Here is a 409193-nt window from a genome sequence, read left to right on the forward strand (position 1 = left end):
ATAGTCTAGTCTATAGTCTAGTCTATAGTCTAGTCTATAGTCTAGTCTATAGTCTAGTCTATAGTCTAGTCTATAGTCTAGTCCATAGTTTAGTCTATAGTCTAGTCCATAGTCTAGTCTATAGTCTAGTCTATAGTCTAGTCTATAGTCGAGTCTATATTCTAGTCAATAGTTTAGTCTATAGTCTAGTCTATAATTTAGTCTATAGTCTAGTCTATAGTCTAGTCTATAGTTTAGTCTATAGTCCAGTCCATAGTCTAGTCTATAGTCTAGTCAATAGTTCAGTCTATAGTCTAGTCCATAGTCTAGTCTATAGTCCAGTCCATAGTCTAGTCTATAGTCTGGACTAGTCTATAGTCGACTCTATTGTCTAGTCTATAGTCTAGTTTATATTCTAGTCTACTAGTCTACAGTCTAGTCTGGAGACTAGTCTATAGTCAAGTCTATAGTCTAGTCTATAGTCTAGTCTATAGTCTAGTTTTTATTCTACACTATAGTCTAGTCTATATTCTAGTCTATAGTGTAGTCTATAGTCTAGTCCTTAGTCTAGTCTATAGTCTAGTCCTTAGTCTAGTCTATAGTTGAATCTATTGTCTAGTCTATAGTCTACTCTATTGTCTAGTCTATAGTCTACTCTATTGTCTGGTCTATAGTGTAGTTTATAGTCTAGTCTATTGTTTAGTCTATAGTCTACTATATTGTCTATTCTATAGTCTAGTTTATAGTCTAGTCTATATTCTAGTATGTAGTCTAATCTGTAGTCTGGTTAACAGCTTAGTTTGCAGTCTAGTCTATTGTCTATATAAATTATCACTTCTAACTAAAGTCTATAACTTATAAATAGTATTGGAATATAAACATTAAATAAAACTAATTAAATTACTTAGTAAAATAAAATACACAAACATTTTGTCCATATTTCTATTTTTACATTTGAAATTACTCATGTGATATTTAAAGAATTTTAAACCAAAATTTTTACGTAATAATTTTTATATATATTAAATAATATTTATTTTTATACAAATAAATAATCAATTATTTAAAAAAGAAGTTGTTGTTTTATTTATATGCAAAATCAATAATTCATTTATGTTGATCGATTCAGTATTTTCTGGTTTCTATGTTCAAATAAAACAATTAATTACGTACAACCCCTGCGTACGTACGTATACGTGATGTTTTTTTTTGTTTTTCAAATTATTTTCCCTAGAAATTTAAGCTAAAAATTTTGCTGAAACACCAGGCGCACAGAATATCAGAAAAACAGCAAGTAACTTTCGAGAAAAAATTCTAAAGCATACTTTAGGGATGAGAAAAGTATTAGACTCACCCTGTTTATTTGCACTTACACAGGGTGACACTAATTATTAAAGCCTAAAAGTATGTGCAGAAATTGTTTTCAATATTTGAGAACACAATATAATAGCAATATGTAACACTCGTTTTTTTATTTTGTTTGTATTGCTGCATCTGGCAAACAAACAAGTGCAAACAAATAAAATTAAGTTATTTTAAATAAAACAACTGTATTAAAAATGTGAAACGTTGCTTAATTGTATATATGTATGTAAATAAGTATATAAATTAGTTAATAAAGTGTATCTCAATTATATAAATACATACATATTTATTTTAAAGCTATGTATTTACACAGATAATTAAGGGCGTATTTTTTGAAAATAAAAATAAACAGATTAAATTAATAATTTTCCAACATTAATCTACCTTAATAAGAACTCGTTAATATGTCTAAGAAAATTTAGTTTAGACAAAATTTCAACATTTATACTTTACCTTTATCGTACTATAAAATTGTTTTAAAATTGCTAATAATACTATATAGTGATACTTTATATTATTAGTTCCTATTAATTAAAAATATTTCATTCATATATTTTTTTTAATGTTTACTTTAACATTTTTATACAAACTGTGTATACTCATTCAATAACGTTGTATGTATGTATGTATGTACTTATTGATGTTGTCGATTAGTCGTGTTTAATTTTAATCGAATATTTTTTAATTTTAAAATTCAGATTTTTTAGTTGGTTTCAAAGGAGAATGTACATATGTTGCAGCAAATCTAAACAAATAAACCGAAGCCTCTATTCAAGTGTCTCTGGAGGGAATCAAACCGACGACGCCCGGTCTTATAAAATTGAACAGCAACTACTAAACTATCGGAGATATGTTTACTTTCATAGGAATTATTTAAAATTGTGCAAATCCTACTATGATGTTTTTATTATTTAATTCATTTTTTAATGATTATTCGAATATTTTGTATACATTTGTAACCCTCTTAATTATGTAAATATATATTTATGTATATAACGGCACTGTATTATTATTTTTTTTTTTTAATCGACAATTTCAATGCTAATTAGATAATAATTTAAAACTATCAAAGTATACAAATATAAAAACAATTATCAACCGTATACTTTATAGAATTTAAAAAAAAAATATATATATATGTGTGTGTTTTTTGTTTGTTTAATAATTTTGAATCACTTAAAAGATTACCTTTAAAATCTAGAGTGATAAAAAATATGAATATTTAAATTTGAATTTAAAACCGAATAAATCTTAAATACAATACGTTTGTCTTTACTAATGGATTTCAGATCACCTGCTATATAAACGTTAAATTTTTTAACACCTTTAAATTAATACAATAAGTAATAAATACATATTTTAAAATATAACAATAAGTATAAAAAAAATTGTTTAATACAGACAAACAAACAAACTGCTAGCCAACCGATAATATACGATTAATATTTACGTTAAAAGTCATACATTTAAAATCGAAACATTAAATGCGAAATATGTGTATGTGATACCAAATATTTATCAAATATAAACACGAACGAAAAATTCCTTTAGCTAGAGAACAGCGTAACGATAAGTTCTATAAACAAAATATATACATTAAGGTGACACCATTTTATGTTGGTAAATTTCACTTCTACCATTTCTTTTAAAAGTTCAATTCAATTTTATTTCCTATTTACTGGGTCGTATGAATAGATATATATATAAGGTGGACAATAGATTTGACTAAAGACTATGATGTAGACTAGAGTCTAGACAATATGCTAGACTAGAACCAAGATGCGAATTACTCTGATGCTATACATGGTCTTCAACTAGAAAAATGCAATGTTAAATGGAGTATGGACCCCTTAAAGGAATACTTTTTACACGAGTGTGAGCAAATGACTAAATTTTTCAGTGAAGGTGGTAAGACCTAAATTAAACTACTTTAGTCAAGCGATTAAACTTAATATTATTTTGCAGATAAAGATGGTAAGACCTAATTTAAACTACTTTATTCAAGTGATCAAATTTAATATTATTTTGTGCAAAAATATTTAATCAAAAATTAGTAGAATTTTTGATGCCCCGCTAATGTACATATAAATGTTTGTACCTTTCTGATAACTGTGCAGATAGTGGGTTTAGCAACATGTTGCTGACTACTTTAGATGTTAAATAATTAACAATATTGTAAAGCACGAGAATACGAGTGATCTTACTATAGTATAGAATTTTGTACTACAATAGAAGGTGGAATTGCTTGAAATCGTCTTATTGGCGCAATAACACTTTAGTTGAATTTTTATATTGCGGCAAACTAGTAGTATTTTTATTTATTTTTTTTTTTATTTTGGGTGCACTCTGCACAAGTGAGTAATTGTTATATTGAGATAGTATGCTTACGCTCGATTTATTTAATGTTGTAACAAATGAAATTAAAAATAAATAAAAACAAATAAAAAAAATTAAAAATATATAGAGAAACTGACATTACATTGTTCGTAGAATAAACATTTGTGCGCTCAAATATATAATACAGACAAAAAATTATATTTATTTCTAAATTAAAACCTTTTCAAGAAGCTATTAGAAAAATTAAACGGAACAATTGTAAAAAGTGCAAATGCAAAAATATAAAAAAATAATAATAAATCCACATTAAATGCAAACAAAATTTACTATAATATTCACTTGACTATCATAACAATTGCTATATTAAAATTATAAATGTAAATAACTAATATAACGGAAAATAACGACAACAAATTAATTTTAATAAATAAAGTGTTGGATTTAATTTATGTAAAATAATCCTTGATATTTGTATATTAAACAAAAATTTATTTTTTTATGTAATAAATAGATAAATAAATATATACATAAATTTAATATGTGTTTGTACACATGTGTATTTAACTGTTTTAGCCAAAGATAATATACAAATGATAATAGATTCAAAATGAGCACAACTACTAAAAATTGGTTTATAGTATTTTGCCTAGTTTTAGGATTAATTAGCAAAGGTAAGTGTTAAAATTAGATCTTGTATCATAATTAAAGAAACAAAAAAAATTAGAATAAAAATAATGCAAAAACTAAAACAAACATGAATATTTTTACACTGCCATCAATCGCTATACAATTTAGAACATTTTCCACATAAATAAAAAAAAAAAATATCACATACATTCGTACATATGTATGTACAAATTTAATTATTATTACATTTTATAAGAATATTCTATAATTTTTTGTCTGTTCTATATCATCAATTCACTAACTCACTCACTAATTCTCTCGCACTCATTTTTTTATCTCCTCTAAATATTGTTTGTTCACTTATCTCTGCGCATTTTTGAAAACGAAAATGAAAATAGAAAATACACGTTATTTAGCCGATAGTGTTTTTTTCCTCGACAAAAAATAAACCAACATTGTGACAGTTTTGTACGTTATGTATGTTATCTTATCAGAAAGCTTATCCATTATTTATGGATATTCATATACATACATTCATATGTACATTTATAGGAACTTACGCTCATAACATTCATACGTAAAACTACGTAATTTTTTGTGAATTTTTTTTTATAAAAAAAGTATAGGTACGAGCTGACTCAGCTAATAAGTATGTATTTATTTATTTACAAAATCTTGGATTTTAATAATTTTCAAAATTCTCACTTGTACATATGTATTGCTAATCCAAGACTATCATAATCCAAATAAAAGTAGTTTCGTAAAAATTTTCTATAAATGTTCAATGACATTTGACAATTTTTAAACAAATCAAGAGATTTTGAATTGGAGAACATAAATGAACAAAAAATAAAATTATTTTTAAAAATGTAGGCAAAAAACTTAGCTGAAACACTGTATAAATATCAAATAGTTTAATTCATTATTTAAAACTGTTCGAAATCTATCACTGAAGATTGTCACAACTTCTTAAATACTACTATATAATATTGCAAACATTTTTATTGTTAACTTACTTGAATAATAATTCGAGTGGTCCACTAAAATTCTACACGCACTACACGTTGTTTTCACAGCTCTGGATGCAAACAATTAAGCAGTTATTATTTGTAGTAATGATTGAATAGTTAATTAGATCTCTTATTTAAAACTCCAAAAGTAAAATATGTATTTTTGTACCTGAAATAAAAATGTTAGTTTTAATTAATATGTATATTGTACTACATTACATATATTTGTTGTATACATATAAGAAGTATGACTTGAAATCACTTATAAAATTTGATTGATTACATAGTAACCGTATAAATGTTCCTATTATCATAATTTATAATATTATTTGCAAAATTTCTAACATAATTAATTATTTACCTTTAAGTCATACGATTTTTGGTTCTTTTTATTAAAATTAAGTAAAAAAGAAATGAATATACACTTTTGAAAAATTGATTTAATTTTTAATTTGTATATCATTATTTATCAAGAATTATAGAAACATAGATTGCGCATTCAGTATGTAAAAAAATGTTCGTTCTGCGCATGTACGTCATATCAGCCTAGAACTTGAGAAAAATAAAAGCAAAACATAAACAAAGTGACATTTTTGGAAAAAAAAAATATTTCAATACAAATAAAATACATAATACAAATAAAAAAAAACTAATTTCGCACGCCTTGGAGTTGTTGGTGCTTTTGCAATTTTTCACAGCGCATTTCATATTTAAAGTATTTAATTTTTTTTAAATTTTTACAAAATTTTTTGACGTTTTTAAAATTTTTTTAAATTTTTTTTTTAGACGTCAATCACTTTATTTTCTGATGTGACGTAGCACATCGAACACCTGTTGATTTAAACCAAAAAAAACCTGCGCAATGCGTAATCTATATTTTTATAATTCTTGATTATTTATTCATCATAATTCTAGGGTTTTAAGCAAAAAGAAAAAAAAACGAACATATGTTGTGATAAGCTGCGTAAACGAAAGGAAATTCATTAAAATTGTTTAACATTCATTTTCTTTAAATCACTATTAATTCTCATTGTGCTTCGTATGTTATAAAGTAAACAACACGTATTTATTTTTGAACAAGTTTCAGTTAAATATTAACCTCTATACATATCCCTCGACTTCTTTAAGCGCAATGTTTTGCCAAACGGGCATTAGAAAATGAGAATTTAGAGGATAATGATGAAAACTATGATTATATCGACTATGACTATACTGGAAATTATAATGACAGTGACAATGATAACAACGATAACCATGATTCAAAGTCAGCAATAACATCAATGGGACAAAATCCACCGTATTTTGAACAGACAAATGTTCACGTAACCGCCGATCCAAATAGTGATGTGATTTTGAACTGTGACGTTAGAAATTTTCATGGTAAATAAAATAAATTTTGTGCACAATCATTATTAGAAGACTTTAATAAACATTTTTCAATTTTATTCTCTTTTGACAGTGAATAATGTTGTGATTTGGTCTAAAGATGAAACTGTTTACGCTAATGGTCAATATACGTTAAACAAACGTGTAGAAACTTTAAAGAACAATTCAATAGTATTAAAAAATATTAAACCTGACGATGCCGGCACTTACTATTGCGAAGTTCTTCCCGAGAAAATACGCCTGGAGGTAGTGTTAGATGTTAATAAAATGCTTAATATTCAATGTGATGGTCGTGATGTTATTGATCGTAAAATAGTTTTTCGACAAGGCGAGTCTCATATATGTGAGTGTAAATCAAGAGGATCAAATGAAGCCAACATTAAATGGTCGGTTAATGTAAGTAGTTTTTGTTAATAAAAAATAATTTTTATATATTTGGTATTTTATTTATTTTCTATTTTATTTATTTAGGGCAATCGTTTCGATGAAACTCTTGGTGAATTAATACATGGTTCTATAATACTAAACGGCATAGAGGATCATCACAATGGTATTTATCAATGTCTGGATGATGATGGCAGTGAAAAACCTAAACATGGCATGTTTATTATTGAAGTGCTTTTCCCACCTAAAGTAACCACACATCGACACCATATTAATACCGAAATGGGTGGAAATGCTGAATTATATTGTGATTACAAAGGAAATCCTATTGCCATTACCACTTGGCTGAAAAATAATCAACCAATTAAATATTCCGAAAAGTACATGATTACATATGCTATGGAAAAGCATTTTAATCGAAGCACACTTACTGTTAAAGATGTAACTATGGAAGATTTGGGAGAATACATATGCAGAGCTGAGGTATACTTTTCTCATTTTTTTTTTATTTAATCAATTTAAAATTGTACGTCACTTCAATGTTGTTATTTAGAATTCTATAGGTTCTAATGAACTTAGAACACACTTAATGCTCGAGCCCGAGAAAGGACAGTTGGAAAATGTGGTAATTGATGGAAAAAAAGTTACATTACATTGGTTGGTACGTAGTCTTCAACCATTGTCGGAAGCAGTTCTTGATTACAAAATGTCTGGGGTGAGTTATATTTATTTTGGTTAAACTTGCAAAATAGTTGGATATGTAATAAGTAATTTCAATTAAAGTCTTACACATGGAGTTCAACTACAGTTATACACACACAACGTCATGAGAATGGCATTTGGAAAGTAACTCATGAAATGGAGTTAATAGAGGGTGAATGGCAAACTCGTATGAAGACTAAGAACATTATGGGTTGGTCGAAATTTTCCGCCCCATTTATATTCAAAATTGAAGATGAAGGTAGGTAAAATTTAAAACACATGACCATTAAATAATTTACAAATTTTTCTTTTCATATTCAGATGACTTCAACAATGAGACCAGCAATGATAAGTTGGCAATGGCTGGTTTTGGAGTTACAAGAAGTGCTTCAACAACTGTTTTTAATTCACTACTTCAAAGTATTTTAATATTAACATTAGGCGTGCAAATCTACATGCTTTAGATTTTAGTTTAATAAATATGTTGTATATTGTCAATTATTTTCCAAAAATCCTTTAGAAAGGAATACAGGTGCAATCCTATTTATTATATGTATTTTAGACAAATTTTAAATAATAAATTAAATTCATAATATTTATTTATGTTAATCTTACAGTACAATTAAAATGAGTACGATTTCGAAACAAATGTTAAGTTTATAATTTGAATTATTATTGCACATGGATATTTTAACTTTTCGACGCTCACTCAAAAAGTTATGACTCTACCCAGGTTAACACTTAATTTTTGAGAAATTCGAATACTTTGTTTAATTCCTCAAGTACTACTCGAATATAAATTTTAATTAAAAACTTTATTATCGTTGTTGTGTTGTATGTCATAAACATTTTTTAAAACAAGAACAACAAATTTGCGACATACTGGACAACACAAATTATCAATAGAACAATTGATTTAAGTAAAGATTTTTAACAACTTTACATTTTTTCAAACATAAAAATGTTGTTTTATAAATCCTCAAGATTTTTTTTTTTTTAACTTTGAAGCGTGTTGGCGGAGTATTAAACTCACAAACTGCCAGGTTATCCCACAAAAATAAAAAAGTTATACCTATCATTGAATCATCATAATCAAAAAAAAATTCCAGAGTTTTAATGGTCTCCACCAGTTTATATTCGAGTTTAAATGGTCTCCACCAGGTTATATCGTGAGTATTCTATGGTCTCCACCAATAAAAAACATAACATCACTCTGAGGTAAAACGAAAGCACGCGTTTAATGAAGACAACGCATAACTTAGAACAGTTATACGAAGTAGTGCATTAAATTAGTGCGGGGTGAGAAGTAATTCCGTCGAAAGCCCAGCAACAAGCACAAGCCTGACCGTCCTTAAGAAATAAAAAACGATGACGCGAGAGTTGTTCCCCAACTCAGACCTGAATTACAACTGATCCTCAAGATTAGAATATAATTTAAAAAATATAGGTATATTTTTACCAAATTTTAAACCTTTGACTCCCGTTTCACACGTAATGTAGTTTTTTACGAACGTACCTAGCCATCAAAATTTTGCGAATGGCTTGTCCTCAAATCTATATTAATTTCCTTTAAATCAATATTTATAGGTATATATTTATTTGTAATACAGTTACTAATTGTCGTGTTAATGAATATCTTTCAAACTCCATGCATATGCACATTAGCATAATAACTTTTTCCCGTTAAAAAATTTTTTCACGGTAAAGGCTCTTAAGTTATCAATATATACTCTAAGAAAATTTAATTTTTTTAATAAAATTTTGGAAAATATTTATATAAGCAAGTGTCACTGTTTGACTCACAACATTTATACGTTGAAAAATCAAGATATTTTCCAATTTTAGCATCCAAACTCGTAGAATATTCTGTAAAGTTGTTTGTAAATGTTCTCATAAAATATATTTGTGGCGGAAGGTTTTTGTACCAAATTGAATTAAGAAGCTGGTTTTTGTTGAACACTACTAGCTACCACGTTACATAGTAAGTACATAGACACGTTTTTAATATTGCATTAGTTTTGAGTAATGTTTGTTAAAAACTTACGGCATTTTTGGGAAGAAAATAAAACCAGTTATCACTTTTAGAAATGGATGATGCCTTGGTCCGACTTTAATCAAATTTGCTTTGATTTTTTGTTCTCCTACTAATGTATGTTTAAAGTTACAAATATGTGCCACAAAAAAGTATATCTGGTTTTACAGTACGTAACGTTACGTTGCAGTCAATGCGCATCAGCATAAAATAGGTTGGCAACAACTAAATCAGCTGTTTTTAAAAATGTCTTTTTATTGTCGTTGTCATTGTACTTTTGCTTTCCAAACTTCTCAACAATAAATTAGAATAGATTTTTTTCGTATTCTTATACAACTAGAGAAATTTCGTCATAAATTTTTACATGTTTATTAAACAAGTTTCTTCAATAACTTTTTGTTGTAAATTTCTGAGTAAATCGCCTGCTCTATTCACACAACGCAGGTGAGTTCCACAATTGCAATGAGAAGTTGATCGAGTAATTTGTGAATGTATTAAATTTTGTGTGACTAATGTAATTCTTACTTCATTGTATGCACTTTGTTTTTTTTTAGCAAAAATCACTTGATTAAACTTTTGTCAACGAGCTATCTTCCATCAGTAGTTTTGAATCAAAGTCTCAGAAGAGGGATGAGTAGTTCAAGTCCTGCAGAATTTGCAACTGTTGCAGGAGAGTCTAGGGCGAATAAGATGCCTTCAAAAACTGGCTTGGATTTAGAGCCAATATTGAGGTGAGTTATTCAGGCCTGTCACAAAATTCCATTCTGATCGAAAGTGGAATTATCTTTCCTAATTTTCATCTTCAAAAAAGGAAAAAATGAAATCACTTCAAATTATCAACATTAAATTAACAATAGTTTAAACTTATTATCTTTTTTAAGTTTTTACCGATTTATTTACATGCTTTAATTGCACTTACGATCGGAATGGAATTCTGTGACAGGCCTGATTGTGTACTCTTACGGCCTTATGCATAATAAAAAAACTAACTGCTGACTAACAAGCTACTAACTTTTCCTTATGGAAATTAACACACAAAATGTTAGCAGCTCGTTTTTCATTATGCATAAGGCCGTTAATATCAAGGCTTGTATTATATCCAATTATTTGTTTCAGGCTAAACAATATTGAAAAGAGTCAGCAAGATACTCGCGACTATAGAGGACTACAATTACAGAATGGTATTAAGGTCTTACTTGTTAGTGATACTAAAACTGATGTGTCAGCTGCCGCTTTAGCAGTACAAGTGGGGTAAATTTAAACGTGTCATATAACATGTATTCATTTTAAATATAATTTATAATAAATTTAGACACATGTCGGATCCTGATAATTTGCCAGGCTTAGCTCATTTTTGTGAGCACATGCTTTTCTTGGGCACAGAAAAGTATCCTCACGAGAATGGCTATACCACTTATCTTTCTCAAAGTGGAGGTAGTAGTAATGCAGCTACTTATCCCCTAATGACTAAATATCATTTCTATGTGGCACCCGAAAAATTGGATGAGGCTCTAGATCGTTTTGCTCAGTTTTTTATTGGACCACTATTTACACCAAGTGCCACGGAACGAGAAATTAATGCTGTTAGTAATATTTAGTTGAAAAGTCTACGTTAGCAATTATTTACATTTCATATTTCCAAACAGGTAAATTCCGAACATGAGAAAAACCTTTCAAGTGATGTTTGGCGCATAAGACAGGTTCAAAGGCATTTGGCAAAAGAAGGCCATGCTTATAAGAAATTCGGCAGTGGTAATAAAACTACACTATACGAAATTCCAAAACAAAATAATATTGAAATTCGAGATGAATTACTTAAATTTCATAAGCAGTGGTATTCATCCAACATTATGAGTTTGGCAGTAATTGGAAAAGGTATTTCTTTAGATGATAATAATATTATTTCAATGTATATTACCATGTCTATGGTATTTTTCAGAAACACTTGATGAACTGGAAGATATGGTTATGGAAAAGTTTTCAGAAATTGAAAATAAAAATGTTGAAGTTCCACACTGGCCCAGAGAACCATATGATGATGATCAGTATGCACGAAAGGTGATGATTGTACCAGTTAAAGATCTGCGCTCTCTAACAATTAGTTTCACAACCGATGATCTAACTCAATTTTATAAATCTGCCGTAAGTGTTTTTTTATTATAAAAGTTTTGATGTAATAAATATGTTTTTTTCTTCTATTTGAATATTATAGCCAGACAGCTATTTATCACATTTATTAGGTCATGAAGGTAAAGGCAGTTTATTGTCGGAATTGCGACGCCTGGGTTGGTGCAATGAGTAAGTTTGAGCAGTATGTTTTGCAATTATATTTATTTTAATTGAAAATATTCACTAGTCTGTTAGCAGGTCATCAGAATACCTTAAATGGTTTTGGTTTCTTTGAAATTTCCATAGATTTAACTCAGGAAGGAATTAATCATGTTGATGACATAGTAGAAATAGTATTTCAAGTAAGAACAAACTAAAAGTTTTCCATAGATCATATTAACTTTTATAAACTTTAGTATCTTAGAATGCTACGTGAGCGTGGGCCACAAAAGTGGATTTTTGACGAGTGCGTAAAAATTAATGAAATGCGCTTTAGTTTCAAAGAAAAAGAGAAGCCGGAACGTTTGGTTACTGGTGTTGTATCTTGTATGCAGGTAATAGGAAGAAATAACTTTATTTTATAGGCCATGAATTTCTAAATTTATTGCTGTTATTTGCTTTAGGTTTATCCATTGGAACAAGTTTTAACTGCTCCCTATCTTAATGATGAATGGAGACCAGATTTGATCACCAAACTCCTGGATGAGTTGGTGCCATCTAAATGTCGTATTATTGTTATTGGTCAGAATTATGAGAAAGAAGCCAATTTAGTCGAGCCTTATTACCAAACTAAATATGGAACTTGCAAAATTGATAAAGACACCCTAAAGGTTTGTTAAATTGATCGTATTTCAACATAAGTAACATAAGTAAGAGTACATATATACATTTTTGCAGAAATGGGAGAATTGTGCTTTAAATGAAAATTTAGACTTGCCCTTGCTAAATGCCTTTATACCCGAGAATTTTGAATTGGCACCATTCGATAGTGACTTATCGAAGCACCCGGTTATTATTATGGATACCCCAATTTTGAGAGTTTGGCATAAGCAGGATAATTTTTATTTAAAACCAAAAGCCTGTATGTCGTTTGATATGTCAAACCCAATTGCTTATTTGGACCCGTTGAATTGTAATTTAAATTATTTGATGGTGGCTCTAATAAAAGATCAACTCAATGAGTATCTCTACGATGCCGATTTAGCAGACTTAAAACTACAAGTTGCTCCAAGATCAAATGGAATTGATGTAAGTAAAAGATAATAAATTCTATTTCAATTACTAAAACTAATAATTATTTACACTAATAGTTTACCATCACCGGTTATAATGACAAACAAGTTGTGCTATTAAAGAAACTTCTTGATCATTTATTTGATTTCAACGTTGATGAAAAACGTTTCCATATACTTAAAGATGAATACAAACGTTCTCTCAAGAATTTTAGTGCTGAACAACCTTACCAACACTCCATATACTATTTGGCTCTGCTATTAACTGAAAATGCTTGGGCAAATAGTGAACTTTTAGATGCTATGGAACGTTAGTATTCTACTTATTTATTTGTTACACAAAATTAAATAAATTTATCAATTTATATTTATTATTATAATTGTTATTTCAGTCGTAACCTTTGACCGTGTTCTCAATTATGCTAAAGAGTTTTTCTCCCGTCTACATACTGAAAGCTTTATTTATGGTAATGTAACAAAACAACAAGCTCTCGAAATAGCTGGTCTGGTAAATAAACGTTTGGAGGGAACCAATGCAATGGTATTGCCTTTGCTAGCACGACAGATGCTTGCCAAAAGAGAATATAAATTATGTGCTGGTGAGTATCATTTACGAGTATTATCGTTAAATCTAGATTTATTTTAAATTTTTATAAAATTTCTTTAAACAGGCGATAGTTATTTATTCGAAAAGGATAATAATTATCACAAAAGTTCTTGTGCTCAGTTATACTTTCAATGTGGACCTCAAACAGATCGCAGCAATATTATGGTCAATTTAATAGCACAAATTTTAACGGAGCCTTGCTATGACTGCTTGCGAACAAAAGTATGTAAATTCTAAAGTATATATTTACACAAAAAACTAAACTAACCGAATATGAATAATTTTATTCAGGAACAATTAGGCTATATTGTATTTAGCGGTATGCGTAAGGTTAATGGCGCAAATGGCATACGTATTATTGTACAATCATCTAAACATCCATCCTATGTAGAGGGTCGTATTGAAACTTTCCTTGATAACTATTTGGTTTGTATTTTGTATTTGTGTTTCTTCGATAATCAAAGCAATAATTTTTGATTTGTGGTTTACAGAAAGCAATAGAGCAAATGTCCCAGGAGGAATTTGATCGTCATAAAGAGGCATTGGTGGTGAAAAAACTGGAAAAACCGAAAACAGTAAATTCACAATTTAGTTTATTTTACAATGAAATTGCATTATCGCAATATCATTTTGAACGCAGCGAAGCAGAAGTTGAAATACTTCGTAATATTACCAAGGACGAATTACTTGAGTGTTATAAAGTAAGTTCTTTTTTTGCAATTACAAACTGGCAATATAACAGATACTGATGATTTTCTTTTTCCACATAGACTTTTATAGGACGTGACAGTCCCGAAAGACGAGTTTTGGCTATACATATAGTCTCAAATAAGAGTCCGCAGGAGGATAGCAATGACGTTGAAAAACCAACAGATGATGATAATGTAAATGCTGTATTGGACCGACATGCTAAAATCACAGACTTGGTTGCTTTCAAATCAAGCAAAGAACTTTATCCCTTGTGTTCACCATTCCTTGACATAAGGGCCAAAGGAGCACGCAGCAAATTATAAATTAAGTTAATACGATACTTTTAAATTGTATTTTAAAACAAAAACATGTGTAAAAAAAAACTTCTGTAATAAACTTTATTATCAAATAAAGAAACTGTTAAGTAAAAGTTCCTCTGTGTGGTAAAATCTTTTTTTTATTTTATATCCACATTTTAGCAGATTCAAATTTTACAGAATTCAAATTAAAAAATAATTATATGGAAATCATACAGACAAAAGATCGAAAAAAAACAAAAACGTTAACTTTTTATACTGTGTGGTGAAATGTTGAGAAATGTCGGTAATGCAGTTCAATATAATATGGCGTGGTGTAAAGAATCGTTACCATGGCACTAAATAAAATTTACTGCCACAACAATAATGTTTATAATAGGAATTTTATTAAAATTTCATTGATTTAATAAAGAAACAGAATTAAATTGCAATATTCATATTAATTCTTAAAGATAAATTACAAATATTTAAATGTCGAAAGTTCTAAGAAGTGATCAATTAAAAACAAAAAAACAAGTAAGAAAAGAGAGTTCAAATTTGTTAAAAACGTATATTGTAAAAATACATGACTCAATAGCAATTTTTTTCTAATTTATACTAAACATTTCCTTAAAATGGCTAAATTCTAATTAAATATTCGGCTTTTTAGGATACTAAAGTATTAAGATCTGATGTGGCATCTAACAAAAAAGTTCTCGTAAAAAAACCAATTGCATCTAGTACTTTAAAAACGTCAGCTCAGTTAAAAGACAGCAAAACGACAGCTAGCGAGGAAAAGGAAAAAAGCAAAATAAAAATAACAAACGTTACCAGCAGCACCACATCCAACAAAGCTAAAGTGGCAGTTAATAAAATACAACCACCAAGAAAAACAGCAGGAAATTTACCAACAAAAGCCTTGGCATCGCGAAAGGTCAGTTCAATTTCACAACAAAAAGATTTGCCATTACGTGCCAAACACTTGACAACCACAAAGGACACAAAGGAAATCAGTAAAAGTTATACATCACCTAGAACAAGCATAACAAAAATAGACAAAAAACCTGTTAATAAAAAACCTAATGCAGTTTTAGATACTCCCCATAATGTTACGGTAGCCTCACCTCCACCCAAAAGGAAGAGTAGCGAAAATGTTGAGACTGCAGTGAGCGACGATAAATTTAAAACCAGCAACAACAAGTTAACCCGAAAAGGAAGCAGAACTTTAGCACCAGATGAAATCGTTGTATTAAAAAGAGAATCTGCTAAAAAGAGAATTGAGGAACAAATTCGAAATGAAAACTTAAAAACCCAACAACCCGTAGAGACGGTTGTAAAAGAACCGGTAGCTTTTGAGGTAAAATTTGAAGAAAAAGAAAAAGTCACTAGAGAGAGGTCAAGATCTCGTAGTAAAACAACCACTACCAATATAATAGACAAAAACGATGAAGAGCCTCAATATTCAGATGACTTTGAATCCTATGAATCGGATTTTGAATCTTCTTCACACTCTCAGGTCACATCGGAAACATCAAGCGTAGAAAGCGAAGAAGTATCAAATTCCACTGATAATGAATCTAATGAAATAGAAAATCAAGAAGATTCTCTGAAGAACTTAGCTACTGATGAAAGTGAAGACGAAGATGATGATTCAGAAGTTACCCAAAATCCCATTACAGTTATACAGCGAGACAAAGAGCGCAAATTAGATTCGGGACACTATGACATGAATTCTCGTAAAACTATTGATGTCAAATCATCTGATATTTCTATGCAATCTACTCAAGCTATAACAGATAGCCTGGAAGCATTTAGTTTAGGTTTATCTGAACAGCTCGATTCTGGCATATCGACATATACAACTTCAATTGTTGCTCCTTACAGCAAAGCAAATTTAGAAGTTATATATGGAGGTTATAAAGACTTTAATATAAAACCCATTATGAATCAAAGAGGCTCTGATCTGATGTCAAAAATTCATTTCGATATCTTAAGCTTTACGTTGCTTGATCTCAAACCGATTTCTTATGACATATTTATGCAAACTTTTGGCAAACTTAATACAAATCAAAATTTTACACAAACACAAGGTGATCTAATGAATGTTGAACAACAGACAGATTTGCAGGAAACTCGTTCTATATGGACGCAACATCCACCTCAATATGATTTTGAAATTATTACAACTTTAGATAAAACCGGTATATACAATCAAAACTGTTGTGGTGAATTAATTGATGAATGTCGAACCCATCCATCGCCAGAATGTGAACTGGAGCAAAGTTTAGATATATTAAAACAACTTAATAGTCAAAGTTCTAAACGCACATACCAAAATTATCAAAAACGGCAAAGAAAACCCGTAAACTATGAACATTTAAATTCATTCCTTTTACGATCGTCTCTTGTTATAGATCAAATACTGGGCTCCTCAAATAACACTACGAACAACAAACCAAAACCTAATTCCCTTTATGAAAATGACCAAGTTTTATCACGTATCTCTGAAAAATGTTTTAACATAGATTCAAATTTCCTCAATACTTTACATGTTGTAAAAATATTCTCTAACAATAAATATAATTTACTTATAACGGTGCATGAATCATTACCCGATACTAATGTGTACAGCTCTGACTTTACGAACCTTCTGATGGTGTGGTGCACCAACACCTGTGATAAGCCGCTACGTCTTTTAACAACTTGGAGTCAGGTTTCAAAGGTGGAAATATCTAATGATTCATCGGATATAATAGTGGCTGCTTTAAGAGATGGCTCCATAGCTTTATGGGATTTGAGAGAAACGCACTCATTTTGTTCTAAACTCGATGGATATTTAACACATTTTGCTGCTACGCAATCACTAGTACCTTCTTGGTGTGGAATTAAGGATAAATCCATGTTAGTAATGGACTTGGGGGCATGTTTAGATGTAAAAAGCTTCAGAAGCCATTCTAATAACTTGTTAGCTCAAAGAACATTCCCAAAAACTCAGGTACAAAAATACATTTCATTTGCAAAATACAATAGTGTTAATCCATTTTTTTAATTTTAGTTTGTGTCTTTGCATGATTCCGGAGTTGTCACAGTTTGGACTTTAGTGGAAACATCGGAAGCACCTATAAATTTTTCACAAATGAAAAAATATGAAAAACCCAAAATTTCTTTAAAAATGTCTCAAGCATTTGAATTTACTTCTCCATGGGCACGTGTAAAACTTATGCAAAGTACTATAGTCAATCTCAAAGATTATTTGGAAACAAAATCACATCAGATTCAATCTAGATTTGATAAAACCAAAGCATTTTTTCAAAAGGATATCTACAGTGACGAGGCATTAAAAGAGCTCAACGAATGCAATGCAGATGTGGGACAGCAAGGTCTACGATTTACAAACTTAGAATGCGGTTCAGAAAACGTATTTATCTGTACAAATCGCAATTATATATTAATTTGCTCAAAGTCCCTTAAAATGGACAAACTACAACGAATTGTTATAAATGAAAGTCGTTTCTTATTTCCAACAGCATTAAAAGTGCTGAGTAATGAGCACTTCATAGCGGTGGGACTTTCTAATGGAGCAGTCATGATTTTAAACTGTCAATCTAATAAAATTATGCATAATAACAAATCAGATAAAATATCAAATTTAACTGAATCTATACCACCCAGCAGAGACCCAATGTCGGATATAAATCCCATAACGGGAAAATCTTGTGCCATACAGAATATACTATTGAATGTGCAAAAATCATATGAAGATATGGACTTTAATCCAGTATATCGCCCGGACACTGCAGCATGTATAGCATTAATTGACAGCAAACAAAAACCATTTGAATTAAGAATATTTGATCAACAAATCATTATGAACGGTTCAGTTTTAAGAAAGAACCTTATTAAATCCTTAGAATTATCCTCAGATGGATGGCGTTTATTTGCCCTGACAAATGGACACATAAGAATTTATGACTTTTATTTAGATCAAGAAATTGACTACCAAGAATCTCAAGAAACAGGCAAAATTATTGATATTGCAACTGCTAAATGCGGTTGCAAGGAAAATAATTTAATGATTCTTAAGCCAAACACAGAGGTCGAAGTTCATATTTTAAATAAATAAAAAATATTACAATGAAAAAATCAATTTTTGATTAAAAATTTTATACCGATAATCAAAGAACATTAATTTTCAAGGTTATTGTACATATGTACTTGTTGTAGCTCTATCCAAAAACGCTTATGATAAACAAATCAATTTGTTAAAAATACTTGAAACTTTTTTTATTTGAAGATATGTTTATCATATTTAGACAATTTGTCATTTGCGTGCTTCGTTTGTTTAGGCGTCTTTATCTGTAGAGCTCACAAATGTTGTGTGTATAAAAAGCCTTTCTGGGTTTGTATTCGAACAGAATTGCTTCGACTACCAAATAAAATGTTGAAATTAACATTAACAATTTTGGCCGCTATCCTCTTGGTCACCCCAGCCTTTGGCAAAGTTTATACACGATGCTCATTGGCTAGAGAAATGCATAAACTTGGTGTTCCCAAAAATCAATTGGCGCGTTGGACGTGTATTGCTGAGCATGAATCTGCTTACAACACCAAAGCTGTAGGTTCAATGAATTCAAATGGTTCACGCGACTATGGTATCTTCCAAATCAACAACTATTACTGGTGCTCTCCACCCTCTGGTGCCTTTTCTTATAACGAATGTAAGATCAAGTGTGATGATTTCTTGGTTGACAGTATCGAACCAGCTGTTAAGTGCGCTCAATTGGTTTTGAGACAACAAGGCTGGAGTGCCTGGTCTACTTGGAAATATTGTGATCATACTTTGCCCAGCATTGATGATTGTTTTTAAAATTTAAAGTCCAAGATAATTAAGTGGATAAACTTATTAGAAAACATACATATGTACATTAACACATACTTATAATTTTTCTAACAATTATGTACATTCCGAAATAAATTTAACTTTGCAAACACTTCACAGTGTCCTTATGAAATTATAATCAAGTTATATTTTTAAATTAAATTTATATTAAATAATGATAAAATTGTTAATTTTTGAATAAAAGATTTTACTAAAATAAATTAGTAAACATTTTTCTAAATGAAAGGGATCTTAAAGGGTGTTTACTGGGAAACGAATAATGAGCAAAGTTTTAACTTTACAGTTAGTTTTTCAGGATATAACAAAAAATTCCAAAAAAAACATAATGCATATCAAATGAAAAAACTTTCTAGTATATTTCGTTTAATATACATACATATTGCCTATGTATGCATGTATGTGCGCTACGGTTTTAATCAAAATTAGGCTGCATTACTTCCTAGCCAGTAGTGTTTTACTAACAAAAACCATTTCTTAATGTTCTAAAACCATTCACAAACAAATTGACATGAGTTTTTAATAGTATTTTTGAGAGCGATAAACCGCATTGTAAATGTGGTGGATAAACAAATACACTGTTTGTTTATCCACCAAATACAAAGTCAAATCAAACAATTTTGACTTTGTATTAAATTAATTAAATTTAGTTTTGATTAACTTTTTTAAAACTTTTTCGACGTATTTTTTCCTCTATACTTTAGAATGGATATAGAATATATATAATTAAAAAATTGTATTATAATTATTATCGAACATAGCATTTCAATTATTATTCGCTATTAATAAGGATTCCGAATTTATAGGATCGGATTATTTTTTGTAAATTACAAACGGAATGACAAACGTATATATATACTTTTTCTCTAATGTTTAGGGAAGGCTATGAAATATTTTCGTTAATAAATATGTATATTAAATTTATAACTAAAGAATATCGATAACTAAAAGGGACATGTAATCGATATCTTAAAAATAATATTAACTTGCTATATATAATAAAATATAGTTTTAACCAAAGTATAAAAAGTAGTATAAAAATTACTCTCTCACTTCTACGAGTGCCGTGTGAATTCGACTTTCTTGTGAGAAATTTAAACTTGTCAAAACACTAAAATGCTTAACATACTTTTTGGGCCACTTTTAAGGTTTGTACTGTCAAGAAGTTGGACTACTTGTTATACTTTGGTTTTAACCATTTGATCGAAATAATAGATAGTCTAATTAAATTAAATTTTTAACAAAAAAGTTACATTTTATAACCGGTTTTCTTTATTATTTTCAAATACAATTATTTAGAAGCAATCATCAATACTGTGCAATCTACCGTCACAGTATTTCCAGGTAGACCAGGCAGACCAGCCTTGTTGTTTCAAAACTAAACGGGCACACTTAACAGCAGGTTCAATACTATCAACAAGGAAGTCTTCACATTTAATATGACATTCATCGTAAGAAAAAGCACCAGATGGAGGAGAACACCAGTAGTAGTTGTTAATTTGGAAAATGCCATAGTCACGGGAACCATTAGAGTTCATTGAACCAACAGCCTTAGTATTGTAGGCAGATTCATGTTCAGCAATACAAGTCCAACGTGCCAATTCGTCCTTGGGAACACCAAGTCTATGCATTTCCCTGGCCAATGAACAACGGTTGTACACTTTGCCGAAAGCTGGTGCAACCAAAAGGAAAGCAGCCAAAACCACGAATGTAAACTTAAACATTTTGTTAAAGTAGTAGAAGTGATACTATGGTAATAGTGAAATTTTCAAACTTATTTATACAAAGTTTTTAGATATATATTTGTTGTTGTCGTATTTATATCACAAATTAGATAAGAATTGTTATTAGTTATTGACAAATTATTTAATATAAACAAATTAATTGACAAGCATTAAGAGCTCTAAATTAAAGTTTTTAAATTTTGAAGTGTAGAAATATGAATGATTTTCCTGATAATAAGGTAACCTATCAGTCTACAAGTTGTATTTTTTAAATTTGTTAAAGCTCTTAAGACAGATAAAGACAAATAATTCCTTTCCATAATACATATAAACATGTTTACATACTTTTCACTTTCATTTTACCAATAACGATTAAATAATCTTAGAAGCCAACATTTGGAAATTAAATTATGTCTTACTATTAATTGATCAAAAATCAATTACCTTTCTTATCTACTTAAATACATTAAGATATTGAAACACCTACAAATATGTTTATTTAATTTAAAATATAAATAGGTTGTTAATTGTAGAATTTAACAGTATTACGCTTAATACTTCATCTAAAATGTTTAAGTTTACATTAGTTATTTTGGCTGCTTTCCTTTTGGTTGCACCAGCTTTCGGCAAAGTGTACAACCGTTGTTCATTGGCCAGGGAAATGCATAGACTTGGTGTTCCCAAGGACGAATTGGCACGTTGGACTTGTATTGCTGAACATGAATCTGCCTACAATACTAAGGCTGTTGGTTCAATGAACTCTAATGGTTCCCGTGACTATGGCATTTTCCAAATTAACAACTACTACTGGTGCTCTCCTCCATCTGGTGCTTTCTCTTACGATGAATGTCATATTAAATGTGAAGACTTCCTAGTTGATAGTATTGAACCTGCTGTTAAGTGTGCCCGTTTAGTTTTGAAACAACAAGGCTGGTCTGCCTGGTCCACCTGGAAATACTGTGACGGTAGATTGCACAGTATTGACGATTGCTTTTAAATAAATACATACATTGTACTTGTGTAGTTAATTAAAATATGTACTTAATAAAGGATACGATTAAAAACATAAACATATATGACAAACTATTGATTCAAATTGATCATCAGATATTATTTGCTACATATATTTGGTAATAGATCTCAACCACGATTTTGCTACATATTTTAAACAAATAGAAAAACTATAAGTTTATTTACTTGCATGTTAGTAAATTGTTTATATATTCATCTCAGCTATATACTTTTGAATCTTGTTGAAAATATATTACAAATGTTTAACAACTAAAGTCATAAAAAATAATTGCTTACAACAACTTACAAATATCATGCTCATATAAAATTATGCCACTAATGTTTTATTGTATTTATCTGAACACATAATTCATTAGGGCCTCTAACACGAGACAAAATTTTTATGTCTAATATTAGGGCAGTATTTACTGAAGGAAATTTAGTAGAAAAAGTAAAGTGAATGTAATATGGAATCTCCAGTCCAGTAAGTAGTTGAAGCCGATTCTAATAATAGGATATAAAACTCATATATTAACTAAAAACTAATAGCTCAAGATGTCACCCTAATGTACGTTTAATTGTCAACAATATTAGTTATGATTTGCTTTTCCCCTGTTGACATTTTATTGTAGTTTTTCTTTTTCTACTTTGACAAAACTTACTGGTAATATAGTTTCTAATAGATTATTCTGCAATGATTAGTGGCGCAACAGAAACAAGAAAAAAAAACAGAACATAAATAACACCTGCTCCAAATCTCATGCGTGTTTAAATATAGTGATGGTTTTTTGGTTTAAGGGTTAAGTGTTATTTAGGTTTATACATGAATAAATATCTATGACACCAACGAATTGCTGCAATTAGCGATAATAAAATTATTTATACTGATTTTGCAGCAGGTCCATGTTATACTATTTCTTAAACTTGTTTCAATATATTGTATAAATTCGAACAAAGTTATGGTAACTAATAAATATGTATTTATATTTCAGAAATTTCTTTGATGATAATTCACCTAAAACTTTACTTTATATAAATTCGATTTTCGATCCACTATATATTTTTTTGTATTTTTCCATTACAAATTATATGCTAAACTAATTTACCAGGGTGACGATGACCAGAATCTCTGGCGGGAATCGAACTTACAACCCTCAGACTGATAGGCAAACACACTACCATCTAGCCTACCGGGACACATCCAACTATTACTATTTATTACAAAAAAGAAAGGAATTTTAACTAAAATAATTTAGTTTTGAATAAAATATATTAACCAGGACCTAAACAAAAGAAACTCACATTAATCACAATCGATGTATTTCTAAAACTCCCTTATAGATAGACCACTCTTCCCCCCAAATTTATACAAGACACATGCTTAATTTCGTTTAGTCTCTAATTATAGTTTAAAAACAAAATAAAAACAAATTTACTCCTTTTTTCGCTGTAGGGTTAAGTGTTAAAAAGGATGTTTCCTAATGTCTCTTCCACATGTGTGACATAATTTAACCTACAAAGTAAATCACTAAAATAACAACCAAAAAAGGTCTAACTTAAAAACATATGTTTAATTTCCAAAAATAAAGCACGATATTTAATGATATCCACATTCATCCCTTTTGATGGTCATATGATAATATCATTTGAAATCATAACCCTTGTATGTCCTTTAGCTTTTGCCCGTCAATAACAATTAGTCTTGAATAGCAGCCGCATAATAATTATGACCTGTATTGAAATATTACCATTAATTTGTTTAAATATCCGAACATTGAGTGTAAAATATTGCAGCAATTACCTGTTCGATTATTGTCTTCTTTTGTCTAGTAAATAGCTATTATTTTATTTTGATATTTGTCCTTTTGTTTGGTTTATTTTCGAAATGGAGGAATTATTTATATATTTTGTTTTTGTATTTGCCATAGAGTATGTGTTAATGTGTGGTAATTGGTGCGTATTATTTTGTCAGAGTTGAAATATTTATTTAATAGTGTAGGAGGTTTTCAAAATATCTCATTATAATTTTCTCTTGCAGGAGCTCCAGCTTTGCTCATTACATTAAATTTGAATTTAAATAAAACTTGATGTTTATTAAAAAAAATATGTCATTCTTACGAAAGATAAGTTTAGTACTCAGTAAAAAGTAACATTTCTTTTGAAGACATTTGCTAACCACAAAATTTATGGTGGAAGGACCATTGATACAGTATTTTTGCGATTTACCGCACTCTATTTAACATATCAATGTTAAATTTTTAGCTGTTAAAGTCATGAAATTTGTCCTCAAATATTTTGTAAAACAAATACCGCAAAAGGTTTTAGGTTTTGTGGTAAAAGATATTAAAAATAGTAACAATTTTATAAATAATAGAGCGTGTCCTGTAGTTTTTCTATATATTGAACATGGAAAGTTATTTACATATTAATAAACAAGTACATACTTATTAAATTTAACTGCAAGAGAGAGAAAATGATGATCCAAAATTCATACAATTAATTTTTTGCATTTTATTCAAACGTTCCCAGGCTACATTCTGCTGATGTGGTGTGCGAGCTAAAGCTAATTTAGCAAAAGGACCCAAGGTGCGATATCCCTGAGAAACAAAACGTACAAAACCAATAGACATTAATTCCTTTAAGGCCATTCGCACTTGGGCTTCTACATCGCCGGTAGCAATATCTCTAAACAATTGTATATTATATTAAGAAAATAAAAAAGTCGTAAAGACACTATTTCTCTTGCATCTTACTCTTTTTGTAATAAGCCTACTATATGGCTCTCCTTTAGTCCACCAATATATTTGGGATGGTCTTGAAATAAACGTATAACATCGAGCACAAATAATGGTGTGTGTAAATGATAATCGTTTCGTTTTAAGCTGGAGGTGGTAGGTTCCACGTCTCGTATATTACAGCGCAATATTGACATATTTCGAAATTTTGATTATTAGCGTATAAATATTTATATAAAAATATAGACACAGAGTATATGAATGCAACAAAACAAGAAAAAAATATATATTATTACTATTATTTATGAATGACAAATAAATCATGTGTTTAAAAACAACAAAATTTATGTTCTAATTATTATACTAAACTAATTTCATCTAATTAAATGTGTCATTAACAACTTGTTTGTATGTGTGGTATGTACATATGTATAATAGTTTATATAGGCAAGAATTTAGGCAAATATTAGAAGTAATTACACCAGGACATACAATTCTTAAAATACACAAAAGTTGTAACAATTACTACGCTTGAACGATTAGTTTTTTTATGATATATACAAATAAATATACATAGGTGTATAACTATGTACATAATATGTATATGCATATAAAATAGATTTCTCTAACATCTAATTTTCCAAATCTTATTTACCAAAATATACGCCTTTTACACAACTTGTTCTAATTTTAGACTAGTAAACATGTTAGTATAAAAACAAACACTTCTTCAAACAAATCTCGATACTCGCGTCATTTCCTTTTGTTAAAAATAATTTAAATCGTATAAAATATATTAAAAAAAATATTCAATTACTTGAACTACCAAAAATAATTTTAATTGATGAGAATGGCTGACAAGTTCGAAAATGAAAATCACTTTTTGAAAAATGTATGTACTATATTCGAAAATGATCGACTAAAATAATAAGAATAAAGTACTTTAGAAATTAAATGTGTCTAAAGAGTAGACAGCGGGGCGTTTTTCCCCAATCTATGTTTTTTGAATTATGTCAGTCATAATGTGACCACACATTTCCTTGTAGGGGGATTGTTCTTATAAAACATTGATTCCGATTCTAAATCAAACTTTTTACTATTTTTAATTTGTTATGTCTTCAAGTATTTTCTTGCCATGTCTTTAAAAATAAATTCATAAAAAAGTCGAAACCCTGATTCCAAGTTAAACACAGAGCGAAAAAGCAACATACACGCCTGAACAAGCTTACCACGTTTGTAAATATTTAGATAACGGATGTACATAAAATGTAGATTTCGATAAAGAATTGCTACAATATTTTATAAAAAAATTGCTTTGTCAAGATTACGTACGAAAACACTATACGTATGATTGATTGATAACGGCTGTTATTAAATATGATAAACACTTTGGTGTCAATTTGGTACCACTTATTTTTCCCTCTGTGTACTTTTCTAAAGGATTGAGCTGCGATGATGCGAATCTAACCTAAGATTTTCTTCATCACATCTGAGATTTATAAAGATATAGTAAGATATACCATAAATATACCGTAAATCATTTTAAAGCTTTAAGTGAAGAAGGCAGAAAATATGTTAAAGCTGATAGATGGTAAACAATATTTAATCAATAACGTTGTCTAGATGTCGTAATAAAAATTTAGCTTTTCAAACTTCAGGGCACTAATTCTGTTATATTTTAGGATCTGGTTCTAAACTTTGCTTAAAAAATCTGAAATATCCGGCCTTTTTATAACATATTTGTTCTTTGAAATGCTATAGTTTAATTTAAAACTATGTGGTCATGTTAGCCGTTACCCGTTACAGTCGAAAATTAGTGATATGTATTTAAAATTTGTCAGTTTGTTTGATTAATGGATGATAAATTCTTAAAAAAACTTATAAACAAAAATCAAAACAATTTCACTTGAAGGGTTTTTATTTAAACGTTCAAAACCCTCGTAAACAGTGCAACCTGTGCATGTTTCCATTCTAGCAATTGACTTGTATGGAAATTGATTTGCACAACCCTTATTAGTTTAAGCAACTTTTTAGACTGGCAAACTTGCACAAACACATTGTGCATTTAATAAATCCGTTCGCTATTGTTCACTTTTGAATTTATGGACTTGAATATTCACATTTTAAACATATTTTGTAAAATTGTTTGTTAAAATAATGTATTTATTATTTTTTGATTTTGTTTGACATTGTTTTTAACTGTTTATAAATATTGTAATTGAACAGAATTTGAACAGGGATTTCATGAAACAAGTCGAATAAACTTGCCCACTTGCACAAATGGGAAACTTAAGCGTTTAAATGAAAACCCTGTGTAAAAATAATATAATAAGTTTAATAAAATAATCAATTGAACCCATTAACTTAAAACTAACTCATAATTAACCAGAAATGAGCCAGTAGAGATTCAAAAGATAACCATTTTGCCTATATTTGAAACCCTTTTAACTTGTAATGTAATGTCATTAGGACGATTCAGTTACCTCATTATGAGTTAGCTTCTGGAGGAGAAATTCAAAAGCAGCTATGAGCAGCAAAAATTACTAGCTGTCACAACAATTTGGAAGAATAGTTTTTAGTATTTGTGATTTAGACATACGCTAATATAAAGCACATTATCGATAAACGATTTTATCTGTCTGCGGGCAATAACGGTCAGTCTTCATTTATTTAAACTTCAACAAAATATAAGTTGTTGACAATATCTAACAATTTCAAAACTTTTTTAACAGATGTCAAATTCCCACAATATGTATAATTTAAGTTATTGTCTAATTTTTAGCATAATTATTTAGTTTCATTTGAAAATTATATAAAATGTATATTAATATTAGTTTATATTAATATGCAAAAATATAAACTAATAAAATATGTAATTATTTATAAAAATTGTGTAATATATTTGGTAAGAAAATATTTTTGCAAAATCATTCATTTTGATGTCTTTTTTACAGAATTTTCTATCACTTAACACAAAAATAAAAAGTTTTATATGTTAACATTAAGATGACTTCAAAAAATGTGTACAAGAAATAATAAAATTAAAATTACTTTGTTTAAAAAATCATTTCATTTGTTCAAAGCGTTTATACGTATTTTTAGAGCAACTTTTCTACTTACTTTAAGAGTGTTATATTCGATGCTGTACTCGCATTTCTAAACCAAAAGCAAGCGTTAAAGACATTTTCTGAAGGGGACCAATCTTCATAAATTTTGGTTAAGAGATTTATGTAGAATTTAATATAACCGTATTCCAAGGGGCCACTTGTATGGGTGCTATGCGAAAACGTGAACCGATTTTTCTTATTTTCAGTATCAAACTAACTAACCTAAATAATATTTATGAACTTCTAGCTCCTCCCGTTTGGTCCCTATCTTGATTTGAACAGACTTTGATAGATCGTCTAAGAATCTAATAACGGCTTTTGTGGGTCTTAAGCGAATATTTTAATGTGTTATACCCATCTTTGATGGGTATAAAAAAATGTATAGACTGACATGATCGGCCAGTGAGTATGTTAAAAATTTGGATTTAATAATTAGGCATTTTAGTTGTTTCTATCTTAATTCCGAAATATTATCCTTAGAAATTTACATAAAGCTATTTACATTAAAGATATTTATGTAGAGTTTAATCGTGATAAGTTATTTATGGTCCTACAAATAATTTCCTGACAAGGACTTTGTATGGGGTTATCATAAAATGAAGTTCGATTATTACCAAAATCGGCATTATAATTTAAACTTTTATAAAACTAAATTTGCTAATTTAGAGATATTAGAACATTTAACATGAATAAGAGCTCTTTTCAAAGGGTATGGTGAAATAATGGACCGATTTCAACCATTTTCAATAGACTTCATCCTTGGAGAAGAGTATGTGGCTAATTTTATCAAATTATCTTGAAAAATGCGCAAATGCATATAATCTTATATATGAGGTTAAAACCCTGTAGAATTTCAAGAATATGAAATTTTTTGTTTTTTTGGTAATCAACTTCTTTGACCGCTTTAACTACAACGAATGAAAGCAGCTTCCTTTCCATATTACTTTTAATTTAATCGCTGATCTTCAAGTTAAGGAAAAATCATTACGTAAATACTTTTTGATACCAAAGTTTACTTCAGCCCTTATGATATTTTTGTTACTTTTTCTAACTAATAAATTTGTGATAAATAGCCTATAGCCTTTATAGTATTATGTAAAAACTTAAAAAAAAGTCCCATATATAGAACTAACCTAATGTCCTTAAATACTTTTAATAAGTCAATGTAGGGACAAAATAAAAAAATTCTATATTAATTAATATAATGTCTGTAAGTATTTTTTGAAGAAAAAATGTAAAAGTACACATGTGTGTAAACATGCACACATACAGATGTATGAAATATTGCATATTATATGTAATATTATGTGATATTTAAAGCTCTGTTTTGATTGGTTATCACACATTTTACTTTTTGTTATAAACCCCTCCTTATATATTGACTACAGTGATTTTTTTTTCTATACCAGTATTGTCATGCATAACAGTGTGTAATTATTACCTCCCAATTCAAAGTGTAACAAACCAATCTACATACATATGTACTTTAATAAAACGCTTACAGAATTGTGAGGGAGGGTAGTAATTTTAAAATAATAAAAGATATAAGTTATAAATTAGGGTAGCACCGTTTAAAAATAGTAGTTTTTAACTGAATTACAAAAAATATGTGTTGTTCTATAGTCATTCATTTCATTTTATTTATTTAATTTTAAAAATGTCTACTTTTCTTAAAATATTTTTAAAAACATTTAATTCTATCTTAATCTCATTTAAAATCTCATGATTTTTTTATTTATTTAATGAAATGTATAATGTCATAAAACATTTACAGACTTTTTTCTCAAAAAAAGATTATGCCAACCTTGTAGTAAACTAGCGACATGAACTCCTGAAGATGAATTTTCCAACCAGTACAACTAAGTCTTATTAAAAATTCCTTAACATGTCACTCGAACAACCGTCCATTATTACAACATATTTTTGTGTTCTTTTTTATTTTTGTTTTTGAACATTAAGGGGTGTACATAAATGATAATTTTTATTGTAACCAGTTATATGAAGTCCTTATAATCGCCTTTGCCACACACACACACATACACTTACACAAAATAAAAATCAACTTATAAAATTCATGTCATTTTGAAAGTATGTAAAGTGTCATGCAATTTACGTGGTAATTACCAGTCAACATTGCGTGATTGGTTGAATCAGAGTCACTGCTATGTATGTATAGGTGGTTGAGTATCCTTATGGAGTATGTCTGAAATTCGATGTAATTATCTACATATGTACAACAAACTCTAACTAACACTACGCAATAGGTTAAGCAAATGAGGGAGAAAATAGTTTTATTAATAATAAAACAAACCAAATATTGCTACTATTTTTTAAATAATATTTCAATAAAAAAGTGTAAACGTTAGTTATTATTTAGACGTTATAAGTATTGGTAACAAAAGACGGTTTATGTTGGTTAATTTTTTTAAATAAAATATAAAATAATAACATGTGTAACACATCTTTACATCCAAGAAATTTTAGTAATTTAGTAGAACCATTATCATTTTCTACATTTCAATTCTTACGCACACGTAATCGGTTAATGATTCCTAATGCTGCAGGTAATTAGAATATGTTTTCAAAATGTTAAATTTTTTGCCAAAAATCTACGAAATGACGTTGGATATCAAAGTTTTACATATGTGCTTTTAACTTTCAAATCGATGAAAATATATATGTATAAATAAGTGAAACTTTGTTAACTTTCATAATTGCTTTTGAATACTTAAAAACGTTTAATCATTTTAGATACAGTGCCATAAATTAATTGTTTACATTTTTTTAAAAATAACCATTCAAATAAACTATTCTAAATTAATAACCAAAAAACATGGATATATATTTCAGATTCAACCACATCGTATCACAATTTAATAAAAAATACACAAATTCCACCACAACTAGATACAATTTTACCGCACAACTATGAAATGGAGAGAACGCCACCAACCTCTCCGATTTTAGATGTAATAGATAGCTCAACATTGGAACAATTACCGACGGAGTTGGAAAATACAACAAGTTCTTTAATACAAACAGAAACTATCTCGAATAAATCACAGCAATTCTTAAAGTCAATGGAAAATGACACTATGAAGCTGCCTTCTAATGATAATACACATCCCTTGCCCAATATAAACGTTTTACCTTTAACAGGAGCTTCAACAACCCTACTAAATCATCAGACGACTTTACCAGCATTTGAGTATTTGACGCCAGGAGTTCGTAATATCAGCCCAGTTGATTTTCCATTAATGGAACTAAATCGCGTCGGTGGCATGTTTCCATCATTTCTACACCGCCGACCAAGAGGAGAAAAAAGACCAATACCAGACGAACAAAAAGATGATAAATACTATGAGAGAAGAAAGCGTAATAATGAAGCAGCAAAAAAATCACGAGATGCTCGTAAAATACGTGAAGATCGTATTGCATTTAGAGCGGCATTTCTGGAGCAAGAAAACTCCTTATTGAGAGCACAAGTAATGGCACTAAGAGATGAATTACAAACAATGAGACAAATAATTGGAAGAACCAATTTAAGTCAGATTTAAAATAAAACCATTTATATATATATATATATATATATATATATATAATATATATTATATATATATTATATATATATATATATATATATTATATATATATATATATATATATTATATATATATATATATATATATATATATATATATATATATATATATATATATATATATATATATATATATTATGTATATATAAATTATACGTATGGAATTGGAATGGAATGGAAGTCCTAAAAATGCTTTTATGTAATTACAATACATATTTATATATGTGAACATATGAAAAAAATAGATAAAACACAATTTTTCGACAGAAAGTGTAATTTTTTAATTAAAAAGTTGGAAGCAATCGTTTCTATGTATGAATTTTTTTCATTGCAAATTTAAAACTTGACAAATAAATAACTTATTTAAAAAACAATCAAGTTTTCATAAGAAATATATTTTTGTTCTACTATTTTTAACAACACTGTATATGAAAAGGAAATAAAATCCTACTAGTAGAAAAATAACGAGTTATACCGTACTTATTATTTTGCCACAGCTGTAGAAAATTTGCTAATAATAGTCACTTTGGGAAAAATTTTTGAAAATCTAAATCCAAATGTATTTCGAAAAGTTAAGTAATAACAAGTTGCTAAAATAATCTTTAATTGAAATTGTTATGTCTTTTTTCAATTCTTTTGCAAATTTTAAAAGCATTTTACTTCACACAAAGTCGTACCACATTTTCAAACTCTTTTAAATAAACAAATTTCACTTACCTTTACTGTTCTTATAACAAGTTAAGGCAGACTTTTATTCACTAGTGAAGTCATTTCAGTTATTTATTTCTTTATTTGTTCACATATTTTAATTTAAAACAAAATTTACACTAGAACTTTTCGAACACTACATTTTACTAAACTTAGAAGAATGCACTAAAGCAGAGTTGCCAAAATTAACATTTGGCGGTTTTTGTTATTGTTGTTGACATTTTATTTACTCACATAATCACCCAACAAACACTAAATCATACGTTTTCAAACATTGATTTGTTTCCAATCAATTGTCGAACTACATAACGTGATCAAACAAATTTTATTATTTTTTTAACATTGTTACTTTATTGTATTTATAAAATAACTGCCACTAAAATTTACAATTTCTCTTAATATTAAATGATTTACAATTTTTAAATTTAACTTTAAATGTTTGTTGGGTAGGTATAAATAAATGCAACAAACAAAGCTGTAATTTTTGGTTTATTGATTTCAAGTTTTTGTTAACCGTGTTATTTCAATAAATAAATTAAATATGTACGATAGACTGCATCAAATTTTCTAACTTCAAAAGATATGTCTTAATCAGTTGGAGGAAGCACAAAGGAATTCAGAACAATATTCATTGAACATGATAACAATCATTGCTAATAATAGTCACATTGGGAAAAATCTTTGGAAATCTAAATCCAAATGTATTTCGAAAAGTTAAACAATAAGAAGGAACTAAAATAATCTTTAATTGAAATTGTTATGTCTTTTGCAAATTTTAAAAGCATTTTACTTAACACACAAAGTCGTACCGCATTTTTAAACTCTTTTAAATAAACAAATTTCACTTACCTTTACTGCTCTTATAACAAGTTAAGGCAGACTTTTATTCACTAGTGAAGTCATTACAGTTATTTATTTCTTTATTTGTTCACATATTTTAATTTAAAACAAAATTTACATCAGAACTTTTCGAACACTACATTTTACTAAACTTAAAAGAATGCACTAAAACAGAGTTGCCAAAATTTGATCACAATTGGCGGTTTTTCTTATTGTTGTTGACATTTCATTTACGCACATAATCACCCAACAAACACTAAATCATACGTTTTCAAACATGATTTATTTCCAATCAATTGCCAAACTACATAACGTGATCAAAAAAATGTAATTATTATTTTTTAAGATTGTTATTTTATTGTAATTATAAAATAACTGCCTCTAAAATTTACAATTTCTCTTAATATTAAATCATTTGCAATTTTTAAATTTAACTTTAAAAGTGTGTTGGGTAGGTATACATGTAAAAAAAACACAGCTGTCATTATTTGTTTATTTGTTGATTTCTAGCTTTTGTTAACTGTGTTATTTTTATAATAAATAAATTCAATATGTACGATAGGCTGGATCAAATTTTCCAACTTCAAAAGATGTGTCTTAATCAGTTGGAGGAAGCACAAAGAAATTCAGAACAATATTCATTTAACATGAAAATGTTGTCGGAGAATATGAAAACCAATTGGCAAAGAAGTAACTACTTTTTAACGGAATATGATTCTTTTGTTACCAATATAACAGCCATAATGGAAGTCACCAGAAAATATAATCTTCAAATGTATTTGCACAATATAAAACTTACGGAAATTCAGGCTTTATTTACAAAAATTAACCAAAAAGATAAAAAACCACAAAATGGGTGTGATAGTAAGAGCACGTTAAAGGAAGCCGGAACTCATTTGTATCCAGCTGAAGAATATGACTTAAATTCAGAACCACCTGATGAAGATTTCGTTTATCCTCGATTGAATTTGCCTGAAGTTTATAAAGAAAATGCATTTATAAGTGGAAGAGTGACATCCATTAAAAGTATAAACGATTTGACTTTTTATATATTTGACAAATCTTCTAAATATCGGGATACTATCGTCGAATTAGCGAAATCCTTGGAATTACGCCAATACCACGATATGCCCCCAGCCAATGAAGTCTTTGGATATGTACTAGATAAGCATATTTTTCGTGCTGTACTAAGTTCTAAAAGTCTTTACGATGTAGAAATGGATGAAGAGATTTTTCCTTGTTATATCCTAGATACTGGAGAAATATTACCATTAAAATCAAATTGTATTATGTATAGATTAACGTTTGATCAGAAATCTATTCCAGCACAAGCCATACCATGTCAACTAATAACAACCAATACAAACCCATTTGTAGCTCAACAAGAAATGGAAGAAAAATTAAGGTCACTAAAATATGCAAATTGCTGTAATTTTAAAATAGTGGCAATAGAAGACAATATTCTGCAAGTGGAGCTTGCCAACCCGGATCCGGATAAAGCTATTGACAATAGTTGCTTAGATACTGTAAGTGTAGGTAATGTTCCCCTAAATATTGACTCAGACAATGTGAAATGCAAACAATTAACTGATGACGAATTAGAAATGCTGTATGAAGAGCCGCTAAACACCAGCAATGCTATGAAAGCAGTAATGGGTTATGATCCTCAAGACGATAAGCGCATATGTCGTTTTTATGACCCCGAAATCGGAGGATGTTTTAAAGGTGCAAACTGTAAATTAGAACATACTTTACGTCAACCCGATGGCTGGACTAAAGATGTTATTCCCTCAGCATCAATAATAGATTGCCGACATCCCACAACAGTTTTTCCTCCTGGAAAAATAATCAATATAACACCCACCTATATCGGCCGATTGGACAGATTTTATGCAATAATCAATGATCCACACCAAAATGCAACTCCACTTGTATGGAATGATGAAGACATACCCTCTTGGAAACTTTTAAAAAAACCTCCACATATGTTTGAACTTGTTTTATCGCGTTATATAGACAATCTTTGGTATCGAGCTAAAATCATGTCCCACGACGATGACTATAAAATGTTTAAAGTCCTTTACGTTGATTATGGCAACTATCAAGTGGTACATTTACGAAATCTGGCTTCGATAGATATGGGTATGGCGCAAATGCCATATCAAGCTATTCTTTGCCGAATTGAAGGTGTTCGTGAAAAGCAATCTCTTTCTGTTGATGAACATAAAAATGCCATAGAAATATTATGTGAAATGATCCTTAACAAATCCATGGATGTTAAAGTTATATCGCACTATGAAGATTTATTTATTTCTTTTATAGACACAAATGAATATCCCATACCAGATAAATTTGTTGAGATGGGTTTTCTGGACTATAACGAAGTTTAATTTAAAATTGCTTAAGTCTATTCAAATTTTATATTTAACATAGAAAAATTATACTATATGATATAGGTATATACAATGTACATAAGAATGTATATGAATATATGCGTGAACAATATGTATACGATAAAATATGTTGAAATAATTGATTTTTTTATTTATTTTTATTAACATTCCTTATTTTTTAAATAAAATTGAATTTGAAAAAAATATATATCTGATTTTTTAAATAATTACATATACACCGTCCGCCCGAAGCTTATTATATGGCACTGAGTTGTGTTGCACTGTAATTTTTTTAGAACATTTGTCATCACTGTTTAAACTGTTGGCAATACTAAAAAGTTACAACCCTGTTTTTGTCACACCGGTTTATTTTCTTTCATCATTTTTGCGGAAAAATTTGTATTAATTCATTTTGTTATTTTTGCTCAAGTTTTCTAATAAAAACATTACAATATAAGATATGGATGAATCCAAAATTGCTGTCTTTGTAAGTAAATGCAAATAGGTATGAAAAATACTATCGCGATATTAAACTTAAATATTTTTTAAGGGCATTGTGGATCCATTAAGCACACGCTATGGCAACACATTGATGGGACAGTTTGTTGATGGTAGCAAAATATCATTGAACGCATTTAGACCTATAACAGCTAGTACGCGGGATAAACCGACAGAATATGCAGGAAAAGATGTAGTACAAATACATCTTTTGCAACCAGAATTTATCTTCGATGATCCAATTTTAAGAAGCCTTATAGCTGAGGCCAACTCAACATTCGTAGCTCTACAGTCACTAAAAAAGAAAGGTTCAAAGGCAGACTATACAAAAATATCTAGAACATATCGCAGTATAATTAGAGCTTGTTTGGAAAAATTGCAGGATGCCGCTGGAAATGCGGAACTTGAAATGCCCGAGAAATATGAAAAATATCAAAATTTTATTTCGATATTTTACTCCATAGAATGTATTTGGCATTTAAGTGAAATTCTATTTCTGGATCAGACGGCTTCAAATGTCATAGTGCCGCAATTGCTTGAATGGGTTCGTTTCCACTTCCCAGCGGCCGAACGGATGGCAACCGATTTATTGATATTAAGTCGTGATGCCAGTGACAGTGAAGAATACTGGCCTGCTCTGAAAGGTCTAATAATGCAAGGTCAAGTTGATGTGGCTCGTGCTATTCTACAACTTCACCCTCAGGCTGAGAGTACAGCATTTAAAATGGCGGAGCAAATTTTCAAAGCAATGCCCACATACAATGTAAGTCTAATCCGGTGACTTCCTGCAAAGCAAAGTGTAATGTTTTGAATTTATATTTAATTGTTTAAAGGTGTATGGCGGATTTTCTATACAAAAATTTAGGTCTCAATGGCAGTATTGGCTTACAGACACCGAACGTAAACTAAGCGCCAATATTCTAAGCATCGAACCCTTATTAGAGGAACTTGTACAACTGGTGACTGGCAACACGGCAGTATGGAATACTCAAATACAAAATTCAGAATATTGGTATGAATACTTGCCCGGCTATCTATTCTATACGAATCCAGCTTGCAAACATTTTGAGTTGGGTACCGCTGCCAACACTTGGTTAGACAGATGGGCACGATTTAAATCACAACAGGGAGAAGAGCCAAAACTTAAGCATTTGGATAAAGTTATATTGTCACTAATGGAAAATGAAATGCATCAAGTTATTCACTCTATACAGCTGATGGCTGACAACCAATGGTTCGTTACACATCTTACTGATTTGCTGTATAATTGTGGTCAATTGCAAGTAGTCGGAGATCATCAAATGAAGTAGGCGCATATAAAGTTGAGAACACAAATTATGTTTATTGGTTGATTTTTTTTATAATTTTAGCGACTGCATTAAATTAAGAGATTCTCTGCTTTTTGACTTCGGCAGTTGTTTAATGTCTAGAAATTCTTTATGGCAATTGGGTATGGATTATTTAGAGTTTTGTTCGGAAGAAGGTAATTAGTAAAATAGTTAAATTGTTTAAAATTATGTTAACTTACATACACGCTCGGTAGGTTTAGCGGCTTTGGAATTGTGTTTAACTAAGATACCAATTAAAACGGAGAAACAAGCTATGAAGGTTTTGGAAATCTGCAGCAAGAAAAACTTTTTCAATGCTGAACAGGAAATTTGCAAAGTTCAAGCCAAAAAGTCATTAGATGGCCATCGTTATGGAAATGCTTTGGAATGGGCCATTCGCTCAAAAGATACATTATATGTCACCTCAATAGCTGATTTCCTTCTAAAGGTTTGTTTTTGTTAATTTTTCATTTTTCACAATTATTAACTAATCACCATTGATCATTATTTTCGCAGCATTATTCTCGCACGGGAGACATGTTATGTCCGGATGTTATTGCCAATATTGGAGCCAAAATGTTTATTTCGCCAAGATTGGTGTTTTTAGTAAAGTACTTCGACTTCTATCAGTTTTATCGCAAAAGAGACTTTTTGCCAGCTGCAGAATTGTTGGTAAATTTATTGGAATCTAAAATAACTCCAGAATAGTAAGTTAAAAGCAGTTTTATTTGCACATATGTTGTTTAAAAGATTTCAAATATTTATTTCAGTTTTTGGCCTTCATTACTAATTGATACCATACCGCTGTTAGAGTCAAAAGATCCGAAAATACTTTCCAAAGAAACTAGTGCCATTTTGCACCATTTGGAATCGGAATTGGTGCCACTCATTGAGAAGAAAAAGAAACGTTTGGAGAAATATCCTGATGTAATTGTTTACCATTCACTTGAATGTGGCTTTATTTAATGTTTTATTTCTTTGTTTTTCTCTGTTACAGGAACCTGTTAACATACTCAAGGACTATCGAATTGAAAATATCGAAGAAATCATAAATTTATTACGTTTGGCTTGTGCCCGTAATCTTTCACGGGCTATCATTATAGAAAACACTATGATGGGATGAATATAGTATATATTTATTTTTAATGATAAGTTTTATTAATTATAGTTTTTATTTTTTGTAATGTTATCTTCATTTTTTTTTCTAATAAATTGTTCATATTACATTATATTTGTCTGTGGGTGGTTTTGTTCGAAACTACTACTCTCAAAACCAACAAAAAAATTTATTTTAATACATTATTGGGATTTAAATTACTAATTTTGTTATCTCAACAAGGTTTCATCAAATTTTTAACGTTTAAAGATATTTTTTTTACATTTAGGAAATCATTTGCGCTCATTTGTCACATTCTATTCCCTCAAAATATCTTCGCATACTAATTTAATTTAAAATAAATATTTTTCAATAAAATTTGGAACAAACAAAAATTTGGAATAAAATAAATTTTAGTTGAATAATATTCTTGTCGCAGGTGAACGATGTCAATTTGTTTAGACAATTCTTTGCCTAATTTATTATCTCTTTTCTTTTTTCAAAAAAAAAATTATTTAAATACTGATAATTAATAAAGTTTGTTGAAATGAAAATAGTAGATTTTTTTAAACGCAAATAAATGAATATTTAATAAGTTATGCAAGCCAAATATAAAAACACTATACTAAACATATAGTTCTTCATTGACTTTGTTATGAGGTAAATTATAGTTTAGGCGCAAATAGGGTTCACTAAACATGGGCTACGAATATAAAATTAAATTTACTCGCCATTCTTTATTAATTAATTATTGTTTTGTTTCATTTATTTATGGTTTTCTATTTGTAATGTGTGTATAGATAGACTTAAGTAGGAAGATGTTTGCATGTATGTACTTGTATTTAAGTAAATTTTAAACGAAACTAGCATCATTTATTTAGGCAGCTTAACTTTAAACGAATCATAAAAAAGGCTTATTCTTAAATTAGCTGCTTTTATATATATAATAGTATGTATTAATGTTGTTTTTAAGTAGAATGTGTGTGTGTTTTTTTTTTTTTTTTAATTTTTGCAAAATATGGGCAAAGATTGTTTTCATGTGATGATAATACTTTATAATCGAGTTTCTTTCTATTCATTTTTGTCATTGAAAATTATAGTTAAAACAAAATATACATTTTTCCTTAATAGTTTTGAGATTACTTAATTTTTGTTTTTGTTGTTTCTTGGAATATATTGTATGTATGTATGTAGTTGTTTTTTTTAAGATCTAAATATCAATTGTTTATATCATGAATTGTATAAAGTAATTTTAGAGTATTATTGTTTATCGTATAATGTAGATTTCTTTTTTTTTTAATTTTTTACTTGTTTTACGGATTATTACTTAAAGTAAATTTAATAGAATTGAATTAATTTTTTGCATTGGCAGCGGTAGAAGCTGATGAGGCGACAGCCGCTACACTTGCAGCACCAGATATAGAGCCAAGGCGTGATAATGAGGGTTCACGCTTTGGCGGGACTATTGGTTTGTTAGGAGGTATAGGTGGAGGAGCACCTCTAGCGCCAGCTGGTGGAACAGTTACAGGCGGTACCGCTATGGGTACAGGATGAGGCGATGGAGCTTGGTCAAGTGAGTGGCCTGCCGCTGCAGCAGCTGCTAACGCTGAATATTTACCACCGGGAGCACGTTGTATTGTTGCCGTCGGTTGCATTTTAGCTGGTGATGGCGATGAAGGAGCTGCCGTTTGTGCTTTTTGTGCAACAGATGCCGAAGTAATAGGAGCCAAAACTGTCCCAGGTGTTGGTGTGCATGAAGTGGTATCATTACCAACTACAGCCGATTGCACAGCTATTGTGGCAGCTGCAGCTATTTGAGGTAAAGGTGTTAGATTCGAAGGAGCCGTAGCTATACCCGTACGTAAGTTAATTGCTGGGGTAAGGGATAGAGCTATACCAGTTGTGGGTCCAGACACAGGGACACTAGATACTGTAGCCGTAGGTTGTACAATTTTGGCTATATTCGCCATTGGTGTGGCACATCCATCTTCTGAAACATTTTCAAATATATTGTTTAAGCTATTTGAACATAAGAAATTATTGTATTTTCAAACTAAAACGAGGAAAAGTATAAAGTTTTAATAAATCTAAGTGAATCATACAAAATATTAAATGGTTTCATCACTTGAAAAATACTCTGAACAAATATTTTTTAACTAGATACATAATACAATGTTCGATTGAAATGTAGACAGTTAGGAACACTAAAATTAAATCATATAAGAACAATTATTATTAGAATGCAATCATCTCTATTCTCCAATTTTAACTGTTAGTTATTCTATAAATTTAGTCTTTTAGCTTTAATATATATTTCTCAATCGATTTTTAGTGTCCATAACTGTTGGTCAAAAATGATAAACAAATATGTGCGGCATTGTGTTTTTTTTTTTTCAAGTTAACGATAAAAATCTGTAACATTTTCATTCTACAATCTGTAAAAAAAAGATAATTACAGATTTTATCCGTTAACATCTATACAAATACATACATTCATATGTACAAATACTGAGATGTGCTTTTTTTTAATCAATAAAAACAAAGACAAAACAGTTTCAGAACAAAAAAAGAAAAGTGAAATAATAAAATTTAAGAAACAAAAATCACCTTGTTTTCTATACATTTTTCAGATATCTTTTTAATTGTTGTTTTATGTAGTAGAATATATTTATTTTTTCGTTTTGAGGAAAATAGAAGGTGAAGAAGCATAAGAAGGAGATTTTAATTAAGGATTATTGATTTAAATTTTGTTTTCAAAAAGTCTTGCAATTTTTTTTCTAACAAAATATCTCTGTATTGAAGAAAATTAAAAAAATTATAAATAAAATCATAGAAATATACTAAAGTAAAAATAGATTTCGTTTCATATTTTCCATTAAGATTGAAACAAGATTGACTTACCAGTAAACGCTCTAGATTTGGAGACAGTATTGCTGCTCATAGTAGCATTTTGTTTTTTTAAAGCCTCATTTTCAGCCCTTAATGTTAATAGCTCCTGTTCAAGTTCTTTGACTCTAAAAATACATACAAGAAAATAAGTGTATGAATTAATATTTAAAATACTACAAAATTGTATTTGTATTCCTTTACCGAAGTTCTTCTTTAGCTAGATTTGCTTTAATAATTTTACGTTCTTGTTCAGATGCTGCTGCTTGCTTTTCCAATTCTTCTTCCATACGCAATGATTTTTTACTTTCTTCTTCTAATCCTTCTGCTATGTTGTCAGAACGTTGCTTTTCTTCGGCTAAGATTTGAGCCAAATCTTCCGAACGTTTTCCTATAAAATATAAACTAATATAAATATTTTTTTAATTTGCTGGCTTTTAGAAAGCTTACCTTCTTCTATGTATTTCATCATAATTTTTTTCCTCTCTGCTATCAATAAAAGTACAATTTGCTTTTGTCGATTTCTCTCAAAATCCAAAGTTTCTTGTAACTTTTTTAAATCTTTTTCGAGTTTTTTGACCTGAGCTCTTTCTTCTTCCAATTCTTGCCTTAGCTTAGTTCGTTCCATTTCCAAGCCGTAAGTTATATCGTCACCTTGTGCAGTGTCGTGTTCGTGCTTTCGTTTCTCATCTTCCAGTTCCTGCAACATACGTTGATTATTTTCCAATGACTCTGTCAATATATTGACCATTCTTAGATGTGTAGCTCGCTGTTTATTGACCATTTGATACAGCTGTTCCATTTGTTGCTCTATAATTTGTCTGACTTCCATTTCAGCTTGGGCAGCTTGTGTAGAAGATTCTCTAGATATTAAGTTGCCTGATAAGGCGACCTTGTCACGAAATATTGCTACATGTGGGTCACTTGGCTGGAGCCTTTTGCTTTTAAGTTGAGATATATATTGTTTGACACGTTCGTTACGTAAGGCCGCTATTACAACATCTCGAGCCTGCAGTTCACCTTCAAGATAGTACAACATTTTAACCAATTCACTGTGAGGTATTTCGGTGCGTCCGACTTGCTTAAAGTTGGCCCCTGCTCCCGGTTTCATTGTCTGAAATTCATGACCAGCATTTACAGTCCCAGCTGTATTGCTGCTTACAATAACAGAGCCTCCAGCAATAGCACCATTATCAAGGGAGTGGTCCCCGCTTACCACTCCGCCGCCTACAAACCTAGCTGTGCCACTATTTTCGGATGCAAATGGATCATTTGCATTTTGTTCCATCTTACCCGCAACTGATACTTTTCTTATTTTTATATGCAACTAAGTGTTCTTTATAAATTTTCTACACCGACTTTTTTTAATAATTCACATGAATGATCCTTTGTAAAATTGAACAAATTTTTTTTCGTTCTCTTGTACTATGTATGTACTATGTTGTCTCTACTTCGTCGGCTGATACAGCGAGTGTGTTCAACCCCTGATTTGATTTCTATTGGAATTTTTTCACAAAAATATTTTTAACCAGAATATTGTTTTTACATTTTATTTATTTCGCTCATAACTTCTTTATGTAAATGTTTATAATTCTACCTCTTTTTAAATTTTTTTAAAAAAATTATATGAGAAAAATTACAGGATTTTTTGCCTTTGTTTTTTATTATATTTTATTGAACTGTCAATTTTTTTCATTCGTGGAAAAACAATTTATACATAGGTGTACTTTATAATGCAACTGTGAGTGTGAAGATGTAATACTATTTTTAATCAACTCTGATTCTTTGTGACAAAATCGGATAATATTTTTAAGGTGATATCACTTGGAAGATTTCTGTTTATTTTTATGTACAAATGCAGTTTGACAGTGTCAATGTTTTTAATATATAGAGTTTGACATTTTCAGAAAACAATAAATGCATTGTTTTCATTATAATGAAATAATCAGCTGGGTACATTGCACTAACTGGTTAATATAAACTAACCGTTAAAATAAAATAATTTTTTTAGTTTTTTTTTTTTTTTGTAGGTTTTTGTTGCTGATTTTTGATGAACAATTTTTCAAATAAATGCATTGTTTTCATTATAATGAAATAATCAGCTGGGTACATTGCACTAACTGGTTAATATAAACTAACCGTTAAAATAAAATAATTTTTTTAGTTTTTTTTTGTAGGTTTTTGTTGCTGATTTTTGATGAACAATTTTTCAAATTGATTTTTTTTTTTCTATCAAACAAAGTCATTAATAGACATGTACAAAATACTTACATATGTAAATATACATTTTTTATTGTGCTAAAAAACGGATATCATTTTTTAAAAACAAACGGCTTCGTTGTATTATACGCTAAAGAATTTCTTATTCTTTTTCCAATTATACGTTCGGCATAGGGAACAAGGGACGGTGTTCTTAAGAATATACCTCTTGCATGTGGTGTCCAAGCACGAAAAATGCAATGAACATCTATCGGAGCGCGTACACCAACCCAACCAGATGACGAGAGAATAATGTCTCCTGAACAATTAAGTTCTTTAGTTTTACTCTTTAAAACGTATCCTTTTACAATTAAGTCTTCTGTGCAACACTGCAAGCCTGGCCATTTTCGTAGGCGCTCCTCATCACCCATCGGTACTTTCATTAGTGGAGTATTTAAGTAGTTCTTATAAATTTCCAAAGCATGTTCGGTTTCAACAATCATTGTTGGAAGATCAAATGAAGCAAATAAAAATATTTGTACCCAATCCAAATCTTTTGAATCGCTCTTAATAAAGTCTAGTCGTCCTAAGCCGCCTACAAATAAACTCATTCCCAGTTTTAGACGATAAGATCGAGGAGAAATCATTTGCTTGGGTTGTAATTCTCCCAACTCTTGTGGTGTTAACAAGTTGGTTATTTGTTCAGGATGTAAAACACCTGGTGTATCATAGACCCACCGCGACTTTTGATATTCTTTACTTCTCTCGTTGAATGTTGTTATCGGTTGAGTTCCCTTACTCATAGCAAAGGCATCATCTACATCATCAATATTTTTTATGAATGTACGTCCAATTGTGCCTACTGGTACTGCATCAGATATGTTTCCAGTTTTACGAGCACTTTCTATGCGGAGTTTTTCTTCTTCGGCTTTTAGAAACTTTTCTGACTTCAGTCTTTTAAAGCGTTCATAGATTCGAATTTCCGATGGTCTGAATATGGGAAACTTGAGCATTTTAAGTGTTGTTCCAGGCCATGGACAGGTAGTAGCTTTTCGTATTAAATCTGATGTTTCCGGTCGACAGTAATCCGAATTTAAAAGAACATTAAATAATGAACTTTTGCCCACATTTGTACAACCCAACAAATAAACATCTCCCTTATACGCCCATATTTTTTGCAATTGTGTAATAAGTTCTTCAATTCCGTAACCAGTTTTTGCCGAAATCAAACTCACATATTTCACATTCAATCGATCGAAGCCCGATTTAAGAATTTCCTCAGTCAAACATTGTTTTATATGATCCAAATAGCTGTTACTATCCCGTGGCAAGAGATCTACTTTATTGCCAACAATAATAACAGGTCTTTTTGATCCCAATAATTCATGTACTCCAGGCCATATTGAACAGGGAAAATCTAGTAGATCAACCATAACAATAGCCAAAGCGTATTTATCTTTAATACTTGATATAGTTTCGATATAAGATTCTGGTGTGACTTCGATATCTAAAGCTATGTTATAGTTTTTTAGAAAATGACATCGTTGACAAGTTAGACTTTTAAGCTCATTTTCGGTCCGTCCCTTAAATATTTCGGTTGGAAGGAATCCTACAAAAAGTTTATATTAATTATACTTATTTTTTAGTAGTTAGGTACAGTGCTCTAACCTGGACTTGTCTGGTGTTTACAATGTAAAATGGCACCACAACCATTACATGGTACAATTGAAGCAGGTATATTCGGATCAGCAGTTCCATACTTATTTTCCTGCAATGATCCATTCTCGCCATTTGTTTCATTGTAGTACTCATAATCATCCATCCAATCTTCAGGTACATCTGAACCATAGCGATTTAATGTTTTTTGTTCTTTACGGTACCGTTTTAAATCCTTTTTGATTTTATTTTGTATAGATCTTTTTAGTCCGTAACTCATGTATTCATCTTGTAGCTCTAAATGAGAACTGTAAAAAATGTGCTGATGGTTTTCATATCTTTGTTGGGAATCCATCCATGATTTCTGGCGCAGACTTAATTTGGTATTTTCTTTAAAATCTGTGGACAGGAAACGTGAAAGCTGTGCAGTATATTTTATACTCTTAATTCTAAATAAAGTTGAATTCAACTTTATCATTGTAAATTATATTTCTTATTAATAATATTTTTCGAATATTTTTACTACTAGAACATAAGTTACAAAACATCTGATTATAAAAAAACAAACACACAGTCGATTTTTAAAGCACTAGATAAATTAACAACTATGTGAAATGGACTCGCCGCAATTGTGACAAAAAAAGGAATTTTTGCTTTAATATACAATCCTCAAAACTGTTTAAGCCGCAAAACATTTAAATAAACATAAATAAAATTTAAACATAAACATACTTCTGTTTCATTAAAAGTAAATGGAATTATTTTTCCCAATTAAAAATCGCTGAAATTCCCTTTATCGGTAATAATATAACACTTAACAAATTTCAAAATCGCTAGATTAAGGGCCAAATTACCACCACTGTAGACGACTTTCATTTTAATTTTTTATCCATCTCTGCATAATTTCCCACATAACTTTTGTACATGCTCTGTTTTGTTGTTATAAACAATAATTTGCTTCCAAAATTCCACTTTTTGATCTCTCGAATTCTGTTTTTATTTAAAATCGTTGAGAATTTAAAAACTTAACGTAGTTGAAAACTTATCCATCTTTCGATTTTAAGCCGCCACCGACACATTTTGTGATTTTCGCCGCCGTTGTTAATATTTGTCGGCGCAGGGCTTTGTTTACCACCACCAGGAATGGAAAATGAAATGTTTTTTTCAGTATCAAAAAATATTTCAGTGGGTACTTTTTTGGGCCTCAGAGTACTGGCTGAAAATCAAGATAAACATTTCCTTTGATGATTTGTGCATTTATCTTTAGAACTCAATCCACATTGGGGCACAATGGAATTTTTTTGGAAGTAAATTTTTCATTTCTAAATGACTAGATTGATTAGGATAAAATTAGACATAGGTTAGGTTGATAGGAGGATGTATAGTACATAAAATTTAAAGAAATACACCTAGACCACTATCAGCTCAAAGTACGGTACCTTCAAAATTTTAAATGTTTAAACAAGTGCCATTTTTTGTTTCTCATCCAATATCAAAGATTTTTATATGGGTTCATGGTTTCTGATAGCCACAAATATTACATCGATATTTTACTATGTAAATATGATAAATTAAATACATAATACATAAATTGAATCATTCGAGATTTTATCATTTGGAAATCTTTAGTTTTAAAGTCAAATATTTTTGAAAATTTTAGTAATTTTTAAGAAATATATGTAAATATATATGTATGTGCCAAAATATTCTTGGAATTTTAAATTTGAATAATATGTTATAGTGCTTTAAGTATACTTTAAGAGTATCACATAAAACTCGGGAGTACCGCGGTACTTTTCAACATCAATTAGTATCAAAAGAAAAAGTACGATAGTACCAATTTTGCCATCCCTGACCACCACTGTACACGACTTTCATTTTGTTTTTCTTCTTCAAGCTGAAAGAGCCGGGACGGATTATCGGAATAATTTGTAAAGAAAAATTCTGAAAATATAAAAAATAAAACTACACAAAAAGTGCATTGGAAAAAATTATATAAAAATAAACAGTAATAAAATAAAAAGTAACTCCGTTTTACAAGTGCTAAACCGAAATACGTTTTCTTTTGAAAAGAAACAAAAGAAATTTCGAGTGAAAGAAGTGTAGAATATTGGAGCAGACTATAAACGGTGAAAAAAGTACAGTGAAATTTTTCTGAGTAAAAGAAAACTATTGTTGTGTTAGTGTGCATAGAGGTAAATGAATGCAAGAGACAAAAAATATATGTAGTATATTTCTTATAAATAATTAAAATAAATAGTATACAATATTGAAAAAGGTAAGAGTTATTTTATTGTCTAGAATAAATAGCAAAAAATGTATTGTATGTAGTTTAAGTACACACTCATAGATATTGCGAAAGAAATGAACCGTTTTTGTGTGACGATGTTTTATTTTTTGTTGGTGTACTTTGTTGTTATTAACAAAAAAACTGAGTAAAAAAATTAAGTGAGTGTTTGTGTGTGTATTATGTGTACATATGTGTGTGTGTGCCTTTTTTGTAATTTGGAGTACGTACGCAAAAAAGTATTTTCATTAGAAAAAGGGAGCCCCAAATAAGAGAGAAAGAGAACAAGAGATCATCTTTAAAGACAAACATCTTTAAGTTACCAGACTTTAAAGGCAAACAGTTTTCTTTTTTCAACTTTTTAAAAACTTGAACAAATTTCTAATAGATGTAAAGAAAAAAATTAACAGTTATAAATTTTATAATATAAAATTAGAGGGCATTATTGGAGGCAATAATTATAAATTACATACATATTTATGGAAGTATAAATAAATAACATTTTGTGTAAACAAAGATATGGTAGCCCAATTTTAACAAATACCTACAAAAACACAATACAAATGAGACAGACCAAGGCGACCTAAAAAACATAATTTCTACTTTTGAATCAACAAAAAGAAGTTGTTTTTCTAGAAATGTAAGTTGGTTGGTAGATTTGTGTTAGCAGTATATAAAAAATATAAAACAAAATATTAAAATCAGCTAACAATGTATGTGTGTATATTAGGAATGGAAATGATTTTTTTTACAAAAACAACAACAATACATTAAAAGAGCCACTTAGTTTCTTTATAATTACTCTTTCTTTTTTACCTTCCACGTTTTCCTTTTTAATTTCTTAAAATTTTATTTTCAATTGCAATTACATACAATATGTATATTATATACATATGTATGTAAGTATGTTTGTATATTGTGTATATGTTTAAATCTGAAGTAATGGCATTTGGTATTTTGCAGTCACTGTTGAGAAATACACAACAGAATATACAAATATCAGTGAAGAGAACTGTAATTGTTTTTCTTATTTTCTTTCTTAAATCCTGTTTTTGTTGTTTTATGTAATTCGAATGCATTGTGGGTGTATTTTCTTCTCTTAAAATTTATTAATGTTTGCTGCAAAGTAGTAACTACTGATTAAAAAGTTAATAAAAAATAAATAAATATTCTTATTGTGGTCCGGTAAAGAAATAGTAAAAGTTCATATTTATATTTATGCATCTTTGTACCTACTTAGGATTGTACATATCGATTGTATGTATGTTGGTGCAATTTCAAAGAAACAAATTATCGGAACAAAAATATTGATTTTTTCTTCTGCAAGTGCGCCTCCTGCACATTAATTGCAAAAGAAACATACAAAGTGCAATTTAAAAAATAAAGCTAACACACGAATACAAATATAAATTTACTAACTAAAAAATTAAAAAAAAAAAATATACCTATAAACATTTTTTTGTTCATCGTCATCAGTATCACCTTTGTTTTGAAAATAACTTTTACCGACTGCATATTTATTAGGGCATTCAGTTATTAAGGTTTTAATGTAAACGGTTATTTGAACATATTATTCGAGTATCCATTGAATAAACTTTAACTAATAAATGCCCTAATACATACATCCATACATAGATACATATACGTAAGGATTAAAAGTAAATAAAACATTTTTTACAATTATGTACTTTAGATATCAATTGGTTATTTCAAAGGAATTTTAAGAATTGCATTCAGCATTTGATTTCGAAACGACTTTCCATAAAGATAATATCGGAAATGTTTTAAGATTATATTTGAGAAACTATTATTTTTTTGCCTAGTAGAATATGGTAGATTATTTTTACTCTGCGTACTCCCCTAATAAAGAAGAAAAAAATCAAACAAAACAAAAAATAAATATGCCTTTCACTTTTCAAGGCAATTTCTGCACTTTTTAATGAAAACATTTAAATGTATCTCACGCTATACGAGAAATTCGATAGAAGCTCTCAAGCAAACAAAATAATATTGTAATAAAGATATTATTTCAAATAGGTAGTTTCTGAAAAAAAGAAATAAACATAAAAATTCTTAATAACAGCTAGTTTTAAGTATGGCAACAATATGAATTGAACTATAAATTGTATACATTTTATTTGTATACCCTACATCAGAATTGTAGGTATACGAACAATTTGGACGTAATAAATAATATAGTTTTTCTATATATATTACTTTGATCCAACAATATTCAACTAATGCAATTAAATTAACCATTCCTTTTCATTGCAGAAGCTAACGTGAATTGTTTGCAACCAAAGCATAACCAAAGATTATTGATTTTTTACTGACTACTGGATGTTTCTAAAGGGACATATATTAATTATATATTTCCAGAAAATTACTACAACAAAAATAAATCTTTGGTTTATACTTCTAACTGCTGCCAACCAATTATAAAATTAAAAAATCTTAAACAATATAAATAACAATAAAGTCTTTTGGATCTTGTAATTAATTTACTAAGATAAAAAGAAAAAACTACTTTCATTTACAATTCACGTAAATATATTATTTAAAGACACATAAACGGCTTTTTAATGATGTCGTCCGATCAACAGTTCTTTTTAAAATGGAACGATTTTCAAACGAATATGGTAACATCGTTTCGGCACTTAAGGGATGAAAAAAGTTTTACAGATGTAAGTATGTAAACAAGTTAGTTTAAAAAATAATAGTCTAACTTAAATCCTAAATCGGATCGAGTAAATAAAGTTTTAAATTATAACAATAATGCTATACATATTTGATAAACTATTTATTTATATATTTTAGGTAACTCTTGCATGTGAAGGACAAACATGTAAAGCACATAAAATGGTTTTATCAGCATGTAGTCCGTACTTCAAGGCATTGCTCGAGGTAATATTTTTATATTAAATAAATATTACATAAATCTAAACCCGCAATAATTTTGCTTTATTATCTTAATATTTGCTTGCAGGAAAATCCATCCAAACATCCTATTATCATACTCAAAGATGTTTCCTACATACATCTGCAAGCTATTTTAGAATTTATGTATGCTGGCGAAGTGAATGTGTCACAAGAACAGTTACCTGCATTCCTAAAGACAGCTGATCGCCTTAAAGTGAAAGGCTTAGCAGAAACACCCAGTTCTATAAAAAGGGAAGGTTGATGGTGGTAATTGCTTAATACTTTTGAGGTCCTTATAAAGATCTACCTTCCACAAAAGAAAACAAAAAAGCAACAAATACATTTAAAATGCAGCAGCACACACGTACACCCGCAAGATTATACAAAACAATAAAACATATTAAATTTATCATTTGTCCCTATTTCAATGCATCTCCTCTTCCTTTTGTTTTTGTATTTTTTTTCCTGAAGATCAATAATTGAAACATCAATACAACAAAAACACCAGAAAATTTTCAATTAATTCGCAATTAAAAACAAAATAATATGTATACTTAAATATATGTGCAACCACCCTCCAACAAAAATGTAAAAGAAAATCTAAAAATTTTATTAAAACATAAAACTGCAAAACGTTGCTCTTTAAAAAAAATCAATATGAAAAAAAACAAAACATTTTATAAACATTCGATAAAAACAACTATGTTAGGACTCTTATAAAAAATAAACAAAAAAAAAAAAAAACTCAAATCCATTGCATTCAATTTTAAGTTTTGCTTCTTCTCAAATCTGTGAAGTAATTAGTTTATTTTCTCTTATAATTTAATATTTAATTTGACATATACATTAATATCTGTATCTTAATTTCGTATTATAAATATTTTTCATTTTCTTTTTTTAATTAATTTATATTTTTTTATAATATTCAGTGTTTTCAATGAAACGTTCTTTTTTTTACTCTTAAAAATTTTCATTTTTTTTCAAAAACAAAAAAATGTATTACATTTCTCAAAAACTTAAACAAGTATAATTAAAAAAACTTGAATATTATCATTTAAATATTAATTAAAAGCATAAATATTAATTTTAATTACTATATATTATATATAAAAATAAAAATGTGAAAAAATAAAAATAATTTAATAATGGAAAATAATAAACAAAAAAATCTTTTATTGAATATTTTGCTCCTCATTCATAATAATTTTTAATAGGTTATTGATTACTTATAAATAAGATCCTTTAAGTTCAATTTATATGGAATCGATTTTTATACTCAATAAATATCCAATGTCTGAAACCTTAAGCATAAAATGGAATTCTTTAGATTTGTAAATAAGCATGATGCAATTTGTTTCTTTGAAACATTTATTACTTGACTTGTCTGTTATACCACAGAAAGTAGAACCATTAAAAAAACCTTGTTTTATACAGGAAATTGTAATATTTTTAAACGTTTAGTTTATTAATTAATGTTACTTATCTAGTGGAGTTCGTTATAACCAATTTAAATTCTAATAGTTTCGAACTAATGTCACTCATTTACCACAAGACTGGCATAACTCAAAATTCACTGGTTATTAAACAGAGTTTTAAAGTCTTTCATATAATTAGTGCTAGATTGATTGTTTTCTGAAAACTCTATAGGTTTCTCATATATTTAATACGCAAAAACATAGTTGAAGTTCATGAGAATCATAATATTCTATTTAAAATATATTAAAGAAATATAGTTATATAAAATAAGACATTTTTTAAAAACGTCATTTTTTGAATTATGACAATCTTTTAGTAACGATGTTTGACAGGCCGTGTAAAAATCAATCAGCTGTTAAAAATACACCACCATACATGAATTTACAAAAGTGGCCATAGAATTATTTATTAATTCCTTCTCAACACTGAAAACAATCTAAAAGATAAACAAAATAGAGCAGGACATGCGCGTATATATGACAACAACAATAATAACAACAACAACAACACGAAGATTGGAAAAAACAAACAAAAACAAAACATGTTAAAATTGTAGAATACTGTCAAAAAGAGTAAGAAGAAGTAATGTAGAAAAGATACATTCGAAGAAGAAACATTAATTCTTTACCAGGATCAATCAATACTTTTCGTAAATAGTACAACATTGTAGTGAATTGTATATTTTGTGGGTTTTGTTTTTAATATTGTAACAATTTAGAGAAATAATTAAGTGAAAGTGTATTACCTTAAAACTATTGAAAAGTTTTAATTAATATGGATCGTGAAGGATATGGCCCAGAGTTTGGTAAGTTTGTCTGTAAACTGTTAATATTACAATAGGGGAGGAAATTTTCTAAATAGAAAAGGGTGGTACTATCTACATATACTAATAATAAATATTAAAATAATTTGTTTCTTTTTAAATTCTAGATGATCGTTTAATAAAATTAGTTAAAGAAAATTCGGCCATTTACGATGTCAGTCATCCTCATTACCGGCGAACTCCAGTCCGTATGGCAATATGGGATAATATAGCCAAAGAATTAGGAGCACCATGTAAGTAGCCGAAACGCACAAAAGTGGTATAGGTAGTTTCTTTGTATTGACATGGTGACTACAAATGTTTAAGGGTGGTTGAAATAATTGGGTTGCTGCTACTTTACATTGTTTGTTTCATTTGTATTTTAACGTTAAATTAAAATTTTCTTGTATTCCAGCTCGTTTTTTGCAAACAAAATGGAAGAATATACGTTACAATTATCTACAGGAACAAAAGTGTCTGGAAACGGGTACCGTTAACACAAATATACGAAAGAGAAGATTCACAGAAGATTTATCCTTTCTTAAGTATACAGCTTATCGAAGAGATGGCACTGGACCCATAAAATCCAACTGCAATGGATCGTAAGTGGAATTAGATAAGAAAATGTGAAACTGAGAATAAAAACAAAATTTGAATTTTTTCAGTGATGACAGCAACAGTTATATGTATCCCGACAATTTAGCCCCTGCTAATAGTAGTAATACGTATGAAGTTATCGAACTCGACCGCAGTGATGATGAAGGGGACGATTTTTTGCCAGACGTTTCGGCATTTTTAGCTCCAATGAATGATATAACACAAACCAGTACACAAGATCCATATGGTTTACCTGATAATCCCGAAGAGGCAAATATTCAAACTAAACAAGAGCCAGATGTAACAATACATCAAAGTTCAGGAGACAATACAAAACGTTCAGTTTCGCCGACAAATTCACAAGGATCGAATCGTTCATCACCACTACTAACACCAATTCTAACAACAACAACTAATAATGGCAAAGAAATAAATAGTATTAGTAATGGTAATAGCCAATTATACTCTGAGGTTACAATTCAGCCAATACCACCAGCTCCTTCACCTCTAAAACGTCCCTTAACAATATCACCGACTCAAGATCATATGTTAACAAACAGTGCGAAACGTAAAACTACTTCTGCATTAGCTACACTTAACACTGATCCAATTGAATTATATTGCCTTTCCTTGGTCGATTGTTTTCGAGCTATGCCACGTTCAGAGAGAGAAAGGGTCAAATTTGAATTTGCTAAAATCCTTAAAGATGCCCACTATAAAGATCAAATGTAAAACGCCGATAGTCTTTAGTGAAATTTATTTAATGACGGAACTCAATTATAAGTTTTACAATAAAGAAAATGTACATAGTAATATACATATGTATGTCCATACATATGTATATATAATTACCTAAAAACTAGAGACCATCAAAATGAAGAATTCTTAACTTTCCTTAATTAATATTTTATTTTACTAGCAAAGGAAAAACAAAAATATTGTTTATATTTGCTTGTCCTTTTGGAGACGACAAATATGTATGTAGATATCTAGCAATCATAAAGTAATTTATTAAATACAATATAATATAAATTTATGGATAAGAAACTTTATATCTAAGTTCACATGCATTTTTAGATATAAGTTTTCCGCATAAAATCACTTATTTAATATCATTTAACAAACTATTTTTTGTAATATTTTAATAATAATACATATTACTGGATTTAAGTTTGTTTAAATTAAATATAAATATACCTATATGTAAGTATCAAACACACTTTGGACACAGGATAAACACTCACTATTGTTTGGGTTTTAATTTCACTTACACAATTTACAGTTTTTTTCTAATAATATACATATGTACATACTTATGTATGTATATTGTTACTGTATAGAAAAAAAACACAAAATGGTGGTTTAGCGACATTTTTATACGGACATATCGAAAATTTTAATAAAATGGACTAATTTTAATACTTACTTTATGAAAGAATCACTTTAAATTAGGAAATAAATTTTTTCGTTGCTTTTAGTATAAAGTGATGTACGTACAACATCATACTTTTTTATTTTTTTTTTCGGGGTTTTATTAAAAAATACTTAATTATACAATAATGTTAAGATAAGTTTCTTTTTCCCTTATTTTTATGTTTTATTTAATAGTTAAGTGTAAGTTATACTTTTATTTGTTTTTTTTTAATTAATTCAAATTGTGTTTTTACTTTTTTAAAGTATTTATTTTAACATGAGAGTAAAATAAAAAAGCGTCTGATTCTATTGTATGCAAAGGATTCAAATAAATGTATTTTTTGTTTAATAAAAATAATAGCGTTGTTTACATTTACTAAGAGAGAGAGAGAGGGAGAGAAACTGCAGTTAATATAAATAAAAACAAAACATACAAAAGCATTGAAATTTATAACGGTTTATGAATTCCATAACAAAACAAACATTGTTGTTGTTTTATTACTTTTGTAAAATACATACATAAATAAGGAATATTATTCAATTATAAATTGTTACAACATAAGGCGGCCAAATTTTTTCACTTTTAAAGATAAATTCTCAAATTTTTGCTTTAAACAATTTTATTAATTATATTAATTTGTTAAACATGCTTTTTAATATATTTATATTTCGTCAATAATACAGGCAATTGCCAGAAATTATAACGACTCTATCAATTATAACATAAAATTAATAAAATTCAAAATGATTTAAATCCTTATAATAAAATAATGTTGCATTGATTATTGTTCATTTGAATTATTGGTCATCAATTCTAATATTTCAATTAAGAGAAATTTGTCAAAAAAAAAAAATAGTTTTCATTTCAGAACAATAGATTACATTATGTGAAGCCAATCGGTTATAATGTTATCGAGTTACCAATCATATTTTGCAATTACATATATTTCAAAAAGTTTTATTTTAGTTATATGTACATGGTGTATAACTATGAAATGTAATGCCTATATGTATGTATCTATACACGGATACATATATTATAATAAGATTACTAACTTCTACATTCTTAATAATGTTTTGTTTCATATTTAAAACAGTCTTATTACTTCACTGGTTGTTTTTCTTCAAAGTGTTAAATAAAAATACATTCTTTCAAGAAAAAACATATTCATATACATATACTTCAAGACGGGTTTACAATTCACTTTAGAAGACAAGAACTTGATGGTGAATTGTAAAATCAGTCTTTAGTATATATTAAACATATTTCGAAAAAAATAAAAAATAAAAACAAACCCTAAATTATAAATCTATAAACAACAAAAACATGTAACGCACATTTTAACATACATATATGTAATTTCCACCAACTTATAAACTATTTATATTTAAAAATTATGTATAAAAAGTTACAGCTAAATTCGTAAATATTTTTTAACGAACAAACGTACTGTTAATATGTGTTTAACCTATTTAGTTATCTTAACCTAAGTATTATATATCGTCTGAATAAAATTATTTTAAAATGTATTAATAAAAAAAATTAACATTAAATTTTTCCTTCTATTGTGTGATTTCAGAATATTTTCCGTCGTCTTATTAGTTATATGTATGCTTTGCTTTGTTAGACATTGGTTAGAATATTTTTTTATACTTATAAATAAGTGGCATTGATAACATTGACATTTAATTACAAGCTGTTTTATTCATGATAGGGTGTATTCAGTACCGAACCACATTCCTGTTTAGGTTGTTGTTGTTGTTGTGTTTGTAATATAGATGACGGCGACATATTGACATCAGCTGAGGAAGAAAATTACAATTTTTGGTTTAAGGATCTTTTAGCTATAACAAAAAGAATGAATATAATATTTTTGTTCTTGATTAATACTTTTCCAACATAAAAAACTAAACAAAACTTATGATGTGCCATGAGATCATGAGGTAAATATCACCGAAAGCCAATGTAAAATAGTAATCATGTTTTTAATTTAATAATAATCCTTATGAAAAAAATACACTTCCAACGTAAATGAATGTACGTCCATTGGTTTTATGCTTTAATATTAAAAATTAATATTTTTCATCAAAATGTTTTGTTGAGTCAAGCTTATTCCCCTATTAAATTTATAACCCCCCATATGTATGCATGATTTTTATAATATTGAAAAATGTTAAGAAAAGACACATAAAAAATTTAAAAACACTTACCCTCTAAATCATTTTGATCATTTATTATATCAGATAAATCATAGATAGGTTGGTACGTCATCAATTCTGACCCTGGAATAAAATATATTTATATACATATTTTAAGATCATTAAGTGTTAGGTATAATTGTAAAATTTATTTACCTTTTTTATCATTGCCCTCATTGGGTAAATGTAAACCATATGGACCCAAAATATCCGAATCATTAAAAAGCTATATAACAAAAGATTACAACAAATATGATTTTTAATTAAAGTTCTTTAAATTAACATATGTACATACATGTGTATGTATATAGAAAGGAAAAAAAAAACATTTTATGTTGCTAAAAGTATTTTATCAATATTTATAAATAACAGTAGAGGTAAGTTATAAATATGTATAGAAGTTATCATCACAAATACTTTAATAGATTGTAAGTAAACAAGAAAACAATGAATTATCTTCAAAGGTAAGAAGAAGATTAAATGACATTTAATTGAAATTTGGAAAACTACCGTTAGTTGTGAAAAAGTAATTGTTTTGTAGTTGAAGCATCACTTTCATTATTTTACGAATAACCGAATACTGATTATTTTTTTATTTTCAATTTATTTTAATTCATTGGTTTTTTGTTAAGGCTGACCTTATTTAGAATGTCCTCTTCCATAGCTGGCGGCAAAAATATACGCTGATTATTGTTCTCAAATGTATTGATATTTGAATTCTGTATAGAGTTGAGTCCGTTTAAAGGCATCGTTTTTATTTAATATGTATTTTTATTTATTTATTTATTTTTTTATTGAAAATTTATTTCGGTTTACATGGTTTTTTAAGATTTAATTTATTAACATGTAACATAGTTTGTTGTTGTAATTATTATTTGATACGTGTATCATTTAATTTTGTTTTATTGGGTTGAGAGGGAAGCAGTCGTGTTAGAATAATTATGTGGAATCCATTTATTTTAATTCAGTTATATAAAATGAAAAGATGAACGATTTAAAAAAAAAAAATAAAAAATTATGGAAACAAGTTGAACAAAGAACATGTGAAATTAACAAATTAAGAAAGGAAATTTATTTGTTTGTTAAACTTACTACAGTGTTTTTTCTCTTTTTTTTGTTTTTTGAGTAAAAATGTACATTTTACATTTTTAATACGCACATACACTTGTGTATGTTACAAATTGAAATTCATTAAAAAAATTAGTTAAAATTAAAGAGAATGTATAAAATTATTAACAAGAAACTTCTAAAAAAACACGTGCAAGACTTCATTTGATTTGGGTTTCTGTTTAAATCTACTCTAGATCATTGAATAGTGATTCGTTTAAGAATTGCAAAATTTTGTAACGAGTTTGTTCAATGTCATCATCATTATCGTTTTGATTTGAATTGGAAATTTGTTTACTGCCAGCAGTTAAATTATTAGCATCCTCATAATTTGTTTCTTCATCATCATTTGCATTTAAAATTGGTAAACTTACACCAAGCAAAGTATTGTGATCCAAAGAGTAAACATCACTTCGCAGTAAATCCTTCAAACCTTCCAGTTCGTCCTGAACAATGTCTAAGTGACCGCTGACTTCATTCCTGTGAAGTAGAAGAGAAAATAAAAAAAAGAAACAGAAGAAACACGTTTAGTATTTTTATAATTCTCAAGTGCAACTAAGATTTCTCCCAGTTACTAACGCAGTACTCAACCGCATGACATCTTGATTGTTCTTGTATTTAGTTATAGCCATGTTACTGTCATTTCCATCCTTTGATGAGTCTGCAGATTTTTGAGAATTACTCTCGTTATTATTGTTGTTGTGGCTACTATTTGTGGATGAAATGGCTGCAGCAGCTGCGGCAGCCGAGGTAGAAGGCTGTGAGCTACAATTTCCAGTGGTCGAACCATATGTTGAGAATTTGCCACTGTTGACAGTAGAACGACCAAATTGTTGTTGTAGAGCCTGTTTGAAATTGTCATTGCCACCAATGTTACTATTCTCCCCAGCAGATATTAGGGAATTGTCCTAAGAAAAATGTTTAATAAACAGAAATTCAAAAGAATAGAAAATACACTTACTTCAAATATATCAGCGGGTATATCGTTAGTAATAAAACTATTTGGGTTGTACAAGTCTGAACTATTGCCTGCCAATAGGGCGTTTTCTGCTGATGAAGCTGTGTTTGCAGATGACGTTGGGGTATTGATCAAAAAACTACCCGTGGTATTTGAATTCGACTGACGCGAATCTTCGCTAAAATTGGGTGAAATTAAATTTGGGTCCGGAGTTAGGCCACGATTTTCCGGGTAGATATTCAAGAAAAGCATGGGATCTAAAGCAGCATCTTGTTCTGATTTTATTTGTATCGGTTGAGGAATCTGCTGTGCTAATTGTTGTTGTTGCTGTTGCTGATGTTTTGGTGATGCTTGCGACTGGCTGGCAAGACGCTGAACTTTGGAACCAGAAGTCCCCGACGCTTTAGTGTTATTCTCCACTTCGTATTCATTTTTAATGCGTCTCTGGCGATTTTTCTGTTTTAACAATTGGTTACGTGCCATCTCTTCACGCACCATCGGTGTCGTCAGCACGTTATCCTCATTGTAGCTAACGGGACTGATGTTTGCTTCTTGAGGTTGTGCATCAGGCACTTCAGTAATGTGATAAAATATTTTCGAGCCATCATTATTGATTGTATGTACAAGACCGTCATTCGCAGCAGCAGTTGCAGCTGTAGCGGCTGGACTTAAATAGCCAGTATCTTCTGCACTCTGATTTGAAAAATCATAGTTTTGAGAGATCATACTACCACTTGAATGGGGTCGTTCAATATTGTGTGGTGAATGGGCTACGTCGGGATCTGTAGAGGGAGTTGCCGGAGTAGCAACTCGAGCAAATGGGCTATTCGGCACCATTAATTCGGGTTCAACATCAGCTACTTCATCAAGCAATTCTTCGCCCAACTCATGAATAACCGGTCCGCCATCCGATTCCGACTCACTATTCTTGCGTAGTTTTGACTTATCCGGTATGTCGTTTATCATTAACTGCATGTGCCGTTTTACACTGGTCATATTACGCTGTGGCTGCACAATCGTTATTAAGAATTGTATAAGTTTATTTACAATCTGCTGCTGTTTAGCATGTTTCTGCCTTAAAGAGGCAATTTCACGCCATAAAGCCTCATTTTCCTGTTTCATCACTGAGAAACGAGAATCCAATGAATCTTGTCGACCACGCATTGCCTTGACATCTTGCAAAACTTTTGTTACAGCTTCTGGCTTTAAGGCAGACTTTTCATCAACCGATTTGGTTGAAGCAATCTTGCGCTTAATATGTTCCAATAAATATGGACAATTTCTTTTGAAACAAGGATGAGTAAATTCCATTTCATCCCGATCAAATTTTAAACCACCATTATCAATGGAAGTTATTTTATGAAATCCATCTGTAATATTTGAAGAATAAAATAAATTCCACTAGAAATTTATTTAAATATTTTATATTATGCTTACACATATTTAATTGCCTTATAAAGGAGGCCATATTATTGTGTTTATAGTTGAGAGGCAATAATTCTCTTGCAAATTGGGCCTGATTTTGAATAATAAAACTGCGTCCATCCTAAGTAATAAAAAATAATCAAATATACTGGAGATATGCATATATATGTATGTACATGCATTTATAAAAAAGTTTCAATATTTTTGTGGTTTTTCAAACTTTTTTACTATATTCAAAATTTAAGGTTGTTATCAATAACAAATACGATTAAATGCGGTTAATAAATGTATTTATTTATGTATAACCATAGAAACCATGCTTTCTTTAGATACTAGTACAAAATGTTTCTATTATGGATACCCAGAGTCTTCAAACACACTATCTTTAGGTGTTCAAGAGAAAATCTTTGTAATTGGACTAAGAACCAATTTCAATTTTATTTTAATTCATGATTAATAATAAATTGTACATACCTTGCTCCAACAAATAAGATTATTAGTTTCAGGATCTTCAACTAAACGCCAAAGTTTGGCCAAAAAAGCCGGCACACCGGCGCCCGTCTCACTGAATGTATGCATTCCTTTTCCCTTTAGAAAGTTATTTTTAATATTTTGCTCTATTTTTAAACAGTTTTATTTATGAATTCACTTGGTATTTGTTTATCTTCAATAAGTAACACCTGTAAGAAAAAAATAGTAGAAGGAGAATTATTTTCACACTCATATAAATATAAAAAGGCAAATAGGTATAAAAGGCAACATAAAATGCTCAAGAATTTAAAATCTATTAAAAATCGGATATATTGCTAAGCAACAAGATTTCAAATAAATGGACTTTGGACGATCCTAAGGCTGAAATAAATACATATAAGTACAATTTAAAGTTACTGGCAAATTCTGCTATATGAAATTTGATTTAAGAGAAATTTTTTATAGGTATATGATTTGATAGACTCGTTAAAACGACTACTTTTTGGACGAGTCTACAAAATGGCAGCGAATTCCTCATGATCGTGTTTAAAAAATGGAAACGACTTGTTGACCACACATATAGCTACAAAATATATTTCGAGTAGGGGCTTCACTGTCATTCATCGTTTTATCCAGGTCCGACTATAATATTAAATTTCACAATATGTATGCATATGTATATATGTATATATGTGTGCATAACACTATTTACATTTAAATATGTATATATTTAGTTATATACATATGTATGTATGAATATGTTCCAAATGTAATTTATGAATTGGTAAATGTACAAATGTCGATGAATGGACGAAAATAACAATAATAGTAAATGTAATTACGAGAGTTTTAAATACAAATCAAAGTGTAAATAAAAATACAACAATACACAGAAAATGTAATACACATTTCTTAATGTGATAAATAACTAATTTCGTTTGGAATATTCAATATATTTTTATTGATTTAAAAAATTATTGGTTCTTGAGTTATCATTTTAATTATTTATTAATTAAGTTTAACTAAAAATAACTATGAAAAATTTTTAAAAAACCATACACAAGGAAACTAAAAAGAAAAAAATAAAAGATTTAAAGCACAATCAAAATCCAAATGAAGCAGCACCTAAATTGGTTTTTATTATTTTATTTTTCTTTCGTATATTTGTTGTTGTCAACTTTGTAGTATAGTTATTAACAATATGCAATTTAATGGCTACTAAAATAAAAAAGCACATACACAAATGTCGACAACATAAGAGGCGATGATGAATATGACGACGAAATGAACGAACGAAGGGAAAATTTTTTTATTTGTATCAAGATAAATGGATTAATTTCTTACAATTTTCAGTATAATTTGATAGAAAACACTTTGAATACACTTTATAAAGAGGTTATATTAAAAATTAATAATTTTATTAGCCTTGAATCAAGAAAATTAATTTTTTTTAACAGCGTAGTTAAAATTTTCACAAATTCGTCTTCTTTACACACGTACTTTCAACAAATTAATACGGTTGATATACTTAGTAGTAGAAACGGGTATAATTTTGCACAAAACTAAGTACTATTTACAATGTGGCGAAAGTTGAGTGCCGTTTAAACAATTGCAACTCTGTGTCCGTATGTCGACAAAATTATTGTTATCATGATGTCATTTCAAAAAGGGTGGCCATTTTTAAATAACCGTTAAAATTTTTATGATTGTACATCTCTATACTATTTACTATGTTATTTGAATTTTTGACATTTCTGTTTTATTTGGAAAGTATTTTGAGTCTGTATTAAAAATTTTTAACTTAAAATAACAATGTTTTTAATTACCCTACAATATTATATAAATTTATTTTAAATATATACATATGTATATGTGCACAATTTTTATAATTTCAGTTTATATAATAATTTAAATATACATATATGTTTTAGGCACAGGAATTTTTCGAAATGTGCGATTTTTTGATACAGTAAAGCAACAGTATGGCAACATATAGATTTTTTGACAGAACTATATTTTTTGTTGTTTTTATGAATGCGCCTTCTGTCTGTGGTAGAAAGAAACATTTATTCTTTGGTAAAAACAGTGTGAATTTTGTAATTTGTGTGCTGCTGAATTGGAATAATTTTTTGAGTAAAAATGGTGTTCTACTTTAAAAGCAATGTTGTTGATCCTCCAGCTGTATTGTATATGGGACGAGATAAATATGAAAGTATGTAAACAAAATACTTATTCCACTTGAAAAATATTCAAAATCTCAATTCATTTTCCAATTTTACAGATGAAGACTTGATCAAATGGGGTTGGCCGGAAGACGTTTGGTTCCATGTACATAATTATTCATCCGCTCATGTTTATCTACGTTTGGAAAAGGTAAATGTAGTTTAAAAACTCGACACGAACGTAGCACTAACAAATAAACTGTATTATCATATTAGGGTCAGACCATCGATGATATACCCACCGAAATTATAGAAGACGCCGTTCAGTTGGTTAAGGCGAACAGTATTCAGGGAAACAAGTTAAATAACATAGACGTCGTTTATACAATGTGGGAGAATTTGAAAAAAACTCCTGACATGGAGGCTGGTCAAGTGGCCTACCACAACGAGAAAGCTGTTAAGAAAGTACGCGTGGAAAAGCGACGCAACGATATAGTAAACCGACTAAATAGAACCAAAACAGAGGAATACCCTGATCTTAGACAAGAACGTGAAAAGCGTGATTCTTTAGAAAGACAGGCTGAAAAGGCTCAACAACGTTCGCAAAGAGAAATTGAAAAGGAACTTGAAAGACAAAGAGAACAAGAGCGTGAGCTTCGAAGTTACACATCGCTACTTAAAGCTGAAAATATGACCACCAATTATGACAATGGTAACGATTCCGATGATTTTATGTAAATATATACATATGTAATAATATTTTGTGTTATTTTTTATATTATCCCGAATAATAAATGAATTCCTTTTTCTGTTTTTGATTACTAGATATTTACTTTTATTACTTCTGACACAAATGCGTTTTTACGTGTTTTACAAGTTTTTTTGTTGTTTTTTGTTTTTTTTTTTTGTTAGTGTACAGGATTTTAAAGGGATTATTTTGGTTTTCTATACTTGATTTTAACCACACATTTAATTGGCATTAATTTTGTTTTTCATTTTTTTTTCTTCTAATATTCTTTATATAAATTTTGACAGAAACGGCATGATGATACCGCTATAATGTTCATATTTGTTTCATTGTTGATTTGTGTGTAGTACTATGATAATTAATATATTTATATAATTTTTCTCGTTACGAACTTAAAAGTATAATTTTCGGTTGTTGTGTTGTTATTTTTTTTTAATACTAAAGTTGATGCTAATTTGCGCCATTTGCATTTTTTTGCATTGAATTGCCACCACTTATTATGTACATCGCTTTGTTGCCATCACGTTCGCTTCCATAAATTTTTCCAGCCTTTTTCGCCATCGAACCTAAAAGTTCTTGAGACACTTTGTGCGCTGAACGTAGAGAATAGGCCCATTCTTTTAGACCGATTTCATCCTTAAAGATGATTGATTTCATTAATTGTTTATTATTACAAATAGATCAATTAGAACTTAATTAACTTACGGAATTTGTTAATAAAATGCGACCATCACGCGAGCCATCATTGACTCGTATTTGAATACATTGTTCGCCCTTGTATGTGACAAAGTCTGAAGAAATATCTTCGATTTGATCCATAAATATCAATTCGGGCTTATTATTGCCACTTTCTGAGTGTAACTCCAATCTTAAGGGATAAATTTTATCATTTATAGAGTATTGAATATTTCTGTTGAATGTTGATTCTTACCGATTGGGATACAATTTGGCATATTTTGTTTGCCACAGAGATGCAAAAGAGCCACCATATTTTTTTATGTAGCCATGTAAAATACAATCGGATTCCTTCTCGTCGGCATCAAAGTGCATTTTTTGTTTGGCTTTTTTCTTCTGTTCGATTTTATCCGTTTCCTGGTTTATAGTTTCATAAACAGTTTCTATCACTTCTTGCTGCCATCTGAGACAACATATCACATTTAATATATAGGAATGTAAATCAATGTTCAACTTATTCTTACCTTTCTGATATTGTTAAATTGAAATTCTTATACAGTTCCTGATCAGATTCTGTGAGTTTGATGCCTTTGGTATCTTCTTCATCAAATGAACCAATATCAAAGGCGTCAGCTGCATTTACCTCTCCACGAGGTGGTATTAACGGCGGTGTATACTTATGCATATACACCTGGTGCCAATCAATACCGGAAAAGAACGGGTGGGATTTCACTTCTTCAGCCCTGAAAGTAATGTAGTGGAATTGTTAAATTGTAACTTGCATAAGAAATTAATGTGGTATGAGGAAGTGACAAAAAGGAAGCAAACATACCCATTGCCCATACAACCCAGACGTTTATCAACGTCTCTCTGAAGCAGTAACTCTAATAAATTTTTCAGTTCTGGACTAAACGTATCGGGAAGTTCTACGTTCTATGTAATTAAATGACAAATTAGAGGCAAGTATTAACTAGTAGCCAAGTTGAACACTTACCATGGTGAGAGTCATTTTATCAATTTCATGCTTATCTTTGGTTTTGTGCTGTCTAAAAGGGGAATGGCCTTTGAGCAATTTGTAAAGCATGCAACCAAAACTGAACCAGTCAGCACAAGAGTCGTATGCAGTACCTTTTGATAAAACCTCGGGCGCCATATAACCATGTGTACCCACCGAAGCATGAGGCTTTTTTCGCGAAAAATCACAAGCTAAACCCAAATCCGAAATACGTATATGACCATTTTCATCTAGCAAAATATTTGCCGGCTTCAAATCTCTATACACAATGAAACGTTTGTGCATGTGTTCCAAGCCCAGTATGACCTAAACAATTATCGATTAATACCTAAGCTTTCCATGATTCCCTACAAACATTTACCTCTGCGGCGTAAAATTTCATTTCGTCCTCATTAAAGACACCATGCTGCGACAAGTGATAATGTAAATCTCCACCATTCATAAGATCCAATATAAAACACAATTTGTCCGGTGTATGAAAAGCATAAGTCATGCACACAATAAAAGGGCAGTCATTCTACAATTAGAGGGAAATTAAATTAAAATTAAAAGAAACGTGCATATGTATGTATGTATGTGGAGAAGCGACTCTTATTTATACATTTTATTAATACTTACACCAGTACTAACAACCTGCAACATTGAACGTTCATTCAATGCTAACATCTCTCCCTGTTTCATTTTAATTCGTTTTTTATCCAAACATTTCATGGCATACATTTTCCCAGTATCAGCTTTACGACATCCATACACTTCGCCAAAACCTCCTCGACCAATAATTCTGTGAACACTAAAGTCATTCATGGTTAACTGTATATTTAGTTCTAAGTTCTTCCATTGACAAAAACGTGTGAATTTTTCACTAAAAATAAATATAAAAAATAAAAAATATTCGCTATAATATATAAATATTAATCGCAATAAACATTTTTGAATATTATACCTTTCCAAGAATTTTTTAAATGGCTTGCCCTTTAGATAACTAAATATTTCCTCAATGTACGGCTAAAATGTTTATAATTTCATTAACTGTAGATATTAGTTAAATAAAACTTAATAAATCAATTACCTCAAATAAATTTGTGGGTACTTCATTTTTAAGCAAATATTTCTGTACGCTGCCAACAGCATCCTTTGAATAATCCTGTGGAACAATTAAATAACATAATAAAATTAATTAAAATGTATTTTTTCCAATAATTTTACAATAAAATTTTATAATCGATTTAAACATAAATTCTGAAATTAATAAAGACATATGATCACAGTATTGTGAATAAGATATAATTTATATTACTTACATATGTGTGAGCTAGCAATTCTTCCATTATAAAATTATCATAGATTTCTCGAGCCATTTTCTTTCTTTCTTCACAACATTCGGTTTTTTCAAATTGTTTTATCTAAAAAATCATAATAAACCATAATTACTAAACCATATAATGTAGTTCTAGTTATTCAACATTTACCTGTTCATAAAATTTAAATTGTTGAATAGGTTCGTCAGAATCGTTTTCACAAAAATCTTTAAACAGGTTGTAACCTTAAGAAAAACAAAACTCAATTACAGTGGATAAATCTAAAAGGGTTTTTTTTGGCAATTGTTTACCTATAACTTGATTAAATATTTTGTAGAACTCCAGTTCACTTTCCTTTTCTAAATACTTATACATAACACTACGAACACTGTAAATAATGTGTAAATGATTTAGAATTATTAAACTAGCAATATATTGGATTAGATAAGTATGCGATTTTAAGTGCGATTTTAAAGGATTATAAAAAAACTTAATTTATTTCATAACATCCTTTAATGGGAGCATGTGCCACAAAAGCATAACATTAGCAGTGATTTTTATGGAATGACATTTTACACTTTTGAAAATATGAAGATATGTTGATGGTATTTGAGTAAATGAAGCTAATCATAATCCGGTTAAAAATAATCGATATACCAGATACATTTGTATATGAATTTGAATTAAAATTGATTAAAATAGAAGAATTATCACAATAGTTTAAAGTTTTCGATAGGTTTCAAAAAATCTTTTGAGAGAAGTTTAAAAATAGCATTTTAAAGTGATAATAATATAATTTATCGGACGATCTAGTTTCTTTTTTTGTAAATAATTTTTACATATAATTAGGGACTCAACTATAATATTATTTGTTTAATTCTTTCTCAGATAATGTTTGATAATAACATCATTTAGAGAAAAATTGGAAAGAAGCTATTGTTACTTGTAAAGACAATTTTGTTTACTTTATTATAGGTACCTACATACGTACATACATATATGTAAATGTATCTATATTTTGCGAATTTGTGATTACTGAGAAATATTAAAATACAAAATGTAGTAAACCTATTAATAATATGATATTTTTTTAAGAATTACAAAAATACTATTTCAGTTTAAATCTCACAGATTTCTTTAGTATGTATATTACGCCATTATAATGAGTATTTTATGATGGATCAACAAAAAAACCAACTGCGTCAATAAAAGTTGTGTTATTTCCAATAGTAGGTACATTATTATTGTTATTATTTATAAATAAACTGTTTTAGCTATTGTTTACTTTAAAGTCATTGATATTATATCCATTCATACAAACCTTGGATCGGGCAAAATTAATTTCTTGCTGGCCCTAGCCGCTGGAGTACACTTGGACTTTTCCATGGCCATCAAGTAACTGACATCTGCCAAAACAGCCTCTAAGTCTGCCATCTTGTATGGTATTGGTAGTTTCTTCTTTTATTTATTGTATATTTCTTCTAAATTATATTAAGTATTTTTTTTATAACGTCCGTTGATACAAGTAAAAAAAAATAATTAAAAGAAAATACAAATTTCCATCGTGAATATTACAAATAAAAAAAATTATGATGTTCATTCAATTGAATACAGTAAATGTATCACATAAACATACACACACACGCACACAAACAAATGTACAAAATCTCTTTTTTTTCGCTCACACTCCTTCTCTCATTCTCTTCATCTTTTTTTATTGTTCATACAAATATTTATATTGTACATATATTCATACATATGTACGTATGTACATATATTCAATCAACACCTCAATGCATCAAATAGATTTTTATGTATATACTTATGTATGTATGTACTTATTTATATTCAGTTGAAATATTTTTTTCACTTAATTTTTACTGTCTCAAAACTTACACTTCTTACAAGAATTTCATGTAATTTATATTCTAACTTGTATTAACTATTATTATGTTATCAATGAGTTCTCTTTTATTTTAGTATTCATAATTAGAACATCCAATATATATTAATATTTATCTACACTAAACCATGAATAATACACCACTTCAGAAATAATAAAGTTGTTTAAAAATTGAAATTGCTGCTGAAGAATAAACATTTCATTAACGGGGTGTCTTATATAAAATAGTAACATTAACAGTATAACAGGATGATTATATGAAAAAACGCTAAAATAGCATCTCATACAAAACAGTTGAGTGGCAACTACAATGAAATACAGTAAAACTTGTTTAAAACATTCTACGCTATATTAAATTTTACGTTATCTGTAAATTTGATATAATCATTTATATTCATCCTAAGATATTATACATTCTGTAGCATTCGACATACAGGAACGTCTGGTCAACATCATTTCTTTCTTTTTTTAATTTTTATTTTTTTTCTATACCAAAGAATTCTGGGACCAGCCGAAAACGGATTGCAACAGTTATACGGATGGACAAAGTATTTTTTAATTATTCCTATGGAATATTTTAGTTAGTAAACATTTTAATAAATTTGTAAATGTTAAGTTGTCTACTTTATTTATTTTTACTTTTTAGCATATTATAAGCTGATCTGTTATAAAATAAAAAAAAAAATAATTTAAATCTTAAAGGCATCACAAAGTAGTGGACATACGAATTTATTTATTTATTTTGTTTTAGTTGCAACTGTATAACATTTTTACAGTGATTCGAGAATTCACACGTCTACATCCCTGTGAAACCGCGATAATCTAAATTAGTTAAAAAATAATACAATACTTAATAAAATAAAGTGTAGAGTATGTATGTATACTAATGTTTTTGCAATTAATAATTTAATCTAATATGTTTTTTAATGTATGATAAGTAAGTATATAGATAGTTATGTATATTGTATGTGTAGTATGTAAAATATATATGTTTGTATGTATGTATGTTGTATATGCAAAATTATTAAACTCAGTATCATACAATATTAAAGTATTAATTTGTTGTGTATATGTATGTTGTATATATATAAATTATTATCGATCGATATCAATATCGTAAAATATGAAAATTTTAAATAAATGTATTATATTTGATTAGTATGTGTATTATGCATGAATAGATATATTTATATATTTATGTTTGTATATGTTAATATGTAATTCGAATTATAAAAGATTACGACGTTCCATTTCGTTCCCTTCTAAATAAATAAATCCTTTTATTTGCCAATGAGATCAGTTTTTACAAGTTAATCTCTCTTTTAGTTTGTTTTTAGTGAAAGGAAGCATTCCCCTGGCATCACTATTACTCTTTCTATCTCTATCTCACTACTGTATTGCACAAATCTAGGTATGTTGCTCAGAAAATATGGAAAATATCGAACGTAGTGAATGTCACTGCTGATTTCCATCATTCATTAATTGAGCACTAAAAGATAGCTCATCCTGAAAGTGGAAAATGTTTATAATTCGAGGCATATAGGGAGATTTACTAAATAATAATTACCTCAAACATGTCTTTAAAAGACGACGATTCATTGCCAAATGGACTCGGCGACCGAGATTCTGAATAATTATGTTCCGATTGCTGATCATGCATTGTGCTTTTTTGCATCATTCCTAAAAGAAATACATTTTCAATATTATAAATATGTAGGTGTATGTGTATAAAAAATTGACTTACCATTGTTGTGACCTATTTTAAGTTGCCTGAATTGTTTCAAAGAAGCCATATCGGGCTGTATCATACTTAACAATTGACTACGAGATTCATTAGGACTCTCAATGGATGTTGGTAAATCCAAAAGTCTTTGATTTTGAATTCCATCTCCAGGACCCATATGCGATATATGATTAAAGTTTGTAGGCGCTGAAATCATTTTTGATCTTCTGTCGGTACTATATATTTGCAAGAAAACAAAAGATAATAATTAAATAAGTTAATTGCAATTGATTTTTAAAAATAATATGAAAAATATACAAACTTTTTAATAGTTTTATTAATTTCTCTCATTGAGAAACGACGTTTAGTGTTAACGCCACTAATGCGTTTAAGATTTTTGGACTGGAATAAACCCTCTGTAAGAAATCGAAATAGAAATACATTACCGTTAAATGGATACCTTCGCTTTCAATCTTAAATAAACCAAAAAACAAAAATTTAAATTCAACTTACTTGTGTGAATATTAGCTAAATATACAACGTTTGGTGTATCATTGACATGTGTTAAAACTATATTTCCTTGTTGACTTAGTGGCGATGATCGTTTAAGACCAATAGATTGTACCCATTCGGCTGTCTGTGTATTGAATATATCCAGATGGGTTTCTGAGAAAACCAATAAATGTCCTTCCGAGTATGCTACAAAAGATAGGCAGAGTTTAAATGGTTGTTAACAAAAAATGATTAATTATTTTCTTCTCACTTATGTTTGTAGGAACAGCGGGATACATAATCTCACGGTCACGCGACTTGCGACCTTGTAAATCAACATAGATGGCGAGAGTTTGGAAGACCAACAGATATTCTCCATAACCTCCTCCCGCACATTGTATTTCAATAACGCGTATAGCATCCACGCCAGAATAATTTAGAAAGGCACAAAGTTGATTTTCGGGATGAATTAACGCTAAAAATAAATGTACACGTTTATTACACGCTCTATTAACTTAAATTTAGATAATTAACTTACACATGGCTGTTGCTTCTCCTTGTAATAGATAGGCGGTGAAGCCACTTTGATGGCCTATGACCAATCTCATATCGGAAAGTATTTGAACACATTGAACTGTATAGGCCACAGTGAATTCACACATTTTTTGGTGTCGTAAGCGATTACGATTGATTTCATAAACAATTATTTGGGTTTGGTTGGTTGGCTTCTTTAGGGCCACCACAAAGCAATAAACTAACGTCGGCATTCGCTTGATAATGCCCGTGCAAGCAGCAACGCAATTCTTAGAATCGACAACTTTGATCCATTCTACATCGCTGCATTCGAGAGCACGTATAGGAAGAAGACGTATGTGCCGCTGCTTGCCGCAGAGCAATACTAGAATGTGCTCCTCTTCAATGTACCAAATCTGTATGATTTTCTTGCTATCGCCAATGCGTGCAATTTCATATTGCTCAAAGTTTATGCAATACAGTCCGTCATCGGTGCCCAGTAACAATTGATCGGGATAAACGATAAGAGCACTTAGTGCATTGCGCATCAGAGCCAAAGAACTATCTAGAATTTCATTAACTTTATATATTGCTGTGTTTGGAAGATTATTTCGCTTTAGAATTCGATGTAATTCGCTTAAGGCAACTACCCATTTGGTTTTCTCCGATTCATTATCCGCCAACATTAGAGTATTTAAGCATGGCCCGCCATCAATTAATGATGTTTTTATCTAAAATTAATGTTATTTTAACTTACAAAAAACAGTTTGCAAAGTGTTTATGGCGAGAGATACCTTAAATATACATGGCACATCTCTTTTAGCAGCATGAATGACATCGCTTTCCCTCACACTTGTTACTGCAAACTCGGTATCTCTCATATCCAAAACTTGCGAGACATTCACACAAGGTAAAGCACTGCGATCTGCCGAAATGTCGTATAGAAACAGCTTAAAATCACAAACTACCACAAACTGTCGTACCCAGCCGCGCTTAACAACTCCCTGTTTGGGTACCTTCACATAGCCTTCATACGCAGTTCCGATTCCGCGAGTTGGATCGATGCCTAACGGCCGTTTGGTTTGATCATTTGGTACTGGACATATTGTAGGAACCTTTTGACAACAGTTTGTATGGCAGGCAAACCCACAAATCTCACACACAACACCCTGTCTCGTCAGACCCACCATTAACGATGTACAATGGTTACATTTGGTTGGGCTGCTAAATGTACGAACCAAAAACTGATGAATCTTTTGCTTATGCCCACCGGATGCTTGCTGTTGCTGCTGCTGTTGCTGATGAAGCTCTGTTGATTTACAACTCAAATTACTTTTTGAACTTGAATTACTAATACGAGTTTTACCCTCTTCCCCATAAGATAGATTGTGTTCCGGCGACAAGTTCATTGGATAACTATTACCACTGAACATTGATGACATTTGTTGCAACTGTTGCTGTCGTTGTTCATCATCCGAAAAGAATATATTCGATGAAGAATTCATCTAATATTTTAAAAAGAAGTAAAGTTTTATACTAAAAATCAACTAAAGATTAAAATAATTTAAATATTTATGACAAACTATGCTTTTCATATTCTAATCTGTCTTACATTTGCTTCCAACTAATTCCTTAAAAGGTAAAATAGTTTAAATTAGATTTTTGTTTGTGTTTAAAGTTCGAAAAATAAATATAATGCTATTAAAAAAGAAAATGAAGTAGTTATCTTTAATGAATTCGTTGTATTAATACGAATTACCAAATCTATTTAAAAGATAATAAATCTATTTTTAAAGATATTTTTTGTGTCTTAATATATGGGACTTTACATGTTTGTTTTAAGTTTTATATTGGTTTACATTAAATTAGTATAAAGATGGAAACTTACCATTGTATCTCCTAGCGACATACCACAGATATTGGGATCTGATTCTTTGAAAATAGCTGCTGCTTCTTTATTGAAATAATTATAAGATACCTGTGAATTTGATCTCTCCAAAACTGCATCATAGTAAAGTTTGGTGGATGGAAATGATTGATTGTATTGCAAAATAAAAGAAACACACACGCAACGTTATGTGCAAGCATAAGTTTTGTTATGTAGATAAATTGTTTATATAAAATAAAAAGAAAACATTAAACTTAGTTACAAGAGGAAAATAATAAAACAAAATAATAACAGATCAAGGGACAGTCACTTTTAGACTTAAATAATTTATAGTTTTAATGACATATCCCAATGAAGAATGGAATAACTTTTTTGGTATTTTAATCTTGTGATTGTTAAAATGCTTACAGTCATTGTAAGTGTGTATGTACTTATAAGGAGGACAAAACACAAGTAAAAAGTAAAAAGAACAAAAGACAATGATTGCCAAATAAATATTAACAACTTGCTTGATTCAACATGTAAAATAACTAGCGGACATGCAACGGGTATCTTCCTCTTTTGTTTGCACACACATAAGATTGTATATTAGTAAGCGCCAAACATTTTCAACAGCACATTTGTATTTGTTAACAACATGAAGCATTTGTCTTAATACAAAATACGTTAACAATATAGGAATACAGCAATTGGTTATAGCCACAAAGTTGGAAATGCATTTGCACGTAACGTTGTAACATTTGTAATTAAACAGAAATAGAAAGCGAAGCAATAACAAATACAACAATTTTTAAAAAACTAAATACGAAAAGAATCGAAACCGAACACGATGCCAAAATTGAAATTCTATTTCTATATATTAAAGAACAAAGTTACAATTAGCAAACGTAAATCATTTGATGTGTGAGTGCAGGATAAAGACAATCAATGTTTTTGATTATGCTTTCATTTAGGTTCACTTCGGTACGGTTCGATTTCAACCCTTTAAATCCAAATACATTACCAGAAATATGAAATTGTAGAAGATCTTTTTAACACTTTGAACCTAAGAAGACATTTAAGAAAAAGTATTTTTTTCGACCGACCAAAAATTAGATGAACGATTTGAACGATTGATAAATAATTGACGACAAAACTATATTTCTTTTAACATTTAAATATAGGTACATATAAATATAAATAAAGGTGTATGTGGTAGTTGTAGTAGTAGTAGTATTAGTTGTAATAGGTATGAGTATTCACTATTGTACTTAAGTGCTTTTCGCTCAATAGTCTATTGCATTGCGTTATTGCGAAAGAACAGATACAACATGCCCAGAAAACAGGACGTAAATCCAACCCAGGTGTAGACTTTATTTTGTGACTTTATATCTTTCATAGTATTTTTCATCGCCGTCGTTAGCGTTACATTCGAATCGTTCAATACGACATCGTGTTTGTTATTACAGCCGGAACTCGTTGTTTGTGGTCTGATAGTGCTGATGATGTTTGCGTTTTGACTAAAAAATTGTTGTTCAATTTCGGGTTCATTTTCTGATTTTAAAATGCTTTTAAATTGTTCACTAGTTCGCGTAAACTGATTGCACTTGGCACACCTAGTAAATTTTGAACGAGTTTGCTTTCTATCAGTTAAGGTGAAATTTTCCAAACCTTTAAACTCAGCATTTAATTCGTTGACATTAGCGTCTACAGGGGCTTTAAGTGAAGTTAAAAAAAATTAAATGCCATTTAATTTCTATAACGTAAGAATGTAACCAATTGAAATTGTATATGTAAATCATGCAGCGTTGGAAAAAATACAGAACAATAGAACAGAACAGATTACATGTTATTAAATTTTTAGGTTAAGCAATGACGCTTTAAAAAACTTCAATCAATCAAGCAAGCCATCTTTCTCATCATCTAATGCCAATTAATATTTCTTCATTGGGTTAAAATTAACGAAAATTAAAAAAAAGTCAACTCGAAATACTAAAAACTAAAGGTAACAACATGGAATTTGAATACTTACAGCCCTTTGAAGATTCCAAACCCTTTTGAATTTCTCTTAATTGATTTTCCTTAAAATGAAGTTCGTACATTGCCGATTCGCAACGTTTGCGACATTCATTCAAATCCCTAGCAAGTAAATGTACATACATATTAGTTTAAAATACATTATTTCTGCTATTATGGTAGTAGATGAACTTACTTTTGGGTGCCAATCAATTCGGCACGAGTTTTACTTAATTCATCCGATATAGCTGCCTTTGCTTGTATTTCCGATTGCAATGAAGATTGCAAATTAAGTAGTTCCATTTTGTCTAATTTCTGTGATCTTCTATTTCGCCAATTCTTATTGTTATCGTTGTTTTTCTTATAGAAGGGACCTTAGTAAAAAAAAAACAAAAATTTTATAATTTAATAATAAAAATAAAAAATCCATGCACATACCAGAATGCTTCAAATACTCCAATTCTTCCGTCATCTTTGTTGCTAAAGCTTGCAAATAACTTCTTGCATCCTTTTCGTCTGATACCCACTGTATAATTTCAGACATTTGCTTCTCCCATTGACTAATTGCCTGACGTTTAGATCTATTAATGTAAACAACAAATGCAATTAGATCTCGCGTTAAATAAATAAATTGCTTAATATTTTGTACTTACTTTAGCTCTTCAAAGTTATCTTCAAATTCACTTTGCTTAGCCTGCATTTGAAGAGTTTTTTGATTTTGTAATTCAACTTCCATGAGAAGTCTCTGTTTTTCTTCCATCCATAAATTCCTTTCCTTGTCGTAGTCTTCCTTGAGTTCTGAAATTGTATCTGTTGTGTCACTAAACGTATCTAGTTTGCTCGATTCATATTTCTCTCGGTTGTGTTGTAATTCGTTAAGGAGAGTCTCCTGATATTTTTCGGACTCCTTTAGTTGCTCTCTTAGAGCTGAGATTTCCAGATTATATCTGGCCTGTTGCTGGTTTAACTTTTCGGTACATTGTATTTCAATGCGTTCGATTTCATAACGAGTTGCATCCGAATTGAAATTGGATCCAGCATATGAGACATCTGAATTCTTCTTTTTATTCAATTCATCCTGTAATTGACGGCAAAATTCTTCCGTGCGTTCTCTTTGCTTTTTCTCTGTTGCTATGTCGGTCAGCGCATCCTCAATGCGCATTTCAAGCTCTCTACGACTTTTATCCGATTTCCTAAGATCCTGTCGCAGGCTGTCTATCTTTTTCATAACAGTCTCGAGTTCTTCTTCCTTATCTCGTACCTATTGTGTTTAATAGATAGACATTTTAGCGGAATGTAGTTTCATAGTTATTTTGTTTTAACTTACCTGTCTTGAAAGCTTTTGTTTTTGACTTCTAAGTTCAGAAAGTTTGTCTGTCACCTCTGAATACTCCATCATTGCTAGATTTCTTTGGCTTATTGCATCTTTTAATTCTGAATCCTGTTGTTTTATGCGTTCCATCGCATCGTTATACTCCTTTATTAATTCTAATTTTTCACGCTTTAGTTCGGCAATCTCCTTATCGAGATCTTGCAGTTGAGCCTTCGATGTACTATCGAGCTCTAGGGATTCCGTATTTAATGATTGAGTTTCCTTGTCACCCACAGATCTGCTGCTCTCAATTCCTAGTGAATTTTTGCTAAACATTTTGATTTCGTTCAATATCTGTCGTGCGGATTCGGGAGACAAATTCTTTTCGCTTAGTAGCTCCTGTTTGAGAGTATTTAAGAACGAAATATCGATACCTTCGCCACTTTCTTTTCGAGTACCCAGTAGGTTTATATCGAGTTTTCCCAAATCGGAAAGACAACTATTCTGTGTAAATGTAAAGCCAACAAACGGGAGGTGAAAGCCTGAAAATGCCGGATTCGAGGTTGGTGGTACGCTTTCAGAATGCCTTATTGTATTGTCATCTACATCGAAATTTGACGTGTCTGTTGGACTGGAAACATCGGGTACATATGGAGCTGGACCCAGTCTTAAGTGATCCCAATCGACCCCTTCGAACCAAGGATGTGATTTAAAATCTTCTAGACCATTTCGGCCTAAACGAAATTCAGGAGCACATATAAGTCGTTTTATAAGATCTTTGGCAGAATCTGAGACTTTGTGCGTACTCTCTTCCGGCGGAAAATCAAAACAATTCTGGTGATTCATAATTTTTCCATAAGTCTCCACTAGACTTTCTGCGTAAAAGGGTGTCTCGCCGTAAAGCATTTCATACATACACACTCCTAACGACCACCAATCGCACTCAGCACCATATCTACCCTGTCCATCCTCCATTGCTCGAAGAATTTCCGGTGAAATGTAATCAGGGGTTCCCACAGCCACATTGGACTGAACTTTGCCGTCATTTCCCAGGCGCAAACATGATCCGAAATCGGCCAAACGTATGTGTCCATTTACATCAATAACCAGATTGTCTGGCTTGATGTCTCGATGGACATATCGTAATTGATGGATACTGTGAATAGCCAATATTATTTCGGCAATATAGAATTTTGCCATGTCTTCTGGCAAACGATCTTCGAATTTGCTGAGTAGTGTTAACAGATCACCTCCACAGTAGTAATCCATGACTAAGTACTAAAAAATAGAGCATATTTTTAGGGGATTCTTTAATATTCATCGGTCACATGTATATACTTACTAAATTCGTATCATCCTGGAAGGCGTAGTGTAAGTTCGTTATCCATTGACGGTCGCCGTATACCAGAACATCCCGCTCCTCTCGAAAACAAGCTGTTTCTGCTCTTTTCAGCATTTCCCATTTATTAAGGATTTTCATGGCGTATATTTTTTGGGTACTGATCATACGAACTACACACACTTCCCCAAAGGCACCACGGCCAATAATTTTTATAATTTCAAAATCATCTCGGGAAAGGCGTAACTTTTTCACCAAAGATACCACAGGTTTGGCTATAAAAAGAAACACAAACAAAATAATACAACCAAATTAACTAATGTTATTTTCAGTCCATGATTGTCATTTTACACACCTATTTTAATAAAATCGGATACCGTTTTTTCCCTTCTTAGCGAGGAGTTTGAACATTCATCGTAGAGCAAGAGTAATGCATCCAGCAATGTTTCAACTGAAATCGCTTTGCCATGTGGTGGTAAGATTTCATCTTCGCTATCCTTATTGTCAGCCACCAAGAGCATGCCCTGGGACATGCCATGTTCCAATATGACAGATTCGAGTAACTTTAAGCGCCTAGTACACGATTCTTCAAGAGATTCTAAGTGAAGAAACAAACAAAAACTCAATAACAATAAGAAGTATTGAAAAATAATCAGAATGAATTGGTATTGGAGTCTATTACTCATCAACCAATAACAAGACTAGCGGCTTTAATTCGATCCACTAATGGTTACATGCCCATCATTTTGACAGGTGTACACAGACACGCCTTTTACTAGTAAAAGCATATAAAAAAAACTTCCAATGGAATCAATCATATTCTCCCACTCTTCAGGTCTGACGACTTGGATCACAATGTTTTAAAAGTAGCTCTCCATACGAAAGGCCAAAGCGGTGACCTCAATAAAGTTCCCAAATCGAAATCTTTCTCTTTGTATAGTATAAGTACGAGGGTGACAGGGGGTAAATTTCTTGCCAATAATAGACATATTTACACATGTAGGCGTTAATCTTTTTGGCCCTAGCCATCGTACCCAAACGTTGGGCATAATAAAAATAGCTTTAATGATATTTACCACAAAGTTCAGACATTTTTTTCTTATTTCACATTTGTCAACTTTTTTCTTTTTTGTCCAGATTTTTAACACCAAAGTACAAAGACTAACAAAATAAATTACGCCGTCTAAGAATTGACAACAGTGTTGCAAAGATGTTTTCTTTCGTCAGAGATTCTAAACAAACATGAAACTAAATGTCAGTAAAATCCAGTAGATGGCGGTAAAATATTTTGAACTCTTGTAAAATAATTTGCAAAATTTAATAATAATTTTTTAATACTTTTATTTTGAAAACAAACAGTTATAACTATTACTATAGTATTAGTTAATATGTTAGAGTGAGAACATTTTTTTTATATGTTAAGTTTATTATTTCTGTAGTAATATCACAGATATTTCATACAAAATACGTATTATATTGTTTTATGGATTCGAAAAATAATAATTTATACTATCAAGGCAGCTCTGGCAACATGACACATTGAAAAAAAGGTGCTGCCAAATTCTTTGTTTTGTTAAATTTGTCAGCACCGCTTGGTTTTCATCTTCCCTCTCGCTTTCTTTGCGGGGTTCAGTTTCACCTCTGTCAACTCTCTGTATTCTGTGCGTCAGTCTGCCAGAAATTTTTTTAGCGTATACACGCTGCAAGTTCGTCGCATTTTTTAAATTCGCATCGTCTACACCCAAATTTTTTAAAAATGGTAAGGAAAAACTTTTACTGGAACCAAAACTTTTATCATTGTGTCCACAAATTCTCCCCAAAATGTTAAAATTATCCAACGAAGAAAACGATCAAAAGGAAGCAAGAAATCGGTAAAAATGGCAATGTATATAGACGGCAAAAGTCACACACACACCCAAACAATATTGTTATACATACTGCTGCCGACAAATGGAAAAAAAAGAGACATGCCTTTTAACAATGCTACGGTCCCATCGAAAAATGGCCAAAAAGTTGTTGAAAATTATTTTTTAGAGGTTATACCGTCTAAAAATATATGTATATCCATATATATTTTTATATGAAATTCATAAATTAGACGACGACCACACGCCGTTTATAAATAGCCTTATAAGGTCAGAAATGTATCGCATCAAATTGAGAGGGAGAGAGTATATTGAGAGGCAACTCACCATTTTGCAATAATAAAAAATGGCGAAATTATCATTTACGGCTTTTGCAAAAAGATGTAAAAAAGAAATGATTTTTTTTTATATCTTTTTGGAACCGAGAAAATAAATGATGTGATAAATGTAAAAAAGAATAAATTTGTTAGGTAGAAAGTTGTACATAGTATGGCTTGTAAAATGTTAATTTACCAATGCCTTCGAAAAATATATATGTACATATGTATGTATATATAAATATTTGTACATATATGGTAGACGTGAGCTCTTATGCGGCCGGTAAATTTTTTTCTTCTATATTTTGGGGTGTATTTGTTGTGCAGAATTGGGCGTGGTTTAACAGTATTCCGATATTTTTTCCTTCCATAGGCATCAGGAGTCACCGTATCTGATGTGTGCAAAACTACATACGAAGAAATCAAGAAGGACAAAAAACATAGATATGTTATCTTTTACATTCGTGATGAGAAACAAATTGATGTAGAGACTGTGGGTGAACGTAATGCTGAATATGACCAATTCTTGGAAGATATTCAAAAGTGCGGTCCCGGAGAGTGCCGGTAAGTGCAACAACAAACACTCAATATTAATGACAAATCGTTAATTTCATTTTTTTCTAAAAGTTATGGTCTCTTTGATTTTGAATACATGCACCAATGTCAAGGTACCTCAGAAAGTTCCAAAAAACAGAAGCTTTTCCTTATGTCCTGGTGCCCTGATACTGCCAAAGTAAGTTAACATTAGAAAGAAACAGGCTGGGAAAAGATATAACAGCTTTTATGTAAACTTATAGGTCAAGAAGAAGATGTTGTACTCCAGCTCCTTCGATGCCTTGAAAAAGTCTCTTGTCGGTGTCCAAAAATACATACAAGCTACCGACTTATCTGAAGCTTCCCGCGAAGCGGTCGAGGAAAAATTGCGCGCCACTGACCGTCAGTAAGATGAATGCTTTTTTTATTAACACCACTCTACCACCCAATCCAATAAAATTACATCAACCACAACACAATATTTGTATTTTGAAGCAGAAATAATGAAACATTGAATTTCAGCTTTTTATAAATAATAATAAAAATTAAACAAAAAAACACTAAAAATTACCCCATTACAAATTGTAAAATTTATTTTCTTTATTTTTCCTAAAATTTGGTTTGTTTGTTCTCTCCCCACAAAAAGAGATAAATACGAATGTATGAGAGAATTTGTTATTCAGTGACTCATTCAATCGTGAGTCATTTTCTTTTTTGTTTTTCTCTTTTTTTTTGCCCTATTATCAGACAATTAGTCATTTTTATAATCAGAAAAAGCAAACAAATACATTTATTAAAGTGCACTTGATTCAAAAAATCAATCAGTTGGAACGATACTGATAACGGCCAACTTTCATAAAAACCCCATTGCAGTAGGCGACTATTTCGCCAGTGCAGTGGAAAGTTTCACTTGAAGCTTTTGCTATCATAAGACGTCCGATTATTGGTGTTTGTGATGGTCGGAATCCTTGAGAGTCATCTAGTTCCAACAAAACATTGTTATTCGCATCGACTATACGCAGCCTTCTTAAATGATTTTTTGCAATAGTGTCAGGATTAGCCCTACATGTTCTTGAGTTTAAATAATCGTTTAGGAAATCACATTCCAGTAGCGAATGTCCTGTGATCTCAAGCCAAGTAGAAAATATTGAAGAATTTAAAGAAACTAAACACGACATCATTAAGCGAATATTGCGTTGACAGTAGTTCTTTATATATTCTACCATTTGATGATCTCCTGTAAACATGTTATTATATTCTTGTATCAAACATTGATATACTTCCGGTTCAGCAATCATTATGTTGACACGCTCCTTTAATGGTATATTTAGGCCTAAAATGGTGCTCCATGCTGACTTGGCATCGAATGGTTCAAATATAAAAACATGACTACCCACACTTAAGGGAAACAACATGTTAAATATATATCCAACATAGGAACTATGAAACGATGGGCAAATATAAAGTATTCTTTCGTTTCCAGATATATTCAGTGCTTGTACTGCCTTTCTTATTTGAGCGTTTAAATGTTTATGAGACAGCAATGTGATGCTGGAGATTTCTTCACTTCTAGTGGTGTAGATAGAAAGTGCTCCCGATTTATTATAAAAATCATCATATAGAACACCTTCGAAAAATGCATTCTTCCGGGTAGTCAAAAGTTTACTATTCTCTTGGTTTTTTCTATTCATTTGAAGAAACTTGTGGTCTATTTTTATCAATGGAATGTTATTGTCACAAGCTATTTTATGACTACAACTTTCATATATATCCGATGATATTATAAGCCTTGTTTGATTTGTTTTAACTAAACTGACAAGTAAATTTTCTCCATGATCACGTTTCAGAGCCATAGCTGTTTGTCCGGACATCCAAATTGCCCATAAAATTAACACCGTCAATACATCATTAGAATAAAAGAAAGCTATCGATGAACAAGAGCCACTACCTAAATAATAATTACTAAACTTAATACATATAATTTTCCAAAAATTAATGTATTACCACATATGTTGGAAATTTGCCTAGACAGTCTTTTAGAATTAGCATATAATTGCATATAAGTATACTGACCATTAAAATCCGTTATACAAATTTTATCGGCAAACATTAGACCTTTTTTAAATAACGGAAATACTTGATTTATTTTCTCTGCACAATCCTTATTATATTCATCTTGTAAATTTGACGTTTTTGTGACCTTCAAAAACATTTTACACAAAACAAAATTTTATATATACGTACAAGTTTAAATACATCATTAATTATCATCTATACATATATATTTACTTTCGCACAATATAATCGCCTTAGATTGCGATGTCCAAATAAAATTTGTTGCAGCTGACGATAATTTTTCATTATTTTATAAACAATTGACGTGTAAAAAAATTATTAAATTATCTATAACGTTCAAGATAAAGTATTTTTTTTTTTGATAAATTAAATCAAATGTATTTTATTGGGTTGTTCTATGATCGATGTAAAGAAAATTATTATATTTACCAAAGAAGTGGATAACTAGAAAGAAAGTTTTTCTCCTTAACTTTTACTGCTTAAAATAATTAATAGATCCCTTGGTGATTTTTTTATACGGTCTCACGCGAATACGTTTGGAAAACGATTTTATAAAACTCTTTTCTTTATTGTACTCTAGTGGCTGATAAAGAGGTCCCTCTGTTTCGAGGAAAATATCAAAGCTATACATAGTACGCAATAATTGTTTTGCCAATAGATTTAAAGATGGTGGCTTGGAATCATTTAAAGAGTTTGTATATTGTTCCATTATCTAGAATGTAAAATAAAAAAAGATTATTTATATGTCACAACGCATTTAACCACCGACATACCTTAATCGAGGAATTATTCAATGCATTGTGATGACCATTCCAATGCACGGTAATTGTCCACAAAGGTATGTTGAGGGGGTATTTATTTGAAATACTAATAAGACATTCCATTTTTGCCGAACTCAATACTATAACAGCTCTAAAGAAACTACAAGTTTCGTCGGCCAGTTTTTGGTTTATTAGTTGTAGAGTTGTTTCAGATCCTTCATATTCCTCCCATGAAATTGCCGACCACTGTACCAATGCACAATTCGGTTTTGTACATCCCAATTTGGTGTCAATATATTCATCGAGGTTTTTATTCATAAAAGACCGTATTTGTGTTATCAATATTAAACGAGAATTCCAATAACTTTTTAATTTTTTCACACAATCGGATGTGAAATCTTTTAATTTTAAAATCTTATTGTGATCGTTTTTAACACTGTTAAACGATGTATTTCCACATAAATGTTGTAGCCAGCGATATGGTTTTCCCAAATTATTTTTAGCTAATTTTTTGTAAAATTCATCCAGAGTTATGTTGTGATTTTGAAGCTAGATTTCAAATAAAATAATTTTCAGTTAATTTAAGTTTTAATTTTTTATTTGATATTCTTAATTTGCTAGAAAAATTGAATTTTGTTTAAAAATCGCATTTTTTTTGATCAGATTTAAAAAAAAATTGAAATTTTGTTAATCGAATTTTTGTGAAAAATAAAATTTCCTTTAAAAACTTATATACAAAAACTTACATTTAAAGTTGCAGTAGAATATGGTAGCGAATCACCCATATCATCTTCTCCTATAAACTTCAGAAAATCTTGTAAAACATTACTTTCCGAATGATTTATTTGATTTTCATTCAAATAGATCTCGCAATGGCCAGTAACAATTTCAAGTAATGGCAAATAATAGACTTTAACTGCAATATAATCATTTGCAAAACATGCATCTGTAAACTGTTGTTAAAATATTTATATAAGAAATACCCATAAAAAATAATGTGCAGACAATACCTTAATTTGTAGAGAAAGAGGATGGGGTTGAAGAAAGAACGATTGATCTTGAAGGGAACTTGTTTCATTTTTCTTCATTTCATATGTTTTCAATTCATCTTCTTGTCCCAGAACAACTAGATCAAATCCTCCTTCTAGTTGCTCTATTGCTCGTAAATTTACGTATGCCAAATACAAAGGCTCCGGCAACATGTGTACCTTCTGCTCCAATTTCCATTTTTGTTCTATGGGCATTTGTAAAGCTTCCTGCAGCGGACGAGTAGCTTTCAAAAGTGTGCGCAGAGAAGGTGCAAATGTTGATAAATTTTCCATTTTTACAATAATTTGATTGAAGACCATATTTTTATCATTCAACAGTTTGTTGCAGTCGTCCGACAACTTTTTACGCAAATTTAATTCTCTTTCCAAACGCTCAATTCGATCTTTATGAGTCAATTTTGATTCGGGAACAGAGTCAATTCTCTGCTCATAAATGTCAATGTCTTCATCTTGACTTTTAAACCTGTAGCAGTGCTTTATTTCCCGTTTCAAATAGTTGACTTCGTATAAAAGATTTTGTAAATGCAAACGATTGCAGTCGACTAAAGATTTCTGTGCTTGTAACTCCTCACGACCAGAGCGTACTTTATATTTAACCAAACGATTTATTTTCTTTATAACTACAAATTCCAAGGAACCGATTTTAAGCTTTTCATCCAAATCAACTTTCTGTAAAAACAATAGCTTTATCAAACACATATTCTCGCAAAAAAATATATAACATTACACTAACCGTATCCTTTATGTTGTTTTTGGCATTTAAACAATCTGTAAATAATTGTTTTAACAATTCAAAATTTTCATTAAGCATATTAGCCATTATGCTAATATTTTTATTGTTTAATTTCTGTAAAAAAATATATTTTGTGGTGCACGATTTTTAAACAAACAAATTTGACGTCAAGTTGTCAAATAAACATGGCGTTGCCAATTTGATTTTAGAAGAAAAAATAAACAATTATTTGAGTCTTGTTTACACGGTTTTACTTTTTATAAGATATTTTCAGTAAAAAATATTTATAGTTTATATTTTATTCGTACAAATAATATACAATCTAAGCTTGTTTTTAGTAAGACTAATTTTTTTATATTTATGTTGTGAAATGTGATTATAAGAAAAAAATGTTAAGTGAGAATTTGTGTAATAGTAATATCAAAAAAATGTTTAGAATTGTAATATGGTAATATTTGTGAGTTGCCAACTAACATAATTTGACAATTTATTCTATTACTATTTCTTTGAAAGGTAAAATAACCGGTAGCGTACAGTTTGTCATCAATAGAATAATTGTTTTTATTAGAGAGCACAAAAACACAGTGACACTAAAATGTAACTAATTAATTAAATTCTTTAAACTGTTTTAGATTAATATTTAAATAAAGTACAAATTAAAAATAAAAAAAGTTATTTCTAAATTTAATCCCTTAAATAATGTAATTCATATTATTTTACGCTCATTGGGTTAATCGGATACTTTCATTGTATTTATAACATAACAAAAAATTTATTAGTATTCGTGCGGGAGTGTTGGAATAAATTAAATAATTTGATCAATTTATTTATTAAATCAGTGTTTAACAATTTTCTACATTTTAAAGTTGTTAAAAATAAATTTCTATAAATTACATAAGTTTGGCGTAATTGTCATTTTTATACGCGTTTTATTTTAAAAACGTTATTTTGAATTATTACATAGAGTAAGACCGTTAAGATAGATAAGCAACTGAAGGACTGACTGACTAACTGATAGACTAAATGACTAAATTCATACAATTTAACAAAGTCATGGTCGGATACTAGTTGATTACAATGTTATCAGATATACTTCTTAGATTATTTTGCTGAATCATGTTTGACCCTCAATTGAGAACTGTGATTCTCTCATTTCATTGATCCACATTGTATAAAATTAAATTAAGAAAAAAATATATACTATTTCTGGCGTACGATAAGAGATAATCAACATTATCAATATATTAGGCTCTAACAAATGAAATGGTACATACGCATATATTTTAGTTTAATACAATTGTTGCACTTACAACATTGTGTGGGGCATTTAGTATAAAAAAATACTGGATATTCATCAAATATTTATTTTATTTATTCATCATCACGATCATGTATATATTTTTTCTAATTTCAGACTGCACTAAGTTGTAACAAAACTAGATAAATAGATATGAATTTAAAGGCTTGGTTCGCAGTGCTGGGTGTATTCATTGGCTGTTGCAGCAATGTGATATTCTTGGAACTATTAGTAAAGTATGTTATCAACTATATAAGGTAATATTAAATAATTCTCTTTTCGTTAATTATACAGACATGATGCCGGTGCTGGAAATCTTATTACTTTCTCACAATTTTTATTCATTGCTGTGGAGGGTTATATATTTACCTCGAAATTTGGCACGGTTAAACCCGTAATTGGTTTTAAGGACTATGCTATTTTAGTGCTTATGTTTTTCGTTACTAGTGTTTGCAATAATTATGCTTTCAACTTTAATATTCCTATGCCTTTGCATATGATATTCAGAGCGGTATATTTTAAAAAATCATAATTTCGCGTGATGTATATTTTTTACGTTTAATTTTTTTAAAGGGATCTTTAATGGCAAATATGATTATGGGTATTTTAATACTTAAGAAACGTTATGGTTTTTCCAAATATCTATCGGTAGTACTGATTACGGTTGGTATTATTACCTGTACATTGGTTTCAGCAACAAAAGTTGTAAGTAGATCTTTTATTTGTGCCAAAAAATGTCTCAATATAATGCTCTATTATATTTTAGGAGGATACCAGTAATCCCAAATTTAAAGATAATACAGTTGAGGACAAATATTCGGTAGTGTTTTGGTGGTGTGTTGGCATTGGCATTCTAACAGTTGCTTTGTTAATATCGGCATGTATGGGCATATATCAAGAAGTATTGTACAAGAAATTTGGAAAAAGATCAAGAGAAGCTTTGTACTATACGGTAAATATTAAAAGCTTTGAATATTATTTATATTCATTTTTAAATTAATATTATTTCTATTTTAGCATCTTTTGCCATTGCCCGGCTTTATGTTATTGGGCAAAAACATTTGGGATCATTTAGTGATATGTGCCACCAGTGATGCTCTTGTTGTAGCCGGATTTAACACATACTTTCCTGAACAAATCTTTTATTTAATCTGCAATATGATTACCCAGTATGTCTGTATTAGCTCGGTTTATGTTTTAACAGCTGAATGCAGTTCATTGACTGTTACTTTGGTTGTAACTTTACGCAAATTTGTTTCATTGCTATTTTCCATACTTTACTTTAAAAATTCATTTACTCTTTACCATTGGATTGGTACGATATTAGTATTTACTGGTACTATTATCTTTACGGAGGCTTATCCAAAAACTTTGTTCTCGTCTAAAGAACAGAAAAAATCTAAAACATCATAGATCTAATAGATTTTAAATTATTAGTAAAGATTTAAAAAAAAATATATATATACTATACAATTTGTATGCAATCAGTAAGTCCGTCCTAGTCATAAATACATATTTACGTTCAAATTAACAATACATTAACGTAATATAAAACTATGACTAAGACAATGCTTATTTTGTTATTATAGACAATAAAGAAAAGTAATTAAATTTTGTTAAAATGTCTAGCTGTTTTAACTATGTACATAAGTATTTAAAGGATATATTTAAAATCTTAATAGAATGCATAGATAAATCACATATTGGATCAGTGTATTTAGGCAATTGAATAATTAATAACAAACGCACAGATATTTGCAACAACAACATTAATACACAACCTATTAAGTAAAATTATCTAAAACGTAAATATGTAAGTTATTTTACAGTGAAATAACTCAGATAATTATTAAAAACAATAGAATTTTATTTTGCCACCTTTGCAAATTCGTGTACATACATACGTACATATGTATACATGTATTTTATGCAAACCTCCTTTCCCTTGTGTTTTTGTTTATTTTACATATGTATACGACAAAAACAATTTAATTTGTGGGAAAATATAAACAATTGCATTTAGAGAAAAGCTTCAACTTCCAAAGGTTTTTGGAAACTTTAAACATGTATTTGGTTGTCTTAAAACTTGGTACATATGTCATTTGCTAGAACTTATTTAGTATAATTTGTTAGTCGAAATGACTCAGTCGGGGCGAAATATAAGTTTTAAGATTTTACAATTAGTACGTGTTTCCTAGACGCATTAATGCACACTATTTATTATTATCATTATCATATTCTTTATAATTTGTTTCTTTAGATTGTGTGTATAGGAGCAATAATATTTAAAAAAATTACGGACAATAAGGCGCATATGATTTCGAAAATAAATCAAAAAACTTCAAATGAATGGAATCTTTTGCAAAATGTTACATGGTCAGCAGAGGGTAATGACTTTAGTATATTTGCTTATGCTGGCTACACTTTTATAATTGCGGTTTGTCTATTGGACCGGTAGGTACATACATACTAATGTATGTATATGGGAAAAAGTGTTTTTTTTGCAAGGTAATCTTATGTTTCAATATGAATTTCCAGACTGATCAATTTTAAGAAAGCATCAACTACAACGGATACATTGTTCTTGCGTTTTGGTGTAATTATATTTTTTATACAAGGTTAGTTGATTTGTAGAAATTTTTTTTAAGCTTGGTTCAAACCAAAATATGCATGGTATATAAACATTTTAATTAAATTTGAATCTTAATAAATTTTTAATTTTATAGGCATAATGGTATTTTATTCGGTAGAATATGTGCCAGAAGACATAAGAATCAATGCATACATATTAGGAAGCCTTTCATTTTTGGTTGGAATTTTATTTTTCCTTGAAGATTGTCTTACTATCAAGGGATATGAAACATCAAATAAAATAATACAAACAGAAAAATTGGTACGTTTAGAATACATACGTAGAATTAATCACAATCATATAGATATGTATGTATGTATATACATTAGGGTGGTTATTTAATTAATTAATAACAATTTCAATTTTGTATCATTGTTTTGAAGTTTTCTTACAAAGAATTTATTCAAAGTATATAACAGACATAATATAATTTTAATTTTATTGCCATTTAAATATTAATATTATTAAAAAGGAAAAGTGAAAATCATAAAATAATTTGAACCACTTTAATGTGCATACACACACATACACACAAATATATACATATTTGTATTAGATTTATATTGTTTCAATATTTCCATTTATTTTAGAAACCAATTTCATCGATCCCCTTAAAATTGACAGAGGATAATATACTTCATACTTATGTATAAATAAAATTATGTTATTAATTTAATTCTAAATGTACAATATACAATAAATTGTGAAATACATATGTATTTGTGTAAAGTGTTCATTAAAAAAAAGATATTTCTATTAAAAAAGAAATAATCTAACTTAACATAGCAAAATAATAAAACAGCTTAAGTCTTTTTATGTTTTTTTTTTTTTTGTTAATTTTTCTCATTAGTTGGTTTTTATTAAAAAGAAAATTAAATTTCCTTAATAGGTAATTTAAATATATATATATTTATTAAATTATATATGTATGTATATATGTACTTTATAAATTTCATTTGTATGTGTTTTTTTTTTTTATTTAAATGCTGAATATGAGCATTTATGTGTGTATGTATTTATATGGGGATGTGAGTTGTGGTTGTTCTTGTTGAAAAATAATTCCACGACTCCTTTTATTTCTTGCTTTTCTTCTTCTTTTTCTTGTCTGATTTATTTTTCTTTTTGCTTGACTTTTTGCCGCCATCACTGTCCGGAGTCTCTGATCGTTTGCGTGATTTTTTGTCACTTTTTGAATGTTTTCGCTTGCGATCTTCATCATCTGAATCGGTATTTGAGGAGGAAGGACTACGTTTTCTTTGGACAACAGCAGGTGAAGTTGAGTGATGTCGTTTACGTGAAGTATTATCGTATTCGCGATGTTCTCGCTCAGAACTATGATGGGCTTTATCAGTTTTTGAAGTTTTGTGATCCCTACTTTTGCTATTTAGTCTGCTGCGGTCGATATCGGGTTCATGACCGTGACGGTCTCGAGTACGTTCACGATTTCTATCTTTATCTTTATCATGATCTCTATCCTTGTCTACATTATCTTTATCCCTATGTCGCTCTCGTTCTTTATCTTTGCCACGCTCCCTGTCCCTGTCTCTTTCCCGTTCTCTGTCTCTTTCCCTGTTCCTCTCCTTATCTTTATCTTTCTCCCTTTCCCGTTCTCTGTCTTTATCTCTATCTTTGTTTTCCCTCGTTTTCTCCTTTTCATGACTTCTTTCCCTGTCTCTATCTTTTCCATGACGTTCACGGTAGTTTTTGTCGATTTCACTCTTTTTGCTGCTCACTTTACTATCCGTACTACTCTTTTTTCGTCGATCACTGTCTGCGTCGCGATCGGCATTGCCATAGCTAGATTTGTACGTGTGTTCCGTTTCTCTTCGGGTATCAGCAAGCTGTGAAAAAATTGGCTGACTTATCTTGCTGCCCAAACGATCCTTAATGGATTTCTTCTTTTCATTGTTTTCAGTTTTTACCTCGACCGAACGATCTTTATTGATATTTACAGGCAAAGTTATTTGTATATTACGAATGCTTTCGTGATCGTCACTATAGCATTTGGAGGATCTTTCTTTAGATAAAGATTTTTTACGTACTTCTAGAGGACGAATAGCGTTAATAGCTCGCGCAAAAATGGCCTTTTCAGCTCGTACAATTACGTCATTGGTTACTTTGTTGTCCGCATTGTTCTGTGTATGGGCACCGTCTGTGTTGGCTTCATTATATTGGTTTGTTGCGCCAACCTGTTCTTCCAGTTCCCACTTGGATGCTTCGGGTACAAGTTTATTTGCGCTCTCCTGCAGTTTGAAACTGTTGTCATCAAAATCTGTTTCGTATTCATGAATATCTAGGACAGCATCGAAACACTTTATATCCGATGACGTGGGTGTTTTCTCCTCGTATTCTGTTGTTGGTTGCTGGTTCTTAGGAGTACTTTCACCCTGATGTACAACTGAACCATTTTGTTCAGTTTTTGGCGTAGAGTTATTACCTAAAACTTTTTCTATACTTTGATATTCGCCCACATCTTCTTCGAAGTCCCCTTTTTGATGTTCCTTAGATTCCTTTTCTAATTTGTTTTCCTGCTCATTTTGGTTTTCAGTACTATTAGTGCTAGTATTACATTCATCATTTTCATCATCTTTGCTCGCATCTTCTGACTTAAGTCTGTGACGTTCCTTTTTTGATTTCTTTTCTTTTTTGACCTTTTTACGTTCACTCTTCTCTCTTCGTTTCTTCTTTCGATCCTTGAGTTTTTTGTCGGATTTTTTGCTTTCTGATTTTTCTTTGTGGTCGGTTTCAGAAGATGTTTGATGTTGGTCACTTTGCGTATCTTTTTGTCTGGGTGGTGTCATACTGCGTCGCTTTGACTCATGGTCGTTTAGCTCCTTGTCCTTTTTACTGTGTCGCTCTTCGCTTTTACGCTTACTGTGCGAGTGACTTCTGGTAGTTGATGTATTATCCTTTTCCCGTTTTGTGTGTCCATCGCTTGGCTTTCCTTTTGGTGTCATACTCCTATGAACCTTTCGACGTTTCTCACTTAATCTTAAGCTCGATCGCGAACGAGATCTTGAACGAGTGTGAGACCTGCTTCCCGATCTCTGATCACTTTTGCTGCCAATATTGTACAATTTGTTTTCTTCCATATCTTGTGAGACACATTTTTCGTAGAGATCTGGAGTGTTGTTACGCAGCGGTCGATCTCTTTCTCTTATAGCAGCCGGCGGCGGAGAAGTATTATTGCTGTGGAATGGATTACGTGATGATTGCACTTCAAAACCTGGAGGCGGTGGTTCTGAGTTTTCATCATTTATGTTATATGGTCTCCTTTAAAAATGTAAAATTAATAATTTTCAAATTATATATATATTTAAAGTTCAATCCTACCGGAGTTCCATATTCTTATCTTCATGGTCTAAATGTTGTCTACTTCCGCCTCTGGGATCCAACGATTTTGGAGGATTTGTCAATGTCCTATTAGAATCTCTTCTTTGCCTAGAATTATATTAACCTCTTAGTAACTGACGAAATTCTTTGATTTATAAAGTAAAATATACAACATACCTTTCAAGCCCTTCTTCTTGTTGTTCATCCAGTCTAAATTTCTGATGGTAGTGGTGTTGATGTCTAAATGTAAATGAGTGTTAGATTTGCATGTTTTGCAAAATTAAAAATATAATTTCTACTTACTTTTCGTGCACATTATGTATTTTAGTGTTTTGTGGTGATCTATACCTTTTGACGGGAGGAGAAAGAGATCTTGATCTAAAATGAAAGGAATGTAAGTACAATGTTTTGATTTATTGCATTTAATATTAACCTTGAACTTCTATCTAAAGATTTTGAACGTCTAGTTCTATAGCCTTGATCTTTTTCACGCTCTCGGTCACGCTCCCTCTCTCTATCACGGTCTCTTTCACGTTCTCGCTCCTTATCCATGGGTTTTCCGTAACGAGGCCACCGACGGTCATTATCTCGATCGCGCGAACGTCCTCTTTTATCGTGATAGCCGTGATCTTTTGTGCGATTGTTATAGGGAGATGTGCGAAAATTACCCCTTACATGTCGTTCCTTTGATCTACGGCGACGGTCGGGAGAACGTCGTTCATCTTTCTTTTTTTCTTTTTCCTTCATAATGCGGTTAAATGCTTCCAAAGGATCATCAATTATCCTAAAGAATTATAATATGAATTTTAAAATATAGTTTCTTATAATGAAAGTAATTTGGTAAAACCGTTCTTACCCCACTCCAACTTTAGCGGCCACTTCCTCATAAACAGAAGCAATATTATTAAAGGGGCGCATTTGATTTGGTGCTTCTGCCTCTCTAATAGGATAATTAAAGCGATTCGGCATCGCAGAGGGAAAACGTTGATATCTGTGAATGAAACAAAGAAAAATAACATGCTTGGTGTTAAAACGAAATGTGTATTTTTGAAACAAATTTAAAACACGTTCACAGTTTAACCAGGATCCAAGCTAAACCACCATCATCGTCAGATCAAACAACTTACAGTGTCAATAATTGTTCACGTATCGTTTTTTTAACAGCACGAACTTACCGGAAAAGTCCATAAATTTACCCAAAATATCACAAATGAAGTCCACAAAGACATGCCCAGTTAAATTCCAGTTAATATCAGCTTTCAGCTAAACTACTACAACTGTGTATACATACACACATTCAATATGCATCAATTATATATACAATAAATTAAGTTTTCTATTCGATTGATCAATAACAAATAGTAGTAATGATTATAATTTAATTAGATATTTTTTATTATACATTATTTTTTTTTCTTTTTGTTTTACTTTGTATTGTAATTAATGTTTCATTGATTGTTGGTTGGTTAATCCATATAAAAACAATGTTAAAAAAATATATATTTTATTAGCAAAACTTAAATAACTTTTAGTCTTTTGTAATCATCATGTATTCTTCGTAGTATCTTGACTTACACATTATTTTAAACGTATGCATACATACATATGTGTTTATGTATGCAAATATACATATATACATTTAATAATATACATATTTATATTAGATTTGCTTAAAGTTAATATTGCGTACCACAGAATCACTATTTCTTTTAGTTTAGATTTTTTTTTGTTAATTTAATATCTTTCTTAGACATAAATATTTATGTATGTCTTATCTACGTTATTATCAGTAGGCTGGATACAGTATTCCATCCAATTCCAATCAGGTTTTCATGTTTCTATGCATTTTCTTATCGTACGAGAGTAATTTTATAAACGAAAAGTAAATTCTATGGGAGTATTTCGTTTAGGTTTATTAAAAGCAAACTGATTTAAACACAGAAACGGGAATAGTTAAAACAACGCAAAATATATTTTATTAAATCGAAAATTACTATTATTGGAACTACAAGAGAAGAAATTAATTTAAAATTTATTTGTAAAAAATATGCATACCTACATATGTATCTAGATCGTGGTAGATTTAAGCGGGCTTTAATATAACATTCGTATACATATATGTATATCAAACAAAAAATGAATTTGCTGACTCGATATTGGTGGAATACTGCATGTTTCTTTAACATAATAAGTTTGTTCAAATATTTTCTTTGATTTAAGACTTTACACAGAGATAGAGATGAACTAAATATAGTCATAGTTTAGAACTACATGTTAAGACTCATATATATTCTGAGACACTCCATATTGATGTACATACATAGTACTAATGGATTGCTGAATAATCTTCATTTTGAAAAAAATGAATGCCGTTTTCCGTTTCGCTCGGAAAAATTTAAAAAGGAAATCAATCTGATCTACAAAGAAGAAGAAGAAGAGGAAGCTCACTTACCCTGGTGCCACATTGCCGATTTGATTATAAGTTGGGTCGTATGAATTTATGGGCGGCATTGGTAAACGCATTTGATGTGGTGGATGATGAGGAGGCATATTTGGATGTGGATATAGAGGCGGTCGGTGCATATGATTATGGAATCCTGGATGCATATTCATGGGCCTTATTGGTCGTTGTTGTTGCATTTCGTATGGTTGATGAGAAGGATACAAAGGAACTGGTACCGGATTAGCTCCGGGTGGTTGCACATTATCTATTGATTTAGACGGCGGCATGGCTCTACTCTTTTCATACATGTAATGTTCATTATTGGCATTTTCGTGATGATCACGAACTTTTTCTCGAGATGAATTTTCCCATTCCTTAGCAGAATGGCTAGAGGTCTCACTGGTTCTATGAGAATTACTTTCCTGTTGATAAGGAGATACCTAAATTTAGAACAAAACCATATGAAAAATTATATATTCTCAACCAAACTTCCCAAAAATCACAAGTTAAATCTTATCAAGAAATAAAATATATTATATAAATAACAGTAAATACCTGATGCTTATTTTTCGGAGAACTTTGCTCAATACCCGGAGGTTTAGGATGTGAAGTGTGTCGTCGACTAAGATATTTTTCTGTGCGAGTATCCGATGCTGATGGAACTGTTACAACAATATTGTCTTCATAATCGGAATCTTCATGAGCCGGACTGCTATTGACATTAGATGTTTTATGCCTAACTTCAATGCTTTCAATATTTGAATCGGCAGTTGGTTCCTCTGTTGGTTGTGTCAATGATTCGGTATCTACTTCCTTATTTTCTCTGCTATCAGAATCTATATTAACTTTTTCTTCTACATCAGCCACGGGCTCTTCTGTTTTTGTAGTCGGTAACTCTTTATCCTGCTCCTTATCATTTAAATTCTCAGGTTGTTTGGCCTCTAGTTCTTCCTTGGGTTGTTGATTTAATTCTAAAAGAAACACGTTTATACTACACTTGCAATCTTGATATGTCTATTTTTTTGAACTTCTTACCCTTTTTCACCTGACTACTGGCTTTGTAACCGGTACGATTTTTAAAGGCATTAACGGAATTTCTTAAAAATCTATTCGGTATTAATGATCCAGGTGAACTGCCTTTTTCCTTGCAGTCGGGACACTCATTATCCTCAGATTCGAGTAATGCTGTTCGTACACCTGTATATAAGAATATATTTAAAAAGTTGATGAGAACTTATACGATAAATAACTTATTTTTAACATACAATCATCACAAAAAGAACTGCCACAACAAGGTATCATTACGGCATCCACAAATAAATCATTACAAATGCCACATATTAGGTCCTCTGGAATTTCCTGTTTCTTATCCTCTTCCACAACTGGTTCCTGACTTTCGATCATCAATGCCCTAAATATAGAGAAAAAACATTGGTAATGTGATTTTCCATTAATAATTTACATATATATTTGTTTTTCTTTAATTACCTGTCATCTTTGTCTCTAAACGATTTTGGTATTCCAGTCGTCCTTTTTTCCACCGTATGTTCCTTACTTATAATGTAAGGGCAATTTTTAATCCAATGACCTCCTTTTTTACACTTGTTACAACGATAAGTTGACGGAACCTCGCCTGTTTGCGAGTAGCCTCTAATTTTTTGATAACTGTAGACAATAGTGGCCACGTGAAAGTATATGATTGTAACATTTCACCTGATCATTAGTAACTTACCTTTTGGGGTCATATTCAGCAGTACTTTGTAACATCATAGCTTGAATCTTATCCTCCTCGCTACCTTCCATTTTCGACAAATCAAAGTCAGCTGATTCCACTTTAGATGGTATTCTAGGTTGCACTGGTCTACTCGTTGGATCCCATGACTTTTTTGTTTGATTGGCCACCGGTACACGCGATATTATTAACGAGGTATTTTTAGGTATCAAACTGGATTCATGTTGATATTCTGCAATAAAAATCATTTTATATCAAAAAACCTGCCACGCCATCAAACATAATCAATATTTATTACCTTCCTTAGTTTGGGCATTAATAATTTGTAAATCAAAATCAGTAATTTTACTGAGACGCTTCTGCTGCAGAATGGCTTTCTTTAGATCCGCCACCGATATATGTAGACCATCAAACGTTATGGTGTCATAATCGAGAGTACTTTTGAATTTATAATGCACAGACATCGTGCCCGCACTTGTTTATTAGATTTCAACTAGCACAAACTTAAAACTTTTCCCGAATTTTACAAAAATTTTATGGAAAAGAAAATTATTATGTAGCAATTGCAGCTACATTAGCTATTTTCGCATTGTGTAAAATGAAATTAGTATTGTATAGAGATATAAATTACTCAGGTACTCGGTTACTCGATGAAAGTGTCAACAAATAATTTATAATGACGACAGTGAATACTTTTGTTTTTTTTTAGTTTAGTTGTTTTTTTTTACTTTTGTAATGTCAATAAATTTATATGAATCAAAATAGTATACGTTTCGATATAAATATAAATAATTTTGTTTGTATTTATTATTTGTATTAGCGAACAAATAAATGTGTATTAAATTAATAACTAATGGAAATGTGTGCTTTTTAATGAAAAAAATAGTCACTTTATTTCAACAATAATCGTTACAGTTAAAAGTAGTTATTTATCTGCAACGTCCTGTAGTCATATTCAGGCACAGGGTGATTCGGAATTAGAGCTATTGTATTGTTTTCTTTTTCGTCTTTTCTAATTTAAATTTCTTTAGATTTTGGTTTCTATATTTAATTTAAAAGTGAAATAGTAAATACAGAATTTAATAAAAAACAATGTGTTTTTTTAAAATCTTGCGTTACCCTGTTGTTACATTATATGTGTTCTCACAATTAAAATATGATAAAAATTTTATCAAGGTTAACTTGTAGCGATTTCTGTTATTTTTATATCTAAACGCTAATATAATTGTTTTTGTTTGAATTAATTTCTTAAAAAAAATTAAAATTTTCAAATTTTGAGAATTATGCTGAGTTCATGAATCCCTTAGGTGTTATAAAATAGGATTGAATAGACAGGTAGTTGCATTTACTGTTGTCGAGTAGATTTAAATTACAGAATTAAAGAAAATATTTAACTAAGAACTTTAAGAGATCTGTTGAGAAAACCATAAAATTGGTAAAAGATTCTTTTAAAAACGTGTTAGTTGAACTTAAATTTACAATGTAGGCACTAATCAATTTTACAAACTAAAAACTGCCATGATTTTTACATTCTAGTTTTTATTGTCCCTATGGATAACGAATTTGTTTACAGCTTGGGTCCACTTAGTAATATCTGAAGAATCTTTTTTTATTAAGTATACTTTCGTAATTTAACGCAGTTTAAGGCTTATCCAATTACTAACACTAAATGATACAAGTCGAGAAGCCATCTTCCCACAAACACTGCAAATTAATATAACAAACAAATTTTTCTTTAACTTTTTTTTAGCATTTATTTCTTATAATATGCTTATACAGAACATTTACTTTCTGGCTTGGTTGCGTTGCATATCCTTGGGGAAAGTTCTGACTGGAGGAGTACGAATACGACGGGCCTCCTTTGATCTGTTTCTTACGACCTTAGAGTGGATAGCGCAAGATACACAGTAGTGCAACTTGGCGTATAATTTGGGAAGAATGTAAGCTAGAATAGATAAAAGTTTTATCAAATTAGTAAAATACAACAACAATGCGATAAAGTTCAATTAACTTACAATCCCAAATGGAAGCTTCAGAGATATCACGGACAGCAGCAGCTTCAACAATGTTACGGATTACAAACTTCTTGATGGCCTTATCCTTAGGAACGCATCTGGCACAGTTGGTGCAACGGACAGCCTTAACGTGTCCTCTGTTGTGCTTGCAACGTCCTCCATTACGGCGTTTCTTGGTCTTAAATCATAAAATAATTCCAATTAAAACACATAGATAAAACAATTGTTATGCAAATAAACACATCAGAACCAAATATTGTATATTACAACAAACGATCGAGCTCAAAAATAATATTTTGTTTACAATTTAAAGATTTTTTCAATATTTTCACAATTTTTATTTAACAAAACGCACCATTTTGATACAGTCTTCTTTGGCCGGAAGAAAGAAAAAGAAAGAAATGTACGAAGCGAAGTTAGATGTAGTTGACAGGGTTGATATAACCCGACCAAAAATTATTGTACTAAAATATTGCCTAGCACGTGTCTGTCAAATTTAAAGTGTTTACACAAAACTATTGTAATAGATTATTGGTTAATATGAAAATAAATTATTAATTAATATGTTATAAATTTGATATTAATAATTACGATTTAAGCTTATATTTTGTATAAAATTACATGTATATAAATTTATTGTTTAAGAATTAGAAATATTACGAAATTTTTTTTATTAGTTTTTAAAAACTCGTTTATATTGTAATAGATTTTTTATTTTTTTTTAAATAATTTTTAAAATAAAAATGTTATGAACACTTATAGATAAAAGTTTATATTTATTATGTATATATATATGACATCATAAAGCCTAATAGAAATAAGTGTTTTTCTATTAAATATAAACAAAATTGAAATATATTTTTAATATTTGAAAATAATAAAAAATAACCGTCACTTATGATCCCTTGATGGGATATTATCCCAAATACACAAATCTCGGTGACAAAAACAACCATGTACAAGTGCTTTTCATTTGCGTAAATATGGTTATAGATAATGCGTTCACTGTTCAAATTGAAAACAGTATAACAATGCCATGTAAGAAAAAGTCTGGTTACTGATTACCACAACTGATTTCTTATAATTTTTATTACTTGGTTCAATTGAATTGTTTTTATAATTTAATTTTCTAAATCTACTGCAACAAAAATTTTCCCCAAAAATACAAAAAAGTAGAATCATTCTCCTGCATTATTGTAAAGTGTTTCTAAACTTGTAGTAAACATTATTAGTCAGTCAAATGAATGCATTATGTGAACAAGAAGGATAACAAAATCTCGAACATAAAGAAAAATGAAATGAAATAAAAGTGAAATTAGTGGAATAAAAAAAACATAAACGAAAGATAAAATATTTTATTAAAAATATCAGCAGAATAACCACCAAACAACAACCCATCCAAAAGGGTCGGGACGTAATTTAACAAAAACCTTAAAGTAGACCAACACACATATTGGTAGTAAAAATCCAATGAAATGGCATTAACTAAACGTATAAAATGCTTCAAATATATGGTTTACTGTTATATTATCCTATTAGCGGTAAGTTCTTAAATATTTAAAACTTTACAACAAACTCAAAAAACAATTGTAACTTTTTTGAAATTGTTATTGTGTTTAAATTAAAATAAATAAATATTGAATGGAAAACATGGTTGCGCAACACACCAACCAACATACTACATACATTGTTTGTATATACATACATACATACATACATACATACATACATACATACATACATACATACATACATACATACATACATACACATTTATATAGTACACATCCATTCAAATACATACACACATACTAATGCTGTATATGTATGTAAATAAACAATAATAGATATATATGTATAAGCATACATGTATGTGTGTTTGACTGTATGTAGGGTATGGATTTTAGAAGAGCATGTTTTGGATACACATCTTTTGCAAAATATAGGCAAATGACCTTAAATGCCATTTTCTATGGCAAACAAAGCAAACTCTATGGAAACATCAATAAAAACAAATAGTGATTGAAAAATCATAATTTTAAAAAATAAACAAAGGATATTTGTATGCATATATAGTATAATAATTATTTTATGTATCTTTAACAATTAATTTTCAATACTTAATATGTATGTGTCTAGGTAACGGGATGTACTCAAATATTTTTGGGAACATCTCTATTGTGGGGCCATTCGGGACACTATGGTGTAGTGCAAAATAGGTTATGGGCACCAGCAGCTTTACTATTGTGCTTAGGTCCTGGCACATTTATTTTGTGCTGGATAGGATGTCAAGCTACCAACCAAAAGAAACGTTGTCTTTTGGGTATGGTAAGTAATTTGTTTGTTTTTTATTTGTTGTTAATTTTATCGTACAATTTAATATTTTACAAAAATAAGTATTAATTTATTATGTTTTTATTTCTTTAACAAAAAACGAACAAAAAAGTTTGCTACCTTTCTGGTGATTAACATCTTAATACAGTTCTTATTGTGCGGTTGGTCATTAGCCATGCGAGAACATTTGCCATCATCTGTAGAGATTTATATAGATGACTCGTTCGTCGAGTTCTTGGATAAATTCTCCAGGACCAAGGTTGATAACCAACATTTGTGGAATAGAATGCAATCTCAGGTAACCTTGAAAAAGTATAATATAAATATAGGCTATTCATATACATACAAACTTTCATATATATGTAGGTTTTTAGTTTGTATCTAATACACACACATACAAACAAAAAAAAAATCACGCACTCATAAATACACATACATACATATTTTAACAACAAAAACCCCAGCAGTTGCACAAGGTGTCAATGTAACCCTTTTAACCAAGTTTTTTGGATTTTGCCAAAATAAACAGGATTATTTCGATAAAATGCATGTGGATTTTATATTTGTTGTCACTTTAGAATTAATATTTAAAATGAAAAAATATACATTTAGTTCAATTATCATTGTTAAGGATTACCTAAAGGGGATGTACATACATACATATGTACATCTAAAAAACATTTCTCTCTAACGTCAAGTTTTGCTTTTCAAGTTTAATTTTTTTACTTGTTTATCTTAGTTCAACGATTTATCATACAACACCTAATAATAATCTTTTAACGGCCCAGATTTTCGACCTGTCTGGTCTCTTTTATTTGTAAAATGTATATGTTTTTTAGAAAACATGTCGCGGCTCTTGATTAATGAATGATTGATCATTTTTTTCCTCTTCATCTATGGGTCCTTTTCATAATTGTAATAAGCTTTAATCTAATCTAATTAAGACAATAGTTAAGCATTTGATATATTTTCATGAAATCCTACATTAATGGAATTTTTAATGTTTTATAATAAATTTAAACTTGATTTTCTATAAAAATTACAAATTACTTAAAGAAAATCTTAATTGTTTTTGCATTTTACTTCAATACGTATGAGTAATCTGTATTAAATATACATAACTCATACACATGTTAATCACCATAAAATATATGAATACATACATATGTAGTTACAAACATATGTATGCAAAAAATTTGTATGCTTTTATGGATTGACGTTGACATTAGAGTTGGTTATATGTAAATAGCAAATTACTTTGTATATCCTTGGTGACTAAAGATGTTGATCAATGTTTTACAATATATTTATAGTAATAATTGAAATGTTTATTTCTATCCCATAATAGTTGCAATGTTGTGGTGTAGATGGACCGTTGGATTATCGTCGCTTGTCTTTGCCATGGTCTTGCTGTTCCAGGCCAGAACACGCATACGAATCAGCTTGTGATACGCACTACAAAAGGGGTTGTTTGGCTGTAGTTTCAGAACAAATAAAATACTCACTGTTAATAACAGCATTCGGAGCTGCCATCATTGCCATTTTACAGGTAAACAAAAACTACAAATAAAACTTAAACGTCCCAGCAGAGACCAGATAATAAATAATTTTTTTTACATTTCCAGAGTCTTGGTCTGTTTTGTGTTGTTCATCTGGCAATTTTATATGGAAAACACGAAAACGGTTATGAAAACAATAAGCTGAGTAAGAAACGTCAGCAACAATTTCTACCACTTTCCATTCAGGATAAACGCCAGGACATACCTTCACCTTTAAGTTTGTCACCAACAGCACCAGGCCATCGTGTGCTAAAAACCTCCGTTCCCGGTGGTAAAAAATGACAGACGATTAGCTTTTAAGTGTTCAATTGAATTAAAATTAAAAACAAAGAAAATTATAAAAAGAAGTTTTAGATTACTATTCGTAATAATATCTACACTACCTAATACTAAAAAACAAAAGAAAAAATACTATTCTACTAATTTGAGATGGAAAATAATAAATGTGGCCCTCAATTTATGTTGTTGTTATTTTGTCATGTTCAATGTACAAACAAAATTCAATTAAAAAGAATGAATAAAATAAAAGAAATTCTTAGAATTAGACATTTCAGTCAAAAATCTATCTAAATTTCTCAATATCTCTATCTGTTACTCCATTTGATATTTAGTTAATAGTTAAATTTATATTAATATGTACTATATTATGCGAAATATTCATACATACATATATAGTATATATTTATGTAGATGAATGATTATACAGATTTACATACATACATCTATGTGTAAGTATGTAAAATGTTTGTATTAATCGTGAAATGAGTTCAAGGATAAGGTGTTGACATGACATGTACATTGTACGTACTACATAAATTCATACCTACATAATATGTACTTGTATTTAGCACAACATAATGACAAGGTCATTTAAAATCTTACAGAAAAAACTAATATATTTGATTCATTTTGATTCATGATGATAACGTAATTTGGGCAGTTATATTTTATACATCTAAAGTATTGTCCAGGGATTGATTTGGGTATTACTATATCGTTTTCAGATACATGCAGTTGGTAAGTATTATTCTTATTTTCAAAAGAGGAATTAGAGTAAAGAAATTTTTTAATTCAAATTATGTTCAAGGACACTAGAACTACACTAGATCAGAACTGAACTAGAAGTGAACTAGAACTGAACTAGAACTGAACTAGAACTAGAACTGAACTAGAACTGAACTAGAACTAGAACTGAACTAGAACTGAACTAGAACTGAACTAGAACTGAACTAGAACTGAACTAGAACTGAACTAGAACTGAACTAGAACTGAACTAGAACTAGAACTGAACTAGAACTGAACTAGAACTGAACTAAACTGAACTAGAACTGAACTAGAACTGAACTAGAACTGAACTAGAACTGAACTAGAACTGAACTAGAACTGAACTAGAACTGAACTAGAACTGAACTAGAACTGAACTAGAACTGAACTAGAACTGAACTAGAACTGAACTAGAACTGAACTAGAACTGAACTAGAACTGAACTAGAACTGAACTAGAACTGAACTAGAACTGAACTAGAACTGAACTAGAACTGAACTAGAACTGAACTAGAACTGAACTAGAACTGAACTAGAACTGAACTAGAAACTGAACTAGAACTGAACTAGAACTGAACTAGAACTGAACTAGAACTGAACTAGAACTGAACTAGAACTGAACTAGAACTGAACTAGAACTGAACTAGAACTGAACTAGAACTGAACTAGAACTGAACTAGAACTGAACTAGAACTGAACTAGAACTGAACTAGAACTGAACTAGAACTGAACTAGAACTGAACTAGAACTGAACTAGAACTGAACTAGAACTGAACTAGAACTGAACTAGAACTGAACTAGAACTGAACTAGAACTGAACTAGAACTGAACTAGAACTGAACTAGAACTGAACTAGAACTGAACTAGAACTGAACTAGAACTGAACTAGAACTGAACTAGAACTGAACTAGAACTGAACTAGAACTGAACTAGAACTGAACTAGAACTGAACTAGAACTGAACTAGAACTGAACTAGAACTGAACTAGAACTGAACTAGAACTGAACTAGAACTGAACTAAAACTGAACTAGAACTGCACTAGAACTAGAACAGAACTAGAACTGAACTAGAACTGAACTAGAACTGAACTAGAACTGAACTAGAACTGAACTAGAACTGAACTAGAACTGAACTAGAACTGAACTAGAACTGAACTAGAACTGAACTAGAACTGAACTAGAAATGAACTAGAACTGAACTAGAACTGAACTAGAACTGAACTAGAACTAAACTAGAACTGAACTAGAACTGAACTAAAACTGAACTAGAACTGAATAATTAGATTGGACATATGTTTAACATTTTCGACGAAGTACTTCTCACAATGTTTTATATGTTTGACATTAACAAATTATATGTTTGTTAATAACAAACAGATCTTTTAAAAATATTTATTAAAAAGATTTATTTTCATTACCGTTATTTTGCATTCGGATATCGAGATAAAATTAAATTTTTCTTGAAAAGACATCATATAGAAGAGGTTAAAATAGTACCCAATATTGGACTCATTCATATGTATATATTATTATGAAAATGTATGTATGTATGTTTACTATACATCATTTGACTTAAATATAATAAGTTATAAAGTATAAATGATAATAGTAATGCAAGCAACATGAAAGTGTAATGAAATTAAATAATTAGTTTTGGTTGATAACTGAATTAATGAATTTACTTGACTGACGACTGGCTGTTTGTTTGTGGGCTGTTTTGATTTGCCCTTTGCTAACATACACACACACATGGTATACGTATTTACATACATTCATTGTATTGTTGTATGGAAGCAATGTTATCTAAAGTTAAGTGTTGTCGCCCGACTAACCATTGTCAACAACATCTCCATCATAACATCTGTAAATTTATGGTTAAGTTGATTTTACCGCACCACATTACATTTATTATGAGTTAAGAACATTTAATGAAAAAACCACAAACAAATATTTGTTTAAATATTACATTTTTTACGCCAAATATAATGTCTGCTGATGTTGTTTATTTGATCATATGGCTTAGTGCAAAAACACTCTGAAACAAATCCTTAAAACAATAACATTTAGTTACTAAAATATCATTTAATACCAAAGTAAACCGCATTCTACTAGAATACACATAATGGGTGGGAGGAATGAATGAATGAGTGAGTGAGTGCTAGTACTAGCAATTGAACTAACATACTTCTGACAACCACCATGTTTGAGGATGTGATAATGGACATACTGCATATGGACTAATGTTTTAAATTATTTATACTGAAAACTATCGCAAATATTATTATGAAGAATGTATGAATGTGTATTATCATGGAAAGAACTGAATTGCAAGTAACAGAATTAGATATAAAAGGAAGAAATTTTCAAAGATTGTCACACAGTGAATCGTGAAACGTACAAGAGTAACAAACCAGCTCACTTAGCAATTCTTACTGTTAAATAAAATAATATTTATTATTCTCTAAACAAGATGAAAGTATTGTATCTAGTGTCAGTATTCATTTACATTGCAGCAGTTGTGGGCATGCCACAAAAGGTAAACTAATAATTTAAATTTTTAACATTTATTGATCAACGTATTAACTTGTTTACTATATTTTTCAGGTTTCATTAACGCCTTTATGTAAGTATTTTAAAATCTCAAATATATAGTTCTAAAACTATATATTCAATTTATATATTCTCTTCAAATATTTTCACAGCTTCAGAAGAAGATTTTGGTTCAGTAAGACAAAATATAGCCTCGATACATGATCGTTATCCTATTTATGTGCTTGGACCCTATCACAGTGAAGATCGTCAAAGGCCTAATTTAAATGCTTTACGAGGTTTGAATATCTATGAATTACCATTTGCATATCCAAAAAGATTTGTTGATAAGAAAAGCTTAGATAGTATTGGCGGAGGCCATTTAATCTAAACTAATATTGGACGCCAGCATGATGCATGACTACTAATACTAATATAATAAATTAATCCTTAAAAAATTGCATGTGTTCTTGTATATAATAATTAAATATTATTTAAATTTAAGTATTTAGTATATGTTTTAAAAGGCATGTCAAACATATACACACTGTATCAAAGGAATTAAACTAAGGACAATAATTATTAACTTGAAACTAAAACTTATACTGGTAATTGTATTATTTCTATTTTTCAACTTATCAATTAGCTTACATAAATAATTTAAATGCGGATTCAATAATGTTAAGGTAATTAAAATCAAATAGAATATAATGAGTAATCATCACAACTTCATGAATTAATTACTCAATTAATTATTTAAATTTTCTCAATTACAGAAAACTCTTGCTATCGAAATTAGTTGCTCAATGTGCGAATCAAAATCAAAAAAATAATAATCATTTATGTAGTCATATTTTCGATAATGATAATAGTAATGTATATTTCACAGTTTCTCCCGAACTTCAGTTATCGAACGAATCGTCCAAGATCAAGAAGAATTTCGATGAAATCGACAAAACCTCTGCCAGTTTCAGCACTCTCAATCAACTGATATAAAGGATAAAAATGCCCTCTAAGGAAGGACATGTTTCAAAAAATATTAATACGGAATTTGGATCAAGCAGCTCTCGTGTACATTAATCGAATCTGGTGTATTGTAATATTACGAAACTATAGTTTATGTTAATTATAATTTTATTATACAAAATACTTAGTCTATTTAGAAAAAAATAAAAAATTTAATACAAATTTTTTAAAAAAAATATGTTAGTTGTTTTTATTATTAATTAAGATTGTTTAAAAATTAAACTTAATTTAATTGTCTTTTTTTTAATTTATAATTAATATAAAAAAGTTAAAACGTATTTGTTAAGCAAGAAAACATGCGCCATTTTTAGATATTTAAATTAAAATATAACAGGGAGAGGCAAAAATTTAACGAAACTTTTATAATCAAATTAAATCAACATTGAACACCCTGTTCCACTACGTTTGTGAACAACAGAGTGATGCAATAAAATATCAAGTAGTGTAAAAAAAACATTAGAATTTTGCCGAGTGCATGTGTTTTGTTATAAATTTAGTTAAGTAATAGACAATTATTAGAAATAAAAGCATAAAATCATGAACCGGCTAGTGAAATTTGCACATACAACAATAAATCTTTCTTATAAACACTGTAACAAACATATTTTAAGTCAAAGTATTCGCAATTTCAGAAGTCAACCAACAATATCCAAGGTAATGGACGAATTCTTTGCTCTTTCTAAATAAACAACAACAAAAACATAAATTGCTTTTAATTTTTAGCCCTTATTAGAATCTTTTGCTATAAGAAAAACACCGGTTAGAATATGTCATAGCCAGCAAGCTAAACCACATGACAAGATCGTGGGCAAGTGGTTAATTACTTGTGGCGGTATGGTTTATTTAGCGGTGGTACTTGGAGGTGTAACAAGACTTACGGAGTCGGGTCTTTCCATGGTTAGTTGGAAATTGTTAGGTGAAAAAGTACCACGCAGCGAGTCTGATTGGAAAGAGGAATTCGCCAAATATCAAGAATATCCGGAATACAAAATGTAAGTAGAGAAGTACAGCAGTAATGCATTAAAAACAAAGCAAAATCATTCACAGGAAAAATGCGAATATGACTTTGGAAGAATTCAAGACAATTTTCTGGATGGAATACATACATCGTATGTGGGGTCGTGCTATAGGAGCAGTATTTTTGCTGCCGGCGGCTTATTTCTGGAAAAAGAACTATTTTAATAGTGGCGCTAAGAAATTTGTCCTATTGATGGGTACCTTAATAGGTTGTCAAGGTTTAATGGGCTGGTATATGGTAAAGTCGGGTCTTGAAAATCGTTTCGATGATGTTAACGATGTACCCCGTGTCTCACAACATCGTTTGGCAATGCATTTGGGCGCTGCATTTGTACTTTATACTCTATTCCTATCACAGGGTCTAAAACGGCTCTTGCCAGCCGAGTCTTTTAGTTCTATTTCAAGTCAAGCTTTACGTTTTAAGAGACTTGCCTACGCTGCCAAGGGCCTTATATTTTTAACAGCTTTTTCGGGTGCATTTGTAGCCGGTTTAGATGCCGGTTTAGTGTATAACTCATTTCCAAAAATGGGTGATAAATGGATACCAGATGATATTTTAGCATTAGAACCTGTAAACAAAAATATAACCGAAAATCCCACAACGGTACAATTCAATCATCGTCTATTGGGCATTTCCACTTTGACGTTAGTAACGGCCATGTGGTTGTTATCAAAGAAAACTAAGCTACCGGGCCGTGCTTATTGGGCTATAAATGCTGCTGCCGCGGTAGGCTGGTTACAGGTTACCCTTGGCATTACCACTCTCCTTCATCACGTTCCGGTACCTTTGGCTGCAGCCCATCAATCTGGTTCACTGCTTTTGCTGTCATTTGCTGTGTGGTTAAGTCATGAGTTGAAATTTTTGAAATACATACCAAAGTAATGAAGAAAATAAGGTAACAATTTTATATATTTATTAATTAATTTAGTTTTGTGATTTCACCATTTCTTTATTATTTATTAAAACAAAATTAAAAAAGTTATCAGATAATTAAAATTTAACATTAACGGAAAGGTACTTGAAATCCAACAATATATTGTATATATAAAAAAAACAAAACAAATAAACAAACGTATGAATGAAGATTGTATTATGTACAGCTAAAAAAATTCATTTATATTCTAATTAATATGTACAAATATGTGGGCGGCAAAGTAAAATCGTTCAAATTGCTTACTGGAATTTGTACGATATGATCACGATTGGTTTGCGTAGATTATTATTACATACGAGTACTACTATTTTTGTTTTTTATTTATTTTTTTTTTAAATATTAAAACTATGGATGCCGATTTTTTACATTTTATTTTGAAATAAATTAAAATTTACATTTATGAATTTAGTAAATGAGTATTTTGTTTGTGAATATTGAGTATTTTTAATGCAACAATGGGCAAATAACTTACATATTACATAGAATGAATTGTTTGAGAGAGAATACGAGAATGTAATAATAAAGATAATGAACGAATTGATGTTTAATGAAAGAGGAATAGGGATAATAAATGTAGTACATACACATAAGGTTTTCTTAAGATTAGATACAATGATGAAAATCGAAAATAATTCACTATTTCAAATCGAAAATTTCAAATTTTACTTTATGTCAAATGCTTAATTTTGAACATATTACGTTAGGGTAACTTATGAGCATGTATAATGCGATAAAGAATGGTGTTAACCTAAATATGCAAACGGATTATAGGGTTGAGGGAAAAATCCTTGGAATGGATTGGCTGTAGGTTGGACAGGCACTGAAGTGGTCACATACATGGTCTGGACAGTTGGTACAACTTGCGTAGAATAGAGTGTGGTGTAGGCGGTTTTTGCACCGAAAGTTAATTTTAATACTTTACTCTCAGTTTGTGTAACTATCGTTTGTTGGACAATGGGTGAAGTAATCGTTTGGAATTGCTGAGGCAGAGGTAATAGGAAGGGATTTATTGTAGATGGTGGTAGAATGGGTGGGGGCACCGAAAGTGTTGTGGTCTCTATAACATAATCAGTTTTCTCAACAACACCCTTTGCCTTAGATAAGGTTCTAAATGTAGTCGATTGACCATTGGTAATTGGCACCACATATGACTCCCATAAAGTCTCCAATTTAACCACTGGACGTGAGTTTGTAATTACATTTTGTGATGGCAGATTTAGCACTCCTGTAGTAAATGTTGGTTGTATTTGTTGGGTTGTCTTATTGAATCTTGCACCATCAAAGTCGTTTTTATGTGATTCACCACTGCCATTCTCCTGGTTGCCTTCATCGCCAAATTCCAAGTCTAAATTGATTTCAGAACCTGCTTCATCTAAGTTGCCTACAAAATCTTTGAAACCATTAAATTCCTTTGTTTCCAATTGGGGCGATGAAGTCTTTGTCACCGTTATCAGGCTGGTCAAATCAATCGTCTGCACCAAAGTATGATAAGTAGTCTCATTATCGTTTTCATTGATAACGGGTAGAATTTGAGTTTTCAATTTCTTGTTAACAATACTAAAAGATTCGGTTATAGTTTCTAAAATTGGCGTATCGGTTTCACCATTAACATAAATAGGTGGTAAAGTTGTTATACTGCCTACTAACACGCCTTCCGCCTTGGTCGAAGCGGCTAAAATATTCTCCGTCAAAGGTTCGTCATCATTTCGTGGCTCTATAGAGGGTTCTGGCGTAAGATATTTTTCAATGGTCGAGGTGACCGTAATAAAACGGGTCTTTTTCAAAACACCAGCCTATAAAGTTATAAAAAAGAACATTTACAAAATCTACTTGTCATCCAGTAAATTCATCGACATACCTGGAATATAAATGGTTTCTTAATAGTTGCAATTTCATAATAGGTGTCTTTAAAGTCAGCTGGTGTGGAAATTTCAACATTAATGGTTTCGGTGAAAACCTTCTGTTTACCCTCTTGATCGATATTGTTCAAGATGGGTCCATTTTGTGAGCCGGATATTTCTAAATCGGTTTGATTGTAGATAACATTCTGGTTTAAGAAATTACCATTTAAATTGTCACTTAAAGCTGTTTCAGCAAAAACATTCGAATTGCTGCTGCCGGCAGAGGTAACATTGCTTAAACCACCCGCTGCTCCATTGGCCTCAACAGCTGGTTTTCGTATATTTACTCGAGGTTTGGGTGAAGTTTTATATTGCCAACGACCAGGAGTACGATTAAGTTTTGTTATATGCAAGTTGTTACTATCTAAATCCGAGTTGGTTACTTGTAATTTTGGTCGGAATGCTCTACGCACGGTTTGTTCTGTGGTGGTGGTAGCACTTGTTGTTGTAGAGTATCTTGGTTTGGAGGTGGTGGAATTCTTGTGCTTATTTTTTCTGTAACAGTTAAAGGAATTAGTTAAATGATTAGTGTTTATAACTATGAGATGATATGTACCTTTTGGGTTTGTTTCTAGTGGTAGTAGATTTCACTATAACTACCTCTTCCGGTTGAGGAGTAGTAGAAGTAGTTCCTCTATGACTTGATCCTTTTTTACTGCTCTTGCGGGATGATGAGGTGGAAGTGGACGAAGACGATGTATTGCGTAGTGTGACTTTATTATTATTACTGCTGCTTTTTTGTGGTGTTACAGGTGCGGCCGTTTTCAATACTTGCAAAGTGCTGGAAGCTCTTACCTTATTCTTTTTATTCTTATGCGATCTCGAGGGTGCCTTAGAACTTGTTACAATACTGCTGGCAGTGTTTTTCTCAGGTGTAACAACAACTGGGGTTCTGGAATTTTTGCTATTTGATTTTAAATTTACAACACGATAAGTTTCCTCTATAAATTGTGGTGGTTGTCGGGAAAGTAAATCATATTCAGGATCCTGTACGTCATTATCAATAGTAAGGGAAGTTTGGACAATTTCATTTGGTATGACGACATCTTGAGGCTTAGAAACCGGAACAGCAACAGATGTAGAGGTGCTGGCAATAGCATTAGGTGGTTTTAATTTATTTTCGTTGCCTTTCGAAGTAATTTGGGTTTTCGATTTTGTATTAACGGTTTTTAGTTTAGTAGGATTTATAGCATCATCCGATGTAATGGGGGCCACATTTTCGGGTTTTGTTTTTATAACAGGTGCTATTATTTCTGGTGTTATGACTATGTAATCAAATGAAAACGAATGTGTTTAGTTTTTGTTTTTTTTAATTATTTTGCATAATTACCTAATGATGGTGCACTTTGTGGTGAGAAAACCATTACTGTATTACCAATAGTAGTGGTAAAATCCAAAAAACCATAAATGGTTTGCGTTAAGAGAGGGCCATCATCGTTCGATAAACCAACTTGCGCTATTTAGGTTTGTGTATGATAATATTAATGTTAATAAAAAGAAAAATCATGTTAATGTAATATTTTGTGGCAGATTAACAGGTTTTCCTATGTTAAGGAAATCTCTTACTTAAATTTTAAATTTTACTGGATACTTGAGTTATTTAGGTTGTTTATGATAAAAATAAACTAAAGTTAATGTATTGAACTAGTTTTTTTTTAATAACAACTAATAATTTGTTTTTGTGTCAAAGTAACAGGTTTTCAAAGTTAAGGAAATATCCTTCTTATCAAATGTGTTAACAAATTTTAAATTTTACTTGTTATTATTTTTTTTTTTTTGAAAATTTCATTTTTTAGTTAAAGTTTTTAATGAGTAACAAACGATTTTGTTAGGAAATCTCTTTTTGTTTACGCACAACTAGACATACAAATTTTATTAAAATAACTCCTACAATTTTCGTTTTTATGTAGATTATGAATGAATCTTGTGAATTTTAAATGAATTAGTTTATTGTCTTGCGCCACATTTAAAATACTCGTTTTCTAAACACACTTCTAGTTGTTAACGTTTTTTTTTGTTTAATTTATTTACTGACAAACATTATAACACATTGATTTGTTGAAATAGGTGAATAATTAAGTTTATTGTTTATTAAAAGAGTTTATTAGTTGTTTTACCTTCCTGGAGTAATGAACGACTATTACACTCATAAAAAATTGTTAGTTAAATGTAAGAGTGTCATTAAAACTGAAACGACTAAACATAACTATAATTTTATCTCAATTTTGCTCAAAACTTTTCTTATAAACTTTAGTTATAATACACATAATTTTAATCAACTTATTAATAGGATTGGTTAACGGCTTCTTTGCATAACGCCACACAAATCATTGTCAGAGTTTTAGCTATTCGGCATAACTTTTTGAACATCGAAACAAAAAATTTATGTTCATATAAAATTTGTAAATTTATATATTTCAAAATTGGCAAATAACTATTATCACAACAATAGATTTTTTTGCTGTTTATCTAATTATGCAGGTTTAAACTTTCGTTTTCATTTTGCTTACCATTTATGAATAAAAACAAGATTATGGTCCAAATATTCATTTTGTTTTTTGTTACAAAAAAAGGCCGTGTGAAGATTAGCTAATATAATTTATTGATAATGATGATGCTGCTGCTGCTGGTTATGTTTGTTTAAATTAATACATTAGTAACACAAAACAAATACAAACAAATAAATGTATAATTGGCTAAAAAATAGAAATAAAACAGAAATAAAAAATCAATTAACAAATTAAAGAATTATAACAATATTTACAGATTTAAAATTGATCAATGCCAAATGAGTTCATTTATTTCTTGAAAGATTATGATTGATGAGTTGATACATAGATTAAACGAACGATAAATAGGAAGATTGTTACAACTTAAAAAAATAGTATACAAGTATTTTTTTAAGTTTAAATCATAAAAAGCTAATAATAAATATATTATTATTATTATTATTATTATTATTATTATTATTGGGGGATCTTTTGTTTATCATAAAGCAGAATCAAAAGAAATGATTTTAATGCAAATGTTTAAGAAAGATTTTGTCTTGAGATCCCAGAATTTACAACCAAGCATTCTTAATTTAGAATTATTTTTAGAAAATAAGGTTAAAATCATGTTAAAATAATCAAGTTTATTGACAAAATGTCTGTTCTTGTACTCGTATGTTTTGCAAGTTTTTACAACAAGTTGTTCCCATACTAAAATTTTAATATATTTTGTTGTTTTTCTTATTACTTCTGACTTAAACCTGCAAAACTTACAGACATATTAACAAATTTCGAATATTTCTAAATTTGTTTTACATTTCGTTTAAGAAATTTACATTTAAAATTGCACTTAAGCTGTATTAGCCATGACAGTCGCTATATTATTCTCAGAATGGTATCTTAACTTAAAGTTCCTTTTCCATTGGTTTAATTTGCTGGCTTTTGTATTTTAATTCTAGCTGAAGTTTTATGTTGCTTTATCCATGGCATTCGCTAAATTATTCCCAGAAGGGAAGCTTAACTTAATGTTCCTTTTCCATTGGCCTAATTTGCTGACCTCCGTATATTAATTCTGGCTTAAGTTTTATGTTACATATTATATGCCTTCGATTGGAATAGTGTTAGGCCAAGAGCTTTCTTATGTTTTCATTTTACTAACATATAAAAACAAAAGCTCTTAAAGAGCTCATTAGACACTTGTGTAGTTTAGAAAGAGGCTTGAAAACAAAGAATTTTCTCAAACTATAAAGAATCAATTATTATCAAATGTGTGTAACATAAGAGTAGGAGTTTGTTATATAAACATTATTATAAGAGTCACTGAATCTCTAATCTTGTTTCAGAATTTATACATCAATTTTTTTAGATATGGTGTCATTAAGTTGTTTCTGTATTTCAAATACTGTAATAGCGAAAAGCTTTACAATAACTTTAAAATAAAAGTTTATATCTTCTTCTTTTTGTCAGATATCATAACGTTTATAAATTCTTAAAAACTTTATATAAGCCCCTATTCTGCATTTCAATTCTAATCAAAATTTTTTTCGTTTGACAACTTAGTTATTCCTCATTTCGATTCGACTCTCCGCCACATAAACAACAACTAATAAAAACGTAGGTATGATTGTAACGCAGAATACGCACGATCGTAAAGCATTGAAACGAAATAGAATTGCTTCTTCTTTTTCTTACGATTCAGGTTTTTGTTGGAATACCTTTTTTTCGATTGTTGCGTAACTGAATGCGTAAACGTAATCGAAATGCAGAATAGAGGCAATAACCTTTAGTTTACTACAAATTGTGAGATATAAGGTTTATAATTTTAGATTCAGCGTTGCTCAATTCTTTCGAAAAGTTTACTTATTGAATCCAGCATTGTTCAATTCTTTAGAAATGACCTTTAAGTTATAACGTTACTACGAGTTCCCTAATGTCTAGAACCTAATATGTTTGGTTGCTTTACATTTTGAAAATATGGAAATTTCAATAGGATTTTAGGGATCTAATGTAAAAGACATTCAGTTTGTTCAAGTATTCCTTAGATTTGCCGGTTTTTTACAGTAAATCGTTTGTTTACTTCAATTTTCAATATATTTTTGTGTTTCTGATTTTTTTTTTTTTGTTAAAAAAAAACAGGATTTGCAATCAGTCAAAGTTTTAAAAGATTTTTAAATTAAATTATGTATAAAAGTTAGTTGATTAATTATGTTGAAAAGTATTAATAATACAAATAGTTTAATGACTTTATCTATATAATTAGAAAAATAATTAAAACAACTGTTTTATTGTTTTCGAAACTTTTTCACACAAAACGACCTATTTTGTTTAACACCACTGTTTATTACAACCTTTTTTTATTGTAATCTAACAGATTGTACTTATCAAGTATTTAAACTGAATCTAGTTAGGTAATATACGGATTATTTTTTTTCCTTATAACACCAGAATTACTTACTGTTGTTTTTGTTGTTGTTTTTTTCTGTTATTTGTTTCTTTAAGTTCAATTTAACTCAAGGTTATATACTTTCAAACATTTTTTTTTCTTAGATCTCTTTTTTTTTTTTGTTTTTTTCTTATTATTTTAAACTTAATTGAATATTAACGTCAACTAACAACAGAAGAAATAATAAGAAAAACAACAACTATATGTATACGTATGTATGTAGATATATATGTATGTATATATGTAGATATAAACAAAGAAACTCATAAGTATGAATAACGTTAACAATATGAATAGTTAAAGGTAACGGACATTATAATCAAGTACAAACTGACAAACAAATAAATAATGCTAGAAGCACAATTAAATCGCAAGCATATAATTCTTATATAAACATATATAGACAAACAAACATATATACATATATACATATGCTTGTATGTTGAAAAACTATGCTATATGCATAAAATTTTGTTCACAAAATGTATGTACAAAACAATTTTCATATGTTTGTATAAAATATCTGTAAGATTTTGTTGTTTTACTTAAGAATGAAGTATTGAGATTATAATAACAATTCATTTATTATATGTACTGTCCACGTACCAGTTAGTTACCGAATGTAGTGTGTTTTTATTTTATTTAAATTTACGATCACTTTTATTCCTATTGGCTTTATAGTAGTGATTTTGTTGGTAAATGGAAGTAAAAGCACACAAATTATTGTATAATTATTAACAGTATTGTAAAATAAAAAACCGCCTAAAGAAATTCTGCAGTTGTTGCTATTGTATAAAAGAAATATAATAATTATAACCGTTGCTGCTTAAAACCGTTAATATAATTAGTTATTGTTGTTGATTTTAATATTGTTTCTGCTGCTGCTATTGTTGTACACACTTATGTATACATATGCTTTACACACATATTGCTTATTTAGTGTAAAAACGTCTTAACTTATAAATTAAACTTTTATAAAAAAAAACACATTTTCAATGTCATTTTATTGTGTTTATTTTTTTGTAAATTTTATTGTTTATGAAAAAAAAGTTTCAAATAAAAATTTTAGCAAACATTGTTTGAAATATTTTAGAAACAAAATTTTAAACAAGTAACGTTTTTACGTTAAGCAAGCGATATAACTTTAATAATGTGTGTAAAATGTACGTTTTTTTTTCTTTTCTTTGGTTTATTTGTGTGCTTAAGAGTGAGTATCTATGGCAGCAGAGTATTTGATTTTGAGTAACGTAAACGTGGGATCAAAACTCAAGCAAGCGGTGTTAACATTCGAAAAGTAGTAACAACAATCACAGCTCGAAACAAGTTACAACATAAACAACAAATTGCACTGCACTTAAAATGTATAAGTAAGTTTGTTTGTATGTATCTGAATGTGAATGAACAGACTGAAAGGTGGCGGGAGGTTGAAACTGAATGTTATTGCTAAAAAAATATTTAACAACATGTACATACATACTCACATACATATATACATGTATGTATGTTTAAATGTTTGGGCTTCTATATGTACATAAGTAGTACATACATAAATTTGTTTTTTTTTTCTTCTTTACCTATATACCTATTGTTGTATAAACATTTAACTAACTGAACGATATTTTAATTTGTAGCTATGTACCTATAAATCTTTATTTTTTTCTGTTTCAAATATACTATCTTTGGATTTGAAACTATTTCAGTTTATTTTTGTAGTATGTATTTTTTATTTATAATTTTATTTGGAGTAACTACAATATTTTTTTTCTTTTAAATGTTGAAAGAAACTTGTTTATCAACAGATACACAGTTTTTTTTTTAATTTTTATTTTACTTTTTTTTTTTGTGTAATTATTTCTTTTATAATTATTATTTTGTAATTAACTTTATTTATTTCATTACTCACTTTTATTTTATAAATTGCACTTTTTTATTATTAAATTTATATTTTATTTTATAAATTTTTATATTTTTTTATTTTAAACTATAATAAGTTTTGTATTAAAGAATTTACAAACTAACTAAACTAATTAAGAAAAAAAACTTATAATACTTCTTTAAAGCCGTAAGAAATTACTTTAAAATAGTTACACTATAAACACAATAATAATATTAAAACAAAAGCCAGCCAGCAAGTAAGCGTCTTTGCTGCAACGAAGCTAAGAAAACAATAAAACTGGTTATGTTAAATACGTTTTAAAAGCTGGCTTTTTAATTATGAAGTTGTTGCTTGTTGGTTTGCTTACTGGCTTGCTGCTGTTGGTTGGCTTTCGGACTCTTGCCTGTCTGGCATTGTAAACAAAACTTTACATAACTTTAACTTTATTTCTTTCAAACGCTATGAACTTTATTTTTTCTTAGCTTTATAACGATGCTCTATTAGCTCTATTAGTAGCAGTTGACAATTTATTTCACATAAATTTGATCAACATTTTAAAACCTATTTTTTTTTTTCATTGGTCGGTCATGTTCAAAATTTCAAGTAAAAAAAAGTCAACGTTCCTTAGCTTTATAGCAAAATCTTGTTTAAATCTATACTCTATACGCTCCTGCAAGAAGACTTAAGCTTTTTGAGCTTCTCTTACATACAAAAGAAACTTTGCTGGATGTGTCATAAATTATTTAGTAGTCTGTGTCTGCGATTGTTGCTTATTCACAGTTCGCTAGCAAACACCATTTATTCGCAATCACTCGTACCTACATAGATATGTATGTATGTTTGTTTGTATGTGTATATCTTTATAATTGTTCTGTGTGAGAAATAAATTTTAGCCAAATATTTATCTGCTAGTAATTCATCTAAAATGTTAACCATTAAATATCAAACAAAGCTTACACATGGCTTGCTTCTCAGTAATTTAATCATCATCATTAACTTACTTAAACAGTAGAATATTAACAATATTTAAACAAACATACTTATACAAAGATGTGTTATATATTTTAAAGATTTCAAATTTTTTAGAATTAGAATTTCTTATTCTTTGGGTTTTTTTTCAAGCACATAACATAAAGTCAAAGTCCTTTTGAATTAGAGCAATATTTTATGCTGGAAAAAGTGCGTATGAATTTAATTGTTGCATATCTTTAGGATTATATTTATACTAAAATGATTAATAATTTTATATTCTTGTTGATTATTAACAAAATAATATCAAACCTAAACTTGTAACAATTGTTAACTATTTTATTGTAAAATAGTTTTACAAAAACTAACAATATTTCCAAAAGTTGCTCGAACTCGTATTACGATTTCAATTAGTTAAGGTTTAGGTTAGCCATTCAAACAAGTTTAAGTGGCTAATGTGGAACCGTCTGACCGTCATATGAGTCTTTTCTATAAAAACTACTCTGTACATTGAGAGTTAAACCTACTGGTTCGATTCACGAAATGTAGCATATTTTTTAGAATTATCCTCGATGTATCCTCTATACAAGAGGGAAAAGCGGATTCAAATTAAAATTCCCTGTTCCTATTAAATGTCGAACAGTAATAGAGGAGTAGAGATATAGTCTCCCCCCTCAACTTCTGCAGTAGTCATTGTAGTGGATATGATTGCCAGATGCTTAAGAATAAGCAAGACTTATAGAGGCTTCGAAGTTAGAGAACACTGGATCCAAATTAGTATTCCCTGTTTCTATTAAATTCGAACAGTAACAAGGAAGATGAGATATAGTATCCCCACTCTTTCTCCAATGCAATCTCCCCATCGACTTCTGCAGTAGTCATTATACATGGCATGATTGCTTAACAATAAGCTAGACTTAAGACTTATAGAGGTTTCACTAAACCATCTGATCTGAGCCTTTTATGATCTACGTTTTCAATTAGAATCTATATAACAGGAAACATTATACAAAACGATATTTGATAAAATTTAATATCTGTTTATTTATTGCTTTTGATAGTCATTATAAAACGTTTGTAACTAGTTGATTTTAACAAATTTTTTATCATCAACAATTCGAAATATATCTTCACGAAAATGCAGTAAATCATCTAAAAATCTTCGACTGCTTTCATTATGCAAAGCGGTCATTACAGGTTTAATATTTTCAATATGAGCCGTTTCGGCTAAATCATCATAGTAAAAACCCTAAAACAAAACAGAACATTATTAAGAATAAACAATTTAAATATAAGAAATAAACAATTAAAACCCACCTGTTCCTCACCCATCATATGCGCCTGACGTTTTCTAAGACCCTTGGCAAAACGTTGTTGCATTTTACTTTCAGTATCCTCTAACATTTCACTTTGGCTGGGTAAATTCTGTCTACCCGTCCAATAGGTCAAAACGAATCTTGCCTGTAAATCCATCATTTGAGCTGCACAAACATAATATGGTATACCAATAAATGCCATCGTCGGATGACGTATATTAATACAATGTTTATATAGATCTTTAACATAATTATCATCAACATAAATGCCACAATCCATAGATAAAAATGGAAAGGCATATTTATAGCCGGTGCAATAGAACACTATCGTATATTGATCACTAGACGTATCTTTGAAATATATTGTATCACCTTCAATATGAGATACATCAGGTTTTTGATTAACATTTGATTTGAACTTTGTCTTGGGTGTCTCGGCCATATGATGACTGAGTGTTACTTTTTTTGCTACTTTTGATATTTCATTACATAAATCCATGCCACTGGGACCGGCTCCAATGATTAGTACGGTTTCATCTATAGTGTTTAAAAATACAAATGTAATTATTTCTATATATAAATTCTAGAATTTTTGAGAGAAGATTTATAGCTCAAAGTTTTTTTTTTTTTAATTTTAAATGGAATTAGTGAGTTTGTGTTAAAACATTTAGAAATCATTTTTAAATTCCTTAAACTTTGAGTTATATTTAGTATTTTATTTGTTTAACCTTTAAATCTATTAGCATTTTTATAATCATGACTGTGAATTTGTAATCCGGTAAATGTATTTGATCCTTTAATGCTGGGATACGATGGCGTATGATAGTGACCATTGCATACTAGAACATAATCGTACGATAGAAAATCTACCGCTTGTGTTTTTAAATTTTTCACTATCACCTGCAATAGATATTTAGAAGAATTTATTTTAGTAAAATATAAAAAAAGAAATTTTGATTTCGATATTAAAATTTATTTTAATTTAAAATGAAACATTAGTTTCAGAACTTGCTTTTCATTAGTGATTAATGTTTTAACAATTTCTTGAAAACTCTTAAAAAAAACAAATAAACATTTTTATGTGTACATTCCTAATGGATATTTGTATGTATGAAAGCAGCCGCCAACCAGCAAACTCTTTCAACTTTCAACAGAACAAATAATTGATCCGTACATTTAAATCAAGCATTCAATGCTCGTAAACAATTTATTTAGATTTATTTCTTAAAATTTTATTACTCTTTTGTTTATTATAAAACCACACAGTGTAGATGTGTTAAACTTTTGTTTATAAACCTGGCCCGTTTATATAAGAAATATGTATTTTTAATAAAAACCCAAAATAATTTAAATGTTTCAATTTTTGAGAGCCAATCTAATATGTTTGTATTATATAAGTGTTAAAGGAATTTATACATACCTGCCATTTATCACATCTTGTTGGTGATATTCTTATAACATAATGCAAAAATTTTATATGTTGCAGCAAATTGTGTGCTTTGCAATAATCATTTAAAAATTTCTCTATAACTTGTGATGGCACATATGATTCTTCAGAGCGTTCTATGGGAAAGTCTGGATAGCCCATTACCTCTTTGGGTAGATTTGTTCTTAGTCCCTGATACATGCTGCTATGAACATCAATGCCATACTCATCTTTACCAATTTGATCCGTATATACCCATGTACCGCCTACACTATTTGTCTGTTCGTAGATGGTAACTTGAAAACCATCTTCTAAAGCTCTGCGTGCCGCACAGAGACCCGCTGTACCAGCTCCAACTATACAGATTCGTTTCATTTTTTCAACTAATTAATTTAAAACAATTCTCATTGAATTGATGCCATGCAATTAATTATACATACGTTATACTTAATCTAGCTAATAAAATAAATGATAACAGAAGCGAAATAATAATAATAATCATAAAAAAAGACAAGTGGACGTAAGTGTACATACATACATACAAACATATGTACATACATTATCATTGTTAATCAGAGGTTATGCTTTGATATACTAACCCTAATGAACTGATTAATTTTACAGCAACAATTACATATTGTTGTTGTTTTTTTTTAGCAAAAACATTACAACTTCAAATTTTCTTTATTTTTTTCAATTAAATGATAAAATAATCTAGTTTTTTTTTAAATTTTTCTCCCCTTGTGAATGTCATTATTATTATCAACTGTCAAAATGTTTGCAGAATTATCTTTCTCTAAAACCACAAAAACCCAAAAAACATTAAAAATCTAAAATTTAATATAAAAAAAATGTTATTGAAAATCTTTAGAATTAAACAAACTTTAAATGTTATAAACTATGGTTTGCTGGCAAAATGCCAACAGCATCTGTTTATTGGGTAGGTTATGTTCACATAAACAAAAGCTGTTATCAATATTTATATGTATGTAGATTAGGGTGGTACTAAAACGAGTGTAACGAATGTTCCCAGCTAAAATGAAAGATTAAGTCATTAAAAAAACAACAACAACTATTATTTATATTGACACATACAATATCTATTTTATTATTTATTTTTAATTATTTTTTTTTGTTTGATAAAACTTTATTAATTTCCTTTTAAGGACATCAAGTGAATAATAGTTTAATAAGAATAATTATTATTATTATGTTGTGTGTGTGTGTGTGTGAGTGTATACATACTAATAAGAAATGTTACGAATGAAAGTAATTTCTATAATCTATAATTTATTATATGTATGTATGTTTTGTGTTTTCTTTTCACATATTCCTCTTTGCATAGATACCACCGCTTGTCCATAAAATTCTATTTTATAAATTTAAGCGGCTAATTATGGATTTATTAAAACTCAGCCTATTAAAGCCAGCAGCTGAACAATTTTCTTAATTGAGTTTTGTTTAAAAACTGTGTATTTTTCTTAAGCCGTTTCATTAACATTTTAAAACAATAATAAATGTATAAAAAAAATAAATTGTAAAAAGGATTTAGCGTGTTTTGTTTAATACACATTTCCATGCTTTGAGCGTATGATTATTACTCTCACTCGTGTGTAATTTATGTATTCTAAAGTACTTTATAATGAGGCCAAGATACGCGGTTACAGTGGGTGCTAAATATAGAAGGGGGACGTTGTGTTATTTTAATTTTAATTATTTAAAAAAATCTTCATTTCAAGCTAAAATATTCAATATTTTAACTTGTTTTTCTTTTTCACTTATCTCCTCATGGGCGCATTTAAAGATATATATGGAGAGTAGGTAGAGTACATTGAATTTTGTTGCGCTGCTCTTTGTATGGCGCATGCATCTTGATATTGAGATTGCATATTCATGACACCCATTTGCATTGGTATTTGGGAATTTGGATATTCGCCACCGGTGGAATAACCAGATGATGGACCCTGTTGGGCAGACATTCTATAGCTATTGATGGCGCTGTAGGGTGTCATTAAATTCGGTGTAATGTGAACGTTAGCAGGTCGGCTACTATTGGGTGAAGAAGTGGAGGGCGAAGAGGAAATGTGTTGAATTGGTGCCGATGCAGTATTACGTACTGAACGACTGATACTTTGTGGAGTTGTTGTTATGGGAGCAATATTCATGTTGCTCGAATAGTACTTGTACTGCAAAGATGCCATTTGAGATTGCAGCATATTGGGCGATGTATTCGGATTCCTATTTTGTGGAACTATCAAGTGGGGTGGCGGAGTCATCGAATTATTCGCCAAGCCATGTTGTGGCGGTGATGTCATGTCAACCTGGCCTATAGGTGAAGTGTTGCATGGTGGTATATCCAAGCCATTAGTTAACTGTTGCAATCTAGAGAGGCTACTCAAGTTTCCGACAACTGCTGGCGATCCCGCCTGTGCACTTGGCAATGATTCAGATCTGGTTTGCTGTTGCTGCTGTTGTTGCTGCTGTTGCTGTTGTTGTTGCTGCTGTTGCTGTTGATTCAACGAATGCTCATTAGAAGAACTAGCTGTTGAGGAGCCTCCTGATGGTATAGAAATAGGGACTCTAGCTGCATTATTCAACGATTCGTTAGCAGCCAAATTGTTTTGCAAGTAAAAGTTATTGACAGCACAAGATGGTGACGACTGTTCCACGCGTACTGATCCTGCATGCGAATTGATTGCGCTGTTAAGTGACATTCGTTGTTGTATAACAGCCGGCATGTTGGCGATTTCATTGTAATTTGAAGTGTTGCCTGCATAATTTTGTCCCAAATGAGAAATGTATATGTTCTCAGAGCCCTGCATGTTTTGATGATGGGCATGTGCATTCAATTGACTAAACTGTATGTTATGCAATTGTTCTTGATGCTGCGATTGTTCAGAACTGTTTTGATTGGCATGGTTTCCTAGACCCTGTTGTTGCTGCTGTTGTTGAGTGAGACTATTGTTTAGAGCTTGCTGCTGCTGTTGTTGCTGTTTAGACTGTCTGTGCGCATTTGAGGTTGATGTATTTGTGTTGCGCATTAATTTTGGCGTAGTAGATCTCTGAGCGGCACTAGAAGCTGATGTTGGGTTATCATTCTGAAAATATTGAATGAAAAAATGTAAAAATGAAATTTTTATAAAAAACAATTGTAAGTAATCGAATTTTTCTAAAAAACGAGTTTTTGTAATACATCTAACTTTTGAGCTATTTTTTTTTTGTAATAAACTCACCTGATTTATTTTTCGATTTTGTTGTGTATTATGTTGTTGTTGCTGCTGTTGTTGTGGATTATGTCCCAAATTGTTAAGATTTTGATTATTAATACTCATATTATTTTGTTGTTGTTGTTGTTGCTGCTGAATATGTTGAGGTGTATGTATAGACATATGCATGGGTGTATTGGTGCCTTGATTTTGCATTGAACAATTGGAAAATTGTTGTGTCTGTTGCATGTGAACCCCACTGCCCGATACGTCGGATGAATTCTGTGTTATATCGCTAGCGATACTGGCTGGTGAGTCCATACCCATTGGTACATTAAGACCACATTCATAATGATGCATGGCGTTGGGGCCATTGTTGGTGTTGTTGTTAGCAGCATTGTTTGTATTGGTGTTGTTGCTGCTATTGTTTGACCCAGTACCAGCGTTATTGTTATTATTAGCGCCTGTAGTTTCGTTGTTATTACCATTGTATACCATTGGTGAGGGTATTTCTGGACTTACGGTAGCTGAATTGTTAGTTTGCTGTTGAGCATTGTTGTTCAGAACAGAGGAACTGGTTGCTTTCATCTTATTATCCTCATTCGTATTTATGGGATTTGTCGATGATTGAGCACTGATATTCTGTTCGACTTTAGCTTTCTGACAAGTGGCTTGTTGCTGCTGTTGTTGGTGCAATTGCTGAGCTGCCAATAGACTTACTGAACCTTGCTGTTGCGCATTATGGTATTTGTTTGCGGAACTCTGATGATTGTTGATAGCGGAACGTATATGATGATGTTCGGATTGAGTTGCTGCTCTATTCTTCTGAGCATTAGCGTAGTGAATTTGATTGTTGTTATAACTGCAAGCGGAGTTGTCTTCGCGCATCATTTCGTTGACACTGGGTGTATGTGTATGATTTTTTAAGGCTTCCTCCTTTTTAAGGGGACTTGTTTTACGCTCGGCCTTCAACTTATCCTTGGGATGGTGTTGCTGTTGTTGCTGCTGCTGTTGTTGTTGTTGCATATGCTGTTGGTGTACATGTTGCATGGCCAAATTGGCCGATTGATATAGATTTTGTGTAAAATTGTTGTAGGCCATTGACGTGGCTAAATCCTTGTGGAATTTATTTTGACTTTTCTGTGCAGTTGCATCCAAATGGGAAAGATTGTAACCATAGTAGTCCCACTGCCAATACTGAGAAGTGTGGTAATTGGAGAGTTGATTTAAAGGAAATTGTGGAGCTATTTTATTTAAGTCGATTGGATTCAAATTGTGTTCTGCTGTGGGTTTGAAATGCAATTTATCATGCACTCCAGGTGCTGTAGACGAAGATACCGAAGCTTGCAACATTCTATCCTCTTCTTTAATTTGTATGGGTCCATGTAAAGGCTTGACACCTTGCGTTTGAGCAATTAACTTGTTTGGTTGCTCCTGTTTTTCGCGACCAGCGTGTAAGGACTTACTTTTGGATTCAGATGTCATTTTTGTCTCCATCTTGTCTTTTGACTTATTGGACGATTTAATGTGTTTTTCATGGGTTGTTGTTGATCTTTCGTTGTTAACAGTGCTGGCAACATGTTCCGAAAAACCCCTTTCAGTTTTACATTTAAACTTGTCAGCGGTGGTTTTTAACATACCACTGCTTGAAGAGTGCAATACAGTTGGATGTGATTGATGAGATTGATGTGCCTGATGTGCCTGTGTTGGTAATTGCATTTGATGTGGTATTTGAATGTGCTGTTCAGTAGGCTGCAACATAGACTGAGGCAAAGGTGCGGGAACTAAAACTGGTTTAGTGTCCGGTATGTTTACAGGTGCAGCTGCTTTTGGAGGACTTTTTAAAGTGGGTTGTTCTTTTTTCGGTTGTATTGGTTCTGCGTTTTGCACTTGAGTTATTTCTGGTTTTACAACTGTTGGTAGTAAATTATTTGAAACCATATTCTCTTGTGGCTTAATTTCAATTTGTTTTGTCTCTTCTAATGGTAAGTTTTTTGCAACTTTTATCTCGCATTCTGGAGCAATAGACTTTGCTGGTTCATTTAAAGGTTTTATATTACCAGGCTCTTGAGGGGTTGTTGCTGTTTCGTTTTGACTGGGACTTATGCGAAGAGGCGATAATTGTTCCGTTTTTAGAACTTCAGTTTCCTTTTTTGGTTCTGGCTTAGTCTCTTCAATGAATGCTGAGTGTTTTACTTCTTTAGTAGTTTCTAAACCGGTAGTACTTGATGTTTCTCGATTTTCCACTGGGACCTTCGGTTCGCTAATGACTGACACATTACAATTTGCGGAGGGTTGGTTAATTTTTGTTTCGCTATTATCAACTGAAACATTTTCCGCAGCAGTTTGTGTATTCGGAGCTGGAATTTTCATCTCTACATCGACTTTTTCCTCACCCTGCTGCTGTTTATCTTTCTGCTGCAACGGTTCCATATCGGTTTGTTTGGGAACGTCGGTTACAATGGTTGTTTCTATCTCTGGTTTAACTATATTTTCAGTTTCATTAAAAAGTGATTTTTTCGTTTTCTTTGCAACAGCTTCGAGAACCTTTTCATCATTTTCAGTTGATTTTATAACTGAACTAGGCGGAGATGTAGTGAAGGAAGACGAAGGGGGATTGTACTCCACTTTAATAGTTGATTTTTGTATGTTTTCATTTGTTGCTTCGTCTATTTTTGCACATGGTTTCGTAGTTTCTAGCACGCAATCTTTTGTATTTTGTTGGACAGTTTCCATTTCTACATCATTTACAATTTCCTCATTTATTTTACCCGAATTTTTTGCTCTTAGTTTGGGAAACAAATTCGGAACACGCTTATCATTTTTTGATTCCACATTTGTGGCAGATGCTTTTGCAATTTTCTCTTCTTCTTCTGATGTATTAGCATTTATCTTAACAGAATTTTCTTTTTTTTCTTCTTCTTTTGGTACGTTGTTCTCACTAACGGTTTGCGCAACTGTTTCCGAAACCGGTTCCTCCACACACGGTTCTGGGTTGCTATCTGCTGGTACCTCTATAACAGAATCTGATTTCGATTCGTCTAATTCATCGTGCTTTCTTTTAAGTGGTGGTAAGACGGCGCCTTGTTTTCTATTAGCTAAGCGTTGGGAACGATTAGAATTACTTTTAGAAGCATCAATTTGTTCTGCTTTTACGATCGGCTCCTCTTCTATTTTCTCTTTAATTGGCTGTTGATCCTGATCTGGTTCCTGTTCCTGCTTAGTTTGTATTTCCTCTACTGGTGAACAGATATCCATATCTTGCTGATCATCAAAGTTTTTAGCATTTATAGTAATTTTATGCAACTGCTCTACATCATTCTCTTTTGTTTCCTTTTCGTTCTCCTCTAATTCGCAAGGACTTTCGGTTCTTTTGCGCTTATTCGTACATTCGCTTTCATTGTTGTTATCTGGAAACAAAGATTCTGAATTCGTAAGATTTCGGGAAACTTCAAGAACAGGTTGGTCATTCTTGGAGACAGACGATACATTTTCAGTTTTGGGAACAATGCTGTTATTTTCATTTGTTTTGGGATTAACGCAGGCTATCTTTTTATTTGTCTTTGTTGCAGATGATAATCCTGGAGATGTTTGTAGCTTTTGTTGTCTCTGGTTGCTTAATTTCGGCAAATTTGGGGATTCTTCAATTTTTAAAACATTTTTCCTGGGCGACAAGCTTTGTCTGCCAGACTGGTCCAATGAATGATTGTTTTTAACATAAGTTAATAGTGGACTCCATCGTAGTCTTTCTGGCTCAATATGAATGCGATTATTCTTCCTTTCAAGTCTGTCATGGTGTTCCGTCACTTTTTGCCAGTCCACTTTTATATTAATTTGATAGCGTATGTCATGTTCATTTTTACGCAACTTTATAAAGTCCAATAGCTCCAAGGCAAGAGCAATGTCAACAACAGTTAAACCAGTTTCTAGAGCTATTTCATTAAATGTAATCTTTTGATCATTTCTATGATCATACATGTACTCCAAGAGAATAGATTTCCAGTATGAAAAATACGAGAGTCTGCCCAAATCCGACAGAGGTTTTTCAGGTGTACCTAATTGGCCCTCCTCTCGGCTCAAGAGATAACTGAAATCAATGAGAAATCTGCCAAAACCTTGCCTTTGGAACTGAGGCATTGTTAGAATACAAGAGACATTGTATTTTTGAGCACAGTGTTTCTCCTTGGAAAAATAACCAACTAGATGACATCCCTTATTATCGTTCTTTGTGAGAACGTAGAAGAGAAAGGGCTCTACATCATAGTAGAGTGTTTTGTGGTCCAAAAAGAGCTTGGCCAAAAGGCACAAGTTTTGACAATAGATTTTGTTGATATTCCCATCAACCTCGAACACCGAAAGGTCTTGATGGCGATATATCTCTGTACCGGGTGGTTGTTTCCATGAGCATTTATTCTGATGGCGATCTAGAACGGAACGGCTTTTCGTATACTTTAAACAAAATTCGCACAAGTACAATTTTGCCAGCCTGAAGAGGAAAATGTTTAAAATTTTAGATAAAATATTTAGTTTAATGAGAGAAACAATGTTAGAAGTACCTGGCATATTCTTGGGGAAAGGGGCTCGAGTACCAGGTTTCTATATGCCATTTTCCTATTTCGATTGAACCGGGACAACGTTCGGCATTTGAATTAATAAAGGTTGGCTTGGCAATTAATTTGCTTGGGCTTTCCATTGCGCCTGTAATTGCTTTACGGGCTCGTTCCCTAATCACTTTGTAGACATCATAGTCGGCTTGCGACACACCATTTGGTAGTGGCTGTGAATCAAAGGGATTTTCATCTGTCTTAACCTCCCAGGGATGTTTTTCTTCTGGCTCTTTTGGCGCTTCCTCTATTTTTTCTGGATTTTTTGCTTTGTCGATGTCTTCCAACATTTTATATTTGATAAGGTTCTTTTGTGATAGATATGGTATAACATCTTCGTCATCTTCATCTACCGGTTTTGGAACAGGCTTCTTTTCTAACGGCATAGACTTTAGCAGGACTGCTTTCTTTTGCACAACAGGAGCATCTGCTTTTTTAATCAAAGTTCCATCTGTAGTTGGTTTCGGTTTGTATTTTATCATCATAGTTGGTTTTTGCTCTACTTGAGTCTGAGGTGGAGAAGTGGCCGATTTATTTTTATTTTTTTCTAAATTTAATTTTGAATCGTTTTGAACAAAATTAGCGTGTGTGGGATTCGCTGTTGCACCTGGATGTATTAATGAAGATTTCTGTAACATTTGTTGACTTTCAATTTGATTTTGTTGTTGCTGCTGATCTTGTTCTTGGTCTTTGGTTAGTAATGTAAAATGTTCGGTAATTTTTCGTTTTACCGACTTCAAACTTTTAACAATATCGCTACTGCTATTTCCAGTATTACTGTTGCTATTATTTCCGAAAATATCGGGATTACTTTTGGCAACTGCAGCAAATCCCCATTCCTCCTCCTTCTGGGGCTGAACTAAGGTTAAATGCTTGCCCATCGCACCAGCACTTAATAAACCCTCACATTTTTGCTTTTTATAAATTTGTGCAAGCATGACATTTGATTTTGATTCACTATTTTCTGAATCGTAATCATCGTCGTCATTATCATCGTCATTGTCGTCACAATCTGAGCTGTCGCTACTACTTTCAGATGAATCTGAACCGCTGCTACTAGTTGAGGAACATGAGTCCGAGGAAGAAGTATCATCATTATCTTGGTCATCACCTTCATTATTCTGATCGTCGTCACTATCACTCGAGGAGCTGGACGATGATAAATTTGATAAAGTTCTTTTACGACTTTTCATATTTTTCAAGGACGATTCTTGATATGCGCTCAACTGTTGCTTAAACGTTTCTTCAGCATTCGCTTGAGCTCGAGCTTTAGCCATTGCCGCAGCCGTTGAAGTTGCTACAGCTTCAAATACGTTAGTTTCTACTTTGATTGGCGTCGTTTTGGCGCTGGTCTTACCTCTGGCAACAGTCCATCCCTTTTCCGGCGAACTATTAGGTGTAGTATTGGATGTATTACTCAAGTTTAATTTTGACGAAGGAGATGAATTTGTTAATTGCTGTTTAGCAGTTGCGGCACTAGATTAACAGAAAAGAAAAAAATAAATCCCATCCCAATGCATTAAGCAGAATTTCACTAAAACTTACCGACTCTTGGTTAAAACCATCTTCTTTTGCGCATCTTTGCCTTTAACTAATCTAAATACGTCTGTATTTAGTTTTAAACAAGTACTGCATCGATATGGATGCTTAGGTTTCTTGTCCGGTATAGTGTCCAAACAATTTAAGTGGAAATTCTTCTGACAGACAAAACATTGCAAAAGACATGGACCTTTATTTCCCTTACCACAAGCATTGCATTTAACACAATTTTCGCAGTACCAAGAGCTACCCTTGGTTACAAGCATATAAAGTAAAACAAATGACTGTGTTTTGCATTTTGCAGCTATGTTGGCGCAAGTTGTGTGTAGCGAAATGCCGCATTGTTTGCATGAACTCAATGGTTCGGGAATACCGTTCAAATTTTTCTGAGCATTTCCCGAACAATGTTTACATGTGTCGTTGCCCTAAAAAATATGTGTATGTTGTTATAAATTTGTTCATTGTTCGCGAATATTTAGTCTTGAAACTTACAATTTGTACGGGTATATCGGCCGATGCATTTGAATTTCTTGGTGTTGTTAATGAACGTCCTTTTTTGTACAGTTTACCCTCCTGTATGAGAAAACCAGCTTCAACCGCTTTTTTAATCGACTGTTTTATGACTGTTTTGTAGTCTGCGTCTCCAACAAGTTGAATATTATTGAATTTTTGTATGTAGTTTTCAATACTCTTTACACTGGATCCTTCGCATTCGCCTAAATCGTGCACTGCTCTAGCAACTATCTTGCACAAATTGGTATTTTTCTCAATGCAGATAACCCGCTTTGCCATTGGTGCCTTGTACGAATGCAATCCCTTATTATAAACTTTAATCACGGCGCCAGTTTCAACAATTTGTTCCAACTTTTCGGCGACAATGTCTTCGTGAAATTTATGATGCGTACCAATCGCCTGACAAATGCGCTGTACGCTTGGTCTCTGCTTCTGCGAACGAATTTTAGAAATGGCTTCCAATATCCATTTCTGCCACACATCCAAACTTATTTCTTGGGTGGAGTCAAACATTTTGCACAATATCTGTGGAGAAAAAAAAGCAACAAAACCAAACCTTTACTATACATATACACACCACGAACGTATATGTACGTTCAAACGTTGTACTACAACGTATTTTACAAAAAAAATGCGTATACAAATACGGATACATATCTTTTTCACTGTATGTAGATATGTATGCATAATTATTATTTATACAATACTCTTTATACGTACATCTTGTTGTTAATGAAAAATGTATTTAATGTATTAGCAAACTTTCGATTGATTTTACATTGAATTGTTTTTATTTTAATAGATTTGTTATAATAAAACTGAAATTCTTTTTCTCCAAACTATGTTTACAAGACAAAATGTTGACAGCTAATCGTTACATCGAAGCAGTTGCATAAAAAGGTGGTTGTTAGTGATGTACGAATAAACAAACGGTTACTTGAGTTTGCATAATAAAACTACCACGGCCTCAAAGTTAATCAATTTAAATGAATATTTTGAACTTATATTAAGAAAATTAAAGTAAATTGGAATTTTTAATATTATTTTCTCTTGTTATTGTTATTAAAAACTTTTTAATATTGATTTATTAGTAGGAAAATCCATTTTGAAAAGTGGTAAATTGACTATGTTTTTATAAAATGCAACCCTGTTACATTTGTCGGCATAATGTAGAGAAAATTTTTGTGATTGTGAAAATAATACATCAAGTGTAGAGTTGAAAGATATGGCAAGGCGGTGATTAGATCTGCTGTAGATTTTTGTGAAATTTGGACAAAGCGAGAAGAATTTCTGCCAATAGTTGGTTGTCGTGTTTATTTTTAATTGATAAGATGATGTTTTGTGTAAAAATATAAGAAAAGTTTTTATCAAGTATTTTTGTGAAATAAAAATGTTAACAAATAAAAAACGAAAAGAATTAATAAATCGTAGAAATTCGCAGGTGTTCTGCATGTCCCCCGTTCACACTTCGTATATATTTTAAGAACGAACTACGACTCCACCACCTCTACCACCACACCACCACTACGCCAATTACGACGTTTACTTTATTTCAATTCAACTAAAACTCTCCAAAGGCAGGAAAGAAAGAAAGAACACAAATCACGAGAAAAGAAAAAAAATAAGATAAAAAGCAAACGATTTTTTTGTTTTATTTTTTTCATAAATCCAATAGTGCAGACATAATACATACAATTTATTACAAATTTTCTTCGGTCCACACCATTTTGCATATCTATCTATTAAATTAATTTAAAAGTAAAAAAAATCAAAAGAACAACAACAATTTAATTTATATACATATATACAAGTACGTATGTATATATATGTATGAGTGTGTGTGAGCGTGAATGAGTGTATGTGCGTGTATATATAATACATTTATTAAATTTGCTTATTCCACAAACAAAAAGATCAAAAAAACAACTTAAAGATAAAAAAATAAGTTATTACATCAAGAAGCTCCAGCAAAAAAAAATAAATAAAGTTAATTTAGCCCTTAATCGAACTCTCAAGGCAACTAATTACAAGAGAAAAAGAACTTAATTGAACTAAGATCCTCCTTGTGGCCCGATTAGTAACAGTGCCGACGACAGTAGCAGCAGTAGTAGGTAGTATCTAACAGCAGCAGCGGAGGCAGCAGCAGCCATCAAAATCATTATCAGAAATCATCAGATATGCGTGAATTCAAAGTTGTTGTTTTGGGGTCCGGAGGTGTGGGCAAATCGGCTCTAACCGTGCAATTTGTTTCAGGATGTTTTATAGAAAAATATGATCCAACAATAGAAGATTTCTATCGCAAAGAAATTGAGGTTTGTAAAAGGATTTTAATTATTTCTTTCTATTTCTAATTAATATTTGTTAACTTTGTTATAGTAATATAACTTGATTAAGATGAATTGTATCTTTTGGAATGAAAGTTAAATATCTATATTACAGATGCAATTATTATTTATAGGGTAAATGCACCTAATGTCGGCATCACCCAGTAGTCGGCATCTTTTACATAAAAATGTAAATAAATAAGAAAAGCTGTACAAATTTATTAAGGTTTGATCTATATTTCATAGAAAATATGGTCTTTTTGCTTTATGAAATGAGTAAATTTAAGTAGGATTACTAATTTCCTCTATATTTGACGTTATTTAGAGACAGCTTTGCAGCATTTGTAGTACTGTCAGTTTTCTTAAAAAAAATTTAGTTTTAGTGCCACCTTAAACAAGTGAATATTTATATGAAATTAAATGATTTATTTGACAAAAATTGATTTAAATGAAAGAAAACAGTTGAAATATTCAATTTAAAGTGAAAAAGTTAGTTAAAAAGATATTTTTTTGTAATTTTAATCGCTGCCGCCATTAGGAAACAATTTTTCATAAATTCTTATTGTCGGCATAGGGGTGCCGACTACTGGGTATTAAGTTCGATCATACGTATTCTATAGTCGGCACTCTAAAATTTATTATTTCTCTATAGAAAATTGGGTATATTACTATGAAAAATTTCTATATAACAATTTTCTCTTCAAAAATTATATGTATAACAGTTATTTTTGTAAAAAAAATTTATGTATAACACTTCTCTATAAAAATTTATGTATATTACAATTTCCTCTATAGAAAATTGATTGTACAACATTTGTTTCTATAGAGAATTATGTGTATACAATTTTTTTCTATAGAAAATTTTATGTATAACAATTTTTGATACAAAAAATTATGTGTATATCAGTTTTCTCTATGAAAAATTGTGTGTATACCCTTTTTTTCTATAGAAAATTACTTCTATAATAGCTTTTTCTACGGAAGATTACAATTTTTTACTACAGAATATAATTTTCTATACAAAAAATATGTGTATAACAGTTTTTTTCTATTAAATATTTTGCATATTGAAATTTTTTCTAACAAAATTGCTTCTTAACTGTGTTTTTACAAAAAATTATGAGTATAACATTTTTTTTCTATAGAAAATTCCTAGTATGACAATTTTTCTATAGAAAAGTGTTCTTATTATAATATCCTCTACGAAACTTATGTTAAATTTTTTCCTATAGGAAATTGCATATTTTTATAAAAGTTTTTTTTTAAAAATAGTACATATAACACTTTTCCCTATAAAAAAATTACTTTTTTCTCTAACAAAAAATATAATATTGTACAGAAAATTGCATGTATAACTCTTTTTCTATAGAAAAAATTTTTTATGTATACTTATTACAATTATAATTATGTTTATAACATATTTTTCTACAGAAAAAACGATATTATTACAGTTATTTCTATAGAAAAAATTTAATTAAATATTTTTCTATAAATAAATATGCTTTTTTCAAACAAAAAATCTACTGCCGACTATAGGGACATTTTTTGTCGAACTTAGGAACACTGGTGCCGACTATTGGAAAATGTGGAGTTTTTAACAAAATTTACAAATTACTAAAAACTGGTTATTTGTTTTTCAAAAAAGTTAAATAGATCTAAAACTTAACTAAACACATAATTGAAATAACTAAAAATCATCGTAATAACATTTACCAACTCTTTAGGGGGATAGTTTGAAAAAGAGAAAAAAGTTAAACTGCCGACTATTGGTACATTTACCCTATAAAGAATCAATATTGACAAACATGTTTGCAATAGTTATATTTACATCACAATCATTTTAACACCCTACTGCAGTGGAGTTTTTGCATTACGCCTATCTCTAAAATTAATATTATTCAATATAAATACAAAAACAAAAATATTTTTTCAAAATTTTTGAAATCCTAACTAGTTTTTCTAATCCATTGATTGCATTTTTTCTTAAATTGAAATTACCAACATATGCCGATATGTCTTCTTATTAATTAGTTTGTTATTTGTTAACTTGTAGTTAAAATTTAACTGTAGAATGGAACATTGATGGGACAAAGATGGGCGTGGTCAATGTTTTTTAAGGTTTTTTATTCTATTTTATTTTCCTAATTCAAACCAAGCCTTTACATAATCATGTTATGGTACCAGCCAATTTTCATTCTATTGACTAGATTTGAATCTAAAGAAAACCATATTTCGGGGGATTGCTGAAAGAGCCGCTTTAGTGTTAGAAATAAACTAAAAGTTTTATAAACATATACCTACCTATTTCAACTTAATTTTTGTTCAAAACTCTTATCGATAAAGAGTCCTCCTTTGAGTCTTTGCTGATATCTGGTTTAAAACTTTTATAGAAGGGTGTAGAAGAACTGCCCAACAATTGAACAAAAGTTGAAACAAGAATACATATTATAAAGCAAAATGCGATAGTAAAGTTTTCCAAAGAAAATTTGTTTTAAAAAGGTACTTTTATAAGCACAGCAATTCCTCAGACGATTAACATTTATAAAGAAAGGTTGACTGCAGAATGAACATCTAACATTATATACATAATATTGATGAATTAGGTGATCATTGTAGTATTGATCATGCATCACAATATTTCTGAAAAAAATCTATCAAAATAATAAATTTTGTATTTGTTTAAAGGTTGATAGTTCACCATGTGTGCTAGAAATCCTAGATACTGCTGGTACAGAACAATTTGCTTCAATGAGAGATCTCTACATTAAAAATGGACACGGATTTATCGTTATGTATTCGTTAACAAACCATCAAACATTTCAGGTAATAAACCACAAACTATAATGATAAAACCACATGCGAATAACATTTTTTTTCTTATTTAAACACATACACAGGATATTTCCAGCATGAAAAATGTTATAACACGTGTTAAAGGAAGTCAACCAGCACCTATTCTACTAGTCGCTAATAAATTAGATTTAGATTGCCAAAGAGAAGTTTCGACTGCCGAAGGTTGTATAAATGTTTTAAAATAAAAATTTTTATTTAAATTTATATTAATTTATATAATATTATATTGTATTGTATAGGTGATGCCCTAGCACGACTCTGGGAATGTCCATTCATAGAAGCGTCTGCTAAAGATCGTATTAATGTCAATGAAGTATTTGCTACAATAGTACGTGAAATGAATATGACCCAGGATAAAAGACAGAAAAAAAGTTATTGTTGTTGTGCTCTTTTATAGAAGGATTTTGCTAATAATTATTACAACTATGCACACACGTACATATTATAATATAATTTAACTAACAATAATAATAATACTATAATATAATTTGAAGAAAAAAAAAAAACAAAAAAGAAAGAAAGAAAAGAAAAAAATAATTATAATAATAATATTAATATAATTATAATGATAATGTTAATTAAATGAGGGTCAAAATTATAATAATAATAATAATAATTATTTAAATGATGAAATGCATCATCATCATTGTCACCTTTATCATCATCATCATCATTATAACAATCATACATTCATTAACTGTTTAGCTAATGATAAATATATTTTGTATGTCAAGATGTAAAGCGAGTTTAGCAAACATAAAAACAAACACTCACACACACACACACACAAATAAGATAAAACAAAAAAAGTAAAAAAATACAATAATAATTTTGATTTACTTAAAAAGGAAACAAACAGTCTTTGTTTCACAGACTTATCCAGCAAATAAAAACACTTTTCACATTTAAAGCAGCATTGAACGTTAAAAACAACAACAAACAACAAATGTTTGCATTTAAACGTTCATACGTTCGTTCGTTCGTTCGTCCATTCATTTATTAACAATGCATGCATGGAAAGATGGATGGATGGATGTACAGATGTCCATTGAAAATGCATTCCCCTCATTTATGTATGTTTAAATGTAAGTTTAAATTTGAAACAAACACTTTACAAGGATCATTTAAAAGCATTTTTAAAACTGACATGCTGTTTATTACTAACATTAAATATATTAATTTTTTTTGTTTTTTTTTTATTTTTTTTTTCATTCTTTTTGAATATAAGTCGGCAATATTATTATTATTTTTATTTACTATCTTTTACATGATCCTAATTAATTAAAAAAAATTATAGCACGAAATATATACAATATTAAATTAAACTATTTAAACATTTTCCATGCAACTCTGAAATTATCAATTATTTGTTTTGTTGTTTTTAATTAAAATATCGATCTTTTAATTGCTATTAAAAGTTGAGTAAATCTTAAAGCCATTACCCAAGGTTTTGGCAAAAATTATCAAAAGGACAATTTTAAAAACCAATCGATTAAAGTGTTTTTTTTTTAAAGTAACTGTTTAATGCGAGTATTATTAGTGTTGATGAAAGAAAGAAAGAACTTTATTAAATAAAGTTCTTTCTACAAAATTTATCTGACATTAGTTATGTAAACAAAAAGAAGACAACAACGATAAATAAATAATTGATAGTTTTTTTTTAAAACTTATTTTCACAATTATCGATTTAATAATTCTTAAAACTACCAAACTTTTCCTCTACCATTTAAATGGGCATTTCAGATTTTTTTTTTTTTTAATTTAGTTATGAAAAAAATTTAAAAATTTCTTTATTTGTTATTTCGTTTTTTAATTTTAAGATTGTATTTTTTTGTTTATTTGTCTGCTAGAAACGAAATTAATTATAATTAAAAAAAAAACAATTAAACAAATATTGTTTATTTCTTTTTATTAATTTTTAAAGAGATTTATCAAGCAACATATATGATTGTCTCTTAAAGACACATTTATTACACATATATCTAATAATTCTAATATAAATATTATTAAAAAAAACAAAAGAGAAAAGAAACCACACATAAACAACACTCTTAAGTATTGAACAGTTTATAATGATTTTTAAATTACCAATTTTATTAACGTCTCTTAATGTAAGTCTCATGAGAATAATAATGTAACATATTTTTGTAAAATATCTGTAAAGAAAACCTAAAAAAAAAGAAAACGAAAAAAAAAACTGAAAACAAAAAAACAAGTAATATTATTCCTAAAAGATCTTTAGGATATTATACAACCATATTAAAATTTAAATATGCAGGATTTTTTAATTTTTATATGCATGTATGTATGTCATATTTATATAAAGAAAAAGAAAAAAAAGAAGAACTAAAAAGAAGAAAGAACGAAAAAAGTAAAGAAATTATAAAGTAAATAACAACATTTATAATTGTAAAATACTTATAAATCTTGCAAAAAAAAAAAATAATAATTTTGACACAAATTTCTAAAAATATGCCATAATAAACTAAATAAATATTTGTGTAATTTTTGATATGTGAGTTGCATAAATATATATAAAAAAAATTTATATACACACACATCCCCACTTTTATACTACATACTTATTAAAGTAAAACAATTAAACAAAAAAAAAAGAAGAATAATGAAAAATACTTATAAACAACAATCCTATTTACACTGTTTCAATGTATAATTTTTTTCTTTTTTGTTTTTTTTTTTTTTACTTTAGTACATACATGCTCACTCTCTTTTTGTCTCTGTCTCTCTATCAACATACTCTGTACATATCTATATATGTAAAACTTTTTTAGTCTGAAGTTATTGCCATGCAAAATTTTTTGGTTTGAACTGCTATCAATACCCCCACCCAGCATCTTAACAAGAGTTTAATTTTATGCAATAGAAGACAAAAATACGTAACGAATTTGATATTAACAACATTACCAGTAATAACAAGCAAAATTCCTACTGAAACATTTGACAAGAACCCAAATTATTTAACTAAAATGACTGAAGCTGGATATCATCTTAATAAGTATGGGATGTAAATGGTAAGTACATTTGGACTTTATTGTAGAAAAAGTAGTTTGGTTCTTTTTTACCCAAAAAAAAAAAAAAAACAAGGTTTTCACCTTATGTAGTTTTTGACACATGTATCTTGTAACAATTGAAGATTAATCAGCTGTTTTTACAGCGATAGGGAGGATCATTTTATATCTGTCTATTAGAAATCTTATATATAATAATCTACAATGATAAGAGTTGTGTTCAGTAAAGAAACTTGTTTGTAGAATGTGTAAATAAGTAGTAAATGTTTTTGGAAAAGAGTTGATTAAGAAAAACAAAAACATAAACATTTTCTCTTGAATTATAAGTTATATTCTGAACTAGAAATTATTAAACAGGCTAACAAAATTTAAAAAAAACCAGAGATCAAAGTACACTTTTCTAAAGGATTAAGAATTGCTAAATTCGAATCTGGTTTTAAATTAACATATCTCGAAGATCTTATCTAGAAACCCGACAAATTGGACTTGACATAACAGTTTTTATGAATAACGATATCTTCGACTCAATACCTGATGTGATGAAGAAATTCTGAGATTCGGATTAAGTGATATTAAATCTTTTAGATAAGTTTGCCCTGTGTTTTGTTGTTGTAACAGGCTGAAACTTGATGTTCTTCCGGAATAAAATTTCCGGTTGCTGAATTGACAATCTTAGGAATAGATTGATAATCGGGTCGTTCCCAACCGGAAATCTAATTGTCTTGGGAACGCTGTATTTTTATCAGACTATTTTGTGTAAATCTATATTTAAATATCGGTGAGAATTTAAAATGTTGGTAAAAGTTTTAAGTTTAGTAAAAATTTAAATTTCTTGATACAAGATATGAATTTTTATTAAAAATTTGAATTTTGTTTAATGTTTCAATTTTTATGAAAATTTTAGTGAGAATATAAAATTTTAATAAAAATTTAAAATTTATGTAAGAATGAACATTTTTTTTTTATAATTTTCTTTATGATTATTTTTATAAAAATTAGAAATTTTATTGAAAATTATTTGTTGAATTTACAATCGATATCGTGTCGTTGTATGTCACAAAAAAAGCAACAATAAAGAATTGTAAGAATTGAAACATTTTTATGAATATTTTTATAAAAATTAGAAATTTTATTGAAAATTATTTGTCGAATTTACAATCGATGTCGTATAGTTGTATGTCACAAAAACAAAGCAATAATAAAAAATACGACATGCTACGATAGAACCCTATAACTCCGATTGTGAATTGGAAAATTGAAATTACAAATTGCAAGTAATAATTTTAATATTTAATAAAAATTAAAAAAATTTGGAAATTTTTTTTAAATATTATTTTTTTGAATTTTTTATTTTTATGAAATTTTTGATGATAATTTAAAATTTTGTTAAAATTTATAATTTCAATGTGAATTTTTTTTTTTTGAAAATTAAGGAAAATGTTTTATTCAAAAATTTAATATATATGAAAATTTTGTTAAATGAAAAAATTTAAATTTTTTGTAAAAAAATATTTTTTTCGAAAAATTTAGTTTTAAAGGAATTTAAAATTAAAAAAATAATTTAAATTTTCTTCATTTGGTCACTTTAATATTCTAGATTTCGATTCTAGCTATGATTGTGAGCATTAAAACGAAATGGTATTTCACCTCTATTCTGCATTTCGATTACGTTTATGCATTCAGTATCGCAATGATCGAAAAAAAAGGTATTCCAACAAAAAACTGAATCGCAAGAAAAAAAGAAGAAGCAATTCTATTTTGTTTCAATGGTTTACGATTGTGTGTATTCTGCATTTCGAACGAAATTACGTTTTTGTAAGTTGTTGTTTAGGTGGCATAAAGTCGAATCGAAATGCAGAATACCGAAGTTGCCAAACGGAGAGAATTTCGATTTAAATTAAAATTTATTCTTCTTTTTCTTACGATTACCGTTTTTCCTTCAAATAACTTTTTCGATCGTTGCGTAACAGCATACGAAATTGTAATCGAAATGCAGAATAGACAATATGAACTTTCTAACAAAACTAGAGTGTTATTCGAATAAATTTAAAAAAAATTAGTTTTCTTTTTTTCAATAGCATTTATTTTTTTAAATTTTTGTTAATTTATATTTTTTTTTAGTTTTTGTTTTATTTTTTTTGTATGTATGTATATAAAACTATGTATATGTATGCACTTCATTGATTTTACTTACACATATATATTATTATGTATATATAAAACAATAGTAAATAATAATAATGTAATAATTCTAGTATTTTGTTTGTAATTGTCTCATATTCGACAAACTTTTCTTAACATTTTGTTCATTTTGTTTCATTATTCTCACATTCTTATGCTTTAATGCTTAACTATAAATGTATGTATGTATGCATAATTTTATTCTTTTATTATTTTTTTTTTGTTGCTTTTATAATCAGGTTTGTTTGTCTATAGTAAACTATGAATATGTATAAAATATATATATAAAAAAATAATAATAATAATAATCATATATATATGATGTATATATACATTATACATATATATATTTCGCAATGATCGTTTGTTTGTTTCTAAAATGTTCCTCAACAAGAATTTCAATATATATATATTGTATAAGCGTTCGTTAAATAGGGGTCGTAACTTCCATTTGTTTAATGTTGGTGTAGATTTACAATACGATTAATTATATATATTTTTTTTATGAATTATCATTTTGTTTGTATCGTTTGTTCGTTTAATTAAAAGTTTTATTTTAAATCTACTACTTTTCATTATTTCGTTTCTTTATATCATTTTAATTTTACGTTTATTTTTTTCGTCGTTGTAGTGGTATTTTTGTGGTAGGCGATTCGATTTGAATGGAAATGTTTTTTTTTTCTTATTATTGTTGTTGTTTAACGCTTAAGCCATTGTCAAAGTACCGGCACCAAGGCCATAACCAACACCTTTGGGACCAAAGTTACGACCATAACAAGCTCTGCAATATATATCACCATCGGGACCATCGTTCAAGTTGGTCGAGTCCAATGATTTCCTACAATCGGCACAGTGGAAACATCTCTTGTGCCAGATACGGCTCTTGCTGATCATTTGTTCGGCAGCAAAGACAGCGAATCCACAGCGTGGGCAGCCACCAGATGAACGGGCGCCAGTCAAAGGTTTACCATCAGGACTAAATAAAAGTATGAGCTAATTAAAATTTTGTTTATAAACAAAAGAAAACTAAGACACTTACTATTGAATGGTAGATTCGCCAGTGGTAGATACCAAGGTTGGGGTGTGGCCGTAACCAAAGCCTTTAGGTCCAAAGTTTTTGCCATAACAAGCCTTGCAGTAGATTTCCTTATCGGGACCATCACAAGCCAACATAGAGTCCAAAGGACGATGGCATTGGCTACAGTTGAAACATTTCTTATGCCACATTCTACTCTTGGACAATTGTTGTTCGGCAGCAAAGACAGCACCACCACAACGAGGACAACCCTCACCTTCGGGAGCCTTAATTGAAGTAGTATCAGGGGCTGCGAAGGGACGGTTGGCAATAATTTGCTCCTCACTAAGACATTAAAAAAAGAAAAATTGTACATTAAACATCACAGCAATTGCCTTCTAAATATAGAAAAACTTACGTCAAACCATCAGTTTGCAAAAATCCAGATCCACAGGCAAAACCATAGCCATGAGGACCCCATTTCTTGCCATAGCAAGTTCTGCAGTAAACTTCCTTATCGGGACCATCACAAGCAATGATCGAATCCAAAGTCTTGGTACAATCCCTGCACTTGAAACACTTTCTGTGCCATTCACGGCCCTTAGAAAGTACTTGTTCAGCAGCAAAGACTACACCACCACAGCGTGGGCAACCCTCACCGGGACGAGCTTGAATTTTGCTAACATCAATAGCAGCTGTACGGGGAGCCATATCACTGTAAAGTTTGTTAGATACATATAAAAATGTTAAAGGTAAGTACATATATTATTTTATAATAGTACATTGTGTAGGGTGTCTATTCTGCATTACGATTACGTTTTCACATTTAGTTAAACAACAATTGAAACAAAGGTATTGCAACAACAACAAAAAACGAAATCGTAAGAAAAAGAAGAAGAGTTAATATCAATATGAATTGAAATGCAGAATAGGATTGTAAATGTGTGGAGGAGTATGTATATTGTTTTTGAATGGTTTAAACAAATTGATAATGACATGACTAAATACGGGGCATTTATTTATTACAACGAAAAAACTTGGACTTAAATTATTTTAAATCTAAGTTTAAGGATTATGCTTGAAGATCCTCTAAAGGAGAAATCATATCCTAAACAATATATCTCATAGTTTATACATCGCTAATCGAAATCGGAGAAATATGTTGCAAAATGTTATTTAACGATCTGCCAAAGAGGGGGTTTGTTACTTCATAATTCGATTTGAAAGAAAAATCTTTCAAAACACGATGTATTTAACATGCAAATCCGTAAATTTTTGATTTCAAATATTTATAAAAATTGTTATACAGCATGTGTCAATTATAGAAACGCCATAGTTAATTGTGTTTCTGTAAAATGTAAATATAAGATGTGATCTTGTTTGCTGAATATTTTGCCAGCAAATCTAAGATAGAGAGTAATAAATATTTTCCCTTTAGAGAAAATATTTTAAAATTCTCAGCAGAGTAAATAAAAACACCTTAATAAACAAAAAAAAAAAAAACTATTTACGAGATATGTACATTGAAAGGTAAACATTTACGAATTGTGTATTTTTCTGTTTTAAAAACATACTATACACATTTGTTATTATTGACGATTTTTCTAAATTATATAAGATTTCGATTTGTTTATATTCGAATTGGTATATAGTATATAAATAAAATCTAAATTTATTATAGCAATTATCTACACATGTATGTATAAAGACAACAAACACTTTATATGTATTTGTATAATATACAAATATGTATAAATAATTTTTTTTAATAGAAAATTAAATGTTTAACAGAAAAAAATGTTTAGTTCTCCCACATAGATTTCGATAGACACTAAATAATGTGATACATTTAGAAATTCACTTATACATACATTAACACATACATTTTGGAATATTTGTATTTAAATATTAACTTTGTGGATACATATAACACATATTTGTGTATACATATAGTAAATATGTATGTTTGAGAGTATGTATGTATACATTTAGAGTGCGATCGTTGGAAAATAGACATTTTTATAACCAAACAAAATCAAACTATACCTTTGCCATTCAATATCTTTTATATCAGACATTAGACCTAATGATGACATGCCTATATGACCATAACCTCTGGTACCAAATCTTTGAGCGTAACAACCTTTAAATGTAGTTAGGTTATTAATATAAAAGATTTGTTTATTTCAATGCGTTTTGCTTCACATTACATAGGGACAGATATATAGACACATATAACATATTAAAACACTTACCCATTGGCATAACAGTCAGATTGGAGGGCGCCACCACCTTGACCATAGCCGTAACCTTTTGGACCGAACTTTTTAGCATAACAAGCTAAATTCAAAAAAAAAGACACAAAACACCATGTTTTTATACACAAATTAAACACAAAGTGTTAGTATAGTCTCTTGTCCTGATGTTACTTACCTTTGCAATAAATATTCTTGTCAGGTCCTTCACAGCATAAAATGGAATCTAAACCCTTGGAGCAGTTACCGCATTTGAAGCACTCTTTATGCCAAGCCTAGTGATTGGTAGCAAACAAAAAACAATTATAAAACAAACACCACAAACATACATACGTACATATGTATTACATACTAAAAGTGATTCATAATTGATTATGAAAACACACACACACATACAAACATGATCTTGTTCCATTTAACTTGGGTCAAAGTAACTAAACTTGTTTTTATTCATTAACTAAACACCTGAAACGGGTTATCACACTCAAGTTACATACAAACAAACAAACAAACAAATAAGCAAAAACACTCGTTGAAGTTTTTACACATAAACATGTAATTGAAACGAGTATACAAATATAAATTTGTCTACCTCTGCAATAGATTTCCTTATCGGGACCATCACAATGCATTGTTGAATCCAATGTACGATTGCAGAGCAAACATTTGAAACATCTTCTGTGATAACCCTTTTTTGTGTTTTAATTTTCTTTAGTTTTTTTTTTGTTTATATATTATTTTAATTTTAAATTAACTACTTACTCTGCCTCTGGCTAACATTTGTTCGGCGGCGTAAACGTAACCACCGCAACGGGGACAACCCATACCTTCTGGAGCTTTAGCAATTTTTTTAGGTTCAAGACGAGCACCATTGCGGACGCCATCAATTTCTCTAAAATAAATATAAGAAAATTTATTTTTATTAGAAAATTAGTAATTATGATCGATTACAGTAGATCGTTAGTTATCGAACCAAATGTTGGTAAAATTCTTCCATTTTATTTAAATTTTATATAGATATCAAGCTTAAAAAACATTTTCATTTTATTTAATTATCATAATGATCTGGGAAGTTAAAAAATTTCGAAGATCAAAGTTCCAGATGTAGACTTAAAATTTAGAAATCGATTCTTACAGATAGATTTCATATTCAAATAGAAAATATTATCACAACATAGTGTCTAGTAAAGCAAATAATTTTTACAAAAATCATCGGACGATCGGACTAATATTTTGTTTATTTAGTTGTAAATTAGCGATTTATATACTATATGTATGTTTTGTATAAATATGTATAACACAACGGGGCTAAGTGAGTCGGTCAATGGCCGGCTGCCTCAACAACCTCACATACAACAACATAACATGTATGTATAACATATAAAAGAGTTTATTGCGACAGGGATCTTACAAATACGCCAAGATTTTAGTAGAGTTATGTTTTGTTAATATAAAACATATGTATGTATATAACAGAGTCCTTTTCGACAGATATCTTATATATAGGCCAAGGTCAATTAAGTTCTTATCATTACTTTTAGTTGCCTCTTTTTTCGTTTCGAATATTAATAGTTTTCTTGAGTAGATAAATATACCTTAGGTCGACCCTCTAGGTCGAAATTTGAATGTTTCTGATTGCTTTTTTAGGAGATCAATTAGATGGGGCCTAGGTTCGAAAGTTCAATTATCACTATGATGTGATAATCGAACTTATCTCTAGGGAGATATAGAAGTTCTATTCATTATTTACATCTTTCCGAAATTTGAATGTTTCTGATTGTTTTTTTTTAAGAGATCAATTACATGGGGCCTAGGTTCAAAAGTTCGATTATCACTATGATGTTTTGGGGATCTCTAATAAATAAGACCCAATACATTTCATCCTTGGTATTAACTTAATCCGTATTTTATTCAAAAATTCACATGGATGTACAATCAGACAGACAGATTTTATATCACTTAATTAGCTCAGAAAGTTATTCTAACGGAAAAACTGATCGCAGAAAAAAAGAATTTTTATAGAAAAAAATAAATCAGATAGACAAACAATTAAGAAATTGAAAACATTACGTACGGGCGTATACGTATAATTGATATACATTTGTATGTTAAATATCACTCATACGCTGTGGTTAAATGTTCATAAAAATACTGAAGTTTATAAGAAAAATCTGTTTAAAATAAGTTCGATCGTTAAATTGATTACGAAATTGGGAACAATTCCCAGCAGTTCCCCCGGATAGTCCCGAACAACCTAGTAACTGACTGTCCAGATGACTAAATATTTTGACATATTTTTGTCCCACGTGAAAGTCAATCGTCAACTCATAGATAACGTAGGGACAGACAATAAAGCTTAAGTTTGTTTTAAAGTGCCCACTCCTTCGCTAACATAGAAGCTACTTAAGAGACAATTATCTTAACTTTCGTTTACAAAGAGTACAACTGTGACGAAAGATAAATTAGAGTCAACTAGTTGCTTAGACTTTAGTGGAAATCACTATCTTTTTCAGATTCGCATTGACTCCCTGTCGAATTGCTGGGTAGCGATCACTCCATTTGACTTGATATTGTATGTGTTTTGTTTTACAAATATTTTCTTTTTCCACTTTTTATGTCTGCTACTCATCAACTGAATAATTCCCAGCAGTTCACTCAGACAGTCACGAACTACCTAGTAACTGACTGTCCAGGTGACTAGATATTTTGATATATGCTTGTCTGAAAGTCAATCGTCACCTCATAGACGACATAGGGAAAGACAACAAAGCTTAACTTCGTGCCCACTCCCTCGCTAACAAAGAAGCTACTTAAGAGGCAATTATCTGAACCCTCGTTTACAAACAGTACAAAAGGGAAGGGAACAGTACGGATTCACATTGACTCTTTGCTATCACTCTGTATGATTTCATATTCTATTTATTTTTCTTTTCTCACTTTTTATGTCTGCTTTTTATCGACTGAACGAATGATTGATATTTTTTATTATATATTGTTCATACGTTTAGGTTGTTTACACTTAGAGAAATGTGTAGTTTTTCACAAAACTAATATGTTTTTTACTTTTCTAAATAGATTTGTTGCGAAAGCATCTAATGGATTTAAATCACGTAGCAACAACTTTTAAAAACAATAACCGTTAAGTTTTAGGAACTAAAGACATCAAGTTTCTTTTCACAATTTTATCAAAGTTTGAATAAGTTTCTTTAAAAATTTCTACATTTGATAAATTTATATAAATTAGCTTTCTAGCGGTTAATGTTTGTTAAAAAATATGTATTTTAATTTTCATAAAAATTTTAAGCAAAAATTCCAAATGGACATTTTTCTAAAAAGCAAGAATAAAGTGTTTAACAGTGTTGTGATAGTGTTATAAGTGAATTAATGTTGTTGTAATTATTTTGTTATGTAAAGCCGTTTATGTTGTTATTGTTGCACTACATTAAGTATTAATAACAAATGTTTACATGTTTTTATGTTAATTTGTTTGTTTGTTTTTGTTAAAGTAATTTGTTTGGCTAAGCCATGCGATTCTTTTTTTGTTGTTGTTGTTGTTATTTTCAATATTTTTTAGTATTAATAGTAGTATAATTAGTAAATAGTAGTAGTAGTAGTATATATGACAACTTCAAGTTTATGTTTTTCTCACCGTTTATCTTTTGTTTTACATTTAAACAAATAAAATCAATTAATTACAATTACATTTTGGTTTTTTTGTTTTGTGTGTGTGTGTTTTTTTTAATAGAAGTCTATTTTATTTGACAATTTCATTTCATAACAAAAATATATGTATATATATATTTATATGTATAGTTTTCATTATTTTATAATAAAAAAGACGCAAATTAATAAAATAATTATAAAATTATAAAATAATAATAATAGTAATTACTTTTAATTTGTAACAAGACTACATAAAATTTTTTTGCTTGGACAGACAACAACAAACATCATTATCATCACATCTAATGCAAAAAAAGATTATTACAAACAAAACAAAGAAGATTAAATTAATGATAATTATATAAAAAAATTACAAAAAGGTGATGTAAATAAAAACAAAACAAAAAAGTAAATTATATATTTATAATAAAAATGTATATAAGAGAGAAGAATACCACTTCGTATGTTTTGTTCTGTTCTGTTTTGTTTTCTTTCTTTGGTATTTCTTTAGATATTGTACATAGAGGGAACAACGGTAGAGTAGAAGGTGGTAGAAGTAGTAGTAGTATTGGAGTAGTAGTAGTAGTAGTTGTTAACAACAAATGGACTAACTGAAACATAACATTTTGAAACTGAAACAGATCAAATCCTGAATTCCATCGTTGTTGCGTCTATAGAATTCGCCAGTAAGTAATTTAGTTGCTGTGATAATACGAAAAATTAACTTAGTATGTGTTTCTTTTTTTTTGTGTTTTTTTTTTTGTGTGATAAATACTAAACTAACTAAATATTAAAGTAACTAATTACATACATAAATACAAATAATTTTAATTAATTTAAAAACAAAACTAAATAAAACTTTAACAATTAAAAGAAGTAATAGCAAATAGTTTTAAGTATTAAATGCTAATTTTAAAGCAATTTTGTAAACAAATAGTGATTGATAAATAGATTGATAGATTGCTAGCTTGATTGATTGGTAGATAGATAAATAAATAATAATTATAATAACAATATCGTATACATCTTATACATATATATATTTTTGTTGCACAAAATGAAAGAAATGTGTGTATGTGTTTTCATACGTATGCATGTACTTTTTCTTTACTTTAAATTTTTGTTTTTGGTTTTTTTTAACAGAAAAAAATGTCGAAACAAAAACGGAAAAAAATGTAATTAAAAATAAACGGTGACACAGTTATATATGTACATAAATAATTAAATAAATAAATAACAACTTGCGGCTGTCATAGTAGTGGTGGTGAGTGTAATATTAAATTAAATAAAAAAAAACAATTGTGTGTATGTGTTTTTGTATATGTACGTGTGTGTGTGTGTGTTTTGTTATGTATATAGGTATATATATATGTAGCAGTTGTGTAGTATCTATGTAAATAACAGTACATTTTATGGATCATATTTAAAAGTTTCACTGATCTCATCATATACATTTATACTTTTGTTTGAATTTATTAAATATTTTGTCATATTTACGTATGATTCATATTTGTATGAAGATTTTGTCAGTGAGCGAGTGAGTGCACTTTGTACTTGTACATACATAGATACTTACATACATACATATATATTTTTTTAATATATAAAGATAGAGAATGAATTTTGGCAATATTTACATAGTTACTTATATACATAGTAAAATATATGTATGTATAAGTATATATAGTTATGTTGTTTTTCTTTCTGAGGACTTTTTAAGGGTTAAGTAACTAACTAACTGATTGACTTGGTTTTATTTCTTTTTTTTTAAGTTATAAACTGTTATATTTGGATTTTGTAACTTACTCTCTGTTCAAATGAGCACCAGTGTCCATGGAAAGGCAACCAGCACCGCCACCGAAACCGTAACCCTTAGGTCCGTATTTGCGGGCATGGCAATTTTTGCAGTACAATTCCTTTTCGTGTTCTGTGCAGTTTGTGGAGTCAAGAGCTTTGTTGCACATTCCTAAGGAATAAATAAATTTTTAGGTTAGTTTCACTTTAAGCACATTCTATACATTCATTCGTTCGTTCATAAGTTTTATTTTTCTTTTAAACAATCTTTTTTAAATATCTAATTAAATAATTTGATCACATACCACATTTGAAGCAGGTCTTGTGGTATTTGTATCCTCCGGCAACGCGTTCTTCAGCAGCGTATACGGATTTGCCGCACTTGGGGCACTTTGGAGTTTCGACGGGAGTGAAAGGCATTTTGTTTGTTTAAATCTATGTATGAATTAAGAATTAAAAACAATTATTATTATACAGTTTCACTAAAATGGTGAATGAATTCAAATTTCAAAATTCTTTCAAAAATTTTTAATTTTTAGAAAAAAAAATATTTCACTTTACCGCACTGAGGTACCACTACGTGAAAAATACCGATTTAAAATGAACTTCACTGATACTCAGCGCAGGTAGTCTTTATTTCATACTGCACACGGCACAACACATAATAGATACAACATTAGAAAAAGATGTTTAGAAAGAGAGAGAGACACACAATTTTCCAAGCAAGCAGGCAACAAAAAAATTCCCTTCATTCACCAAAATTTCACTTGGTTGGTGGGTCTCTCGCTATCTCTGCTCCCCACTGTCACAGATTCTTGGTACAAACAAATGAACATTTTAGAAAAATGCACACGGAGCACTTTACGACTTTCATTCGCTTTATTCTCATGAGAAAATATTTTCGGTATCTTCTGATGATATTCAATTTAAAACTTTTGAGAAAACATCCATCCCAATACTCATTACCCAACACCCTTAGCCTCCCCCGCCTGGCAAATAAAACGAAAATTTTCCTACAACATTTGGAGTATGGAGTCGATTGCGTCTCTGTTGATTTTTTTCTCCAATATTTTTGTGTAAAAATGAAGAGATTTGATACAATATTTTGTTATTTTATTACGTATACAGATTTAATGCGGAAGAATTTTAAATGTAACTGCTGCCCGCCTATATTCTCTTAGTTTTTTTTTGTTTGTTTTTTTTGTTTCTTCTTCCACTAGTTGTTGCTTAATTTTTAATATTTTTTTGTTATTTGTTATAAATAACAAATCTATTTTTAATAATAAACACTCATTTTTGTATTAAAAAAAATATATTTATGTATGTATACATCATATACTTTTATTTCTACATACATACATACATCTCTATATCTATATATGTATATAAACTTATACGATTTTTATATACTCTATATATATGTATGGATATATATGTACATATGTATTTAGAATGCATACGTTCTACCAATATGGATTTAATATGCGAAAAATTTTCGTTGCATGTATAAATTAATTTGATTTTTTTCTTCTTAACAATTACTTATTTTTTCCTTAATTAATTATTATTTGTGTTTATTAAGTGAAAAAACATCGAACATTTTCAATGTTTTTTTTTGCATTTGATCATCAATATAAGAAGAACTATATAGAATTATCGATTTGATCTGCAAGGACTAAGATTTGTTTTTAATATTAAACGTGGTATTTGTATAAATTTAGGCTAAAATGTGGATCTATTTTGCACAATTTTTAAATACCAAACAAACTACATTTATAGAGATCTCTTTTTTTAGGTCCTATAGTGTTTTCAACAGATAGGCAGAAAGATGAACATGTCCAGATAGTATTTAAATTGAATAAGGATCTGGAATATATGGAATGACACAATCAATGTTGATAGAAACAAAACCACTTGTATGATCGTTTTTTAACAGAGTCCTAAGTTTTTCACCATATTTCGATAACGCGGTGAAATTAAGATTTTGAAAACATTTCTTAGTTTGGAAACTTATTCTTTATCTAAACCTTCCATGTATCTTTCATCCACATTACTTATCATTGTCAAGTTAGGTTACGTAATGTTGATAGAATCATCTATACTCCATCAAATCCGAAGAAATACACCTAGGCCACTATCGGGCATTATTGTAAGTGCTTCTACTGATATTTACGAACCAGTTCATTGTCTCTTCTTATACATTGGTTTTACACAATATTTCTATACTAATTTCAAAACAACATCTTTGCAACAAGTTCTTTCTATTGCCGAGAACTAGTTTTAATATTTTTTGTTTCAAAAGTGATTGTTTTGAACCCAAATCATTGATATAGGAACTTTTTGCAAGATCTATTTAAGGCTTCCACACGGAGTAACGGAGTTGACAATTTCGCACAGTAAACATAAGTTTAAGAACTTCTTATAGAAACTTCTAAACAACCAGTTGTATAGTTAAAAATGTTGACCTTTAGTTTCCCAGACTTTTTTCTTTCTTGCATTTTATAAAATTTTTCATTTATTCACGGGATATTTCCCAGCAAAAACTTAGTAATTGCATGTAATTGTAACCACTTAACTATTAACATACTTTTCAATGACTACTACTACTAATCATCCAGGTTACACAGAAGTAGTCTGCTAATGTCTTATTAATAATGTGCTACTTTCCATACAATTTACATTTATCCTTATTCAAGAACTATTGTGTGCAGATGTATGATCTATGAAAACAGACTAAGGACAGGCTATTCGTATTTGGAGTAAGAAACACTAAATTACGGAACTATCAACCTGGAATCTGTCAGATTTCAATATAGTTTTGTTCTTACTTATCCATAGTCTTCCCAACTTCGTAAGCGTTAGGAGATGTATGAGTCGATTTGGAGTAAGAAACAAGTTTTTAATTGGAGTATTTTAGAGACCAAAAAAAGTAACGTAATTACTTCCTCATGATCCAACAGCACATTTATTCTAATTTAAGAACGATTGCGAGTATTTGTATAATCGATGAAAACAAATATAATAGGCGGAGATAAAAGGAAAAAAACATCAAAAGGTACAGAAGGTTTTAGGAAACGTTATATCCGTAATTGCGCTGGAGTCTAACAGATTCCCAGTTGGCAAAAATATATAAAAAACATTTTGTTCCCTTTAAACTTTCATTTCCCTCAAAGGGAAAATTGCTATCGTGAACTTGTTGTATGGAACAGCTGATGTTTACACAATTGTTTACACAATTGAATCAACAAATTTGACAACAGGGGAATTTTTTCATGACAAAAAAGTTAGTGAACGAAAAAAGTGAAAAGGGAACAAATTTCACGTGAAATAATGTTTGGTTATAGAGGTGATTATAAAATGTCTAACTTTCACATAACTTTCACATGATCAAATCAGACATAGACAAACAAATATTAAGATTAAATCAATAAAAATTTATTTATTTTATACATATTTATTAAAAAATAAAAACAATAATGAGCAATTTTCTTATGCAGCAATTAAATACATACTAACTTAAAATAAAATTAAAATTTAGGAACCTTAATGAAATAACCGTATAAGTCTTTATTCTACAAATGGATTAAATAAAACAAAAAATTCAAAACATTTTTTTCTCACTTATAATAAAAACATTTCTTTAAATTTGTATTACATTTAAAAAAAACATTATTCATAGTATACTCTTAAAATTATATGATATTTGTATTTATTTATTACAGTTTTTACTTAATTGCAAAAAGTACTTTTATATATTTTAACAAATTTTAGTAAAAACAAATGTATTGAAAAGAAAAACAAATATCTTATACAAATTGCAAACAAAAACAAAAGACAACTAAACTTAAAATTTAATTTTAGATAAAATATTGTTTATAAAAATATTTTTAGTAACTTATTTGAAGAAGAAAATATTACATTTTAGTACTTATTTAAAAAACTATAAATACATTTATTTAGTTAAGATTCTTTTGTTGCAAATGAGCAATATGTAGCTAAATATTTATGTATGTATGTATATTTATGTACATATTAGTTATTGTATTAAGTATGTATATGTATGTACTTTAGAGTGATATATTTTAATTTAAATTTTAATTTCGTTTCAGAATTTCTTGATTTTTTATCAAAAGTTACAAAAAATATTTCTTCCGATATATGGGCATATATCCATCAACACTCATACATACTTATTTATCATGCAAAATCAATATGATTACAATTATATATAAAGTTATATATATAGTATCAATCAATATCATCCATGTTTTTTCTGATCATAAGAATGTAATGGTTTTTTATAACGAACAAAGATTTCCTTTTTGAAAATCTCAAAACGTTTACTATTGAAGGTATTCTGCTGTTCACGCCATGATGGACGAGCATTTTTCTTTTGTAAACCCCAATGGCAGGTGAATACAGGAGTCAAGACATAGAATGAGTAACCAGAAACATACATCTCGTAGACCTTCAATCAGAAACACACACAAAGGCCAATATTAAAATTGAAATGGACAAACCGTCAGCAAGGAAAAGGGGTAAGTTTTTTAGACATAAAGAAAAATAAAGAGAAAAGAAAGAAATAATATTTATTAAATATGCAATTATTATATTTATTATGCATAATCATTAGTATTATTATTATACCTGCGAATTTCTTGTAAAACCATAGCCCACGAAACGTTCATCGTGCGGGGGCACATTGTCCAAAGCCACATAGAAAGGTTCATAAAAAAACTCATAATTTGTCACTTGGTGACTAATGGCGATCAGTTGGTCATCTGTGTGACTGTTGGCAAGCCAACTGTAAAAAAAAGAAGACAAATATGAGTAAATAAGACAAAATTATAAAAACAAACTGAAAAACGAAAATGTAATCAAAGAAAACAAACAAGGAGGAGACAGAGGTTGGGATGTCGTAAGACGGACAATATGGGCATACAGACGGACGGTCAAACAAACAAACAAACAAATAAAGATTGTGTGATTCATATATGAATAAATAGAAAAATAGTTATACATATGGTGTATTAATAGCTCGCACATACAACTGCACTAAAATCTATAATATCTATATACAAATATAAATATGTGTGTATGTTTATATGTAAGTTTTTTTTCACACCTTGAAAAATTTGTAGCATATTGATTGTAGATGAAGACTTTTTCATGGAAAGGCCTTGCCAAACCTCTCTTCACCAGCCGCAGTAGTTCGGTTTTACTAGATGGAAATCGCACGCGATCATCAATTTCTAATGTGGGTATGACGTAAGCGCATAGACCCGTCGCACATCTGGCCGTAGCAAGAAATTCATTTAGCAATGGTACAATATTATTGCTCGGTACTATGTCGACATCTGTGAGAAACACATATTTTGTTTGACAGCCTTTGCGCGCAAAGTTGCGCAAATGATTCTGTGGATATAGATTGCGTGATCGCCAACGTATGGTCTCTGTCGATCGCATTTGTAACATGCTGTGCAGGGTCTTTTGAGGATTTCGACAATCGAACATTTGTAGCAGTTTATAGGAGTCGGCTGTTTCATGTTTTGGCTTGCGATCATATGGAAAGGCCAAATGAAAAGTTACATTTGTACGTACAAAATCAAAGCAGAGTCTTAGATAGGTTACATAGTGTTTTAGTATTGTGAATTCTTCGCTGCCTGAGACAAAAACTGCAACAGATATTGGTCCCAACCACTTCTTGGCCACCTCTGCCACAGACAGTAGACGCTCGACTGAGGTCTGGGTGGCCAAACATACTAAACCGCTTAGAGATGACTCTTCATAGGTATCACCGATTAGTGCAAAATCAAATAGTTTATATACACGTTGATTGTCCCATCGACCCAAATTAAGAGCTACATTTTCAAAGGCCAATCCCGATGACTCTGATTTTTTGACACCATTTGTTGGAGAGTCTTTATTTAAGTTATAGTTAGAAGAATTGCTATATAAACTGCGTGCTTTCAGTGAGGCTACATGAATTGCAGAAATATTTTTAATAAATTGATGTGTTCCAGTTGTAGTTGTTGTATTGCAGTTGCTTGATAAATACAAATGTAGCGACCATAATAAATTACCAGTCAATAGTAGAATAGATGAGGTTTTTACAGAGATATATTTTTTAATGATCTAAAAAGATAAAAGATACTATAGGTAATTAACCGATTTGGCTTTGACGTTAATAAGCTTATTTGTTAGTGTTATCATTAATGTCTTACCATATTTATTTCTGCCCTTTTCCGTATTAAATTTTGAACTCTATTACACTGCAGACTTATGAGTATATATAAGAAGCATTTCTTAAAAAGCGCTTACAAAATAGTTCAACATATACATATGTATACTTAAAACTTTGTACTTTGTCTGATCAAGAAATATTATAAAAATTGTTAAAATTTTCATGGATCAGTATTTGTATTATAACATAAATAATTAAGAAATACTATAATTTTATTGCACAATTCCAAAACAAGCAACATTATCTAGACAGTTGTATATTAATAAAGTTCTTAAGAAAAATAATGCAGGACATCTGTTGCACCACCAATCTGGGACATTTTTAATTCAGTACTTTCTATAAACTGTTGAACATTTTAAGGATTTAACACTTTACTTATATACTATAATATACAACAAATTTTCTTTAAGAATTATAGTTTTTTTTAACAAATTATTTCATATCCTAGAGTTTTTAATAGTATCCTTCAAAAAGGAACAATTTTGCTGCAATGTTTATAAGTTTTTGTTTTTAAGGGTTGGACAATTGTAATTTTCAAATGTATTTTTTAAATAATTTTATAAAATGTTTGTTTTTAATAATCTTATGCTAATTTTTTACTTGTAAAAATATTTAAATAATATTTATTTAATTTAATTATAATTTTAGTTTTTCACTTGACAATTTTTTCTTCTTTTTAATGAATATTTACTGACACTTGCTTTGACTTTTCATTCTTTATAATGAAATATCCTTTGGTATCCTTTGTATATATGAAACAAATGAAATGAAACACTCCCAACATGCATATACCCTTGTAATTTAACATGTTTACTCTAAAAGCAGGGATGAATAAGCAATGCAAGGGATGTAAACAAGGTCCTTGCTTTGCACTAACTTCATTTCAAATTGAACATTTGCAAAATTCTATAAACTTATTTATTCTAGTTATAAAAACTGAAAGAAATTACAGAGAAACCTTTTCTTGCTAGGTTTCAATTCATATGTATTTTTTCTATTTCTAAAATTATAAATAAAAATCTATATTATTTAAAAAATTCTTATAACTTAACATTTTTATAACTCTAAAAAACAAATCCAATGTTAAATTAAATTCTTCTATAAATATATAGAAAAGGTATCTCCACCACCAACTATGATACGTGATATCTCAATTTCATGCAAATTCTATACAATATCCTGACCTACTAAACTCAAAGTTTGTTTATCGTTCACGTGTAGATATATGAATTCCTAATTGGCATGTTTTTTGGCAATTATCTTCTAATATAGGTTATGTTCAGTTATATCAATAATTTCTATTGTTGTTATGGCAATGTACTTGCATACATCAATAAATTTCCACTTAAGCTTAAGAAAATTCCAAATTTTTAAGATTAGTAGTAAGTGAATTGTGGATTAAAGATAACGTTTTGGCTGCGGGCAAAAAATATTATCTATTTAACAATTGTTTATCAATATGTAAGTTAATTTTATATACAATTATAAATTGTATAAAATTAAAAATTTGGTTTAAAATTTTGAACTCATAAAAAAATAAATTTTTAATACAAAATGGGGATTACTATATAACTCGATTTGAATGTATTTACAGAAGCTTAGCTTTTGAATTAAAACACAGAGTAACCCCCATTGTATTGTTTGGTTCCTAATGGTTTTTACAACTATTGAAAGTTTTTTTTTTATTTTCTAAAGAACCGTTCCAAAGAAAATTGCAAAATTTAAATGATTTAATCATTGGTATATTTTAAAATCCTAATATATATTGTTTACTACAGTTCCAGCAAAATGTGTGACACATACATCTCTTGTTGCTTCCATGATTCCTATTACTCCTTGTGTTCGCCATACTATTGTTGTTCTCACAGTCACGTAAAGCTGTACTGTCGTTGCAGTCGTCACCGTCATTGTTACTGTTATTGCTGGAAGAGAAAATGTTTGTTGTAAAAATCTTAAAATTTGGAATGATGATGTGAAACGTTTAGAAATGTCTTCTTTTTAATTTTCTTTTTTTAAACATTGAAAAACGCTCTGTAAAATTTGTATTTATTAAGTTAAACTATATCGATAAAAGAAACTTTTATCTATAATTATTAATATAATCAATAAAACTCTTAAAATGAAAACAGAAATAAGAAATAGAATACCATTCTAAACAAAAGTTGAATTAATTTCGTAATTGTTTTGTGTTACGGAATTGTAAACATTTCGTTTGGAATATGTGGCAGGTTACACTTTGCCTACTGGATTTATGAAAGATCCTCGTAGAAGTAGCATAATTTTTAGGTCTTGTTTTATCTGTTACAACAAAAAAATTTTAAAAATTGTTCAATTCACAAATGATGTCGTGTCGTTGAAACGTTGTAATTTTTTGAAACAAAAACAAATCAATAATAAAAAATTACAACATACTACGTTACAACCGTACAACACCGATTGTGAATTTGACAAATGTTATAACATATGGGGAATTTATTACAGAATTCTGCAAATACATATGTAACCATTCCAATCGTTAGAAGTGATATTTTTACATTATCACTCCTAACGATTGTAATTATTGTTATGAATTGCATTTCTTTCATTTGAGTAGTCGGTTTTTTACTTTATAAATATTTATTTTATAGTTGAGTCATCCTATTATTTTAAAATTTTTCAATATGAGAGTCATTCTGTTTTGTTTTCTATTAAGATAATTATTACTCGAACGTTTCGTACGATGACTTCAGTTTCTCGTAACGTAACGAAATATGAGTTAACTTTATCTTATTAATGAAAAAATATATCAAAAAATTAACCAATGACCTTGCAATTAACAAAGTATTTTAGCCCATTTTTTTGTTTTTTAATTATAGATTAAAAAAGAAAAATTTTTAAGTAAATTCTAAATAAAAGAGATATTTTATAATTTCAATTTCTTTACTCCAATATAGTCTAAAATCATCTAAAAATGTCTACTATTTTATGCCTTTAAACACATATATTTTAAATAGATATCAGATACTTAGTGATTCTAAGTACATCATGATAGATATATTTAATATATTTCTTCCCAAAAATATATCTTTCAGATAATTTCAATATAAATTTAATAAAATGTCAAATATCTAATGTTGTTTTGGCGATGCCAACCTTCATGTAGACATCAAATTATTTTCGAATTGCTAACTTGTGTGTTGACATAAAAATACTTGGCTATTTGATTGTATTGTATCAGTGTACACTTAATAAGGTAGCCTCGTCCGCACAGCTGATCATCAGCTTTTACAATCTTATTTGTCAAAATTCCTGTTTGTTTACATAGAAAAAAATCGCAAAAGGTGTAAAAATTTTAAAAAGTGAAGAAAATTATGGTTTTAAAGGAGTTTTCTAGGTCAATCGTGATTAAATGTCTTTGTTATCCTTCTCTCTTGATAAAAAAAGAAAATCTTTAGCTCCGGCATACGTTCCAAATCAGTTTCAACTATTTTTAACACGACCAATCACTTTTCACAAAAAACACGTTTAATTCGGAAAATTGGTCTTCCCAATAGATATAGTTATGATTTTCAGACATTCCACGTTTAATTAATATAATATATTAATATTAATAGTTAAAAATTTAAATAATTGCTAAAAACTCATATTTTTATTGTGTTTATTTGTTGCTTTTTCATTCTACACACACAGCTTTTTTTTGACAGATGGGATTATTCTACAATAACAAATCGCCTGTTGTTTTTGTATTGTTGTATTTGTTGTAGCGACGAGGCTACCTTATTAAGTGTACACTGTATTGTATTATAGTGTTGTTTGAATATACAAGAGAATTGTAAATTACAGAAAATAAATAAAAATATGTCAAAAATAAACTTTTATATTAGTTATTAAGGCAAAACCTTTAAAAGAAAACACAATTAAGATAATAAAAGAATAGTTAAGTGGAAAAGTGAAACAGTTGTATTTAATCAAAAGGTGTGAACAACAGAATTTTGCAGAGAAAAAGTCTGTATCATAAAGTAGTCAATATGTATCTGTGAAGAATGTTGATAGTTTTTCATGCAATTTGCAAAAGTTTGTTCACTTGAAAATTAATTAGTTTATTTGAAATAAAAGTATGTTGAAAATTGTTAATTGTTTAAAATTGGGATTAATTCAAATGAAAATGGAGTGAATATCGTATTATCTACATCTACACGCCTCACCCTTGTAATGAATAAATCTGTATCTTGTAGTTGCCATACACTAGTTTGTATGTACATAATTAAAAGAAAAAAATAGGACTACTGAAAAATTGTGTAAATCGAGTCCAAGAAATAAAAGGGATTACTAAAATTACACCGTAAATACAAGAGATTTAAATACACAGTAGAGTAGAGTGTTTTAAAATCATAAGTGTTAAAGGACTAGACATGGATAATTTGGACAAACTAAATTATATGGTGGCTAATAATCCTGTTAACAATCCAATGGCAGAAGTTTTAAAACAACCGGAGGCTTTTAATCAGCCCACAACAAATATGCATGAATTTCCAATGGCTGAACCTTTAAATGAGGAAACGACAAAAGCGGATTCCAAAATGTCAACTAATAATGGTAGTTATTTTGATGTTACTTCGGCAAACACAAATCCATTTGATTGTGTTCCCACATCCACTAATCCTGCTTCATTGTTAAAACGTGAAATTTCTGCAGATGTCGAAATACCCCCAACATATCCACCCACGGATATGTCCGAAAGCCAAAAGCGTAAATCGCCTGTGGAACCCCATGTTGATAACAGTCATTTGGCTAAAAAGCAACAACTTTGCCAATTAGCAGAGGAAAAGAAAAAGTCCAATTTGAGAAAAAATATTCGAGAAGTCATGGATACCAATCAATTGGATACAAACACGTTAAGGGCTCAGCATGAAGAGTCTGAACGTTTGGCTCGTGTAGCCGAACAGCAAAAACTGCTTAGAGAATATCAACAGAGAGAAGCGGTTCTCACACACTTTGATCGATTTGTTAACGAGCACAGGGTCAGAGATCCCTCTGACCTTATACCGGTACAGAAAAAAACCAGTTTACATAAAGTTCCCGAACAAATCGATTTAAAGTTAGAACAAACAGCTACCAGTCAATCATTTGAGAGTACGGAAACAGATACTGATGCTGTGAAAAGTGCTGACGAAAAGGAAGATAGTGTTCCGGCTGAAGTTGTCACCATAGAAGACAGCTCAGATGACGATGATTGTATTGTGTTGTCGGATGATGAAGCAGACCTCGAAGAAGACAACGAAAATGATGATCCCAATAATAGTGGCATGCATGTAAAAGATGAGTTCAATGTACCCGATCACCTGGGAAGAGTTGTTATCAATGTCGGTCATCCCGAGGACGAAGAAGACATATTTATAGCACCACAAATAGCTCGCACTATTAAACCCCATCAAATAGGAGGAGTACGTTTTCTTTTCGATAATATTATCGAATCAATTAAACGTTTTAAAACTTCTGGTGGATTTGGTTGTATTTTGGCGCATTCAATGGGTCTGGGCAAGACTCTGCAAGTGGTTTGTTTTTGTGATATATTTCTAAGGTATACCCCTTCCAAACATGTGGTATGCGTAATGCCCATTAACACCCTACAAAATTGGTACGCTGAATTCGACATGTGGATACCAAAACACTCCGACAATCCTGACTACGTTAGACCTCGTCAGTTTGACGTCTTTGTACTTAACGATCAACAAAAGACTCTAACGGCTAGAGCCAAAATTATTCTGCAATGGAAGGAAAGAGGTGGTGTATTACTGATTGGCTACGAACTATACCGTTTATTAGCACTTAAACTTAGTACGACAGGAAAAAGACGCAGTAAAAAATTTCAGAATATGAATGACAATTTTCCCGAGTCTCGAAGTCGAGTAATGGATGAGGTGTATGAAGCTTTAGTAAAACCGGGTCCTGATCTAATAATATGCGATGAGGGTCATAGGATAAAAAATGCTCAGGCCGGTATTTCTCAGGCTCTCAAGCAAATAGCAACTCGTCGACGGATTGTTTTAACGGGATACCCCTTGCAAAATAATTTACTTGAGTATTGGTGCATGGTTGATTTCGTACGTCCTAACTATTTGGGTACAAGAACCGAATTTTGCAACATGTTCGAAAGACCCATACAGAATGGACTTTGCATAGATTCTACCCCGGACGACATAAAACTAATGCGCTATAGAGCACATGTATTGCACTCGCTACTTGTAGGTTTTGTCCAAAGGAGATCACATACTGTATTACAGCTATCTTTGCCAGAGAAGCAGGAATTTGTGATTCTTACGCGAATGTCTGAGTTGCAGAAACAACTGTACGACACATTCATGAATGACATCGTACGTACAAAGAACGTTCCCAATCCACTAAAAGCGTTTGCAGTATGTTGTAAAATTTGGAATCATCCAGATGTTTTGTATGATGCTATGAAGATGGCCGACTCCGGTTTAGATTGGGACATTGAAGATGTCGATGAGATTCCGATTGCATCAAGTGTAAATAAAAATGGCTTCCCACCGCCCGTGCCTGCCAGTACTCCTGCAACTATTACTACATGCCTTCCTGTTAACCCCGAGACACCTCCAACTCTGTCTCAAACACAATCGTATCAGTCGCTCTTAAAATCATCTGTACGCGATTCAGAAACTAATCAAAAACTGCAAAATCAAAATGAAATAACGGAAACAACACAAGCAGTACCACCCTCAGTATCTACATCAGCCCCAAAAGATAACAGCTACCAAGGGTATGTATAAACTTCATAAGAAATGTTTGAGTCCTTTACATAAGCGTTTTCTAATTGTGCCTATTTATATCTTTCATTAGGCCATCACTTTTTACAGAAATGAATCAATTTGAAAATCCTACTTTAAACAATGTGCCCTACAATCAAGACATGCAATCATCATATTTTTCCTATCCCACTATGATGAGTAACATGGGTCGTCCTTTGCAACCCAACTATGTGGGCTGCATGCTTAAGCAAAACGAGACAAGTAATGCTGACGATTCGCACAATTCATCATCAGAAATAGTCGATTTGGATACTAACGAAATTCGAACTATTGAAACTGACATCGACATGGACAAGAGTATTCCTTTAAATAAAGATGAAAAAAGCGAGAAGCAAAGCACATCAACTGATAATGATAAATCGGAAACGGATAGTCATTTTAGTAGTTCAATTGGAGCTTCTGAAAGCAATGATGTCGAACAAAAAAAGGGCTCTGAAAAGATCACTTACGATTGGGCGATGAAATTTATGAAGAAATATGAACCTGGTCTAATTTCAAATTCTCCTAAAATGGAAATATTTTTCTGTATTCTCAACGAAAGCGTTCGCATAGGTGATCGTGTCTTATTGTTTAGTCAAAGTTTACTAACATTAAATCTTATTGAAAAATTCCTGCAAGCAAATCGTATTCCTGGTGAAGACACCAATTGGACATTTAACAAACATTACTTTCGTAAGTTAGCAACAAAAAGAAGTCGTTTATAAAGTTATAAAACAATTTCTTTGTCAATATTATAATAGGTTTAGATGGTTCAACAACTTCTCAAGAAAGAGAAAAGTTTGTCAATGAATTCAATTCGAATACAAATGTTAAGTTGTTCCTTATTTCAACAAAGGCTGGTTCGTTGGGTATCAATCTAGTAGGAGCTAATAGAGTAATAATCTTTGATGCAAGTTGGAATCCTTGTCATGATACGCAAGCAATTTATCGTATTTATAGGTAAATTTTCATCACAACCTTGTTTAGATTATTTATTAATTTTGCATTTGATCAAAAAAGGTATGGCCAGCGAAGAGCATGTTTTATATATCGTTTAGTTATGGACAGATGTTTGGAAAAGAAAATATATGATCGGCAAATAAAGAAGCAGGGCATGTCTGATCGTGTAGTCGACGAGTGCAATCCCGATGCTCACCTTTCCATTAAGGATGTTACAAATCTCTGCTACGATTACGATGATGACGATGACAAAACGAACACTTTTGAATATATTAAACCTTTGGATTCCTACACGGACACAATAATGAAATTGATTTTAACCGATTACAAAACATGTTTAACCAAAGAACCCTTCTTCCACGAAAGTCTATTAATTGATCGAAAAAATGATAAACTATCGCAGGCCGAAAAGAGAATGGCACATCGTAGCTATGAAATGCAAAAGAAGACTTCAGCAAAGACAACAATTTATTCAAACTCCAGTAGGATCCAATATCAAACGGTGCGCAAAGATGGTTCATTAATCACCAGACCAGTTGCTTCGGTATGCTACACCAGAAACATTTCAATTGATTCATAACTTTTAATTGTTAAATTTTTAAAGGTTCGTCCTATACAGGCGCCCAGAAGTCAAACAACCCAAAAGAATAGCAGCGGCTTAAGAACTACTAGATGGATACCTGCAGAAGTATGGCAAAAGCAAGGAATGACGGCCCAAGAAATGTCATTACCACTTGGTACGATAATATTTTTGTACAATTTAGTTACTTTAAAATTATGAATTTTACAATTTTTTTTACGTAGATGTTGTCATACCAACAAATTCAAGCAATAAATCAAAAATTATTATCAAGGCTGGTCAAAGAGTTATGGTACTGAAGTCAGCCAAAGGCATTTATATGCAATTAGATAGTGGAAAAATTATAGCTATAAGGACACTAAACAAACCGAATGTTGCGACAACAGAGAAAAGTGATGTCATCGATATAACGGGAGAATCGGAAACTACATCGTCGAAAGAGTCGCCAAAGACTGACAAATCCGAAACTGATAGTGGTGCATTATCACCTGCCAGCAAAGGTATATTTATTGCTTTATTAGACTAATCCGTTACGTGTTGTTTTGTTATTATATATTCTAAACTCTCTTTTTAGATGCTGACTTAAAGCTTAACAGTTTGGTAAATAATGGAAATGTTAATCAAAATGATGATACTCCAAAGGAAACATCCAATCAATTGAATCTATTTAATAGTTCTTCTAATGTAGAAACAAATGTTTATAGCAACAATAATACATCGGTAGAAACAGAAAATAAATCAAAATCGAATCTAATGATTAGAACAAACAATGATACTCAAGAGCAAAGTACATCACTACATTTTAGTCAGCGACAACAGACAACACAGATTCAACAGCAACAACAACCAGCACAAACTGTGCAAACACAATCGCAACAACAACAGCAGCAGAATAATACGCATGTTACTCATACTCAAACTCTTAACGAACAACCACAACAACATTTGCAACAAAATCCTCCACATACGCCATCGCAGATAATGCATTCCCAACCACCAACCGCTTACAGCCAACATCCAACATATGCTTACACACAACATCCAACATTGCGCAATACAGCCGCACATTATACCGCCGTAAGAGCGGGCGATTTAAATTCATACAATTCCTATCCACAAACCCCACAGTATACAGACTACTCATCTTATGGATCTCAGCAACAAAGCGCCCGTTATCATCCGACCAGTAGTAGTTCGTCACATACAAACATTGCACCCGTCGTTCATCCCCCACCACCTCCTCCACCTGCAACAAATCCACAAACAGCAGCAACCTCGCATCCCCCATCGCTTTCAGATTTCTATGGATCATATTATCCGCAATGGTCGACATTTATGTTAACAACGCCTACCCAAGCATCAAATGATAATCCTCATTTGATGCATAGCACATATCCACCGCTTGCAGCTCAACCTCACTCACATTCCCATCATGCCAAAGTGCAAACAAATTCTCATCCCTGGCAACAATATCATCCATAATAGTAAGATTTTAAATTCCTATGTATATCGTTATATAGGATCATACATTTCCCCACACAATTCATACACGCGTTTGAAACATACAACAATTTACAATTTATAAATAAATTTATAAAAATTTTACTTTAATGAAAAAAAAATGGAAAAAAATAATATTATAATGAATATGAATATAATATTAAGAATACATTCAAACAAATACCTAGTTTAGTAATAATTGAAATTAAATTAATAAAATTAAACAAAAAATAATAATTTTAAAATACCTCTATAGAATGTATTCAATGAAAATGTAAATTTCGCTCAAGTTACTCCCCCCGGGGCATGTTATCTTGGTGATATTTTCCACACCTTGGTATTATTGCAATCCGGGGTAAAGAGCCGCTCTCCACTCATCACTGTTCCTAATTGGTAAAGCAGAATCTCATGTTGGATAAGAAGAATTCTTTGTCATAAACAAAATCTTATAGGAGTACTACGATTTTAATTCCTAATTAACGCCTAGAATTGTTACCTGTCCTGCATAAATTTCCAAAAAATCCTGAGATAAGTTACATTGGATTCGTTCTTAAATCAAGAAAGTTTAAATTATACACAGAACTACAGAACTACAGAACTACAACTGGACTCAAGGTAAGTGGATCTACATTTTTTTATATACATTTTTATGTATATCTAGTCATAGATAAAAATAAGCCAACTCTGGCCAACTCTTTAATATATCCATTAATTTAAATCATTATTTTGAGCAAGGGGCGAATGATTTTGTATGTGCAGATAGTCATTTAATTAAAGAACTATTAACAAATCTTAAAACATTCTAAATTTTATCCGAACCATGATTAATCAAAGATCGAGCTAATCTTTATTTAAAGCTTATTTGTGTAGTTATGCTTAAAGCTTTACTAACACAAACTAAACAAGTTTTTAAAATAATTTCAATTTTTAAAAGTTTAACATTTTTCTCAGTAAAATATCTTTTTTATTTATTTAAATTTAAATAGTTTTTTCAAATATTTTACTTTTTGTGAGCAAGAAACTTTAAAACATTTTTAAAAATTAAAAAAAAATATAATTTACGATTGTTAACAGGTATGTATTAATATCTAATCTATTTTGTGGCTCTACTATAGAATATTTCTAACAAGTTTTTTAGTTGATAACTCAAATACTAAAATTTCCAAATTCAGTCTAACTCTTGCAACAGTTTAAAGTTAAATTAAAACCCAACTCGAAAACAATTTTTAAGGGCACCTCTAATAAACACACATGTAATTAAGAAAATTTATGGAAAACACAAAAATTAAAAAAAAAAACAACAACAAAACAAATTATTAAACAAGGAAAATTTAGCTACTGAAGAAAAATGAATGGTTCAATGACTTGACAACCTTAAAACACCTTTCGTTTGTGGCACGTTCTATTGTTTATCAGTTCGTTGAATTCTATAATGTTAATTACACAAACATACACATATGTTCAATTTCAAACTGATCATGTGCAGCAGCATGTGCAACATAAGGGGGTAGATTATGATAAAAACGTGCATATGTATGTACATTATCATCAGATGTGTGTGCATTGTGTGGAAAGCAAAAGGTAAACAAAGCATGACTGACTTACTGCTGATATTTTTCACTCAAAACCTAAGATACCATTAAATTTGAGTATGTTTCAGTCATTCATTCAATTTCAAAACATTAAACTTATATTTTGTACAAAAAAATAGAAACATAATAAAGAAGTAACCACTATAATAGCTATTTATAAATTGTAGATATAGACTTACTAGTAGTTTTACATATTTACATTCATATGTGGCCTTAGTAGTCATATTTACAGTTGGTGATAAAAATGAATGATAGAGAGATAGGTAGATAGATCGATAGATAGAGAGATAGATAGATAGATAGATCGATCGATAGATAGATAGATAGATAGATAGATAGATAGATAGATAGATAGATAGATAGATAGATAGATAGATAGATAGATAGATAGATAGATAGATAGATAGATAGATAGATAGATAGATAGATAGATAGATAGATAGATAGATAGATAGATAGATAGATAGATAGATAGATAGATAGATAGATAGATAGAAAAACTATTAGCAAATGGACGGGGAAATAATTTGAGCAGCAAAAGGTTTTAAATTTTAACTCAATTGTTAGTGTAAATTCAAAAAAAAAATCAAATAATTAGAATGAGTTCGAATTATTTCATCCCCAACTGTACACAAATATGAAATATAAACATTATACTATTTTAGTTTAGTTTAATTTTCTTGATTGTTGTTGTTGCTTTTGTTTTATTATATTATTATTTTTCTATTTTCTTAAAACCATATTGTTGTACATTTATAACAATGTTTGTATGTATGTATTCATGTATAAATGACACTCATGAAATACAAAAACGATCGTACCATATCCACTCTTCTTCCTTTTGACCAAAAACACAATTTATACGCCTGGCAAGCAAGTAAACAACAAGTAGGCAAGTATATTTGAATTTGAGTTGTGTTTTATTTTGTTTGTCTTTAGTTTTTCTTCTCCTTTGTCTTTTTTGCGCTCATTGTCAGTCAGTCTTGTTTGTGCAAACGGTTTTGCTGGGCAGCCAATTGGAACGAACTATACGTTATTTTTGTATCGCACTCAAAAACGCCATAAAGATCGTACACGATTTTCGCTCAGTTATTTAGTTGTTCACATTTCGATACATTCTTCTCGGTACGGTTAAATATTTAGTTCAACTATTTTCAATATTTCGCGTTGTTTTTTTTTTAATAATTTTTTTTTAAATTATAAAAAAAATAAATACAAATAAAAAAGAGAAAAGCTATTTAATTTATTAATTTTATTTATTAAATAGTTTTGAAAATAATAAAAAAATAAATATGAAATTGATTTTAATATTTTCACTTATTTTAAGTGTTTTATACGTTCAAGGTAAAATTTGATTTTGAAATTTCCAATGTTTTTTTTTTTCATTTCAAAACACAAATCTTTACATATTTATTCATACATTCATTGGATAATATCTATAGTTTGAATATATATACTTTTTTGATTTTGTAACGTGTGTATAATTTTTGAGTTTTGCTAAGAAAAACATTTCAAAAGAAAATTAACCATAATTGGTGAACTAACAAATAATATGTTTTTTTTTTTTTTTTCTATAAAAAATAAAATTTTTAATTGATTTTATTTTCTATAATAATTTTTAAGAAAAAGTTATTTGTTTTCTTTTTGTCTGATTTATAACGAAATTATAAATGAAATAAATTAAGTTTTATTTAAAGAAAACGAGTGTGTATGTGTTTATTATTAAAGTGATTCATAACAATATTTGGCCATATGTGATATAAAAAAAATATATATAAATTTTTAATGTATAGTTTTAATTTGAACTCCATATTCGCATTTAAAGTTTGGAGGAAAAGGAATGCAAACTCTGTTTGTGATATAATGTAAAAAAATGTTAAAGAGTTAGAAAAGACATAAAAATCCTATATTTAAACTATAAATTTCTCACTTTCACTAGTTTAGTATAAATTCTCAATTTTCAAGCAACTTGAAAAAAACCGTTACAATAATAAAATATTCTCTAGAAGAGCCACAATATATATTTAAGTTTTATGTATATAAATTTTTTAATATTTTATTTGTGTTTCAGTTATAAATTGTCTTGTTTTACACGACATTGAGGTACCAAAATTGGTTAAAATCGAAGGAGATGACGACGATGATATGGAACCTATTAAATTGGATTGTAATTATGAATTGGAAGAAGATCCCTCCTATTTAGTTGTCAAATGGTTTAAGGATAACAACAATATATATCAATGGATACGTGGTAAACCTCCTTCAGCGCTGGTAAGAATTCTATTGTGAACTAGTTGAACGCAACCCCAAATTTGGCACGTATTTCTTATTAAAGATCTGTAGATAGATAGATAGATAGATAGATAGATAGATAGATAGATAGATAGATAGATAGATAAATAGTTAGATAGATAGATAGATAGATAGATAGATAGATAGATAGATAGATAGATAGATAGATAGATAGATAGATAGATAGATAGATAGATAGATAGATAGATAGATAGATAGATAGATAGATAGAAAGCTAGATGACTGAGAGTCGAATCTTAAGGCAGAATACCAAAGTTGCCAAGGGGAGAAATTTTCGATTCGAATCGAAATACAGAATAGAGGCAATGTATAAATCAGTCAGATCAGTTTATAGTGCGATCATTTTGAAGATGATATAAAAGGGTCAAAGACTCATTCGGTGCAGATTCGGTTACTATTTCCGTGGCAATTACAGTGCCAGATGTAATCGTTAAGGTAGTCCAGTCATATGCTATATAGTTCGTACATTTCTATAATAGAATGTTATACTTATTGTTATACCTAGAGTCACGATTGATTACGATAGATCTTTAATCGTTTTATAGCGCAGTTTTAGAGCAGATAAAAAAATTATTACTATCTTTTTTAGCTAAAATGTTTTTAAGATTTAATACGGATTTAGTTTTAGTTTTCCATTTAAATATTAAGAAAGCAAAGAAAAAGTGTTTTATGTTAAAAATATCGCAATTTTAACTGCAAGCATATGTACATATAAATGATCTCATTTTAAAATGTTTAAAATATTAAACAAATGGCAGCATTTTGACTGAAACTAATTTTTTTTTGTATATTGCAAAAAAAATCAAGTACAAACAGTAATGGGGAGGTGGCATTTGCTTCTGAAATAATAAATAATATTTTACCACATTTAAAGAGAACGCTACGCGGTATAAAGGACCAAAAGAATACTTTTTTTTTAAAAAATTTATTCAAAACATTAAATTTGGTAGGGCAATAATATAAAATGAATAAACAATGTTTTAATAATTACAGCGCCACTTCAGGCATCATATTGGAGAAATTGAAACCACATCGTCGGATAAAAACCACGAGTATCGTGGCTTAACACTAATTAATCCCTCAATCGAATTGAGCGGCACTTACAAGTGTTTAGTACAAACAGATCGTGACTCAAAAGCCATGGAAAAGGAACTACATGTGGTTGATATAAGTAACAGTACATTTGTGTTTGACAATCATCCCGTACAAAATGAAACATATTTGGAATGTAAAGTAACAAATATATTTCCCAGACCCAGAATACATTTAGTGTAAGTATTTAAATTAAATTTAAATATTTTATAACGTAAGAGTATTTATATATTTATACTACAGATCTCCTGATGAAAGTATTGTTTTGTCTAGTAATGAAACACGTATAGAAAAACTTAATAATAATTATTATGATGCCTCCATGACTGCCATCGCTCAAAATACCGATGACGATGCTGATGATTTTTATTGTTTCATTACATTTGATGGCATTAATTTAAATCTTACCGCCAGTACTGTTAGATCATCTGTAGGTAGAAATTCTCTACACTATAGTTATCTATGGCTAATATTTCTTTTGGCCTTTTCAACGAAATTGTTAAATTTGTTTTAATTGTAGATATTTGTTGCTTGTTTTTTTAATATTATTTAATGTTTTTTTTAAGTAAAAAAAATAAAAATCTAATCAAACGATTATTTACAAATTGCATTATAAATGTATGTACATAATAAATAAATTAATTATTTATAATTAACTGTATAAATAAATAAAATGTGTATATTTATTATAATCTATTATGAGTTTCCTTTTCTTTTTTCATTGTCCAATATTGGACAATTTTTATAAAAAAATCTATTTACATTAAGATATTACAAAATATGTATATATATTAAATAATATATGTATATTCTTATGTATATATCGTTGTAAACAACATCCGCGAAAAAAAATTAAGAAAATGTGTCTTTATCGTTTGTTTGTGCAATCGTAAAAGAACTGTCCGACGTCCGCACAATGTGAGGTCATACCTAACAATATTCTAAATACTTATTTTTAGCTCCCATGATGTTTATTAACATGGCACCAGCAATTATTATATATATTTTATTATTATACTTTGACGAAGATGGATCGAAGCCTACAAAAGTAATTAAACCTCTGTGATTTCTTAAATCACAAACAACAACATCGGAATGCTTAAATTTCGTCTGTTCTACATTTCGGTTACGTTTTCACAATGTTTGTGAAAAGGTATACTTACAAAAAACGTAATCTTAAAAAAAGAAGATTTCATTTCTTTTTAACGATCGTATTCTGCATTAAAATCATAGGTTTTTGTTCAATCCTATTCTGCATATCAATTTTAATCGAAAATTTTTGTTTCTGCATTTCGATTCTCCGAACGAAAACGCTTTTTCTTACGATTCAGGACACTATTCTACATTTCAATTTCGATCCGACTCTCCGCCACATAAAGAAGAACTTATAAAAACGTAGGACTTTCGTAAAGCATAAAAACGAAATGGAATTGATTCTTCTTTTTCTTACGATTCAGTTTTTTATTGGAATACCTTTTTTCGATCCTTGCGTAACTGAATGCGTAAACGTAATCGAAATGCAGAATAGGGTGTCAGTTTATTATTGGAATATCACATTTACGATCGTTGCACAACTGAAAACGTAGATGTAATCGTATTGCAGAATAACGGCTGTAAATTTTAATGAAGGAACGTAAAATCCAAGAAATTTTCAAATTTAAATTGAGAATATAAGTGAATAAGTCACAAATTTCAAATTAATAAATTATCGTTAAAAAAACATTTAAATCAAGAAAATATAATTTGATGTGTATTGATATTTTCAAACAACCTAAAATCTTTTTACCGAGTTTGGGAGAGTTCTTTTTCTCTTCGTGATCAAAACAAAATGTATAGTTGGGCATGACCTACTGACAATATTTGTTAAGGACTCCTTTACACGATCACACTTTACGTAGGTAAAGTCTATCCTTGATCTAATACGAATTGCTTGTTTTTTTTTATTAATTTCGACTATTTATTTCACTACATATTGCGTTTAGACGATCCCATCCGTACTCTTCTACACAAAATATTAACCACAGATCATATAACTTGTGTGCTCGTGTGAAGGCGTCTTTCCAAACATTAGCACAAATGCATAATACCCTTCACAATGGGGGATTGTTTAAACAAAATTTCGAAAATTCTAACTTTTGTTCGAAAACAATTTAGACAAAATACAATTTCTGAAAAAAGTTCATAAAAGAAAAAGCTTTTAAATATATACATATTCAAAAATTCGAATGAAATGCCTTTTGAAAAGCTTCTTATTAAAATAAAACTTATTCAGATGAAAAGAAGGCTTTTTTATATGAAAATTCATAAAATCAAATATTTAAAAACATTTATAAACTCAAAAAGCTATGAAAAGTTCTAAAAAATCTTTGTCCAAAAAAAAACTAAAACAAAGAAATGAATTTGAAAACAAACTTCCAACTTTTTTTCGAACAAAAATTATAAAAAAGGAAAAAAGCTCGTTGTGATCAAAAATCTTTATATGAAAATAACTGAATATAAATCAGAAATTTGATGATCATGACAAAAAGTTGAAAAGCATAATATCGTGAAATGAAATTTTATAAAAAATAAAACACATTTAAGTTGTTTTTTTTATTATTTTTTTTTTTATTTATTTATCATATATGTACGTATGTATTAACATATATGAATAAGTTATATGTATATTTTTTATTGAATTACTTTGTTTTCTGGCGAATACTTTTGTTTATATATTTATAATAAATAAAATATAATTTCACTATAAATGAGTATATATGTACATAATTATGGTTGTTGTTGTTGTTATTTTGGTGTTTTTTTTTTTTAATTTAATTTTTCATTACATTCATTGCTCCAACTAAGGATCGTTAATAGTTCTATAGAAGTAGTAGTTGTAGTAGTACATTGTACATACATATATACACACACTCAACATTTGTTTTTTTTATTAAAGGTAAAGATAGATAAAGAAGATATTTATTTTGTTTTTTTTTATACTTTTTTTTTAAATTTATTTTGTAAATTCTTTATTCCTTAGGGTTTGTAAACTGGTGTGCGGATCATCTAAGTTATACAACAAAACTGTTTTATGTTTATTTTTTTTTTTGTTATTTTTTATTGTAGGAAGTAGAAGTAGTAAGTAGTTGTAGTAGATTCACTTAAAAGTTTAAATTTGTGGATTAATACACGCTGATACGTTGAACAGATCTAGATCACCACTTGTCAACGACAACTTCAGGAACTATAAAATTTTATGAATAAAATTATATATATTAATTATAAATGTTTTTTTTTTTGTATGTTTTGGCTAAAAACTAGGAAATCAAATAACGGTTAACAGCTCCTTGTTTGGTTTGGCATAAATTCGCTGTGGGTGGGATTGTTTGGGTTAAAGCTGTAAGGAGAATGGATTTGTTTTTGTAAAGTAGAAAAAAATCAACAACAACAACTGCAAATTATTGCATTTAATAATGTATTATAATCATTCATTCGTTTTACTCTTTAACTACTGTATGTTTATAGCAAGAGTCTTTGGTGGTTTTTATACATATTGATGGTGTTGTTACCTTTTTTTTATTTTTTTGCTATGTAAAGATAGACAGACAGCAGGAGAATAGTAGTAGTAATAGTAGTATGAATTATTTGATTGATGTAGTAGTAAATGGCAAAGTTTACAAGATGTAAAATGATTTTGTTGTTTTTTATTTAAAACTAAATGGTAAAACTCTTAAGACTTTTGTTGAACTGATATATCCTTAAACTCATTGAACAAATTAATTTTGTTTATTTTCCCAAATTCCCTAATTCACATTTTTTAAACGAATTTATAAAATCCCTTTTGTTCTTTTTTAAATTATTAAAAAAATTGGGGACCAATTTTAAAATTTTGTCTTTCATATTGATAATTTCAGTTTAATATTAAGTTTTTTTGTTAATAATGTTTATATTATTATATGTATTTTCGAATTTATAAAATGAAATTACAGGATTGATTTTCGTGTTTTCCGTTGCCTTTTTTTTTGGTATCTGTTTTATTACTTAAGCAGCTAGCATCTTAGAAAAAATTATATATTATTTATGTTTTTATTTTATGAAATACATCGGGTTGGGGTTGTTTGTTTGCCTTATTTCGTTAATGGAAGTCGGGGTTAACTGTAAGGTAGGGGGGGGAAGAAATAATTTAAAAGAAAATAATTATTAAATAATATAAAAATAAAAAAACAAACGCTATAATAAAACGCATTTATATTTTCTTTGTTAGTACAGCATTTTAACCCAATTTTTTACATTCTCTGCAACATTCGAAATTTCCTTTAAGGAAACTATAGTAAAGCTTTAAAATTGGGTTACAACATCAGGGCCATCATCATAACTTAGAGCAATATAATCAAGTGTTTTAACAACTTTTTCTTTTGTGTTTAAAAAAAATGCTGCAAAATTGTAAAAGCCGGCTTGTTCTGTGTGAAGTTGTTTTAAAACAACTTTCTTAGTTTAGTTTATTTTTGTTTATTTTTTTCAAATGTCTTTTATGTAGAAACAGAAAAGCTAGCTTTTTCTTTAGAGAGAAAAAGAAAAAAAAATATTGTTGGTTTTTGTTAAAAAAAAAATTATAAAAACACATTTCAAACTATATTAATGCTAAAAAGGAGTTTTATAGATAGATAGAGTGATTACAATGTAATTTCAATTAACCGCTTTAAAGGAAATTGAAATTTTTAATTATTACAACAACAATAACATTCTATAAAGTTTATGTTAAGTTTAAGAAATTTGAAAATTTTGAAAAAAAAATCTTCTACAGCAAAAACTACAAATTATGTTAAATGCATTCGAATTTTTTATAATCAAATTTCTATAATTGGGTTAATTGAAATTTCATTGCAAATAAAGAGATTACATTTTTAATATATTTATTTCATTTGTTTTTTTTTTCTATCCTTATTATTCGTTTAAAATGTAATGCAGATCCTTAAATGAAAGTTTTTTTGTTTTGTTTTAAATAATTTACATTTTTTTGTTTTTTTGTTAATTACCACTATTTAAACTAATTTTACTTGTTTAAACTTGTTTTTTTGTTTAGTTTTGTTTTGTTTTCTAAATCATATACTCTCAATCAAAAGGCTATTTCTATTATATATTATATATCAATATTTAAGTCACAATAATACTTCTAAAACCTACAATAAGTTAGTAATAAAGAGTTTATTACAAAACATTAAAAACATTTTAATTTGCTAATTTGGCTGTATTTTCGAAAAAGTTCTAGTTCTAGGCTTTTAAATTTCTCTAACTCGTTTGTTTCATTAGACTAAAACCTTTTTAAAATTACTGTTAAACAATAATTATGTGAAGTTTTTAACAAACTCGGTTTAAAATGTTTTTACTGTTTACTCTTTATTTTGACACTATTATTATTTATATTATTATAATTTTTGTTTTCTTTTAAATTTTAATAAATTTCTGATAAGTACCGAATAACTTTTAAAAATTAGAACAAAAAAAATGGAAACCTAATTAAGTTATCTTTTAGTTTTATTACTTTTCTTTTGTTCTTGTGAAAAATATTGCTGGATTTTTTTTTTCTTTTGTTAATGATCTTATGTACATTGAAAGGAGTAGAATTTTTTTATAAAACAAAAAAATATAGTTCTTTTATTTTAAGACTTTTCCTTTGCACAAAAAAAAAACTTGTTTACTATTATGAAAACCAATGAAATTTAACAAAGAAAATTGGGAATAAATTGCACTAATTAAATTAAAAAAAAGAAAGTAAAATAAAAAGTTAAAAAAAACAGCAAATTATTAAAGAAAAATAAACATTCATGTAGATGAGAGCAGCTAAATTTGAAATTATACACAGAGATTCATTCAAAACATTCATAAACAATAAAACAATCCTCAAATCCAATCATATCTTAAATCTTCTTTTTCGCTATAAACACCCGAAGATCACAAGATATGAAATAGGGAAAATATTTCCATAAATTTTCAGATTAAATTAAAGCTTATTATTTAGTTAGTAGAGTGAACAGAACAGAAAAAAATAAGATAATAATGGTTTTGATTTTTTCCTTATTTAGTTTTTTTTCTTGTTGTAGAGTTTGGTTTTTGTGTTATAAATTAATATTTTCCATTTTCTTTTTAAATTATTTATATATATAAAAAAGGATAAAGAAGCGTAAGATAAAGAAATTATTAGTGGTATGCATAACGATGATTATTTTAAAATTTAAAATTAGAGGGCTTTGTTAAAAAGTGTAATAAGTAGTAGTATTATTATTATTATTTTTAAACTTATATATTTAAGACTGCATAACAAACAAAAGGCCAAAAAATACGGCCCACATTAAAATAATCCCGTGCACTTTATAAATGGGATTCTCACCGTCAGCGATCTTTCTAGCAACAAATTTAAGTGTTTCATCTAATAAAACTACGGGAATTGAGAATTTCATCACAGTTATCCATTCATCAGTGCCCAAAGGTGTCACTTGGAACACGGTCTAAATGAAAAAAAGCAAAACAGAGAAAGAGAAAACAAAGAAAGTTTGTAAAGAAACAAAAAAACAATTATTATAAAATATCAATTAAATATGTTTGTAAATATAATTCTTTTACTCTCTATAAAATGTTAACTTACAGAAAGTACTTCCACATGGAGGATGACAAAGTGCAATGAGAATGACAAGGCCATTGAGCCAATCAACCACATGTTGGACCATGGAGGCATGGAAATCAAAGATTGATTTTCAGACAAACTATAAAAACAATAAATTGTTAGTTTTTGTTTTGGAACAAAAAAAAAAAATTTACCTGTTCATGGCGTTCAACATTTCAATGGTGACCAATACGGAAAGAGCCATTGTCATGGCATGGGGATCGCTGAAGATCTTGCAGTCAACACCCTTGAAGTCATCACCACCACCCAAGCAGGACAAGTGATGAGTAAGTTGCCAGTAGGTTAGATGAGGACCAGATTCGGCGAACAAGAACCACCAGGCAGCGGAACCGACAGTAGCAGCGCCTACATAACCACCAATAGCCATATAACTGTAGACACAAAGAAATTTTGGCAAATATTTAGTTAAGAAACATCAAGTTTATCTTATTTAAACTTAAAACTTACCGGAAGAACAACCATCCAGAAATCAAACCTTCATCAGCCTTACGGGGTGGTTTTTCCATGATATCCAAATCAGGGGGATTGAAACCGAGGGCAGTAGCTGGAAGACCATCAGTAACCTATTGGTATACAGCATGAGAATAAATATGTCAATAACTTGTATGACGACGAAAAAGAAATCTCTTTAAACTTACCAAGTTAACCCACAACAATTGTACGGGAATCAAGGCTTCGGGAAGACCAAGAGCAGCAGTCAAGAAAATGGATACGACTTCACCAATGTTGGATGAGATCAAATAACGGATGAACTGTTTCATGTTGTTGTAGATGGCACGACCTTCTTCAACAGCAGATACAATGGAAGAGAAGTTATCGTCAGCCAACACCATCTCAGCGGCGGACTTAGCGACAGCAGTACCAGAACCCATAGCAATACCAATTTCGGCCTTCTTCAAGGCAGGAGCGTCATTGACACCATCACCAGTCATAGCGGAGATTTCATTCATGCTTTGCAAGTATTCAACAATCTTTGACTTGTGTTGGGGTTCTACGCGAGAGAACAAGCGAGAACGAGCGCAGGCAGCCTTTTGTTCAGCAGGGGACAAATCGTCGAATTCACGACCAGAGTAGGATTTGCCAGTAGTGTCTTCATCTTCACCGAACACACCGATACGACGGCAAATAGCTTCAGCGGTGGCCTTGTTGTCACCAGTGATGACAATGACGCGGATACCAGCAGCACGGCAGCGTACAATGGAGTCGAAAACTTCCTTACGTGGGGGATCCAACATACCGACGACACCGACAAAGGTAAGGTTAACTTCATATTGGTAGAATTTAGTGGAATCACCCAAGTCCATTTCATCGGGACGCATTGGGCTATCAGCAACAGCCAAAGCCAAACAACGCAAAGTATCTCTGCCAGTACCGTATTGACCAGTCAAGGCGAGGATCTTGGATTTCAAAGCGCTAGTAAGAGGAACCTTGGAGGTACCGACGCGAGCGTGTGTGCAACGTTCCAAAACACCTTCGGGAGCACCCTTGACAAACAATTTAGGACCAGTTCCAAGACGAGAAGGCTTAAGGGGTACACAGTATGAAGACATGGATTTACGATCGCGAGAGAATTCCAAAGTGAATTCCTTCTTCCACTTGGTTTCAATTTCTTGACGGACAGCAATGGCAGCAGAACGACGATCCAAACCAGCTTTGTTGACACTGAAGGGGTTCATTTTTTCAGCCAAAACAATAAGGGCAGTTTCGGTAGCTTCACCAACCTTTTCGAAGCATTGTTTGAATTCATTGTAATCGATGGCGGAGTCGTTGCACATAATGCAGATGGTGGCCATTTCTTGCAATGCATCGTATTCAGAGGCCTTGACGCGTTGGCCGTTAAGGAAGAGTTCACCAATGGGTTCGTAGGTGGAACCAGTCAATTCGAATTCCAAGAAGCTGCTGTCGTTACCTTCAACCTTGTCGAAGACAAACATGCGAGAGACGGACATTTGATTGGTGGTCAAGGTACCAGTCTTATCTGAGCAGATGACAGATGTGCAACCCAAAGTTTCAACAGAGGGGAGGGAACGGACAATAGCGTTCTTCTTGGCCATACGACGGGTACCCAAAGCCAAACAGGTGGTGATGACAGCTGGCAAACCTTCAGGGATGGCAGCTACAGCCAAAGCGACGGCAATCTTGAAGTAGTAGATGGCACCCTTAATCCAGGAACCACCGTGGGCGGGATCGTTGAAGTGACCAATGTTGATGGCCCATACGGCAACGCAAATGATGGAGATGACCTTGGACAATTGTTCACCGAATTCATCCAATTTCTGTTGCAAGGGGGTCTTGATTTCCTCAGTCTCGGACATTTCGGTTCTAATCTTACCGATGGCAGTGTTGAGGCCAGTGCCGATTACAACACCACGAGCCTTACCTGCGGCAACATTGGTGCCAGAGAACAAGATGTTCTTTTTGTCTTGATTGACAGCGCGTGGATCGGGAATGGGATCTGTGTGCTTAATAACAGACACCGATTCACCAGTCAAGATGGACTGATCGATACGCAAGGTGGTCGAGTAGATGTGTGTAATTCTAATGTCAGCTGGGATCTTATCACCCACAGACACCTCGACAATATCACCGGGTACGATTTCCTTCGCTCTTATTTTTTGAATACCTGATTTGTCCTGACGGACAACTTTTCCCATTTCAGGCTCATATTCCTTAAGGGCTTCAATAGCAGATTCAGCATTTCTTTCTTGCCAAACACCGACAACAGCGTTGGCTATTAAAATAAGTAAAATTACTAAAGGTTCTACAAATGCAGTGAACGTATCTTCATGTTCTTCAAAAAGTGCTAAAACCTAAACACAACGACATGAAACAAATTATAAGACAACGAAAACAGAGTTAATACATCAAATTCGAAAAAGATTTCTTTTTTGTAAATATTTGAATGCTTACAAATGAAATGATAGCAGCCAAAAGCAAAATCTTAACCAACAAGTCATCGAATTGTTCTAATACCAACTGCCAAATAGATTTGCCTTCTTCAGTAGGCAACTCTGCAAGACAAAAAAAAGAAATGAAAATACAAAAGACATTAATATTAAGGGAAGAATACAATTTAAAGAAATCACTTCTGGAAAAATATAAACTTACCATTTGGGCCATATTTCTTCTGGTTATCTTTTACTTGGTCAAGAGTAAGACCTCGTTCTCCATCTGTACCAAAGTGTTGTAATACTTGTTCGACGGTTTTAGCATGACCGTCTTCCATGGCTTAGCGGTAAGAAGCACTTAACGTAACTGTAAGTATAGAAAAATAATATAAATATTTATTAATTATATTGTACATAAGTTCGTATTAAGTAAGTCTTTATGAATGTCTTTCATTTATAAAATTTGTTTATACATAGGACAATTTTAGCGGCTAGTCAGGCTAAAGCCAAATTCATTGTAATAATGTAAAAATCGGAGTTAACAGTATAAAGTTTAACATTCTCGTGATAGGTAAGTTTTAAGTAACAGATCGGGGGTTGAAATGTGAAAATATTTACTTTTAATTTTATTAAAATCTTAAATTGTACAAAAATTCACTTTTCCATCTCTGATATATTAACATACAAAAAATTTAAAAAGTTTTTCTATAGAAATTAGCAATAACATTAAAAATTCAGATAGGTATACAACTAGGTATTTTATGAACTTGTTTTGTGGTATGGCGGTATTGAAAAATAAAATCATAATATGTTATTCGAATTCATTTTCATTAAATTTCCCAGCTAATGGCGCAAATAACTTTGAGAAAATTTTCTTATAACTTTATAAACTAATTCTTTATTTCATTGCAAAATTTATTGCTAACATTTTTATATTAAAACATTAATCTTGTTCCTTTTAAACAAAAGCATTTAGTATTATTTTACGCTGTGATAGAGTCGCAAAATTAAATACTTTTCAAATGCATATTAAACAAACACACAATATTCCTCGACCTAGTTAGGTACACGTAAGCGATTTCAGATAGAAAAAGTAGTGGTGATTAACATTATGAATATTCTTTTTTTTTTTTTTTTTTTTTTGTTTAATTATATCACTAAATCTTTACGAAACAAAAAAGGTTAATGTGCGATAAAAATAAATAAAACAATAAGAATGCAACGTATTATTTTAAACAAAAATTATTATATTCATAAAGAAGCCACAACTACAAGTACACATACATACGTAAGAATGTATCTAAAAAAAAAGAAAAAAGAATCCCCAATTCGGAATAGTGAAAATTAGTGAGTGGTGACCCCATTTAAAGACAACTATATGTAGGTATATTTTTGTCACAAACAAACACCTATTATCTTGAAGTAAACTTATTGATAAGATTTAGCAAATTAGGGAAGTAATTCCCTTATCTTAATTAAAATAGTTGCCAGTTAACAAAGTGAAAAGATTAGACAGTTTACAAAGCGCCATCAAAATATGCATAACTAACTGCTAAACAAATTTTAGTCAACCTTTGCAATCAATAGTTTAAGTTTTTCTATAATTAACAAAAATTAAAAATTATTAAAATATTTATTCTAACTGTTAGGGTATGCATATGTATGTAATTATATGTACACATAGCTACGTACATACATACGTTTCTCAGCTACAACTAAATGAAATAGTTAAATAAATAAAAATGTTATCTTTCATTTATATTAATTAAATAGACATTTGCCTACATTTAGGAAATAAAAAAGAAGAATTTTTTAAAGCCAAATATTTATTTTTTTCACTGAGAAAGTTATTCAAATTCAGCTGCCTGCCATGTAATAGATGACTTGGTAACATTTCGAAAAGAACACGTGTAACTTAGAGATTTTGCAAAAAAAAAAAAAAGAAATGTGAAAAAAGTACAAAAATACTGTAGGTATATTGTACATTCGTTTGTTTGCCAAATCGTCGTCTACGTTGTCTCTACATATTTCTTACTATTTGCCGCTTACCCTGAACTACTGCTAACGAACGAAGTGAAATGTACATACGTACGTAAATTTCTGTCTACCATTTCTAAAGCGACCAACCAACCAGTCAACCAACCGCATACAATTTGAGAATTATTGCGCATTCTATTGTGGTTTTTAGTTTTTAATAAATTGTTTTTAGTTAAAATATTCTAAGAACAAATCACTTGACACTTTTCGAAACATCTTTCTTGTTTTTTTTTTTCACTAAAATAAGAAAACAAATTTGCAATAAATTCCCTCTAAATTGCAAAAGTATAGTAGTAGTGGACTTAATAAATGTGTTGGTTGGTTGATGCTATTAAACTTTTTTTCTTCCCTGATTTATTTAACATTCAATAACATTTTTAAATACCTGTTGTAGTTGTTGTTTTTTTAATTTATAAAATTAATAATTATAATATTTTTTTCACTTATTCTATTAATAAAATTTCTTAAAGTATAAAATATAACTTATGATTTTGCAAAATGTTGATTTGCTGATTTTCTCTTGACTTTTCTTTCTTCTTTTTTTCAAATTCAGAGTTATTGTTCAGTGACTTGCTTTCCTCTTGTGTGCTTCTTCTTCTTAATGTTTTCTTGTCAAAAAATACATATATATAGAGTTTGCCTGTCAAGGTTTATGTAAAATGTGTAGTAAATTTACTATAAATAAGTAGTATATATAAAACATTTTTATACAACTCTGTTAGAAAAAGCCGTTATGTGAAGCGTTAGTTTTTTTTTAAGAAAAATAGTAATAAATAGTTATTTGTTCATTTAATTATTATGAATATGTAAATATAGACAATTCCGTCTAAGTTTGAAATCTCTAAACTACAATTTTAAATAATGTATTGTATACATTTTTATATAATTTTTTTTTTATTTGTTTGAATTTAAAGTCAGAGTAAAATGAAGTTCATTTTTGAATTCTGGATTTAGTGAAAATTTATTTTTTTAATTTCTTTGAGTAATAGTTATTTTTTAATACATTTTTGATTTGATTGGTTATTAGTTACGACGCAATTGATTTTATTATTTTTAATTTGATTTTTATCCTAGATATATTTTCAAAACAGTTTTAAAATTTATGATTGAAACTTAGTTGTAAAAATATCGCTTGTCATGCTACAATATCACATACAAACATAGTTGAACAATTGAATGAAGAAAAATAGCTGGCCTATTTTAATTTTCACAAATGAAAAGCAGGTGTTTTTCTTAAGTGATTTTTCCCGGGCCTTTAAAACGCACACATACGCATAATACATAATGTTCATATGTATATGTATGCGTGGCTGTTTTAATTTTTTTAAATAAACTTATAAATAACAGTATTAAAACTTTTTAAATCTGTAGCTGTAAAATAATTAAAAATGTAATTTAAAAAAAAATTAATGGAATTTAATTTATGTTTAAATTTTTGCAATTGTCAAGGTATCTTAACATTTATTTTTAGGAAAATTGTTAAAATAGAAAATTTTAAAATTGATTGACAGCATACATTATTAATTAATGAAAATGTCGTTGTTTTAATTGTTCTGTAAAATAATTTTTTTTTTACGTATTAACTTAAACTTGTGCAGATATACATATGTATATTGAGGCACATACATATGTACATATTTTTATGTTCATAATTTTGCCAAAAATAATTCGTTATTATGTAATAAGAAAATATGAAAAACCAAAAAAAAATACACCAAAGAAAATATAATAAAAATATACACATCAAAAAATCCCAGCACTTTTTTACCTCTTTTTATATTTTTTTATATATAAATACAAGCAGCCACACATACATAGACATATGGCTGAAAATTTTGATATGCCTTGACAACTGAAATTTGAATTTTTAAGGTGATTTTCTTAATTTCTTCATAAAAAAATAATAATTTATTATTAAAACATCGGAATTGTATTTTCCTAAGCGTTTTTAAAAATTTTGTTTTTCTTTTTTTGCTCAAATCACCTCGAAAATTTTCGAGGAGCAATGACAAATATACATACAAACCTACATACATCTATATGTATGTTTAAATATATAAAATCTAAATTAGTAGAGTAGGTATATATATATATATAAAAATATATCATATATATATATATATAAAATCTAATGAAGAACAAGCAAATATCTACATGTGTTTGTGTGTATGTATTGAAAGATTTTAGAAACCTTGAATATATTATGGTTTATTTTTAATTTTTTGTTGTTCTTTTTTTTCTAAAATTTTATTTTGGGAGAGTGTCTTTCTAACAAAAGTGTCAGTGTATATGTGGAAAATAGATGATGCCAATAATTTGTGAGCAAATCTTACAACAAAAATTAATACAAAAAAAAGAAAAGCATTTAGCTTTCGCTCGAAAAGTTTAGTTTAAGATATTATTTTTTTACGTTGTTAAAACAACAACAGAAAAACACATTATTAGCACCACTGGTAGTAATCTATAGACTTGCTTGGGTAAATATTCAATAATTAAAAAAAAATACTATCTAAATTAGTGTTAAATATTACTTTTACATATTTCGACAGATTACAAAGTTTTTGGGATTTTCTTTTTTTTTTTTGGTTTTCGAATATTTCATACACTACAAATAACAACTATTTTGTTAAATTTTTTTTATTCTAAACGCAATTTTTACATAAATATGTACATACATATGCATATTATCATCATCATTATCATGTACATATTATGCATACCTACATACATATGTTTAATTAAAACGTTTTTAAGAAATATGAAATCTTTTATATAACAACTTAATATATTTATTAATTTATTCCATATTGTTTTTCTTATTTCAATATTATTTATTTTTTTTTAAATTTCTTTTAAAACTGTTTTGTATGAGTTTTTTAGCTTTGCCTGGGAGTTGATGTTTAAATTCTTTTAAATTTTTCTTGTTTCAACTTTTAAGTTTTTAAGGTATTTTCTGTTATTTATGGTTTATTTATTCTTAACAATAATGAAGCACTTAATTAACTGTATGATATTTTAAACTATTTAGTACAGGAAAATTGTAGCACTTTTTAATATCCTTTTGTAAATGTTCTTTGTTTTTTTGAGTTATTTTAAGTTTTTTTTAAGTTATTACAATTATTTTAGTTGAAACTTACAAAATAATTGTTATTAAAATGCTGTGCGAACCGAAATTTTTATATAATTGTATTTTTTATATTTTTTGGCCCAGCCAAAAAATTAAGAACTAAGGAAAAGATCGCGCTTTTGAAACGATCGACGGCGACTAAACACAGGGAGAAAGTGCTTGATGAGAGTGTCTATCTGAATTACAGAATTTGTTGCTTTTGGCAAAATTCCCAGACAGACGTAAACTCTCTACTGCCCGGGAAAATACTTTTAGCATATTAGAAAGAATCATCATCGTACAGATTGTACATCTGTACATACATACAACGTACAAAATAATACAAAGGCAACAACAATAACAATATGAACAACAACAGCAACTATATAAAAGCGACCACAGCGAGCAAAGAAAGAAGGCAGCCCGAAAGTCAGCCAGGCTAGCTGCTGCTTGCTTATACTATTCGACGATGGCGATGATGATGATGATGCTGGCAGTGGTGGCTAGTGTGCTTTTAGCTGATGCCGATTCTGATGCTTGTTGTTTTTGTTCTTGTTTTGTTTTAAGAATATGAATGCATATATTCCTGTAGATGATGTTTATGTCGTTTTTCTTTTTCGATTCGTCTTTTTTTATTGCTGTTGTTGTTGTTGTTTCAAATGATATTCATAAAGCTAAAGAAAACAAAATGTGTGTATTGTGATGGTTTCTACTTATTAACGTAGCTAGTGTAGATGTATCCATATATATGTTGTTGTTACCGTTGTTGTTTTGATTTTCTGAAGCAGTGCTTAAGGTTATTATACATATTTGTTTTTCTTCTTCTTAATTTGTTTTCCCAGCAGAGACGTAGAGTTTGTTAGAAAACGAATATGGTTTCGAATCTTGAACTTTACAAATGTATAACAAGTCGCTAATAACTAGTTAAATGTTACTAACAGCATTCTTTCTTTATTCAAAATGAAATGATCACCAAAGCAAAAACACAGTTAAAAACTAATCAACACTATTTTTTCTAAGCTGGCAACGCTACTTTTAACTTAGATTTTAATTTCCGTTTTTTATCTATCAGGGTTGGCAAACTTTATAATTGAACTTATTTTGACAAATGATGAGTCTTTATGTATTATAAATAGAAATGTTCTGCAAATTTCTGTCCTTTATTAATTTAATTTTTTACCAAAAAAATATTAAATCTAAAATTTTAAATAATTCCCCCCCAATAAAATTATATTGTCAATCGACGCTCCTGATTGCTAAGCACTAAATGAAACAATAACAAAAGTAGAAAAAATATTACAGAACCTCATACTTATTTTAGATATAAATAAAAATAAGGCATGCAATGTCAAAAATTCTAGTGTTCGAAGGATAGTACAAAAATATATACATACCTATATAGATCTATACATAAAAACATGTATATGTATTAATATATATTTTTATAAATTTTTGTAGATAATATAAATTTAAACGTACTTTGTACATTACATTCATACATATATACACGCATACAGTTTAAATATATACATACATACATAAATATATGAATAATAATCCTTCCTGATGAAATCTATCAACAAATGTATAAATCACAATGGATTAATCAATAAACAAAATATAAAGAAATTATCAAAAAATTTGTTAATAAATCATAAATTTTATTTGTATGTGCTTATGTAAATAAATATTACATTTATATACTTATAAATGTATATATGTATGTAATGTGCTGTTTACATACATATGTTTATTTGATGTATTAATTAAAATATACATATACATATATGTATGTACATATATACGTATTTATATATTAATTTTTTTTAGCCAAATGTCTTTAGAAAAGGTCAAGAAACTTTATAAAATAAAAGTTTACGTTTAATTTGAGGGGGTGGTTTCAAAAAGAATTGCTAAATAATTCTTAATTGTGTTTTTTTATTTTGTATTTCAATTATAAACATTATAATATAAAACACATTTTTTAATTTCTTATATAATTTTATACTATATGTAAAAAGACAAATGTATTTTTTAAATAACATAACCGACCGTTACCTTAATGTACTTGTCATATTTATATACCTAGTATATATTTTGTTCTTGTTTCTATATCCACATATTTAATATGTACTACATTAGTGTTGGTTGCTATTTTATAGATATTTTTTAATTTTACTAATTAACGTCAACCTTCGGTGTTTTTAAGAAATAATAAGATAATTTTGAGTTTTATATTCAAACATGTTTTTAATTTAATTTTAATATTTTTTATTTATTACAATTTCTTCATAAACTTTAAAATTAAAATTTTGTATCTTTTAAAGCAATGTTATTTAATTGTAAGTAGATCTATCTACAATGTATAAGTCAATAATTTTTATTGTTTGGAAACAAACAAATTTCAAATGAAAAATTTTCCCTCCAATTGATTTTCTTCTGAATTTTAAACGTTCAGTCCTAGTTTCTATTGGCATGAATGAACTTTAAGTTAAAAATATTAATTGAGGTTTTTTTAATTTCAAATGAAAAATCAAAGTTTTCTTGGTAACGGTCAGTTTGGCAAAAGAAAATTTTTGGAGACCTTTTATTTGATATTGCTAGTGTCAAAGATTTCTCAAAAATATGATTCTACCCATATCTATAAATAAGATATATTTTGAAAGATTCGGATTTTAATATTTTTAAATCGAAATACCTATTATCTATATCTATTTTGACCATTTCATTAATATATAATATGTTGAAGATTATTTTATATTCAACGCATTATAATATTGCTAAATTGTAATACATAACAATTTTTAAAATTTTTTCTTCCATTTTTAAATATTACGGATCCGTTTTTATTCAAAAACATTCAAAAATGTAAACACAGTTGAAAACTTTGTTAGCTTACAGCCGATCTAAAGTTGCCGCCGAAATTGTTAGTGTCAGCCGTCGCCGTCGTTAATTTTTGTTGGCGCAGGTCTCTTGATACAACACTAGATTAATACATATTTTTATTTACACGTATCACCTTGTTTAAAAAAATTTTCTTTTATTTCTGTCGACATTTCATTCAATCGATTTGGTTTTTGTGTTAAAAAAGATTTTCTGGCGAAATATATTCTTATAATATAATTGGAAGTACGCACATAAAAGTTACTTCAGAGATCGGTAAGTATTAATTGTATTTATATATATTTTAATGTTATGAATTTTCGCAATGAAAAAAATAAATATGGCGGTGGTCAATTTTCACAATTTAATACATGATTATAAATGCCTGCATTTGCAGTAAAATGTCCGACTCTGAAGAAAGTAATATATCGGATAGTGGTTCCGAAGATGGATCCGTTGGATCCAATAAGTCGCAAAAGAGTGCGCATTCCCGATCACGGTCGCCAGTACGATCCAGGTCCGGAACAAGGTCTAGATCTGGATCAAGATCTCAATCTAGATCCAGGTCACGTTCTCGATCGCGTTCCCGTTCAGTGGGTTCTGAATCCGGTTCGGATAATTCTGTAAGAGGACAAAAGCAACGATCGCGGGATGATGAAGAAGAAGAGGATGACGTCGATGGTGATGATGTCGATTCTGAGGAATATGAAGAAGATGAAGACGACAGACCAAGAAAGAAAAAAAAGAAGGATCGTTTTGGTGGTTTTATTATCGATGAAGCTGAAGTAGACGATGAGGTAAGGAACTCTGAAATGAATAATTTTCAATCTCAAGATGATATAAAATATGTAATACCAATTAGGTCGATGAAGATGATGAATGGGAAGAAGGTGCCAATGAGTTGGGTATAGTTGGTAATGAAATTGACGAATTGGGTCCAACAGCCCGTGATATTGAAATAAGACGACGTGGTACAAATCTATGGGAGTAAGTTTAATAAACTAAAAACAATAGGAATAACATTTTACTGATATTTTTAATTAACTGCTAAAGTACACAAAGAGAAGACGAAATCGAGGAATATTTAAGAAAGAAATATGCCGATGAATCTATTGCTAAGAGACATTTTGGAGATGGAGGAGAAGATATGTCTGATGAAATTACCCAACAAACTCTGTTGCCTGGAATAAAGTGAGTTATAATAATTTACATACATAAAACATTTTAAACATATAAAAATTAAATATTTTAAAGGGATCCTAATTTATGGATGGTCAAGTGTCGTATTGGTGAAGAGAAAGCTACAGCTTTGTTATTAATGCGTAAATTTTTAACTTATCTAAATACCGATGAGCCATTGCAAATTAAATCTGTTGTTGCACCCGAGGGTGTCAAGGGTTATATATACATTGAATCGTATAAACAAACCCATGTCAAGACCACTATCGAAAATGTTGGTAATCTTAGAATGGGCAAGTGGAAACAAGAGATGGTACCCATTAAGGAAATGACAGATGTATTGAAAGTCGTAAAGGAGCAAGTGGGTTTAAAGATCAAGCAGTGGGTAAGATTGAAGAGAGGTCTTTATAAGGATGATATAGCCCAGGTGGACTATGTTGATTTGGCTCAAAATCAAGCCCATTTAAAATTATTGCCACGTATTGACTACACACGCATGAGAGGTGCACTTAGATCAACTACAAACGTAAGTTAACAGAAGTTAAAATAAAGAGGCAATGATTATTCTTTATTTGTATATTCTTTAAGGAATCTGATGATAGTAAACGCAAGAAAAAACGCAGACCTCCTGCAAAACCTTTTGACCCAGAAGCTGTTAGGTAAGCTTTTGTTTAAACTTTTCCTTAACAAAATTTTGATAAAATGTTTTTATTTGTTAACTAAAGGGCCATTGGTGGTGAAGTTCATTCAGATGGTGACTTTCTGCTGTTCGAAGGAAATCGCTATTCTCGCAAGGGTTTCTTATACAAAAACTTTACCATGTCAGCTATTCAAGCTGAAGGCGTTAAACCAACTCTAGCAGAATTAGAAAGGTTTGAAGAACAACCAGAAGGTAATTATACTTTTTAAAACATGTATAAAAATAATAAATAAATGCTGATGATTTGTTTTATAGATGTAAATTTAGAAATTGTAACTGGGGCTAAAGATGATCCTACTGCTGGACATTCATTCTCAATGGGTGATAATGTTGAAGTATGTGTGGGTGATTTGGAGAATTTACAGGCAAAAATCATAGCCATCGACGGTGGAATGATTACTGTTATGCCGAAGCATCAAGATTTAAAGGTAAATTATTAATATTTAGCATTGGAATATACAAAATTTATAATTTGAATCGTACATAGGATCCTTTGGTATTTAAAGCAAATGAATTGCGAAAATACTTTAAAACTGGTGACCATGCCCGTGTTTTGGCTGGTCGTTATGAAGGAGAAACAGGTTTAATTATTCGCGTTGAACCCACACGTGTGGTACTTGTCTCCGATTTAACAAATCATGAATTGGAAGTGTTGCCTAGAGATTTGCAACTTTGCTCAGATGTTGCCACCGGTGTGGATTGTCTGGGTCAATTTCAATGGGGTGATTTGGTGCAACTAGAGTGAGACTTAATATAAATGTAATTAAAAAAAAATATTTTAAACTTTTTTCTTTATTGAAATAGTGCACAAAATGTAGGCGTTATTGTTCGTTTGGAACGTGAAAATTTCCATGTTTTGGGTATGCATAGCAAGGTTATTGAATGCAAACCTACTGCTCTTCATAAGAGACGTGAGAACAGAAATACCATAGCTCTCGATGCTGATCAAAATCAAATCAGACGTCGCGATATTGTTAAAGTTATGGAAGGTCCCCATGCGGTAAGTTATAAACATAATAATACAGTTGACTTGTAATAATGTCTGTTCGTTTATAGGGTCGATCGGGTGAAATAAAACATTTATATCGCAGTTTAGCGTTTTTACATTGTCGTATGTATACGGAAAATGGTGGAATATTTGTGTGCAAGACCCGACATCTTCAACTTGCTGGTGGTAGCAAATCACAAACCAATAATTTTGGCCCGCTCGGTGGTTTAGGATTTATGTCTCCACGTATTCAATCTCCTATGCATCCTTCGGGTGGACGGGGAGGTCGTGGTGGAGCTAGAGGTGGTCGCGGTGGTTTCAAGGTTACCAGAGATCGTGAACTGGTAGGCAAAACAATCAAAATTAGTGGCGGTCCCTATAAAGGTAATTACTGTAGTGTTGTTGTTATGCTAGGAAACAATTTCATTTCATTTTCTTATCTGCAATAAAAAGGTGTGGTGGGTATTATCAAAGATGCTACAGAGAGCACAGCGCGTGTGGAATTACATACATCGTGTCAAACCATTTCGGTTGATCGTAATCACATCGCCATAGTAGGAGCAGCAGGAAAAGATGGCAGCCTCTCTTCATACGGACGCACTCCAGCTCGTACTCCTGGCTATGGTTCTCATACACCAATTTATGCTGCAGCTGGTTCTAAGACTCCATTATTGGGTAGTCAAACACCCAACTGGGATTCTGAAGGTCGCACACCTTACAGTAGTTCGATGACACCGTTGCATGATGGCAGCATGACGCCACGTCATGGAGCTTGGGATCCGAATGTTACAAACACACCAGCTCGCAGTAATGACTTTGATTATTCACTTGAAGAACCAAGCCCAAGTCCTGGTTACAATCCCAGTACTCCTGGTTATCAGATCAACACTCAGTTTCCACCACAAACGCCAGGAACTCTTTATGGCTCTGACCGCAGTTACAGTCCCTTTAACCCCAGTCCAAGTCCAGCTCCTTCTCCATATCCTGTTGGCTATATGAACACACCATCTCCTTCTAGTTACTCGCCTAACACTCCTGGCGGTGCTCCCAATTCACCCTATAATCCACAAACTCCTGGCGCAAGCTTAGAATCACCAATTGGTGACTGGTGTACAACTGATATTGAGGTCAAAATCCACACCCATGACGATGTTGATTTAGTCGGTCAAACTGGCATTATTCGCACAGTTTCTAATGGCGTCTGTTCAGTTTTCCTACAAGAGGAAGATCGCAGTGTTTCGGTTGTAAGCGAACATTTAGCTCCCGTTCCGCCAGAAGTTGGTGATGAATTTAAAGTTATTTATGGCGATGAACGTGAATCGGTCGGTAAAGTGGTATCGCATTCTAATAAAGACACCAGCATATGCCAGCTAAATGGCGAAATTAAAATGATACCAACTGCCTATTTGAGTAAGATGAAATCCATTGATTAAAGTAAAAAACTAATCGCAATATGAAAACATCCAATACGATGGGATATCATCAACACTTAATGGTAAGATTACATTTATCTAAACTCAAGTTTCAAGGAAACCCGAACCCATACTTATATTAAAACAAAACATAAAATATATATACAAAAAAAGATTTTATAAAAAATCTTAAGAAAAACAATTTTTTTTATTTCTACTCATACAAAAATATGATTGTTATGTATTAGTATTAACATAACATAGTGGAATAGTTAATGGGGCCCTGTACCGATTTGAGAAAATATTTATAGATAAGTTCACTTTTTTTAAAAGTGTTTGCGGATGAGATTTTCCAAGGCAACGGCATCAACTGCAAACTTACGAATTCCCTCAGCAAGTTTGTCGGTTGCCATGGCGTCCTCGTTAAGCATCCATCTGAAAGTAGGTTCATCAACAGTAATCTTCTCAAGATTAACTTGAGCTGCTTGTTCAGCATTCAATTGGGGAGTGATTTCTTCAGCATCATTCTCGAGTTCCTTAAGGAGAGAGGGTCCGATTGTTAGCAAGTCGCAGCCGGCCAAAGCTTTAATTTCGCCAGTGTTTCTGAACGAAGCACCCATGACGACAGTCTGATAGCCAAATTTCTTATAGTAGTTGTAGATTTTTGTGACGGAAACCACACCGGGATCCTCTTTAGGTTCATACTTCTTCTTATCTGTATGAGCGACATACCAATCGAGGATGCGACCCACAAATGGCGAAATGAGAGTTACATTGGCCTCGGCGCAGGCTACGGCCTGGGCAAAAGAGAATAATAAAGTCAAATTACATTTGACATTGTGTTGGGATTCTAAGATTTTGGCGGCTTGAATACCCTCCCATGTAGAGGCCAATTTGATGAGAATGCGATCCTTTCCGACTCCCATGTCTTGGTATAAGGAAATCAATTTCAAAGCTTTCTTAACGCTTTTCTCGGTATCAAAAGATAGACGAGCATCGACTTCAGTGGACACACGACCTGGTACAATTTTCAAAATTTCACAACCGAATAAAACGCACAAGTAATCCATGGCTTCTTCGACCTTTTCTTCGGTGGAACTGCAAATAAAATTATTTAGTTAATTGCTACTGTTTCTAATGTACGTAATTTACTACTAACCCTCCGACCTTGCTGCCATATCCTACAGCTTTTTGTACAATCTCCTGGTACTTTTCCATTTTAGCGGCATTTAAAATGAGAGAAGGATTTGTTGTAGCATCGGTAGGCTTGTAAAGCTTCATGCCTAAAAATTCGGGGGGGGAAAGTTTTAATTTTTGTAAGAGTTATCATTTTTAGTATTTACATTTTATATATCTTTATCATAAAGTGTTTACAAACAAAGTACATATGTATATAGATACATATTTATATACATATGTATGTATTTATGTATATGTGTCCATTTTACTATCTATATAATGTTTTCATTCTCTATTCTAATCTAAGACAATTGAAGGTTAGACGACGCCGTTTGAAAGTTGTATTTAGTATCTAAGGTTACACTTTTTCATTTTTGCAAATCACATTTTGCAATCTCAAATTTTCAGCCGATTACCCGCACACGTTTACACTGCCCCCCAACTGGGGTAAAATATGTCTTAATTCCTAGGCGGATTATAAGTATTTCCTTTTGTACTCACTTTCAAAGTCACCAGTATCAGCTACAATAGTAGTGTATTTTTTCAATTGCTCCAAAGCCGACATTTTCGATCTTTTTTGTTTGACCTCAGGATCCATTCTAAATAAGCCGATTGAACAAATGCTCTGCTTGGAAACTACTAAATTATCACGTGTTGCAAAGCTGCTTAAAAAAGTATGGAATACAATTTAATACTAAAGTATCTCAAAAATTCCATACTTTTTGTTATCGCTTATTTGCATGTAGACTGTCATAAGTCAGAAACTCTTGATTAGTACAAACGAATTTCGTATAGATACTTTTATCAGCTGTTGATTGTTTTTATGTTTAAAAAAGTGAGAGGAGCATATGTTACGCTGTCAATTTTGTTTCCTATGGAGTTTGGCATTTTGTATATATGTAACTCCAATTCACACTCGCAATTCTCCGACGCAGACTGTTAGTTAGGCAGGAGTTTACTACTCATTGTAAAAACAAACCTTTTAATGTCAAAGTTGTATGAAATTGTATTTTTATTACAAATACTTGTAATGTTGGTTTTAAATAATTTAATAATTGAAATAGTTTTTTTAATACATATATGAGTGGTACATTATTAATTTATTTCTAATTTACATTTTCTCATTAAATAAAAAAAGGTAAAAACTGGCAAAGTAAATAATTTAGAAGCTAACATTAAACAGATTTAAATTATTTGTTTTATTGTTACTTGAGTGCTTTTGCATTTACTGTGTCGTCTGTCGAAGTCCGATTTACAATTTTGTCTTTTTCATCGAAATAAAAAAATATTTATTTTTTATCAGATCGATTTTATATAAGAAAAAAATAAAAGAACAACATAATGAATATTTTAATTTAACAATCTAAAAAGTTTGCAGCCATCAAAAGTTCCAAAGCTATTTCAGGGGCAATCGGGAATTCTGGAATTTCTGTTGAGCTATTTGTATAGCGCACTTTGTAGGTAAAGTAAATGCAAACCTTTTGCAAAATATGAGAGCTAGAAGAAGGAGAAAAATTAAAACAAAATTATAATTTTGATAACATTTAAAAAAACATATAGGTACATATATAAAAGTTTTTATCCCCGTAAATCTCTTAAAAATAAAGACAACTAATCAAGTATTTACGACTATGCAGAATTGCATATATCCAACATCAAAACGATTATCGAAGAGTTACTATTATGGGGTCTTGGGTCAATTGTAGATCGAAATCTTCAGGGGTCGAATTACAACATACGTGATCCTGTTCATGATAGCCACACATTTTGATATACATATGTATATAGGATTTAAAGACAATTAAGTGATTTAGTTCACACAAAACTATATGGAAAGGCTACCCTGTAGCTCAAACTGTTTAGATCCTATAATGTCTTCAACATATAGGCAGGTGTAGATTGCTAGATTGTCTTAGAAGTTAATAAGAATCCATTTACGACTAATATTACCCACAATCTTTTTGTTTTTGTGTATACAAACATTAGTTTATCGATCCTGCAAAATAATCAAATATATTTGTCTGCAAAATTAGCATTTAGTGATTCTTTTTACATACTCCGGGTATACATTTTGATTTTTATTTAAGTATTAATTTTAAATTTCATTCCATTATTATATGCACCACAAATTAAAGAATAATAATTTATGATTTGTTTCATTCACTTGAGACATGTTACTAAAAATAGCTGTTTGTTTTTATGAAAGGTTAAAGTTCACTTTTTTTATAATCTTAAGAGGGATTATATTACAATAAATAAAAAAATGTCTAGAACTATATAAACACGGATGTTGGAAGCGAAAAAATAATCAATGACAATTTTCCAAAATATTAAGAAGGCATGATGAGCGAACAATCTTCAAACAGTCATATATACATACATACTATGTATGGGTATATTCATTGTACATATTAACATTCATTCATACATATACTTTTGTACATAGCATTGGATTTGTCATTAGAAAATACACTTTTGCCATAATTTCTTGGCATTCTCATATAATATTGATAATAGTAAATAAATTAAATTGCTGTGAAAGACTTACGGTATCTCGCGAAAATGTACTTCATTGGCTTCGTTTTCTGCAAACTGTCCTGGTCCCGACAACATAGCCTTAATGGTGCCAGAGGTTAAAGCATGTTCCCTTTTCACTATAAATTCGTGTCCATCTGAAGATATAAGCTTAACATACATGGCATCAGGACCTTCACATCCTCCATATATTTTATCGCTGCGTTGTTCTTCCATAATTTTATTAAAATAATTAAATATATATAAATTTTTTTACTTTTTTTACACCGTCTTCGTTTTGATTAAAAAAAGTATGTGAATTATTCTATTAAGCTACCAGATTGCTTTGTTTATAAGGGTTGCCAAGCAACTATAAAAAAATCAGTAAATTGTTTAAATTAGTGCAAAATATTTGTTTATAATATTAATTTATTTCAAAAAATATTTTAAACATAAACCATTATAAATTTATTAGTTTCCAAAAAAATGTTAAAACAATTAAAAAGGATTTTTAATTATTATAAATTTATAAGCTAAGTGTTTATTCGTAGTCACCCTGTGTTCAATGTTTAGTTGGTTATTCAGCTTAAAATTTGAAGCCAAATAAAAATTTTTCTACTGATTTTTGCGCTAAAAACAAAAAATGGCTCAGGATAAAATTTTAATAATAGACAATGGCAAGTATTTTTGTTAAATTTATTGCAGACATAGTAATTTATATGTTTTCTAGGTTCATACAAGTGTCGTATTGGTTATAGTGATTCGGAGAAGCCATTGTTGGAATTTCGGAATCTGGTGGCCAAACCACGAAAGGACAAGAAAAAAGAACCGGCTGCTGCATTAAACGAAAATACCTTTCAGATTGGCGATGAAATAGATGTGGACGCCATGCGTTTATTGGTTAAAAATCAGTTTGAACGAAATGTTGTTACACATCCCACATACCAGGAGCACATATTCGATTACATATTTGGCAAATTAGCTAAAAACGATTTGGATTGGAAACCACATACTATATTAATAACAGAACCTTTGGCAAATCCTAATTATTGTAGGCAAAGTAAGTACTTTCCTTATTAATTAACTTTTATTTAAAATAAGTAAATGCTGTACTGCATCCTCAACATCCAGCCATGAACGAATTACTGTTTGAATGTTACGGTGTATCATCCGTGTGTTATGGTGTGGATTCGGTCTTAAGCTGGCAGCACAATAAAAGCGATTACAATGAAGAGGATTGTTTGATTATAAGTTTTGGTTATCACACCACCCATGTGGTGCCAATTTTAAAAGGTGCATTGCAACATGATAAAGTTCGTCGTCTCAATTTGGGTGGTTATCAAATGATATCTTATCTATATCGTCTATTACAAATGAAATATCCAGCACATTTAAATGCTATATCCTGGACCCGTATGGAAGATATATTTCACAATCATAGCTTCGTAGCATTGGACTATAGGGAGGAGTTGAGAAAGTGGGATAATATAGACTACTACAATCAAAACGTAAAGAAAATTCAATTGCCTTATGTTCAACCGGCTGCTTTTAATCCCATGGCTGCTGAGGAGAAATTAAAAAAACGAAAAGAACTAACGAGAAGGTTAATAGAAGCGAATCAAAAAAGACTTCGAGAGAAAAAAGGCGAAGAGGTATCTTATTTATTTCACAATGCATGAAATATATATTATTAACATTTTTTAACTACCTACCAGCCCACATCAGATGCTGCAGTTGTGTCCTCAACAAATCCGGTTACCTCAAGTCGAGGTTCGAAATACAAACCACCTCCTGGCATTCCATTAGAAGATTGGCTAAGAGACATTAAACAGAAACATATGGATATAATAGAGAAAAAATCAAATCGTAATAAACGGCGACAGGAAATGGCAAAACGCCATACGGTGGCGTCACAAGAGCGTATGCGTATTATTTCCCTATTGGCATCGAATGAAAAGGGTAGCGACGAATTCGGCAAGGACGATAAAGATTGGGATGTGTATAAGAAAATAAGCAACGAAAATGAAAGTGATAGTGATGCTGAAAACGAAAAACTTTTAGAATACGACAACATTATGAAATACCATCATGCGGTCATGGATAAAGATAAAGAAGCTATTGAGAATACAGCGGAATTATATCAGGTAAGCTTCTTATGCTTTTATTTTATTGACATTTTAATATAACAAACAATGTACTATTCTTAAATCAACTATTCTAAAAAGATCTCTCTAAAATGATTGCTTAAATCTTTGGATACTAGTGCCCAAGACATCATTTTCATTATAACTTATGTGAAGTGGAGGTATTAATGCGGTAGCAACCATTCTATTTTCAGCATTTAAGAAATTAAATGTAGCACATGCCTAAAAGTGAAAAAAGTTTTAAATTCAGTTATTAGTACACACAGTTCATTACAGTACTTACTTGCTCCGTTCTTAAAACTTCCACATTAATTTTGTACTTTTTCATAAAACTTAGAATCTTTTTTGAGAAACTAGGTGTAGCAGTTTGATCTCCTATACCTATAATCAGTAGATCTAATTTTGGTTCCAAGGCGGTAAATAGTGATAAACTTTCTTCGTTTATATCATCAACCGATTCTACATTCCATGACAGTAGAGATCTTAAAGCGAAATATGATTTAAAAATTGTCATTCGATTTGATTATATAACTTAAAGTACCTGGGAAATACAGCCACTGGACCAATAACAACCATATCGTTGTTCATGCGGAAACCGTATTGACTGTAGCCAGTAATCATTATTCCCAGATCCTGTTGTGTATTGAATATGTTTATTTTCGTTTTGCCATCGTGGTCATAAGCCTTGCTACTTGTCCTAGGAAGGTTTGTGTATATATTACGTCTTATTAAATTAGGAGCAGCTAATGTGCAACGTTTTATCAAATTGCTCAAAGACATTTTACAACGGCTGTCCACCGAGACTGTGCAATCAAAATAAATAACTGGACAAGGTGGATATGGTTGACAAAAAGATATTATATTTTTCTGACAGGGTAATTCGTTTATCATTTCTTTTTTAAGCACAATTGTACCGTTAGACGTTAAGCGACAACTAATATAAAAACATCTATTAGATAAATAATTTTTTTTTATAGCTTCATGTTGGAGTTGAATCATTAAGAGCTCCTGAATTATTATTTCAACCCAGTATGATTGGAATGTCCGAGTGTGGTGTAGCTGAGCTATTAAACTTTGTTTTCAATTTGTTTAATGCGAATGATCAGCAAACTTTAGCTAACAATATCTTTATAACTGGTGGATGCTCAAAATTACCAGGTAATTTAAAATAATTAACTAAACGGTTATTCTTTACTTTTATTACAAACATATATTCAATATAGGTCTTAAAAATCGACTACTTAAGGAATTGCAAGAAATGCGTCCATTTAATTCATCGTTTTCGGTTAAGGAAAGTAAAAATCCACTTTTAGATGCTTGGTATGGAGCAAAAGATCTGGCAAATTCTGCCGAATTTAAAAATATTTTAACCAACAAATCTGATTATTTGGAAAAAGGAGCTGAATTTTTTAAAGACTTTCCAACAAGCAATAAATATTTGCAAACACCCAAGAATATACCCAGTTAAATTGAGAAATCTACTACATCAAATCATCAAAATTTTCACACAAATCATCATATCACTGGTAAGTATGTCACAAATATACAAATCACTTAAGAATAAAAACTGTTTCTTGTACAAATAATAAGTTTGAAAAAAATTCAAAATTGAACAATTTCGCATTGCTTTTATAAAAAAATACTGGACAAAATCAATTCTTATTCTCAAAAACGTAATTGCATAACTTTACCTGTTCTAATGTTTTAATTACTGTATAAAAATGTTGTTTAAAAAATTTGATCAGCAAAAGAAAAATAGAAGTTGTTTCAATTAAAACATTCTAAATACGACGTCAAATTAATATGTCTAAAACCCGACAATTAATTTAAAATACGAGTTACCCTGTTGTTTGAAATGTCAAACTTTAAAATAATATAAACAATTGTACCTTGTTATGTCATGAAATTGAAGTGTCCCAAAGTGAGGAGAGTGTAGTTCTATTAGCATTACATTGGGGATTTGTGAACAATGTTTCTTAGATCAAAGGGATTTGTATGCCCAGCATACATAAATATATCAAAGAGACTTTTATCCAACGAAGTCAGAGAAGTGCTTAATGCACGTTTGGAGCCGCCAACTGGCACCAATGGAAATCAACTGCAACTTGCTGTTGTTACCAAGAATTTAAATGCACTTAACCTCGATTTGTTCGTAAATAGTCTTAGCAATTATGAGGACAGAAGATCCGCCGTTCTAGATTTGTTAGCAAATTTACGATCAACGAAATTGGCCAATACTTGTTTGGAATCTACACATTTTGCAGCCGTAAGACATTTATTGGAAAATTCTAGTGTACAAGAATTAGTACCCATTCTTTTGGACCGTCCTCAGTATGGAATATTTTTAAACAACTTTACCGGTTTTGCGGTTACCCAGACATTGCACGATGAAAAGGAATACATTTTGGGTTTGCCTTTGGCCTTGAAGTTAGTGTTATTGGATGAATTGGATAGTGTATTCGTACAGGCATTTTGTTTGAAATCCTCAATGGAAACTTTAAAAAAAGAACTTTCGAACGAACAGGCTAGCGAAGAGAACGCTCCCAGCCCACCCAAGGGCAAGGTACAAGAGGTAAGCTTCAATAGAATTTACCTAAATCGGATGAAAAATTATGCATATTTTTTAGAAAAAAGTTCGTGTACATTTTTTGCGCAATACTGAAGAGGTGGATCAACATAAGGAGATTGGCAAGGCCATATTAAAAGTTGCTTCTAAAGTTTTGGAGGGCAACACACAAGATAATGCTAGAATCTTAGGTTTAGTGCTAACAGCAAACTATGCTGAATTAGATAAAACCTTACGTTCGAAAACAATCGAAATAAATACGGATATAGCTGATATCTGCAAACAACTTCTATCGACAGCTGGTCAAGCAGAATATGTCAATAAAATTGAACAACTGCAGTCTCAAAAGAAGTTTGAAGATTTAATTGATGGACTTTTGAAAGAAGCTGCCACCAAAGAAGCCATATCTTTGGCCGAGAAGCAAAAGAGTTTACTACCCAAATGGCAGGAATTGAGAAATCAAAAGAAATTAGAAATTGAAAAAGAAATATCGGCAAAGGAAAGGATAGAGAATATTGAAAATATAAGAAACGAAATTGCTACGAAAAAAGATTTACTTTGGTTCTTCGACCAAGAGGATAAACTTGACTTGGAAATCTACAATAAGCGTGTCTTCTATCCAAAGAGATGGTTTGGCAAAAAGAAGAAGCCCCGTGTTGTAGACGAAGACTATGTACCACCCCAAATAAGAAAAATAAACTAAATTTTGTTCTCTTAAACATTGTATGTTTGTATTTAAAAATATAAAATTGTTTTTATTAAATTTTCATACTCGTATTTTTACTTTAGATTTATGTTCGAGTAAAAGCACATAAAATTATAAAGAAATAGCTAAAGGTAGATAAATAGATATAAGATATACACATATGTGGATGACTCGAAAAAAATGCACTTTTTAGCTTAATATCGGCTTAAATGTTAAAAATATTTAATATTACTTGTATAAGAAATGGAGATATAAGGAACCAAATCGAATTTTAGTCAGCTGTAGCTCCGGGATATCTCTCGAGGAGCATAGCAACACCTTGACCGCCAGCGGCACAAGCTGATACAACACCGAATTTGCCATCTTCTCTGACCAAGCGGTTGGCAGTGTGCATACACAAACGTACACCAGTAGCAGCGAATGGATGACCAATGGAGAGAGAACCACCCCATTTGTTGAATTTGTTCATGTCAGGAGCTCCGTATTTTTCACTCAAACCCAAGTAGGTTTTGCACCACCAGTCGGATTCCAAGGCCTTAATGTTGGCCACAATCTGGCCGGCAAAAGCCTCATGAACTTCCCAGGTATCGATATCCTTAAGGCTGAGATTGGCTTTTTTCAACAACTTAGGAATACCATAAGCAGGACCCAAAAGCAATTGATCGACGGGATCTTGAGAAACAAATGTAAATTCACGCAAATAAGCCTTAGGTTTCAAACCCAATTGCTTGGCTTTTTCTTCAGTCATTATGAGGCAAGCAGATGCACCATCGGTCTATAAATACAAAAAATTCAAATTCATTTGATCGAACAATTAGTGATAATGTATTTTTACATACAAGAAATGAAGCATTGGCAGCAGTTATGGTACCATGAGGCTTAATGAAAGCTGGTTTCAGTTTACCCAATTGTTCCTTGGAGGATACACGAATGCCATTATCTTTAGCTACCAACTCATCAACGCCAGAAACTAAAATTTGTTGGTGACAGTTAGGTATTTACAAATAAAATGTTAATGTTTACCTTTGAATGGAACTAAATCTGTAAAGTAGCCTTTTCCTTGAGCTTCATGAGCCAAAGTGTGGGATCTCAAAGCGTATTCATCTTGCTCTTGACGTGAAACATTAAAAGCGGCAGCCAAACGATCAGCAGAATGACCCATGGTTTCTCCAGAAGAGAATTCAGCAACTGCTGGTAGTTCGGGTACTAAGAAATTTGGTCTAAATGTCGAGAGCAAGGCCAAACGTTGGCCCAATGTCTTGGCTTTATTGGCTTTCAGCATAAGAGAACGCATTTTGCGTGAAAATCTAATGGGAACATCAGACATAAACTCAACACCACCAGCTACAATAGTATCATAAGTGCCGGTAGCAATTAAACCCATACCAGTGGTAATGGCCTAAAATATTGCAATAAAATGAATAAAAAGAAGTGTTGTGTTGTGTTATGTCATCAAAGCACTTACAGCATTTGAACTAATGCAAGCCATGGTAACAGTATGGGCAGGAGTTTTATTACTGAAACCAGCAGCTAAAGCAGCTTCACGAGCAATATTGGAGGTCTTAACTTCTTGGATAACAGTGCCATAAACAATATAGTCAACAAGGGATTTGTCAACTTTGGTTTTGCGTAAAAGGCTCCTGAAATATTTAACAAATAAATAAGTTTATTGTTGTTGAAAGTCATTTGTTAACCGATGGTAATATTGTCATTTTGTTTAATACTTACAAAAGGGAGTGGCGGGCCAATTCATGGGGCATCAATTTGGAATAAGTAGTTCCTGATAATAAAAATGGAGTTCTGACGCCATCAACAAGTACAATATTGTTCTTTTGGCTTGGGGCACTAGTTGTTGGGGTGGAGAAATTGCGCAAAGCTCCTGGGAAAGTTATCAAAATAATTTTTCATTTTTAAAGTTTATTTTCTGATACGTCTACATGTACAGATATGAAAGTATGTCGTCTAATCGTAATCAAGTAGATGATTATGATTGTACTTTCATTCTGTTATTTTAACATACATATGTTTTGTTATTGTCTAGCCACAATCATTTTTATTTGGACTTTGACCGGTACTAAATACTAAACAACAAAAATGACTAAACTTGATGCTAAATTAATTAAACAACAAAAATAAACTATTTTACTGTTATTTTTCTTGTAATTATTTATAATTTTAATGCCAATAATTAACTAATTTGCAGTGATTTCGATTTTTCTATAAATTTTATATTATACAAACATTTTCTATGCACTTAATTATACAATTTTTTTTTTTTTGTTAAATGCATATAATATAAATTTCATAATTTAATTTTAATTATTATTTTACTTACCAATAGTGCACAATTTCTTGGCAGAATTTGTAACTGCAAACAATTTGATATTTGCCAACATTTTTGTAAATTTCGTTTTAAAGGTTATTAGTTAAAGTATGAAATGAAAATATATTTTATACCGGGTATATAAAAAAATCAAACAAAACTTAAATTTAGTACACGGTACAAAGATCACTGCGATTTGCGAAATGTCTCTGTTTGTTGGTAGATTGTTGATACGTCAAAAGAATTTCGAAAACAGCTGATAACGAGTTTTATATGTCACAAAAAAAAAAACAACGAATATTAGCAGGGGAAGTTAACAATGAAAATTTCTATAATTAATAAATAGAATTTGGAATTAATTTTGATCTAAAATATTATTAAATAATATGTTAAAATGGAGCGGCATATTTAGTTATGAATCATGGTCAAACTTCCATGAAATCAATATATTAGACAAACACCGCTGAATAAATGGACGATCCTTCTTTAACTAAAACTTGAAATATATATTTTATTTTAATTCAAACTAAAATCACTAAATCTGACTAGCATTGGAACAGATATACTTTTTAAATTTTACTAAAACTACTTGTTGAAAAAGAAAAAATCTATTTTCTCTTAGATTTATCTTTTTTGGAATGATGTTTTTGATTTTTTAAGCGTATTTGCTGGATTAACCATTGTACACCTTCATCCAGACCATCTCCAGTTTTAGCACTACTAGAACTAATATGCCATGGTTTATCTATAACAGTGGTTAAATCTAAAGCAGCAGCAATATTAACGCTGGATAAAGAATTTTCACAATCATTTTTATTAGCATAGAATAAAATGGGTATTTGACGATCTACCAAATCGGGATGTTGTAATAAGATATAAAGCTCTTCTTTAACAACCACTAAAATAAATGAATAATGAATATGGGTATTTATTTGTTAACTATAATGGTAAGATGATATGCATTAACTTACCCATTCTCATGTTGTCACTGGAATCAATAACATAAATAATACCTTGACAGTTTTTGAATTGATGTTGCCATAGATTTCTATATTTCCAGGCACCAGACATATCTATTACGGCAAATTGTACCCCATGACCTATAGAGAGAATATAACTAACTTTATTTGGAAAAAATATGACATTTTTAGGGGGGGAAATCTCTTACTGTAAAATTCCTCATTTGTAAAACCTACGGTCGGTACAGCTATATATGCATTGGCTTCATTTTTCCTTTTAAAACTATTAATAATGCTGGATTTTCCACTGTTATTCAAACCCACCACTAACACTGTCATCTTTTCTTTATTAATTTTCAATAAACTTAAAAAATTATCAAACATTCCCATAGTTTGATGAGTTTTAGATTGATTTTGCTAAAAAATGTTAGAGTTTTAAAGCGACGTCTTTAGTTTTAAAAAAATTAAAACAAAACAATAAACAATGTCCTTAACTAATGAACCTGTAAAGAGTTTTTATAAGGATTTGTTTTCCCTAGCTTTACCATGGTAACAGAATATGGATATTTCCATACAATGTTTTTTTTTCAAACATTTATATCGCCCTAATTATATGAACAGAAGTGTGAACTAGTTTTTTTATTAAAGCCTAAAACTAGGCAATGAAAACAAAACGGAAAATAAAAATTAAATACAAATTGTATTAAAAATATCTCCTATTAACCGATAACGTTATTTTGGACTTAGTATTTCTGATGCAATTTGCCACATTATTTCTATTGTGGTATTTTGATAGTTGAGGTGATGAACAGCTTTTGTTTCGTTAACTTAAATGTATAAAAAAGTTTTTGGTTTGTTAATGTGTTGCAATGACTACCAGCCACCAAATCATGTACATAAATACCTTGCAACAAGTGAAACGTTTATTGTTATTTGTGTTTTGCTAATAGTTCTACTCTATAATATACTTACAGTTTAATGTATCTTAAAAATGTAAAATGTCAATTCAAGGTCTTTTAAAGTGAAAGTCTTTATAAAATTTAAAAAAAAAACAAGCAATTCCAATGCAATACGTTTTATAAAAACAATTAGTAGAGTAGTTTTTATACATATATACATATATACATACAAACTTAATTGCTAATTTGCGTTAAGAGCGTAATAATTAAAATAAATAATATTAATAGTTTCCAATATTGTTTTAATGACTTTGCATTTAAAGTTCTTATCAAGGCTGCAACTATTTTATTTGACTTTTTGCTAAACAAGCTCATCGTATCTCCTATATTATAGAATAATATCATATTAACTTTGGTAATGAATTACTTCATTCGTGATCAAGTAACATGTATCGCAAATTTTTTCATTTGCTACTATTTTGTTCGATGTTTAGTATCTTTTTCATTTTAATAACAATTTCAATATTGAATCTAAAGAAAACTTAACTTTTTTTTATCAAAGTTTTAACATAAAATGAAATAAAGCTTTTTGGGTTCTGGCGATCTTGACACAAGTCTTTAATAAATATATAATTAGATATACATATTTATATTTTTATTCATATCATTCACACGAGAGAAAATATGAAAAACTAAAGCTAATAATATCTATTATAGATAAATTTTTGACGTTTCTACATATATATGTATGTCTATATAAATCTTAATAGATTTTCGCTTTAAAATTTAAAGTGTAATGGAAAATACCAATTATTTTGTATTCATCAAACAATTAAATTAAAAATTTAGATGTTAATTTTTTCTTAAAAAAATGCTTATACATATACATTCTTTATATATTATGTACTTGAATTCATGTGCTAATGCTATACACAAATCGTTTTGAATATATATATATTTTTTTGTTAAACTTGTTTATTCATTATAATAAATGTCGTGTCATCGTTTTCCAACAAAAAAGAAAATAAATAAATTTATACATTAACGACACCAATACTTACCTCAGCTACAGAGTCTATAAGAAATGTATTCTTTTATATACAATTATACAAAACGAATCTTCTTAAATTATACAAATTTATAGTCCTAATGAAAGTAAATTAAGAATATGTACTTTTACTCGTCTGACTACTGTTAAAATAATTAAAACATCGAAATATATTTTAATCACATGCCACCATACAATTCATTTATTTCGTGAAAATATCAACTAAAAGTTGAAATTAAACAAACGAAAAAAATAAAATAACAATTAAAAAGGCAATAAATAACCAGTGGTTATACTAAACCCACCATTGAATGTATATGTTTATATGTATATAGTATTATTTGTATGTATATAATAAGTAAATAGTTAATAGATAGATATATTTTGTTTAAGATAAAAGTAATGAAACGCAATTACGAATTTTGTCCATATACATACATAATATTTTAATAATATTAGTTTTATACTAAAACATTGACATCATTTTTGGCAACGTAGCCACTAGCATTATTGTAAATTTGTTCCTTTTTATTAAGTTTCATATCCAACATCTTCCATACTTCCTTTAAATCGTTAACAAGTTGATTCATCATTTCGACATTGTGGAATGGCGTTGGGGCCAAGCGTAATTTCTCTTCGCCACGTGCAACAGTTGGATAATTTATAGCCTGGATATAGTGACCGAATTTAAACATAAGCACATCCGAGATTTTAGAACTCTTAAGGGGATCTCCTATGCGAATAGGAATTATATGACTGGGCGTATCTTCAACGGGGAAACCTAATGTTAGATATTGCATAAAGGAAAAAAAAAACAAATACATATGTAAATACAATTGATTGGTGTTAAATAATAACAAAATCGTGCCAAGTTTTCTTAGCTGTTTTCTCTTAAATTTGAACATATTTTTAACTTACCTTCAGCACGTAAAAGATTACGCAAGTAATTGACATTTCTTCTATGAAGTGCCCTCAATTCGCGACCTTCTTCAGAGGCTAGAATATCAATGGCCTGAAGAGCTCCACGGCAGACGGTAGGAGGCAGGGAAGTAGTAAAAATGAATCCGGCGGCATAGGAACGTATCATATCAACTAAATTGTGGGAACCTGCAATGTAGCCACCAATGTTACCGAACGCTTTACCAAGTGTTCCGGATATAATGTCCATTTTGTGCATAACATCATCTCGTTCGCCTATTCCCGCACCATGATCTCCATAAAGACCAACTGCATGAACTTCGTCCACAAAGGTAATGGCTCCGTATTCATGAGCAATATCACACATTTCTTCTAAAGGGCAAATATCCCCAGTCATGGAATGTACTGTTTCGAATGCTACTATCTTGGGGATTTTCTTGTCCAATTTTTCCAACATACTCTCCAGATGATCTACATCATTATGGCGGAAAATATGCTTGGGTACACCACTATTTCGTATGCCTTGTATCATTGAAGCATGATTTCCCGCATCCGAGAATATGTGGCAGTCAGGTAACAGTTTAGCTAAAGTAAATAAAGTCGAATCGTTGGCCACAAAACAGGAGGTAAATAGGAGGGCAGCTTCTTTTTCATGAAGTTTGGCTAGTCGAGCTTCCAACATCTCATGGTACAATGAATTGCCAGAGATGTTACGAGTGCCACCTGCTCCGGAACCATGACATTCTAAGGCATCCGCTACAGCCTGTTTCACCCTTGGATGCGCCGACATACCCAAGTAATCATTAGAACACCATACGGTAATGGGACGCTCCTCTCTAGTTGAATACTCCATGGCATGAGGAAACAGACCAGAGCCAGCCAAACGATTAACCTTCTTGAAAACACGATACGAATGATCTTGTTTCTTTTTCATGATTTGCTCATGAAAGAAGTTGTCATAAGCGAATTGGTCAGTTGTTGCATTTGCTGATTTTGGCACAGCAACTGGCACTTCCTCCTTCTTAGTTGGCAAAACCACCTCCTCCTCATTATGGGCATTCACATTCGAAGTCACATAGTTTCGGGTCGAGTTGACATCAAACTGAGCCACCTCGTTAGACAAAATAGCTTGACCATTGTTCCGCAACACAGGGCAATAGCGACTATAGACTTGCATCAGATTCTCCGAATAATTACGTACAAAATTAGCACTCAATCGATTTAGGAATGGGCAAGGCATATTGTTTTTCTTCTTTTTATTATTATTCTATTATGGAAAAATCCTTTTTAAAATTTTCAACACGTCACTTGGATTTAGAGAAAATTGCGTAATGCACACTTTGTATTTTCTATTTTTTTGTAAATATAATAATATTAAAACAGATACACTTTTTTTTGTTCCAATCAACAACCGCTACTGCAAGTGTGCTGATAATCGAACCAAATGAAAGAAACTAATGAAAAAATTTGGGGGGCTGCGCCAGTGTATATTCAATAACAGTGACGGAAGTGTTGGGACGATAGTACATTATTGTTGGTACTATTTGAAATTTAAAAGTACTAGCACGTTTAAGAGAACGTTTAAAATATTTATTATAAATATAAATGGTTCTTTGTAACAGTGAAATTGCGAATGAATGTACCAAAAATGAAAAAAAAAAAACATTTTTGCTCAGTTCTAATGCTAAGCTACTATTAATAATATTATAAAAAAATACCCGAGATTTGCACAATCCATCTGAAAAAATCCCACACAAGTTTATAAAGATAAGTATAAAAAAATCCCCTTAGTTTTCAGCTATTTTACTGATGAAACATGCATCAACATTTTGTTGTTTTTATATACAGTGCAATTTAAATTTACTGGGTTAGAAATATTTTGGTATTTTAAGCAAAAAAAGTTTATTGTTTAACAGGTGGTACACATAAATGTACATTTATATTTTGACTTACCAACCCGATCAGCTGTGAAATTTATGTCTAGTGGGAACATCATATGAATAGAAAAACATTACTGTGTTCTCTCTGTCTGGCAACATTTTATCCTATTTGGTAACTCAGGGATGGAAACTTGATTTTTTTTTAATTACACGATTTAAAATTTCAAAATAAATTAAAAATAATGATAACATTTTAACAAAAAAATATTAATTAATTATAATTTTTAAGAAAACTTTAATAAACATTTTAATTACAAATATATCTGTGATATTTTTAAACCAATTAATTACAATTTTGTAGTAATAAAAGATGTATATTTTAATATTTATTTATTTAACGAACTATTTAAAAAATATGCTTAATATGTTTATTTAATAAAATATTTATGTATTTACATTTGATTCATTTATGGACGACATTTTTTGCATTAGTTTCACAATAAAGTGGCATCACTATTGTCAGTGTTAACTGTAAATTGTTTTTAGGATAATACAGTGCACATACTATAATCAAGTGTGTGTGTGTGTAGGTGCTGCGTTTGTTTACTTATTTTGTGCGGTAAAAATTAAAGCCTAAAAATTTGTTAAGAAAAGCTTTCTTTTGTTTTGTGTTTATATATTTATATAAAATAGTGTTTTTGCCAATCAGTTTATAACATGAATACAAATTTTAATAACATTTATAATTGTGTACGTTAGAGAATACGAGTAAAAGAAAATATTTCGAGTAAAATAATAAATACAGTAATAGTTTATTAAGTCGTTGCTTGAAAAATTATGAGTAAATTGTACTTTCGATCCATTCATCCATAGTAAAGGTAGCGGTTCCGGTATGCTCCGTATCCTTGTCATTGAAAATATCTAAAAAGTAAGCAGATAAGAAAAAGTTTTATTAATTTTAAGAAAAACTATAAAAAACATAAAATAAAATTATCTAGTGTACGGACGCAAGTTGTAATAAAAAATGGCGTCGTTTTTTTTACTAAATAGTAAATGAATGAAAAGATTGCAAAAAAAAAATTTGAAATTTTTGTTGGATTTGTGGTTAGATAAACAGTTTCTTGTTGGAAAACAAATACTTATTTCCGGGCTGGAATGCAAAACATACATAGGTATGTACATATGTATATTTTATAGTATTCTAGGTTTAATCAAATAACATGTGGTTATTGCAAATATGTATGTACATACATATGTATGTAATTTGATAAATATGTAAGCCTGACTCTTAAAGTAAATGGACCTTTTGGTCTAAGTGGAAAATAAACTAATATCTATCTTTTTCAGAACACATACATATCAATAACTTTTCTTTAAAACTTACCCATATATGTTTTAATTTTAACAGCACACATAAGGAAATCATCAAATGCAATTTTTCCATCCCGAGTACCATAACGATGTGCCAAGGCATTTAAAATGTGATTGTTAAGATGATAACCGGCTGAATTTAAGGCAGCACGTAATTGAAAACCATCAATACGTCCAGTTTGATAGACATCGTATACTTTAAATACTGCCTTCCATTTGGCAATATCTGTTAAAAGAGCCTCGAATTCTTCGAAACCCAATTTACCCGACTTGTCTGCATCCAACATAGCTACCATGGCACGACAAACATCTTTGGAGAAACCCTCAGGACTAGCCATCATCACTGCAATAATATTAATAAAAGGGGGTAAGTGGTGCATTAAATTTTTTCATAGCTTTACTATAATTTAAAGATATCATTATCCTGGCTTCAAAACAAAATGGTTTTTGTCATTTTGATAAACTCCAAAATCTTAATTGGATTCAAGTTAAATGTTATGAAACAATATAAGCCAACACCATAATTTAGGAGGATTCAATTATAAAATAAATGTATATAATAATATGCATCTGTTTTCTAAAAGTACGAAGTAGCTCACCGGTGTTATTGGGGTCGTCAGTGGCATTACGATCCACCAGACGTTGAGTAGTATTATTTTGCTCATCAAGTCCAAGCATTTCGTCAATATTGTTTTTATTACAAAGTCCACATAGCAACGAAATGATGGTATTCACAATATTATTACCATCAAGTTCGGTAGTATTATTATTGTTTGGTCCCTCACCATTTTCCTTGGACAAAGGCGCATAGTTTTCTCTAATATTTTGTGCAGTAAAATCTGACGACTTGGGCAAATCTATATGTATATGTATGTATTTATATATATATATATTTAATTTTAATATTGGATTATGTGAAAGAATTGGCAAAAAAACAAAAAAAATTGATTGATTTTATTTACTATAAAACTATTTAAATACATACTACGTTTTAATTCAGAGTAAAGGAAACAAAAACTTAAAACAAAACATAATTGTTAAAACTTAATCAAAAATAATTTCATTTAATTAAACATGCAAAAATCAAACCAAGCTACTAGGAGTTGAGTGGGGTGGGGGAGCATTAAGAAGATATTGTGAGATAAATGATTGATTCACTAATTATAAATACAAGTTATTGCAAAGGTTTATGCATTTAAATTTTGTATATGAGAGTGAGTCATGATAACATGATGGTGTTTAAATAAGTTTAATAAAAAACCCATATATAAAAGTATTTATGCAATGTTATAAACAATAAAATGCCATTACTATTCTACTAACATCGGTTCTACTCTACTAGCTAAGTGCTAATAAGAAAATGAATTGAATGTGGAAAGTATTTTTTGTTTATAAAATGATTAAAAGGGCAACTACAGTTTATAGTGAATTATTTGTTTTTAAAGTATCACGTTTTACCAAGGAAAATATGAGACAACGACATATCTTATTTTTGAATAGATATATCGGTTATTTTTCTGGTCATTTTGGTCTATAAGGATTTTGTCTTTGGTTTTTTTTGTACCGTTTACAAGTTTCGTAATGTTTTTAATTTAAATCTTAAATGTAGAACCGTTTTCTCTATTTTACTGTTCATAACTGCATAAATATTTATTTGTTTAAAATATAATTTTCCAATTCACAACTGTTGGCTGTGTGGGAATGGTTTTCTGTATAATTATAACTTTTGGTTTAAATTCTTAAGTTTTTGGCAAATATTTTAAATTATCACAAACAACAAATAATGTATTTTTTCTATTAATATTCAAATCACAATTAAACGTTATTTGTTTATGGTATTTTTGCAAAAGTTTGCAATCAAGGCTGCTAATTAGCATAATTATGTGTTAAACGTTTTTTTTTTTAACGTTATAACAGAACCAGTTTCAGTTATGAATTGGACATATTTATGCTTTTGTAATGATACTAAAAAAATATAACAAAAACGAAACGTAAACGTATTTAACTTCCTTTTCATATGTATGCAATGTTATAGTTATTACATACATATCTTTGAAGATCGCACGATACACTTACCATCACGTAAAGAGTGATCCAAAATACGTTTCAATTCCATCCAGTCAACTTCCATATCGGCACCAGCAACACTATTGAAAAGTCGTTGTAAGGCATCTCTCTGGGGATCAACAGGTTTCACTGGTGAAGGCATACTAGGATAAAGCTATAATAAACAATTTTTTAATTAAAAATAATTGAAACATAGAAAATCTATAGCACACTGTGATAGTTTCATATATCTCTCTGAATCTATAGGGATAAGATATTATTGTACTACTTACTGGTGGTTTGATGTCGTTGTCAGCATCTCCGTAACCCACATGATCATCGTTTTCTCTAAAATAATTTGAATTTAATTAATACCAACAATATGTCTATTAAAGCTATAAAAACTCATTAAATAAGGACGATAACAACTACAAAATTGCATTCCCATTAAAAAAAATAATTGATAATTTTGTTAATACCAACGAAACATGTTATTTAATACAATAAAATAAAAGTGTAACAAATATTACAGTAATTAATATAAATATTATATATTATATATATATATTATTATATATATATATATTATATATATTATATATATTATATATATATATATATATATATATAATATATATATATATATATATATATATATATATATATATTATATTATATATATATATATATTATATTATATATATATATATATATATTATATATATATATATATATATATATACATACATATGTGCATTTATAAAACTACAACTACAAACAAGCAAAAGATTTTGCAACTAAGATACATACTCCATGTTATTTTGTGTTTCAGAGAAGACACGAATAATAAATTCTCCTTCTTCGTTAGGATCGAAGGTGGAGGGTACAATTAAATAATGACCAGGCGGTAATCTAAAACGCGCTGTAACCTATAACAAAAGACAATATAATAAATTTTTTATGGAATTTAAAAAAAAAACCATTGAATTTACCTCTCGGGTATTAATGAAATGTGGTGAACGTGCCACAGAAGCTTTGTATTTGAAGAAACTCAAGCCCTGGGGACGGACTTGTAAATCGCGTTCATTTAGATGATAAATAGCAAAACCTATAGTTAAACACTCCATACCCAAGTTACGCTTAGAACGGCGATTCTTTTGCATCAATGCCACAATAACCGTACATTTGCCATCATCATCTTCCTCATCGGGATCTTCCAGTGAGATAACATATTGAGGATTGTGCCAGAATGTATCAAGGAAATTACGACAACCACCCGCTGTAACACCAGCTGTCCATTCACCCTCGAACATGGACATTTCCCATTTGCGTTTACCATCGTTCTGTTGGGTTTCCGTTAGGGAATCAGGAGACAAATTGCAAATTTCTACACGTTCAAAGTGATTTAAGAAATCTTGGAAAGACATCCAAAATTCACCATCACGATCGAAATTCAAACCAATTTCATGTTTCTGATCATCAGGTATATAACGCCATTCAGGGGAACTATCACTCCAGGGGCCATTCCATTCTGCCTCATTACCCCAAGGATTACGTAGACGTATCATGGGTATTTTGCCCTGGCGATTTGGTGTCACAATATCAATCATACAGACTTTGGTAATGGAATAGGCATGTCCACGAATAAGACCTTCTGGTGTTTCAGCTTCTAAAACATTGGGATCGGCTTCTAGAGAACAACCCATCATAGAGTTACGTTCAGCAGCTTTGGCGAGAATGTTAAAGAGATTGGAGGGAGCTTCTTTCAAATCATACCATTCAGTAACACCTCCCGTAAAATCTTCCATAGCTTCACAAGTTGAACCTCCCTTAAGGGCTTCATAAGAACCGTGTAATCTTTAGAATAAGAATAAAATATCAATATGAATGTTTACCACTAAAGAGATATTGATCTTACTTGGCATAAGCTTTCTCTAGCAGAGCACTCCAGAATTCATTTTTCTCTGCTGAATGCATATACATTAATTCACCTCTATATGTAGGCAGTCTATCGTCTATAACCACATCAATCCATTTGCCATATTGCCAAAAGCAAAAGTGAAAGACGCCGGCATAACTTTCATCAAAACTTTGATCTGGTGGCACGACGCGGAAGAAGAGATTCGAATCCTGAGTTAAATTTGCAGTAGCAGCTAAAAGCCAACAATCGCCTAATTCTCCCTGTTGCACATCAAATCTAGAATAGCCTTCTACGAAGAATTGTGGATCATCGACAATTTCCTAAAATAAATTTGAAATTCATTAAATAGTTCAAATGATTTACAAAAGTAAAGCACTTACATGAGGTCTTAACCACTCAATATGACGATCTGGACGACGGGAAAACATTAGAGATTCATTGCTAGCCGTGAATAGAGGATCTTCAAATAGAGAACCATTTTCTAAACATTGACGACGTATTGTTTCAAAATCCTGAACTTCAGTTTGTGGCCTATAACTACCCAAGGGTCTTTCACCAAGCTGAAAGATTTAAGGGAATTTCTTTTAAACATTTATTCTTCAATCTATTGTTTAAGTACTAGTTTAATAGAAAAACAAGAAATGTTATTCCTAGTACTTAAAACAAAGTTTTATTTATTATAATTTTGATATCATCGACATAATAATTATGTCCTTGATCATATTGTTTGTTACCTTACTAATCGATAATGTAGGGATTACAATTAGATGTCCATGATAAAAAGTGTGTGAGTGTGTTTTTTTTTTTAATTTTTTATGTAAATATTATTTATAAATGATTTTTTTAGTTAGTACATACCACCAATCGTTTACGTTTTGAAATCTTTAAATTTTTTTTAGAATGAATGGGAGCATGAGTTAATATTATTTGATGAAATTGTTAATAGAACTATAACTTACCACTTTCATATTCTTAATACTGGGTAATATTCTTTTTGTTTCGGCCTCTTTTTTAATAAAAATTTCATTTATAACCGAACCCATAACTTCTTTGGCAGCACCCATGGCTGCATCACCGGCAGCATTGATGAACTCTTTGCCGGCTTGTCTAAAAAACCCTTTAATTTCATCCATTTTGTTTAGGGTTTATGAAATAATTCTGAAATTATAAAATTTAAATTTTATTTATTATTTCTGGGTCTAACTAAAGAACTGCTAATTGATTTTAAGGTGTAAATTTCCATAAGCAGTTTAGTTGTATGCTTGTTAGCAGTTTTTTTTAAAATTCCAAACATATAGTGTTGAATTAAAATCATATGAAGTAATTATGAGTATGAAAGTTCTTTGCGTGAGAAGTTTTCATTTAAAATTAAAATTTATGTAATTCATTAGCTAATGTCAGTCATTATTAGTTGTCATTTGCTTAAGAAAAATTGTCATATTTGGGTCTAAGTTTCTGTCTGACATTTTAATTTTAATTAGATTCGTATATCTAAAATAAGTTTAATAACTAAAGAAAAACTTTCGGTTCCAGTTAGAAATCTAATATATTTTTTATTCATTTGAGTCATTTCGATATCGTTTATTATTTCTGATATATTTATTCCCGAATAAACACTATGAATTATTGTTATCAAAACATATATCTTAAATAATTCATATGATTTTTTAACATGTCTTTTTTTGAGTTTGTTTTTAAGAAATGGACTTAAAAAATTATTGTTTTGTTGACATTTAATTAAATTAAATATTTTGTTTATTTACTTTTTTTCATATTTATATATTAACCTCATTACTAATAAGGGGGTTTGATTTATAAACCTTTTATGAAATAACATTTTGTTAATGAGTAAGACCTTAAGAGTCTTAACGACCCTTATTGTCGTACTGCTTTCAACCTGCAAACGCTCGATACGTGAAAAACTATATGAGCTTGCGCAATGCTGATGATCGAATTAATCCACCTGTAGACAGGCAAGGACCATGTGCCCATCTTACAACACACAGAGATCCCAAGCCCTTTTACACATTCCGAGAGTTAATCCACGGAACCTAACGACAGTGGTAACTGGTCACAGGTCTTTCGGACTCCATGCAAGAAGACTGAACTTACCCAGTAACGACTTCTGCAGGAGCTGCCAGGATGAGGAGGAAGAAGAGATTATAACTCATTTCCTCTGTCACTGTCTCGCCCTAGCTGATCACAGAATGGGTCTGCTAGGTAGCTATTTTCTGCATGATTTAGCGGATCTATCGGAAGTCAACATCCGGAAGATAGATTCCTATATTCGTGCGACAAACTGATTCGGTTTAGGAAACCAGAGTGATTAGGTCGAAGTGTACTATTACGCCATTCATAGGAAACTAATAAAATTGTTCACCAAAAATTTAATGTTTCATAAATAAAACAATTTTCCAAAAAAATGAAACATTTTTTTCATTGAATAAACACTCATCTTTTATTCAATGAAAAAAAAAACATTCTTTATTCTAACCAAAAGAAATAATTAACTTTATTAACATATTGAAATAATAGTAAAAAAATTCCCAATTTGTGGTTAAAAAGCGTCGTAGTAAGTTATTTGTAAAAACTTATGCAAACTCATGATTATATATGCACATTCAAGACTTTTAATTGCTTTCATTTATTACTTTGTAAGAGATCAGTGTATCTGCTTAAAACTTTTCTCTTTTTTTTTGCTATTTTAAAAGTTATTATTGATTTGTAGCTAAAGATTTGTCATTAAAAAAAAACTTACAATGTCTTTAATATATCTTTTTAAATTTTTACAAATTATATTAATATTTTAATTATCGTATATAAAACAAGATTTATATAGAATTGTTGTTTGTTTAAAACATAAATTGTTTAAAACTAAAAGTAAATATTTAGAAATGTATATGAATCATAGTGGCTATAACGTGCAATATACAGTGGTGGCGAGGTATTGAGGTACATACTTTTATTTTAGTTTTTTTCAACATTATCCTTTTTCTAAAAAAAACTGAGTTTTTTTTTTTTTAATCGTGTTGCAAACATTCAAAATTTACGTTTTTGACCACGTCTGTTTATAATTTTAGCTATTTCGTTTTGTCCATATTTCAAACGACCTATAACAGTGCGAAGATACCTCTGTTTATTTTGTCTATTCTATCGACTTTAAAATAAGGAATTTTAAAGTGTTTTGCTTTTGTAATATTTCGTTTAGGCTGCCTTCACACGAGTACACAAGTCATATGATGTGTCAAAATGTACGTATGGGATCGTGTAAACACAATACATTGAAAGAAAATGCAAATTGGAAAATTTGTCAAACGTATGACCTTTTTTTTTGAAATGATTCAAGATCAGGGATGTATTTTTTTGTAGAAATAAAAAAAGTGAAACAGCTGTTTCCATCTTATTTTGTTATTGTTTTATATCAATCGTCTAAACACAAAAAATGTATAAAATATACAACTTTTATTCTCATTTTTGTTTTATGAATTGAATTTTATTTTACTTTTTCATTATACTTATGTTGTTATTGTAACAGTTCGACTGTGGCCGATAGTTCTTTCCTGGGGAAAAAACTTTCGGTTGATACAGCTGTCGATGGGTTGACAATCTTTTGCCGAGTATGACTCGGGTCGTTTCATTTTACTTTTTCGTTATACTTATGTAAAGTGTGATCGTGTGAAGAGCCCGTCTATATGAAATATAGGGAAAAGTTGGTTATATTTTCAACTATATAAAGACCATATGCTCTATATACCGGCTTTCAGAATCTCTCGAATGATATTTTATTTAAAATTCACAATATGTATTTATCTTAAATAACTGACCACCACTGTATACATGACGCATTTTCTTATTGAAAATATAGGTATTTTATATACAAAATTGAGTTCTTTTTTTTTTGGTTCTATATAAAAGCCTTCAAAGTATTTTTCCCCCATGAATCGTTTCTTTTGTTGTTTGTTTGCTTTAAAGAAAAAGAGTTGTTTGCCCAATTTTGAGAGCAATTTTATTACTGTTTTCATTATTTTTTGAAATACATTTTTTTCAACACAATTTCCTTTGAACAAAAATGATTTGTCATATACATACATATGTAAATAATATATTTTTTTTTCTTAAAACCTATTTTTAAAAATTGAAATTTACACTTTTTAAACTAAAAAGTACTTAATATTGTACAATTTATAACAGCACTACTTTCTCGAAGTAATATTTTTTATTAAAACAATGATAACACAATTATGTTTGTATAAGTAATATATATATTTTATATACCTATGTATAGGTATTCAATAATACTATTTTGTTTACGTTTTCATTCTTAAATGATTGTTTTATATACTGACACCGCTCTAAACAATAAGAATAATAATCTCTTTGTATTATTAACTCTTTAAACATAAACAATTTATAAAATTTATTAATTAACTACACCCGGTACTCAAAAGATGAATAATACTTAAACCTAATACGTATGTACATGAGTATTACCTGAAAACTTTAATTAAACCTTGAGGAGTGGCTACACGAACAATTTTTTTTAGAAAACCATTTCATTTTAAAATGACATGTTATGTTTGTCAGTAAGACAAGAAAGACAGACAGACAGACATACTTTGGCAAAAATTAATATTCATTCTACTAATGTTGAATATGAATTTTTTTGTCAGTCCAGCTAGTAAATGTCGCTAAATAGAGCAAGCTATATAAAGAGAAATCGTTTTTCCATTTAAGGGGCTAAAATCAAGAAGAAACTACAACTTTCTGTTGGTTTGTTGTTTTAATTTGTACCCTACATACCAATCTACTACGTACATATGTAGTACCGAACAAAAACTATATAAATCTCTTAGTATCAGATGTTTGTGTTTTGGAACAAATCTATTATTGGAAATCTGTATTTAACAAACAGGTACATAGTTTATACATACATATGTATATACCTATGTATTCGAATCGTAATTTATTTGTATAAATTAATATAAAATTCCATCCATATGGATTGTATGTTATTGTTGTTGTTAGTTTTCTAAACTATGTGTTGTTTTTGTTGCCAGTAGACAAAAATTGCAATAATTGCTTATAAAAAAATCACCGACAAATATCTTTGTTATTATTAATATTAAACAATTGTACACAGCAGCAATTAAATGTTTATAGATTTATATAAATGTTTGTATATTTTTTATATATATATTTTTTAATTCAAGGGATTTGGGTGCGTATTTTATATTATAATTATATTAATACACTTTATTTGATGACATCATCTGTTTTGTTATATTTTTTTATTAAAATTAATAAATTTTAATATGTTGCTGCTTTAACAAATACTCTTTACATTTTTTTTGTTAGGAAAGTAATATAATTTCACCGCTTTAGTAAGTTCACCAGTGAACGTTTTATTAAAAAAAAAATCACAAGTTTGATATTAAGAAATAAATAATATAGCCCACAGAAACATATACACACACACAGTCACACAAACAAATACTTAACGCACCTACAACGTACAGCAGAATTTGCTTTCAACAACCGTTTCACAACAAATTTTATAAATGACTATTGGTTCTCTGCTTGAAAGTATGATTTTATCGTATTTTTTATTATTATTATTTCTAATGATGTTTTAACATCACTAGCAGGGTTGAAAAATTTTGTATAGTGTACAAATAGTACGTATTAAACATCACTGTTATCAAACAGTGTTGCATATTTTACAATTTAAAAAAAATACACAATTTTAAAGTAAAATTATTTTTGTCTTAACTTTTATTTCTATGTTTCGATTTTTTGCATTTAGTTAAAAGACGAAATTTTTGACTATTTTTTTTACTTTTTTTCTACTATTTTCGATTTTTCGACTTTTTCCGACTATTCGACTTTTTTAACTACGTATGACTTTTTGACTTTTTTCTACTTTACGACTTCTCGACTTTTTTCACAAACGATATTCAAGTTATCGACTTTTTTGGAACAAAATAGTCGACTTCGACTTTTCGTCTATTTTCGACTAAAAGTCGATTGTTCTATTATTCGAAAGTCGACTAATAGAACCCTAAGATATTAATTTAAAAAAGCATATAGTATCAACTTTGTGATATATATCATATAGTGGACTGAGAGCAGAGTTTATGACAATTAATAATATATTTCCTTAATTTAAATAAATTATGTTTATGCTTAATTAGTTCAGTGAAGAGATCAAGTGCTTTCTCTCATATTCTTACATTTGTTAAAGAGAGAAAACCAAAAAATGACCAATAGAACTTTTAAGTAGATGAAGAATAAGTACTCTCTTAACACGTACGTAATCTCATTCAGAAACTCTGAGAGCTTAATTCCTTATAAAAGAACTCTTTGCCGCTAACAGTTTCAAGATAAAAGAACTCTTTGCCTATAACAGTTTTAAGGTTAATGTCTTTGAAAAGGCTAAAAACAGAGATAATTCCTAAAGAAATAAAATACTTTTTATATTTTTTAACTTTGCTATATTTCTTACCTTAATTAGTTTTATAAATGTGTATACTTACCTAGAAGATCGCTAGAAGATTCCGAAGGCCCTTTAAACTTTAATTTTAAAATTCGAAAGTTTTATAAATGCTATAGCCTTATAAGTTCCTTAAATATAAAACAATTCTTGCTAGTCTATCACCTAAATAGCCAAAATTTTAACCTGGTAAATCATACTATATAATCAAGGTATATTCTACAATGCAGCTAAACTTTACTGTCACATTATCTGGTGAAACCTCTAATTGAAAAGATATCGGTTGTCATATCTAATAAAGTTTTATCTTATCCCATTTAAAACAATTCTGTGTGCCTTGTACACTGCAATATGATAATTTTCGAAAGTTTTTGATAATCAATCTATGATAATGACGAATTGGAGGTTTTTGCTCCCGCCTCTGATAACAAAAACGTTGGTATAGTGCAATATCATTACACTAAACTCCCCAGCATAAAAGGATCTTTTAAAGAAGTGAAAATAAAGTAGAAATTACTCCATGGAATTGCTAAAAAGACCTGACTGAAAAAGTGTTGATTTTAACACAGGCTTGTCATAGGAGGGATGTCCTTTTTATTTGATTTAAAATTCATTACTTCTGAAGTCATTCTCAAGATGTCACTTTTATGTTTTTCTCTGTGAAGTTTTTTAGAAGCGAACTTTGCTGTTTTATATAATTTAACTAATTTGACTTAAATAATTTTAATGCATTTAATACAAAAACCTAAAAAATTTTGTCGAGCATTTCATTTTAAAGGGGAAAAAATACAAAACGTATGAGTTATATTTAATATATAATACTCATACGTCTACAAGTTTAAACAAATTTTGAATTCAAAGTGTTTTGCTAGATTTTTAAATGGAATTTATTGAAAACATTTCCAAACTTTTTTGGGAACAAATTTTAACCAAACTATTCGGTATAATCTGAATATTTTTTAAACATATTTGAGTTCAGAACATTGTTAAATTAATTGTTTTCCGTGATGGCTTTAAGTAACTATTGAGTTCGTTATAATGTCTCTTTTTTTAATTGCAAATCTTAACTGTTCTAGCCCTAGTTTTTGACTGGTGTGTTATAGCTTGATAGAGATAATTCAGTTAAAATTTAAGAAAAATAATATTTTTATTCAAAAAAAATCTTTTTGATAAACAATCCGGTTTTTTTTAATAATTCAGTTTATACAGGTGGCTTTTCAAATCATAAGAAATACAAATTAAAATAATCAATTCAATTAAAAATAAATACTACCTGTTATTATCTATTAAACAAATATACATACGAATAAAACTAAACGTATTCATTCATGTTTTTATAATAAAAATAAAATCAAAAAACAAATTTCCATTTACATACAATAAATAATATTGTATGTATAACAAAATATGTAAAAAATGTTCATTTGTATTTTTTTCTTTTAATATTTAAAATTTGAATGTTGTATTACAATTTATAGTATATTACATACATCATACAATATGTATAAAATAATAATAATATAATAATAATAAAAAAATCATGTATACGATGTAAAATTTAAAGTGTAAAATATACAAAAAAAGTAGAAAAGAAGATGGAAATGTTAAAATTAACAAAATGCATAAATATATATTTGAATGTGTATATAGGTGTTATATACATACATACATATGTATATTTAAGAGCAATTTTTTATTTGTTTGTTTGTTTTTGTAAAAGTACTAATCGCGTAAATTTTTTGCTAGCAATAAATTGTTATGGTGGCCAGACAAATGTCGGACCAACTCTTGTACTGATTCGAAATACATTGAACAGAAGCAGCAACAATAGCGGGTGTCATTGTCGTTGCCATTTGTGGTGATGACGTTTCTATGAACTGAACACAAGTGTTTTAATAGATGGGCCTTTTGTTTGAACATCGCTATGCAGAGACGGCAGGCGAAGGGCTTCTCGCCGGTATGAACTCTAAGATGGGTTTTCAAGTTCCAGGACATGCCGAACTGTTTGCCGCAGTACTCGCAACGATACTCTCGCACTGAGTTCTGCGTGTTATTGCATAGGCCTGTGTTGGGGCTGTTTTGATTGCTGGAGCCTTCGAGACTCAGGTTGATCTCTGAAATTGATGTTAGGCCAGGTTGTAGATGAGATAATGAGGACATATTCGAGTTGTGCGTTGATTGCCATTGGTATACCAATTGTGGTGGCAGTTGTACTGTCTTTTCAGGGCTGTCATGTCGGGATATGTTTTTTTCTAGTAAATTTCGATTTTGAGGCAAAATGTCAGACGGGTTGATTACGCTCTCTTCGAGTGGCAGTAATAGGTTTTTCTCCGGCAAATAGCCGGTCATTGGCGAAAGGGACGATTTAGCTGAACGGAATTCATCAAGCAGATTTTGTTGATATGATACGAAAGGCTTGTGGCTGGGCGAGGAATGGAAACCGGGTCGCCGTTTTCGATGTGGCGTTACAACGTAATTGTCCGGCGAACTGTTTAGGTCTCCGTGATCTGAAAGTGGTTTAAGACAATCCTTGGCTGAGTCAGAGAAAAGTGTTTTGCGCTTGGCGCTTTCCATAATATTGAGTGAATCATAGTCTGGTGAATAGCTGCTTTTGCCACGGAATATATTTTTCATACTGTGCTCTGATTTCGTGCGTATACCCAAAGATAAATTAACCGGATTCAGGCCACTAATGTTATTTGCATCTGAAAGGCTGTCTATGTCATTTGTATCTTTATTTTTATTCAAATCTGCTGTGCTGTCGCTGTCAATGTTCAAGTTGTCGTCTTCATTTTCTTCGGATATGTTTTTCTCGGAGCTGGATGATGATGGAGGGCTCTTTTTTATATCGCTGCAATTTTCACTTTTAAGCTTCTTTTCACAATCGGGACTTTCGACTGTATCCGAAAGTTTTCTATTCGAATTAATTTGATTACTTGCGCTATCTGAACAGGTACCAGTGCCACCACAACCACTGCCAGCCAATGTCGTATCAGTTGTCTTCCAGTTATCCGATTTGATCTGTAACAACAGGAGTAGATCGTGTAAGTAATTGACATCTCGTGATGTAATGCAGGTCTGGCCGGAGTACAAAAAGTCCAATAAGAATTTGAAATATGTGGCATTTACATCCGGGAAATACACTGTCGTCATACAGTCATATAGTTGAGTATCTTCCAGAAGGTTTCTTAAAAAATAACCAAAAAAAGAAACATTTTAGAATTAGATGGTAAATTGGACCGTATTAATGTTTTAAATTACCTTATCAAGGGACTTGCTGCTGCCAAAACCAATTTGTGAGCGTGTAATTTCACTTTGTTCTCACAGACAATTGTCAAATCAGCGGGATGTTCTCCACGAAATGCAGCTCCAATTTCTTTAAGAATACATTCGCCATGTTTGCTGTATTGCAACATCAACATTCTCGGTACCTAAAATGAAATTGCCAAATGAAAGAAACAAATTCATAAGCAAAGCGCACAGACTTTATAAAATCTAGCTACAGAAAAGTCATTTCAGGCGTCTTGAACAGAAAAAAAGTACGCCATAAGACAAGTTAACTAAAAGTTAAGTTAGTAGTAAGAGTTAGATAGTAAGAGGCCTTGGATTTTTAAATTATTATTTTTAATTTTCATATTGTATATATGTACGTATGTATATTTTATTTTTTTTATTATATTTTAAGACTTGATCAAAACTACTTTCTAAAAATGGTTTACATCTCTTTCTTCGTAAGCTCTCATATAAACACACACACACACACACAAACATTCATAAATATAAACACACATAGATACTGGTAGATTTGAACAAAGAGAATTTTGTAGGAGTATCATTATGATGAGAGAAACAATCGTTTAATTTAGCAACCAATTTATACCCTTGTTAATTGAGTATACTTTGCATTTAAAGTGTTTTTTTTATTTTATTGATTTTCTTAATTTATTTATAGTTTGTAAAACATTTTAAATTACCAATGAAATCGAAAGCGTTCTTAACTTGAATCGATGGTTAATAAAACTTATAAATTACACAACAACAATAGTTCTTTCAGTATTTTATGAAATTATTACAAAAAAAGTTAATGTCAAAATAACATTCAGCAGTGTGGTATTTTATTTTTATTCATTTCAGTTTCACTAATACACTTGCGCATGCTCTTTTGATTCGCTAAAAATGTTGCCACTCATTGTCTGTATGTCTGTCTCTCTAGCTATTGCGAAGTATGGCAGCTTTTTCTTTGCACATATACATTCAAACATACAGCCATATACATATCTATTCATTTTTAGAGAGTTTAACGAAAGCTTACAAAAACTCTCTTATTCTTCCGTTTAACTTCTTTCTATCTACAACAATAGTGTACGTAGTTAGTAGCGTTTTATTTTTTTTATAGTGTTTTTATTGGGAAATAATTTTGAGTCAGTGATCGTCGATCGTTTAATCTTCAGGGACAAGTTATTGCTCACTCTCACAGCTTTCCAATACGATTGAAAGTGTTATTATATCCGTCGTTTAGTTCTTTAAAAATAACAAAATATTCTCTTGCGATCGAAAGGAGAATTATCCCCGTATTTTTCTTCTTTAAACAAGTAAAACTTATATCCACAAAAAGAATGAAAGCACTTTAAATTTTGAATCGAAAACATTCAAATCGGAATGAATGATTAAAGGTTAATCTTTAGTGGATTTATTCATAATGAAAGAACGAGCTGCTAACGTTTTTATGTGTAAATTACCATAAGGGAAAGATAGCAGCTCTTTAGATAGTATTTTATTATAAATAAGGTCATAGTTATACAGAATATTTAGAACGAAATTACTAACAGATACAGATTTAAATTGTACAAGTTCTTTTCCGCTTACAATTTTAATAGTTTATACATGTAAATAAGTTATTTCGTCCTAATTTTATAAAATGGTGAAATTTTTACCTTTCTAACCCCTAAAACTATTTTTCGAAAATTTTACTTTTACTACCTTTGTTCGAATACAAAAAAAAGTTGACAACTCTGTTTTATAGTGCAATATCTCTCAACAATCTACTCATGCCTTTCACGAAAAAGCTCCGAGTAGTCGATTACGTATGCGTAAAAGATATTAAAGCCAGACAGTCAGCCCCACAGACGCAGTATAAAACATAATAATACAAATACAAACATACAACATATAAACATTGATACAACCATACATATGTATTTATGTATCTATGTATGTCTTCAAACCAAAAAAGACATGAAATTCAACACACTCTTAACACAATGTTTATTAAGTAATCTATGAAATTGTAACTGTAATGGCAAACCTTTTTTGGTTGAACCAACAACAACACGATACATAAAACCATTTAATAATGTCTAAAAAGAAAAACTTTTTAAACATGCCTCTTTTTTCTATTTCAAGTGTAGATAGAAAGAGGGGCTCCATAAAAATAGTTTAATCTTTAACACAAAATGTGTATTTAAGTTAATGGCACAATGTGCCTTATGTACGTCACACCAGTATGTTATTGAAAAAAAAAAAATAAAATGAAAATAAAAACGAAAAAATCTGTCTCTATTTTGACTTGACTCGTTCGTTGAAATGCTGAAATGTTAGGTCTGGTTAGGTTTTGCAGCTCTCTTTTGTTGTATGTATTTGGCATACCTTTCGTTTTCATATGAATACATATAGACATGTATAACTAAGTATGTGTTTAATTTTTTAGTAATAATGCAAGAAGAGCAGTTAAAATATCCCAGCAAACCCAACATATTAAATATCTTTTTAATTTGATATATTTTCATTTTAATACCAAAATTATAAACATTAATATGTTAAGTTAAAAAAAAATTGTCATTGATGAAGAAATTTTTTGAATTTTAAAATCCGTCCTATGCATTCCACAAGGAGCAGTATATAACTTTTATGGATATATGTGTCTTTTTCAAGATTTTCGGGATATTTTTGATGTTTGCGCAATTTTCCTCTTGAATTATGAACCGGACGTTACCAAACTAAAAATAAGTTATTTTTTTAATTGAGAACTTTGGCTTACTAAGATAGAAATTTTTACTTTTAAAGTTTGACATTGTTAGGAACATGTCATAGGAACATAAAAAATTGATGACAACATACAGTTCCCTCGGCCCTCATCTGATAATGGAAACTCATATTTATCCATTTAAAATCCGACACAAGTAATTTCTATCGTCTACTGACGTGATTCCGTAAATTACTCTTTAAATCTTTATTACTTTATAAACTTTGGATCTAACCTATAATATACTGTCGATGTATAATAATAAAACAAATATCTATTTAATCATTCCGAATTGTGTATATTGTTGCTAAAAGGTAGATGTAGGTTGATAGTGTTCAAGTCTTGTCAGTTTAGAGGCTGTTTTGTTTCTAAGTTCTACTCAAGCAAACTGTTTTTATCAATTATTACACTATATTAATGTAAATTTATTGATCTTATTAAACTCTATAAAAGTATTCATTAATAATAAAAGGTTATCGGATAATGCTTCTCGGATTACACTATAAGACAAAAAATAAAATGTTTTTAAAATTCAATAAAATGTTTGTCGATATAATGGCCAAGTTATTTAAACATCATATATGTAAAATATCTCAAGATTTTAGAGATGTTTGGCAAATTTCTTAAATATCAAATGCAATGAAATCAATGCAAGTCTCTTATATATACGATTTTTACTTTTAATTTCTATAAATTGCTTTGAAACGATTTTAATAGAATTCATTTTCATTCCATTATTCCAAAGAAATGAATTTGTTTTTGTTTCGGAAAAGGGAAGTGCAAATAAAAATACCTTTGACCTCAAATATCTAACTTAGCTTACAGTCCATTAATTGTGTAACAACTATCATTTAAATTTCCCCTAATTTTTCTGGGCTATAATTTCTTTTTGTATTTTCAAACATTTACCTTAAAAACTGTATGTGGTTCAAAGGTCATTCTAACGTGAAAAACATACATAATTAAGATAAGTTCACAATAAATTTACAAAATATTTAAGAGTGACCTTTGACCTAAAGAATAAAACTCATATTACAAAAAAGTGCAATTTTTGCAAAACACAATTTCAGAGTGAAAGTTAAGGTTAAATAGGAAATTGAAATAAAAGTATAAGAAAAGTAGGAATTCGGTTACATTTTAAAATATTTGAAAGTTTCAAGGTGACAGTTTAGGGAAATGTCATCAATTATTATGGTGAACGGTTTTTGCCAAGTTTTAAGCAATTCCTAAGTGATGTGAAGAAAATGTATTCCAATGGAAAAAAGATTGAAGGACAGACAGATTTAATGTACCATTACAAACATAAATTTTAATTGCTAAAGATGCGTGAAGAGAAGTTTTCTTTTTTAAACACTTTTTGGTTGGCTGGGATACATGTACATATATTTCATGTATAAAGCAATAAGCTTATGAATGTACGAGTTAGTACATTCATATGTTTGTATGTATGTGTGTGTGTGTGTGTATGTATGTTTTGAGTTGTGTGGTAATACCTCCTAAGCAAGCAGACAAGCAAGTAAGCAAAGCGAAGCGAAGCAAGTAAGCAGCAGCAACAACTTTTCGAAAGTTTGTCATTAAGAAGTGTATGATCGATCTACTACTTTTTAGTAACGCAGAGATTAAATAAAGTCTGCCTTTCACAAAAAGCTCTAAATCGTTGTTTGTCCGACGTCGTCGTCGTAGTCGTCGTAATAGTTATTTAGTTGTATTCATCGGTACCGATGTGACCGACATCGTAGTCTGCTATAACAACAACATAACAAATGTTCGTAAATAACAAACAAACATAAGTGTGTAAGTATGGGAGATGTGATTGCATTAATACAATAAAAAAAACCAACAAAAAACATTTCGTAAGTTTTATTTTTTTGTTGTTGTTGTTGCTTTTTGTGAAACTTTGAAAAGTGGTAATATTTATCGCAAGCATTTGTTGTTGTATATATTTCTTGTTTTTATTTCTGTTGTTTTTATAGTTATTGTTGTTGTTGTTGGTTTTTTGTTTTTGTCTTACTTTTTCGTATAAAACTTCTGTGAAGACCAACCAGAAAAAAAATAAAGTAAAATAAAACAAAGAAACTATTTATGTTAAATATACGCAGAAATGAGAAAAAATTCAAATTAAAAGAAGAAACTTGAAGTGAAGGTCGTATATATGTATCTATGTTTATATATTTGTTTGTATGTAGGTATGTATGAGAGTGTGTATGTAATAAATGTGTATATTTTTATACGAATACAATTCATGTAAATATGTATGTACGTGTTTTAGTTTTTATTATGTTTTTCCTATGTATGCGTGCGTGTATGATGAAGAAAGATGTAATAATAATAAATACATACATACGTACATGTATACCCGACCTACATAAAAGAAAATTATTCACTTTAATACTGAACAACTTAACTCAACTTAACTAAACTTACTCTATCTACTACGACTGCGATTACTACTTACCTCTTTCATTTACAATGGTTTTTGTTGTTGCTGCTGCCCAAAACGCAAAAAAGAGTAATATTCCTTGAAAAGTTGTTGCTATTGTTGTTTCACTTGTTTTTTTTTTGTAGGTATTTTGTAACTTTATTTTATTATAGCTATTTTAATTATAATTAATATCTTTTTGTACACTTTCTTAATTTCTTGTTGGCTTTTTTTATTGTAATTTTTTTCTATGTGTATGTAGGGTACTATATATTTTTTGTTATTGTGCAAACGTTCACACTGATCGGTCACACTTTTACATGAAATGTTCCTTTATTTATTAATTCCATTTAGATTGATCACATACAGATCGTTTATAATATTTTTTTGTAATTTAATTTTTATTTTATTATTTCTTTTGTTTTGTTTTCAATATATTTTTTCTTTCTTTCTTTATAATTATTGCTGCATACCACTAATTTGTATGTGTCCTCAAATCACTTTTATTGTTTTATTGTGAAACAACATGGGGGGAGCGCAATAAATTCCACTCACTTTAATGAACAAGACAAGACAAACAAACAAAAAAATACAACAAATAAAAAAAAAGAAAAATCAAGAAATAACACTTTCCAACACCCAACAGGTTTTCCGATCTGCTTGCTTAAATATCACTTTTCTTACTGTGCCGAAACTTTTAAGTAAACACATTTCGTGGTCTAAAACACAACTGCAGTAAAACTTCATACTTAGCTTTTATTTTTCAGTTCAGTTCAGTCAGTTAGTTTGGTTGGTTTCATATTTTTGTTGCTGTTGTTGTGTTCACCATCTCTTTTTTCAATGCAATTGTACTAGATACGTTTTATTTTCTCCTTCTTTCAATGTGATCTTTTCCAACCTAAAACACACACTCTATGTTTGTGTATTGTGTATGGAGAATTTAAATGTTGTTATTGGTGTTGTTGTTGTTGTTGGTTTTCCTTCATCGTTATTGTTTCAACTTTCGTGTGAAGAGCCATAATATGATTGTATATATTTATTACTCTCCAAAAGCTACGGTGAATGGTGCTCTAGTGCTCTCACTTTTTTGCTTTTTTCCAATTCTTTCGAATACGTTTGTGTGTGTGTGTTTGGTTATTTCTTTTAAAGTTCACTTTGGCTACGACGAAGAGCTTTTCTCAATTTCTCATTTTAATGATGGTGATGATGGTGAATCATAATCACCATTCTCTACTATATGGCAGTAACGAACAAACATAACAGCAGAAATGTTTTTGTATGCGAATGAGTGTGTGCATGTTTATTCGATGGATAATAATATACAAACTTACAATTTTTTAGTTTATGAATTTAATAGAGTAGCAGCCGCAACAGACAGTGTTTCCAATTAGCTTGTGAAAAAGAAATGACAAATGAAATATCTCTACCAGGAATAGACACATTCATATTTACTGTTATTATGTTTGTATATGGAAGCTTCTTTCTAGTGATGCAGAAGTTTTTTTAAACACTCTCTTTTTCAAGAATAATCTTTGATGATAATTTGTTTGGATTTTTTTATAGACTTGGATAGGATTTCCAACATTCATGATCAAGAAAAATTAATCATAATATTCTTTTGGGGTTTCTATACTTTATCGTTTTCGAATTTACTTTTATTTCTTAATTACGTCATTCAATGGTGAACGAGGAACCGAATGCCTACACTTCGTTTTATAGAATCCCAAATGAGAGAAAAATGCTTATCAAGTTTGAGTTATTTGACCGAACTTCCTTTAATTTCGGATTATTACGCAAAATTAAATCACGGCCCTTTATTATAACAAAATATTACAAGAACCGAAGTCGAATATACATTTCGTTATAAGAAATTATGAAAAAATATAACAGATTTCTTGTTCGATAACAATAGCAACGAAATCCAAGTTTTTTGTAAAAGCCTTATATTTCAAGCAAAGTCCATATAAAGTCGAAATAAAAGACATTAATAATTAAAAATTTTTTTTTTAAAAGTAAAGTTTAAATTTCATTTATTAGAAGCAAACAAATCAAAAGTCTTATTTTAAGAAATACTTGTTTAGGTACCTTCCAAATACTTCTCATACAAAATCATTTCCCTTTTCGACAAATTATAGGGATAATTCATGCTGGTAGGAACAAATATGTCACCTATCATGTCGCTATAATTAAAATTTTATTTTGTTTTTAGAAACATTAAAGAATATTTAATTTATTACAAAAAAATAAAAGTTAAACTTACTTATAACCACCTTCTCTATAGCCCACTGTAAAACCATTTGGTAAATTCTTTATTGTTTTGCCTCTATCACACCATTTTGGTGATTTTTGAAATGCATAAAATGGATAATCAAATGCATTTATATAAATACGCGGACATAGTCCATGACTACTGAAATAGGGTTGACTTAATATAGCCGGTTGTGTGTAACCACATTGACCTAGACGTATATTTTGATGGCAACTGTGAAAATGTGAACCCTTGTCGAGACTGGTATAATAACATTGAATGTTTTCCGCCGCCTCACTGTGATTTAAATAGCTAATAAAGTCAAAACCGGGACCAGCCATATCACAAACTAGAATTTGAAAAATATATTAAAATGTAAATGTTTTAAAACTGTTTAAGAAAAATATTTTTTTAAAAAAAATTTTACATTTTTTAATAAAAGTTCACATTTTTTAATAAAAATTCATATTTTTTAATAAAAATTAATTTTTTAAAAAAAAATTAATTTTTTTTAATAAAAATTAATTTTGGTTTTTTTTAATAAAAATTCACTTTTTTATCAAAATGAATTTTTGTTTAAAAAATTCATATTTTTTTATAAAAATTCACATTGCGCTTATTCATACTTAAAGTTCTCATTTTCACTTGTAACCCGCTATTTCATTCGCTTTTCACTTTAAATTAAAAATTCACATTTCCTTAAAATTCAAATTTTTGTTTAAAAAAATTTAAAATTAAAATTTCACTTATTTCAAAATTTATATTTTTACATTTCACTAAATTTTTACAAAAATTCACTAAAATTTATATATTCACTGTAAAATTTTCATTTTCACTTCTATATCGCTATTCCACTAAAAAGTTGAATTTTACTTGAATTCACATTTTCGCTAAAAAATAAAATTTTTATTAAATAATTCATATTTTTACTAAAAATTCATGTTTTTGTTAAAAATCACATTTTCGCTAAAAATTAAAATTTTCGTTTAAAAATTCACAATTTCACAAAAATTATAATTTTCACTAATTAAAAATTTTATATTTCTATTAAAAATTAAAATTTTAACATTTCACTAGATATTCACATTTTTACAAAAAATAAAATTTCACTAATAAAAATATTACTAAAATTTATAAATTCACTAAAATTTAGATTTTCACTAAAATTCATATATCCACTAAAATTCACATTTTTACTAAAAACTCAAATTTCATTTAAATTGAAAATATTACTAAAATAAATATTTTTTCTTTAAAAAGTGAATTTTTATCCAAACTACAGTTTGTTTTCGAAACTTACTATCAATTTTCTTAATATTATATTGAGGTTTTAACATTCGTCCAATTTTCGAAGCTATTTGACCGCCATAACTGAAACCAAACATAAAAATTTTGCTTGGATTAAAACCGTTTTGTATTAACTGCAAGACTTCTTCATATAAAATCTCACTTATAGGATCGAACTTCTGCAACAATTCAATATAGGATTTTTTAGACCAGGAACTATAATCCACACAAACAATGCAGCCACCACGATGAAATGTTAAACCTATAAAACAAAAACAAAATATCTTTCTTTAAAAAAAAATTATTTTGTTTAAATTTATTTCATTTTAACCACTAGCGAATAAGTCAAAAGCAAGAGAGTGAGAGTTAACATTTATTTTTGTTTTATAAAAAAAACCTTCAAAGAATAAAAGAAATTTACTTTTTTATGTTTACGAAACTGGTCGTCCCTGACCACTCTATAGCAGGCTTTTGACAGATTGTTTTATTTAACACATAAAGAATAATTATTAATTATGGAAATTTTATTTCCATTTTATTCAAAAACAAATTTATTCTGTTTATTAATGAAATGAAACTTACGTTCTATTAATTGAGGCACCCATTCGGTATAACAACTTTCGGTCCAGCCATGGAAAATAAAAGAAATTTTTTCATTTACACATGATTTTATGACATTTGCATATGCTGCATATGCAGCTGGAAGGCTGGGAGAATTTTGTAATAACACTTTACCATTTCTAAAAATATTAAATGAAATTTTATAAATAACAAAGACTAGAATAGTAAGGGCATATGAAAGATTATACCCACTTGTAGTAGATAAAATGTAAGTTTTTCTGCACACCATGTTTAGTGTTTTGATAATTTTGTTTAATAGCATTTAAATTTCTAAAACTTCTGGCCATTAAATAACGGCCAATAAAGTTATTACTTTCGAGCGTTTGATTTTGAATGTCAAAGTTCATAAGCTCAGCTGAACTATTTGTAATATGAAAACCCGACGACCATAGTATAACACATATTATTGTATAAACAAACAACAACAAAATGAAATTGTTAAAACAATTCTTATTAAAGATTTTTAAAAGACTCATAACACAAAGTACAAGGTTAAACAGGGGGTTTTGTGTTAATGTTGTTTTCAACTGCTTGTGCAAGCATCTCAGAATAAACTAAAACATTATCAAAGAGAAAGGTAAAAGAATTATGAAATAATTTCCACCTAGAGTTATAGCCAACAGCTGCTGCGACTACAAATCTTTAAAAACTTAGTTTTAGGAAGAGAAAGTAACTAATATGTTGTTGTGATTTTTTTTTACTCATATTTTCCTGTTTCTTAAAAAAAACTAAAATACTCCAAAAAAAAAATGCTAATTTCCTCCAAGAGTAACAAATAAATAAACAGTTTCTGCTAAAGAAAAAAAGCATTAATCAACAAATCATTAAGTGTTCGAAATTCTGTTTATATTCTTCGTTGTATTATTATTATTGTTTTTATTTTGGGGAATTTACCATCATTTTTATAGATTGTCATTGAAAAGTTAGTGCTCAACAGAATGTGAATGTAGAAGAGACATACAAACTTATTGATATTTACATATATATGTTTGTGTGTTGGTATATATTTAGTTATAATAATACAACTAGTAAATATGTATATATGTATGTTTGTTTTTGTAGTTGTTAGTACTCTTTACTTTTTAGCAATCAAACAAAAGTTATGTTGTTTTATGCTACTTTACTATAACTATACATACAAACATACATACATACATACACACATAGTTATACGAGTATTATTATAGAGTAGTATAACTAAAGTGAAGGTGGTCAAAACTTGTTTTGTTTCATCACTTAAGAAAAAAAAAGCTTTTTTTTCGTGAAGAAAAATTTAGCTAACACTAGACAAAAAAGTAAAAAATTGTAGAGAGGTAACAGCAAAACAATGCAACAATTTTAAGATTTAAACAAAAAAAACGACTACACAATAAATACGAAACTCAATGTAATGTACAAATAGAGGTTTTCCTATGGTTAAGCTTGCTTAAATTTTTTTCCAAACATCTTTTCCCTCATTCATGACAAATATTTAATTATTATTATTTTTTAAATAACTCTTTCCTTTCTTTCTGTTTAAAACGTTTGAAAATTTTATTGAATTCAAAAAAAAATTAAAACTAAAATTGTATTTTTTTCTCCTTCTTAAAGCCATGGATGCCATGCCGGATCCATGCGACATAAATTATCATGATTTGTTGCCTGTTGCAACAAGATAGAAATTTTCTTTGATTCGATATTATCGAAATACGAGATTGTTGTTAAACGATTCAGTATTGCATTTACGGCCTTATTAACCAAAGTTATCATATTTTCCGTTATATTCGCATCAGTCACACCATCTTCCATGGCATCAATAGGTTTATTGTCACGCATGCGTTTTTTATGCAAAGCTATGATTTCATCACGTAAAATTGTTCTTAAAATAGATGAAAGCTTATAGTTGGGATGTACAAAACAGCGTGCAGTTGCTATAATGGCAGCAGACAGGGGTCCCGATATGCCTATGTTAGTTAGAAATTCGGCAATGTTCGGTGTTAAACGGAAGGGCACCGGTCGGCTATGATCTAATTCCTCCTTTTCGTCATTAATATCAAATTTAAAGTAGGAAACATTCATCAAACCCGAATCTTGATGTATGTAAATCATATCTGTATTAAGGCGGGTCAAGTGTAAAGCATATTCACACAAAAAAGCCAAAGCCATTTGCAGGGTCATCTGTAAAATAAAAGCAATAAAAAATTACCAAATCAAATGTCTAAATCAAATTTGTTTATGCTAAATACCATTTTGCGGAATTGCCAAAAATCAGTGGCTGAAACGAACGTCTTAACGGCCCACTGTTTAAACAAAGTCTTGGGTACCATTTTAGTTTGTATCTCTTGGAATATATCGCGCAGCATGGCATGTGTTATTTGTGCTCCCTGTGATTGTACTTCGGACAAACGTTCGTAATACTTCATAATGGGTAAATCATGTTCCACATCCATTTTGGCGCAAGTGCTTTTGTAAATTTCATATAGAGAAATGCTGGCCGGATTGTCTTCGGCTAAACGCATTTGTGGTGAAATGGGTACCACACGTGGCACGGTAATATTGAGGAAACGCCTTGTGGTCTCTTTTTGTTTTTCCAAATAATAGTTCAGCATGCGCAGAAGCTGTAAAACTCTTTCTTCTCGGCGTGCATCACCCAGACCAGTGTCGATAACCACCAAATAGGGATATATTTTGCCGTTAGTGCCTCGTATATGTAATCGTCTTGCGGCTGTATTATTTTTTTGTACAATTTCAACTCTGGGCATAAAACGCGAAATACGTATGTGATAATGTGAGGAGGAAGGTATGAGAAATTCGCCTGGCAACTCGACCTCAGCTGTTTTCTGGCTGAAGTTGGACAAAAATCTGCATTTGTCTTCGATTAAGAAAGAGGTCGGCAGTTTCTTGACCTTAATTTCCAGAGCCTTTATCCAGGACTTGAGTTTTGTAATTAAATTGTGCAATTTCATGGAGTCTGGTTTTGTGAAATCAAAATCACGTGTAAACTGTTCTTTCATCATTTGGAAAGCGGGATCTTGGAAAGTGACTTGAGCTCTTCGGGCCAAAGATTCGGATGCTGCCGAATTGGATGTTGAAGAGGCCACTGTTCCGGGTATGTTTTCAATGCCAATACCAAATGTGGAACCAAGTTTTTTTACAAAATGCAAAGTGTGTGGCGTAATAGTGGCCTCGCTCACCGTACTTCTTGTCTCAAAGGCAATGGCATAACATTTGATTAAACCTTGCCGTAATTGACGTAATACTTCTTCAGTCCAGCTCTCTCTAAACCAAACCATTTGATCAACAATACCCTCTAAAGAGCTCAGTATTGTGGGATGAATTTCCCTTTGTACATGCATAACTTTGGAACACCGCCACATTGGAGGAGTAGCCTTAATGGGATTAAGAGGTGTAGGTCCTGAAGTCGATGATGAGTTGGTATTGGTGAATACTTGATTCATATTTTCCAAATTTTGCTAAACATATAAAGTGGAATTGTTTTTAATACAACACTGGAAATGGAAGAGAAATTTTCTACTAACATGATTTTGTGGTCTGCCTGAAGCCTGCTCAGCAGTCTTGTGTTTTTCTCGTTGTTCGATTTTCAAAGTCAAATACAGCGTACGTATAGGAAAGTAAACAGCCTGTGGATACAAACGGCCGACCTATAAAAACAAATACATTTAGTTAAATGAAAATGTTCCTCCTGGAAAAAGCGAATTTTATATTTACATGGCTTAACAAATTCAGAATAACACTGCCATCATATTGCACTAGACAGCACAGCAATTGTGGTATCCAGGGAAGCCAGTAGGATGGTGGTACGCCAACTACATACTTTTCCAGAGTACCCATTAATGTATTGCTTGCATTGTCATACGATAAGAACCACAATACTTTGGCTAAATATTTTCGAGTCTTGCTTTCGCTCTGGTGGCGACAGGCATGTAAATAACACGTCAATGCACTGACTCCCAAGGCAATTTGTTTGTCACGCAGAAACATTTGTTCCATAAAATCACCCCACATGGCCCAAGCCTTAGTTAAACCATCGTGTAATTGAACAGCTGCACTAAATGCCTTGCCAGCTTCTTCCGAACGTCCAATTTTAGCCAGCAACAAGCCTTTCAAAGCATAAAATTCCGCATTCATTTCAGCTGTGAAATATTTAAGATTTGTTGACTCTATAACCTCCAAAGCTTCGTTTAGATCATTACGACCTGCAGATGAAGCTGTTTGTATATAACATTTAACCTGTTGACGTATTTTCTAAAATAAAACAAATTATTTTTGAAATTATTTGTGGTTTTTTGTTTGAATGGAAATGTGTTTAAATACCTGGAAACAATCTACAATGGGAACCGAAGGTATGGTATATATACGCGATAGTGTTTCCTGACAAACACCCGTCAAGTTATGTTTCCTGGCTATTTTGCCAAAGTAAATAATAGCCTGCGCCGATGCGTGCACGCCCAGCATAGTATTTCCTTGGTCCGATTGTTGTTCGAGATGTTGTGTAATAATCTGATAATGGTGTTGGCGCCAAGTGAAAATATCGGACCAATGTGAAAGATCATCGGCTATAACTGGCAAACGGTTACGCCAAGTTTTCACAATTGCCTTCATGTCATGAAGTGAAGTATTACGAGATTGCAATAGACCCTGATGTATCTGACTGGCCTCGTGCAGTTCGATAATTTGTTGAGCAGCCTGCAAATATTGTAAGTGTATATGTGATACAATATGCGGCAATCTGCCCCATTCACGAATACACAGTCCCGACGATATTTCTACATATTTTTCCACATTCGCCAATTGTCGTTCTTCGGGATGGAGTATGGCCAAAAAGCCTTTGTAGAGATTAACCTTGTAGCCAAACTGTTTGGAATAGGCCTGTTCTATTTTCAGTAAAGCTTTCTTCATAAGACTCCAATCTGGTACACGCCAAGCACTTTCCATTATAAGAACTTCATGTTGCTCGCGATTTGTTTGGGCATAGTCGAGCAATATATCCCATTGATTAAGTTCTTTGGCACAACGTATCCAATGATTTTCCCACAACATTATTTCACTATTCATATTGGAGTTGCAAATACCGTTCGTCAAGTCCTCCTTAAATTTCGACATTGCCAAGTCGTAAGCTCCCTGGGCTTCTTCGAAGAAACCCATTTGTTCATAGGAAATGGCAACATTTGTTTCCGTATATTGAGCATATTTCATCCATAAACCAGCCCACAAATCCTCCTCATGCATGGCCGAGTACATTTGCGACAATGAGTCATGTACGGTAGTTTGATTACCATTTGAGTCTTGCTGTTGGTCATTATAGTCCATTAAGGAGGCGGCATTATTAATATTTTGTTTGGCCACCATCTCCTCCAGCACTAGAGTCATGCGATGCCACAGATTGTGAGCTTTTCCTAAGTACGTACACAGGTTAGGGGGAATGTAAATTTTGGGATTACATTGAGTCAAACCCTCAACAAATGTATTTATAGCACTGGGGGAACAATCTTTTTGAATGATATTTGTTCCGGAAGACAAGAACGGTATGACCTCTTTGACAATAGTATGCTGTTGATCACTGCTAAATATTGACCATATACGTGGGAATATCGCCAGCCAAACACTCTCTGCCAAACTGGTATCCATGTGACACAGCTGTGAAGTTGCTACCAGCAATTGATCGGTACGAATTTTGCGATTGGTTTCCAAAAACTCTATTTGTTGATGGATCAATTTACATATTTTCAATTTTCTTGCGGGCAACATGCGTTCTCCTCCTTCTGGTTGATCTGGCTGCGCGTTAATAAAGACATCGACATCAAATTCTTCATCTTTGTCATCTACACCATGCGGCATATCCATACAATCCGTTTGCGATGAAGTGTATATGACAAATTGACTTTTTTCTTCGTTGTCGCCCATATTGATAATGGAAGTAATGCTAGGTATTTTGTGCATATCATTGGCATTCTGTATGGGAGTCATGGTGTTGGCCGTTAAGACTAATAACTCTATACACTGTTTAATCCAATAATGGGTGCCTATAGAGTCCCATGCTTGTGAGCATATAATGTACAGTAAACGATCATGTAGACGTCTTCTCATAGAGGCATCAATAATCTCAAAGAATTTCGATCTGATGGCAGGATTTTGACTTCTTAGTCCTGTTAAAAAGGCTCCTTCTAATTTGGCACTCAATTCAGTTTGTTTTAAATACTCATCCCTGTATATGTAGTTGATCATTTCCAAGAATTGTGTGTGTAATTCACTTTCATCGGAGAACTTCTTTTCAACGTACTGCATAAGCTTAACAAGTAAAACGGATTTCTCACGTATAGAGGGAATTTGAACCAAGGAGTTTTGTTCCTTTACTCTCACCCAATCGTCCAACATTTTAATAATGCACTTCATTATCTTAGTGTCCATACTTTTCTCTATCAGATTTACTATAATGCTGCCAATTAGAAGTTTACGCACCTCAACACTCATTATAACAATGCGATTTTTGATCATATCCAAGGATAATATTAACAATTCCAATGACAAGTGATTATTCTCTGTAGAAGGATTGATTGAGGCTTGTGTATTGTTTTGCAAAGCAATGTGTTCTTTCGTCAAACGATTCAATACTCTTATAAACTGCAGCATTAAACGATCAATATATTCAGGATTATTGGCACAACAGGCCTTTAAAATCATCAATGTTCCAAACAGTGAAGAGGGATTTGGCTGTGGGCTCTTTTCGTACAATGTTAAATTGTCCACAATCATTTTGCTAATAGCACTATATAAAATCTCTAGCTCATCATTTTTGTGTTGTGAATCGGGTGGAAAGATTGTCATTAAACGTGAAATGAGAACGTGCATTAGACGAACAATTTTTGTGTTTTGATGTATAATACATGCAGATAGACCTTTTTGTATGGGTCTTATAATGGCCAATAGTTGGTCGGGTTTCATAATATTTGTCAAAAACGTTAAGAAATCTAAAGCTGTACAAATATTATTGATATTTGTATGAGGAGATTCGATTGTAGCGAAAATCTTGTCCATCCAATTAAGTTTCAATTCAAAAGGTTGGGGCCAAACGTCGGGACGCATGGCAGTTCTAAGTAATATTATGCATCTGAAAAAAATATTTTTAATAAAATTATTTTTATGATTTATGATTTTTAGGAAAAATGTATTCTTAGACTCTTTTAGAACAGATTGTTTCAACTTTTTTAAACTTTGCTATAGAAATTGTTAACGAAATACCTTCTGGATAAATTATCTCCTGAATTGAGAATTGTAGGTTGGCTATCGTTGACTTGGCAGGCCAATCGTATTAGGAAATTTAAAACTGTGTCACAATGAACTTTTCCTATAGAGCGACAACTTTCATCCACTTTCGTACTTAAAGAAGCTTCGCTGGTACCTAAAATTCCAAAGAAAACCATTAACTAAAAGTTTCGTTTAAATATAAAATTCTTTAACTCACTGCTTCCACGAACGCCGTCTGTTTGTAGTTTTTTGCGTTGCGATTCATTAAAATCTTCGCTGGAGGTTCTTTTAATAGAAGTTTTGTCATCCAATTCATCGTCAATAGTAGAATTTAAAAGTTTATTTTCACTTTCATCATCTTTAATACGCTGCAACTCCCACTTTATAATGACTTCAGCCAAATCTACGGAAAGTTTTTTATGTTCCAATGATGCATTGGGTGGAAAACCTAAACGTTGCATATAGTTAACCAAATGTGTAACCAATTGATGTCTTACCGGGAAATAAACCTATTCAAAAATTAAAACAAAAATTTAAAATGCTTCCAACAAATCTGTACGCTGTCCCAACAAACCTTATAATGTCTAACAATTAGTTGTAAAATGTGGAAGAGTTGTTGCATTGAATGTCCCTCCTCGACAATAATTTTCTTAGTCCAGTGTGTAAGCATAGTATTACCATCTTCCATACGTAGTGGCATGGCGGGTGTTAAAACATCCAGAGCTTGGCGCACCACCGGTCTGGCCTCCAAAGCGTGACCCTTCAGCAATGAGTGGAACACTTGCAATACAATTTTCTTGTGTATAGCCAAGCGAGCAATTATATGTGCCAATAGTAAATGGCCATGATAACGTGCCGTAGGATCAACGGAATTTTTACTTAACAGACAAGGCCAAGCAAAAGTCATAAGTCTTCTTAGTTTATTACCCTGTCTCTTATTGTTGGCATCGCCGTCGTGTATATGTTGCGAAGCTCTCTCCACCAAAAGGCAAGCAAATTGCAGCAAAGCAATTCGTACTGCATCATCGTTGGCGTATGGCTTGTCTGGATCAAACACTTTACTTATAAATACCGAAACAATGTTACTGTCATCCTCCTGAAAGGGTGTTGGAGGTGCTCCAATTAATTTGTTACCCTCACCCTTATCGAAGCTGGCAATAAAACAGGGGACTAAAATAGATGTTATAATTTTTGCTTTCAACTCCTCCGACAAGGAAACATTATTAAAATTCTCCACAAAATAAAAGAATGCCTGGCGTTTCCAATAGACCGTGTAGCTTTGAGCAACGGTGTTCTGTAGAAAATCTCTTAGAAAATAAAAGTCTGGTATAAAATGCAAACATAAAGCTCTTGACAATTGGAAAAGTAATTCAATTTCATTAGTGTTGAGAGAAAAGTACTTAAGTAAAATCTTTCCTACTAAGTGCCACTTGTAGCTAATTACATTGTCCTGGCAACTACTGCTCAGGTTGAATTGCCATAGATTTTTTAGGCAGTTGATCAATTCCGTTTGTGTCGCTATCCATTGATCATCATTTTCCATTACTGTATAAACAATTTTAATAGCCTGTTCTTGGGCCTCTTGCTTTTGAGCATCGTTCATAACTGAGCTGTCGATTTGGGTACCACTTATTAGACGTATCAAACAATTAATGTATGACTGTGTTTTGAGTACGTTATGGAAGGGCTGACCATCTTTATGCTTTAAGATATGTATAAAAAATCGATTCCATTGATCATCTATTATATAGACATCGGAAAGGAAGTAGTCAACTGTTTCGTTTGGGAAACGCATAAGGAATTTGAGAAGTGGTGCTCTATAGGGTGAAGAAGATTCTATCATAAGATTTTTTTCTGTTTGTAAAACCAATTGACATAGATTTTCTATATATTTAGGAGTGGCGGCTGTAATTTGATGAAACATTTCTATAAGACAAACAACTTTTTGCTCATACTCGCCGCCTCTAATGGCAGCAAAAAAATTTCCTCCCTGTTGACCCTGTTTGCAAATTTGTATGGAAATTTCCAATAGTTTTCGGCATAATTGTAAGATTTGTTCGCTCAACTTCTCATTGAAGATTTGGGGAAATAGTTGAGTAAAGTAAGATAAACGTTTGGTAGCCGTCAGTGTCAGATTACGATGATCACCTAGCGTCAGTAGAAGTGGTCTAATACAGTTGTGTATTTCTTTCTTATCAATTTGTATGCCAGCATTAAAGCGTTTCATGCACTTGAAAGCAGCTTCTTGAAGTTCAGGTTTTTTATGTTCCATTAGTTTGAATAAAATGTTTATAATTTTGTCCTTGTGCGTAGTATCCGTTATGTAGTGACAAGCTGCCAAGGCCCTTAAAGCACTTATTCTTAATGGAACCAAGTTGGTGACATTTTTATAGCAATCCAATTTCATGAGTGTAGAATCCTCAGCTTCTGAGAGAGTGATTAACTCGTGGAAGAAAAGTTTGTGATAACTGTTACCTAAGTTGATGGTAAAAAGTCTAGGCTCCAAAGTGGTACAGAATGTATTTCCTTCCATTAAACCAATTTGAGCATTAACCGGTTGATGTCTGAGCAAATGTTTTTTGGGTGGTATAATATCGGCCAGAACCTCCTTGTGTGGATCCATTACCTCTGACACTGTGCGGTTTTGTAGAGTGGCAATATACTTAAGTGAAGCCATTGATTCTTGTCGTACTAAAGTATTTGGACTTGTAACTTGCCTCACCAGTTCGTGTATAACATCGTATATGGCTTTATTCTTAATGGTGGTAATTTCATCATTTTCTTGTTCCTTCGGCGTCATACACAAATCCAGCAAAGATCTAAGATTTGTTTTAGCTATATAAATGGCACCATTTGATACTTCTCCTTCAAGGTCCATTAAAACAAACATGAATGCTTTTACAAATGAAAACAAATGTTGATAGAGCGAACGTAATGAAAAGTGTTGGTACAAAAATTGTATCGCCTTACAACCACCAACTTTGGCATACCAAGGTCTTTCGTAACAGAGTGCAGTCATTTTCTCGGCTAAATATTGCATTAAAGGCAAACGACAAGCTCTTTCCTTGCTTCCCAAGATATTGGCAGCTGTATCTAGAATTAAGCCTATACACAGTTGCCCAGGTTTGCACAATTCTTTTTCTTCGTGACCCATGCAAATAGCCAAGGCATCGATTAACACCAAAGGATCAATACCATTTATAGAGTAGTATTGCTTGTAAGGGAAGGGTCCAGCTTGTTGTGCTATGGAAATCATGGTGTAATGACGTACCACCGCAACCATTACTGGAAAAACAAATTCTCGTAAATCTTTAGTTGCCGATGCCACTAACATACCAGTCAAAGCATTTTGTAAAGTTTTACGTGCCTGAAAATCTTCTATTTTACTTTGACTTACAGGCATATTTACAATGTTATTTTCGAGAAAACTGGGATGTAGGAAAAACTTTTGTAGGGTATGTTTTTCATCGTCCAAATTTATAGATGCGGCCAAGAAACAACGTATAACTTCCCAACTTTGGCGGCGATAAAACGAGTCCGTAGCATTCGAACTTAGAGCAGAAAATGCAGTTTCTATAGCTTTATCGATGGGAAACTCTATGGGTTTCTCTAGTTCTTGGAAATAGGTGACTACAGCGGTCGGTTGAATCTCACTGTTGGTATATTGTATACTTTGTGGTTCTGTCATCATTTTTCGATTGCCACCACCAAATTTACCCAGCACGCGAAAAGCTACTAGTGCTGCATTGTCTTGGTTGCGCAGTGTCTTCCAAAGAGCCTGCATAAGGGCAGCTCTAACTGGTTGGATATGATCATACAAGAAATCGGGTTGTAAATTATCTACGCACAGTTCCAAAGTCCTTAAGCCCTAAAAAACAAGTGTGAATTTCGGGAAAGTATTATGGTAACTTTTTACACTTACCTGGCTGACTAAAGTAGCCGATCCATTAAGTGCGGAAACTAGGGGATCCATAAGCATGGGTAGATAAGGTAAAAGTGAAGATAACCTCACCGGTACTGTTAAGCATAGTTCCACAAAAAGATCTTTCATGTGTTGTTTATGAAAGCCGCTTTGTAAACGATTTAAACCTTCTAGTAAATTTGGCAGTAAGGGTAAAAATTCCTGATACAACAGATCATGTGAACCACCACCAATAGAACGAAACAGAGCACGCAAAAGTAGAAAATAATTGTAAGGTTCCTCTGCCGTCAAAGCCAACTCCATTGATTGATTGACAATATTGTGTAAATGGGGTTTTAACATTTGTTCATTCTCTACCGGAAAAAGACTAACACTTCCAAATACTAGTTTAAATAGCCTCAAGTAGAGATTAGATCTTTCAACATTTGTGCCCATTTCATGCATTTTTCCCAAAAGATATTCCACTAACACGGTAGCAAACAAGGGCGATGTAGTGGGATTGGCCAGAAAAGAATTGGCTACTATCTGTAGCGAAGGATTTTTGTGTATACGTTCCACCATAAAATCTATAGTAGTGGCAAAAACTTCTTGGAAATTTTGCGAATGCATCATTATAAACTAAATGAAAGGAGATGAAATCATAATAATTAAATCATTTTCAGTAAAAATACTTACAATGCCGCTGAAATGTTCTAAAACCTCTTTTTCTTCTTTTGTTCTTGGTATAATACCAGAAGATTTAAGCTGATTAGCAGTGGAGGTGTTAATGGAATATATATCCAAAGCTTCCATGGCCCAATGTACTAAGTCAATATATATACTAACTTCATAGGGTTGAAAGAGTTTCTCCTGTTTGTTTTTAGTAATATCAACTGAAGGAGACTGAAAAAAATAACATCAAGTTGTTAACAATTTGATTCAAAATATAACAAACTTACCTTAGAACTTAGAAATCCCCATGTTATAGTTTTAACTCCACCCACTAAGGTTTTCACCAGGCTTCTATATTCCACTATATTAAGAGAACAAAGCATTTGATTTCCTGCCAAATTTGTCTTTGAAATTGGATCAGAGGCATTGTCCTTGAAAAACAAAATGAAGTAGAATAATTTGTATTCTTAACTCTTTGAGGCTATAACTTACGTTTATATTTTCTTTATTGTCCAATACTGCAGTTGTGGAAGATGTGGTGGAGGCTGGCGAAGTTTGTGAAGCAGTTGATTGGGCTTTTCTGTAAAAATGAATGTGCCTTAATAATGCTTAGTTAATTACTTTATAATTTAACTTACAATCTTTGTGTAATACTGGGCAAAGTAATTTTAGCAATTGTTTGAAATTTATAAACAAAAACTTTTAACAATGTTGTCAATAAACTACGAGCCTTTATCGGCTCAACCTCACTGTGATGACGAACACAATCGACCAGATTTAACAATAGCTTACAGGACATGGTCTGTATGCCGGTGGCTAAAGATTCATCATGTACATTTTTGGAAAATAATTTAATAGCTTTTTCCAACACATCCAAACTTAAGCTTTGTCGCACATGATGAGCCAAATCAGCCAATGTTGAATAAGCCAAAGGACGTATTGAATCCAGGGTAACACCTTTGCCAATCAATAAATCTTCATCGAATAAACGTTCAATTGAAGGTATGAATTCTAAGGAAAACGAAAAATTATTTCTAATTTTTTTTAAACTCATACATTGTATTTACTTTGTCTCAAGTCGGTGGCAAAAATATGTCTAGCTGCAATTAACAGTTCTTTTCTAAGATGAGCCGCTTCTTTAGGACATAAATGCATTAAACTTAAAATTCCACTGGTTACAGCAGCAGAATGTGTCATAATTGTTTCCTGTAATATATAGAAACGTTTCAAAAAGGTTCTTCTACAAATCGTGTGAGGAACATTATTATAATATACCTGAAATAGTCTTACTATGTAAGCTAAAAAGGAAAGTGTCTTTATTTGAGCTCCCATAAAATCAATAAAAATTTCTTTATTGAAAAATTGTGAGTTCCTAAACAAGAGAAATGGACATAACATATTTACACTTTAAGTTAAAATAAACATTTTTTATTTTACCTATGAACCATAGAAGGCTGCAGATTAATGGTAGTCATTATTAATGGTATAAATTCGGATACTTCTTGGTGTACAGCATTCTTATAAATCTGATACATAAGTACCACAATAATGGGTAATTCTTGTAACACCCTTAAAGATAACATACCTCTAGGCAATAGATTATACTAAAACAAGATGAAAATTTTTAATATATTATATGTTTGTATGTATGTATTTTTTATGTTACATACCATTTGAAATGTTACTGAATCTGTGGGATTTTCCACATGTATAGATTTAATAGCATAAGTCTCGGAAAGTAATTGTTCCATGTTGAGTTCTTTTAAATCTTTAATTCTGATTTGTTGAGCCGGTTCAAAGATTTTATTCATATGATTGGGAAGTTCTGTGTAAATTTTCTTTACCAAGGCCAAAAACTGTTGGACCTGTGAATAGTATTATTTATATTAGCAGTATACATGAATGCAATGTGTTTCATGCCGTTTGGACAGGTTGTTAAGTCGATTACATGAATTACATGTTAAATATGTATAAAAACTGGATATTAATTTATAATTTTTATACAAGTGCTACTTACCTCATTGTTAAAGGAGGGACGAAAGTTTTTATGCAACTCTATAATAATCCTTAGACAAACGAGCACATTTTCCTCGTTATCAATTTGTAAGATTTTAAGCATTAACGATATTATTGACTTAACATGCTGTCTTAAGTTCTCACTAATGGGCAAACGATGTATCATTTCCAAAATTAATTTACGCACCTTTAAGGAAACAAAAACAACAAGAACAAAAAGCAAAGCATTTTTTCACATTAATTTCACAATGAAATAAACTCCACTTTACGGATAACTACCTGATGTGCCTGATATTCTTGTATAAATTGTGGCTCTCCATCTTGCAAAAAATGCATAAAAGCCTTAAGGGAATGTTCCAAAAATGATGGATACGATGAGCTTTGTACAACCACTTCAAAATGTTCACTCAATTCTTGGGCCGCCCGGAGTTTCTTGTCATCGGTGGCTTTAGCATCTCCCAATATTGTTACATAGCTTCGAAAGGTATTTAGCTGAAAACTTTCACTATGAGCCATTTTATTTCAATTGTTTTAGCTCATTAATACAATTTTCTTTAATTTTTTCAATTATTTTTAATAGCAGCATAAACAAAATGTGCAACAAAAATTTTCAACTTCTGTCAAAACAAAGCGTCTTGCAAAAAAAATGTCTACAGGGTGACAGGTAAAATTTACAAACATAAATAACAACCCTGTCTTAGTAACAGTGGTTGTGTAAATAGCATATTGCCAACAAAAATAGAAGCAAAGAAAAAATAGCATTAGAAGTGAACTTCTTTTAGATTAAATTGATTCTGTATAATAATACAGAATAATCCCAGATCTATTTTTAATTAACAAGCTTAGAACTTCAAATCTATAATCTTGTAATCAGATTTTCAATTTTTTATAGGTTTCACCATTTCATTAGTACAATCTGGCAACGTTTTTGTTTTATAAAAAAGTCGACTTTCTGACTTTACCGTAACTCAATTCTTTTCCTAAAAGAAAGTTGATTTTGAATTTTTATAATAAATGTCCAGTTATAGACCAAATTCGAAAATGTGTAAAATTTAAAATTCTTTTTCTATTCAATATTTTCATATTTTTTTTTTAAATAAAACTACAAAAAATGAGTTAAAGAGATGAATTCGTTTTGTACTTGTATTTTGTATGATTCTAATAGAATATCTTTTATTTTTCTGTCTATACAATATAAATTCAAACATATTAATTTTTTAACGACATCACTTTTTGTTGGAAAACAATGCCGGTTGTTGTTGTAAATATAAAATAAAAATACATAATACAATTTATATTATTTAAGAACAATAGATGTTTTTTCTATTTTTTTCTTGGTAACGATAATTTATGTGCGTAACAAACGAAAATATTGATGTTTTACTTTTTTCGTTTTTTAAGTAGTAGTATTGAATAAACTAAATAGAGTTATATGTAGACCATTTTTAACTTTTTTTTTATTTTCTTTTTGTTTGATGTCATGAAGTGATATTAAAGAACAGTTTTTAAATTCATTTTTAATACAAGTGTTTTTTATAATTAAAATAAGACCTATTTAAAGAGAGAGAAAATAAATGTCTTTTGAGTTAAATAAATAAACTTCTCAAAATACATTTTATAATTTTTCTTTTTGTTCAAGATAATGAAATATTAATAAATATTTCAAGTGATAACATGTTTATTTTTTTTATATAATTTTTTTTTATAAATGCTCATTGTCATTGCAATGCTTATTTGTTGTTTTGCACGAATAATTTTCCGTTTAAGAATAAAAACGATCTTATTTCGAAATTTATCCACAAGATAATGATCGTAAATTTAAACAAATAGAATGCAAATTCCGATGATTGTGATCTTAATGAATTAATTATATATTTCTATTTATCTATCGTTTAATCGTTAATTTAACCGAATTACATTTCTAAAATTTATCAATCTAAATACAAAATAATATTAAAAATTTTAAAAAATAATATAATTGTTACATGCAAATATGTGTATGTATGTTTGTTTGTTTGTATGTAGTATGTGTGAGTTGATGATGGTTGGTTGTACGAGTATGTATTTATATAGTACAAATTGGTGCAATGTGTTTCGATTATTATTGTTGCCCCGAACAAATCCTATTTCAAAGCGGACTATGTTCAGAGTCATCACGTTCCTGGATAGCCGTTATGCTCTGCTGTAAGGCATTTGGAGTTAGCCATTCCCTTAAGAATAAACATTAACAATAGTAAGTTTATTATAAATATAATGATTTCATTGAAACTTACTTTGGCAAGCATCTTTGCAAAAATGGTACACATGAACTAAAATGGGCTAAACGGTTTACCCAGCTGGGTATTTCTTGGCCACAAAGGATCTGTCATCAAATTAATATATTTTTATAATATTAAAACTATTTATTTGTTATGTAAATAAACACATACCTGAGTAAGAGCACTGGAGAAATGATTGCAGTTGTTGTTCATTAAATGATAACGGTCTCCTCGAAATTGGTTGCCCAATTCTTCAACAATACGTCTAACTTCTTGGTATGTAAAATCTGTACAGCCAATTTGTATACTTTGTCTAAATTGAAATTGTTCACCCAGTTCGTCATGATCTCTGGGCGTTATTTCAAAAACACCAGTAAATGGAAATGGATGCCCGCCATAAGCGAATTCCGTACCAAATACTTCTACGCCAGAATGAAAAACACCCAAACCAATCGAAGTCGTATATTCGTTAATCCAATACTATGGAAAATGAAAACAAATTAATTGTTTACATGGAAATGAAAATATAATACAATTATTCTTACCATGTCGTATACATTTAATATAACTGGTTCTCTATTGCCAGTATTGGAGGGCAGCAATTCATCATTTCCACTGTCTTTCGATATGCCTAGACAACTGGGAAATGGTAAGTTGCAAGGAAGACCATTAGAAAACATCGTTTTTGGTATTTTCTATTGACTGAAAGCAATCACAACATAATTCAATTTAAATAATTATTTTCATATGTTACCAGACACAATATAACCATTCATTCACTAATCTACTATCAAACCACACAACAACTGTCATCAATTAGTTTTCAGTGAATTAAAACAAAAAAAAAAAAACAAAAAGTTAAAAAATCAATGCTACATAATAAATTCAATGCAATAATAACAACCATATGTACATTTGTATGTATGTTTGTATGTATACTGGTGATTCTCAAAAAACACAAAAAATAATTAATTCAAACAAATTGTGTCAAAATATTGACCAGTTATTTACGCATTTCACTTTCAATACTTTTTATTATATTTTTAACAAAGAGTTTTTTAATTCCTTTCTTCTTATTCTTGAAAATAAATCTTTTGACAAAAAGAAAAAAAAACAGTAGATACATATATAAAGCAGATTGTAGACGACGTAAGATAACTCTAGTACCTTGGAAAATATGATTCGATTTTAAAATAAAAACTGAAACAATTAACTGTTTCAACTGTAGTGAATTATTTTCTTTAAACACAAAACTCCCAACAGTATCATTCAAAAAAAATTTATGTATCACTTTGCAATAAACATGGAAAATGTTTATTTTTAGTAAAATTGTAGCTAAATAATAAGATTTCGATATTGCCAGTAACTAGCAGGGTGATAATGATATTTTAAAAATGTCAACACTAATAATAATTTATGTGAGACATGCTGTAGTTAATGTGTTGTCTGGTACATTTTTTTAATATGCGTACAATTCAAGGGTAAAAAATTGTAACAAAAGGGATGGTACTTTACGTTACTGATCTGTGATCTTTTATGTGAAAACAATAAAATGGACTTAAAAATGATTGAAAATCTATTATTATTCACATTTGATAAAAACTTGATAAAAATTTATTTTAAAATAAAAAAGTAAGAGAATTTTTTTCGACTATGCCGAATCTTATATGCCTACCATCAAACCGTATGCCGTAAATTAAATGCCTCCCTATAAACATTAGTTTAATATATGAACTATGTAGTCGAATTTGAAAAAGTAGAATTTTATGCCAGTAATATGCGTTTAATTAATTTTTTGAAGGTGGCCTTATATGGGGACTAGGGATATTATGGACCGATTCTCATAAAATTCGGTGGAGAGATTTGTGCTCATAACTTACCTATGTTGCATTTCAAGCCAGTAGTGATCGTTAAAGTCATTTCCTGAAGCGAACCTTATTAAACCGATATTGCCCTTTTCTTTGCTTATATAGAAAGATGGACGGACAGACATGGCTAGATCGTCTTAGAATTTTATGATCAATTTTTCGATGTGTTACAACGGAATGACAAAATCAATATACCTCCCATCATTAAAGTCATTTCCTGAAGCCGAACTTATTGGACCGATATTGCCCTTTGTTTATATAGGAAGATGGACGGACAGGCAGACATGGCTAGATCGTCTTAGAATTTTATGATCAATATTTCAATGTGTTACAACGGAATGACAAAATCAATATCTTTTGATTGTGAATATAAAATGTAAAAATCTTCGATCTCTAATTTCCCTCTAAAAATAGATTTTTATATGAAAATCATTAAAACGGTTGTAGTTTCTTAAATTACGCTCCAATCAAAAAAATTTGTGAGAGCACTTAAAATTAATTTTTTATATAGGAATCGGGAAAATAGTTGAAATCATAAATAACGATTCAATTAGGAAAATATCAAAAATCTGTTTTCATTAATATTTTCAAGTAAAAATCGATTTTTATATAAGAAATCTTAATTCGCCTTGGTATCGTTGATAACGCTTCAATTGAGAAAATAGCAAAAATCTCTGATCGCTTATGTTTTCCACTTAAAATCGGTTTTATATGGAAAATTTTAAATAGGTTGTAGTTTTTTAAATAACGATCCATTTGAAAAAATAACAATAATCTGTAATCACTGTATTTGCCACTAAAAAAACAATTGTCCAATTCGCAATCGATGTCGTACCGTTGTAAAGTAGTATGTCGTAATTTTTACATTATTAATTTGTTTTTGTTAAAAAAAAAATATTTGAAAATTTTTTATGACTTAAAACGCTACAATGATACGACCTCGAATAAAACAAATATTTTTATGACAATCCTAAGTTGGAAGTATTGAAACACATGCTTAATTTGAAATATATTTTACATTTTTATTTCTTTAATATCATTGGGATATGAAATAAATTAGTAATTCGTTAAATTATTAAGAAAGATCTATTTGGATATACTAATTAGTAATTTTGTCTTTCTTATTTAAATTAACGATATTCTATTCTTTCACATTTTGCATTTGTAGAACTATTTTATATAAAATATTATAAGTAATTGTTGTATATTTAGTATGAAGGCGTCGATCTACTGATATGTATAGAATGTCTTTCCTGTTTTCGGAATTTTGCTCTTCGATTTTGGAACCAAACCTAAAAACAATTTAAGAAAATAAAATTACAATATTTAAAATATCGTCAATCAGCACATTGTTAATAAGTAATAAAATCCTCTTTTTTACCTGTACCCGAGCTTCGGTTAGATCAATTTTTGTTGCAATTTCTTCACGTGTATATATATCGGGATAATGTGTTTCCTGGAATATTTTTTCCAGTTCCTTTATTTGGGCCGAACTAAAGGTGGTGCGCATTCTTCGTTGCTTTTGTCGATCTGCATGATATGATGATGAATCATTTTTAAAGTCTGTAAATCGTAGAGAGAGGATATACATAGGTGTCTTAAACAAATGTCATATAAGTGTTTTTGTCGTTTAATGAATTTTTGCATAAATAAAATTTGCAAAATACCAGCTGTTATCGTTAAAATTTTGAAAAAATGTGAACCAGATGTGTGTATAGGTTCCACAGTTTGAAAAAAATTTTCAATGAGTAAATTGGACTTAACGATATTTAACGACTGCTGCTGGAAGTTCAAAATGAGTCCACTATAAGTCGAATAACAAAAAATATTGTCTATTGTCAATACCAAACAAATCAATATCAAATAATATTTGGATTATAACGTACTTTGAAGAAATTTGTATTGTATCACAAACTTTTCTGCAAAACTTTCTGAAAATCTACAGGTTCCATATACTACTCCTCTACTGAATGTAATTTATGTTAACCTTGAATTATATTCCGATCCGAATTATATTTTTTTTATTGTATTAAGAATTCAATATAAATTAATCGGTTGTCAATTTCTTAAAAACGTCGAAATGAGATAATAAGCGTTATAAATTATTTGTATTAAATAATTATTGTTATATCAAAATCTATACAGTTTGGTCCACACTGGTCCTGAGTACCAATAAAGTAGAATGACTTGGTCAATCGGAACTTTAGAGCAAAGAAGGCAATTAGGGCAGTGTTAGGTGATATAGTTAAATCTAAGATCGTATTAGATTGTAAGAAAGTTTTATCTGAATATTCTCTCAGAGGTAGGGATAACATCATATGGATACCAGGCCACTCGGGAGTAATCGGCAACGAAAGGGCGAATGTAATAGTTATAAAGAGAAGGGAGCTCGAGGCAATTAACCCGATAAACGCAAAACCATTCGACGCTACAAAAGCTGAATTAAACATATTGGTGAGAGAATCCCATAAGTCCTATTGGAATAATGAAACAGTGGATGGAACCACAAAAATCCTATGGGGTAAGTCTGATGAGAGCAGGACGAGAAATATCCTCAATATGAGCAAGTCTAAAGTTAGTATTGTGGTACGTATTATGAGTGAACATACATCTATGCAAAATTAGACGTGTTGATTCAGACGAATGTAGAAATGTGAAGAGGACAGTGAAACTCTGGAACACTTTCATTGCCACTGTCAGGCATTCGTCGAAGTTAGATCCCAGCATCTTGGAAGTGATGTTATTCTGGAAATAACATTCCTGAATAACACCCATAATTCAGAGAATATTTTTTAAACCCTACACCACTTTAATGTGGAGGGTATATTGGGTTTGTGCTGATTATTGAAACATACAAAAATATTCGTCCTATACCCACCAGTATACCAATCGGCTCAGAATCGTTTTCTGAGTCGATTAAACTATGTCCGTCCGTCTGGCTGGCTGTCCATGTAAACCTTGTGCGCAAGGTTAAGATAATTGGATGAAATTTGGCACAAAATCTTTTATGGCCCAAGGACGAAGTCTATTGATAAATTCGGTCCATTATTTCGCTTAGCCCACATACAACCGTACCCCCGAATAGGGCCTTTGGGCTCATAATTAAGTTACATATTATTTTATGTCAAGTCGGCAAAACTTAGTTTTATAGAACTTTTAATGACATTACCGATTTTTGTAATAATCGGGCCTAATTTGGCCCTAGCCCCCATACAAACTGCCTTCAGAAAATGATTTGAAGGTCAAAATTCATTTATAAGCACTAATAACACTTTTAAATTCTACATAAATAACTTTGAATTAGACGTGAATTTCTCTACTAAAATTTATAAAGATAGGCCCCTCTTGTAAAAAAATCTCTTTTTTTCCTAAAAAAAAGTTCCGGAAAAATGTTAAAAAACAAATCATATGCATTATTTTTTTATAATCTCCATGATTCATTAGGCCACTATTGGGCTGGTGTAGGCCCAATAGTGGCCTAGATGTATTTCTTCGGATTTGAAAAGTTGGCGCTATGTGCCAAACGACAAAGTAACTGTCGATTTATTGAAATCAATATTTGGCGATAAACTGATTTCTACAAATGCATTTGTGACGTGATTTAACATCTTTTGATTATTTCCTGAAGTCTAGACCAATACATGAGCTTATTCATTTTTCTTGTTAATATTGTCATATTACCAGAAATGTTCAAAAAAGTCACCCGTATTTGAATATCCAGAATGACATTATTTCCGAAAACATTTTAATCATTCGAAGAAAAAAAATATTCAAATTTTTATCAAAAAACACTTGATTTTAAAATATTTGGTTTTCTACCGCGTCAAGTTTCTTCCGACGCACCTTTGGATTGTGTATTTAGTAAACATCAAAAGGAAATACAATGATGTTTTAAAAATATTCTTATTCAACATGGATTAGGAAGTTTATGAAACATTAAAAAAAAATTGTCTGACTAAAAAATTTGACATATTACTTATCCGAATGAATAAATTTCAAAGTATTCAATTTTTATTTCCTCCCCTGAAATCAAAAAAAAAAATTGTGTTGTGTTTAATTTTGTTGTTTGTATAAGCGTGTCATAAGCGTGTTGTAACAACAAACAAACGGACGGACCGATAGACAGACAGACAAACAGCAGCCAATTTACTTAAGTGTTTTGAGTGGTAACTTGTAGTAAAAGTACTAACACTGAAAAAGAAGGTCGCCCATCAGACACATCTGGTTAAATATAATTTTACTATGTTAAAGAAAATGTTAACATTCGTCAGATTCAAACATCTAGCTTGGTAGACATTCATTGAACAGTGAATGTACGTCAGTGTGTTTATTTGTTTGTGTGCTTCTATGCGAATAAGTGTTAATTTTATTTCTGGTTAAGCGCTTCTATTAGATGAGGAACAAGTAATAGGATAACAATATTCATAAGGATTAAGATTAACAATCAAACAATGGCATATGTACATATGTATGTAGGAATGTGTGATTTTACGTTTGATTTTGAAATTAAATTTGTTAATGAATTACAAAAATAAAAAAAATAAAGGAATTAACTCTAGACATACCTGAAAACTGATTGCTTGTAGTTGTTTGTGAGTTAAAGTTGAAATATATATCCGATTCCTCTTGATTTTCATATAGAACTTGGGTATTGACATCATTAACTACTGTACTATGATGATGCGCTGAGGAATGACTGTGACAATTTTTAAAATGATCCATTACCAAATCATAACTGGTCAATATGTCTCTACCGATAACATTAGAACTATAAAACGTTTTTGCGGAATCTTTAAGATTTTCCGAAATCACAAAATTTTTCAATGAATACTCCATTTTATGATTGTTTAATTTTTTTCTTTATTTTTATATTTTTCTTGTTTTAATTTAATATCAATTTAGCAAAATATATATATAATATAATAAAAAAAAGGAATTCAATTTGAAAAATAACTTTATTAGCACTATATTATCTGAAGGATGCAATTAATACTCATATTACAATGCTACACGCTTTAAAGCGAGTAATTTGATAAAACAACAATAAAAATAAACAAAAAAAATGAAAATCCAACTTCACACAAAAAGGCGGTGCCAAAAAATTAGGGGTGGAAATCAAATTTTCCATAAGATGCTACAATTTGCTCGTTAATCATATTAGACATTTGTAGCAGCATGTATTCTTTGTTTCATTTTTCATAATTAAAAAGTTTTTCTGGGTTTTTCTCTTATATAATTAATTTTAAATTAAATGGAAAAGTCATGTTCTTTCCAAACCTTTTATAATAATAAGGAATTTTGTAGTTTTTATCACGTTTATAAGTATCTTAAATGTTTAACTAACCATAAACTGCCAACCAACTGTTGTAGGGTGACAAGTGTGAAAATTTTTCACATTCTGGGCAGTACCAGTTGTTGGTGACCTACAGCAAATGAACAAAGTTGTTTAGTTTAATACACAATTTATTAACATTTACTGCTGTTATACACTATTTACCATATTTTCTGATTATGTTGACATCTTATTTTCTTTTTCAAAAATGTTTGTTGTACAATGAACTTATTTATTATTATTATTATTATTTATCATTATTACAACGAAATCACCATTCGGATGAAATTTTGAACTTTATACTCTACATGTTACATATGTATATTGAATACTCTCGATATTGAATATTATTACTTCTACTAAAACCATTAAGCTTGTGTACACATTTCATGTGATAGAAAAGACCCTTGGTCGATGTTTATAAAACAAATGGACAGTACGGCTAAGGCCGAGTTTTTCTGATAAAGATAATCTTCATTTTTTGGTTAAACCTAGTTTAATATATGTTTCGTGTTACATATTATCTTAGTTTAACTGAGTGTAATTGGCCAATTAAACTCAAGTTATAAGTGAGAAAACACAATTAATAAAAACAATAAAACAATGATTTTAAGTAAATTGCAATTTTTTGATTTGTTTTATTTATTATTGTTTTAAATGTTTATTTAACATTATTCCAAAAATTTTCCATTTTACAAAAGTATTGTTTAAAAAAAACAGCTGTTCATTGTTTATGTTTTTGAGTGAAAAGTTGGCAATACTAAATTAACTGAGCTTAAATCTAAAACTGAAAAACACAATCATCGGTTATAGCCCGTCTAAATTTGTTCCGAGTTTAATCTACTATGATCCATTGGCAAATCGACCACATATTGTAGTATCGAATCAATTGTGTTTAATACCCTACTGTCACTGTAAGTTAGGGTTATGACCTTTTTTGGGCGGCAAAATACCATAGCACTATCTTTTAGCTAATACTGTCTTGTTAATTCGGTCAAAAAACTTTTATATAGAAATAGTAAAATTTATACAAAACTTCATTGCCTTTGGTGCGGGAACTTTTTTCACTATCATTAACATCTATTCAAGCCCTACAAGCTCTTGCTATGTAAGTAGCCCCAAAATTAAGTCGGAAGCAAAATACCTTAGAGTTATATTCAATTTAAGATCGGATATAAGTGTATATATAGTAAGGAGGTCGGAGGAAGTGATACTTCATTATTCTTATACCGTTCTGTAAAATCGCGACACTTGAGTGGTTCTTTAGACACTTAAACATTAAAATACAACATTGATTTTTTCGAGTAGATGACGTTGGAATCTTGGCGTAAAAGGTCAATTAGAAAGATAAAGATTAGATTAGATGAAATATCTGAACCTTTTGGTATCACTAAATGTACATAATTTTTGGTGGATAATAGGTCTCCTGCGGTCCATTACGAAATCCATACTAGCGGTCGTTAAGTAAATTGTTAAACTCTAAATACTTAACAAGTCTTTTTGGGGACTGATTAGGATAACATTAAGATAAGGAAGGAATAGAGAAGAAGAAAGAACTGAACCTTGTGGTATAACTAAATGTATCTTGAACTCGTTTGATTATATCCGATCTATAGCAACTCGTATAGAGCGGTCCCTGATAAAGTTCTATATAAATCGAACGCCTATCAAACGCCTGGAGGTATATAGAGCCACCTCTTAACTTTCACAGTAAAATAAATGGAAATACACTATTTTTGCTAGAGGAATATTAATAGGTCTCCTGGAGTCCATTACAAAAGCCATACTAGCGGTTGTTAAGTAAATTGTTAGAGTTTAAAAACCTAACAAGATGTTAGCTTACATTTCATAACTTTGGAAAGTGAAGAACAAATTACATTTTGCGATAAGAGTTATTAGACTCTCTCTATTTTTGGGGACTGATGTAAGAAAGAACTGAACCTTGTGGTATCACTAAATGTATCTTTAATTCGTATAGAGCGGTCCCTGAAAAAGCTCTATATAAATCGAACAGTTAGGTTTTGGTAAAAGTGCTCAATGATAATAAACACTATCAAACGCCTGGAAATATGAAGAGCCACCACTTAACTTACACTGTAATAGTAAATGGAACTACACTATTTTTTCTGGAGAAATATATAAATAGGTCTCCTGCAGTCCATTACAAAAGCCAAACTAGCGGTCGTTAAGTAAATTGTTTGTTGTTTCAAAACCCAACAAGATGGTAGTATACATTTTATAACTTTGGAAAGTAAAGAACAAATAACATTTTGCGATAAGAGTTATAAGACTATCTCTCTTTTTGATGTAACATTTCAGCATGCTGAAAAGATTGGTTAATGAAGGAGCTAACATCGAACAGCACTCCGTAGGGTCCAGGAGACTTACATATTTATGTTGAGAATCGCTTGTGATTGTTTATCTTTATGAGTTCAAAAGAATATGTTTATCACAACTTCTCTTTCGAGCTCGGGGAGTGGTTGATTGCTTATCGGGTGATTGAAATCTTAGAGGTCGACATTCATTAGTAATCCTCAATTAAAGCTGCAATATGGGATCAAAAACAATACATTTAAATGAAATGATCCCCCAGTTACCTGTAGGATCAATTTTAAGCTTAAGAGTTGCTTATGTTGACTTCTAGAGGGAGTTGATTACTAATCATTGTGGTTTTATTTCTAAACATTACCAACAACGCGGATGATTAATTTACGGATCTGAAACTTATTTAAAATTTGAACCCATTAACATAAGGTTCATTTAGTATAATTTATATTTCGGGGTTTTAAAAGCTTGTTTTTCAAAACGTGTTTAAAAAACTTATTGTCTATTATTATTATTATTATTATTATTATTATTATTATTATTATTATAATTTTGAAATGCTATTAAGTAACTAATAATCGAAAAAATACTTAAATGTGTTTTCGATTACACTACCTACAATGCAACAAATTTATCGATAATCATGTAATTTGAAACGTTGTGCGCATGTGTTATCCAGTGACTCTTTTAAACACTTGCTTACCTGGGAGCATCTACAGAACTTGTGAAGAAAATAAAATAAATAAATTTCCACAAATTGTTTATGAATTTAAACATAAACATATAAATTATTATAAATTAATCATCATTTAATAATTGTGCAAAATATTAAAAACGTTATTGACATTCATTTGTGTTCGGAAATTAGGTAAAAGTTAAGAATTGAAATCGAAAAAAAGTTTTGTATGAAAATGCCTTTACAGTCATTGTCTTGCAAAAATATTTTGTGTATTCTGTCTGTCCTAAGAATATTAAAAAATGTTGTGGTAGAGATTTTGTTTGGGGGCATTAAAATTTGCTTTTAAAGTTAAGTGTTCTACAGGAAACTCCAAACAGGGGAGATATTGGTAAAATATAATGATTAAAGGATTTTTAACGTTTGATTAGAAAAGTGAAAACAAAAAAGAAGAAGCAGGAACGAAAAAAACATACAAACAAAACATCAAGTCGTAATGTGAATTAGTGGTATTTGTAATTAAATTTTCAAAAAGAAGTGACTAACGGGGTAATCATTTCAATAAGAATTGAAAATATAACTTTTGGATTGATGTATGTACATATGTAATGAATAGTGTTGCATTTGTGTATACTTTTGGTTTATATAAATACATTTTACAAAATTGTTTTTAATAAATATTTAATTAATATTTGAACCCCTTATATATGAATGCAGGTATAAGTGAGTGTATTTGTTTTTACATGTTAGTGTATGTGAATTTGTTCTTACGTCGCTATTTGTCCACAAGGTTACAACGTTACATACATATGTTTGTACATGTGTATATAGCTATAGATGAATATATATTCATTAATCCTGCTCCCTATTTTAGGGAACGTTTTAAAATTTTCGTTTATTTTAGCTTAAACTATAAATATTTGTGGTTTATATATATTAATTGGTCCATTGATTGATTTAAGGAAACAAGTTTTCACTTTCTCTTGCGTCCACACTGTGGGCTCAAGTGAAAACTTTATGATCATAAATTACTTGTATTCTTTAGTCCAAAATGTATACCTTTAATAGGGTGCTTGATGAATATTGTCATCAATGTTCTTTGGTAATTACTTTTCTAATTACCAAAGAATAAACACGGACCATAGCAGAAATTTTGAGGGACAGACCTAATATACTTGTATATATTGCAAAAGGAAAATAATAACTTGTAATATAAGTATATTATTTCTATGTTTATGGACTGTAACCTTGAAGATGATGATGATAGGCTACGAGTAGCTACTAAGTAAAGGTAAAGTTGAATTGGATTTTAAATCGAATTATATTGTACCTCTAGGTAGACATTTAACTATAGATGGATGAATGTACATATTTTTTATTTCACACGATTCTAACGTTGTTATGTTTGCTTGTAAAGTGTACTGCTACCCACACATGTTAAATATGTGTGTTAAAAGTTTTAACACATAAATATATCTATTGATATTTGTCATAAGTACATAATTTCAGATGTATGTATGTACAAATGTATATATGTACAATCGTATGTATGATGTCAATATGCAGTTAATGCAACTATTAAATATGTCATTAAAATACATATTACGAGTACAATCAGGACATTTGTTTTTATAGAATGCAAACTGAATTGATGTATACTTATATAGATAGATAGATAGATAGATAGATAGATAGATAGATAGATAGATAGATAGATAGATAGATAGATAGATAGATAGATAGACAGATAGATAGATAGATATATAGATAGATAGATATATAGATAGATAGATAGATAGATAGATAGATAGATAGATAGATAGATAGATAGATAGATAGATAGATAGATAGATAGATAGATAGATAGATAGAGAGATAGATAGATAGATAGATAGATAGATACAACACTTTTTGGAATTAAACCAATAAAATTTTAATTCTTTATTTATTAATACTAGAAACTAGTAGGTGATCAGCAGATCCTATTGAATCTACTAATTATGAGAAAAAGTATTTTAAAATCAGAGCAAAATAAATAGGAAACATTTAAAGGTTTAACGCCTAAACTACTAAGACACACGGAAGATTGTGGCAATAAACTGAAGTTAAAATGATATCTGCAAACAATTTGGAGCCGGTAAGCCTTTGAAGTGTGCCCAAAAGTCCAATATTTAACACATTAAATCATAAATATCACATTAATTTATTACAGTTAACACCGCAACGGCACTTGGACATGAGTAGTGAACAGAAACTAGTAACATGTAAACGTGTAGGACAGGCCATAAATATGGCTGTCGATCGTTTAGTGACAATAGGAGAAATTATTGCTGAAGGATTTCAGGACATCAAGGCTGATATGTTTGACTGTTGCAAAGATGCTAGGGATACTGGTATGAACCTAAAGACACATAAATGTGTAAAAATTTTGTAATTATATTCGTAATTTAGGTAAATCAATTGAACAATTATGTATGTCTGGAGATTTGATTAATGAGGCTAGCAGTTTGGCCGTGGGTATTCCCAAAACATTTGTTGATCATACTGCCATAATATTAGCTTCACGCTCTTTACTAACCTCTATAACTAGAGTCCTGTTATTGGTTGATATTATTGTCGTTAAACAACTCTTCACCTTTAAATATAAAGACAGTAAATGTCCCCAGAATCTGGAATGTGTTATGAACTTTACGAAATTTGTGCAAGCTTTTTCGGCTTTTGGCACAGAAATGGTTGAAATGACATGTTTGACATCAAACGTTGCCAACAACAGTTTAAAAGAGGAAAGAAGACGTTCAGAAATTCTCTCAGCCCGCCAGGTTTTGGATCATTCTGTCAAGGTATTGATAACATCGTCAAAAGTTTGTATGATCCATTATAATTGTGTTATAGCGAGAGAAAATCGTAATACGGTATTTTGTCAAATACGACGTGGCATGGATCATATACATTTTATAATCAAGGATGCAATTCTAGAATCGGAATGGCATTCCTCTAAGCAACACTACTCCTATTACAACAACGACGAGCGTGGCACCATACATGCAACCATACAACACTTTACCTATCTAATGCAATGCTGTCGCTATAAAACGAAACACAGTGATCCCTATTTAAATGCCAAACTTAATCACAGTGTCTATAGGAAAAAGTCGGTCGAAAAGCGTTGGGCAATTGACAATAAGAGCAAAAAACTATACGACTCCGGTGGTCTACCCGAGGGCGAACGTTTGTTAAATGAATGCTATGGATTGGATCATTATTCCACCAGCAGTAGCAGCAATAGTCCTAAGTACAAGACAATCAGTCCAGATTGCGTGTGCGGTGATTTGATTGAAAAGATTTTGATATCATTCGATCGGATATTGGAAAACATACATGATTTCACAGATTCTCCCTATACCAGCCATGAAATGCGTGAGAACATTTTAATATATTGTGATCACTGTACCAGAGAACTAAATAAGTACCTAAGAAATGTTGTTGCCAAACAAGGTGAACAGCAACAATATTCCAAAGATCATTTTCAAGATGAATACATTGACACTGTGCTAGCTACCGTGAAAACACTTTCAGAACAATTAATAAATTCGGCCATTGAACAATCGCGTGAAATGTTCAAAGCTCTGAAAGTGTCAACGGAACTCGTCAACAACCTTAATGTGGCCATTTCTCAGCAAAATTTGCCGCATTTTACGCAACAAGTTAATGAATTTCATGAACATTGTGATCATATTTTAGAAGTATGTAAGTTATTACGACATATAGCTGTGCAGGATGCTTTAAAAGAGCAGGCAAGTCACGTTTCGATTAACCTAAGAATCTATGGACCGCAAGTGATATTAGCTGCCAAAATCCTAACTAAATTTCCTTTAAGCAATGTGGCTAGTGAAAATTTTGATGCCTTTGTAGAAATGTGGACTTGGCTGGTATCGGAGGTCACATTGGTATCGAAAAAGATATTGGAGTCAACGACCGATATGAACGATCATGATTTGAAATATTTATCTATGGGAACGGTGTGTTTATAACATATTTTTCAAGAACATATTTTTCAAAATGAATTAAATTTTATTAAAAATTTCTTATAGAACGCTGCTGCTGAAGTTAAACCAACTAAAACAGTAAATTTTCAGAAAGATTTGCCTGAAAGTGGCAAGGAGTTGGATTTGGAAACCGAAACTGTTAGGAAAGACCTACAGCCTCGTTGGAATGAAGAGTTATGTGATAATGATATAATAAAGAGAGCTAAAAACTTATCGGCCATGGCGTTTTTAATGTATCAGTTTACAAAAGGCAATGGTTCCCTAAAAACTACACAGGATCTGTTTACTCAAGCCGAATATTTCGCCGAGGAAGCAAATCGTTTATATAAGATTTTAAGACAATTTTCTTATCAGGTATAGCAAGTTTTTAAAATATGTTTTATAAAGTTTCTATTAATATTTGTCGTTGTTGTTGCTGTTGTTGTGGTAGGTTCCTGCAAGTGCACACAAAAAGGATCTATTAAACGTTTTAGATCGTGTGCCGACATTTGTACAATCACTACAATTCACTGTTAAGGATCATACCGTAGGTCCATCAGCTACTTATGTGAAAGTAGATCATGTTATCAGGGAAACCAAAAATTTAATGTGCGTTATCAATAGTGTTGTGACAAAGTGCCTAGAATGTGCTACCAAGGTAATTTATAGATTTTTAAATATTTTTTTTAATTTTCTGCAAATTCTTAATAAAAAGGTTGTCTGTTCAGTTTTCATATTTGGAATAATATGTATAAGTTTTCTTTTAAATTCAAATAGTATTTAGTTTGCTAACTTTATATAACAGAACTGAAATTAATTCATTGCTAAGTTAGCACAAATTATAATTGAGTAAAATATATTTTTCTTTTAAATCTTGTTCGCTAATATATTATTATTCAAACATGTATTTGTTTAAAACTTTATTCCATTTCAATCGTATTTAGTACAACTTGGACTTTAATAGTGTTGCCGGAGGCATAACGGCTGGTTCTATGGGTGCCGATGACTGTGGCGGTGGAGCCATGGACTCAAAGGGTACCAGCAATAGCACCGAAGGAAGCATGTGACATTACGGGATGGCTCGAAGAGCCAAAGGTGACACGCGTCGAACTCGTGTTTCATTTTTACTTTTCTGATTGTTATTCATCGAAACTCTAGTTGTTATATTTCTGAAAACATTTAAAATTTCTTTACGCTATTTATCGATGGATTTAAACGTAATGTACTTCGTTTAGTGACAAAACATAAAACTCTGTGGTTTACTTATAAGAAACCACAAGACATATACATACATACTTACATTCTTACATACTATATTGTACATTAGGAGAATGAACCATTTAAATATATATAAGGATGTACAGCCGACATGGTTAAAATCCCCTTGGTACAAAGTTACCGTTACATATTTGAAAATTCGATTCTAGTAGAATCCATTGACATTACCATTTTTAGAGAACTTTTTTTTGTAAATCGCACAAAAGTAATTACATTTATTATTAAATGACAGTTTTCTTCATTTGTTTAATAAATCAAAACTAATTAAAGGTCGTCAATCCCTAATGTACATTCATAAGAATCAATCGTTGTAAAAAAAACACAGAATTTTTTCTTTTTCAAATTACCTATCTAAGATTAATGTTTGTTTACTTACACATGCTAAATGTATTTCTTAATCTGTATAAAAAAAGAACATAAACTAAAAATGTATGAATAATATTTAATATAAAAATTTCTTAATTTATTAGAAATTATTATTTTCAATTTGTGGAACGTAGAGCTTAACAATATTACCTCAATGGTTGTTTATAATTGTAGTCCTGAGTACAACATTAAAGTAATACTTATAAAATAAATAATATATTATTAATAATATTATTAATCACAATATTAAGTTTATATTTAATAATTCAAATAAAAAAAACAGTATGTATTTAAAAAAATTGAGAGAAATAGACGGTTAAACTCGAAAAAGTATAGTTAAAATATGTACTATAACATTGTAGTATGTATGTGACCTAAAGGTGCATAGAAATAAGATGAAACTAATATTAAACATTTTTTTATTCAATTATTTCCTTTACTCTTTCTTATACATTTAAACTCGTTTTTTTTTAAATTTATTCTTTTTCCATTTTTTTCTTTATAATGAATTTAAAGCATATTTTTCTAGATAAAAAAAACTTATTAATATTAAAATAAGATTTGAAATCCTTGTAGTATTTACTGTGCATGTCTTCTTAGAAATCGAGCTAAAGTTTTTTCCCCAATTGCAAATTAACAATCTATAAACAAAAATCATATTTAAATATAATTGCTTTAGTATTTATCTTTGAATTTCAAATTTATTATGTGAATTAAATGATTTTAAGAAGAAAATATAAATCAAAAATATAATTCGTTTTAATAAAAACTTAATTATGCTTGTATTAAGGTAAGAAACAATAATAATTAAACGCTGAATTCATTGATTAGTTTTGAATTTAATTTAAGTCAAAAACTCAATAAATAAGAGTTTTGAATTTCAGTTATTTTCTTTAGATGCCAATACAAAAGCATATAATGTAATTATTTTATGAAAATGTTGATTACATCCTTCTGCATTTTTTTATATCATTAAGTAAGATTAATAATTTTAAACTAACGTTTGATCTTGGCTAGTATTAAAATTTTCAACAGTTTTAAAATACCATTAGACCATCAAATTAAAAGCTTTATGTCATTTTTTATACATATGTATTTTCAAGACTAATCTAATTTTCAACTTAAAAAACTAGCCTGACCAATTCATGATATAGTCCGAATGAAAAGAGCTAGAGGTTTTTTTACAAATGGTCCACAATCCCAAAAAAAAAATTTAAATTTTAGTAACAGATTCCGTACTTTAATTTTTCCCTTTGTAATATTACACAACACTGTTGAATAATAATTAAAAAGTAATGAACTGCTCAACACTGTTCTGTCCATGAAAATGACATTTTAGAAACTCACCACTAAAATATTTCTAGAGGTGCGTCCATTGCCGGCGTTAATTTTTGTCGGCGCAAGTCTAGAGGTGCGTCTAGACGAAAGTAAATTGATTGATATATATTTTTTTGCGGAGGTGGTTGTTGTTTTTTTATACTATGTGATTGCAAAATATATTTACGAAATAATATTACAATTAAAACAAAAAGAAAATGTTAAACTAACCAACAATCATAATGAATATTTAGTAAATTCAGTAAAATAAATTAATTGCTATCTGTTAGCCGTGTGTGTGTGTGATAAAAATTTTCTACATGTTAAATTTGTGTGAAGAAAAAAAACTACAGAAAATTGTGCACATAGTGGTATAACGCCTTAAAATACAAAAATAAACATAAATTATTTTATTACAAATGGAATAATATCGGGTGTATGCTTATGGTTTAATAAACAGCTTTTAGAAGATTTTTTTTTTGGCCGCCTGGACAGACGGAGCCAACTGTTTAGCAAATATGCTATTAAGTTTTAGTTGGTTTAATTTCCTTCCATATTCATTTGACAAGCGTGTGTTCATTTTTTTTGTATTTTCATCTATAGTATTTTTACTGTTATGAATACATATTAAAAAAATATATAAAATGATAATTTAGGTACAATAACCGCAAAACAAAAATGTAATAATAAGTTGTGCTGTGCTGAGTATTTGTTTACACACATCCATTCCGTTCCATTATGCTCCTCTCCATAATAATAATTTGATTCTTTTTTTACATTTTTTTAATTCATCCTACGTACATATGTGTGTCTGTATGTATCTGTATATTTATTAATGTATATATTTACATACAACAATATTATGGAGTGAAAATGGATGTATGTATGTATGTATGTATGTTACATATGCATGCTTAAACGAAAGTTTTTTTGTTTCTGCATGAGATAGTTGGACAAGTGTTTGATGACAGTTTACAATTTAAAAAAAAAACAAGTAGGAAAGTATAGTCGGGCATGGCCGACCATATGATACCCTACACCATGAGTATATTTTTACAATTTTTACTTTTATAAAATTTTTATTTTTTGTAAAGAAACTTTTATGTTGAATATTACCATAATTCCAAAATATTTAAGCCATTTATTGATAAAAAAAACTAAAATTTCTAAATGAGGCTTTATATAGGTCAAATATGGGCCGATCCTCGGTAAATTTGGGAAAAGGATATATTTCTAAATAACAGTTAGTTTTGTTGAGTTTCATTGCGATACAAATGGTTACAAGTCAGTTTTAGACGTTTAAGTCATTTTTTGAAGGGGGGTTTGTATGGGGGCTAGGGTCAAATATAGGCCGATCCTTACGAAAATCTGCAGTATCATTTATACTTATATAAAACTTATTTGTGCCAATTTTTAGAGAGATAGCAGAATATTTGACGTAATTATAGCATAAAAAGTTCAAATAGGGAGGTACGGTTGTATGGGGGCTAGGTGAAATAATGGACCGATTTCAACCATTTTCAATAGGCTTCGTCCTTGTGCCAAAAAACATGCTTGGTCCAAATTTCATCAAATTATCTTGAAAATTGCGGCCTGTACCTTGCGCACAAGGTTTACATGGACAGCCAGCCAGCCAGCCAGCCGGACAGACGGACGGACGGACGGACATGTCTTAATCGACTCAAAAAATGATTCTGAATCGATCGGTATACTTTAAGGTGGGTATTGGACCAATATTTTTGTATGTTACAAACATCAGCACAAACGTATAATACCCTCCCCACTATAGTGGTGTAGGGTATAAATATTTTAAGTTTCGCACTCATCTATTATTAGGAGATTATTTAATGTTTATGCTAAGTCATAAACCGGCTTAACATTAAAATTTTGTATATCGATTACAGACTCCTAAAAAGTGAAAAATAACTCTTAAAATAACCATACGGTCGCGTAAGTCTTAATAATGCTTTAAAATGTCTCATATCAAAACTTTCGCCATATTAAAATTGCTTTAAAATTACTTTTAAAATCGAGAATGTTGGAAATTCTCTATGAAATTTGTTATCTAGAATTTTTAGTTTCTATAAGGTAAGGCAATTATGCATCGATGTGACCTGTATTTTCCATGTTAAAAGAAGATCTTATCAGTGTGATTTGTAAGATTTAAAATAAACATAACGTTATCAACGAAACCACTACAGATTCTTCCATATAAACTTATATTCCAATTGTTCCAAACAGATCCTTAGCACTAATAGTTCAAACTTAAATATTCCAACATATTTCTGTAACAACAACTTGAAACCGGCTTAAAACATATGAAATTATGTATAAAAACAATACAAATTAAATTGTACCTATAAAAAGATCGCAAACTAATTAAACGAATGTATTTATTAGGAGTCTTCAATGCAAAGTATCAAATTAAGTTTTCGATTAATGTAAGTTTATATTCTGCATTGAAATAGAAACTTATTATAAAAAGTCTGTTTCTTTTACTTAAAAATTATTTCAATATTTAAGCTTCAAACAGATACAACTAATAAGAACTTTACAGTTCTAAAACTATTGATGATGATCAATTATGATAGAATAGAATAAATACATCTTAGTAACCACTATGTGCAGTTAGTTCCACTAAAAATGTTATAAATAGAAACAATTTAAAAACAGTTGATGATGTTATCATTAAAAAATAAAATACTTAAATATATAATTAAAAATTTCCTTTTTTTCATATCTCCTTCAGGTACAACATTTAAAAGTACTAAACAACACGCATGATAATATGAACAATTAATTTAAGGCTCAAAGTTTTAAAGACATAGGGACTTTATATTATAAAATAAGTTAAAACAAAAGCATGTCTCAGTCCTTTAATAAAAATCATACTTTTAATCAAGGTAAGTACTAAAGTACGACACGAACATTATAATAATATTTAAAGCGTAATTATCTACTTAAAGCAAATATATCAACAAAATTTAATTTGAACGTTTACTGGCCGAACAATCAACATCATGCGGTTTGTGTGGACGGGCACAATGACACCGTTCAAGATATCATTGAGAAGACGGTGGCTATGGTGCCCACCGGCCCGAAACCTAATCCCCAATATTATGCTTTGCGTTTGCAAAATATGGTAACAAAAGAAACATTGTGGATGAATAAGACGACTAAAATAGAAAAACTACTTGAACACATATGGAATTCAGCCTGTCCGAATACGGAATGCCCGCAGCAAAAGTCACAAAATACGCCACCAACCCTAAACGTTAACGACAAACTAAGCGTTTGGAGACCCGAACTACGAATACGTTACTTGCCACACAGCCTCAGAGAACTTTATAATGAAGATAAAATCACATGTTATTTTTATTTCGATCAGGTATATTATTTCTTACAATTTACAATTATTATTATGATTATTGTTATTGTTGTGCATTTAAGGTGAAGCAAGATTTTATACAATCAAATTCAAGCAGTATAGATTTTGATAGTGCAATACAACTTTGCTGTCTGAGTATGTTGCACTATTTTCGTAATGTGACGCGTCCAATACCAGATAAGAAGCAACAACATGTCGAGCATATTGACAAGGAAGTAGGCTTTCATCATTTCCTACCAAAAACTGTGATATCTTCAACAAAGCCAAAGAATCTGAAAAAAGTGATACATACAACATATAAAAAGATGTACCAACTAACAGATGTCGAATATATAACAAAGTGAGTAAACAAACACAGTTTTACTTTTCTATATATGCTGGTCTATATTCATAAATCGTTTGTTTCTTAGGTATTTTGACATTCTCAACAAGTTCTATGAGACAGAATATGAAAAGTTTTCCGTTACTTTGAGTTCGTCGTGGAACATATCGGGTTATCTTTATGTTGGACCTAAAATAGGTATTATAAGGTGTTTCTGTTGTTAAAGAAAACTATAAAAAAAGAGTTCTTATTTTCATAACAGGTCTTTCATATCAAACACATCCGCAAGCAAATATGATACAGGTGGCCACCTTTAAAGACATAAATCGAATAACGACATTATTTTTGCCCAAAGATGATTTACATTCCAATAACGAAACGAGCCCCAAGCCAGTAGTACCTACTAATGACGATGGCACACAATTATCTAAAACCTGCAGGTGCCGCGAAATGAAAACCCAAGTCCGAATTACAACCAGTAGTAATGATGAAGATTTAGTTATAACATGCAACGGTTACAATGTAAGCTAACCTTTTTAATTGAAATGCAATTTTTACGTTAACTTAACATTTTGTACTTAGACGGCTACCAGCATAGCTGATCTTATTGAAGGCTATTGTCTTTTAATAAGCAAAAATCAAGTTTGCACTCTTTGGAATCCTTTGAGTCATCAGAGAAATGATAAAACTAATGATCTTACAATTCCTATATCGACCCTGCAAATCAGCAATGGTGAACAAGTGAACGATAAAACGGATGAAAACTCAAAGCCAAAATTGAGTGAAGACTATGCCGAGCTGGGTCTGGTAGATGAAGAAGGCGACTATTCCACTCCAGCAGGTAAATTAATAGTTAATTTTTAAATAAAGTTTATTGCTAACAAAAAGTTTAACATTACAGTACGTAATTATGAATTAGATAGATCGGAAATATCTCTTAAGAATACAATTGGCGTGGGACAATTCGGCGATGTTTACATAGGATCCTATAATACCAAAGTTAAATGTGGTGCTAAAGGTGACAAAAACGATTCAACGAATTCAGCTGTAATACAAGTAGCGGTTAAAACCTGCAAAGCCAACGATGATCCTGAAAAAATGGAAAGGTTTCTTGAAGAAGCTTGTAGGTTTTGTTGACCAAACATTAATAAGTTGTCTGTTAGTAATTTAACTTTGACTATTACAGATGTAATGCAGAAATTTGATCATCCCCACATAATACGACTAATTGGTATTTGTAGTGAATCTCCAGTTTGGATTGTTATGGAATTGGCGGAATACGGAGAACTTAGAGCGTATCTAAAGTCAAATGCTGAAAAGTAAACTTAAAAAACTTAAATTTATTTTGTGTTTTCTCATATCTAATCGATTTTTTCATTAAAACTCATAAACAAGGCTGAGGAGGGAAACCTTACTGCTGTACTGTTATCAACTATCGACTGCTCTAAGTTACTTGGAATCAAAGAAATTCGTACACAGAGATATAGCAGCTCGTAATGTTTTAGTTAGTTCGCCCACTTGTATAAAGGTGAGTAAATATATGAAACACCTTTTTAAGTTTAAACAGAAGAATTAATGTGCTTTGGAATATTGTTTGTTTTAGTTGGCCGATTTTGGTTTATCCCGCTGGGTGTCAGAGCAATCGTACTATCATTCCAGTATGTGTATGTTACCCATCAAATGGATGGCACCAGAGTCAATTAATTTTCGACGTTTTACCATAGCCAGTGACGTTTGGATGTTTGGTAAGAGATTATTAATATAAATCTATATTTAAGAATAATTTGAAATAGATTTTGTGATTTTATAGGTGTCTGTGCTTGGGAAATTCTAATGTTGGGTGTAAAACCCTTTCAGGGTATTAAAAACAGCGATATTATAACAAAATTAGAGAATGGTGAAAGACTACCCTTTCCCAACAATTGTCCACCCCGATTGTATTCATTGCTTTCACAGTGTTGGACTTATGAACCGTCCAAACGACCGAATTTCAAAAGAATTAAAGAAACTTTATAGTAAGTAAAATGAATAACTCTAAACCGTTTTTATATTGAAACAAATTTTGATTTTAACAGCGAAATTCTAATAGAAGAACGAGCCAGTGGTTTCGATAGTATGAACAAGGAAAATGCTCGTGTTTTATCCATGATTATGAGTAATAATGAAGATGGTGAATTGCCACCCACAAAACCCTCCAAGATACCACAAAGCCTGGGTGGAGGAGGTATGTACAGTCATTAGTTTCCTAATAACCTTTTTTCGATTCAATTAACTTGGGATTCTTTCTCGTAGACAATAATAAGCTGACAAATGACAAAACTACTGCCCTCAGTCCTCAAACGTATATAATAGCACAAAATCCCGAAGTGTTAGCCCGTTTATTGAAGGAAAATGAGAATCGTTGTATTAATCCAGCAGCTTATACAACACCAGCCTCGGTATTTAACAGTTTAGCGGTTGATGTAGATACTACTAAGACAATTAACAATGATTTAGCTCTAAAAACGACAAAACTTCCCGTATCGGAATTTCTTAAGTTAGACAACACTATAACTAGGGATGAAAAGGCCACGGTCTTACAAAGACTTCAACAGGACAAGATTAATATAAATTTAAATGAAACGAAAATGTCACAAATGCCACTACAATCGCAAGCTCAAGCTCAAGTTCATACTCAAATACCATCAACTATTCCAAATCAAATGATGGCCAAGGGTTCAGCTAATCATGCCTGTCCCGTTCCGCAATACATGCGTCAAAGTGATAATACACATTTAGGTTCTATAGATCCACGTTTTACCGCACATCAGTTTTCTTATAGTGATAGTACCGATTTTGAAGGTTCTCTTCAATCTTTGCCCTCGGGCCGATCTCCTTGTTTAGTAGGTAACGAAGATAGAACACAGGTTATTTACGACTTTGGTCGAAATACTCCAGTCAATAGACAAGTGGGTAGTGTTTGCGGCAGCCTCGAACGTAATGTTATCGCACCACATTTTAATAAAAGCAGCGGCAGTCGTTCCATAGGTGGTTCATTAGAACGTAACAAATCGTTTATTAATCCGGTTAATCCTCCACGTAAATGCGTCCCTCGTAGTGCTAGTCTGGAACGATCTGTTTACAACAGAGACTTTCCGAAATCTTATTCACGCTCTGGCAGCTTAGAAGCCTATTCGTCGTTTTTAGCATTTAAAAATCACATGAAGAATTCTCCCGACTACAAAGCCTTCGAAGAAGAAATATATGATGTTTGTCCAGCGACAAATTTGAAATGTTGTCCAACTACAGGCCAAACATATATACCGATGACTCCCGGTTGTGGCTTTGTTTATCCCAATAACGATCAAAGAATAATGATACAAAGTATGAATGCCAACATTCCCATTGATCAGCCGCCTCCCCACCAAGAGAGAGTCCAAGAAATGGATTCTTCTGGAAAAGCATTTTGTTCTGAAGTGAATAATAGTAAAGCTATGATACAAATGATGGCGGAGGTTTGAAATTTTAAACTCTTTCGACTTTATAATTTGTTAAGATTATAATTTTTTATACAAGTTTTTTTCTGATTTGTTTTTTTTTTAGTTTATAGATGAACGCACGTTTTACATTTTATTCTTTTACTTGTTATATAGATTTTAGTTTTGTATTTAAATTACTTTTGTTGTAACCAAACTAAAAGGATTTGGGGTTTTATTTAAAATTAAAACCCACAAATTATTATTAGCACGGATACACACATAATATTGTAATATTTTTATATTAATATGAATATTTTATTTAAATTTAAAAAATCTAGAAAAACCGCAAAACTTCCGTTGGTCATGACATGGAAACGCCACATTATCCCTTTGGTTTGGTAAATAATTCAGCTTGTGATAACATTTCGACTAATAGTTCTTACTGCTTGGCGGAAAATCAAAGCTACAACTCCCCTTCGAATACAAAATTGAACACACAAAGCGTAGGCAACCAGTCTGCATCTTATTCGAACGCAGCAGATACATCTGCTTCATCCAGCCGGCAATCAACTGAGGCACAAAAAAATAATCTTCGACCTAATTTGAATCGTAATAGAGACGATGTCTATTTAGCGACCAAAAATGTGGTGAAGGCCATCATAACGCTGTCACAGGTGGTGGGAGAGAATAAAGGCAACAACTACTTGGAACTAGTTAAAGACATTGGTTTTGAATTAAGAAAACTGTTGCAATCAGTTGATCATATATCGCCTTTAATACCAGCCGAGGCATATAAGTAAGTTGTTTTTAATTTTACTTAATTTTTTCAACAATTTTAATTTATTTTAAATATCCTCTTACAGGGAAGTCGAAATGGCACATAAAGTATTACCTAAAGACATGCACGAATTGGTGGCAGCTATGAAACTAGCCCAACAATACAGTGATACCACTTTAGATGTAGAATATAAAAAGTAAGTTTTTGTTAAAATTTCATTTAGTAATTCTTACAGTTTTATTGCAAAAACATTTACACATTTTAGAAGCATGCTTTCGGCAGCCCATGTACTAGCGATGGATGCAAAAAACCTATTAGATGTGGTAGATGTTATACGACAGAGATATGAATCCGTATTTGGTGAATATTTCGAACAAAATGTAATAAGCGCTTTTATATTATCTATCAATGGTGTTTTATTTATAGATAATTTTATTGTAAATTATTATTTATAGGATTCCTCATCGACCACTACAACCAGTAATACTCCCATTGGTGAATTAATGAATGAGGATGGCTATCAAATAATGCAAAATCATCCCATGGAACCCTTTTACTTAAACAGTGCTGTATGTAGTGTAGCATATACTCAGTGTTTAATATTTTTATTTTTTTGTAATTTATTTCATTTGCAGGAAGCTCACAATATTGTAGTTAATCAAAATCTAGTCCACAAACCTGATAACTTTCATAACGCAAGAAGAAATTCAACATTCAATGCTGACCTAGTAGGCGTGTCGAATTTTACTAATGAACAACAACAACAACAACATCAAGCATTAAAAATAATTGAAGATACTAATGATTCAAAGACTCTTAAATTATAATTATAATTAATTAAAAATAACCATTGACCACTATGTTAATAGTGTAATAATAATAATAATAATAAATTAATAACTATAATAATAATACATTTTTCATATTACATAAAAAATAAAACTGAATATTTAACATACATGTATTTATTTAAAATGCAAAATAATAAAAGAAAACAAACCCAAAATAATTATTTTATTAATTTTTATTTCATTTATTTTCATTGCATTAGGTTTTTTCAACATTTTTCCATTTCTCCATGATCCCGGGTTTCATTTCATATCCTAATGCCTTGGCAACTCTGGCTATTTTTCATTTTTAACAAAATCCAAAAATCTGCTAAAATACCAGGCGAACAGAATCGCCCAGCAAGTATCATTTTTTTGTATTTTTGTGAGAGTTCTCTTTTGCTGTAATTCTTACATTGTTTATGTATCCCATAGATAACCATGCGTTAGAGTGAGACAACTATAGTGTAGTGTTATTATTATGTTTTTGTTTTTATTTTGCAATGATGTCAGCTGTTTTTTGTTTTGATCACATTGCTTTCTCTCTGTTTACATTCAATTGTATGTTTGTATTTAGGTATATAAGTAGAAAAAAAATACACACACATTACATTATGTTTGAGTGAGTGTGTGCATGTTAAAAATATATGAACTTAACAGTTAAATCAACTTATTTGTATATGCATTCATTCACTGGCAATTGTTGTTTACTTTTTTTTAGCTTAATCTAATAAGAATGTATCCTTAACTTGTATTTATGTAATATTATTAAAAATTATGTGTGTAACCAATTGTTACGTACTGCAAAAATATTCAACAGGAACTCGCCTGTTTTGTTATCAAGTTGTATAGCGACTCGGCGACTAGAGACAGCTAAAAATATGGAACTGCTATTGCTTATTTGATTTCTGAAAGTAAAAAAGATGCAACATGTACCTACTATGTATCGTATTTGTTTTAAACTAACAATTTGTTTTGTTTAAGGTTGTTTATCATAACATCATGGGTATAATGATGGTGTATTGTGCGTTTTGTTAAGGATGTAAAGAAAACTTTTAAAATATAAAACAATTCATGTATGTAATAACAAAACGCCATCATTATGCCGGCAAAGATGGGTAAATATCAAAAGGAATAACAAATTTATATTCTTATATCTACATTTAATACAATATCAAAAATATGATTATTACTTACAGAATATCAAGTAGATCAATGTCACATTTAAAGCAGAAATGCAACTTTAATAGTCCTTTATCCCATTCCGCAAGTGCAACGCCATGTAGATAATCCGGATTCAAAGAATATGAGATGACAAAAATTAATTTGTTTTCTAAAGCTGTTGGTGGCAGCATGGCAGTCAGCAGATGATACCATTCACTATTATAATAACTATTATTGTTGTCATTCATTTCATGGTTATTATAGATCATAAAAAATTGTTTGCTTATTGCTGCAAAACTATTGCGATGATTAGTGATTTTATAACATGATTTCGTTAATAAAGTATAGGCACTGTGATTCATGATAAATTGATTGGGTAATGCTTTGGGTCTTAAGCCAATCTTTTCCGGTTGCTTGAAACCATTGGCAATATCCTCTTGTGTTAAGATCTTCTCAATGCAATCGAATAATTTGGAGTTTTGCGTCAAGGTAAGTATATGATGGGGTCGTTTGTGACTCTCTAAACAACCACAATATTGTAAATAGTTTTCATACATACTATAGAAACTTTGTCGGGTTTTTAAAATCAATTGAGCCTCCTTGTGTTCTGCAACGAAGGATATCCAATCATCTATGCGAAAGTGACAACGCTGATTTTGCAGTTCCTGCTGTTGGTTTCTTATAAGCTGAATGCTGGAGGATGATGTCATTTTAGTGGGTCCTAAAGGAAATGAATAATAAATTCAATTTCCATGGATATTTCTATCAACTGTAGCTATTTTATAATAATATACAAAAGCAATAAATACCTAGTCTAGTATAACTCACCTGCAAACAATGCAACTGTAATGGGCGTCACAACAGTATTACATTCGACACCATTACAACTGGAACTATTTGTTTCTTTTCCATACACTATCCAGGGTGAACCAAAATTTAACGAACTCATAGAATCTAAATCCAATGGTCGCAAAACAGAATTTGGATGTAAAACCATTTCTCTTCGGCAGGGCGATTTAATGCGATTAACTTTATAATCCAACATACAAATATTGGGATACATTCCACCAACAAGGGCGGCTTTAATGACAGACCAACAATTTGATTTAAGATTTATATAATGCATACTTAGATCACCTTTGCTATGTATTAATTGTGATGATCTCAAGGAGCCCACCAGTTGAGTACGCATATTGCACACCTGTTCTAACAGACCATTTAAAATGAAATGATATTCATTCAAATCCAAACACATTTCCTCATTTCTAAAATTATTTTGCCATTCTTGATACAGACGCAAGTACATCAAATGATCCGAAGGAATACCCTCGGATAAACGTTGTTTTTCTTCTTTAATATTATGACGCAATAAATCTCTGAAGGGTTCATTTAAATGATTCATATAGTGTGATAATTCTAAGGGATCTAAAGTCGACATAAAGCCTACAATTGTTAGTACCGGATCCAAGCATTGCAACAAAATTGCAAACACTAATATTTTTCCCAAATAACATTCCACCGGCACATCGATAAGACGACAGCCCAGCCAGGTTATATCCTCTAGGTCTGTGAAGACATTTATTTTCTTTAAATTCTCTACAGTGCGATAAATTTGTATAAAAGGTGGCTTAATAATTGTTTCCTGTAAATATTCGGCCACCATGGTGTTTGGAGACAAGAGCTTGACTGAGAGGCAAACACGATCTAAATTCATATTTAATATTTCGGGTGTAGGAAAATCCGTTAGATTTCCATAAACACTTTTGGGTATTAAACGAAAACAGACGCCGCCTGGAACAAAATTTTCATAGTTACAATTATTTAAAAATTAATTAAACCTTACACTTGCCTGATTCTTGACACAAAAGCAATAAACGATTTTCCATGCTATCCTTTGGTGACCACTCGTAAACATACTCTTTACACATGCTACGATAATTATAAATACAACGATAATGACGAGCGGCATCGATGACATATTGTATGTCATCGAAACACATTAGACTTTCAGCTATATCAGTGGCTAATATTAATTTTATCATATTTGGCCATTTTTGTATTATGGCATCTAAATCAGTTTTATCAATCGAATTGTGTAATAAAAATACCATCATTTTTTCGGGAATATTACCCAAAAGCTTTTGCTTAAGTATAGCATAATTAAGTTTTACTAAATGTTGGTATGAGGGTAAAAATACAATTATGTTGCCTGAGGATAAAAAACCAATAATTTCAAAATTATAAGTTTACGACAATTTAACCACTAAAAGTGTTCAGTGAATGTAACTTTAAATATTATTTTGGATATATATATATATTTATGTTTGCAATGGAACTTACCATTTTTCCAACGTTTATTACAATTTATCATTTGCAGAATATCTAATATAAGATAATAATCAATATAGTCCTTTTTTAATCCCTCGACGGATGATAATCTCTGTTCATAATGTGACGTTTGCAAGATATCTACACATTCTTTATAGCCCATAGATATAGCCGCCTTTAAAGCATTAGTGTTTTGATTGTCACTTATATAAGGATCAGCATTTAGTTGTAAAAGCGTTTTAATATGAGCAGCTTTGCCAAGTAGAGAAGCTATAATTAAGGCAGTTCTACCGGTGACCGAATGGCGATAATTAATATTACAACATTCACCCTTAATCATGTAAAGAAATGACTCGAAATACTGATCAGAAGCCATTCTCTCATAAGACTCCAGACATTTGTCTAGGTGTTTACTATTTAAGTTACTTTTGGTGTTTTTCACAGGAAGAGCATAAAACGCTTTTGTTATGCCAGAAGAAATACGTGTTTCCGGCAAAGACTCTAATATATCCTCTAGATATAAAACATCAATCTTTTTTCCTAAGTCGTCATTGGTTTTGTCCAAAAATAATTCTTGACCTTCGCCAAAGTAATTGAGAAATTCCATATTGTTGCGCGAGTTTGAAAGCAGTATGACTTTCAAGTGTGGATGATACAAAAGCGCCTCTTTTAATTCACGCAACAGCAGATCTGCATAAGCCTCATGTAGATGTACATCTACCACAACTACATGAGAAATGTGACGAAAACTATCCACTATCGATTGGCCCATTAGTACACGTAAAAGAAAAAATGATGTTGTATAAACCAGATTTGATGAATCACTAATGCGGCTTTGAAGTTGTATTTGATAAGCTACCGTTTCACCAACTTTTTCTTGAAAACGTTCAGCCACTCTTTCACTATTATAGATGGCCACCAAATGTTCCCTTTCGACACATATAATTTTGCAATGAACTTTCTTTTCGGCACAGCTATTTATAATGAACATGGGCAGAATAGTAGATTTGTCACATTTGGGACCACCATTAATTATAACAACGCGATTTGTTTGTAAGCTATTTAATAGAGACTCCTTGTAGGGTTGGAATGGGCAACCATTTTGACAGGTCTGCATGGCATAGCTATTGGGACGCGCTAGCGATTGCTTCAAGGGGCCCAAAGAAAAACGATGTTGCGGTACCACAGGTGCATTACGAGGATTGTTAAAGCCTGAAATTACCTTCTCTTCCTGACCGCCACTAGCATCGCGATAGTTTAACACGTACATATCCTTAACAGATTCCTTTTGAATTTGCAAGCCTGTTGGCTCTTTCAAGACGTGACAACAACTATCCTTAAACACTATCACATGCTCTTGTCCATCATGGACATAGGTCTGCATTCCTAAACTCAAATCATTGGTGGACTTAATGAAATGCTGACGATCCAATGAAAAGAGAAATCCCAAAAATTTCATGCAACATCTTTGTCCAAAACAAAACTTGTATAACTGTTCCGATACATATAGCTGCAAAGCTTGCGTCGACATTTTCACAATTATTTTCAACAAAATTCGTAAAACTTTATAATAAAAAATAAAAACTTTTTTACTCAAACACAAGATAAATCACATCTCAATAAAAGAGCCGTTACTTTAAGAATTACAAAAGATAAATGCAGAAAGTTGCCACTAGTATGTTCTAAAAACAGTGCTGCCATGTAACATAAAAATGTTTGCAAAAAATCGCCACTTATTTTTAATTTCAAATTCTTTATTCGAATATCTATATAGCCTATATAAGCCATAATCGGTTATAAAAAATAAAACCAATGTCGAAGCACAATTATTTTTGTTTAATTTCCTTTATTTGAATATTACTAAATTAAAAAGCGTCATATTTGATGTTTATAATAATATTTAGATAATTCTCTTCTACACAGAGTTAATTTAATAAAACGGAATATTTGCGTTCGTTAGCTTCAAAGGTGGTGTGTATGCATCTAATTCGAATAAATACCCCTAGACCTTTATTGGGTCTGTTGTGGGCTCCTTAACTAGTGCCTTAGGTGGGTATCGTACCCATCACCTCTGGTCTACTAGACTATAACACTACCTTATGGAATATTTATTGGTTTTAATTACATACATATTTACTTTGTTTATTCTTTACTAAAGATTGGATAAGTTTTAATACACATTTACTAATTAAATTTGTACTTATAAATAGTAGCTACTTATTTTTATTCAATTACCTTTTATAAGGTACCCATGTCACTAAATCTCTTTAACTTTTCTGGGAAATTGTCTTTGAATAAGACAGGATCAGCTCTAAATTCCACCGTACGTAGTGGCATTCGTCCATAGATATGTGAAAATTCATCAATACATCTTGATCTTTCGCGCATGTGATTTAAATCGGCTGATAACATTTCATTGTTTGCGCATTCGGGACATTTGAACTTTTTTCGAGGAGTTACTTTTATTGGTGGTTTATTGGTGACATTTGACACTAAAAAGTTCATAGCAATATCCTCACAATTCATGCGGCTATCTACAATTTCCCTTATAACATCAGGCATGCGATATGTATACATATGACTCCAATATTTATGATGGAATGCTGCTCCAGTTAGAACCATAGAGATTTGATTTGTCCATTCAGACTCATAACGCCAGTGAGAGGTTAAATTCTCCCATACATGTAAACGACTAGGAAAGCCAACTATTCTATCCGGAAATTCACGCCAGACCTCATATCTATTGAATAGTTTTTCAAAAGTTAAGTTTCAATTTCAGGCACAATTAAATTGTTCTTACCCAAATTCTACTTCATCGTCTGTTAACATGTTAATGTCATCATCAATTGTCAATATAGCTTCAGTTTCTATATCCTTATAGGGGAAAAATCGATTAGAAAGTCTATTATTACGTGTTTGTATAATTTTTATGGGCCTAGAAATGGCGGGGAAACTGGACACTAGAAATATAATGTAATGAAAATATAATCCACAATATGCCTAAATAAATAAATACAAGTTGCTTACATAAAGGTGGTGACTTTTGTTGATTATTCCAAATGACCAGTATTGCATGCAATGAAGGTACTAAAGATAACTTTTCTATCAATATGAAAAGACTTTCTACACGATCATAAGTTAATATGACTGCAGTAAAGCCATCCGCTCGACTTACAACACGCGATAAAAATAGAGGATTTAAGGCTACCCCATTAGAGCTATCCACAAAGTTCCAATGCTTTGTATTACGTTCATTGTGTGGAAACATACGAGTTTGTAGGTATTCTAATGTTGTCATTGTAATAGAACGTATGCTGTTAAAGTAGTTATTGTATAATAGACGACCCTGACGTTTCATCTCTTCGATTTTATCACCTGATATTCGCTTAATTCTTTCCATAACCAAGTGTAAATCGGGTTCGCGTATTCTTATGGATACCAAAGACCAGTCGATTACATCTTCAAAAGGCAAAACATAAGTGTCTATCGCGATTATTGGTATACAATTTAATGCAAGCATTTCCAGAAGATCTGGTTGTCCCAGTCGTGCGCTAGCACCCAATAAACAAAATGTTCCTTTAGATAAAACTTCAGGATATTCAAATTTATTCTCCTCATTATTCTCTGATAAACAACGTTCACCACGTATGGCTTTATCATTACACTGCTTTAGCAATAAAATGTCATTAGGATACTCATCTATAAGACTTCGTACTGTCCACAATAGTTTTGGCAAAATATTAAGTTGTGCCACCACTAAGGTATATTCACCAGTCGTCGAAGTTCGCGCAGTAGGATGGCTTCTTAAGAAGGGACTCCAAACTGGTATAGAGACGTCAAAACCTCGTCTGTATGACCAAGAATCAAAACCTGCTCCCACCACAATAGCATTATCCGAATTTACATCAACCACTGTGTTGAATGTGGGATAAGAGCCGGCTAGCAAATTAAACAAAACATGATTTCGTCCATCGTTCCAGTGCTCTAACGAAGCCAATGCTCTATTCACCAAATCAATATTAACATTATTCTGATTTATCAAATCAATGCTTGGCACAAAAAGACATGCTTGATTTGGATTTGAGGTATAATATGGACTTTTAACTATGGTGCTTAAAATTTGATAAAACTCCTGTGTTAAAGGCGCAGCTTCAGCACCAGAACTAGCATCAATGTACTCCACTAAGGGGTAAACATAAATACTAATCCGATCATGCCCACAACGATAAGGATCCACACAAGTCCATATTGAACAATTATGGCGACGTTCCTTCGATCTGTCTGCACTCTCGGCTAATCTCACCTCTGTAATGTCATTAAAGTCTAATGATATCTTATTATAATACTTTAAATCATTTTTCAGACGTTGGACTCTGGTGACAATATTATACACAGATATACCACTTAATGCAAAGGCCGAGATTAATAGAACAATGTAAATATGATGTTGACACTCATTGCGTATAAAAGCAAGTTTATTAATCATTGTGTTATTATTTTATTATTTGTTTTAATAGTCAAACTTTTTTGAGATGCAGAGGAACATTTTTCAATCGCTTATTTAACCTTCAACACTAGCATCTTCCACCAATAAAGAAAATCTTCCCTAAGGGTTATCAGTATCTATCACCAAATTGTAAACCGGACAACGAAAACAACAATTGTTATTTTTTATTATTATAGGTGTTGTCAACTTTTGAGTTTTGATATAGTGGTAGAAGGAATTCGTATTGTGTAAAAAACGCTTAGACATAAAAAAGATAACAGCCCTGTTTTATTCTTTAAATAATGTGCTGCCAGACTACAAATAATGAAACTTAATCCCAAAAATAGAAAACACACGAAATGGGTATTGACCTAAAATCCTTAGTTTTTATTACTTTACGAATTTGCACGAAATTTTATGAAATATTATTTATATTAAACTACATTCTTTCCAAATTACAACCTACCATTTAAATAAAATCCATATTCAAAAATAAAAAACTCATTTGGCCAATGGTAATAGATTACATTTATTTATTCATTTGTTTTTTCTTTATATATATTATTATTATTATTAAAGAAGATGTAGTAAGAATGGGGGTCTTTTAAATCTTTTTTGTTTATAAATATGTATACTGTATATGTGTTTAGTGTTTTCAACTATTTACTTTATTTTACAAAATCTTTATTTTTTATCTATGGTTATATTTTGAATCTATGTATTTATGTAAGTTTATAATGTTGAATGTGTTTGTTTCGTTATATAAAATACTACTACTAATATTTATTAGAAAATCATACGCAAATATCTAAATGTATATAGGATATAAGTTTCAAATTCTTTAATTTCTTTAGAGATTTTGAAATAATTTTTATATTCAACATCAAATAAGTTTTTTAAAAGATTCTATACAACGAATTTGAATGCATTTTCTGGTAATATTTATATTTGATAGATAGAAAAAGAAAATAATAATAAGGTGAAGCTCATCCAAAATTAATTTTAATGCGGAATATAATTCAGTATTATTGGAAAATTCTAAAGAAATGTATTTTAATCGCCAAACATGTATTTTAATTTGAATAAATTTTTTAACCAATTTGCGGCATGGTTCCTAGTTATCCAGTTGGCCTAAAATATTGCAACAAATATTAAGGAAAAACTTAGATCCTTTAAATTTCGAGGGCAGATCTGCTCTACATGCATATGTTGATAATTTACTTAAAAAGTGTCCCTTTATTTAGGGATTTCAATTTTTAATTTGTGTTTTTTTTTTCATTCAGAAGATTGTTTGTTTTAAAGGTCAAATCTCAAATTTATATTAAATTTATAAAGCAATAAACAACTGCTACATACATATATGTATATTCGGTTTTGTTTTTATATCCCCTGATTTAATAAAAATTAAAAAAAAAAATCTAAACATTTTAGATCGTTTTTCTAAAAACCTTGATTCTTTAATTAGGACACTCTTCAAAGGATATTAGTATTTACTTTCGTTTTACGGCAAATAACATTTTTGTTTTGTTTCTAGCTACACTGAGAAACAAAATATTATTCGAAAGTTAATAGTAAAATGTTATAATAAAGGTCAATTATATATATAATGAGAAAATTAAATTTTACGAAAGTTTCATCTTAGCTTTCACGAAACAACATTAAAAAATAAATAAACAAAAAAAAATAAATAAATAATACACAAACTTATAATCCTATTACGGTTAGACCTTTCTTAATGATTAAAATTACTCTTTAAATTAAATAAGATCAGCGGGTCTGTCGGCTCTGGTCAAGTAATTTATTTGTCATTTATTGAAAGCCGCTCAAACAGCGAACTTTCGAATATGAATCTAATGTTTTTTTTATTTAAATATTTTCTTTTCTTTTAATTACAGAACAAATACAAATGTGATATATGTATGTAAAAAAATATATATATATATAATATATATATATATATATATATATATATATATATATATATATATATATATTATTTATATATATATATATATATATATATATATATATATATATATATATATATATATATATATATGAAGAATGCATTTAATGCAACATACACATTATACATATAATGCAAGTATATATGTATGTATCAATTTAATAATTTAAAAAAGAGGTTTCATATAAACTCATATTCAACACCCCAATATCGTAATATGTCTGTTGGAATTGGCTGACATAGCTACATACATATGTTTTAACTACTATATGTATGTACATAGATTTTTATAAATTTATTTATTTTCATTTCAAATAAAATGTGCGCGAGAATGATGTACATGAGCTTAAGTGAATTCCGCTTAATTTTTTTTTGTATTTTATTTCTTCTTTTTTTGTTGTTGTTGTCGTTTCTTTAATAATATTTGTTGTTTTCTCCATTGTGCATTTATAATTTTATACTACTATAATGTATATATTATTTTTTGTTCTTAGAAAATCTGTTTGTTTTACACTTTACTATACATACGAAATGTATATGTATGGTACATATATGTATGTATTTTAACAAATTAATTTTGTTATTTAATTATTTTTTGTATTCTTAATGTTTATATGTATGTATGTATGTATGTATGTGTGGGTGTATGTGGATATATTTAGAATGCCTTAAGAATGTTAATCCTGTCGTCGTTTTACTCTATAATTCAATACGAAAGCATAAAGCCGTCTTCAAATTTATATTTCTTATGGACTGAATATGTAAAAATTTTAAAATGAAGCTTTAAAAAGTCTTCAGTTTCCCAATATTGACTGATATTTGATATTAGAAATATTTGAATTCGTCGTCTGTTTGTGTTTTCTTATTCAGCTCATCATATACGTGACGTTTAGGTTTCTTTGAAGAAAAATTCCAACAGGACATTCTAATATGCATATAGTGTGTGTGTGTTTGTGTATGGATGTACATTCATATGTATGTAAATTGTGCATGCACTATTGTGTTAATTAAATGAAAAGATAAAAAGAAGATAAAATATTGTAGAAGTGTAAGGGTATGTATGATTGTATATATATGTGGTTGTATCTAGGGATATTATAGTGATTTGATGAGAGAGAAAAAAGGGATAGTAGTAGTTTTAGCAGTTTGTATTATGATGGTAAGGGGTCTCTTTCAAAAAGTTGACTCGTTACTTTTGCTTAGACTCCCCTTCTCCTGACAAAATCACAGACGTAGATCAAACGCAATACGTGACGCAATATTTTTGAAACCTATGCTAGTGCCTAAAGATGATGATGATGAGAAAGACAAAATTAAAAAAAACAGAAATTTTAATATGTTATTTCTCTAAATTGTTATATTATAATGAACAGTTACCAGAAATGCGTTTAAAACGAACTCCATTTAGTGACAGACGTGGTAGTTTACAAACTTCTATTTCCCACTGTACTAACGAATCAGTGTTAGGATCGCCATGAACACACCACAAAACAAACCTTCAAACAGAAAATGAAAAAGTAAACAAAATACAATACAAATACACAAAATTTAATTGAAAAATGTTTCGTTGGAAAATGTTTGAATGGCTAGGAAAGTTAAATCCGTACATACGAATTTTATTTAAAAAAGTCTTTTTATTTAAGGCTAGTAATTCGGATACAACATAGTCCCTAGTTATCCAAATTTTGTAGGTTCGTGTAATTCACACATTGAAAGATCTATACTAATAGTTAGTGGATTGATTTTAATTTTCGGCTTATATTTTTCAAAAGTATAACAAAATTAAACTACATTCTAACTACGCTTTTAAAATACTATTAGAAATTTAAAGTATTTTTCTTTTAGTTTACAACTTATCTACTTTGTTTTGCCCTAATCAATGTACAAAATTCTAAGTAAATAATTCAATTATAACTTCATTCAAATATCAAATACTTTCCAAAATAAATCATTGTTAAAAATATAATATATAATATTACCTTTCACGTTGTTCGTAGTCACAGTTGTTTTGATCTAGCACTTCTCTTATCTTTTGCATTATTTGATCGGGCATTAAGGGCGACGTAGTTTTCATCGACCAGGTAAAACGCAGTACTCTGGGCTTAGCCGATTCTTCGGTATTCGAATTGCTGCTATAAATTGTGTAAAATAAATTCAAAATAAGCAATAATATACATATTTATGTGATTGTTTTCTTTTTTGCAAATTGTTTGTTTTTTCTTGTCATTATAGAGAAAAAGAAAAGAACTTAGTAACTTTATGGGTATTTATGTATGTTTGTATGTAGGTGCTTTAAAACAAATGTAGTGATTTTTTTACACGTTCAACAAATTATTTCACTATTTTTTTTTAAGTTGTATCACATTTTTTATCACACCATCCCAAGTTTTATATAATTACATATGTAGTATTATGTACAATAGGTTTTTTTTAGTATTTTCTTTTATTTACTGTTTTATGTACATTACTTTAATGTTAATGCCATTTCAATTAGTGTTTTAAATGCGCTGATTAGTTTTTTTATGTATAAAATTATTAAAAGCAGTTTTTATTTTAATGGATTTAAAATTAGAATTGTATTTCAACACGAGTTAATAAAGTAATTAAGCCGCTTGTTAGTTAGAATACTTTGTTTAGCACTGTTATAAGTTATTAATAAACTGTGCTCGCTTAGAAGTTATTCCCCTATTATGACAAATGTATGGCAACGTATACGTAATATTGTTTATACATAAATAAAAATACTCATACGTTGTTTTTATTGTATTGAATGCAAAGATATTTGGCGGATTTTATAACAGATTATATTTTGCCTTGATTTTATAGTAATTCTAACTTTTAAACTTTTGATAAGTAGTGAACATAGTAGTCAGTCTATGGTCTATACTAAATTTTATTCTGAAGTCTAGTTTATAATCTAGTCTATAGTTTGGTCTGTAGTCTAGTTAATAGTCTAATCTACAATATAATCTGTAGATCAGTCTAGTCTAAAGTCTAGTCTATAGTCTAATCTATAGCATGGTCCATAGTATAATCTATAGTTTAGTCTATAGTCATGTCTATTGTCTATTCTATAGTCTAGTCTATAGCTTAGTCTATAGTCTATAGACTAGTCAAGTCTATAATCTTGTCTATAGTCTAGTCTATAGTCTGGTCTATAGTCTAGTCTCTAGTCTAGTCTATAGTCTAGTCTATAGTCTAGTCTATAGTCTAGTCTATAGTCTAGTCTATAGTCTAGTCTATAGTCTAGTCTGTAGTCTAGCCTATAGTCTAGTCTGTAGTCTAGTCTATAGTCTAGTATATAGTCTAGTATATAGTCTAGTCTATAGTCTAGTCTATAGTCTAGTCTATAGTCTAGTATATAGTCTAGTATATAGTCTAGTCTATATTCTAGTCTATAGTCTAGTCTATAGTCTAGTCTATAGTCTAGTCTATAGTCTAGTCTATAGTCTAGTCTATAGTCTAGTCTATAGTCCAGTCCATAGTCTAATCTATAGTCAAGGTATAGTCAAGGTATAGTCTTGTCTATAGTCTAGGTGATAGTCTAGTTTATAGTATAGTTTTTAGTCTAGTCTATAGTCTAGTCTATGGTCTAGTCTATAGTCTAAATTATAGTGGAAAATTATGTTAGTACTCTAAAACCTAAAAGGTATAAGTTTTAAAACTCTTTCAAAATATCCAATTCCCATGTCTGATATATGCTTTAGAAACATCTGACAAATATGGATAAAGTTGTAAACAATGATTTTAGTGTACATATGTTATAGTTTTTACAATTTCTATTGCATTGAACCAAATTTAAAGAGACATTATTTCTGAATAAAAATTATGTGTTGTATTTATTTGTATTGTTTTTTTTTCTGTTTTGTTTTTATTATCATTATTACCATCATCATAATTATACTTATATTCTTTTGTTTTTATACGCATATATGTTTTCTTTGTTTTTTTTTTGTTTTATTATTTACTTTATTGTTATAATTATTTATTAATAATTTTTATGTATATAGAACCTACAATAAAATTACATTTTAATTGAGATTTATAACAAAACTCTGAGACAACAAAAGACGCGTGAAACACAGCTGTAGTAGAAAGAAAATAAAATGATCATAACTCCATTTTACAAAGTTTTTTTTTTTGCAATGTCAAAACACACAATTTATTTATATTTTTATTATTATTATTAGTTCATTTCGTATTCATAAAAATGTGTTTTTAATTTTAGTATTTTTCGTGTGTTGTTGTAGGTGCAAATAAGTTGAGTAGGAGATCTATTATAAAAAATGGCATTTATGCAAAGATAAATTGTTATGAATGTGACAGTTTAGAGTTTGATTTCTTGGTATAAATCTTATAAATGTTATTAAGCTGTCGTTTATTAATTTTGAAACTAATATACACAAACATATGTAGTAGTTGTGGTAATAAGTTAAAAGAAAGTAAGAACAAAAAAAAAAAACAATTATATTAACAATTAATATAATAAACTTCTTTAATCATTATTATTATTATTATTTCTTTTTGTTGTAGTTGTTGTGGTTGTTTTCATCTACGACATATTTTTTTCAAATACTATTTAAATAAAGTGGCTTTTTTGTTTTCGTTTTCTTGTTTAACAATTTTAGGGATGTTGGTGTAAATTTGTCTATATAGATTTTTAAAAATATAAATTATAAACTAAATAGGATTAAAGGAAAGTTTAAGAGTAGTTAAATTATAACTATTATTAAATAATTATAATGATAATGGTATAAATCTATTTATATATTGTTTATTTATGTATGTATGTAGGTTTGTATGTATGTATAGTATATTATTAATCTTTTTTTTATGTGCAACATTATTATCATTATTATTATTATTATGTATTATTTATTATTAAAAACATAGTCAAACAATTAACAACAATTGTTGGCATGTTTTATTATTTTAAAGTTTTATTTACTTTTTTTGTTATTGAATTTATAGTTATAATAACGGAAGATTTTTTTTAAATAATATATGTATATATAAAAATAATAATAAAATAGCCAAATAATATAAAAGTTAGGAATTATTAAAGTTAAATTACATATAAACTAATTAATAACTACCCAAAGCATAATACAATGTTAATGGTTTAAAAAAAAACTAAAGTTTACAAAAAAAATCACAAAAAGTTATTATTCTTTTTTTTTCTTAAGAATGTTAACTCTTAGTGTTTTTTTAATAAAATTTTCTCCAATAAACGATAATAATAATAGTACATAAATAGTATGAATCAATTGTTGTTACGCTTTTTTCTATAAATTTAAATTTAATACCGAAAAATAAAAAAAAAAGAAAAAGCTAAAATTGAAATTATTATTTTGTAATGTGGATTTTTTTTTGTTTTTAGTTTCTACATGCTTAAATTGTAATACAATAGTTTTGTTTTTAACGTAGAAATAAAATGGTCACACTGTTTGTTTATTTAATATTATTAATTAATAGTAGTTATTATTATTATTATTCTTTATTCTTTTACTTATTTGTTGATTTGAAATTATTTCAATTAAATAATTTTAAGGCTTAAAACAATGTTGTCACAATTAGATATGAGCAGTGAAATACTAAGTGTGCAGGAATAACGTGACAAGTGACACAAAACAATAGTTAATTTAAGTGTTTAGAAGGTTTGTTGGTTGTTTTGGTTGTCTTATGGTATAAGTTACAATTCCGTTACTTTTAAATTTTAAATGTTGTGATTTTTTCTTCTTCTTCTTTTTTTACACAGTTCATTTTAACTTATAAATGAAAAAAACAGAGCAAAACAATTATTAGGAAAGAGAACTAAACTAAACTAACAGTAAAAACAATGTTGATTTGTTATTATTTGAATTTGTTGTTCTTGTTGGTTTTTGTTTTGTTTTTTCTTTCATTTTTGTTGTTGTTTAGTCAATAGAGAATTTACATCATTATCATTAAATTTAAATTAAAACAAAATGGAGGATATTGTTTTATTTTATTTTTTTTTTTTTTGTTTCTTTCAATGTTGTAAGCTGCTTGTTTGTGTTTTGTCTCTCATTTTTTTCTCTTTCACTTTCTCTCTTTCTCTCTCCCTCATTCACAATGTATCGCCCTCATCATTCTTCTCTCATTTAAATCACGTTAATTCAATCAGTTCATTCAGTTAACAATTACAATTTATTTTATAGCATTAGTATTTATTTACTGGTTTGGCCTAAAATTAAAGAAAAAAGTAATTATAAAAACAAATTATTCACATTATAAGAGAAATAATATATATGTGAGAATATTTAAAAAAAAAAAAAAGAAAAAAGAAAAAAAAAAGATTTTTTTTCTCAATAAAAAATGAAAGAATACGTTTACGTTTTATACGACGACGACGACGAAGACAACAAAAGATTTAGAAAGAAATTAATAGAGAGTATGAATAATAAAAAAAGTAGTAAAAAGAAAAGTAAAAAAAAGAATAGTCTGTCGTATTTAAAGTTAAAAGAAAATGAAAAACACCATAAAAAATAATAAGCATTACAAAATAATATCCCAAAGAAATGCAAATAGATAAAAGAACAAATACAACAATTGTACGCCTACACAAAGATTAGCTCTTTCTTTAGTTACAATTGCAGCAAATGGCTATAAATTAGTTAACATACAACATACTCACTAACTACTTTTTACAAACAACATTTTCAAAATGCAATTTTTGCAAATTAATTTAAATTATATTTTTAATGAAATGTTTGTTTTTGTTAGAGCAAACTCTTGCTCTTATAAACTTAAAAAAGAAAAGTGTTAACTTTATTGTTAAATTAAAGGGAGAGTTGTTTAAATAGCAACAAATCTGAAACATGTTATTGCTGAATGTATGTATGTACTTTAAATTGTTTAACCTATTGCTGCATTTGTTGTGTTCTTTTAATCCTTTATTCCTTTCAAGTATAATGTTAAGTGTTTTGTTTTTTTGTGTTCTTCAAAAGATCACTACTTCTTTAGCAATTAAATGATCATTTTGTTAAACATACTATATACGAGATACATTTATAAAATACGCATTTTTTACTAACAAAACTTAAAACTTTTTTATTCCTTCATGAAATAAACTAACCAAACTAATACGACTAACAACTAAAACTAACCAATGTGAGAGACAAAACTATTATAGTCAGTAGATTTTTATTTAAGAGTTTTTTTTTGATTTGTTTTGTTTATATTAAGCTCTGGGTTATATTATTGTTACTTTTTTCTGTTTAATTGAAATTTTTCAGTTTTTTTTTGACGCATGTGACCATTTTATTTTTACAACTACAGTATAATAAAATATGTTATGAATAATAGTAGATAATGAAAATTTTAAAAATTTACATGTTTACATTTTTTAATAAATAAGAATTTGAAATAAATACATTACATATTTTGCATAAGAATTATGATGGGTTATTATGTTGAGAGGAGGAGGGGAAAAAAACTAATAAGAGACAGTTGTTCTTGTTGTTTAATTTACATTATTAAAAAAGTGTTTATCATTTGTATTTTATTCAAAATAGATTATTTTATTTTTTAATATATATTTCTTTTATTTATTTTTTTTTTTGTTAAAAGTGAAAAAGTGTAAGCAGCCACAATCGTTTAAAGGGAGGGAGGTGTGGTTGGTAATCAATATCTTTACAAACATATTTGAAATAATACTAATACATAATAATAGTAATAACAAGATTAAATTTAATTTAAAATTACACTAAATACAAACTTACAATTATAATTTTATAGTAATTTTGCTGAAATCCTAATAAAATTTAAATAATTTTTGAAAATTATTTGGCCAAAATTAGTTACAAGAAAAAATTTGTTAACAATTAGTTTTGAAAATATTTGAGAAAGAGTAGACAACATTTTTATACAAAAAAAGAAAATTTTTTAATAAAATAAATGGGAAAAAATTTAAACAAATATTTAACATATTTTGTAACAATTTTTTTTTAAATTAAAACGTCATTAGTTTTTTTTTTAATATTTTTTCAATTTTGGCAAAATATTTAACAAAACATGGTTGTGTGTGTGTGTGTGTGAGTAAATATGTTTGTGTTTTTGTATATACAACTGTGTTTTGTGTTTAGATTAGTATGATTTACAAATTAGAAAAAAGTTTACAATAATAATATTCTATAAATTAACAGGGGGGCTCTCCAGATGATGGATATCATGATGATTAGGATGTTATTTTTTTTATATATCCTGTGGACAATTTTGAGAGCTTCCAATATATGCTAACACATAAGTGTTTTAACGGTCTATTTTATAAACAGTAACAGTAGTAGTAGAAGTAGTAGTAGATATATAATTAATTTATTTTTAATCATTTATATCATCATACAGTTGTTTTTCTGCTAATGGTTTTTTTATTCGATACGATTCAATTTAATTCGATCTCATATAAATTTGTATTTTATATATTGTTATTAGTAGTATTATAGTTCTTAACTAGAACAGCGTTTCCTTTGGTCTTCTCAGTGATGCAATTACTTTCATTCATTATATATATGTATATTTTTTTTAATTTATTTGTATTGTTTAGTTAAAATGTGGCACATGCGATCCAAAATACAAATATCTTCTATTTCTTTTTATATTATTATTATTTTTTTAATGAGTTTAACATTATTTTATTTATTTTTCTTTTTATGCAATCAATCCATCACTTTTAGAGGAGGAAGAGTGTTTGTTTGTTTATTTTATTCATATCTTGCTTAATGTTTGAGTTTTTGGAATCTAAATTAAAAATGGGGTGCTTGTTATAGTAAAATCCATTGAGCCATAATATTTAAAGTTAAATAAAGGATTAACAGGTGGGGTTAGGAAAAGCAAGGATTAAACAAATCAAAAGGTTAACACAAAATTAATTATAAAGTAAGTTAATAAAAAAAATAAACAAATGCTTGTTAATGGTTACAAAGTCAAATCAATTAAAAAATAATAATAATGAACAAAACATAAACATTTCATTTATTTTAAATTCTTTCATGATGATTGCCATTAAAAAAAAATGTTGTTTTACATGTTGAAAATGTTTTAAAATTAGGAGAAAAAGCTTAGCAACTAATTTATTAACAGTTTCATGTTTAGTTTAATATAATAATTTAATATATATATTTTTCTTTTAATGCATATTTTTAATTTAATATATTTTAATTTAAATAAATGTAGAGGAGTGTTGTATACTTAGAATATTTTTACAAGTACATCATATTCTACTACTACACTTGACACAACAAAACAAATACATACATATATCAATCATATTTTATAAACGTATGTAGTACATATGTATATGTTAAGTTTGAAGTTTTTTTGTTTTTTCTTCTTTTAAAGACATTCTCTACCTCTATCACTTAAATTAAAAGCTAATACAATTTCACTTACCGCTTACTAAACCGCGAGGAGAGTTTTGAAAAGAAACTCATGCGACCTGGATGGGGAGATTCCCCGGGCACACCACCTGTGGCTGAGTACTCCAAAGCAGTGTTATTACGTGGCCTAGTTTGACCTACAAAGTTCAATTGAACGATAAAAAAAAATTTTGGAGAAAAAGAAACAAAAAAACAAAAACAAAATCAATAAATATATAAAAATAATTAATATTATGATAAAATCAATTTGATTTGCACAAAAAAGCAACTTATACTTATATATTATATAAAAACGAGAAACCTTATCTACTAATAATATTACAGCCTATGACAGAACACTTGTGTATTTTTGTTGTTCTTGTTTAACTTATCTTATGTTCGAAGGACAATATATATATAAAATACAGAATACATTTTACTATATCGACTGATTACATTAATAATTAAGCTTACATATATCATATATATAGCACAACACTAGGTTCAAAAAGCTACAATGTTTTACAAAGAAATTCTAAAAAAGCTTCATATAAGTGTGTATTGTATTTACAAATCTTAAAAATTAAAAATAATTTCATTTAAAGATCTTTTGGCAATAATACAACTAGTTAGAAGTGACACATTTACAATCACACCCTATTCTCATTATTAAAGCTTAATACTTAATTATACCTGAGTGTTTTTATATAAGGTCTAGTTAATAATAATACAACTTGGGGACAAGACCAAACGCTATTGAGAGGGACATTTGTATAGAATTTTAAAGTTTTGATAAATAGCTCAAATAGATCGGTAGATCACTAGTCCATAATCTACTCTATAGTCTAGTTTATAATCTAGTTTAAAGTCTGGTTTATAGTCCATAGGTAGATGACTAGTCCATAGTCTAGTCTACAATCCATCTGTAGATCACTAGTCTAGTCTGTAGTCTAGTTTATAGTCTAATCTATAGTATAGTCTATAGCGTAGTCCAAAGTGTAGTCTATAGTCTAGTCTATAGTCTGGTCTATAGTCTAGTCTATAGTCTAGTCTATAGTCTAGTCTATAGTCAAGTCTATAGTCAAGTCTATAGTCTAGTCTATAGTCTGGTCTATAGTCTAGTCTATAGTCTAGTCTATAGTCTAGTCTATAGTCTAGTCTATAGTCTAGTCTATAGTCTAGTCTATAGTCTAGTCTATAGTCTAGTCTATAGTCTAGTCTATAGTCTAGTCTATAGTCTTGTCTAGTTTATAGCCTATTCTATAGTCTAGTTTGTAGTCTTGTCTGTAGTCTAGTCTGTCTATAGTCTAGTCTATAGTATAGTCTTTTATATAGTCTAGTCTATTATACAGTCCAATCTATAGTCTAGTCTATTATATAGTCCAATCTATAGTCTAGTCTATAATATAGTCTAGTCTATAGTCTAGTCCATAGTCTAATCTCTAGCCTAGTCTATAGTATAGTCTATAGTCTAATCTATAGTCTAGTCTATAATTTAGTATATAGCCTAGTCTATAGTAGTGTTATATTTCCACGAGTAGCAAATATGCTAACGAGTTTTTATGGTAAACAGCTTGAAACGTAGTTTTTTTCCTAGAAAATTATTTGGTCGTGAAGAGTGAATGACACTAATATTTACTTCAGACATGTGAAATAAATATTATATTCTGCACACAATTATCTTACTAACCAAATAAAAAGATAAGCCCTTAAAAAAACAAACATTTGATAAACAAATCATGTAGTAGTTTTTGTTGTAAAGATGTTATAAATATAACTTAATTATTTTTGATTTATAGTTGATATTGTAAAAAAAAACTTAAATTTGTTGTTATAATTTGCAATATTTAATTGAAATCGCACAAGTATTTTTATTGAACAAACCTCCACCAAGACAACAATTTTTAATTTGTCATAAAGTAAATGTTATTTATTTGTACAAATAAGAAGGAATGTTTAGCATTTGACATTTGAAAAGAAAAACTATATTCTACGCCTTATGAACTAGCAGTGATAATTTCTTAATTAGTCATTGCTGGCCTGATCAACCATTCCCTGTTAGAAAGAGGTTAAACAAAATAAAAAAAAAAACAATAAACATGATGAACAAGCAAAACTAAAAACGAAATATTAAATTATTAAAAATACATAATATGTTTATATTAAAAAAATAGAAGTTAATAACCTAAATTTAACGAAGAAAAGTCAATAAAATAATTTTAATTTTAATATATAAAAATGAGTTACAAACAAACTATAATAATCAAACAAAATATGTAAAAAATGTACGACATATGTAGTTCATGAATATAAAGAAAGAAAATGATTTGAAATGATATGAGGAGATCGAGAGATAGAGAGGGGAGAAATTGTTTGCGATAGCTTAATTTAATTTGATTGTTCGTTTGCAGCAATTTATTTATTATTATACATATTTGTATCAATTATCATCGCATAACCAACCAGAAAGAACGAAGAAACAGGTTAGAGCAAAAAAAAAAAAAGATTTTTGTGTATTTTGTAGTTTAATAATAAATATATCGAGTTAAATAAATAAATATGAAAATAAAATGTATGAAGAGAAAAGGAAAAGATATTTAAAGTATAGATAGTAGTTAGATACAGTTGTAGTAGATAGGTAGGTAGTTAGTTAGGTAGTAAGTATTAAGAGTTAGTTAGTGGTAGTAGTGGATACAGAAATATACATTTAGTTGATGAATACACAATACAATCTAGCAAAAAAAAAAGTGCATTCTTTCTCCATAAAGTACAGAACAGAATGTTACGGTACGTTATACAACAGAACAACAAGAGAACTTCTTACATACATACATATGTAAATTTGATTCTTTAGTTTTTTTGTTAGTTTTTTTTTTTTGGTTTATTTTTAAGTTACATTTTTAACACGCCTGTTATTAAAACAAAATTTATGTCATATACAAGGTTACATTATTATTATTGTTATTGTTAATTATAACCTGTTTAAAAATCTTTAAATTAAAAATTATCTTAATTGTAATTAAAAAAAAAAATAATGGAAAACTTTTCTTTTTTTTGAACAATCAAATTAGGAATTGTAACGATTTGTTTTTTTTATTTTTTTTAAGCAAAACTCACCCGAATGAAAGGTTGAACGTGATGGAACATTCCTGGGAAAATGTCTGCCAGATTTAACAGCCGATGTCACTCTAAGATCGTTGAACACGCTATGGGTTCATATTCATTCATTCATAATTTTTGTTTGGTTTATTTAGGCATTTTGCGGGTTATTTTTTTTTTTATTTTGATTTTTTTTTTGTTTGTTTGTTTAATATACACAATCATATTCCAAAAAACAATCAGGTGAAAAAAATACAATAAATAGAATTCATTTCAATATTTTTTAGAATAATACATGCGAGCAGCGACCAAAAGCAATTGATTATTATTCATTTAGTTTAATAAAATTATTATTATTTTTTTTTGATGATGATTTTGTTGTTGTTTGGTGAGCGCGATTTATTTATATATATTTAGTTTTTTTTTTGTTGTGGTTGGTGTCATCATGCAAAAAGAAAATTATTTAATAGAAAGAAAAAAGAAACAAAAAAATGAAATCAAAATCAATAAATTAGGAACATGTTATACGTTTATATATAAATATAATATTTATAGAGATTAAAAATTAAAAATGTAAATATGTACGACACATTTTCTTGAACAAAAAAAAAATAGTAAGACTACGACTACTACGAAATATGTACATACATATGTGTGGCAGTTGAACAGACGACAGTTTACAAAAATTAATAAACAAAAAAAGATAAACAAATTAAAAAAAAATACACACAAAACTAAAACTTTGTGAAAAAGATGAAAATAATAAAAAATATTTACAAAATAAATAACAAACGAAAACAAAAAAAAAAAAAAAAAAAGAAAACACATGAAGATTTAAGTTAATTTTAAAGTTTCACAAAGTTAGTGAGTGATACTTGATCATCAACAACCCAAAAATTATCCTTAAACATAAATACTTCTTTCCTTTCTTCCTTCCTTCTTTCCCTTTTTCTTCTTAATTGTCTAAAGTAACTGTTAAAAGTTAAAAGAAAATTTGCTACCTTAACACCCTACACTATGAAGAAAATCTATACCTATTAAAGTCCATTTTCAACAAAAATAAACAAAATTTAAAATTAACAAAAAAAACTTTAACTTTAGTTTAAATTATAGCCCTTTTAATGTTTTTGTTTTGTTTAAAGTTTTATATAAGCAATTGTTTATTAAATTTAGTTTTAGTTAACGCTTTTGTTTTTGTTTTTTTTAATTAAAGATTAACTAGTATTGAATTTTCTTAGATTATTTTTTATTTTATACTCACCGAGTTGTGTATTATTTTTGAGGGCATTTTTTTTGAATTGTAGAACCATTTTGAAGATTTAGAAGTTTATGTAATTTTTTGTTTTGTTTGCAAAAGAAGTTTTACAAATTGATTTAATGATAAAAATAAAAAAAAAATAACAAGATAAAAATGAAATATCAAAATAATTAGTGCTGTCAAAGTTGATGGTTTTTAATGTGAGATTAAAAAGAGCAAAAGGCCTAAAATAATAATAATAATTGATTTTGTTTTAATTTGAATTATTTGATTGCTAATAAAAAGCCATAAAAATTATTATTAATCGTGTATGCATGTTTATTAAAACTGACTCAAGAGCAACAAGTAACTTAATGGAGTTGATGTTGATCAAGTTGTTTTATTATAATGCTTTAATCCACCAATTTACAAAAAGTATTTTGTTTTTTATATATTTTAAAATTAGTACAAGTGAGTACGAATGAATAATGAAAAAAGTTTGTTACACAAAATGAAGAGATTTACGAAAATTTGTTAATTTGTTGCTTAATTTAATGTGTTTTTGTAAATGTTTTAAAACATTTAGATGAAGAAAAAAGTGTAGTATGAATGAAATGTGTGGTGATTTTGATAGCGAATTTTTCTTTTGATTTTAAGTATGTAACTTAATGCGATACTTAAAATGACAAAGAAGAATAATAAAAAGAAGAATGTTGAGGATGGGAAAAGTTAAAGGAATTGGAAATGAAGCGAAAATATAAAGAAACAAAAAAACATTTAGACATGTATACATACTTTGAATCTGTTGAAATTGCATTTGTTTTCTCGGTTGAAGAAGTCTTCTCGTATAGTGTTGTTGAGCGTCGTGGCATCATGCTAACAGTAGCCGAAGGACGATTACTATTTGGTGGATCGTATTTGGGTGTAGAACGGGGTTTGGGACTACTAATAGCTGTAAGTTATTTGAAAAAAAAAAAAAAGAATTATATAGTTATTTATATTTATAAATAAAATAAATTAAACTCTAAAACTTACAAGTATCTGCTGTTGCTAATAATTTATGTGTGGCAGATGCCGGCCTTTGATTTTGAGCCGATAGTCGTGCTGTATTTTCTTTGATTGTAGCTGAATCTATGGTGTTTTGGCGCTTAAAGTTGCTACTTCTGTAAAGTTTATAAAAAAAAACATTCAAATTTATTTTCAAACTAATTTTTTAAAAAAAATTCAAAATTTGTTGCAAATTGTAGGAAATTAGTTACTAAATTAAACTGAAATTATGTTTTCTTAAATTCTTATGTTTAAGAGATTATTTTTAAAGTTTTAAAATATTTTCGAACATAAGTTCGAAATTTCGAATTTAGCTAAAATTATGTTTTCGATGTATTCTAATGGTTGAGAGATTATATTAACAGCTTTACATTGTTTTGAACTTATTTTCTAATTTTCGTTCTAAATATGAAAAGTTTACATTTTGAAAATAATTAAAATTTTCAAATTCAAACTGAAAAATTAAAAAAATTCGAACTCTTTTAGAACTAATATTATAGTTTTATGAGACCTCAAGATAGAGAGATTGTTCTAAAAATTTTTCGAACATAGATTCGAATTTATAAAAACTGTGTTTAAAAATTCTTGAAAATTTCAAAATTATTTTCAAAATTAAACAAAAATATGGAATAAAACTTTATTCCTTATAATCTAGAGACATTTTAAGAATTTGTACCCTTTCAACAACAAAATTAAGTTTTCAACTTACATTGAAGATCTTTCTGCAGATGATCCAGTACCAGCAATTGCATAATTAGTGCTGGACGGAACGGTACCAGCTGTTCCTGTGGTAGCAACGTGACCAGCTGTATTACCAGGAGCAACACCTTTAACAAAATAGAAACAAAAATAATAAATTAAAATTAAATATTTTCTCACCACAAAAAGAGACAAAAAAAAAAACACAACAACAATAAAAATTGCAAAATACATAAATTATAATAATAATAATAACAATAAATACATAAAATAATTATAACGTACGTAGTGTATCAGCCCCTGAAGATGCCCTTCTACTTGGTTTTGTACTAGAAGCAGAAATGCTTCTATGGACACCACGGTGTGTTGGGCTTTGCACAGAAGCATTTGCAGATATAGCTGTCCCATCATTACCAGATATATTGCGCAAAGAAAGTGAAGAGCCAGATCGAGAACCATCACTTTCAGGCTATAATTAAATCATCATCAACATCATCACAACAACAATTATATTAAAATAAAACTCTTCATCATCTTCAATTGTTTTACACAGAGTGAAAGGGAGAAGAGGAGAGAGAGAGAGTGATTTCATTTAGGGTATTTGCTACTTACATCAGTACTTTTTCTTCCCAGCAATAAATACGTTGCAAACACATCATCATAACGAACTTGTGATAATGAAGCTTCGATTTCCTGCCTATTATAGCCCATTGCAACAAGAGCTTCTATAAGTTGTTTTAATGTCCAAATCAGTTCAAGAGTGGAGAGCGAGAGAGAAGACATGCGAAAAAGACATTGAAGCATTAGAGGGACGTTTTTGTTAAATTTATAAATACATATTACATATTTAAAAGGTAGTAGTTGTAGTAATAATTTAACAAAATAATTATTTTCTTTTTGTTTAACAATAACAATTTCCACAACTCCAATCAAATCAATTGATTTTGAGTTAAAAAAAAAAAATAACATTAAATTAAAATTGTACTCTATGAAATTTTGAAGAATTCTTTTGATTTTGTTTACCATGCCAATTATGAGAATAAATGAAACGCTACATGCTAATAGTAATAATAATAGTAGTAGATATTTTTAAATTATTATTATTTTGAATGATGTACATATGATTATTATTTTTGTATAATAGTAAGTAGATAGATAAATAAATATTGGTATAAATTAACACAGCCATCGACGTCACTCGCAAAACGAGTGCAAAACAAATTTAACTACTATAGTCTTCTATTTAGCTATAAATAAGCGGAATTTTTTTTTTCAACTTGATCAACTTTCTTTAATTTTTATTCCTATTTCTTATTTCTTTTTATTAGACTATAATAGTATGATAAAATAGTAGGTACATATGTTGCTATGTAGGTAAGTATATATTGTAATATGCGTATTAAGTGATTTAAAGAAAAAAATCCTTTAAAAATGGCTAAAACTTTTTTTGGTATTTCTTTTTTTTTCGTTAGCCATAGTTAAAAAGAGTAAAATGAAATTTACAATATACATACGTAACGTAGGAAGTAAGTATCTCTTTAACTGATAACTGAGACAAACGACATTACGACTACGTACTCAACAAAAGCTGATGAAGTTTATTTTGAAGTAGAATTAGAAGGCAAGGCTAGTAGTGTTTGTGTAATAAATATTGACATATTGCGTGAAAGGAATTTGTGAGCTAATAGTGAACGTTTGATAAATAAAACATTTTGTTACAAAATTTTAAATTTAAAGAAAGTAAAAAAAAACAAAAAGACAAATACATTTACAACAAACGATATATAATAATCCAAACTTGTGAGCGCTACACGTAAAAACAAGAGAAAAAAAGTAATATATACACTTGGAACAACAAAGTGATGGTTGAGGTTGAAGGTTCCGATGTGCCATAGCTGTATAGTTTTGCTTTGCTTTATTTTTGTTTCATTTTTTTAAATATTGTTGGTGATGGGATGAACAAATGTTTTATAGATGATAATGATGTTGAGCATATGATATGTAATGTATGTAATGGTTAGGTCAACTGAATATGAATGAGAATGGTATACCTTTTCTAACAAACTTTAAATGTGAAATGTGATAACAAATGATCATAGAGGATTGTCAAAAGAATTATAAAATCGTGGGAAAATGTTGGAAAAATTTTAATATGGAGTATAAGAATAAAAAGAAATGAAATAATGTTAAAATGAAGCTTTATAAATTATTTACACATGATGTATTCAATATCAATTGCTTGTTAGAAAAGGTATTTAAGGTATCTATTGATTTCTGTTTTATTATATCGTTCGTTCGTTATTTAGTTTGTCCGTTTACATTTCATTTTGGGAACAACAGCTGTACATAATAATGTTTGTATACATAAAACAGTTAAAAGTGGAAACAAGAAGTTAATTATAATGGCTTTGTATACAGTACCCGTCTTACCTATCCGTTTGACATCGGCTAGGTCTTGCTTAGGCTCAATATAGGGTTTTAATTCATCATCTTCAAACCCCATATTCATCCATTTATCACTCATAATCGTTTCGAGACTAGCACGTTTAGCCGGATTCAATACTAAAAATTTACGCAAAAGATTTTCACAGTCAGTAGACATGTAGAAGGGAATCCTGTAAATTTTCAAATAATCAAATAGAAATTCATTAAATTAGTAGAAACAAGAGCTGAAGATTTTTGTTGTTAAAATGAAAAAAAAAATATATATATAGAAGGATTAGTGACCTATATTTGCCTCTGAGCACACGTTCCCGCAGTTCTCGTAAAGTGGAGCCATCAAAAGGCAATGACCCACTTACTAGGGTATAAAGTATAACACCCAGGGACCAAACATCCACCTCAGGACCGTCGTATTTCTTGCCCTGAAATAGTTCGGGTGCAGCATATGGGGGACTGCCGCAAAATGTGTCCAGCTTAGAACCAGGCGTAAATTCATTTGAAAAACCAAAATCTGCTATTTTTATATTCAACTCACTATCTAACAGCAGATTTTCGGCCTTTAAATCTCTGCGAGAAAGGTTTAAAATAATAATAATGTATTAATTTCTTTGCATAACAAATATAAAGTGTTTCAAGTATTTGTGTATATTATGTACCTATGTATTATACGTTTCTGATGACAATATTGCACAGCTGAAACAATTTGCCGGAATTTAACTCTTGCTTCTTTCTCTTTCATGCGGCCATGTAATACCAAATAATCAAAAACTTCACCACCAGAGGCATATTCCATTACCAAATACAAAGTCTTTTCGGTCTCAATTACTTGGAAAAGTTTCACAATATTGGGATGATCAAGCATTTTCATAATTCTGACCTAAAATTTTTGAACAAAAAAAATTAAATAAAAATATAAATTTGTCTTAATTAAAACGAACTATCTATCGTTTGCTGTTTCATTATTAAGCTTTTTTTAATTTATTGGCAAGTTGTATTGATATTTTAAAAAAAATTAAATTTAAAAGCTTTTTTTATATTCTTTTCATATTGAACAAAAGTGATTGGTGTGTTTCAGTTATTGCATTTGTAGGTTGTACAATGGTCTGCTATAACAATCATTAAAAATAATTACTACTTGCAACATAATCAAAAGGCAATACAACATATTACCTAAATGTCAAAATTAAACATGAAACAATCATTTATATGTAATACATATGTTTGTATGTATGTAAGTACGATTATGAAATTTTAAATTGTAATACACAATAAGCTTTATATGCTTATGAGTGTGTGAGAGCTACAGTTTACTCAATTAAGTAAATTATTAAATTAAAGAGATTTTTCTTCTCTTTTTTGCAATTAAATTTTTGCGACCTTTAACTTTTAAGGTTTGGAAACACCAACTTTTAGTTTTTAAACTAACAATGACTGACTATTGTAAATTCATTAATTGGTGAAAAGTCAATATAAATCATTTTTCTAAAAAAAAACTTAAAGTCAAACTTACCTCTCTAAACAATTTCTGTAGCGAACCCGGATTCAATTGGGTTTTGTCAATAATTTTTATAGCCACCTCTTTACCGGTGGGCAAGTGTTTAGCTAGTTTAACTTTTGCAAAATTTCCTTTGCCAATTGTCTTAATGAGTTTGTATTTGCCAATATGCTCTTCGGTAGCACGCCAACGCATTGGTGCACTGCTGCGAATAGCCATATTAGGAGATCCCTTTAAAAAGTTAAGAAACGATATAAAATTAAAGTAAAGAACATTATTTCAAAAACCTAATACATAGTAAACATAAAAAATCAAGAGATTTTAGAATTTCCGAGACAATATTATAATTATTTTAAGATTAAACAAAAGTTAATTGTTTATACTTAGTTTAATTAGTGTTAAATTACCTTTTTATTTTTTGACTTAGCTGAACTATCCGATTCTTGTTTTTTAAATTTTTCCGCCTTACTCGTAGCCACTATGGGCAGACCACCATTTTCCATCATTGTTACCACGACCTTATTATTTGTAGATGCCACATTAGCCACTTCTTTCACGGGTGTCAATGTTGTGAGGCCATCGTGTTGTTTTAATTTTTCACTTATCTTTCTCTCAATATAACTAAAATCCTTGTTGTAATTGTGTAATTGTTTGATTGTGGCCGGTGTATGAGATTTGGAACGTTTTAAAAATTTCAACATTTGATTCTTTGCTTTGGTAGGTGGTGCTTGTGATTCTTGCAATGGCATCGTCTGTAATTTATCTCCTGTGGTAATAATTGTTCGACTGTTATTATTTGTACTACTGCCATCATTGCTGTTGGAATGAATTGTTAACGAGTTGCGATTGAAGTTGGTATCTAAAAGCTTTTTGCTCACATTGGCTTTATCGAGAACGTGTAAACGACGATAGTTGCCATCAGCTAAACGCACATAACAACCCTCGGACATTTTGTGATATGAATCGGTGGGCAATTTATGAAAGTTGCCCTGAGGCGTGCGATAGTAGCAGTAGTCGGTTTTATGATAACCATTCTCAATGGCTGAACTCATTTGCTGTTCATTTGTTTGTTTTGAAACAATTTCGAGTTTTTTTAACTCATTTTCGGCATTAAAGTTTAGGGTGGCCGCAGCCATGGTAACGGGTCGTATACGATCGCCTGCAATAAAGTGTAAATCGAGTACTTTGCGAGTATTAGCAGCGTCTCCACTTGCAGCAGCATTTTTTCCCGGTAAAGTGGCATTTTTTCTGTCGCGGTAAAGTACTGATTGGCTGCCAGTAATATCGACATTGTTGCTATTGCTGTGTGTGCTACTGGTCTGGCCCATATTAATTAAAAACGTGTTCTTATGTACTACAAACCAGTTTCTCACATGGGCACATTATTTCTCCTATGCTTTCTATGATTTATTAAATATATTGAATTTTTTCTTTAAAACTTTGCTTTTTCACATTTGTTAAGCGCTTTATAATAATTTGTTCTCTTTTGTAAATGTATTTTAGGAAATGAAAAAATAAAGAAAAAAAACTGAAAAACGTATTTTTTTCCTTTTATTATTATCTTATTATATCTTTGCGTTTGCAAAAATGTACGTACGAACGAATGAACGTGTGGTAAATAGATAAAAATATGTACAGACGTAATTAGTAGTACATGTAGTTGTTGTTGTTTTTGTTATTGCTTTTGTTTTTGTAGGTGTCTTTAATTTTCAATTAGTAGTAAGTAAACCACTATGCAGAAATTACACAAAACAAAAAAAAAAAAAAATACTGATAAAAAACCAAACACTTTAAACAATTTATTAACTATTTATGTATGTATGTACGTAGTATATTGCCTTCTTAAAATAAATATTTATATTTCAGTTTATAAAGTTTAATAACACTTATTTTCATTTTAAAAAATCTTTCTTTTTCTTTCTTATGAGGTTGAGTGACTAATTCTTTTTTAAAAAGAATTAAAAATGAACAAATTTATTTTTGAATTAAATATTTCAATATTTTTTAGTTGGATTGTTGTTGTTGTTTTTATAGATGTCAAACTTTTTTTTCTTACTCAAGTATCAATAACACAAATGATTTTGTTAATCTAAAAACAAAAACAATACAAAAAGAGGAAGTATTGTCAGTCATTAGTTAGTGTAAATAATATCTTCTAAGTCAGTGTTTAATAACAACGATTAGACTGATTTGTAATACAAGTATCTCTCTATCTATAAAACATACAAACAATATTCATTCATCATACACATGCATGTTAAAAGGTGTGATGATCTATCTATACATATTGTGTTGTACATATGTATGTATGCAGGAACATCTAACCGTATGAATAATATTTTTCTCATATGAATAAGCTTTTATTTTAAATTGAATCATACGTAAGTACATACATAAGTATGAACGTGTGTATTAAAATATGTAGATATGTAGCTCTATCTACGTTAGGTATTTGTATCTGTTAGTTTGTATTATTGTTTATGTAGAAAATGTTGTTCATATTGGTTTTATCTATGTCTTATACTCTTTTTCTTTTTTCTCTCTCTCTCTAGTGTCAATCGAAAACATGAGCCCTTGCTGCACATTTTAAACAGGGATGGAAATTTTTTAAAACTTTTATTAACATAACTTATTAGCATTCCTAAAACGTATGTTTTGTTTTATAATTTTAATAATATTTAACTATATTTAATAACATATTATTTTCCTTAGTTAACAATTAAACATGCAATACAGTGTTTAACTTTTTATAAAAGTCTTTTTCTTTTATCTTACTTTTTTAAAGAAAGTAAAAGGTTTCGTCGGACAATTTCTTTTAAAAAAAACTCAAAAATTTCAAAGTTAACTTTGATAAAATATCTTAGATTTGTTTTCATCAGCTAGTTTTAGTATTATATTCAAAAAATTCTTAAAAATATATTTCTAGTTTTATTTTTAATAAATTTTATTACTAAGAAGTCTTAACATAATGCAAACTTTCACCAAGATTAAACTGACTAAAAGTTAAGACTGATTCTGCAACATGTCTCTACAACATTTATAAAAAACAACATGTAGTTTATTGTTAGTTTAACACGCTGCGACTATCAAATCTATCTATTGTTTGATGTTTACAACAAAACTGTCTTATCAGCTGGACTAACTAACATTAACTTCTAGTTAAGCTCACTGTGTTTTGAGCTCTCTAGAGATTTCATTACAACAATATGAAATATTACAATCTTAAACTTGTTTTTTTTTCTTCTTCAAATATTTACCACTTATATAATAAAAGGTCAGAGTTGACAACTTCGTGTTAATCTCTCTTTTAAACAAAATAGTGTTTATCTAATTTTAATTAAAATGTTATAAAACTTTTTTCAGTACATTTTTAAAATCTCTTAAGCTTTCACATTTTATCAATGTTGTTCACATTTCTATAAATACATTTCTTTATCAGAGATTTACATATTTTGTTTCGCCTCTAAAATTTAGATTAAAACATATTTACGTGAAATGAATTTGTAGAAAACTTGTTATAAAACACTACAGGAAAAAGATTTATTTAAAAGGCTCTGCCAATACTTCTACTTTCTTTAAGAACATAAAACTATATAGTTTTTTTTAATTCATTTTTATTTCCATCCCTGCTTTTGTACACAGTATTTATCACTCAATATGTTATTTATTTATTGTCACTTGTTTATTTTTTGTTGTTATTTATTTACATAGTATGAAACACACTACATATGTACATTCATGTCTATGTAATACTATATCATATTTGTATGTTTGTATATTTAAATGCGTAAAATTTTAACGTTAAAAATTTCTTTCATAAAATTCTTAAGGCAATTAATTACTTTTTCATGGTTGATATTTTTTTATTAATTATATATTCTCTCTTTTTAACTTAATGCAAATTATGGCAAATAACTGTTATTTACCATAATATTTATGTGGGATAAATTATGCGCAAGAAAATGTATGACTTTATTTTGTTTATTATAGCAAATTTTCAAAATATTAGTTTGTTAAAGTAATAAGGCCATTGAGCTTTAACGTCATATATGGTACCAGGTTGGTATTTTTACTTCCCTTTTTGTTAATTGTAATTATAAATAGATTGAAATAGTTCCCAGTAGTTTACCAAGGAGCATACATATCTTTAGTTGTTGTATTACATATGTCTAACTAATTGATTGACATAAATTTATATATGAAATTTTGGGTCATTTGTCAAGTATTTGTCTAATATTAGAGAATAATAGTAGAGAAACTTGTAAACGTTGGATAGGTATGTATAAGTAATGTAGAAGAGAGGAAGTTTAGTTTTCAAAGTACTTAAGGTGGAAATAAATTGTTTCAAACATTTCCTTTGATAAGTTGTTACTTAGCTCTGTTAGGACGAGTTTTTCTGATAAAGATAATCTTCATTTTTTGTTTAAACCTGGTTTAATATATATTTCGTGTTTTTCAGTACACATTAAAGTTACTAATTATCTTAGGGTGAGTTTTTCTGATAAAGATAATATTCATTCTTTGGTTAAATCTGGTTTAATATATGTTTAGGGTTTTTCAGTTATCAGTAAAGTTGCTTATTATCTTAGTTTAACTGAGTGTAATTGTCCAATTAAACCTAAGTTATAAGTGAGAACACACAATCAACAAAAATAATAAAATAATGTATTCGGAAAAAGAAAAATATATATTTTAAGTAAATAGTAATTTTCTGATTTCTTTTATCGATATTATTACTATTTTAAATGTTTATATATATTTTTTCTAAAATTTTACATTTTACAAAAGTGATATTTGCAAAAAACAGCTGTTCAATGTTTATGTTTTTGACTGAAAAGTTGGCAATACTAAGTTAACTGATTCTAGATGCATAACTGAAAAACACAATTATTTGTTAAAGTGTGCCTATATTTATTCCAAGTTTAATCTAACAGTAGGTTAAAACTAGTTTAACTGAGTAGTAAGAAACCCGACCTTAGAGTAATCAAGTAATCTGCAGATATTGTAGTTGCTGTAGAATATCTCCTTAGTTAAGGTTATACAGACTGTACACTACGAGTATAGCTTTACTTGGGTCCAATTAGGTCCCTTAAACTTTAGTCAGAAATACAGTTAAAATTACTGCAGGGTTATATTAACAATACAGGCACATACAAATACATATAAACGAAAAGTCTTAAAATCACGCATAACTAAAATACTAGTTTGTAAACTTTTTTATGTATTTCATTTGTTATTTGTTTTAAATTATATTTTATGTTTAACATTGTTTTATATTTTTCATTATTGATTAGTTTAACAAAATACAAAAAAAAAATATTGAGGAAAAACAAAACAAACTAATAAAAAAAATCCCTCTTTAAAAGTGTTACGTAGAAAAGCTAAATTGGCATCACTAAATGAAATCGAGCTTATAACACACATTCACACACATTAACACAAATAAACAAGTGAACATGAGAATTTTTTTACAAGTATTTGTTGTTATTGCTTTGTTGTTGTTTATCTGTTCATTACTTCATTCGTAGGTTCAGTTTATCATCGTTTTTCGTTTAAGTTCGCGTTTTTTTTTGTTCGTGTGTATTTTTTTTGTTTTTAGATTTTTTAAAACGTTTGTATCTTTTTTTGCTTTTCTTTATTTTACCCAATTCTTTATTTGAAATCTTTATTTTTTTTGCACTTTTATTTCAACGTTCTTTCTTAATACAAGTTTTTTTTAATTTTTTTGAGATATTCTTCTCTATTGTATAAATAACTTGAACATTTGCTCATCACCAACCAACCATTATTATTAGTATTATTATCATTAACAAATGGCCTTTGTTATCTAACTATATAAAATATTTTAGTATTATTATCAATTTTCAACCATCCCATCATCATACTTGAAGAGGAGCTTAATAATACAATAACAATCAATGATTACACTCATCAATCTTTTGTAAATACGAGTTTTTTGTTTCGTTCTTTTCTTTCTTTCTTCTTAAAAAAAAAGTAAGAAAGTAAGCAAGTGAGAGAATATTTTATTTTTTCGAAAGTAAAAAAATAAGACAACTACTATTTTTAAACTTAAACACAAAAAAATATATATATATATCACAATCACAAATAACGAATAACGTATTCGAAAAACATATCTTTGCGTTTCGAACACCACAACAACACAACACAAGTCCGACTGTCTGAGTATAGTAAATTGGCAATTTATATTTTAAATTAACTACTACTCTATATGTACGTTTTTTTTTTTAATTTTTTTTATTTATTTTTATTATTTTTAATAGTAGGTATGTAGTATCTCATACAAAGCTCCTATAAATGTATTTAACGTAGATATAGATAGAAAGATATATAGATAGAAAATATATATATAAAAAGATAACTAACTACTAAAATTTATTTACTCGTCGTCGTTGTTGTTGTTGTTTTTGATACGATCGCGTTAATATAAAAAGTATTATCTAAGTATAATGAGACTTTTTGAATATTAATATAATAATAATTACGAGTACGAACGATGATGATGTTGTTGATTATAATGATGATGATTGTTTGTTTCTTTGTAAGAGTATTTTGATTTAATAAAAAAAAAATTGTTCTATTTATTGTTATTTATTTACTGTTGTAGTTGCTGTTGTATTATGAGTATTGTTATAGTTATTATTTATTATTATTATTAATTTTATTTTGATATTGTCTTTTGTCGTTGTTGTTGTTTTTCTTTTTCTTTTTTTGTATTATTGTGGTCGGTGGTGCCGTTGTTTAATGCTAACTTTATACTAAAAATTTAAATTGATTTTAGCTGCTGAAAAACATGTCTCAATACGAAACCAGTCAAGTGTTTTAGTAGAGACTGACTGCCTTGCTAGCTTGCTGGCTGACTGGTAATGGTATTTGTATGTATGCATGCATGTACATATGTATGTGAATATTTGTAGATTTAAACACACAATTGCAAGTAGACCTTTGTGTGTATGTAGTTACACATCTACAAACGTATGACAATGAACTCGTCGTCGTCGTTAAGCTTTTTTTATAAATTTATCTGTCTCTTCTTTGTGAAAGCTTTTTTTCTTGTTTAACTTATTGAGTAGCAGTAGTAGTAGCAGTTGTAGGAATATGTCTCAAAACTTTTTTTTACCTACAATTGATGATTGTTACTTCTTAGATACGTTAAATTCCATATCCGTTATTTAATACTCGATATTATAAATAGCAGTTGTGGTCAAAATAAAACTTAAAACTATTGATCATTATACATATATTCATTCGGTACATTACCCAACGTTAATGAATAATATTTCCCATTGATGATTAGTGTTTTAATTTTATATTTATAATATACATATATTAATCGTTTATTTATGGCTTATTAAGTACTTTTTCCATACAAAATTCGTATATTAAACCATTCATATAGAAGTTAGTCTTTAAAAAGCTTTTTGTGGAAATAAGTCAAGAAGTCAAAGTCGACTATTTTGTTCCAAAAAAGTCGATAACTCGACAATAGTCTATGAAAAAAGTCGACTTTGTAAATAAAAGTCGAAAAAAAGTCGGGAAATCTCGAAAATAGTAGAAAAAAGTCAAAAATAGTCGAAATTTTTAAAAAAAGTGGAAAAAAGTCAAAAACTCTAAAATAGTTGGAAAAATTCGAAAAAAGTGAAAAAAATTGTCGAAAAAGGTAAAAAAAAGTCGAAAGAAGTCGAAAATAGTCAAAAAGTAAGAAAAAGTCGAAAAAAATCGAAAAGTCGAAAACTCGGATAAAGTCGAAAAGTGGGAAAAGGTCGAATGTTTATTAAATGCTAAAAGTCTAAAAGTAGACTTTTAACTAAATGAAAAAAGTCGAAAAATCGATTACTAACTAAATGCAAAAAGTCGACTTTTCGTTTCAACTATAGAACCCTATTCGAAACAACATTTTCTTATAAATATATTGAAAACAAAATTTTATATTTATTTGTTGTTTTCGGTATATTTGTAAGAATGAAAATGTACTTTCGCATTTAGAGAAACCGGCAGTGAATTTTAATTTTTCTAATATAAGTTCAAATTTTCTAAAATCGACCAAATTTAAAAATTATATTTTAAACAGTTTTAAAGTTTATATTAAAACTAAGTTTTTATTAAATGGTTTAAAGCTTAAAAAATTCATATAGTCATTATTTAAAAAAGGTTTTTTTTAAAAAAAAAAAAGTGTTTAGAAAAAAAAAACAATTTTCATTTTTTTTTTTTTTAATTTTCTTGTAATTTAAAGATTATTTGAAATTATTGACTTTTTTAAGGCTGTGCTATTAATTTGTCTATTGCTGTACATATTTATGTGCTAGTAAACTAAAAACCTTTGTTTTTATTTTCTCTCTCTTATTTACATGCACTTATAGAAATTAATTTTACAGACAGTGTTGCCAAACACATTTTGAAAATTGAATTTAAATGAAATTTAATTCATATTACCTAGATTTTAATTTATTATCAGTAATTATCTAATTTACTTTTTTAATAAAAACTGTTATTAAAAAAAATAACTTATTTGTTTTTGGTTTAATTGAAAGCTTAATAAATTTTGTTAAAAAACAACAAAATATTGAAGTGATTATTTGATAAATCTTAAATTTTCAACCACTCAAATCTAAATCAAGTTCTAAATTTGATTTAAAAACTTTTTTTAAATAAATTTTACCCATTTTTCTTATAAACTCCCACAAAATGGTAATATTGTTTAAAAAAGAGCAAAAGTAATTTTTTTAGTGTTAAAATTTCTCTCATCTTCTGTTTCATTGAAAAATGTTTATATTTGAGCTATAACGTGACAAATAGTAATTAAATTAATTATTCAATAAAAAGCTTTTGAGCATAACAAATTTATTACTATTCAAACAAGTTATAAACAAATTCAATACTATTTATATTATAAGCTTTTATACTCAACTACATACTACATCACTCTCTTTCTCTCTCTCTCTCTCTTAGTGTTTTTAATCCTTTATGTTAGAGTGATCTCTAAGCTTAATGTGTAGAACGGAAATAATCAATTGCAACTGATCCCTAGATTATTTTTTAGACGATCAATAATTAATAAAAAGCAAAAAAATTTAGGGTATGAAGGAAAATTTTAAATATTTTTAGGAGTAAAATCTTTAAAAACTAATTTTTACTTTATATAAAGCCCATAACGTTAATTAATAACAATTGAAATCAAATCAAATTTTCCAACCCTGTTAATAAACTAAAAAAGAGTACATTGCAACAAATTAAATTATTAGTGCACATTTCTCACTCTACATACAATACAATACAAAACATTCATTCATATGTAAGTTGTTGTATCATTACTACTTACATACATTGTATTTATGTATGTTAATAGTTTTGTTTTTATTACAACATCAATAAAAACAAATGTTCATAATTTTAACTTGTGCTTTTTAATTTTTTCTTTTCTTTTTTGTTTATAATGTATGTAAACAATACTTAACTAAAAAAAATCACTATAATTTTTTTTTAATAAATGAAATATTATACAATTTTATATCGCATTTAACCCAAAATTTTTTTTAACTATATTGCCAAAACTTTTAATTGAATCTAAATTTTCTCATTATACATTTTTTATGAAATTGTAGTTTAAAAATGAGGAGAACTTTGAAATCAAAATAGCAATACTTTGAAATTGAAAGAAAAACTTCTATATAAACTCACAACAAGTGGTTAATTTTAAAACCTTACTTTAAAGACAAAAGATTAAACTTTCAGAGGACTTTCTTCAAATTTTGTTAGCCTGTGTAATTAGTGTTAACCAGTGCACTAAACATTAAAACTGATTCGATAATTATTATTGTAAAAATTAAATCCTACAACAATTACACAAGCCGACAGTCCTATTTGAGACGTTATCTAAATGTCCTTACCGTTGGCTTCAATATAAACGTTTAATTAATCTGAAGTTTAAAATGACAACGAAAAAAACTTCAACCGACAATGTCTCGTTAGTAAAACATGTTTATGGAAATAAGGGCGGGTTTTTCTAATAAAGATAATCTTCATTCTTTGTTTAAACCTGGTTTAATATATCTTTCGTGTTTTTCAGTAATCAGTAAAGTTACTAATTATCTTATTTTAACTGAGTGTAATTGGCCAATTAAACCTAAGTTATAAGTGAGAACACACAATCAACAAAAATTATAAAATAATGAATTCGGAAGAACAAAAACTTAATATTTTAAGTAAATAGTAATTTTCTGATTTCTTTTATCGATATTATTACTGTTTTAAATATTTACTTATATTTTTTCTAAAATTTTACATTTTACAAAAGTGATATTTGCAAAAACAGCTGTTTATTGTTTATGTTTTTGACTGAAAAGTTGGCAATACTAACAAAGTTAACTGATTATAGATCCATAACTGAAAAACACAATCACCGGTTAAATTCGACCTAAATTTGTTCCGAGTTTTACCTGACACGAAGTTTAGCCTAGTTTAACTGAGTAGTAAAAAACTCGCCCTAACTCTAAGAACCAATGATTCCTATGTTTGCCTTAAAATAAAGACGAAATGGTGGAAAAATTATATCAAATAGGAAACAACCTTAATGTAAAAGCCATACTAAAGGCATCAATTTAAAAATGCAGATAATATCATCGCTTGTAATCGAAAGACGGTTATTACTAAACAATTAAATATATATATTTCGCAAATTTATCCAATAAAAACTTTTCAAATAAAATTATTGTCCTTATTATAATTATCTCGGAAATTCTTTATATTAATCTCAAAATAAAATAAAATAAAATATAGATATGTATAATTATAATAACTTACCTTAGCTGATGATGAAGTTCTTTGTTTTAATGCTGCCGCCGTTGAATTTGAATGACCGCTAACAACATTTTTACCTATGATTGATGCTCCGCCGCTACTTACTACGGCATTACCACCACCACCACCACCGCCATGATGATGATGGTGATGATGATTGGATGATGCCGAACTGGAGGAATTTATAACGGCCGATGAACGTGAACCGTCTGTTACGGAATTTGCTCCGGCATGGCAATGATGGGATTGCGATTGGGAGGATTGTGACGGTGTTGTCGTGTGGTGCTGCTGTTGATACGAACTGTTGTTTTGTGTTTGATTTGCATTTGCTAGAGTTGTCGATGCAATTGAAGTGCAAGTGGCCGCGTTATTGGGTGGTGTTACAGTATTGGCAACGGTTGTTGTTGTGGTGACAGTCGTAGAAGGCAGTACAATGGTGTTTGCGTTTGTAGAATCATGTTGCTGTTGATGAGTATCCTGTACCGATTGCACTGAACTATTGACACTATGATGTTGTTGCTGTTGTATAGTCGATTGCGACGAACTCGATTGTTGTTGCGCTGTTTGCTGCTGTTGCGACGTTGCCGCATTTGTCGTTGGGGTTGTTGTGCCATTCGTAGTTGTACTGACGCTGTGTCCTGATGTTATAGATGATGTGAGCTTTGACGTTGCATTGCCATCATTGGCTACACTATCGGCGGGCAACGACTCAGGAACTGTTTGTAATGTCGTGCGCATTGTTGTTGACATTATTTTTAATTCATTCGTCGTCTTAATTACATATACATATACAAATTGATTAGTTGATTATGTCAAACGGGATTTTCTTTCTAAATATTGTTTGTGTCTTGTCTTGTTATGCCTTTCGTTCTTGCTTTCTTAACGAGATTTGGTTGGTACTATAAAGAGCGAACGAATGTAGTGATATCGGTTGCGTTTACGAATTAGGGGGATATTTTCTTATGATTTTCAATTATCTTAAAATACTTTACAAGCAGAGAAATATGCTTAGCCAATACAAGAGGTTAGTTTCTTATGTATTCCATATCTATCCCCAACATTTAATGGAAATGCAGTATTGTTTTAGTTTCTGTATATTTTTCTACTTCTCTATACTATAATAAGTACTTTATGTTTTATGTTTAGTTATTTATTTTATTTATGTTTTACTTTAAATTCATTTTAACACAACTCGATTCTTTAACGTAAAGCAGATGCAGATGCAATATACATATATGTCTGTGTAGCTCAAGAAATCTCCGAAAAAGTTAACAAAACTATACACCAAATCCAAAAAATAATTTCAAATGTCTGAAACGAGATAATAAATAATTTACAATTAAATATAAATTTAGAGTTATAATACTATTTGTCTCTTTATTTTGTTGACAATGTAATCGCTTATAAATAAATTCAACATATTTGCAGACATATTATCAATTTTAACTTTACACTGCAGTCTATGGAGAATCAACAACTCAGTGCGAATTTCATGGTCTATATAGGAACGATGTAAAAGTGATTTAATTTTGTTATAATCATTTTCTGCTAATGGCTCCGTCTGTGTCATCAAGTGACTGATATCAGACGGATGTATACCCAACCATTTTAATTGAGGACATGTTAGATTATTTGCATTAAGGCCTTGACGCATAGAGCCGTAGCGATAAATTAGCATAATTTCTATGCCAAATGGATCACCATCAACCAATGCATAAATAGGCAATTGATTTTCTATCCATAATTTGTGTAAAATCCATCTCGTACTTATATCAGGATAACCTCGTGCTGTTACCAATATTATGCTGCCATTTAACATTGAGAATATACCGTTAACTATGAGATTTTCAAAGACTGTGTCCTTTTCAACAACCAATACAAATTTGGCCGTTGTTACAAACTTGTCTATATAAGTGAAATTTGGTGGCATCAAAGTTGGTCCCTTATATACATCACAATCGATGACATCGCCATTACTCATATGCACTAGTAAAGGTCCTACAACAAATTAGAATTTGGTTAAGTAGTGATGTCTTATTTTTGATTATAAAAATAGTTGCTATTCACTTTAGAAATTGTATTTCAACAAGAAAAATCTATGCGAAATTTTCTAATGGTTTGACATTTAACAAAAATATAAACAATTACTGTACAAATTAAATTTAAAAAGTTCAAAGTTAAATTCTATTAAGCATTTTTATATACGTAGCTACCTGATATAAAACATTTTCCGGCTGCAAATATTCCCAAGTTCCACGATGTTGTACCTAAAGCCTGACAAACATCATTGACAGCACATTGTATTTGTAATGTTGTGCATTCTATATTAACATTCCTATAGTACAGTTGACGGTAAGTACAATGGCTCCGAGACAGAAATAGATCATGTACTTCAGCTAGAACATATAAAAACGATGCAAATCTTTTTCTACTACACAAACGCCCGTAATAAAGCTTATCTAATGATAATGTTGTTACTGATACTAATGATCTTTCTAGTGTTGATGTTGTTATTGCTGTTGTTTGTCGTTCATTGCCGCATGTATAAAATGTATTATCGTTTACTTCAAGTTCATTGTTGTTGTTATTGATATTTGAATTATTTAAGCAGATTTCCGTTTTATATCCTTGTGACAGAAAATCGTTTAATAACAATGTTATTAAATTTTCAATTTTATTTAACATTTTTTATTTGAAATTTGTAATACATCGTTTTGTGTGAAAACAGAAAAATGCTGAATAAACCGTTATATTGTAAATACAGTAGAGGATTGTTATTTACAAACAAATTTATTATTTTCTATCAACATCTACATTTAAAGAGATGAAGTCCCCTTAAATGATAAACTAATTAGGCAATCATACATTTAATCTATATTAAAGAAGACAACTCAAGTGAGAAGAAAGTAATTTACTTGACAAACATAACAAATCATATGCTCGTAGATTTAAAGTCTTAAAAAAACTGTCTCTGAATAAGTAGCCGTCACTGTAGAAACATATGCATAAACATAGAAATTACCAGACTGAATGTTTGCAACTGCAAAATATTAATTAAACTTGACTTAAAATCCCCAAACCTTACTGAAATAAAACTTAAAAATGTTAGTAACTAACTTTTTGAATTAAAACTTCTAATCAATGGTTTAACAGTCATTTTCAAAAAACAAGTATGACTTTTGTACAAATATTTATTTTCAGGAGTATTGAGTGTCAGTTTAAGAAACTATTCAGACATTTTTTAACGATATAGGTAGATCCATGATACAACCATCACGTTTCTACCTTCTTAGGGTTATATTACGGTTAGACCTACTAAAACATTTCCCTTTTAGCAATCAATAAAAGTGAATTAAATAATTTCCAAAATTTCGATCATAACTAGCCCAAGCCTATATATAATAATCGGTTCATTTGTTAATGAAAAATTCAGCTAACTCAATTAAAACTCTTAATATTAAACAAAACTAACGTAAAACTAAGTACATACCTAATAACAATTTATTTTTAAACTATCAATTAAACCACAATCGAAATATAAAATTTATATTTAATATACTTTCAAGAATTAAATAGTTAACTCTATGGAAAAAGCTTTAAGAGTTATCGATTATTGATACACCCTAATAAACACATGTTTTTTTACAAATATCTATATAAATTAACATGGATAATTATTTATTAAGAACTTTTCAAATATCTATAATCTAGACATAACAATTGTTTCATAAACCGGGTTCATTATTTAGAGGAGTACATTTTGTGGGCCAAGATAAAAGGGATTTTTTTTCTTAAAGACATATAAAATTTCGAGTATTTGAGTTGACATCAATATATTTGTAGAAGAGAGAGAAGAGGGAAAAGAGACAAAAAGAAATCGTCGTGATTATTATACCGACCAACCGACCGACATACCAGACATGTACCTCTACTACATCTTGCTGTTTGTTTGTTGTATGTATGACCCAAATAAATAAATACATTTATTTGTTTTAACAAAAATAGAAAACTTTTTTAACAAATCTTTACTTATGTGCCGCTTGTTATTAATAATTTTTATATTTAGAAAAATAAACAATATCTGTCTGATTTTTTTTTCTTTTTTCGTTAATTGATTTCTAACTTCTTTTTTTTTGCAATAATGTTTTCTTAATTTTTTTTCTTTTTCTCGTTTTTTTTTTGGATTTTCTTCTTTTATAAAACAAAAAGCTGAAATAAAACTATCATCATTGGTTCGGGTCGTTGTATACACACAATAAAAAAAAACACACAACTACACAATTTATAACGTCAACGAATGGTTAAGAAGAAAATGAAACGTAATAATTTTCTTTCTTTTTTTTTTTTGTTACTTCACCATCACACGAAAAACCGAGGTAGTTTGCTATTTAACAAAAAAAGGAGATATCGCCACTTAATGAACAACAACTTTATAATTTTTAAAGTACTTTTTATAATCGATGTTTTTTATGTATTTTATTTAATATCTTTTAGTACACGACGAATTGATTAAAACACTTTTTGATTGTTATTTAAGTTAGTTTGTTTCTGTCATTATCATGAGTGTCCAGAACGAGTGAGTAGTGACCTAATCCACAGTAATATACCAACCACCATTAACTATTTTTGATCGGGACTTTTGCACAAAACGATTTGATAACTTTAATAAAAACTTTTCATAGCCGCATAGCAGCCAAGATTTATTAATAATACAAATTTTACACCAGATATGATGAAGAAAGTATGTATATGGTTATAAGTATATATATACATCCATAGTTCGATATATATATACATATTTATATATGTATATTTATATATACATTTCTACATACGTACGTATGCATGTAGGTGTGTATGTGAAAGAGCCTCTGTAGATTGCAAGTTTTCAAGATAGTGTGTGTGTGTGCTAAGAAAAACCTTGGTTGTAGTTGTAGTCGGGGTTCCGATTTTTTCTTTTCAGTTTTTCCGAGGTATTTTTGCAAGATTTCATAAATTTTATTTGAATTAACACTTCACTTACATTAGATCTTAAGCGTTAAACAAAATTCTAACAATTTTTTATATTTATTCACTTTTAAACTATGACTTTTCCGTACGCACACTGAGAAATTCTCCACTTCACAGTAAAGCATCCGCCATATTTGATTTTCATGTATTCGTAAAGTGTTGGTAACCAGTGTTGCCACAAAACAAACACTCTCACACAAAATTTTGCTAAAATATGGACAATCAGAAAAATATTTAATCGTGTTACCATATCGTAAACAGAGTTGTATTTAAGAAGTTTTTACAATACTTTCTTTACAGCTCCCGTTAAAATAAAAATATTTATTACAAAAATTACTACTAATAATTTTTATTCTTAAGAAAATTCATTATAAATCATATGCATTTATTAATCGTTATTAAAAATCTCAATAAAATAATTTAAATTGAAAAATTAAATTTTACTTTATTTAAGTAATTATTTAAAAAAACAAATTAAGCTTTTCTGTTTTTACTATTTTTGATATTCGGATTAATAAAACTTTAATGTTAAATTTCTACATATAAAACGGTAACCCAACATATTGATATGAGAAATAACCAATCATATCAAAACCGGTATTAGATACATCATTGCGATAAAGGCAGAAAATATTATTAAAAAACAATTAAAATACAAAAAAAGGAAAAACTTTCCTGATCTAGAACAGAATTCGATCCCAATGACTCGATTCTTAATTAAATTTATTTATTCCGTTTTCATAGAATAAAAAAATATTGCCATATTGTTAAAATGTAAGATTTCTTTGTGCTGTGTGAGACTCTCTGTCAACTGTCATCTATTTGACATTTTCAGTGAACAGTAACTAGCGTCTCATTTTTTTTCTTTGTGTACTTTTTGAAGAGACTAATACATAAATTTATAAAGAAAGAAAACAAAAAATAGCAAAAAAAGATTGAAAATGGACGAGATATGTTTTTAAATATATATTAATATAAAATTAAGAAAAAAAAAATTGCAGAAAATAATTTGTAAAGTAGTTTTAAATGTGTAAGTATTTTTCAGTGGAAAACATCACCGTATCTACTTACTATATGTATTCATGTATGTATATAAATGTATATATGTACAGGTGAGGTCAAAACAATAGCTTATCATAGTGAAAGTTAATTGCAAATTCTTTTACTATTCAATTGAAAATCAAAAAAGAAATCAATCCTATTTTATTTATTATTGAGAAATATTTGTAAATTTGTAAACGAAAATCTATATAGAATCAGATCAAGTATAATATGAATGTAATTTGTATGTAAAAATGTTTGTAAAAAGAAAATGTTCATGTTCTCGGACTTTTTGAAAAAAATCAATATTAAACAACGACGAATACACTGCGTACATGTAAATATGCATGTTTGTAAGTATGTAGTGTAAATACTTATGTACATTAGAGTGGCACTCAAAACCACAAATTCTGGATTAAAAAATTTTTCTTTAAGAAACTTTTTTGGAAGATCTAAAATTGTTTAAGAAATATGTTCAATCAATTTCCAATTGGCGTTAAATGTTGCTTCATATAATGGCATAAGATCCATCCGACTGAAATCTAGTCCTCTAAGGGCTTGTCTAATGTACATGTGTATGAAAGTGTGTGCTAACGAACATTTATATTCATTCCTATATCCATATGTATGACTGAATGTATGTTGGGTACTTTCAACGTTGAATTGTAGGAAAAAAAAAAACATTTTTGTGCTGCGGTGGTAAATTTTGCTCGTTGTCTCGTTCGTCGTCTTTTTGTGCTGCTGCTGCTTGTTCTTCTTCAATTTCATCTTGCAACATTTGACGTTTTACGCCCAAAATTTTCAATTTCATATTATACATAGACGACGAACGATGGCACCAAATGCCATTGTAAATGCATTTACGCATTTAGCAAAAATTGCATCGAACTATAATTTGTTAAAAGTAGTCTCATTAAAAACAACGACACTTTTTACTGAATTACTGAACTGAAGTTTGGTCAAATAAAAACACGCCCCAAACGTATCCTGGAATGAGTAGTGTAAAATAACCCGTTAACTGGCTAAGAGGTTCCTCTAGTGAATAAATAAACATAATTTTTGTTTTACATTCGAATAAAATTTTTGATTTCATTTCAGACGACAAGTGAATTTATAAAATTTTGTGTGTTGGGGCAACAAAGTTAAAGTAATTAATCCGGGTGGAGGAGATACACTTTAAAATTGAATATTGAATACTGCAGCAGTATAGACAGAATGGAGCCCTCGGTATGTATTCCTGACGAGGCAGATTTTGATGGTCAAAATGCACCATTGCAGGAATATGGTCAGTATACAACAGTGTACCCGAATGTTCCACTATATGCTACAAAAGGCCCAGCCGGTATGTCTGTAGGTCGCATGGGCTCTCAGTGTTCTTATCGCACCGATCATGCCTCGGCCAAAATACTTGGCTCACAAAGTAATTTAACCAGTTCGGTGCAGGAGCTCAATGCCGCTGTTGGTGTACCTACTGATCAGGGTGCCATGATGGCCTCAAACCTGCGCTATATGCAGCCATCGCAGTATGAAGAGATGTCGGAATATGGCATTAATCCTGTTATTCCGTTTCCCTCGGAATCACAATATGGAGAAGACACACCAGTAGCGTATGGCTATGTTTCGGAAGCCAATTATGTAATGCCTTCGGTAAGTGCCAAACAAAACGCGTATGTCTCGCGGCCACCCATGTTCGACGACAATCGAAATGGAGCTGAGGTAGCGAGTGCTATGGGCCTGGCACAGCAAGGCTTTGAAGATGCCCATGATTTTCAAAATAAAATGTCACAGCTTACGATTAGCTCATTTGGCGTCGTCTCCCAACATATGCGCAATGGTGGCAAAGATGAAATCGTTGATGGTTCATGTAGCGACATTTGTTCAACTATGCGATGGCGTGATCCTAACCTATCGGAAGTCATTAGTTTTTTAAATAATCCAAACAATGCAATTAAAGCCAATGCAGCCGCCTATTTGCAGCATTTATGTTACATGGATGATCCCATCAAACAACGAACTCGTATTCTAGGTGGTATACCTCCCCTAATTAGGCTATTATCTTACGAAGCACCAGAAATTTACAAGTAAGTCCTTTGATCTTAACCGTCATACTGCATTCGTAGGTATTAATATGAATTTATTTGTAGGAATGCTTGCGGCGCTCTACGTAACTTGTCTTATGGACGGCAAAATGATGAAAATAAACGTGAAATTAAAAATGCCGGTGGTTTGGCGGCACTGGTCAATTTATTGTGTCGTACACAAGAATCTGAGGTTAGAGAGTTGGTGACGGGAGTTCTATGGAATATGTCATCTTGTGAGGACATTAAACGTTTCATCATTGACGAGTGCTTAGCAGCTGTTGTCAGTAATATAATTCATCCACATTCCGGTTGGGATCCTGTATGTCCCGGCGAAACTTGCTTTTCTACAGTATTTCGTAATGCATCTGGCGTTTTGCGCAATGTCAGCTCAGCTGGCGAATACGCCAGAACGCAATTACGAAATTGTGACCACTTGGTAGAATGTCTGCTTTACGTGGTACGTCAAGCCATCGAGAAGAACAATATTAGTAATAAGACCGTTGAGAATTGTGTGTGCATTTTGCGCAATCTATCGTATCGTTGTCAAGAGGTAGAGGATCCCAACTATGATAAGCAACCAATTTCCGTGCCCACTAGAGCTTTATCGTCTACTAAGGGTAAGTGCAATGGATTTAAATTTAAAAAGTAAATAATTATTTTCGTTTAAATTACATTGTATAGGTGAAAATCTTGGTTGCTTTGGCACTAGCAAAAAGAAGAAAGCTCAAGCTCAATTGGAACAGCAAAATGAAAGCGTCGGTGCCCAGTCTGGTTCAACAAAAAACACATCGGATTCTGCGAATCGAGGACCTCTGAAAGGATACGAACATTTGTGGCAGCCTGAGGTGGTGCAATATTATCTGGCTCTGCTACAGAGCTGCTCCAATCCTGAGACCCTAGAGGCCGCAGCAGGTGCAATACAAAATTTATCGGCCTGTTACTGGCAACCCAGCATAGACATACGGGCCGCCGTTCGCAAAGAGAAAGGTCTACCTATTCTCGTAGAACTTTTGCGCATGGAAGTCGATCGAGTGGTATGTGCCGTGGCTACAGCTCTGCGCAATTTAGCTATTGATCAGAGAAATAAAGAGTTAATCGGAAAGTATGCAATGCGGGATCTAGTACAAAAGTTGCCCTCCGGCAATCCCCAGCACGATCAAAACACCTCCGATGACACCATAACTGCCGTGTTGGCCACCATCAATGAGGTTATTAAGAAAAATGCTGAATTCTCTAGATCGCTACTTGATGCTGGTGGCGTGGAGCGTCTCATGAACATTACAAACCATCGCCAGAAATACACATCTTGTGTTAATAAGTTCGCTAGTCAGGTCTTGTTTACAATGTGGCAGCATCATGAGTTGCGAGACGTTTACAAGAAGCACGGTTGGAAGGAACAAGACTTCCTAACAAAGTTCATCGATTCACACAGTGCATCTGCTCATTCGCCCAACAACTCGAATAGTACACTGAACAGGCCTATGGCATCACAGGGACGTACACGTTACGAAGATCGAACCATACAAAGAGGAACCAACAGTTCCGGCCGCAACAAAGATCAGGATCAACAATCCCAACAACAACAGCAGCAACAACAACAGCAACGATCTTGCCAAGACCCACAAATGCTCCGACAAATGGTATCTTACTAAAACGAACATAAAAACTTTGAATAACCTGAAACTTAACTCAATTTATATAAATTTCACTTTTGCAGGTGGACGAATTCTCAATGAACGGTGTGGCTGATGACACTTACCAACGGCCTTCTGCATACACTTCCGCAGTACCTTTGTATATACCCAACAGCGACAGTACCCGCAATCCGCCTAACTAAATCAAACAACTTACAATTACCCTAGCCCATCACATATTATTGTATATACATATATATATAAATATTATATAGAACGAAAGAAAACAGAAAACAGAACAGAAAAACAAAATTTTACTTTAAAAGTGCGCACATATGGGGCAAGAAACATCAACAAGCATCATCTAGAGTATAAACCAACAAAACAAACGCTTTCAAAGTAATGAATAACATCAGCAATTTAAAACATTTGTCAAATTTTATTAAACACAAACACAACATTAAAATAATATACAATACAAATTTATATTGCATAACACGATTGAATTGCAATAATTAATAATTAAGAAATCAACAAAAACAAAACAACATACTGGCACTTACAGAGCAAGCCGTATCCCAAAAGAAAAAAAAAAACAAAGAAAAACATTACCATTGCATTTAATAAAACACCCATAAATTCTAAAAAAATATCCTTGAAAGCTTTTATTTCGCAAGTGAAATTGAAATATGTCAAGAAGAAAGGTAGGTAGGATTATTTTGTTTCATAATAGTGTGGAGCTAGTTCTGACAACCATTCTTCCTTGATGACTGTTACATTATTCATAAAAGTCTTTGTATTTTCATAGAGATTACAATAAATTAAATATTTGGGCTGAGGCAGACTATAAATCGCCGAATCCCGATCTATATAGAGATCAGTTTTACAACGCAATCCCCGATAGACTCCAGAAGCATGTAGATAAGCCACATTCATGAAATAACCAGAAGCGATACATTTCAATATTCTTTCAACATCTCCGTGGCATGAAATCAATGACATTTTATATTTATTCAGTAAAGTACTAGCGAAATAATTACGCAGCTTATGAGCACGCATTAAATTGCGATAATTCAAATAGTATTTACGGCAAAATTCCTTACTTTTATCGTTTTCAACAAATGCTGTGTATACATTTAATAGTGTTATTAGATCACCTTCAGCTGCTTCAAATGCTCGTCTGGCCACTTGTTTGTGACTATCGGCCATATGATTGGTGGTTATTATAAATACAGATTCCAACTGCAGCATTGCAACTATTGTCAGAATCTCTTCGGAGCATTGAAATTCTATGGAATTAAATAGTGCTTTACTTAAACGTGGACAAAAGGGTGCATCGGCCATGATGAAGCCTAGGGGATTGGTTAATTGACCTTGATCGTCCAAGGCACCTGCAAATAATTGAAAAACATCAGTTAATTTGTTTTCCTAAAACCCAAAACAATTACCTAAAGCATACAAAGTTTCCAAAGCTGAAAGTACATTTTTTGCTGGCGGAGGAGAGGGAAAATCAAAGCGTAATATATTATCCACAGCTAATGTTTTTAAATACAAAATAACTGAACACAAATCTGTTCTACGCATTTTGGCAACTGATCTCTCTGGCAGATTGTTAAAATCCTCCTTGGTATAAAGACGAAAAACTTTGGCTGTCCTATATTTATTTCTCCAATTGGCTCTTAATTCGGCCACAAATTTACTTACTGGCACAGTTATTTTACGACTCTTATTACTTTCCGCCTGAAACCAATTCAACTGCATAAACCCGCAATCGATCACTGTAAACAAAAAATCTAAATTTTTACCAAAGTAAAGGCAGGCTAGGCTTTTGAAAATTTTCTTTTACCGTAACTAATACGATCTTGAGTTACTGAATCCTGATGCAAATCCTTAGTGAATATAACATTACGTTTACCCGCTTGTTTGGGAAAAAATACGGACTGTTTTTCACCATTAATATGCGATAATTTAAAATAGTTGACATTTTTAATGTGATCCATATTGATGTAATTTTTTAACAATTCTATGGCTTGATTGATTTCATCGTCATCAGCTAAATACACTAAAACATCACCATCTAATGTCTGTTTCTCATGAATATTCCTTAGAGTATCAATCGATTTGCTGATATAGTCGGGACAAGGAGATTGTAGATAAAATATAGACTGCTTTAGATCAACATCATCTATCGATAGTACAGCACAAGTAAGCTGCTGGGTTTTGTTGCGTTTGTGTGTATTGAAATAGTCGGCAAAGAAATTGGCTTCCTTTGTATTCGATACCAATACAAGTTTCAATGTTGAACGTTTTCTAATGATCTTTTTCAATAAAGCCAAAACGGTATCCGTCAAAACATGACGTCTGTGAACATTATTCACTAATATTACGCCATAGTTCGTAAGTATAGGATCCATAAAAAGTTCTTTTAGGAATTTTTCATTTGAAATATACTAAATTTGCATAAAATTATGTGAAATTTAATTAATACAAATAAGTTACCGCAATAATCATTTTTTGTAACTTACATTGATTTTGCGAAAATCTTCATTGTCATAAGGGTTTGCAGTGAACATTTCCGTTTGAGCTTCATCATTATTGTGATCAATTACCGCTATTTTACCTTTTTGTGTCCAACCCAAATCTTCCAAATACTAAAAAGTAATAAACATATCGTATACGTATCTTATAGTACAAACATGATGCAATTGGAATATGTATATTCAAGCAAGTTCAAAGGAGAAAAGACATTACCGAACTGTTTTCAAAATTTCCATTGCTTTGTTTTATTCGAACTTTTGAACCCCATAAACATAAACCTAATAATATCTTTCACCATTCCCGCAACAAAAGAATACGTCGGAAACAATTGATTGTAGTTGCTATTCTTATTGTAGGTATATTCATAAACATAATCAAAAAAAAACTTTAAAAATATTACAGTAATTTACACACACACACAGTTGATTTTACATTTATAACACTTTTCTTTTAATTAGTAGGAAATAAAAATAAAAAAAGAAATAATACATACATTATAATAGAGTAGTAGTAATAATAATGATAATAAAAATATAAAATAAGAATCTCTAAACTATTTATCAAAATGATGTTATATTAGTGCTGCCGCCGCCACCGGTATTAAATATAAAGTTATGTGCTTCCAACAGATGCATTTCCGTTATACAAATGCACACCAGCAATATTACATAGCCGCTATACTGGATGGCCTTAAGGAATTCCCACAGTTTGTCACAGAAAATGCTGAGCAGGACACAATGTAAAAGCGAGTGAACGTTGACGATACGCCAGAGCCAAGCAATGCAAAAAAACCACGTGGACTTGAAGACAATTTGTTGGCGAGATTGTTGTAGGGGCGTTACATCATTGCTCTCGAGCATATTTTGATAAACAGCGATATACCGATTCCAAGCTGTGGAGCTGAGAAGCAGTTGACCCGTAAAACTTATCACTTTCTTGGCTACCTTTCGAGTGGTGGGCTTTAGTTTAGTCTTTGTTGGAGCATCCGACACACGAGTGTCGACCATGGGCAACTGAAGATAGCCTCGTCTTGGTGGATTGTTTTTCAGATAGAAAAACATGCCCAGAATGAGAGCTATACACCCTAAGCCATCACAAATGCCATCAACGTAATATCCTGTTGTTCCTACTTCAGAGCGTTCACCGCGTATATTTTTCTTTACGCGCGCCACATGACCATCTAAGTCATCTAGAAATGTGCGAAACTGAAACATAACTACACCTAGTCGTCTGTAGCCCAAGCTGTCGGACGACACTAGTTTTCCAGCTACACAAGCTACACCCACGTGGAAAAAGGATATCATGTTGGCCGTAATAAATGTGGAACGGGAAAATCCAATAATATTATCAAATATCGTGGCCAAGGGAGCAAATAAGTAATGATTGGTATGATCCAAAAGTATAGCTTTGACCGTTACATGGCACAAGGGATTTAGTTCACATGACAGCCATGTTTCCGACTCATACGTCACATCACTACGCTGAGGTATATCGGTGGCGGTGTTGGCGTTATTGGTGGTGATTGTAGTTGTGTTAAAGTGATAATTTCTTTCTAAGGGATAATTTTGTATACGCAGGTACAGCTGGACATCCATGTATATATAGAATATAATGAGAGCTATTAAAAGTCCCAGTAAAAGTTTACTGATTTGACTACTTGGGCCCACCATTTTTTCAAATTGTTGCGAGTCAATAGTTTTGATCGATTAATCGTATTTTTACACTTTGCACTCTCAATAATCGTTATGGTTTAACAATTTTAATACAAAAGAACTGAGAGTGTTTTACTTGTAGTAGAGAAGATGCTAAATAGCAATTAAAATGTTTGTATTGTGATCTGAAACAGAAATAAATAATCCAAATATATACACACATCCATATAGATTAAATGGTTTTAAATCATCCTGCCTACAAGTGAAATTCTCATAAGGAGTCGAACAAATTCGGTCATGTCTTTTCTTTCCTTTCTTTTTGTATTTGCTTGCTTAATCTCAAAAGTTAATTAATTATTTGTTATAATTGTGCAATTTATTTATTTACCTGAGGCAACTCTAGAGTCCCTATACCAAATTCTGTCGCTAGTATAGTTATTTGATATTTTTCGATACAGAAAACAATATTATTTTTAGATTTTTTCTTATCTGAGACGTCCGAAGGGTTAGTATGCCTTATATTCTGATAGCCGGCTAATAACTCTTCTTCGTTATCTGCAATTGAAATGGGTTCATTCATTTTTTACTAAAATATTACTAATGATTTTAATATACATATTTTTAAATTGCCCTGCCTGCTTTCATTCCAAATTAAACTAAAAATTTTGTTAAACATTTGTGGTCTTGGAACATACATACATAAATAACTGTTTAGATCGGTCTACGGTCATAAATGTCTTTATATTATAGAAATTTACAACATTAGTAATATTTATTAATTTACATATGTATATACATATGTATAGTAATTCTATACTTAGTCGGGTGTTGTTCACCCAGTTGATCTACTTGAGCTAATTGTTTGTCAGTTTACGTCATAGTTGTTAGCAAGCATATTTGAACGTTTAATTTGCTCTCACAACTGCTATTTAAACGGTGGCCCATATATTTCCATATAAACAGTTTATTCTATTTATCCAAATCTGAATCAACAATTAATGGTGGTAGTTAGCTAGTACTATTCTTTTTTTTCTATGATAGGCGAGTTTTATTCTATAAACAAAATGTATTGTTGCATATGGAGGATTCTTCAGAATATTTCCTTAATATTAAAGACAATAATAAATATTACATACCTGGCTTTAAGAACTGCACACTATCACGTTGAAATGAATTCATTACTACTTCTTTAAGAACATATAATTATTGCTGAATTTTATTACGAATTAGTCAAAGGTAGTAAAATAAATTGTTTCACATCAAATTAATAGATTTATGAAAAAAATGAAAAAGATAACACAATTAGCTGTCATTTGTATATATATATATACATACAAACGCACACACATATGCAAGAATTCAAATTATTTGACACTTGCTTTACTTGGATATTCTTTGTTTGTTTTTAGTAATTTTAAAAATAGCTTGTTGATTAATTTATGTTTTTCATTTTTAACGAGGTTTTATTTAAAGCGTAATATTTGTTTTAAGTTTAATTCTTTTTTAATTTATTTTATATTGAAATTAAAATTTATATAAATATATTTTGTTCAACTGGGTGACTCATCTAAATGTAAATAAAACTATAAATGAGTTGCCATATTAAAGGTTTTTAATTCAAAATGTTTAATTGTTTTCTAACTTAACTCTTTTTATAAATAATAAAGTAATTTTGTTGTCTAATAAATAAGATGGTAATAATGTCTTCTTTGTCTTAAAAAAAAAACAAAAAATTAAAATTTAAGATCTTTATATCTGATTTAGCTTTTTATAGTAAAACCTCGATAAATCTGGCAGCATTAAAAATCGCTTTTTTAAAATCACTTGACCGGTTGAGAAAAAAAAACTAAATTAACATCACTACTTATGGTCAATCATTTAAAAAATACATGCTGTGTGCTACTTTTTTCAGTCAAATTTGCATGAATACAGCAAAACTGTATTAATCAACCTAATGAATGAATATTTTAATAAAAACTTAAGAAATTATTTATAAAACATATTGATTTTTTAAACTTTATAACATAGATTCATAATAGGTAGTTAAAAGTATTATTTGGTAGATATGCATAGCTTAAAGAATTAGGAATGTGATTCTACTGAAGTGGTGTAGATGATATAAAATATTGTTTATAAACGGAGTTGCTTCAATTCCTTTGCCTAACAGATGTTACTATTAACCAGTAATAATATTGTCTCAAGTTTTTTTAATTATAAATTCTAAAAACAAAAAAAAAGAATAGTAAGCAAATGACTAATACATGTTTTGAGACTTTAAAAAAATACGATGATGTCACATATTTTTCATTAACATTTTAAACTACCACGTACATATTAAACTGTATACAAAATAACACATTAATTTGCAATTTTGCACTGCATCCTTATGAATAGATACTTGTATTTAATGCATTCTTTTGCCGTCTATACATATTTATGAATATAATTTGAAAATGAAAAAGTTCGATGCACTTTTACCTTTAATAATAAATATATACACACACAATCTCACATAAATCTTCATTCGACCTGCGAATTTGAAAACGTCTTACGTCATATTTGTCTACACTTTATATTCGTGCAAATACTTGAGTTACACATTTGGAATTGTATTCCAAAAACAGATAGTTCAATGCACTCTACTAATTACTATATTTGGCTTAAAATTGTACTTATCGATATATTTTAATTTTCTTCCTTTCCTCTATAGTTTCTATTCGAAAGTTTTGCAAAACTACAACGCCCAAAAACAAACCAATAAAAACACACATTGTAACCATACATACATATCGACCGACATACATACATATAAACTTACGTACAAATGCGTGAGAAAAGAAAAACAAAAAACGGAAATAAAAGTCATTAGAAAGTTATGTTAAATGTTAAATTAGAACATTTCTTTTTTTATTTTGTTATTTTTTCGAAATTTGTTTTAGATTTTGCTTGGGGAATTCTGTTTTGTTTTTTTACGATGTTACTTTTAAATACATAGTTTAGTTTTCTTCGACTTCAGCCTCTTGTTCTTCTTCAAATTCGGCATCTTCATCGGCGGTGGCTTCTTGGTATTGTTGGTATTCAGAGACCAAATCGTTCATGTTGCTCTCGGCTTCTGTGAATTCCATTTCATCCATACCCTCACCAGTGTACCAATGCAAGAAAGCTTTTCTGCGGAACATAGCAGTGAATTGTTCGGAGATACGTTTGAAGAGTTCCTGGATGGCGGTGGAGTTACCGATGAAGGTGGCAGACATTTTCAAGCCTCTGGGTGGGATGTCGCAAACAGCTGTCTTTACGTTATTGGGGATCCATTCAACAAAGTATGAGCTGTTCTTGTTCTGGATGTTAAGCATCTGTTCGTCGACTTCCTTCATGGACATGCGTCCACGGAAGATGGCGGCTACGGTCAAGTAGCGACCATGACGAGGATCACAAGCAGCCATCATGTTCTTGGCATCAAACATTTGCTGAGTAAGCTCAGGAACAGTAAGAGCACGGTATTGTTGGGAGCCTCTGGATGTAAGAGGAGCAAAACCAGGCATGAAAAAGTGAAGACGGGGGAAGGGAACCATGTTGACGGCCAATTTACGGAGATCAGCATTCAATTGACCGGGGAAACGCAGACATGTGGTTACACCAGACATGGTCAACGAGACCAAATGGTTCAAGTCACCGTATGTGGGTGTGGTTAGTTTCAAGGTGCGGAAGCAAATGTCGTACAAGGCTTCGTTGTCGATACAGTAGGTTTCATCTGTGTTTTCAACCAACTGATGGACTGAGAGGGTGGCATTGTAGGGTTCTACAACTGTGTCTGATACTTTGGGGGAAGGTACAACGGAGTATGTGTTCATGATTCTGTCGGGGTATTCTTCGCGGATCTTTGAGATGAGCAAAGTACCCATACCGGAGCCGGTACCACCACCCAACGAGTGAGTCAATTGGAAACCTTGCAGACAATCGCAGGATTCGGCTTCTTTGCGTACAACATCCAACACAGAGTCGACCAACTCTGCGCCTTCTGTGTAATGACCCTTGGCCCAGTTGTTACCGGCACCAGATTGTCCGAAAACAAAGTTGTCTGGGCGGAAGATTTGACCGAAAGGACCGGAACGCACTGAATCCATGGTACCGGGTTCTAAATCGACCAAAACGGCACGAGGTACATATTTGCCACCAGATGCCTCATTGTAATACACATTAATGCGTTCCAATTGTAAATCGCTGTCGCCATGATAGGCACCGGTAGCATCGATACCATGTTCATCAGAGATAATTTCCCAGAACTAAAATGAAAAAAAAAGAGGAAAATGTTAAAAATTGCTATTGATTTTTCGTTTGATTGTGTATGTATGCATAATGCATTTATTATTTTTATGAGGGTATTTGCCTAAATATGTTCTAGATATATTATGGAATTGCAGCTGTGCAGACTTATTGCGCCGTTCTGTTAAAAAAAAGGAAATTATGATGAGTCAGTTATGTGTTGTGTTGTCTATGTCCTTGTTTTTAAGGGTTGAACAGCAAGTACACGAACAGTTTCTTGGCAACCGACCAACAACTCACTCACACCTAACTATGACTCATTACTATATTTCACAACATCCTACTACTTTTTCCTTTTATAAACTTACCACACCTCCTATTGATTTTTTTCATACAATTTCCAAAATCTCCATGAACAACATGAATACTACTAGATACTTGTTTACTTCTGCAAACAAATAGAATATGTACTATGTGGTGCTGTCTGTTAATTGCATAAAAAAAACTCTTCCAATTTGTTCTTATTATAGCTTGAAATGTTATAAACGACAAATTTAGTACTTGACACCAGCATTTTTCCAGTTAATTGCTGCTGACATCACTTTATTTCTTGTTTTAAGTTAAAGAGTGCCATATTTGGCTGTTTTTTTTTTAGCTGGCTGACTGAAAAGCAAGCAACTTGCAGCATTTAGCCGGCCAATCAATTTATGTATGTTTATGTAGGTTGAGTGTCAGACAACGCGATATACTACAATTACTCTCGAATGTTGTCTTAAATATGCCCACACATACAAATGTATATGAATAAACCTGCTTAAGAAATTTAAACGAGGTTTCTACTACTCAACCTACTTGGATATGGAGATAAGTGGGTGGGTATATGTTTAAGTGTTTTGTTTGTTTCTTTTTCTATTAAATTGCTGAATAACACGCTATTTATTTACTTTTATAAAACATCTGTCATATTCTACATGTATGTATAAGCCACTGATAAATCTAAGCTTCCACTACTACCACACACTATTTATTACTCTACCTCTAAAGCCAAGAGCGCTATGACACAATCATTCAAGCGCAAGCAATTAACAAACAAACGAATGTTTTGTGGAGGTAGTTAATAAGGTCGAGTGAGATCACCATCGTCATCATACCAACCAACGAACCACCATATGGCGTTTGTTTCTGCTACTTTTCTTACTTTTATTTATGACCAAAGTAATTCATTTAACCTTCTTATTTTTCCTTTATTAATAAGAATAGCTTTAAACTATTAAAAACAATTAAGGTCTATTGAGGATGATGACAACAACTGTCGCAACATCCACCCTTCTTGCTACCTAAAAACATCTGTTTTTCTAATAATTGTTTAGAAGTAGGAAAATTAAGAAAACAGCTGTTTTTTTAGAAATATGTTTGATAAACGTTCTATTTTAATAAATTTGATACCCTGTCTAGAATTTTATATCTTTTCAAAAGTGTATTTATTCAATATTAGGGGTTTTTCTAGTTTTTAAGTTTTTGTTTTGGATTTTTCATAAAATTTTGCTTGAATTTTTAAGAAAACTACTTACTACTACTACTTCTATTGTAATAATTACAAACCAAACTGTGATATGCCTAAATATTTTGTTTGCTTTAGGACTCAAAATTTAAAAATGTTTGCCGAAATACTGACTAGAATTTATGAATATGAATTTTTGCTTTGAGTTTACTGTTTTTGTTAATTTATTTCTATTTGATAGTATTTTATTAATCTGGGTATTAATAATTTTCATATCTGTAAACTGCAAATGCAATTTTCTATCATTTGCTATCTAATCAATATAATGTATATTACTTTTTTTCAAATATTAATAAGCAAAGGATATTTACTGTGTATGTTGTTTTATCTATATACATTTACTTTGCAGAACTGAGTATGTACACTTATATTATTTGCAACATTCCAATGCAGATGTTTTACTTCCAGTCAACTCGTCGTGTCCTACCCCTCACTATTTCAAGTTGTGGACAAAACAACACAGTGGATGTAAACCAAACCGCACCCATTAATGGCATTTTCCTTTACTTATATATAGTGTACATATGTAAAATATATATGCAAGTAGAAATCTATCACATTAGACGACGACTTCTTTTTTTTGCAATTTCTATTTCTTTTTAGTATGATTCATACTGAAGAAACAAACCTCTGTACATTTGTATGTATTTATTTCTTTCTGAGCAGCAAAGTAAAATGATTACGATTTTTAAATGTATATCACATAGAAAGAAATAATGAGGAAAAAATTTGCAATGTGTAAGAAAAAAAACGAACACTTTTTGCAACAACTGTACTTGAAAGTCCAATGAAATAACAATTCAGAAATCATCTAGGTTATATTGATTTTAATTATTAGTGAAAAACTTGAAAATAATAAGTTAAACACAATAATTTGTACCTTGTACAAAAACTATGTATATGAATAACAACTATGCCGGTTTAGCAAAGTCCATAGAGTAGAGGGGGAAGTAAGGAAACAAATAAAAAAAAACAAGTTTTAAACATAGCGTCACCATTTCTTTTTATAAAAATAGCGGCATATGTGTATATAAGCAAAAACACACAAAAAAATAGGTAAAAACTAACAATTTTGCAGATAACAAAATGGCGGAGTGATGCTTAAATAGTTAAGTGAACCAATTAAAATTTCAAAAGAAAAACTCAAACTAATTTGCCTTTCACTTTACTATAAGAAAAAACTTGTACTTAAAGAAAATTAACAAAACATTTATGCTATTCCCTAATTTATTGATTATATTTGTTGTACATACCTTGGCTCCAATTTGGTTTCCGCATTGACCGGCTTGAATGTGTACAATTTCTCTCATTTTGTATTTGGTTTTTTTTTAATATATCTTTAAAATAATTTATAACAAGTTAAAATGCTAATCTGACAAACTTTTTGCGCACAACCACTACGGCAAACTGTCAAACACTTTCTGAAATGCCGACAAGCAGCTCGGAGGTATTTATGCATACAGCCACGCCTTTGCAGACAAGTCTGCAGTGTGCAGAAACAGCGTTGTTTATTTGAAAACAGGGTAGTATTTTTATTAGCATACAGGGTTGGAAAGCGCAGTGCTTTTGTTATTTTTGCAGTACTTTTTGTTGGTGGCAAATATTTGTCTTTTAGTTTGTTTATTGTAGGTAATACTTGTAATACTTTTTTTGTTTAAACATTGGGCTATTTAATGCAGTGAAATTATTTTTAATATAAAATGTAATTAAGGCGCTAAAAACATACAAACTTTGTTATTAAGAAAAGTACTCTTTGTTGTTGCAGTTATCAATATTTCAAAATATAATTTTCCCAGACCTGATGGTATTAAATAAAATGTTGACAATTTTAATGATATTTAAGCGTTTTTAAACGATATTTTATTGAACCAAAAAGAAATAAATTGATTTTTCTTAAATTAACATTATCATTTTTTTAATTTTATTTTAATTAACAAATTGATGATTTATGGCAGTTTTATTTATTTGTCCCTTATTTTTAATAGAAATAATAATAATGTTTAAAGTTCTGGGCTACTTAAAGCAATTTTTAGAAAGAAATTTTGATCTTAGTAGAATAGTTTGTCTAAAAACATAGGTATAGCGTTAATATATGTATTATTTTTTAAGGATTTAAGAAGTAAATTGATTTTTATTTTAATTTTGAAAAAATATTTGGTTGTAGGTACATTTTGTGTAAATAAAAAACATTTGACCTATTTGAATAATTAATGGTAATTTTATTTATTTGAAGTATATAATACATAAACATGTACATATGTACAAAAAACACACCTCATAAAAACGGTTTACTTCTTTAAAAACTACCTATTACCCAATAAAGTCTATGACATAATTAAATCCCTTAATTTTAAAATGGTCTAGATTTTTATTTAATTAAATCTTTTAATTTAGTTTATTAGTATGACAATTATATAGCATGCACAATGTAGTTTTACATAAACATATTTTTACATATGTATGTACATACAAATATTTTATTTTTATATAGAAAGGACTCTAAAAAAGATGGGTATTTAGTAAAAAATTATTAAAAACTGAATAGTTTTGCTATGAAAACCTTAAATAGCACAATTTTATATAAATATTATACAAATGATATATCTTTATATCTGCATATATAATTATGCAATTAAATTTGTTTCCAAAAGGACACACCTTATGGACTTTTCTTATATAAAAAACCAGATACTTAAATATCTATATTAATACATGAATGTTAATTATTTAGAATAATAATTATTATAAGGATATTATTTTAAAAATAAAAATTTAATATATTTAAATAATTGTTTAATTAATTTAAAATATAAAAAGAAAATAAAAATATCCTTTTCATATGGTCTCTATATAAACATAATATAAAAACAAACATACCCACATAAAAATATAGAAACCCACATACATATGTACATATGTATTTAGATACATATGTTTGTAGTTACAAACATTTACAGACACCAAGTTATGACTAATTCAAAATTGATTTTTTTTAAGAATTTCTTACAAAATTTTATTTTTTTAACTAATATAAAAATTTCATCTAAATATTTTCTTTAAATTATTTTATATTTTATTTTTTTTAATTAATCTTTGTTGTAAAAGTCATTGTTTTTAAATTCACCACGGTTATGTAGTGAATGCATCCATTTATCCAACCACCTGAACCAGTTTTAACTCTAAAGATAGTAAGTAGTAGTATTTCTTTATACTATCTCTCCAGTGGAGTTTTTTTTGTTAAGATTTTTTACGCTATATGCATTTTATAAAAAGCCAGTCAATATGTTGTCATTTTTTTAAGAAAACATATATTTAAATTAAAATTAATAAAATAGTCAATTATTAAATATGTTTTCCGAAAAAAGTTCTTATCAAAATATGAAGGTAAATATGCAGTTGTTATTTAAAACAAAATAAAAATCCCTTAAAACTTGGCTAATACAAAAATTTTACGCTTGAAAAATGAAAAAAATCTTCCAAAAACGATTTCTCCACTAAAATATTTATATGCAAATAAACAACAGACAATAAATAAACATTATGACTATTGAATGGATTAAACAAAACACAATAACAACATTTTACCGTTATTATCGATATTTGTTAACAATTTTTTATTGATGTAACAAAATTTCTTATTTTTTTATTTAGAGTGATAAAACGCCTTTGTGTTTTGTGCCCATCAATACTCTCAACGATGTACAGGCTATACGTTGTGCAGAGTTTCATCCGGAGGGTAAGATTTATGCAGTTGGCTCCAATTCCAAAACTCTTAGAATTTGCATGTATCCCTCACAAATCAATATCAGGTATTAATAAGCAATTACCTACTGCTACTATGCTTTAGTATATAATTTCCATTCTAAAAATTTCCAGCAAAACCCAAACATTTCAAACTAGTGTTATATTTAAACGCACAAAACATCACAAAGGTTCCATTTATTGTACTGCCTGGTCGAAAGATGGAAAATTTATTGCCACTGGCTCTAATGATAAATCGATTAAAATCATGCAATACAGTGATGAAAATAAACAACTGGAAGGGCGTGAAATAGAGTTGACCATGCATGATGGCACCGTAAGAGATTTGTGCTTTTTAGAAGATTCTTGCAATGAAAGAAAACTATTGGCTAGTGGTGGAGCTGGCAATTGTAAGATCTATATTACGGATTGTGGAGTGTTGTCGCCAGCGCAAACATTTATAGGACATAGTGGACATATTTTTTCAATTTATAGTTGGGATAATAATATGTTTGTTACTGGATCACAGGTGTGTAAAAAATAATTTAATATTTATGTTTATAATCATTGAAAAGGTCAAAGGTTTTAGTCTATAATCCATATAGTCTGGTCTATAGTCTGCTATATAGTCTAGTCTTTAGTCTAGTTTAAACTTTAGTTTATAGTAACAGCTGATGTTTTTAATCTTTTATATTCTTTGATTTCTCCGCATTTATACTTAATATACGATTTACAGTTATGGCATTATACTGTAAAAAGATATTTCTTAAAAACACACACATTTTACAGGAAGGAAATTTCCATAAAAATATATTTGTCATTATACTTACTTACTAGAGGCCTAAAGCCATTTTTATTTTGTATTCGGTTTAAAAATAAAACATAGTTCGTGCTAAACTCTAGCAATTTTTTTCATTTACCTACCTGCTGCTTTAAAAACATCTGCAATCATACTAATTAATGTGGCCAAACAATTGCTGGAAAATGTCTAACAGCATTCGTAGTAAAAATACATACAGATGTGTCAAATATATGTGTTCCGAAATCAAACTCAATAGACAGACTGTTCTAACTCAAAATATAGCAATTTTCTTAAAAATTTGCAAAAAAAAATATTTTCTAAATTTTTCGGGTTCATCCCTTATATAATTTCAACAAAATTTAAAATTATTTTTTATTTCTAATTTATAAAATTTCAAAGATACTTTAATATACCCAGCAGTTTGACGGGACAGTCCTGAACTGACCATTTAACCTACCAATTGTGGTGGCCCCTAGCCATATGACTACCTAGGTGACCAACCATTTTAACATGGGCTTGTCCTACGAGGAAGTCAATCGTCACTCTACACCCTACAAAGAGAGAGTAAAGAGACGATTGCCTCCGCTCTCGCTTACAAAGGGGACACTAAAGTAACGACTGTTTTCATTCTCGATTACAAAGGGTACATTCGTGACGAATGGAAATTACTGTCTTTTTCGTATGCATTGACTCTTTGTGGAACTGCTGGGTAATGAAATACCCATAGCATATCGAGAATGTAAAATTATTTGTTTCTAATTGTTTTGAGTTATGACTTTTTTGTACAAAATGAAAAGAATATGTATAGAAACGTTTGTACATTTAAAGGATACATACAAATGTACATATATATTTACATACATATATACATACATATTTACCTAAGTTACCCACTTTTTTTCTTAGAAAGTTCAATGTACAATTTGTATGATTCATAATCCTTCATCTCATTGAAATACTTCCATTTTTTGGCTGTTGCTCTTCTGTTTTGAGTAGCCGCCCTTAAAGTTTTGATTAGTCAACAAATTTTGTAAACGTAACGTAATCAGCTAGAGTTCGTATCCTTTTACAAATATCGTAGAATTTTACGATATAAGTTGTCATCTTGACAAGGATTTGTAAAAAGTATAAAAGGGAAACATTTTTCTAAATTTTCTTCTGGCAAGACAAAGCGAAAATAGTTTAATGGTTATAAACAAAAAAATGTTATATATGTATTATTTTATTTAAATAAATGTACTATAATATAGTTTATAGTTTAGTCTATAGTTTAGTTTATATACTAACCTATAGTATTGAATGTGTTATAATTTATAGTTTCGTCTATAGTCATAAACGTAGTTTATCCTAAATTCTTAACTAAAGGTTTGATATTAATATTCCAATCGATTGTCCTGACTATATAATACTGCTCGCTCTACAGTATGGTATATATTTTAGTTTAACCTATAGTCATGACTATAGTAAATAGTTTAATATATGACCTAGGTAATACTCACTGCTACAGTCTAGTTTATATTTTAGTTTACAGTCTAGACTACAGTATATTTTATGGCCTTGACTATTTTTCTTTATATAAAAATCTAAACTAAACAGAAACTATTACCTTAATCCAATCCCAAGTAATAAATTGAAAAGGAATTCTGACATACGAGAATAAGCAAAATCATTCACGCCTAATCTGCATTTCGATTGCGTTTACGCATTCAGTTACACAATGATCGAAAAAATGTATTTCAACAAAAAATGCAGAATACCAAAAGTTGCCAAAAGGACAAAATTTCGATTCAAATTAAAATGCAGAATAGGGGCCATTAATTTTGTAAAATTTTGTGTAATTTTTTTTTAAAATAATTTTTAATAAAACAAAATAATTTTTATTAAATATAAAAAATAATAATAAAAAAATAAAACTTATTTAGGATAAAACTGTACGTTTTTGGGATCTACGAGTAAATGAATGCATTAACACTGTCTTGCCATCTTGCTACTATGACTCAATGGGTTCACCGGTAACTTCAGTATGTGTAGATCCTACTGGACGTTTATTGGTGTCGGGACACGAGGACAGTTCATGTGTTTTACACGATATACGAAGGAATCGACAAATACAATGTTTCCAACCACATTCTGCTGATATAAGGTATGTTCTATAATATTATTAAAATAAAATAAAACGTTTGACATTTGTTACAATTTGTTTGTTTTTTTAGATCTATACGTTTTTCACCCTCAGCCTATTATTTATTGACCTGTGGTTATGATAATAAAATTGTTTTAACCGATCTACAAGGTAATCTAACACAATCCTTACCTTCGGTTGCTGTTGGTGAACATGGCGACAAGGTTATATCGGCCAGATGGCATCCACAAGATTTTTCTATATTAACTACATCGGCTGATAAAACCGCTAAACTATGGGCTATACCAAATATCTGATACGTTAGGTTAAAACTTGTTTTATACCAAAAAAGCGACGAGGTATTAAAAAAGAAAAACAAATACTTTTTCAACTGGACTTACTTATTTTTATTAAAAAGCTTCCACTATTGAAATTTAAATTATCAAAACCTTTTTTTAAGATGTTTTTGAACGAAAGTGTATTAATATTGGAACTCAATAAATTATAAACAACTATTTTCAGTTTCAAAAGTAGAATGAAAAAATTTTAATTATAAAACGTAAAAACAATTATTTAAAATTCAAATGTTACTAAAAGTAAATTAACAAAGTTCTTTTGTTGATAAGCAAACAATTTGATCTAACATCCCCTCTCAACAAAATATATTTTTAATTAACATTTGAAATTTTGGCAGTGGTAAAGCTTTCGTCAGAAAATCTGCTAACTGTTGATCTGTAGGACAATATAGTACTTGAATAACACCAGTTTCATTAAGGCTTTTGATGTGATGATATTTTACGTCAATGTGTTTTGTTCTAGAACTAAATTTTGCAGATTCAATTATTTTGATGCAGCTCTGGTTATCTTCGTACATAGGAATGGGTGTAGAAACAGAAATTGACATATCTTCAAGCAATTGTTTGATCCATAGTAATTCTTGAGATGCAAACGAAGCTGCTATAAATTCTGCTTCAGTAGACGACAATGCAATTGTTGACTGCTTTTTAGATGTCCAAGAAATAGCATTTAAGCCCAATAAAAATATAAAGCCACTAGTTGATTTTCTATCACCATGATCTCCTGCCCAAGTAGCATCAGTATAACATTTTAATTTAAGATCTGAATTTGCTTTAATAATTAACCGTTTATGAATTGAGGCTTTTAGATATCTCACAATTTTCTTCAATGCTTCCCAATCACACTTTCGGGGGTTTTCAACTCTTCTACACAATATCGAAACAGCTGAAGCTATATCTGGCCTTGAAGTTATAGAAAGATGAAGTAATTTACCAATAATTGATCTATAATTTTCGTTATTTGGTAGCATATTTTCATTATGGGTTATTTTAATAAACTCTGGATCCATGGGAATTGAACTCAGCTTTCCATCTTCTAGTTTAATTTCTTCTATTAATTTGTTTATCTTGTCTTCTTGATGAAGGAGAAAATCTCCATTAGAATTTTGATTTATTTGGATGCCTAAATATGATGATACATTTCCAAGATCTTTGCATTCAAAATATTCATTTAATTGATTATTGATATCATTTATATATAATTCATTTTTGGCACATATTAGTATATCATCCACATATATGAGTAGATATACAATTTCATTGTCAATTTGTTTTTTATATAAACAAGTATCTGCTTTTCCAGCTGTAAAGCCAATTTTCAATAAAATTTGATTTATCTTATCATACCAAGCCTTTGCTGCCTGTTTTAATCCATAAAGAGACTTTTGTAATTTGCAAACGAGATGCTCATTGCCTTCTTTTATATAACCTTCAGGTTGTTCCATGTATATTTCTTCTTGAATATCACCATTCAAAAAAGCTGACCTTACATCTAAGTGTTTAACGGCAAACTTTTTAACTGCACTTACCGCCAAAAGAGTTCTCAACGTAACAAATTTTCCTACTGGAGCAAATGTTTCATCAAAGTCTTCACCAAAAGTTTGTGTATAACCTTTAGCAACTAATCTTGCTTTGTATTTTGGTTTATTGACAATATCACCTTTCTTTTGAAACACCCACTTACATCCAATAATTTTCTTTCCTTTGGGAGGTTGAACCAATTTCCATGTATCTTTATTTTTCAAACAATGAATTTCTTCATTAGCTGCTGCTATCCACAAGTCTTTGTCCGGCTTAGGTAAATTCAACATTTCATTCCAGGAATTAGGAATGACATCATGATTCGTTACTGCACTTTTCGCTATTTCTTTATAACTCTTCTTTGGTTTATTTTTAAGTCGTTCAGATCGTCGAGGATTGGTTTGAGTTACTGACAATTCTTCCAGATCATCTGAAGGAATTTCTTCATATGTATCTTCAAAGACTTCAACTTCTTCATCTTCAGATTCGAAGTCAGTTTCTTCGTTTTCAATTTCAGTCACATTTTTATTATTTATAATATCTACTAAAACCGTTTCTTCATTTTGTTTATCCTCTTTATCAGGTAAATTGAAATTTTCTACAAATTTTACATCTTTGCTTATTATAATTTTATTACTTCCATTCATCAGAATTCTATATCCTTTACAATTTTCTGCATAACCAACCAAAATACCTTCAATAGAAACGTTATCAAGTTTGCGACGTTTGCACTTTGGTACTTGAGCATAGGCTTTACTTCCATACACTTTTATGTTGCTTATATCAGGTTTTCTGTTGAACCAGATTTCATAAGGAGTTTTGCTAATAGACTTTGAAGGCAACCGGTTTTGAATATAGTTTGCAGCAATTACACATTCAGCCCACAACTTCTTCGGTAAATTTGCATCATTAAGCATGGCTCTAATCATTTCAACTAATGTCCGGTTTTTACGCTCCGCAACACCATTTTGTTCAGGACAATAGGGTACCGTAGTTTGTAATATAATACCATTCATTTTTAAAATTTCCTTCATTTCCGAGTTTATAAATTCACCTCCATTATCGCATCGAAGGACTTTTAATTTCTTGCCAGTAAAATTCTGAACTTCTGCTAAAAATTCTTTAAATTTATTGATAACTTCATTTTTCCTTGCCATGACGTATACTTTTGTGTAACGCGAGAAATCGTCGATAAATGTTAAAAAATATCGCTTACCTGTATGCGAACTTACTTGGAATGGTCCACATACGTCTGAGTGCACAAGATCAAGCACTTCATTTGACTGGTAGTTGCTTTCTTTAGGAAATGGCGTTCTTGTTAACTTAGATTTTGCACATACATCACAAACTTTTTCTTCTTGGCAATTTTGTATTTCAATACCATTTGCAAATTTCGCTACCTTATTAATGTCTTTGAAATTACGATGTCCTAATCTTCTATGCCATAAATGAATGCACTCTAATGAATACTGGACATTATACGCTTTATTAATTTCATTCAAAACATACACATTATCTTTAAAAATTCCATCTGCAATTACTTGGTCTCCTTTCATAATTTTGCATATATTTTCTTCAAAAATTATTTTGCAACCTTTCGCAGTCATAGCTTTGACTGACATTAAGCTTCCATTAAGACCCGGAACGTATAACACATTTTTAAGGGAAATTTGATTAATGTTACCTTGTATTACTCCTTCTCCTATACCAATGGAATCGAGAGCCTTACCATCAGCAATATGGACTTTGCTATTATACTTCTTCATGTTCTTAAAAAAATTTAGATCATTTGTCATGTGGATAGAAGCTCCAGAATCGATAACCCAGCCTTTCTTTATTTCACATACATTTAAACAGATCTGCGTTGATGCTACGTGACTGGAATCAGTTTTCTCCTTCTTCAATTTGAAGCAGTCTTTCTTCATATGTCCAAGTTTGTTGCAATGATAACATTTAATTTGTTTTCTGTTCTTGAATTTTGCATGTTGACTCTTCAATGCTTCATTTTCAGCATTATTCACTTGATTATCAGACTCACCTCTTCTTTCAGCTTCATCCAACAACTTTTCTTGCACATATTCTAATTTAATTGAATCTTCAGGTTGACCTTCTATCGATGTAACCAATGCTCCAAAAGATTTCGGTAAACTATTCAACATAATAGCTACCATAGAGTTGTCTCTTATATCCTCACCTCTGTCCAGCAATTGAGCTCTCAAAAGATTTAAATTATTTATGTGTTCTTGCATACTTTCACCTTCTACCATTCTTTTATCATAAAGTTTGCGCAAAAGATGTAGTTTGGACGTCATTGTTTTCCTCTCGTAAGTTGTTTTTATCTTAATCCACATAGATTTTGCTGATGTTGCCATTCTTATAAGATGGACCTGAGAATTGTCCACACACATTGCGATAGCTGCTCTTGCTTTTTGATCAGACTTGATAAATGCTGAGGTAATTGGATCTGGATGGGCCTTTTCAACAACATCCCATAGGTCTAACTGAATTAAATGCATCTGCATTTTAAATTTCCACGTAAAATAGTTTGTGGAGTTCAATAACGGAAACATACATTTTTGTTCCATTGCGCACAATATTTGCCAACTCTACGATTATAAATTATTCGCGACCTGGGCCCATAACCTATTGGAACTCAATAAATTATAAACAACTATTTTCAGTTTCAAAAGTAGAATGAAAAATTTTAATTATAAAACGTAAAAACAATTATTTAAAATTCAAATGTTACTAAAAGTAAATTAACAAAGTTCTTTTGTTGATAAGCAAACAATTTGATCTAACAATTAAACGAACATTATTACTTAAAGTCATGTTGTTTGTTATTTAACGCAAAAAAAAAAAAACATTAATAATTTTAGAAACAAATTTGTCTATAGAAATTTAACAAAAGTAAATAAATAAAATCTTTTATATAACATAAAAAATAAATATGAAACAATTGTGTGTGTGTGTTAACTAGCATTGGGAAACTTAAAATATACTTTCTAATTTTGTTTATTTGATTTTAAAATCCATTGATATTATAGTGTATAGTGACTAGACTTTAGTATAAAGCATAATCTATATATAATTTAGTATATAATAGTCCACAGTCTAATCTGTAGAATTAACTATAGTCTGGTTTATAAACTAGTAATGAGACTCATTTTTAATCCAATCTATAATCAAAAAGTCTAAGTCTTTTCTAACGAAAAGTGAATCTCTCTTGTTTTTATGAAAAATTTTGTTGTGATTTCTAAAAACAAATTTGGACGTTCGAAAATCTTAAAAATAATAATATTTAAATTTAATTACCTTAAAAACTGAATAAATACCATGACTTAAAGGAAGTGAATAATGAAAAGAAAACGTTGATTGATTAGTTGTATTATTTGCACATTATTTTTATTAAGTGATTTTTTGTAGAATAAACCTATAACAATTCATACTGACGAAGGTGCATTCTTTGAATTATATCTCGACAATCATTGAATACTCTCTTGATATTCTCAGTATCTACAGCACATGTGAAATGTGGATAGCAATAGTGTTTGCCATCACCACTTGCAGTAGAAATACGCTGTAAAAAGTAGGAATAAATAACAAACAATAAAAACATTTACAAACATATATTTGAAAAAAAAAAATAAACTAAATAAGAAAATAAATTAAAATTGAAATAAACATACCAAAAACTCATCACGTATGAAATACTTAGCTCTTATGACTTCAGGATCATCTCCAGACTCGATTATTGCATCACCTGGAACAGTAGTTAAATGCAAAACAAATTAGAATTTGATATAATGAAACAAAAAGAAGTGGAAAACTTACTTGGTGTTTGATATTTATTAAATTCGGCAAAATAATCCGAAAGTTTGCTTTTACCAGCTTTTATTTTCTCAGCTAACAAATCTTGTTTGTTGAGAAATAGAATTACAGATATTGTACGTAACCATCTGGAAAAAAGAAATCGCCAAAGCAGTATATTAGTTTATATTTATATAATAAAATTGTTTTGTAAGTTGTTACCTATTGTTCCAAATGCTTTTAAATAGTTCCAAGGATTCACGCAAACGATTTTGTGTTGGATCTTCTCGTAAAACCATGTTATAGCTAGAACATGCTGTCACAAATATAATTGCAGTAACGTCATTAAAGCATTGTATCCACTTTCGACGTTCATCCCTTTGGCCTCCCACATCAAACATACTGCAAAATAAATGCAAATATTATTATTATTATTATTATTATTATTAGTATTTTATTTATTTGGTGTCCTTCTCGAAGAACTTACTGAAAATTGACTTTGTCAACTTGAAATCTTGTTTCAAAAATACCAGAAGTTAAAACCCGACACCGCAATATGTCTTGCTCGTTCGGTGTATAGTTGGGTTGTTTAATTATGCTCACACGGTCCAAGAAGCTGTAAAGTTAAATAAATTCATAAATGAAAACTCTTTTTTGTTCGATAATATGAATTTGAGTTTTTAAAATACTTACTACTTTGCACAATCGATTAATTGATATTCATTTGATCTTTCATAAGTTGCCAAAACACCCTTATCTTTCCACAACTCCTCTGTATGCTCATAAAATTCTGGCGGATAGTTGAAATCTGGACCTGTAATATTTGTATTGAAATAAATGGCATTAATATTGTTATTTGAATTGAAATGTTTATGTATTTTCACTTACTTGAAGCATAGTCCTGTATATATTCAACTCTGGCTTCGTTTTCTTTCTTTTCCAATGGTATAGGTGGATTTAATGTGCTCATGGCACCAGTAATAGTCTGCATAAGAAATAAAAGAACAACAACAACAATTTAAAAATAACAACAAAATATATATTGATAATATAAATGTAGTTTTAAATCTTCAACTTACCAAAATTGCATCACGAATATTCTTCTTAATGTCATCAATTTTTTGTTTTTTCTCTTGCTCTGAAAAGCCATCAACGTGTAAAATACGCATTTGCTTGACTATGGTTGATTTGCCGGATTCACCAGCTCCTAGCAACAACAACCGATGGGTAGCTCGATAGAGCTGTTTATCCTTTTGTAATTGTTTGGAAATGGCATCACTACGACGCTTCTGACTTCTTGTATCTTCAGAATTTATATCAGATTGCTTAGAGCTTGGTGAGCCAAAGCAACCCATTGCAGACCAGGGTATCCACCAACACGCTTCGCGTCCTTCTTGGGTACCGTCGGGAGACTCAGCGCCCCCGTTTTCTTCGTTTTGAGCCAGTCTTAAATAAGCTCTAACTTTTAAAAGTTCCTTAAATTGTCTCTACAAAAGCCAGAGTTGCTATTTGATGTCGTTTATATTTTATCCAGTTTTTTTAGTGTATATATATGTATGTTCAAAAGTTTGTTTCTGTTTATAGATTTACTTAAAAATATTCTAGCTCTCTTTCACTTTATCTCTGTTTCTCTCGTTTTGTTGTTTATATTTTTTTTGTAGTTTAGTATTTTAGCTATATGTAATGGAAAGTAGTTTCTTTTCTTTTTAATCTGCCCCCTTTTTATTTTAGATTAATTTGGTATTGTTCTTGTTGTTAGTTTTACTTGTTATTTTTTATTTTTTGTGCAATAATATTTGTGCTATGGCAATTCTGAAAATAAGAAAAGAAATTAAAATTATTATTAATTTTGAATATATGTTAGTGGTACCTACTACATAAATATAAATTTAAAAAATCGTGATATTTGAAAGGTCCCAATCAGAAAACCGTTAACTATTTTAGAACCGAAAACTTGTAAATCTAGCAAGCACTGGTCACAGAGATTTTGATAATAAACAATTAAGCTAGAGTCTAATTTAAAGGTGTTAGTAGAAAACATTTTCAGATTCCCAAGCTTCTTATTTCTATATCGCATATATATTACATGAAATTTGTAGGAATGCGTTCCCGCCTTCAAAAGGTTCTTATTTTAATAATATTCCTAACAAGGATGGCAAATGGAAATTTGTATTCTGCACTGATTTCAAATATATAATATAACGTATACTTAGACGACGAATTCGATAAAGTTCTTTTTATTCAGCATTACTGCTTAAACTATGGCCCTTATTCTGTATTTCAACTCGAATCGAAATTTTCTCCGTTTGGCAACTTTGGTTTTTGGCATTTTTATTCGACTCTCCGCCTCATAAACAACAACTTACTAAAAAGTAGACACGATCGTAACGCACAATACGTAAAGCATTGAAACGAATTAGAAAAAGATTGTTGTACAACGAATTGTCTAATAAGAATGATGTTAAAGTAACAACTGTTATACAGAAGACGAAGACGTTTTACAGAAAACTGCCTCGTGAAATATTAAAGTATACCAGTTTGTAGTAAAAACTGTTATACACCAAACAATCATTACGGAAATATGCAAAACAGTTTGTAGTGGAAACTGTTATACACCAAACAATCATTAAACAATGAACTTGAGAATAGAGAACTGTCTCGTAAAATACTGAAATATGAAAGACAGTTTGTGGTTAAAACTCCTATAAACAAAACAATTATTAAACAAAGAACTTGACAATAGAAAACTGTCTCGTAAAATACAGAAATAAGCAAAACAGTTTGAAGTGAAAACTGTTATACAGCAAACAATACCAAAGAACTTGAAGTTAGAAAATTATCACGTAAAATACTGAAATATACAAAACTGTTATACATCAAACAATCGTTAAACAAAGAACTTAAAGATACTTAAGACTGTTATACATTAAAAAACTCAATACAAAAACCTGTCTATGTTATAAAAAAACTGTATGTTTGCTTCTTCTTTTCGATCATTGCGAAATGAAGTGCGTAAACGTAAACGAAATCCAGAAGAGGGATGTATAACTTATTTCTACGTTATTTAACAATTTCAAAATGTATTAAGTGCATACTCAATGGGTTTAAAGGACCCTTAATGGTGAGCTTTTCTTATTAGTGCTCATGAGAAAACAGTTTGATTTTCATAATCGGATGAACTAAAGATTAAAGGTTGGTTAAAAATTATTGCCGGGGGAGATATATTGAGATTAGAAGGTTCTATTCCATACATAACTTTGAGATAAAATACAATAATAATTCAATATTAAAGAAAACAATTAAAAATTAATTGCAATTAATAAAAAAAACTGTTCTAAAGTGTGTGCAAGATTAGAAATTTTCTAAATTAGACCATAAGATGGGTATTTATTGGAGACGGCACGGTCTATGCGGTACCAATATGCATTGAGCCTGTTGCTCCAGCACTCTTTTTGCTATTTCTATAGCGATAAACTGCAAAAATTTTGTTAAAATTGTTTTTGTTATCAAAATTTGCAAGGCCTGTTTAAATTTTGATTTATTTTCGATATCGAAAAGAGTTTTCTGTTCCATAACTTATATGGTAATGCAGTCTATGTTTATTTTTTAACAGTAAAATACGAAAATTATACTTGTTTAATGACTTTATACGTTAAGAGTTCTGTTAAAAAAATAACAACAAATAACCAAACCAACATATGAAAATGTAAACAAAATATTTCCAATAAGAATTAAGTTAAAGAATTGCAAAGAGTAGTAAAGACTTTGTTTTGTATGTATGAAGTTATAAAATTATTAGAAGTAGTATAATATTTGTAAGGAAAGTTAAATATTCGTAAAAAGAAATCCCTACGAAAAACTCCCTACAACCTTTTACGCGCCTGTGTTGTTGTGTATTTTTATACTAACTACTACGAATATCTACTACTCTTCCATACTCACTCACTATTAATGTACTATACATCCAAACAAACAAACATATGTATGTATATATTTATACGAAATTCTTCCAACATATTTATACATATATATAAACAAACAACCAAACATACAGAGAGTAGAGTACATACATAGATTTGTATGTAGGTATGTTTGTTTGTTTGTATGATTGGTTTTTAACGGGTGCGGGTGTGTTTGTGTTGATTACGACGAGGGGTACAAAAATTTGTGTATGCTTTTTCGGTAGTCGTCTTCCTTTTTTTTCTATTTAAGTTGCGGCATCTGTTTTTTTTAATTTTTTTTTGCTTATTGGTATCTGTCGTCGTTTGGTAGGTCAGTCAGTGAGTTAGTTAGTGAAATGAATTTGAATTGGCTGATACATATAGACGCACAAATATTCACACATATTAGTTCCATCATTTCTACACACTTGTATGTTTGTCTGTATGTTTGAATTAACACTTTTTTTGTCATAATGATCCATTAATTTCAACTATCCAGATTGTAGGGTGTTTGCCAGTTGTTAATGTTTAAAATATCTAATACGATATAAGGCGGTAGCAAGCAAAGCAGCAGCAGATAAATCGACACTACCTTTTTTGTTTTTTTTTATTTTAAATGTCGTTGATAACACTGATATTTTTTTCCTTTACATACATACGAATATATCGAATAAAAGTATATAGATACATCCCATTTGAGTTATTTTTTTTTATTATTTATTTCTATAGGTACATACATACATATATGTACATATAGATATATGTATGCGCGCTGCATACATATATAACTAAATATATTTAATAATAATTTTATAAAAACAACAAATTTGTTTTTTTAAATATTTTCACTTTGCAATTTTTCTCTAACCTCTTCATCACTTTTTTTTTCTTCTTTTTTCCATTTTTTTATTTGACGTTTTATGTATATATAAACATTTTATCTTCTTCTGATGAGAGCAGAATATAAAAAAATTTAGAAAATATATGAAAAATTATTGAATGGTTATTATAGTGTGTTTTAAAAATAATATCGTCTCGTATTGTCTCATTAGCAAATAATAATAATAAATAAATAAGAATCTGAATCTTTCTCAGCATACACACTAGATCGTCGTAGGTATGGAAATGCACGTATAGAAAATATATAATTGGAAACATAAATCAAATCCACACTGAAAAATTTTTTCTTTTCTTCTTTGCAACAAAATATTATCTATCTATCTACCTACCAGAGGAGTGTGTAGATATAAATTATTAATATTTTATTTCTTCTCTTTATTATTTATTTTCTTGTTGGCGTAGGGGAGTATAGAAGAAACCAGCACTGGTATTATATTTTTAAAATCATTTACAATTATTTCACACAAATTTTGCCATTCCAGCTGCTCTGGCTGGTAGATATTGTATTGGCATGTTAACGCAAAGTTTTAGAAAATTTTCTTTTTTAATTTTTAAATGAATAAAAAGATTTTTATGAAATTTTACTCACTTTACTTTCCTAGTTTCTATGTATTCATATAAATCACTGCGAAAAGTAGTGCTGCAAAAGTATTCAGTACACAGTACATACGGTTAACGGTTAGTGTTACCATACACTCGCCTGAAAGTAACCATTGGGGTGTTAGGTGCAAGTGATTAAATACAACTCTGTGGTGTGGAGAGTAGGGTTGGCAAGGCGAAGATGGCCAGATTGTTGGGTGCAAAAAAATGACATTTGTATGTGACAGCTGTCAAATTGACAGGTCCAGTGAACAGTAACTCGCGTGGTAGAGAATTTCTTTCTTTTCCTTTTCCGATTTCAATATGACGGTGCGTGTTGTTTTTTATTATTGGAAACAAATTGAGAAAAACTATGAAATTTAATAAAATTTTCACTTGTAAATTTGTGTTTATCTATAATTGTAGGCCGCTACTAAAGAAGCTGGAAAGAAGATCAAAAGAGATCCCGCCAAGAACCCTATGCGTGATCTGCACATCAGAAAATTGTGCTTGAACATTTGTGTAGGTGAATCTGGTGATAGATTGACTCGTGCCGCTAAGGTAATGAAACAAACCAATTGGAATATGTTAATTGAAATTAAAAATGTGTGTTTTAAAAACAAGAGCAAGTGTTAATGTGTGTGTTGTATTGCTTCTAGGTGTTGGAACAATTGACTGGTCAACAACCCGTCTTTTCCAAGGCCCGCTACACTGTGCGTTCTTTTGGTATTCGTCGTAATGAAAAGATCGCCGTACACTGCACCGTTCGTGGTGCCAAGGCTGAAGAAATCTTGGAACGTGGTCTTAAAGTACGTGAATACGAGTTGAGACGTGACAACTTCTCTGCCACCGGCAACTTTGGTTTCGGTATCCAAGAACACATCGATTTGGGTATCAAATACGATCCCTCCATCGGTATCTATGGTTTAGATTTCTACGTTGTACTCGGCCGTCCAGGTAATTAATAGTTTTTTGTTTTGTTTATTGTATGAAATGTTTAACAATTTGTGTGCACTTAATTAGGTGTTTTAATATTTATCATTGATCATCAATTCGTTGGTGTGAAATGTTTTCCATTTTTAAGACACTCAGTCAATGTGCACAAAGTAATGAAGAGACTCCTTTGGGGGTATCTTAAAGAATTGCTTAATGTGTTTTAAGTTAATTTACAACTAAAACACACGGTGATTTTTTGACAATTTATTAATACCCCTCTACACCCTTTGGGAGTGTACCCCATATGATAAGTGTTGTGTTAAATATTTGTGTTTAAATGTTGTTGTTTGAAATCTTTAAATTTATCAAAAATGCAATATTAAGTTTAAACAAATGATGGTTGTGTGCTCTAGATTTGTAAACTTTTGCTTATCAAATATTAAATAACTATTTCAGATGTTATTTCTGTAATGTTGAAATGTTTTGTGAATTGAATTAGCGATTGTTTACACCTACATATATATGTATTTTAAAAATTTCCTTTTTTTGGCTCTTCATTAGCTGCAACATCAACCAAAATCCTAAAGATCCTAATAGGTTTTATATGCGTCTTTTCGCTGCATAATGTTTTTAACATTTAGATTTACAATTTATATATTTTTTTACAAATGTTTGTAAACAAAAAAACTAACACAACAAACATATCACAAATATTAACCAACATACATTTAAATTGAATTAAATAAAACTATTTTTTCACAATTTTCTTTTTTATTATTTTCAGGCTACAATGTTGCCCACAGAAAACGCAAATCTGGTACAGTTGGTTTCCCCCACCGTCTTACCAAGGAAGATGCCATGAAATGGTTCCAACAGAAATACGATGGTATCATTCTTAACAGCAAGAAATAAATGGCATTATTTATTTTTAAGTAACATTCACAATAAAACTAATATTACAAAAAGGACATCTTGTAATATATAGTTGTATTAAAAATAAATACTTTTTCTAAAACAAACGTTTTGATGAGTTCTTTACAAATTTATTCCGCAATAAAATGCGCCTTATTGCAAACGGAAAATTCCTTTCTCATACATATTTGTGAAGAATGGAAATTTCGTTTTCATTTAGACCAACAGGCAGTAGAAATTATTTATAGTTAAGAAATATTTTACAAAATCTTGTTATGTGGTTGTTGATCATCTTGTCGCTTTACTTTAAATACATTTTAAAGATACATTTTTTATGTTTTAACTTAAACTAATGGTAGAACTAAACACTAGATATACATGATAAAAGATTTTTTTAATTTTTCTTTTTAAATCGATTGCCACTAGAAAGAGCTACTACGTAAAACGATGCACACAAGCAAAACATTTAAATTTGCCAGCTTTCGAAACGAATTGGATAGTAACTCTTCTGCTGGCACTTAGTAGGAAAAATCCAACATATTTGCCATATGGTTGTATGAGTGAGTGTATGTATGCAGGCAACTTTGTCATTCATTCATTAAAAACGGGGATGCCATTTTCTCACCAACTCTTGTTTGCTGGTAATGTTGAGGGATGTTTTAGATAAAACTCGGATTTTCGGGTAAACTGTTGTTAGGTCTGGACCAACTGCCGCCTTTTGAGACATTCGACGCGCTACCATTCTAAATAGGAAAATGATAAAACAATATTAAATACATGTACAAATAAGCCTTGGGAAGCGGTAATCTGTATGATTAGTATGGCATTACTTGCGAAGCATCATTGCAAGGCGAACCGGTCGACGGTTGATTCACTGAGGGAGACCTGTTGCCATTGTTGTTCACTTTATTGTTGGGATTGTTACCATGCATGTTATTGCTGTTGCCCGCATTATTTGTGTGAGCCATCCATGAGAGAAAATTACCAGTCTGTAGAAACAAAAAAAAAAAATAATAATTATTTTGAGCACAAGCTTTCCAAAAGTATTGTTTGTCCTTACCTGATCTTGAGGTTGATTTTGTAATTGATTACCTAAAATGCTCCATTGATTAAGAGCTGCTGCAACTATGGCTGGATTCATGGGTAATGAATTAAGGTTCAGTCCCACGCCCAAAGAATTATTCAAATTTTGAGCTGCAGACGTTGGTTTAGGTCCCTGAGAATTAATTCCTAAAGTCTGCAGATTTGGCATGTCTAAATTTCTATTGTGATTGTTATTCCAGCTGCTGTTGCTGTTACCGCCATGGGGTCCATGCGGTCCTACCAGATGATTATTTACATAGTTTCCTCGGTTGCCTCTTTGGTATGGTCCGGACATGTTGTCAGAACGATTCATAGGGGGACCACCTGGACCCGAATTGTTGCCCATGAGCATATTGCCATTCATGCCGCCCATGTTATTGCCTAAAGGATTGCCAAATGAGTTGTTGCCACCACCACTGTAACTATTCGTGTTCATGCCATAACCTCTCATGCCTAAAATGGCATTTTGATTCATGCCATTATTGTCGCCACCACCTCGATTATTAAACGAATTTCTAGGATGATCCACTATACTACCACCGCCACCACCACCTCCTCCGCCACGAGCATCACCATAATTCATGGAATCTTGATGAGGTCCCATAAGAGTATTCGAGCCGGGAGCATTGCGGCCACCAACTGTTTGGAAATTTTGCATAGAGTTGCGGATTTGTTCAGCCTTTGGAGCAGCATTTGACACATGCACAGAAACACCTACGAGAATTTAATTTAGCATTTTCACTACTATTTAACTTGCTCAGTTGCTTTTACTTACCCTTTACAATATGATCCTCACCGCACAGTGATTGCGCCACATCGGGATCCAAAAATGTTACAAAACTAAATGCTCGAAATGGTTTGGGTATAAAAACATCAGTAACTTCTCCGAATTTTGAAAAATACTCTCTCAAATCTTCTGCATTTATATCTTCAGTGCAACGTCCCACAAATACCTTACAAGGTACTTGATGTACCATACCCTAGAAATAACAAACAAAACACGAGTTCTTATAAACATTTCATGGCATAAGACAGTGTCGTACTTACTTTAGAATTGGGCACTTTAACCTCACACCAGCGTCCATCGATTAAATGTCTTGTGGATAAAACTCTTCCCTGCACATCATACGAACCAAAGCGCACAAAACCAAAACCTTTTGATTGTCCCGAATTTACATCTTTCTTTATTTGTGTCATTAGTACTTCACCATACGTCTCAAAATACGTACGCAAACTTTCCTCTGTTGTCTTCCAGGGCAAACCTAACACTATTAAATCAGTACAACGTGCTCTCGATTCTATGCGTTTTGTTTTGGCTGTCGAATTCTCTAAGTGATCATCACTTTTACGTTTATTTTCTAAAGAACAAAAAAAAAAACAATTCTTAGACATATTACTCATCGCTTTTCCTTTAACAAAGTGGCTTACCTTTAGGAAACACACAATGGTATATGTGTGTACCCCAGCCGGTTTCAGTGTATGGTGGAAAGAATTTACCCTCATTCGAGCGCACTCCACGAAAGCATTTACTTTCTTCATTTATATATTTGAGACCACAAGCACCAGGAAACTGAGCCTGCAATGTTGACAACAGCAGACTGCCGTCATCTTCTGTTGGCAATTCAATGGGATCATCTCCATCTTCTTCCACAACTTGTATAAATTCCATTATCACTTAATTATTATTATTAGAATTGCAAACAACCACTTTATTTTACTGATAATTTGGAATTTATACACAAAAAATTCTTAAGTATATCAAAATTGAGATTTTTCTGTTGTTAGAAAATGTCATTTGTTTTTACTCTATGCGAGTAATCGGTTATCAATAGTGTTGTGTAATATTTTTTTAGGGAGAAAAATAAAAAAATAGTACTATTTGTATTGCTATGGAAATTTTAGCATATAATAACAACTGATTATTGTTGTTTTTATGATATTTTTATAAAAATGTTTATAAATTTTTAACTTTTGTTGTTTGTATATAAAACTTGCTGTTTCTGTTCGGAATATACATATTTTAAGTTAAAATAACTTTAATCGAATTTTATTCCATTATGTCGAAATGGCAAGCTATGAAAATGTAAAAACGCCCCTTTAAAAGCAGAGTTGGAAATTTTAACTTTAATACATCTTGAGTTGAAGTTTTTTTTAAATCTTTCATATAATAAAAAATTAAGGTATGTTTTTTATAAGGAAATAGCAAAATTCAGTTTAAAACCTCATTTTAAGTTAAATTAATATTTACGTAAAAATTATATTATATGTTGAAAATTTAGTATTTTTAAAACTTTACTTTAACTCAATATTATACTTTTAATAAAAGTCTAAACTTGAAATTTAGATATTTTAAATAGCATTTTTTTATTAATATAACTTAATTTTAAATCTACGACATTCAACGTATATAATTTTAATAGACATTCAGTGTTACCAGACGAAACTTAGTAAAAACCGATTTTACATTTCTGCAGCATTGCCAGCTTAAAAATGTAAATGTCATAACAACACTATGGCAACATTTGACGGTTACTAAAGAAACTTGTTATTTTGATAAAAAATTTTCAAAAGTTCTTAACTAAACTTGATTTGTGTCATAATAATTAAAAATATTTGAAAAAAAAAATAATAAAATGGAAGTAAATACTACTGAAGAGAAAGGGGAAAATAAAGATTGTGAAATACCAACCGAAAAGAATGTTTGGAAAGAACTTTTATCTCAAACAAGAAATAGAAGCAGCAAATTTGACAACAGGACACAATTAGTATTTGATGCTTTAAGGGAACAACTTAAAAAAACGTAAGAATACAAGTTTAAAAAACCAAATTCTTAAACTTATTTTATTTGTTTAAATTTTAAGAACTCAAACTAAAGATAAGACTGACATTGAGATACAACTGGAAAATAGTGAAATGCATTTGGAGGAGCTAATACAATTTGGCAATGAACTGGTTAATAATATTAAAAGTGCCAATGAGCAACAGGAATTGTTGCAAAGTCAGGAAAAACATGCTAAAGATATAGGTAAAATATAATTTCACACAAATTGTTTGTGAGTTTAGTAAAAACTCAGCATATATGTAAAATTTTCAGAACTGCAAGAAAACCTACGCAAGGAAGCTGAAATATCTTTGGGACAATTTGAAGACATCAATAAGAAATGGCTGGAAATGAATAATTTAAAGGAACCTATGGCCATTTATGAAAATATGCAAAAACAAAGAGAAAATATTTCCAATTTAATGGCCAGCAAAGATGAGCTCATAGAACAATGCCAGCAAGAACTTAAGCGCATTAATCAAAAATACTATTTTGATCAAGACAAGCAATCGCAAGATATTTGTTTTCTCGTAGAGAGAATAGATCAACAAATTGAATTATTAAAAAGAACCTATCGAACAAGTATTTACGATTTACAAAATACCATTGATAAGGAAAAACAAAAAATATTCTCTGTGGCTCAGGAAAAATGGAATACGGTTTATGAACACCTAACGGTAAATGAAGCACAGAAAATGGAATTGGTTAAGGAGAAACAAAAGTTCTATGAAAAAGAATTAGATAATATACGCAATAAGCAGGAAGAGATCACTAGAAATACAAGAATAAGACTGGAGAAAGATGCCGAAATATTGGAACTGGAAATACGTAAAACACGCGCCAATATTTTAATGAATTCCGAAAAGATTGATTATAATTATCAGGTTTTACAAAAACGAAATGAGGAAAATATTATAATAAATAATCAGCAAAAGAGAAGAGTGGCTAAATTTAATGAATCTATAGTGGTGCTGAAAAAGAAATTATCAGAGCTAAAGGAAAACAATAGACTTGCTATGGAGAGATTAACGTTGGACATACAAAAACTACATGCCAGCATAAATGATCTACAAATAAAGGCAGAACATTTTCGTAAAAATAATAGAAACAAGGTAAGCCCTAAAAGACTTTTTAAGCTTTCTTAAAAAAATAAGATTTCTTTACTTTAGCTGGCCAAAGTTTGGAATATAAACTTTAAGGAAATCAAACATTTGGTAACACGTGTTTTTGAAATCGATCGCATTTTGTATGAACAGCAATTGGCGCGCAAATGGTTTCCACCAGATATCGACTTGGACCAATACGATTATGTTAAGGAAACACAAAACTATCGTAAACCCAATAAAATCGTAATGAAACAATCACAAACTATTAAGCCAAGTACATTGCTATCTTGTCATAAACAATTACATGATATTTTGCATAAAATATCTGATCGTGCTGGATTTTTGGTGGAAGAGAGACTTTTGGAAATCCTTAAACCCTATACCGATAATGAGAAATGTTTAGTTAGAATAGAAAGTATATTTTCAGTGAGTATTTGTTAAAAATAAAATGTTTAATTTAAATTTCTTAAGATTACTAATTATTTAAAAAATGAAGGCCCTTAATATAACCGATATAACTGTGGTGGAAAGTTTAGTGAAATATTTTGAGCCCTACTCATGGTGTCCCAATTGTTCTTCAGGTTTGCCAGTGGGTTCTTTCAAAACATTATACTCTTTTAAAAGGCATTCTGAGGATGAGACTGAAGAAGAGAATAATTATGAAGATAAGGTATTCAGATATACTAAATAGGAAATATTTGGAAAATTATAGAATTTTTGTAAAACCTTAAAATTTGTTTATATTTTTTTAAGAAATCGACAAATAACTTATGCACTAATCATATACTCTGCATGGAACCGACATTGGTTTTAACGGCCTTAAACGAATTCATCAGTAAACAAGTAAATATGGTGGGTAAATCGGTGGATACAAGGTAAACATTAGTTTGAATATATTAAAACAGTTTCTTATATAATTTTTTCGGTATAATCTTAAAGAAAATTAAATAAAAATCCGGAAGTTGATTTGCTACAATTCGACAAATCACAAATAACCAGCTATTGGCAGCAATTCTCCTCCTATATGTCAAAGGATCAGCAAAACATTTGGAAATCCATAGAACATGGTCTCAATCATTATCTGGAGGTATTAAAGAAACGCCAGCAAATGGATAATGAATGTGTTTTCCTGCAAAAACAAAATGCGGAATTAAAACATTTGTTGCAAAAACTGTAAAAGTATTTTTATAACATTTTCCAAAACAAGCCACAAAAAAATTTCTCTGCATTTTTTTTGTTCAACAAAAAATTTATGTAAATCATTAGCAGCTACATTTAAATATTAATGAAATACCAGTTTAATCAAATAAATAAAAATTCAAATATGTTGTGTTATTTTAATTTAATTTTATTTTATGCAAAGTGTAAAAGTGTGAGCGAGTGCATATTAAGGCGTTTTTATTAAGCTTGTTTGTCGACTTAGTTTTTTGTGTGTTTTTTTGACAAAGTGCTGGTAATTGATCACATTTTGATTCAATGATAACGCCAACCACATTAATTTATTTTGACATTTTCGGTTGTAATTTATACAAAGTATGTATCTCTGTTTTTTGTTAATAAAAAGCTATTCGAATCGTTTCAATTTAACTTGACTTGAAATGGCTATAAATGTAATTTATTGATATTAATACACTCCGCATAAAAAACATAAAATCCCCATCATCATCATCATCATCACATTTACATTTATAGTTTTAGCTTTAGTCGGTTTGGCGGGTGTTGTTGTGGTTCATTAAGAGAAAAATATATTTATAAATCAATTAAATTGTTGTTGTGTCTTAGGTTTATTCTAGACTAACTGATTTAAATCTTAATTTTTTTCTAAGCTTTAGAAATGTTAAATCTAATTAGAGTAGGTTTGTTTATGTTTACATTTATTTAGGTTAAGTTAACCGGAAACCAGTTTTCCTCTAACACAAATGTGAGAAAGAGAGTGAGAGCGTTTGTGAGATATTTACAGTATTGCCATATTTAAAAATGGCAACTCAATAAGTTTACGCACAAGACAGTTAGTTTTATTTTAAATTTAAATTACATACAAATAATGAAAAAAGTAAAATTTATTAATAAACTTTATTAAACTTTTTCTTAAATTACTTAAGTTTAAACATATAAAGGTTTAAATCTTAAGGTTGATAAACTTAATAAATATTGTTAACAAATTTTTATTTGTTTTTATTAAATCGAAATTTGTTTAACATATATTAAGTTAATTTACATTGTTGTTTAGCTAATTTAAACAAATATTTGCCTTAAATGTCAAAAATATTTTTTTTTTCGTTTCTTAAAATACCTTAATACCTACTCAAAAAAAAGTTATTTTTTAACACTTTTATCTAATTTAAATATCAATATGTTGTATATTGACAATAATCATCTTTATGCTCCATATTTGGCGAGCAGCAACATTTTCATTAACATATTAATGGTTTATTGTTAAACATTTGATTTATGTACGAACATGTTTTGCCATGTTTGCACATTAAAATGAAAACCCTCATCCAGCACGACTTTGATATATTTTTATATGCCATTTAATTATTTCCTAAAGCTCTATTTTAAAACGATCTTCAAGAAGAAGAAGAAAAAATAAAATAAATAAAAATATCTATAGACGAGGGGGAGAATTTGAAGTCCTATCGTGTCTGGTCATCTTAAAAACATTTTATATTATAAGTCGGAAAAAAAACTTAACGAACTTATTTAATAAAGCATTTAGGTATAAATGGGTATCAATGGCATCATTGATACTCGTTCGATTGTTAATCAGGATTATTCGAAAATAATGTTGACAGTATACAAAAATAGCGTTGGCAGCATACGCAAGCTTTAAGTATTATTTCATTTGGCATTTAAAAGTCATGCTGTTGATACAAACAAACCACCTGGTAATTCACATACAAACGACACTCAACTATAATAAGCTGTTTCACTTTCAGACGGCTGGATTTCAGCAACTATGTTAAAAAAAAAACGGATTGGAATTTAACTCCTGCTGTTTTTCAGAGGTATTGGTAGTTTATATTTCGCACTTTAATGAAGTTATCATTTGACTTAACAATAGTATCTTAAAAATATTTACTCTAAAAGGTTATGCTGTCATTTCTTAAATTCCATAATAAGGGATACAAAATACATACATACCTGGAGGCATATTTATCTTAAATCAGTAAATAAAAGAATTAATTCTTTATTTTAGAAGTGATTTTATTCAAATTTAATTTAATTTTAATAACTTTTAAATACTTAGTGCACTCTACACTGATCTTAATATTAATTTACCTCTTATCCGTTTCGCTCTGTTCTTTAATTTTCATTACTATTAAAATTTTACTCTAAAAAGTATTTCCTTTATATTAAACACTTGTTTGGGTACAGTTTTCTTTGACACGTTTATTAAATATCACCACCTTATTATTTTCAATTTCTTTTTTATGTTTCATTGCTTTCCTTTTCCTCTTAATCTATGTTTATTACAATAAAATATCTATGCCCCCCGCTCTTGTTTAATTTCATTAATAAAACAATCCATCAAATCTGTTTACTTTACAACAAACACTTGTTTGTCTACTACTTAACTTTGACACTATTGAACTCCAATTGGAACAAAACAATGTCACATTAGTTGTCAGTAATTATTTTTGCATATTCCACTCTTTTTCCTTTTTTTCATACTCATCATTCAGTTCGTTTTTTCTTTTCGCGTGTGCGTCAATAGTTTTGGAAAGTATTCAATAAAATAATAGTTAATTGGTTAAATTTAATAAAAATAAACAAATATGTAATTGTTTGCAACTAATAAGTTATGTATTAATAGTAAGGCCATCAATGAAATAAAAGAAAAATCATTCAATATAATGAAAAAAGATCAAGTGAAAAAAGTTGGTGTCTGCCGGCAAGCCGGTAACCAAATTGGCCAATTTTTTCTATTCCTTTATAAATAATTGCAACCATCTTATCATAAAAGTGTTAATAATAGTATAACGAAATAAAGTAAATAAAATAATAAAAGTGCAACCAAGTAATTTATTATTAAGCAAATATAAAAAGTCAATTCTGCCGGCTGGCCGCTGCCACCAAATTTGCAAGTTTTTTCTATTTTTTCTGTTTGTTACATTTCCATACACACATGCACCCATACGTATTCTTTCATTCATTTATATATTTAAGTATGAGAGACTTAGTAAATTGCATCTTCAATTCACTCACCCCTGTTATATTTCCATACATTTTAATATAACCCATCAAATCAGTTACTTTACAACAAACACTTGTTTGTCTACTACTAAACTTTGACACTATTGAACTCCAATTGGAACAAAACAATGTCACATTAGATGTCATTATTTTTGCATATCCCGCTCTTTTTCCTTTTTTCGTACTCATCATTCAGTTCGTTTTTTTTCTTTTCGCGTGTGCGTCAATTATTTAGTAAAGTGTTTGTATAAAAATGTTAAATTTAATAAATAAATAATTGGTTGCATCTAATAAGAAAAGTGTTAAAATTAGGCCATTAATGAAAATAAAAGAAAAATCATTCAATATAATGCAATAAATCAAGTGAAAAAAAGTTGGTGTCTGATGGCAAGCCGGTCACCAAATTGGCAAATTTTTTCTATTTCTTTAAAAATAATTGCCATCACCTTATAAAAGTGTTAATAATAGTATAACGAAATAAAGTAAATAAAAAAATAAAAGTGTAACCAAGTAAATTAATATTATTAATCAAATATAAAAATTTAATTCTGCCGGCAGGCCGCTGCCACCAAATTTGCAAGTTTTTTCTGTTTGTTATAAATATGTGCATACACATATCTACTCATACATATTCATTTATATATTTGAGTATGAGAGAGTTAGTAAATTGCATCTTCAATCCACTCACCCCTGTTAAATTTCCATATATTTTAATATAACCCATCAAATAAGTTACTTTACAACAAACACTTGTTTGTCTACTACTAAACTTTGACACTATTAAACACCAATTCGACACAACACAATGTCATATTAGTTGTCATTATTTTTGCACATCCCGCTCTTTTTTCTTTTTTCATACTCATCAATCAGTTCGTTTTTTCTAATCGCGTGTGCGTCAATTGTTTAGTAAAGTGTTTGTATAAAATTGTTAAATTTAACAAAAATAAATAAATAATTGGTTGCATCTAATAAGAAAAGTGTTAAAATTAGAGCCATCAATAAATAAAATAAAAGAAAAATCATTCAATATAATGAAATAAATCAAGTGAAAAGAAAATTGGTGTCTGCCGGCAAGCCGGTCACCAAATTGGCAAATTTTTTCTATTCCTTTATAAATAATTGCAACCACCTTATCATAAAAGAGTTATTAATAGTATAACGAAATAAAGTAAATAAAGAAATAAAAGTGCAACCAAGTAATTTAATATTATTAATCAAATATAAAAAGTTAATTCTGTCGGCAGGCCGCTGCCACTAAATTTGCAAGTTTTTTCTTTTCTATTTTTTCTGTTTGTTATACATATGTGCATACACTAATGCACTCATACATATTCATGTATTTATTTATATATTTTAGCATGAAAGAGTTAGTAAAGTCTTCAAATGAGAGTTATTTTCTATTCCCTTTTCATATCTATTATTTGCAGCATCAATTCACTCACCCCTGTTTAATTTCCATAATCCAAATCAGTTACTTTACAACAAACACTTGTTTGTCTACTACTAAACTTTGACACTATTAAACACCAATTTGACACAACACAATGTCATATTAGTTGTCATTATTTTTGCATATCCCGCTCTTTTTTCTTTTTTCATACCATCATTCAGTTCGTTTTTTCTAATCGAGTGTGCGTCAATTGTTTAGTAAAGTGTTTGTATAAAATTGCTAAATTTAACAAAAATAAATAAATAATTGGTTGCATCTAATAAGAAAAGGGTTAAAATTAGAGCCATCAATAAAAATAAAAGAAAAATCATTCAATATAATGAAATAAATCAAGCGAAAAAAGTTGGTGTCTGCCGGCAAGCCGGTCACCAAATTGACAATTTTTTTCTATTCCTTAATAAATAATTGCAACCACCTTATCATAAAAGTGTTAATAATAGTATAACGAAATAAAGTGAATAAAAAAATAAAAGTGCAACCAATTAATTTAATATTATTAATCAAATATAAAAAGTCATTTCTGCTGGCAGGCCTCTGCCACCAAATTTGCAAGTTTTTTTCTTTGCTATTTTTTCTGTTTGTATGTGCATACACACATGCACTCTTGCATTCATTTATATATTTGAGTGTGAGAGAGTTAGTAAAGTCTTTGAATGAGAGTTATTTTCTATTGGGTCAAAAAGTGCAAGTAATTGTTGTGTTGTTGTTGTTACTGTAATTTTGTAGCGTTTCATTAAATTTCTTTTTTATATAGTAAATGTGTTTGTTTTTGTTATGATTATTATTAGTGTCGCGTTTATATAAAGAAAAAAAGTTGTTATTAATATATAAAAATCATTAATTAAATTAAAATGAAAGAGAAAAGTTTTATTAAAATGTAAATAAATAAATAAAAAGTAAATATAATTTGTATATCTTCTTAAAGTGTTTAAAAAATAATAAAGTAAATAAAAGATTATCATCATGCAGCAGCATCTTAAGAATAAATGGCAAAGAAAATTGGTGAGTTTGGTTTTTTATTATTTATAAAATTTGTTATTTGCTATTTAAGTATTAAATTTGTAATATAAAAAATGTCTATTTCACTTTAAAATACATATGTATTTACATATGTATGTGTTTTTGTGTTCCCCCATAGTATTTTGCAAAAGTTTTAAAATTGTTTGTAATTGAATTAGCTGATTCAATGATTGCATATTCAGTCATCTGCCTGGTTACATGTTTTTATTATTGACTAGACAGAGGGTTTGATAATTAAGTTATCGACACATTATTTGGTATTTGCAACAGTTTGCTTTTTAAAACAGGGTGTTGTTAAAGTAAATGTTAAATAGTAGTAGTTTTTAAACTTTAAAATATATTTCCAATTCACAATCGGTGTTTTACAGTTGTATCGTAGTATGTTGTATTTTTTTATAATTGATTTGTTTCAAAAAAATTATTTGAAAAATTTTGATGTTATACAACGATACGACAAGGATTGTGAATTGGATAATAATAAAATATTATGTTTAAGTTTAATAAAATTTAAAATTTTTTATTAAAAATTAGTATTTATAAAAAAATTTAAAATTCTAACGGATATTTAACTGATATTTCACGTTTGAGAAAGAGTTTGATATCAAATAATTCTTTGTTTGAAATGAAATCTTGATGTCACAACAATTACGTACTTAACTATTTATAAAAAAGCCAAAACCGCTAATTATTAATAGACTTATTAAGTGTATGCATATAAGTTTATCAAATTCATATAAATTTCCTCTAGCCTACTGCTGAAATGTTATGAACTGATTACTCTGTTCTCCTTTAAACTTAAAGTAACTTTGTAGCAAAATAGACAGACAGACATTGTTGTCTGCTTTTGCTAGTGTCTTTATATAAATAATTTAATTTTAAATATAACTATTGTACCCTTTACGGTAAATTGCATGAATTAAAGTTGTAAATTATAACTTTAAGTGCATTTAAAAGGGTCCTAAATACTTTAGAAGGAGGACTTTGAACGTAAAGTTGTTGTGTCTCATTGTTGTGACACACACATGAATTCTTAATACATACATCTTTTTTCAACTTTAATGTCATATTTTTGTTATTATTGTTGTTAAAGTTTTTAAAAATATGCCTCAGGCGACAATCACTTCTGACAGCATTAAGTTTCCAAACAGGCTACAGGCGGTTATGGTCAACCAAAGTGACACATGTACGTTTATAAAGAAGATGGTTCTTCGTACTATACATTAAGTTTCTGAACTTAATGTATACATATTTCATATTTTATACACATACATATCGTTATAGTATGTACGTAAATGCTATATGCAGCATCTGAACATGTATCCAATTATAGATAAATGTTGTTGTTTCATATCTTCATTTAAGCGCAGTGGCACTTTGAAATCATAATATGAGTGTATACAGTATGTTGTAGCAACTTATTGATATACAGTTTTACAATTATGTATAAATTTTATGATTTAATGCAATCAGCCGAGTATAAATACAAATATATTTAATCGTATACAGGGTGGTCTAAAATGCTGGTAAAGTTAAGAGAAATTTTAAAAAGTTTAGAAATCTTATATAATTTTGATAGTTTTTAATCAAACCCGATTTAAAACCAATTTACATTACTGATGTGCATTGCATAGAATCAGGATTTTTATTGTAATCTTTAAAAATCAAAGCGAACAAAGTCACAAACCAATCTCGTTCCCACGACAATCGGTTCTTCGCACCGGAACGACTCGGAGTTCAACGAACAACCACCACCGACTTTACACGTGTCGCTGCTACAACTTTAACAACAACAAACCAACCTTCAAAGCTGTAGTATAATGTGTAACTTTAACTTCAGGTTCGAATTATTGAATTTTGTAAAGCCCAGATATATTAGGTTACGATAAATCTATTAAAAAGTTCTTAAAGAGTATTGTGGTGTCTAAATCGTATTTCCATTTAGCTGATCAACTCCCGTTAACCGTTACAAACATTATTTCAAGAGATATTTTCTTTTGCCATTTCTTACTCTTAAACTAGAACTAAATAAATTTACCTTAATATACGATGATGATGATGTTTTCTTATGGCCAAAGATATGAATTCAGGCTTTTTATTCTTTATTTATTTTGTTAAATGTAGATAAAGATGACACTATACGGTGGAGGTCGGTCAGGCGATGCACAAGGCTTTTAGTTCAAGAGGCGGTAAATATAAAAAAGAATAATCCTCTCCTAGTGGTTTTTTTAAATTCTGGCGATCGAACGATTGCTTGGTTAGTCGGTCGGTCGATCGTTCGATTGTCAAAGTGTGGACTGGCTACTATATTGCACAGACATTGCTACATATTCTTACAATAATTGTTTCCTGTTAAAAAGCCAGTTTTAAAGCTAAAAATAATATTCATAATACTAGCGTACCAATATGTATGAATGACAGGCACCTGCTACTTCAAACAAACACCAAAATAAAAGGAAAAAACAAGAGAAAACTTGCATGTATGCGAAATTAAACATTTTAATAGCAAGGATTTGGGTCTTTGGGTTTTAATTAAAGAAATCCGACATGAAAACAGCCAGCAAGAGCTTACGAAAAGGTCTTAAAATAAATACATACTGACACACATACATACATACGTACACGTTACATACTAGTAAGCACCCTACTAAACACTATCAGTGTAGACATTTAACAAAACCTACCGACCAACGACGACTACCAGAGACGATAAAATGCTACTAGTATAATTTTAATTTACCTTTTATATGTTCGATGGTTTACAGTGGCAAACAAAAGTGGAGGAGGAGTCTTTATTAAAATTTATTGACTATCTTACACATTCTTTCTTGTTCCCTAAGAATATGTCTAGGAACTAGAACTTGTTTAAGTTATTTCCTCTCAGGCATCTGACAAGTTTTGCTCCTAACTTTTAAATACATTTAAAAGAATAAAGTCATATATATGAATATGTATATCAGTAAATAACAGAAAAAAAAGAATACGTTAACATTTTTAAGACCGAATAATTTAAATGCCACATTTTCCTTTCATCAATGTTGCCAATATTCACACACGAAAAGAACCCATTTCTTATTTAAAATAAAAAAAGAGTTTTTAATGCCATGTTGTCCACAATTAAGCAAAATGTCCACATTGATTATGTTATGGTCATAATATTTTAGAAAAATTAAGCCAGCCTAGTTTTAATTAGTTGTAAGATTTTCTATTAGGACATAAAAGAAACGACATAAAAAGCAAAAAATGCAGCAATTTATAAATAAAGCTTTTATGAAATTTAAACGCTATAATATCTACTATCGCTATAATGTGTGGTCGCTTAAGCCTTGCTAGCTACTTGGGTGGTCCTTCGCTTGTTTTTTTTTTGTTTTTAATAAATTTCTTGTTATTTTTTTACTTTTCCCACAACAACACTTTAAAAACTTTGAAAAATTTAATTAAAATCTATGTAAATTTAGTGATGAATAAATAAACTTGATCAAAAAGTTGAAAGACATCAACCAGAGTTTTTATTATGTTTTCTTTTTTCTTGATTTGGGATTGTTTGCTTTTGGAAACTTCTCTTTTTGTTTTTTCGGTTTATATCTAAACTTATCAAATTAATTTTAAACAACACATACACTACGTGTTAGATAACTTTGCTGCTGCTGTTGTTGTTGAAGAATATTTTTGTTTAATTTTCTAATAAAAGGTAATTAAGAGAAAACAACAATATAAAACACAATAATATGTATTTTATTGATATCAATGTATCAAAACTAAGAAAAAAAAATTCCCCTTTGCTACTATTCGTAGTTAACTTCCGGTTTTGTGAGGAGCCTGGTGTTGTCAAAAACTTTTGTGCTGTTAATGACAACCGTTATCAAATTCCGCTTTAGGTTTATTTGTAAATTTTATATACATTATTTAAATTTGACTTCCGAAAGCTTTATGTCTGCATGTTAGATCCTAGTTCAGTTCAAGTTCAGTTCTAGTTCAGTTCTAGTTCTAGTTCAGTTCTAGTTCAGTTCTAGTTCTAGTTCAGTTCTAGTTCTAGTTCAGTTCTAGTTCAGTTCTAGTTCAGTTCTAGTTCAGTTCTAGTTCAGTTCTAGTTCAGTTCTAGTTCAGTTCTAGTTCAGTTCTAGTTCAGTTCTAGTTCAGTTCTAGTTCAGTTCTAGTTCAGTTCTAGTTCAGTTCTAGTTCAGTTTTAGTTCAGTTCTAGTTCAGTAAATCTTACATACCTTTGATGAAAATCTTCCAAAATCAATAATTTAAAAGTCTTTTGTTTTATGTCTTTGTTTAAATATTGCATTTTATTTTAAATTAATAAGGATTGTTTAGTTTTTTTTATTATTATTTTGTTTGAGACGTTGAATATGAAATTATTATTTTAGTTTTTATTTTAAATTCATTCTTAGATATTTTACGACTTTTAGGATTTTTTGTTTATCTTCAATAATTTAATTTATTAACTTTACACTATTTAATGTCTGTCATCATTTCGAAGAACAAAAAAAGAAAGAAAATGAAAAAATCTTTAAAACAAAAGAATTTGTTAAGTTTTTAGTAATTTGTTTATTTATTTCTTTATTATTTTTTATTAATTATTGTTGTTTTTTAGGGTTTTTTTGTTTAGTTAAATTTATTTTGTTGTTGTTTTTAATACTGTGTGTACATATGCATATCGTACATATTTCTTTTTTTTTTCTTTTGTTAAGGTTAAAGTTAAGATTTCATCAAACCAATGTTTTGTTTTTTAATAATAATCAATTTTCAGTACTAATAATTAGAATAATAATAATTTTTAATAATAATTAATTAAATATAAACATTTTTGTTTTTGTTATAATAAACTTTTTTTGTGGGGGGGGGGTGTCGGTTGAGGAAATACAAAGAGTAGTTGTGGGGGAAGGAGAGGTTTAAGTGTGTGTTAGTTTAGGCGAGCGCAAATAGTTTTCAATTTGTTATAGTTTATACGGTTTTCAGTTGCCTTTAAAAAAAAAACTATTACTAATATTTGAACTATTTATACATAAATACAATTGAAATGATAGAGTAGTAAGTAGTACCTAGTAAATGATTTATTTATTTTATTTGTTTTTTTTTTGTTTAGGTGAAGTAAATGAATAGTACAATACATATATTAATTAAATTATTTAATAAACTTTTTTTAAAACTAAAATTAAAAACATTAATACATTAATAGTACAAATAAATAATAAAATATCTACAAAACTTAAATTTTAAAGTTTTTAATGCAATAATATAATACATTATATACTTAAATTAATTAAATTAAAATTAAAAAGAAATAAAACTAATAAAAATTACATAAAGTTAAAATAATTAACGAAACAACTAATACAATAGAATTTACACAAGAAAGTACATGTTTTTAAAGTAATGTTCGTTTTTTTATAACATTTTGCACAGTTTAATTTTTGTTTGTTAAAGAATTGTCAATTATTATGCAGTTACTGCCAGCAAATTAAATTTCAACAATTCAGGCCGTTTACAAACATATTTATTTATTTATTGAGTCAGTAAATAATTCGATTAAAATTACTTAATTGCAAAAAAATGCATGTATGTATATATTGATGTGAATGAGCAGGGATGGAAAATTCTGTACTATTAAACTTTTTGCTAACATAATTGCCATAGTATTCATAAGACCTATTAAGTACTTTATAATATAAATTTTCGTAAAACAATCCATAGTGAGTCATATTCTAGACTAGTTAGTGGTTTAATATTTGTCGACTGGTCTACACAGAGGAAAATATCCGTTAGAAATATATAGAAATTGATACCATCCGTTGTCAATAGTGAGCTTACCACGTTTGTTAACATTTCGACAATAGATATGTATAACATTAAGATTTCGACAACGAATTGTCGCAATTTTGACAACGTTTCGTTGTTTGACAAACATAGTGTTGTCATGCGCTTGTATGTACTTTGACAACGGATGTTATAGAACAATTATAAACGCTGAGGTGTTAATTTGGTACCAGGTGTAAACAAATCTATATACATACTGGTCTTTAAATTATGATTTAAAGTCTATTCCGCAGGTGATTCATAAGTTTAGTCAGTAGACTAGTCGACAGATATCAAACGAAAAGTACTATAAGTACAAAAAAGTACTATTTTTGCAAAAAGTTGGTACTAATTACATATATCCAAATTTCTAATTCCATGCTTGGTCTCGTAGTATATGAATCAGTTATGATTATGAAAGGAAGGGGATGGGGGGGTGGTTGTCGGAAGAGGTTGATTGTTTTGGTTTAATGTTTGGTGATGCTCTCATCGTTTCTTCAAATAAACTTTGCACAGAAGAAAGAGTATGTTAGTATGAGTGTGTATGTGAGTGTTTGTATATGTGAAAGTGAAAGAGTAAATTAAGGTTTGTTTGGGAGTGTTTGTGTGTGTCTGAGTAGGAAATTCTAGCCAAAAGTAAGTTTTTTTTTTAATTGTAAAAGTGTTTACGCATGTGCTATTCAATTCGAAGTTGTTTTTTTGTTAATTAAATGTTTTTTGTATCTGTTCCTGTTTTCGAGTTTCTTATTATTTTGTTCGAAAGGCACTAATTATAATTTTGTTTTGTTGTTGTTGTTGCTTTTTTAAGTACATGTCTTTAGAGTGTCAGATTGTAAGGTGATGATGATGACTGTCATGGTGTGTGTATGAGTGTTTATTTAAATGATCTGTTTCCTTCATTTTATTTAGTATAAATTAGAACTAAAGCAGTTGTTTATTTTCTGTGCCTTTTTTTTAACTAAAAATATTTGAAAAAAGTTTGTTTATAATTTTAGTTTTCATTTCTGGTTAATATTCGAAATTACATACAAAAATATTAAAAATAAAATTGTTTATTAAATGTTTACAGTTACAGTTGTTAATTGTCTTTTTATATGATTGTTTTTTTCTTCTTCTTTTTTCAATTTTTCTTTGTTATGTTTAAAGTGTTTCAAGCATTTCAATTTCATTAAATTTCTTTTGTTTTCTTTTTTTAATTTTTATTTTTATTTGTTTCTCAAGTGTCAATATATATTTTTATTTTATTTCACGAATAAACACATTTAAATAGTATGTGTGTGTATATGTGCCGCATAGTATTTGCTTAAGCGTTTTTATTTTATTACAAATTTTTCGTTATTTTTAAAATACAGATACATAGATGCTACTACATACTTTACTCCTTCTTCATTTATTAATTTAAATGGGTTTTTTTGTTTAATTTAAATGTATATTTTTGTTTTTGGTTTATATAATAATAATAGTAATTGCAGATTTTTGTTTTTTCTTATTTAAAAATAAAACAAAAGCTGTGGGCAACTAATTAGAAATGATTTCTGAAATAAGTAAAACAACGATTCATTGTAAAAGAGTATTAAGAATAAGATGAAACTAATGAAATCTTATTTAAAAGAAACAAAAATGTTTTGCAATTGCTTGTCAAAATCATTTGGCCTTTTTAATCAGTGTCCTGGTTTATTTAAAGTAGATTTGAGTTTAAAGTTTAAAAAGCTTTTTCGAGTTTAACACGTATTTCTATATATATTTTTTGGAAATTAAACTGAAGAAAGCTTTTTTTGGAACAAGAAAAGTTTAGACGAAAACTATTTGTCATTTTACAGATTTATTTAGAATCAAAAACAGCTTTGCAAAAGCTTGTCAAAAACACTAGACAAAGTTTGCTTAATCAGTCTCCTGGCTTAGTTAAAGTAGATTGGAGTTTTAAGTTTAAAAAGCTTTTTTAAATTTCACAACTTTTCCTTTTTCTTGTTAGAAATGAAACTTAAGAAAGCTTTTTTTGCTCTAGTTAGTGACATAACTTAAGAAAGCTTTCTTATTACAATTACTTTCCCTTTAAGAAAAAAGCCTTTTACTTTTGTATTTTATAAAGCTTTTTCAAATTTAATCTCTGAGAGATAAAACTCAATAAAGCTTTCTATGAAGCATGAAAGTTTTATATCAAAACTGGTAGAATGTTGTTATTTAACTCAACCTGTGTCCTGGTTAGTTAAAAGCATTTGTTAGTAGGTTGTTTTAAAAAGCTCTTTCAAATTTTCCTTCTTTAATTTTACTTTTACCAGAGATAAAACTTAAGAAAGCTTTTTTATGAAACAGGTAGACTTTATACAAAAACTAGAAAAAATAGATTGTTGGTTAGCTGAAGCTTTTTATTTCTAAAAGCTTTTTTAAGTTTTATCTCTTTGTTTTTACTTTTAATAGAGAAAAAACTCAGGAAAGCTTTTGATAAAACAAGAAAACTTTTCACAAAAGCTGAACTCAAACATTGTTGTGGCTATTTAAAAGCTTTGTAATTAGGTTGTTGGTTAATTTAAGCTTTTTTATTTTAAAAAGCTTTTTGAAGTTTCATAACCCTGTTTTTTATTTTTGCCAGAGAAAAAACTTAAGAAAGCTTTTTAGTGTAAAATATTCTATTTGTAAGAAAATGTCCTGTTCATTGACAGTAAATGGTGAACCAGTTGAAACTTCTGAATCTTCACAAAAGTTTAAACATTTGTAATTGGTTGCTCTCAACTGTTTTAATAAGTAGCAAGTGTATGTATGTATGTTAATGTAGATGTATATATCTACATATGTATGTATTTATGTTTCTGTGTATTAATTTAAAAAAAATAAGAAACGAAATAAAAACAAAAAAATATCGAATTCGCAGTAATTGAAATACAAAATGATCACTTAATAAAAATGAGTGATGGCATGATTGAATGAGTAGCTTAAAATAGTTTTGGTGTTTTTTGCTTTTCATTATATTTTTTTAATATATTTTTTTCTATCTCTCTCGCTCTCTCTTTCTAATTAGTAATAATAAATAACTAAATGAAATTCTAAATTTTTATATTTTCTACTATTTACCTTTTTAGTTTTTTTTTGTTTTTAGCATTTGTTGTTGTTTTTACTTAAGAATAATTGTTGTATTCTAATCTGATTAATAGGAATTTATTTAATAAATTATTTGTATTTTATAACTTTGAATAAACGTTTATTTGATTTTGTTTGCTTTTTTCCTCTCGCTTTAATTGTTGTATATTTGATTAAACGAATTTATTTTGTTTATTATTTCTTGTTTATTATTATTTTATTATTATTATTATTATTTTTTCACTAAATTCTCATAAAAAATGTAACAACTGGAAGTGGTGTTTGGTGTGCGAATTGTTTTTTTTTCATTATTTGGTTATATATAAAAAAATTCCCATAGTACTTATTCGATAATTATTTAATTTAATTTAATTAATTGTTTCATCATTTGAACAATAAAAAAATGAACTTTTATAGATCGTTGCAAAGTTACGCATTATAATTATGCCCATGTATGTATTCATGTATCTGTGGCTGTGTGTGTGTGTTTATGTGTATTTGTTTGTAACTGTTTCTGTATGTGTGTATGTATGCTGTTATTGTCATGGCTTGAAATATTCCATCAGGTAAATACCTCAAATTCTTATCAAAGTGTTCAACTCACAATAAATGATTGAATGTCTTGCTAATAAACAATTATAGCTCTAACCCTATTCTGATGCAGCAGTCCCTTAGAAATAACCAAATCAACCTCTTACTTGTCGCTTAATAATTGTCACTTTACTCACTTAACTGAAATTTCGATTTCGAACATGTTAATGGGGTTGTTTAAGTTTTCGACTTAGAATTGTATGAAATGAGAATCGATTAGTTTAACAATTGAGCGCTACGCATAATTACCAACATTGCGTAGACGTAACATGCGCTTACGTTCACGATTAATTTTAATTTTAGCAATACGTATCGATTCGGGTAAAGTTGCAGTGGCTGAGGTTGGCAAATAACCACTGATCATGGTTAAACGACTAGTACTGGGTTTCACTAGCGGCTCGTCGTTGTCGTTATCGAGCAGTTCAGGATATATGCTAATGTTATCGATGCTATCGATATCGATATCACCGGCTTCGTTGCGCACATAGGTTAGTTGATGAAATGGTGTGGCCAGCAGTCTTTGTGTTGATTTGCGCAATGTTTTTCGAGTGCTTAAAGGCGCAGCTGGTGCTGGCGCTTTAGTCGAATGTATAGTCGAGCTAAAAGCTGTTGTTGCTGATGTTATAACTGCTGTGTTGCTTTCGGGGGATTCCCTGGTGACGCTTTTCTCTACAGGATGTTCAAGTTTGAATGTTGATACCGATGAAGGTTCCAATAATGATGGTTGTGTTTGTATTGTGGTTGATGTAGTTTCAGGCAAACTTGTGGTTTTATCACTTCTTATGGGTATTGAGTTTAACGTAGTGCTGCTAGTTGTCACTTTGTTTGCCGTTTCCATTTTGGAAACTTTATAATTTTGTGTTGGGGAGGTTTCACCTAGTTTGTGGTTATTATTGGCAATGGGTGCTGTAGTTTTCGTTGCAAACATGCAATCAGTCATCGTTTTACTTCCGTTGTGTGTGGAAGCAGTGCTGTAGGCACAATCATTTGTATATGTTGTTGATGTTGTAGTGGATGTTGCTGCCTCGCTAGCTTTATCATATTCCCAGCTTGAAGTCATTTCTCTAGTAGAACTATCTGTCCATGTTGTGCCACTTATTTCATCGGTAGTTCGATCTGTAGAAGGTGAGCTAATCTCCTCATCTTCAACGTTGTCATCTTCTACTGTCCAGAGGGTTATGGCAGCCGTAGAATTTTCTAAATCATCTTTACTGTGTTGTGTGCTTAATGCTGTATTTGTGTCTTCCCAGATGGCCTCATCATCCTCATTCGTGTTTAGTGTATTCTGAGTATTCTCTAGTTTGGGGGTGGCATAGGTGTTAAATGTCTCCCTAGGAAAGCCATCGACTACCGTATCCGCATCCGTATTGTCGTTTAGGCTGGTAGACCAAAAATCAGTTTGAGTGTAGGTTGAGGTATTTGTTGTTGTCGTTCCTAAGTCTGTAGTTACCGTGGGTGATATAGTTTCATCGATGCTGTTCTCCGTTAAAGTACTTGTAAACCCTGATGTTGGATGCGGTACGGATGTCTGCGAAGATAAATTGTTTTTATCTAAATCAGTCGTCATTGAGGATGATTCCAGAGTTGTGAAGAACCGCCTATCGATGTTCGTTTCGGTGATTGTAGAGGCTGTAGCTGAAGAGCCCAAGGAATAATCTGAATCCTCATCAGTGTACGAGGTCGAGGAAGAGGGATACCAGGTTTCCCACGTTGGTAAGCTGGCCGATGTGGGCTTTACCGATGACAACATAATATCATTAGTCATCCAAGCATAATCGGTTGAGCTGGTTAAAATCTCCTCCTCTTCGTCGTAGGACTGGCCCATCGATGAACTGCTTATATGCTCTCTATCGGTTTGTTCTGTAGAATGTTCTCGCTCCAGCTCTAATTTCTTTTGTAAGCTTTTTTTGTGTACCTTATCGACCTTTCTTCTTCGGCCTTTGCGCTTCGCCACCACTACGGTTGATGACATTGTATTACGACTATCAGATGTGGCATCTGTAGATATAGAAAGTGGAATCACACTAGTGGGATTTATATCTGAGTAACTAGAGCTCATAGAAGGATGAGGTTTTGAGAAATTTATTGCTTTTGCTGTTGTTAGTGAAGTTGTTGTTGTAGATGTTGATGCCACCGCTGAGGTAACCGCAGCGGAAGCAGAAGGACTAGGTCGAACACGTTGACGCAATTTAGTTTTTTGCTTTTGGTCATGCTGTTGCCTTCTGGCCACCTTGTTAGGATCATTGTGATGATGTCGGACCTGATGGTTTTGAGGCGGGTGGTTGTTATTGTTGCTGTTGTTATTATTATTATGTTTTTTGTTTGTGTGGTTGTTTATACTATGCTGACTTAAGACTAAATTTTGCCTAGAACTATTTAGGTAAGTGCTATTTTTTGGGTTGCTTAAATTGTAGCTATGGCCTCGAATTTGTTGCTGTTGCTGCTGCATCTCCTGTTTCTGTTGCCGTTGTTTATGGCCGTTACGCTGTTTCTTAAACTTTTTGTTGCCGTTACCGCTACCGCCACCACTGCCACCACCGCTGCCGTGGCCATTACCGCTGTGATTATGCGTAACAGAGTCATCTTGACGTTGAGGATTCTTAAAGCGATTCGTTTTTGTTCGCCCCCCTCCACCACTGCCTCTCCCCGCATGGTTGGTGTAGGGCGTAGGGTGTGTATATTCTGTTTTTGGTATTTTTGTTGTGGTGCTTTTCGTTTTGGGTGCTGAAAAGTGAGTGTGTTGATGGAAAAATTGATCGGTTGGTATTTTGGTGAACATATAACACGCATCGTTAACAATTTTCTTAGGACCAACGGCTCTACCTCTTTGCGTGAAACCGATGCGTCGCTGCAGATCGACTACAGACCGGAACACGAAATAACCGTGAACAATTGCTTCGTTGAAATAGCAGGTATCTTGGAGTTCTTTCTGTAAATGATAAAGAGTAATAAACAGATAAAAAAACGTAAATTATAAACAACCATTAAAAAGAAAACACTATTTAATTATTATGTGTTACGATAAAAGGGTTTTATGTATTTACAATAAGTACCACCTCATAACTTTTCTACTTTTGGTATTAAACAGAAAATGGAGCAAGTGAAACTTACAAATGCTTCCTCAATTGCAATCGAATTGTCTTGAGAAATCGGTCATAAAAAACAGTTGCTTATTTTTGTTTATTTCTTCTATATTTTGTCTACAGCGTCTGCGTGAATGTTTTAATGAGTCCGACTTTGACACTAAACATTCATTCAAAGTGTTTGTTTACAAAACACTCGAAATTCGAGTATTCAACAGTTTCGTTTACACATTGATGTGCAGCTTTTGTTTCCCGATGATATGCACTGTCTTGTTTTTTTAATATTTTGAAATCTTAAGGGGACAACCGAATCTGAGGACATGAATTGTAGCAAATCTTTTAAAAGTCACAATATTGTGATATAAATTTAAGAGGTCTTTGTATTGATTTTAAAGTCTTCTAATAAGAACTGTATGTCAAGCATATTTAGGACGATTAACTTACCATTCCAACTAGTTTCCAATGATCGTTGAAACACAGATATCTTTGTGTCTCTTTTGCATACAGTGCTATTTTGAAATTGTTGTTCACAAAATCCGGGCGGCCAACTATTGTTATATTTTCTGCAAAATGAAATAAAAAAGTAACAAAATTTAACATAAACTTACAAATTCTTGTAATTTAGAATAAATTTTCCTAAAGCAAGCAATTTTTGTTAAAGTTGATTTTAAAAGAAACCTTCAGTTATTGTTTTCCTGATGGAGTTTTGTATAAATAAACAATAAATGTATATAATTATCGTATTTAGTAAATCTGTTTATACATATATGTACACATACACATATATACTATTACTATTTATTTATTTTAACCACAAGCCTTTCATCACAACTAGTACTAGTAGTGTGTTTCTCTTTGCGTCTCTTTGTTTTTTTTTTGTTTTCCTTTTGTTTTAGTTAGTTGTTGATTTCATTAAGTGTTTCTTCTGAGCATGCGTAAGTGTTTGTTCATATACGATACGTTGATGATAAGATGCGAGTCTAAAGTTTAAATATTAAACTCGTATTTGCATATTTCTACAGACATTTTTAAGCACAAATATTTATCTTTCATTTAGCAAAATATACACTATACTATATAGACAGTTACATATACACATACTTTTTTCTACAATATTTTTGTTTTGTTTTGTAAATATCTGTCTGATATTGGCAGTTCTTCATGCATTTGTATGTATTTCTATGTGTTTTGCAAAAAAGATCAATAAACTATAGAAAAACAATAATTACTCAGTTTTCAATAGTATTTTCTTTATTTATTTATTTTTTTCGTTTTGTCAAAACAATGCAACTTTGTGATTTTCTTTCATATTTTTATTTTGTTTAACACAATTTTGCTATAACACCATTTCTAAGGAGATAAATTTTAAAGCAACGAAACTTGTAACTGGTAACTAACAATCCGAAATTAATTTAATTTTCTTTGATCCACAGTTATCCTGTTCTGTCTATGAGTTTGGGATTTATTGAGTTTGGGTGTTTGTGGTTTGACTAAGAAAACACAAGGACTAAGTATCTTATTGTTATCCTTTACTTTCTTTGTGATGATTTCGTTTCACTACTTTATATTTTCGATAGTTCTTGCAGTTATTACAGATCTTCGACGCAAACTAAGTAGTTCACAGTTTCCCTTTTACGATCATAATCTTACGATCTAACAAGATTATGAGTCATTTACTACTTCAACATTTTTTACGGAGATATTATTACCGATATCAATCTAGTCGTTACTGGGTCTTTTAGATTTAGAGTTCGGTTCTGCACCTAATACTTAAACAAGGAGATTTTCCAATTGGTGGTTAATTGATATATTAAGTATATATTAGGAATGATATGGTTGAACTAAAATTTCAATGAAAGTATTTATAATTCTGAGAAATTCACCCACCACATTCTAGCAAGTATTACAAGTCAATAACTTAATGAATTTAAGATTTTCTCTAACGATTTTTTTTTTGGGGCAATAAACGGACACTTTTTTCATTTTCATTTGTGGGTCCGTTAATGCGGAACAAAATATATATGTGTTATGTCTGACTCAAACAGCAAAATAACACAATAATATGATGAAGTTTGCTAGTTACAGCGATTGCAGCAAATATTGATGACTGACGACCGACTACATTTATACAAACCAGGCAAAATCTAAAAACTGCAATGTTTTTGTTGTTATTATTGTTGTTGTTGTTGGTTTTTAGTATTTACGTTATTCTTTTATTGTTGTTCTGTTTCAACAATTTGCGGCATTAGTTGGAGTTTTATAAAGAGAAGTACTATGAAGTACCTACGTATGTATGTATGTATATTTGCTATAGATTGTTGTAATGTGGTTTGGTCATAGAATTTAAGACATAACAACAATAGTCAGGCAGGCAGACAGGAGGTGAAGGTGTTGTTGTTTAAGCATTGGCGTCGTTTACTTATTTACAGTTTGGTTGGGTTTATGGTTATTATTCTTTACTACTCCTTTCTCTGACTTCCCCTTAACTCAACTTATACTATATGGCTGTGGCTGATGGTAATTAAATTTATACTCTTTGTTAAAACTTAGTACGTATTAAGCATACACTTTTATTATTATTAATAATAATTGTTGTTGTCGTTGTTGTAGCTGTTCAATGTTTAAACTACAAGTCAGCATAATTGTTTGCACATACTCAAACCTATTTATGCACTGAAAACAAATTTGTTTTGCAGGAACAAAAGCTGTTTAAGATATGTTCTCTTGATAGAAAAGACTACTAAAGTTTGATAAGATCAATTTGCAATATATGTATATGAACAGTAGTCTGACAGGATCAAATTAATATTAATAAAAAAACTTTGTTTACCTACGTTAAATATTTGATTGATGTGCACGCATTTTTAAGATAAATTTAAAATTTATGTTATTACGTTTTATTTTTTATAATCATTCAAATTACGCTCTTTAAAAAGTTCATTGTTATTTTCACATATTTATGATAAATTTCTAAATATTTGGTCATTTGAAAAAAAAGTTATGTTTGTATAAAATTGATTAGTAATATTTTTATTGATGGATATAAACAAAAATTATAATTATTCATTTTAAAGAATTGTTAATTTAAAAAAAACATTTTAACTACTTGTTTACTTACTTAATACTACTTTTAATATAAGTAAAACATAATAGAGATTGTGGCTGAAAAGGTTTTAGAATTATCTTTCATTTGATATACAATTGGTCTATGTAAACAGAGGTACAAAGAGATATACATGTGTGTTACCAAATTGTTCAATAACATCCGTTTTTAAAGTATATACTTAGATACATACGACAACACTGTATAATATTGACAACACAACGTTTTCAACTAACAAACAATCCGTTGTCCATAGTGAGCTTACCACATTTGTTAACATTTAGATAATAGATGTGTATAAAATTTAGATTTCAACAACGAATTGTTGCAATATTGAGAACTTTGTGTTGTCAACAACGTAACTTTGTCAACAAACAAACCGTTGTCTGTGGTAAGCTCACCACGATTGTTAACATTTAGACCACGGATGGGTATAAAATTTAGATTTTAACAAGGAATTGTTGCAACATTCACAACGTTGCATTGTCAACATGTCATACGTATGTATGTATACACTTTGACAACGGATGTTATTAAAAAATTTGATATCCCCTCTGTAAACACTTTTACATTAAAACCTAAAAGTTCAAGCGAAGTCTTAAACTATCCCTTTTAATAATTTAATTTCTCTAAGTGTATATATGTGCTATAACAAAGTTACACATGTCTCTGTCTGATAAGTTATGGAGTATCATTGTATAGAGAGACCCTTCGTATTCGTACGAGTACAAACATAAATGAACTTTCTGCCAACATTTCAACATACATATATAACATATTTTTTTCTAAACTTTACTTTTTCTTCTTCTTTTTCTGGTGTATGTTTTTTTGTCGTTGTTGTTTTGTTTTCTGTTGAATTTCTCAATTTTCTTTTGGATATATATATTTTTTTCCAACTTTTTTTCCATTTTGCAATCACTGAGCTCATATTTCATAATTTTCATATTCCTGGTAGTCATACAATGTGTCATAACTGTTGTGGACTAGTAGTAGAGTAGTACATAAGAGTTTTGGTTTGGAAAGTGTATTTGTATTTATTTATGTGTCGTTTTTCAAAAATCCAACCGATATATAGAGTGTATTGGTAGAGTACAGTGGTTGCTCTCATTACGCGGATTTCTTTCTTTTTGTTTTTTGTCACAAACATGTTTCATAGTCCACAAATTAATTGCTTTAGTTGGTATAAAATTTGAACTTGAATATCAGTTTACCGATATTCAGTTGTAGTATATGTGGGCTATTAAGTATTAATTTGTGAAATTTTTAACAGAATTATGTTACAATTAGCTGTTTCAAAGTTTTTAAAATGTAATTTTAAAATGTTATTTGGTTTATATAATTTGCCAAAACACCCACAACTCTCTAAGCTTAACGAGTGCCAAGTGTAATAGACTGGACTGCAATGACTTCTGTGTCTGGTGTGTGAGGTTTTTTCCTTCAATTTTTTCTTTTAATTTTTTTTTTTTGGTTTATTTGCCAAACGTGGTAAATTGAGTGCCTTGCTGTAGGTTGGTTGTTTATGCCGACCGCCTGAGTGATTTTCTTTTTAAGGAATTTCAGACTTGACAGGTAATAAACTTTGTGGCCTCTTCAAATGTGAATCATAATCACAATAGAGTTTATGACTTGAACGAAAAAATTTATATGGCATTAATAATAATAACAATAATGAAAGAATGTATGAATGAATGAGGACGCAAGGGGTTCTCTGTCTATGACTACGGCTTAGTTAATGTTACTTACAAAAAAATTCCTATTAATCCTTGTTTTATCACCTTTTTTTGCTGACATTTTAGCACTGAAACTTCATTAACACTTCAAAGAGTTGTCTAGGTATCTGATAAATGTGCATTGACATTAAAAACTACAACAACAACTACTAGAAAATATTTTTTTTAATTTATTGTTTAAGCCTTTTGGCGTTATTACGGTATTAAGCGGCGGTATACTATAAAAATTGAAAATTCATATGCCAATAAATCGTAAAGGAGAGTATTGTATCTATGGTATTCAGAGACAGGTGTGGGCAATATATTAATCAATTAATGGATGATTTCTGAAAGAAAAAAGATCTAAAAATGTAATCAAATCTTATGATTTGTATTAAATTGGGTTTTCTTAATGAAGTTGTTTCCTTGTGAAGATAATGGTTTGAAAGCAAAATAGTTTGATAGCATCTAACAGAAATTGATTTATACGTACAACATAAATTTGTTGTATTAATAAAAATTTTACAGTTATAGTTGTATTTTATTATTCTTTTTAAGTTAACGACTCTCTTGTCCCCTCTCTTTTAGTTGAGGTTAGAGAACGAATACAAAAACTAAAGCTGTGAATGGTTATGTGTCAGTGAAATGAGGCAAAAAATGGTTATCTGATGGAATTTTTTGAGAAAATACACTCATTTGAGAGCTCACTGTGTTTCGCTGTTCTGTGGGCATAGAAACTAAATTCAGAAATTCCGAAAAGTATGCATCGTATTGTCCTTTCTCAGTTGATGCATTTTGTTGAAATGCATCATAGCTGTTGAATCGCCTGATTCAACAGCTATGACTTAAAATCCTTAAGGACAGGAATTGTTACTGGATTCATTTCACTTTAGATTTAATCTCTGCATTACGTTTCTTTCTGTTTTCCAAATATAATATCCAGTAGCGTAAAGCTTTTATAAAGTTGCATAAAGCAGAGATAGGCAAAACGAGAGATTTTTCAAAAGCTCCTTTATTTGCTATTTGGCTCTCTTGCTTTCACACCAAAGATTTTATATAGGTCCATAAAGCAGACATAGGCAATAAAAGAGTTTTTCAAGAAACTGCTTCATTGACTATTTGGTTCTCTTACTTTCACGAGACAAGAATATAGTTAAAACGAAACCAACAAGAGAGCTCATTTAACACTTTGCTTAGGTCTAGTTAAACCTTAAAAGTTCGAAAACCTTACAACTTAAATATGTATATGCTTCTGTTCTTCAAACTATATTCTACGAAATCTAAACTATACAGTTGAAAACAGTGATTAAATTCTGCCGATTTAAACTGCATAAAAACACCAATTATAGTATTGAACATTTTATAGTTTTTTGGAAAAAGTGCTAAACAACCAACATAAAATCTGTCACGTTTCCGAGAAATAAGTTTGATTTTTGTAGAATTTATTATTCCAAAAAAAAAGAAGGAAAGAAAGAATGCAAAGCAGAGATCAATACTAACACGAACTCACATATAAAAAAAAGAATGAGAGTAACAGTAGCTTAACGCAATGGAAATTTCAGCTTAAATTGTTGTTAACATTTGATGATATGCATCGTATAACATCTGTTGAAAATGGAATATTCAATAATTGTAATAATGAATGTTATTCATATATGAATTTATTATTTCCTTCTCACATGCTAATTACATTTACACGTTTTACAATTCTTTTAAATGCTCTTATTTACAATTAGTATCATTTTAACTGGACTAATATTTGTTTAACAAAATACTCCCCTCTGTGCCCTCTCTTTCTCTCAGTCTTTCCTTATAACATGTAAAATGATGTATAAGACTTGATACATTTTCATTATAAATTTTTTATAATTTTTTTCAATTCTATTTTTTTTTGTTAAAGTTGTACTCAAGTCTTTTGTTTTCTGTAAATAATTTGAAGGCATGATTGTTTAACTGTTGGTGGAGAATTTTTGTTTTAGCTGTGGGTAGCAACTGTTTTAACAACTACTACTACTACTTTGGGGGCTCCCTGGCGTGACATTACACTGGCGTTAATTCTTATTTAAAGGCGGGTTTTGATTTGTATTTTTCGGTTTAAACTTTTGTTTTTTTTTCGGCGCCTGCAATTAATTACATATTTAACACTTTAACACAATTTCATTTTGTATTTATTAACTTTGTTTTAAAAATTTAATACAATTATAGTGTGAAAAAACAAGGTTGGTCACCCTTCACTAAATATGTGTTTGCTTATAAAGAAGCATTAAATAAAAAAAGCCGTAAGGTGTTAACAAGTTTACAAAATTGATTGGAAAGTTTTGTAGAAATGTTTCTCTTTTTGTATGTCTCTAGCGGAACTAATTAAAATCGAGGTGAGAATTTAATTAAAAATAAAACAAGATTCATTCAAAATTTCAAGTTTCTGAAACTAGTGTCAATCACATCACTAGACAAGTAATCTCTAATGAAATTTTGTAACTAGTTTGGTAACTAATCCCGCCAAAGTTTAAAAATGTTCTAAATTGTTCTAAACTTTTTTCATTTAAAAAGCATTTTTTCAAAGTTCAATGAATCGCAAAAATTTTAAGTTATTTTCAAATTTTTCATCAATAAATATCGTCCGTCCGTTCGTTTCCCTTTTTTTTTTAATAAAAGAACTATTTTTAAACAATTTTATTAAAATACAGAAAGCGTGTGCTGGCTGTTTATTTTTTTCGAATGTTTGTATCTTGTAATCACATCATTTGCAGTTGCTTCCAGTTTTTTTTTACAAATTTCTTCGACACAATCTTTAAAATTTATGATGCCACTGGTCATGACATCGTTCTTCTTGTTCTTGATTCTAATGTTTTTAATTCTGTTGCAACAAGAATGATGATCATCATAATGTTGCTGGTGGCTATGGTGTGTGAGTGTGTGTGGGCGTAGGGCTACGTGCCTGTCATTTAGCCAAACAACTAAGCAACAAACCAGCCAGTTCGCAGACATATACCTCTAGAATATGTAAACTTTAGTTTTTGAGCACTTTTTAAATGGGACATTATTAACAGCAACAACAACAGCGAAATATATATGTAAAATTAATTTTCAACATTTTGTTTAAAATTTCTTGAAGATGTTGACAAATTTTAGGTCAAATTCAACGCCATTTGTTTAATTGATTGGTCTATAATTTACCACATTTGTTAAATTTATTAGTTGCTATAATAAAAAAGAGCACTAATTGGTAAATTTGTTGATGTTTTCTTTTATACCATTTATAGATTTTTTGTGTAAATTAAAATTCTTGTTAATTTTTTGTAAAATAGTTTAATTTGAAAGAAAAATTGCTGCGAAATTGAGAGAATAATTTATGGAAAGTGAAAACAGTATTTGATTTATGTCTTACGAAAAACGTTGACATTACTGATGGGCGATTCGCGAGGAGCATTTGCATAATAACTGATCGCACATCTAAAAAAGGATTAACACTAAATACAAAACTCTGCTGTCATCCAACAATTCGCCTGTCTGAGTTAAGTTCCCCCCGGGGGCATGTTACCTTGGCGAGACCTCCGCCAATCCCGGGGTATAAAGAGGTGGTCAATACCTCCAGTCTGGCCGGGACTGAAAAATAGGTTACAGTCTACTGCTTGGCTTGGTCCTTGCATAGATTGCCAGAGGTCTGACCAGAGCACCGCATAATCTGGTACTGCGGGTGGAGTGACTGTGGGACTGAGAGTTGGAAATGAGTTGGTATTAATTGTATATGGTACGGGATGAATGTGAGGTTCTGCGGGCACCATCCACCCGTCTACCTAATGAATGTGTCGTATGTTTTTCTCTTATGAATGTGTCGTATGAATGAAATGTGTGCTGGGTTGAATGATGATGGATGAAAGGTATCATATGCATATGAATTTGAACCATTGAATTTTCCTTCCTTGTTCAGATATGTTCAGAGTTTACTCTGTTCATATCAGAATTACCACAATGTGTCCCTGTGAGTAAGAACATTGTCTACGGCTTATAGATGGATCGTACTTCGGTCCACCGGTTGCGTCTCTAGGTGCTGTTGCCGAATGAACAAAGGCCAAAGGAGATTAGATAGCTCGAGTACTCCAGAAAAGTAGTTGTTCATGGACCGGTCAGAGCCAATGTACAAAAATTGCCACCTGCGTTTTTCATTGAAGAACAAAGGGTCGATGGTAGACCGTTCTCAAGTCTACACAGTGGATGAAAAAGACCACCGTGAGATAAGGTCGTCATGGCAGGTGCTCACGCTAAAACTTTCGATATTCCTGTCTGAGTTTAAGTAAGACTCAACCCTACCAAAAGAACCAGTAGATCTTGGGACGCTAGTTTTACTAAACCTCGGTTAAAAAGCTAAGGAGCCCGTCTAGGAGCTCGCTATGTAAAACAGCAGCACACTTTCTTTCAGATCTTATGATCAGTTACTAGTCAGTCCATTATCAAATAAAAAACCAGTCCTCTTTTAGCTTTTCTTTACCTAGGAAAGTATTAGTTTTCAAAACTATTCATACTCTAAAAATAACTGGTCTTTATACAAGTTTGGAGGGTACTGAAACTCTCCTCCTGGGATATCATAATGTTAAGAAGATAATTTTCTTATAAAAATCTTGTCGCTCTCAGATCAAACACAAAACTAGTTCATAATGTATGATCTACAAAAGTAATAGTTTTCAAAACGATTCCTATGTAGTACGAAAATAACCAATCGTTGAACTAGTTTGGAGGTTAGTTCTTCATAACTTGTTATAGAAAGTCATGTTTATCATCCTTGGATCTCATTATGCTAAAGTGACAGTTCCCTTAAGTACAGAGTATTACATCGAGATCAGTTCTCTATCAGCAGCCTATCATCTGAAAGTTTTCAAAACTCTTCCTCTCTTCTCTTTCAAAGAATCAGTCTCTACTAAACTTGTTACAAAAGTCGTAGGAGTCCGCTTAATTACTTCTTTGTCCTTGTGTACCTTGCTCTAGAAAAGTGATCAGTTTCCACCCCCAATATCACTAGTTTCAATACTAGTTAGGTGGTCCTTCTATTCAAAAGTAATTTAATAGTCCTTAATTACTTTTATTACATACACATGCCAACTTTTCGAATTTTTGTAAATGTGTTAAAGGTTATATTAATGTACAACATTTTGTTTTTAAAGAAATTTGGTCAATAATCAAGAAGGTGTTAATAATGTGGGAAATATTTGGCACCATTGTAAAGCCAATACACTCAAAACATAATTACTTCACACGTGTATACATTTGAAAAGTTACCTGTCTTGTAAAATAAAAACTAAATATGTACTTCAACAAGTGATTTCTAAGAAATTGCACCATTTCAACTAAACCTTGAGATAGAAATGAAAACAAAAAACCCCTTGAATCTGTTAATAATACAGGAACACTTGCAACGTTCAAAAATGTTGCTGTTGTTGTTGTTGTTAGACTAGCGGGGAGGGAGTTTACAAGTGCAGTTTTTGTTAAGGTGTAAAAATGAAAATACCTGGTAACTAGTGGACCGTTGAGTAAGAAAAATACAAATGTAAAAGTATAATGATTAATGATGTAAAACCTATAGATGTATTGCGTTTTATAAGAGCACAAAAACAATCTCAGGGAATAAATGCATTCAAATCAAATATCATTAGTATAAAATCGTACAAGAAATTAGAGAAAGATTTTCAACACTCAAAGGTACAAAGTCAAAATAGAAATCCATGGCTCTAGAGCTGGCCAACACTGTCATTTGAATAAATTTAATGGAATTGGTTAAAAAAAAATCAGTGTCTTTAAATAGGAATTTCCGTACAGAAAAACATTTTTTCAATGTACAAACCAAAATCAATATTTACAAAAACAATTATAGACAAAAATAAACACACTAAACAACAATAAATGATAATAATAATATTGAAACTACTTCCAAAAATTATATATGTATAAATTTATAACTATAATAAAGTAGAAATATATACATACATACTATATACTTTATATACATGAGTATGTAAGCAGTATTTGTTGTTATTATTATGTATGTAGTTATGTATATTTAATTTACTTTATTTACATGCATATAAACCTTTTTCTTTACCGTTCTTACATACATTCGTATATGTATATATGTATTAGTATATGAACATTGACATGAGTATCTGTGTTTGTAGTAAGTGTATATTGATTACCTACCGCAGATCTTAAACCCTTGTACTTGCCAAGAAACAATCACACGATTTCGTACGTTTTGAACACAACGACAACGCACTTATACTTACACCTTTACCTACACCTGAGCCATGTTTAACTATAAATTTTCGTAGAAAACGGGTAAAAATATTTGTGTAGAGGAAAAACTTGCCCCTAAACTGGCTTTAAGTGTTTAGTTGTTACGCTATATCTAACATCAGCACATTTAATCGATTTGTTGTTTCAATTTAAACTGCCTTTGGAACCTTTTCTTTAATTAAAGACATTGCCATCCCCTAGTAATCAGTAAGGTAACTAGTTCCTTTATTTTCAAAATAGTTTTGAACTACGCCTCCCCTTTTGCTATCGTTAAAGTACTTTTATATTATTTTTTTACATTTTCTGTTTAAAAAATTTTGTAAAATTGAAAATTCTTTACAGGCCTCAGTGTACACTCCCATGTCCATCTTAAAAGCGGCAGCAGTAACATCATTTAACTATGAAATGTAGTAGTAGTTATGCTGTCGTTTTTTAAGTTGTTATTTTTTGCTGCTTCTGCTGCTGTTGTTGTTGTTTATAGTGTTCTGCATGTAATACACTAAACTTGGCTTGTTGACCATCAGCTACCATCAGCATATGTCCATACTCAGGCCACTACTGTCCAGTTTTTTTTTTTAATTTTGTGTTTTCTATATTATGAGTCTAAGTATCTAAACGATCGCCATTATTTATACGAGTATATTTTTCAATATTTTCGTTATCATAAAGTGCTGTCTGTATGCTTGTAGTTGTTGTTGTTGGTAAGAAGAGTTTTTGTTGGTTCATTTTCTTGTCCACCGGTCAAAACGATAATAAAACGTTTAATGAACAAACGCCTAAACGATCGATCTATTACTAGATCGATTGAACAAGCAAATGAACTTTTATTTTCAGTTTTTTTTTTGTTTTCTTTGTATTTTTGTTTTAATGACAATCATTGATTTACACTTGTAAAACACTTGAGTTTATGGAGATTTTCTAAATGTTTAATTAAATGTGTGTGTGTAAGTTTCCGTGTTATTGTATGCGTGTATGTATGTTATTTTTTCCCACAGTCGATCGAGTGATCGGTCGGTCGGTCAATGGACAAACGTTCACTCACTCATTCACTTACTGTATGTCATGCATATTGAATTGAATAATTTTAGTTGTTGTTGCTTTTCCTGCTTGTTAATTTTTTGTTTTGTTTACGTTTGTATGGCGGTATGTTTTGATGCAACGAAAATGCACTTGGAGAAGTATGAGATTTGGAAGGTGATGTTGCAGAGATGGCTATAAAATGTAATAAATGCAATTCCCATAGAGAAATCTCAGGAAAATTTCTTTAGTCTATCTGATGATAACTTACTCCATATTGGTTCAAATTTTTACTATTCTGATCGAATGATCGTTTGTAAAAAAAGTAAATTTTACACGTTGATATTGTATGAAGATCGCTGTATGGATCTGTCCCTAAAGATTTTTATATTAAGAAAACTTTCTTAATAACTTCCCAAACTACCCACTATCTTTGAAATAAATCCTCTTTATGCCTGATCTGTGAATAGAATATTGAAATATTTTACTGTTTATTTCATTTATTATTGTACTCGTAATCATCTTTAAACAAAACACCATAAGCCCTTGAACAATAGCGCTCACCTATTATTATTGTTGTTATTGAAATTTCTAATTATTATTTTTTTTCGAAAAAATTTGGTATGTCTACAAGAAGCTGAAAAGGCATCACGCAGCAATGAGAAGAACAACAATAAACAACAAAAACAATATAAAAAAAAACTATGAACGTTTTTTCTTCATCATCAAATCAAGCACTTCAAATAAATCAATATCAAGATGTGATGTGATGCTGGGCTGTGCATTATTCATTGAGCGTTGTTGAATGGTTGGATTGAATAGATTCAATGGTAAACAAACATCAACAACCTCATCCTCACTGTCGTCGTCGTCGTTGTTGTTGTAGTTTTCGACATCAATTCAATTCATGTGTATTTTTATTTTCAAGTGCTGAGAGAGTTTATCGGCGCTTAATAATTGTTCAGAGCATTATTGACAAAAAAGAAAAAAAGTTTGTAATAAAAAATAATACGCATACACATACACAAGTAAATAAATATATGTATGTAAATAATAAAAATCATGCATATTTAAAAATAAATTTTGAAAAAAAAAATTCCATTGAAATTAAACTTAAACTATTCAATTTAAAATCATATTTACTCGTGCATTTATTATTAAAATGTGTGTTTTTCAATATTTTACAAAACAATTTTGAATTTTAATTTTTTTCAATAAAATAGTACATAATAGGAGATTGTTATTTATCATACAGTTAGTAACAATGGAGTTTTTTTTAAATTTTACTGCTATTTCCGGTAGTGTCAAAGTCAGGTGTGCTTTTGGCAGTTATGATTAATGTGAGAAAATGTCATTTAAATTTGAAAGTGTAAATTAAGTTTTTAAGTCTGAGTTAAAGATGCTTGTGTCGATAGATTCAATTTTTAAGCGTTTTTTTTTTTGGGCGGAGACTTTTTTATCAAATGACAGCCTTAGCCATGCCGTGACTGGAATTAGAACTGAACTATAATTGAACAAGAACTGAACAAGAACTGAACTAGAACTGAACTAGAACTGAACTAGAACTGAACTAGAACTGAACTAGAACTGAACTAGAACTGAACTAGAACTGAACTAGAACTGAACTAGAACTGAACTAGAACTGAACTAGAACTGAACTAGAACTGAACTAGAACTGAACTAGAACTGAACTAGAACTGAACTAGAACTGAACTAGAACTGAACTAGAACTGAACTAGAACTGAACTAGAACTGGAAGTATCAGCAATTAGTATTCATATTTCTTCAGTTATTTAAAGTAAAATTTCACCATTTTTATGACAAACTTAATGCTCATATAATAACCCTAACTCCCACCAACAATTTTAAAGCTCTAGAGATCCATTATTTAAATATTTTTTTACACCTTGATCCTAAAGCCACATGTGTTCAGCTGTTTCTATGGTATTTATTTACATGCGAGAAAGAAATTTAAACATTTTTTCATAAACAGCCTTGTTAAATAAACAAAAAAACAACACAAATCCTTGAAATAACAACAGTCCTTTTCATTCTCTACATAAAATCTGTGCGTAATAATGCTGGTATTATGTCAACCATCATTGTGAGAATGTTTAAGTCGGAGCAACCTGAAACTGAAAATTGCTACTTAGTTTAAATTAAGGGGATTAAACAGATTTATGGCATTTTCATTTATAATCTGCTAAAAAATAACAGAGAAAATACGTTTTTACCGTTGTGTGGTCATTGTAGGCGTAAAATTGACAAAAGGACTTTTCACACCAAGCAGGATTAAGCTCGTAAATGCTCGTAACTGCAAACAATTTAATTATGGGATTTTACGTGTCAGACAAGTACTTGTTCAATGCATGATGCTTTAGACTCTCAAGTACCGCTGCTAATGCTAGATTTTCCTTCTATGGGTATGTTAGTTCGTCCGTCTGTCCACTTCTGGCCCTGTGTTTTTATAGCTTTCTTTTCTTTTTCGTATCTTTTTTGTTTTTAAACCATTAGTCGATAATTTTTGCACCTGTAGTCTCAAGAGGCTGCTGCATACTACAAACTGAAACAAATTTCCAAAGAATAAATTGTACCTTTGCACAACGATACATGCCGATACACACAGATACATATGAATACAAATACCACGTACCTAAATAGTGATGCGTCAGAAAGATTGTTTGATGTTTTAGAACACGTTTTAGTTTTTACTCTGAATTTATCCTCTAGAATCATCAAATGAAACTGCAGGATGAGTATGAAGAAAGTGTCTGTGTTTATTTCAATATTTTTTTATTTAAAAAAGGTTTTTGGCAAACCGTTATGTTTTCATTTTTGTTGTTAGTTAAAATTCAAAAGAAAATAATATCCGTCTGTCTGACTGTCTCTGAGTCTGTCTGCAACTGTGTTTGTTGTGCATGAAAATTGTGTGCTTTTTAGCTCGTGCTAAATTTAGTCGAAAACAATAGGCGTTATAGTAGTAAACAACTATAATTGTACAAAACTAAATTTATTATAATAGCAATTTAGCAAAAAGGATGAGGTCAGCACAAATTTCAAATGAATTGCAGATGTCTTGATATGCAGCTGCTGACTGTTGCTGCTGCCAACTCAGACAACGCCAAGCAATGTTGGTGCGCCTTTAAATACACAACTTATTTTTGTTTATACTAACTAACTAAAATGATCCTTAATTAGTTTGAAGGTCATTTGTGGCCTTTGTGCTCTTAAGAGAAAGTTTCTTTAATTATCGAAATTTAGTATAGGGGCTTTTTTTGGTAAATAATTTATTACTTTAAACATGAAATACGGGCTTTATATTAGTTTTTAACTAAATTTTGTTTTTAATTAACTTAATTCATATTCGATAATCAAGAGGGACTTTTAATTAATTCATTAAATCAACGTTATCGTGTTGATCTTTAAGATGAAGTATGTGTTTTGAGTTTAATTAAAGTTTAGAAAAATTACTGGTTTATGTAGTTTTTAGGAGTGTTTTGTGGTGAACTCCAGAACTACACTAGAACAGAACTAAAACTGAAGTAGAACTAAAACTGAAGTAGAACTAAACTAAGACTGAACTAGAATTGAACTAGAACTGAACTAGAACTTAACTAGAACTTAACTAGAACTGAACTAGAACTGAATTAGAACTGAACTAGAACTGAACTAGAACTGAACTAGAACTGAACTAGAACTGAACTAGAACTGAACTAGAACTGAACTAGAACTGAGCTAGAACTGAACTAGAACTGAACTAGAACTGAACTAGAACTGAACTAGAAGTGAACTAGAAGTGAACTAGAACTGAACTAGAACTGAATTAGAACTGAACTAGAACAAAACTAGAACTGAACCAGAACTGAACTAGAACTGAACTAGAACTGAACTAGAACTGAACTAGAATTGAACTAGAACTGAACTAGAACTGAACTAGAACTGAACTAGAACTGAACTAGAACTGAACTAGAACTGAACTAGAACTGAACTAGAACTGAACTAGAACTGAACTAGATCTGAACTAGAACTGAACTAGAACTGAACTAGCACTGAGTTTGACCTAAACTAGAACTAATTAATTCAAAAGCATTCGAACTTTCTTAAATTCTTTTCAATTTTATTGATGTTTCGATCGCTATCGCATAGGTGATTGCAAAATTCCGTTATTTATTTATCTGTTTTACGACATTTTTTCTATGTAAAAATTTTCTTTTAGGGGGACCCACCCACATTAGTTAAATATTTTTAATTTATATATTTCTTTTTTAATTGGAATTTTTTCTGGGGAATCCAAAGACATTTCCAAGTAAAAGCGTCGTTATAGCCCAATTCTTATCGGAAATATTTTTGTAAACAACAATAACAATTTACTACATATTTCTGAAAAGGCAAGTCTAACAAAACCAAATTGTAATAATGAATATACTGCGAAATTCTCTTAAAAATCTTGGCAAATTCCAAAATTTTTAAGGGTTTGGCCAACATGGGCCGCATTCCGATCAAAAAGATAATTTAACTCTAAACGAAAATGAATTGATGCATCATATAAAGGAATTTAAGCCGAAATACAGAGAACAATATTTAAAGAGTTGTTTTGACAAGAGAAAACAAATATAAATAAACAAGAAAATCAAAATTATTTAATTTTATTTGTTGTGATAGAAAACAAATTGATGACAACATGTTTTTTTATAATTAACATTGATGTAGAGTGTAAGATAACGAAATGAAAACATGTTCACCAGTTCGTTAGATGGGTTGGTGGGTTGGTTGGATAGTTGCTTCACTGTCTGATGCTGTATGTAGAAATACCGTTATATAAAAACGTCTATACAATGTATGAGTTTAAGAGGATGTGAGTTTACCTTTAAGTATGCTAGTTGCTTATTTAAAAACACACACACAAACACAAAATGACAGAGTTAACAGTGTTGAGCAAATTAATGGCATTTTTTGCAAACATATCTTTGACATAAATTTTGCTCTAGAAAATTTATAGCTGACATGTATTTTTAAATAAAAAATTAATGATTTTAACAAAATTAAAATTAATGACACGAAAAAACGCTCAAAGACAAATAATTATTAATTATATTTCTTATTATTTTTATTACTTTTATTGCAGGTGGTGATTTCTGGTGCATTATGTACAGTAGAAGATTATGTAATAATGTCACAGTGTGCACACAACAAAGCCATAAACTTAGCTGCAGAAGGAACAGTCTCAGTGACCGATATCTCACAAACACGTAAGTACAACAAAAAACTGATTTCAAATTACAGATACAATCAATACAAGCAATTAATCATTGACACAACTTTTGCTTCCAATGACAATGTTTTTGATAGTTAATTAAATATCATTTATGAAAATGTTAATAAGCCTGGGAATTACAAACATATTATAACAATAATAACAACAACAATGATTATTTGTCCAATTGTTTTGCACTCAAAATCTTGTTATTTTACACCTAAAAATATGTAAAAGAAATTTGATATTTTTGTGTATAATTGTTGAGAATATTTCTAAATTTTCTTATTTAATGAATAAATTAACACCGCTAAACACGCACAATAATAAACCCAACAAATGTACGGAGCCTTTTTACAGGCAAACAGATTCATAAATATTTTCATTCATTTTCAAATTAAGAATTCACGTTAAAAGGCTGCTAAATTCCTTTGAATTTCATCTGAAATTCTCAGAACGCAATTGTGACACAACGAAATGTTCATTAACTCCGTTCATTCATTAAAAGAAAATGAAGTTTGTGTTAAAAATTTGGGAGAAAAAACGTGAGAAAATTCTTTACATTATATATTAAAATAAAATTAAAATTTTTAGTTCAGTTTTACTTCAGTTCTAGTTTAGTTCTAGTTCAGTTCTAGTTCAGTTCTAGTTCAGTTCTAGTTCAGTTCTAGTTCAGTTCTAGTTCAGTTCTAGTTCAGTTCTAGTTCAGTTCTAGTTCAGTTCTAGTTCAGTTCTAGTTCTGTTCTAGTTCAGTTCTAGTTCAGTTCTAGTTCAGTTCTAGTTCAGTTCTAGTTTAGTTCTAATGCTGTTCTAATTCAGTTCTAGTTCAGCTCTAGTTCAGTTCTAGTTCAGTTCTAGAACTGAATTTAGTTCTAATTCAGTTCTAGTTCAGTTCTAGCTAAGTTCTAGTTTACCACCTTAAAAAGTTGTATTTGTATTTTTTTAACATTTGCTGCTATATTTCCACATATAACTGTTTGTGTAAGCTTAAATGTGTATCTGTATGGTGCATAAATAAATAAGTGTTTAGTAAACACGTTGCAATTGCAATTTTGTGCCAAAACAAGGACATTTATCAAGTGATTTATATTCAGATAAATACCGAACAGAAAAATGTTGAATAAAATGTAAACAAATAAGTACATACACTCGGTTTAATACCAACATGTGGAAATGTTTAAACCAGTAGAAATGGTTGGCTGAAAGCTTAAAGGTGTTGGTATTGGCATGTTAAAATTTTGAACAAATTTACAAAATTTAAATAGCTATTTTTGTAGGTAAATTTGTGTGCGTTTTTTTCTAAAAGTTTTGAACCAATTAATATAAATCTTTATTTTTTTTCGCCCATTTAGAAAAAAAGTGTTTAAGTAAAGTAGTGTACTTATAAATATCGTGTTAAAATTTTTTAATGTATTTTCTTGTTTTAAATACACTTACATGCATGTAATTATATTCTTATCTAACGATTTACACTATCGTTTTCAATTTCGTTTTCTTCGATACATATTTAGTGTAGTATGTTAAAGCTACACCACCCCCCTCTCACCCATTACAATGCGCCACTAGTAAATATTTAATTATTTATGACTATTTCCTAACCTAAACGAAATAACCTCGTTTTTGTCGATTTCGATTTTTTTTACTTTTGGTTAAACAAACTTACAACTTTGTAACAAGAATGAACAAATAATAAGAAAAAAACGCATTATTTGGTAATTATCGAAAAAAATTCTTTGTAATAAATAATCAAAGCAATACGTTTGTTAAGGGAATAGAAAAAGAAATATATCATTTATGTTTAAGGGCTGAGGGGGGGGGGGGGGGGGGGGGGGGGGGTGGTGGGTTAGAAAATGATTACAATTAAAGCTTAATAACATGAATGTTACAATTCATTTACAAACCGTTTAGTTGTAATGGTTATAAAGAAGGTACCCGCAAAACATTTTATGACTTAATTGTGTAGTTGTTGTTTTTGTTTATTTTGTGTTAGTTGCCAATTAAAGTTCAAGGTAGTTTTTTTTAAGTATGCAGGTTTATTAAATATTCCATAGAACAAGTGCGAGAATTGTTTAGAAGGAAATTGTTTTTTTTTTTTTTTTAATTTTTAAAAAATGGCATTTATAATGAATATGAAATCCTGTGTTTAACCATTTTTTTATAAAATTTGTATATATGATTGATGGCAGCGGTTAACTAAATAACCTCTAAGTTTAAGGAAGTAGTAGTAAGCAAGTATAAACACAATATTATTATTGACACAAACCCCTCCTCAAAAAACAACAACCCACACACGATGCAATTAAGTTTAGAACATAATATGCGATATTTTTTGTTAACAAAAACTATGAATATTTAAATATTTATTTCTAAGTGTTGTTTTTTATTGTTATTATTACTATTATTATTATTGTATAATATAGTTTTTTACTTACAAATAAAAATAACAGCCTTAACTGATTCGTCATTCATTCGGTTGAAATTTAACATAGTTTTTTATTCAGCCATTAACTGCTTTGCAGTAAATTCTATATTTTTTTGTTGTTGTTTGTATTGTTTTTTATTTATTTTATTTGCTGATTTTTTTGTTATATTTTTTTCGGTATTTGTTGTTATTTTATGTTTAACATTAAATATTTTGTTTCACACCCCTTTTGAAAAATGTAATAAATTTTGTCATGTCATGAGAAAATATCAAAATAATAGATCGAAATGACAAAAAAAAAACAAACACTTTTAAGCAACAATGACAATGACACCAACAAATTACAACAAAATAGTTATAATAATAAACTAATAAATATAAATATTAGTAACAACAACAACAAAAAAAACACCATAACAATATTGTTAAATAATAAATGAATTTATATTTTTATTTCAACTTAAAACACAATCTTACAAATCTTTTTTTTTTTCTATTAAAAAGGGGAATTTAATATTTTTTTTCAAAATTTATTGACATATTTTCATAATCGTCATCATTATCATAAAAATAATGATTATAATCATCACATCAAATCGAAACCAATATCTTAGTATCGGTTCACATCACATATCATAACTTTATTTTATTTTTATTTATTTATACTTTTTTTTGTTTATTATTTATGAGATTTTCTACGCATTTTATTCACAATTTCATTTCATTTGATTTTTATATTCTTTCTATTGATTTGAATTTGATTGGTTTCTTTTATTAAAATATACTTTGACTATCAAATCACTATCAACAAATGATGACAATAACAAAAGATCAATTACATTAAAGGCGGCTGTTGTTATTGTTATTGTTGTAGTAGTAGCACTATGGCTCATTATTAAACATAAAACCACATTTGAAAAATAACTTAAAGTATTAACGGTTTTATTATGATTAGAATTATTCAAATTTTGCTTTATATTTTGGATAAATTTTCTTTTTTTAAGCAGAGGCGGTCTAAACGTTTTGATAGAACTGTCACGACTAAACACAAACATAAAATATCTCTTAAACAACTTTCAATCTTGCTGCACTCAAATTAAATACAAAAACATAAGACAAACAGCAGCAGCAGCATGAGAAGAACCCAACAAACAAACAACAACAAATATCAGCAGTTGGATGACAATAATATCGTGTAATCGTTAGTTTTACTCTATAATCATCAATACTTTTCTTTTCCTTGCTGCTGCTGCTGCTACTTTCTCTGCTGCTTCTGCCCAAAAACAAAAAAATTTCTTTTGCTCATTGAGCATTTTCTTTTTCGTTACATATTTAACATGACAAAAGTTGGTGCTTGCGCAGGCATTAGTATAAACCATTAAATAAATACAATTTACAATTTTACTACAACAACTAACATCACCTCACCTTACCATCATCATTACATCTGCATTAAAACTTCAAATATTTAGTTTTTTCTTTCGTTCTCTCTTTTTCTGTTCTCTTTTGCTACCTTTTACTATTTAGCTCTTTTCGTTGTTTTTCTCTTAAAGTCCATTTTTCTGTTTGCCACAAATTTCCCTATAAACTCAAAAGTTTGCTTATGTCAATATTAACAACAGCAACAACACAATTGTGAAAATATGTAAATATTTTGAGTGTATTTGTTTTTGGTAATAAAGAGCTAACAGTAGGTACTATTTGTGTTAACATTTTGTACAAGTACTTTTGGTACTTTTTTTTAGTGTAAAATGAATATATTGTTTGCAAAAATCTAGAAAATTCTTATGAAAATTTAAAAATGTGTACCGCTGCGAAACCTCTTTAGTTTATAAGTCAGCCTATAAGATCAGCCTATAGACTAAGACCAGTTAGAAGACTTGTCATTAGTTAAAAATCTCATTAGTCCTGTCTATGGTTAGTATACAATCCTGTCTCCATCTCTAGAGTAGAAGACTAGTGAATAGTCCTGTTTATATGCCACTGTCCTTTCTATATAGTACAATCTTTAGACCAGTTTATAGTTAAGTTCATTGCCTATTCTATAGTTTGGTTTATAATCTTGTCTTTGTTATATCCACTTGGTTAGTTCATAGATCAGTTTAAAGATCAGTCTCTCGTCCTGTCTCTGATGTAGTTTATAGACTAGTAAATATTGCAGACTGTAGGTACAATTCTGTCTTCATCTCTAGAGTAGAAGACTAGTAAGTAGTCCTGTTTATATGCCACTTTATGAAATAGCCCATAGTTCAGCCTCTAGATTAGTTTATAGTCCTTTCTATATACTATATTTCAATCTCTAGATCAGTTTATAGTTAAGATCATTGCCTATTCTATAGTTCAGTTTATAATCTTGTCTTTGTTATAGCCTCTTGTTTAGTTTATAACTCAGTCCAAGGACTAGTCTATAGTCCTGTTTCTGATGTAGTTTATAGCCCAGTTTTTAGTTATAGTTTAAGCTCTTGATTAGTATAAATGTACGTCAGTTTAAAGGCTTGCCTATACTTCAGAGCTTAGTCCAGTTTGAAGAAGTGCAGTTCATAGATTAGATATGAAAAGATTACTTTAGAGACTAGACTCTAGTCTTGTTTATAAACTAGTTTATGGGTCAATCTATAGTCCAGTTTCTACATTAGACAGGAGTACGGTTTATAGTTTATTGTGCAGTCTCTAGACAGTTTTTTAGTGTACTTAGTAGAATAGATCAGGTCCATTTATAGATTAGTCCATTGTGCAGTATCTAGACTCGTCTGTGGTTTAGCTTATCTATAGTCCTGCTTATAGATTAGTTTTTGGTATAATTTGTCGTCCAGCTTATAGTAACTCTATAGCTTATGTAAACACTACAAATTATAAAAATTATTTAAAAATTGATTCAAAATTTGATTGATTCAATTTTAAAATTATTTAAAATTTATAAAAATTATTAAAAAATTTATTTAAACTTTAAAAAATGTGCTAACTAGCAAAAGTACTCATTTAGTACTTAATTTCAATCCCTTAAAATCTATCACAAACGAAGTTCTAACGACAAACAACATTTATCATTTCTCTAGATTTCATACAAGTTTGAAGCGAACTTAACATTTCATTAGAAAATATATATAGAGAGAGGACTGCGATAAAAGCATACATACACACATAGGCATTAACAAAGTCTTTGTATGAAAGCAGCATGTTGTATACAACATGTTGTGTATGATTAATTATAACATCTCATACTTGTGATAAAAAAATAAAACTTTTCTTTTCGTCTATTGAACTTTTAAATCAAAGCACTTAATAACGTTTTTTTTTGTTAAAAAATAAAAAAATCAATCAATAATATAAATCAAAACACACTTTTAAACAAAAAAATTGTTAAATAGTTAACAGTTTATCTACCCTTTAATTTGTCTTTAACTGAAGGTTAACAGAGTTTTAATTAACAAATGTTTCTATTATTGTTAAAAAAACACATTTGTTTTAAACACAAGTCTTTGAACTTTTTTTTTTTCTCAATAAATAATAACTAATTGAAAGCTCTGTACTCTTTACTATCAACATCTTCATTATCATCATCATCCTCTTCAAACATCTAGTAGAGATTTATTGGCGTCGTCTTTGAAACGTTTTTGTTTTCTTAAGGGAAGATAAGAAAGATACTTTTTGTTGGTATTTTTTCGGTTTTTTTTTTTTGGTTTATTTGGCAAAATTTCAAAAACAACATTGCCAAAGATAAAATATATAATTTAAAACAATTTATAATAAAGTCATTTTCTGGTTTTGTTACAAGTATTTCCTTAAATGAACACAGACATTTCGCACAACCATTAAAGGTTCTAAAACGGAAATATAAACAGTTTTTATATCAATTTCCTGAAATAAATTGGTTTTTTAACACTTATATTTTTTATGTAAAAAACATTAATATTTTTAATTTTTTTTCATTCCCTGTTGATTTTGTCAGCCCAATTCTGTTTAAAATATTTAATTTAACAACTATTTAACTTCTTTATTTTAATTATAATTTCTGTTATAAAAAAATTCTTCAATTTCATTTCCTTATAATATTATCAGCAACTTATACTATATTTCATTGATTAATTATTTCTAAATAAATATTTGCATTATTAAATAATATTCTATGAATAGTTGATGAATTCATTTTAATTAATAGAATTATATATTCAAACAAATTTATTTACATACATGCATTTCTATTTCTTTTTAGTTATAATTATTAAATAATTATTTAAGTTTTAAGCCCCTCTAAGCTGGAGAATTAAAAACTTTTTGTGAAATAAAATGCTAATTATAATGAAAAATTTTGGTTTTTTAATAAGTGTGCAAGTTTTATATATATAAAGTCCAGGGGTTCTCACATTTTTCTGTCTCTAGATATTAGACTTAGCTTTAGACTATTCTATAGACAGGACTACTTTATATATTTGATTAAAATTTAGTTTATAGTATAGATACTGAATCATAGACTAGTCTTTAAGCTGGACAATAGAATTATTTTAGGCTGTGCAATAGTCTGGACTATAGAAAAGTCTATAATACTGGTCTATAGACTGGACTGTATACTGGTCTATAGACTGGACTATAGACTAGTCTATAGACTGGACTAAAGACTAGTCTATAGACTGGACTACAGACTAGTCTATAGACTGGAGTAAAGACTAGTATATAGACTGGACTATATACGGGTCTATAGACTGGACTATATACGGGTCTATAGACTGGACTATAGACTAGTCTATAGACTGGACTATAGACTAGTCTATAGACTGGACTATAGACTAGTCTATAGACTGATCTATAGATTGGACTATAAACTAGTCTATAGTCTGTATTGTATACTAGATTATAGACTAGTCTATAGACTGGACTATAGACTAGTCTATAGACTGGTCTATAGACTAGTCTATAGACTGGATTATAGACTAGTCTGTAGACTGGACTATAGACTAGTCTATAGACTGGACTATAGACTAGTCTATAGACTGGACTATAGATTAGTATATAGACTGGACTATAGACTATTCTATAGACTGGACTGTATACTGGTCTATAGACTGGACTATAGACTAGTCTATAGACTGGACTAAAGACTAGTCTATAGACTGGACTAAAGACTAGTCTATAGACTGGACTATATACGGGTCTATAGACTGGACTATATACGGGTCTATAGACTGGACTATATACGGGTCTATAGACTGGACTATAGACTAGTCTATAGACTGGACTATATACTAGTCTATAGACTGGACTATATACGGGTCTATAGACTGGACTATAGACTAGTCTATAGACTGGACTATATACTAGTCTATATACTGGACTATAGACTAGTCTTTAGACTGGACTATAGACTAGTCTATAGACTGGACTATAGACTAGTCTATAGACTGGACTATAGACTAGTCTATAGACTGGACTATATACGGGTCTATAGACTGGACTATATACAGGTCTATAGACTGGACTATATACAGGTCTATAGACTGGACTATAGACTAGTCTATAGACTGGACTATAGACTAGTCTATAGACTGGACTATAGACTAGTCTATAGACTGGACTATAGACTAGTCTATAGACTAGTCTATAGTCTATAGACTGGACTAAAAACTAGTCTATAGACTGGACTAAAGACTAGTCTATAGACTGAACTAAAACAATTTTCAAACTGGACTAAAACATTTTTCAAATTGGGGCAAAATTAAATATGCAAAGTGCATTTATAAACCAAGTTTATTTTCCCCCTTTTTTATTTAGTTATTTATTTTTCCCCTAAGTGTTATTTAAAGAGCATAGCACTTTATCGCTCAATCAGTGTCGCTCCCCTCTGTCGATTTTTGCCAATAATTATCCACATCAACAGACATTTTGATTGGTCATTGTGATTATTAAATATTTAAAATTCCACAAAAGTTTAAGAACCCCTTTTGACAAAAATGTCAAAAATGCTTGAATGGACATTTTCCCAATAATTAACGTGTTCGCATACATTCATTGTATGTATGCATGCATGTATGTATGTTTGTATGTATATGCTTAAGGTTTAGTGTTTCATGCCATTGTTGTTATTTAATAAAAGATTATATCAATTAAATTAAATAAATATTTATATAAAAAGGTGCAAAAATGTTTAAAAATAAAATTAACAAGAAAATTGTTGTTTTAAAATGAGAACAAATACACATACTTGAAATAAAATTTGTTAAAATATTTTTAGGAATTCCCATTTATCAATAGTTCATATGGCATTTATTATACTTCCAAAAAAAAAGAATTTATTAAATAAAAAAATGGTAAAATATTTATATATATAGAAAAATGCGCTATTAACTGATAACAATTTTGTATTGTTAATTGCGCAGCTATTCATTATTTAACTCGTTCGTACATACCTCTTGCCACAATTCTATTAGTTGTTGTTTGTGTTGTTGGTATTTATTTACGGCCACTTAACGGGCGGGTGTATGGATGTGTGTCAAATCAGAATATACATTTTATAACGGATGTTAATCATAGCGTCTTAACGCCTTGCACAGCACTTGGCCCACAACACTTCAAGTTGGTTAAACATTACTAGGCACTTTATAAATATATACATATGTATATATATAGTGTGAAAAGTTGTGGACTTTAAGTGCAAATGTTTGCAATTATGCATTTTCAAAAGAGAATTTTGATCAAAGTAGGACTTACATTATCTAAGAGAATCAAATCCTAATAAAACTTGTTGGATAAATGTGCTATTGAAAATCAAAATTTAGCAAAAATCAAGACTTCTTCATTGTCAGCTGCTAGTGTCCAACATGACATTAGTTATATCAAATGAAACCTTTTACAAAAAGCTATCTTACTCACTTTAAGAAAATCGTTTTTTATATCCTATTTATCATTTTCGTTCCACTGTATTCCCATGTGTGTTTGTTTGGCGTCGTTATTCAACACATAAATATTTAAGTGTTGAAATTATAAATTATTTTATCTTTGATGGCAATAAAATGAAATTGACTTAAGCTTGTCGCTTATTCTGCTTAAATGTGTCGATATTAAGTAAAAGGCTCATTCTTATGTTATCAGAAATACTTATAGTCCATCCACCTTATACATGGAAAACTTCTTTTTCAGACATTCTTTTACTTTGTCATTCTTTTCACACTTAAAAGCTATTGTGTTCTTTTTGTTTTTATTGTTCAATTCCAGGTCCATGTTAATCTATAAACAAAATGCCGCAAAATTTTTATTTAAATATTTACGCTGTTTATAATGACATTATTAATTCTTTATATTATTTTGTAAATAATTTTGTTTTTATTTAATTAAATCACCGTTATAATGACAATTTGTTTCCCTCTTTGATTTTGAATAAAAAATGTATTATGAGTAATTGTCGGCAGTTAATAAATGTCTACAAAAAGATTTTGGCTTCTCATATTTCTGTTTAAGATTATAAATTTCATAATGATACAATTTGCTTGATGTTATAAACCTTAAATAAATAAACAATTAAGAGCTTTTAAGAGTTAAAAGAAAGCCGCCATTTTTTAAGACTATAGCCATAAAAAATTGGGTGTAATTGTTTAGTTTTAAACCTAAATTTGAATATAATGCAATATTTTGAAATAGTTTTAAATGTTGCAATTGTGAAATTGATTAAGAAAATATCTTTTAAACATTAACATTGTAAATAATTTACTTTTGGTATAAGTGCTGTTAAACAGATAGTACTTTAAACAAGAACTTTTATTTGATAGTATATTAAATCTAATCATTTAGTTAGCATTCAGCTTTATTTTAATTTTTCAGTTTATTTTTTTATTAAAATATTGGTAAATAATAACGAAAATTTGCAAATCATGTTTCATCATCGAGACTCTGTCAAATAACTCACGTATTAATAAAGAGAAATCTTTGTAAATATATATGAAGGGGGATTTTTGTGAATGGAATTTCGTTATCAACAGGAAAATGAAATTCCATTTACAAATCATAAAAATAAATAAACAGTTAAGAGCGCAATTTTTAATCTATTTCGAACCACATTCAAACATTTGGAATTCAATTCTTTTAACATTTAAATAAAATAACTGAATCATACAATCATAATGATATTTTTATTAAAATTATTTTTATAGAATACTGGAACAGAACAGGACTAGAAAAGGACTAAAACGAACTAGAACAGAACTAGAACTGAACTAGCACAGAACTAGAACAGAACTAGAACAGAACTAGAACAGAACTAGAACAGAACTAGAACAGAACTAGAACAGAACTAGAACAGAACTAGAACAGAACTAGAA

At 29.9% G+C, this 409193-nt stretch overlaps 67 protein-coding genes and 1 long non-coding RNA gene across 138 annotated transcripts in view; 30 read left to right on the forward strand and 38 right to left on the reverse strand.

The window, feature by feature from the left end:
• LOC111677353 overlaps window positions 1–33540 on the reverse strand; it is a 43779-nt gene extending 10239 nt beyond the window's left edge. Inside the window, exons 1-3 of one of the 6 annotated variants that reach the window (XR_006941328.1) lie at window positions 25142–25427; window positions 24833–25073; window positions 5325–5487 (exon numbers count right to left, since the gene is read on the reverse strand). Coding sequence is in view for 1 of the 6 variants with exons in the window: in XM_023438455.2 (XP_023294223.2) it covers window positions 24842–25073; window positions 25142–25320 (411 nt within the window). In the remaining 5 variants the exon portion in view is untranslated. Of the gene's footprint in view, window positions 1–5324; window positions 5488–9593; window positions 9721–9834; window positions 9983–24747; window positions 25074–25141; window positions 25428–32548; window positions 32680–33388 lie in introns of those variants that run through there. The other 5 variants (XR_006941331.1, XR_006941332.1, XR_006941330.1 and 2 more) reach the window with 5 other exon arrangements.
• LOC111677350 (lachesin) lies at window positions 3574–8439 on the forward strand. 3 transcript variants are annotated; one of them, XM_023438452.2, is made up of 8 exons: window positions 3574–3698; window positions 4255–4352; window positions 6447–6698; window positions 6778–7100; window positions 7176–7571; window positions 7642–7803; window positions 7872–8049; window positions 8112–8439. In XM_023438452.2, exons 2-8 carry the CDS (start codon window positions 4289–4291, stop codon window positions 8252–8254), a joined length of 1518 nt encoding a protein of 505 aa, XP_023294220.2. In that variant the 5' UTR covers window positions 3574–3698; window positions 4255–4288; the 3' UTR covers window positions 8255–8439. The 3 variants fall into 3 exon arrangements, with proteins under 3 accessions (XP_023294220.2, XP_046810678.1, XP_046810677.1); XM_046954722.1 differs by lacking the exon at window positions 3574–3698 and having other exon boundaries at window positions 4234–4352; window positions 6400–6698; XM_046954721.1 differs by lacking the exon at window positions 3574–3698 and having other exon boundaries at window positions 6234–6698.
• On the forward strand, window positions 10065–14899 carry LOC111677349 (insulin-degrading enzyme). The gene is made up of 17 exons (XM_023438451.2): window positions 10065–10266; window positions 10377–10553; window positions 10939–11073; window positions 11135–11405; window positions 11469–11697; window positions 11762–11964; window positions 12035–12120; window positions 12179–12293; window positions 12348–12485; window positions 12555–12761; window positions 12829–13179; window positions 13242–13473; window positions 13556–13762; window positions 13835–13992; window positions 14062–14196; window positions 14262–14471; window positions 14541–14899. The coding sequence occupies exons 1-17, from the start codon at window positions 10187–10189 to the stop codon at window positions 14781–14783; spliced, it is 3177 nt and encodes a 1058-aa protein (XP_023294219.2). The 5' UTR covers window positions 10065–10186; the 3' UTR covers window positions 14784–14899.
• Window positions 15104–18889, forward strand: LOC111677367 (cytoplasmic dynein 2 intermediate chain 1). The gene is made up of 3 exons (XM_046954718.1): window positions 15104–15293; window positions 15427–17751; window positions 17812–18889. Exons 1-3 carry the CDS (start codon window positions 15249–15251, stop codon window positions 18877–18879), a joined length of 3438 nt encoding a protein of 1145 aa, XP_046810674.1. The 5' UTR covers window positions 15104–15248; the 3' UTR covers window positions 18880–18889.
• LOC111677352 (lysozyme 2) lies at window positions 19071–19837 on the forward strand. The gene has a single exon (XM_023438454.2). It carries the CDS (start codon window positions 19195–19197, stop codon window positions 19621–19623), a length of 429 nt encoding a protein of 142 aa, XP_023294222.2. The 5' UTR covers window positions 19071–19194; the 3' UTR covers window positions 19624–19837.
• On the reverse strand, window positions 20907–21432 carry LOC111677351 (lysozyme 2-like). Its single transcript, XM_023438453.2, has one exon. It carries the CDS (start codon window positions 21375–21377, stop codon window positions 20949–20951), a length of 429 nt encoding a protein of 142 aa, XP_023294221.2. The 5' UTR covers window positions 21378–21432; the 3' UTR covers window positions 20907–20948.
• On the forward strand, window positions 21927–22407 carry LOC111677354 (lysozyme 2-like). The gene has a single exon (XM_023438456.2). It carries the CDS (start codon window positions 21946–21948, stop codon window positions 22372–22374), a length of 429 nt encoding a protein of 142 aa, XP_023294224.2. The 5' UTR covers window positions 21927–21945; the 3' UTR covers window positions 22375–22407.
• LOC111677366 lies at window positions 30648–31789 on the forward strand. The gene is made up of 2 exons (XM_023438469.2): window positions 30648–30794; window positions 31081–31789. The coding sequence occupies exons 1-2, from the start codon at window positions 30680–30682 to the stop codon at window positions 31785–31787; spliced, it is 822 nt and encodes a 273-aa protein (XP_023294237.1). The 5' UTR covers window positions 30648–30679; the 3' UTR covers window positions 31788–31789.
• A 308-nt stretch (window positions 33541–33848) lies between the features above and the next one.
• Window positions 33849–35980, forward strand: LOC111677362. Its single transcript, XM_023438466.2, has one exon. The coding sequence runs from the start codon at window positions 33931–33933 to the stop codon at window positions 35767–35769; it is 1839 nt and encodes a 612-aa protein (XP_023294234.2). The 5' UTR covers window positions 33849–33930; the 3' UTR covers window positions 35770–35980.
• A 137-nt stretch (window positions 35981–36117) lies between these two features.
• On the forward strand, window positions 36118–38829 carry LOC111677372 (nuclear pore complex protein Nup75). Its single transcript, XM_023438475.2, has 8 exons — window positions 36118–36259; window positions 36323–37033; window positions 37104–37576; window positions 37641–37753; window positions 37814–38046; window positions 38115–38305; window positions 38369–38525; window positions 38596–38829. The coding sequence occupies exons 1-8, from the start codon at window positions 36233–36235 to the stop codon at window positions 38719–38721; spliced, it is 2031 nt and encodes a 676-aa protein (XP_023294243.1). The 5' UTR covers window positions 36118–36232; the 3' UTR covers window positions 38722–38829.
• LOC111677375 (CTTNBP2 N-terminal-like protein) lies at window positions 38714–43474 on the reverse strand. Of its 2 annotated transcripts, none has more exons than XM_046954720.1 (4): window positions 42031–43474; window positions 41785–41971; window positions 41596–41708; window positions 38714–40681 (listed from the first exon to the last, which is right to left on the reverse strand). In XM_046954720.1, exons 1-4 carry the CDS (start codon window positions 42866–42868, stop codon window positions 40047–40049), a joined length of 1773 nt encoding a protein of 590 aa, XP_046810676.1. In that variant the 5' UTR covers window positions 42869–43474; the 3' UTR covers window positions 38714–40046. The 2 variants fall into 2 exon arrangements, with proteins under 2 accessions (XP_046810676.1, XP_023294245.1); XM_023438477.2 differs by having other exon boundaries at window positions 38714–40684.
• Window positions 43475–43847: 373 nt separating this feature from the next.
• Window positions 43848–45991, reverse strand: LOC111677374 (nitric oxide-associated protein 1). The gene is made up of 2 exons (XM_023438476.2): window positions 45448–45991; window positions 43848–45388 (listed from the first exon to the last, which is right to left on the reverse strand). Exons 1-2 carry the CDS (start codon window positions 45911–45913, stop codon window positions 43893–43895), a joined length of 1962 nt encoding a protein of 653 aa, XP_023294244.2. The 5' UTR covers window positions 45914–45991; the 3' UTR covers window positions 43848–43892.
• Window positions 45992–47309: 1318 nt separating this feature from the next.
• On the forward strand, window positions 47310–51228 carry LOC111677006 (longitudinals lacking protein-like). Of its 3 annotated transcripts, none has more exons than XM_023438028.2 (4): window positions 47310–47713; window positions 49997–50406; window positions 50540–50626; window positions 50709–51228. In XM_023438028.2, the coding sequence occupies exons 2-4, from the start codon at window positions 50305–50307 to the stop codon at window positions 50901–50903; spliced, it is 384 nt and encodes a 127-aa protein (XP_023293796.1). In that variant the 5' UTR covers window positions 47310–47713; window positions 49997–50304; the 3' UTR covers window positions 50904–51228. The 3 variants fall into 3 exon arrangements, with proteins under 3 accessions (XP_023293796.1, XP_023293797.1, XP_046810864.1); XM_023438029.2 differs by having other exon boundaries at window positions 47310–47630; XM_046954908.1 differs by having other exon boundaries at window positions 47310–47630; window positions 50102–50406.
• Window positions 51229–52509: 1281 nt separating this feature from the next.
• On the forward strand, window positions 52510–54681 carry LOC111677045. Its single transcript, XM_023438091.2, has 4 exons — window positions 52510–52922; window positions 53048–53173; window positions 53335–53521; window positions 53585–54681. Exons 1-4 carry the CDS (start codon window positions 52892–52894, stop codon window positions 54246–54248), a joined length of 1008 nt encoding a protein of 335 aa, XP_023293859.2. The 5' UTR covers window positions 52510–52891; the 3' UTR covers window positions 54249–54681.
• Window positions 54682–56264: 1583 nt separating this feature from the next.
• On the reverse strand, window positions 56265–62599 carry LOC111677044 (heat shock factor protein). Of its 7 annotated transcripts, none has more exons than XM_023438087.2 (10): window positions 62434–62598; window positions 61093–61298; window positions 60631–60739; window positions 59197–60563; window positions 58827–59143; window positions 58610–58715; window positions 57767–57847; window positions 57285–57354; window positions 57141–57212; window positions 56265–56732 (listed from the first exon to the last, which is right to left on the reverse strand). In XM_023438087.2, exons 2-10 carry the CDS (start codon window positions 61195–61197, stop codon window positions 56632–56634), a joined length of 2328 nt encoding a protein of 775 aa, XP_023293855.2. In that variant the 5' UTR covers window positions 61198–61298; window positions 62434–62598; the 3' UTR covers window positions 56265–56631. The 7 variants fall into 7 exon arrangements, 6 of the variants coding, with proteins under 6 accessions (XP_023293855.2, XP_023293852.2, XP_023293853.2 ...); XM_023438084.2 differs by having other exon boundaries at window positions 58815–59143; XM_023438085.2 differs by having other exon boundaries at window positions 58815–59143; window positions 62329–62598.
• A 526-nt stretch (window positions 62600–63125) lies between these two features.
• LOC111677047 (coiled-coil domain-containing protein 25) lies at window positions 63126–64077 on the forward strand. The gene is made up of 3 exons (XM_023438093.2): window positions 63126–63301; window positions 63371–63462; window positions 63528–64077. Exons 1-3 carry the CDS (start codon window positions 63229–63231, stop codon window positions 63987–63989), a joined length of 627 nt encoding a protein of 208 aa, XP_023293861.2. The 5' UTR covers window positions 63126–63228; the 3' UTR covers window positions 63990–64077.
• Window positions 64055–69024, reverse strand: LOC111677046 (G protein-coupled receptor kinase 1). Its single transcript, XM_023438092.2, has 15 exons — window positions 68884–69024; window positions 68309–68468; window positions 67299–67375; window positions 67159–67232; window positions 66991–67092; window positions 66759–66833; window positions 66633–66694; window positions 66308–66551; window positions 66051–66206; window positions 65669–65995; window positions 65507–65607; window positions 65199–65417; window positions 64931–65137; window positions 64705–64867; window positions 64055–64635 (listed from the first exon to the last, which is right to left on the reverse strand). The coding sequence occupies exons 2-15, from the start codon at window positions 68419–68421 to the stop codon at window positions 64450–64452; spliced, it is 2106 nt and encodes a 701-aa protein (XP_023293860.1). The 5' UTR covers window positions 68422–68468; window positions 68884–69024; the 3' UTR covers window positions 64055–64449.
• LOC111676999 (serine/threonine-protein kinase Genghis Khan) lies at window positions 68884–79370 on the reverse strand. Of its 2 annotated transcripts, XM_023438022.2 has the most exons (18): window positions 79229–79370; window positions 78508–78750; window positions 78156–78427; window positions 76829–78091; window positions 76155–76762; window positions 75940–76082; window positions 75698–75875; window positions 75518–75624; window positions 73507–73619; window positions 72985–73123; window positions 72413–72927; window positions 71644–72349; window positions 71377–71580; window positions 71127–71312; window positions 70936–71029; window positions 70635–70849; window positions 70458–70570; window positions 68884–70396 (listed from the first exon to the last, which is right to left on the reverse strand). In XM_023438022.2, exons 1-18 carry the CDS (start codon window positions 79242–79244, stop codon window positions 70346–70348), a joined length of 5166 nt encoding a protein of 1721 aa, XP_023293790.2. In that variant the 5' UTR covers window positions 79245–79370; the 3' UTR covers window positions 68884–70345. The 2 variants fall into 2 exon arrangements, with proteins under 2 accessions (XP_023293790.2, XP_023293789.2); XM_023438021.2 differs by having other exon boundaries at window positions 72413–73123.
• A 385-nt stretch (window positions 79371–79755) lies between these two features.
• LOC111677021 (cofilin/actin-depolymerizing factor homolog) lies at window positions 79756–81438 on the forward strand. Its single transcript, XM_023438046.2, has 4 exons — window positions 79756–79911; window positions 80708–80898; window positions 80962–81067; window positions 81132–81438. The coding sequence occupies exons 1-4, from the start codon at window positions 79909–79911 to the stop codon at window positions 81276–81278; spliced, it is 447 nt and encodes a 148-aa protein (XP_023293814.1). The 5' UTR covers window positions 79756–79908; the 3' UTR covers window positions 81279–81438.
• LOC111677053 (malonate--CoA ligase ACSF3, mitochondrial) lies at window positions 80906–83290 on the reverse strand. Of its 2 annotated transcripts, none has more exons than XM_046954655.1 (3): window positions 83158–83290; window positions 82942–83068; window positions 80906–82816 (listed from the first exon to the last, which is right to left on the reverse strand). In XM_046954655.1, exons 1-3 carry the CDS (start codon window positions 83227–83229, stop codon window positions 81690–81692), a joined length of 1326 nt encoding a protein of 441 aa, XP_046810611.1. In that variant the 5' UTR covers window positions 83230–83290; the 3' UTR covers window positions 80906–81689. The 2 variants fall into 2 exon arrangements, with proteins under 2 accessions (XP_046810611.1, XP_046810610.1); XM_046954654.1 differs by having other exon boundaries at window positions 82873–83068.
• Window positions 83291–83389: 99 nt separating this feature from the next.
• LOC111677004 (THO complex subunit 5) lies at window positions 83390–86032 on the reverse strand. Its single transcript, XM_023438027.2, has 5 exons — window positions 85488–86032; window positions 84716–85423; window positions 84452–84658; window positions 83718–84254; window positions 83390–83656 (listed from the first exon to the last, which is right to left on the reverse strand). The coding sequence occupies exons 1-5, from the start codon at window positions 85572–85574 to the stop codon at window positions 83417–83419; spliced, it is 1779 nt and encodes a 592-aa protein (XP_023293795.2). The 5' UTR covers window positions 85575–86032; the 3' UTR covers window positions 83390–83416.
• LOC111677025 (UDP-xylose and UDP-N-acetylglucosamine transporter) lies at window positions 85298–88406 on the forward strand. Of its 4 annotated transcripts, none has more exons than XM_046954658.1 (6): window positions 85298–85425; window positions 86902–87020; window positions 87079–87295; window positions 87358–87489; window positions 87551–87736; window positions 87802–88406. In XM_046954658.1, the coding sequence occupies exons 2-6, from the start codon at window positions 86938–86940 to the stop codon at window positions 88195–88197; spliced, it is 1014 nt and encodes a 337-aa protein (XP_046810614.1). In that variant the 5' UTR covers window positions 85298–85425; window positions 86902–86937; the 3' UTR covers window positions 88198–88406. The 4 variants fall into 4 exon arrangements, with proteins under 4 accessions (XP_046810614.1, XP_023293817.2, XP_046810613.1 ...); XM_023438049.2 differs by lacking the exon at window positions 85298–85425 and adding an exon at window positions 86005–86084; XM_046954657.1 differs by lacking the exon at window positions 85298–85425 and adding an exon at window positions 86170–86188.
• Window positions 88407–88477: 71 nt separating this feature from the next.
• LOC111677042 lies at window positions 88478–90135 on the forward strand. Of its 4 annotated transcripts, XM_023438082.2 has the most exons (5): window positions 88540–88967; window positions 89045–89238; window positions 89323–89402; window positions 89511–89677; window positions 90007–90135. In XM_023438082.2, exons 1-5 carry the CDS (start codon window positions 88923–88925, stop codon window positions 90067–90069), a joined length of 549 nt encoding a protein of 182 aa, XP_023293850.1. In that variant the 5' UTR covers window positions 88540–88922; the 3' UTR covers window positions 90070–90135. The 4 variants fall into 4 exon arrangements, with proteins under 4 accessions (XP_046810616.1, XP_023293850.1, XP_046810615.1 ...); XM_046954660.1 differs by lacking the exon at window positions 90007–90135 and having other exon boundaries at window positions 88478–88597; window positions 89511–89944; XM_046954659.1 differs by lacking the exon at window positions 90007–90135 and having other exon boundaries at window positions 89511–89944.
• A 178-nt stretch (window positions 90136–90313) lies between these two features.
• Window positions 90314–97602, reverse strand: LOC111677002 (E3 ubiquitin-protein ligase RBBP6). 2 transcript variants are annotated; one of them, XM_046953828.1, is made up of 13 exons: window positions 97223–97602; window positions 96925–97156; window positions 96681–96857; window positions 96458–96603; window positions 96228–96389; window positions 95748–96163; window positions 95202–95614; window positions 93606–93740; window positions 93183–93533; window positions 93053–93127; window positions 92927–92989; window positions 92750–92857; window positions 90314–92689 (listed from the first exon to the last, which is right to left on the reverse strand). In XM_046953828.1, the coding sequence occupies exons 1-13, from the start codon at window positions 97386–97388 to the stop codon at window positions 90490–90492; spliced, it is 4644 nt and encodes a 1547-aa protein (XP_046809784.1). In that variant the 5' UTR covers window positions 97389–97602; the 3' UTR covers window positions 90314–90489. The 2 variants fall into 2 exon arrangements, with proteins under 2 accessions (XP_046809784.1, XP_023293793.2); XM_023438025.2 differs by having other exon boundaries at window positions 90315–92689; window positions 95202–95632; window positions 97223–97600.
• A 1050-nt stretch (window positions 97603–98652) lies between these two features.
• On the reverse strand, window positions 98653–99443 carry LOC111677003 (40S ribosomal protein S26). The gene is made up of 3 exons (XM_023438026.2): window positions 99295–99443; window positions 98940–99117; window positions 98653–98869 (listed from the first exon to the last, which is right to left on the reverse strand). The coding sequence occupies exons 1-3, from the start codon at window positions 99295–99297 to the stop codon at window positions 98709–98711; spliced, it is 342 nt and encodes a 113-aa protein (XP_023293794.1). The 5' UTR covers window positions 99298–99443; the 3' UTR covers window positions 98653–98708.
• Window positions 99444–99976: 533 nt separating this feature from the next.
• Window positions 99977–103292, forward strand: LOC111677028 (23 kDa integral membrane protein). Its single transcript, XM_023438055.2, has 5 exons — window positions 99977–100480; window positions 101079–101267; window positions 101386–101571; window positions 102622–102822; window positions 102899–103292. Exons 1-5 carry the CDS (start codon window positions 100415–100417, stop codon window positions 103112–103114), a joined length of 858 nt encoding a protein of 285 aa, XP_023293823.1. The 5' UTR covers window positions 99977–100414; the 3' UTR covers window positions 103115–103292.
• A 2951-nt stretch (window positions 103293–106243) lies between these two features.
• Window positions 106244–107590, forward strand: LOC111677033. Of its 3 annotated transcripts, XM_023438061.2 has the most exons (6): window positions 106244–106411; window positions 106480–106498; window positions 106578–106703; window positions 107051–107090; window positions 107181–107212; window positions 107294–107590. In XM_023438061.2, the coding sequence occupies exons 1-6, from the start codon at window positions 106346–106348 to the stop codon at window positions 107398–107400; spliced, it is 390 nt and encodes a 129-aa protein (XP_023293829.2). In that variant the 5' UTR covers window positions 106244–106345; the 3' UTR covers window positions 107401–107590. The 3 variants fall into 3 exon arrangements, with proteins under 3 accessions (XP_023293829.2, XP_023293828.2, XP_046810839.1); XM_023438060.2 differs by having other exon boundaries at window positions 107181–107590; XM_046954883.1 differs by lacking the exons at window positions 107051–107090; window positions 107181–107212.
• A 268-nt stretch (window positions 107591–107858) lies between these two features.
• On the forward strand, window positions 107859–109527 carry LOC111677019 (cytochrome c oxidase assembly protein COX15 homolog). The gene is made up of 3 exons (XM_023438044.2): window positions 107859–108084; window positions 108154–108422; window positions 108478–109527. The coding sequence occupies exons 1-3, from the start codon at window positions 107968–107970 to the stop codon at window positions 109328–109330; spliced, it is 1239 nt and encodes a 412-aa protein (XP_023293812.2). The 5' UTR covers window positions 107859–107967; the 3' UTR covers window positions 109331–109527.
• Window positions 109528–109734: 207 nt separating this feature from the next.
• Window positions 109735–113852, reverse strand: LOC111677018 (mucin-5AC). Its single transcript, XM_023438043.2, has 5 exons — window positions 113794–113852; window positions 112614–112739; window positions 111840–112548; window positions 111241–111778; window positions 109735–111175 (listed from the first exon to the last, which is right to left on the reverse strand). The coding sequence occupies exons 1-5, from the start codon at window positions 113831–113833 to the stop codon at window positions 110126–110128; spliced, it is 2463 nt and encodes an 820-aa protein (XP_023293811.2). The 5' UTR covers window positions 113834–113852; the 3' UTR covers window positions 109735–110125.
• Window positions 113853–120084: 6232 nt separating this feature from the next.
• Window positions 120085–122207, reverse strand: LOC111677023 (senecionine N-oxygenase). Its single transcript, XM_023438047.2, has 4 exons — window positions 121797–122207; window positions 121105–121276; window positions 120378–120913; window positions 120085–120309 (listed from the first exon to the last, which is right to left on the reverse strand). Exons 1-4 carry the CDS (start codon window positions 122175–122177, stop codon window positions 120142–120144), a joined length of 1257 nt encoding a protein of 418 aa, XP_023293815.2. The 5' UTR covers window positions 122178–122207; the 3' UTR covers window positions 120085–120141.
• Window positions 122208–122691: 484 nt separating this feature from the next.
• LOC111677040 (histone acetyltransferase KAT6A) lies at window positions 122692–132918 on the reverse strand. Its single transcript, XM_023438079.2, has 6 exons — window positions 132385–132918; window positions 131644–132189; window positions 131158–131576; window positions 129565–131088; window positions 125036–129494; window positions 122692–124900 (listed from the first exon to the last, which is right to left on the reverse strand). Exons 2-6 carry the CDS (start codon window positions 132175–132177, stop codon window positions 123581–123583), a joined length of 8256 nt encoding a protein of 2751 aa, XP_023293847.2. The 5' UTR covers window positions 132178–132189; window positions 132385–132918; the 3' UTR covers window positions 122692–123580.
• A 5-nt stretch (window positions 132919–132923) lies between these two features.
• Window positions 132924–137367, forward strand: LOC111677017 (ras-related protein Rap-2a). Its single transcript, XM_023438042.2, has 4 exons — window positions 132924–133976; window positions 136674–136811; window positions 136886–137003; window positions 137081–137367. The coding sequence occupies exons 1-4, from the start codon at window positions 133842–133844 to the stop codon at window positions 137236–137238; spliced, it is 549 nt and encodes a 182-aa protein (XP_023293810.1). The 5' UTR covers window positions 132924–133841; the 3' UTR covers window positions 137239–137367.
• A 4803-nt stretch (window positions 137368–142170) lies between these two features.
• On the reverse strand, window positions 142171–151492 carry LOC111677031 (muscle LIM protein Mlp84B). Of its 2 annotated transcripts, none has more exons than XM_023438059.2 (9): window positions 151340–151492; window positions 151084–151213; window positions 150791–150950; window positions 146084–146213; window positions 145500–145596; window positions 145322–145406; window positions 143485–143781; window positions 143091–143411; window positions 142171–143027 (listed from the first exon to the last, which is right to left on the reverse strand). In XM_023438059.2, the coding sequence occupies exons 2-9, from the start codon at window positions 151196–151198 to the stop codon at window positions 142757–142759; spliced, it is 1476 nt and encodes a 491-aa protein (XP_023293827.1). In that variant the 5' UTR covers window positions 151199–151213; window positions 151340–151492; the 3' UTR covers window positions 142171–142756. The 2 variants fall into 2 exon arrangements, with proteins under 2 accessions (XP_023293827.1, XP_023293826.1); XM_023438058.2 differs by lacking the exons at window positions 145322–145406; window positions 145500–145596 and adding exons at window positions 145113–145209; window positions 145914–146010.
• LOC124420539 lies at window positions 143686–160228 on the forward strand. 4 transcript variants are annotated; one of them, XR_006941258.1, is made up of 4 exons: window positions 143711–143818; window positions 150757–150973; window positions 154888–155316; window positions 158801–160224. It is a non-coding gene; the product is annotated as an uncharacterized LOC124420539 (long non-coding RNA). The 4 variants fall into 4 exon arrangements; XR_006941257.1 differs by lacking the exon at window positions 143711–143818 and adding an exon at window positions 150109–150248; XR_006941260.1 differs by lacking the exon at window positions 150757–150973 and having other exon boundaries at window positions 143686–143818; window positions 158801–160228.
• LOC111677052 (beta-1,4-glucuronyltransferase 1) lies at window positions 155037–157634 on the reverse strand. The gene is made up of 4 exons (XM_046953686.1): window positions 157003–157634; window positions 155904–156913; window positions 155426–155582; window positions 155037–155246 (listed from the first exon to the last, which is right to left on the reverse strand). Exons 1-4 carry the CDS (start codon window positions 157003–157005, stop codon window positions 155037–155039), a joined length of 1380 nt encoding a protein of 459 aa, XP_046809642.1. The 5' UTR covers window positions 157006–157634.
• A 562-nt stretch (window positions 160229–160790) lies between the features above and the next one.
• LOC111677020 (helicase ARIP4) lies at window positions 160791–167095 on the forward strand. The gene is made up of 7 exons (XM_023438045.2): window positions 160791–163782; window positions 163863–164503; window positions 164572–164770; window positions 164831–165314; window positions 165375–165507; window positions 165575–165850; window positions 165925–167095. The coding sequence occupies exons 1-7, from the start codon at window positions 161414–161416 to the stop codon at window positions 166830–166832; spliced, it is 5010 nt and encodes a 1669-aa protein (XP_023293813.2). The 5' UTR covers window positions 160791–161413; the 3' UTR covers window positions 166833–167095.
• Window positions 167096–167253: 158 nt separating this feature from the next.
• On the forward strand, window positions 167254–172409 carry LOC111677051. 3 transcript variants are annotated; one of them, XM_046953830.1, is made up of 4 exons: window positions 167254–167465; window positions 170514–170713; window positions 171749–172026; window positions 172091–172409. In XM_046953830.1, exons 2-4 carry the CDS (start codon window positions 170588–170590, stop codon window positions 172359–172361), a joined length of 675 nt encoding a protein of 224 aa, XP_046809786.1. In that variant the 5' UTR covers window positions 167254–167465; window positions 170514–170587; the 3' UTR covers window positions 172362–172409. The 3 variants fall into 3 exon arrangements, with proteins under 3 accessions (XP_046809786.1, XP_046809787.1, XP_023293866.2); XM_046953831.1 differs by lacking the exon at window positions 167254–167465 and adding an exon at window positions 169430–169567; XM_023438098.2 differs by lacking the exon at window positions 167254–167465 and adding an exon at window positions 169728–169786.
• Window positions 172410–174826: 2417 nt separating this feature from the next.
• LOC111677027 (calcium-transporting ATPase sarcoplasmic/endoplasmic reticulum type) lies at window positions 174827–186722 on the reverse strand. 3 transcript variants are annotated; one of them, XM_023438052.2, is made up of 9 exons: window positions 186571–186722; window positions 181617–181763; window positions 181419–181519; window positions 179147–181318; window positions 178956–179071; window positions 178643–178879; window positions 178470–178587; window positions 178215–178332; window positions 174827–175070 (listed from the first exon to the last, which is right to left on the reverse strand). In XM_023438052.2, the coding sequence occupies exons 2-9, from the start codon at window positions 181732–181734 to the stop codon at window positions 175042–175044; spliced, it is 3009 nt and encodes a 1002-aa protein (XP_023293820.1). In that variant the 5' UTR covers window positions 181735–181763; window positions 186571–186722; the 3' UTR covers window positions 174827–175041. The 3 variants fall into 3 exon arrangements, with proteins under 3 accessions (XP_023293820.1, XP_023293821.1, XP_023293822.1); XM_023438053.2 differs by lacking the exon at window positions 186571–186722 and adding an exon at window positions 183819–184015; XM_023438054.2 differs by lacking the exon at window positions 174827–175070 and adding an exon at window positions 175822–175981.
• A 2816-nt stretch (window positions 186723–189538) lies between these two features.
• LOC111677000 (transcription elongation factor SPT5) lies at window positions 189539–193903 on the forward strand. Its single transcript, XM_023438023.2, has 12 exons — window positions 189539–189698; window positions 189820–190219; window positions 190285–190409; window positions 190476–190613; window positions 190677–191127; window positions 191190–191260; window positions 191327–191493; window positions 191557–191729; window positions 191789–192042; window positions 192106–192301; window positions 192358–192673; window positions 192743–193903. The coding sequence occupies exons 2-12, from the start codon at window positions 189824–189826 to the stop codon at window positions 193720–193722; spliced, it is 3267 nt and encodes a 1088-aa protein (XP_023293791.1). The 5' UTR covers window positions 189539–189698; window positions 189820–189823; the 3' UTR covers window positions 193723–193903.
• On the reverse strand, window positions 193861–195536 carry LOC111677001 (probable transaldolase). Its single transcript, XM_023438024.2, has 3 exons — window positions 195382–195536; window positions 194861–194984; window positions 193861–194799 (listed from the first exon to the last, which is right to left on the reverse strand). The coding sequence occupies exons 1-3, from the start codon at window positions 195476–195478 to the stop codon at window positions 194028–194030; spliced, it is 993 nt and encodes a 330-aa protein (XP_023293792.2). The 5' UTR covers window positions 195479–195536; the 3' UTR covers window positions 193861–194027.
• Window positions 195537–195961: 425 nt separating this feature from the next.
• LOC111677029 (elongin-C) lies at window positions 195962–197712 on the reverse strand. Its single transcript, XM_023438056.2, has 2 exons — window positions 197429–197712; window positions 195962–196377 (listed from the first exon to the last, which is right to left on the reverse strand). The coding sequence occupies exons 1-2, from the start codon at window positions 197629–197631 to the stop codon at window positions 196236–196238; spliced, it is 345 nt and encodes a 114-aa protein (XP_023293824.1). The 5' UTR covers window positions 197632–197712; the 3' UTR covers window positions 195962–196235.
• Window positions 197713–197879: 167 nt separating this feature from the next.
• LOC111677050 (actin-related protein 5) lies at window positions 197880–201295 on the forward strand. The gene is made up of 6 exons (XM_023438097.2): window positions 197880–198071; window positions 198125–198454; window positions 198526–199046; window positions 199110–199538; window positions 200516–200696; window positions 200762–201295. Exons 1-6 carry the CDS (start codon window positions 198038–198040, stop codon window positions 201004–201006), a joined length of 1740 nt encoding a protein of 579 aa, XP_023293865.2. The 5' UTR covers window positions 197880–198037; the 3' UTR covers window positions 201007–201295.
• Window positions 199530–200365, reverse strand: LOC111677012 (NADH dehydrogenase [ubiquinone] 1 alpha subcomplex assembly factor 3). The gene is made up of 3 exons (XM_023438038.2): window positions 200080–200365; window positions 199822–200020; window positions 199530–199760 (listed from the first exon to the last, which is right to left on the reverse strand). Exons 1-3 carry the CDS (start codon window positions 200316–200318, stop codon window positions 199626–199628), a joined length of 573 nt encoding a protein of 190 aa, XP_023293806.1. The 5' UTR covers window positions 200319–200365; the 3' UTR covers window positions 199530–199625.
• A 129-nt stretch (window positions 201296–201424) lies between the features above and the next one.
• Window positions 201425–202873, forward strand: LOC111677011. Its single transcript, XM_023438037.2, has 2 exons — window positions 201425–202110; window positions 202166–202873. The coding sequence occupies exons 1-2, from the start codon at window positions 201508–201510 to the stop codon at window positions 202805–202807; spliced, it is 1245 nt and encodes a 414-aa protein (XP_023293805.2). The 5' UTR covers window positions 201425–201507; the 3' UTR covers window positions 202808–202873.
• Window positions 202833–205336, reverse strand: LOC111677010 (trifunctional enzyme subunit beta, mitochondrial). Its single transcript, XM_023438036.2, has 6 exons — window positions 205146–205336; window positions 204539–204689; window positions 204276–204450; window positions 203834–204209; window positions 203650–203780; window positions 202833–203585 (listed from the first exon to the last, which is right to left on the reverse strand). Exons 1-6 carry the CDS (start codon window positions 205204–205206, stop codon window positions 203082–203084), a joined length of 1398 nt encoding a protein of 465 aa, XP_023293804.1. The 5' UTR covers window positions 205207–205336; the 3' UTR covers window positions 202833–203081.
• Window positions 205337–205452: 116 nt separating this feature from the next.
• On the reverse strand, window positions 205453–206569 carry LOC111677013 (ADP-ribosylation factor-like protein 6). Its single transcript, XM_023438040.2, has 3 exons — window positions 206302–206569; window positions 206105–206233; window positions 205453–206031 (listed from the first exon to the last, which is right to left on the reverse strand). Exons 1-3 carry the CDS (start codon window positions 206480–206482, stop codon window positions 205742–205744), a joined length of 600 nt encoding a protein of 199 aa, XP_023293808.2. The 5' UTR covers window positions 206483–206569; the 3' UTR covers window positions 205453–205741.
• A 1639-nt stretch (window positions 206570–208208) lies between these two features.
• Window positions 208209–210395, reverse strand: LOC111677009 (5-aminolevulinate synthase, erythroid-specific, mitochondrial). The gene is made up of 2 exons (XM_023438035.2): window positions 208958–210395; window positions 208209–208820 (listed from the first exon to the last, which is right to left on the reverse strand). Exons 1-2 carry the CDS (start codon window positions 210195–210197, stop codon window positions 208501–208503), a joined length of 1560 nt encoding a protein of 519 aa, XP_023293803.2. The 5' UTR covers window positions 210198–210395; the 3' UTR covers window positions 208209–208500.
• Window positions 210396–211210: 815 nt separating this feature from the next.
• LOC111677008 (calpain-A) lies at window positions 211211–221781 on the reverse strand. 3 transcript variants are annotated; one of them, XM_023438033.2, is made up of 11 exons: window positions 221679–221781; window positions 217135–217333; window positions 216556–216735; window positions 216173–216495; window positions 215247–216111; window positions 215065–215183; window positions 214548–214602; window positions 214285–214429; window positions 212808–213065; window positions 212222–212551; window positions 211211–211758 (listed from the first exon to the last, which is right to left on the reverse strand). In XM_023438033.2, exons 2-11 carry the CDS (start codon window positions 217306–217308, stop codon window positions 211673–211675), a joined length of 2535 nt encoding a protein of 844 aa, XP_023293801.2. In that variant the 5' UTR covers window positions 217309–217333; window positions 221679–221781; the 3' UTR covers window positions 211211–211672. The 3 variants fall into 3 exon arrangements, with proteins under 3 accessions (XP_023293801.2, XP_046809454.1, XP_046809455.1); XM_046953498.1 differs by lacking the exon at window positions 221679–221781 and adding an exon at window positions 221517–221562; XM_046953499.1 differs by lacking the exon at window positions 212808–213065.
• On the forward strand, window positions 212442–267964 carry LOC111677049 (alpha-catulin). Of its 6 annotated transcripts, none has more exons than XM_046953501.1 (8): window positions 261580–261747; window positions 262749–262846; window positions 263514–263692; window positions 263768–263948; window positions 264007–265574; window positions 265647–265955; window positions 266032–266238; window positions 266525–267964. In XM_046953501.1, exons 3-8 carry the CDS (start codon window positions 263666–263668, stop codon window positions 266645–266647), a joined length of 2415 nt encoding a protein of 804 aa, XP_046809457.1. In that variant the 5' UTR covers window positions 261580–261747; window positions 262749–262846; window positions 263514–263665; the 3' UTR covers window positions 266648–267964. The 6 variants fall into 6 exon arrangements, with proteins under 6 accessions (XP_046809461.1, XP_046809457.1, XP_046809458.1 ...); XM_046953502.1 differs by having other exon boundaries at window positions 262773–262846; XM_046953503.1 differs by having other exon boundaries at window positions 262810–262846.
• On the reverse strand, window positions 224331–232410 carry LOC111677024 (transcription factor Ken). Its single transcript, XM_023438048.2, has 3 exons — window positions 231143–232410; window positions 225927–226096; window positions 224331–225852 (listed from the first exon to the last, which is right to left on the reverse strand). The coding sequence occupies exons 1-3, from the start codon at window positions 231149–231151 to the stop codon at window positions 224388–224390; spliced, it is 1644 nt and encodes a 547-aa protein (XP_023293816.2). The 5' UTR covers window positions 231152–232410; the 3' UTR covers window positions 224331–224387.
• LOC111677030 lies at window positions 233130–235937 on the reverse strand. The gene is made up of 5 exons (XM_023438057.2): window positions 235455–235937; window positions 235224–235381; window positions 234655–234903; window positions 233367–233703; window positions 233130–233286 (listed from the first exon to the last, which is right to left on the reverse strand). Exons 1-5 carry the CDS (start codon window positions 235736–235738, stop codon window positions 233184–233186), a joined length of 1131 nt encoding a protein of 376 aa, XP_023293825.2. The 5' UTR covers window positions 235739–235937; the 3' UTR covers window positions 233130–233183.
• On the reverse strand, window positions 236735–249703 carry LOC111677043 (transcription-associated protein 1). Its single transcript, XM_023438083.2, has 19 exons — window positions 249376–249703; window positions 249098–249283; window positions 248751–248945; window positions 248518–248684; window positions 248356–248452; window positions 248148–248286; window positions 247719–248091; window positions 247573–247660; window positions 247368–247511; window positions 247105–247311; window positions 246430–247047; window positions 243082–246375; window positions 242725–243016; window positions 242502–242661; window positions 239577–242370; window positions 238971–239507; window positions 238781–238903; window positions 237488–238714; window positions 236735–237419 (listed from the first exon to the last, which is right to left on the reverse strand). The coding sequence occupies exons 1-19, from the start codon at window positions 249610–249612 to the stop codon at window positions 236847–236849; spliced, it is 11451 nt and encodes a 3816-aa protein (XP_023293851.2). The 5' UTR covers window positions 249613–249703; the 3' UTR covers window positions 236735–236846.
• LOC111677026 (deubiquitinase DESI2) lies at window positions 250209–252678 on the reverse strand. 3 transcript variants are annotated; one of them, XM_023438051.2, is made up of 5 exons: window positions 252522–252678; window positions 251900–252056; window positions 251526–251834; window positions 251370–251458; window positions 250209–251306 (listed from the first exon to the last, which is right to left on the reverse strand). In XM_023438051.2, the coding sequence occupies exons 2-5, from the start codon at window positions 252032–252034 to the stop codon at window positions 251225–251227; spliced, it is 615 nt and encodes a 204-aa protein (XP_023293819.1). In that variant the 5' UTR covers window positions 252035–252056; window positions 252522–252678; the 3' UTR covers window positions 250209–251224. The 3 variants fall into 3 exon arrangements, with proteins under 3 accessions (XP_023293819.1, XP_046809463.1, XP_046809462.1); XM_046953507.1 differs by lacking the exon at window positions 252522–252678 and adding an exon at window positions 252268–252405; XM_046953506.1 differs by lacking the exon at window positions 252522–252678 and adding an exon at window positions 252109–252166 and having other exon boundaries at window positions 251900–252049.
• LOC111677041 (homeobox protein ceh-17) lies at window positions 254269–258098 on the reverse strand. The gene is made up of 3 exons (XM_023438080.2): window positions 257788–258098; window positions 254604–254785; window positions 254269–254514 (listed from the first exon to the last, which is right to left on the reverse strand). The coding sequence occupies exons 1-3, from the start codon at window positions 258056–258058 to the stop codon at window positions 254431–254433; spliced, it is 537 nt and encodes a 178-aa protein (XP_023293848.1). The 5' UTR covers window positions 258059–258098; the 3' UTR covers window positions 254269–254430.
• Window positions 267965–268594: 630 nt separating the features above from the next.
• Window positions 268595–277429, forward strand: LOC111677048 (focal adhesion kinase 1). Of its 4 annotated transcripts, none has more exons than XM_046953495.1 (19): window positions 268595–268683; window positions 271291–271444; window positions 271508–271929; window positions 271992–272269; window positions 272340–272449; window positions 272514–272773; window positions 272834–273092; window positions 273153–273374; window positions 273438–273570; window positions 273647–273779; window positions 273855–273996; window positions 274062–274266; window positions 274327–274475; window positions 274544–275745; window positions 276048–276505; window positions 276573–276683; window positions 276753–276867; window positions 276943–277056; window positions 277123–277429. In XM_046953495.1, exons 2-19 carry the CDS (start codon window positions 271405–271407, stop codon window positions 277312–277314), a joined length of 4545 nt encoding a protein of 1514 aa, XP_046809451.1. In that variant the 5' UTR covers window positions 268595–268683; window positions 271291–271404; the 3' UTR covers window positions 277315–277429. The 4 variants fall into 4 exon arrangements, with proteins under 4 accessions (XP_046809451.1, XP_046809452.1, XP_046809450.1 ...); XM_046953496.1 differs by lacking the exon at window positions 268595–268683 and adding an exon at window positions 268698–268794; XM_046953494.1 differs by lacking the exon at window positions 268595–268683 and adding an exon at window positions 268786–268912.
• A 155-nt stretch (window positions 277430–277584) lies between these two features.
• On the reverse strand, window positions 277585–282474 carry LOC111677034 (benign gonial cell neoplasm protein). The gene is made up of 5 exons (XM_046955700.1): window positions 280819–282474; window positions 280328–280687; window positions 279307–280269; window positions 278512–279199; window positions 277585–278222 (listed from the first exon to the last, which is right to left on the reverse strand). Exons 1-5 carry the CDS (start codon window positions 282335–282337, stop codon window positions 278090–278092), a joined length of 3663 nt encoding a protein of 1220 aa, XP_046811656.1. The 5' UTR covers window positions 282338–282474; the 3' UTR covers window positions 277585–278089.
• A 447-nt stretch (window positions 282475–282921) lies between these two features.
• LOC111677016 (exostosin-2) lies at window positions 282922–285489 on the reverse strand. The gene is made up of 3 exons (XM_023438041.2): window positions 283834–285489; window positions 283607–283766; window positions 282922–283546 (listed from the first exon to the last, which is right to left on the reverse strand). The coding sequence occupies exons 1-3, from the start codon at window positions 285290–285292 to the stop codon at window positions 283045–283047; spliced, it is 2121 nt and encodes a 706-aa protein (XP_023293809.2). The 5' UTR covers window positions 285293–285489; the 3' UTR covers window positions 282922–283044.
• A 1849-nt stretch (window positions 285490–287338) lies between these two features.
• LOC111677035 (serine/threonine-protein kinase MARK2) lies at window positions 287339–322649 on the reverse strand. Of its 17 annotated transcripts, none has more exons than XM_023438070.2 (16): window positions 322493–322649; window positions 317473–318780; window positions 306667–306882; window positions 305813–306033; window positions 305442–305723; window positions 305145–305329; window positions 303327–303439; window positions 303000–303183; window positions 302725–302842; window positions 302004–302131; window positions 301764–301920; window positions 299750–299820; window positions 296667–296790; window positions 289238–289390; window positions 288636–288754; window positions 287339–288541 (listed from the first exon to the last, which is right to left on the reverse strand). In XM_023438070.2, the coding sequence occupies exons 2-16, from the start codon at window positions 318217–318219 to the stop codon at window positions 288483–288485; spliced, it is 2877 nt and encodes a 958-aa protein (XP_023293838.2). In that variant the 5' UTR covers window positions 318220–318780; window positions 322493–322649; the 3' UTR covers window positions 287339–288482. The 17 variants fall into 17 exon arrangements, with proteins under 17 accessions (XP_023293838.2, XP_046809805.1, XP_023293837.2 ...); XM_046953849.1 differs by having other exon boundaries at window positions 289238–289387; window positions 299750–299838; XM_023438069.2 differs by having other exon boundaries at window positions 299750–299838.
• Window positions 318787–321495, reverse strand: LOC111677039 (meiotic recombination protein W68). The gene is made up of 2 exons (XM_023438078.2): window positions 319683–321495; window positions 318787–319467 (listed from the first exon to the last, which is right to left on the reverse strand). Exons 1-2 carry the CDS (start codon window positions 320152–320154, stop codon window positions 318827–318829), a joined length of 1113 nt encoding a protein of 370 aa, XP_023293846.2. The 5' UTR covers window positions 320155–321495; the 3' UTR covers window positions 318787–318826.
• A 782-nt stretch (window positions 322650–323431) lies between the features above and the next one.
• LOC111681908 (catenin delta-2) lies at window positions 323432–327885 on the forward strand. Of its 4 annotated transcripts, none has more exons than XM_046955252.1 (5): window positions 323432–323509; window positions 324619–325601; window positions 325665–326218; window positions 326283–327241; window positions 327319–327885. In XM_046955252.1, exons 2-5 carry the CDS (start codon window positions 324736–324738, stop codon window positions 327436–327438), a joined length of 2499 nt encoding a protein of 832 aa, XP_046811208.1. In that variant the 5' UTR covers window positions 323432–323509; window positions 324619–324735; the 3' UTR covers window positions 327439–327885. The 4 variants fall into 4 exon arrangements, with proteins under 4 accessions (XP_046811208.1, XP_046811210.1, XP_046811209.1 ...); XM_046955254.1 differs by lacking the exon at window positions 323432–323509 and adding an exon at window positions 323663–323873; XM_046955253.1 differs by lacking the exon at window positions 323432–323509 and adding an exon at window positions 324154–324558.
• On the reverse strand, window positions 327875–334223 carry LOC111677038 (ceramide phosphoethanolamine synthase). 3 transcript variants are annotated; one of them, XM_046955255.1, is made up of 6 exons: window positions 333904–334223; window positions 331814–331980; window positions 329761–329886; window positions 329082–329685; window positions 328684–329028; window positions 327875–328626 (listed from the first exon to the last, which is right to left on the reverse strand). In XM_046955255.1, exons 1-6 carry the CDS (start codon window positions 333947–333949, stop codon window positions 327950–327952), a joined length of 1965 nt encoding a protein of 654 aa, XP_046811211.1. In that variant the 5' UTR covers window positions 333950–334223; the 3' UTR covers window positions 327875–327949. The 3 variants fall into 3 exon arrangements, with proteins under 3 accessions (XP_046811211.1, XP_046811212.1, XP_023293844.2); XM_046955256.1 differs by lacking the exons at window positions 327875–328626; window positions 328684–329028; window positions 329082–329685; window positions 329761–329886; window positions 333904–334223 and adding exons at window positions 330102–331610; window positions 332562–332814; XM_023438076.2 differs by lacking the exons at window positions 327875–328626; window positions 328684–329028; window positions 329082–329685; ... (1 more) ...; window positions 331814–331980; window positions 333904–334223 and adding exons at window positions 330102–331610; window positions 332562–332814.
• A 75-nt stretch (window positions 334224–334298) lies between these two features.
• Window positions 334299–338677, reverse strand: LOC111681895 (tubulin beta-1 chain). The gene is made up of 2 exons (XM_023443794.2): window positions 338503–338677; window positions 334299–335708 (listed from the first exon to the last, which is right to left on the reverse strand). Exons 1-2 carry the CDS (start codon window positions 338557–338559, stop codon window positions 334422–334424), a joined length of 1344 nt encoding a protein of 447 aa, XP_023299562.1. The 5' UTR covers window positions 338560–338677; the 3' UTR covers window positions 334299–334421.
• Window positions 338678–340374: 1697 nt separating this feature from the next.
• LOC111681899 (WD repeat-containing protein 47) lies at window positions 340375–344407 on the forward strand. Of its 2 annotated transcripts, none has more exons than XM_046954890.1 (5): window positions 340375–340437; window positions 340901–341058; window positions 341126–341519; window positions 343715–343935; window positions 344006–344407. In XM_046954890.1, exons 1-5 carry the CDS (start codon window positions 340390–340392, stop codon window positions 344229–344231), a joined length of 1047 nt encoding a protein of 348 aa, XP_046810846.1. In that variant the 5' UTR covers window positions 340375–340389; the 3' UTR covers window positions 344232–344407. The 2 variants fall into 2 exon arrangements, with proteins under 2 accessions (XP_046810846.1, XP_023299567.1); XM_023443799.2 differs by lacking the exon at window positions 340375–340437 and adding an exon at window positions 340474–340633.
• Window positions 344408–349166: 4759 nt separating this feature from the next.
• Window positions 349167–355170, reverse strand: LOC111681898 (guanine nucleotide-binding protein G(s) subunit alpha). Of its 2 annotated transcripts, none has more exons than XM_023443797.2 (9): window positions 355032–355170; window positions 350681–351413; window positions 350490–350586; window positions 350295–350415; window positions 350089–350217; window positions 349824–350003; window positions 349626–349750; window positions 349481–349554; window positions 349167–349371 (listed from the first exon to the last, which is right to left on the reverse strand). In XM_023443797.2, exons 2-9 carry the CDS (start codon window positions 350954–350956, stop codon window positions 349225–349227), a joined length of 1149 nt encoding a protein of 382 aa, XP_023299565.1. In that variant the 5' UTR covers window positions 350957–351413; window positions 355032–355170; the 3' UTR covers window positions 349167–349224. The 2 variants fall into 2 exon arrangements, with proteins under 2 accessions (XP_023299565.1, XP_023299566.1); XM_023443798.2 differs by lacking the exon at window positions 355032–355170 and adding an exon at window positions 354772–354975.
• A 65-nt stretch (window positions 355171–355235) lies between these two features.
• Window positions 355236–356976, forward strand: LOC111681900 (60S ribosomal protein L11). Its single transcript, XM_023443800.2, has 4 exons — window positions 355236–355351; window positions 355448–355582; window positions 355681–355978; window positions 356742–356976. The coding sequence occupies exons 1-4, from the start codon at window positions 355346–355348 to the stop codon at window positions 356867–356869; spliced, it is 567 nt and encodes a 188-aa protein (XP_023299568.1). The 5' UTR covers window positions 355236–355345; the 3' UTR covers window positions 356870–356976.
• On the reverse strand, window positions 356847–359767 carry LOC111681897 (TAR DNA-binding protein 43). The gene is made up of 6 exons (XM_023443796.2): window positions 359381–359767; window positions 359000–359310; window positions 358728–358932; window positions 357930–358666; window positions 357700–357858; window positions 356847–357612 (listed from the first exon to the last, which is right to left on the reverse strand). The coding sequence occupies exons 1-6, from the start codon at window positions 359619–359621 to the stop codon at window positions 357529–357531; spliced, it is 1737 nt and encodes a 578-aa protein (XP_023299564.1). The 5' UTR covers window positions 359622–359767; the 3' UTR covers window positions 356847–357528.
• A 692-nt stretch (window positions 359768–360459) lies between these two features.
• Window positions 360460–363134, forward strand: LOC111681901 (dynein regulatory complex protein 1 homolog). The gene is made up of 7 exons (XM_046953510.1): window positions 360460–360752; window positions 360814–360977; window positions 361047–361885; window positions 361943–362305; window positions 362376–362549; window positions 362633–362754; window positions 362819–363134. Exons 1-7 carry the CDS (start codon window positions 360586–360588, stop codon window positions 363054–363056), a joined length of 2067 nt encoding a protein of 688 aa, XP_046809466.1. The 5' UTR covers window positions 360460–360585; the 3' UTR covers window positions 363057–363134.
• Window positions 363135–376721: 13587 nt separating this feature from the next.
• On the reverse strand, window positions 376722–381712 carry LOC111681894 (putative uncharacterized protein DDB_G0277255). Its single transcript, XM_023443793.2, has 2 exons — window positions 381542–381712; window positions 376722–380943 (listed from the first exon to the last, which is right to left on the reverse strand). The coding sequence occupies exons 1-2, from the start codon at window positions 381695–381697 to the stop codon at window positions 378250–378252; spliced, it is 2850 nt and encodes a 949-aa protein (XP_023299561.2). The 5' UTR covers window positions 381698–381712; the 3' UTR covers window positions 376722–378249.
• Window positions 381713–409193: the final 27481 nt, after the last annotated feature.

The sequence above is a fragment of the Lucilia cuprina genome, chromosome 6 (assembly GCF_022045245.1).
Source record: "Lucilia cuprina isolate Lc7/37 chromosome 6, ASM2204524v1, whole genome shotgun sequence".
NCBI classification, from domain to species: domain Eukaryota; kingdom Metazoa; phylum Arthropoda; class Insecta; order Diptera; family Calliphoridae; genus Lucilia; species Lucilia cuprina.

Bases quoted from the DNA above. Each gene is read 5' to 3' on its own strand.
- LOC111677362 (XM_023438466.2), top strand. From the start codon at position 33,931: ATGTACGATAGGCTGGATCAAATTTTCCAACTTCAAAAGATGTGTCTT.
- LOC111681901 (XM_046953510.1), top strand. From the start codon at position 360,586: ATGGAAGTAAATACTACTGAAGAGAAAGGGGAAAATAAAGATTGTGAA. The intron at 360,753-360,813 runs GTAAGAATACAA...TTAAATTTTAAG, and splicing joins AGGGAACAACTTAAAAAAAC to AACTCAAACTAAAGATAAGA. The intron at 362,755-362,818 runs GTAAACATTAGT...ATAATCTTAAAG, and splicing joins GGTAAATCGGTGGATACAAG to AAAATTAAATAAAAATCCGG.
- LOC111677003 (XM_023438026.2), bottom strand. The intron at 98,870-98,939 runs GTAAGTTAATTG...TATCTATTCTAG, and splicing joins TGAAGCTTCCATTTGGGATT to CTTACATTCTTCCCAAATTA.
- LOC111677374 (XM_023438476.2), bottom strand. From the start codon at position 45,913: ATGATAAAGTTGAATTCAACTTTATTTAGAATTAAGAGTATAAAATAT. The intron at 45,389-45,447 runs GTTAGAGCACTG...AACTTTTTGTAG, and splicing joins TAAACACCAGACAAGTCCAG to GATTCCTTCCAACCGAAATA.
- LOC111677008 (XM_023438033.2), bottom strand. From the start codon at position 217,308: ATGGATGAAATTAAAGGGTTTTTTAGACAAGCCGGCAAAGAGTTCATC. The intron at 214,603-215,064 runs GTATGTATCTTA...AAATTATTTTAG, and splicing joins GAAACACAAAATAACATGGA to AGAAAACGATGATCATGTGG. The intron at 212,552-212,807 runs GTGAGCTACTTC...ATATTATTGCAG, and splicing joins TGACGACCCCAATAACACCG to TGATGATGGCTAGTCCTGAG.
- LOC111677029 (XM_023438056.2), bottom strand. From the start codon at position 197,631: ATGGAAGAACAACGCAGCGATAAAATATATGGAGGATGTGAAGGTCCT. The intron at 196,378-197,428 runs GTAAGTCTTTCA...TCCTTCTTCTAG, and splicing joins GTACATTTTCGCGAGATACC to CTCTCATATTTTGCAAAAGG.
- LOC111677020 (XM_023438045.2), top strand. From the start codon at position 161,414: ATGGATAATTTGGACAAACTAAATTATATGGTGGCTAATAATCCTGTT. The intron at 163,783-163,862 runs GTATGTATAAAC...ATCTTTCATTAG, and splicing joins AAAGATAACAGCTACCAAGG to GCCATCACTTTTTACAGAAA. The intron at 164,771-164,830 runs GTAAATTTTCAT...TGATCAAAAAAG, and splicing joins GCAATTTATCGTATTTATAG to GTATGGCCAGCGAAGAGCAT.
- LOC111677052 (XM_046953686.1), bottom strand. The intron at 155,583-155,903 runs GTGTGAAAAAAA...TTTTTTTTACAG, and splicing joins TATGCTACAAATTTTTCAAG to TTGGCTTGCCAACAGTCACA. The intron at 155,247-155,425 runs GTATAATAATAA...TTCTGATTGAAG, and splicing joins GTTTTACAAGAAATTCGCAG to GTCTACGAGATGTATGTTTC.
- LOC111677040 (XM_023438079.2), bottom strand. From the start codon at position 132,177: ATGTTTGACTCCACCCAAGAAATAAGTTTGGATGTGTGGCAGAAATGG. The intron at 131,577-131,643 runs GTAAGTTTCAAG...CATATTTTTTAG, and splicing joins CCGATATACCCGTACAAATT to GGCAACGACACATGTAAACA. The intron at 129,495-129,564 runs GTACTTCTAACA...TTTCCTCTTCAG, and splicing joins TTTCCCCAAGAATATGCCAG to GCTGGCAAAATTGTACTTGT.
- LOC111677017 (XM_023438042.2), top strand. From the start codon at position 133,842: ATGCGTGAATTCAAAGTTGTTGTTTTGGGGTCCGGAGGTGTGGGCAAA. The intron at 133,977-136,673 runs GTTTGTAAAAGG...ATTTGTTTAAAG, and splicing joins TCTATCGCAAAGAAATTGAG to GTTGATAGTTCACCATGTGT. The intron at 136,812-136,885 runs GTAATAAACCAC...ACACATACACAG, and splicing joins CAAACCATCAAACATTTCAG to GATATTTCCAGCATGAAAAA.
- LOC111677043 (XM_023438083.2), bottom strand. From the start codon at position 249,612: ATGGCTCATAGTGAAAGTTTTCAGCTAAATACCTTTCGAAGCTATGTA. The intron at 247,312-247,367 runs GTAAGTTTGTTA...TATTTTTTTCAG, and splicing joins GGGGATTTCTAAGTTCTAAG to TCTCCTTCAGTTGATATTAC. The intron at 238,715-238,780 runs GTTAGTAGAAAA...TTATATGTTTAG, and splicing joins CAGGCAGACCACAAAATCAT to CAAAATTTGGAAAATATGAA.
- LOC111677030 (XM_023438057.2), bottom strand. From the start codon at position 235,738: ATGAGTCTTTTAAAAATCTTTAATAAGAATTGTTTTAACAATTTCATT. The intron at 235,382-235,454 runs GTGGGTATAATC...TAATATTTTTAG, and splicing joins TTACATTTTATCTACTACAA to AAATGGTAAAGTGTTATTAC. The intron at 233,704-234,654 runs GTAAGTTTCGAA...TTCAAATTCTAG, and splicing joins TAATATTAAGAAAATTGATA to TTTGTGATATGGCTGGTCCC.
- LOC111677349 (XM_023438451.2), top strand. From the start codon at position 10,187: ATGTTTATTAAACAAGTTTCTTCAATAACTTTTTGTTGTAAATTTCTG. The intron at 10,267-10,376 runs GTGAGTTCCACA...GTTTTTTTTTAG, and splicing joins GCTCTATTCACACAACGCAG to CAAAAATCACTTGATTAAAC. The intron at 13,763-13,834 runs GTGAGTATCATT...TTCTTTAAACAG, and splicing joins AGAATATAAATTATGTGCTG to GCGATAGTTATTTATTCGAA.
- LOC111677018 (XM_023438043.2), bottom strand. From the start codon at position 113,833: ATGAATATTTGGACCATAATCTTGTTTTTATTCATAAATG. The intron at 112,549-112,613 runs GTAATTATGCAA...TTGATTACATAG, and splicing joins ACAAAGTGCACCATCATTAG to TCATAACACCAGAAATAATA. The intron at 111,176-111,240 runs GTATGTCGATGA...ATAACTTTATAG, and splicing joins AGAAACCATTTATATTCCAG to GCTGGTGTTTTGAAAAAGAC.
- LOC111681898 (XM_023443797.2), bottom strand. From the start codon at position 350,956: ATGGGTTGCTTTGGCTCACCAAGCTCTAAGCAATCTGATATAAATTCT. The intron at 350,587-350,680 runs GTAAGTTGAAGA...TTTCTTATGCAG, and splicing joins ATATTCGTGATGCAATTTTG to ACTATTACTGGTGCCATGAG. The intron at 349,751-349,823 runs GTAACAACTTAC...TCTTTTTTCCAG, and splicing joins AAAAGCATTTGGAACAATAG to ATGGTTACGTACAATATCTG.
- LOC111677026 (XM_046953506.1), bottom strand. The intron at 251,835-251,899 runs GTAAGAATAATT...CATTTTCCATAG, and splicing joins TATTAAATGTATACGACATG to TATTGGATTAACGAATATAC. The intron at 251,307-251,369 runs GTAAGTTTCAAT...TTTATTCTTAAG, and splicing joins TTGCAAAGATGCTTGCCAAA to GGAATGGCTAACTCCAAATG.
- LOC111677351 (XM_023438453.2), bottom strand. From the start codon at position 21,377: ATGTTTAAGTTTACATTCGTGGTTTTGGCTGCTTTCCTTTTGGTTGCA.
- LOC111677027 (XM_023438052.2), bottom strand. From the start codon at position 181,734: ATGGAAGACGGTCATGCTAAAACCGTCGAACAAGTATTACAACACTTT. The intron at 179,072-179,146 runs GTAAGTTTAAAG...GTATACCAATAG, and splicing joins AATTGTTGTGGGTTAACTTG to GTTACTGATGGTCTTCCAGC. The intron at 178,333-178,469 runs GTAAGTTAACAT...TTTTTCATTTAG, and splicing joins TCCATGTGGAAGTACTTTCT to ACCGTGTTCCAAGTGACACC.
- LOC111677025 (XM_046954658.1), top strand. From the start codon at position 86,938: ATGAATTTAAAGGCTTGGTTCGCAGTGCTGGGTGTATTCATTGGCTGT. The intron at 87,021-87,078 runs GTATGTTATCAA...TTAATTATACAG, and splicing joins TTCTTGGAACTATTAGTAAA to ACATGATGCCGGTGCTGGAA. The intron at 87,737-87,801 runs GTAAATATTAAA...TTTCTATTTTAG, and splicing joins GAGAAGCTTTGTACTATACG to CATCTTTTGCCATTGCCCGG.
- LOC111677049 (XM_046953505.1), top strand. From the start codon at position 263,666: ATGATATCTGCAAACAATTTGGAGCCG. The intron at 265,575-265,646 runs GTGTGTTTATAA...AATTTCTTATAG, and splicing joins AATATTTATCTATGGGAACG to AACGCTGCTGCTGAAGTTAA. The intron at 266,239-266,524 runs GTAATTTATAGA...AATCGTATTTAG, and splicing joins GCCTAGAATGTGCTACCAAG to TACAACTTGGACTTTAATAG.
- LOC111677046 (XM_023438092.2), bottom strand. From the start codon at position 68,421: ATGGCAGACTTAGAGGCTGTTTTGGCAGATGTCAGTTACTTGATGGCC. The intron at 65,138-65,198 runs GTAAGAATAAGT...ATGTTGTCTCAG, and splicing joins AATTTAACAATATCAGAAAG to ATGGCAGCAAGAAGTGATAG. The intron at 64,868-64,930 runs GTAAGAATCAAC...TTATCCCTTAAG, and splicing joins GCCAAATTGTATCCCAATCG to ATTGGAGTTACACTCAGAAA.
- LOC111681900 (XM_023443800.2), top strand. The intron at 355,583-355,680 runs GTAATGAAACAA...TATTGCTTCTAG, and splicing joins GATTGACTCGTGCCGCTAAG to GTGTTGGAACAATTGACTGG. The intron at 355,979-356,741 runs GTAATTAATAGT...TATTATTTTCAG, and splicing joins CGTTGTACTCGGCCGTCCAG to GCTACAATGTTGCCCACAGA.
- LOC111677044 (XM_023438084.2), bottom strand. From the start codon at position 61,197: ATGCATACATTCAGTGAGACGGGCGCCGGTGTGCCGGCTTTTTTGGCC. The intron at 58,716-58,814 runs GTTAGTAACTGG...TCTACTTCACAG, and splicing joins GTCATGCGGTTGAGTACTGC to GAATGAAGTCAGCGGTCACT. The intron at 57,848-58,609 runs GTAAGTTTACCA...AACTCTATACAG, and splicing joins ATCACAATACTTTGCTTGGT to AATTCAAATATCAATACATT.
- LOC111677366 (XM_023438469.2), top strand. From the start codon at position 30,680: ATGTGTAACACATCTTTACATCCAAGAAATTTTAGTAATTTAGTAGAA. The intron at 30,795-31,080 runs GTAATTAGAATA...TATATATTTCAG, and splicing joins AATGATTCCTAATGCTGCAG to ATTCAACCACATCGTATCAC.
- LOC111677051 (XM_023438098.2), top strand. From the start codon at position 169,735: ATGAAATTGATTTTAATATTTTCACTTATTTTAAGTGTTTTATACGTT. The intron at 169,787-170,513 runs GTAAAATTTGAT...TTTGTGTTTCAG, and splicing joins AAGTGTTTTATACGTTCAAG to TTATAAATTGTCTTGTTTTA. The intron at 172,027-172,090 runs GTAAGTATTTAA...TTTATACTACAG, and splicing joins AGACCCAGAATACATTTAGT to ATCTCCTGATGAAAGTATTG.
- LOC111677350 (XM_023438452.2), top strand. From the start codon at position 4,289: ATGAGCACAACTACTAAAAATTGGTTTATAGTATTTTGCCTAGTTTTA. The intron at 7,101-7,175 runs GTAAGTAGTTTT...TTATTTATTTAG, and splicing joins ACATTAAATGGTCGGTTAAT to GGCAATCGTTTCGATGAAAC. The intron at 8,050-8,111 runs GTAGGTAAAATT...TTTCATATTCAG, and splicing joins ATTCAAAATTGAAGATGAAG to ATGACTTCAACAATGAGACC.
- LOC111677019 (XM_023438044.2), top strand. From the start codon at position 107,968: ATGAACCGGCTAGTGAAATTTGCACATACAACAATAAATCTTTCTTAT. The intron at 108,085-108,153 runs GTAATGGACGAA...TTTAATTTTTAG, and splicing joins GTCAACCAACAATATCCAAG to CCCTTATTAGAATCTTTTGC. The intron at 108,423-108,477 runs GTAAGTAGAGAA...AATCATTCACAG, and splicing joins GAATATCCGGAATACAAAAT to GAAAAATGCGAATATGACTT.
- LOC111677375 (XM_023438477.2), bottom strand. From the start codon at position 42,868: ATGGAACAAAATGCAAATGATCCATTTGCATCCGAAAATAGTGGCACA. The intron at 41,709-41,784 runs GTAAAGGAATAC...ATGTATTTTTAG, and splicing joins CTAGCTAAAGAAGAACTTCG to AGTCAAAGAACTTGAACAGG. The intron at 40,685-41,595 runs GTAAGTCAATCT...AAAATGTTTCAG, and splicing joins CAAATCTAGAGCGTTTACTG to AAGATGGATGTGCCACACCA.
- LOC111677031 (XM_023438058.2), bottom strand. From the start codon at position 151,198: ATGCCTTTCACTCCCGTCGAAACTCCAAAGTGCCCCAAGTGCGGCAAA. The intron at 145,210-145,913 runs GTAGACAAATTT...CTACATTTAAAG, and splicing joins TAAGGAAATCTATTGCAGAG to GTTGTTACGCTCAAAGATTT. The intron at 143,412-143,484 runs GTAAGTTTTTCT...TTAATGTCTTAG, and splicing joins TTGCAAACTGATGGTTTGAC to TGAGGAGCAAATTATTGCCA.
- LOC111676999 (XM_023438021.2), bottom strand. The intron at 73,620-75,517 runs GTAAGTATTCAA...ACTATGATGCAG, and splicing joins TTTGGAATCTTCAAAGGGCT to TTTTGGAGAGATCAAATTCA. The intron at 73,124-73,506 runs GTAAGTTTCCAT...TTAAAATATTAG, and splicing joins TGTCGCTAGGAGATACAATG to ATGAATTCTTCATCGAATAT.
- LOC111677006 (XM_023438028.2), top strand. From the start codon at position 50,305: ATGATGTCGTCCGATCAACAGTTCTTTTTAAAATGGAACGATTTTCAA. The intron at 50,407-50,539 runs GTAAGTATGTAA...TATATATTTTAG, and splicing joins ATGAAAAAAGTTTTACAGAT to GTAACTCTTGCATGTGAAGG. The intron at 50,627-50,708 runs GTAATATTTTTA...ATTTGCTTGCAG, and splicing joins ACTTCAAGGCATTGCTCGAG to GAAAATCCATCCAAACATCC.
- LOC111677053 (XM_046954654.1), bottom strand. From the start codon at position 83,229: ATGAAAAATTATCGTCAGCTGCAACAAATTTTATTTGGACATCGCAAT. The intron at 83,069-83,157 runs GTAAATATATAT...ATGTTTTTGAAG, and splicing joins GGCGATTATATTGTGCGAAA to GTCACAAAAACGTCAAATTT. The intron at 82,817-82,872 runs GTAATACATTAA...ATTATTATTTAG, and splicing joins GCAAATTTCCAACATATGTG to GTAGTGGCTCTTGTTCATCG.
- LOC111677010 (XM_023438036.2), bottom strand. From the start codon at position 205,206: ATGTTGGCAAATATCAAATTGTTTGCAGTTACAAATTCTGCCAAGAAA. The intron at 204,690-205,145 runs GTAAGTAAAATA...TAACTTTCCCAG, and splicing joins CAAGAAATTGTGCACTATTG to GAGCTTTGCGCAATTTCTCC. The intron at 203,586-203,649 runs GTATGTAAAAAT...TTGTATTTATAG, and splicing joins CTGCCAATGCTTCATTTCTT to ACCGATGGTGCATCTGCTTG.
- LOC111677034 (XM_046955700.1), bottom strand. From the start codon at position 282,337: ATGTCGACGCAAGCTTTGCAGCTATATGTATCGGAACAGTTATACAAG. The intron at 280,270-280,327 runs GCAAGTGTAAGG...ATTTTGTTCCAG, and splicing joins GCTTTTGTGTCAAGAATCAG to GCGGCGTCTGTTTTCGTTTA. The intron at 279,200-279,306 runs GTGAGTTATACT...CATTTCCTTTAG, and splicing joins TACAGTTGCATTGTTTGCAG to GACCCACTAAAATGACATCA.
- LOC111677354 (XM_023438456.2), top strand. From the start codon at position 21,946: ATGTTTAAGTTTACATTAGTTATTTTGGCTGCTTTCCTTTTGGTTGCA.
- LOC111677367 (XM_046954718.1), top strand. From the start codon at position 15,249: ATGTCGAAAGTTCTAAGAAGTGATCAATTAAAAACAAAAAAACAA. The intron at 15,294-15,426 runs GTAAGAAAAGAG...TCGGCTTTTTAG, and splicing joins AATTAAAAACAAAAAAACAA to GATACTAAAGTATTAAGATC. The intron at 17,752-17,811 runs GTACAAAAATAC...TTTTAATTTTAG, and splicing joins GAACATTCCCAAAAACTCAG to TTTGTGTCTTTGCATGATTC.
- LOC111677352 (XM_023438454.2), top strand. From the start codon at position 19,195: ATGTTGAAATTAACATTAACAATTTTGGCCGCTATCCTCTTGGTCACC.
- LOC111677002 (XM_023438025.2), bottom strand. From the start codon at position 97,388: ATGTCTGTGCATTATAAATTCAAAAGTACTCTCGATTATGACACCATA. The intron at 95,633-95,747 runs GTATTTACTGTT...TTCTAAATTTAG, and splicing joins CTCCGAAAAATAAGCATCAG to GTATCTCCTTATCAACAGGA. The intron at 93,741-95,201 runs GTAAGTGAGCTT...TTTCATTCACAG, and splicing joins ATCGGCAATGTGGCACCAGG to ATATCAACGTTTTCCCTCTG.
- LOC111677013 (XM_023438040.2), bottom strand. From the start codon at position 206,482: ATGGGAATGTTTGATAATTTTTTAAGTTTATTGAAAATTAATAAAGAA. The intron at 206,234-206,301 runs GTAAGAGATTTC...TTCTCTCTATAG, and splicing joins TACAAATGAGGAATTTTACA to GTCATGGGGTACAATTTGCC. The intron at 206,032-206,104 runs GTAAGTTAATGC...CATTTATTTTAG, and splicing joins CAGTGACAACATGAGAATGG to TGGTTGTTAAAGAAGAGCTT.
- LOC111677050 (XM_023438097.2), top strand. From the start codon at position 198,038: ATGGCTCAGGATAAAATTTTAATAATAGACAATG. The intron at 198,072-198,124 runs GCAAGTATTTTT...TATGTTTTCTAG, and splicing joins AATTTTAATAATAGACAATG to GTTCATACAAGTGTCGTATT. The intron at 200,697-200,761 runs GTAATTTAAAAT...TATTCAATATAG, and splicing joins TGGATGCTCAAAATTACCAG to GTCTTAAAAATCGACTACTT.
- LOC111677011 (XM_023438037.2), top strand. From the start codon at position 201,508: ATGTTTCTTAGATCAAAGGGATTTGTATGCCCAGCATACATAAATATA. The intron at 202,111-202,165 runs GTAAGCTTCAAT...CATATTTTTTAG, and splicing joins CCAAGGGCAAGGTACAAGAG to AAAAAAGTTCGTGTACATTT.
- LOC111677004 (XM_023438027.2), bottom strand. From the start codon at position 85,574: ATGGCTAATATGCTTAATGAAAATTTTGAATTGTTAAAACAATTATTT. The intron at 85,424-85,487 runs GTTAGTGTAATG...TTGTTTTTACAG, and splicing joins AAAACAACATAAAGGATACG to AAAGTTGATTTGGATGAAAA. The intron at 83,657-83,717 runs GTATGTCGGTGG...TTTACATTCTAG, and splicing joins TGAATAATTCCTCGATTAAG to ATAATGGAACAATATACAAA.
- LOC111677016 (XM_023438041.2), bottom strand. From the start codon at position 285,292: ATGATTAATAAACTTGCTTTTATACGCAATGAGTGTCAACATCATATT. The intron at 283,767-283,833 runs GTAAGCAACTTG...TTATATTTCTAG, and splicing joins ACAAAAGTCACCACCTTTAT to TGTCCAGTTTCCCCGCCATT. The intron at 283,547-283,606 runs GTAAGAACAATT...ACTATTCAATAG, and splicing joins GACGATGAAGTAGAATTTGG to ATATGAGGTCTGGCGTGAAT.
- LOC111677047 (XM_023438093.2), top strand. From the start codon at position 63,229: ATGGTGTTCTACTTTAAAAGCAATGTTGTTGATCCTCCAGCTGTATTG. The intron at 63,302-63,370 runs GTATGTAAACAA...CCAATTTTACAG, and splicing joins GGGACGAGATAAATATGAAA to ATGAAGACTTGATCAAATGG. The intron at 63,463-63,527 runs GTAAATGTAGTT...TTATCATATTAG, and splicing joins TTTATCTACGTTTGGAAAAG to GGTCAGACCATCGATGATAT.
- LOC111677009 (XM_023438035.2), bottom strand. From the start codon at position 210,197: ATGCCTTGCCCATTCCTAAATCGATTGAGTGCTAATTTTGTACGTAAT. The intron at 208,821-208,957 runs GTAAGTTAAAAA...ATCTAACATTAG, and splicing joins TAATCTTTTACGTGCTGAAG to GTTTCCCCGTTGAAGATACG.
- LOC111677038 (XM_046955255.1), bottom strand. From the start codon at position 333,949: ATGAAGATTTATGTGAGATTGTGTGTGTATATATTTATTATTAAAG. The intron at 329,887-331,813 runs GTAAATAAATAA...ATTACTTTTTAG, and splicing joins GGACTCTAGAGTTGCCTCAG to TATTTGGAAGATTTGGGTTG. The intron at 329,686-329,760 runs GTAAGTTACAAA...ATGCAAATTTAG, and splicing joins AAGATTTTCGCAAAATCAAT to TATATTTCAAATGAAAAATT.
- LOC111677045 (XM_023438091.2), top strand. From the start codon at position 52,892: ATGGATCGTGAAGGATATGGCCCAGAGTTTG. The intron at 53,174-53,334 runs GTAAGTAGCCGA...CTTGTATTCCAG, and splicing joins CAAAGAATTAGGAGCACCAT to CTCGTTTTTTGCAAACAAAA. The intron at 53,522-53,584 runs GTAAGTGGAATT...GAATTTTTTCAG, and splicing joins AAATCCAACTGCAATGGATC to TGATGACAGCAACAGTTATA.
- LOC111681895 (XM_023443794.2), bottom strand. From the start codon at position 338,559: ATGAGAGAAATTGTACACATTCAAGCCGGTCAATGCGGAAACCAAATT. The intron at 335,709-338,502 runs GTATGTACAACA...TTTTCATTTTAG, and splicing joins GAAACCAAATTGGAGCCAAG to TTCTGGGAAATTATCTCTGA.
- LOC111677012 (XM_023438038.2), bottom strand. From the start codon at position 200,318: ATGTCTTTGAGCAATTTGATAAAACGTTGCACATTAGCTGCTCCTAAT. The intron at 200,021-200,079 runs GTACTTTAAGTT...TTTCGCTTTAAG, and splicing joins CCAGTGGCTGTATTTCCCAG to ATCTCTACTGTCATGGAATG. The intron at 199,761-199,821 runs GTAAGTACTGTA...TTTCACTTTTAG, and splicing joins AAGTTTTAAGAACGGAGCAA to GCATGTGCTACATTTAATTT.
- LOC111681897 (XM_023443796.2), bottom strand. From the start codon at position 359,621: ATGGAATTTATACAAGTTGTGGAAGAAGATGGAGATGATCCCATTGAA. The intron at 359,311-359,380 runs GTAAGCCACTTT...TTTGTTCTTTAG, and splicing joins CCATTGTGTGTTTCCTAAAG to AAAATAAACGTAAAAGTGAT. The intron at 358,933-358,999 runs GTAAGTACGACA...TGTTATTTCTAG, and splicing joins TTAAAGTGCCCAATTCTAAA to GGTATGGTACATCAAGTACC.
- LOC111677000 (XM_023438023.2), top strand. From the start codon at position 189,824: ATGTCCGACTCTGAAGAAAGTAATATATCGGATAGTGGTTCCGAAGAT. The intron at 191,261-191,326 runs GTAAGCTTTTGT...TGTTAACTAAAG, and splicing joins TTTGACCCAGAAGCTGTTAG to GGCCATTGGTGGTGAAGTTC. The intron at 191,494-191,556 runs GTAATTATACTT...TTTGTTTTATAG, and splicing joins GTTTGAAGAACAACCAGAAG to ATGTAAATTTAGAAATTGTA.
- LOC111677372 (XM_023438475.2), top strand. From the start codon at position 36,233: ATGGATGAATCCAAAATTGCTGTCTTT. The intron at 37,754-37,813 runs GTAATTAGTAAA...CACGCTCGGTAG, and splicing joins AGAGTTTTGTTCGGAAGAAG to GTTTAGCGGCTTTGGAATTG. The intron at 38,526-38,595 runs GTAATTGTTTAC...TCTCTGTTACAG, and splicing joins GTTTGGAGAAATATCCTGAT to GAACCTGTTAACATACTCAA.
- LOC111677039 (XM_023438078.2), bottom strand. From the start codon at position 320,154: ATGTTAAATAAAATTGAAAATTTAATAACATTGTTATTAAACGATTTT. The intron at 319,468-319,682 runs GTAGCTACGTAT...AATTTGTTGTAG, and splicing joins CGGAAAATGTTTTATATCAG to GACCTTTACTAGTGCATATG.
- LOC111677024 (XM_023438048.2), bottom strand. The intron at 225,853-225,926 runs GTAATTTAAAAC...TTATTTTTTAAG, and splicing joins GCAGCAAGTCCCTTGATAAG to AAACCTTCTGGAAGATACTC.
- LOC111677021 (XM_023438046.2), top strand. The intron at 80,899-80,961 runs GTAAGTGCAACA...TTTTTCTAAAAG, and splicing joins TGCGGTCCCGGAGAGTGCCG to TTATGGTCTCTTTGATTTTG. The intron at 81,068-81,131 runs GTAAGTTAACAT...GTAAACTTATAG, and splicing joins GGTGCCCTGATACTGCCAAA to GTCAAGAAGAAGATGTTGTA.
- LOC111681894 (XM_023443793.2), bottom strand. From the start codon at position 381,697: ATGTTAAATTTTGTTACTTTTTTATTTCATTTTGCAGAAAATATAACA. The intron at 380,944-381,541 runs GTAAGTTAATCG...TATCATTTACAG, and splicing joins ATTGGAAACTAGTTGGAATG to AAAGAACTCCAAGATACCTG.
- LOC111681899 (XM_046954890.1), top strand. From the start codon at position 340,390: ATGCATCCATTTATCCAACCACCTGAACCAGTTTTAACTCTAAAGATA. The intron at 341,520-343,714 runs GTGTGTAAAAAA...AAACTTATTTAG, and splicing joins TGTTTGTTACTGGATCACAG to GATAAAACTGTACGTTTTTG. The intron at 343,936-344,005 runs GTATGTTCTATA...TTGTTTTTTTAG, and splicing joins CCACATTCTGCTGATATAAG to ATCTATACGTTTTTCACCCT.
- LOC111677023 (XM_023438047.2), bottom strand. From the start codon at position 122,177: ATGAAACGAATCTGTATAGTTGGAGCTGGTACAGCGGGTCTCTGTGCG. The intron at 121,277-121,796 runs GTATGTATAAAT...TATCTATTGCAG, and splicing joins CAAGATGTGATAAATGGCAG to GTGATAGTGAAAAATTTAAA. The intron at 120,914-121,104 runs GTTAAACAAATA...TAAACACTATAG, and splicing joins AAATGCTAATAGATTTAAAG to ATGAAACCGTACTAATCATT.
- LOC111677041 (XM_023438080.2), bottom strand. From the start codon at position 258,058: ATGGAGTATTCATTGAAAAATTTTGTGATTTCGGAAAATCTTAAAGAT. The intron at 254,786-257,787 runs GTATGTCTAGAG...TACGATTTACAG, and splicing joins TACAAGCAATCAGTTTTCAG to ACTTTAAAAATGATTCATCA. The intron at 254,515-254,603 runs GTAAAAAAGAGG...AATTGTTTTTAG, and splicing joins TAACCGAAGCTCGGGTACAG to GTTTGGTTCCAAAATCGAAG.
- LOC111677001 (XM_023438024.2), bottom strand. From the start codon at position 195,478: ATGGATCCTGAGGTCAAACAAAAAAGATCGAAAATGTCGGCTTTGGAG. The intron at 194,985-195,381 runs GTGAGTACAAAA...CCGAATTTTTAG, and splicing joins TGATACTGGTGACTTTGAAA to GCATGAAGCTTTACAAGCCT. The intron at 194,800-194,860 runs GTTAGTAGTAAA...TTTTATTTGCAG, and splicing joins TATGGCAGCAAGGTCGGAGG to TTCCACCGAAGAAAAGGTCG.
- LOC111677042 (XM_046954659.1), top strand. From the start codon at position 88,923: ATGACTCAGTCGGGGCGAAATATAAGTTTTAAGATTTTACAATTA. The intron at 88,968-89,044 runs GTACGTGTTTCC...TTGTTTCTTTAG, and splicing joins GTTTTAAGATTTTACAATTA to ATTGTGTGTATAGGAGCAAT. The intron at 89,403-89,510 runs GTTAGTTGATTT...TTAATTTTATAG, and splicing joins AATTATATTTTTTATACAAG to GCATAATGGTATTTTATTCG.
- LOC111677033 (XM_023438060.2), top strand. From the start codon at position 106,346: ATGAAAGTATTGTATCTAGTGTCAGTATTCATTTACATTGCAGCAGTT. The intron at 106,704-107,050 runs GTTTGAATATCT...CTTATCAATTAG, and splicing joins TAATTTAAATGCTTTACGAG to CTTACATAAATAATTTAAAT. The intron at 107,091-107,180 runs GTAATTAAAATC...TCTCAATTACAG, and splicing joins GCGGATTCAATAATGTTAAG to AAAACTCTTGCTATCGAAAT.
- LOC111677048 (XM_046953495.1), top strand. From the start codon at position 271,405: ATGTCTCAGTCCTTTAATAAAAATCATACTTTTAATCAAG. The intron at 274,267-274,326 runs GTAAGTAAAATG...TGATTTTAACAG, and splicing joins AGAATTAAAGAAACTTTATA to CGAAATTCTAATAGAAGAAC. The intron at 276,506-276,572 runs GTAAGTTGTTTT...ATCCTCTTACAG, and splicing joins ATACCAGCCGAGGCATATAA to GGAAGTCGAAATGGCACATA.
- LOC111681908 (XM_046955252.1), top strand. From the start codon at position 324,736: ATGGAGCCCTCGGTATGTATTCCTGACGAGGCAGATTTTGATGGTCAA. The intron at 325,602-325,664 runs GTAAGTCCTTTG...ATTTATTTGTAG, and splicing joins GAAGCACCAGAAATTTACAA to GAATGCTTGCGGCGCTCTAC. The intron at 327,242-327,318 runs GTATCTTACTAA...TCACTTTTGCAG, and splicing joins CACAAATGCTCCGACAAATG to GTGGACGAATTCTCAATGAA.
- LOC111677028 (XM_023438055.2), top strand. From the start codon at position 100,415: ATGGCATTAACTAAACGTATAAAATGCTTCAAATATATGGTTTACTGT. The intron at 100,481-101,078 runs GTAAGTTCTTAA...GTATGTGTCTAG, and splicing joins GTTATATTATCCTATTAGCG to GTAACGGGATGTACTCAAAT. The intron at 102,823-102,898 runs GTAAACAAAAAC...TTACATTTCCAG, and splicing joins CCATCATTGCCATTTTACAG to AGTCTTGGTCTGTTTTGTGT.
- LOC111677035 (XM_046953844.1), bottom strand. From the start codon at position 307,979: ATGGGCCAGACCAGTAGCACACACAGCAATAGCAACAATGTCGATATT. The intron at 305,724-305,812 runs GTACATAATATA...CCTTTCTCGCAG, and splicing joins CAGAAACGTATAATACATAG to AGATTTAAAGGCCGAAAATC. The intron at 302,843-302,999 runs GTACGTTATAAT...ATTTTGTTAAAG, and splicing joins TTCAGGGGCTGATACACTAC to GTGTTGCTCCTGGTAATACA.